The 488,523-nt window shown below is 43.8% G+C and overlaps 3 protein-coding genes, 1 long non-coding RNA gene and 5 pseudogenes across 22 annotated transcripts; 5 read left to right on the top strand and 4 right to left on the bottom strand.

Annotated features, from left to right (window-relative positions):
• Positions 1-12,254: 12,254 nt before the first annotated feature.
• Positions 12,255-31,121, bottom strand: CDV3 (CDV3 homolog). Of its 6 annotated transcripts, none has more exons than XM_070433418.1 (5): positions 30,567-31,121; positions 29,757-29,833; positions 18,858-19,003; positions 15,772-15,931; positions 12,255-14,596 (listed from the first exon to the last, which is right to left on the bottom strand). In XM_070433418.1, exons 1-5 carry the CDS (start codon positions 30,798-30,800, stop codon positions 14,446-14,448), a joined length of 768 nt encoding a protein of 255 aa, XP_070289519.1. In that variant the 5' UTR covers positions 30,801-31,121; the 3' UTR covers positions 12,255-14,445. The 6 variants fall into 6 exon arrangements, with proteins under 6 accessions (XP_070289519.1, XP_070289523.1, XP_070289522.1 ...); XM_070433422.1 differs by having other exon boundaries at positions 12,255-14,418; positions 30,567-31,120; XM_070433421.1 differs by having other exon boundaries at positions 12,255-14,125; positions 30,567-31,120.
• On the top strand, positions 30,572-43,488 carry LOC139022362 (uncharacterized). Of its 2 annotated transcripts, XR_011473692.1 has the most exons (6): positions 30,572-31,119; positions 32,184-32,271; positions 33,953-34,109; positions 34,455-34,561; positions 40,396-40,765; positions 43,416-43,488. It is a non-coding gene; the product is annotated as an uncharacterized lncRNA (long non-coding RNA). The 2 variants fall into 2 exon arrangements; XR_011473691.1 differs by lacking the exons at positions 40,396-40,765; positions 43,416-43,488 and having other exon boundaries at positions 34,455-35,066.
• A 17,704-nt stretch (positions 43,489-61,192) lies between these two features.
• LOC138992612 (GTP-binding protein 10-like) lies at positions 61,193-62,454 on the top strand (annotated as a pseudogene).
• Positions 62,455-81,322: 18,868 nt separating this feature from the next.
• BFSP2 (beaded filament structural protein 2) lies at positions 81,323-127,364 on the bottom strand. Its single transcript, XM_070391161.1, has 7 exons — positions 126,879-127,364; positions 108,603-108,685; positions 104,293-104,449; positions 102,666-102,827; positions 90,085-90,231; positions 85,012-85,232; positions 81,323-81,617 (listed from the first exon to the last, which is right to left on the bottom strand). The coding sequence occupies exons 1-7, from the start codon at positions 127,362-127,364 to the stop codon at positions 81,614-81,616; spliced, it is 1,260 nt and encodes a 419-aa protein (XP_070247262.1). The 3' UTR covers positions 81,323-81,613.
• Positions 127,365-129,049: 1,685 nt separating this feature from the next.
• Positions 129,050-420,315, bottom strand: TMEM108 (transmembrane protein 108). 13 transcript variants are annotated; one of them, XM_070391152.1, is made up of 7 exons: positions 375,814-375,889; positions 369,355-369,470; positions 280,512-280,603; positions 250,969-251,054; positions 147,542-148,969; positions 138,243-138,397; positions 129,050-130,824 (listed from the first exon to the last, which is right to left on the bottom strand). In XM_070391152.1, exons 4-7 carry the CDS (start codon positions 251,006-251,008, stop codon positions 130,702-130,704), a joined length of 1,746 nt encoding a protein of 581 aa, XP_070247253.1. In that variant the 5' UTR covers positions 251,009-251,054; positions 280,512-280,603; positions 369,355-369,470; positions 375,814-375,889; the 3' UTR covers positions 129,050-130,701. The 13 variants fall into 13 exon arrangements, with proteins under 13 accessions (XP_070247253.1, XP_070247254.1, XP_070247249.1 ...); XM_070391153.1 differs by having other exon boundaries at positions 250,969-251,050; XM_070391148.1 differs by lacking the exons at positions 280,512-280,603; positions 375,814-375,889 and adding an exon at positions 420,149-420,315.
• Positions 132,700-136,491, top strand: LOC138992549 (cyclin-dependent kinase 11B pseudogene; annotated as a pseudogene).
• LOC138992407 (ribose-phosphate pyrophosphokinase 1 pseudogene) lies at positions 173,894-174,850 on the top strand (annotated as a pseudogene).
• Positions 178,456-188,965, bottom strand: LOC138992548 (serine/arginine-rich splicing factor 11 pseudogene; annotated as a pseudogene).
• On the top strand, positions 331,123-332,996 carry LOC138992406 (COP9 signalosome complex subunit 2-like; annotated as a pseudogene).
• Positions 420,316-488,523: the final 68,208 nt, after the last annotated feature.

Here is a 488,523-nt window from a genome sequence, read left to right as displayed (position 1 = left end):
GCTTTATTAAGCGATTTGTGAAGTGGGCAGTGTGTCATGTAGGGAGCAGAGAGATACTCCTGCACTGTCTGTCTTGACCTTGTGGATGTCAGTCTCCTGACTGTGGTGTGCTATGTATTTGATAAGATGTTAGATTTGGGGAAATGGGTAAAAGGTACTCAGGATCACTTATTTCCAAAACTGTATGCTAATCTACAATTATCTCAATAAATTTAACTTCTAAAAAATATTTTTTTTATTGATTTCAGAGAGGAAGGGAGAGGGAGAGAGAAGTAGAAACATCTATAATGAAAGAGCAGCATTGATCGGCTGCCTCCTGCACACCCTCTATGCGGGATCAAGCCCACAACCCAGGCATGTGTCCTGACCTGGAATCACATTGTGAACTCCTGGTTCATAGGTTGATGCTCAACCACCGAGCCACACTGGCTAGATAAGTTTAATTTTTTTTTTAAATTCTGACATGCTGATTGGAAACTCAAATATATATGTATGTATACATGTATGCATGCAATGGATGGTGGTGTGTGGATCCCTGCCCTATAGCCCTAAAGAAACTTTAATCTACATCTGTCAACAAGCCAGACGCACAGTTCTTTGTTTTCCTTCCACCCTGAGTAGTAATTGGCCCTTTGGCAGAGCCATCTGATGCTTGTTTAGCATGTGGAACACTGCTATTAGAATTTACCAAGTGTTTTAAATTTGTGAGGTATTTATGGAAAGAAAAGTCACAGTATCGATATGTTTAAGCTCTTTAAGCCATAAAAGAATGTTAAATTTTTTTAAGCAATAGGAACTGATAAATGAAAGAGAATCAAGCAATTGTCCTATCAGTATAACTGCATTTCAGGATAACCTGACAGGTGAGGAAAAACTCTTCTTCATAGAGTAATTCCAGGTACTAAGTACAGGAGAAATGATAGAAGCAAACCATTTTACAACTCCTAGTGAAATCATAGATCTACGCAAATGGGGGACTTTATACTGATGGATCAAGGTAATAACACCTAAATTCTCTTATCACTCAAGATGGCCAGGCATGCCTCCTGATGTGATACAATAGAGAACAGAGAACATCTATTACTCCGTTAATTAAACGTGAGTTTGATCACGCCTCCGGATCTTACTACCTGCAGTCAATCAAAATCGAGTCAGGACCAGCTCCAGATGACGATGTTATAGGATCCTGATCTCAAGTCCTCCCACAGACACAATCTACAGTTACATACAAAACAATTTCCTCTGAAAGGAACCCCAAACTAGCTGAGCAAATCCCACAATTTGGGCAAATGAGGAAAATCCCCATATCAAAATGGGTAAAAGAGGCTGAAATGCAATTTTGCCATAAACCCCACCCCTGGTGCAATGACCCACAAGTAGGAGGGAACTCACAACCCTGAACTTCTCCCTGAGAGAAGGACCCCCAAAACATCTAGCTGTGAAAGCCAATGGAGCTCGCACAAGGCCATAGCGATGAGAAACATCAAAAGAAATTAAAACTTTGAAACAAGTGGAAATGGAAATACAATATACCAACACCTATGGGATACAGCAAAAGCAGTTATAAAAAGGAAGTTCAAGGCAATAAATGCCTACATGAAAAAAACAAGAAAGGTCCTCAAGAAACAACCTAACTTTACAGCTCAGGGAACTAGAAAAAGAACTAAGCCCAAAGTTAGCAGAGGAAAGGAAATGGCAAAGATCAGAGCAGAATTAAATGAAATAGAGACTAAAAACACAATACAAAAGATGAATAAAATTAAGAGCTGGTTTTTGAAAAGATAAACAATGACGATCCTTTAATTGTCATTGACTCTCCAAGAAAAAAAAGAGTGGACTCAAATAAAATCAGAAATGAATGAAGACATGTTACAACTGATACCACAGAAATATGAAGGATCCTAAGGGACTACTATGAACAATCATATGCCAGCAAATTGGACAACATAGAAGAAATAAATCAATCCGAGAAACATACAACCTACCAAAACTGAATCATGAAAATAAAAAATCTAGTCCTGGATGCTGTTGCTCAGTGGTTAGAGCACCAGACCACCCACCAAAGGGTCATGGGTTTGATTTTCATTCAAAGGTGTGTGCCTGGGTTGCAGGTTTGATGCCCGGCCTGCCAGGGTGCGTGCAGGAGGAACCAACCAACTTGTGTCTCTCACATCAGTGGTTCTCTGTCTCTCTCTCTCCCATCCTGCTCCCTTCCTTCTTACCTCCCTACCACTCTTTCTAAAATCAATGGAAAAATATTATCGGGTGAGGATTAACAACAACAACACAGAAATAAAAAATCTAAATACAGTGGGGCCTTGACTTACGAGTTTAATTCGTTCCGAGACCGAGCTCGTTAAGGAGCTCCTTAACTCAAATTACTCTATCAACTCAATGCAAAAAATAGCCGAGAGACAGCTGGTATCTCAAAAAACTCGTTAGTCGGGACACTCGTAAGTCAAGGCCCCACTGTAGACCAACTGCTAGTAGGGAGCTTAAATCAGTAATCAAAAACCTCCCAACAGCTCTAGCTGGTTTGGTTCAGTGGGTAGAGCGTTGGCCTGCAGACTGAAGGGTCCCCAGTTCGATGCCAGTCAAGGGCACATGTCTGGGTTGCCGGCTGGATCCCCAGTAGGGGGCATACAGGAGGCAGCCTATCAAGGATTCTCTCTCATCATTGATGTTTCTATCTCTCTCTCCCTCTCCCTCTCCCTCTATAAAATCAATAAAAAATATATTTAAAACAAAACAAAAAACCTTCCAACAAATAAAAGTCCAGGACCAGATAGTTCACTGGTGAATTAAACCAAACATTTCAAGAATTAATACCAATCCTTCTAAAACTCTTCAAAAAATAGAAGAGGAGGGAACACATCCAACTCATTTTATGAAGCCAACATTACCTGATAGCAAAACTGGACAAGGACACCACCAGAAAAGAAAATTACAGGCCAATATTTCTGATGAACACAGATGCAAAAATCTTCAACAACAAAATATTAGCTGGATTCAATAATACATTAAAAGGATCATATGGCCCATCTGGTGTAGCTCAGTTGGTTGTGTGTCATCTCATGTTACCAGAAGTCACTGGTTTGATTCCTGGTCAGGGCACATGCTTGGGTTGTGTGCTCTATCCCTAGTAGAGGGCGTACATGAGGCAACCTATCAATGTTTCTCTCTCTCTCCCTCTCCTCCCCCCCCCCCCGCCCTCACCCGCCCCTTCCTCTCTCTGAAATAAATTAAAACAGTTTTTTTAAAAAGGATCATACACCATGATTAAGGGATTTATTCCAGGGATGCAAAGATGGTACAACATCTTACAAATCAATGTGATATACCACATTAATAAATGAAGGATAAAAGTCATATGATCATCTCAACAGTTGCAGAAAAAGCATTTGACAAAATTCGACATTCATTATGATAAAAACTCTCAACAATGTGGGTATAGAGGGAATGTACCTTAACACAATAAAGGCCATCCATATATGTTAAACCCACAGCTAACACCATGCGCAATGATGAAAAAGCTGAAAGCTTTTCCTCTAAGATCAGGAACAAAATAAAGACGTCACTTTCACCACTTTTATTCAACACAGTATTGGAAGTTCTAGCCAGAGCAAGTAGGCAAGGAACAAAAAAGCATCCAAATCAGAAAAGAAGTAAAACTCACTATTTGCAGATGACATGACATTATAAATAGAAAACCTAAACATCAAAAAGCTGTCAGAACTAATAAACAAATTCAGTAAAATTATAGGTTACAAAATCAATATGCAAAAATTAACTGCATTTCATGCGTAAATAACGACTTATAAGGGAAATTAGGAAAAGAACCCCATTTACAATTTCATCAAAAAGAATAAAGTGCCTAAAATAAATTTTACACTAAAAACTATTAAGGCATTAATGCAAGAAATTGAAGAGGATACAATGAAATGGAAAGATATTCAGTGCTTATGGATTGGAGAATTTTCTTAAAATGTCCATACTACCCAAGGCAATCTACAGATACAATGCAATCCCTATCAAAATTCCAATGGCATTTTCACAGAAATAGTACAAACAATTCTAAAATGTGTATGGAACCAGAGAAGACCCTGAATACCAAAATAATCTTGAGAAAAAAGACCCCTCCAAATAAAGCCAGAGGTATAACATACCCCATTACAAAGCTGTAGTAATCAAAACAGTATTGTATTGGCATAAAACAAACAGATTAATGGAATAGAATAGAGAGCCCAGAAATAAACCAACATGTAGGTGGTCAATTAATTGATGACAAAGAAGCCAAGAATAAACACTGGGGAAAGAACAGTCTCTTCCATAAATTGTGTTGGGAAAACTGGACAGTCACATGCAAAAGGATGGGACTGGGTCATTATCTTACACCTTACACAAACCCCAACTCAGAGTAGATTACGGACTTCAATGCAAGGCCTGACCCCTAAAACTCTCAGAAGAAAACATAGTGGGTAAACTCCTTCACATCCGTCTTGACAATTATGTTTTGGATTTAACACCAAAAGCAAAGGTAACAAAAGCAACACGAGTGAGGCTACATCAAACTAAAAAAACTTCTGCCCAGCAAAGGAAACTGTCAACAAAATGAAAAGCAACCTAGCAAATGGAAGAAGATATCTGCAAATCATTTATCTAATAAGGGGTTAACGTCCAAAATATACAGGGTGAGGCAAAGGTATGGAAAATAACACAATAACTAATCTACACTGATAAAAGAGAAACATGGTAATTAGTGTACGACCACTACCCTTTTCATTGGCTAATCAGTGAGTATATGCAAATTAACTGTCAGCCAAGATGGCGGTCGGCAGCCAGGCACTGAAGCAAGCATGAGGCTTGCTTGCTGCGGACTCCAACATTCCCCGCCTCACTTGCTGGCCTCTCAACTGCAAGTCTAAGCAACTATGTACTATGTTGCAAATAAGAAGGTAAACAAAACCCCAGAAACCAGCGACTGAAACCCAGCCGGACCGAAACATTGTATCGATGTTTTCAGCAGCGAGGCCTCAGAGCTAAAGCTGGCCCAGAATAAAAAAAAAAAAAAAAAAGAAGAAGAAGAAAGCAAGGAGCAGTTGGGAGCTTTAGACACTCGCCACCCGGAAAACAGCCCTCAGCCCCTCACCCAGACTGGCTAGGCACCCCAGTGGGGACCCCCACCCTGATCCAGGACACCCTTCAGGGCAAACCAGCCAGCCCCCACCCGTGCACCAGGCCGCTATCCTATATAGTAAAAGGGTAATATGCCTCCCAGCACCGGGATCAGCGTGACAGGGGGCAGCGCCCCAAACCCCTGATCGCCCTGCGGCTCTGTGTGTGACAGGGGGCGGGGCCACAACCTCCCTATCCGCCCTGCTCTGTTCGTGACAGGGAAAGGCGCCCCAACCCCCTGATCAGCCCTGCTCTGTGCCTGATAGGGGGGAGCTCCCCAATCCCGATTGCCCTGGGGCTCTGTGCTTGACAGGGTGTGGCGCCCCAACCCACCCCTCCCCCGACAGGGTGCGGTGCCCCAACCACCCCCACCCCACCCCCACGGGCCCTGCTCTGTGTGTGACAGGGTAGAGCCATAACCTCTCCATCGGCCCTGCCCCAAGTGTGACAGCGGTGGCGCCCCATCCCCCTGATTGGCCCTGCTCTGTGGGTGATAGAGGGTGGCGCCCCAACCCCCCTCCACGGGCCTTGCTCTGTGTGTGACAGGGTAGAGCCATAACCTCCCCATTGGCCCTGCCCTGAGTGTGACAGGGTGTAGCGCCCCAACCCCCGATCCATCCTGCTCTGTGTGTGACAGGGGGGAGCTCCTCAACCCCCTGATGGGCCCTGCTCTGTGTGTGACAGGGTACAGATCCCCAACCCCCCTGATGGGCCCTGCTCTGTGAGTGACAGGGGGCAGAGCCCCAACCCCCTGATTGGCCCTGCTCTGTGAGTGACAGGGGGCAGCGCCCCAACCCCCTGATTGGCCCTGCTCTGTGCATCACAGGGGATGACGCCGCAACCTCCCCATTGACCCTGCCTTGAGTGTGATAGGGGGCGGTGCCCCAACCTCCCAATCAGCCCTACCCTGAGCGTGACTGAGGGTGGCATCGCAACCTCCCAATCCGCCCTGCTCTGTGCATGACAGGGGGCGGCACCCCAACTCCCCAATCAGCCCTGCTCTGAGCCCAACCAGGGGCTGCACCTAGGGATTGGGCCTGCCCTCTGCCACCCGGGAGCAGGCCTAAGCCAGCAGGTCGTTATCTCCCGAGGGGTCCCAGACTGTGAGAGGGCATAGGCTGGGCTGAGGGACCCCCCCTCCCCCGCCCCCAGTGCACAAATTTTTGTGCACCGGGCCTCTAGTAAATAATAATACAAGATCAAAGCCTGTTTAGGGTACTCACAATTGTAAGCCTACTTTTGCCCCACCCTGTATAAACAACTCATACAATCAATAGCGAGATAACAATCTTATTAAAAAATGGGCAGAGGATCTGCATCAACATTTTTCCAAAGAAGACATACACAGAATTAAAGGGAAGGGGGCTGGAAAAAAAAAAGAAGACATACAGATGGTCAGCAGGTACATGAGAAGGTGCTCAACATCACTAGTCATCAGGGAAATGCAAATCAAAACCACAGTGAGGTAGCCCCTCCCATCTCTTAGAATGGCTATTATAAAAAAAGACAATAAATAACAAATGTTGGTGAGAATGTCCAGAAAAGGGAACCTTTGTGCACTGTTGGTGGAAATATAAATTGGTGCAGCCACTATGGAAAACAGTACGGAGGTTCCTCAAAAAATTAAAAATAGAACTACCATATGATCCAGCAATTTTACTTCTGGGTATTTGTCCAAAAGAAACAAAAACACTAACTTTAATAGATAGCTACACCCCACGTTCATTGCAGCATTATTTACAACATCAATACATGAAAACAACCCGAGTTTCCATCGAGAATGAATAAAGAAAATATGACTGATAGGCATAGACAGACACACACACACACATACACACACACACACACACACACACAGGAATATTATTCTGCCAAGAAAAGGAGGAAACCTTGCCATTTGTGACAACATGGATGGACCTTGAGGGCATTATTCTAAGTGAAATCGTTCAGACAGAACTCGACAAATACTATGTAATCTCAGTTATATGTGGAAGTAAACAAAGAAAGAAGCCCAAGCTCAACGGTACAGAGAACGGATTGGTGGTTGCCCGAGGCAGAGGGTGGTGGGGGTGGGTGAAATGGGTGGAAGTGGTCAAAACTTTTCAAACTTCCCGCTATAAAATAAGCCCAGGGGTGTACTGTACAGCATGGTGACTACAGTTAATGCTGTTTGTATATCTGGAAGTTACCAAGAGGTGAGACCTTACACGTTCTCATCACAAGGAAACTGCAACTGTATGTGGTGGCGGTTGATTTCTTTCTCCACATCTGCTATGGAAGCTCTAGCTTCTCAGCTTCATCACCCGTTGGCCACCAGGGAGCCCAAGTTCCAGTCAAATACAAGCAAGGAAGCTCTTAGACTTAGAGCCCTAAGAGCCAATACTTCAAATCCAGAACCTCTATAAGTGCACCCGTTGTCAGGGAATTCGGTTCCATCTTGTATATCCTGTTCTTGCCCTAACACCCACACCTCCCCCAGATTCCTGCCGGGCATGTGGGAATAGCTTACATTGTTCCCTGTGCTGTCACTCTGCCCATAAGTGGCAACAAAGGAGTTCTTGAGAATGAGCATCTCTCTGCAAGGCAACCTGTCTCCAGTTAGTTGGCCTCCTCAGCTGGCACAGGAGGGCAAATTATGTGCTTGGGCCCGGGAGGCCCAGAGAAACTTCTAGTTGGAAGGCTCTCAGTTTAGCCTGAGTCCAACCAGATGCCGCCCTTCCAAGCTCCCGGGCCCCACCCTTCCCAATCGATATCTTAAATTTCACATGAGAAACTTAAGGTTGTGGATCCAACTGAAGTCACCCTGCAATCGCATCGTCCAGTGTTGTTTGGTTTTCAGCAGCGTCTGCCCCCCTGGCCACCTGAAGCGGTGCCGGCAGAGCGGCCTGTGACCTGGGCCCAGAGTGTAAGGACCCGAGTTTGTCATTTCTCTCCGTAACCAGCCCGGTGCCCGGTGCCCGGTGCACCAGCCCCACGCTAGTCCGCGCCGACATCAGCACTGCCGCACAAGCCACGTGAAACCCAGGTCCCAGGCCCGAGGCATTTGCTGCGGGAGACCCTGCATCCGAGCAGAGGCGGCCGCTGCGTGGTAATGCCACCCTGTCATCATGCCATTTCCCACCAGCAAGGAGCTCAGAGGCACCACCAAACCAATCCCCCAGGTCCAACCTTCCAGGGTTTGTCTCCTGAGACCATTCCTGGTACCATTTCATCAGCCAGCAGCATTCAGTCAAGAAACCAATCAAACCAGTCATTTAAACAGAAAAAAAATAGTGATATAAACAATGATTAGTAAGAAAGCGGTTAACTACTAAGAAGGGTGAGAGCGCACACGAGAGGAAGAGCAGCAGCAACCTCAGAAAGCAGCCGCTCCCCTCCCGCACCTAGACACTGAAAAGCCTCTCCAGGCGGAGGCCCTAGCCCGGGAGGGGAGAGCATGGCCACCTAGCCTGCCAGGGGCAGGGAAGCTCGCTGGAGGGTAGGGGCTGCGGTACCTGGAGGGCGTGAGCCACAGTCCAACCCTGAGGGCTGCCCAGGTGACATCTCAGGCCCCTCGGTCCACGTGCTCGCCAGCGCGGTGAACCGCAAGGCCTGGGCTCCTGCCAATTCTACGGTGTCCCTCTGGCGCCCTCTGTTGGCAAAGGGGAGACGTGCACTGGGCCCGGCGCTGCGCAATCACCCCGCCCAGGGCCGCTTTGGACACGAAAATCAGTTAATAACCGGCACTTTACTCGTTCGCAGGAAATGTAGGAAAGCATCCTGCTAAATTCAGAAGGTGGAAAAGTCTACAAACCAAATGACCAGGTTTCTTCAACAACAAAACGGTAAGAATGAAGTGGGGGAACCAACAGGACGCAAAAGACTAAATGCAATGGGTCATCCTTGTCTGGATTATGTTGAAAACAAACAAACAAACAAACACAAAACCAAAGCCCAACTGTAAAGCACCACGAGAAATGAGAGAAATGCTAACACCAAGAGGACACTCGATATTAAGAAATGTTCGCTTGGTAATGGCGTTCTGGCTGAGTGCCCCCAGGTGAAATGTTTGTGATGCAGGAAGTCTGGGGTTCGCTTCTCAGTAACCTGGGTGTTTACTGGTAAAACAGGGGCGGCCACAAACAGGTCATTGTTCAAGCTGGGTTCTGGGTTCTGGGTTCTGGGTTCTGTACTAATGTGTTTGAAATTTTCATCCTAAGACATCCACAAAAACCCCTCCCCAGCCACAAACATAAAGATAGTACCACTCACCTCAACATTAGGGGCTCAGCGTGCCGGGCCCAGAGGGCGGTGGGAAGCCGGTCTCGAGGGCGAGGGCGGCCACACCGGCTCGGGGACGGAATACGCCAAAGGGCAGCTTTCCAGTCGGATTCCGAGAAGCGCGTTTCTTACGCTCCTTCTCTCGCCTTAAATCTGCGAGACCAGGAGCAAAGCCTCCTGGTTAAGCACGTGCTGGAGTGCACACACCTGGGTGGGATCCCGGCTCCCTTGCTAGCAGCGTGGTGACTCGGCCAAGCTACTCAGCCTCTAGTTTCCACCTTGAAGGGATTACATGAGTAACACGTGTTACCTGTTTAGGAGCGTGCCCGGCCCATGGTTCAATACTGAGTGATTTTTTAAAAATTTCAACAAATTCTATTTAACACTCTTGACAGAATGGAGCTAAGGTTTTAAAAAGGAGAGACGGGAGAAAAGATGTCAGGGAAGAACAAAGGAATATAGTGGAAGCTTGCAGCCTGCTTTCACCCCCATCACCAAGGAGTTCCCGACTTCCATGTTTTATTCCGTCTCTAATTAAAAGCATGAATTTGAACTGTAAAACCAGAGAAACCCAGGAAGAAAACCACAATAGTCCCAGCAAGTTAAAGCCAAAGACAAGCCCCCGAGGATTCCTCCGCGGGCCCATTAGAAAGGATGCTTCGGTGCAACCCACCCCGACCCTTAACAGGGAGCAGCTGGTGAGTGAACCACACCGGCTCTGAGATCCAGTTCCCAAGGAGAGCAGTTGCTGAGCTCATCTCTGGAAAGTTAATTATGGTTCATTCCCACAGTCACCAGGGAGAACTACAGCTTTCTAAAGAAACTCTTAACACCCAGAGGTGGTAACTGGGCAATATGAAGGGCAAACTAGGAGTAGCCAGGGGTAGTGTAAGACAATGTACATTTACAGTGAGTTCTGGAATGGTCAGACTCAATGTCAAGACACAAGTCAAATAGAATAAAATTACTGTATAGAGAAGGAAAACAGAAGTAGTTATGGGAATTATATTGATGGTGAGGTAGTTGTCTAAGAAATGACAGGAAATATTAAAAACAGTCCTTACACTGATAATATTGAACTATAAAAAAAGGTGTACATAAAAATCAAAATAACAAGTATTTCAGCTTATAGGTTCCCTTCCTCCATTGAACGTATTCGGTATTCATTTCCCTCCATTTAACATATTCAAGCGTGCGTTTAGAAATATGATCATCCTTTCTGGGCTAAGAATACAATTGAAAGGATTTCCTACATACTGGAACTAGCCCTGTGCCTGTTATAACTCCTTACTAGATCATTTGTCATAACCCAGTAGTTCCCAAACTTTGCTGGGAATTTAAAAAAAAAAAAAAATCCTTGTGTTCTGGTCACATCCCATATTAATGAAATCAGAATGTCTAGGGATGGGAGTCAGGCCTCAGTATTTTCTTTAATCTTTTAATTAAATGTAGAGAAACATTAATTTGTTGTTCCACTTATTTGCATGTGCCCTGACCGGGGATCAAACCTGCAACCTGGGCGTATTGGGACAACACTAACCAACTGAGCTACTTGGCCAGGGAGGCCTCATTAATTTTTAAAAGACCTCCAGATTATTCCAAAATACAGCCATTTGAAAACCAGGGAAGTAACCAGTTGAATTGCCCCACTTCTCATGAAGAAAATTGCTCATACATGATAAATACTTTAGCTGCAGTCTTTTAAAGGGATGGTATACTATCTAAACTTTGGATTTAAAAAGGAAGACAGTCTCTGTCCTTAACACCCAGAGGTGGTAATAACTGAGTTTCCATACACTAACATTTGAAACAAGTTTTATACTATTTTTGTAAATCTTGACTCCCGGTACCACAATAATTTAAAAATCAAAGTTTTCCCAGGGGAGGGAGTAAAATCATCCAGGGTTAAGTGATGACAGAAAATTACTGCCAGATACTTTGTCAGAACAAGGCAAGAAAAGGTCAAATACACTGGTTCAGAATAGGATACTTCAGAGTTGGGGTCAAATTGCTCAGGTCTAAAGAAAAACAAATTGTCTTTCTGAAGACCATGTTTCTGACATCACTGCAAATTTAGAATGTCACACTAAATATTTGTTCACTCTGCTACCATTTTTAATAATTAAGTGACTGCCTCCTACATAGTTACTAACCCAACTCCATTACCAAAAACGACTTGAAATATATTTTCTCTAGGTTATAAATTTAGGGACTACAATTTAGACTAAATCCCAAAATTTAAAATGGCTGCTCACTGACAAACACATAAGCTTCTCAAAGGACAAGGTCTCAAATTGTTAGTCTAGCTCTGACCGGTTTGGCTCAGTGGATAGAGCGTCGGCCTGAGGACTCAAGGGTCCCAGGATCGATTCCGGTCAAGGGCATGTACCTTGGTTTCGGGCACACCCCCAGTAGGGCGTGTGCAGGAGGCAGCTGATCTTTGTTTCTCTCTCATCAATGTTTCTAACTCTCTATCCCTCTCCCTTCTTCTCTGTAAAAAATCAATAAAATATTTTTTTTAAAAAAACCGTTAGTCTATATAGTCAAGGTCGCAGATTCCCTTGCCAGGGTTTGAGATAACACAATACAGTAACGAAGACAAAAGTACATTTCAATGCTTTCTCTCTGGAAAGAATGTTCATCACAGCTTGGCAGCCACTTTCATCCCAGGTCTCCCTTTTTAACTTTATCCAAACATAGTTCCCTCCTGAGAGGACAATATTACCATCCTCCTACAGCAGAGGCATGCCATTCATTCACCATTTTCAAAGACAGACAGCAGGTCATGGGTTACGAATAAAAACTATCAGACTCCAAAATCCAGTCACTTTTTATTGACTTTGTTAATGTTACAAGAGTTCTTGCACTGCCAAACCATGCCTGAGAATTCAAAGAAAGAAATGGTACAATGGACATCCTCTCCACCCATCATACAGCATATTAAAACCTGATTCATGTGCATTTTGACAATTTCACAATCTTTTAAAAAGTTGTAACAAGAGTTGCTTTTAAATCTCCTGCAGGTCTTCAGTTTTCTGGTACAGGAAGCCATTAAATAAGTTCCACATACCCATCCAGTTCATTCCTCAGTAACATAACCCTCAACAAAATTCTGCTGGAAAAAAACACATACTTTTCAGGGAAAATATGTGGCTCAAGGTCCAAGAGATTTGTTAAGATTTTTGGTTCCCAAATGAAGTCTTCAGTTTAACCAAGAATCCCTTATTTCTCGCTTAATCATCCAACCTCTCCTTGGTTTGCTCAGCAACTCGCCCAAACACATCCGAAGGCAGGCATCCCAGCCCACCACCTCCGAGAACACCAACATTATTGCCCAGGAATGGTTGGCAGTCCTGTCAGGAGATCTGGAACCCCCCAGGAGTCCGATTCCTGTGTTGACACTTTTATCAAGACTAAACTCCCACAGAAATATGCTCCCGTATCAGGATAGTTTTACTCACCCGCTTGCTTCACTCTTGCCAGTAGCAAGTCTGCAACTCCCCCCATTTGGCAAAGGGATTTATTACAGAGAAACCAGACTCTGCATCAAGTGGTCACACACCACTCTGACATATTTCTATTGAACCAAAGATACAAAACTAGGAAATTATCAAACTCTCATTAGATGGAAAGAAACTTTTCAGTAAACCTGGCTATCTTCCTGAAGTCCCTTTTCAGGACTAAAAATGACTGAATAGTTTAGGCTGTAATTATTAAAACAGAAGTGCTACATCGCCTGTGGTTTGCCCCTGATTTTAAATGAACAGCATAAAGACACACCAGAGGGTTGGTAACAGAGCTACCCCAGGACAATCTACAGAATGTCCAGTAACTTAAAAATTTGGGCACAAATATATCTGAAATTGTCAAAGACTATGCAAGGTCCATGAAACCTAAGTGGGTTTTAGGTTGAGGTTCTGCTCACGTTGCTTTGAATTTATAAGAATGGGTCAGTGGATCCCTTGGCCTGAGCAGAAACCATCCTCTTTCCACTGCAGTTAACTTTATAATTAGACCTGATTCGAGGAGGCTTAGCAGCACCTGAAGTAGAGCCCCCTGCACCCACTGCCCTTTCCATCAAAGGCTATTTGGTTCCCCTCTAGGGATTGGCAATTTCACAATTCTAATGCATATTTCAGGTCACTTACTTAACCAAGCAATATGCTCTGTCAAATAACTTCTTCCAAGTTAAAGCAAAAAAGGCCTTAATGTGGAACATAGAGAAAGCACTACCCCAATGAAAAATTACTGAAAGAAACAAGATTATCCCCTCCCATGCCCCTCCCCACTTGGCAGACCCAAGTTTCGTTGAATTTGTGGTTACCTCAGAATACAACTCAAAGTTTAAATTAGAAATCCCAGCCCTACACAGAGCATCTGAACACATCAGTTCTTTTGAGAGCGGCACGTTCCAGGCGGTCTAACAGCCACAGCCCACTACAGAGCACATTCCCGGAGGGTGGGGCACAGGACAGGTCAGTTAAGGTCACTTAAATCTTCATCTTTTACAGCAGATCAGAAGCCAGACGCTGACTCTCTGCAGGATTTCTGATAGGAATCCAGTAGAGCTGGTTGTAAGTTCCATATCGCCACTTAAGAGCTGTAACGTTCCAATCCAGAAGTTGTGATCCACATGAGTCCACATGAGTGCAGCAAATCTGAGGTAGTCAACCTTACAAAGGCTCAGAATCTGAACATAAAAAGATTTTGAAATGACCACTGGCTGCCGTTTTTTGTGGGTTTGGTTTTTTTTGTATTTGCAGAGTAATTATTATGAGAGAACACTGCTGAATCTAGTTCACACATTTATAACAATGAAAATCCTCCTAAATTCAATATACATAGAGCAATTGTGACACTTGAAACTTCCATAGTGCGATAGGGCCGGTCACTTATATCGAGGGGTCTGCATCGGTTGCTGTCGCTCCAGCAGAGATCAGATGACGAATGGCTGTTCATGGTGGTTAGCGGTGGTCTAGTTACCTTGGAAGGGGTAGCAAAGACCATTCCTTAATTGTACTGTGTGTGGCTGTTTGTTTGATTTTCAAGCACAGTGTACTGGTTGTCTAGCTGAAGTTTAAGGGCCTGGTTTTTTGAAACCTCATCCCTACCTCTAGTTTTGTGTCTTACTACTTCAAAGCTCTTCTCCATTTCTTTATCCCTAAGGGAAAATAAACGTAATCAGTAAATATTTCTTGAGGTTTTTAAAAAAATATTCTTCCTTGAGTTAAAAAAAAAAAAAAAAGCCACCCCTTACAGGAATCTTGAGGGAGAGACAGGAGAGGAAAACGAGTCTATAAAATCCTTATCAAACCATTTTTAAGGCTTCAATTGAACATAAAACATAAAACACTGCAACTGAAGCTCCATGGCCCCATTTCCTGTGGTAGCAAATCTACTGTAGTGTTCAGTACTGTTAACTGCAAATCTATTTTGGGACCAACTTGAAGACAACTGGAAAGTTAAAAACTCTGTGATAGCATGGTGATTCCTTCTAAGACTCACTTTTACTGTTAGCAAATAATAGGCAATACAGCTCTCTTTCCTTATGCATAAGTAAGAGTACCAATTTTCTCACTCAGTCAAGTTCTCATTATTCAATGACTTCTCCTCACTTCTACTTCATGGGAGCGGATCAGATAAGGACGAGTGTGCCGAATCAGTGCCCCTCATTTTGTAGGACAGGGCAGAGGAGCAAGTCCAAGTGGAGCTTTAGACTCAAGCCAGCTGTGGTCTCAAAGAGGCAAAACGGCTGGGATTTACTTTAAAAGTCACCCCCCCAAAACAATTATATCCAGCTGATATCATTTAACTTCTTCCCATTTTATTTAATTTTTAAAATTCATGGCCCTAAACAAGATGTGGATGTGCCATATGTGGTCATTTAACTCCAGGTAGCATTCATTTTAAGTACCTGCTGAAATAAGATTTTAATATTAGATTTATAAATGCCAACGTCTTCCATCTACTCACATTTACTGGGAATATAACAAAATAGTCCTCTTTCATGTCCAGTTTGCATATTATAGGAACATAAACCAGTAATAATGTACTTGTAAAGAATTGTAATTTGTGAGAATGACACAGCAGCTTAGCTACAGAACATAAACCAAGGGTAAGAGGAACTTCTGCAGACAAAGTTTGTCTTTGGTGCTCCTTCCCATCTCCCGCTCCAGGGCACAGAGGTCCCACCCTAAATTCTCAGCTGCCTGTCTGATGCAGCTTAGAATTTACCAGTTAAGAGCACCCTTTCCTCATGGGCTTTTATATCTCCTACATCCATCCCACTCCACACCAAGGGAAGGGTCCCAAAAACACCATGTGGGAATGACTTACTTGCGGCTTTCTACATGCTTGGCAGTGGACTGCAGGGATGGGAACTGTGTGTCACTGTATATTTCTGGTGGTCCTTGTGGAGTTTTCCTTGTTGTGGTTAGCCTGGCTCCAGGAGGCCTATACACACCACTAGTCATTGCCGGTTCTGGGGTTTCTGTAACTAACATTTCATAACAGTTTAGAGAAAATATTCAAATGCTTGGCACTTTAATAAACTAGTCCTGTAAAGGAGAACTTTAGTTTCTCCTCTGATTAGAGGGGACGCTATGGCAGATTTACAAACAGCCTAGGACAGTGATGGCGAACCTTTTGAGCTCGGCGTGTCAGCATTTTGAAAAACCCTAACTTAACTCTAGTGCCGTGCCACATATAGAAATTTTTTGATATTTGCAACCATAGTAAAACAAAGACTTATATTTTTGATATTTATTTTATATACTTAAATGCCATTTAACAAAGAAAAATCAACCAAAAAAATGAGTTTGCGTGTCACACCTCTGACACGCGTGTCATAGGTTCGCCATCACTGGCCTAGGACATGCTCTGCCATATCTGAAAAGATCACTCTTGCTACTGTTAGACCAGATAAGAAACTATTTCAGTAATTCATATAACAAAACGACAGTTCAAAGCCAGGGAGTAGCTGTGGAGCTGCTGAGAACTAGTCCTATAAAGAGTGAATTTATTTTGAAAGTAAGCCCAAAAGAATTTATGGATACATCAGATTTAGGTTTGGAGCAAGAGAAAGGCTTTGTCAAAGGTGACTGCAAAGTTTGTGCTAAGTGACTGAAAGAACAGCACTAAGGTAAGAGCTTTAGGGTGCAGCATATAGGTGAGCTCAGTTTTGGACATGTTGAGAGTGAGATGCTGGTAGGCAGTTAAGATAAACATGTCTGGAATTCAGCAGAGCTCTGAGTTAAGATGTGAATTTGCAGGTCACTAGCATATAGAGCAGTGGTTCTCAACCTTAGCTGCACATTAGAATCACCTGGGAATCTTTTTAAAATCCTGATTTCTGAGCCTCATCCTCCGGAAATTCTGTTTCTTTGTTACTAATGTTGTGGCCCCACCCCATAACAAAGAAACAGAATTTCTGGAGGATGAGGCCCAGAAATCAGGATTTTAAAAAGATTCCCAGGTGATTCTAATGTTCAGCCCAGGTTGAGAACCACTGATATAGAGAGACTGCCAAGAGAGACTGAACCAACCAAGGAGGGGGCAGAATTCAGTGTCCTGGAAACCAACAGAAGAGTGTGTTTCAATAGGGTGATCAACTGTGGCAAATGTTGCTGCTGGGACAAATCAGATGAGGACTGAAACTTGGGCAATGGGTTTAGCAATGCAGCAAGCAGTAGGGATCACTACAGATACAGTTCAAACAATAAAAAGTTAAATGGAGAAACACACATAGCAAAATGCCAAAACGAATGCAAAAATACTGACATAGTAGTTATCTGTGATCTCTGGAAGATTTGGGGTGATCTGTTTTTGTTTATATTGGTCTATATAGAATAATGGGTATATTAAAGCAGTGATTTCAATCAGTGTGCCACAAGAATTTTAAAAACATGAATACCTGACTATTTAGTCAGGGACAATGACCTCTTTGACAACAGTCAACCACAACAATAGCCACATGGTGTGAATGAATAAAAATTATATCTTTTGCCCTAGCTGATTTGGCTCAGTGGATAGAGAGTCAGCCTGCGGACTGAAGGGTCCCAGGTTCGATTCCGGTCAAGGGCATGTACCTTGGTTGCGGGCACATCCCCAGTAAGGAGTGTGCAGGAGGCAGCTGATCGATGTTTCTAACTCTCTACCCCTCTCCCTTCCTCTCTGTAAAAAATCAATGAAATATATTTTAAAAAATTATATCTTTTTTGTCAGATAGGCAAAAAATATACTTTTCAGTGTCAGACTTTTAGTGATTATTTTCTGTACATCTGTTTACATGCTTTGGCCCTCTGATGGGTCATAAAACTACTGTAAGATCTAAGGTTTCGCCCTAGCCAAGTAGCTCAGATTGTTAGAGCATCGTTTCAATATGCCATGGTTGTAGGTTCAATCCCCAATCAGGGCACATACAAGAATCAACCAGCCCTGGCTGGTTTGGCTCAGTGGATAGAGCGTCGGCCTGCGGACTCAAGGGTCTCAGGTTCGATTCCGGTCAGGGGCACGTACCTTGGTTGCGGGCACATACCCAGTGGGGAGTGTGTAGGAGGCAGCTGATTGATGTTTCTCATCGATGTTTCTGACTCTCTATCCCTCTCCCTTCCTCTCTGTGGAAGATCAATAAAATATATTTAAAAAAAAAAAGAATCAACCAATAAATGCAAAAATAAGTGGAACAACAAATCGATGCCTCTCTCTGTCCCTCTCAAAAAAAAAAAAAATAAATAAATAAAAAATCAACAATAAAAATAATATAAAAACAGCTGGGCACAGCTGTGGCTCATTGGTTGAGCATCAACCTATGAACCAGGAAGTCATGGTTCAATTCCTGGTTGGGGCACATGCCCAGATTGTGGGCTCGATCCACAGTGTGGGGCGTGCAGGAGGCAGCCGAGCCCATCAATGATGTTTCTCTCTCTCTCTCCTCCTTTCTTCTCTGAAAATAGTATTAAAAAAAAAATAATAAAGTAATAAAAACAAAAATGAACAAAATTATCTTTAAAAATCATACAAAAATTCTAAGATTTCATTACTCCCCCTTGGGAGTGATAAAATCTGCCCCTGTGAGAATTCATGCTTCAAGTTAGTAAAATGGGGAATGGAAAAAAATAAAAAAATAAAAAAGACAAACATAGGTGAAATACAGGTAGCCAATATTCCTTAGTCAGCTGTCTAAAATTGAAATGCTTAAATATCTAAATTTGGCAAGTTAGTTTACAGGAAAATTTAACTAGTCTACAGAAAAGCGTGTATCTGAACTTCCAAATTCCTGTGAATGTGAAAGTCTTTAAGCCTCCTTCCCAGGAATGGAAAGGAACCCTACTAACCCCTCCACAAACATGCATTTAGTTGAAAGCTGACCGCATATAAAATTACACATAGACATTTTCATGAAAATGAAATATTAAAATTACCAACTACTGGAGCAGGAGGTGCTTGTACCGGAGCTGTTTTATTCCAGGGACCTGAAGATTTTTCTACACCACCACCACCACCTCCACCTTCTTCCCAATTATCACCTGGGTCTTCTCTTTTTTCACTATCATCTTCTTCCTTTTCACTATTGAAAAAACAAGTGAATTCAATTACACCAGGAAAACTGTCAGTCCAAATTTTTAGTTCTATCAATGCAGGTTTTGTGTGGCCCTGGATAAGTCACTTAGGCTCTACAAAGTACATTATTTGTTTAAAAGATAGAAAATAGGGGATTTTACTTATTTACATAGTAGGTCTTCCACTTGACTTCATGCTGAAAAAAGGTTTAGAAAACCACATGGCCTGATAGTGTGCTGTGCACTTCCCTTTTGCGAACTTCCTATACTCAAAAACATTTAGAAATACTTAACACACCGATATGCTAGGCCATGACAACCTGCATGATTATATATAGCAGCCCAAGAAAGAGAATGCCAACTATTGGCTCAAGTAACGGAGAAGGAAGGGTGACTGGCTTGTCTAACCTGAAATGCAGAGAAAAGGGCAACTTGAAGGATTCAAGGTACAATTACTAGATTTTTCTAGAACCGAAGTATACAACCAGGCATTTGTGGAAAGCATATTTCTAGGGGTGGAATGAATGGTTTTTGAAAGTTGTATAGTTTCATTTGCTAATCTGTTCATACATGTTACAAAATACTCTCGAAATAGAGATCCTCAGTGGAACTCAGCATCCTAGAGTGCCTGCAGTTTTTTTTATGCCATTTAAAAATTCTTAAATTGCCAAAACCGGTTTGGCTCAGTGGATAGAGCGTCGGCCTGCGGACTGAAGGGTCCCAGGTTCGATTCCGGTCAAGGGCATGTACCTTGGTTTCGGGCACATCCCCAGTGGGGGGTGTGCAGGAGGCAGCTGGTCAATGTTTCTCTCTCACTGATGTTTCTAACTCTCTATCCCTCTCCCTTCCTCTCTGTAAAAAATCAATAAAAAAAAAAAAAATTCTTGAATTGACTTGAGTCAGAAATCTGTGATTCCTCCAAGGTTTCTTTGATTATTTCTCCTTTGGCTAGATTACTTATTTTACATAAACCTGAATGTTCCACAAGATCAAGCACATATCTTGCTTCTCTATACTGCCAACTTCAAAGCAGGGAGGTAACTGCCAAATCAACCTTCCTTTCTGCAACTCTTGCCCTTGCTGATGATGCACCTGGTACAGACCACCAACCTTTTCCCTGAATTCTCCCCCATGCCAATGGTGGTTTTCCCTAGGTCTTCAGTTTATCAATTTCCACTATTGGGACCACTCTTTTCTCGATTAAAAAAAACATAGCTGGCCCTAGCCGGTTTGGCTCAGTGGATAGAGCGTCAGCTTGTGGACTGAAAGGTCCCAGGTTCGATTCTAGTTAAGGGCACATGCCTGGGTTGCAGGCTCGATCCCCAGTAGCGGGCGTCCAGGAGGTAGCCAATCAATGATTCTCTCTCATCATTGATGTTTTTGTCTCTCTCTCTCCCTCTCCCTTCCTCTCTGAAAACAATAAAGAATTAAAAAAAAAATAAAATGTTACGCCTGTACTAACAGAGAATATTCATGTCATAACTTACTAAAACTGGAGAGATCGAAGATGGCGGCATAGGTAAACACCGGAGATTGCCGCCGTAAACAACCACTTCAAAAATACAACTAAAAGTCGGAACGGACTTCAACCAGAACCACAGGAAGGCTGGCTGAGGAGAGACTCTTCAACTAGAAGCAAAAACAACAGCATTCCGAAGCTCAGAGGAGGCGTAGTGTGGAAAATTTAAAGGTACGGTGGTGCGGTGGTGAGGCGGTGCGCGCGCAAAGCGGGCTGGCGGCTGAGGGCGCGGTTGTCGTTTTCAATCAGGAGTGAGTCTCAGACTCTGGGCTACAGATCCGGGCGAGTCTCTAGGGACCCAGACTCAAACGGGAGAAGCGGGACTGTCTGGCTACGGCCCCTCCGAGGTTTGCAGCGGTTGCTGGGACAGAGAGGCAGAACCCCTGGGGACGGACTGAGAACGGCCATAGCGGCTCCCTCCCCCCGCCCTGTTGATCCAGCCCGCCCAAGCCCTGCGCATAGCCATTTGCCGATCGCCTCAGGCAAAGGCTGGATTAGCGCCTCCCCAGAAGACAGACGTTTTCCGCACAGCTGATTCCTAAAGCCAGTCGGCCTGGTGATCAAATCCCTCTGGTGTTAACTACAACAATTAAGGCTTGGCTAGAACAAGACTGCGCACAGAGACCACAAGGGGGTGCACCAAGAAAGCATAAAAGATGCGGAGACAAAAAAACATGACAGAAATGGAGGATATGGAGCTAAGAATCGCAATTTTGAAGGCTTGCCATAAATTTGTGCAGAGCCTCACGAAAACTAATGAGACCCTCGATGCTACGATAAAGAAATTAGAAAGTAAGAATACACGGACTGAAATAAAGAATATTATACCCAATAGCAGACCAGAGGAGCTCAAGAATCAAACCAAAGATTCGTCAAAAAACACCCAATTGGAAAAACAAAATGAAAAAAGAATCCGAAAGTGTGAAGATAGTGTAAGGAGCCTCTGGGACAGCTTTAAGCGGTCTAATATCAGAATTATTGGAGTGCCAGAAGATGAGAGACAGCAAGATATTGAAAACCTATTTCAAGAAATAATGGCAGAAAACTTCCCCCACCTGGAGAAAGAAATGGACTTACAGGTTCAAGAAGCGCAGAGAACCCCAAACAAAAGGAATCCAAAGAGGACCACACCAAGACACATCATCATTAAAATGCCAAGAGCAAAAGACAAAGAGAAAATCTTAAAAGCAGCAAGAGAAAGAGGCTCAATTACCTACAAGGGAATACCCATACGACTGTCAGCTGATTTCTCAACAGAAACTTTGCAGGCCAGAAGGGAATGGCAAGAAATATTCAAAGTGCTGAATACCAAGAACCTATAACCAAGATTACTTTATCCAGCAAAGCTATCATTCAGAATTGAAGGTCAGATAAAGAGCTTCACAGATAAGGAAAAGCTAAAGGAGTTCACCACCACCAAACCAGTATTATATGAAATGCTGAAAGGTATCCTTTAAGAAGAGGAAGAAGAAGAAAAAGGTAAAGATACAAATTATGAACAACAAATATGCATCTATCAACAAATGAATCTAAGAATCAAGTGAATAAATAACCTGATGTACAGAATGAACTGGTGATTATAATAGAATCAGGGACATAGAAAGGGAATGGACTAACTATTCTTGGGGGGAAAAGGGGTGTGGGAGATGCGGGAAGTGACTGGACAAAAATCATGCACCTATGGATGAACACAGTGGGTGGGGAGTGAGGGTGGAGGGTGGGGTGGGAGCTGGAAGGAGGGGAGTTATGGGGGGAAAAAAGAGGAACAAATGTAATAATCTGAACAATAAAGATTTAAAAAAAAAAATAACTTACTAAAACTTATACATACACTTAAAATAGAAAGACATCTAGAATGACCTTTAAAATGTTAAAAGTAGCCCAGCCAGTGTGGCTCAATGGGTAAGTATCGACCTATGAACCAGGAGATCAGTTTGATTCCCGGTCAGGGCACATTGATGTTTCTATATCTCTCTCCCTCTCCCTTCCTCTCTGAAATCAATAACAATAAATAAAAATAGTAAAAAGCATATTGTTTTTCTCGTTTGGTCTGACATAATACTGAGAGTCCCAAGTAAAAACAAATTCTTTTATGTCTAGTATTTATCACCTCTTTACCCTCCGAGAAAAGTGAAGAAATGATCATAGAATCTAAAATTACTTCTAGATGATAATCTTATTAAAAAATAAGAGTGATCTGTTTAATTAGATAGACTGCAAATCTATAATGGGCACAAAAGGAAAACCTAGTATTTTGGCTTAAGATTCTGAAGTATTAGCTAAGCTAAACATTGGAAATTGTCAAGACCCTTCATCCAACAGAGGGAGATGCTAAGAGTCTTGCCAAAATGCCACAGTACTTAACCAGTCCTACCAAATGGGTTTAAACACTCAACATTTAGTAACCTCAAGTACTAAATGAAATATTTCATTCTCCTAAAGATCCATTTTAAAGATGGGAAAGGCCTACAGATCCTACTATCAACCAATAATCTAAGTTCAAGTGGTAGATCCCTTCAATCATCATCTCAATGGCTTCCCTCTCAAGAACTTATCTATAATGGCATGACTCTGAATAAAATCTATTTAGACACAAAATTTGATACATGTCCTTATAATACTCTTGGTACTTAAATTTCAGACTAGTTAGTAAATGTGAGCTAGGACATTAATACAGTATGTCTGTTGCTACTGAAATTTTCCTCCTTTCAAATGAACACATCTATAGCTATAATAATCAAAGTGTAATATGCTAATTAGACCAGGCTTCGAGGGAAGCCAGTGCTGGCAGCCGGGGGAAGGCCTACTCTTGCATGAATTTCGTGCACCGTGCCTCTGATATGTGTGTGTGTGTGTGTGTGTGTGTGTGTGTATGTGCAAAGTGTCCCCTCAAGAGTTCAACCAGAGTTTGACTGCTCGCTATGACGTGTGCTGACCACCAGGTGGTGGCGCGGAATGAAGGAAGGCCCTGGCCAGGCCTAGGGACCTACCTGTGCAGGAATTTCTTGCACTGGACCTCTAGTCTTCAATAAAGGTCCAACTTGCTAACCTACTATGTAGTGTCAAGTACTTCAAGACTAGATCAATATCTGCAACTAACTAAAGATAAAGCAAATATGGCAAAAACGATTGGTAGCCCTAGCTGGTTTCGCTCAGTGGATAGAACATTGGCTTGCAGACTGAAAAGTCACTGGTTCGACCCTGGTCAAGGGCACATGCCCAGGTTGTGGGCTTGATCCCCAGTAGGGGGTGTGCAGGAGGCACACAATCAATGATTCCCTCTCATCATTGATGTTTCTATCTCTCCCTCTCCCTTCCTCTCTGAAATCAATAAAAATATGTATTTTTTAAAAAAGATTGATAGATGTAAGCAAAGAATGTAAGGGCACTTTTTTTTTACTATTCCTGCAACTTTTCTGAAGTTTGTAATTTCCCAAAGCAAAGAGTTGGAAGAAAAAAAAGACTATAAGCTATAAATTTCAAGATATATATTTAATTGATCTCAGAGGAAAGGAGAAACAGTGATCTGTTGCCTTGCACATGTGTTCAACTGGGGATCGAACCCATCATCGTTTGGTGTATGGGATGATCTCTGACCAACTCAGCCACACAGACCAGGGCAACTTTCAAGATATTTTCAGTCAAATTCCAATGTTTCATTTTCCTTATCCCATATTGAGATAGCAAGGCTGCCTCTCTCGTACATTGAAAAGATAACAGTGAACACTCAGAGGGATTTTTGTCTGCATGGTTATACTAACGCCAACCCGAACATGTCACTTTCTCCTATTATGTCCACAGTGAACTGACTAACTGGAGTCTGACATGATTAGTCATGATAACCTTATGTGACTTCACTACTCCTTCTCCTCCAATTTGAGTTTTATAAATCAGGTGCCTTGTGGTTAAACAGCAGAGAAATTCCCAAGAGTAAGTCATTCTATTTACCCACTTATCTTGATTAATATTAATTAAGTGGGTATTTTACAAATATCCTGTTCAGAGTCCTCAGAGCACACTTGAGTAGTCGTCCCAGTCTTGCAGGTAAGAACCAACATTCAAAAATAGCCCTGGCCAGTTTGGCTCAGTAGATAAAGCGTCAGCCTGCAGACCAGAGTCCCGAGTTTGATTCTGGTCAAGGGCATGTACCTTGGTTGCAGGCTCCTCCCCAGCCTGGGCCCTGGTTGGGGCTCGTGCAGGAGCAACTGGAGGCAACCAATCGATGTGTTTCTCTCACATCGATGTTTCTCTCAGTTTTTCCCTCTCTCTTCCACTCTTCCTGAAAATCAATGAAAAAATATTCTCGGGTGAGGATTAACAAAAAAAATAAAGTAACTTGCCCAAGGTCACACACAAGCAGGAGTAAAATGCAAACCCAGGTTTGTCTTTCTCCTGAAGTCCATCTTTTTGCCATATTATCAACTCCATCCCATTGAGGAAACATGTCTTTCCTTGGGGACCCTATTGAGTTCCATGGTCAAGAACATTTAATTTGCAGTTTATAAGGGTATTGAATATAAAGTGACAATCTTAGTCCCTGTTATTAAACTTCAGATGGCTTCTCACTCTCAAGCCTTCCCCAGGAGCTGTCAGATTTCCCTTTACTGAATGATTTATAAAAATGCAAATACAGACCCCAGACTCCATAGTGACTGAGGATCCACAAAAGCAGCTTCTTGAAGCAGATAGTTTTTTCAATGTTAGTAGGTTAGAGGAAGACCTCTGGATGGCCACTTAGGGGAAGTGACTAGATGATAAGAATAATGAAAAACACACAATATAAAAGCTGGTCTACTTCAGGTCAAGCAGAACTTAAACGCTCATCCTAGCTGAGATTTACTTATGCCCCCAGCAAAGGTGAAGGATGTAAGTACAGTGGAACCTCAGTTCTAGAACCTAATTTGTTCTGGCTGTTCAAGAAGCGATTTGTTAGAAAACCCAAATAATTTTTTCTCCCATTAAAAATAATGTAAACTCAGGAGACCAAGATGGCGGCGTAGGTAAACACCGGAGACCGCTGCCGCAAACAACCATTTCAAAAATACAACTAAAAGACTGAACGGACATCACCCAGAACCACAGGAAGGCTGGCTGAAGAGAGACTCTACAACTAGAAGGAAAGAGAACAGCAAATCGAGGCTCAGAGGCGGCGCAGTGTGGAAAATACAAAGGTACCGAGGTGCGCGCGCAAAGCAGGCTGGTGGCTGAGGGCGCGGTTGTCGTTTTCTGTCGGGAGTGAGTCTCAGACTCTGGGCTCCAGATCCGGGCGAGTCTCTAGGGACCCAGACTCAAACGGGAGAAGCGGGATTATCTGGCATCAGTTGGAACCTGAGGGCAGCTTTCTCTCCGAGGTTTGCAGCGGCTGCCGGGGTTCTGAGAAGCAGAGCCTCTGGGAACGGGACTGAGCGCGGCCATAACTGCTCCCTCCGCCCGCCCTGTTGATCCCACCCCGCCCAAACCCTGCGCACAGCCATTTGCCGATCGCCTCAGGCAAAGGCTGGATTAGCGCCTCCCCAGAAGGCAGACGTTTTCCATACAGCTGATTCCTATAGCCAGTCGGCCTGGTGGTCAAATCCCTCTAGTGTTAACTACAACAATTAAGGCTTGGCTAGAACAAGACTGCGCACAGAGACCACCAGGGGGTGCACCAAGAAAGCATAAAAGATGCAGAGACAAAAAAACATGACAGAAATGGAGGATATGGAGCTAAGAATCGCAATTTTGAGGGCTTGCCATAAATTTGTGCAGAGCCTCACGAAAACTAATGAGATCCTCGATGCTACGATAAAGAAATTAGAAAGTAAGCATACACGGACTGAAATAAAGAATATTATACCCAATAGCAGACCAGAGGAGTACAATAATCAAACCAAAGATTCGACAAAAAACACCCAATTGGAAAAGCAAAATGAAAAAAGAATCCGAAAGTGTGAAGATAGTGTAAGGAGCCTCTGGGACAGCTTTAAGCGGTCTAATATCAGAATTATTGGAGTGCCAGAAGATGAGAGACAGCAAGATATTGAAAACCTATTTCAAGAAATAATGGCAGAAAACTTCCCCCATCTGGAGAAAGAAATGGACTTACAGGTCCAAGAAGCGCAGAGAACCCCAAACAAAAGGAATCCAAAGAGGACCACACCAAGACACATCATCATTAAAATGCCAAGAGCAAAAGACAAAGAGAAAATCTTAAAAGCAGCAAGAGCAAGAGGCTCAATTACCTACAAGGGAATACCCATACGACTGTCAGCTGATTTCTCAACAGAAACTTTGCAGGCCAGAAGGGAATGGCAAGAAATATTCAAAGTGCTGAATACCAAGAACCTACAACCAAGATTACTTTATCCAGCAAAGCTATCATTCAGAATTGAAGGTCAGATAAAGAGCTTCACAGATAAGGAAAAGCTAAAGGAGTTCATCACTGCCAAACCAGTATTATATGAAATGCTGAATGGTATCCTTTAAGAAGAGGAAGAAGAAGAAAAAGGTAAAGATACAAATTATGAACAACAAACATGCATCTATCAACAAATGAATCTAAGAATCAAGTGAATAAATAACCTGATGTACAGAATGAACTGGTGATTATAATAGAATCAGGGACATAGAAAGGGAATAGACTGACTATTCTTGGGGGGAAAAGGGGTGTGGGAGATGCGGGAAGTGACTGGACAAAAATCATGCACCTATGGATGAACACAGTGGGTGGGGAGTGAGGGTGGAGGGTGGGGTGGGAGCTGGAAGGAGGGGAGTTATGGGGGGAAAAAAGAGGAACAAATGTAATAATCTGAACAATAAAGATTTAAGAAAAAAAAAAAAAAAATGTAAACTGAATTACCATTCCAGACCCTCAAATGATTCCTTTTTAACCTTTCTTATGTACAGTACCTATCTAAGATCAAGTATTGTTCTCACAACTTTCCTTTTCACTTTGCTGCTATCACTAACCTTCTTAGAACTTATGGAGACTTACTGTATGTATTGAATAATCGGCACAAAAGGGTTGTCCCCTTGAGAACTGAAGCCTTAAGTTTTGTTCAACAACTGAGGTTTGATTGTAATTTAAGGAATGTTTCACCATCTCGGGAGTAGCCGAAATGAAGACTGAAATAGCCTTGAATATGGATATGGGATATATACTCAACGACAAAAATAGGTGTAGTTTAAAATGCTCCATAATATAACAAAGTCAATGTCTAACATTAACTTGAAACATTTTTCCCTCTAAAAAATTGCTACTCTTGCTAAAGTTCAACATGAGCAAACACTATGCCTCCAGTCATTCAAGTCTCCTCCAAGAATATGCAGTCAGAAGAGGCAGACCAAGAGCCTTATTCCACATCAAAACAGGAACCCCACACACAGGCAGTTCCACACACCCAAACGGCTAAGGGAGAAAACTCCAGTCTAATCACTGCTACTTCACACCAAGACAGAAGAACCAAGAGTGGAGAAGCTGCAGTTCCTCAAAGTCCCCGTCATCAATCAGGTTTCACTTTGGTTAAGCTCAGGAAATGATGTGGAAGAAGCTCGGACATTAATACCTAACTGTGGTAGATATTCAACACGTGTCAAAATTAGCCCTGGTTTTTGAATGAGTTAAGGCCATAAATATTACCATCTAGAGAGGTGAAAAGACATTATTTCTTTAAGGAAAATTATTTTCTCCACTGTGCCACGTGGTCACTGGCATCAGTAATTGCAAACTTCAAACTGGGATTAAAGGGTTTTAAATCTTAAACCAATGGAAGCCTATATTCATTTGTTTTTCCTACATTTATTTACATGACTCTAAAAATGACCGCACAGGTTGGAATTAAAAAACAAACACATCTGCCGAAACCGGTTTGGCTCAGTGGATGGAGCGTCGGCCTGCGGACTGAAGGGTCCCGGGTTCGATTCTGGTCAAGGGCATGTACCTGGGTTGCGGGCACATCCCCAGTGGGAGATGTGCAGGAGGCAGCTGATTGATGTTTCTCTCTCATCGATGTTTCTAGCTCTCTATATCTCTCCCTTCCTCTCTGTAAAAAATCAATAAAATATATTAAAAAAAAAAAAAAAAAAAAAAAACAAACACATCTATTTTTTATTGATTTCAGAGAGGAAGGAAGAGGGAAAGATAGAAACATCAGTGATGAGAGAGAACCACTGACCCGTTGCCTCCTGCATGCCCCCCCACTGGAGAATGCATCTGCAACCTGGGCATGTGCCCTGACCTGGCATCAATCTGTGACCTCCTGGTTCATAGGTCAACACTCAATCACTGAGCCACTCTGGCCAAGCCATAAAATATTTCTTAGTTTCAAATCTTCTAAAATTCAACCAATCCAGTTTTTAAAAATTACTGTTTTCTTGCCCTGGCCAGTGTTTCTCAATGGTTAAAGCATCGGCCCAAGGGGTTCTATTCCCAGTAAACCTGGTTTGCAGGTTCTATCCGTGGCCAGGTAGGGGTACGTGAGGGAGGCAACTAATTGTTGACTAACATCGACGTTTTGAACGTTTCTCTCTCGCTCCCTTCCACTCTCTCTAAAAATCAATGGAAAAAATTTCCTCTGGTGAGGATTAAAAAAAATAAATTACTGTTTTCTTAAACTGTAAAAATAACATGTTTGACTCTGTTCCTAGGAAATTCTAGGGAAAGTTCATCTATAGCATTAGAAGTGGCTATCCTTGCGGGGTGAAGGCACTGGCTACAAAGGGTTAGGAGGGGAGCTTTCTAATGTTCAGTTTCTTGACTCTGGTGCTCATTACACAGGTTGGTTCCACTGTGTGAATATAAAAAACCTGTACTTCTCTATAAGAATGCTTCAATTACAAAAATACATATTCACCTGCTTATTGGAAAGGACCTGAAAACCATCCATGTTATTTTCGAAACACAAAGAAAAACTGAGTTCAACCCACCAATATTAAAAGAAATACTTTGGAAAAAAAAAAAAAATAAATAATTTGAAACCACAAAATCAACTTTAGCTGTCTCAAATAAAAAATAAAAATTACAAAACCTAACCAGGGCTGGAAGTAGGCAAGCTCTCTCAGGATTTTGAAGCTGGCAGCTATTCCGATCAACATACAGAATGACTGCCATCACAGAGAGAAGGAATAGGCACCATCTATTAGAGCCCTAATGAGCATATCTAAAGCGCAAGGCTACTATGATGCTGTTTGGGGGCTAAAAGAAAAGCCAGACATACACCCCCTATCCTAAGGGTGATCTGAACATATCTGTAACAAGACCATACCTTATTTGCATTGCCTGAACTCTGAGGCCGCTGTAATCCACCTCTTTCTGCTCAAATTCTTTCCACTCATCTTCATCCTGTAAAGCACATACCATTCGATCAATTAAAGCTATTCGTCAAAGGACCCCTAAGGCAAAGATCGGACTATGAAAAGTGGATCACGTGGCTGGACCCTAAAAGCATGGGCTCATTTTTCTGGCCACAGCCCTTGTTTGATCCCCGAGGCCGACTAGGGCTGGAGGACGAATGTGCCCTTTCAACACTGTTACTTCCACCCGGTTCCTTCTACGCGAGCGGTTCATTGAAAACCCACCAGGAAAAGCCGAATGCAAAGTCAACAGCGAACCCACAACTTAGTGTCTACCTCCAGGTCGCCGTGTAACTCTTTTCTCTTTCACCGGCTTAGAGACCAAGTCATGCCAACGGGAGTTGCTACCATGCGATCGTCAGAACATTCAGCTCCGACGACGGCGCTGAGGCCAGAGCCCTAAAAGGCTCTAGGGGACGTCACTCGACACATGCTGCTCTGTGCCGGCGCCTCGGACCCAGACCCACTGCCCCGGGAGGGAGGGTGCTGCTGCCTCGGTCCCGGCTCAAGCCAGGCGCCTCCGGGTGCAGAAGGGCGGACCGGGAGCGAGGTGGGGGGGAGGGGGGGGTCCCCGCCGGCCCGACCGGAGAAGCCCACGTCACGTGGCCGGCCTCCGCGCCCGTCGGCCCCCGGGCCCCTCCCGGACGCTCCGCCAACCCGGCGGGCGGGGGCAGGCACATGGGCGCCCGCGCGCGGCCCCGGCCCGAATCCCGGCCCCTCACCTTCGTCACGGCCTTGGTGGCGGCCCCAGGGCCCGCGGCCCCCGCGGTCCCGCCGTCGCCCGGCCGGGTCCCCACGCCCGCCCCGCTGCCCGCCGCGCCCGCGGCTCCGCTGCTCCCGCCAGCGGCGCCCGTGGCGCCCGCGGCACTCGCTGCCCGGTTGCTTCGCTCCTTCTTCTTCTTCTTGTCCCTCTTGGCGAAGAAGTTGTCCAGGCTCCGCTCCTCCGTCTCGGCCATGGCCTTGGCCTCCTCGACCCGGATGGGTGGGGCCGGCGGCGGGCGCGGCCCGCGGGGCTCCGACCTCGGGGTCGACGCCGGCTCGGCGCTCAGGCTCCTGGGCGCGGCGACGCCTCAGCCCCGCGGGGTTGCCGAGGCGTGTGCGGCCGGGCAGGCGGCTCCCCCCCGCGAGCGGGCGGGCGGTGGTACGGTCCGCCGGATGGATCGCGCGCCGCTACTGGCGCCCGAGCCCGCCGAGGCTGCCGCCGCGACCCCGGCGCAGGATCCCGCCCGCTCCGCAGTCGGAGGGGAAAAGGAACGCGCGGCCAGAAGCTCCGGCGTGAGTGCTAGACTAGCGGCGGCGCGTGCGGGAGGGCGCGCGCGCGCAGGCCCGGAGAGGAGGGGAGAGGGGGTGGGGAGGGGAGGGAGGGGGAGGAGGGAGGGCGGGCCTCCAGGAGAGCGGCAGCGTCCGCCCTGCGTACTACGATCCGCCCACCGCTGTGGGGGCGCGGCAGGGAGGGCGGCGGGGGAGACGGAGGCGGGGCTGGAAAAGGAGCCAATCAGGTGCCAAGACGAAGCGCTTAGGCGACAATCCCAGCCACTGACGGGGCGGGGAGACGGTCTATGCTAAGTAAGTGACGTGTCTGATGACTCCGGTCTCCCGATTGGCGGAGGGTGTAGTCTTGAGGGTGGGCATTCGGAGGGCGTGCTGGGACTGGGCGAGAGCGGTCCGGCGGAAGGGGTGGGCGGGCCTACTCTGAGCGCATGCGTGGCGTACACACGTGCCCGCTCGCCCCGAGCGAACTGTGGCCTTGCGGTTTGAACTTCAGCGAAACGGAAAGACACTGTGTTCAAGATGGGACCGCCCCCCCTCTGCTCGCCTCTGTACTTCCACCCTCTCTGGTCCGGCAATTGTTAATTTTCATCTCACGGGATGATGATTATGAAAGTGGGCTTGTAGTTAGGTCTCGTTTAAAGATCTTTAATAAACCAATGGGTAGGTAGAAGGGGATTGATTTTGTCTGAACTCCACCCTCGGAGATGTCTATCAAGTTCAAGCTAAATAAATCTGATTCTCAAGCTCCCGATCTGGGAATTATTAGTACTTGTAAGATAAGTGGGGCAAGTGTAGGTGCATAGCAGAGTGCTTAATTAGATGCGAGATCAATTAATTTTTTAAATACATTTAAACAGTGCCCCCTGCCCTGACTTGAGTCGGGATGACGACTGCAATGTATCCTTAGCTTTTATCCCTAATAAATGGTCACAGGAATGGGGACAAAATGCCCATGCAGAACCTGGCGTTACCATTTAAGTATTCTCTGAGCTTTGAGAATGAAATGAATCCTTGTATATGCAATAGGTGGTCTAATGTAAGGTATTGAACGTTCACTTCCTCCTCAGGATAAAGGAGAGAACTGTCACAACCAGAGGAAATGACTCAGACACATCTCAGTAGCCTCATGGGATAGAGCACACACAGTAAATGGAGGTACTTCTTTGTCTTTTCCTTTACGGGTTCCCCATTAAAGGATGTCACCACCCCCCCCACACCCCTGTACCCTACCACTATATTAAAGAACTAAATCCAGAATATATTAAAGAAGTAAATCAAAGACCTAGCCTTGACCAATGACAAGTTTACATATTATTCCCCAAACGTAAACTGCCCTCAACGACAATTGTACTCAGGATGGGCCCCCTAGGGGACTTCCTTCTGTGACACTCATCTTCTGTGATGCAGGCCAACTTCAGTACTGCCCCTTCTCCACCTCCCTGAACATCTCCGACCAAATTTATTTTCTTTCTGTCCCTTCCTTTTTCCTTTTCTTCCATCTCCCTCCCCTCCCTCCCCTCCCCTCCCCTCCCCTCCCTCCCTCCCTCCCTCCCTCCCTTTGTCTGTTTTTTATCTATGAAGCACCTACTTAGCTATAGTTAAGGCAGTGTACAGCTTATTCTAGATTGAGAAATTTATTATTCCTGCCTTCAACTCACTTATAATCATAGAAGTGAAGATCTAGCCCTAGCTGGTTTGGCTCAGTGGATAGAGTGTCAGCCTGTGGACTGAAGGGTCCCAGGTTCGATTCCAGTCAAGGGCATGTACCTTGGTTGTGGGCACATCCCCAGTGGGAGGTGTGCAGGAGACAGCTGATCAATATTTCTCTCTCATCGATGTTTCTAACTCTATCCTTCTCCCTTTCTCTCTGTAAAAAATCAATAAAATATAAAAAAAAGAAGTGAAGATCTAGATATGAATCACTGAAATTCACTCCTCCCCTTTCTTAGGTCCCGATCAATAGATCAGTGTTTTGAAGGAATTGTTGACTTGGGAAAATGCAGAGACCTTAGGAACAGTAGTCGAGGGTAGATACAGCAAAGTTCCCCCTTACATTTCTCAGTGTGATTGATGGCAGGCTCCCAGAGCTTCATCAGGTGTAAGAACTTCAGGTCAGGCCAGTAGAGAGACCCGTGTCTTTGTGATTGTGTCATTGTCTATAATTAGTTTCTCTCCATGAAGCTGGACCTTCCTCTTTGAATCCCCTGCCCTGAAATGTCACCCAGGCAATGTTTTTATATAGTTGTTCTTAAATATCCCCGGCCACCCTCCTCCAGAACAGTTACTCAAAGTGCTAAATCTTGCTATCACCAGCCCCCTCCTCATTATCCTGCCATCGAAACACCTTCCAGCTCTCTTTTGATGAAGGTATCTTTCCCTCTGCTTCTAATGTTTGGACTTTCCCCATCTTTCAAGCAAAACAGACCTTCACTTGTCCTTGCTAGATGGAAAGTTGAATGATGGCGAGGATTCAGACCATTCCCAGGTATTTCAGCACATCTAAGGATCCTAATGCTGTCTGAACATGGAAATTTCTGTGTCTTCTGAAGTGGTACAGTCCAAAGGACATCATTTATCACCCTGGACGAGGCCCACTGAGCTCCAATATTCTGTGAGCTCAAAAGCTGGCAAAGGGCAGCTGGGCCCGGCCCCATTGTCCCTGGGTTCTATTCTGCTGATCTGTTTGTTCCAAGTTCCATTCTGCTACCTAGGCTGGAAATTCCACACATGCTCAGCTCAAAGGAATGCAGCTCTTGCTGGCCAAAGCGCTAGCCAGGAAATGAGGAGCAACTTTGCATTTGTGGCTTCTTTTCACTTGTGGCTTCCTCTCTCACAGCTGTGAGGCTGACTGTGCTACTGCCTGAGCTGTTCACCAACCTTATCCAACTGGAGAGCAACTACTTTCAGGTCACCTCGTCAGGGAGCCTCTGCTGACTTCTACAAGCAGCCTGGTTCCTGACCTTTAAAGGCCCAGAGACCTTTCATTTGACATGGTATTTAATTCCTTCCTAGTATTTCCATTATTTGTTTAACCCCTTCATTTATTTATTTATGTATTCATTCACTCATCATTAATGTAAAGCACCTACTGTATGCCAGGCCCTATGATAGGAGTTAAGGGTTAGTAAATCAAACATAAGCCCTGCCATTACAGAATTTACTGTATGGTAAGATGGTAGCTAGGAGCAGTCACATAAGTATACATACAATTATAGCCCATTGAAAATCCTTGCAAGTAGGAATGGTGTTGGGCATACAGCCTATATCACACAAATGTTTGAATGACGTTTGTAAAATGTGAAATGTCTCCATTAGTTCTTAATTTTCCACATTAACAGGTGAATGTACAAACCATGGACTATCTAAAAGTGTTCCTCAGCCCGGATGGTGTTGTTCAGTGGTTGAGCATGGACCTATGAACTGGGAGGTCATGGTTCTATTACTGGTAAGGACATATGCCCAGGTTGAGGGCTCGATCCCCAGAAGAGGGCGTGCAGGAGGCAGCCAATCAATGATTGATGTTTCTATCTCTCTCCTCTTCCTTCATCTCTGAAATCAATAAAAAATATATATATATATATATATTAAATAAATAAATAAAAGTGGCCCTAGCCAGTTTGGTTCAGTGGATAGAGCGTTGTGTTGGCCTGGGGACCAAAGGGTCCCAGGTTCGATTCCCACCAAGGGCTCATACCTTGGTTGTAGGCTCCTCCCTGGCCCAGGCCCTGGTCAGGGCTCATGCAGGAGGCAACCAGTCAATGTGTTTCTCTCACATCAATATTTTTCTCTGTCTTTCCCTCTCTCTTCCACTATCTCTAAAAATCAATGGAAAAATACCCTCGGGTGAAGATTAAAAAATAATAAACAAATAAATAAAAGTGTTCCTCAAAATTGTTCCTTGTTGGCTTCAGAACACATACTCTGTCACACAACAAAGAATTCAACCTGAAGACCCTCCTTTGCCCATCCCTGACATTAGGCCCTAGTTGGAGGATAAAGGGACAGCAAGAGGAATAAGGTCCCTGACACAAGTAGTTACCCCGAAGAGCTTGTTTCCAGAAAAATCTGCCATGCATGAGCGCTGCCCTGGCAACGCCTACCACCAAGGCTTGCAAAAGGGCACTGGACTTATTAAGCCAACCCCCCCTAATGGATCTGGTCTGCTGTTAGTTGGACCACATGAAGTTGCTGCTATTTGATTGTTTGTAACCTACCAAAATTTCACATGGTTCAACCTAATATATTTGAGAGTTAACAAACAAAAAATCCATAATTAAGTGAAGAGCTTGGGAATAACCAGCCTAACCCATCCAGGTGACTTCCCTGACTTCCTCTTAGGGGGCCAGGGCTGGAATGTGATGACAATAAAATGATCAACCTAATCAATTGTATTTTATGGAGAACACATGAAATAAGAATGAGGGATAAGAATGGAGTAGAGAAAGAGGAAGGAAAGGAAAGTTGAGTAAAAGCCAAAAGGCCAGAAGTTGGCACTTTATTACCCACCACTGCCCAGGAGAGAGAAACATGAAATTGGAGCTCACACAGATGTGCCCTATGAGGCAGAGATGACTCACTAAGCTCCACCCTGACTTGGGTGAAATCTTCTTCCCCTAACACATGGGAAACACCCACCAACCGGCCTGCTAATGACTCATTTGGCTTCCTGGGATTGCTGGTATTGGGAAAAGGGTGGCCAGTTGCCACAGGAGCATTCCAGTTACTGAAGGGCTAACACCAAGTGTTAATAAATTAATGGGTATATACTTCAGACTCCTGTGAGTTGGAATGCTGGGAGTCAGGCTCGTCCAGACTCATGAACCTCAAATACTGACTTGGCTGTGAAACAGGTTCAGATCTGTGGACATTCATTGAGGTACCACTACCCTGAGTGGCTTCTTTGGGAGTCAGATGACTCTTGCACAAAGCTGAACCTTCTGACTCAGTTATTTTTATCACAGCGTGCAGGGGATGTGATTATGTTGGCAAGACACGATTATCTTGTCCCTGACCCTTTCATTCTTAATCCTTCTTCATAACCCAACAGCTACATGTGAAATTGTCTGGCATTTTCTGCTCTGACTCAGAGCCACCCCAGTCCTAGATATTCAGGTCAGGTGAGTAGGTCAATGGTATTGCCATCCTAATTGGGTTAAAAAAGGCAGGGAAAGGCTGAGGGTATAGGGAGTGCAGAGAGATCTTCCCAAGTCCTTATTTCACCCTGCTCTTTGCTTCATTCATGGTCAAGAGCATGCTTCCTGGAGCCAGCCCTAGGTTCAAACCTCAGCTCTGCCTTTTCCCAGCAAGTCACTTAATTTCTTTGTGCCTCATATATATATTTTTTAATTTTTAAAGTGGGGATAATAAACACATCTATCACATGGAATTGTAAGGACTAAATGAGGGGATGAATTGAAGACCACTCAGTTCAGCACCTGGCAAATAGTCAACCCAATTGACGTTAGGTATTATTGATATTAATATTATTACAAGGCATGTATCACAAATTATACTCTCATGGGGCGCGGGGGAGAGACTACTCCTTCTATCTGTCCTTTCCTACTCTGTGTGTCATTGATTTCTGGGTCTTTAGTGCCTGCTGGCTGAGTTCCTGCCCCATGGTAGACAATCACTAAACAATTGTTGACCATTAAGAAAAAAGAAGTTGCCCTGGCTGGTTTGGCTCAGTGGATAGAGCATCAGCCTGCGGACTGAAGGGTCCTAGGTTGATTCTGGACAAGGGCACATGCCCGGGTTGTGGGCTCAATCCCCAGTGTGGGGTGGACTTAATCCCCAGTAGGGGGTGGACTTAATCCCCAGTAGGGAGTGTGCAGAAAACAGCCGATCAATGAGTCTCTCATCATTGATGTTTCTCTCTCTCTCTCTCTCTTTCCCTCTCCTTTCCTCTCTGAAACCAATAAAAATATATTTAAAAAAAAGAAAAGAAAAAAGTTAAAGTTTCATGCTTTGTACTGGCAACTACTAAATATGAAATTGCTTGGTATTTTGATATCTTCTCTTAAATCTCTAGGTGATACAGTTTTTACTCAGGCTAAGCTGTGAATGAGCAGCAAATGGCTGGATCAAAAAGCTGCTACAGGTACCCCATTTACCTAGTGACTGTGAGGCTCCTCCTGAGGAGCTCACTGCTACCTGCTCTCCATTCAGCCTTTAGAGCTGGCGAATCACTTGTCCAAGTTCTCAGCCCAAATAGAACTGGATTTACTGGCCTACTCCGCAGTCTGCTGTTAGAGCAGCGGTTCTCAACCTGTGGGTCGCGACCCCCTTGGGTGTCGAACAACCCTTTCACAGGGGTCGCCTAAGACCATCGGAAAACACATATATAATTACATATTGTTTTTGTGATGAATCACTATGCTTTAATTATGTTCAATTTGTAACAATGAAAATACATCCTGCATATCAGATATTTACATGACGATTCATAACAGTAGCAGAATTACAGTTATGAAGTAGCAACGAAAATAATTTATGGTTGGGGGTCACCACAACATGAGGAACTGTATTAAAGGGTCACGGCATTAGGAAGGTTGAGAACCACTGTGTTAGAGGGAGGGATCAGGAGTATCCTCAAACAATCATTGATTAGCCCTTCAAGTGATTACACAGGAAGAAAGCATTTTGATGACTCTGGTGCAACCTCCTGCTTGGGAGTTAATCCCAGATGGTGTGATTCTGGGGTCTACCCACCTCCAACACCTCCCTGGCCCCAGGCAGATCTCTCCCTCAAAGGGAAGCCCAGCCTGAGGAATGCCCAAGGATAGAAACGGGGAAAGCTTTGTTAGGCTGCCTGGGGCTTTCTCCCTTGTTGCAGAGGAACCTCCTATGGGCATCTGTGGGTCTTGGCCCTGGAGGAATAAAAAGTAAGTCATGGACTTGTAAACAACTGCAAATTTAGGTAAATCAATAAGGTACAATTATAAACTGTGTATTGAATCTGCTACTAAATGAAGCTCAATGAAAAATAACTCAATGTGCAAGTTCTCAGTAAAATGGCAAAGTTAAAGGTTTTTAGGGACTCTGTGCCTCTCCCTACCCTCTACCCTCACATCCATGGCAAAGAAACTCAGATCTCACTCCCCGCCCCCGCCCCCTATGCCCACCCCTCCAAACTGCAGCAGATCCACAATTGCTCAAAGACTTCTTATCACCATTTCCCAACCCAGTTCCCAGGCCCCCAGAGCTCCTCACATTTCCCAGGAAGTCTCATTTTCTTTGTGTGGGGAATGTGAAACCTTGCCCTGGCCGGTTTGGCTCAGTGGCTAGAGTGTCAGCCTGCGGACTGAAGGGTCCCAGGTTCGATTCCGGTCAGCGGCACATGCCCAGGAGGGGGCGTGCAGGAGGCAACCAATCAATGATTCTCATCATGGATGTTTCTGTCTCTCCCTCTCCCTTCTTCCCTGAAATTATATATATATATATATATATATCTCCTACTGCCTTCCAAACCAGGGTGTTCTTTCTAGATCAAGACATCAGCCCAGGTCATCACTCCTGTTTAAAACCATTCAATGACTACCGTGACTCTCAGGATAAAAGCTAAAATTCTTAACAGAATTTATAAACCTTTCACTTGGCACTTTTGAAATAAGAGGGTTTATAATCTCTTCAAAACCAACCAGAGTCCTGACATAATCTTAATTTTCCCAGCTGTCAAAGCTATTTAAGATGGATAAAGGCTGCATTAAGTTGTTAAAAGGTGAACTCATCTGGCCTGAATGGGTGTGAGTTCCAAGGGATTGTTTTTCTCCCCTTTCTTTGCTCCACCTGCTGCATGACCTTCTCCTTAGGTGACTGTGTGACCAGGTTCATTAAGACAGTCAGGGTGGAGAGGGCAGGTGTGTGGGCAGGGAGCTCAAGGAGGAGTTCTGTAGAGGAGGTCGCTTGTAATGCCAAAGAAACCCCCCAAGTGGACACCCCTCCCTCATTTCTACTCTTATCAGCACAATGCAACCGTCAGAATTCTTTTAAAAATATATATTTTTTTATGGATTTCAGAGAAGAAGGGAGAGAGGGAAGAGAGATAGAAATATCAACGATGAGAGAGAATCATTGGTCGGCTGCCTCCTGCACGCCCCCTACTGGGGATCCAGCCTGCAACCCTGGCATGTGCCCTTGACTGGAATTGAACCTGGGACCTTTCACTCTGCAGGCTGGTGCTCCATCCACCGAGCCAAACCAACCAGGGCCGGAATTCCTTTTAATGGCAAAAAGATTTGGAAAGAATGTGAATACTGAAGAATAGGAAATGGCGTATACACTACAGTTGGAATAATATGGTGCCATTTAAAAGGAAGGCTTTGAAGGCTTTGCAGCAACATGGAAAACCACATATGATGCCACATTTAGTGGAATGTAGATCATTGTCTGAGCCAAGAGAGGTGGTGTGGGTATGTGAGATGGTAACAAAAACATGGGTATCCCAACTGGATAGAACTGGGTGCTCAGTTCCCATATCCCCCACTCATGAGCTATGCAATCATTTGCAAGTTACTTAACTTCTTTTTAAAAGTGTAAATAATAATATAAACTGGATTATCTTTTTTAAAATATATTTTTTTGATTTTTACAGAGAGGAAGGGAGAGGGATAAAGAGTTAGAAACATCAATGAGAGAGAAACATCGATCAGCTGCCTCCTGCACACCCGCTACTGGAGATGTGCCCACAACCAAGGTACATGCCCTTGACCAGAATCGAACCTGGGACCCTTCAGTTCTCAGGCCTACGCTCTATCCACTGAGCCAAACCAGTTAGGGCTAAACTGGATTATCTTGAGTATTAGATAAGATAATGCATGGGAAAGTACCAGGCAGAAATTAAATTAGGAGCTCAATAACATTAGCTCACTTCTACTTCTCTAAATTGTGTGCTTAGAGGGAAGGCGGGGAGGGTGGGTGGGTGGGAAGAGATCAACCAAAGAACTTGTATGTACATATGCGTAACCCATGGACACAGACAACAGGGTGGTGAAGGCTTAGAGCGGGGAGCAGGGGCAGGCTAGAAGGAGTCAATGGGGGACAATATAGGACATATGTAATACTTTCAACAATAAAGATTGAATTTAAAAAATAAATAGTGTGTGTATATGTATTATATATATATATATATTTAATTTTGTAACAAAGACTTGAAGAAAATAATTAACAAGATTAAAGACTTTTTTACTTTCCAAACTGTTTTAATTATCTATTGCTATGTAACAAACTGACCTAAAACTTAGTGGCTTAAAACAACAACCCTGTTATTATTTCTCACAGTTGTCAAAAAGTCGGGAATTTGTACAAGTCTCAGCCAGGCGATTATTCTGCTCCACGTGGCATTAACTGAGGCCACTCAGTGGTATTTATCTGGTGACTGGGTTGGCTGGAGGGTCACGATGGCCTTCCCATTCATTGGAAGGCTGGGCTCATTGGGAATAATTTACCAGGAAGAAAGTGAATCATAAGAAGAGAAATTATATTATGCAAATGTGTGACGCTGTGAAAATCCAGAACAAGTAGTTCAAAAGAACAAGGTCCTTTGGCCCATCAAACGAAAGGAAACTCCTGTCTGTTTGGGAGATTCTGAGGCCTTCAGATGGACAGTAAAGGGTGTGGGAGCTCTGAACGATCCTGTCCCCGCCTACTGGTAAGTAAAAGACATATGTGTCTATCATTTTTTTATCCAATCCCAGAGGTTTCCCCCCTTTGCTTTCTCCCACCTCCCTAATTTATCATGTAACCCACTTACACCTTCTTCTTTGATTGCAATGTGTAAAACAAGATGAAAAACTGCATTCTCTGGATCATTATCCCAATCTGTTGAGATTCTGTTTCCTGGCAATTGTCAACAGTTTGGCTCAAATAAACCCACAAAAATTCTTAAATAAATAAATAAGGGGTGTGGAAGCATTCCCAGACCAAGTTGGGATGAAAGGCATCTTAGAGGAAATAAAAAAGCACTAGCAAAGGCATGAATGTGAGAGAATAAGGTACCTGTTTGGGAACGAAGGTGTAAATAAATTTGAAATGGGTGGTAAGTCTTGAATAAGCCATACTGTGAAGATTTTTGAATGCCGAGGTGAGGCCAGATGTATTTTATTTGTTAGGCCAAAGGCCTTAGTTAAAAACTCAAATGACCTATGGGGCCAGACAGAGAAGGTGAAAGAGTCCAGTAGTTTGGGTATAAAAACAATCAACCCGGAGGCAGCCACTACTCAACTTCAACACAGTCACCACTCAGGGATCAGAGGCACTTGGTCAGAACCTTTGGTTTTGCAAAAGAAGAAGAAGAAAAAAATCCAGATTCTATGTGACACTTCTTCCTTTTAAAATGTTAACAACTACTTAAAAGCTGTGTGCAGGCTGCCCTGGCTCCGTAGCTCAGTTGCTTGGAGTGTTGCTCTGATATGCCAAGGTTTGTGGGTGTGATCCCCAGTTCAGGTACATACAAAAATTAACCAATGAATGCATAAATAAGTGGATGTTTTTCTCTCTCCCCCGTCCTCCCTCTCTCTCAAATTAAGAAAAGTAAAAATAATTTTAAAAAAGCTGTGTGCAGGTTAAATAAAACTTGTCTATGGGCCAGATGAGGCCTGTGTGCAGCCATTTCATTACGTCCACTCTCCTTAGATATCTGCAGGCTGAATTGTGTGTGGAAAAGCGGCCGTGGCAGAGGTGATGGGGGGAGGACCAGGGAAAGGCCCGAGGACTCTGCTGCTTGGGCTCTCTTTCTGTCCTGACAAACCTGAGAGAAGCCATCACTGAGGTGTTGACGTTTTGTGGTGGTTGTTGTCTTTCAGACCCTTCGCTGCCCAGCACTGGCTTGCAAAGGAGCTTTGGATTGGGCTTAGCAGCGGGCTCTCACTCCTCAGGCTTTCTAACTAAAAAATTTTATACAACCCGTCATCCCCTTTCCATGGTTACTTGCTTTGTCCCAGGGGTGAGGCCTCATAGGCAGTGTGTTGTGTGTTATGTGTGTGTGTGTGTGTGTGTGTGTGTGTGTATGTGTGAGAGAGAGAGAGAGAGAGAGAGAGAGAGAGAGAGAGAGAGAATGAGAGAGAGAAAGAGGAGAGATATCTTCCTTCTCAAGAACCTTCTCAAGAATTAACAGCAGATCTGCTGGACTGAGCTATCTGAACCTGCCAGGAGCTGACTCTTATGGAAACAGACTCCTGCCATAGTCTCAGAGTGGTCACTGCCAAAAACTCATAATCTCAGCTGACTACCAGAGGTTATTTGCAACTATTATGTCTGTGCCCTAGATGACAGGCAACATAGTGGGGAAAAAATATTAGAATCAGCAGAGCTGGACTAGAATGATTTATCGGCTGGGTAACCTTGGTCAAGTCACCTTACTTCTCTGTGTCTCAGTTCCTTCATCCAGAAAATACAGGCAGAAGTATTCACCTCCCAGGGGGTACTGTGAGGATGCAGGGAGATCATGGCTGCAGGAGTGGCTGACACCCAGTCATGCTGGACTTAAGAGGAAAGAGTGAAGGAATCAAAACTAAGGAGATAGGGATTTAAGTGGTATGGGGTTTTGTTGTTATGTTTTTGTTTTTTAAGTGACTAAAAAGACATTTAAAAATATGTTTTTATTGATTTTGAGAGAGAGAGAGAGAGAGAGAAGGGAGAAGGTGAGAGAAAGAGAGAGAGAGAGAGAGAGAGAGAGAGAGACATTGATGAGAGAGAAACATCCATTGGCTGCCTCCTACATGCCCCCTAATGGGGATCAAGCCTGCAACCTGGGCATGTGCCCTGATTAGGAATCAAACCAGTGACCTCTTGGTGCATAGGACGATGCTGAACCAACTGAACCACAGCTGGCTGGACTGGTCTTGATTTAAGTTTTGACTCCACTACTTATAACAGCCACCACGAGTTCAGTAATTACGATGCACCAGGCTTTGTGCATTATCTTTTGAAATCCTTTCAATAACTCAGCATGGATGGAGGTACTATTATCCTCACTTTACAAATGAGGACACAGAGGCACAGAGAGGTTAATTAACTTGCCCCAAGGCCTCCCAGCTAAGTGGCGAAGCCAGGCTACCTGACTCCAGAGCCTATATTGTCTAGCTATGTGAGTAAGGATAAGACCTGTAATATGGGAAATCTTATTGTGAGGGTTAGGAAAAATGTATATAAAATCACTATCATGTCAAATGCCTGGAATTTCATGGCGATTAACTGTTTTTTACTAAATGCTCAGTGTTATGGGTTGAATTGTGTCTTCCTTTAAAAGATGTTGAAATCCTAACTCCTAGTGCCTGTGACTGTGACTTATTTGGAAATAGGATCTTTGCAGATGATCAACTTAAGATGAGGTCATTAACATGGAAAATGTGGACACAGCAACGCGCACACAGGGAAAATGCCATGTGACTGTGAAAGCAGAGATCGGGGTGATGCATGGACAAGCGGAGGAACGCCGACGACTGCCGGCAAAGCACCAGAAACCAGGAGAGAGGCTTGGAACAGCCCTCAGAAGGAACCAACCCTGCTGACACCTCAATTTTGTACTTTTAGCCTCCAGAACTAGAAGAGAATAATTTCCTGATATTTTAAGCCACCCGGTTTGTGGTAGCTTGTTACAACAGTGCCAAGAAACTAACAGCTCATTCCACGTTACTTGTATAATCATCTACTTTGCTACGATTCTCTGCGTCCCTGGTGCACAACGTAGCCTGCCCTGGAGCAGGCTGGGTGCTTGCATGTGCGCAGCCCTGCAGCCCTAAGGGCAGTCTAAGCCAGCAGTAGGAGGTGGAGCCAAGGTTAGCTTTGCCTTTTGTGCCTCCCTGGATTGCGTCCCCACTGCTCTTCTGTGACCCTGGGCAGGAAAGAATGTCTTCCATACACTCATTCAGAAGGAGGTGCTGCTGAGTAAATAAATTTCCCCTCCCATGTGAATTAATCACATTTGACAGGTGAAATCTCAAATACCTGGGTGCCTCGTTGGAACGATTTTAGATCAAGACCCCCCAGGTCCACACAGCCCGTGTCCACGCCCTGTGCCTTGTGCATCGCTCTCTGCACCCAGATGGCCATGTTGCTGGAGCCCAGGGATTGCTTTCCAGTGTAGAAGGCTGTCTAAGCGGCCCAGGTGAGCACGTCTGGCCTTCGGGGAGATCAGGGTAGCCTCTGAGAGTGTCTGGAAATGGAGAGGTGGGTGGACCTTGTGAGCCCCAGAGATTGATTGTTAAAGCCTGGAAAACAATTAGTGTTGGAATGAGCTCACCCATTGGCAGCCCAGCTCTGCTCTGCTCTTCAGGAAAAGCAAAATTCCCTCAGGTTGATTTTCAGGAAAGGAAAAGAATTCCCCAAACAGAAAGATCATCGCAGCTGTTTAAAACAGGGTGCAGGACCCCATCCGACATGCTCCTCCGTTCTGTTACCTATTAGGCTGTAACAAACCATCTGTGTAAGTTACCTATTGCTGTTTAACACGTGACCGGAATTTTGCAGCTTAAAATGACTAAGCTTTAATAGCTCACACAGTTCCTAGGGGTCAACTTACCTGAGGTTCTGGATCCGGGTCTTTCATGAGGCTGCAGTCAAGCTGTCCCCGGGGGCTTTACCGAGGCTGGGGGACTTCTTCCAAAGTGGTTCCCTCCTGTGGCTGTTGGCGGGAGACCTTGGTTTCTTGCTCGCTGCTGTCCAGAGGCCTCAGTTCCTCATCATGTGGATTTGGGTGACCATCCCAGTTGGCCCAGGACTGAGGGGGTTTTCAGGATGTGAGAAGGCGACCAGTGGGTCATCCTATGTGGACTTCTCTCCATGGACACGAAGAGTGATCTGGGAGGGACCCAGACGGAAGAAACCGTGTCTTTTATCACCTAATCTTGGAAGTAACATACCATGTATCACTTCTGCTGTATTCGGTTAGTCATACAGGCCAGCCCTGGTACAACATGCAGAGGGACTATAAGAGGGTGTGAGTACCAGGAGGAGCCATCTTGGAGGCTGGCTACCATTGTACCCCAAAATCTAGAGGTGAAAGACACTACCATTTTTAGTACCTCCCATGAGTCTGGGATCTCACAGGGCTCAGCCCCACCAGGCGTTGGTTAGAGCCACCGTCCCCTGGGTCTGCACGGGCTGGAATCCCACAGGATTCATGCACACGGCTGGCAGCTGGTGCCGGCTGCTGGCCATGAGCTCAGCTGAGGCTGCCAAGGGAGAGCCCTGGGTCTCCTCCACGTGACCTTTCCACACGGCTGGGGCTAGGTTCTGAGAGGGAACACCCCGAGGACAAGGATGTAAGAGGAAGGAAACAAAAGCCTCCGGTCTTCCTATGGTTGGAGATGGGAAGTCCTCAAACATCTTATACTGCATTGCATTGGCCAAAGCAGTCGCAGGAGTGGCCCAGATTTAAGAAAGGGGAAATAAACTCTACTTCCAGATGTGAGGAACAGCATATGCTTACAGGAAGGGGAGGAATTATCAGGGGCTACCACTCCCTAAAGATTGTGCTTCCGGGTCTCTGCTTGGGGAATGTACAAATTTCCCAGAGGTGAAGAGGTATTACCGGCACTCTCAAATTCCTCGATTTACTAGTATAACCCTGGCTTTATTTATTTTTTTTTAATTTTTAAAAACTATACAAGTCTCTGTGTAATGATGTTCATTATTTGAAAAAATTAGAAAACACAGGTAAACATAAGAAAAAACCCCTATGCTGCAAAGCCTTTTGCATATGAATGCCTGGGTCCTTTGCAACCTGAAAATTACCTAACAAATTGCAGCTGGTCCAGACAGACCTAGAACTTCCAAGAGAAGGCCCAAGGCCCCACAGCAGCTTGCATTGCTTCACAGCTGGGCCTCATCTGGGCACCCCCAAACCCCCCAAAAAAGGAAGGGGAATCTGCATATCTCTTCGTAGCTCCTGCTGGGTAACCTCAGGGAGAGGCTTAATTAGCACCTCCTTAAATCCAAGAGCCAGTGTACCCAGTGGTCAGAGTGGGACCATCCAGATTACAACTCCTAAGATTCATAAGGAACACACTCAGGGGGCAGACTCAGTGAGCACCAAAGCCCCACGGAAGCAAGTCTTGCCCCAGAAGGGTGTCTTCAGCACAGAAGTTCTCCCACTGCAGACACAGCTGATTCTCACTGCCAATTGGCCTGGAGGTCAATTCCTCCCAGTGATACCTACAACAATCAAGGCTTAACTACAACAAGACTATGCACAAAGCCCACAAGGGGGTGCACCAAGAGTGTCCACCTCAGGTAACTGGGGAGGCTGAGCCACTGGGCCCTGTAGGGCACCTAGCACACAAAACCACTCTACCAACACAGGGAAGCAGACAAAATGCGAAGACAAAGAAACAGGTCACAAATGACAGAAATGGAGGACAGCAAACGACTGGATATAGAGTTCAAAACCACGTTTCTAAGATTTTTCAAGAATTTTATGGAAACCGCCGATAAATGTAGTGAGATCCTCAAGAAATCTAGTGAGACCCTTGATGTTGTGATAAAGGACCAACTAGAAATTAAGCATACACTGACTGAAATAAAGAATATTATACAGACTCCCAACAGCAGACCAGAGGATCGCAAGAATCAAGTCAAAGATTTGAAATACAAAGAAGCAAAAAACACCCAACCGGAAAAGCAAAATGAAAAAAGAATCCAAAAATACGAAGATAGTGTAAGGAGCCTCTGGGACAACTTTAAGTGTACCAACATCAGAATTATAGGGGTACCAGAAGAAGAGAGAGGGCAAGATATTGAAAACCTATTTGAAGAAATAATGACAGAAAACTTCCCCTACCTGGTGAAAGAAATAGACTTCCAAGTCCAGGAAGCACAGAGAACCCCAAACAAAAGGAATCCAAAGAGGACCACACCAAGACACATCATAATTAAAATGCCAAGAGCAAAAGACAAAGAGAGAATCTTAAAAGCAGCAAGAGAAAGAAACTCAGTTACCTACAAGGGAGTACCCATACGACTGTCAGCTGATTTCTCAACAGAAACCATGCAGGCCAGAAGAGAGTGGCAAGAAATATTCAAAGTGATGAATAGCAAGAACCTACAACCAAGATTACTTTATCCAGCAAAGCTATCATTCAGAATTGAAGGTCAGATAAAGAGCTTCACAGATAAGAAAAAGCTAAAGGAGTTCATCACCACCAAACCAGCATTATATGAAATGCTGAAAGGTATTCTTTAAGAAGAGGAAGAAGACAAAGGAACTCTTACCATTTGCTACAGCATGGATGGAACTAGACAGCATTATGCTAGGTGAAATAAGCCAGTCAGAGAAGGATAAATACCACATGATCTCACTCATTTGTGGAATATAATGAACATCATAAACTGATGAACAAGGACTGATCCAGAGACGGAGAGGCATTGATTGGACTGTCGGGCCTTGGAGGGAAGGTAGGGGAGGGTGGGGGTAAGGGGGAAAGATCAACCAAAGGACTTACATGCAAGCATATAGGTCTAACCAATGGACACGGACAACGGGGGGGAGGGGGGGGTGAGGGCATGAGCGGGGGGGGGAGGGTAGGAGGTAACGTGGGTATAAGGATACATATGTAATATCTTAATCAATAAAAAAAAAATATATATATATATAAAAGAAAAAACCCCTATAATTCCAATATCTGAAGACAATACAGTACCGTGTAATTTTGGTACATAGCATCCTAGAATTTATTCTGTGGAAAAGTAATAATTTTATTTTACAAAAATGGGACAATTCTGTACTTACTATGTTAGAATATGCCATTTTCACTTAAAACTAAACCATGAACATCTTTTCGTGACAGTTTATATAGCACTATACCAATTTTTTTAAAAATATATTTTTATTGATTTCAGAGAGGGAGAAGGAAAGGGATAGAAATAGCAATGATGAGAGAAAATCATTGATCAGACGCCTCCTGCATGCCACCTATTCGGGATCAAGCCCACAACCCAGGCATGTGTCCTGACTGGGAACCAAACCGTGACCTCCTGGTTCACAGGTCCATGCCCAACCACTGAGCCACACTAGTTGGGTGAGTTATATCAGTTTAAGGGTTGGGTAGTGTTTCATTGTCAAGATTCTTGATTGCAGCAGCAGAAACCAACTCTGGTTATCATAATCAGCAAAGAGGAGTTTTTTGGGAGAGTACTGGATAACTCAGAGGTCTATGATATGTTAGTGAGTGCTTCAGGAGCTGTGACAGTGGCACAAGCCACAACACTTAGTGGAATAAAGCCACCACCATTGTAATATGCTCATGAATTCTGTGGGGCAGGAACTCCCACGGCACAGCAGGGAGGATGCCCCAACAGCTGCAACTTGTGTTGGAAAAACTCAAAGTGGGAGTGAGGTGAAGGCTGGGGTGGGGTTGGGGTAATGGAAATAACTGGAGGTTTCTTCACTCACCTGTTTGGAGATTGGGCTGGGATGACTTGAACTCTGGGCTGAGCTGGGACAGTTGGCAGGACTGCCCATAGCTGGCCTCTCTGTGTGGCTTGGGCTTCCTCACAGTGTGGCAGCCTCTGGGTAGTCTGACTTCTTATGAGGAAGTTCAGCGCCCCGGGAGCTAGTTAGTGTTCCCGTGAGCAGGGAGGGAGCGGTGTGCCTCTCATGACCTCGCCTGAGAAGTCACTTCCACCACAGTCACTGACCATGTAGTCATCAGCCTGCCCCCAATTCGAGGGGAGTGGACAAGGGCTGTGCCTCTCCATGGGCGGAGTGCCGAGGAATCTGTGGCCATGTTTTAAAATCGCCACAAGTAGGGTAAGCTGAGCTGCTGTAATAAAGAAAACTTTGTGATTCAATGAACATAGAAGTGTATTTCTCTTGCACAAAACAGTTCCAAGGTGAGCAGTCTAGGTCACTGAGGTGGCTCTGCTCCACCAGATACGGATGGCATCTAGGCTCCACTGCCAACTTGGCAATCACTAACTATTTTTGTGCCTTTGTGGGCAAAGCCTTAGGCAGGAGCATCTCACTGACCACACTCGGCTCACATGCCCATACTTTACCTTCCAGGGAGTAGGGAGTGGGCATAGCTGCCTTTGTCCCACTTCTATAGTGGGAAGCAGGGGTGCTTCTTTACTGTCTTAGAATTTCCCCCCAAGAGGAAGGCTGACCAGATGCTCCATACTCTGAAAGCAGTTAATATCCAGTAGAATATGGATGTATCAGATCCTGTCCCCTATGGATAGATGTTTAGGTTGATAACATGCTATTAATAACATGTTATTCACACTGTTGCAAAAAAAAAAAAAAAAATCTTTCTACAAGTATCTTTCAACACTTGTAAGATTTTTTCCCCCCTTAAGATAAATTCCAAAGAGTCATGTCATAGTTTCTGATTTCTGCATTTAGTTCTGAAGGATCCCATTAGAAAGGGCAACCCTCCCCCCCCCCCCCCCACACTTTTTTTTTTCAGGGCAGGGGTGGCAACTCAGGAATCCATAGGAGCCTGGGAAAAGGAATGGAGAGATTGAGCACCTACATTCACGATGAGGTGTCAGTGTGTCCATGATCATAATCCAGACCTGTTTACAAGGCACTGTGTATAAGGCTTTGCATACATTGTCTCGCTTCATCCTCACAGCAATCTGATGAGGAAGGCACTGTCTTCATTCAGTAGATGAAGAAGTTTAGGTTCCAAGAGATTAAGAAATGTATCCAAGGCCTCAGAACTAGGGTCTAACCCCAAATCAGTTCTTTGAACCACTTCCTCACTCTTGGAACACTTGCTCTGAGGTTATTCCCTCTCCTAGCCCGGCTGCCATAGTGTGGGAAGCCCACACCACGTGAAGAGGCCATGAGTAGATATTTCTGTCAACGGCCCCAGCTAAGCTCCCAGCATCAGCTACCAGCCACGGAGTGAGTCCGTTTGGACTCTTCAGACCAGTTGAGCCCCCGGATGGCTGTAGCCCCATACGGCGTCTCATGGAACAGGACTGCTCAACTGGGCTCCGTCAAGCCAAAGAGCGGTGAAAACTAAAAAAATGGTGTTGTGTTACGTCACTAAGGTTTGGTGAGACTTGTTACATGAGAACCAAAACAGGTGGGGAGCTACTCATTCTTAGATGAGTCCCCGCAGAGCCTAAAGAGGGAACTGCTGATCTGGGGGTGTACCCGGAGCAAGGTGGTCTTCCACGGTCCTTATGAGTGTAGTGTACTAGTCTGGGTCTGCACATGACAGTTTCCTTGTTGCTGGCCCCAGCTGGGGAAAAATTCACAGAGTCACAGGCTGGGAGGAGAAACGATGTGTGAATGAGTTAACAGAAATCTGGGAAAGATTCCCAAAGTAAATAATGTTGATTCTCAGCACAAAGAAGCATTGCTTAATGCTGTGAAAAATGCACATAAACAGTCATTGCTTTATGGCTGATTGGCTATACTTTCAAATTTCAAAACAACAACCGTCTGTCAAAAACAAACAGCGCGTGGAAATTCTTAACCACTGTGCACAGTCCCCGAGGGTCATAAAAGTATCCTTTTAGAAGTTCTCAGTCCTGTAAGAGGAGGTGGTGCCAATCAACCTGAGGGTGACCCCATTTGGCACTTGAATCCCAAAGCAAAACCTAACTCCTGCTTCCCCCTTAAAGAGCAGAGGAGAAAGCTGACAGCAGCTCAGCATGAGGGTGGCTCTTTGGCCTCAACAACCTCAGGCATTTGCTCTCCTATCGCTCACCTTTCTTTTAGTCCCTTCCAGTTCAGTGATTCTCAAATTTGGGGCCATCAAAATTGTCTGGAAAGAGTTTTAAAAATAAAAATTCCAGGGTTTCTGCACAAAAGATTCCCATTCTATAAGTCTGGGGTTGAAACCACAACTTTCATTTTAACAAGAACCACATGATTCTTCCACAGACGGACCCCACAGCACATCCTGAAGAGCACTGTGAGCCCAGGCCTCCCCTAAACCATGGACGAGAAAGAAGCCGGTCACAAAAGGCCACATATTTGTATGATTTCATTTATATGAAATCTCCAGAATAGGAAAATTCATAGAGTCAGAGAGCAGATTAGTGGTTGCCAGGGGCTACGGGGAGGGGTAATGGGAAGTGACTGCTTAATGGGTATGGGGCTTCTTTTTGGGAATGATGAAATGCCCTAGAACTCCATAGTGGTAATGGTTGCACAATTTGGGGAATGTACTGAAGGTCAGTAATGACAAATTTTTGTTATGTGAATTTTACTGCAATAAAAAAGCCTTCCCGCCCAGCCGGCGTGGCTCAGTGGTTGAGTGTCGACCCATGAACCAGGAGGTCACAATTTGATTCCCGGTGAGGGCACATGCCTGAGTTTCGGGTTCAATCCCCAGGAGGGGGCGTGCAGGAGGAGGCCCATCAACTGTAGGTGAGCTCTCGGCCAGACTTCCTTCTGCCACCTGCAGTGCCTGCCCCCTTCAAATGTGTTGATGAAAAACAAATACATACACAATACAATACTGGTATACAGATGACGTATTGTAGAACTGTATATCTGAAACCTATATAATTTTTTAAAAAGTTTTTTAAATTGATTTTTTTTTTAGAGAGAGAGGAAGGGGAGGGAGAGAAACATCGATGTGAGAAGGAAACATCGGTAGACTGCCTCTTGCTCACCTCCAACCGAGGATCAAGCCTACAATCCAGGCATGTGCCCTGACTGGGAATCAAACCAGCAACCCTTTCGTGTATGGGATGGTGCCCAACCAACTGAGCCACACTGGCCAGGGCAAACCTGTATAATTTTATTAACCAATGTCACACCCCAATAAATTTAATAAAAAAGAATTAAATAAAAATTTCAAACAAGAAATAAGAACATCTAATTTCAGAGACAAAAAAAAAAATCTTGGATATCATTTGGTATGTGGGGAGGGGGGAGAGGATACAGGAACAGTTTTCTTGAAGGTAGAGATATGAAATGTAATTACTTACCAGTTCACCTTTGGGTCATTATTTTGTAAGAATCTGGGAACATATGAAATTAAAAAAAAAAAAAAAAAGACAGAAAGAAAAGCAAATCCACATCTAACTTTATACTTGAGCGAATCTTCCCAGGGCCTCAACGCAGCTGCAGCCTCTGACAGGGTGGGCAAGGCCGGGTGGATCACATTCCTGACATTGCGGACATTGCTCAGTTTCCCCGAGTCCAGCTGAACAAGCAGCCTGAGGGGACTGGCGGTGGTCCCTGGGGTTGGCTAGGATTAACCCCAGCCCTACCCACATGTGTGCAGTTGGCCCTTCTCTCTGCCTATTGGACTACATGTATCTGTCACACAGTAGGTGCTTATAATAAAGACTCGTTGGCTCCAGTGGTTACTGTCTTAGGGTCATCCTGGGATTCTCTTCTTCATTCTAGTTCAAAGCGTTCCGTTTCCACAGTGCCCCGAGGATAAACCGTTCCGGGTACGTGTGTGTGTGTGTGTGTGTGTGAAGTGAGAATCACTTTACCGTCTGGTCACCATCTGAGATGAAATTATTCACCATTGCCTGACATGGCAGCAGAAGGGTAGAACTCGCTAGTCTCTGCATTACCTGTGGACCTGGAGGTCAGTTCTGGAACAAGGCCCCAGCCCCTTGCCCTGCGTCTCAGGAAACTGCTAAGGCTTTTGGTCTGTCCCAGATCCTAGCCTTTCCTTACGCCTTTAGTGACAGTCTCCAAATTTATCATGGATTTTTTTTTTAAATTACACTAACATACAAAAGGGTAATCGCAGAACCCAAGAAGGTCAGCTCTCTGGGAATTTACTGCACTCCGCAGCGGGGAGACCTGGCTGAGAAGGGAAACCTAGCTCGGCCCACTGTGTTCAGGACCTGCTTCAGGGTGGGAGTGGGAGGGCCAGTTTCCTCTGTGCTGATGAGGTGACCTCTTCCCTCAGCCTCAGATTATGTAACAACTTGAACTTGAACTTGGAGATTGACTCCACACAGCAGGGTTGAGTGGGGACACTGAGAGAGACTACCGAGAGCAGTGGCTGCAGCCTGTAAGTTGCTGTTCGGGATGAAGCAGGAAAGGAAAGCATGTCTACAGTGCAGCAGTCCGGAGTATTTAGAACTCCAGGCTGAGGCCACCTTAGGTGGTTGTCTGTGGTCTCCTTGCTGTGTGGACAGAGCCCCCATTTCTGGACACAGCCTTCCCAGCTGGGGACGGTCTCCCAGGATGGAGAGGTTTAGGAAACGCTACAGACTCCATTTTTCATTGGAGATTTTAAAAAATATATATATATTTTACTGATTTTTTACAGAGAGGAGGGGAGAGGGATAGAAGCATCAATGAGAGAGGAACATCGATCAGCTGCCTCCTGCACACTCCCTATTGGGGATGTGCCCGCAACCCAGGTACATGCCCTTGACCGGAATCAAACCTGGGGCCCTTCAGTCTGCAGGCTGACACTCTATCCACTGAGCCAAACCAGTTAGAGCTCTCATTGGAGATTTTAAAGTGCATAACTCTGTTCAATGCTCTGAGAAGTCCTGCTTTGGTGTTATTAAGCTAGTGTCTTGAAAAGTTATCTGCCTTCAGAATTCTTCTTCCCCTTGACGCCCGCCAGGTGTGCCCTGTGGAAGCCGATTTTCTGAGAACACGCTTGGGAAATGCCATCCTGATGCCCAGCACAGGGGGTTCTGGCTCCCATCGCCCTACGGAGAGCAGTGATGGTGACGTTTGGGCGTGACACACGAGGTGGAATCCTGCCACGGTAATCCAGGGACTCATTTGCTGTACCTGTCAAGCTCCTTCCCACACTGGGATTTTGTGACTCTCTCCACACCAACCAGGAAGCCACTGGCATTTCCTGGGCACCCTGTGCTAGGAGCGTTTCATGTCATCTATGTAATCCCCTCTCAGCTGTTATCCCCATTTGACTAACGAGAAACTGAAACCCAGGTTACGGAAGATGTCACTCGGTTAAGTCTGTGGCAGAACTAAGATTCAGGCTGAGGGTGCTGGGACTCCACACTGCTATTCTCTCTCTTCAAACACTGATGGTGGGATGGGAAACGGTGCGGCCACTGTGGAAAGGGTTCGGCGGATAGAATTAGCATACGTCTCAGTCTGCTCAAGCTGCTGTAACAAATACCGTAAACTGGGTGGCGTAAACAACAGGCATTTTTTTTTCTCCCAGTTGGGGAGGCTGGGAAGTCCAAGACCAGGGTTAGGTTCTTCTTTTGCTGTTGTTAATCCTCACCCGAGGATATTTTTCTCCATTGATTTTTTTTAGAGAGTGGAAGAGAGGGGGACAGAGAGAAACAAACACCGATGTGATAGAGTCACATTGATTGATTGCCTACTGCACGCCTGCCACCGAGGTACATGCCCTTGACTGGAGTTGAACCCAGGAACCTTCAGTCTGAGGAGTGAAGCTCTAACCACTGAGCAACCAGCTAGGGCAGGGTTAGATTCTTGGGGAGGGCCCTCTTCCTGGCTTGCAGATGGCTGTCTCTGGCTGTGTCTCTCCTCTGTGCCATTCCACCTCACTAACAAGCTGCATTTTGTTTCCAGAATGTCTGATTCCTACGAAGAACTGTCTGGACATCGGGAAATTCCAGTTTCTTTGGGGGGGGGGGGGGTGAGGGGAACTGTTTTCTCCTTCAGGAATTTTATTTTTCTTGGATTTGAAATTCAGCTCTGGTATATACTGGTTATGTGACCTTGGACCCCGGGGCCTCAGTTTTCCCATCTATAAAATAGGATAATAATCTCATTTTCTTCTTTCTGATTTTTACATTTTCTTCTTCTTCTTCTTCCCTCCGTTCTCTTTCCTTCTCCTTCATTTTATTTTGTTTTTAATATCCCCAACCTCCTGTGTTAATTTCCTCCTTAAAAGATCCTTGAAGCCCCACATGGATCCTCCCTGAAGTGGCCTGAGAGGCACGGGCGGGTGTTCAGTAACAGAGACCGGCAGAGAAGGCGGCGGCTGCTGATGAATTCCCTGTCAGCTGGGGCGTTCTGCGCTCTGCATCTAGAATAGGGCAGTTTCCAAGGTGACCAGCGCCCGCGTGTGAGGATAAGGTGAGGGCCTGGAGTTATGAGCTGCCAAGCTCCACACCACGCGGGCTTCCTCGGAGCCGCTCATCCCACGCTGCTTGCCAAGCAATTTAACAACCGACTTGTGACAGGCAGAGCGTTCCAACAATATGTAATGATCAGTGCATCTATAAATAGGCTCGTAAAGACAATTTGGATAGATGCTAATTTATGGGTTCAGTCCTGAAGCGACTCAACCTTGAGTTGTTTTGACCTCAGAGAGCCATCAGAAATCTGCTGCGAGGAACAGTTCCGCGGTTGTCTGCGGCGCTGTTTTGTTCCTGGTCGACGTGTCCATGGGCGTGTAATTTACTAACATGATAATAATGTGCTGCTTGGCAGTTTGCAATTTGCAAAGTGCGTTCACCCACATGTTCTCATCTGATCCTTGCGAGGCATTACTGAGGCGCGGGGGAGACAAGGCGCCGGCCCAGGACGTCCGGATTGTGGAGCCGCGAGTGGGGCTGGGGGGCTGGAGGGCGGTGGTGGTGGAGTCCAGATTGGAGGTAAGGGCTGTGTGGCTCCCAAACGGATCTTTCTTTCCTAGTCCATCTGTCCTATTTCCTGGTTTATAAGACTTGGATCAATCAATTCCTCCCCGATCCTCAAAGGAGCCAGCACATCGGGGCCCAGAACCTGATCTCTCCTTTGATGACTTTGCATTAAAAGGAGGCTTGCCAGATTTAGCAAATAAAAATAAGGAAGGGACACCCACTAATATTTACATGTCAGAAAAACAATGAATAAGGCTGTGGTATAAATATTTCCCATGGTGTATTTTATCTGGCCACCTGGATTAAAAGTACTTGTTATTAAAACCTCTTTCTTTAAAAAATATGAATTACTTAGAGAAAATTTTGAAAAATCAGATCAGCAAAAGGAAGAAAATATAAAGTAATTTTACCATCAGGTAATATTAATATTTTAATGTTAATTGTTACCATTTTTCTATACCTACTGTGACCTTTTTTCCATGTCTGTATTTATATGCATAAATTTCTTTTGGGGGAAAAAATAGACAATGAGACTGACTGAATATACTACTTTCAGACTTTTTCATGAACATCTCTCTAAGCCCTTATGTATTCTGTAATAATCAAATGACTGCAGGTCATTGATTGAATAGCACACGCATTTAGCTAATCCCTTATAGGCAAGCCCCTAAGTTGTCTCCAATATTCTATTATTACAGACTTGCCATGAACAACCTTTGCTAAGTCTCCATGCACATCCCTGGGATAAATTTCCGGTAGTAAAATTTCTAGGTCAAAGGGTGTGAAAAGTATTAAGGCCTTTTGTTACATATTTTCAAACTGTCTTTCAGGAAAGTTGTGGCAACTCACATTCTCAAAAACAGTGTCTGAGAGTGTCATTTTTTTGCATAATGTCAACACTGGGAATGACCATTAAAGACAAGAAGAGAAAAATAACCACTTTGATTCTGAACCTGCCCTGACTCCATAATCATATTCAACACTCTGTCCCTAACCCACACTAAATGATCTTATTTCTTCCTATTGAGCCTTCGTTTCTAAAAGAGGGGATAAAGAGATTAGGATAGAGAGTACTACCACTGGCCCATCACGCCCATGTCAGACATCAGTAATCAATCCTAGAAGGAAGTAAAACTGTCACTTTTGCAGAGAACATGAAAACCCTGGAGACTCCATAAAAAAATCGTTAGAACCAAAAAACTAATTAATTCAGCAAAGGTGCAGGGTAAAAATCAATATGCAAAAATCTGTTGAATTTTTATACATTAATAATGAATTATCAGAAAGTAAGAAAACAATGCCATTTACAATTGCATAAAAAATACCCAGGAAAATTTTTTTTTTTAATTAAATCTTTATTGTTCAGATTATTACATTTGTTCCTCTTTTTTCCCCCAATAACTCCCCTCCTTCCAGCTCCCACCCCACCCTCCACCCTCACTCCCCACCCACTGTGTTCATCCATAGGTGCATGATTTTTGTCCAGTCACTTCCCGCATCTCCTACACCCCTTTTCCCCCCAAGAATAGTCATTCTATTCCCTTTCTATGTCCCTGATTCTATTATAATCACCAGTTCATTCTGTACATCAGGTTATTTATTCACTTGATTCTTAGATTCATTTGTTGATAGATGCATGTTTGTTGTTCATAATTTGTATCTTTACCTTTTTCTTCTTCTTCCTCTTCTTAAAGGATACCTTTCAGCATTTCATATAATACTGGTTTGGCGGTGATGAACTCCTTTAGCTTTTCCTTATCTGTGAAGCTCTTTATCTGACCTTCAATTCTGAATGATAGCTTTGCTGGATAAAGTAATCTTGGTTGTAGGTTCTTGGTATTCAGCACTTTGAATATTTCTTGCCATTCCCTTCTGGCCTGCAAAGTTTCTGTTGAGAAATCAGCTGACAGTCGTATGGGTATTCCCTTGTAGGTAATTGAGCCTCTTTCTCTTGCTGCTTTTAAGATTTTCTCTTTGTCTTTTGCTCTTGGCATCTTAATGATGATGTGTCTTGGTGTGGTCCTCTTTGGATTCCTTTTGTTTGGGGTTCTCTGTGCTTCTTGGACCTGTAAGTCCATTTCTTTCTCCAGATGGGGGAAGTTTTCTGCCATTATTTCTTGAAATAGGTTTTCAATATCTTGCTGTCTCTCATCTTCTGGCACTCCAATGACTCTGATATTAGTCCGCTTAAAGCTGTCCCAGAGGCTCCTTACACTATCTTCACACTTTCGGATTCTTTTTTCATTTTGCTTTTCCAATTGGGTGTTTTTTGTGGAATCTTTGGTTTGATTATTGTGCTCCTCTGGTCTGCTATTGGGTATAATATTCTTTATTTCAGTCCGTGTATGCTTACTTTCTAATTTCTTTATCGTAGCATCGAGGATCTCATTAGTTTTCGTGAGGCTCTGCACAAATTTATGGCAAGCCCTCAAAATTGCGATTCTTAGCTCCATATCCTCCATTTCTGTCATGTTTTTTTGTCTCCGCATCTTTTATGCTTTCTTGGTGCACCCCTTTGTGGTCTCGGTGCACAGTCTTGTTCTAGCCAAGCCTTAATTGTTGTAGTTAACACTAGAGGGATTTGACCTCCAGGCCGACTGGCTATAGGATTCTGGGGAGGCGCTAATCCAGCCTTTGCCTGAGGCGATCGGCAAATGGCTGTGCGCAGGGCCTGGGCGGGGCGGGATCAACAGGGCGGGCGGAGGGAGCAGTTATGGCCACGCTCAGTCCTGTTCCCAGAGGCTCTGCTTCTCAGAACCCCGGCAGCAGCTGCAAACCTCAGAGAGAAAGCTGCCCTCAGGTTCCAACTGATGCCGGATAATCCCGCTTCTCCCGTTTGAGTCTGGGTCCCTAGAGACTCGCCCGGATCCGGAGCCCAGAGTCTGAGACTCACTCCCGACAGAAAACGACAACCGCGCCCTCAGCCACCAGCCCGCTTTGTGCGCGCACCTCGGTACCTTTGTATTTTCCACACTGCACCGCCTCTGAGCCTCGATTTGCTGTTCTCTTTCCTTCTAGTTGTAGAGTCTCTCTTCAGCCAGCCTTCCTGTGGTTCTGGGTGATGTCCGTTCCGTCTTTTAGTTGTATTTTTGAAATGGTTGTTTGCGGCAGCGGTCTCCGGTGTTTACCTACGCCGCCATCTTGGTCTCCTCTCCCCAGGAAAAAATTTAACCAAGAAAGTGGAAGACCTGTACACTGAAAACTACAAAACATTAATGAAAACAAATAAAAAATACACAAATTAATACACAAAAAAGTAGGAAGATATTCCACAAATAAGAATTGATATTGTTAAAATGTCCATATTACCCAAAGTAAATATAGATGCAAGGCAATCCCTATAAAAATTCCACTGGCATTTTTCCCCACAGAAATAGAACAAAAATCATGAAATTTGTATGGAACAATAAAATACCTTGAAAAGCCAAAGCAATTTTGAGAAAGAACAACGTTGGAGGCATCATGCTCCCTGATTTCGAAGTCTAGCACAAAACTATAGTAATTAAAACAGTCTGGTATTAGCATGAAAACACACATAGATCAATGGAATGGATTAGAGAGCCCAGAAATAAACCCACCCAGGTATGGTTAATTAATTTATAACAAAAGAGTCAAGAATATACAGTGGGGAAAGGACAGTCTCTTCAATAAACGGTGCTGGGGATATTGGACAACATGCAAAGGAATGGAACTGGACACTATCTTACACCATACACAACAACAGCAACAAAAATGGATTAAAGACATCTTTCACCCTTTCATAGTGCATGCAGTCTTTGATCTCAACTTGAACTAAAGTATTTTAATTTCAATGTAATTTTAGCTTCAAGAGTTACTTGGGAATAACTTCAATTTCCAAAAGAATTTGTATAGAACTGGCATTATTTCTTCCTTACATGTTTGGTAGAATTCACTTGCAAAGATATCCGGACCGGGAGTTTTCTTTGCGGGAAGGTCTTAAACTATAAATTAAATTTCTTTGATAGATATACAGGTTATCTCTTTGTTCTTCAGTGAGCTTTGATAGTATGTGTCTTTTAAGGAATTCGTCCATATTATCAAAGTTGTCAAATGTATTGGTACAAAGCTGTTCATAAATTTCCCTTATCATCCTTTTAACCTTTGTAGACTCCATAGTAATACCTTCCCTCCAATTCCTTAAATTGGTAATTTGTGTATGAATTAAAGTCTTTTAGATAACAAAAATTCAACAGGAAGATAGGGTTCCTTTGTTCATGTGAGAAAACCTACTTAAGCTTGAAGTGTTTGCTTTTATATATTAAAAACAAATATATATATATATTTTATTGATTTCAGAGAGGAAGGGAGAGGGGGAGAGAGAGAGAAACATCAATGATGAGAGAAAATCATTGATTGGCTGCCTCCTGCCCTCAGTGGGGACCAAGCCTGCATGTGCCCTTGGCTGGAATTGAACCCGGGACCCTTCAGTCTGTAGGCCCACGCTCTATCCACTGAGCCAAACCAGCTAGGGTTATACATTTTTATTTTAGGGCTATACATTTTAATAGAATTACTTCTCATGCAGCAGGAGGTTTATGGGAAGGGGAATTTATGAAAATCTGATTTGTAACAAGGTCCCATCATCATGAAAGGAGGAAGTAGAGGAAGTAGAGGTGGCAGGCCACCTAGGAGTTTTTTTGCCTTCTGAGTTAGAGTCAAAGGATGGGGAAGCTTTGGTCAGGATCACTGACTCCTCCGTTCTGGACCCTTTGGAAAACATTGTTAACCATCTATTACTTTTTTTTTTTTTTTTTTTTTTTTTTTTAAATATATTTTATTGATTTTTTACAGAGAGGAAGGGAGAGAGATAGAGAGTTAGAAACATCGATGACAGAGAAACATCGACCAGCTGCCTCCTGCACACCTCCCACTGGGGATGCGCCCGCAACCCAGGTACATGCCCTTGACCGGAATCGAACCTGAGACCCTTCAGTCCGCAGGCCGACGCTCTATCCACTGAGCCAAACCGGTCCCAGCAACCATCTATTACTTTAGTAGCATGTGATCTGAAACGATGTCCCCATGCCTGTTTACTCTGACACCCTGGAGACCTGTTTTCCAGTTATTTACTAAGGTGACCGGTGAACAGTGCAGACCCTGGTTCAGGCTGTCACTGGAATTTACAGAGCTTATGAAGAGATGTTCCATCTCCGCTAGGTCACAAAGAACTCTAAGAACACCGCACACAATATCAACAAATATATAAATATTTTAACTAACATCTGTCAAACCCTGGAGATTCTGACAACATTGACCAGTTCAGATAATATTCTAGGTCTCCTTTTCCAGAAAGTGTGTGTGTGGCGGGGGGGTGGGGGGGGTAGGGGGTGGGGGTGGTGGTGGTGGTGGTGGTGGTGGTGTGTGTGTGTGTGCATGCAGTGAAATAGCAAGAAAACTGTGAACTTTGGAGTTAGATTTAAATGCATGGTTTGGCTTTGGCATTCACTAGCTGTGGACTCAGGCAAGCTCTGAAAGTTCTCTGGATTCTACTTTCCTCATGTACAAAATGGGGATAACGATATCTACTTCACACTGCTCTTGAGATGTTTAAATGAGATAATATATGCCCCTAGCACAGATGATCAACTTCGCATGGACCTCAAAGTGTGGTTCCTGCACCTGCAGCATCAGCGCCACCTGGACGCTTGCTGAAAATGTAAATTCGTGGAGTCCTGGCCCATCGCAGTCCCGTGCACGGCAGTTGTGCTTGTTCAGACAGTATGGAAACTTCACTGATAACGTGACCTCATCAGGGGAGGCAGGAGCGGGGTGGTTACCCTTGTTTGGTGGGAGGTGGAAAAGGTGGTGATGTCTGTGTTGCAGCTCATAAGGGAATGACTTTAAAAACGATTTGAAGACAAATATGCTCAGAAATGATTTGTGGCTGGAGAAGGAGCAAGCAGTTAGAATAGTGCCCTAACGGGTTCCAAAGGAAGAGATTGTGAAATTCCTATACCTGTGGGTATGTCCATAACTGATGGAAAGGCTAACATTATAGGAGGACTCAATAATGAGAGAGACAGAATTTTAGTAGCTGAAGGAAGTCTTGGTGGTAAATTATAAGTGTCTTGCCCTTGAAAGGCCAGAAACAAATAATTCACCTCGATTTAAAACTTACAGCTGATGTAGGCCTAGTGGGGTTCCCAGATGTTGGAAAATCCTTTTTGCTAAGTCAGATTTCTCATGCAAAACCTGCCATTATAGATTATGCATTGACAACAGTGAAGCCTGAACTTGGAAAGATGTATAAAGACTTCAAACAGATAACAGTAGCCGATCTTCCCGGCTTAATGGAAGGAGCACCTATAAACAAAGGAATGGGCCACACGTTCCTCAGGCACATAGAAAGAACTAAGCTACTGCTTTTGTTTCTGTCGATGTTTCTGGATTTCAGCTTTCATCCCTAAATCAATACAGAACTGCCTTTGAAACTATATTACTGCTTATGGAAGAGTTGGTGTTGTACAAAGAGAAAATTCAGACAAAACCTGCCTTTCTGCTGTTGATACAATGGCCTTGTTAGACGTCCAAGATAAATTCCATGTACTGGTGAACCAACTCCAGAATCCTACAGATTTGCTGCCTTTATTTGGAAAAAAAAAAAAAGATTCCAGAGAGGACTGTGGCGTTACAACATATCATCCCCACCTCTGCAATTAGTGGAGAAGGAATTGACGAATTAAAGAACTGCATAAGGAAACCTCTGGATGAACATGCCAACCGGGAAAATAATACATATCATAAGAAATATTTGCTTACTTTACAGATTTCAGTATGATATCTTATAGTCAGCCACCAGCAAAGGATTGTACTACTAGTTCCAGAATGAATATGATTTAAATCTATTCAGAATGATATTGAAATTGTGTTCATTTGAAAGCTTTTCCACAGATATGCGTTCTTTTGAATGTTAGTTATTACTAACCTTCTGATATATACACCATCATTGGAGACCCATATCTTTTTAATTTTTTTGTAGTTAAGTGTATCAATAGTAAAAAAGTAACAGAGCTAACAATGACAGTTTATACTTTTATGGCCAATCCACCTATAATAAAATCCTCTGATAGCCCTGTAAAAAAATAAATAAATTATTGAGCTCTATTCCAGACTTACTGACTCAGAAACTCAAGGGGTGGGGCCCAGCAATCTATGTCTCTTTCTTTAAAAAACAAACAAAACGTTTTTATTGATTTCAGAGAGGAAGGGAGAGGGAGAGGGAGATGGAAACATCAATGATGACAGAGAATCAGTGATCAGCTGCCTCCTATACGCCCCACATTGGGGATCGAGCCCACAACCCGGGCATGTGCCGTGACCGCTAATCAAACCGTGATCTCCTGGTTCATAGGTCGACACTCAACCACTGAGCCACGCCGGACGGGTCCAGCAGTCTGTGTTGCAGCAAGCCCCCTATCGAGGTGATTCTGATGGCTGGCCAAGTTTGAGAACCACTGGAGTAGCACATTCCTTAGCACCTGGTAGAAGCTCAAGAAATGCTAGCTTTTCCCTTTTATTTATACTTTCTTGATAACTAAAGGGTGACCCAAAAAATGCATACACACTTAACAGCTGATAGCTCAACTGATGTTTCTTTCTTTTCAGATTTAACCCATTGAAATTAATAATTAAGCAAAGAGTATATACATTTTGGGGGGACACCCTATATTTTTCTGTTTCTTCTTGGCTCTCATACTAATTAAACACTTCAAGAGTCAAGATAGCCTTTCTCTGTCTCTTTTTTCTTCCTTTCTCTTCCCAGTTCTTGGTGTTAGCATTCAGTAGGGACTCAGAGAAAGTTAACTATATTTCCATGTGCCAAATAAGGACAGGACTGCCCTGGGCTTTTCCGTGGTTTTCTTATTTATCTGACTTATAGAGCACCTTGGCTCAATGGTGTGCCTGGAAGATGAAGTGTTCAGTGTGTGCCTGGCGTGAATACCAATCTAGCTCTGACACCAGGGATGCTGGGAGTGTAATGTCTTCCTCCCAGTGTCACCCAAGTGCCACTTCAACCTCAATAAACATAAAAGCCTGAGCAATGTCCTAGACTATTGGGGCCCGAATAAAGAAGAGATGTACTAAAAGCTCACAAGGAAAGGGAAGGCCAATACCTAATGAAAAATTTAAAGTGTATATAAAATTCTTTTGTTTGAAAAAAGAAAAGCAATTTTATTTGCATAGCACTTTATGGTTTAGGAAATACCTAAAGCCGAGACCCATTAAGACTTACCCTACAGGACTGCTGTGAGAAGTGAATGAGACAATCCCAGTAACATTCTAAGCATGGCGACCTTAACTTTTATTTATCCAGCATCAATAAGCAATATCACCAAATCATTACTAGTTGTAGTAGTAGGTGATGGCTGAATGTTCATTGAATAAATGACTGTTTGAATGAGGGATTGGTTGACTGAATGAACTGTCAACTTGTTTGATGGAGAATTATTTTCTTAGTGCAAAATCAAACTTTAGGTAAAATTATTCATTTAGTGGAATTTTCACAAAGCTCATTTTCTTTGTTAATCCTCACACGAAGATATTTTTTTCATCAATGGAAAGGGGAGGGAGGGGAGAGGAGGAAAGGAAGAAACATGGATGTGAGAAAGACATATCAATTGGTTGCCTCCTGCGCTCAGGACTGAAGCTGCAACCCAGGCACATGCCCTTGACTGGAATCAACCCATGATCCTTCAGTGCATAGGCTGTCTGCTCTAACCACTGAGAACACTGGCCAGGACTCAAAGCTCATTTTCAATGCCTGACTTCTAGAGGTTCACAGATCTCTCTCTCTTTACCACTCACATAGTTCTATGTGCCAGCTACTGTTCTCAGTGCTTTACAACTATTTAATTCTCAAAACAGGCCTAGGAGGTACGTGCCATTATTAACCTCATTTTACAGATGAGGAAACTGAGGTGCAGGGAGGTTAAAACAGTTGGCAACAGTCATCCAGTTAGCAATTTCATAAAAAAGGAAGTCTGCTTACAGAGCCTATACATGGATGTACCATGCTAGCCTGACTCTCTTACGATTTGTCTGCTAAGTCCCTGCCCTCACTCTACTGTGGACAGGAATCAGCACCCAGTGTGTCAGCACCTGGCCCTGTGAGCACTCAGTATCTATTTCTTGGATGAGTTAAATCATTATCCAATTATCAGATACTAGAGGCCCAATGCACAAAAATTCGTGCACTGTGTGTGTGGGGAGTCCCTCAGCCAGGCCTGTGCCCTCTCGCAGTCCCGGAGCCCTCAGGGGATGTCCAACTGACTGCCACAGTTGGACATCCTTAGTGCTACTAAGGAGGTGAGAGAGGCTTCCGCCACTGCCACCACGCTAGCAGCCATCAGCCTGGGTTGTGGCTGAGCGGAGCTCCCCGTGGGAGCACACTGACCACCTGCGATGAGCGTCTGCCCCCTGGTGGTCAGTGTGCATCATAGTGACCAGTCATTCTGCTGTTAGGATCAATTTGCATATTACCCTTTTATTATATAGGATTCTTGTTGGTTCTAATGTGCTTGTTATTATATACTGTAATGGTTGCATTGTGTACCCCTAAAATGTATATATTGAAGCCATAACTCCCAGCATTTCAGAATGTGACTGTATTTGAACATGAGTTATTTATTTATTTATTTATTTATTTATTTATTTATTTATTTAATATATTTTTTATTGAGTTCAGAGAGGAAGGGAAAAGGAGAGAGAGACACAGAAACATTATTGATGAGAGAGAATCATTTATTGGCTGCCTCCTGTACGCCCCTCATTGGGATCGAGCCCACAACCCAGGCATGTGCCCTTGACTGGAACCCTTCAGTCCACAGGCTGACACTCTATCCACTGCACCAAACTGGCCAGGGCTGGACATGGGGCCTTTTAAAGAAGTGATCAAGTTAAATGGTTCTGTTAGGGTGTGCCCTAATCCAGTCTGACTGGTCTCCTTATAAGAAGGGGAAATCTGGACACAAAGTCACAGGGGATGTTTGCGAATGGAGGAAAGACCATGTGAGGACACAGGGAGAAGGTGGCAGGCCAAGGAGGGAGGTCGCAGAAGAAACCGAATCTGCCAACCGTCAGATCGTGGACTCCCAGCCTCCAGAACGGGGACGAAATGCATTTCTGTGGTTTAAGCCACGCAGTCTGCCAGGCTGTGGTATTTTGCATGGCAGCCCTAGCAATCTAATATCCATATACGTGTTATTCCAAGCATTCTAGGTTTGTCTAAATTTATCCAGCTCTGTGAATATACTCATAGCTCCTTGAGAGATCTCTTTAAAATCCCATTTAGCCCCCTCTTTGGGGGAAGGGTGTTGCTCTTAATTCCATGGGATTTAAATATTTATTTTCACCATAAAACTAAGTCATTTGACGACAGGAACTGTGGCATCTCAGTGTATATTCTCAGTAACTCCTGAATATGCAGTACGCATAGTGGACACTCAGTAAACACTCAGTAAACATCTGTTTATGAGAATTAATAGAATCACACTTCTTTCTCCTACCTCAGCCAGCGCTGGGACAAAGAACCTACCAGGGGCTCCCAGTCAGAATGGATGGTGAGAGGTGGGGAAGGGATTTCAGGGCCCAGAATCATCAGAAGGAAAAAGTACAGCGAGAGAGGGAGAAAGAGAGAGAGAGAGAGAGAGAGAGAGAAAGAGGGAGAGAGAGAGGGGGAGAGAGGGAAGGAGAAAGAGAGGGAGAGAGGGAGAGATGGAGAGGGAGAGAGGGAGAGAGAAAGAGAGGGAGAGATGGAGAGAGAGAGAGAGAGAGAGAGAGAGAGAGAGAGCGCGCTTCTCAGCAGGAAAGGTGAGTTGCTGTTGGAGAAATGCATTTTTCCTGCAATGAGGAAGAGGAAGAACTAACAGCAGGACGTGTGTGTGTGTGTGTGTGTGTGCGTGCGTGTGTGTGTGTGTGTGTGTGTGTGTGTGAACATCTGCCTTGCTCAGGAATGCAGTAATAGGGGTGGGAGTGGGGCAACCCGGGGTCTATAACTCTTCATTTCCTCTGCAGGGTTTCTTTAAAAAGGAATGCAAATAATAGGGCAAGAATTATGGAGTGTATTTAGAAAATTACCATCCACGGGCGAGGACTTCCAGGAGGTTAAGAGTTAGATTTTTTGCTGCCTGAGCACCCTCTCCTTCTCTTTCCTCGAATACCTACTAATGGATTCATTCATTCAATAAACATTTGCCTGCTCTGCTGGGAGCTGTGTTGGGTGCTGGGGCCACTCTAATGACCGGACGACTGCCTGACCTCATGGTGCTTGTGTTCTAATTCTCATAAGCAGCTAAAAAAATGTCAAACTTGCAGTTTTGAGTGAGAGAATAATAGTCAGGTGATTTCCCCATTCACTGATTCACTATCTCACCGATTCATTCATTCAAAAAGATCTACTTAGCACCTACTAGGTGCTGTTCTAAGCATAAGAGAAGGGGTTTGAATGGGACATTGCCTCTATCATGGGAGGGCTCAAGTCAGATGAGAAAATAGATAATGCTCATGGGCCCAAGGGCAGTGATGGGAGTGTGACTGTGGCAGGATAAGGGGAATGTGGTAGTTTATAGGGTGACTGTGGTAGCATATAGGGGAATGTGGTAGTTTATAGGGTGACTGTGGTACTGTAGGGTGATTGCGCTGGTTCAGGGGAATGTGGTAGTATAGGAATACTAGACAGGAAATGGTCACTGTGTCTGAAAGGGTCAGGGAAGTCTTCCCAGAGCAGGGGTCATTTGTACCTGGTCTTGAAGGACAGCAGGGGTAATGTGGGTTTTGGTCAAATTGAAGCCAGTTTAAGCAAAAGGGGGAGTTTTCTGGAGCACACATGGGCTTTTCTGAAACCCACAGGAAACAGGGCTCCCCAGGCCTGGGGCAAGGGGCTGGAGAGACTTTGGGAACCGAGCTAGAGATTTCCTCTGACTCTCCAGAGCTTCAGGGTCTCTGTCTCTCCTCTCTGCACGCCTACTTCCTACCTCTCCACAGCAGGTCAGCCGTCTAGATTTTTCTGCCCACCCACAGCTCCTGAGCTGGCCCATCTTGGAGTCAAGAGCCAAAAGAACCCGACTCACTCATATTAGGCCCGATTCCACGTTCTTGGGATTGACTATCTTGAGTCAGGTGTCCACCCTTGGCCCGAACAGCTACGGTGGGGGGAGGGCAAAGTCGCTGATGAAAACTGGCTGCCAGGCCCCATTCCTGAAGGTGGGAGAGGCCGTCTCAGGAAGGGGTGGGGTGAGCCAGGCTGACACTACGGAAAGTGTCTCCCACATGTGCAAGGGGGAGGAGCTGATGAAGGCTTTTAATTTTTAGATCACTTAAGAAAACTGGCGGCATAGGAGGTGAAGAGTAGCCAATACCACAGGTCTAAGTCAAATTCACAAACCAACAGGAATAACTGAACAGGGAGGGTTGGGGGGACTGGGTGAAAAAGGTGAAGGGATTAGGCCAAAAACAACAAACTCATGGACATTGACAACAGTGTCAGTGTTGTGAGTACCAGAGGGAAGGGGGCAGGGGAGGGAGAAGGTAAAGGGGATACATGATGATGGGAGGAGACTTGACTCGGGGTGGTGAACTCCCAATACAATATGCAGATGATGTATTACAGACGGTACACCTGAAACCTGTGTAATTTTATTAACCAGTGTCACCTCAATAAATTCAATAAAAACGAAGATTAGATGACACATACCAGAGGATTAAGTAACAGAATCTTGCGAAATTTCCATAGTCAGTTTAACCAAGGAGGAGGAGAGATAATCAAATTCCAGGGTCAGAAAGCAGTTTGAAAGCTGGGAGTAGGAAAAGAGCAGAAAAAAGAGAAAATGACCCCTCTTCAGGTGTGTGTGTGTGGGGGACAGAGGAATAGAAGGCCTGGAATCCCCATCTGTGGGGCTTTGTTTCCTTGTGACCGAGCTGTATGTGGCCATTTTAATCAGATGGAAATAGTCAGGCGGCTTTCCCGGAGAAGGGAATTTCCTTTCCCTTTCAGGTCAAGAATTTCCCAGAAGGCTTTGGGACTGCTGGAATTTCTGTTATGAAGTTCAGGAATCCTGATAATTTTGGGGCAACACTATTCTTACTAATACAAGGACATTTAAAAATGGCAGAAAAAAGAGAAAGGAAAAAGAGGTTTCATAAAATATGACTGAAATATACCAAAATGTATCATTTTTATAGACTAGGTCATCAGAGAAAGAGAAATAGAGTTGTTATAATTCTGGGTTATATTTTCAGCATTTCTTCTAAAGATATCAAAGAAAGCCAAATGTGTTACCTTGAATCTATTTCTTTCAGGGTCTGCCAATGACTAAACTAAAACAACCAATGAGAAATGGAGAGAGAGAGAGAGAGAGAGAGAGAGAGAGAGAGAGAGAGAGAGAGAAAGTGTGTGAGATGAAGGCTGCCCAGCCTCTCCTGAGTGGTTCTCAAAATATGGGCCCAGGAACTCTGGGGAGTAGAGAGTATCCCCACTTATTTAAGGGAATGTGTGAGGTTAGACTTTTCTCATTTTAATACTAAGACTTTATTTTCCTTTTTCACTGTGTTTGTATTTATGCTGATGGTGCCAAAGCAATGGTGGCACCTCAGGATGAATTTAGATAATGGCACCAACTGCTCTGATGTGTGGTGGTCTTTAGGTTCTTTTTCATCATGCCTTTGCATAAGGAAATGCCAGCTTCACACACATATGTAATTTTAAAAGGAGGAGTGTTTTAATAGGTCCCCCCCCCCCCCCCGCAGATAGTTGCAGATATTCTTTTTTATACTACAGTAGTCCCTCCCCCCTTATTCATGGTATGCTTTTTAAAAACTGTTTTTACTGATTTCAGAGAAGGAGGATAGAAACATAGTAATATCAATGATGAGAGAGAATCATTGATCAGACACCAATATTGACAGAACCTATACCGTCCACCTGCCAGTTCAGAGCCCTTCCCACTACACCATGGTCCTATATCCTCAACTGTTCTTTGCCCTTCCTCTTCTTGCTTCCCCTCCTTTTCTGAGCGCCACTCTGAGAGCTTGGGTTTCCTAGCTTCTTCCTTAATTCGAGATCACACCAACACTCCCTCCCTTCCTTCCTCCCTCCCTCCCTTCCTCCCTCTCTCCCTTTCTGCGGGCCTTTATTCATCCATCATTGACCAAGGGCTGTGTGGTGCCAGCTGAATGTACAGTGAGTGCATAGTTGGTTATCAGAGGTTCCTAGTGAATGAAGGTTTTTCATTATCAAGACTGGTCCCCAAATGTAGATGGACAGGACAGCCAGCCCCTCAGTGTCATTTGAGAAGATCCAATTATGAATTAGCATCTTTGTTTAGGTGTTCAGAAGCCTACAGGCTTCAGAATGATGTTAAATCCACCCAATAGCCTGATCCACTACATCGCCTGATCTGCATTTGGGGACTAATTTGGTAGCCACTATTTATCTATCTAGGCAGCCTGAAATTCACATTTTCCCCTGGCACACAGTTAAGGAAGCCCCGAGAAAGGCTCATGGTTGATTAATTGAGGAGGAAAGAGTCAACACAGACCTAAGAGGTTGAGCTGTCTCATTTTAGCCGCTGGGCTCATAGTTTTCTGGAGCATGCTATCTCTCATGCCCTGTCTGTAAGAACCGCCGAAGAAGGATGGAATGTTAAGACTTATTCAAGACAAAACAATGTAAAATCAAAGCTTGTACCACATTCTTTCTAGGAAACTGATATGTTAAAATATTCAATAAACCACGGGCGGCATCTTGCTAAAACAACACATTTCCTTTTCATGTTATTTCAGCTGTTAAAGAGACAGATGAAACTGATAGATATCTGACTGAATCTATTTGTGTTGGGTGATGTCCCTCTCCTGTCTCTATACCCAAAGCCATCATTCAACAAATATTTATTAAACAGTATGAGAGTGGAGTGCAGGGTTTTCAAGCTATGAGTCACAAGATATTGATGGTTCATGAGCTCTGTTGGGCTACAACCGGCATTAAAAAAAAGGAAATAGAACCAAATGAAATAGGATAGAAAACATCAATGTGAATTATATGTAGTGAGGGTAAGTATTGTTACATGAAATTTTTGGTTCAGCTTCCTGGTGCATAGTCTATACATCCTCATGACCTGAATTGAGTCATGCGTCCAATCTTGTATCACTCACTGGCAGAGGACAGTAGAGTCACCATGGCTGGTTTTTCCTGTGATTCTTCCAAATCCAACTGCAAGTACGAAGGGGAAAATGGCCTTTGGGTAGGCTTCTGACAGTGTCTGCCACTGAGAGCTCACAGGCTACCTGGGAAACCAGGCAAAACACTACTAGTAGGTATTACAGAGTGGAAAGGGCTGCACTAATCGTACAAATAAAAGTGAGGGGGGTGCTCCCGGGCTGTTACAGGCATGTGAGTTGGGTCGTGAGGATTGAGGAAGATTTCTTCAGGCAAAGGAGTGGGGGAGAGGAAAGGAATAGCATAAGGAAGGGTATGGAAGCAAGAGCACAGGTGGTCAGGGGCTCACCGGAGTGTGCTGGAAGGGAGACTTGCGGAGGTGAGAGTGCGTGATGAGCGACAGGAAACCAGACAGAGCTAGGTGAGCCCAGAACATGGAGCCTTGGATGCTGGGGTAGGGAGGTTGGACTTGACCCTGATGTTATGGCACTGAAGGGGTTCAAAGCTTGGGATGCTCTATTCAGAAACAGCTACAAGGTAGTTTCATTTACTTTGCCAAAGCCTGTCTCCCAGGGAGGCCTAGTCATTGCTGATATACATTGTTAGGTCAATTGCATGTTGATTTCTTCTTTGCAGTTGGCTCCTTCATTGGTTGAGTTCCCGTCAGCTCATTCTGTTTCCAGCTGCATTTACAGAATACCATGCAACATTTAGCAACAAATAACTTTTAGGACTGCCCAGACCTTGAAACCCTTGTCCCATCTAACCATTAGAGTAGTCGGAGCCTTTGAATGTTTGGAGGGGCGTGGCTGATGGGTTCAGCATCAAGGGAACGTCCATGTTTCTTAGCCTTGGGTTTGCCCTTTCCAGGGGACCCAGGCTGATGAGGATGGGGCTTTCAAAGCCATAGGATAAATGGATGCAGCTTTTTTCATGCAACTGAATGGTGAGGGGAGCAAACGTTAAGAAATATATTTCCCAAGCAGCTTAAAATTTATCTGGATACCAAAACAAGTACATTTCTGTTCCAAAGGAAGGCACAAGATTTGCAGGAATGATGAAGATAGCATAGAAGACTTCAAATAAATTGTGAGCTTGTGGTGGGCCCCTTTGGGCTATGAGCTCAGTCCTCTGGAGTCTGCATGGACTGCCCTCTGTGATTAGGGGTTTGCTGGTGGAAAAGTTGCAAAGCCTGGAGTTAAGTAACAAGGGCAGCAGGGACCTTATGTCCCTCCCAATATATTCCTGACTGGCCAGCCAGGGCCTGGGACCCCTTTGAATCAGTAAGTTTCTTCTTCACTGTAAAGTATCCTTCTGAGGGGAGTTCGCAGAGAACATCAGGCATTTGTCACTCTATGAATTTCTCAAAACAGACTCCACTGAGTTGTTCTAGTGCCAACTTGGTTAAACTGGAAACTGCGTTTCCAGAATTCCCTTCCGGTATGGCTGCAGGGGAGAGCTGGCCAAAAGAGGAACTCGTGTGAAATTCGGGCGATGGAAGAGAAGCAGCAGCCATTGCTCTCAGAATGTCTTCCCGGTTAGATGCAGTGACACACAGAGGTGCCAGCGGTGCCAGCCTGTCCTGGCCCTCCTGCACTCTGAGACCAGGTCTTCTAGCAAGAGCTGACCACGATGACCAACAGCAGCCCAGGCCCATCCCAGGATGCCTGGCTGTGGACCCACAGCCAACGCCGGCAACAGCTCCCATGGCTTCCTCTACCCGCTTTCCCTTCCCATCCCACCTCGACAGCAGATGTACAGACTGGCAGGCTGACTCTCTGATCTCACTCCATCCTCCCTACTGCCTCTTCCCAGCTCCTCCCATCACGGTGTAAGGCCTAATTCCAAACCCCTTATCCCAGAGCTCACTGTGGTTCCTTGTCTCTGATTGAACCTGGATTGATAACCATAATTTCCTTTTTTAAAATATAAGTATATTTTTTAATTGATTTCAGAGAGGAAGGGAGAGGGAGAGAGAGAGAGATAGAAAAATCAATGATGAGAGAGAAAATCATTGATTGGCTGCCTCCTGCACGCCCCCTCCTGGGGATCGAGGCCTCAACCTGGGCATATGCCCTTGACTGGAATTAAACCTGGGACCCTTCAGTTCACAGGCTGATGCTCTATCCACTGAGCCAAACTGGCCAGGGCCATAATTTCCTTTTGCTGCTGCACTCACCCCTGAAGAAAGAGAGGAGTTGTTAGAAAATAAAAAGAGGAGGTAACCTCCAAGCCGTGGCAATATTTGAAAAGGGAAGCCTGGATAGGACGTGGCCTGGGAAGCTGTGAGCTCAGAGAGCAGTGAGGACACAGAGGAGGGGGGATGTGAAGGTCATGAGAGGCGAGAGAGCATCAAAGGAAAAGGGGTTTCTGCTTCCTGCTCTCACCAGGCCTGCCTTTGACAACAGCTTACTCATTCTGCTCTGGCTGTCAAAATGGTGCAGGGAACAATGGCCTGTAACAGATGATGCTTATATCCCCAAGAGAGAAACAGAATCAGAGAAAACGTACAAAGGCAGGCAGTGGGAAATAGAACACTGAGTGAGAACAAAGTCGCACAATGGATTCATTAATGTAGACAGGACTCCTACAAATTCCTTTTGTAGTATTGACTTTATAAAACTACCTCTTGCTTTACTGTCTTCATATCTGGGGTCATAGAGGAAAGAGTTATACATAGATCTCTCCTTGTTTACTTGTTAAAAACGATTACTGAGAATGTTGTGTATTCCATAGTCCGTGATCCAATACATAAAGATCCATGTAAAAATTCTCCTTGCAGGGTTCAAAGATGCGAAGAAATTTTGAGTCTTCCAAGAGTTTGGAAACATTCATTTATGAGACAAAAAGAAGTATGAAACCTATTTTATTTTCCTTCTTGCCCTGGTTGCCAGGAAACTAGAGATATTTTTTATTTTTTGTTTTGCTTGTGTTCAGGAGTGTTCTTTAGTCCGAATGGGTGTCATCATTTTGTACTTGGCTCCGTTGAGAGTCTGTAAGCCCTCTTTGAAAAGTTTCCTTGCAGATGCTTGCGGCCATTTTGCCTATTGAATTTGCTAAAGGTCCTGTCTCTTGCCTTCTCCTTTGGTTTTGGAGACAACCTACAGAGGAAATATTTTATTTCTCATATTTGACAACGGTCCTTTCCATTCCACCCAAGAAAGCAACATAATCTATGACCGAGAGGAAGACAAAGGAGCAGGTGGAGGCCATATTTTCAGTTTGGACACAAATGAAATCACACTTGTACATGAACATTAAAAATGGTTATTTTTTGTCATGATATACAACTAAGATATGGAACACCTTCAGGATTGCTCATTTGTATGGAACTGTTAGGAAAAGCTTAGTAGTTTGCTTCTCAACAGTCAATAGAGAGTTTTCAGAGTCATATGATGGATGTGTTTACAGGTTACCATAGAAACCTTGGGCTTGTTCTAATGTTCCTCAGCTTTTTCATTTTTAGGTAATGGTCCAGTTACTAAAAAAAAAGTCACAAAAATTATTTTCCAATAGAATCATATATAGGTGACTTTATCTTTTTTAAAACTTCTTGAAAATGTAGTTATATAATTTGCAATTAGAAATTAAATTTATAAAGAAGAGTTTGTTATGACAACAAACTGAATTCCCATTTGTAAGGTTGAAGTCCATAAATTTAATCACAACAACTCTATTCTCGGGCTACAGAAAAGTGGATTAAACTCAACATGGATAATTTAATCTGAAGCCCTGAAGGGGATTAAAACTGGTTACAGATGATGTGAAAAAATAAATGTCAAGGAAAATTCAATCTCACTTTATTAGAGAAATGAAAGATCTGGGCAGCACAAGCCAGTTTTAACTAACAGAAAAATGTCAAGAAATGACACAGTAATTGTATAAACGTGTCATTGCAAACTCCAAAACACATATGCTATGTATACATAACACACAAGCGCGCGCGCACACACACACACACACACACAATGTAAGCACAATGAAAGTAAAAACTTATTTTGTTTTGTGGTATTGCCAGACCAAACCAAACATTGTCTTGCAGTTGAAGCTATTCAAAAATATGTTGAGCAAATGATTAGCATACAAATGGCATACAGAGGTACTAGTATAGATGAAAATACCACAGGGAAACAGGCATATTCTCCATAAGTGCTTTGTACTATAAGAACATGAACATGTAGAATATTATTCTAATATAATAAGATCTATAAGATAATAAGCTAAGACAACAGGATGGGTTGAATAGGATATTGCAGAGTGAAAGAAAAGTTTAATACTATTAGGTATCTAATAAACTCAATATACAGGGTAGGGCAAAAGTAGGTTTACAGTTGTTTGTATGGAAAAATCTTCTATATACATAAAAGCCTAAGCGACAGTTACGTCCGGTTGACCGTCGCTATGACTCACACTGACCACCAGGGGGCAGATGCTCAGTGCAGGAGCTGCCCTCTAGTGGTCAGTGTGTTCCCACAGCCATCCTCCCGTGGCCTCTTCCCACCCCCCACCCTCCTGGCTGGCCAACCTCCTACGGTTCCTCCCCCGACCAGCCGGCACCCCCGATAGGCCTCGATCACCAGCCAGGCTGAGAGACCCCACCCGTGCACGAATTTGTGCACCAGGCCTCTAGTAATACAATAATATCCCTAGTCCAGTGGTCGGCAAACTCATTAGTCAACAGAGCCAAATATCAACAGTACAACGATTGAAATTTCTTTTGAGAGCCAAATTTTTTAAACTTAAACTATATAGGTAGGTACATTGTTATTAGTTTAATTAGGGTACTCCTAAGCTGGCCTTTGCTAAAAACGTCCTCAATCTGATTGAGGTACGTTCGCTGAGGTTGACCCCTTCCAACTCTCCCATCCACACTCGTCTTGTATACTTGTTTCGTCTATCTCCTTTTGTTCATCCTCTCTATATGTCCACCCCGCCCCTCCACTTCTTCTAACGCCACTTCTTCAAAATAGACTTGCCCAGGCCGAAAACCGACTTCTTTGCATGGGCCACGAAGTTTCAATCGCACCGTACGTGCGCGCCTGCACGTGGTATTTTGTGGAAGAGCCACACTCAAGGGGCCAAAGAGCCGCATGTGGCTCATGAGCCGCAGTTTGCCGACCACTGCCCTAGCCGGTTTGGCTCAGTGGATAAAGCATCAACCTGTGGACTGAAGGGTCCCGGGTTCAATTCTGGTCCAAGGCATGTACCTGGATTGCAGACTCCTCCCTGGCCCGGGCTCTGATTGGAGGCAACCAATTGATGTCTCTCTCTCACATCAATATTTCTCTGTCTTTCCCTCTCTCTTCCACTCTCTCTCTAAAAAAAAAAAAGAAAGAAAGAAAGAGATAATATACAAGAATAAACTGGTTTTATGTACTCACAACTGTAAACTTACTTTCGCCCCACTCTGTAGTTATGAGTAGACATGGCTGGAAGTCAAATTTTGGTGGAGAGGCCTGAGATAGTCACAATAAATGCAGAGGAAAGAGAGAAAAAGATTTTAAAAACTAGAGAGAAGACGAAAGACATAGAAGAGAGCAAAGATGATCCTTTGATGGCTTTGAAATGAAGACGTGAACAAATGGAACAGAAAAACTACTCAGAGACATGATACAAAAAAGTTGTCCTGAAATCAAAGAATAATAGACTTTTCAGGCAGAGACAACCTATCACATAATTGGAAAAGCTGATTAGGAATGAGAGCAATCAATAGTCTGATTTCTTTAAGAACCTGAAGCAGGAAGAAAAACATCCAGGTCTCCAGGAAGAAGAGAGGGGGTGAAGAGTTAGATCGGCCTTGACTTTTTCTCAATAGTCGATCCGAGAAACTATGGAGCAATACCTGCCAAGTTCGGAGGGAAACGATGTATGACCCAGGAACTTTGTGCCCAGTCAAGTTCTTCATAAAATAAAACAGAAACGGACACCTCAAACATGAAAGAAGTCAGGAGGTAAAGTACCTACCAGCCATCAACTCTTGGAAAACTCCTTAAAGGCAAATGTATTTAAACAAGAGATGAATCAAAATAAGAATCCAGGAATGAAATTGCTGGGGTAAAAGTATCCATTTAAATCAAAGTTTGTTTAATTACATATAGACTAAGGCTGAACAACAACATGAATTATGGGTTGCAGAAAAGAAGGTGAAAATAAACCTTGATACTGTAAAAATGATGGGATAAAAATATTTAGAGGGAGAGAAAAAGGGAAAAAGTACAACTGTGCTAATAACTGTTTTTTAGTATAGACACAATTGATGCCGGAAGCCGGTCCATCCTTGCTGCTTGACACAGTCGCTGCAGGAAAGAAACATCTGCACAGCATATGTTTCAAGGGACCTGGCATATATAGCATATTGTTCTTAATATGTTTGCTCTCCTTAGCGCCATGTGTTTTAACCAAGGTCACCTCTCTGAGAAAGGTTGTTTCCCCAGGTGGGGATTTTTCCCTGAGGTTAGGGAGGGGATACAACCCCTTAATTGCCAGGCGGGTAGTTAAGCTGCATAATCTTTACTCCCTGGAATGGAGATAAGAAACGCCCTAACCTTTGTAATAGAAATTGACAGGATTAAAATCGGCTGGTATAAATACGGATGTAATAAGACAATAAACGTCAGATCCTAACCAGAACCTAGCCAGAGAACATGGCAAAAGATCCTGGACAGAACCTTGCTATAGAACTTGGCTGGGGAACCTAGACAGAACATGGCAGGAGAACCTGGATAGAACCTGGCTGGAGAACCTTGCTACAGAACCCGGTGACAGAACCTGGCTAAAGAACCTACACAGAACCTGGCTACAGAACCTGGTGGGAGAACCTCGCTATGCTCATCAACTGAATGCAGCCTCCGTGTCCTTCATTCTTCTCCGACTCCGTCCACACCTTTTGGGACCCCTGGACCTGTTGGGGCTGGACCCCAGCAAATTGATACTATATAAAACTGAAACATGCATTTAAAAGGAATGCATGATATTCCAACCTCCTAACAGTTTCATGATCTTTTCTTTTTAAAAAAAATATTTTTATTGATTTTAGAGAGTAAGGGAGAGAGAGAGAGAAAGAGAGATCAATGATGAGAGAGAATCATTGATCTGCTGCCTCCTGCACGCCCCACACTGGGAATTGAGCACACAACCCAGGCATATGCCCTGGGCAGAATCGAACCGGGGGCCCTTTAGTCCACAGGCTGATGCTCTATCCCCGAGCCAAACCAGCTAGGGCGCTACACCATTTTATATAAGACACTTGAGCATTCACAAATTTTAGTATCCGACGGGAGTCCCAGAACCAATCCCCTGTAGATACTGAGGGCCAACTAGTTGAGTTTTGGGGGCGTCAAAACTTATATGTGGACTTTTGATTGCACAGCAAGGGGTGGTCAGCACCCCTAACCTGAATTGTTTGAGGGTCAACTGCAATCCCATTAAAAAAATGGGTGCATTTTTCCAAAGAAGATATCCAAATGACCAAAAGGTACATGAAAAGGTGCTCAATATCACTCATTTATCAAAGGAATCTAAATCAAACCACAATGAGCCATCACCTTACATCAGTTAGAATTGCTATCATCAAAAAGATAAGAGGTAAGTGATGGCGACGATATGCAGAAAAGGGAACTCTTATGCACTGTGGGGCGGGGGAGGGGGATTGTACACTGGTACAGCCACTATGGCAAACAGCATGAATTTCCTCAAAAAATCAAAACTGTAACTACCACATTCTCCAGCAATTCCACTTCTGGGAACATATCCCAAGGAAATAAAAACATCATGTGAAAGAGCTATCTGTACCCCCATGTCCATAGCAGCCTTAAGCAGTATTATTTACAATGACCAAGACATGTTAACAATCTAAGTGTTGCATCAACGGATGAATGGATAAAGAAGTTGTGTTATTTTATGTATATTTGTATATGTATACACACACACACTGGATGTTTATTCAACCATAAAAGGAGGAAATCCTGTCATTTGAAACAAGTTGGGTGCATAGGTGGACTCTGAGGGTATTATGTTAAATAAAATAAGTCAGACAGTGGTATCTTAAAAACAAAACTCAAACTCATGGAAAAAAAAAAAAAAGGCCAGATTTGTGGTTACCAGAAGCAGGGCTGGGTGTGGAGGAGGAGAGGAGGAGTTGGGGGAAGGTGGTCAAAAGCTACAAAGTTCCAGTGAGAAGATGCATATGTACCGGGCATGTAATGTACACATGATGACTACAGTTAACACTGCTGTATGGTACGTAGGAAAGCTATTAACAGAGTAAATCCGAACAGCTCTCATCACACCAAAAAGAAAAAAAAAGTTCTCATCACAAGGAAAAAAAATTTTTTTTTATCTATATGAGATGATGAATGCTAACTTACTGTGGTAATCGTTTCACAATGTACCTTAAACTTATACAGCGCCGAATGTCAATTCTATCTCAATAAACCTGGAAAAATGTAGACTCTCTGCAGGGTATAGAGACAATCAGAGGCCAGTACGGTGCTTGATGATTCTTGCTGAATCACCTTACTCAACATCAACAAAAATCTGACGGGATGTCTGTTTCGTGCCGTCTGTGATGCACGGATGGGGTCGTGCACACTGCAGCGTGCTGCTCAGCCTGCTTTGCTCTGTGCCTGCTTGTATGTGCACACCTGGACTCCCCAGCGAGTCCGACAGGCATGCGGCCCGCCGGCAGCGAGTTTGAGCTGCTTGCGTGTCTCCCTTTTATACTGCAATCCCCACGCCCAACAGAATGTCTGGGCACCCGTAGGTGCTCAGGAGTGTTACAGGTGATAATGCAGGTGAGACTGAGCGCCTTGGTCTGAAAGCCCAGGAATGTTCTGGCAATCTCACTGGGAGCGAGGCGGGAGGCCAGTGGCGTTACCTGCTTTCGGAGGAGTCCACCGCAGCCTTCTCCGGTCGGTCGGCTCCAGAGCAAACGCGCCGTCCTTGCGGCCCCACAGCCGCAGCGTCCAGCCACCTGTCGCTGGGCCCCGCCGGAGTGTAATTGCACCTCGTGTTTTGCAGGGAAGCCCGAGTTAGACAAGGCCCTGGCGGAGGCGGAGTCAGGAGGGCCAGCAGAGCCTTTTCTTACCTGGTAATGAAGCCTCATTAGAAACAGCGAGAACCTGTGCTGAGAACTGGAAGCACCTGCCAGCCTCGGCTCTCGCTGCCAAAGGCTCATGAATGTAATGATTTACGGCGGCTGCTTCTAGAGATTACAGAGCAGAGGAGGCCGGTGTGCAGCCCGGCCCAGGAGGGTGCAAGTCCACTCTCCCCTTCTTGCAGTGGCTCAAACAGCTTCCAGGCTCTGGGAAACGCGTGGCCATTCAGACACAGACGTGCCTCTGACTGGCTGACCTTTCGGGGCCCTCCAACTGTGTTTAGGTTAGGGATTTCAGCCTTGGCTGGGGGGCAAAAAATTAATCCTAACAAGAAAGAAAAGAAACAGCTTAGTGTTGGGAGCATACCAGTGGTTAATTACAGGCCCCTCCCTCCCCCGCCCTTCCCCGCAGTGTGCAGCCCGGGAGGGATTGGTGCTTTGCTGAAATGTAGCATTAGGTGGGGTCTTGCCTATTTCTGTGCCTCAAACCACCAACAGAATTATGTGGAGGTCTCATGCAAACTCAGTAGCTGTCCTGCCCAAGTGACTCATTAATATGATCCCTTTGGCTGCCCTGGAAGGCAAACAGAAAACCCGGCTGGAGCCATTTCAACCAGGAGACCCCCTTTCTTACTTTGCTTCTCTTTCAAGCTTCCTGCAGAGGAAACAAGGTTTCTCTTGTTTGTGTTGGCCTTGAGGGTTTGAAAGTGCAGGTACTGGGGGGAGGGCATCTTCAAATGGGCCCACAGTGGACACGGCCCCCTGTCAGGGTCAGCACTTGATGAGGACAAAGACTCAGCTTGGCTACTGTGTCTGGGATTCTGTGTGACACGTGGGCTGACACAAGCATGAGGGAAGAATTAAGAAATTGAGGGTGGGCTGTGTGTGTGTGTATGTGTGTGTGTGTGGTTTGGGAGGCACTGAGAGCTGGTGCGAGGACACAGGTGCTGGTTTCAATTTTAATCAGAAGGCAGGGAGCCTTGCCTGGGTAGGTGGCAGATTCAGGAACTATATTTGGCTGGCTCGGCTCCCACTGTGGAAGCAAATTCTGAGACTAGAAGTGAAGCAAGCAACCACAGTCTAATTAACCCCCCACAGACTTACAGTGAAGTTCCCTTTAAACTGATTGAGAGGCCCTCTGTCAACAGCAGTGAAATGTGTGTGTGCACATAAACACCCGTGCAGAGCACATTAAAGAGGTCTGATGCTTCATGATGCCTGTAATTATGGAGCATGCAATACAGCGCCACGCCACTCCCCTCTCTAACAAGAGTGCTGTTTTTGCCCCAAACCGTGGTGAACTTGCATGCCTTGAGCACGGTGCTTGCCTAAGCAGCTGATCCTTGGGTGGAGAGGCAGACGGCATCATGCTCAGGGAACTTTCCAGAGCCTTCAAGAATGGCTCCACAAGCAAAGGCCAGGCAGGTAAAGTGACGTCCATCTCTACCCGGTAGTGAGTTGAACAGGTGGTCAGACTGCACACGAAGCATTTATTTGCAGAGGGACAGGGAGGTTGCCCAAGCCACAGACTACTTCAGTTTAAGGCTGAAGGACCCTCTCTACTTCTAGGAAGCTTTTCAGCTCAAGGGAATCTAGCAGGGAATCCAGCTCCGGGCGGGGGGTGGGGGGGTGGGGGGGGGGGATGGGAGGCTGTTTGGGGTAGATGTGGGAGCAGGGGGGGAAGACTCCTCAAGGAACTTCATTGACCACTTGGTGAGAAGGCAGCATTTTCTTCATGAAAAGAAGTTTCTCCACTAGCTGAAACAAATCAACAAAAACACATTTGAGTGAGAGAAGCTATGGATGACTGAAAATTGGTAAAGAGATCACAATAAGATTATAGGAAAGGTAGGAATCTCGTGGAAAGAAGTTGGCCTCTGGAATAAGACAACTTGGGTTTCTTTTTCTTTTTTATAGATTTGAAAGAGAGGAAGGGGGAGAGAGAGAAACATCGATCTGTTGTTCCACTTATTTATACATTCACTAGAGGCCCGGTGCTTGGAATTTATGCACTGGTAGGGTCCCTAGGCCTGGCTGGCGATCAGGGCCGATATGGGCCTTCCAGCTGCTGGCCGGGCTTTCCTTCTGACTGCAAGCTGGGGCCTCCCTTCGTTCCATGCCGCCCCCTGGTGGCCAGCGCACATCATAGCTAGCAATTGAACTCCCAGTCTCCCAGTCAAACTCCTGAGGGGACACTTTGCACATTAGCCTTTTATATATACAGACTAGAGGCCCGGTGCATGAAATTCATGCACTCGGGGGTGGGGGGTGGGGCGCTCAGCCCGACCTGAGCTCTCTTGTAGTCTGTGAGCCTTCGGGGGATGTCTGACTGATGGCTTAGGCCTGCCCCCCGCAGGGAGCGGGCCTAAGCCATCAGTTGGACATCCCCAGCGCGGCTGCGGAGGCGGGAGAGGCTCCTGCCACTGCCGCTGCGCTCACTAGCTGTGAGCCTGGCTTCTGGCTGAGCAGTGCTCCCCCTTTGGGAATGCACTGACCATCAGGGGGCAGCTTCTGCATTGAGCATCTGCACCCTGGTGGTCAGTGCACGTCATAGCAACTGGTCGTTCTTTCATCGGGCCAAAACTGGCTCTCTGACATCCCCCAAGGGGTCCCAGATTGCAAGAGGGAGCAGGCCAGGCCGAAGGATCCCACGGGTGCATAATTGGGGCCAGGGAGGGACTTGGGAGGTTGGCCAGCCAGGGAGGGGCCACAGGAGGGCTCCAGGGCGTGTCCAGCCTGTCTTGCTCAGTCCTGATTGGCTGGACCCCAGCAACAAGCTAACCTACTGGTTGGAGCGTCTGCCCCCTGGTGGTCAGTACATGTCATAGTGAGCAGTTGAGCAGCCTTAGCATATCATTAGCATATTATGCTTTGATTGGTTGCTTCTTGCATGTGCCTTGACCAGAAATTGAATCAGGAAGATGCTGTAACCAACTGAGCTACCTGGCCAGGGCCAACTTGGGTTTCAAATCCCTGCTCCATAGGTATTAGCTGAGTTACCTTGAGCAAATGACTGAAGCTCTCTGAGGCTTTCTTATCTGTAAAATGGAGATAATGATGTAGTCCTAGCAGGGTTTCAGGGGAAATGAAGAGAACAGAGAACCTAAAATTGTGCTGGCACACAGCAGGCACTCACTAAATGGTATTCTTACATTTTTGAAGAATATTCAGCTTAATTCACCACTTTTTTATATTTAAAACAAATTTGTGCATTTATTCAGATGTTCATAGGCATATGAAAAAATGAGCTTGGTTAGAAACATCCAGCTTTTATAGTCCACAGAAATGAATCCAATAACAAGACAGTTGGGAAGGAGCTGGATGGCACGTTTTCCACTTGAAAGGAGGAAGTGGCTTCCCTGTGGCGCTCTTGTTTCTGAAGAAAGGGATGTTACAGAGTCCCAGCTCTGGCTCTACCTCCTCGTGTGATCACAGAAAACCGCTTTTCTGTTCTGGGCCTTTGTAGTTTTGCTGGGATCACGGGGGTTGGACTATATAATTGCTAAGTTATCTCTTAGAACTGGTATTCTATTTCTTATTCAATGTATGCCATGGATGGGGCCTTGGAGGGAGATAGGAAGATATAGAATTATGATCAAAATAAAGGCTTGGATTTCCTTAAAGAGCTGGCAAGGAACTAGTCCCCAAACTCATGCATATGCTCCTGTAATCCTCACCCGTTAAAAAAGACTACATATATTCATCGATGTATATATGTGCATATATACACACGCATACATTCATATACATACTTAGACATATACTATATGTCATTTCTACCCTTGCCTCTCTCCAGTGTAGAGGCTGGAAAAAGTTGCTTTCCCAGAACCACTTGCAGGTAGGTATGGTCATGTGAGCACATCTGGTCAATGAGATAACAGGCAAAGTCCATTAGAGGACTTCTCAAAACATTTTTCCTTCACTGACTGATAAAAAGGTTACCCAGGAAAAGGCCTTTCTTGCTGCCCTCTCTTCCTTCCTTCTTCATCTTGTCATGAGTGAGGACCTGATGTCGGGAGCTGTGGGAGGCATTTGGACACCATATGGGACAAAGATGAAGACAAAAAGCCAATATACCGGGGATGGTATGTCAGATGGTATTTCATTGGGACCTAATGAAGTCATTGAGAAGCCTAGACCACCTCATTTCTGGGACTCTCAGATAAACGTGGTTTATGTCCTTGCTGTTCCCAGGGTGGTCTGTGGGCCGGCAGTATAGGCCTGACCTGCCCAGGTTTTGGGTGCACATTAAACTTCAGGTGCACTGGTGTATAGCCCCGTTAATTAGGCTCTATTACATGCAGCTGAAAGCATTCCTAACAGATACGATGTATGCACAGTAAGTCCTCACGTGACATTGTCAGTAGGTTCTGGGAACTATGATGAAATGATATAAAGGGTGTCCCAAAATTCATGAAAGATTTGAATTTTGCGTGAGCATTAACAACAACAACAAAATAAAAGTCTAATTTTACTTGGTTTATTGAATCAGATTCTAATATCTGTTGCCCTTTGATTTCAATCCCTTCAATTTGATAAGCATTACCAAGTACCAATTATGGCCCAGGAGCAGGGACAGTGAAGACCAATGAAGACCACGGCTTTGCGTATGTGCCAGCAAAGCTGTGGAGGCCATTTACCCGATGTGCTATTCCATACATAACCCTATACTGTATACTTTATGAATCAATAAAAAATTTACAAATTTTAATTATAAACCTGTGTTTTCTATCAAAATTACTTCTTGTGTGAATTTTGGGACACCCTATATAAGGAAGCCAGTTTGACTACAGAATATAAACAAGCGTTAAATTCCTATGGCATCTCATCAATGTTATAATGAAATGATGTTGAACTAAATGACCTTATTGGAGAACCTGCTGCACTAGGTATGTTTTAACATTTATGTGTGTATGTGTGTATCTGTTTATATGGTTATAAACAGGTGTAACACATTTATGTATACATGCACATTTATAATATATATTTGTGGAAGGACAGAGTGAGGCTATGGGAGTGTGGGTGTGTGTGTGTATGTTTTGGGGAGTTTAGGGATGATTTCTTCTATCTTAATTACTTCTATAGTGTTTGAAAATAAATATTTTAAACGATGAGTTGTGCTCCTTTTATAATGAAGTAAGAAGAGACCTACCGGCTCTCCTCCCGGTCCAGGAGGACAAGGTAGGACGCCACGTCCCTCTGCAGCTGGCACCTGTGCGCCAGCAGCTGCTCGCGGGTCTGCTGCTGCTGCTCCGCCTCCGCACGCATCTCCCGGAGCTCCGCCTCCAGCCTGTGGACCACGGCGCCCAGGTTCTGCAGCTCCAGGTCATGCCAGTGCTTGGCGTCCTGCAGAGTGTTCTCCAGGCCTCGTTTCTGCAAAAGAGGGAGCACGTCCAAACTCAAGGCCGACGGGCAGGGCCCTTGGAGAGGGAGGTGTGCAGGGCACTGGGAGGGGCTGGCATTGGGCTGGTCGGTTGCTAGGTTTACGTGGCTTGGTGCGTAAATCATGAATCCTCAGGAGGCCAGACTCTTGTTTAGTCTAATTCACTGATCCTTCTGATGGGGGTGGGGGTGGATATGTGTGTATGAGAGACATGGGTGGGTGTGTGGGATGGAGGGGAGGAAGAGAAGACGGAAAAAGAGGGAGAGGGAGAGAGATGAGATATAAGAACAAGAGATGAGTGAGAAAATGAGGAAACAAATGAGAGAGAAACTGACACACACAGAGAAGCAGTCTGCAGGTGTTTCTTCAAAGAAACCTTGCTCTCTGAGCTGCCTCTGGGCCTTTTTTGATCGTTTTCTCAGCCCTATCCCCTCCACTGCCGAAACCCCACCCATCATTCAGCTAAAATGCTGTCTCCTCTGCACCCTTCCCCAGATGATCAGAATGACAATGGACGTCTCTGGCCGTTCTGTGCTCAGCAGTTGTGTCTTTAGTGTTTTAGGTGCCCATTTGGGCTAATTCCTCTTCCTCTGGTTCCCCCTTCCCTGTGGGTTCCCCACCGCCCCATCCTGAACCTGTTACTCTCTGAGCTGTTTCCCGGGCCTGTTAGCTGGTCTCTCCCACACTCACGATTTTCCCAGTCTCTCTGCCAATGGCTCCTGCAGTGATTCTTTTAGCACAGACTTCTCTCCTCTTTCCAAGCCCTGACCCACTACTGAACTTCCTACTGGAAATATGTGCAGTCCAGCGCACCTCAAATCAAGGCGTGCAAAACGGACCTGTTGGTCTTTCCTATCCTGCACTTCAGCAGGTGAACTGAGAACTAGAAACTGGGGAAGGACACACCCCTGGTCTTCTTGCTTCTCTCCCAAACTCAGTCATTACTGAATCCCGTCCCTCATATATTCTGAAAAGTTTTCACATGTGTGCCCTCTCTTCTCCAGCCACCAGTGCCCAGGATGGATGCGCATCACCTCTCCTCAAGGGGGACCTCCGTGGCCTCTTAGCTCATCCTTCTGCCTCTAGTTCCTCCTTGGGCTGCATTCCCCACACGGAAGCTCCGGTGCTCTGTCTAAAGTCCAACTCTGGGCGGGTATCCCCTCTGCTTTAACCTCACCCCCAAGCTCTCCAGGGTCCCTAACATGGCACCCATGACTGGCCCAGCTTGGTTTGTGAGTAGTGATTGTTGACATTGGACCTGTAACACCTGTGATTTGGAAAAAATATTTTACAGAGCCATGGCTGGGTCATCTGTTTACAGGTTTGGCTCCATGTTCACAGGTGACTCTACCATGAGGCCTAGGGTCCTTTGATGACTCAGGACCCACTGCCCAAGCCCCAGCTCTCCCCCCTAAGTCCTGACATCCTGGCCTGGTTCCCACAGAGACGCCTGAGCTGAGTGACTATGATAAGGCCACTGCTGCGGGTGTCCCAGCCCTGGCCTGCGAGGGGACATGGATTGCACCAGCGAGCATGCTGTGGTCACAGCAGCACGCTTACTCCCCAGCTTATGGAAATTGGAAGGGATGCCCTTGAATTATAGACCCTCCAGAAAGTAAAATAGTGATCTGTGATTTCTGGTCTTGAATTCCTGATCTGACTGAACACAGAGCTCTGTAGGCCTCAAGCACCATTATTGGTGCCTGGCTGCTCATATACGGTATCTTGTTGGAAAAGGCGCTGAACATCTCATCAGCTTGGCTGTGGGGGCCTTGTGTGTGCACAGGCTGCTCTGACTGAGGGCCAGTAACACAGCAGATAAATAGGACGGCCAAGGTAGGTCCTCAAGTGAAAGAGAGGAAGTGGAATTTTAGAGCGTCACCCGGCTCGTGAGTAGAGGAAGCAGGATTTGATTGCAGAGCCTGAGCGCCAAACCCCAACCCCATAGGCTGGCTGTGGTCTAGGACAGAGATAGAGCCAGAAGGGCTTGGCTCCTGCACTGATTACTATGTTAATGGGAAAATCCCTGAGCCACAGATTTCTCATTTGCAAAATGGGATGGCAGTCACGGTCCTGCCCACTTCTCAATGTTTCTCTGAGGATGCGATGAGAGAGTGCATATGAGCATGTTCTTACTATCAGTGTCAGTGTCACTTTGAGGAAATTTGGGCACTGTACCAAGCAATCTGGGGACATAAAAGTAATGAAGCCTGGGTCCTGCCCTCAAGGAGTTAATGTGACTTTGGTGGAAGAGCTGATTTCAGCTCACGGACCACTCTGAACGTGAGTGCGTGGCGGGCGGGGGGTCACCCAGCTGTGGGAGTGAGGAGCTCGGCTCCTCGGGGGGTGTCACGTTTCTGTGTTTTCACCTCACCTGTGCCAAGGGTTTGGCAAGAGGAGCAGGTGGAGGCGGGCAGACTTGAGGGGAGGAGTCTCCTTCCAGCCACGGGAAGAACACATTAAGGGCTCAAGGCGGGAAAGGAAAGGACGAAATCTGGACATTAACAGGAAGATCTGGCAAAGGAGGGCTTTCTGTTGTAAGCCAAGCTCAGGCCATTCCAGGGGTTCGGACCCTGAAAATGCAGAATAGAGGAGGCATGTCCAGATGGTGCAGCACGAGACAGGGGCAGTCTGTGGAGGAAAGAGGCGGGGGATAAAGCTTCTGAGATCTTTTGAAGTGGGAAATGGAAACCAGAGACCTCAGGTTGGGGGGCCTTAACTTTATCCGCAGAATAATACAGGTGACAGCACCTGCTGAGGGGCGGAGGGGCGGGGTGCCGGGGGCTTGCTGAGAACAGAGGCTGGAGGGAGCAGCTGCTGGGGAACACAGGTCCCCTCTGCTTTGTTCAGTCATTTGTGCACAGGTTTTCAATCAAGTTGTGAGCTTTTAGAGGACAGGCACTATCCGATTCAGATTTGCCTCCCCAGGGGCTAAGGGAAGGCCTTGCACATCGCAGGCACCCAGTATACGTGTGTGGAATGTGTGCTGAGTGATGGGCCACATGCCACTGAGGAGTAATTCATCTGGGCTTTTTTTTTTTTTTATGATGTTGGCTTGAGGATATGTCCTCAACCTTTTGCCTGGAACTTTCTGTCGCCAGAAGAGTGACACTTTTGGCAGCCACAAGGACATCTGGGGAAGGAATGGCAGTCCCTTCACTGTGCCAAAAGCAACAGAGGTGAGAGGCAGCACCCCTAATATTAGGGTGTTTATCAAGGGTTATGGCAGGCGAATAAAACTGATTAGCATAACATTCACCTACCTCTGAGCAAATAATGCCATTGCTTTTAGATGCTTTTTTTTGTTTGTTTGAATGTGAAAGTAGCATTGCTTTAAACTGTAGTTTCCTGATTTCTCTCACCTCAGACCCTTTACTCACACCCCCTTGCTCTGACCCAGATCCCATCAGAGAATGAGAGGGACAGAAGAGGAGTAATGATGGCACCGGCCGGGTAGCTCAGTGGGTTAGAGCCAAGGTTGCAGGTTGGATCCCTGGTCAGGGCACATACAAGAAGCACCAATGACTACATTAATAAGTGGAACAACAAATCTCTCTCTCTCTCTGCCTTCCTCTCTCTCTCTCTCTCTCTCTCTCTCTAAGTCAGTCAATCAATAAAAAAAGAAGTGGAGCAATGAGATGCGTATCATGTTTGGCAGGAAGACTGAGCACCTTCCTGAGCTGGCTGGGCACTGTGTGACCTTGTTGGCCAGAGGACAATGGACCCAAGTGAACTGAAGGAACTGGAGTGATGGGATGCTCTTGGCAACAGGCAGAGATAAAACTGTTCCTGAGGGAAACTACTAGGATAAATGCCTGAGCTAACTTCATGGCAGGTGTGAAGATGGAGCCGATCTGGGTGGCAAAATTGAGATGCAGGTTTATGGGGCGTGGTGGGAGAAAGGGGCATCAACAGTGGTATCTGATCAGCCCGAGGACTTGAGGCTGATGGGGCGAGGGCTTCTTGGGCCTCAGTGGACTAGACCACCTCACCTACGCCAGCATCGCATGAACCAATGCCTTCGTGCTCGCTGGTTGACCTGGTACACATGGCCCCTGGAGGGCATCCAGGAGGAGCTGTGCTTGACAACCTAATAGAACTTTAGGGTGCCCCAGAGAGCAGAGGTGGACTGCTGGATTATTAATCGTTTAAATTAATAATAATAATTAATGATGTGAGAGATCTGCCCACAAGCCACAGTGAGTCTGAGGAGCTTACCAGGTGTCTTAGGATCGGTGCCCCAGAAGCAGAGCCTGAGACAGGGATCCTGGTGCGTGGGGATAATTAAGGAGCTGTTCCCGGGGAAAGGGGGCGCAAGGGAAGCAGGGCAGGGCTGGGCAGGGGAGGTGCTAAGCCAGGAGGTGGTCTCAGCCGGAGTCTGGCTGCAGCCTGACCCCACGGAGCCCCGGACAGTGAATTACCCCAGAGGCCTGGTTCCACTTTGAAGCAAGTGAGCTGGGCTTTTAAACCCCCTGTGAGTCGGTCATTGGCTGGGAAGGTGGGCTGGCCTGACACCCCCGCCCCCTTCCCACCTTCCACCCCCCCGCCCCCCCGCAGGTGTCTTCTGATTGGCTGAGGGCCATTCTCTGCAGAAGAGGGGCAGCTGGGAATGGGCATCTGTGGGCATGAGTGGCCACAGCAGAGGCCGGTGAGGCGTATCCCGGCCGGGCACTCGCCGGATCCACTATCCTTGTGATCCGGTATCGGATCGTCCTTCCAGGCCTCAGACTCCTACGCAGGGAGATGAAAGGCCCGGGCACACCGTGACCCGTGTGGCGACAGTTCAACCGCTGAGAGTTAAAATTGTCCCAAGAAATGCCAGGTGGCTCCTGGCCCACTCACCAGGGCCCGCAAGGACTCCATCTCCGCCTGCAGGCTCTGCACTTGGCGCGAGGTGCTGTGCAGCTCCGCCCTGCGGGCAGCAGCCAGCCGCTCCTCCTCCTCCTCCTCCTCCAGGCTCTGCGCCCCGCGGGCCTCCGCCTCCTGCTGCTGCGGACAGGGAGTCTTGGTGAGCCGGAGCAGTGAGCCCCTGGCCGTCCTCCCCTCTCCCCCTTTCTAACGCCCTCCCCGCTGCTTCAGGCTCCGAGGAACCGGCTACTGGATTTAAAAATTCCTCTTTTTCTATAGGCGCCCACACCAGCTCGTATACAGACATTTATTCAGTTTGAACACGTGACGCAAGCAAATAGAATGCAATTTAAAAGATTTTCCAAAGAATATACGGTAGGAAGTATATAGAGTCCTTTTCTCGCTGTGCGCTAATTACCCAGCTCTCCTGTTTGCAGTTTTTGTTTTGTTTTGTTTTTTTAAAATAAATTTTATTGATTTTTTACAGAGAGGAAGGGAGAGAGATAGAGAGCTAGAAACATCGATGAGAGAGAAACATCGATCAGCTGCCTCCTGCACATCTCCCACCGGGGATGTGCCGGCAGCCCAGGTACATGCCCCCCGGCCGGAATCGAACCTGGGACCCCTCAGTCCACAGGCCGACACTCTATCCACTGAGCCAAACCGGTTTTGGCTGTTTCCAGTGTTTTATTCCTCCTTCCAGAAATACTTCAAATATGTATGACATTCCCCCTTGTTTGGTCCTTATTATATCTTAGAAATTATTCTAGCATATCAGCATATATCCATCAGTTACATTCTTTTAAAAAAATCTTTATTGTCGAAAACATTACATATGCCCCCGTTTTCCCCTCACTGACCCCTTCTAGCTCCCCTCCGCCCCCCAGTTAGATTGGATTCTTTTTAACGGCCACATAGAACAGTGGGGCCTGGACTTACGAGTGTCCCGACTAACGAGTTTTTGAGATACCAGCTGTCTCTCGGCTGATTTTTTGCATTGAGTTGATAGAGTAATTTGAGTTAACAAGCTCCTTAACGAGCTAGGTCTCAGAACGAATTAAACTCGTAAGTCAAGGCCCCACTGTATTGCCTTACTCAGAAGTCGCCCATCGATGGACACTTAGGTGGCTTCCAGTCTTTGCCTGTTACAATCAATGGTGCAAAGAATAACCTATATCCCTCATCTTGATTACACGGGAATATCTCTGGGGGTAAATTCCTCTTGTGGAATTGCTGAGTCAAACTGGCAGGCTTTGCAATTTTGATAAATGTTGCCAAATTGCCCTCCAGGGAGTTTGTAACCCCTCCCAGCACCATAAGGCAGATTAATCGTTAGCCAACTTGATCTGATACGTTTCCTTGAAAAAAACATGTCTGGTCACACTTGTGACTATCAAGGGGACGGCCTGGGTTTTGAACCTTCTCCCTGAGCGAGATGGACATATTGTGATTCCTCCCATACGTTCAGGGAGCAGGTCATTGTTACTCTGCTCTTTGCCGGGGAAAAGGGGAAAAAATGAGAGATCACCCACATCTCTAACTTCAAGCCAAGTCTGATGGCATATCACCAAGCCCGTGATGTAGGAGAAAAATCTGTTTTGTCTCCTAGGTTACTGGCTCTTTTGATTGACCATGTTTACTACATATGAATACTTATTTATAGAATTGTGCAAAAATAGTCCAATCTAGTTGACTGGCTAAGAAACCCAAGTCAAAAGGCTCATATCTCAGTAGTAGTTCTTCCAGTTCTTGCTGTTTAAGGGCTGTAAGGAACTCAACAAAAATGCCCATTAAAGGCCTGGGATCTGCTAAAGGAGAACTGAAGCCGTGGGCCCAGCTCCGACTGGTTGGCCCTTGGCTGTGTGTCCCTGGGCCATGACTCAGCCTCTCTGAGTCCCAGTCCCTGCCCATAGAATCCAGTGACGAGTGGAGAAGGATAATCACATGATGACTGTCTCCTGAATCACTTGAGGCTTCTAACAGGTTATGCATGTAGAAGCCTTTAGAACCTTAAAAGCATGCAAATATTGGCTGTATATGTTTCCTTTACATATGTTTTTATTGATTTTTTTAAATAGAGAGGAAGGGAGAGAGAGAAACATTTATTAGAGAGAAACATAGATCGGCTGCTTCCTGTACGCCCCCTACTGGAGATCAAGCCCAAAACCAGGCATGTGTCCTGACCTGGGAATTGAACTGGTTCTTGGGACGATGCTCAATTCACTGAGTTACACTGGCTGGGCTGCATATGTTTTCTATATGTGAAAAGTAGTATTAGCTAATACATGAGTTTGTACAAGCCACTATGACTTGACTACTACTAATGATAACTAACGTGTGTGAAGCTCTTACTCAGTGCCAAAACTCTGTGAACAACTTTTAGTCCGTGATCTCCTTTAATCTTTACAACCCTATGAAGCAAGTGTCATTACTGTTACCATTTTATATGAGGAAACTGAGGCACAGAGAGATTGAGTTTTTTTTCCCAGATCATATGGCCTAAGAGGGCCAGAGCCGGGACTCAAGCGCAGCCGCAGACCCCAGCCGCTGCCACCAATTCATCAACTTAAGACCCTGAAATTGGGGTTGTCTTCCCCAAAGTGAAGGTGGGTCACTCTAAAATATCCTCATTGTCTTCCTGGGATCAGTAGCTCTGTTCTTCCTTCTCTCTTTGGGGTTGGGCCTGGTCAGATGGGCTGTGTGGGAGGGTGGGAGGCAGGAGAGGGGGTGTCCTGACAGACAAATGGAATCAGATAACACGGCTACACAGAGAGGCCGGGGCAGTGTGAGCTGGAGCCGGTTCCTAACAGTGTACAAGAGCTGCCAGTTAAATTTTCAGGAATTTTGTAAGCCAGTTATTAAACACAGCCATTATTAAAAATTAAATCATATCAACTCACAATAAGTTATATGAAAAAAATGGTGCCTGGCTGGTGTGGCTCAGTGGTTGAGTGGCAACCCAGGAACCAAGAGGTCACCAGTTCTATTCCTAGTCAAGGCACATGCCCGGTTGTTGGCTCGATCCCTGGTGGAGGTTGTGCAGGAGGCAGCCAATGGATGACCCTCTCTCATAGATGTTTCTATCTCTCGATCCCTCTCTCTTCCTCTCTCTCTCTCTCAAAATCAATAAAAATATATTTTTAAAATGCTAATAAATACTCAAAACACATCACTTGCTAATTATTTACATTTTATCATTATCTGTGCTACTGAGGTTTATTTACATTGATGGTACCTGTGTGGTGGGAGTCGATGGTGTGTTTCTGCCCAACTCTTCCCAACTCATTCACATCATGTTATTAGTTTGAAATAAGGGTGAGAGTATTGACACCGTGGAAATTGGCAAACTCCACAAATCAGAGATTGAATTACTATTTTATGGACTGTCTAGATTTTAAAAAGGGATGCATAAAATATTAACAGTGCAGATTAAACTTAAAAGTGGGTCCTGTCGGTAGTTGTTGCATTGGGAATGGCACAAAAATTAGCAAGAATATTTTTCCAATATTTGAAAACTATTATCTGATTCATAAAGAAGTTACATTATTGCCCAGCTGGTGTGGATCAGTGGTTGAGCATCTACCTATGAACCAGGAGGTTGTGGTTTGATTCCCAGTTGGGCACATGCCTGGGTTTCGGGCTTGATCCCCAGTGGGGGGTGTACAGGAGGCAGCTGATCAATGGTTCTCTCTCATCATTGATGTTTCTATCTCTCTCTCCTTCTTCCTTCCTATATTAAAAAAAAAAAGAAGCTTCATCATTGACAAATGAACTCATTAAGGTTATTGAAAATATCAACCAAAATTCGCATCAGAGCTATCCTCATTCATCATTGTTGTGAGTGACTTTTTGTATAATCAGATATTAATAATCAAACATTTTTCTGTAGTCTGATTTTATGATACTATTGCTGATGATATAAGTATAAAAACAGTTGTCGGGTTTTGCAAGAAATAGCAAGCCACATTGAAGTTATAGCAGGTGTAAATGGGAAAGCAAAGCATTTTATCTTAAAATGTATGTAATTACTAAAATTAGACAAATAAAACATCAACCAAAAGTCTTTGCCACCTTGAAGTGGTATTGTGAATTTGATTGGCATGTAAATACCTATGCTTACATTGCCCCCATCCCACCCCCTGAGAGCAGTTGTGAAAGGTTGCCAGGACACCATGGGTGAGAGCCGGGCATGAGTGGAGGCCAAGCTCCATGGAGGGCATGTTTCAAAGCCCTGATGGGCGGGTCTGGGCTAGAGCTGCTGGCCAAGGCTATAGCCACAGAACCCATATGATCTGTCCCTCCTCTCAGCCCAGACAACGAGTGGCTTGTCTTCAGTGGTACGTACTGGTGTCTGGAGGGTTGAATCCCTGTGTCTTAGTGCCACTAGCAAGATGCTGTACCCAACTGTTTCCCAAGCATTCCTGGACAACCAGCATAGTGTTTCACACATCTGAATGCTAATTAAACTGTTTTTATTTTAACCAATTCACTTTTTTTTTCCAGTTTGCTTTTTCTTTTAATTTTTATTTATGGATTTAAGAGCGAGAAAGAGGAAGGGGTGGGGGAAGAGAGAAAAAGAAAGAGAGAGAGAGAAACATCATTTGTTGTTCCACTTACATATGCATTCATTGGTTGATCCTTGTATGTGCCCTGACCGGGGGTCAAACCCACAACAACCTTGGAGTATTGGGATGACACTCTAACCAACGGAGCTACCTGGCTGGGGCTTCACTTTTTTTTGTAAATAAACGTGTATAACATGGAAATTGTAAATCTGTTCTCAAATTTTAATGTGCATCGGCACCATCTGGGCGTTCTTGTAAAATCCAAGTCCCGATGCGGGAGACCCTGAGGGGCCCAGGAATCTGCATGTAAAACTGCCATGTGATGCCTGGTCCATGGAAGCAAATGTGTAGATCAGCACAGAAACCGACAGAACTGCTTTCCTTGCCATACATAGACGGTAACTGAAACAGTTCATCATCTTAAAACAAATCACCTGGAGGGGTGGGTAGGGGCTGGGAGGAGGGAGAGGGGAGAGGGGGATGGGAGATATCTGTAATACTATCAGCAATAAAAAATATATTTAAAAGTGAAAAAAAAACAACACCCAAACAACAACAACAACAAAACCCCACCCAAATCAATATGATTTTATTCTAGCAAATACTGCCTGCCAAGCAGCTGAATCCCAGAGCCCGCTTTCTCTTGTTGAGAGGCGAGATTAACAAGTATAAGAGAAGTGTTAATGACCCACCGGCACCAAAGGACACTTCCTTATACAGTTCACTTAAGATTGAAAGAGAAAAGGAATTAATTTGATCGCTATGGATGTCAGTGACATTTTATATCATGCCTCCTACTTTCTGAAACCCGCTTTCCACATCCTCGCCCTTCATCTGGGAACAGTTAAGCGCTTGAACTCACCTAGAAGTATCACATGTCCTTCTCCAGTGGCTTTTTAGATTTATGCTTTCTAGTTATTGCAATAACTCTATTTCTATTTCCATTTCAACCCAGTGCCTCCGGATTTCTCCTTGCAGACCACACAGTAGTCTACCACATAGTAGACCCCGAGGCTAGGAAGGCAGGGCTGTTTTGTTGCTCTGTGCAGTTGCCAGGATGTGTAATGAGATTCAAATATGTTGGTCCCCAGGCCTTCAAACCAGCTTGAAACCTTGGCCCCACCGCGCAGGAGCTGGGCTGCCCATGGTTGCACTCGGTCTATATTTCTGGGGGTAGGAGAGCATGTGGACATTTTGAAATATGGGGAAAAACTTCAAATTACAAAAATGTTAATTACATGTTCATGTCGCTGCCTGTGAAGGATGGATGCGAGAGAAGAAAGGCAGCATGCTTTTGAGTGAGTCAGAATGAAGCAGGTGAGAGTCTCCAAATGGAGGGGGAAAAGCCATCTCCAAACCCAGCCCACTTTGTGGAGTAGCACTGCCATTTCCCAAAACGTCCTTGGCAATGACCTGGAGGCGGAAGAAATGCCACTGTGCAGTGTGAGGGGAGGGGGGAGCTTGGAGGAGGCAGAGTGGAGAGGCACCAGGCAGGTGTGTGCTCAGCAGCACGTACACAGGCTGCACGGGCAGGGGCTGAAACGTGTGTGTCCTGCCTTGCCCTGAGCAGGCGCTGTGCGGGGTTCAGAAGCTCTCTGGGTTTTGTAACGGTGAAAAACAGCCACGCTCCGCTGCACAGCACAACTGACTGCTTTGTTCTAAGTGTCTTGGCCTCCCAGGATCATAGTAACCTCGTTATATTCATTGTCCTGGAGAAAGACAAGGCAATGGAGCCCTGGGGGTACCGGGTTCCCAGTCTAGTATCACAGAGCACCAGAATCCCGCGGGGAAGGCACAGGGCCTTGGTCTGGAAAGATCCTCACAGAGCCCGGCATAGGCATGTAGCCCCTCGGACATTCTACAAGATGTCACTGCTTGTTCTTTTATTCTTTTAAACCTCAACTGAGGACATGGAGAGAGAGAGAGAGAGAGAGAGAGAGAGAGAGAGAGAGAGAAGAGAGAGAGAGAGAAAGAGAGAGAGGGAGAGAGAGATTGGTTGCCTCCCCCATGCATCCCAGCAAGCAGGACCCGTAATCAAACCCATGACCCTTTGGTGCACTGACCATTGAGCAAGACAGGGTACGTTTGTTCATTAAGAAAACGAATCATTGTTCCCCACTCCACGCAATCTGTGTAGGCCAGCCTGGCAGTGAGGGTGTCAGTTCAGGGAGGGGCTATATAGTGAATCTGACAGGCTCAGTGACGGAAAGTAGCCTTGCGGGATGATTTGATCATAAATTCCTAAGTGAGCAGGTCACGGTGGTAGTCACACCCCAGGTATGTAACTCCCTTTATGAAAGGTTTGTCTTTGTTCTGAGCCCTGTCCATTGTTCTTGCTCATCTAGGTTAACAGCCCTTTGCGATGCCAAAGGAATCCTCTTTTCCAGACCCCCTCGGGGGCACATGATCTTGTTGCATCCTTATACACCTTCACTATTTGCAGTACATGTTAACGATCATTACTTTTAATGCTACATCCATTTCATGTTATTCCATTTGATGACGGCTGTAAAAATCCTTTCTTAAAGGTTACAGAGGCAGCCCAAGGTAATGTAAAAGAAGTACTGTGTATCTCTCCATTTTTATTTTTATCGAATCATAGAGATTTCCCCACCTTGTCTTCTCCAGCCTCCTTAATCTACCATCAGTGGATTTCATGTGATCCTCCTTATTTTCCTTCTTTGGTTCAAATGCATAAAAAGAACTGCATCACTGCCATTTCCATAGCATTTCCTCAGTCCATTGAGATCTCACTTTTGGGGATGTCCTCAGTTTGGCTCAAATAAACTCATACATTTTCTATAGGCTTGGACATTCTTTTTTTTTTTTTTTTTTTAAATATATTTTATTGATTTTTCACAGAGAAGAAGGGAGAGGGATAGAGAACTAGAAACATCTATGAAAGAGAAACATCGATCAGCTGCCTCCTGCACACTCCCCACTGGGGATGTGCCCGCAACCAAGGTACATGCCCTTGACCAGAATCGAACCTGGAACCCCTGAGTCCGCAGGCCGACGCTCTATCCACTGAGCCAAACCAGTTAGGGCTAGGCTTGGACATTCTTATGTCAACAGTAAGAGAGCATGGTTTGAATCATAGCTCGGCGACTTGCGTCAGTTACTTAATCTCCTGTGCCTCAGTTCCTTCCTCTATAAAATGGGTAAAATCACAATCCTATGTCACATTGAGAAGATTATATGAGGAAACAGCTATCAAGGACTTAGCTCAGGGCCTGGCACCTGGAAAGTGCTCACTCCATGCTTTGCCGAAGCTGCTTTCACCTCACATCCCTTCCTGCCTTGTGGAAGGTGGTCTTTCTCTCCATTGCCTCCCGCCTGCACCCCAGCCAACCTCCACATCAGATTGTGAGTACCCTCTGTGCAGGGACAACTTCTCAGTCACCCCTCTATCCTCTCTGACGTGGCTTTTTATACCCAGCACATGCTCGACTACACTTACTGAAGGTCTACGACATGTGCCAGGCACATGCTGGAGACCAAAGAAGAGGAAGATGCCCAGCTGGTGTGGCTCAGTGGTTGAGCATCAACCTAGGAACCAGGAGGTCATGGTTTGATTACCAGTCAGGTCACATGCCCGGGTTGTGGGCTCGATCCCCAGTGTGGGGTGTGCAGGAGGCAGCCCATTGATGATTCTCTTTCATCATTGATGTTTCTATCTCTCCCTCTCCCTTCCTCTCTGAAATAAATAAAAATATATTTTAAAAAAAGAAGAATAGAACTACCATATCTTCTAGCTATTTTACTTCGGGGTATTTATCTAAAGAATATGAAAACACTAATTCGAAAGGATATGTGCACCCTCATGTTCACTGCAGCATTATTTACAATAGCCAAGATAAGGAAGCAGCCTAAGTGTCTATATATGGGTGAATCGATATAGAATAGAATATGAATCAGCCATAGAAAAGAAAGAATTCTTGCCATTTGCAACAACATGGATAGACCGTGAGGGCATGATGCTAATTGAAATAAGCCAGATGGAGAAAGACAAATACCATATGATTTCACTTATACGTAAAAATCTAACCCCCCCAAACAAACAAACAAACAAATAAAACCGATCTCATAGACACAGAAAACAGGTTGTTGGTTAACAGAAGGGGAGAGGGTTTAGGGGGTGGGCGATATGAGCGAAAGGGTCAACTGTGTGGTGATGGATAGTAACTGGACTTTTGGTGGTGATCACTGTGTACAGATGTCGAATTATAATATTGATTCTACAGCTGAAACTTATGTAATGTTATAAACCAATTTTATCTCAAGTAAAAAAATAAAAGGACTTGGCAGATAAGTGGTAGGAAGTGCCGATGGCATCCACCTTTACCCCTCAGGCCTTATCACGTTAGTTCTTCTGGCTTCCTTTTGCTGCCGGTTCTGCACCTCTGCCTGAGCGCTTTCTCCAAAGACGGAAGGGTCCCTCTGCTAGCACACGGCAGAGGCCTGATGGAGCTGGTGCTAGTACCCCACTTCCTTGCCTTCCCCTCTCCTGTATTCTGTTCTGCTCCCCAGAACCCCCGTGGGGTACGTTCCAGGCTCCCACCGTGGTAGCTGGTTGGATAACATACTCTTTGTCGAGTCCCTTCTCTGCTCCTTCTTCTCCTGGTATATTGGTACTCTCTCCCCCTCCCCCAACGTCCCAAGTAAACTACCCCCACTTCTCCACTTCAATATTTGTCTCAGGATCCGTTTCTGGGGGAACCTAAACAAAGACATACATTCATCATGTCCATGAATGTTCAGCCTCCCGGCTGTAAGGGAATTAAATACACGTCTGTCTTCTCTCTGCAAAAGGTTTCAAAAGCCGGGCGTGCTAAGCCATTTCACATTCACGCTTTGCGGCCAAGACACGGACAAGAGGTGCTCAGGATGGGCAGATGTGAGCCCTCAGGGCCTGCCTGCAGCTGACAAAACTATTGACTGGAGGACTTGTGGCTGTCAGTTCTGATCTCTGTTGACGGCCGGAGGAATTCGCTCCTTCTGCAAATATTTTCAGAGCTCGGCCGCTCTGCGGGAGGCCCAGGCAGCACCGGCCGAACGTACACAAGTGCTGTGTGTGTTCTCTGAGATGCGGCCTTCAGACGACTCCATAAAAAAGACGCGAATGAGTCGGTTCAGAATGAATGTTTGCATTACTGTTGGGCTGGTGATGATTCTCAAGAGGGTGAGGGGTGGACAGTAATGACCAAGTTTTTTCTTTTTCTTTTTCACACTAGGCAGGATACACTCCTGTTCATGACAACGCCCCTCCCCCCTTTCGCAAAGAAAGAAACACTCCAGTGCGTGTGCACCCAGGAGTGTGGGGACAGAAGCAAGGCTGCAAACTGCTGGGCCACCGAGATTTAGCTTTGGGGGCAGAGCCAGGGAGAAACAACAGCCCCCGGCAGAGACAAGGTCCCTGGACCTGGACGGAGCCCGGCAGAACTAAATGAAGCCACACCCACCCACCCAGCGAGTGCCCGCTGCCCGCCCTGGGCCTCCGTTTCCCCACCTCTAAGGTGAAGGGGTGGAAATGGATGGTGGCTTCTAGGGTCATTAGTGATAAATATTCAGGACTCTCCTAAAGAAGAAGGAATGGACCCAAATCGAATCTACGGTTGGGTTTTGCTTTCCCTCTGAGTTGTTCACCTCTCACCAGGTTGGGTGGGGCTGCATTTTGTGGGGTTATCGGGCACTATTTGCCATAAAAGTGTTTGTTGTGACCTGCTCAAGGAACTAAAGGTTAGAAAGAGGAGAAGCTGTTGGAAGAGGGGTGGGGGGGGGGGGGGGGGGCAGCGGGGAAATGGAAGGTGTTTTCTGGGCTGGAGAACATTAAAGGCTCCAGAATTGGTGAAGACCCAGCTGGGAATGTTCTTATTGGTCCTTGGGGCAGGGGAGTGAAGGGGGCAGGAGAGGACAGAAAGTGAAAGGTCCTCCTGGTTTTCTTGTGGAGGGTTTTATATATCTCATGGTTCTCAACCCTGGCCGTGCATTAAATCAGCTTACAGAGCTACAACGCCCTGGCTGGGTAGCTCAGCTGGTTGGAGCATCGTCACAAAGCACCAAGGTTGCGGGTTCGATCTCTGGTCTAGGTACACACAGGAATCAACTAGTGAATGCATGCCTGGGTGGAACAACAGATTGCTCTCAAATTGCTCTCTCTCTTTTCCTCCCTCTCTGAGAGAGAGAGAGAGAGAGAGAGAGAGAGAACCCGGCTGGTGTGTGTGGCTCAGTGGTTGAGTGTTGACCCATGAACTAGGAGGTCAGGGTTCTATTCCAGGTCAGGACACGTGTCCAGGTTTCAGGCTCGATTCCTAGTAGGGGGCGTGCAGGAGGCAGCCAATCAATGATTCTCTCCCATCATTGATGTTTCTTTCTCTCTATCCCTCTCCCTTCCTCTTTCTGAAATCAATAAAAAAAAGGGGGGGGGTGGGAAGAGAGAAAGAGAGAGAGAGAGAGAGAGAGAGAGAACCACAAAGTCCCTCTCCTCCTTCTGATTTACTTGGTCTTGGATGGGGCCTGGGGGTGGGCCCTTTTGAAAATGCTCTGACATAGTTCTGTGCAGCCAGGGTGGAGAAGTGCTCCATGGCAACCCAGGACGCAGGAGCAGCCCCCTTGCCTTGCCTCACGTGGCTGCCTTAGTTTTCACACTTCCTTCACACTGTCCTCCCTCTTCTGCCCTTTCCATCCTCTGCCTCAAAATCCCAGTCATCCATGGGTAGGGGATGGAGAAGGAAGAAACCCTGTTCATTCTATTTCTGGTTAATGCCTTTATTATTTACGAAGTTTAATAAAAATCATTTTCTTCCCTGAATAGAATTCATACGACTTAAGAAAAACTCAAGAAATACTCAAAAGCAAGAAAAACGTTTCAAAGTGTTTGACAGGCCCCTCACTTAAAGACAACCACCACTAGCACCATGAATGCTGTAGTGTGTTCTTTCTAATCTTTCTGTGATGCCTAGTTTCTCTGTTTGAATGCTTTACCCTACTGTATACACCAGGGTTGGCACACTGTAGCCCGCAGGCCAAGTCCAGCCCACCTCCTGTTTCTGTAAATAAAGTTTTATTGGCACACAGCCACACTCACTTGTTACTTATTGTCTCCAGCAGCTTTCACATCACAGTGGCAGAACTGAATATTGCGACAGAGGCCATTTGGCCCAGAAACCTAAATATCTACCGTCTTGGTCTTTGCAGAAAATGTTTTTGGCCCTGGTATGCACCACTCTGCACTCTCACGCTTATTGCATGCATATTTCCCAGGTTGTTATAAATGCTTCACAAATGTCACTTCCCATAACTGTCTGATATGTCATTGCACGGTTGGTCTTTATCCTATTATTAAACATTTATGTGTTATTTCCCCAAACGTTTTCACTCTTGTAATGAATGCATCAGTGAGTACACTTGGATGTACACTTTGCTTGTATTTTCAATATCTTTAGGACAGTGTCCAGATTATTCAACTGGTAGGTAGGGGCATTATAAGACTCTTGATTCATATCACCAAATTCCTTATGCAAACGGGTCATAGAAGTGCTTTCTGAAATATAGGTGAAAACCTCCTTCTCTACACACTCGCCAGCATTATTATTATTATTATAATTATTGTTATTATTATTATTATTACTAGAGGCCAGGTGCATGAATTTGTGCACGGGTGGGGTCTGCCCTGCCCCGCCCCAATCAAGACCATTGGGGCTGGGCCCGCCAGGGGGAGGGGCTGTGGACAGTTGGCTGGCCGGCCCCACCCCCTGGTTGAACTCCTGGTCGAACTCCTGGTTGAGGGGACAATTTGCATATCAGCCTTTTATCATATAGGATAGAATTATTACCATTTTAAACATTTTCTGTTTTTAGACAGGCAAACAACAAACTGTTATCTTAATATGCATTTCCTGTATGTCCACTGGGACAGCTGCACTTTTCCTTTGCACGTTGACCGCTTTTCCTCTTTGCTTGGCCTCCTTCCGCGCAGGGCAGAGTGGAGGTGCGGGCCCTACCTCTCACCTTGGCTTGGAGCAAGGCTCCTGCTTCCACCCGGTTCTTTTCAACATCTCTCTCCCAGTGAATTCTGATCGCCTCAAGGATGTCATCCAGACCAGCGCCCAGGGGGACGTCCACCTGTTCCAGCTCAGACACTGCCAGCTGCTTACACAGCACTTTCACATCCTGAAAATGACAGCGCACACAGGTGAGTTCCGCGGGCAGAGAAGGCCTGGCATTGTACTCAGCAGAAGCCCTGTGGGCAACACTTTTTTTTTCCTTTTAATATATTTTTTTATTGATTTTAGAGAGAGAGGAAGGGAGAGGGAGAGAGATAAAGAAACATCAATGTGAGAGAGAATCATTGATTGGCTGCCTCCGGATGCATTCTAACCAGGAATCAAGCCTGCAACTCGGGCATGTGCCCTGACTGGGAATGGAACCAGCGATCTTTCGGTGCACAGGGTGATGCTCAACCGACTGAGCCACACCGGCCAGGCTGTGGGCAACACTCTGCTTCTCATTCTGCTAAAGCCAAACGTGGCGCTTCACAGCCACTGGGGGAGCCCCTGCTCCTCTTCCCAGCACAGGGGCTGTGTTCTCTTTTCCCAGGATGCATTTCTCCGCTGGTTTCACAAGCCCAGGCCCAAGCAAAATGCCAAATAACTAGCTAAGTAACGACACAGAGTAGGCAGCATTTCATAAAGTCAGAGTAGGCTGAAAGAGCTCTGAGGATAACTCCACAGTTACTGTTTTACTGTCCGGGAGTGTGGAAAACTCCAGCGCCAAGAGCAGGAGGAAGTGGGCCTGGTTCCTGGTTTGCTTAAGGTCGGAGAGAAGAGGGAGCTTCCTGACATGAGACTGTTACATGGGTTTTCACCTTTTCAACTGCAAGCACTTTAGGCCTCAGGTCAGACAGGGGCACGAGGCAGGTGGTCTAGGATCAGTGTGGGGCTGGACCATGCCGCCAGGGGAGGTCCCCTCCGTCCTGTCACTCAGGGATCTGACCTCATTCCACTAACGAGTGTGTGCAGACCACAGCCTGGCTCAGAGTTATTCTGTGCGTCCTGTGTAGTGAAGACAACGTTCTGGAGTTGAACGCCTTGAGGTACGGGACGCGCCCTCAATTCAACACTGGTGCCATCCCTCGAGAGTGCTTGGACCTGCTGCCTCCCCCAGTTCTCAGAGCAACCTGGTCCTGAAGCCTTTTGAGTATGAGACATCTTGCTAGCCTGACCCCTACATTGGGACTGTAAGCATTTTACCAGCCCTGGGCAAGTGACATGGAGAGGCCCAGGTGAGCTACCATCACCTATGTTTTCTTTTAGTATTATTTTTATTGATTTTCAGAGAGAGAGAGAGAGAGAGGAAGGGAGAGGGAGAGAGAAAAACATTGATGTGAGAGCAGAACATTGATTAGCTGCCTCCTATACCTCCTTCTCCTCGGGTACCTCCCCCGCCACACACACACACTGGGGGTCGAGCCCACAACCCCTGCGTGTGCCCTGACTGGAATTGAACCAGCAGCCTTCTGGTGCATGGGACGATGCCCAACCCACTGAGCACACCAGCCAGGGCCCATCACCTGTGTTTTGAAGCTCGGCCAGACAGGTGAGTAAAGCCAACCCAGCGTCAGCCCAGCCCCACCTACCTCTTCATAGCTCCTTGTCAGAAAGCCAAGCTCTTCTTTCAGGCTTTCTATTTGACTTTCCAGATCCATTGTTGTCAAATTAGCTTCATCGATGACTTTATAGAGAGAGTTAATTTCCTCTTCCACGGCCTTTCGAAATGGCTGCTCATTTTCATATCTGCAGATAAAGGAACTTAATCAGCATAGCTAGGTGACCGAAAAGAGAAAATAATCTCTATATATAAAAGGCTAAGTGTTCGTCTGACTGGTAGCTATGACGTGCACTGACCACCAGGGGGCAGACGCTCAATGAAGGAGCTGCTGTGACCCACACTGGCCATTTAAAAATAAACGGTACCACGAATCTGGTGCCGACAAATCAACACTCAGCTTCCCCCAAGTGGGACACAGGCCCCATCACCACCCGGTAATGAGAGCCCACCAAATCGCTGCCGAAGTTGCCGAGACCTCATGGTGCAAAATGCAGCCCATAGCCCAGCCTCGCCCAAAAAGGTCACTGTGGGTGCCAGGTAATGACATCACGTAGCAACACCTGGCATCCTCTCCCTAGCAAATAGCCTTCTTGGAATTTCTTCAGCCCAGAAACCTGACTTGCTTTAAGCCAGGTGGAAACATTTTACAGTTTAACCAAATGTTTGTGAAGCATTTTTCCGTGCCTCATCTCATTTGATCCTCACAGAAGTCCTGGAGTAGGTAGGTAGGAGACTTGGTGGAATACTATTTTCTCTTTATTAGCCAGAAAACAGAGATTTAAAAAGTTTAGAAACTTGACCCAATTGAAAAGAAGTAAGAAATGGTGGACCTTGAAAATGACTTCAGGTTTTCTCACTGTGCAGAATATAGTCAAACACTGCTGCAGTTAAATATTTTACCCTTTGTTCTCCCTGCGTGATCTACAATAATAATCTGCTTTGTGTTGATATTTATTGCTGTGTTGCTGACAATTACCTGAAAGAGAAGTTGGGGTGCTTCACTGGGCTGGAAAAAGTTTAGCGAAATCGGAAAGCAGGTCTAATTAAGCAAGTTTATTCTATATATAAAAGGCTAAGTTGACTCGTGCATGTGTGATACATATAAAGCTCTCACTGGTGCCAGTTGCATGTGTGTGTTTCGGTCTGTCATTATCGATTGTGAATTTGGTTGATACTTTTATTATAGAGAAAGGGCGAATAGCGATATTAAAATATTTCTTCTAATTAATTTCCTTTCCATGTGCACAATCCGTGCACCGGGCCACTAGTCAGATTATGAATGTCACCAACAGGCCAATTGTGTGCTAGTTTACAGTGAATGTTAGAGATCACTTTTCCAGCAGCATCAAGGACAAGGTGAATGCAGCTGTTGCATGTTGATTTGTTACAATGAGAATAACTCTTGTCAACTTCTGATAACCTGGCTTAACGCGGGGCCTGCCTTAAGGGGCACTGGAAGCATGGGCCTCTAGGGTGAGTTCAGGAGTTCAGGGGTCAGGCACCGTCATCACCCTTCCCACCTGAAGATCCTTTAGCAACTGGTACCGAGAGTCTGCCAGGTACCGAGCTATGTACCAATGACCCCAAAATGAAGACTGTGGTTTCTCTCTCCAAAGAGCCCACATGGAATTTCAGGACCATGACTGCCAACTCAAATGCCTTCAGGGGCCAAGTGGCCTGTGTAGGTGAGGGACCATGGCCAGGTCTGCGCAGCAGAGATGGCGGTTTGTATTTCACCTAAAGGGGCGCTGCTGCTCAGCTCCTTCGGTCACTGCTGAGTGGGAAGGGTATGCCGTTTCTCCTCAAGGAAATGGGAAAGCTGGATTTAGATGTGAAATACCCAGAGCTGTCAAACTCACAACTTATTCAATGACACACATGCTCACACACGTGCACACACTCACGGGAGTCTGAAAGCGCCCACTCTGAGCTCTTCCCATCTCTGGTTGACACAGGGCCTTCTTTCTAAAAAGTACCCAGCATCTTTGCCCATGTCTCCCCATGTCACTCCTTTCCGTCCATGGCCTTCTCCCCAGCTGTGCCACTCAGCCAACGTTCACAGCTTACCTTAACCCACTCACAGAAAGGAGAAATCTCACACTCCTCATTCCAGAAAGCATCTTACTGTCTTGGAATTTTAAAGGGACTTTAGCATTCAACTATTCTAACTCCTACCCAGTGACAGTCCCTTGATGGCATTCTTGATAAGTGATCACGTAGCCTCTGCTCGAATACTTCCAGCGACAGGCAACTCATCACCACTCAAGGCCACCATTCCATTTTTGGACAGTTCTACATATTGTAAATTTTTTTCTCTCAAGAGCTTAAATCTCCATTCTTTTTTATATTTTATTGATTTTTACAGAGAGGAAGGGAGAGGGATAGAGAGTTAGAAACATTGATGAGAGAGACATCAATCAGCTGCCTCCTGTACACCCACCACTGGGGATGTGCCCGAAACCAAGGTACATGCCCTTGACTGGAATTGAACCTTCAGTCCGCAGGACAATGCTCTGTCCACTGAGCCAAACCCGTCAGGGCTAAATCTCCATTCTTATACGAATCTGCCAAGTACTGGGTCTCACCCTTTGGAACAACCAAAATCAGTCTACTTCTTCCTTCTGGCAGTCCCACAACTATTTACTAGTAGAGGCTGTCTCTTATGTTACCCTCTCATTTCCCCTCCCCACCTCCCACCTCTCCAAGTCTTTGTTCCTCTGGTTATACCTTCCCAGTTCCTTCCTCTATTCTTGACATAAACTGGTTTCCACATCCCTCATCATGGAGGGCAGGGGCTATATGACCTTTCCCTCTTTGTATCCTCAGCACCCAGCTCCAGACTCCAGACATACCTGTGGGATGAATATAAATGCTCTAATTGGTCTTACCCCCTTCTTAAAATGTGATACAGAACGCAAAACTCCAGAGTCCCGTGGGACTGTCTGCCCCTTTGTTCAATCCCTTTAATGCTCTTCAGCATGGACCCTAAGATTTGCTTTGTGGGTTTTTGTTGGCTTGTATGTTTGTTTGTTTGATCTTGACCAGCTGTATTTGCTGCTGACTAATACTGGGTTTCCCCCTGAGCATTTTTCTCAAGAGCTGCTTTAAGCCCAGCTTCCCGGTCCTCCCCGGGGCACGTGGTATTTGAGCCGCAAAGTAGGAGCTCATATTTATTCTCTTTCAGTGGCCGTGGGCCATTGTTCCAATGTGTTGGGATCATCTTGAACCCTGGTTCTGTCACTCTACTCTTCACCCCTCTCCTGGTTTGTATCTTCTGCCGTTTGGCCACACCTGCTTCCAGGCACCTTGCAGTTAAAAGTAGTAAATGAAAGAATGCAGGACGGAGCCCTGTGGCATCCATCAGAGACCTCCCTCAGGGCGGACCTGCATCTTGGATCGGCACTTGGGAGACGGTTTCTAAAGCATTTTTCTAGTGTTTTATGTGTAGGATTAACTTTTCTATCCAAGTGTATTCTTTATGAAGATTGTATTCTTCTTTTGTTTTTGTTAATCCTCGCCCGAGGATATTTTCCCATTGAGTTTTAGAGGATGGAAGAGAGCGGGGGAGATACACAGAGAAACACGGATGTGAGAGAGACACACATCAGTTGGTTGCCTCCCAACCAGGGCGGAGGATTGAGCCTGCAACCAAGTCACATGCCCTTGACCGGAATCGAACCTGGGAGCCTTCAGTCTGCAGGCCGATGCTCGAGTCATTGAGCCAAACCGGCCAGGGAGAAGGATTGTGTTCCTATCAACACTTCCTCCTTTTGGGAACAAGTCCTGTCCTTCCAGCGAAATGAAAACCCACCCCTGTGACTGGGCTTGGTCCCTGCTGCTCCAGGTTGGAAGAGTCCCCCTGGGGCCTCTGGAGCCCTGCTTGGCTCACCTCTCCAGGGAGCCTGGTCCCTCGGGATGTGGTCCATTCAGCAAACTCTCTGAGCCCTCGGGGCCACGCTTGTGTCTGTAAGGAGGGTTTGGGCCTGACCATCTTGGCCACCATTCAATGACACACATGCTCACACACGTGCACACACACACTCACGGGAGTCTGAACGCGCCCACTCTGAGCTCTTCCCATCTCTGGTTGACACAGGGCCTTCTTTCTAAAAACTACCCAGCATCTTTGCCAATGTCTCCCCGTGTCACTCCTTTCCGTCCATGGCCTTCTCCCCAGCTCTGGATTCTTCCCAGACCGTTTCCCCACCCAGCCTTCCATGTGGCCGGAGGAGAAAGCTGCAGACTCCAGAGAGCATTGCCCGAGTCCCCAAGAGTCTGGAGGTAACAGGGGGCGGGGGGTGGTGGTTGGGGGGGCTCCCCCCTGTGGCAAAACATTACCTGTCTTTAAAGGCATCCGCACCCGCCTGGATGTTCTCCGTCCGCAGCACGAGCCGGGCGTTTTCCAAGACGGCCTCGCCCACCTGGAACAGTCACACAGCAGAGCAAGGTCACAGCAAGGCCAGCCCTGCTCCCCGCGGAGACTCCTGCCGGGCACAGGGGCTCAGGGCACCTCTGTGTCCCTCTTGGAAAAGGGGGGGCGGAGGATAAAGCTCAGAACCAGGGTGTATTTTTTCTTTTCTTATCGTCACCTCAAGACATGTTTTTATTGATTTTAGAGAAAAAGGAAGGGGGAGAGAAACATCGATGTGGTGGAGAAACATCCATCGGTTGCCTCCTGCATGTGCCCCAATTGGGAATCAAACCCGCAACCAGTTGGTGTTCAGGACAACATTCCGACCAACGGAGCCACGTGGCCAGGGCAGGATGGATGTTTTGTGTTTTTTAAAAAAATATATATTTTATTGATTTTTTACAGAGAGGAATAGATAGTTGGAAACATCGATCAGCTGCCTCCTGCACATTCCCTACTGGGTATGTGCCCGCAGCCAAGGTACATGCCCTTGACCAGAATCAAACCTGGGACCCTTGAGTCCGCAGGCCGACCCTCTATCCACTGAGCCAAACCGGTTGGGGCAGGATCTGGATGTTTTTAAAGCGCTTTAGAGTTGGATTTTTGGAGCAAAATGATCACTCCACGGTAGACTTGTTCACAGCCTTCCTGCTTTACTGTTGATTAGTACCAACCAGGGGCTATTCAAGCCTCAAGTGGAGGCTAATTATAGGCTCTGACTTGCCAGAGTGCAGCTGGCTGGCTGGGTTCCCCATCCCCTTCGCGGACGGGATCCTGAAATGACCCGCAGTCCACCATGCAGCCACAGAGGGCCCTTCATGGTTCCCCTGCAGGCGCCCAGCCCAGCAGGGGCTACGTCCTCTCTGGTGTTAGCAGTGGCTCTGCCATCCCAGCGGTAGGAAGGGCCAGGCAGGCAGCGTGGTGAGGGCTGGGCCTTGGCTGAGGTTGAGCCTGGGCTGAGGACTGGGAGAGGCCAAGTCCAAAAGCAAAGCTTGGAGCCTGCAGTGGGACAGGGAACATCTTTGTTTCTACCTGGGAAAGCTTCATGAAATCCTCGCTGGGGCTGAGGATAGGAAAGGGGGAGGAAAGGGAAGTGCCTGGCCCATGGCCTGGTGGAACTGGCTGGTAGTGAGAGCAGATAGTGAATATTCCAGGAGTTTTATGAGCTGGTTGTGAAACACAGCCGTCATGAAAATTTTAATTGTGTGAACTTACAACTAAATACATTATTTCAAAAACACAGGTGATAAATACTCAAAATGCAAAGGTCATAAAAACCCACCGCTTCCTAATTATTTTACTAGGTGTTACTGTCATCTCTGCATATATAAGGGTGTGCTCAACGCTTCATCTAGTGACAGCATGTTGTTAGCTTGATATCAGCCATGGTGGGAATATTTACACCAGGGCAATTGGCAAGCTGTTTTATGCCTGGATTGCATAAATGTGAGCCCCACATTCTATTAAATACTTAACATTCATGACTTTGCTAAACGCCCTGGCACCCCTCTGATGTGGATTTTCAGCACACCCATCTTATAGATAAGGAAGCTGAGGCTCAGAGAGCTTAAGTAAGTTGCCCCAAATCACGTGGCTGGAGAATGGCAGGGGCAGAATGCCGAACCAGGTCAATGTGATCCCATATGTTGTCATCAGCTTTGGAAACTGAAAGGCACATCAGAATCCAGAGAGACTGCTGTGGAGGATTGCTTTCTGTCTTCCTCCTGTGATGTAGAGCAGCCAGGGCTACAGGTTCCTAGCTGGGCTACATCATGAGGATAAAGACGTGTCTTCCCTGGTGGATATGAAAATGTTGAGCAAATCAAACCAAACCAAACCACAGCCTGCGCATGGGGCCTGGGAAGGCTAGCAGAGGCCCTCTCCTCCTCCTCCCCCTCCTTATGCCCAATATAGAGCCAGAAATCCTACCCTCAAGGCGACATGATGTAATGCCAGGCCTCCTGTTAAAACCAGACACTTTGCCACGGCAGCAATAGTGCGAATTGCAGTGTGAGATTAGGTGGTTTGGGGCCTATCTCCTCAGCAGCATGCTTTATTTTTATTTATTTATTTATTTGAGAGAGAGAGAGAGAGAGAGAGAGAGAATGAATTTGTTGTTCCACTTACTCATGCATTATTTGGTTGATTCTTCTATGTGCCCTGACCCCCCCAGCAACCTTGGTGTATTTGGATGATGCTCCAACCAATTGAGCTACTCAGCAGTATTTTAAAAGAGTCACCAAAGTCTCATTAGAGTGAGAAACAGGAGGCCCCTTCAAAGCATAAATGCAGCCGAGGAGAACGGTTGAGGACCAGGAGCATGGGGGTCAGAGGTCATGGCAGGCTCCCATTAGTTCCAAGAGGGATGGTGCGGAAGGGGAAAGGGCAGGCTGACCACTGGCCTCTGTCGTCTTAAACTGCTCACCGCCCTGGTGCTGTCTTCCCTGCCCCTCCACGCGGAGGCTTCCTCAGCAGGCCTTGCACCTGTGGTTCCCAAAGTGTGGCCCCTGGACCAGCGGCAGCACCACCTCAAAACTTGTCAGAAATGCAACTTCTCAGACGCTAACCCTCTGCAAGTGGGGCCCAACAACCTGTTGTAACAAGGTTTCTAGGGGCTTACAAGGTGCACTAGACTCGGAGAACCCCTACTTTGCACCGACCTGCCTCCAGGCCTGCTCATGTCACCTCCCAGGGGAAGTCCTCCAGGTCCTCGTCTGTGTGGTGGCCTGGATCCAGAAGACCTGGTTTTACCATCTCACACCTCTTGCCCTTCCACCTGAGAAACCCACCCCACTTTAAAGCTCATCTCAAACACGGCTGCCTCTGGAAAGCTTTTATCTAAGATATATTTTTATTGGTTTCAGAGAGGAGTGGATGGAGAGAGAGATAGAATCATCAATGATGAGAGAGAATCATTGATCAGCTGCCTTCTGCACACCCACACTGAGTTTGAGCCCACAACCTGGGCATGTGCCCTGCCTGGGAAGCGAACGTGACTTCCTGGTTCCTGGGTCGATGCTCAAGCACTGAGCTACGCTGGCTGGGCTCGGGGAAGCTTTCTGGTCCATCCACCCCCTCATTCTCGCCCTCATCAGCACATGACTGTTTCCTGTGAGCCTGGCTCTGAGCTGCCTGAGGGGCATCAGCAGCTCTCCTGAGAGAGGTGGTTAGAAAGGGAGGAAGGCCAGGCCACGGCAGGAAGGCCTCGGGAACCGTGGAAAGGAGGTGGGATTTACTCGGAAGCCATGAAAAGGTTCTGAGCAGGCGAGACCCCTGACTCCAGCGGGAAGCGGGGTTGTGAGAGGCAGGAGGCGATGCTCAGGGCCCAGCTGGGGGGCTGCCCGGGAGATGCTGGCGGCTTTGGCCAGGGTGGTTGTAGGGATGGTGGAGAGAAGCCGACAGGCTTAAGACACATATTGGGGGTGGGACAGTTTTTGGTGATGAAGCAGTTGTGGGGAGAGTGAGCAAAAGGAATCGGGAACGGCCCGAGGTTTCCAGCCTGAGCTGCGCGAGGTGCACGGTGCTGACTCCTCCTTGGGCCACTCCTGCGTCTGAGCCCCGACCCCAGGCCCAGGCCCCTCTCGCACGCTCAGGACACAGTGGCGGTTCTCTTATTCTAGAGCCAGCTCTCCCTCTCACCACTTGGGCGGTCCCGTGGGGAGCTCTAAGACTTGCTTTCTTCGTCCATAAGACGAGGATGATGATGCGTCCCACCTCCTGGTACTTGGGAGAATTAAACGAGCCACGGCCTGAACAGCGCTTGGCTGCCTGCCTGGCGCAGTGAGTACCCCGTGAATGGCAGCCGCTGTTGTTATTGTTATTTGTCTTAATACAGAGCGGTTGTTCCAGGATTGTCAACCGGCCCGATGGGTGTGTGCAGCCTGGCCCGGTCCCCGCGCCGCCGCACGGGCGGTTGGGTGGAGATTTCTATCTGGCGGCTGGATTTTGTTCTTCGTTCGGTGTTTCCCGCCCACAGTCATTTTGAAAAGTCACTGGCACTCGGAGGATGAGGGTTGTTGCCCTTCGCACTGCCGTCCCCACCGGATGCAGTTGCTAAAATAAAAGGAGCTGGAGGTGGCGGGTGAGAGATTTGCCCATCCTGGTGTCAGAAGAGGGCAAGGACAGGCAGCATTTTAAAAAGTGTCTCCGTTGGGCCCCAGGGTCCAATGAATGCTGAGTTGGAGTTAAAGATAGTGGCATCCCAGCAGCCAGAGCTGCAGGCGTGGGGAGGAGGCAGGCTAGACGGGGCTCCTGGGAAATTAGGCTGGGCTGGCGCGGTGGCCTGAGGCGGGAGTCCCTGGAAATCCTTCTCACATCCGAGCGACTTTCACGTTTAGGACAAATGCTCAGCATGACTTGCTTCCAGCAATAACTAAACAAGAAGCTGTTACCTGTCCTCGTACCCCGGAGGCAGTGCGTCTCCACCCCGATGGCGAGGACCGTGTGGGACCAAGCCGAGCAGGGGCTTCTCCGAGCTCATGGTGACCGCCCAGCAGCCTTTCTCACAGACGTCACTCCCCCGCCCTGACTCCCAAGACACCTTTCTCCTGCTCTTCCTCCCGCCTCGTTGGCCATTTTCATTGACCTTCTCCTTCGTTGTCTTTTTAAAAAAAATATGTTTTTATTGATTTCAGAGAGGAAGGGAGAGGGAGAGAGACAGAAACATCAATGATGACAGAGAATCATCGATCGGCTGCCTCCTGCACGCCCCACACTGGGGATCGAGCCCACAGCCCTGATGGGGAATCGAACTATGACCTCCTGGTCGACACTCAACCACTGAGCCACCCCGGCTGGGTGTCCTTCATTAAGTCTTTCTTCATTACCCACCCTGGAATTTTTTATCTCTTTCTGTCTTTCCCACCACGGACCTATGTGTCCCCAGGGCAGACACCACCTCTCATTTCTGCCTCCTCAGCACCCAGCTCCATGCCTGGCACCAGCCTCTACTCCCATCTCTGAGGTGATTCTGCCCATATTGCTTCATCTAACTTCACTAGCCCAGGCTCTATTACTCTTGCATTTTAACTAAAAATGATCGAAGCCACACATACCTTTTGGTTAAAAACATTAAACAATATTGACGAGAACAGCTGGTACAGGAAAGCATTTCCCTGCCCACACCCGCCTCCCCCTGAGTCCTAATCCCCAGCACATACGACTTTTCATCTGTGCAGAGCTTGCCCCATGTTTCTACAAGTGTCTTGACTGCTTGAGGTGTCAGCCACAGGCGTCGGGTACTGACCTTCTGGCCAACAAACAAGACAGAGCTCACTCCCACGCCTCCTCCCTTTTCCTTACTTCGTTGGCTGTCTGGGTGACTTTCTTTTTTAAAAAATATATTTTTATTGATTTCAGAGAGGAAGGAAGAGGGAGAGAGAGAGAGAAACAACAATGATGAGAGAGAATCACTGATGGGCTGCCTCCTGCACGCCCCCTACTGGGGATGGAGCCCATAATCCAGGCATGTGCCCTTGACTGGGAATTGAACCCTGCCCTCCTGGTTCATAGGTCGATGCTCAACCACTGAGCCATGCTGGCCAGGCCAACTGGGCGACTTTCAATAGGAAGCTCTATTTCTCACTGTATCAGTTATGGACAGCTTCTTTCTCACACTCTCTCTTATAATCACAGATGTTTTATTTTCTAAGGTCAAAGGGAAGACAAAAAACCCAGTTTAATTACTAAATGACTCTACTGATGCCCGTGTGAAAGACAGATTCTTTCTGCTGAGAATTACGACGGCGGTGCCCCCGCCTGCCAGAAGCTATGGGCAGGTAGCCAAATCGTGTTGTATTTCCCCGCAGAGCGTCCGCACGCCTGCAGAACGGCATCAGCGAGTTACTGCCCTTTCCTGGTGCCACCCTCCCCAGGGCATGGCTGCAAACCCCATGTGCAACTACCTCGCCTCCCCACAGGCTTGAGCTCACATGTACAGCTCCTAACATGACGGGGCTGTTTCTTCTCTTGTGAAACGGGGCAGCTGTCTGCTGATAGTGCCAGGCACGTAGTAACCACGGAATAGATGTTTGTTCAATGAATAAGTGATATACGTTCCAAGAGCCAAACATGTGAAATAGCATCGAGAAGCCAATTCACAAGCATCAGGTTGGCAAAGCTTAGGGAGTTGAGGGTGTGAAGGACGTGGAGCCCTCACACGCCTTTGCTGGGAGGGTGAAATTGTGCAGCCACTTGGGGGGTAACTTGGCAATGCCATATGAAAGCGGGGTGCTGACCCGGGGCAGGGGCCGGAACTTTTTCTACAAAGGGCCAGCTAGGAGATATTTTAGGCTTCGTGGGCCCACAGTTGTGGTTGCACCTGCACAGCCGAGCCCCTGTAGGAAGGATGCAGCTGTAGGTGATTAGTATGTGGGTGGGTGTGGCTGTGTGCCAATCAAACTTGACTTACAAAAGCAGGTGGCTGGCTGGCAGTGGCCTGCCTCTGACCTAGAGAATCCCTCCTGGGTGTGTACAAGCAGGTGCATGCCCCCTCCTGTTGTGATAGAGGAATTTGGAAGCAACCTCCATCCACCAATAGAAAAGCACAGAACCTGTGGTATACCCACAGTGGCATGCCACCGCTGTCAACCCGGGCACATCTCAAAGCCACAGTGCGGAGTGGAGACGGCAAGTCAGAGAAGGAAATAGTATGTGATGGTTAATTTTATATGTCAACTTAGTGGGGCCATGGTGCCCAGATATTGGGTCAAATGTTATTTTAGATGTTTCTGTGAGGGTGTTTGTGGATGAGATTAACAAACAGTACACTGTCTAGACTGCGGGTGAGGAAGGAGGTGGGGCCAATGCGTGTCCACAGCCTCCTTACAGGTGACGCTAATTACACCACAGACCGAGGGGCTGCCTCGGATGAAGCCTTTTCCCACTCTTGTTATTCTCTTTTAAGTCTCAAAAGAACCAGGGTCAGGATGACAGACAGGAGATTAGGGAGCTGGTCCAGGTGTCTGGTGAGTTGAGATCTGAGGGCAGGCAGGAGAGGGTGGGGGGGAGACCGAGGACCCCTGACTCCATCCTCAAACTCTGACCTAAAACCCAAAGCCACAGAAGATGCAACTGAAAGAGAAAAGGAGGGGGTTGGTTTCTCCCAGCACAAAAGAAAGCAGGAGAGAATAAGAACAGACATGCTGGCTAAGATATGCAAAGCCTCAGGGCAAAGTGAAGTTTCATGGTTGATTTATAACCCTCAGGACATGGGGCGCTGTCTGCGGGGGCGGCATGAATTGTGTGGCTGGCCCCTCGGGGCGGTGACTTCCCAGTGAAGGGATAATTATAGGTACACAGTACTTGACACAAATAACATTTGCAGCTGGGTGACTGGCAGTGCCAGACAGTTCCCAGAGCAGCCAGAAGGTGGCGCCACGTGCTAAGAGACCCGGATCCGAGGCCCATTTCCAAGGGCATCCCCTGCCATTCTGGTTTGGCTTGGAGGCCCCTCTTGGGTTTCTACCACCAAGTGGGATGCTGCTGAGATACCAAGGGTCCATCCCTTATTGCCCCTGTGCAGGTGCTAATTCCTTCTCCCGGGGAAACTGCAGAGCTGGCTGGTAGCAGGAGGGCCATGCCATCCGCGTCGTTATCATCCACTACTGCAAACAATGACAGGAATTACTGCCACAGTTGGAGTGCTTACCAAGGGCAGACACTATGCTATGTGCTCCAGGAGAATTATCTGATTTAATCCCCAATTAAATCGGCAATCCTGTGCAGTAAACAATATTATTTCACAGATGAGAACGTTGACATTCAGGGAGGTTAAGGAATTTGTTTTAGGTCACAAGGTCGGTCAATGGCAAAGCCAGAATCTGAATTCAGTTATTTTGGCCTCTATAGCTTGTACCATTAATCACTGTGGTATATTCTACCTCCTTCCCTCCCTCAGTCCCTCCCTCCCTCCCCCTGTGCCTGGCCCTGTGCTGGGTGTTAGATTCAGGAAGGACCAGACTACACCCCTGCTCCTGGGATTCTCACTGTAACATGTCGGCCCAGAGCGACTGCCGTGTGTGGAGACCGGAGGGCAGGCTCACCCCAGCTGCCAGCTTTAGGTGGGGCAGGAGGCTGGGGGCTATTCCAGTTGGCAACTCCAGCTGTTTGTTGGTTTAATTTCACCTGGGTTTTTGTGAACTTAGATCAGGTATGGGCTGTGCTCCTCTCAGTAAACCCTCTGTCTTGCCAATTTCTCCCTTCACTGCCGTTTGGCAAGACCTGGCATCTATTCTGGCAGGTGTGTGTGGGGTGGGAGGGGTGGTTAATACACTGCTGCTTCATCAAGGGTGGGGCGCAGGCCAGCACCTGACCCTCGGAAATGGAGGAGGTGGCTGCTGGCCAACCAGCTGAGCCACCGAGGACCAGGGACCGGGCTCCCTGGAGGGCTCTTCCGTAGGCTCCACCCACTGCTCCCATATAGTGAGGAGCAGGGACTGGAAGGAGATCAGAGTCCCTCCCTCTCATTTTACAGTCAGGAGCCTAGGGAGGGAGAATTGCAGAGGTACCTGGTCTGGGCTGGTCTGTGAAGAGAGCGGTGAAGTGACCACCTGCTCTCGGAGTGAGGACAGGGAATCTGGCTAGTGCCCTCCACGCTGCAGGGAGAGGTCAGGATGGTCCAGTCCCTTCCTCTAACACGGAGGGAACTGAAGCTGAAGGACGGGGGTGACTTGTCCACGGTCACCCAGCCCCTCGGGGGCGCCGACTGTGTCTCTGTGAACAGGGCTCTCCTGGGCTTTCCGCCCCAAGACTTTGCTTTGAGAACCACAAGCTCCATGTGGTTTGATGGGATTTGGGGTCTCACGTCAAGCGCAAAAGGAAGCGAGGGCGGTGTGATCAGGTGCAGAAATCCTGGTAGGTCTGCAACCATTAGAATGAGATTTGAGGAAACAGGACAGAATGCTGGAAACCAGGATGATAATGTGAGAAAAACCATCGCTACCACTATGGGTTGAGTTGTGTGCCACCCAAAACATAGGCCGACGTCCTGACCCCCCAGCGCACACCTGTGGGAAAGAAGGTCTTTGTAGATACAATCGCGTGAGGATGAGGTCATGAGGGTGGGTCCTTGTCCAACGTGACCGGGTCCTTTGAAGAGGGAAGTTCAGACGCAGACACACGGGGAGAAAAAAGACAGTGACTGGAGTAATGTAGCTACAAGCCAGGGAATGACAGGGTGGCTGGCCACCCCCAGAGGAAGAACAGGGGGAAGGGGTGAAACAGATTCTTCCTGGAAACCCTCAGAGCAGCCAGCTCTGTTCACATCCAGATCTCCAACTTCCGGCCTCCTGACAGGAGAGAATGGATTCCCGCTGTTCTGAGACACTGTGGTATTTTGTCACAGCAGCCCTAGGAGCTTAAGAGAGGTATTGCGCCCTAGCTGGTTTGGCTCAGTGCATAGTGCATTGGCCTGTGGGGACTGAAGGGTCCCAGGTTCGATTCCGGTCAAGGGCACGTGCCTGGGTTGCAGATTTCTATCCCCAGGAGCGGGTGTGCAGGAGGCGGCCAATCAATGATTCTCTTTCATCATTGATGTTTCTATCTCCCTCTCCCTTCCTCTCTGAAATCAATAAAAATATATTTAAAAAAAATAAAGGTGGTGCCAGAGCAAATATTGGGGGAAAGAAAAGAGCTCTCGCTTGTTGATTGACAAGTTCACTGGGCACTTCCATCCACTGATGTAATCAATGTTTGCTGTGCACCTGCTGTGTGCCAGGCACTGCAGGGGCCAGAGAAAGAGCAGGGAGGAGAGTGCCTGGGTCCCGCCTTCCTGCCGCTCACCCAGCTCACCTGCACTCTCGCAGAGCCTCACAGCAGGCCTTCGAGGGAGGGATCATTCTTGATCAACTTAGAGACAAGGAAACTCACGCTTAGGGGCCAGTGACGGCCATGCCTCACTTCTGGTTCAGATGAAGCTGGGCCTGGACTTCATCCGGATACAGTGGATGAGGGATGCAGGGGGCGCTGTCTGAGCCACCACCTGCTCTCTCACAGCCCAGGCACATGATGGCCAGGAGAGACCTCCAGGGGCAGATGAGCAGGAGTTCGGCCCAGGGACACACCCTGCTCAGCATTTCTGGGGCACAGAGTGGACCCAGTCTCCTAAAGAAACTCCACTTCCGCCCTGGCCTCCAGGCCTGCCTGGCTGCGTGGGGAGGGAGAGCCTGGCACGCCAGCTGTGTCCACAGTCCCCCTCCCACCGCTGGGCAGGAGGAGGCCCAGGAAGTAAAACCAGGGCCCTGACAGCGCAGCGGCAGAAGCGGGCAGGCCCCAGAACTTCACCTGCACGGAGCGTTTGCAGAACGTCAGCCAGGGCCAGACACGGTCACTCTGGGATCCTCGTGGGACGAGACAGAGAAGACCACACTGTGGTCACATCTGAACAGAGAGGCAGGGACACTCTGCAGCCACAAAATACCAGCATTCCTCGTCCAGTCAGCACAAGTGACGAGGGACAGCTGTTCACAGTGACAGCCCCAGGCCGCTCCATTCCTCCTGCCTCCTGGTAAAATCTGTGAGATGCCCGATCATTAAACTGCCCCAAATTCTTCACAGCATCAAATGCAGAACAGCACCTCGCTCTTAAACTTTCCCCCAAACCACCCAGCACAAGCCAGACCTCTGATAAGCCCTCCTCACTCCCCCTTCCTGAGATGTCCCCGGCCACCGAGCCTGCTTCTCCCTCGCTGCAGCAAGCGGATAAGCCTGGCTTTGCTTTGTCTGCCTTTGGATGATCTGCCTGGCTTTTTTTTTTTTTTTTTTTGAGGAAGGGAGAGGGAGAGAGAAACATCAATGATGAGAGAGCCCCAAATCCTACTGGGAATTGAGCTATGACCTCCTGGTTCATGGCTCAACCCCCAACCACTGAGCCACAGTGGCTGGGCTCTGCCTGGCTTTCACAGGTGCAGGCCTCATCCGCTGACCCAGGACCCTTGGGGGTTGGCATCGGGGACCCCTCGCACTGGGCATGCCTCTCACCTCCCACCGCGAACTCTCAGATCTCCCGGTAGCGGTGGAACTAGGTGGTGATGGGAGGTGGTCAGGTCACCCTGCAGGGGTCTGAGACAAGGCCTGGCGCAGAGGTGGGCTTTAGGGGGAGGCCTGCTCCCGCCACGTGGGTGCCCACCTCCCGTGGTGGAGGGGACATGCCAGGCGTGCTCCTCAGCGCTGCTCAGATAAAGACATTCTGCCTCAAGGGCCCACCGCTCAGCACATTTTTCTGAGCATTAAATTCACTGAGAAAGAAAAATCGAAATCCCTGGGGGGGCTGCCAAGCTGTGAAACTTTCAGGCCCCACTCTGAGTGGCCTGACAAGCTGGAGGCTGCCCAGCCCCCTGTGCACAGTCGGTGACGGTGACAGCCGCGAGGTGAGGATCAATCACTGCTCGCGACGAACCGAGGCGGAGAAGAGCAGACAAAGGAGGCACATCACAGTTTCCACTCCTCACAGAGACGGCCTCTGCTGAGATAATAACTGCCAATGGTGGGCACTCGAAGTCCACGCAAACCCACGACCCTGTGGGGCTGGGGTGGAGAGAGCACCGATGTGGGTCTTAGAATGAGGACAGCAGGAGGCTCTCATTGCTGTTTCGGGACAGACATAATGCTGAATTGGTCCTGGCTGGGGCGCCAGCTCAGCGAGGAACTTGGTCCCTGCGGGCCTCAGTTTCTTCGTCTATAAAATGGGTGTGATGGGCTGAACTGTGTCCCCCCAAATCCCTATGTTGAAGTCCTAACCCCAGCACCACCGGATGTGACTGTGTTTGGAGACAGGGCCCTTACGGAGGTAACTCAGTAACAATGATACCACAAGGTGTTCTTATAAGAGGAGGAGGAAATTTGGACCCAGATGTCGAAAGGGAAGAAATGTGAAGACACAGGGAGAAGGCAGCCATCGAAGCCCAAACAGAGGCCTCAGCAGACACAGGCCTCCGGCACCTGGGTCTCCACCCCTGGCCTCCAGGCTGTGAGAAAACAAGTTTCTGTTGTTGGGGCCACTCGGCCTGACACGGTTACAGTAGCAGCCCCGCAGCCCAGTGCTGGGCACAGCCCACCTTCCCGGGGACACAAACGTGGTCGTGGCCGAGAGGCTCAGATGAGACGGGAGTGAAACTTCCTGTTAACACTCAGCACCTGAGACCTGCAGGCCATAGTGAAAGCATGGGGGTTGTATCTAGAGTCTTATTATCAAAGGACAGGGTCTTGCTCGGGGACATTGGAGGGGAACCAGGGCCTTTGTGCCTCTCCAGGGGGTGGCTGAGACCTGGGCCAACAACCTAGTTACTCAGGAGCTGTCCTGGGCTGCCCACTGGGGTCAGTGCCAGGCAGGGCTGGCCTGGGGGTGCAGACACCGCCCTGGGGACCCCAGGAGCATCACTTTCTGTCTCATTTACTCCTCCCAACAACCCCTGAGAAAGCTGCTCTCACCTTCATTATGCGGCTAAACACACCAGGCTCTGATAAGTTAGAATAAACTCATTTATCAGATAACCTTCCTGCTCAGAGTTGGCTGGGACCAGCTGGAGGAGTGGGCTCTTACCTGGGGGTGGGAATGGGGGTGCGCCACAGTTCAAGGCCTGGATGATGCCAGGAAGCTCCGGGCAGCCACCGAAGAGGGGCTGGGGCGGGAGTAGGGGAGGGGCCAGGTGCTGGGCTGGGCTGGCAGGTGTGGGCACTTGCCGCCTGTATAACTTTGCCCTGAGTCTAACTTCCTTTCTCCGTGTTGTCGCATTTCCCCTAAGACTTATTTCGATGCTTACTCTCTGGCCCTTGAAATAAATGCACACAAATTAGCAGTTGTTCTCCAACAGGAGGCCAGCTTTGGGGTGGAGCCCCCCCTTCCCCCCCCCCCCCCCCCGCCCCCGCACCGCCTCCTTCCACCCGCACCCTTTTTCATTGCCGACACCAGCTGAAATCACTTCTCCTTTCTGCTGAATAATGAATGCATTTGCCACAGTCAGGCCACGGGCTGGTTTACAACCAGATAAATGAGTCTGTCTGCGCTTCCCCAGCCGACGCAGGATAAACGGTTTCATTTTCCTAAATTGAGTCCTCCACTCAGTGGCTGCACAGACTCTGGGGAAGGCGGCGGCCGACGTTCTGCCTGGGTCAGCGTTTCTTTCAATAATTGCCCGCTTTCCCCGCCAGCGGCCACCACGTTGGTCCCGACCCTCCCTGCGTGCAGCTGCCTGGGCTCAGTTCTAATTTAGTTCTGGGGGGTGTCGCGCAGTAGGTCTCCCTGTTCTCTTCTGTGTGGATCCTCAGCCTTGGTGCTTCTGTGAGGCTGCGGGGCTGCGCCTGCCCTGGGCCTGGCTGGAACCTCAGCCCCTGACCTCCCGTGTTGCTGGCAGGAATTTTACTTATTACTTCTTTTTAAAATTATTATTTAAAGATAAAACATGTTAACAGTGCAACAAAAGTATATAGCCCCAAGCGAGCCTGCTCCTGCCCGTCCCCAGCCACCAGCCTCTCTCTAGAAGCAAGCTGACGGCCCCTTGCCCTGCTTCCAGAGAATCGCCTGCCCTCCTCCTTTTTAACATGAATAGAGGCAGTGCTGCCATTTTACTCAAAAATATATATTCGTGCTGCCCAGCCAGCGTGGCTCAGTGGCTTGCTGGGAGAGGGGTGGGGCACTCACTGACCTCGATAGCTTAGCATTCTGTGGTGAGAACCACAAAATTCTTATCATCAACAATGCCATTCATATTCGCATAACCCACTGACAATAGTGCAGTGAAGGCCTGGGGGTGGGGGCGTGGTGGAGGGGGTCAATGGGGGTTTGAAAAAGGAGGCATCGTAATACTTTCAACAATAAAGAGAAAATAAAATAAACAATGCCATCCAGCCCCACACACGAGGGGACCCGAGTAAACTGGCCTGGCTTCTGCCCGTCCCACACCATGTCCGGGGATGACCCCAGCCCCTTATAATGCCTGCCCGACCGAGAAAACTCAAGCTGCCAACGAAGTTACAGTTTTTTCCAGTCCAAACCTGACAAGGGGGCCCTGAGGTCCCTTTTCTTAGGCAGTTACTGTAGGAAACGTGGAACTACAACCCCCCCCCCCCCCCCCCCCCCCCCGCCTCTGAGACAGAAGTCCCTGTAAACCAGAAGGCTTCCTCAACCCGGAGCCACGTCTGCAGTGCAAACGCCTGTGGAGATAGCGCCCCAGACGCCCAGCTCCTGTGGGAGGGTGGATGCTAACTCGTTTTTTACTTTGAGGTACGTTTATTAAGGCTGGGGACAGGGAAACAAGGAAGGGCTCAGCATAGAAGCAACAGGAGAGCCCAATTTTTCACCATCTGGACCCACTCCCCTGCCCCCCATTCTTCAACAAGGATCTCACAATTAAGAGACGTAAGGGTGGCTGAGCCGTGTTTGGGAAGAGCACAGAAAGAGGCTCCTAGCGACAGGGCTCAGTCTCCCATTTTCTTTAGCAATTCCGCTCCCTCCCAGATCTCTACGTATCACAAAACGAGAGGCCCCAGAAATCACTTAGAAAGCACTTAGTGGCCACCTTTATTACTCGACCAAGGCCCTTGGGAGCAGCCTCGTGTCCCCTTCCCCTCCCTGCTCCACCAAAATATTTCTTCCAGTCTACGTGTCACTCCCTCCAAGAGGAATTCTCCTGGACACATTTTCCTCTGCCTAGTTACATCTCTAATGACACTTTAGTGTCCCTTATAGCTTAGCTAACAGAGTAACTCTCTTACTTGCCTGCTCTGACCACATGAATTGCATTAATTAAAAAACAGGAGTGTGCTGGGCTGGCGTGGCTCAGTGGTTGAGCATCGACCTATGAACCAGGAGGTCATGGTTCAATTCCCAGTCAGGGCATGTGCCTGAGTTGCAGGCTTGATCCCTAGTAGGGGGCATGCAGGAGGCAGCCCACTAATGCATCATTATGTTTCTATCTCTCTCTCCCTCTCCCTTCCTCTCAAAATCAATAAAAATATATTTATAAAAACAAAACAAAACAAGAACACACACACACAAAAACCAGGAGTGGTTTTGTCTTGGGTCCATGTGTTCAGGCTTTCGCAGATTCTAAAAGAGCGCATGGTGCCTCCCCCTCCCCCTTTCGGGGACACCAGGTGGTGAAATGTGAACAATGACCCTGCTGCCTGTGTTTTTATTCATGGGGGGAAGGATTAGTTCTTATTTCTTTAAAAACAAGAATGAAAACCCCTGCTGGGACCCCAGGTTCTGACCGGAGAGAGCCCTGGCCCTGGTCTAGTTGCCTCATTTGTCCAGAAGTTTCCCCAACAGGCAGACCCCAGGGTGTGGGCGCTCTCTCTGCCAGGGACGGAAACGGGCTGTGAGCAGCAGCCCCATTTTACATCAGGCCCATTTAGAATTCCAGTCCTCGGCCTCTCGGTCATTCTGACTTCTCCTTCCTCCAGCTGACAGCCTTTGCTGCCCTGGTCTCCCACGGAGCCCACTAATTTCCGTGGAAACCCAAGCCTCCAGGTCTCCTTCCTTCCCGGGCAGCGCCTCCTGGCCTGGCTCACAGTCTGCGCCGGGCAGCCTCTGGGCTGCCCCTCCTCTGCTCCCATCCATCTGCCCACCTGCAGCTCTGAGGCCGGGAAGCTGCCTGCTTTCAGGCTTGTGTTCGGTCTATTTGATGAAAGGGCCTGCTGTGGCCAGAGTTTACCATCAGCACCACTCACTGGGCAGGGAAAGCCAGGAGCCCTCGGCAAAGCTGGGGAGGGGAAGGGCCGCCCTCTGCCCCGGCGATGGCCGGGTGCCGGGTCCTCCGTGGCCTCCGTGGCCACCACCTGGGCATTTCCTCTCTGTCATCACTGCTTAGCCAGAGAAGTGGCCGAGAGGCGCTAACACAGCTGAGGAGCAGGGAGAGGGAGGTTTGGCATCGAAAAGGGACTTCATGTACGTTAACCCTCACCAAGACTGGACTCAGTTTATTGTGTAAAATAAAAAGGTGGAGCTCCTTGTTAAAAAAAAAACAGAGAAAAGAAAGATGCCTTTAAGACTATGAAAAGGTAAAGCTTTATCCTATTTTCCATGGTTTTTCTCTCGACCAGTCACGGTAATTCTGCTATTTAATCTGTTTCTCCCTCGGGCACAGGGAAACTCAAGGGGCAAGTGCAACCCTCGTGGGCACCTGGGGGGGTGGGTCCTGCCTCAGCATTCGGGGCACTGCCTGGTCCATCAACTGCTGGACTGACATGCCACGTCCTGGCCGAGGGTGGGAAGCGGCCAGGCATCGCCGTTCCTGCAGACTGGCCGCTCGCACCCATGGAGGGCAGGGCACCCCAAGGGTACTGAGCCTCAGTGCCACTCTGTGGGCAGCTGGGTCAATGGGCAAGAGGCTGGTGAAGAGTCTGTGTGGCATTGGAGTGCAAGGAATTGCCCTGAAGAAATACAGACACAGCCGGGTACGCTCTGGGGGTTTACCCGGCACAAACATTGGAAGCTGGACGGCTGCCGTGACTCTGGGAGGAAGGGCTGCCTTAGACTCGGCGGCTGTAAGGCCCGGGCTGCTCTAGGCGGCTCTCCCTCAGCCGAGTCCGGCAGCGAGGACAGGGTGCCTCATGGGTCCTGGGCTGTCAGCTGGGCACTGACTGACGTGGGCAGCATCCCGGGATGAAACGCGAGGCAGGCGGGGCAACGGGGAGCCCCTGCGTGTGTCTGCTCAGCATCACCCAGCCGCACACAAATCAAGGTCGTGACCTTGTCTTGGGGGCTGCGTGCTGGGCCCCAGGGCACACAGGGTCTGAGCTGGCAGTTCCTGGTTGGGTGAGAGGCTGAGTTAGCGCAGAGGGATCCAAGGCCGGCACCGGGAGGGCGGGGGCTTGGGCGGGGGCGGGGGTGGGGGGAAGGAGGGGGGAAGGCAGCCACCCAAGAAGAGCCAGATGAGATGTGCAGTGCTGGCTGCAGTCCAGTGTTAGAGTCCGGGTGGCAGGCCGGACATGATGGATGAGCTGAGAGCTCTGCAGAGGGCACCGAGCGCAGGTCCTGACTAAGCAGCAAGGACGGCGGAAGCCTGGCGCCCTGTCCATCAGACAGCCACCAGCCACAGGCCATGCAAAGTCACAAAATGCAACAAAATAAAAACATCAGTTCCCCAGTTGCATTAGCCACACGGCCAGTGGCACCAGGGTGGACAGTGTGCACACAGGCCACTGTCATCGCTGCTGAAAGTCCTATTGGAAGGCAGATGACCCCATTACTATTCTTATATTGAATACATGTTGGAATCGCATTTAAAATACATTCAGTTAAATAAGACATAATACCAATGTTAACTTCACTGGTTTCTTTTTATCTTTTTTTTCTTACTGTGGGCAATAGGAACTTGTAAATTATCCATGTGGCTCCTATTTCCACTGGACAGTGTGGTTACAGAAGGGCACAGGAACACACCTTCGCTCACTCATTGTCCTTAATGCTACATCCATTCGATGCTATTCCGTTTGACCATGGCCGTAAAAACCCTTCCTTAACACAAAGCTTATGGGGCAGCCCGAGGTAATGGCACAAATGCAAGCTTTGGAGACAGAAAATTCCAGGTCCAAATCTCAGCTCCACCCCTTACTCGCTGCATGGTCTTGGCCAGAGAACTTCCCTTTGTGCCTCAGTTTCCTTATCTGAACAATGGGATCAGTGAATGAGCCACAGCACAGCACTGCTGTGCACACCCGGGGAGATGGTGATGCAGAGGGACGCTGGTGGGCCCGGCCCTAGTGCGCTTCCGTGAGTGGTCATCGTCACTGCTGTTACTGCTGTCTAGTGCAGTGGTTCTCAACCTTCCTAATGCCGCGACCCTTTAATACAGTTCCTCATGTTATGGTGACCCCCAACCATAAAATTATTTTCGTTGCCACTTCATAACTGTAATTTTGCTACTGTTATGAATCGTCATGTAAACATCTGATATGCAGGATGTATTTTCATTGTTACAAATTGAACATAATTAAAGCATAGTTATTAATCACAAAAACAATATGTAATTATATATGTGTTTTCCGATGGTCTTAGGCGACCCCTGTGAAAGGGTTGTTCGATCCCCAAAGGGGTCGCGACCCACAGGTTGAGAACCGCTGGTCTAGTGTTTTTAGCATGAAAGTAGAAGGGGTTATGGTCAGTGTCTCTGGCCTCCGACCACTCACTCCCCTGCCCCCGGCCTCAGCCTTCAGCCTCCCGTCCCGCCCTCCGCAAAGCCCTTAGGCACAGGCCCGGTACTCACCTGTTGGCAGCTGCTGGCCCAGGAGGCCCGGAGGGCGCCCCAGTGCTCTGCACGCCCGGCCTTGCTCTCCAGGTGCCTCCGCAGCTGTGCCTCCAGCTCCTGGCTGACCTGCTCGAGGGCATGCACCTGGGCCATGTACCCCACCAGGCAGCCCCCCAGATCTTCAGCGGCATCGAGGTCCCTTCCCAGGCCTGGAGCGGGCGCTGTGGCCAGGCCTGAGCTCCGCAGCCCCTGCAGAAAGACACTGCTGATGCCCAGGGCTCGGCGGGTCACGCGGGCACCCAGGCCACTGGTGTACCCATTGGAGGCCATCCCTACACAGACCCTGGGTGCTCGGATGAGGCCACCCATGGCACTGGTCCTGGAGGCCGGGGGGCTATCCAGGGAGGAGGACGATGACCGTGTCCCCCTGAAGGACGCCCTGTGCCTCTGGATGGGCACGCTGGCACCGGTGGGCGCATCCACCACTACTCGCTTTGAGCTCATCGCCCTTCTGCCTCTCTGTGCCTACTGGGCTTAGAGTCCAGCGGCTCTTGGTGTGCAGCCCCGGCGTCCCTGTGGCCGGGTCATCGGCCTCTCTGGAAGCTCCGTCCCCAGGGCTGCTGTGTCTGCTGTTTTCCATGCGTTTCTATCGTTCACGGAGCTGAAAGAGAGCCGGCCGTCCAGGGCCGTGTGCAGAGGCCCTCGCACATTCTCTGCAGGGTCATGTGCCCGACCTCCCAGATTTTTCTGCTGGTGGTGGTGGAGGCTGGATCCCTGCAGGCTGTGGGGGTGGCTCATTTGGGGTTGTGTGTATTTCACTAAGTGAGGGCAAGGCAGGCCTCCAGCAGCCCCATTTCACAGATGAGTAAACTGGGGCTCAGATCACAAGTGGCCGAACCAGGATTTAAACAATCCAGGTATTGCCAGGGCCAATTTCAGGGCTTTCTACATCCTTACAGGTGCCGGTGTGCGGCTGTGACTGTGCCCAAGGTCCCGCCAGGTAACACAGGAGGGAAGCAGACGTGAACCTGCCATGGCAGAGGCAGCCCGGCGGTCTCAAGAGAAACACACCAAGCCTGCTGCTTCCTTCTTCCCCCTCATCCTGGCAGCAGCTTCAAGTTCCTCCCTAGTTCCTTCCTGAGAAAACTGCAGCTCATCCTCTCTTGGCCACACAGCTTCACCTCTCTGGACCTTACTTCCCAGGCCCTGGCCTGGGCTCTACCTCTCTAATGCACCCGGAAGGCTGCCCAGGGTGCCCGCGGGACTGCGATGACAACATCCTAACACAGGCGACGCTGGCTGGGCTGCGAGGAGCCGCATGCTTGTGAATCCCAGGATGTGTCGCTGAAGGCTAAAGGAAGGGCTCACACCAGAGGTTGCATATTATCCGCTACACCAGCGGTTCTCAACCTGTGGGTCGCGACCCCTTTGGCGGTCGAACGACCCTTTCACAGGGGTCGCCTAAGACCAGGGGTCCTCAAACTTTTTAAACAGGGGGCCAGTTCACTGTCCCTCAGACCGTTGGAGGGCCGGACTATAGTTTAAAAAAAAACTATGAACAAATTCCTATGCACACTGCACATATCTTATTTTGAAGTAAAAAACCAAAACGGGAACAAATACAATATTTGTATTTGCATGTGGCCCACGGGCCGTAGTTTGAGGACCCCTGCTAAGACCATCCTGCATATCAGATATTTACATTACGATTCATAACAGTAGCAACATCACAGTTATGAAGTAGCAACGAAAATAAATTTATGGTTGGGTCACAACATGAGGAACTGTATAAAGGGCCAGAAGGTTGAGAACCACTGCTCTACACAGAATCATAACCCTCATGGCCAGGTTAACTTCGGCTTCCTCTGATATTTACAATGAAGCTCTGAGTCCTGGGGAGGGGGAGGAGAGGAGGGGATGTACGATGTACCCTCATTCACACTGGTGTCTCCAAGACCTGAGGAGAGATGATTCTCTTTTGGAGAAATCATAAACATGTTTTAAAGGATTTGTCTTATCAAAGAATAAACTGCTAGTCCTAACAGCTCATCATTCTCACAAAACCCAATTTATGGCTAAAGTAGATGAAAAACAGAGCTGGATATTAGGTGGTGTGGGTATTAAAGGAAGACTTAAAAGTCATTTTAAAATGAAAAGGATACAAAATGTATTAGCAACTTGATCCTCTGGCTAATAAAATAAGTTTATTTATATATACATGGTAGCTGAATTCTGTTGATAAGGAAAAATAAGTCATACATCCACATATGTATATATAACATATGCATCTTCGATTACATATGTTATATATAAAGTTTACAAACAGGTATCTTTCTATATACACACACACACATTGATAGAGTAAATGCAGTGGCTAACAGAAATCCCATGACAGGATAACATGGCAGACAGCAGCACATGGGGAAGGAATCTCAGGGCAATGTTTAACCTGCTTCTGTGTGGGATGAAGAGTCTTTACAGAGAGACAACCACTGAACTCATGTCAGGTACGTCCATACGACATGGAGAACACACGTTTCTGAAGGCCATCTTTTTCAAAGGAGAATGAAGAAAGAAAAGAGTCATGATAAGACCACAGCAACAACACAAACATATGAGTCAACATTTAGGTTTGATTTCCAATCTGACTATAAGAACATCTATATTCAAAATATATACTATCAAACTATTTTTCTTTTAGAGAAAGGAAGCGTCCCAGCATTAATCTCTCGTCCCAGCCACTACCTATGAGGGAGAGAATGCAGAAGCCCGAGTGAGGGTCTGCCACCCTCAGTGGGGGTGGGGAGGCCGCCCACGGAGGGAGGGAGCAGGGGGGAGGGGGAGGGGAAGGGGAAAGGGGAGATGGGAAATGAGAGCCGGGTGGAGAGTCCATGTGCTGACAGCCAATCGGGTGTCAGTGCCGAGGAGGATGGGATGGTTCTCCCAAGCGATGGCTTTGACCATTTCATTGCCGTCAGATCGCAGGGCGGTTTAGAAGTTACAGCGTCGAGGCTTCTCACATAAGCGCCTCCTCGGGGGCACTCTCCGAGGGCCTTCTGAGAAACGAAGCTGAACCCCTGGAAGCTGAGCCCCCTGGCACGAGTGATGCTTGAAGAAGGGCCAGCACCCTCCAGCCCGGGCGGATCCGCATCGGCACCCTCTCCGGAGGAAGGCACAGCGTGGGACGCAGACGTGGGTGCCTCCCAGCGGGCAGCCTCTCTTCGCCAGGGAAAAGCAGGCCTGCGGTTGGCACGGCGGCAGGTCCCGTCATGCGGTGTCAGGGGGCTGTGGCCTCAGGATGCCCAATGGACTTCGTGGGTCCCCTGCCTGCTCAGAGGGGTTACTCGCAGTCAGTGGTGCCCTGTGAGGCACTGGGCGCTCCTCTGTGGCTGCTGCTCGTCCGCTTCCTGCTTCAGTGATGAGACTGCCGTCCTCTCCCCCGGGTGCCTTTGCTGGTGTGCACAGGAGGGGCGGCCGGGGTCACATGGATTCAAGAGGGACCTGAGCTCTAAGACTCTCTCGGGGCCACGCATATGACATTCCCTCGCTGCCCAGGGCTGCGGGGACCCGCGAGGGCTCAAGGACAGTTATTAAGAGAAGCAATTGGTGCACCTGCTTTGCTTAGAAAGACCTTTATTTTATAAAGCCACGGTCATTCTGTAAAGTTTTTTTTTTTTAAATCACACTTATAAAAAAGATGTTGACAATTTTTAGGAAAGAAAAAGCTGAAAATGTTTCTCCTTAAGTCAGGGTTACACAAAGATTATATTTATAATATATATTTGTAGATTTATGATTTAGAGCCCAAAGGCAGGGCATGGCAAAGCGAGGGCGGCTGCGGTCAGATCTCGGATACCTGATCGTTCCCCACAAACAGTGTTTCTTGACAGAAGGGGTTGACGAGGACCATTCCCGTGTCTCTGTAGTCACCGTTGGCTGGGGAGCGCGGCTCGGAGAGCTGGTCCTGGGGAGACAGGGAGGAGATGGTGTGAGCTGGGATGGCTCACCAGGTGGCCTTTCTTAAAGAAACGGACCCACGGGAATTGTGGGTAAACATTTTTCATCCTTTGCCCTGCCAGTGCTGAGGTGCAGAGCCCTCTCTGCTCTTTCGGATTTTTATAGCAGCTTCAAAAAAGATTTCCTGCTTCCTGAGTCACCCCACCTCAGCTTTCTGAGATGGTATTGCTCTCCTTGTCGAAGTCTGAGCAAGCTCACCATGCTCCACACACACACACACACACACACACACCATATGGCAAACTGTGGTCCACTGGGGCCACAGACTCTTCTTCCTGCCTCTCCCTCACAGACCTCTGGGAGACCTTGCTGCTTTTCCTCCCTGACACACCTCACACTAGTCCACCTCTTTCCTGTCCTGCCGCCCCCATGTCAGAGCCTCCAAGAGCTAGCTGCCCGCCTCCTGAGTCCTCTCAGAGCCACGTCAGAATCCTGGCCCCACTTCTTTCAGAACTAGATGTGCGGAGGTCAATGGGTCTGAATCTCTGTGGGAGTGAACAACTCAGTCTGTCTCCACAGCCCAGGAGTGGGAACAGGCCCTCCAATGCTTGGGCATCGGAAGGGCTGTGGCCCCATGGCCTAGGGCTGCAAGCACTCATGGGCCACGGGATGGCACTGGCCAGGGCTGCAGGCACTCATGGGCCACGGGACGGCACTGGCCAGGGCTGCAGGCACTCATGGGCCACGGGATGGCACTGGCCAGGGCTGCAGGCAACTGTGGGCCACGGGACAGCACTGGCCAGGGCTGCCGGCACCTGTGGGCCATGGGACGGCACTGGCCAGGGCTCCAGGCAACTGTGGGCCACGGGATGGCACTGGCCAGGGCTGCAGGCAACTGTGGGCCACGGGATGGCACTGGCCAGGGCTGCAGGCACTCATGGGCCACGGGATGGCACTGGCCAGGGCTGCAGGCACTCATGGGCCACGGGACGGCACTGGCCAGGGCTCCAGGCAACTGTGGGCCACGGGATGGCACTGGCCAGGGCTGCAGGCACTCATGGGCCACGGGGCGGCACTGGCCAGGGCTGCAGGCAACTGTGGGCCACGGGACAGCACTGGCCAGGGCTGCAGGCACTCATGGGCCACGGGACGGCACTGGCCAGGGCTGCAGGCACTCATGGGCCACGGGACGGCACTGGCCAGGGCTGCAGGCACCTGTGGGCCACGGGACGGCACTGCCCAGGGCTGCAGGCACCTGTGGGCCACGGGATGGCTGTACCGACTCAGCCTGGGGAACTGGTTCAAGGGAAAAGGCATTGCTTGTTCTAAACAGGTTGGAGCCTCAGGCCCAGGGCTGACTGGTCTAAGACAGACCTGCTCTGCATGTCTCCTCTCTCGGAAGCCACAATGAAATCTCTGAAGTTTCTTTTTAAGTGAAACATATCATTTTGAGCAATATGTGCTGCTTTATGGAGAATAAAGAGATGAAGGAAGAGAAAGGCCATTTGTTGGTGAAATGTCTTCTCTGATGACGAGAATTTCCCTCAGTGTCAGGAATTAGCTGAGTGCCCACCTGAGGGTGGCACAAGCCTGCCTCTAAGTTAGGACAACGGGGGCAAGTCAGGGGGCAGAGCCCTTCTCCGGGGCTTTCGGGCTGAGCTGCGGAGGGACTGTGGGCTGGACCCGGCTGGTCCTTTTAGTCTCACAAAGCAGGTGCCCACCCAGGGGACCAGAGACTCTTCTCTGGGTGAAAGGAGAAAGGTATTTAGGAAGCAACTAAGGTAAGAAAGAAGAAAGGAGGAGGAGGTGGGAAGGAAGAGGGAAACGAACGCAAGCTTGGAAAAGTTTCCAAGCACCTTTTGGGCATCGCAATTTCGCCCGCATGGCCCAGACCCGTGTTCTGCGGCTTTCGTCCACCCTAAGGGGGGCAGGTACCTGCGAATGTGCTTGGGCAAAGCTCCTGGCGGCCTCCAAAGCCGACAGCTAAGAGGCAGTGAGTACGAAGGTCAAGGGAGGACCCAAAACGTAACATGATGTGACTATACAAGCATGCTTATAGAATCGAGTAGTATCAATACAGTTGTAACAGGACAATAAAAAAAGAAGAGAACTTGGCTATGCTGATCAACTGAATGCTGTCTCCATGTCCTTCATTCTTCGCTGACTCCGTCCACACCTTTGGGAACCCCTGGACCGATGGGGCAGGACCCCGGCAGACGTGTTTCCTTGGGTTTCTCCAGTTTCATTCCCAGGCTCGTGACACAGCTTCCACCAGAGACAGGAAACACCCTGCAAGACGCAGGAGCCACAGAGGGAAGGAAGGGGCCTCATCCCGAGAAACTTCAGGGACCAGGGCTGCCCAGCAGCCTTTGTTGCTGGGGAGACTAGAAACCTTGGTTCTTGTCTCTCTCTCTCTTTGTTAATCCTCACCCGAGGATATTTTCCCATTAATATTTTTTAGAGAGAGTGGAAGGGAGGGGAAGAGACAGAGAAACTTGGTATGAGAGAGACACATCCATTGGTTGCCTTCTGCCCGACCCAACCAGGGCGGGGGGTCAAGCCTGCAACCAACGTACATGCCTTTGATGGGAATCGAACCCGGGACTCTTCAGCCCATGGGTCGACCCGCTATCCTCTGAGCCAAACTGGCTGGGGTGGTTCTTATCTTTTTTTAAAAATATATTTTTACAGATTTCAGAGAGGAAGGAAGAGGGGGAGAGAGATAGAAATATGAACGATGAGAGAGAAGAATCATTGATCAGCTGCTTCCTGCAGGCCCCACACTGGGGATCAAGACCACAACCCGGGCATGTGCCCTTGACTGGAATCGAACCCGGGACCTTTCAGTCACAGGCTGATGCTCTATCCACTGAGTCAAACCAGCTGGGGCTGCTCCCCCACCCTATTTTTAAATTGATTTTAGAGGAAGGGAGAGAAACATTGATGTGGGAGTGAACCACTGGCTGCCTCCTGCACGACCGCAACCGACCCGGAATCCAACCCGCGATCACCACACGGCCCCCCGCCCAACCCCCGTGCAGAGCGCTTCGCTCTAACCACTGACCACCTGGCGGGCGGCCTTGCTCTGTGTAAGGAGCAGCGGCTCCGGTCGGCACTGCAGGGGAAGAGCCACCAGGGCGGCGCCAGCGACCAGCGCCCTGGCCCAGAAGGCGACCAGGCCATGAGGGACAACGGGGCGGGGCGCCCCGACTGGCTCCACCGCCTGTGTCATCCGCCAAAGCCGGAAGTGACACACAGGGCCCTATTCTCCAGCCGGAACCTGTGGCTTCGGCCCTCCCTGACGTCATCATCCTGCGCCGATGCAGGATAAAACGAGGCTCCGGCACACGCCCGCCCGGCGCAGTTTCTCTTTAGGCTCTGGGCCAGCTGCGTCGGCGAGCGTGGCTTCACTCCAATGGTGATGCAAAGGACTCTTGGAAAGCGGAGACCGTAGATGAGATTCTCCAGGAAGAGAAGCGACGGAAGGAGCAAGAGGAGAAGGCCGAGATAAAGCGCTTAAAAGACTCTGAAGACTGGGATTCCCTGGAGGAGGGGGAGCTGAGGGACCACCGCTTGGAGATCGCCATCAGGAACTCGCCCTACAGGAGGGAGGACTCCATGGAGGACAGAGGAGAGGACGATGATTCTTTGGCTATCAAACCACCCCAGCAAATGTCACAGAAAGAAAAAGCTCATCACAGGGAAGAGGAGAGGAGAAAAGAGAAACGCAGGCATCGTAGTCATTCAGCAGAAGCGGGCAAGCACGCCAGAGTGAAGAAGGAGCGGGAGCATGAGCGCCGGAAGCAGCACCGAGAGGAGCAGCACCGAGAGGAGCCGGACGAAGCTCGAAGGGAGTGGGAGAGGCGGAAGCGGTGGGAGATGGCGAGAGAGCATTCCTGGAGAGAGAGGGCCCGCCTGGAGCAGCTGGAAAGGGGGCGGGAGCAGCAGAAGGAGCTGCGGGAGCAGCAGCAGGAGCGGTGCAAGGCGCGGGAGGCCCGGAGGGAAGCCTCTGCACGTCACCGAGCAGTGCGAGAGGACCAGGGCGATAAAGTGAAGGCAGCCACCGGAGCCGCAGCCCGCCCCGGCCTCCGTGGGAGAGGTTTGAGCTGGGAGACGGCCGGAAGCCAGTGAAAGAAGAGAAGGTGGAAGAGAGAGGCCTGCTGTCTGTCCTACAAGACATCAGCGACAACGAGCGGAAGACCAGCTCGGCCGAGTCCTCCTCAGCGGAATCAGGGTCGGGTTCTAAGGAGGAGGAAGCGGAGGTGGAGGAGGGGAGCAGCAGTGAAGAATCAGAGGAGGAAGAGGAGACTGGGAGCAACCCCGAGGACGTGTCTGAACAGTCGGCAGAGGAGGTGAGTGAGGAAGAAATGAGTGAAGACGGAGAGCCGGAGGCTGAGAACCACATCCTCGTTGTTCGATTTGACCGAGGTTCCGGGGACAGTGAAGAAGGGGAGGAAGAGGTGGGCGAGGGCACCCGCCACAGCACGGCCCTGACGGAAGGCGAGTTCGCGCCGGACTCCCCAGCCCTGTCGCCCATCGAGCCCAAGCAGGAGCTGCCCAAGCACCTGCTCGCCCTGCAGGGCTGTCGCAGTGTGGAGGAGTTCCAGTGCCTGAACAGGATTGAGGAGGGCACCTACGGAGTGGTGTACAGGGCAAAGGACAAGAAGACAGATGAGATTGTGGCTCTGAAGCGGCTGAAAATGGAGAAGGAGAAGGAAGGCATTCCGATCACATCGCTGAGGGAGATCAGCACCATTCTCAAGGCGCAGCACCCCAATATCGTGACGGTCAGGGAGATTGTCGTGGGCAGCAACATGGACAAGATTTACATTGTGATGAACTACGTGGAGCATGACCTCAAGAGCCTGATGGAGACCATGAAGCAGCCTTTCCTGCCAGGGGAGGTGAAGACACTGATGATCCAGTTGCTGTGTGGAGTGAAGCACCTGCACAACAACTGGATTCTGCACCGAGACCTCAAGACCTCCAACCTGCTGCTGAGCCACACCGGAATACTCAAGGTGGGTGACTTTGGGCTGGCGCGGGAGTATGGGTCCCCTCTGAAGGCCTACACCCCTGTTGTCGTGACCTTGTGGTACCGTGCCCCAGAGCTGCTGCTGGGGGCCAAGGAGTATTCCACGGCCATGGACATGTGGTCTGTGGGGTGCATCTTCGGGGAGCTGCTGACACAGAAACCATTGTTCCCAGGGAAGTCGGAGATTGATCAGATCAACAAAGTGTTTAAGGACCTGGGGACGCCCAGTGAGAAGATCTGGCCTGGCTACAACCAGCTGCCCACTGTGAGGAAGATGACCTTCACCGAGTACCCCTACAACTACCTGCGCAAGCGCTTCAGGGCGCTGCTCTCTGACCAGGGCTTTGACCTCATGAACAAGTTCCTGACCTATTTTCCTGAGCGGAGGGTCAGCGCAGAGGACGGTCTCAAGCACGAGTATTTCCACGAGACCCCCCTCCCCATCGACCCCTCGATGTTCCCCACGTGGCCCGCCAAGAGTGAACAGCAAAGGGTGAAGCGTGGCACCAGCCCGAGACCCCCCAAGGGAGGCCTTGGCTACTGCCAGCTGGGTGACGACCTGAAGGAGACCGGCTTCCACCTCACCACCACCAACGAGGGGGCCTCGCCACAGGCCCTGGCTTCAGCATCAAGTTCTGAGATTCAGAGTGGACCCCAGAAACAGCGGGACCAGGGGCAGGAGCAGAGGCAGCCTGTGGTCAGACCCAGTCCTGCCCGGATGACAGGCTTCTGCGGCCCAGGCTGCGGTGACGTGGCCTCGAGTCGAACTGCTGGCCTCGTTTTCCACATTTTGTTTCTATTTTGTCTTGGCTTGTAAATTTGTAGAATTAAACCTTATTTCCTTATGGGAAAAAAAAAATAAATCCAGAACAAGAGATTAAATGAAAAAAAAAAAAATAGGCGGTGAGTACACCCTGTGACCCATGATCATTGTGGGTGGTCTGCGGGGCACACGCGTGCCCAGGGAGGTGGGACAAATGGTAACATCGCTCTAGCTCAGGGTGGGGAAACTTTTTTCTGCGATGGGCCATTTGGATACGTATAACATCATTTGCGGGCCCTACAAAATTATCAACTTAAAAATCAGCCTGGCCCAGGTTTGATTACGGTCAAGGGCATGTACCTTGGTTGTGGGCACATCCCCAGTGGGGGGTGTTCAGGAGGCAGCTGATTGATGTTTCTCTCTCATCAATGTTTCTAACTATCCCTCTCCCTTCCTCTCTGTAAAAACTCAATATAATATATTGAAAAAAAATCAGCCTGCAATATTAGTCAAACAATTAACTCACTCCTAACGCCTTGGCAAATGATTTCGAGGGTCTTGTAGGGCCCGTGGGTTGGATGTTCCCCATCCCGCACTAAAGCCCAAAGAAGGGAGTAGACCCCCTGGGAGGGATGCCGACACAGTCCACTCTGCAGCCAAACAGCTTCGTGCGCAACCCCAAGCTTGTGTTGATCGGCAGCCTCCGCATCAGAACCTCTAGCTGTGCCCATGGCCTGTGCTCTGGGCCGGAAAGACTACCCGGCCTTCCCGTCGTATGCTCACAAGCGCTGCCCTTCACCTTTGGCTTTCATGGGCTGATTTTGCAAAGAGAATATGAGGAAGTTAGAGCTCGGGTTTGCAGCCCACACTCAAAGTGGGCCAGCCTCTGCCTTGTCCTAAAACCCGGTCACACAAAACTCAGAACTTCCAATGACCCTCTGCTGCCCACGACTAAAGTCCATTCAGGTCCATTCAAGACCAGGCCCATCCACCTGCCAATCCTGCTGCACCCTGGCCTCTACCCACCTTCCCTTCAGAGTGGAAAGGGCACAGCGCCCAAGTCAGAGACCTGGGTCCCAAGCCCAGCTCTCTAACCAGCCATCCAGGTCGTGCTGGGCAAATGCTCCTCAGCTACACCCCACACCCTCCCCACCTGACTCAGCCACGCTCTTTGCTGGGACACCTGCTAAGTCCTCTGAGCAGACTTCCTCGGGTGCCCACAGCTCTGTGACACCTCTTGTATCTCCCCTAGTTTGCGTTGTTTCCGAATGATGCATGAGGCTCAGGCCCCAAGCACGTTGGAATATGGGCCCCTGGGGAGCATCTCCACAGGCTCCGGGGAGTAACACAGGTGCTCTGCGAATATTTGTTGGCTTGTTCCCAGGATCAGTGACCCCAAAACTTTAACATGTGCATAAGGTGCCTGGGATTCTCGCTGAAAGGCAGACCCTGATCACAGGGCTGGGCGGGCTGCAGCCTCCTGTGCTGCTGGCCCGGGGACCACGCTTCGAGGAGCAAGGCGCCTGGAAACTCGCAGATGCTCCCTCCACAGCTCTCTCGGGAGCCTGTGACTCTCCGGGCAGTGGGGCCAGCACCTCCAGGGGCACCCTTGGTTGGGGCTCCATACCTCAGAGGTGGTGAGGGACTGGATCTCCCTGGGCAGCTCCACGGCGTGCTTGTTGAAGTAGTCCATGGTGATGGCGTTATTCCAGTAGCTCAGGTTGTTCTCCGGGTTGGCCGCCTTCTTCTTCCTCCTCAGGCAGCACACTGTCAGCAAGACCGCTGTGGAGAGAGTCCATGTTAGAGAGGGAGGGGGACAAGCACAGAGCAGCATTCCTGAGTGACAGGCCAGTCCCCAGGAGCATGGTGATGGCCACCCAGTCAGCCACTGACCCCACTCATTAATTCATGTGTGCGCTCATTCAACAAATACCCATGTATGCTGAGTGCCTGTGCCAGGTGCTGGGGTGGAAGAAAGACAAGGATGCCCTGCTTTCGTAAGCTTCCCCTCTAGGTGTGTATGGAGGGTGCAGAGGGATCAGACAATCTATGCATAATAAACAAGGAATGAATAAGGTGAATTCAGATAGTGACAACTGTTCAGAAAAATAAAACAGGGTGAAGGGAGAGAGACAATGAAGGTGAGCTGGGGGAGAGAGTGCGTTAGAGTCATCACGGAAGGTTTCCCTAGGAGGTGAACTAGAGCTAAAAATAGAATGGGGGGTGCTAGTCACGTGCAGAACAGGGGGCAGTGTGTTTCAGGTAACGAAAACAGCATGTGCAAAGGGCCTGAGGTAGGGACAAGCTTGATGTGTGAGAAAAGACTGGCACAGCTGGAGTGGGGTGAGTGTGGAGGAGCGAGGCAGGAGATGAGGCCAGGCAGGAGATGAGGCCAGAGGGTTGTGTCCATAGACTGGGAGGCAGGAGGCTGGGCTGTAACTTCAGTTATCTGTGGGCACTGCAGTGCCACGCCTGAGTCTGCTCCAAGAAAAGGCCACGCTCATTCGGTGGGAGGAGAGTGTGGCTGCAGAAAAGGCACATGTGTTCTGAGTGGCTCTGCTGGACTGATGAGGGGAGGGGAGGGGAACAGAGAGAAGGGCAGAGCCAAACGAGCCCTTGATTCCCACAGGCGGCTGAGAGCAAACCCTGACACCTGGACTCCCATGTCTGCTGTTCACTGTCCACGATTCTGCCTCACAAAGACACTCTGAAGGCTGAGGCAGCACATTCGGGCCTGGTGGGGCTCAACACAGCCTGACGTGCGACCTGTCTGTTCAACCTCTGAGACTTGGGGTCCCCAGGGAGGGATACATTTGGATGTTGCTGATGAACCAGGTGACAGAGTGACTTGGGCCAACAGGGAGGCCTCTGCAGTGGGAGAGCTGGGATGGCTGTCTAGGCTCCCATGTAGAACAGGTGATGCAATGCCAAGGGTGACAGGATCCCTCTTGGGGAGAAGCCTGTAAGTGAAGACCGGGGGTCTCCTGCCCAGGCTCGCCATCGCCAGGGCCTGTAAGGTGGCTGAAGCTCCAGGCCAGGGGTGGGCAGGGTGCACCCAACAGCCTGGAGGTGCCAACCATCTGTGCTGAGGAGAGGGGGCCCCAAGCTGAGCTGGCCCAGAGGCTGGACCCATGGTGACAGTGGCCACCAGGGGGCAGCAGAGGACCATCTCTGTCCACAGCAGCCAACTGGCCAGCACCAGGGAGCCTGTGTGTGCCAGGGTGTGAGGCAGCTGCAGAAGCTGGCACCCACACAGGTGCGACCTCAGGGCCCACACCCAGCCCTCTCAGATGCAGGAATTCTCCCGGATGCAGGAATTCGGTAGCTCTCATCCCAGCTGCCATCTCAACCTGAGACCTCCAGACAAGGTCAAAAGATCAGGCAAGTTTCCATGCCTTCCAATCTGCTTTGATCAGGAAGACTTTAATTTGCTCACCATTCTTCTGGGCCCCCTTAAAAGGTTTTAAAATAGGAAGGAAATGTCTGAATGTTTGAGCTATAAGAAATTTTAGTCTGGCTGGTATAGACTTAAAATTTGTGCGTTTCCTCCTCCTTCCCGTCCTTCTGAAGAGTCCTTTCAACTGGTTGAAGGGAATGGGGGGTGGGGGGGGGGGGGGGTGAAGCTGCAGAATGCAGCCTGAAAATCTGCTAACTTAGGGCACTGCCTTACTCCACAGACGAGGCCATGGCCAGAGCACCTGGCTGGCTGGCCACAGGTCACAGGTGTGAGTGGCAGGGCCGGGGCAAGTCTCTATTCTTCACTGTCCCTGCTTTCCACCTGCTCCTGGGACTGGGTGTGCGAGAGCCTGGGGGAGTCAAGCTGGCGGCAGCCGCAGAGAGGGTAGAGAGGGGCGAGGCTGCCAAGGAGCCAGGCTGCACACCTGGGCCGGCACAGGTTGCAGAATTAGGTCCCTACCCCTCCCGCCCTGAGTCCTGTGCGAAGGCTGGCCCTGGTGGGGTGGCCTGAGGGTTGGGACAGGGACTTCTGTTCTCACCTCTCTCTCCTTCATGTGTTGTGAGTGCTCCCGTCCTGACTGCATCTCTCTCAGCAGCTCCCAGGGCCGCTCAGGTGCACTTCCCTGCCACATGGGAGCCGGCCTGGCGACAGAGCCGGGGCTTGGAGTCCAAAGACCTGCGTTCAAGCCTGGCTCTGCCACATGTTAGACTAGGCAAGTCACTTCACCAAGCTGATCAGCAGGGGCCTCACAGGTTTGTAAGGAAAGTTAGAGACCATGAATGCAAATGCCTACGTGCTGCCTGACACACAACAGGAGCGTGATTAAGTCTCCTCGTCCTCTCAGCATCCTCCACACAGAGACCAGGAAGAAAACTGGGCTGCACGACTCAAGGCCACGGGCGACTTAGAACTCTCGTTGTTTCAGCGACTGACTGTTCATCCAGGAAAGGAAAGTACAGCTCAGATGTGTGGCATCTCTGATGTGTCCCCAGCGCTGACCTAGGTGCCTTATCGCCCAGTTTAACCCACGAAGCGGCTGTGGAGGAAGCTGCTGTTAAACCCACCTCCCCAACTGGCCCTGCTCACCCAGCTCGTCCCTGGGACTCGAACCCCGGTCTCTGTGACCCTCGGGTTGATGCCTGCCGTCACATCTTGCCCTGGACTCTGGAGTGGACGCGCCTTAGCACACGAGGCGCTTTGTACATACACAACTCTGTGCAAACACCGGTGCTGGCCACCCCCTTCCGGTTCAGTTAGAAGCTCCAACTGCTCTGCTCCCCCAAAGGCAACAGCTGTGAGGACTCCCCAGGACATCAAGATCTCGACTTCCTCACGTTCTAAAGTGGAGTGCGGGCTCAGCAAGTCCTCTGGGCCTCCTAGGAGTGCCCGTGGGGATCATCCCGGACCTGTCAGACGTGTGGCAGGAAGGAGGAGCCCTGGGCCCTGTGTTGAGGGGGAGGCACGGTTCCAGGGATAGGCTCCCTGTGCGACAGGAAATGGAAACGAACTCCTGCAGGTTCCCTGAGGACTCAACCTTTCCAAGCACCTGCTAAAGTGCCTCCCCAGGCCTGATGGAGAAGGCACAGCAAGTCCTAACAGCAGGGTGAATCGTAACTGCCCCACGACCCCTGCCATGCACGCAGCACCTTCTCCATGGCAGGCACCGCGATGGGCCTTGGAGGCATCGTCTCTTTGGAGTGGGTGCTGCAGCCACGAAAACGCTTTGCTCAGACGCCCTGCTGCAGGGAGCACAGCTCAGGGATGGCCCAGCTGCTGCCCTGGACCCGCCACCACGTCTGTGCCGAGGCCGTGCTCCCTGGGCTGCTCCCAGCCATGAGAACTGTGGCGGGTACCAGTGCTCTGCTCCTGCAGGACAGGGACGCTCCATGGCCTGAGGTCTCCACTGGCCCGTTAGAAACTCCCTTAAAATGGCACTGCAGCTCGAGACTCCTCAATCCTCCCGACTCCCTCTCCTTTCTACTCTTTAAATATTTTAAAAATTGATTTTAGAGAGAGAAAAGGAGAGAGATAGAGATAGAAACATCAATCGGCTGCCTCTTACAAACCCCCTACTGGGGATCGAGCCGCAACCTGGGCATGTGCCCTGACCTGGAATTGAACCGTGGCCTCCTGGTTCCTGGGCCGACACTCAACCACTGCACCACGCCAGCTGGGCTCTCTAGCTCCTTTCGCAAGCGGCAGAGCTCCAGCCCCTCCCTTTATAGTTCACAGCCGCTGCCCCACTCATCCGCTTGAGGCCTAACCCATTTTGGTGTCTGCCTCCCGAAGGCCCGGACTAACAGAGAACACTGGCCCCATGTTGCAGGGGAGAAGGCACTGGACCAGTGGATAGGTAACTTGTCCAAGTCTCCCAGGCTGGGAGTGGGAAGCCGGGATGACGTCCAGGTGTGTTTGGTCCCCAAGCCACGTCTTCCCATCACACAGGCTCCCTCACCAGCGGTCCATGCAGGTCTAACGTCAGGAAATGAGAGAGCAGGGAGCGCCGACACACTTCAGGGGGGCCCTTCGCTGTGTGCGTGACGAACGGGCCCTGGAGGGAAGGAGGGCCCAGGAGTGTGATGAGCCAGGCTGGGGCAGTCGTTTCCCTCCTGGAGGCTGAGGGGGGAGGTCCAGGGGAGGCCTCAGCGTGTGGAAGGCGGCAAGACTGGGGGAGCCAGGCTGGGGACTTGCTGCCTGACTCCCCACCCTGGCCCGAGGGAATATGCCTGAGGGAGCCCAGGAGGTCCCCACCAGGGGGCGCTGGTTGGGCGGCACAGAGCAGAGCTGAGAGCCTGGGCATGACGCCGGTCAGCTGAGGACACGCCTCGACAGCCCAGCCCTGCCAAAGGCTGCTCCCTCCCTGTTCACCTGGCTCAGGAGCCCCCCAGGTCACACTTCCTTCTCGTCCTGATCTCCTCTAGTCTCTTCACTGGAAAGAGTAACTCTAACAGGTTTTCTTATAAGGCCACAGTCACGTGGGGCCTGTGAGTAAAAGGTACACACACATTCAGACTTGACTGCCATTCTCAGAACAACTGAGACAGCCGAGAGCCACGCTGTGCACACCAGTGTGGTCAATGACCCCTGCACGGATGCTCCGGTGGGGTACCCTATGGAGGAAGGGAGCGGGTGCTCTGGGGCAAGGCACATGGCCGCACACGGGGTCTGGTGAGGAAAGTCTGCGCAGTTGGCCTTGCTTCCTGCCCTCACCTTCCACATTCTCAGGACTGGGTGTGGCATGTGCAGGCCAGGCCAGGGAGCCTGGTAGAGACACAAAACTGAGTTGGTGAGAACCCAGAGGGCTGACAGGCGAGGGAGCCTCCGGCGGGAGGTGTGGGCCCTGTGTCCTGATGGGGGCAGCAGAGACCAGCTCAGGAGCCGCATGGCTCTCCTGCCCCAGCCCAGCGAGGCCTGGATCCGACCAATCCCACTCCTCAGCCATCTGAGACCCTGTGTGAGGACTCTGGCTGGGTCCTTTGGCTGTTGGTGGGGCTCAGACCTGGGCGGGCAGGGGAACTGGTGACATCCTGTTGAGCAGGCCTGAGATGTGCTAAGACTGCCCCCTGATCCTGCCAGAGCAGGGGAGTCACCCACCCATCTGCTCAGTGGTCCCCGCCATCTGGAGTCTGGCCTCTGGAGGAGGGAGAAAAGCAGGGTCAGGGCCGGACTGAAAAGCCAGATGTGAGAGCATCTATGCTTGGTCCTGTCTGCCACCCAGGCTGCCTGCAATACCTAGCAAATGGCAACGGAGGAGGCCCTTCTTGGAAGGCTGCAGAGTGAGCTTTAGGACAGATGCCGGCGTTGGGAAGGTCTGAGACAGAGCCCTAGGCCTGGGGTGCAGCTATGAAAACCGTCTGCATCCGAACGCACCTGTGCCTTAAAAGAGCACAGCGTCCTGCAGGGACAAGTGTTCTCTCTTAATGCTCCTCCTCGCTGGGCCTTCCCAGGTGAACGATGACCCTAAGAAGTCGGGGCCATGACTGAGGACAGCAGCTGTGTGTGGAGGCAGCCAGGGCTGAGGCAGGAGCCTTGGTGAGTGAGCTCAGGGGAGTGGAAATGCAGGACAGACGCCCAAGAAGTGGGGTCAGAGGTCCACGGGGCTACAGAGTCTGCTTTGAACACAGTTGCATATCATCCTGTGTCCTATCCCCAGCACCTGAAGGCTGTGCCAGAAGCATTCTCCAGGTGCTGTGCCAGGCTGTGTCCTTGCTTCTGCTGCGGCTGATGTGATTATGCACGGCTGAGGCAGCTCACGGGGTTTCTGGCTTTGCAGTAAGATCTGCTCTGCTCCACACGCACACATAGCAAAAGGACTAGAATTGCAAAGCCCAGGTGTGGCCTGTAGGGGCCAAGGGCAGATCTACTCCTGCTGTCCAGCCCAGGCAAAGAGGAAGCCGGCGGGGAGAGGGCTCCGGACAGGGGAGCACAGCACACATCTCTGACTGCCCAGTGCCTGGCACACAATGGGCACTGGGGAAATAGCGTGTTCCCTTAGGCAGATTCTACCACCAGATCTGGGTGGACTCCTATGTGATTGAGTCCTGGGGAAGTCACTTCACCTGGTGACGTACTCCCCACCTGTAGGATGTGCTGCTTGCCCAGTGTGTTTGATTCTCTTTATTTTATTCCTCTGGCGAGCATGTTTTAAGGCTGGAATGGTTAAAAATAATGGGAACTCACTTTGTAAACTAGAGCCTCTGGGCACATGTGAAGGATGGAAAATTAGAAAGCTGTCTCCAATGTGGTTACTTACTACTATGACCATGATTAATTATTTATTGGCTAAAAGTACAACATTTTCTTATTGTCATTCTTTGTGTGTGTGTGTGTGTTTTAAATCCTCACCCGAGGATGTTTTCCCATTGATTTTAGAGTGGAAGTGGAAGAGAGAGGGAAAGACAGAGAGAAATATCGATGTGAGAAAAACACATCAATTGGTTGCCTCCTGAACACACCCCAACCAAGGCCAGGGAGGAGCCTGCAACTGAGGTACGTGCCCTTGACCGAAGTCGAACCCGGGACCCTTCTATCTGCAGGCTGACACTCTATCCACTGAGCAAACTGGCTAGGGCTCATTCTTCTGTTTTAGAAGTGGACAATCAGATTTAAGAATACATGTGTGGCCCTGGCTGGTGTGGCTTGGTTGGTTGGAACGTCGTCCCGTGCACCAAAAGGGTTGCGGGTTCAGTTCCCAGTCAGAGCACATGCCTTGGTTGTGGGTTCAATCCCTGGTGGGGCATGTATGGGAGGCAATCGATTGATGTTTCTCTCTCACATCTAAGCCTCTCACACTGATGTTTCTCTCTCTCTTTCAAATCAACAAACATATCCTCGGGTGAGGATTAAGGAAAAAAGAAAAGAATACACGTGTGTTTCCATGAGCGATAATAAAGCTGCCTAATGAAACAATACAACCTGCAACCTGCAAACATGCTCGCCTCTGTGACCTGGGTCTCTGAGCAGACAGGCTACCACCCTGACATGGGAAGTCTGCTCTGCTTTCCCACTGGAAGGAGACAGAAAGCGGGAGCGGCGGCTCCTGGAGAGGATCCAGAATCCAGATTAAGCAAATCTGGTGGAGCGCAGTGCCAAGCAGAAACGATGCCACGTTAAAGGCACACACTCCTGCCCTGACGGCCAGACGACCTGCCTCACGGCCTCCTCTGTGTGCAGGTTCTGGGGCTGGGCTCCTCCAGAGAGTGGGTGAGCCCAGGGTCAGCGCAACCGACAACGCCGACGCCAGGCTGCGCTGCCTGAACAAAGGACCATCGCGCCCCTGCGAGTGGCTGGGCATGTGGACGCTGTCCTCTCCCTTCTGGGGGGCGGGATGGGCTGGGGGCCACTGGAGGGGCCATGATGGGAGCAGGGCCAGGGCCAGGGCCAGGGCCATGCAGCCCGTGGAGCAGTGGTTCTCAACCTTCCTAATGCCGCGACCCTTTAATACAGTTCCTCATGTTGTGGTGACCCCCAACCATAAAATTATTTTTGTTGCTACTTCATAACTGTAATTTTGCTACTGTTATGAATCGTCATGTAAACATCTGATATGCAGGATGGATTTTCATTGTTACAAATTGAACATAATTAAAGCATAGTGATTCATCACAAAAACAATATGTAATTATATATGTGTTTTCCGATGGTCTTAGGCGACCCCTGTGAAAGGATCCTTTGACCCCCAAAGGGGTCGCGACCCACAGGTTGAGAACCGCTGCCGTGGAGGGACCTGCAGGAACAGGGTGAGCAGCTTGGGAAAAGAGAAGACTGACCTTGAGAGCCATTTCAAATGTTTTGGGGCCGGCAGACTGACTGGTTCTGGGTAGTTTCAGAGGGCATGGCTTAGGGCACAGAGTGAAAATTACAAGGAGGCAAATTCTGGCCCTCAGGAGAGCAGGGTAACAACCTGAGGGAGAACAGGCTATCTTGAGTGAGCACACAGGGGTTCCTCGCCTGGAGGGTTCGGAGGCCGGATGGTAGCTGAGTGGGGCTGAGGTCAGTGAGCATCCTTGTGAGGTTATCAGAGAAACTGAGAATCTAGGATCAAGCACCTGGCGAAGACATAAGGGAAGCCCTTGGTCCTGAGTGACGACAGCAGGTTCTCTATGGAGACACCGGGGGTGGGGGTGGGGGGGGTGGGGGCGGGGGGAGCAGCAGCAAGAAGTGCCGGTCACCTGGGGAGAGCCCTTCTGCACCAACACCAGTGGGAGCAGAGGACAGTGATGAGTCCACGCGGCATCCAGCTCACACCCGTGAACACACAAAACCGGGGAGCGAACAGCTCAGTTCGCAGGTAACTCTGAAGCCTCAGTTTGGCTACAGGCACTGTTTTCGCCAGGGCCAACAACTTCCTGCAAGACCACAGCTGCTCTGCCCTCCTTTCTTGTGGGGAGAGAGACAGAAGGAGGGGAAGGGATGCGGGAGGGGAGGAAAGACAGGAAGGGATGTGGACGGGATGTAGGAGAGGAGGTGAGGGCTCTGCTGTAATTTGCAAGTGCCCAGTCTCACCCAGGCTCCTCGCTGCCGCTGCTGCGTCACTACAGGCGGTTGCAGGCGACCCTGGAGGGCAGGGTGGTGTCGTGGCAGGGGCACTGGGCTGGAAGATAGGCGCTGTGGGCTCTCTCCCAGCTTGCCTCTCGCTAACCCTGGGGTCTCGAGTGACCACATTGCCCTCCAGTTTGGTGTTTCTTCCTGCAACGTGCAGGGTAAACTGGACTCCCTGCGGGGTCCTCCCCGCCACTGGGAGCTGTGCCTGTATAACCAGTGGGCATCGAGCTGTGACTGGCAGAGCCAAGGACCAGGGGCAGGGAGAACCACGATCCCTGTCATGCCACCTGTTTCCTGGGATTCTGAACAGCTTTGCCGCCCACCTGGTGGGACTGTCCAACCCTGGGCCAGGGGGTTCTGGGGACGGGCAAGTTGGTGTGGAGGAGGGAGAGGAAGGGGAGGAGTGGGGAGGGCCAGGCACTCACAGCAGGAGGAGATGGGCACGCTGATGGCCAGGACCACCCAGGCAATGTCCATCTTGCTCAGGCAGATGGTGGCTCTGTGCTGGGGGGAGTCCCCTTCGGCCACGTGGGAGATGTTCCCGGCGGGGCCAGGCTTCCAGGTCCCCGCAGGGACCAGGCGGTTGAGGAAGTTCCCTGTGGCCGTGGACACCACTGTGGACAGAGGACGGGGCAGCCGGGCCGTCATGCTGGGTGCGGCCACAGCCTCCTCCTCGGCTCGGGGGACAGTGCTTTCTGAGGCCCCGGGGGGGTGAGCGGAGGCCCTCGGGGCTGAGGGTGTCGCTGAGGATGTTCCCTGAGGAAGCCCCTCGGGAGGGGCGGAGACGCTGGCATTGAAGGCAGCCTGGGGGGGCCCCGGGGCCACCGTGGAGCCCCCCGAGCTGGCGGACAGAGGCCTGCCGGTCCCAGGGGTGACAGTGAGCCAGGAGTCACTGTGGCTGGAGCTGTCGTGGGGGTCACCGCGAGGGCGCAGAGAAGGCACTGGGGCAGGTTGTGGGCTGGCGGGGGCGCCTGAGGCTGTGGCCGTGTCCGGCTGCCCTCCTGGGCTGGTGAGGGTCGGACCACCCCCCTGGTCTGCTCTAAGGCCCGGCTTGGCTTCCGTGCGCACCAAGGGGGTGGTGCCTGGTGCCCATGTGGTCCTGCTGGGCGCCGTGGCTGTGGCCACCGTCTGGGGCTGTGGCGAGGAGGAGGAATTCCAGGGGGTGAGGGTGGAGGGCTCGGGCTCCGCGGACCCTGTGGCGTTGCCTCTGAGGACCTGAGAGGCTCTCACCCCCTGGTGCTTCTGCCCCAGGTGCATGGAGCTCTGATTCCTGCCCCGCGGGCCTTCCTTTCTTCCCGAGGGGCCCCCGAGTGCGGGCAGGACGGGGCGGGATGAACCGCCAGCCCCCCTTCGGGCAGAGCCGGGCGGTCTGGGGGGCCTGCGTGTGGCCCCCCGGGTGGGTGCTGGGCTGGGGCGGCTGGTGGCTGTAGGCGGCTTTGTCAGTAGGATGGTGGGCCCAGCCTCCCCCAGGGGGCGGCCCTCTGGGTGGGAGGTGGCCGTGGTCGTGGCCGTGGCCGTGGCCGCGGCCACAGGAAGGGGCCCTGTGCTCAGGGGGCCGTCAGCATGGTGGGTGGTTGCTGTGGCCATCGTGGTGGAGGCGGTGTTTGCAGGAGGGTGTCCCTCTGGATAGGGTGTTGCTGCTGCCACGGTGGCTTCGGCCTGTGAGAAGGGCCCATCAGGACGGGGGCTCAAGGTCATGCTGGAGGGGGCGGCCACCAGGGCGGAGCGACTGGTGGAGCTGAGCGGTGGGGTCACCATGGTGCCGGGAGGCAGGACCTGAAGAGAGTTCCTGGGAGATGGTTCCTGGGCAGCAAACGCCAGAGCTTCGGTCAGCGCCAAGGTCAGGAGGAAGCCTTGAGGGAGACAGAGGGCAGAGGTGAGGTGCCGGGAGAGGCTGGGGGCCCGGGCCTTCCTAACCCGAGAACCTGTGACCCCGGAACTCCGGGGAAGCACCCGAGCATCCCCAAGGTCCAGCTGGAGACAGCTGGCCTACCCCGCCCAGGAGCGGCCTTGAGCCTGATCCTGACCTGTGAACTCCTGCTTGTTCCCGCGAGCCCCTGGGTCCCTCCCGCCCTTCCTTCAGCCCTGCTGGCCGCCCAGCAATGGCGGAGCAGAAACCATTTCCATCTGGCCACTCTCTCGGGGCCCCTCCCCCACATTCCAGCAGGGCTGATGGCCAGCTCTTGGGACCGTCAGCAGAGCTGCTGACAGGGAAGGCAGGGGCCTGGTGAGTTTCCGGGGAGCGGGGAGGGGAGATCACTTCCTGGCAGGCCTTTGACATGAGGCCCAGGACCACCCCGGGGCCACCTCCAACTTAGGTGGAGTGCGGGGTCTCGGAGGGGGCCAGAGTCCTCCTCACCCTGCACTTCACTTCTCAGTGAGGGGCCAGGGGAGGCTGAGGACTGTAGCTCCAATAGAGGCTGTAGCTCTCATGATCTCTAGGAACAATCTGCCCTAAACAACCTATTTTTCCCAAACGTTCATTCGTGACGTAGCCCAGACATCCAGCTCTGCTTGTTCAAGTCAGTCCTGAGAACTGGTTACCGAGCAGCTACCCCACCCCCACCTTTCATGCATGATTCAGTCCTCAACCACCCGCTGGGTTAGAACACTGAGGCTCAGGGAGATTAAGGAACACGTTCGAGGTCCCACAGTATCAGAAGTATTTGAAACAGGGCTGGATCCCACATGCATGTTTTTCCTGGTTAAACAGCACCAATGGCTGTTTGAAGAGGAAGAAGGGGACGGGAGCTGCATCCACAGAGGAACGTACTGCTGGTGCTCCGACCAGTTCAGGCTCAGTCCGCCTCCCCCCCTGCAGCTTAAACCACAGGGGCGATCTAAGAACCGGTATCGAGGCCTCTGATGTTCTGAGGCACATTCCATTATGAGCCCCTGCTTGGCTCCTGAGCGCCTTGGTTCAATATAAGTGTTGTTATGAACTGAATTGTGCCCCCCTAAGTCTCCATGCTAAAGCCCTAACCCCCAGTACCCCAGAGTGTGAGTGTTTGGAGATGGAGCCTTTAGAGAGGTGACTGGGATACAATGAAGCCATAGAGTGGGCCCTCATCCAGTCTGACTTGTGTCCTGACAAGAGGAGATGAGGACACAGAGAGCAGCATCAGGGATGCTGAATACCTGTGCAGAGGAAAGGCCCGAGGGGACGCAGGGAGAGGGCAGCCTCAGCAAGCCAAGGACGGAGGTCTTATTAGAATCCAATACTGTCAGCATCGTGACCTTGGCCCTCAGCCTCCAGAACTGTGAGAAAGCGCATTTCTGTTGTTCAAGCCCATAGTCCAGCCGTGGGCAAACTACGGCCCTCAGGCCGGATCCGGCCCGTTTCGGCTGTTCTATATTGAAATAAAAAAAAGACCGTACCCTTTTATGTAATGATGTTTACTTTGAATTTATATTAGTTCACACAAACACTCCATCCATGCTTTTGTTCCGGCCCTCCGGTCCAGTTTAAGAACCCATTGTGGCCCTCGAGTCAAAAAGTTTGCCCACCCCTGCCCTAGTCAGTGGTGTTTGGTTATGGCAGCCCAAGTAAGTGTCTTACATTAGAGACCCCCCCAAAAAAGAGAGGTGGAGGCAGGGGCTTGTGTACAGGTAGTTCATTTTGGGAAGTGATCAGCCATGGGGTCTGATCTGAGGTGAGTGAAATGGGGAAAATCAATCTGAGGGCAAGGTATGAGCTGATTAGAGAGGGCAACTCACATTCGCTGGGACCTGGGAGGAGCTGAGTAGATGCCCCTCGAATTGTCCAGGTAAGATCACACCCTGCAGCTCCCATCCCCACTGGCCCACGCGGCTCCACGGGGGCTTGGTCCACTGCACTTCCTTGCTCCTGCCCCACCCATGGGCGAGTCAGAGAGGGGCTGTCTAGTCCCACCTGGGCCCAGCTGCTGGCTGCCACAACAGCTGGAGTTAAACTGAAGGCCTCAGAAGATTCCTGGGGTGGAGGCCAAGGACACAATAGTCTGTGCAGCAGAAAGGGCAGCGCCAAGCTTTCAGAGAGCCCCCAACTGACCCCAGTGACAGGCCTGGGTGGGACTGGAACCACTCTGGCTGCCAGAACTGCTGCAGCGCTATGGAGGCAGAGGGGTTAATGCATCCTGGTCTTTCTAACACTCAGGAAAGAAATTCCCCAGGCTTTCCCACCAGGAATGTTCCAGGGGCTAAAATCCTCCCAGCTGGAAAGATATGACTGGAACCCTGCTTGTGTCAGTCTCACAGTGTAAGAAAATCTTTTGCCTCTGCACGTTCTAAAGTCAGTTTTCTCTAGAAGGACTGTTCAGTGACCTCTTAGCCATTTCTTCTTTGGATGCAGAGTGAACCTCTGGTACAATGAGTGGATACTGCCATCCTGGCTGCAAAGGGTTTTCACCCGGAGGGAGACATGTAGCTGTCACAGTGCAAGGGGCCCGGGAAGTAACTTAATGCAATGCCCTCATTTCCCAGAGCGGGGAGGGAAGTGACTTGTCCAAGAACACACAGCTGGTGGGGGACAGAGTCTGGATCTTAGCTATTATTTCAAAGCAACTTTCCATTTGCATCATAAAAACTGCTACAATGTCACAGTGCCCAAACACCTTCAGCCTCCACTGTCACCTTCAGCATGGAAATCAGACCCCAGTTTACCTCTCCTCTTGGGCACGAAAGGTTAACCCCTGAAGGCGAAGGGCAGCATACTGTCACAATAGCTGTGCAAGGCCTTCCTCTCAGCAGATGCAAATTTTCACCCAAGGCCCTTTGTTCTGGCCTGTTCACTCTGCTCCCCACCTTTGGGGCTCTGGGCCTCTTTGCATATCATTTGCATTGTTTTGCATAATGGCCCCTGAGGTTCTAATTCCAAATATATAAGAGAGACTAAACCTAAAATCTAGCTGGATGTGCTTTAAATGTGGACCCGATTTTTATAGCATGTCGGGATAAGGACGAGTGTGTGCGGGGTGGAAACCCACAGATTGATGGGAGCCCAGATGTGCACGCAGGCCTCCTCCTACCTAGAATTCCAATGCATCCATGATCCCAGGACCCAGGGGGAAGAAAAGGCCCTGTTCCTTCTGTTTGTTTGGTCGGGTGCCCACTGTCCATATTGGGCATGACATTTGCATCTGGCAAAGGTGAGGAGGGAATTGGTGAAGAGAGCAAAGGCTAAAATGAATGGAGTGCTTCCTTCCCATCACGTGCTGCTCGCAGGGCTAGGCCTGTCCTGACACAGTCCTCACAACCACCCGGTGAGGCAGGTGCTATTAGCTCCCTGCTGTGCCCCAGGAAAGCACAGAGAGGTGCAGGACCAGCCCTCTTACTCGGCTGGGGAACGGTGGGCTGAGATTTGAACCTGGCTGCCTGGCTCTAGGGTCTATAGTCTCAACTTTCTCTCAATGCCCACCCCACGGGCTGCTCTGTACAATCAAATGCAATGACCCACAATCTTTTGGGAACTGATTTTCTATCATCGGTCTTTTGACTCTCCTTCCCTCTTAACCTGTGTTCTTCTTTCTCCACTTCAGGACTCTATAGGACACACTGGGTGTTCTTTGAACAATCCAGCCAATTAACTTTATTTTGCAACTAACGGGGGTGGGAGGAGGGGACTTGGAGTAGTACAGTAAGAGGGCTGGAAATCCCTGCTCTAATTCTCTCCTCTTCCCCGAGCCTGGTATCCCACTGCTTAATTAATTAACTTAGGTAAAATTTTTCTCTTAAAATTGCTTACTCACACATACAAGACACATGGATACATTTCCCCTTACGCATAAAAACAGAGTTCTAGCTCACTTTCCTTGTAATGTAAAACATGTTCTTCTAAGCAGAGCATCCCTCCCCATTAAACTAGGTTTCTACTGCCAGCGATTTCTCCTCTGCCTCTAAACCCCACAGCACCATGGAAGGCGTCTGAGAAGCCTTCTAAGCCACCCACCCCCATCGGTAAGCAGCAGGCAGCTTGGCCCTCCCCAATGTGTGGTATTTGCAAGTTCTTGGCACTCCTCTCACCAGGAGGTGGAGTCTGCCTCCTTCCCATTGAACCTCATGGACCAGTGTGACCCCCTCAATGAGCAGAACGGAACAGAATTGACACCACATGAGTCTGAGGCCAGAGTAGAATGGGTCACACAGCTTCTGCAGGTTTCTCTAGGGGGCCTCAGCCCCATGTAGGGGCTGCCGTGTGGAGGGAGTGGAAAGACCATGTGGAGAGTGAAGGGGGCTCAGCTGCCCCAGCCCCAGCCAGGCCACAGACATCAGCGTGAAGAGCCGAGTATGACCCTGGCCCAGAACTGCTGGATGGCAACCACACAACAGGCCCTAAGTGGGAGCCCCCAGCTGAGCCCAGTCAACCCTAACATTTGTGAATAAAATAGCTTACTCCTGCCCTAACCGGTTTGGCTCAGTGGATAGAGCGTCAGCCTGTGGACTGAAGGGTCCCAGGTTTGATTCCAGTCAAGGGCATGTACCTTGGTTGTGGGCACATCCCCAGTAGGGGAAGTGCAGGAGGCAGCTGATCGATGTTTCTAACTCTCTATCTCTCTCCCTTCCCGCTGTAAAAAAATCAATGAAATATATTTTTTAAAAAATAGCTTACTCCTTTCGGCCACTGTTTTGGGTGGTTTGTTGGCAGCCACAGAAAACCAGACACGTGGAAATTTAGCTTCTACATCTGAAGTTTCAACAACAGTAGAAAAGAGTATCCACAGCACACCGAGTCTGACCCTCAGGGAGCCTACCTCCTACAGGGCAGTAATGTACAATCTTGCCGGGAAACGAGCTTTTCTAATTTCAAGAGGATCGTCTTATGATTGGAAGGGACTTTTAATTAGGACTCTCTGATATCTAACTCTCTCACCTTATGGACGAGAAGGCTGAAGCCCAACACAATGGAACAACTTGCCCTGGCCCAGGCCAGCTCTACGGGGTTAGGGCTGCGAGGGACCTGGGCCAGCTCACTGCCTCCCAATCCCACTAACACCCTGCACTTACAGTGCTCTCCTTCCATCACTGTGACCCCAGTATTCCAGGGGCTCTGAACTTCAATGTCCCCTTTCATTTTAAAGACCAAACATAAATTCATTCCTCGGAGCAGTTTCTCTTACTCAGAAATACAGATAATTCATTACTGCAGGGTAAGTTGGGTGACTGCTCTTAAGTAGTACTCATGCCTGTGACCCTGGCTTCTTTATGAAAGCGAGGAGTTTGGGTACAAATCTTGGCTTCTGCCCTCTCTCCAGGCAGCCATATTCCAAATTCTATCAAGTCTTGCTGGACATGTGGCTCTGGGCACAGGGCTAAAGGTCAGGTTCTGCTTGGTGCTTACAGCTACCTGAGGCCATCACCTGGTTCCAGAAATGTCTGGAGATCACTGACTCAACAGTTGAACGGATGAGGTCAATGACTGTGTTTCCCAGAGTACAATCTCAAAGCACTGCAAGTAAGAAATCCATGTGAGATGGGCCCATGTGCCCCAGACACACCCATGACCTCTGGCAATTGTGAATTTACCTTGTGCTGCAGCTCTGGGGCTGACAGATCACAGCTCCCTAACAAAGACACATAGATGCACGCGTGAACACACACACACACACACACACACACCCCCCACAGGCCCTCTCCTGGGAGCAGGAAATAGGCAAAATGATAAATTTGCCGCCCAAGACTTCCCATCACATCCATGCTAACACAGGGTTAAGTCATCTGTCTACGGCCAAAGCAGCCACCAGGTAGCAGTGCTAGAATTTAAAACCCGGTTTCTCTGACCCTGGCTGCTTGAGATCCCAGGGACAGAGATTTTTGATCCAAAGCAATGTCCCACGTGAGCAGGGGAGCGCTTTATGCAGACAGGCAATGACAGAACAGCTGTGATGATCCCAATTAAAAACACAGATCCCAGTGAGCGGTGGGTCTGTGTTCCCTCCCCTGGGACCTGGGTGGGTGGTGGCGATGGCTGTGGAGATGCTATGTGACTGCTGAGGCCAGGCATAAAAGCGACAGCTCCTTCCTGGCTCCCATTCTTAGTGCTTGCTCTCAGAGGCCAGCGCCACCCTGTGAGGAGCCCATGAAGGAGCCTAGGTGGAAGGAATGGAGGTCTCTGGCCTTCAGTCCCAGCTGGACTTCCAGGGGACAGCCAGCACCAGCTGCTAGCCACGGGCCGAGCCATCTGAGAGTGGGTCTCCCAGCCCCGGTCCAGCTCCCCCAGGGGTCTCGGTGGAGCAGAGGCAAGGGCTCCCTGCCCCAAGTACAGATTTATGAGCAAAATGAATGATTAGTGTTGTTAGGCCACGAAGGTTTGGGGTTCGCGAGGCAGCAACAGTGACTGCAATGCCCTCTGTGTAGAAGGGAAGTTGCTGCTCGTCCAGTGGCCACTCTGGGGTTCGACACCAGTCTCTTGTGCCGGAGCTCAACAGGCTCATTGGGATTTGGATCCTCTACTGGCCTGTGCTCCTGCCCAGACTCAAGGAAAGGGAAACACCCAATTCTGGGCTCTTTCTACAGCATCACGATTTCTCTGTCTACAGCTTCCCAGGAAGAAAGGAGCAAATGTGTCCCAGGAATGCCACGAAGCTTCTGGCGTACCTGCACTTTGTGGGCTGGGAGGAGGCTAGAGGCTGGTGCATGGGGCTTGCATGTTGAAGACATGACTTTAATATGTGTATGTATGCAGCATATGTATAGAGCATGTGGAGCCCACACACACATTGAAGGCATGACCATTTCCTTCACGGAACTGCCAATTTACAAGGGAAGAAAATCAACTATGACAGGGACACAAACTCACACAACAAAGATGTTCTCTCAAAGACTTTCCCCAAACAGTGACAGTGAGAGTCAGAATGAGATGCCTGAAAAGGTCAACTCGGCTTCTAATAAAAGAACAGGATCCTTAGCATTCAGTGAACATCTCGCTGACATCACGGGAAAGAACACAAATGCACCAGTCCAGACGGCCCTGTGTTCTCCCAAATAAAAGGAAAAGGCTCGTAAAAATGTTCCATGTTTTACAGCACAAAACCCAACAAACACTACCTCAGCCAGGTGGTCAAGGTCAATGCCAACAGCGATGAAGTCACGGCGAGTACCCTCGATAGGAAAGTGGCACTTAACCTTGGCAGTTTCCCGCCATCAAACCTACAGCCCTGGTCTAATCATAAGGAAAACACTTAACCCAATTAAGGAACATTCTAGAAAATATCTGACCAGTACTCCTCACAGTTGTCAAGGTCATCAAAACAAGGAAAGGCCGAGAAACTGTCACAGCTACAAGGTACCTAAGGAGACAGAACGACTCAATGTAATGGGGTCTCCTGGTTGGGGTCCTGGCACAGGAAAAGGACCTAGGGAAAATGAGGACAATGAGAGTAAAGTATGGGCTTCAGTTAAATAATAATCTATCAGTTTAGCTCCTTAGTCGTGACAAATGCGCCACAGCAATGTGAGATGCCAGCAGCAGAGGACACGGGGTGCAGGTATATAGAAACTTTCTGACTTACCTTTGCAACTTTTCTGCAAGCTTAACATTATGCCAAAGTTAAAAAAAAATGGAAAAAATTGTTCTGCAGAGGTGAGACAGCAGGGACAGGGTGAGGACATCGCATGGGGGAGGTTCTGGAGGGGGACTTAGCTGAAGGGAGGTTTGCAGGCAACTTCGCCAGCTCCCTGGGTGAGATCTGCACCCACAGACTCACTTTGGATCCCACTTAGAGAAAGAGGAGAAAAATCCCATGAGCATGGCTGCCTCGATCTATATTCCACCCGAGTCTCACCTTTCTTAATATTCGCAGAGTCAACGCGTGGAGCTTGGAGGTGAAATGGTCAGGGAGTCTAACAACCTGAACACACAGTTTTTTAACCTGTTCAAATTCCAACTGAGGGGTCAGGGTAAAGGCTACTCACGTGATAGAAACAGTTAGGACCTTCCTGACCAGGGAAGCGGCTGCGTGGAAATCAGAGCGTCTCTCTCTTCACCAAGGGCCGCACTGCCCTGTCCCTCACACACGGAAGCCAGAGGAGGTGTTGGCACTGACACACCCATCCTCCCTGAGCACTTCCGTCCACACCCCTTTCCTGCTGGGCACCTAACTTGAACTGTCACTGTGTCGTGACAAGGTCAGAGTCCCTTGTCTCTTCTGGACAGAAACTGGGCTCCCTGTCCAGTGCTCCCGGGCACGCTGTTCCCATCCATGTTGTGGCCCATTTTTTTATTGAGCCCTCAGTGGCGAGGCTGGAAGGCATGGGGCTAGGGTCAGTGGGATGTAGGATCAATCAGGTGAGTTGTGGTGGGACCTCAGGCAAATTATCAGCTTTGCTTTCCTCGGCTGTATAATAAGGATGACAACGCCTGGCTTTAAGCCACTGTCAGGGGTGGGGGTGTGAGACCGAGGGGCGGAGAGGCCCCAGGCAGTGCCAGGTATGCATCAGGAGGTAACTGTGGTTTTCGTTTCTGCTGCATTTAGGGGCTCCCTGGGGCTGGGAGGTTCCTGAGCATTGAGAGCCCCAGAACTGGGCTCACCGTCTAACTCGCATTGGGAGCTCAGTTTTCTGGAAACTGTGAGAATAAAAGAATACTTAAACACTAGGAAGTAATTCCACGCACTTGAGTTATTTGCAGCCGAATGCTTACCATAAAATTATAGAGATTTATTTCTTTGCAGACAATGTCGACAACAGGAAGCAGTAAGTAATGTGCATCCAGTGATGTGACAGTATGGGTGCGTGTGGGCATGTGCACATGTGTGTATTTGTCCCATTTATACTTCGCTTGTTTCAGTGATTAACAAGCGGTTCAAACATCCAGCCTGTATGGCGGAGAGAGACAGGAGAAGGCTGAGATGGACCCACTGCCTGCACATCCCTCCCAAGATCCTAGCGCAGTGGTTCTCAACCTTCTGGCCCTTTAAATACAGTTCCTCATATTGTGACCCAACCATAAAATTATTTTCGTTGCTACTTCATAACTGTAATGTTGCTACTGTTATGAATCGTAATGTAAATATCTGATATGCAGGATGGTCTTAGGTGACCCCTGTGAAAGGGTTGTTCGACCACCAAAGGGGTCGCAACCCACAGGTTGAGAACCGCTGCCCTAGAGCATGCTGCGCCCACGCTGCAGGTTCCATTCCTGCAACATAAGCAAACTGGCCTTCATTTCCTCCCAAAGTTATAAAGGGCTGGGTAAGGTGTTTGCCAGGACTTGGGTTGTAGGGTGAGTCCCACCCAGCATTGGCTTCCTGGCGCAGGGGGCATGCTCTGGAAGGTTCTGACGAGAGCCATGGGGAAGGAGGACAGACAGGTGGACACAGTTGGGAGGCAGCCCCATCAAGGGCCCGGAAGGCCCTGGAGAAGCCCATGGTGTCTCCTACAAACCCAATAACAACGCCTCTGCGCAGAGCCCGCAGACCGCCCCTGGGGTCTGGTCCAGTGCACTTCTCACCTGAGGAAGCCCTTGGACAGTCCTGGGACCCATGCACACCAGCGTCTGTCTACCCTTCCTTCTGATTCCCCAGAGCCAGGAGCAGGAGGAAAAGACACAGGCCCCGGCCTGATCGTGCCGAGGGTCACCGACTGCACAGAGCGCTGGGGCTGTTCACCTGACACCCTCTGCGGCTTGCTGACAGTCTGAAGTGACATTTCTTAGCACCCCTCCTCCTCACTAAAGAGCTTGCTGAGGAGGGGAGGAGGCTGGCAGGGCTGGTGGCCGTGTCTGAGAGGCGGGTGGGCAGGCAGAGGCCCACGTGGAGGCAGCGAAGGCTGCCTGCTCTCTCTGGCACACAGCTCGCCTGCTCCTGAGCCCTGTAATATTCTCCTGGAGCGTCCTGCGGGGCTGCTTGGTATGCTCGCAGGCCCGGCGGGCGGCTGGCTGCAGGCCGTCTGGCACTGCCCTGTCGGCTGCCAAAGGTTCAGTGTCTGCCTGGAACAAAGCGGCTCAGGCAACACAGCTGTGCATCCTGTGAAATGCCTGACTCCCCATTTCAAGGCAGGATGCCCGCACTCCAAGGTATAATTTAGGTTTTGAGCACGAATTAGATTTCACAATTGAATTTGGAAAGCAGCCTCCAGGCTGTGTGCTCGGGGACTCAGGCTTTCCTCCCCCTCATCCCGACTTCTCCCAGTGCTGATGCTGACACTACTGCTAATTCTAACTTTGCACGTATGGGGCACCTGCCATGTGCCAGGCACTCAACTAAGGATTCTCACATTTCATCTTCATCTTCACAAAACCCCATGAGGTAGAAAAGAAGAAATCTTAGTCCACGTCCTATATAATTATAAGGGTACCCACCCTCCACCTCTTTATTATTCTCTTTTGGGGTATAAATACATAGATTTAGGTGCCTGAATAATTCAATGTAAACATGGAGGTAGCTTTCTGGAGGAAACACTAATAAAATCTCGTCCAAGTTAGGCCAGGGAGACAAGAACAAACACAAAGAACATGGAGGACATGAGGGAAGGTGGGCCATAAGCCAGGACTATGCTGAATGAAGCAGATTTTATATGCAGCCATTTGACGGGGGGGGGGGGGGGGGGGGGGGGGGCATGAAAGCTGGAGGAACCCAGGAATGCTTCCTGGAAGAGGAGAAACCTGAGTTCTTTTCTACCATCCCTCCATTTGTTCACTTCTCCATTCACACATTCAACAAATATTTATAGAGGGCGAAGTGGAATGTGGTATTGTGTTTTCCAGATAAACTACCATCATGATCTCAGCTACAGCGATGGCTACGATTACCTCTTTCCCCACCACGGGTAGTAAAATGCAGATTGGCAGATACAATTCTGGCAAATTCTGAAAAGTAAGCTTATCCATGGGTGGGAAACACTAATGTGCATAATAACACACGTTTATTAAGCATCCACTTTGTTAGCAGGTATTTTATTCCTATAAATTGATTAATCATAAAAACTTGTGAGGTGGGTCTTGTTCCCCAAAATGGAGGTTCAGAGAGGTTACTAGATTTATTCAAGGTGGAGCCAAGATGCAGATGTAAATATATTTCTGTTTTTCTTTACTCTCCTTCTCTTCTTCCAGCTATGGATGTTGCCCACTGCAAAAAACCGTTAGTGGTAATTCTTGATTACCTCTGCTCCCAGTAAGCTCACCACCTGATTAAAGGACTCCCTGCTTCAGCAGGGCTTAGAGAAGACAAGCAGAGTCAGGCTCCTGAGGGCTGTTCCACGCTGGCCTGGCTCCAGTCCACACTCAGTTCAAACTCTGCCTCTGAACTGAACCCAAGACAATAATCAGGATCAGGACTGAAGCACATCCCTAAAGGGTTCTAATCCCCAGGCCGAGTTCTAATCCCCACAGCCCAACTGGGAATGTTGTCTTTGTAGATACCCTCCTTCGAAGGAGAAAGGCAGCTGCCCCTACCTGCCAGGCAGGGGGCGGGGCAGGGGCGGGGTAGTTCCTTGCCACTGAGATTTGCTTAGCTGTTCTTCCCTTACTCCAGCCACAGCTGCCAACAACTCAGGTACCCAAGGCACATACTGGTTTCCAGCCCAGAACCCCCGCTGGCTGGGATAAACACAGAACAGATGCAGACAGGGTCTCCTCATTTCTCTCCATGTCTCTGGGGCTCCCAGACTGTAGGCAGAGATGTATCCTGTTTACAACCACACTACACAGAGCGCTGGGGCTGTTCACCTGACACCCTCTGACAGTCTGAAGTGACATCAGGAGGTAACTGTGACCCATCTTCTAGTTACTGAACACCCTTCCTCCTTCACTGCTTCCTTTTGAGGGAGACATTTCTTTCTTTTTAAAATGAACTCTATTGACATATGATTTATATGTTTAAAACCCACACATTTAAAGTGTACAGGTTGTTGAGTTTTGGCAAATGTACACAACTGTGCAGCCACCACCATAATCAAGATATGGAACATCTCCATCTCCCTAGTAAGTTCCCTCCTGGCCTTCTCAGTCAAATCTCCCCAAAACCCACTTTAGGCAAAAAATGATCTGATTACTATCCCTATCAGTTGGTTTCATCTGTTCTAGATTCTCACATAAGTGGATTTAGATACAATCTCTTGTATCTGGCTTTCACTCAGTGTAACATCTGTGAAATTTATCCCAACAGCTATGGAATTTGTCCATTTGTTGCATGCATCAGTGGCTTGTCCTTTTTTATTGCTGAGTAGTATTCCGTTAAACGGATATGCTCCAATTGGTATACTAATTCATCTGATGCTAAACATTCGGGTTATTTCTAGAGAAGGACTGTTGTGAATAAAGCTGCTATAAACATTTGTTTACAAGTCTCTATATGGACATATGTTTTCATTTCTCTTGAGTAAATACCTAGGAGTGGAACTGCTGGGACATATGGTCACTGTATACTTTAGTTTGTTAAGAATTGTCAAAACTGTTTCCCAAAGTGGCTTACCATTTTAAATTTGTTATCAAATTTAATTATGTTGCTTGACAGGTTGATTAATTGATCATTCAGGTAATAAAGTATATTGGCACAATCCAAAAGTCAAAATGCAGAAAATAAATATAGTGAGAGCCTCCTTCCCAGCTTCACCTCACCTGAAGGTGAGTGGTGTTAGCAGTTCTTTATGGACCTTCCAAGAGATAACTGGAACATTCACAAGCAAACACTTCACTACATTTCCCCTCCCACTTTTTATGCAGATGAGCGTGTACTGGGCACACCTGGGTTTACTTAAAACTATATCTTGGATCCTGTTGAAGAGCCATTTCCCAAAGTGTGTTCTTGAAGAACTTGATACCCATCAAGTGCTCTGTGAGAAAAGGGTTCCCAAATAAACTTGGGAAAATGCTGCACACGTCGGCTACCTCTCAGAAATTCACAATGCACGTTAGCTTATTCAAGGCTATAAGAGGTTCCATAATTAAAAAAGCAGGGTTTCCAAAATTATTTGAACTGAGAATCCTTTTCTTTGCAGTAACACCTCTCTAACATTTTGCACAAGTAGAATTCTGCGGAATACTCTTGGGGAAGCACCCAGGTAGACCAGGAGTCCACAAACTTTTTCTGTAAAGGGCCAGAGAGCAAGCATTTTAGGCTTTGTGGACACGGTCTTGGTCACAATTACTCAATTCTGCCATTGTAGTGTGAAAGCAGATGTAGACAAGATGTCAATGAACAGGTGAGGCTGTTTTTTAAAAAAAATATATTTTATTGATTTTTTACAGAGAGGAAGGGAGAGGGATAGAGAGTTAGAAACATCGATGAGAGAGAAACATCATCAGCTACCTCCTGCACACACCCTACTGCAGGGGTGGGGAAACTTTTTGACTCGAGGGACACAATGGGTTCTTAAACTGGACCGGAGGGCCGGAACAAAAGCATGGATGGAGTGTTTGTGTGAACTAATATAAATTCAAAGTAAACATCATTACATAAAAGGGTACGATCTTTTTTTTTTAGTTTTATTCATTTCAAACGGGCCGGATCCGGCCCGCAGGCCGTAGTTTGCCCACGGCTGCCCTACTGGGTATTTGCCCGCAACCAAGGTACATGCCCTTGACCGGAATCGAACCTGGGACCCTTGAGTCCACAGGCCGACCCTCTATCCACTGAGCCAAACCGGTTAGGGCAGGTGTGGCTGTTTTAATAAAACTTTATTTACAAAAAGAGGCGGCAGATTGTAGCTCGCTAATTCCTGATCAATTACAGTGTTTTTTTTCAAGGCCTCCCATTTGTGCTACTTTCTCCCTATATGCCCATTCCCTTCCCATCCAAACTAACCATCCACCTGGAAGACGATGGGAATGGAGGAGAGGAGTGGACCAAAGCAAGGGAAGGAGGTGGGAGTGGGGAGAAGGGAAAGGTGGAAGGGAATTGTGGGGAAGGTGTCCTGGAGGAAAATCAGCACGGCCAAAGGCTGACTGAACAGCTGTCCAATCTGAAGTGTCCTCCGTATCCGCTTCTCTTCTCCTTCCCCTTCTGCGCCCAGTGCCCAAAGCATCCACCTGCTGCTCATGGTCCATCTGATTAAATAAATGGCAGTTGCACACGGTGTGATGTAACTGAAGATACACATTTTTAAAAAGTGTCTAGATAAGTCTAAAAGAGCTCTTTCAATAATTATAGAATAAAAATTGAAAATGTAAGAAAGCATCCTAGAATGAGGACGCTGTAAAGGCATCTTGGGGATTCTATAGTCTTACAGATGGAGATGCTGAATGAAGCTCAGAATGTTGTCTTTGTAGATACCCTCTTTCGAAGGAGAAAGGCAGCTGCCTTGACCTGCTAGGCAGGGGGCGCGGCAGGAGCGGGGTAGTTCCTTGTCTCTGGAATCTGAGCTTCATTCAGCATCTCCATCTGTAAGACTATAGAATCCCCAAGATGCCTTTACAGCGTCTTCATTCTAGGATGCCAGGAAATCTTTGTTGTTCATGGCAAACCCAGGATGCCATGGCCAGATAGCACTGGATGCATCAGCTGGTGGGCAGACTTATGATTCTGAAAGTGAATGAGCATGTTTTCTCATGCTAACAAGGCAATACACACAATGGTTATCTAAGGAAATTCTAGCTCTTTTGTTTTAAGTACCATATTTCATTAACTATAAGAAGCAACATACTACTGTTTTATGCACTAATAGGACAGAGTAAATACTGCCAAGCTATGACAATGCTTTCTTACATTTTCAATTTTTATTCTATAATTATTGAAAGAGCTCTTTTAGACTTATCTAGACACTTTTTAAAAACATGTATCTTCATTTACATCACACTGTGTGCAACTACCATCCCTTTTGCAAAGCATCTCAGCAACAAAACACATCCCACTTTCAGCAGCTCTGAGAGTGTCTTCTTCCCTTCAGTGCCATTGAGAACTTGGTTGTTGTTTGGCCAATGGAATGGAGACAATTTTACAAGGATGAACATTTGTTCCACAAATACCAAGATTCTATCCCAGCCGTGGGCAAACTACGGCCTGCGGGCCGGATCCGGCCCGTTTGAAATGAATAAAACTAAACAAAAAAAAAGACTGTACCCTTTTATGTAATGATACATATTATGTTTTGAATTTATATTAGTTCACACAAACACTCCATCCATGCTTTTGTTCCGGCCCTCCTGTCCAGTTTAAGAACCCATTGTGGCCCTCGAGTCAAAAAGTTTGCCCACCCCTGTTCTATCCTGTTGCTCCACTTTGATGCCCTCTACATCCACAACAACTTTTTGCTTCAATGATGAGTCACAGTGAATCTTTGTGAAGACATTTTAAACAGCAGTCTAATAGGGATAATATCAATGATGCATTTGCCACAAAAGAGAGATTATGAGATGAACCACCATGGCCGACATGTGCCCACGCCTGGACAATGGTAACTACATCATGAGTGCTATCTGGGTGACAGAGATCACAAAATGCACCCTGAGTTCGGAGATGTGAACATGAACAGAAGTTTTACCAACAGCATCACATAGAGCAGCGGTTCTCAACCTGTGGGTCGCGACCCCTTTGGGGGTCGAATGACCCTTTCACAGGGGTCGCCTAAGGCCATCAGAAAACACATATATAATTACATATTGTTTTTGTGATTAATCACTATGCTTTAATTATGTTCAATTTGTACCAATGAAATTGGGGGGCACCACAACATGAAGAACTGTATTAAAGGGTCGCGGCATTAGGAAGGTTGAGAACCACTGACCTAGAGCAGTGGTCGGCAAACTCATTAGTCAACAGAGCCAAATATCAACAGTACAACGATTGAAATTTCTTTTGAGAGCCAAATTTTTTAAACTTAAACTATATAGGTAGGTACACTGTTATTAACTTAATTAGGGTACTCCTAAGGCTTAGGTAAAGCCACACTCAAGGGGCCAAAGAGCTGCATGTGGCTCGAGAGCCACAGTTTGCCAACCACGGACCTAGAGGAAGAGGTGTGCTTAAATGAAGTCCTACTTCAAGACTCTAGGAAGCAAAGGAAAAACCAACAGCCTCGAAGCGCAGGATATGGGAGCATTTTTCTTCTGTGCAGCCATTTCCGAATGCTGTGTAGTGACACAGAGACACTTCCAGCCGAATGTCTGTGCCCTGGATAGGAATGGGTCTAACAGGGAGTTCCTGCGGCTCCTAACTTGGAAAGAATGACCCGCACACTGTACCTTCACACTTGCCCTCCCTGCCGGGAGCTCAAAAAGGAACTTCTGGTTTACACCATGAATTATGCATGAGGATGTAAGGTGCTGATCATTTTAAAGTAGAAAAATCAGAAATGAACTATAGTTAGTTTTTTTTAACATGTGCTTAGCACATATGCCAAAGGAATGTGTAAAGGAAAAAGTAAAATTAGAAATTTATATGTGTGTAAAAATGTCTATATGACATTTAAAGATCCGACCAATGACTGCTGCAGTTACGAGGCTGCTTGGCGCCTTACGCAGCTCTGAGCTGGGCTCGCCAGCTTCTGTTTGGCAGGATGGGGGCTGCAGGGAGCGAGTGAGGCGTGGGTGCCTGTGGAGGGGCAGGGGAAGCACCAAGCCACACTGTGGGCCACCTCTCTCGGTGAGGGAACTTTTGACTCTCCTGTCTGAGGTTTAGACCCAGGTCTGTCTGACCCCAAGTCCCTGTTCCTTCAACCTTCTACTGTTTCACAGATGCGCTGCTAGAATCCAATATCTAAACCATAATCCTTGTGTTCTGTACAACTCCTCGTATTGTAGTAAACAAGCTTCCCGCCAAAACTCCCCTGGAGAGAGGGCTGAGTGAAGTGATGCTCTGGATGCCAGCTCCTCCTTCTGTGCCCCTCCAGCGCGGCAGGTGTCTGTCTGTGAGATGCCGGCCGGGATTTCTGGGTGGCTTCGATGAGTCTGAATCTCCAGATGCATCCCCAGCTCAGAGCCTCACTGGCACACACCTGACGTGGTATATGCCAGGCTCCCACCACAGACGTGGGCGTCCAAGTGGATGTAATGCGTTTCAGACATACACCTTTCGTGCTCTTAAAAAGGCTTCCAGGTGGTTTATAACAGGACGACACAGACATGAGTCTTGTAGCATAAAAACTCAGATCAATACTCCATAGAGGAATAAGACAATGAAAATGAGCTGAAGCAGAGGGCGGAAGCAAACGCAACAGGGAGCAGCAAGAGCCACCTGTGAAATCCCATGCTGCTCCCTGCCTCCTGGGGTCTCACTGCTAAGCAACCTTAAAGGGCACGGGCAAATCAATGCTTCTCCAGAATGTCAAAAACAATATCTGAGAGTGGGCATATGTCTGCCTGGTGCTTGTGAAGGAAAGTAGGGAAATGGGCTGCCTGATTACCATGGACAGTAGGCAGGAAGCGGGGAGCCTGAACACAGCAGCTGGAATCGACCGCGAGCTCGTCGGCCGGCTCCTAGGTTGCCTCCCCGTGGGGAAGAAGTGATTCCTTCTTCCCAATGTACGGCCTTCTCCCAATTCAAATCACACACCGAGTACTTCTCTGTCAATCTAGAAGCACGAGGGTGACAGAGTTGGGGCGGACCCCACACGCCCACGTCATGTTAGATTAAGGCCCTAACTGATGGAGTCGGAGATGAGCAGACGGCGCAAAGCAGACACAGATGCGGCAATCCGTGTGGGTCTCCCCGGCTTCCAGTTCCTTGGTGGACAGGACGGTTCTGATATCCGAGGTCGCACCAGATTGTGCTGTGTCACTGCTCTGGTAGGCGTGGATCTTTCATCTTCGTTTTGGAAGAACTAAGACTAGCAATGTATATGTTTCCATTCCAGAAATCCTTACAAAGAACAGGCTCTCCTAACTCTGAAGCCCAGATAAGCAGCAGATTGCTCTCCATATCTCCAGCTTCATGGGGGGTTGGGGTGGGTGGGTATGCCCTTTATAGCAGACTTGTCAAAGGCGCACTTACCTATTTTTCAACAATATAACTCCTGAATATAGTCATGTGTGATTTTTTTGACTTTCCAGTTATACTCCCCTTTTATTTTTTATTTTCCTTTTCATGTCTTAAGTATATTTTGCCCTTTTGATTTTTTTTGAGCTGAATTCATAGGTCACTTATCTTCATTCTCATTAAATGATGAAAGCTCTCAAGGGTCTGAATTTGTTGTCTGAATTGAGCTTTAAGGTTTGTTTTTCTCTTTGCTTTTGCATTCAGAATTTATTACCAATCTACCTTCCTTCAACCTTTACATGTGCTTTGGCCATTTCTATAAAATATTAATCACCTTTCATCCACAAGCATTGACATGTAGTTTTTGCACTGCTGTTATTTTCTATGCAAACCGTATTTAAACTTTTCATTGTCTCTAATACCTAATACTTATTTAAGATTTTTTTTATCTATCTAATCCTCAACCTAGGATACTTCCCCTCCCCCTCACGATTTTTAGAGAAATGGAGGGAAGATTGGAGGAGGAGAGAGGAGAGAGAAACATTTATGTGAGAGACACACATAATTGGCTACCTTCCTCACATGCCCCGACTGGGGCCCAGAATTGAACCTGCAACCCAAGTACATGCCCTTGACTAGGAATCAAACCTGCCACCCACTTAGCAACACTGTCCAGGTCTTATTTTTTATTTCTAACCCTAGCTTTTATTGTACCAAAAGCTCACTTTTTTTTTCTTTATTGAGGTTTTAAAATTTTTGGTCCAGTATAGATTAATTTCTTAAAAATAAATAATCCATGGATTTTTAAAAATAAGAGTATATCAACTGTAGGGCACAAAGTTTGACATACAAACTATCAAATTAACCTTATTAAGCATATTTAAATCCTGTTTATTTCTAACTCTGTGATTTACTGATGACTAAATATGGTATACTACTTTTTCTACAGTTGTGTTTCTTTCCAGCTTTTGTCTTCTAATAGCTTTTGCTCTCTATTTCTATGCTATGTGAAGTACATTATACATTCATTGTAGATCGCACCTTTTATAAAACAATCCTCTTTAGGCCAAACTTTCCTCCCTTGAGTTTTATTCTAACCAGTATTAATATTGTCATTCCTATGTTATTTTGCCTCTTTCATAATTTAAAAATATATTCTGTTTTATTTTTGTCCATTTTTTCTGTGCTTTTATTTGTAAATTTTTTGTGCCATGGTGCTTTTAGTGAATAGAGCATAGAGCTATAATTTGTTTTGGACGAAAGTCTTTGTCATCTAGTAACGGACTTAAATCTATTGCCATTTATTGACATAAATGTTAGGTCTTATGTCTCTCATCCTATTTTATGATTTCTATTTTGTTTGTTGTTTTAGTATTTCCTTACTTGCTCCTTTGTTTTTAATTTACATGTACTGCTATGTTCTGCCATGGCTATATTTCTCTAGTTATCCATGCCGAAAACAAAACTTTGAATCTCTCCCTCACCTTTCCACCAATCCCACTGAAAACAGGAAATTTATCAAGATGGGTGAGCCACATATATTTCAGCTTCTAAACAACTGTACTTAAACAATCTGTTTCAAATAATTACCAGCAAAAAATGTCAATTGTTCTTAATTATTCAACCGATTCAGCGATTTCAGTGTGCTGTGACACACAGGTATACCACAAGAATTTTTAAAATATGCAGTATCTGACTATTTATTCTGGGACACTGACCTCTTTTCCCTTAGATTGTCAAATAAAAAAATGATAATAATAGCTGTGCTGGTGTGAATGTCCTGTCTTGAACCATAAATATATAGGTCATATAATAGAGTTCCATCTTATTGGTCACATCTCATAATAAAGTTGCATCTGATTGGTTAATTCTTGGTACCAGAAATTCTTATATACAAATATAGGAATCTGATTTTTAAAAGTCACTTTGGTAGAAAAAGGACAGGTAATTATTATTGTTAACTAGAGGCCTGTTGCACGAAGAGATTCGTGTAATAGGCTTTCCCTTCCCTTGGCTGCTGGCACTGGTTTGCCTCTGGCACCCGGGACTCAGGCCTTCGTTCTGGCCAGGCTCCGGCCGGAGCTGTCAGGCTTCACCACTGCGGGCCCAGGGCCGTCTGGCTTTGCTCCGCTACTTGGAGCCTACGTATGCAAATTAACCGCCATCTTTGTTGGGTTAATTTGCATACTCCCCTGATTGGCTGGTTAGCGTAGCGAAGGTACGGTCAATTTACATGTTTGTCTATTATTAGGTAAGATATTTTCTTTTCTTTTTAAAAAAATATATTTTATTGATTTTTTACAGAGAGGAAGGTAGAGAGGGTTAGAAACATCGATGAGAGAGAAACATTGGTCAGCTGCCTCCCACACATCTCCTACTGGGGATGTGCCTGCAACCAAGGTACATGCCCTTGACCGGAATCGAACCCAGGACCTCTCAGTCCGCAGGCCGACGCTCTATCTACTGAGCCAAACTGGTTTCAGCAAGATATTTTCAAGTCAATCAAAATCATAACTAATTTTTTGTCAGGTTGGCAAAAATATATTTTTTAGTGTGCTGCAGAATTTCAGTAATTAATTTATGTGTGCCATGAGATGGAAAAGGTTGAAAATCGCTGTACTAATTGAATTTTATAACTAGCCCTAGTGCCAGGGACACTGTGTATTGGTTGTACTTGAAATGTCATTTAAAAATAAAAAACTGCTTGAGGACAAATCATAAATTAGCAGATTTAACTCTATTTAATTACCATAAAAGAACTGGTCATAGTTTCCACTTTTTATTTTTCGCTGTTACAGCCTGAAATAATAACTTCAGAGCCCCTCACTATATTTAGCTTCCAATTATCCCCAGGAAAGAAAGACACCAAGAATCCCTTCTGCTTGGCTGGTGTGGCTCAGTGGTTGAGCATTGACCAGGAGGTCACGGTTCACTTCCCCGTCAGGGCACATGCCTGAACTGCGGGCTCGATCCCCAGTGTGGGGTATGCAGGAGGGAGCTAATCAATGATTCTCTCTTATCATTGGTGTTTCTATCTCTCCCTCTCCCTTCCTCTCTGAAATCAATAAAAATATATTAAAAACAAAACAAAAAGAATTCCTTCTCCCCCAGGACCATGACTCATCAGCCCTATTCACCCACCCAGTCCTGCTGGACAGATCCAGTCAGTGTCCTCCTGGCTGATCCCATGTCCATGGCTTTGCTCTGGTTACATCCATAGTGAGCTTTTCCACCTAACCATTTTTTTTCCAAAGCTGTGCTCAAATCTCACTGATTTTCCTGACAACTTGCTTCTCAGACTGGCCAAAAAAGTGAAAATGGTTCTGCTTATTCGGTCTCACTTGCTGTCTTATAATAACTATTTATATGTGCCAATGTCTCCTCAGTTTGATTATGGGATCCTTCAGGGCAAAAATACTATCTTACAGTTCCATCCTGGGATTACTTGTTTTCATGGGAAGATTTCAAAACTCATCCACAGATGAGAGCCAGGAAGATCGGGGTGACACTGCCAGACCCGATTCTCTCTCAGTGACTTTCAGAAACTTACTTCTCTTCTTTGGACCAACACAAGGAGGGTGAGCTCCAAAGCCACTTCAGAAGTTAACATTTGAAGACTAATAGTCATTGTGTAAAGGAGGAACTGAGGCACAGCCCAGAGAGAGAAAATGACTTGCTCAAGGTCACAGAGTTAATTAATGGCCCACGTATCATTAGAAGTTCAGCCTCCTGGTCCCCAGCCTGCCATTCCTGTTTCAGAATGCCCTTGACTCACCCAGAGCAGCAGCACGGAATCTCGTCAGGACATTGCTCACTGAAAAGACAGGGATTGCCTTGCTAAGAAACTAAACTCCCTAGAGAGATACAATTGACCCAGAACTTTGAATATCCTTAAACATATTATTTATTTACAAAAAATATTGTACAGGTACTTCTCCATTTCAGCTCCCAGGCACCAATTCCTTTTATGCCATGGCAAAGGCTAGTTCTTGTTTCTCTCTGTTAAAAAAAGTTTTATTCTTGACCTTGGACCTGTCTGCCACACTCTGTTGTCCCTGACGTGTTTTTGTTTTTTCCACTGGCTCTTATCTTTTCCACAAGAAAGACAAATTATAGCAGAGGCACATTAACTTCTTTGGACCTCTGTTTCCTTATCTGTAACCAAAAGGTGTTGAAAAAAATATTCTCTAAAGGTCTCTCTGACTCTAAGAGTATTTGAATGAAGAGGCAGGAGCAGAGGCAGGAAGGTGAGGGGAAAAGCACTGTTTTACCCTAGTTTTCCCCCCAAAAGAAGTCTGAGACATGGCTTAAATGAAGTTCACGGTGCAGAGTGATTTCAGGGAACAGGTGCAGGGGATTGAAAAGAGTGAAAAGCGAAGGAGAGAAAGAACATCAAAGTTTGTGTTGTTGAGTTGATCGCCACTAAGGACAGTTGGGGTTCAATCTTGCTGGGGAGCCTTGGAGAAGCTGTGTGGAATGTCCCTCACTGTCCTTTGAAGGGACAAAGGAAGAATCTGTCCAATGGCTCTGTCCCTCATTAGTGAAAGGATGTTAACCTGCTCACACGTCAGGAGTGTGCACACAACAGAGGGCCGAGTGGTCCCCGCAGTCATCCCACACGGCCGTGGCAGGGAAGTAGGGGCAGAACCCAGAAGATGTGGAGTCGGCTGACACGGGTGCTGTCTGGTTACTTCTCCACGTGTCTGATTCCTGCAGCCACAGCTGGAGTGAAAGGTGGACTGAGAGGAGGGGAGAAGGGTGGGATGAGGGGAAGTGAATTAGAGCTTGAGGTCCTTAAACCTAACTCAGTGCCTGGGTGACCCAGATAGAAGGAAAATTAAATCAGTCTGGGTGGACTGAGAGAGAATGATATTTCCCAGAAGGCTTAAAAGTAGGGGGCAAAATATCATTCAAAGCAAGATGGTATTAAACATGATGACATTATTTATCTGCTCAAAACCCTTTAGATCAAGAGTCCAAGTCTTAATGGCCATCGACTTTTCCTCTGACATCTTTCTTTCCTGTCCCTCCCTTTCCCTGCTCAAGCCACACTGACCTCCATGCTGCTCCTCCAGCACACCAAGCAGGCTCCCCCGCTCAGGGTCTTGGCCTTGTCGTCTCCTCCTGCACTCAGTGCTGGTTTCTGCCACAGTGTCATCTGAACCCTTCGAGACCACCCACCGATGAAAGTGCACCCCCACCACCCTTTATTCCCTGACCTACTTATTTTTCCCCCCTAATACTTAACACTATCTCAGTTCATATTACATGTAATTTTTACTAATTTTATTTTCAGTATTCTCCAGTGGAATGTACACATTACCAAGGCAACACATTTCTTCCCACCCCCACTGGTATATCTCCAACATCTAGAACTGTTCCTGGAAATAGCAGGTACTTGATAAATTAAAAACAAAAAAGAATGACAGGTTGAATAAATGAAGATGTTCAGATCTTGCTGATGCTGAATTTGTTAAAAAAAAAAACTACAGGAGGGACTAAAATTTCTATAGAAGCACAAAGACTGTTAGGTTACGTTCTTTCTGGATGGTGATATAAATTGTCAGTGTAAAAAGGTGACAGAGTAAGGCTTGAGCTTTTTGGATCTGGAAAGATCAGTGTGTTATGCTAGGGACTCCGGGGGCTGAAGAGAGCCCATTCTGAGACACGCTGTATCCATTATCACCTCCTGCCCCTAGTGTGTCCCCATCCCAGGACTTCAGATGACATTCTGTCCTCTTGGCTAAATAGATCAGGGACCTATGCTATCTAGAATGTGTTAGTGTGTGCACGCGTGTGTGCATGGACACGTGTGTGGACAAATTCTCTTCTAACCAATATGCAACCCAACAAAAACTGCAAAGATGTGCTGTAGGATCTTTAGGCGGCAGCTCAGTAAGTGTGTCTCTGGCAGCAGGATGTATAGGTATCTGAGCATGAGCAGAACAGCTAGTGGAAGAAGAAAGCTAAATGCAGGTGTTTTACTGATGAAGACCTCAAGAATTGGAAATGATGGGAACTATTTAACATGTTGACAACTCTCTATAGATAACAGATGGTTTGGGTAGTGAGTCTAATAAAGAGTCATTGAATCCAGACTCTTAGAGGAAGGGTTAAAAGTAGGATAGGGTTTATATTAAGTAGAGGCAAGGGTCTGATTCTTAAATGAGGTGGGCTTGTCAGTAAACTGAAAGGATATCAGGGATGTTGTATGAAAGTGCACACAGAGCATTACTGTGAACTCTAGTGGTATTACTTTATAAATATGTTTTTAATCTTTTGAAATCACAAAATTCTAGCATTTGTTGTTTCAGCAGTCTGAAACTGGGGCCAGACGATTCTGGAAAAATGTAACTAGCCTAGAAGCTTGTCACCTGAGCTTGGTTAATATGGATGGAAGTAAGGGGTTCATAGATTTCCTAAAATTGTGTGTAATGTTTTATATGTAGCCATATACATTTTTCTGGGGAAAGGGTAGAGAGCAGGGTTGGCAAATATTTTCTGTAAAGGTCCGGATAGCAAATACTTTGAATTTTATGGGCTAGATGGTCTCTGTTGCAACTATTCAACCCTGCCCATGTAGCGCGGATGTAGCCATAGGTAGTATATAAAAGGAAGGGTGTGGCTGTGTTCCAATATAAATTTATCTAGTCATAGAAGATGAGCTGAATTCCGCCTTCGGAACATAGTGCCATCCACAGAACTCTCTGCAATAATGAAAATGTTCTATGTCTGTGCCGCCACTATGGAAGCCACTAGCCACACACAGTTATTATGCACTTGAAATGTAGCTAGTATTACTGGTGTGCTGAGTTTCTAATGAATTAACATTAAGACTTTTAAGATGGTGGAGGGGCAACACGAAGCTTTTAGTACTGTCTCTGGGCTGACTTCGGTTTGGGTCCCGTCGCAGCAGTGATTGCCAGCAAACAGTGCCTAGGGTAGTGGGCCAAGATGCCAAATATCAAACTCTTCAGCGGCAGCTCCAACCTGGACTTGTCCCAGAAAATCGCTGACCGCCTGGGCCTGGAGCTATCCAAGGTGCTGACCACGAAATTCAGCAACCAGGAGACCTGTGTTGAAATTGGCGAAAGTGTCCGGGGAGAAGATGTCTACATCCTTCAGAGCGGCTGTGGTGAAATTAACGACAACCTGATGGAGCTTTTGATCATGATTAATGCCTGTAAGATTGCTTCCGCCAGCCGGGTCACTGCAGTCATCCCATGCTTCCCTTATGCCCGGCAGGATAAGAAGGATAAGAGCCGGGCTCCCATCTCAGCCAAGCTTGTTGCAAACATGCTCTCCGTCGCAGGTGCAGATCATATTATCACCATGGACCTTCATGCTTCTCAAATCCAGGGCTTTTTCGATATCCCTGTGGACAATCTGTACGCAGAACCAGCTGTCCTGAAGTGGATACGGGAGAATATCTCTGAGTGGAGGGACTGCACAATTGTCTCACCGGATGCGGGGGGTGCTAAGAGAGTTACCTCCATCGCAGACCAGTTGAATGTTGACTTTGCCTTGATTCACAAAGAACGGAAGAAGGCCAACGAAGTGGACCGCATGGTGCTGGTAGGGGACGTGAAGGACCGGGTGGCTATTCTAGTGGATGACATGGCTGACACTTGTGGCACAGTCTGCCATGCAGCCGACAAACTTCTTGCAGCTGGAGCCACCAGAATTTATGCTATCTTGACTCACGGGATCTTTTCTGGCCCGGCCATTTTTCGCATTAACAATGCATGCTTCGAAGCAGTAGTGGTCACCAATACCATCCCTCAGGAGGATAAGATGAGGCATTGTCCCAAAATACAGGTTATCGACATCTCCATAATCCTAGCAGAAGCCATCAGGAGAATTCACAATGGGGAATCTGTTTCCTACCTGTTCAGCCATGTCCCTTTATAACAGAACACCTCCTGAGGCTTTCAAAAAATAAAGTGAACCCCTCCCCTTGTTTCCCCTTGGTGTTGGATGAAAAAGTCAGCAGAAGCCCCAGCTTGCTCCAGTAGCTTTCTACAGCCCATGCCAGGTATATTAATGTTTCTCCAAAATTAGGGAAAGACAGATTGAGATGAACTGCTTGGGTTTCTTATCTGCATTGTCTCATTCCAGCTTCTTTAATTTTGTGGGCCTTGCAGCTTTCAATAGAGCTCAGCTTCTGCAAGATTTCAGACTCTGAAGGCTGTTGTGTGTGTGGGTGTTTGAATGGGGTTAGGGAAGCTCAGACTACTTGTCACGTGAATGCTTCTAGGATTGCTAGGTTCAGAACTACTAGCAACAGAGCCAACCAAAAAATAAAACAAATAAAGCTAACCCAGTCCCTCCACCCCCGGAACATGTGACAAGTTCGCTAAGGTCTATACTACATTACAACAAGAGCCGTAGGAAGCCCAGAATCCAGCTCTGCTTGCTGATCCTCTGTGAGGCAGGCAGCTCCCAGGTGGGGCCTGCGGAAGGCAGCACACAGTGCAGTGGATACTTCTTGGGAGGAAAAAAAGCCTGACCCTCACCCTCTGCCTTAGTCCCTTTTGTACCTGTTCCTTTTCCATTTGGTTTGATCTTCAATCATCTTGACCTTTTCCTGGCTAAATATCTCCTCAGGCAAAAATGCTCATTGTACCATAGTCTTCTGAAAAACAAACCTCACCTTTTGCTGTGTATTCTTTAACAGTTGCATGAGGTTATTTTGCTGTAGCTTAATCTTAGCCCACTACCACCGTGGTGGAAGGTTCTAGGTAGTGGTGTAGTGCCCTTTGATTAAGTGTTTAATTTTCATCTTATTTCCCTGGATCTGTTAGGCCTCTCAAACGACCTGAAGTTTCTGTTAAGATTGATGTAACTAGCTCTTGTAGAGGAAACTAAGAAAGTATCTGTGTGTGATAAAAAATAATTAAGACTTAATAGCCACCGGGCTCTTGGCACCATACTGGACAGTACAGGCCCAGGACTTCCATCGCAGAATAAGAGGCAAAAAAGCCACAGGTTCCCCAAGGAGGGAAGCTCCCCTGCAAGGAGAGGTGTTGCCCCCACACAGAGCTCCCTGGGGCCTTGCCATCATGGCATATGCAGTCATTCAAATCTTGCCTGGATGGGGTCTTGATGGATTAGTGTCAGGGACTGAGGAGGGGGCATGACTCTAGGACACTCGGGAGCGGTCCTATACTTGGAACACTGCAGGAGGCACACTGTCTTCGCTCTCTCTCAATTTATCTGCCAGAAATAGTTTAAACAGTGACACTAATGGTCACCACTTCCCTAATGGTTCCTTGGTTACAGGAGCACGCTGTGCAGTGTGACTAATCAGCTTACAGGATAGGAAGAAGACTCAATCTAAGTGACTGCGCAATCAATGGCTAACATAAAAGGGCTTTACGGTGTACAGGTTATTTTTTTCTTTTAGAAAGCCTCGAGATATGCCAAAACCTGGCTCTAAGTTTAACTTGGGGCTATAAGCATTTCCCAATAAGGCTGATTATTGTAGCACCAGACGGATTGTGTTCTAACGCCACTTCCTCCCCTCTCCTCTGGAGACAGCCCAGGTTGAGATGGGGATCTCTTGTCTCTGTGCTTCACTGCTGGTAACTCCCGCCACATATTTCCACGCATCCAGCTCTCCTTGTTTGGTGAGCATGTCAACCGTCCCCTAGAGCTGGTGGGAATGAATGTGTCAATTCACATTTGGTGCCTCGACTCCAAGAAGTTCTCTCTTATCAATTTTTGTCATGACTAGAGCAAGAGTTATACAGTGACTTTTCCAGATAGGCAGCATCCCTCTTCAACAGAAGTACTCCCAGTGGGGTCTCTAGCCTCGGTTAAGCCTGCAGCTTCTGCCAAGCTCCAAGAGATGAGAGGATGCAATGGAGAAGCCACCTGGCTCTCATGCAGTGCCCTGCTCACTACAAGGAGTGGCTTCCCCAGTGGCAAATTGGATGCCTTGCCCCCCTCTAAGGATCCTGACTCCTCCAGGCAGAGCATGATTCAAAGCCCCAGCCAACAGCTTGAATTCAAAGCTTTAGCACATATTTTTTGACACAAATTGACTTCTGGTTGGATCTCTTGGTGCCCGAGACTACCCATCCTCCTTCACTAGAATTCCCCTGAGGAATATTAATAAGATTGTTTCCTCTGATTCTTGAGAGTTAATTAGGCTTGTGGCCAGGGAAGTCTGTGCATCATGGAACACAGGGGGAAGCCAGGAGAGAAAGGAGTGATAATCAATACAATTCCTTGGGGGAGCACATGGATATGCAGCCTACAGTCTATAAATGGAACTGATATAGCAGCTAAGGGCAGTTCTACATGCCTTCTGATCCCCAGAGGGCTCTGACAGACAAAGAAAGGCAATACTTTGGCTCTTTAATCCACACTGCAGTCTGCACTGGATGCCGTGTTGATGGTTTTAGGAAATAGAGTCATCTGTCTAGTTTCTCTGCCTAAGAATGTTTCCTCAGAGGATAGTTCATTAGGATGGTAAATACCCCCACAAAATAATTGGCAGTGGAAGAGACCTATGAAGTCCGGATCAGATCCATAACCAGGAGTTTCTTTAGTCCAGCATGGTTTTCATTACCAGTAATGACATCTGATGACAGCGAGCATCCTCATATAAAGCAACCACCACACTAAATGTCAGTATCTTCCTTTTAGCAAAATATCTTAGTGCCTGGGGCCTGATTTCCTTGAGATCTACTGTGTTTTCTTCCATATCTAAAGGCTAAGGGACATGTGTACACTGTTCCTTTTGCCTTTTTATTACAGACCCGTATAAGCCCATATAAAAGTAGGCAGAATAATACTATGAACGTCCATGTACCAACAATGATCAACTCCTGGCAATCCTGTCTCATCTGAACTCCCACCCCTTCCCTCCTCTCCTCCATTGCTCTGAGGTAAATGCCAGCTATTTTGTAATAATAGCTATATTTTTAGGGATCCCTCATAATCCCCCTTGTCTGATGTCTATTTCCCACCTCTAATGTTTTATTTTGAAGTGAATCCCAAATATCATACTTTTCAGTGATCTTTTTTCTTTCTTCAACCTGATAGATTTTGTTATAAAACTATTATTTGTTAGTTTTAATAGACGTGAACACATTAAAAAAACAGGTGCCACAATTAACATGCAATCAGTGCATTCCCCACAAGGCTCTATTACAGCAATGAATCGAATTCTAGAAACACTATAAGCGAACTTACTTAACTAATGGAGGCGATCATACAACACAAAGAATCCATGCCTGGGGCAGGTGCCCACAGCTTCTCACTCTGTTATGAAGCAGCACCAGAATCATAAAACTGCTTGGTTACTCCATCAGGCTTCACCACGTCAAGAGTTGGTTACCCACGGGTCATTTTCTAAAAGCTTTTGGATGTGAATACTATCAATATCAGGAGCTTTATAACCATTTGTCTACTGCAATGGACAAATACAGCATTAAGATCACACACAGGCATGATACTCTGTGTGTGTGTGTGTGTGTGTGTGTGTGTGTGTACACAGCTGGGTTCCCATGGAGGCGATATTCAGTCACTCAACCATGTCTTCTTCATGATAATTGTTCCCTTTCACTTTGGATTCTCTTAGTGAAGCTCCAGTTCTTTTTTCTGCAGAACATTCTTTTGTTTTAGGGACCTGCTTCTGTTGATTTCTCTTCTTTCTTCTCTTTCTCACTGTTATAACCCTGCTCCTCTTCATTGTATTCCCGTGTAACTTTTATATCATAACCGCTCTCCTGTTTTCTTTTCTGATCCTTTGCCTTATCTTTCCTTTTATTCTTCCTTGTTGATCATTCTCATTCATCTCTGCTTCTTCTTTGTCTTTATGTTTCTTCCCCTTTTTATGCCTCCTAGGGGATAGTGAGCTAGAATACGTTCTTTTCGGAGACCTGGGCTTCTAGGAGATCGTGTGCCACTCCTGCTTCTCCGGTGGTGTCTCTCGGCTTGCGCTTCTGGACTGTTTGGCTGCGCTATAAGTTTTTGGTGATGGTTTGGAATGTTTCTTTAGTTGTCTTCTTTCTTTTTGTCTCTGGGTTTTGATATGCTCCTTGACCTTCTAGCTTTCTCTCTGGAATGAGGTCTCTGTCTTGGACTTTTGGATTGCCACCTAATCTTAGAGTGTGATCTCCATGTGTTTCGTGATGGCCTGTGCCAGGAAGATGAGGGAGTCCTCCCTCCCAGAAGGTGATTTTGATCTTGAGTGCCGGCATTTTTCTTCTTTCCCACCTGGTTGATGGCAGCAGGAATTAGGGACTCTGCTTCCCGTACTCTCTTCATGGTGCCCCTGTTTCTTTACTAGAGGGATTCGATTTCAGACGTGGTGAAACAAGACACTAAAATCCTCCAACATGATGTGTCTACTTAAGGCCTTGTTTGCTGACATGACAAATTAACATTCTTCTAGTTATACCTGGAAATAAGCATTTGAAATAGATACTCCTCTAGGCCTGTGGCTGATTTTTTGTGGGTTTTGTTTAACTTTGAAAGGTTATATATATGCACTAACCTTTTCTGATGGCTAACTAGGGTTTAATTACAGAAACAAAATTTCAAATGAAACTGTCTTTGGCTGTGAGTAAATAGCATATTTTGAAGTAGAGTTGTATACTTTTTCATAATGTGCTTGGGAATTCCCCCCCCTGAAATAATCTATTCCACACCCACACCAGTGAAAGCTACCTGCCCATCCCTGGGTCCATCTGTAAAAGAAAGTTATCTCTTGTCCTGATTTTCAATTTTCTCCTTTTATCACTTTGTTTAAGTGTTGGAAAAAGGAGGAAGTGCATTTTAAATTGACCTTCATATGGTTTTAAAATAAGACAAATGTACTTGACGATGTATTCTCAAGTTTTTATTTGCTCTCAAGTTGTATAAAACCAGTAAATTTGTGGTACTGTTTCTGTGGTAGTAATCTTACGTCTACAGTGACTCCATGTTAAAGGCGAAGTAGTTAGGCAACTGTTTTCTTAGTTACAGGCGTTTTGGCAGTAAAAACAAAAGTAGGCCGCAGTCTGGCCATGTTGGTACAGTTTCTGAAACTGCTCTTCCAAGACTTTGATAATAAAACCCTTAAACTTAAAACAAAACAAAGCAAGATAAAAACACAGGTGCGACCTGGTCAGCATAGGAAGCAGGAGTTAGAATTGAGTAAGGCAACAAAGCAGGTTCCATTCTCTAGCAAGGGGTGGGTATAGTTGGAAGACAGTATTTTATTTTAGCAAAAGCAACAAAACAAAGCAAATATTCTACTTCTAGTAGCAGCAATAACAAAATAAAATAAAAATAAAAACACAAGTTATACTCTATCTGATCACTTTCCTATAAAACCAGATGGTTTTATTGTCCAAGATTTTCTCCTACGTCATCCTAGAAAAGGATTTTTCCAAGAAAACTAACTATAACCCACATATCAAATAAACCACATCCTCTCTTCATCTCTATCTCTGTGTCTCTGTCACGCACACACAAACACACTACACACACATAAATATTGTTTCCCCTGCTTAACATTTCCTGATACTTTAATTTCTTCCCCCCCCCCCCCCCCGCCTGCCCAGGGGCTCCCCTGGCCGAAGCTGCTTTCATAGCAACACAGTCACACACACAGCGGCCACTACCCCGCAGGGTCCCACATGGGAATGGGCTCTGGCCAACAGAACACTTCTTATTTAAAGGCAACTTATCTTGAAAAAAGTTGTCTTCATGAAGAAAATTGTGTGTACCCAGCACACTTTAGAGGAGATAAACAGCTGGATGTATTTCTAATGCTTCTTTTCCTCCTCACATTATTGTGATAGTTTCTTTTCCAGAGCAACACTGCCAGATGCAAAGGATGAGGGATGAAAACTGGTTCCACAGAGAACCTGTGTGGCATCGGCCCTGCATCAAGTTCATCTTCTCTACGTGGAGAGGAAGTGAGCACACACTGTCCCATAGGCCTTTTCCCCGGGAATCCTCTCGCTGCCTGGAAACGTTTAATTAGCAATTAAACATCTCCTCCCAGGACGGCTCTTGGACGGATGCCGCCTGTGGAGGCAGTTTTGGGTGAAGGCTGGGGGCCTCCAGTCAGTGTGCCTGCGAGTTGTGATAAGAGCTATTTGAAACTTTTTGTTTGCCTTAAAAGAAAACAGTAAATAAAGATGAGGCTAAGCAAACAAAGGAAAGGGTAAGTAAAATCTCTCCCCAAAGACGTTCCTATGTGATTAGCAAAGCTGTTCTGAGTTGAACCCGGGAGGGAAGGAGCAAGTGGAAATGGGGCTTTTGCCACTTCCAGGATCTTCGTCCTGATTTCTCTGGGGCTTTTCTGCGAGGCCTTGAGACCCTGTCTGTAGAGCAGAGACCCAGCGAAGCTCTTCTGCCGGCCACAGCCTGGATGTCAGCCTGGCTCTAGGCAGCAATGACCTCATGCTGCAATGTGTCACCTGCTGAGAGCACAGGATTGATCTTTCTCAGCAAAGAGCCCCAACCTCATTTCCAAGATTCCTTCTCTGATTTTAGTGACACAGACCTGGAAAATGTGCCAGGGCATCAAGCAATAGTGGGGGTGCTACTGTTCATTTCTTTTTAAAAAAACAGACATTTGCCTTCCCCCTCGCACCCACCGACCCCCAACATGGCTAAACTGAATGTAGCAATGGGGGGGTGGGGTGTGACAACACAAATACTAGTGTTGTCACAAACAGTCTGAAATTCACTCACTTAATCATTTCTCAAACACTTATTCACCACTCACTACTAGATCACACTAGATTATGAAGATGATTAAACAGTCCTGACACTCTTAGGCAGCTCATGGGGGTGGGGTTGGGCATGCAGATAAATCAACAAACACCACCGCAATGTGATAAGGTTAAAACAGAGGTATGGGTTTAACACAGTGAGATAAAAGGGAGGCGTGAACAACTACCTCTCACCGTCTTCCTCCTACACCCTATTATTTGGGGAACCTGTGGCATAGAAGGTTGGGAAGGTGTTGTCCAGGGCTTAGTCCTACATTACATATACCCTGCCAGGAGCCCAGGCACTCACAGTCAGAAACGCACTGCTTCCTTCCGTCTCCTGCTCTCTGAGGGTGGACTGGCTCTGTCTGCAGCTTAAGATGGCCTGACAGCAGGAGATGTGAGATGGGAGGATGAGGTGGTGGTGGTGGGGAACACCTACCTCTGCTATCTGCCAGGAAGTGTCTGATAACATTGTTCTCGCCCAGCTTGGGTAGAAACAAGAGAGTGGCTCTGCTTCTCACAGGGTGATAGACACCTGCTGAGCCAGGCTGGGCACTCCCAGACAGGGAGCAGGTCAGGGAAGAGCGAACATGGCGGTGTTAATTGCGGAGAAAGGAAAACCCGATAAAACTATAGGGCCTTCCATTGATCTCTACCAGACTTAATTACAGATGACAGGCTTAGCATTTTACCAACATCCCAGGATTTCTTTGTGGCCAGGAGGTCGTGGCCTGACCTTACACCCAGGCACAAATGATTAATCTCCTCCCAGGTGCACAGCACTGCCCGAAACAGTTCCCTCTGACTTCCTGATATCAGGGTCTAAGATGCAAGATGATAATGAGCTCCGCTTGGGAAAGCGCACAGCTAGCTGCAGTCCTCAATGTAGTTCCGAGTCCCCCTTGGACTGCTAGCACTCGAGATACCCACTCCGGACACTGACATGAGATCAGGGACTGATTAATGGAACTAAACAGAAAACCCCCAAAAGAAGAAAAAACAGTCTATGATAAAGGCAGTATTGGGAAGAAAATAAAAAGGGATTTTTGTTTTTGATGAAAAAATCCCCCTCCCCCCAATTAGCTTACAGTCAATATTATTTTGTATTAATTTTAGGTGTACAGCTTAGTGGTTAGACACTCATATACTTTAGAAAGTGTTCCCCCCGATATTCCCAGTACCCACCTGGTACCATACGTAGTTATGGCAATATTACTGACTCTATTCCCGAGGTCGTCCTTTACATGACTATTCTGTCGCCACCCATCTGTACTTCTGCATCTCTGCACCTTTCCACTCACTCCCCCAAACCTCCACCTGGGGTTTTTCAACAAATGGTATTGGGACAACCAGTAAGCACTTGGAAAGAATTAGTTTATGCACGTATTCCACTCTACACACTTGTGATGCCCACCCCTACTCAGGCCTTCCCTGCTCTTCTCCCTTCACTGATCCGGGCTGCTCTTCTTTTAGAAACGTTCTTGGCCCTTCTCTTGCCTTTGTGCATCCTGACAGGCTTTGGAATCATTGCGACCTCCACCCCAAACACCCACAGCACTGGGCCTGGCTCGGCTCCTTCCTCTCAGAAGGGATCCCTTCCCTGAGACTCTCTCAGTGAAAGCGCCAGTGTGGCCCCTCCTGGGAGCAGCCATCCCCAAGAAGGAGCCTTCCCATGGGCAACCGGTGGTTTGTTTTACTGCCACAAAAGAGCGCTACTTGGTGAATTACTTCCTCCGTTTGAAATCCAATCTGTTTCTTAATTTCCCTTGTGTCATGTACCAAAGCACCATTGCCGACCAGGGCTGTGGGAGCTTGCTTGTGACTAAGATCCCTCAGTTGACCGCGTCACTTGATGGATAGATAAGGAATGTCTACCAGACAGTGAAACGACTTGCCGGAGGTTCCTGTCTCCGGCTCCGGAAACCGTTTCTCTTCTGAAATTAGGGCCACTGGCTGCATTTCTCCCCTTCCCAAGTCGAAGCACCGTCCTTCAACACGTCTATCTCCTTTTCAGCATTAGATTTCTTCACTGCATGTCCCCCGCTGCCAGACCATATACATTGCTTCGTATCCCTGTTTATTAGTCTTCCTCCACTAAAATGTGCGCCCCACGAGGGCAGGCACCTTGTCTTTCTGTTTACTTCTGCATTCCCAACTCCTAGAAAGATGCGGCACACAGAAGGCAGCTTTCCATTCATATTTACTGAAGTAAACTATGCCAAGAAAAGCCTTTTCCGTTGTTTTTTTTGGGGGGCATCCATACCAAATAACCTCTAGCCAAAATGACGTTAAAGGTTACAAGCAATTACTAATTGTCAATGATCTTAGAATTTCTATTCTGCTTATTTTCAAATTTTGGTTTGGTGTTTATGTTCCTGCCTGTAATTTATGCTCTGTTTCCAATCTGTGATTCGTTAAGCCATCTGGGCAATCTGTCAACCCATTACCCACAATTTGGAGAATCTCATTTCTTATAAAAATCCTATTATTGATATCTGCCAAGATCTTCAACATTTGGCAAAAACCTTCCATTTCCTCCCTTACAGGTGACATTTATTGCTTCCTTAGCAAAGGTGGTAAAAGCTCAGTATTTTTACTGAGAGCTTATCAAGCATCATGTATCAAGGGAATGGTATATATTTAAATAAAGTCGTCACAGTAATACGGTACCAGCAATTCTTGTATTCCTGGGGGATACAAATCCCTTTCAATTTCTCTATTGTTGGATTTAGATGGGCAGTAGCAACAGGGCTGTGGAAACACAGAGAATGCCAATCCAGAATTTGGAATGCTGATTTCAATCACTCCCTATAACAGCTTCAGTTCACATTAGAATCAATCCTCACTCCGACAAACCACCCCAGCCTTGCCACACTGCAGGGGCAGATCCCCACAGGGGACTTGCTCCCCTCTATAACTTGATCTCTGGGGGTCCTGTCTCCTGGCTCCGTATCCAGCTTTCCTGCTCTGTCTACGCCAACTCACTTGGATGGTCTTCTGGCTTGTGATTTGGCATCTCTGCAAGACCCTGTTTTTTTTGGCTGGCCCTCAGTTTTACACACTGTAAATTGAGGGCCAAGTACGCCCACCAAGTACGCCACCAAGTACTCCCACTTCAGCTTGCCAGGGACCCGGCCAGCTGGGCCCTGTGTGAGTAAGAGGAGGAATCTGATACTTGGCTCATTCTCAGCACTTTTCGGAGGCACCGGGAAGGTATATGGGTTGATTACATCTTTGCATGCACCAAGATGTTCACACATGGTTTTACGTCCCCTCTCCCAGCTTCCATGGCCAGGTCCTCAGGTTCTGAAGTCCGGACCTCTTTAGTTAATTACCAGGCACACTGACCTGCAATCGATAGCTCTGCACTCTCTCACCAGGACGGAAACACACCTAATGCCACACCGCTCCCTAAGCTATGATGTCAAAGATGTGGTCTCTGCAGTGCATACCATTACAGCTGGTACCTGGTGGCTACCAATTTAAAAAATGTGCTGCCCTCAATTTCCATGGTAAAATACAGCTTTATAAATATGGAGGATACCTGTAGAAAGAGGAACCAAACTGACCACAACCCCCACAATCTCATCACCCAAGGGAATCACTCAGCCCATTTCTTCTAATCTTTTTGTTTTTAAAAAGATAGTGAGGAGCATATATATGTTTCTTAACTCATTTTCTCTTCCTCCCTCATATGTGTATTTCCTTTTACTAGTATTTCCCTGTTTTGCATGATTAATGAAATACCTAATGAAACAGGCACTCCTGAACAGCTGACCATTGGAAGCAATGTCTGTCTTTTTATTAGTCCCATTTCTTTCTTTTTTTAAAAAATATATTTTTATTGATTTCAGAGAGTAAGAGAGAGGGAGAGATAGAAACATCAATGATGAGAGAGAATCATTGATTGGCTGCCTCCCGCACGCCCCCCACTGGGAATCGAGCCTGTAACCCAGGCATGTGCCCTTGACCAGAATCGAACCCAGGACCCTTCAGTTCACAGGCCGACGCTCTATCCACTGAGCCAAACCGGCCAGGGCTAGTCTGTTTCTTTTTGTCATTTGTGTGTGTTTCAGGCCAGGCTGCAGGGCCTTAAGTTGTCCCTGGGATCTTAGTCGTTGGGAGGTCCGCTCTGAGAACGTGTGCTAGCTGAGCGGCACTGTGCGTGTGTGCGCTGTTCTCTCTATAACTGGGTGATACTTGGGGGTGCATTCAGTTATGTATTCTGTCTTTTCTCTTTTCATGCTAATGTGTAATATAAAAATGAAAGTCATTTTGAAAACAAATTCTTCTGTGGTGTCTACTGTCAAAGTTGGGTCAAATTTAAATTTCATTCCCCAAGGATCTGAAGTTATAAAACCATCTCTCAGATGCCTCCTTGGTCTTTACTTCAGAATGAGAGCTAAGTCTTACATCTGCTGCTGCCACCGTGGCTGCTGGGCTTGGTGGAACCAGTCATCAGCGAGCTTTCCTGCTGGACATGGCGGGCAGTGGGTTAGGCTGTGCCTGCCCTCATTTGACTGGCTCCCCACTGACTCTGTGTCTGGCAGCTATCATAGGTCCAAGCTCTAGTGGGTTTGGGGGCTGGGGTAAGGAGATGGGCATTCCCGTGGGGACACAGTCTGGTCCAGGCCTTGCTCCATATGTCCAGGTGGGGTGCTCAAGGATTTCTGTGCTTCAAAACCATCTGACGTGATGAAATGCTCAAAAGACTGGAGGGAGGAGGGACCCTCAATAGGGACCTAAAGCAGGACGCAAAAGCTCAGAATGGCTTCCTTCTATCCTAGGTCCCATCAGTTACTGTGTGATCATAGGCAAATCACTGAACTGCTGGCTTCGTCTACTTCTTCATCCATCAAAACAGGGTATTAGTAAACACCTTTCCCTCCTTTGGTAGGACAGTGGGATGATGACAGTACTGGCTCCAGGCAGTGTTCTAGGCACTCAACCAATATTATCTCATTTAATTCCTACAACAACTTAAGTGCAGGGAACCACTATTATCTCCATCTTGCAGATGGTGAAGCTGAGACATGGCAAGGTTACACAGCGTTAAGATTACAGCCAGGAGATGGCGATGTCGAGATTTAAACCAATGCATTGTGGCTATATTGCCTCAAAAGAGATATTTCCAAGAGTGCTTTGAAAGGGCAAGGGCTCTGCACATCCAGACTGCTATTGTCATCGCTACTTCTCTCAGAGAGCTGTATCAGGAGTAATGAACATTTGGGCCATTTCTAAGGACTGGGACATTCCAAATCCTAAGCTGATGCACCTGCTCTTGCCCCACAGTCCTTTAAGGCAAATTCTAATCCATCCACTATTCCCCAGGAGAGATCCCATGTATCAAAGCACCAGCACACCCCCACATCCCTAGACCTCTGTGGGGCCAGATGGGAAATGGCCTCAGTGTGCAGCTCATAGCTCTCTGGAGACCTTGGGTGTAACATATAATGGGAAATATTTACATCTCAGACACAAAAGTGACTTTGAGAATGAGGGCTATCATGATATCCAGACACCCAAGCATTCCTTCCCGAAGCGTGCCTGCTCCTAGGAGAACTATCAGTCTGAGCATGGCAATGGGTCAGTGGTTCTCAACCTTCTGGCCCTTTAAATACAGTTCCCCATGTTGTGACCCAACCATAACATTATTTTCGTTGCTACTTCATAACTGTAATGTTGCTACTGTTATGAATCGTAATGTAAATATCTGATATGCAGGATGGTCTTAGGCGACCCCTGTGAAAGGGTCGTTCAACCGCCAAAGGCGTCGCGACCCACAGGTTGAGAACCGCTGGTCTAGAAGCTGAACCCCATCACTGACATCACAGCTAATAATCTGAAAGTGCTTCTGAAGGCAACAGATCCTCCTGCTTGGCTGTGCCTTCAATTAGCATCTACATAATTTAATAACTCAGCTGTCACCCTCTCCAATAACTGGGTCCCGAGATACTGATGAGAGGTGGCACATGCTTTGGATTTGTCATCATCCTTTTAATTTTCCTGAGCTATTAAAAATATATCCCCTCCCCCCCAAGTATTACTCTTTCCAATGAAGTCTGAGCCGTTTCTTTTAAGCTGTTCTTTTATCTTGATTTGATGGAATAGGAAAAAAAAATAAACCCTGTAGGAACATAGCTCCATCCATTTATTCATGAACAAGCATGGCAGGGATCAAATCAGGGAAGTCTTTGACTAGGGATATTAATAGAACAGCGGAAAGGAGTTAATCTTGTATTAGATTACAGGGGATAAGGGAACTGTCATCCAGTTGGTAGCAGCTTTCTCTAATTCTAATCATCCATGCATTAGGGAAAAGCCTAAATACACATTAAAAAGGTCTTCAGTTTTTAATGCCATTATGAACGCTCCCTTCACGGGAAGTAGCAATTACTTGTAGTGTTGCAAGTCCTTGAGTGGTTCCTCACCTTGCCGGGGACATGGCAAAAAATCTAAAATGCTGGTTCCAAAAGCAAGTCCGAGGACCCAGTAAATGTAGGGGCAAGTGGTAGTTACAGAGTGAAGAAACCAAACACCACCTGGACTAGGTGAGGAAAAACAGATACCAACAAGGACGATGGACATCGGACATCGTGTGCCTCCCGAGGTGTGGCCTGGAGAAGGACATGCCATCTCCTAAGGGGCATTCCGATTCGGAAAGTGTGATGTGAACGGAATCAGGAGGAAACATCAGACAAAGAAAAAGCGAAGAATGTTTATCTTAAAGTGAATTTTAAAATAATTATTAAACTATGTCTCAAACTGAAAATATATGTATTTCCTGAAATCTTCTTATGGTTTTTGAAAATGTGTTTTCCAAACTGTGTCTGTTCTAAAAGGCACAGGAAGGCTGAGGAAGTGCCCTGGACTAGAGAGACATGACAGCTGGAATCTTGGATCCTGTTCAGGGGAAAGGATGCTGTGAAGCTTATACCATCTGGTGAACTAGAACAGGACGGCTGGTGGTCAGATGAAAGGGTTGTAACAATGTTAAATCTGGTGAAGCACTGTAGTTATGAAGAGAATGTCATTCCCAGGAAATGCACAGTGAAGAATTGAGGGTAATGGGTATGATATATGCAATTTCTTTTCAAGTAACCTATAATAATAAAAGCATAATATGCTAATTATACTGGACGTCCTTCTGGATGTCCTTCTGGACGAAGCCGGGGCTGCGAGGGAAGCCTGGGTTCTGGGTGCCTGCCAGCAGCTGGAGGGTAGCCCGGGTCTCTGGTGCCAGAGGGAAGCTGGTGCCGGCAGCCGGGGAAGGAAGACCTACTCTTGCATGAATTTTGTGCATCGTGCCTCTAGTTTAGAGATAATTCCATACATACACACAGAGAGAATAATAAAGCTAATGGGAAAAATGGTAACATTCAGTGAATATGAATAATGGGTATATGTGTGCTCTTTGCACAATTCTTACAACTTTTCTAAGTTTGAAATTATTTACAATAAAAAGCTGTTTTAAAAAGTCACTCAATTATGTTGAGAGGTCAATTCCCCCAAAATTAACTTATAAATTTGACACAATTCCCATCTAAATCCTAGTAAGCTCCCCGGCCTCCCCCCCACACCCAGACTTGGGCCAGGACTACCCCACTGGCCTTCCTGGGCCTCCAGCATGCAGATGGCACATGGCAGTACTTCTCTGGAAACACATGAGCCAATCCCACATGATCAATCTCTTTCTGTATCATATCTACCATATCGATTCGTTCTGTTTCTCTGGAGAACCCTAATGCAACACTACAACATGAATAAGCCTCAAAAACAGTATGCAAAGTGAAAAAGCCAGATACAAAGACTGTATACATTGTATAATCCCATTCATATGAATGTCTAGGAAGGGCAAATTTATAGAGACGGAAAGCAGATCAGTGGTTGCCTCGGGGTGAAGGGAAGGCGAGCAGCTGTAAATGGGCACGAGGCAGCTTTTTGAGATGATAGAAATGCTCTGTAACTGAACTGGGTGATGGTCGCACAAATCCATGCACTTAGGAAAACCACAGAACTATATACCTGCAATGGTGAGCTTTATAGTATGTAATTTATACTTTAATAAAGCTGTTTAACAAATTAGTCTAGCCAAGTTCAGAAGGAAAATGTAATATATATGATTCCTACTCTGTTAGACCATTCTTGTATGATTATGGCCAAATCAGGATATCAATCCCTCTATTGGAATGAGATGACCACAGCTGCCTTATGGCACATGCAGGAAAGTTAAGACCTGAGCCAGGCAGTAGGTACTGGGCATTATGGTGGTTCCTTTTCTTATATTTCCTACTTAATCATCATGACAGCAATGGAGTTGATCATTACTCCCACTTTGCAGGTTTGGGCTCAGAGGTTGGTGGGATGCCAGAGTCCTGTTAGCAGGGCTTGATGAAGCTGGCTCTCATATCATGAGACGTCTTGGGAGTAACAGCTGCCACATGGCTATGCTGGCTTACGTAGCAAGACACGGGAAAAGTGAAGCCCCAAGCCGGGAATAGTTGTAAAGTCAGAAACAGCATTCACGCAAAGATGCTCGCTTCCTGCTTAGGCAGAAGGACACAGAAACCACATTACCATATAACCACTTGCTTTTCTAATTGATTAAAAAAACCCACAACCACAATAGGTAATCAATTAAAATTGTATTTCCTTGAAATTTCATTATGACAGCAGTCAAGCTTTTCCAAGTGACCTGTCACATAGTCATGTGTGATTTGATCTTCATAAGTCAACCTTGGGTTAGTAAATTAACAGTATTCATTTTAAGGGTGTATGTGGTATTGTAATGACTCAGGCAGGCTTTCTTGTTTCATTAAGGTTGCATAATGAATGAATGAACAATGACCAGATCCCTTCAGTGCTCTAGTTTCCTGACTTTTGGAGAGGGACATTAGGAAGTTATGTTCAGAAGTATACCGACTCAGCAACTTATTACACAATTTTCTATATATAGTAAAATGTTTAGGAAGGCATTGAAGAGTTGTTTTTGGCAAGTTTTGATAAAGTTCATTGTCCATGAGATTAATCACTAATATAAAACATTTGCTTTGAAAGGTCCAAGACTTGCCCACTTGCTCCCTGTGAGTGACATTGCTCTCTGTGCAAACTGTGACCGACATGGCTGATGTAAGACAGGCAGAGTATGTAGTATGTACGTGCCCCCAAAATGATGGTTAGCATGAAAACATAACAATGTATTCAGAATGACAACCTTAAATAATGTATAAATATATATAGTGACTATTCTTGAGATATTTTCCACTACGGTTGGCTCTAAACATGTTTCTAATAATAACCGTGGATTAGAATAAAAGATTCAGAAGATGTATGAAATCTTATATTTTAATCAGTGGCTTTGGAATATGTCTCATTTCCACCAAGGGTTTAAAGTCCCTGAAATGTAAAGTCTGGTGTGTGTGTGTGTGTGTGTGTGTGTGTGTGTGTGTGTGTATACGCGCGCGCATGGTTTTGTGGTCCCACAGTGATGTGTCAGTCTCCGTTTTTAGCGAGATAACACAATCTAGCTCCAGACAGGGTGGCCAGTCCATGGGTTCACTGCATGTAAGATGTAGGACCTTACGGGTCCCATGCTTCCTCTGCACCTTCCTCCTTCAGTCTTCCACAGACCAGCACAGGTCCTGGGCCATCCATTGCAGCAGCGGCAGGACAGGGAGCCAGGCTTGAACACGACTGTGCTAAATGCTTTCCTATTACTTGTCTTTTCCTCGAATCCCATCCAAATAATCACTTTTATCTCCTAAATATGCATTGTTAAGAATCCCCCAAAGCAATTATTAACAAGTGAGCCAGCCAGTGCTTGTAAACCATTTGACAAGCACAAAAGACTCTGTAAATGTTTATTCGCATTCCTGAAGCTAATTCACCAAAGCATAATGCGGTCTTCCCAGATAATGCCTTTTAGCAATGCTCTCTGTGCGTGCTAGGAAGCAACACAGCCCGGGCCTGAACCAGAACTCTGGTTCAACCTGCCGGGTGAGCTGGGGAAATGCGTTTTCCTCTTTTCTGTGTGACAATCAAAACAACCAGACAAGAGTCCTGCACTGCTGGAGTTATCCTGTCCAGCCTGTGACTCGTGGACCACATGCTGCTACTGCAGAAAGTGCTTCCATGTTTTTGGGTCCCACGTGCAGATCTTGAAAGAAGGACGGCTGTTCTTGAGGCACCTTGCTTGGCATGAGAACTGACTGCAGGCTGGCTCACTGTGTCCTTAGGCATCAAAGGGACAGGCAATGGTATCTTTCTAGTGTTGCTCTTTAAGGTTCCTTACATGCTCTGTAAAACCAGCCCCCAAAACACTGATGCCTCTCACATTACAACAGACAGCAGACTCTCTGCTTGTGTGTGTGTGTGTGTGTGTGTGTGTGTGTGTGTGTGTATCAGGGTCTGTATAAACCACCTTTTCTTATTTTCTGGGGCCTTTAGAACCAAGGAAGAGCTTCCCTTACCAGGGTCAGCGAATTCTTAGAGATAGTATACTTGCCTGGCGTCTGCCTTGGAGAGGCTGAGCCACACTCCCACTCACTTCTATTTATCAGGCCCTCGAAGTAGAGGACGCTGTCCCTCTGCTCTAATCTCCCTAGAGCCAGGTCCAAGCAACTAGGAACCACTCTTACAGGCCAAAGCCCAGTAAAATGATCTAAACTAGCCCATGCTAAACCTGTCTACCCTGCTTACCTTGCCTTGCCTATCCTCTCCCATGAAAACCCTATAAAGATTTTCACTTACGCTTCTCCCTGCTCCTGACTGCCCAAGTGTGGGATGCCGTGCCCCGTTTCTACAGGTCTGTGAGTATAACTGTCTTCTTTCATGACAGTCATTTACAAGATATATATCCAGAATTTGTTTTGACATTTATATATATTAAATATATAAACATTTATATACTAGAGGCCCAATGCATGAAATTCGTGCAAGGGGCTCGGCCCTCGCAGCCCCAGCTGCCTCAGCTGGCCCTCGCAGCCGCTCGCAGTCCCGGCTTCCTTTAGAAGGTTGTCTGGACAAGTCGTTCTGCTGTTTGGTCTAATTAGCATATTAGCTCTTTATTATATAGGATATTAAATGTTTTTATTGATTTCAGAGAGAGGAAGGGAGAGGGAGAGATAGAAACATCAATGATGAGAGAGAATCATTGATCGGCTGCCTCCTGTACACCCCTACTGGAGATTGAGCCCGAAACCCAGGCATGTGCCCTGACCACTAATCAAACAGTGACCTCCTGGTTCATAGGTCGACACTCAACCACTGAGCCACACCGGTTGGGAAAATTCCGGGTATAATTTAATATAGAGTCCCTTATCCAGTTGTATTCATAGTCATCAAACAGTAGAAGTGGTAAATTTGCTCTTCTAAACACATCCCCAATTTCCCTTTACTGGAACTCTGTTGCTCCAGGGCTGGTTGTAGGTTGCCAGGCAACACCATCAGGTGTGCTGCATACAGCCCTGGACCTTAATCTCTCTCTTTCAGGTCTTATTTACTTAGGTGTTTATTTTATGTTCCTAAAATGTGGTGAGGACCAACTTCCTCCTCCTCTCCCACCACAAAAAAAATTCCCTATCTTTTGAACAAACACTTCTGAAGCTTTCAGTGACTTGATAAACGATAGAGTGAGCTATGGAGCAAGGGAAGGCACAGGCCTGTGGGGTGGCCTATAGATGCTAACTATGCCATTAACACACTTCACTAAGGCCTCATTGGCCCATTACAATTTTCTGGAAACTTGGGGAAAATCAGCTGTTCCTATTTTCTTCTCACTCTGACATTCCACCTTTTTCATTTCTGGTTTTCAGATTTATCACTTCTATGTGACAGGAAGACAGTTTTAAAAAAAGTGCTAATAATACGTGATAATTACATTTATAATTGGGGAGAATGGGGAGCAGATGTATGATTGCTAATATTGGGATGGTCCAGGAGATGTATGTTGGCCTGGGGGAATGGGAGCCATATTCAGTTTTTGCTATTTGTGATACCACTGTAGGCAAAGAAGAATATGTACCGTAAATGAGAAAAAGCAAAAAAATGCCATATGATCCGCTAAGCTTTCTGATGGTTTTGGTTCAATGTCATCCAAAAATCTTACGCATGACTTCACTGACCCAGTGGTGGGGCAAGCAGTGGAGGGGCCATAATTTCCATGAGTTCCAAGTCATCCTCTAAACCAGCGGTTCTCAACCTGTGGGTCGCGACCCCTTTGGGGGTCGAACGACCCTTTCACAGGGGTCACCTAAGACCATCGGAAAACACATATATAATTACATATTGTTTTTGTGATTAATCACTATGCTTTCATTATGTTCAATTTGTAACAATGAAATTGGGGGTCACCACAACATGAGGAACTATATTAAAGGGTCGAGGCATTAGGAAGGTTGAGAACCACTGCTTTAAACAAATGTACCGCAGAAGGAAAAATCCGTGGTTGCTATGCAAATGCAGCTTTAAGACAAGTCCCCTTAACACCCATTCCAAAAAGACTGCTGACCCCATCTCCACCAGTACAGAAATTCTGGAGAATTGGGTTTTACCACTAAGGTATTCTGTTCTTATCCCGCTCCCTCTGCCCCCCCCCACGCCCTCACCTGCCCCAACATAAATAAAGACAATTTGTTTCTCTTGTTTAAAGAGTGGCTGTATGGCTCTCAGGTCACTTAGGAGGCGCTGAGCAACAGCAGGCTGCAGGGCATCATCCAATACCGAAGCCTTCACCTTCACTAGCTGCGAGCTTTATAATTTCCTTCATTGTTCCTAGATCACACTGGCCATGACCAAGCACTAACAACCTCACAGGAGAGTGTCCTTCCTCCCCTCAGTTCAGATTTCCCCAATAGCATGGGGCAGCAGCTCTCCTGGAAACCTACCCTAAACAAATAAACTGAAAGAAGGAAAAAGCCAGGAGTAACAGGATGTTCTCTGCAGTTATTTATAATTCTAAAACACGATGTGCAGCCTAGATGTTGAGCAGTAGAACGGTAGTTAAATGTAATGTCAGCATTGCACGGTGGTTATGAGCAGAGGAGAGCATATGCCTGTTTCTGCCGCTCACTCACTGTGTGATCTTGGGCAGGTTACTTAACCTCTCTGGGCCTCCAACAAACTGAGCCTAGCAGGGTTGTGAAATGAGTTACTATTTATAAATATTATGAGGATGAAGTGAGTTAATATATATTGTAATATTTATGTACCTAGAGTGTGAGAAGCACTATGTAAGGGATTTGATAAACAAAGTTGTATCTTTTCTAGATGGAGAATTTCACAGTTTTTACAATGATCACTAATAAGGCTATTCAGCAGTGAGCAAAGTGTTTATCATAAAAAAGGTCCCATGAAAATAATTTAGTACTCAATGTAAAATATGAGTACGAAAATTTATCCAGGGCCTACATAAAATGAAAACAGTTGTATTGGGAATGCGGGGATCTTTTGCATTCCAGTAATTTTGTATAGCTTTTGTAAGTTTCTTCTATTTTAAAAAAATTTAAATTTATCAGGGTGTCATTGGTTAATATGATCATACAAGGTTTCAGATGTGGGTTTCTACGCTACAAGATCTGTACATTCCCACCAGCAGTGAACAAGGGTTCCCTTTTCTTCACAACCTCTCCAATACTTATTACTTGTCTTGTAGAGAATAGTCATTCTAACATGTGTGAGGTGGTATCTCACTGAAGTTTTGATTTGCAGTTCTCTAATTGCTAGTGAGGATGAACATCTTTTCATATATCTACTGGCTGTTTGTATGTTTTCTTGGGAGAGGTGTCTGTTCATGTCCTCTGCCCATTCTTTGATTGGGCTGTTTTTTTGGTGTTGAGTTTTATGAATTCTTTATATATTTTGAAAATTAAACCTTTGTCGGAGCTGCTGTTTGCAAATATCATCTCCCATTTGGTTGGTTGCCTCTTTGTTTTGCTGTCAGTTTCTTTTACTGGGCATAAGCTTTTTATTTTGGCAAGGAAAAGTAAAGGCAAAGATAAATTTTTTTTTTTTTTAAGACCTTACCTGAGGACATGCTTAGAGAGAGGAAGGAGGGGGAGAGGGAAGGGAAGGAGGGAGGGAGGGAGGGAGGGAGGAAGGAAGGAAGGAAGGAAGGAAGGAAGGAAGGAAGGAAGAAAGGGAGGGAGGGAGGGAGGAAAGAAGGGAGAGAGAGAGAAATCCATCGGCCTTCTTCCATACATGCAGAGAGAGAGAGAGAGAGAGAGAGAGAGAGAGAGAGAGAGAGACAGATATCCATTGGCTGTCTTCCATACATACCCCGACTGGGGATCAAACCTGAAACCCAGGTATGAGCCCTGACTGGGAATCTAACTGGCAACCATTCGGTGCATAGGACGACATTCAACCACCTGAGCCACTGCAGCCAGGCTAGCTTTTGTAAGTTTTAAGGAAGTTTTGATAAGTGCTGGTGAGGGGCGGTGAGAGGGGTGGGAGGGAGAATTCCTCCTGGGCCTCTGGTCGGAATTTATCACCTGGTTCTTCTGGCAGACCTGGGAGAACTGTCTGCTCTGCACAGAGATAATAGAAACCTCTTGGTAAGAATACCCCCAAAGTGGGAGAGAAATGGGAAAAGAGAGGTTTCAGCAGTCAGGGGCCAGGAAGAGGGACTGAACTCAGTGGCGTGGCACTTCCTTCCTACCCACTCTCTGATCTGCCAGTGCTGTGGTCCATCAGGAGAGGGCAGGAGCTCAGAGCATCTTGGCAGGTTAGATGGACAAAAACATGAAAAAGGTCAAAGCATTTGAGACTCATGAGGTAGGGATAAAATACCCTCATTTGTCAGGCACTTGTCCACATCAGGGAAAAAACTCTGACAAAAGAAATAAACACCGATACCAAGCATCCTTCCTTCTCCTCCCCTGATATTTATCTCATCATCTCTACCAGGAGGGCAGCTTCTTCCAGGATAAAGGGACGTGGATACCGAAGTCCTGCCCTCTGTCCTCACCCCAAGCCCTCTTTCCCCCCTCCCATCTCACTAGCAAAGACTCTTGAGTCTAGAAAGAAACCTTAGAGATGGCCTCAACCAGTGGTTCTGACAGCCTACTCCTGGGCGTTTTAAAATATACAGGTCCCTAAAGAAGTAGTAGCTCTGTGGTGGGGCCCAGGATTCTGCTTTCCCCCCTTCTTTTTAATTTATCTTTATTGTTGAAAGTATTACAGATGCTCCCGTCCCCCTGTCCCAGGATTCTGCTTTTTCAGTCTTTCCCCATCCCCAGGTGATTCCCAGTCCTGTGGGGAATCCTAAGTAACCCAGCTCATTTTAGCAATAGAAACCAGTGACCCGAAGCTTTCCCTCCTTACTGCGTGGCCACTTTCTACTTTTCCTCCACCTTTACCCTGCTTCTGTCTTGCTCTACCTCTTTCAAAACCTTTCTCTCTTTTTCTGAGCTGGGAATGGTATTTTAACTACAGAAATGAAAATTCCAACCGGGGGGAGGGAGGCTGGCAATCTATTGTCACTAATAAACCCTGGCGTTTTTCCAGCATGGCCCAGTCCCCTGACATCTGTCTCAGGCAGACAGAAGTCTGCCTGAGCCATGCACACATCTGTCCTGGCAGCTACGCGGGCACACAAATGAAACGCTCTCAATTAAATTCGAGTGAGCTGCAGGCCTAATGAGCATTATTAGTGTATTTGCATGCACTTAAGAAAAAGCAACTGTTAGCCCGATAGTGTTCTGACCTCCTTCAGAGACCAAGAGGATCTGAGGGTTTTAGCTCAGACCTGGGCCTTGTTGTATTGTCTCAACTGGATAGCTAAAGACTAGGCTCCTCGAGAGAGTGGGGACGACTGAAATCACCAGGGGTCCATCATTGTTCCTCTCACTTAATGAGAAAGCTGCTGAGATTCGATGCCTTTGGATCAGTTAGATGTACTTGCATCCTAACCTTGTTCCTAGCAGTCATTCTGACACAGCCCCTCCCATGTTTCCCTGATCCTTCTGTGCCAGCCCTCAGCCCCTCTGCCCACCAAGAAGCCCCAATAACCCCTGTCCTCCTCCACCGGCTCTTGCCGCTTGGGTGGCCTTGGCTCAGGTAGGTTCCTCCTCCAACCTGTCTACCTCACCACAAGGAAGGGGACAAAGATCTGAACAAATGCAAGGCTGAATGAAAATGTCAGATTATTGCTTTTTATAAGTGTGTGTGTGTGTGTGTGTGTGTGTGTGTGTGTGTGTGTTTGTGTGTGTGTGTGTGTTGGCAGCCTAGCAACCTGGTATTAATAGCTTAATACTTAACGGGATACTTCCTGGTTAGCTTGGCTACTGGATATTTTGAGTTCTGGAAACACAGGCAGAAACTTCACACATGCTGTTAAGTGCAAATCCCCATGAGAGCTCTAAGCACCTTCCTTGCCTCCTGTGTGCATGTGCAATTCCTGTTTTAATGATGTAATGGCTACTACATACTCTGAGATTTAAATCCCAACTTCACTGATTTGATGCTTTAATTTTTTTTTACTTGGTTCAGTTTTTTTTTTTTTTTTTGCCTGCCTTCAATATTTAGTAAAATTCTTTTGAAAGCAAACATGATTAAGAAAAAAAAAGGAACATATGTTAATGTCTGAACTAGAGTGTTAAGGGCAGACACACACTTGAACATTAGACATGCTAGGAGCAGCAGGAATGAAAATAAGATAAGGGGGATTTTGAAGACAAGGGAGAGTTTGGACCAGAGCCCTTCTCTATCTTAAAACGCTCTGTCTCATCTTTCATTTTAGAAAGAGAGATTGTTCTCCTACAGTCAGCTCTATTCTACTTGGTTGGCTAGAAGATGTTTGCTTTCATTCAGGGGGCCTGGGGAACTGTGTACCTACACCACGTGGCTCTGTTTCTTTAGTGGGCCCCACAGCAGTGCTGGCGTTGCTTATTCAACAGCATCACCCTTGGCCTGTAACTGTTTATCCCTCTGCAGCCACTGAGGCAAAGGAGTACAACCAAGTTGCTCAGCAGCCAGTGGTGGCCCTAGTGTTGGGCTCATTGTCTCCCTCCTGGTTCTCTGTGTCCCTCAGAGATAGGAAGAGCTTGGACTGGATGTTGGGATAGCCTAAATTCCAGGCTTGGTTTTGCCAAAAAAAAAAAAAAAAAAAGCTCTTGAGCAAGTCACTAGACACTTCTGCTCTTCATCGAAAAAGTGAGGGAGTTTTCTAGGTAACAATATAATAACCAACAGTATTATAGCTCACATAATGCTTTCAGATTTTTTTTCATGCTTACAACTTGCCAGGTGGCATATGTTTTATCACCATTTCTGTATACAGATAAGGAAACTGGGCCAAAGGGCCCAAGGTCACGTGACTAGACAATGGCCAGCAGGCTCTGCCCTGCCCACTTCTCCATCCCTTCCTCTAGAGCAGTCGCTCCCAAAGGCTCTTTCTAGATCTAGAAAGCTGTGATTCTCAGGGTTCAGGGCAAACTGTGCCTATTTTCGGTGTCAAAACTTTTGGATAACTTACACCCATCTCCAACCTTATCCTTTTTAATGAAACAAACATGAGAAAAGTGCTTATGACCTTACGTTAATAATATGTAACCTTAAAACTCCAAGTTTTATCTAAATTAATAATTTCCCGCATGGTTTATTATTACAAAAGTTCATAGTTGGAAGGAGCTGAAAACACAGCCTTTAATTAACTTGACAAACTACAAATCCATTTTGCCCACAGTAACACTTTTAGCATCAATGAAATCTGATTTCAGGAAAGGAGTGTACATTATTCATTGGATTGAAATGGCACATACGTGTACATCTTTAAAAACAATTCTTCAGGAAACAGTAAGGACATATGGATGCTTGAAATCTCATAAATCTGAAGTTACCCCATTTGGGAACCAGGCAGCATCATTAAAGGGAATGGGCTGGCCTACCATTTCCTGGACTTTGCCATCTCAGGAGTAGCCATATAATAAAAGTTGATGTACATTTAGTTTTTATTAGTTTCCATCAATAGTGATAGAAGTTTAAAAAATAATCAAGCAAACCAATAAAAATATATCTCAATATTGGTACTTGGGAAGTAAATTGGTTCTATCTTTTTGCAAAGAATTATCACAGGAGGCAAATCTTCAAAAATAACCCTTATACCAGTATTTAAATTAAATTGTCCAGAAATAATCACATTTGAAGGAAATAGAGAAAACATCCTGTGATGAGTCATCATGGGCGATGGCTCTGTGACACAGTGCTGTGCATTTCTGTGGTTTTATAGTTGTATTTGGCTTCTCAACTCTAAAGTAAAAAAATTTTTTTTTTGATAAAAGCAAAACAAATAACAGAAAAATGGTGGTTCCCATTTTATTACCACATTTTTCTAAGAGGTTCAAAGAATTCAGGAGCCATGTTTCTATCAGCTCAAAACAGTTCTAGCGTTGGAAGATTTTTACTGGACAATAACATTTTCTTCCTTACGCTTAATACTGTCAGTATCCTGCTGCCTGACGATGTCCTGTAGTTTTATAAAGAGGAGAACTACAAATGCTTATTATCCAAAAAAGCACTACCAGTTAATTAAATTCACTCGAATCACATCAGAAACGGCACAGAGGAGAAAATTAATATTCAGACATAACAAATCCAAGATCTTTTGTGTGCTAGTCTGGTCTATCTTTGGCAAAAGGATGGCAGTGCTCCAATCTGAAGCAACTGCCTTCAGTGTGCGGGAGCTGATTTCTTTTACCAGCTGCCATTGGAAGTCGCTCTACAATTCAAGTTGACAGTTTCTTAGCTCTTCTGTTGTACTCTAATTGAGATGACTGTCCCTGCTTCCAACCTAAACTAGATCAGACTCTATAAGAAGACACTTCAATTATGTAAAAAAATCCTTTTATACACAAGATGTGCGCCTGTTCTACTCGCATTTCATTTAAGTGGAGAAAGAGGAAATGGACTTCAGCTGCACAAAGGATGCTCATGCTTGATGAGTTAGCCAGCAAAGCCACTCAACGTCCTTCTCAGGAAGGAGCTAAAATTAAAGAGTCCTAATTTGTTAGGTGCTTAGAAGTTGGCTCTGGAGAAGGGCAGGAAGTTGGCAAGATGAATCCTTATAATCCATTCCAATTCAGGAATGTGTATTGTGTGAATCTTTGGCTCAAAGTGCATCAAATCTAATGTTGGACAGTGTCCAAATTCATTAATAGCCAACGTTGGTTAAAGGCTTACTATGTGCCAGGTCCTGTGTTAAGCTTGGGGACAGATACGAAGAAGGTTTCTGCCTTTGAGGAATGTGATAAAGGTTGTCATAGATAGAAGTGCTAATGTCTATGGAAATTCAAAGGCAGGCATGACTGACTTCCTCTCTGGATTTGGTGTTGAAGAAGCTGGGGGCCAGATCTTTTGATGAATGGCGGACGGTCTAGATATAAACGCTTTCAATGAGAGTTAACATTTCCTGAAAGGCCTGCTGGTAAATAGATTCTTGTGTCTCAGAAAAAGCAACTTGTTTTACAAGGTTAAATTACGCAAGGTTCTGCTTCTTATGGTCCTTAAGGTATAGTACCACATTTGTAGTATATATCCCCTTTCTCAAAGTCCCACTCACATAGATCTCACCCATTATTCCTGGATGTACAGAGTCATGCATGCTGTTATAACAGTATATAGAAAGGGAAACTGAGATGTAGAGAATGTCCCATTTGGCCAGCTGATTTGGCTTAAGTTAAACCAGTAAGTAGCATATGAAATAAAACTGGGAGCTAAGACCTCTCAAGCCCAGAGCTCTCCACAAACCTTTGTTTGATCAAGTTGCTAATAAATTCAGAATTCTCCAATAGGGGAGTTATGTCCATCTGAGCAGAAGAGGAGAGGACCTTGGTGCTTGAGAGTAATGGGATAGATGCTTGAAAAAACTTGATGAAAACTGTCCCCAGGTTTCATCGTGGGCAGGCTAAAAACCACGTAAACTCCCTGCCAACTACAGAGCACTTGGGGTGGGTTGCTTCTGCCTGACACATTGTACAGCAGTCCAGCACCAAGTTCCAGCTATGTTGACAATCAGTGCCAAAGCTAAGAACAAACAACAGGTAGCCTTGGTGAGATCAAAGGAAAGCTTGCAATCAACCCAGACGCTGGCGCTGGGCCTAATAAGGACTGGGCAAGGAACCCACCACACGGTGAGGTGGAAACAGCAGAACCTGAAAGGAGCTTAACCAAGAAACCTTCATTAGAAGAATTCTTTTTTTTAAAATATATTTTTTATTGATTTTTTACAGAGAGGAAGGGAGAGGGATAGAGAGTTAGAAACATCGATGAGAGAGAAACATTGATCAGCCGCCTCCTGCACACCCCACCCACTGGGGATGTGCCCTCAACCAAGGTACATGCCCTTGACCAGAATCGAACCTGGGACCTTTCAGTCCGCAGGGCGACACTCTATCCACTGAGCCAAACTGGTCATGGTAGAAGAATTCTTATTAAGAACCCTGATATTTATAAAATAGCTTCTTTCCCACTTGAGCCCGTTTTCGGAGCACGGTTGGAAACCTGCACTTGGTTGAACTTGCTGCACACCCTCCGTCATCCACATATACACATGGAGTGTTATATCCATGTGTACAGAAATTCTCTTCTTCCCTTGGCCAGTCTGTAAACTTCTACTCGCCCTTCAAGATGCCCACGAATTGCTTTCTAACAGAATCATCCGAGGCACCTGTTAAACTCACACATTCCTGGGTCTCATCCCAAATGCACCCAATGCAGATTTCTGTTGCTGTCAAGCTCCTGGGGGGACTCGCTGTGCAGTCAGGATTGGGAAGGAGCTGCTGCTACAGATCATGCTTTGTGAACCGCTTTTAACATAAGATGATCTGCAGTGGGATTAACTCCAAACTTTCTGGGAAGGGGAGAAGGTGGTAGAGCGGTAATCTGGGTCTGGAACTTGCTGAGAGTTGGAGCTGAGGAAGGCCAAGATGGAAAGCAAAGGTGCCGACACGACTCCATACCCCTCAGGAGCCTGCCCTCGAGTTTGACGGCTTCATCAGGGACACAGAGCAAGACAACAGTCCGTTGAAGAAGGCGGGACATCTGGCGGCCTTCTGATGGAGGAGTCTTTCATTTTTTCTTGAGTGAGGCTCAGGGAAATTCCACAGCTCCATGAAGGTCCCATAAAAAACTCAGTAGTAGTGATTTAAACTTTAAAAAATTCTGCTATTTCCATTTACAAGGCTCTTAAAGGGCACCATAAGGAAAACAACCCACTGCTTGTTTGATTGATGGTTCTAACTGCTATTAACATTTTCGGTACTGACTTCGTATGTTACTCATCGTTCAAGTAAAAAATAAATCCCCACATGGCCCTCCACTTCCATCTTCATAAAACATCTCCATACAAAAGCAAAATATTGTTGTTATTATATGAGCAGCTGGTGTTAGTATAGTGTAGATTCCATTAAAACCTCTAAGCATTTTAGCTAGTGCCATTTAGCATCTCAAATCATGATAACATGACTTATTTGCATAAAATCTCCAGGCCCTTCTGCATTTCCCATTGTAAGAGAGGTAGGGTACTGAGCTGGTGTGATTTTTTTTTTTTTTTTAAATTTCAGAGAGGACAGGAGAGGAAGAGAGAGAGAGAAACATCAATGATGAGAGAGGATCATCGATCGGCTGCCTCCTGCACACCACCTACTGGGGATCAAGCCTGCAACCTGGGCACATGCCCTGACTGGGACTTGAACCATCACCTCCTGGTTCATAGGTTGATGCTCAGCTACTGAGTCACATTGGTCGAGCAGGCGTGATTACTTATATCCTTTGTCCTCTCACCCTCCAAGTTCGGGTTCCACTGAAAACAGCAAAGTCAGGTAATCCACAGAAAAGAAGTTATACACGGTTTTCTCTTGCTTTTTCATTAATTTATCTGGTGTAGGCCAGTTGTCATTAATTTTCTATTGGTTGTGCAACTTAACTCCAGGGCTCTGTTTCGGAATTATTATTATTTTTCACCGAGGGATAACGAAGTGGCTGATGGTTCTCTCAGGTCTTTACCAAACTGCCACCTTGGTGATGAGGCCGCCCTGGCCACCTTGTCTAACACCCCACCTCCTCCCTGCCCCACCACTGCACTGCTTCTGTGCCCTTCTAGCACTTACCACAATCTAAGGTAATGCATGTTTATTGTTAATTCTGATTCTTTTCTGTTTTCCCCAGTGGCACTTCAGCCCCATCAGGGCAGGGATTTTGTGTCTTGTTCACTGCTATATCTATGGGTCTAGCACAGCACCTGGCAAACAGTAGGTGTTTCTTAAGTACTGGCTGAATGGATACGTGAATGAACTGTCTTGCTTTTAGTGATGAGGCTGAGCTGGCACGGGGACCAACATTTAGATGCTCCATTAGCAGCATCATATAGTGCAGTGATTCCCAAAACTTTGGTTTGCAGGGCACTTATTTAGGTCCAGACAACTTAAGACGTATGTATGTCCTAACCACTTGGTGGCCATTTGAAAAGAAATACATATACACTGAAAGAAAAATATTTTAATTTTATTCTTTAATGCCATGATTATTTTCTAATGGGATATGTGCACATATTAGGAACTGTAAGACTTTTCAAACCTCAGAATCACACTGGACACAAATACCCTTAGTTTTTGTTCCACCCACATCGATTTTCACATGTTAACTGTACTTGCTTTTTTTTTTGTAGTTGGATTATATTTTTATTGCATTCATTTCTCTTAGGGGGAAAATTGTAAAAAAACAAAGAGGTTCCAGATGACTGTATCCTGGAAATAAAAGTTGAAAGATTCTTACTTCCTTGGAGTATGAATTCTTATTTAAAGTCCTTATTCTTCAGGTCTATAGTTTCTGTAATTTCTTTAACAAATGGTGGGTTGAGAAATAAAAAAATAATAGCCACTTTGACTAAATGCAAATCATAACGAAAAACATGGTCCATCCATGATAAATCATAGGGTGGACAGCTATTAGGAAAACATTTAAACACTGTCTTCATTTTATAAATGTACTTGCTTTTTATCACAAGTGCTGAAAAGCCAGCTTCACCAACGATATGATATAATCATAGGAATGTAGTTCAATCTAAGGTGCAAACGGTCACTGTGAGCTAGTAGTTCAGATAGTCTCAGACAGAGCACTGTTATGCTTCCCTCCATCCACCACTTAAAATATCCTGCAGCATCCAGTCTGCTCACTGCTGCACCCAGAACCACAGGCACAGCAGCTAGATGCATATCCCTGGGGCAGTGTGAACCAGGGCAAGGTTTCCCATCTACCAGAAAGACAAAATAACAGTGTCTACCTCCTAGGCTAAAAAATGTTTATTGATTTTAGAGAGGGGGGACAGAGGGAGAGGGAGACACACACACACACACACACACACACACACACACGTGTCAATTTGCTGCTCCACTTATTTATTCATTCATTGGTTGCTTCTTGTAGGTGCCCTGGCCGGGGATGGAACCTGCAACCTTGGTGTATCAGGACGATACTCTAACCTCTAACCCACTGAGCTACCTGGCCAGGGCTAACTCATAGTTTTGTTTTTATTATGGAGAAATTTCAAACCTATGTAAAAGTAACCGAATAAAACAATGAACATATTACCCCATCATCAAGCCCCAAAAACCATTCAATTATGGCCAACCGTACTCCTGCCACACCCCGTATTCTCTGCTCCCCATAACTGGGACATAAATCCCAGAGTTTGTCTGTAAATATTTCAGCACCTCGTAGTTTTCTTTTCGTGAGACTTGAATGGGTTCATATATGTAGAGCATTTAGCAGAGTGCTGAGCACCCTGAAGGGCTAGGCGCCAGCAGCTCCACTATAGTGAGCACTCAGGGTGCCCCTCCAGGGATGAGCCCCCACATAAAGGAACACCCATGGCCACAGGGAAGAGGGCTGCTGCAGGTTCTCTCCCCACCAGCAGAGTTTACACATCCAAGGGAGCTTCTGTGAGCCACCTTGGAGGACACACAGGGTGCGCACCGGTGGAGTTTTGCCGAGGGACGTGGATGAGAAGGCTGATGATCTATTACAGCACACTTTTGGAAGAACTAGTTCAATCCGGTTAGGGAGAGGTCCAGTCTCCATGTAGCTGCCCTGCACACATGTTTGATGGGGAGGGCACAGCTGTTGATTTATCCAGCTGTCCAGGAATGAGGTGTAGAGATGATTATGAGGGCAAGAAACAATGGCTATTTCCCACTTAGGACTTCACAGAATTCTCCCTTCCCTTCTGGGGCTTGATTAGACGTAACTTAAATTGCTCCCCCTCAGGGTCTCTGGGTCCACCATCCTGAGCCCGGCCTGAGGCTCCCCGGTGAGTGAGGGAGGATGACAGGAACATCAAGCACTCTGCTAACGTTTATGCCACAGCAGCAAAAGTTTCCACTCAGCTCTCCTGAATGTTTGCTATGGAATCTAAGTGATTATCCATGTTCAACAAAGTTGAACGCATTATTGATCTTTTGATTTACAGTCTGTCTGGTTTACTGATCTGAGAGAAGCCCTAAAATTCTTTGGGTTTCATTTAGCCCAAAGGCAAAATTTACAATTAAACCACCTATAGCTAGCATCTATTTCTTTTAGGCAAAGAGCATATTGTAGACTGGGAAGTTCTGAAATCTTACCAGCATGCTCTTACACCATTCATTGTATTGTAATCTGCTATCAATGACACATCATAACGTCAATCTAGCTCTGCCCAAAGACGACGAGCAATCTCATACAAGGGAGCAAATAAAACATTCTGCCAGACAGAGGGACGTGGCGAGAAGTAACTCTATTAACCTCCATGCAACTTAGGAGGGAGGGACTCAGTAAAATCACATTTGTCAGTAGCTTGTTCAGGAAGTAAATGCATGTGAGAAATTGTATTATAGACCTGAATACTCGTGGTGCTTTGTTTAAACAGTTCTTACTAGGTTAATAGAATCATTGACTGAGTCACTCATGTCCATAGGTATACTCATGCTTGATCTATTTCTAAACAAGGCTTTATAAATAAGATTCGGGGGGAATTTTAACCCATATTCTTTATCAGTGACATGCTCATTAGCTCCTGAACCTCCCCACATAAAGCTGTGTAGAGCAGGTGTTATTGAGAAACCAAGTACCATCTTGGCAGCTATACTCTCAACTCCGGTGGCAGTGAGGCAGCACTTTGTGTGCTCAGCCTATTTGTCCAGCTTCCATGCCTATATCTACAGTGAAGAGGAGCACAGGAATCAATGCTGGAACTAGAAAGAGAGAGACTACTCAATGGGGTACCAACTAGGCGAAAATCTAAGAAAAACACATGGTCAGGGAAGCAGAGAACAGAGTCTATGTGAAGAACATCCAATCCATCTCCTATTTGGTCTGTTTCCTGCTGAGAGAAGCTTTCTCAGTTACTAAGGCGAAGGGGATCTAGAGACAAGATCTACCTATGTGCTCAATGGATATATAGCAGGTCCTTGGATAGCATTTGGTTCAATGTCATTTTGTTATAATATTGATGAGGTGCTGTAGCAACTTAACTTTTGCTTGTATCAGTTAGCCTATGATGACATTGGCTTTGTTGTACATTGTTTTGTTTAAAGGCATAGAGACTATCCATGGCATTAAGTGAGGACTTACTATGCAGTCATGCTCAGGACTGTTCAGCAGCCAGGGGCCAGTGGTTTCACTACTCCTTTATCCCTCTTGCCACTATCCTACTGTAGCCCTAGGTAATACAGGTGCAGCCCTAGGCCGACAGAGGTGTAGCCTTAGGCCCATAGATGTGTAGTCCTAGGCCTGTGGTCAGCAAACTGCAGCTCGTGAGCCACATGCGGCTCTTTGGCCCCTTGAATATGGCTCTTTCACAAAATACCATGTGGGGGCCATGCACGTACAGTACGATTGAAACTTCGTGGCCCATGCGCAAAAGTCAGTATTTTGTGGAAGAGCCGGTATTTTATGGAAGAGCCACATTGAAGGGGCAAAAGAGCCGCATGTGAGTCGCGAGCCGCTGTTTGCCGAGCCGCAGTTTGCTGACCACTGTCCTAGGCCAATATAGGTGCAGCCCTAGGCCAATACAGGTGTAGCCCTGGGCTGATAGAGGTATAGGCTGGGCTGATACAGGTGTAGCTCTAGGTGTTACAGGTGCAGCCCTAGGTGATACAGGTACAGCCCTAGGTGATACAGGTGTAGCTCTAGGTGATACAGGTGCAGCCCTAGGTGATACAGGTGCAGCCTTAGGTGATACAGGTGCAGCCCTAGGTGATACAGGTGTAGCTCTAGGTGATACAGGTGTAGCGCTGGGCTGATACAGGTGGAAATATGTGGATCCATCTATGTGGAGCCCTGTTTACTAGTAGAATCTTTAACAAGCCAGGTGTGATAAACTAAAGACGACCACCAATACTCTGCTATTCCTCCCAGAGAGAGGTGGAGTCTAATTCCTTTATTTTAAATAATTCACCTTAAACCTGGGTCTGCCTTAGTGACTTGTTTGACCAATAGAAGGCCATTTCAGTGACTCCTGGGACTTCCAAGACTAGGTCACAAGAAGCTGCAGCTTCGGCCTGGCGGTCTTGGGACAGTCCCTCTGGGAGCCCTGAGATGCCATGTAAGGAAACCCAGTGCTCTGGGACTCCAGTGCCTGCCTGCGGTCCATGCTAAGATATGCAAGCAAGGTCATCTTACATCCTCTAGACCCACCCACCTGCCAGCCAAATATTACCAAGCGTTCTCACTCAATGCCACGTGGAGCAAAAGAATCACCCAGTTGAACCCTGCCCTCCACTTTCTGACCTATTAAACTATGAGCCAGAATGAAAAGACTGTTGTTTGAAGCTGCCACATGTTTGAAGCTGTGGTTTGAGTCACAGCAGCAGATGTACTGCTTTGCAGCACCACCGTGTAACGGCCGCTTCTAGAATTAGAGCCTTGGGGGACAATGGCCTGCGTGCTGTTAAATGATTGGTAAACTGGGCCAGCCAGGGGTGCTCGGGGTCATGGCTGGTCTGGAGGAGACCCCTGAGAGTGGCAATGGCTTTGCTGAAGGGAAACCAGGACCTGTGAGGGGTGTTAGGGAGAGTGTTCAAGAGGAACCTGAGTATGTGGGTTGTGTATGTTGGATAGAATGCATCACTTTAGTAATTGGTAGGAGCTACAAGAGAAAAATCCAGAAATATGGTATTAGTTTCCTATTTTGGACACGGAATTTTCAAAAAGATTGACCATTCTTTTGGAGCCTGGAAGAGTGGGGCTCCAGAAAGCAAGTATAAAACCATTGCTGTGGTCCCTCACCTGAAATGTCAACATAGAAGTGAGCAGAAAAAAAGATGACAGTTGGCTGTATGTGGGAATGTTTGCCTTCAGGTTTGATATTTCATCTATTCATTCAACAAATATTGAATGACAGTCCACTGTACTGTGTTCTTGCACACCTGTGACCAAGTGCTTGGGGAATGATGGCTGTGAGAGCGACAGTCTGTGTGCTACGATTAGAACTGCTTTTGGAGAGGACACCACGTGGCATTCATCTGGGACGGTCTGAGGAGACAAAAGCCACCTTTTTTTTTTTTTCTGAAAAAAGTCAACTCAATACATCCAGCTAGTCGCTGGTCTCAGTAGCTACCGAAGCCATGACCTTCCAGGTGGTTGGAGCTGAAGGCAGCAACGCCTGCCCTGTAAGAAGGTGAAGGGGGAACGTGAGCCATGCCCAGTGAAGGCAGCCCGTTCAGGGTGGGCTGAAGGACCAAGGTGATCTGCTGCTAGTGCTTAGAAACTGGTTTCCTGAGAGAGGGAGGAAAATGACCCCAAGGCAGAGGCCTAAGCCATGTGGGCCCCCAGGACGGTCCTTCTGTGCTGACACTAACAGGACTCTGGGAAGTGCTGGGAACCAGGAGAGCCACCAGAGGTGGGAGGGTGGAGGAAAGGGCTAACTCTGTGAGTGGAGCATGAATGAATCCAATCTGGGGATAGAGACTGATGATGCTGCCGGAAGAACTGGGTGACAGAGCTGGGATGCTCTGTAGGGACTAGGTGCTGCCTCTTCACTGCCTGGGAGCTGAGGACTAACACAGGAGACCCGATGGGAGGATGAGAAAGACATGGCTGGCTGAGGGCAAGCAAGTTCCTCCTCTGACCCTGGAGGACAATGCAACACTCAACAGCCCCCTGGCCAGGAAGACTGCCTGTCAGGTGCTCTAGAATCATGCTGTCCAGGACGGCAGCCCCGAGGCACTATTCTGGGCACCTGAGAGGCACCAAAAAAAATGGCATATCCTATATAATAAAGAGGTAATATGCAAATTGACCATCACACCCTTGTACAAGATGGCCACCCCCATGTGGTCAAAAGATGGTCGCCCCCATGTGGTCACAAGATGGCCACCACAAGATGGCCAGCAGGGGAGGGCAGTTAGGAGCAACCAGGCCAGCAGGGGAGGGCAGTTAGGGGTGACCAGGCCTGCAGGGGAGGGCAGTTGGGGGCAACCAGGCCTGCAGGGGAGGGCAGTTGGGGGTGACTGGGCTGGCAGGGGAGGATAATTGGTGGCGACCGGGCCGGCAGGGGAGGGCAGTTAGGGGTGACCAGGCCTGTAGGGGAGGGCAGTTAGGGGCAACCAGATCAGCAGGGGAGGGCAGTTAGGGGCAACCAGATCGGCAGGGGAGGGCAGTTAGGGGTGGCCAGGCTGGCAGGGGAGGGCAGTTGGGGCGATTGGGCCAGCAGGGGAGCAGTTAGGCATCGATAAGGCTGGCCAGGGGAGTGGTTAGGGGGTGATCAGGCTGGCAGGCAGAAGCTGTTAGTGGTAATCAGGCAGGCAGGCAGGCGAGTGGTAGGGAGCCAGCAATCCCGGATCGTGAGGGGGATGTCCGACTGCCGGTTTAGGCTCAATCTCTGTGGGCCTAAACCGGCAGTTGGACATCTCCCAAGGGGTCCCAGATTGGAGAGGGTGCAGGCTGGGCTGAGGGACGAATTTTGTGCACTGGGCCGCTAGTGGATTATAATTTTCAAAACCACAGAAAGCAACACGAGATACCACCACAATTTTAATATTCTTTGAAATTTCCAATGTTGCACTAGGAACTTACAGTATCTCACTGCCAGTTATAAATATCAGTTATCAGCAATGCAGTAATTGCTGGAGGTGTAAAGAATTAAGTCACCTGGACTGACCCTATCACAGAACCTGAAAGGTATTTTTGGAAGAGTTTCCTGAACTCAGACTTTTATTTGTCTCATTTTCAAAAAGCAGGGTAGAGAGGAAAGCTGTTTATTATATAAGCTTTCTGGCTGCCCAGATTCTGAAGAAATAGTACTCACCTGTAATTAAATTGTAAGGAGTTAATTATAATTAAATTGCACAGTATTTAAGAAAAGCTGTCACTTCTTGGAATTAGCTCTGAGGACAAAAGTGACACGACAGAGTAATTACAACCTGAAATGCAGACATTTTCCGATGGCTCTTGTCCAGGTTAGAATATACTGGTTTCTCATTTCCCTCACGCTAGTGGGTCAGAAAGATTACAACACCTCCATGCCCAGGGAGCTGGGTTATTAATCTGAGAAAGAGCAAGCAATTTTTCTCTACATTTTGTTTATTTTCTGACATCTAGAGGTGAATATAAACCATTACCACTGAACTCTTTACAAAAGTCTTGCTTAAAATTTCTAAAATTGCACACATATGATTACCTTATTAAAAATATAAGTAATGCAGATAAGGCAAATATTCTCATTACTCTCCCTACCCTCATCTACTCTGCTGCCGTGAGAAAGCCACTGTTCCCTGTTTGTGTGTCCTTCCTGAGCGATCTCGCCTTGTTACACACATGTACGCCTACCCTGAACTACATCACGTAAGTTAACCTTTCTTTAAATAATACCTTATTAGACACATTGTTCTGGGTTTTTCATTTGTCAATACCTTTTGGAAAATAATCCAGGTTAATGAACCTTTCTCCTTTTAACGGCTGCATGAGTATTCCCTTGAATGGCCCTATTTTATTAAACCGTTCCTCCCCCTGGGCACTTGAGTTCATTCTACTTTTCACTATCATAAATAATGCTGCAATAAACCTCACACTGTATAAAAAGGCTGAATGGAGATGGGGACAGGAAACATACTCTTAACTTCACATCCAGCAGAGAGAGAGAGAGAGAAATGAAACTACAATGGGCCAATGGAAACGCTCAACCGTGGAGCAAGGGTATGTGTGCCAGGCACAGGTGAGCCTTCGTTGGGACCCTCTGAAGACTTCTTGGAGATCCAATTCCTTAGGGAATTAAAATGCCAAGCCAAATGAAGCTTTCTAAGCATGTCAGATACGAAGGGGTTATGCACGGATGTAAGCAACAAGATGGCTGTTAAGAAGCGCAGATGTGCAGTGGGGGTGGGGAGAACAGAATTTGGAATCTCTGGACTCCAACAGGGAAGCCCGAGTCACCTAAAATGCCACTGGGAAAACCGGAAAAGAAAGAGCCTTCTCATTCTGTGTGGAGCCCCTTCTGATTCTTATTTGCATAATTACTTTTTTTTTTAATTCAAAGAAATTGGATTTGACAGAGCTGCCCATGTGCAGGAAAACTCCACTAGAGCTCAGAATTAAAATGGTCTAAAATACACTTTTCCCTTGTATTGTTTTTTTTTTTTCAGGATAAACAATTATATGTTAAGGTATTCAGCCCAATAAACCTGATGCTGCTATTGGAAGGAACCATGGAGATGATTACACCCACTTTCATGTCTGGTACAGAAGGTAACCGAAGCCTAGAGAGTGAAGGTGACTCAGACAACGTTACAGAACTGGTTAGCGGCAGAGCCAGGACCTGGAGCAGAGTCACCCTGCACCATCGTATCCTCTCCATCACCACCCCGTGAGCAGAAGCACAGCCAGGGCCACCTCTGCTTGCCATTTTCTTAGCCACGTGACTTTCCCCCCTTTTGTTTAGACCTCTCTGTCCTTGGTGACAGTGCACGGAGCAAAGACACCAGGCGGCCGTGGTTGTTCCCAGCAGTCTGTGGTGTCTACCGCAAGGTTAATTTTTATTGGATGCTTTGCCTCTGTGAAGTCTGAAGCACAACTGTCTGGAGAAATGACACCCCACACCCCGTTTCCAACCTGGTCATTCATTGTCCCATCACAGCCAGTTTTGCAAACTCCAGTGGAATGATCAGGCTCTGGCTCTTATTCCTCCCCCCACACCCTCGGACTGACGGCATTTAAACATGTGACTCCTCTGCCCTGCATCTTCTCCCGTTTTGCCCTGGCAGTTTAAACCTTAGTTACCGAGTTCACTCAGGGTTCTATTTCTGGTAGATGGCGAAAATGGGGGCAGTTCTTTCCTTCACAGTATTTATGCCCCTTGCATGTGACTTGGAAGCTTTTCCCATCAAGAGGTGACGTTTGTTGCCCCACCCCTGGGCTGCTGTGGGACTTGCTCTGGACAAGATGTGATGGAAGTAACAGTGCATGAGCTGAGGTTGGACTTCAAGAGGTCTTGTGTTTTCTGCTGGTTTTCTTGGACATCTGCTCAGCCTCCATGAGCAAACCTGAGTCAGACGGCTAGAGCATGGGAAACCACAGGAAACCGGGAGGAGCAGTGCCAAGTGAGGCCATCCCAGATCAGCCAGCCCTCCAATTAAGCATAAAGGCATGAGAGAGTCCAGCTAACACTAGAAGAACCACTAGTTGAGTCCAGCCCACATAGCTGACCTGCAGAATTGTAAACTAAGTAAAAAATGGTTGTTTTAAGCCACTAAGATTTTTTTTGCGGGGGGAGGGGGAGGAAAGCAAAAGTGAACTGACATAGGTCCCTTTATTCCTGTCTGCAGGAATGTTTATTAAATTGGGCCTCTCTGAGCAAAGGGACGTTTCCATTCGGTTCTGTACATTACCCAGATGAGTAACTGAATGGAAATTTAGAACAGAATTATTTTCTTGAAAGGAATAGGGCAATAGGAAAGACTGATGAAAATGTGATTCCCACTTCCTTCCTATACTCAGCCCACCATGACTTCAACAGCCTGTGATTAAGGAAATAAACAGAAATCCACAAAATGTAGGGCATGCCATTAGTCAATAGTAGGATAACAAGACAAGCAGCAGAAAATTTTCTCCTTACAAAACTGTACAAAAATATACCATGAAAATTACCCAGGGACAGGGTGAAAACCATGTAATCTTCAAACATCTTGGCTTCCCTGATTTTTGCTGAGCCATTTCTTTGCCACTCTTAGGATCTTACCTGTGAGTCTGCCTCAGTCCCTTCAGAAAGCAGCAGGATGGGGTGCGGGACTACCCCCCTGGCTGCTATGACTAGTCCTTCCTAGGCCCTAGACACTAATTTTTAGAGGCTCTATCCATGCCACATTTAACATGTTAAGATATTCTCACATCCCACAATATAAAATAATTTATACAGAATTCGAAGACATTACAATCAGCTAGTTACATATTTTAAGTTCACTTTGCAGTCTCCTTTCTGTATTTTGTAGTTATTAATTTTGTTGTTGATAGTCATATCTGGAACATTTTCATAAGCCCTTGAAGAGCTCACAGGTTCTGGGCTCTGAGCCTATAGGTGCATACCAGGATAGTCACCCTGACCTTATCAGTCAACCAATGGCTATTTATTGAGCACCTAATATCTATAGAACATTGTGCTGAAGTCCTCATCAAAACCCTTTATTGGGCAGCCATTTACCACACCCACTAACTCAGCTAAGTAAAGGCCCGAGTTCCTGTCCTTGAGGGCTCTGAGTTGGCCAAGCCTTGTAAAGCAAGTGAAAAGAATTGTGGATTTGCCTCTGGGCCTTTCCTTTAATCTACCATAATGGTGAGCAGAGGTTATTGGGGGTCATCACCACCTTCTACCTCTAGCAATGAAGGGAGACTGGACAAAACAGTCCTAATTCCCACTTGTAGCTGACCTTGGGTTAAGTCCTACATTTGTTCCCTAGCTAAGGATGGTCTCATGATGGACATGGTGGTCTCCAGGCCAAAGGCAGGACTTGGGAGGAACAGGTGTCCCAAAACTCAGAGATGACTCATACGGTGATGGTGGGGGTGGCACAGAGGACTCACTCCATGAACTTGGACGTATGCTGAGGCAAAAGCTGTGTTAGAATGCCTGGTGTGTCTTACTGTTCATTAGAGACTATGCAAGTTTGCCCAACCCTTGAAAGACAACTTTGTAGTCTAAACTAGAGGCCTGGTGCACAGATTCATGCACCAGTCGGGTTCCTTGACCTGGCCTGCGGGGATCCAGCCCAAACCGGCTCTCTGACATCCCCTGAGGGGTCCTGGATTGCAAGAGGGCACAGGCCAGACCGAGGGACCCCACCGGTGCACGATCCGGGCCGGGGAGGGATTGTGGGAGGGCTCCAGGGAGTGTCCGGCCTGTCTCACCCAGTCCTGATCAGCTGGATCCCAGCAGCAAGCTAACCTACCGGTCGGAGCATCTGCCCCTGCTGGTCAGTGCATGTCATAGCAACTGGTTGAATGGTGGGACACGTAGCATATTAGGCTTTTATTATATAGGATAGGCAAAACACTGAACATTCAGGTGGCTCCATGGTTCCAGCAATCATCAGGCCATTAGGAAGGTCTAGATTTAAGCAAGCCCCAATAGGCTTCTTTAAATGTACCACCTTAAGAATCAGCTCAAGCCCTAACTGGTTTGGCTAAGTGGATAGAGTGTTGGCCTATGGACTGAAGGGTCCCAGGTTCGATTCTGGTTGCAGGCACATCTCCAGTAGGGGGTGTGCAAGAGGCAGCTGATCGATGTTTCTCTCTCATTGATGTTTCTAACTCTCTATCCCTCTCCCTTCCTCTCTGTAAAAAATCAATAAAATACATTTTTTTAAAAAGAATCAGCTCAAGGGTGGTGTTTTACTTCAGCTTCTCAAACTTTCCTGTGCAGACGCATGCCCTGGGGGAAGGTTGCTAAAATGTCGATTCTGATTCATCGGGCCTGGGGTGGACCTGAGAGACTGCATTTCCCTCTCCCATGACCTGGATGCTGACCACACGTTGAGCAAGGCTTTCTGTTCTATAGCCCTTTACAGTTTACCAAGAGCCTTCACATACTCTGTCTCACTTGATTAATTCACCAACCAAATGGAGCATTAGCATCCTCACCGCACCAGTAAAGCCATACATAGGCTGAGTGCCTTGCCTTCGAACTGCCAGCCCGTGAATGACAGAGCCGGCATTCTAATCCCAGGCCTTTGATTCCTAGTTTGGTATCAATGCCATTCACTCACAGCCCCAGACGTCTTTTCTTTTTACTTTACCTCCCATGTCTTGTGAGGTCATTTGTCTCAAGGTTAAAGTCCAGAGTTAATTTCATCCTTTTCAAACCTTTGCGCTGATAACCTGATCTCGCTCCTCACGCTGCGCGGCAGCTGGGGAAGAAAAGATTTTCAAAGGCTTTCTAAAAAGGGCGTGCAGTGGTTGTGTCCGAAGTGATTATGCCTGCTAGGAAACCAATCATGCTTGGAAACACGGTACAGAGCCGCTACATGAATAGGCTCTCCATTGGGCTTTTCAATTAGAGGGTTTCAAGTGGGGCAGAGCCTGAGTCCCGGGTCCACAGACCCGGGGTCAGGCTGCTGCTTTCTGTTCCTGACTAATATGAAAGGCTGTGCAGCCAGCAAGCCATGGTCTTTCTGTGGAAACAAAAATATATATTTAATTTTGGGGGTGTATCTATTACATGCCAGATACTCAGCCAAGGGCTTTGCAAACATCACCTCCAATCCAAGAGCAAAGTGGTGAGGTAAGTTACAGTACCCCCATTGTACAGGGTAGGAAACTGAGGCTCAGCAAGGTTAAACAGCTAGGGAACGGCAGGGCCCTACTGAACACCTGGGCTGAGTGTGTTAGATTTGTGGGCTCTTACCACTATACCACACTACCCCTGACATTGAAAGTGAAGTTAAAGGCCAGACAGACCTGTAGCTTCTAATTTAGGGAGGCAGGGACCTTCTCCCATGGTTACCCCTTTGGAACATCTGGTTTTATTTTTTTAAAAAAATGTATTTTATTGATTTTTTACAGAGAGGAAGGGAGAGGGATAGAGAGTTAGAAATATCGATGAGAAAGAAACATCGGTCAGCTGCCTCCTGCACACCTCCCACTGGGGATGTGCCCACAACCAAGGTACATGCCCTTGACCAGAATCGAACCTGGGACCTTTCAGTCCTCAGGCCGACGCTCTATCCACTGAGCCAAACCGGCCAGGGCATGGAACATCTGGTTTTAGATTGTGTTAGGCTGCCAAATTTTCTCCCTTTTTATTAAAAAAAAATTCTCACTGAAAAGTTATAAGAATAGTACAATGAACTTCTGTACCCTTCGCACAGATTTACCAATAGTTACCTTTTGCCACATTTCTGTGTACGTGTGAGAGGAGAGAGAGTGCTATTTTTTTCTGAACCACTTGAAACCATAAAACTAATCTTTACCCTTAAAGACTTAGGAAATAAAGGCACTCTCTTACACATCCGCAGTACAATAATGATCAGGTTACAACAATGACAGAACGACTGTCTAAAAATGACTTCTATTCAAATTTTACCAGCTGTCTCAACGATGTCCTTTCTAGCAACTCTTTTTTTTTTCTTTCTCATCCACGGTTCAAGCTAAGATCATGCAGTGCACTTACTCGTCATGTCCCCTGAGTCTCCTTCAATCTGGAACTGCTCCTTAGTCAGGCCACAGCCGTTGCCCCAGCACATTCACAAGTCACTGGAAAGGATGTCACTAAAGTTCCAGGAATCCTGCGTGCACCCCACTGAATGAGGGGATACCATGCTGTCCTCTCCTTAGTCTGTCACATCTGCCACCTGCTTCTGCTGACTCTCTGAGAGAGGAAGCCCCCAGCTGGGCGGGGAGTGCAGGGGATGATGCTGTTTACAGCAGCCACGAATGGAAGCACACCTTCGATGCAGGTTTCCAGCCTCCATGTCCCTGCATCTGGGCGAGGGTGGTTCTTAAAGCAGCACTTCCTCTTGGCACCTTAGTTTCTTAGGCATTTAGAGAGGGAGTTATGCTTTCAACAAACACCTGCCACTGCCCATGCCTCATTTAAAAAAAAAACCACACACACACACACCAAACCAAACAAAACAAAACAAAAACACCCCCAAAACCCAGAGATTATTCCTAATTCACCCTCCTTGGTCTTCTTTCTGGAATCCTTGGTGGAAATTAAGAAGCCCACAAATCAGGGGCTGCGTGAGTGGTGTGTGGCAGATGAGCTGACAAGGTTCCTATGGGCTTTACGATAGACAATAAAGAGTGTCTGTCAGATTAGCCCTTGTCGCCCCTGCAATGACCTAGGCCATGAGGATGGCAAACGCCACACTTGGAACTAAGTTCCTAGTCATTCTTGATTTGGATTCTGGAATTAAACACCTTATTTCTAGTCTCCTTAACCATCCAGGCTGCTCTGAGTGTTTTGTCTGAGCAAATGTGACAAGATGAGGAAGAAAGCCTTCTCTCGCACAGTCTTAGCCGGCCCGTAAGCAGCAGTGGCCGCTGACTTGCCGAAGCAGCTGTAACCTGCCAGAGTTAGTGCATAAGAACACTGCATGCCCAGGTACACCCGAATTTCAGGTAAACTTTCCTCGAAATTCAAATATGTGTGAGACACACTTACACTAACAAAAATTGTTTAATGTTTATCTGAAATTCAGATTTAACTGAAGCATCCCTATTTTGTCCTGCAATCCTAGGCCCCATGGATCACCTTTTGAACTTGTTGGAGTCAGCTGTCACTACTGAGATTCAAAGTAAGAGAGAAGACTCAACTATTAAGCCAAGTCCATGGCTGCATGGCCACATTAAAGCTGGGCTGCTATTTGATAAACAAAACAGCTAAGTAAATACTGAACCTAAGCATACACCATTTTCATGGTACAGATCCACAATCCTTTATTGGTAGTGTCAAAAGGTAAAAACCCAGGAAAACTGAAAGCGAGGTGGTAGCAACATTCAACCTACGTGATGCTATTTATTGTCTTTATCTCAGTGTGAAGTGTCACAATTTTTGCTGTACGAATATCTATTTATTTGTTCATAGAGTGCTGCTCCAGACCCCCTGGGGGCATTATATAATACTAGAGGCCTGGTGCACGAAATTCATGCACTGGAGGGGGGGGCGTCCCTCAGCCTGGCCTGTGCCCTCTTGCAGTCTGGGACTTCTTGCTCCTTACCACCTCCCTGCTGGCTGCTCCCTACTGCTCAGCTTGCTGCTCCTTAGCGCTGCCCTGGAGGCAGGAGAGGCTCCTGCCACTGCCACTGCGCTTGCCAGCCATGAGCCCAGCTTTTGGCTGAGCGGCGCTCCCCCTGTGGGAGCACACTGGCCACCAGGGGGCAGCTCCTGCGTTGAGTGTCTGCTCCCTGGTGGTCAGTGTGTATTATAGCAAGCAGTTGTTCTGGTCATTCTGCCATAACGGTTGCTTAGGCTTTTATTATATAGATATGATAAACATTCTATTTATTAAAAAGTAAAAAATTCTGAATTCTGCACCGGACCTCAAGAGTTTCAAATACAGAACTGTGGAAGGTTTAAAAAGTTACAGGCAGAAAAGACTTTAGAAAATTGCATTTTCCAATATAACAGCCATTAGCCACATGACTACACTGAACAGGCTTGGTCTCCCCATTAATCTCCACGGAAAGGTTCAAAGTCAAGAGGAGGGAAAGAAGACTATGAGATGTGGTCTTGACATGGTTCTGTATGGCCCTGATGAAGCAAGACCATCAAAAGCACTAAATGAAAGTCAGCAGCCCTCAGCATCCCGGAAGGACCCGGAGCCATGAGAAGGTCCTCTGCTGGAGAGGCTGCTGTAATTTGAAGCTATGAAGGCGCCTGCTGCGTTGATAATTTTGGCTGTTTGGGAGCATCGTCAACTGCGTTCACTCATTTACCTAAACTAGCTGGGTGCTGGGGAGGCCCTGGGGTGGGACAAACAACCATGACTGAGGGGTCACACAGGGTTGGGTTTGAATTTTGACTTGACTGTGAACAAGTTACTTAATCTTTCTGAGATGCGGTTTCTTCATCAGTAAAATAGACAAGAAAATACGCCCAGAGGGTTCTGTCAGGGGTAAATGAAACTTGGGTAAAGCTCTTGAAGACTAACTATTCAAAAAGTCTGCTTGGCTGTACTTTACACCTGACCCTAAGTCCTTTGTCACCGAGTGGTAGTGAATTACCCATATTTCTTCTCCTCTCCTCATCCCTCCCTTTTCTTCTGCCCTCACCCTTCCCCTCCTCTCCTCTCAGTCCCTCTTCTCCTCTCATGCCCTTACCCTTTCCCTCCTCTCCACCCCTGCCCTCATCATTTCCCTCCCTCCTCCCCTGCCCTCACCCTTCCCCTTTTCTCCTCCCCAAAATAGCACCAGACACTTGATAATTCACTAGGTGTTGCAAATGGAAGGAAGCAAGCATCCAGAAATGGAGCATTTTGCCATGTAACTGATATAATGAGTCAGAAATTGCCCACTTAAAAAATGTAAAAAAATACATTTGATGTATAGTTTAACTACTTATAGCTTAACTAGTAATTAAACCCCGCAGTCCTCTTAACACTCAGCCTGGACACACCCTATTTCAGAAGGACTCTCCACCACTCAGGGCGAAGGATCCTTTGAAGCAAGTGCCCACTCCCACCTCCGTCCTGCTCCCAGCACTTCTTAATTCGGGAGCAATAAAGGGAAGGAAGGTGCTGGAAGCAGATTCAGTGTTCACTTGGCTTTCGTTAGGAATTATTAGCGCTACTTCTTAAGTGATGGGTAAAGTTCATAGCTTCTAATGAATGAACAAAAGACAGTCTAATAGTCTGGATAAAAGACTCATTTACTATTCATTTCATTAGGCAGACACTCTTTTAGCCACAAGAAAATAGACACATTTAATTTCTTCTACCTTTATGTCTTTCTAGACCAGAGATATTAACTTGGGGGTCATGGATAGAATTAAAGGGCTCAAAGCCCATTAAAATTAAGTGCAAAATTTGAGTGCACATGAAGGATTCCAGGAAGAGAAAGTTTTAAAAAAATTCTCAGAGGGCTTTGTGACCCACCTCCAAATACACACAATGATGAACGACTGCTCTGTAAATTACCTTAGAACCTAGTCCCCTCATTGCTCCTGGCGGGTTCTTTTGCTTTTAGCAAAGTCACATTAACCCTATGATTCTCAATGTGCTGCTGCCACCTGAGGCTGGCCAAGTCCTCATTGAGTAAGACTGTTTCCCTCATCCAATATGTTTAGCATCCCTGGCACCGGCCCATTAAATCAAGCACTAACCTGGAACCAATGAAACCAATATTAGCACTATTACTCCCTTGTCATGTGACAATAAAAAATAATCAAACACATTTCAAACCCCCCTTGAAGAGCAGTGACTCCGGGGGTTGAAAAGATGAAGTTCACCTTTTCTGGCTTCTCCATCTTTATCAGGAAGATGAGGGAGGTGGATGAGATGACCTCTAGGGTTCCTCCCAGCTCTGTGCTTCTCACACACAGCACCCCCTCTTTGAGTGTAAAGCTTGTTCCTATTCACCTGTGGTCGGATCCTAGAGTCGGTTCAGCTTGTAGTTAGCTATGTGGCTTGGGTAAGTCCTTTAGCCTCCCTAGCTTTGATGCCTATCTGCCGGAAATAGGATGAGTTGATCTGGAAGATGGGTTCAGCTCTAAAGTTGGATTATTCTATGCGGTAATGAGAGTAACATCTATGGGATTTCCTGCACCTCGGGAAGTTCCTACAAGTCTCCTTTCAGATATTAAAAATGTCTGGTGTTCTTACAAGTCTGAGGCCCAGCACACTTCTTCAATGCCCTAATTCAGTGGTTCTCAACCTGTGGGTTGCAACCCCTTTGGGGGTTGAACGACCCCTTCACAGGGGTCGCCTAAGATCATCCTCCATATCAGATATTTACATTACGATTCATAACAGTAGCAAAATTATAGTTATGAAGTAGCAACGAAAATAATTTTATGGTTGGGGGTCACAACATGAGGAACTGTATTTAAAGGGTCAGAAGGTTGAGAACCACTGCCCTAAGTGTTTGAGCACACAAATCAGAATTCCAATAAAGAAAAAAAAAGTTCTAGGGGAGGGAATATCCTGGTTGGCCTTATTGATGAAAGTCTGGGAATCTGATGGCCTTAAGAGAAGCTGTGAGGCACTAAACTCACATGGAAACTCCTCTCAAAGCCTTGCTCTAACCTAATATCAATGTATTTTTATGATGCATTAGTTCTGCCAGTGACTGTTGATTATTCACTTAACTACTTAAATCTTTAGCAAGCATCTGAGGTCTTCAAAGACAGAGGCAGTGTAGGACTCATCTCAGACCTAGCGCATGCCTAGCATACAGCCTGGCATGCAGGAGGGATTCAGATGAACAAATGCAAGAAGGCAGGAACGAGACTGGCCCGTGGGTTAGAGAGGAATGAAGAGTTAAAAACAAGCTCTGCTTGCTTCTAGGTGAGGCTGCTTGTGATTTCTGTAAATGCAGTTTCAAGCTTTGTCTCTGCTCACTCCCAGGAGAGTCGGAGGAGCCCCTGGTGTGTTAATCACTCTCTCCCTGCAAATGAGACACTTCCTGAACTCACACACTCGCTAGACGGTCTTGTGAGGCTAACTGAACCATACCGTTAATTCCTGCTTCCCTCTCTCTTGTGATTAGTACCTAAAGGGCAGAGAGAACATCTGAGTTTTTCTCTAGAGACTTAAGACTACGTAAGAAATTACTTCCAATTAATCTCTTTTAAACTGCTGAATTTAAGTATTTCTATTATAAAATGGCAACCCTGTAACAGGGAAGTTCGTGGGCCTTAGGAGAGAGGTTTTTAACATGGTATTCAGTGGGTAAAAAAATTAATATTTTCTAATGACATGATGTAGGTGATTCAACTCCCCAGGCAATTTGCCTCTGTGGGGCTGTCAAGCCCTATTTCCCGACCCTCTCCCTTAATCAGTGAGCTCTGTTACCTGGTTTCTAAAATTCTCCTTTTGGCTCCTTGAGGATGGTGAGGGTGCTATGGGGTAGGGGAAAGGGCAAGACTGGCCAGATGTTGGGGTATGGTTTTGAGGTCCATAGCTGGGTTGTATGATCATCTAAAGTAACTAGGAGTGGTAAAAACCAGAGTTACAAAAAGTAGTATCCTGGAATAGGCCGAAGTTCAAAATAGAGATGGTTTGGAGAAAACTTCAGTATCTCAATAACATCAGCAACTCCCCTGCCCAAGCTGCATCAAACAGGGTTGGAGATGAGGTTAGGATCCTATTTCTGACAGCGGTATGCTGATTCAGGCAGCTGAAGAGTTGTGTGTATGTATGTGTGGGCATTTTCACGCCGGGAAAATGTGTATGTATGTGTGGGCATTTTCAAGCCCTGGCAGCAGAAATTGGAAAATATGACCAAGAAACAAGCCACAGTTGACTACCAATATCTCTTTGGTAGAAGATGTCGGTGATACCTGCCTACTTCTGAATAGGACTCAGAAAGTCCCTCCTTATGGATGGATTAGGACCAGTAGCCTCTAGTCTCCAAACCAAAAGCAGCAGGGAGGGGTAGAAAGGACACAGGCTTGAGAGGAAGACCTGGGTTCGGGTCCCCCTGCCTCTGAGAACCAGCTGTGTGACCTTGGGCGAGTCACCAGCTCTCAGGGCTTTAATCGCATTATTTCTAAAGAAAAGCACTAAACAAGTTTCAAGGCCCTTTAGTATCTTAAATTTATTCAAATAACATCTACTGAGCAGTTAACACAAAAGACGAAAATCCTCAAGCAGTTTAACATTCCAGTGCAGGGAGTTTGACAATAAAGATAAGTAAATTATAGTTCAGAAGGTGATCAGCATTATGGGATGAAATAGAGCAGAACACGTAAGGAAGACCAAGAAAGCTGGTCAGGGTAAGGGAGAGGGCACTTTGCAAATGCTCTGGTAGAGTGTATCTGATTTTCTAGAAGCTCAAGAATGCCTTTAAAAGTAAGTCTTTTGAAGAGTAGGGCTATGATGCCTATGAAGCTGACATATTCAAGAAGCGGAGAATAAGGTTTATGTTTCACAATATTTGGGCATGATCTTAATTAGCATCTCTTACCCTGACTCTAGCTCATCTCCATGAAGAGAAGGTGGATCTTATTTCCAACACTCACTGAGCATGGTGACGTGAAAATCCCTAAAGCTCAGGAGGGGTGTGGCACTGTTGAGAACTTCTCTTCCTACTCACACTGAGGGACCCTTGGCAATCCCAGAGCAGTAGTTTACAACTGCAAGCAGCTTAGAGATCTACGATCAAGGCTCTGTAATTACCGGTAGGTTTACTGCTCACTGACCTGCCTAATCACTCTAAAGGCAACAAACAACTTCAAATCACTGTGTGAAGTGAACTGAAAATAACTCCGAAAGTGATCAATGACCATTTGGAAACCAGACTCAGGGGCCTGAACACAGGAGGGAGTAAGGCTGAGGGGCCAGCTGAAAGCACCAGGTTCCTTGGCTCCTCTTCTATGTGGACACATCCTGCATCTGTCCTGCATCGCATTGGATGCAGCTATTTGATCTCTACCATCCCCTGGAGCCAGGAACCTCAGTGCTCTTTGAAGAATTTACCTCAACTATCTCCTCATTAGCAAGGACAACAGTTCACGCCTGAACAATGAGACTAAGGCTCTGCTAGGTATTAAATCATTAGCCACCAAAGCAGTTGACTATGTTGCAAGAAGAAACTCACCCTCTTCCATGAATCAAGTATTCTCAATGAACCGATGCTTGTTTATTAGCTTTTGGAGGTTTCCTACCATCCCTTCTTCCCCCACTCCTCCGAGTACTGGCTAACATGTTTATATGAGTTCTAAGATCCAGAATGAACTGATTTATGTAATTTTCCTAATTACAAACAGTTGGGTAGAAAAAGGGAGGAAAAGCAAAGGTTGACACATGGCACATGATGGCAGTTGGCACTTGCCATCCTGCAGACCAGGAGAGCGTCACACAATGCACTTGTATTTAAGTGCAGAGACCATGGTGGTGGCTCCCCTTGACCATAATGCGATAATGGATTTCCTGGCAGACGTTCACTGTGCGGGGCCCAGTAGTCAGCTGGCTCCCACATCTGATCCCAGAAAGACAATGCCTGGAAAGGTCATCTGGAAATCGGGACATTTTCCAGAATGTACATTATCTCGTAGCTTTCCAAATCCCTGTTTATCACATTATTCCGTTCTTTGTGGCCTCTTTTCTCAAAACGTAGGTTATCTGCTCTTCAGACTCTGAGATGAAACACATAAACTGGTTGGAAAATAATGCAAATCTTTACAACAGGAAGAATTCAGTAAGTTTCCTCTGCTGGCACCATTTACACGATTACAGTTTATAATAAAAGAGAAAGCCTTTTTGTTATTAGATTATATCACATTAGTGACACTGTGAATACCCATAGCACTCTGGACTCCTTCTGTGGATTCAGGCAAAAATGTTTGCAATCTGCTTTCCAGCTTTGACTTGGGAGTCAGTCTTCTCTCCTGTTCCCCCGCCCCCAACATGCAATTCCTAATTATTGCTACTGCATCTTCTACAACAGCATTTCTCGGACATTTAGGTCCATGTGGATTATATTCTATTCAGTATGTCTAAGGTGAAGCCTTCACTGCTGCAAGCTTTTAGGTGGTGCCAGTGCTACTTGCCCATAGACATTTGGAGTAGCAGAGGTCAGCATTTCCACACCACAACTGCCCTGACCTGAGCCCACATCTTCTTGTTGGAATTTTGTGCCAGCTCACTGGCCCTTTCCTCATTCTGTCCAAGAGTCCTTCCTAACATGTAATTCAGATATCATCAACTTTCTTCTTATCATTTCTTCAGGGGCTCCGTGTTGCCTATAGAGGAAGTCTCATCTTTACTGTTGGTCTTTGGGTCACTTCATGATTTGACCCTGTACCTTACCAGCTTCCTCCATTACTCCCTATCATAAGCTGATGTCCTGTGTGGTAGCCAGCTTTCAAGATCTAAATGATCCCGGATTCACAGCCTTGTGTAATCCCTTCCCACACTGCACAGGGCTGACCTGTGCAACCACTAGAATTTTGTGGGAGTTCTAACGTTATGTCATAAAAGATATTTTGGAGTTAGCCTTGCCCTCTCTTGGATCAATCTGGGAGAAGCCAGCTGTCATTTCATGTGGACTCATGGCAGGCCTATCAAGAAACCCACGTGGTAGGAACTGAAGTCTCCTGCCAACAGCCATGTGAGTGAAACATTTCAGAAGCAGATCCTCCAGCCTCAGTCAACCTTCAGATGACTGCAACCTAATGAGAGACCTTGAGCTAAAACCCTTCAGCTAAGCCACTCTAAAATCTCTCACCCATAGAAACCAAGAGATAATAAGTATTTATTATTTTAAGCCACTAATTTGGGATTATTTGTTGTACAGAAATAGATGACTTCTGTACACAGTATGCAGTTTCCCACATAGTACTGGCCCCTCTTCTGAGACTACCTTTCATCTGGATAACTCCTATTCATCCTTTGAAACCCAGATCTCCAGATGTTCCCTCCAGGAAGTCTTTACTGACTTCCCTCAAGATTTGGCCAGATGCCTGTTCTGTGGGCTGCCATAATGACCTGGGCATGTGCTATCCCTGTATTCATCACAGTGTCTAGTCACTATATGTCTGACAGTCCCAGTTGACTGTGAGCTCCTTAGAGGCAGGGACAGTGCCATTTTGGTATCCTCAGTGCCAACCACAGTACCTGGCACATGGTAGGCACTCACATGTGTTGGAATGAACAAATGAATAAAGGAAACTTCCATGGAATCATGACTTCACAGCAACTATATCCCTTTACATGGGAAGTTCTTTAAGTACTTGCCACTATTTGCTTAACCTGCTGTCTCACATGGCACAGCTATGACTCAATCCACTGCTTAATTTCCAGTTTTGTTTTAAATCATACCACTCATTCACTGAGTTATTTCAGTGGTTTTATTCAGGAGAACACATCAGAACCACGGTGGAGATTTAAGAAAATGTACACATAGTCCAGTTCTGATTCACTAGATGTGAGATGAATTCCAGACATGCATATTTTAAAAGTCTCCATAGGTGACTATTCTTATCCAAGTTGATAGTCACTGATTTATTGGCATTTAATCTATGTCCAAGAAGAATAGGATTGTTTTTTTCAAGAACACATAATTACTAAAACAAAACAACTACAATAAAAAACTAAAACTCTTAATTACAGTAAAGTAAAATAATAAGAACAAGTGGGGATAATAGTGTGTGGTGGATATTATAACAAAAAACCCAGGTTAGGGAAACTACTGCAAGTTACAAAAACATTTTTTTAAGAGCTTCCTTGGAGGCAAGGATAAAGGAGATTTGAATGAATTATACAACTTTCAACATTTGAAAGAGGTAGCATGTTAGTCAGTGACAACTTTTGCCCTAGTATTAAATTATAAGAGAAATTTTTCTTATAAGGCTTTATGTAAGAGGCATTAAACAACACAATAACAAAAATTACAGGAAACTTTTATATATAGCCACTTTCAGGAATGCCAAAAGTATAATGTTAAATTCTAGGTTGGTGAAGGCATTTCTATGGAGAGGCAAATAATAAAGTATGTAGCTTCCTTGTCATCTGTCTTGATATAAAAGAATTATAGAATCTGGAAGGGAAAATAGTATGAATAGTCCATTCATTTTCAATGGTCTCATTCAGGCTTTTTGCAGAAGCTCAACCAACAGTAGACATCTCTCCCCTCCACCTCCTTACTTGGCAGCCCAAACCTGGGATATTCTCCCATTGCAGTTGTGCTTGCCAAGGACAGAAGGTGGAGACAGAAGCTTGTGGGCGTGGGATGAGTGTAGAAACAATGGTTCACAAAGGCTCCCCCCACGCAGGGCTCGGAATCACAGCACTGTAGCCTCAGCAAGGGATGCAAAGATAGGCATATTTCATCTGCAAGGGAGTGCTGCCTTGTAGCTTTGTCTCCAACATGTTGGAAGCTCAAGGGCAACTTTTAAAATTATTTCAAAGCTTCAAGGTAGAACATCAAACCTCAGACACACAGACTGTTAAAGGCAAGCAGCAGCAGCTGTCTGAAGGGAATAAGTTAAAAAAAGGAACACAAAATCAAAGGATCCTGGCTGGCCTATCTGGATGTGATGATTCCTAGGGGGTGTCCGCCAAACGAGTCCATCCAAGGATATCCAACCTCTGATTAATGGTCAACAGGTCACAGAGGCATCCAACAGTCACCATCACACTCCTGGCTTTTCTTGCCAACCACAAAGGGCAGCTTTGGCGGTCACGGCAAAGCCCTAGGACTGTAGGTGTAGATGGGAGGAGGATTGGGGGCCCTCGATGAAAGCTCGATGCCATTAATCCTCCAGCAAACTTGCAAAGATTATTCAGAGTTTAGAGACGGGCCTACAAGTTCTGATTCACATGTGAAGGGATGATTTAACAGCGCTCTAACAGAACTTGTTGCAATGATGGAAATGTTTTATATCTGTACTGTCCACTACATGTGGCCACTGGTACTGGTTACATGTGGCTATCATACTGCACAACACAATTCCACAGGTTATGGGCAAACCGCCTCTCCTCTGGAACTGCTAACTGCAGATCCAGACCTCCCCAGCTGGTAAGGAGAACCCCCAAGTAAAGCTGTGTGTTCCAAGGGCAACCCAGTCACGACCTGTGCCGCGAGAGCTTCGGCAGCGCTCTCGGCCAAATCAACAGCGTCTCCCCAGGCAAGTGCCAACTTGAAGCCTCGGGAAGAACAGCCCCTCTGTCATTTTGGGTCTCTGGGTGCCATTCAAAATCAACTTGTAAAAAGAGCCCTTGGCAATGAGGGCTGGGACACCAGGGTTAAAAGTACTACCTCACATACAAATATCAAAAGCAAGAAAATAACTAGACTTTAGCAGGCACTGTGTTAAATACTTTCCTGCTGTGGGAAATAATGTGACTTGATTTTCCCAACCTCTGTCCCACCCTCCCAGCAGAGGAGGTTGGAAATTAAAATCCTGGTTCCTCGCCTCCCGTGTGCAGCAGTGCCCTGGGTGTGTGCTGCGTGCTGGGGGGATCTGCAGGGCAGACACGAGGCAGAGGCCCCTGTCCTGCTTCCACAGCCGCTGCCGTCAGCTCTTGTTCAGACTGAGCAGCCAGGCGGCTGTATTTGGTGTTTCAGAATCCTGGCCACTGCTTTGCTGGTGCTTAGAGAGCTCGGCGGTGGTTGCCCTGGTGGCCCCTGGGGTCGGGCAGGAACAGTTCCTGACCTCTGGATGCTGCAACCGTGCAGTGTCCTTGGACCTTACAGTCCCTGACTTCTACTGTCCTAGCCTTTCCAACGGTTTTGTAAGTACTTCCTTCCTTCCATGCAGTTGCTTGCTGCTTGACATACCTGCCCTGTTTTCCTGACTGGCACACCTGTGTTATCTTTTAGTCCCCTCAGCAACCCGTTCTCTAGGGTAGGTAATTTCTCCATTACCTGTCTTACAGATAACCATCAAGTCCGCTTCTGTTTGTGGCATTTTGCAATTCTATGGTCTTATCTTTTTCTCCAAACAAATCTGGATCTATATCATGTTTCAAAAGCCAGGGCATGTGCTTAGAACATTGATGCTTCTTTTTGTGATAAATATGTACCCGAAGCAGAAAGAAACAGAATGTAATGGCAAGTTGCAGAGGAAATGGTGTTATCTTTGGTAGAAAATGATGTTGTCATCTGTGGACATAAATTCAATCCCAAACTAGCTGGCTCCTGCTGAGAAAGTCACAATTTCAAGTTTACAAAATGAATCTCTAACCACAGACAAGCAGTGACAAATGAGGGTCTTGCTCATGAGCAATTTGGACAAGAGAATGTGAATGGCTGCAATGGCCTATTACCAACTGGGAGGCCAACCTAAAAAATAACTTTCTTTGGGTGCATCAATACTGTTATCTACTTAACTAAACTCTAAGGATTTTCACCTTGAGATTCCCATAGCTCACACGATTTTTCTCTTTGTAGAATAAGACACTGACCACTCCATGGACATATCAAGTAACTGCTCTGGAGTAGTTTGTGTCAGGCTTGAGAGGAAGAAAAAAATCATTTCTTAACTGGCCATGACGTCTGCAGAGAGCCCATCCCTCACCCTCTAGCAGTGGTCATGTGCCTGGAGAAGGACAGCAGGAAAGACTGACTTTTCTGCTTCGCCCAATGCTGCCTGCAAGCGTTCATTTCAGCTTTGGGATTATCTTCGTTCTTCTCACTCTTTGGGCCAGTTGATAGTTTAAAAGTTCATCCTTCCAGAGGCTGGAATTCATGGTGAGAATTTAAACTCAAGCCAGTGAATCTGACTTCTTAGTATAATTAGAATCTCTAAGTGGTAACACTCAGAGCTTTGTTTCACCCTTCCAATAAGCCAAACAACAAAGATGCAATCATCATGGATTGGGGTGAGGCCAAATTTTAAGAATTTATAACATCTTATTTTTGTTTGGCTTTTTCTTATTCACCACAAAAATAACATGTAGAATTGAGTCATTTTTTAATATAAGTGTAAGAAACTATTACACAGAAATCCTTTGAGAGAGGAAAATATAAGATTATAAGCTACTCATTTAAACCAGTAAATCAGCTATCAGTTATTATCAGCAAATATTCTTTATTGTTAATCTTTTAATAACTCAGAATAATTGTGAGCTCATTTATGAACCAGGACACTTTAGATCCATGAAGAAATTTCACTAGTACACTTCAGATTCTCCAAGCACTGAAATGATTTAGTTTACCCATAATTAGGATAGACAACAATTTAGCAAACAGCACCATATGTAGCACACCAGAAAAACAGATAGGGCTTTCAGAGGGAGCACACATTCAAGCAATAACTTAGCTTCAGATGACATAAATGTTCCTTGCTACTTACTTGCTTATGCAGAAAATGTAATTCAGCTAATTTCTCACTTGTCACCCCAATTCATTCCCTGTAATTTACCACCATTGTATTTTGATTATTTTTCTTCAATAAACTATATTTCCAGTTTCACCACTGTCTGGGATTTTTATAACACCTGTGCTCCCCATCTCACCTGGGGTATTGTCAACAGGTCAGGATCTTTGCAAAATAATAGGTTGGCAAAGTTTTATCAGCTATCGCCTATGATCTGTAACAGTAGAGAACTTCCCAAAACATGGAAGTCTACTTAGGTATTTCAAATGGAGGCTCTCATTTCATCCCATTGGCAGGGCATTCAGGACAAACATTTGTTTTATAGTCATAAACCAATAGCCCATTCTCAAGAGATTTGGGAAAAAAGGATGCCTGGTAGTAAAGGGATTCTATTTGGAATTTATGTCAAGAATTTTGCAAAATAGCCCTTTTGTATGAAATGAGTTTGATGACTAGATTGCAATTCTTTGAAGGCAGCAACCATATCTTCCCCTCCTGGTATCCCCAGCAGCCAGTGGGGCATGACACACAGTGGGTTCTTTCTAAATATCTGATGAACTGAGTTCTCAGTATCCCCAAGTATTACAACACTCTCATCTCTAATGATAGCCAATAACTTTGGGGATGGAGCTCCCTGTTTTCTCTAGACCCTCTCTCCTGGTTGATGAGATCACAGAAACCTAATGCAGTGAAGATGAAAGCTCAGTGCGGTCTCTCTTCCATTTTGTTTGAACAATATTTCCACGTTACTATAGTAACACCTGGTACCAGAATGCTCTGTAAATGAAAGTGGGGAGGAGGAGGAGATCATGAGTGATGCAGTTCACAGAAAAATCTGCCCAGAGGGCAACCTCTTTGGCAATCTGCAAAGCTTGTCCTTGTCCCATTTTATAATAAGTGCATTTAAATAATACATGACAATATATAGAATAGATACAAATCCACTGAAACTGAGATCCATTGAGTCCAGGAAAACTGCATTAAGTCTGAGATTATAGGCACGTAAATATTTTAAGACATTTGAAAATATGCCAGAGGGAATTTAGTCCACAGAAAAGACACTTTCTCATTTCAACACATCAAGGTAACAGCTGTGGAATTCCAAAGATGTGTACGCGAGGCTATGGTAAGCGGAGATTGGGCCTTAACCCGGGACCTGATCTGAATGGTGAACTGGTTACTGCAGGTACAAAGGGTACAGACTAATGAAACAAAGGCATCTGTTAGTGATATGGGCCCTCTGATGTGTGCAAATTTAAGGCCAGGTATGGCCAAAGCTGGAGCTAGAGTCTGAGCCGGGAGGAGAAGAGGGCATGCCGTGTCTGACACCTGAACCACAAAGTCAAGTTTCTCCACTCTGCTTGTGCACTGTGGAGCTTACTAAAACCCAAGCTGGGAGTGCTCCTGCCTGCCGGAAGCAGGCGCTACAGCATCAGAGGAAACCTATCCTGCAAGACAATTTTGTGTGAGGACATTTGAAGAAAACTGTGAGGGCTTCTTGATTTATGACTTCATTAAAATATTTGGGCTTCAAACCTCCATCAACATTTATTAGAATTAACAGCTTCTTAAAATGGAATATTCAATGATAAATTAATGCAGCTTGGACCTTGTGAGATGGGAAAACAGAGTGCTCCGGGCACCCTTTAGATTCCTCCAGGGAAAGTAACTTCTCTGCCATTGTATACTAGGGAGTCTCAGGAGTGAGTAGGCAGAAGAGGTAAGTTAGAGCATGAAGCTCTCACCGATTCACAGATAGGAAGAGTGGAGATGCCAGCATTAAGGAAAAGGTCTAAATTGTCCCTGCTACAGAAAGACCACAGACAATGCAGAAATCAAAGGGCTGCTGTGTCTATTACTGACATTAGCTGACTTGGTATCCACAGCGATCTCCATCTCAAAACGTAACTTTTAGGTGGGCTGTTTGTGAAGATCCCCCCAGGGACACAGGGTGTGAGCCTCCGAGGTAGCTAACTCATCCTTTTATGGTCACAGCACTTAGCGACTTCATTTGCTCTTTACTCAGTAACAGCTCATAGGGAGAGGGGAAGGAGGAGAGGCAGATTTAAGCTTCTGAACTTAAATTTGCCAGCTCAAGCTTTAAGACACCACTGAATAGAGGACAGGTGGAGCTGATGCAGTCAAAGGGAGTAACAGAATACAGCTTTAGGTTTTGTTCTGGAGGGAGGGGTGTTAAGTTTTAAGGGGCAGTGATATTATGAAGTCAGGTCAACTATTGCAAATTTCTTGATAAGATCAATACTTAAGCCATGCAAAAATGTACTGGTTTTCTAAGGAGTCTGAATAATACATTTGGAACTACTTCAGTGACTAGTTATAAACTTTCACAGACAGAACGAGAAAGTAATCTGTCCACAGCGGCAGAGACGGATCACTTTGATAAATTCTTTATGATGTCACCTCATCTCCTGCAACTCTTGGATTGGTTAAGAGTCTACAGTTAATCCTTCAATAACTCCCACAAGCACCTCATTACTCATCAGGCTGTGACACCTTGGGTCATAACAGAGGTGCTGTTATATAACACAGGCGCTGTGTAGCAGCCTCAGGTCATGAATATTGAGAGACAGCTGCAAATGGGTTGATATCAATAAAGATCTCTTGTCAACCTTTACCCGAGAAATAAACCAGAAGTTTATTTCTGGTTTCCTTGCAGGTGTGACAGGTTCGAGCATTGTGTCCTTTGCAGCTTTCATGACAGCCATCACCCCCCATCAAGCCATGACTTTACAGTTATGTTTGTGGGTAAGATTGACCCGGTAATTTTCCTTTCTCATATTATCCTTTTCTGGCGTTTGCATTAAGACTATAGTAATCTCTTTTTATTTTATTTTATTTTATTTATTTTTTTTTTCGCTTAAAGTATTACAAAGGGTATTACATAAGTGTCCTTTTTCCCCCCCCCACCCTTGACAAACCCCTACCTCTTAAACTGAGTTGTGAAGCATTTAACTGGTTAGTTTAGTCCAGTTAATGATTTATTGTGTTTAATGATATTTATATTTATGTCTACCTTGTCCTATTTATCTAACTTTCTCCATGCCCATTTCCCCTCTGTAGTGGACTCCTTTGGATTGTTTTTTCCCCCCTTTTCTTTTTCCAATAGCTTTTGTGCTCTACTTACTTGGAAGTTATTTCTATTCTTTTAACGATTCACTTGAAAATTTGCCATGCCTACTTAACTTGACATCTAAGTTAATTGATATATTTTCCTTCCTCTCACACTATAAGGAATAATTTGATTCTGTTCAACCCTCCCAACTTAAATGCTATTCTTTCCCAGTATGTTTACTGTTTTTTAATTAATTTAACCCTACAAATCAGACATCATATTGCTTAATACAGAAAATCATTTGCCAATGTCTTTGATGTTTGTTTTTTTTTCTTACATTTAAGACCTTCCTTCTGAGAAAAATTTTATTCTTTCCTGAAGCATGTCTTTTAGAAGTTCTGTAAAATGAGGGTCTACCTGTAAAAATGCTTGATTAAAAAATACAAAAATGTCATTATTTTGCTCTCATGCTTTAAAGATAGTTTCATTGGATCTATAATTCTAAATTTACAGTTATCAACTATGAGCATTTTAAAGGTATTATTGCACTGTCTCCTGGATGCCATAGTGGCTGTTGAGAAATCAACTGTCGCTTTACATATTATTCCTTCATAACTAACCTTTTCTTCTGGCTGCTTTTAAGACCATCTCTTTATTGGCCTCATTGTTTGTATATGCATGTGTGGAGTTCTTTTTATTTTTTTCTTCAGACTCACAGTACTCCTAGAATCTGAGTATTAATGTATTTTTTGGTAAATCCTAGGAAATATTCTGAGCTATTATGTTTTCAAATATTTCTTCTCTCTTATTATCTCTATTCTCTCCTTGGATCCCCAACTACACTTATGTTAGGCCTTCTCATACTATCTTCTATGTCTCAATCATGCTTTTAATTTTTTTACCTTCTTCCTTCTCCATAATATATTACTATTTTTCTCCACTAACAGCCATACAATGACTGATCAGTTTGTTCATTGGCCGGCTTTTTGCAGGTGGATTTTTCCTAGGCACATTCATTTAACCTACAAATATTTAATGAATGTCTTCTGTATGTTCCTTTATAGGAATATGATTTGTGTTTCTTTACATGACATGTTTAGGATCCCAAATAGTGCTACATCCAAGTTTACAAATCAGTTTTTAAAATTACTCTTCCAATTACCTACTTCCCACACCTACTGGAATTAACCAGAAATTATGTGAGATCAGGCCTATTATCTTTTCCTTTGTTTTCTTTAATTCGGGAAAACATCAGAGATATTGCAGGTTTGGTTTCAGAACACTGTAATAAAGTGACTATTCCAATAAATCAAGTCATAATCTTTCTGTTGATGGAGGGTCTTGCCTTTTGTTTGGAAAAACGCAACACCTGTGAAGTGCAGTAAAGCTAAGAGCAACAATATGAGATATGCTGGTATAATACATGACTACAACAGTCCAGTAAGCACAGAAAATGCTCAGAATACATTTTTTCTTTTTGTTCTCCCCCCAGGTTTACTGAGGTATGATTGACAAAAAAGTTATATATATTTAAGGTTTATACCAAAGTATATATATATATAATGCTAATTGACCTATCCATTATCTTACACAGTCACCTTTTTCTGGTGGTGAGAACATTTAAGACCTATTCTTTTAGAAAATTTCAAGTAAACAAAACACATTGTGAAGATGACTATTAGCCAACCAAGAGAAGCTTGGTAGACAGTGAAACCTGGTGAAATGAAATCTTCCTACAGACAGATTTAGAATTCAAAAAGCCTATCAGAAGGGTGGCATATGCTTCAGTTTTCTGTGCAAATCTGATTATAGCTAAAAAGTTAAAGAGTTTAATATATGTTTAACAAGCAGTAATAACTGGATGGACTAACTGAAAAGACCACATACTGCCCTTGCTTGTGCTTCTTCTTTGGCAAGCTTTTCCCAGGCTACCTGTCTCGGGTATGGGGATCTAGTGACAATCAGGGGCTTTTTCTTTGTTTTAGAGCAAAAACATTCACCTGTTTTAAAAGTGTAGAATCAAAGGATAGTAAGAGTAGGAGCAACCTTATAAACCACTTGATGTTCTTTTTTAATGTCCTTTTTATAGGTAGATAAACAGAGACTCCTTAGAAATCGGTAAACTGAGGCTCAGAAAGATGAAATCATTGACAGCAAAAGCAGTATTAGAACCCAGCTTTTCTGACTCTCAAATGTTTCTGCCACAGAACTACTCTTCTGTCTGACATGATTGTCTTGGGTAAAACAGCAACTATTGCAACGTAGGCTGCTCGACATTGTTTCTTTGAACACTGAATAATGATGTCAGAGACCTCCTAGTCTGAGCCTCCCATCGTACAGATACATGATCGGAGGTCTAGAGAGCTCTCTCCGTCTGCTCATTTAGTTCTCAAAATGACATAGCCCCCAACCCTTTCATCTTTTGTTTCTCTTATACTCTCAACTTTCTCCCTCTTGATTTTACTCTGCATTGCTTCATAGAAACATGAAACATCTGCTTAGAAAATACTTCCTTACATACTGTGTAAAGAAAAACTTAGTGGGAACTTATATCAGAAAAATCTAAAAGGAAAGTTATATTATCCTTGGGACCCAGCAAGTAACTTTCCTTTTAGAGTTTTCTGATAATATCATAAATACTGTTTAAAACACTACTGTCTTCCTAACCATTCACTTGCTAAAATTTTCATTCAGTCCTCTATAGAATAGCCACACAACTCAAGGAGGAACCCATTAACACAGTCTACAACATGAATGATGCCCCCTACAGTCGTGTAGCTCACAACTTGAATAACCTCAGATGATGGCTCTGTTTCCATTCATCTTGCATACCCAGACAGTTCCAGCTCTTTTAACACTACCATAGCGGGGAGTTGAAATGAATCATGTTTTACTTTCCTTTCATCCTTCTCAATCTGTGAACAGCAATATTTACTCCTATCAGCCTGTCAAAACTTGAAATGAATGTGGTTCTGGTCACTCATTTATTTCAAGGGTACTCACATCAACAGATGTGGTGATGATGGCAGTGATGATAACGGAACTCCACAATAGAAAACTATTAGTGAGCGCAATGCTGTAGGAGTCCCATAGCAGCAGTGGTTAGAACTCGTCATTTCTAAGAAGCATTCCTATTGCCTTTATTTTACTCTGAAGAATTGATTGCTTGGCAGGCTGTCTTGTTTCATGAGTTACCCTTCTGTCTAGAGTTTTATGCTTAGAGCCAAGAACACAGAGACAATTAGACGACTATCCAAGATTCAGGTTTTCCTCCCCTAGTACGTATTTGTTCTGGGAAGTGGCTGCCCAGCCATGGAGAATACTTCCCAGTCCCCTGCATCTATTCTAGATGGAGCCATATGACTAGTTCTAGCTACTGGGATGGAAGCAGAAATTTAAGTGTATTACTTCCAGGAAGAGAAGGGTAAATCCAATATTTATCTCCCTTCTGTAATAGTCTTGGAGGCCAGCATTGAAGATAGTGGGATCACAAGATGGGAGAACCCTGGGCTTCTGATCATACCTTAGAAGAAAGCCACCCAACCAGAAACATTTGCTTGGAAACTTTGGGTGAATGAAAAACAAACCTTTCTTTTAAAAATATTTATTTTGATTGTTGACACTATTACAGATGTCCCCATGTCCCCCTACTTTGTCCAATTCCACCCAGCACCCTGGCATCACCACACTGCTGTCGGTGTCTATGGATTATGCATATATGTTCTTTAGCTAATCTCTTCACCTTCTTTCATCCAATTCCTCCCACACCCCTCCCCTCTGACAGCTGTCAGTCTATTCCATGTATCCATGCCTCTGGTTCTATTTTATTCATTGTCTATATTGTTCATTAGATTCCACATATAAGTGAGATCATATGGTATCTGTATTTCTCTGACTGGCTTATTTCACATAGCATAATAATGTCTAGGCTCATCCACGATGCCCCAAAAGGTAAGAGTTCCTTATTTTTTTATGGTTGAGTAGTATTCCATTGTATAAATATACCAGAGCTTTTAAAATGGGCTGTTTCCAGATTTTGGCTATTGTAAATAATGCTGCTATGAACCTAGGGGTGCATGTATTCTTTATGATTGGTATTTCAGGATTCTTAGGATATATTCTCAGAAGTGGGATTGCTGGGTCAAAAGGCAGTTCCATTTTTAAAACTATTTTCCACCAACAGTGAACTAGGGTCCCATTTTCTCCACATCCTCGCCAGTACTTGTTTTTGTTTTTGTTGATGGTAGCCATTCTGGCAGGTGTAAGTTGATATCTCATTGCGGTTTTAATGTGTATCTCTCTGATGATCAGTGATGTTGAGCATTTTTTAGTATGTCTACTGGCCACCTGTATGTACTCTTTGGAGAAGTGTCTTTTCAGGTCCTTTGCCTATTTTAAAAATTGGATTGTTTGTCTTCCTGGTGTTGAGTTGTATGAGTTTTTAAATATATTTTGGAAATTAACCCTTTATCAGATGTATCATTGGCGAATATGTTCTCCTATATAGTGGGCTCCCCTTTCATTTTGTTGATGGTTTCTTTTGCTGGGCAGAAGTTTTTTAGTTTGATGTAGTCCCATTTGTTTATTTTTTCCCTTTGTTTCCCTTGCCCTAGTTCAGTGGTCGGCAAACTCATTAGTCAACAGAGCCAAATATCAACAGTACAACGATTGAAATTTCTTTTGAGAGCCAAATTGTTTAAACTTAAACTATATAGGTAGGTACATTGTTATTAACTTAATTAGGGTTCTCCTAAGGCTTAGGAAGAGCCACACTCAAGGGCTCAAAAAGCCGCATGTGGCTCGTGAGCCGCAGTTTGCCGACCACAGCCCTAGGAGATATATCGGCAAAAATATTGCTACCTGAGATGTCTGCAATTTTACTGCTTATGTTTTCTTCCAGGATTTCCATGGTTTCATGATTTACATTTAAGTCTTTTATCCATTTTGAACTTATTGTTGTGTATGGTGTAAGTTGGTGGTCTTACATTTTTATGTTAACCCATTGTGATCTTGGGGTTGTTTGTTATAACAGATGACATATATTGATGAAAATAATAACTATCTGTTGGTTGGTTGTATGAAATTCTTTTAGAGAAGAAATGTGATCTTTATACATTATATACTTTGTAGTGTATTCAAATTAAGTGCTTAATGAATGTCCATGAAACTCTGCCTTAGAAAAAGATAATTTTTAGATATCTTTCTCAGGGAGTTTCAGATTTTTGAGATTTTATTTGTTTGCTTTTTAAGGGTCACATCAAGATCCAGCACAGTGTGTGGCATAGAATAGTAGGCACTCAAATATTTGTTGAATAAATAAAACTAGTGCATATCTTTGCCTATTAATCTCATTCAATGCCTGTTCGGGTTACAGAATGGCTGGCTATGGACTGACTGAGATCCCAGGGAGCTCAGTAACCCATCAGATATGCCAGCAGGACCATACAAATCAAAGACTAGACATCAAATGAAGTGAGACGAACAGATAAAAACCCAAGGGATTCTTGTTTCAGTGATATAAAATAGGATGGGGCAAAAGTAGGTTTACTGTGGTTCGTATGGAAAATAATACAATGATTAAAAAATAATACAAGAATAAAGTCTGCATTTCACATACTCAAAACTGTAAACCCACTTCTGCCCCACCCTGCATATAATTTTAGATAAGTGGATCAATGTCAAAGAATTTTGCTTTGTGAGATGAGAGAGGAAAGAGGAAGAAAAACAGGAACAAATTAGAGAATTGAGAATTTTAAAAGGTGCTCCTACATCTACAGTTAGAGATCATAATGTTTTAAATCATTATGCTTGCTATTCAGTATAATTTCTATTATAGAGTAAAAGTTCGCCAAAGGATTGGGTCTGAAAATCCCATTGTTTGGCATTTGATGATTTTCAAATATCCTGCAAAATTCTATTGATTATCTATTGATGCTGTCTTTGCTAACTGCACAAGCAGCCTTGTTAATATGAAGAATATACAGGGTGGACAAAAAGTAGGTTTACATTAGGAAACACAGAGTTTAATTCTTGTATTATTATTTATTGATTAAATAATAAGCCTACTTTTGCTCACCCTTGTAATGTATTAGAAATCTATAATCTAGCATAGTTTTATCTAGAACTAAGACAGAGTAGTACATTTCTTGATTATTGAATGTCACTCTACTAACACTCCAAGAAAGCATACTTTCTGAAGCTTAAAAATATATATTTAAAAATACATATAACCCTTATTTTATCATACACAAAAATAAACTCAAAATGAATTAAAGACTTGAACATAACACCTGAAACAAAACCAAAAAAATCCTAGATGAAAACATAGGGAAAAGGCTCAATCTTGGTGATTTTTTTTTTGGATTTGACACCAAAAGGAAAGGCAACAAAAGCAAAGATAAACAAGTGAGACTACATCAAATTATAAGCTTCTACACAGCAAAGGAAACCATAAAAAAAGATGAAAGGGCAACCAATAAAATGGGAGAAAGCATTTGCAAATCATACATCTGATAAAGAGTTATTATCCAATGTATATAGAAAATCAGATAATTCAATAGCAAAATAAAAATTGGGCAAAGGAAGTGAATACATATTTTCCCATAGAAGACATACAGGTCAACAGGTATATGAAAAGGTGCTCAACATCACTAATCATTAGGAAAAAGCAAAGCAAAAGCATAATGAGATGCTACTTCATGCCTGATAGAATGACTATCTTAAAAAAGATAAGAGATAAATGCTGGAGAGGATGTGGAGAAAAGAGAACCCTTGGGAATTATTGGTGGGAATGTAAATTGATACAGCCATTATGGAAAACAGTATGGAGTTTTCTAAAAAATTTAAAAATAGAACTACCATATGACCCAGCAATTCCACTTCTGGGTAAACATGCAAAGAAAAAGAACACCACAAACTTGAAAAGATATTTGCACCTTCATGTTCACTGTAGCATTATTTACAATATCAAAGACATAGAAACAACCAAAGTGTCCTACAGAAGATAAATAGATAAAGAATATGTGGTGCATATATACACAATGGAATACTATTCAGCCATAAAAAGAAGGAAATTATGCCATTTGCAACAGACAGTGTGAATATACCTCGGGGGCATTATACTAAGTGCAATAAGTCAGACAGATCTCACTTACATGAGGAATCTAAAAACAAAAAACAACAACAAACCCACAAAAAACACAAAACCACTACACTCATAGAAAAACAGATCAGATTTGTGGCTACCAGAGGTAGGAGGTGGCAGTGGTGGGTGGATTGTAGGGGAACCGGATGAAGGTGGTGAAAGGGTAAAAATGTCCTGTTATAATAAGTATTAGAGGATGTAATGCACAACATGATGACTATAGTTATCACTGCTGTATGGTATATTTGAAAATTGTTAAGAGTTGTAAAGCTGAAAAGTTCTCATCACAAAAAAACCCCACCCTTCTTTCTTTCTTTCTTTTGTTATCTATACGAGAGAACGAATATTACTAATCTTTCATGGTAATACTCATTTTGCAATATTTGTAAGTCAAGAAATTATGCTCTACACCTTAAACTTATGCAGACCTATATGTCAACTGTATCTCAATAAAACTGAGAGAAAAAACCCAGACAGAGTAACTGAATAGTTTTCCAAAGATGACATACAAATGACCAACAGGTGCATGAATAGGTGCTCAACATCACTAATCATCAAGGAAACCCAAATCAAAACCACAATGAAATATCATCTCAGACCTTTTAGAACGGCTATCATAACAAAGATAAGAAGTAAGTGTTGGCGAGGGTCTGGAGAAAAGAGAACCCTTGGGCACTGTTGGTGATAATGTAAACTGGTACAGCCACTAGGATCCCTTTTCTAATTCCTTATACTCCTTTGTCTGCATTTCTTAATTCTGTGCTACTTTGAGACCTTAAGCTTCTTCAAAGTATTTTTATCACCTCTCTTCTGGGCTCCCTCACTGGGTCATATCATCCAGATTGGACATTAGAAATTAGAAAGCGACAGGTATTTTCATTGGTCCCATGACCACAACTTGCATTTTTTTTCCTCTTGAAATACTGTAACTACAGAAGGAAATGATCTATGTTGAATGAGCTTGGCAGTAAGGCATAGTAGCCCCTGAGCAAAGAACCAGTGAGGATGTGAAAGAAAACCAAGATGAGGCAGGAGCAGGAGCTGAAGAAAAGGAGCCAGCTGCAAACAGTGCTGCTGCTGACAACCTAGGCAGTCCAGTGGGTGTATAAAGCCATCTGGCCTTCACCGGGACAGGTGACGAGAGCTCATTTGTGGAGCTGGGGAAATACCCAAAGGCTCCAGACCAGGTCAGCTTCCCTGTCACAGCTCTGGGTGACCAGCCTGCCAAGGGCGGGCCCTCAGTGCTGAGGACTAACAGGAAACAGAATCCAGTTCCCTAGAGGAAGACGCCGACGGGTGTGCAGTAGGCAATCCTGAGATGGATTTCTGGCCGGGCTCTCACGTCCACAGGAAACGAGTGCCGGGGGAGACACCAAGGTAGAGGTCCGAGGCAGGTTCAGGGAGGACACAGCAAGGCATGAGGGGACAACTGGCTGCTGTAGGACCCAGGAGGTGGCAGTAAAGCATCAGTTTCCATCCATCATACTCAGAGTATTCCCTACTCTCATTTCCTACTACAACTCCTTCAAAGCTTTTCTATAATTAACCGAGTGTGAGAGAAGCTGTTCAAGGGCCAACACTCCCTACCCTTTGCTGCTCTGATGCTGCCCCATTGTTTGACATATTTATTTACCTCCCGAATTCCTCTGATGCAGGATGTCTCATGACTGTCTCTGCTCCTGTCACATTAAGTGCCGTGACTAGAATATCAGACTCGACACAAATTATTCATGTTTCACTTGGCAGTGTGAAGAAAATGTCACTGTTATCCATGTTTCCTATCTGGCCTTTTCCACCTCTACCCCCACATCCAGCTGGTATCCAGAATAAACAACTGGAGGAGGAGGAGGGCTGCCAGAGCCCTGAAACCTCTCTTATCATCTGGTGGCCTGGTTAGCAGCCACCCAAGGGTAGCAGCCTTCAATCAGCAGAGGGGTGGGTGCAGCATTTTTTGAGGGCTAGATAAAGACAAATTTAATTCAAGAAACAAGCGGGATGTATACTGGGAGCCAGATTTCGTTTCCCATCCTTTTTCATAGTTGCTATAATAATCTAAGACTTCTAAAAATATAGCCATAAGGATGGCACAACCAGAGCTTGCTAACTCAAAAATAATGAGGCTAAATGAACTACAGATTCATCGGCTTATGAAAGGAATGGCCCATTGCCTTAATGGGTTGTAACATTTCTTTTCTCAAATATTCCACAGCCAATATCTGACTTGGGAGAAAAACCCTCTTTTAAAAAAATTTTTTTTTAAAATTGATTTCAGAGGAAAGGAGAAGGAGAGAGAGAGAAAGAAACCAATGATGAGAGAGAATCATTGATTGGCTGCCTCCTGCATGCCCCACACTGGGGATAGAGCCTGCAACCTGGGCATGTGCCCTGACTGGGAAGAACTGTGATCTCCTGGTTCATAGGTTGGTGCTCAACCATTGAGCCACACCGGCTGGGCAAACCCTCTCTTTATCCTGCTACTGGTTGTTTTATTTCTTTAAACAGACATAGGGGTGGGGGCAGGGAGGACAAAAATACCAACCACCAGAGTTTCTAAAACCAGATGAAACATATTGCAAGGACAAGGCTGGACAAGTTCACTGATTGAAGGTGAAAAACTACAAGAAGAAACACACAATCAGATGGCATTAAACAGCCTAGTTAGTAGGTCACAAGGACTGTGACTCAGGTAAAATATGGGGGCTGTGGGACTCTGGAAAGGACATTAGACTTGGAGTAAGAAGACCTGGATCCAAGTTCCTTGTAGGATTTGTCTTCTTTGGGTTTCCATTTCCTTAATGGTAACATGGTTATAAAAATTACGCTTGTCGACAGGGTTGTCAGGATGACTAAATTGCATTTGAGATGTGAAAACACTGTATGAAGTACGAAGGCTTATTTTCATCAGTCTCCTTTGGCTATAGTGCTGGTTATGGGGACTAATCACGACTTCTCTCCAACTTTGGGACCAATTAAAATGTACATAAAAGAATCAGAAGTCATCATTATTACTAGTGACGTTGGATTCAAGAACCTGGCTTGACCTGTTGCTTCTTACTATAGCCTATATCATACTATCTTCTTTTCATCTTCTGTACCTGTCGTCTTGATTATACTAGAAGCTTCTAGAAAGCAGAGATTATGCTTTCCATCTCTTTGTATCCCCAGAATTTTCCACAGAGCTGTACAGGCAGCAGGTCACTGTCTGACAACCATACGATTAATCATGTTTGTACTCTAGTCTCTGGGAACTCTTAGGTTCTTCTTGGATTCTGGCCTGAAGAATCTCGAGTGTCCATCACATTTGTTAAGGCAATGATTAAATGTTTCAGAAAACTCTCAGAGAAGTCTTATTATAAAGCCAACATGAAGTTGCTGGAAAAAATCCCCTTTCTTCATTTAAAAAACTCTGCTCAAACTTCTCTTATCCAGAACAATCTTCAGAGTTTTACCATATCCTAATAAGCTAGAAATCTCCCTGTTAGATTAGTCCCCATTGGATGAGGTTTAAGTGCATTAATGGGGGTTCCACTGAACTGAAACCTGGGTGAGGACATGCTAGACTGTCTTTCACATTTCTTTTTTTAAACTTTTAAGTAGGATTTGCTAACAGAACAACAAAAGAAATGTTAACTGAGGACAGTAGTGAAACAACATCCATGTTTGGAAGGCATTTTACAACTTATAAAATGTTTTCATACCCTTCTGACTTAACTCTAAACAATCCTCAAGGTAAATGTTTATACTCATCATCTGTGCACTGGAGTTAAGGAAGATGAAGCAGTTCTGGTAGGTCAGGGATTCTGTACAGTCACGTAACTATTAAAAGAAGAAGTGAGAGCTCAAAGCACATCCTTTTCATCCAAACACCACGTGTCTTAGCAAAGGTATGTTCCTATAGACATTGGAAGTTACTCATTAAGAGTTAACATTTAAATTTGCATTAGTCAACAGCTCTCTTAAGTGTGAGCATGACTACCCTCCGAATGTACCCGGAAGTCATAAAACTGAGTTTCTTTAAAATATTTTATTCTTCAGTCTTCACTGGCATTGCTACAATAAGAATGTCTTATAAGGTTTGTTAATCTGAATAAGAGTTGTTGACTCATGCAAATTAAAAAATTACAACTTAAAATGTAAAAGACATTAAATCCACACGCCTAAACTTCCTGGGTTAATGTCACATTTCAAAGTGTTACTTCCTCAATTTTTCTGTGTGAATGACTTATCCTTTAGAACCAGAGACCTGTTCTCCCTAGAGAACATTTGCAAATCTTTTCATAATGAACAAAAAATCCAGCCTCAAATTCTTGATAATTCAAAAGAATTATCCAGCACAAAGTGAGAAAGAAATAGTCATATAAAATCAAATTCTAAAGGGGGCCCACTGCAGTGACTAGCCAGGGGCCCCGCTTATGTTTTCCTTTGCTTTATAACCCTAGCTAGTCCATGCCTTACACTCCTCTCATCCTTAAAACAGAGCAAAAACTAAGTTCCAGTAACATAAAACTTCAAGTTCTAACAGTTTCTAACCCTACAACAATGTGATCCTATAGGTTTCCTCCCTAACATCTATCCTCTAATTTCCTAAGTCAACCTGGTTTTGCTCCAAGATCCACTTCATCATCAGGCACTCAAGTGATTCAGCGATGCTGAGAGCATCTCCTGACCTAGAGTAGCCCTTCGTAAGTCCAAGACAGTGATTCTCAAAGTGTGGTCCTGGACTAAAGCCTCAGCATCACTGGAAACTCAGAAAGGCAAATGATTGTCCCCATCCCATATCTACTGAATTGGAAACTCTGGGGCAGGGCCCAGCAATCTGTATTTAAACAAGCCTTCCAGCTGATCCTGTGGGATGATGAAGCTTTAAACCACCGCTCGAAGCCAGTGATTCTCAACACTGGTTGCACATTAGAATCATCTGATGCCCAGGCCCCACACGCCCCACCTCCCCCCAAGATTCTGATTTAACTGATCTGGGTTGGGGTCTGGCCAGGCAAGGGGATTTGCTAAAAGCTCCCAGGGGATTCTAGCGTACAGGCAGGTTTGAGAAACACAGATGAAAGCCAATCAGTGCAATCCAGTCTAAAAAACTAAATTGCACTGTCGATGAAATGGATGCCTCCATTTCCATTATCTGACAGAAGACCAACGTGTCATTACCATTATTATAGCCATTGGTGGTTCCAAGAGAGAACTGCAGGCAGATGAACTGCTCTCTGCTACTAAATGGAGCAGAAAGCGCCTTTATTTTCTCAAGAGCAGCGTTGTTAGTAGCACCAGGAGCGATGGATTTGCAGGGGGTGGTGGATAGGCAGTCCAACAGCTGCTTGGCAGGGAGGCCCCCTCAATTGGTATGCTTTGTATGGAAAAGGGTGAAAATTATTTGGAAAGAATTAGTAGTCAGCCAGGATATGAGCCCAAGCAATCTCAATCCAGAATCCAAGCCCTTAACTGTGGCTGCTACACGGTCTCCTCCATGGAGGTTAGGACCCGGCAGTGTACAAGGGAAGGGAAGACACCTTCATGGCAGAGGAGAAGGTGAAGATCCCTCATTTCATATACATACACGAGGCGATATCTTTATGATTGCCTGTAACATCTAAAAGAACCTACATTTCTTTTTGTTTTGTTAATCCTCACCAGAGGATATTTTCTCCATTGATATTCAGAGAGAGTGGAAGAGAGGGGGAGAGACACACACATCAACTGGTTGCCTCCTGCAAAGCACCCTGACTGGCACTGAGGTACGTGCCCTTGACTGTCTGTGGACCGACACTCTACCCACTGAGCAGATCCAGCGAGGGCAAGAACCTACACTTCTGAAGTCAACAATTTGTTTAGACCTAACTACTATGTCAGTTACGATTTATAACAATTCTTCCTCTTTAACCTCAGAGAGAATTTCCTTTCATTTATTGGGAGAAACCAACCGTGACGACAGACTACATGAGCCCACTTCTGTTAGTGACAGACCAGCGACTTGAATCTCTCTCCAGCTTCCAACGGGAAGCTCCCTTGTAACACGGCGCCTTCCTCGGGTGGGAGCTGGGAATACAGATGGGTTTGCTGAAACTTGGCCCTAAAGCAGAATTTTGTGGCAGGGACTATGTAACCCAGTCAGCCATAATCCACCGTAGTAATTCTCTATTTTATCCATATATGTGTTTCCACATTGTAAGATGTAATTGATGGTATGTGACAGTCTTATAGTTCAAGCAGCATTTTTTTTCTTTTTCAGTGGTTCATAAATAATAGTGTATCTTACAATGAATGAAATTGTAGATCTGATGAAATATGGTAATTACATTAAACATATATTGAATCCCACTATAGTTCAAGGTCTAGATTCGGCTAGAGATGGGGGAATGAATGAAATGGAGTCCCTAAATCCAAGCAGCTGGAAGACAGGGAAACAAGTACATGCAGACCCAGAGCTAAATATTTTGCTGGGGATGAAATGCCTGTTGTGGTGGTTGGACACACTGTGGGCACCCCCTGGGTAAAGTGGGGTGTGTTTAGGGGGTAGGGGCATAAAGGAGAGAAGTGGTAAGAGATGAGGCATGAAAGTAGTTTGGAACCAGACGACTGACTAGTCATGAATGCTTAACCTAAGGATTTAGGCTTTATCTTTAGGTCAGTGGTTCTCAAACATTTTAGTCTCATGACCCCTTTATACTCTAAAAAATTATCGAGGACCATAAAGAGCCTTTGTTTATGTGGCTTATATGCACTAATACTTTCATAAACATGAAGGTCCTCATCACCACCCTCATCCTCAAGCTTGTCGTTGTTCTAAGGCAGTGGTTCTCAACCTGTGGGTCGCGACCCCTTTGGCGGTTGAATGACCCTTTCACAGGGGTCGCCTAAGACCATCCTGCATATCAGATATTTACATTACGATTCATAACAGTAGCAACATTACAGTTATGAAGTAGCAACGAAAATAACTTTACGGTTGGATCACAACATGAGGAACTATATTTAAAGGGCCAGAAGGTTGAGAACCACTGTGAGGTAAAATGTGCTAACCCTTCCCAAAGGGCTAAAGCTGGCAGGATGAAACAGTTAGTACTGCACTACCGAATGGAGCCCAGGAAATAAAACAAAGGCAGAGATAGTCAGTTGTAATAAAAGTAAACTCTTAAAACCTCAGTGGCCCTGCCTGCCAACGATTGCATCCCTCAGCCCCTATCAGGCCCACATAAGCCCCAACGACTGCTGATTGTGATGCATTGACCTAGAGAGCCTGGGTGTTTTTTTTTCTTAGCATCATCTGACATAACGAATATGATGCACACTTTACCAATCACGGCTTAGAAGCCCCCCTGCCTAGCCACAGGGACAGCAAAGGGGCCACACTGCTGGTTTTTGGGGTGTGATAGACGTGCCAGGCAGGAAGAAAAGACAGGCATGAACAAGGAGGTCAGAAAAACCTACGTGTGAATTTCAGCTCCATCACTCACTACTGGGTCACCATGGACCAGTCCTTAACCTACTCATTGGTAACACTTCTTTATCTTAAAACAGGTACCTTTAAAATAAATGAGAGGATGCAGGGAAACTGATCAGCAGATGTCTGTGAACACAGCAGGTACTCAAGAGGGCGCAGATTCCCTGGCGATTATGACTCATGAACTGGCTCATGTCCACTAGTAAGTAATTGCTTATTTGTTTTTAACAGACACTCTCTACAGTAAACTAACGATGACTACAAATTCTTACTAATGTTCCCGTTGACAGGTGGAGTCCAATCCCTCACCCTTGAACCAGGGTTGGTCTTAGTGACTTCCTTGGCCAACACGATGTGGCTGAAGCACTGTCTTGGGATTTCTAAGCCTAATTCATAAGGAGCCTTGCAGGCTTTGCCCTGGCCTCACAGCCGTGAGCCGCCATGTAGGAAGTCTGTACACCCCGAGGCCAACTGTGCTGTGAGGAAGCCCCACTGTGTCATGTGAAAAGGCCTCAGGGAACAATAAATGCCGGGCCAGCCCCAGCTGTTCCAGCCTCCAGCTGCTGGGGTTATGCCAGCCCAGATCCCAGACACTGGAGTCTCTGCCAACCCCTGCCCAAATTGCACATTCGTGAGCAAAATAAATGACTGTTAATGCTTTAAGCTACAAAGTTGTGAGGTCGTTTGTTATGCAACAAAATATAATCAGAACACTCTCTTTATCAGGGCTCCCTCCTCCCCCACTCAAAATTAAAATTATCAGTTTGCTGAGTTATATTAAATCACATATTAAATTTATTTTGGTTCTGTAGTTCTCAAGTCTATTTTAGACACTGCAAAACATTTTGTTTGTGGACACTGTTAATCTAGGCATAACTTATTAATTGGTTGACCAATGATATATATGAGCTATTATGTGTGTATGTGTATGCATGCATGGCAGATATTTTTCTAAATATCCAATTTCTCTCATGAGAAAAAAAATGCTACAATAACAGTACTTCATCTCAATGAACTTGTGAAAATCATGCTCTGAAGTCAGACTAATTGAATCTAGTGCCTGAGTGCTCCACCCTCCCAGCTCGGTACAAAGCTGGGCTCTAGCCCACAACCAGCTACCTAGTAATCAGAGCAGTTTATCAAAGGCCACTATCTACCTTCCTCCTAACCAGTAGGAAGCTGCCTACTCTGGGCTGCTTGCATTGCCAGGCGAGTTTGCAAGGAAAGTGTTAAGGCAGAGTAGGATTATGCAGTGATCCAGATAATCTTTGAGGAAACCCCTTCAGGTTTTGCATATGCTCCACTTTGAAAGGGCCTTGTGATAGCATAAGACTTGACTCTGAACCACTGAATACTCACCTGATGCCTTTCAAACAATATTGGACCTTATAATATTATGAAAACTTTGGGGCATATAATCAGCATAGGTGAAAAATATTTTGCTGCCTCCCAAATTGTCTATACTCTTTTTCATTTCCTGGTTCTTCTGCCTGCAAAGCCTCTCTCTCCTTCTTGAGGGTGTGTGTGTGTGTGTGTGTGTGTGATCTTATTTACCCTTCAGATGTCCCCTCTCCTGGCAAGGCAGAATTAATCATTCCTTGATGACATTGCTTCTTCAATCTGTAAAGCCTTTTCTTTAACAAGAAAGCTTATCATTAAAAATAAAAAGAAGCAACAATAAACCCACAGTCCTATGGAATACATGGAGAAAGGACTTAAGAGTCCCTATAACTCTTGGCGACATTCCACCAGGCTGAAAACGGGTTGACGTGATCTGTGTTTCAGGGATTATAATTCAGCAGCAGAAATGAGTTGACTAAAATACCATCCAGAATGCTGTCTGTAGATAAAGTGCTTTGAACTGGGGTGCAACTTAACCTGAATTGCTAAATTCTAAGGGCCGACTAATGATTTGCATCTCAATCTCTTTTCATGCTATTTTGTTGGCAAAAGTTAAGGAGCCACTCAGCCTAAGAGAGATAGGCCCTCTATTTACCTCGGCAAGAACCAGACAAACACAATGAATTCCAGATTTTCCCAACTCAATGGCTTTTGTTTGACCCGGAGTGGGTCAGTCTGAACATCAAACCCACCAACTGGTATTGGTTTTTACATTCATTCGTTAACAATTCCTATCTCAAAGGCTATACAGGCCTTAAGTAGCACCTGGCACTTTGCAGCACAACCCACAAAACACATGAGCAACATGCAGAAAGTCATAATTGAATACTTTTCACTCTGTCACCAAACTTAAATTACATTTTCAACACTCATTATTTAAGAACATGTATAAATATGCAAAACATTCCAAGCCAAAGGCTGTGCAGATACTGAATGGTAACGGGTGCCAAGTAACAAAGTCCATAAAACACAGCCTACCATTCCCTCTCCATGGGAAACTTACAGAGGGTCACACTGGAACACCCTTTATTCTGCCACAAAAACAAGAGCAATAGTGTTTTTGACACTCACTCTTGAATTAACTATGCTGAACATGTTAATTTAGAATTATTGTAACAGAGTCCACATTACAATGGATACCCAAGGCAACAGAGTAACTTAGATGAAGCAGAGGGAAAATTTACTGTCCTCTCTCATTGACCAAACCCTGGTCTTCCTCCAGAATGTGTGTAAGTTTCTGGCACCGGACAAACAATAACATTTTTATATTGTAGGAAAGAAGAAAGGCGACATCAACTTACTTAACAGTTGGCAATAGAGGGCCTGTAAACTTCTCTTCATGGTATCATCTGGTCCTTCTTGTCCTCCAGTTTATTCATGATTCTGTCTGGGAAATTGGGAGAAGAAAACTGTGATATCAAGTCAATAATCAGAAAGAACTCCACTTAACATGATCCTAGTTATAAAGGCCACCAGTAAAACACCTGCCTCTGTAGAGGAAACATTCTTGGACTGGATACACCATAGTTTAATTGACAACAGTGTATGTTATAAAACTCCCAGTTAGCCAATTGGTCAAATCCTAAAACTATGCACACCACTAAAGGAAAATTATATGGGTAACTAGAGAGTAAGAATCAGACTTTGGAACTTTTGAGGCTTCCAATTAATCTCCCCTGAATCTCTTGAAACAAGAGAAACAAGACATTTCTTTTTAAAAAAAATATTTTTATTGATTTTAGAGAGGAAGTGAGAGGTAGAGAGCGATAGAAACATTAATGTTGAGAGAATTAGTGATTGGCTGCTTCCTGCACACCCCCTACTGGGGATTGAGCACGCAACTGCAACCCGGGCATGTGCCCTGCCCTGGAATTAACCAGTGACCTCCTTGTTCATAGGTTGGTGCTCAACCATTGAGCCACACAGGCTGGGAGAAACAAGAAATTTCTAATCTCATTTCCACTATGGTGCTCACCAAACAAACAACCCAAAAATCTTTGGGTTGAAATTATATATTAAATAACTTTTCTGTTATAAAAGATACCTCTAATACAGAACATTTGGAAAATATAGCTAAACAGAAAATATAGGTAAGAAGATACAAAAACATACGAATGACCTATCTCTCCAGCCTTTCCTGTGCCCTACTATTGGTCAGTTTCATTTACATATTATACATTCTAAATTTCTCTCTCTGTGTTGTAACTATTACTTTACTGCTTTATTTTAAATGGCACACAGCATTACTTTAAGTAAATTCCTAGAAATGAAATCACAAGGACACAACTTACAGCTTTTGAAATACGTTGCCAAATTGACCTTCATCAATACCAGTATCAGGATATCCATTAGACTACAACCTACCCAATGAGAAAAATTTATAACTTCTTTCCATCTTTGCCAAGGAAACAGGCAAATGTTCCATCGCATTACTTTAGTTTGCATTTTATGTATTTACTAGAGACCCAGTGATGAAATTCATGCATGGGGGGACAGGAGGCGGGGTTCCTCAGCCCAGCCTGCAGTCCAGGAAGCTGTCAGTGGAACATCCTTAGTGCTACCGTGGAGGTGGGAGAGGCTCCCACCACCGCTGCTGCACTCACCAGCCATGAGTCTGGCTTCTGGCTGAGCGGTGCTCCCCCTGTGGGAGTGCACTGACCATCAGGGAGCAGTTCCTGTGTTGAGTGTCTGCCCCCTGGTGGTCAGTGTGCATCATAGCTCCTGATCATTCTGCTGTTTGGTTGATTTGCATATTAGCCTTTTATTATATAGAATTAGTCATTTGTCTTTAAAAATTATTTTAATTCACATTTGACAAAGATGCTTTAGTCAGGCTCCTCCTGAACCTTCTTCATAGGCCCTTCCATGCACTTTCTTGTCAAACCTAGTTTTAGCAAGAACCCTGCTAAGTCAGTTTAACTGCCCCCCGCCCCCTGCCCCATCAATATCTAATCACCCTCAATATATGATCTGGTCTCTCATCCTCCACTATCCACAGGGGATGATCATCCTGGCTTGTCTTCAGCAAGAATTCTGACAGGTCAGGTTAGCCAGAACGCCTTCATGTTTTATCTTAGTATTTTCTATCCAACGATCCAGATCCCTGTTCCTTCCTAAATTCTCACTTGCCCACATGTATTAGGGTTTGAGCCGAATCTCTCAACCCCACTGTAAAATCCCATTGCAGCGGTCCCTAAGCCCATTTCAATGATCCAGAATAAAGTCTGCCTTACAACTTTAACAGTGTCATTAAATACTTTTTTCTTTAACATAGTCTTTAACCATTCTCTACTGGCATGCTGGGATTTTTTGTTCATGGTATCCCAAGTAGAATTGATTTATCTTCAAGATTTTGAATTGAGATATTGTTTCTCCTTTAAAGTATACAATTCAGTAGTTGTCAGTGTATTCAAAAGTTGAGCAACTATCACCAGTCCCTAATTCCAGAAAATTATCACTCTAAAAAGAAACTCCCATGTTCATTAATAGGCATTGCCTATCATCACCTGCCCCAATCCCTGGCAACTACTAATCTACTATGGATTTGCCTATTCTGTACATTTCATATAAATTGAATCATATAATACATAGTCTTTTGTGTCTGGCTCTTTCACTTAGCATAATGTTTTCAAAGTTCATTCATGTTATAAAGCATGCTATTTTTTCCTTATTTATTTATTTTAAGAATCACACACACACACGCACACGCACACGCACACGCACACTCACTCACACTACTATGGTTAGAAAGTTTTAGTCCAGGATTACATAAATAGTTGCCTGTACTTTCTTTTGGAGTTGTTTTTACTTCTTTTAGATCTGTTTCTGGACTTTGTATCAGGTTTTACTTCTTTGTTTGCTCATTCTTCCACCCTAACAATAACTGTTTAAATTACTCTTGATAGAATTAGTCCTTCATTTTTACTCTTGTTTTTAAGATTTTCCTAGTTCTTTGAGCTTATTTATCCCCCAAATTAATTTCCAAATCATTTTACTACATTCCAGAAAAATAATCATTGGGATTGTAGTTGGAATTATCTTCTACTTGCTTTATTACTTTGAGAGCTGATCCCTTCAAAATTGGAGTGTGGTAAAGAGAAAAAGAAATGATATTTTAGACCGTTGCTCCAGAGATGAGAATTCTTCTCAGAGGTGAGAAGTGCTATTATTTTGGAGGGGGGTGGTGGTATAGTTCAGTGACTTCGTTGCTTAGGAAAATTGAAGTTCCCTGAGCCCCTGGTGTCATCTGGATGAGTAAGAGAGAAAGCGATAGCTAAGCTCCTCTCCATTATAAAGTAACAGGAGGTTTGATCCCAAAGGCTAAGAAGGAGGGGTTCAGTGATTCAGAAATCAGAGAGGCTGAGAAGATAAAAGATGTTAAGAGACAGAAAAAAAGGCAATTCTAGAAAACAGCAGCAGGTGGGAGCTAAGAATAAAGGATAAAGTGAGAAATTCTCCACAGGAAAGGACCCACAAACTTTAAGATATATAATAGTTAATTTTTCATTGCATCTTTTTTATGCTTTTTGTATTTATGTACTCTATCTGTCTTCCTTCTCCCCCACAATGCTTATTCACCACTAGCACCCTTAAAACATCAGCAAAAGTCTTATACAAAATAGCCCTGTATTGATGGTGCTCAGCTGAAAGGTCCTAAAATATTTTTGGATCTTGTTTCTCTTGTTTCAGGAGATTCAGGGGAGATTAATTGGAAGCCTCGAAAGTTCCAAAGTCTGATTCTTACTCTCTAGTTACCCATATAATTTTCCTTTAGTGGTGTGCATAGTTTTTAGGATTTTTTTTCTGGCTGAAAGAAAAGACACCATGGCCCAAGACAAGGGTGACTAGGAACAGAGGTAGAAGTCACTGGAGCCCAAGCAGTGGTTAGTAGACATCTACGGAGGGCTTAGGATATGTTAAGTACTCATAAACGTACAGTGATTAAATAAATGAATAAATTAATGATCAAGTAACAGGAGAGCAGAGAAATAGTTTAGTTTGTATTGATCAAGGAGAACATATGCCCCTTGATCATCTCTGGAAGTTCTTAGAGATTTTCAAGAAATTGTTTGACTTTCTACAAGGTGTGGCCTAGGGACATTTTATTCACATAATAAGAGAAGACTGAGCCCATATATCTGGGACACTTGAGATCATCTGGGTTACATAGGGCTAGCCCAACTATAAGCACCACATGGCCTTGGATACATTCAAAACTATGTTGATTTAGGCTTTTCTGTGGACTTTTGCAGTGTTTTTTCTTCATGTAAGCTCTATGGTCTTGTTGAGTTAATTCCTAGGCATTTTATATTTATTCATTTTGCCTCTGTAATGGTATTTGTGTTCCATTATATTTCCTAATTGCTTCTTCATGAAAATGACTGAGTTTTTATATATTAATTTTATGACCTAACTGAACTCACTTACTGTTATAATGATGGTTTCTCGGCTGATTCTCTTGGGTCAATTGTGCTGCCTTGGACGGATGAGAGCCACAATGAGATCCCATCAAAAGCCTCTTTTTAACTATGTAGTAGAAAACATTAATTGTATCGAGTGCCTCAGGGAATAATTTAGGAGCTTCGAGGATGACAACTAATTTCTGGAATAAAATCTTAAGAAAATACCGAGTTTTACAGCGAAAAGGCTGAATAAAAGCAAAAAGAGGAAGATGATGAAAACATCTAACTAAACATGCAAAGACAGTAGCACAGGTGGGGAACTCACTGATTATTAGCTCAGGAGAAACAAGGGGGTGCAAGTAACCTGAACCCTTCCCTCCCTAAAGAGAGCGAGCCTAATAGAAGGCTGCCTCTCCCACTGGCTTAAGTGGGACATTATATACATTCCATTGGCTCAGGAGAAAATTCATCTTTTGTAGGCCACTGAAAATGTTTCAATGAAAAATGTCCACTTAGCAAGGAAAAAGCAGTAGAAAGCCCAAAGAAAAGCTCTGATATTTTATATAAAAATTGACTTGAAATGACAAGTTTATCGAGAAAAAGTATGAAAGAATAGCTAGGAAAATCCTGGCAAACAAAGCCAAAAAGAACTCACAACAAGGTGGGGCTAGGGGAGGAAAGAGCTGCCAGCCCTACCAGACATAACATACTCTAAAACCTCTATAATTAAAACAATTTGATGCTGACACATGAATAGACCCAATTTTATATGGAAATTTAGGATATGATAAAGGCAGCATATCAAATCAGTGGGCAAAAGATAAACCTTTACACGTTGTTGAGAGAATGGCAGAGTAATGTGAAAAAAAGATAATTGTGCTCATTACCAATACCAGGCACCAACATAAGTTCCAAATGGGTCAGACATTTAAATGAAAAAACAGTAAAGAAAAACATATGGGTAAATTCTTCTGTTACTTGGGAATAGAGAAGCTTTGCTAACTAACTTGGAATCAAAGTTTGAAGCAATAAGAAAAATGATAAAATCTATTACATAAAATGTTACAGAAGTAAAAAATACAATTAAGTAAAAATACAAATAAAAAAACTAGAAAAATGTTCACCATATAACAAGCAAAGAGTTACTATCCCTAATTTTCTGTAACCCTCAAATCAATACTCCTGGTGCTTTAGCAATCATTTGCAGACATATGCAGAGTGGAGAAAAATTTGAGTTGTCCAACGTGCCATGTTCCCAGTTGAGGTCAAACAAGGCAATGTTATCTTCTTGTTTCAGATTTTATACTGTGAACAAGTATCCTTTCTCCAGGCTCTTTAGTGTCATGTTTTCAGTATTTTTGTGCTTTTTGAAATGGTTCCCAAGCACAGTGTTGAAATGCTGTTTAGTGTTCATAAGTGTCAGAAGACGGTGATGGGCCTCAGCCAAAATGTATGTCTTAGATAACCTTTGTTCAGGCATGTTATAATGCTGTTGGCCTGGAGTTCAAAGTTACTGAATCAACAATATATATTAAATAATGTATCTTTAAACAGAAACATATAAAACAAGGTTATGTATTGATCAGTTGACAAAAATATGACCAACAATCCAGGCCAACAGTAGAGCTTGAACAAAACAGAACAATGGCTATCATCTCCCTAGGACAAAGGAAGATCTGATTAACCTGATGGCCAATATACCTTAGAATTGCCCACCAAGAAAATGAGGGGGGAGAGGAGCAGGAGAATTGACATATCCGCCAATATCACAGGCCTGCAAAAGTGTGGAAAAGAGCATATGCCTCCATTTTACAGGTGCGGATAGAGATACCAAGAAGTCAAGGTCTTTGCTCAAGATCAAACTGCAAGACCTTGTTGTTTGACTTCTCTGATCTGTGGATTTCATATTTGTAAAAAGAGTAGAAGAGCACTAGATATACTTGTTGCAACAGAGAAAGTGCTCAGTACGAGTCAGCAACTCTTTCCCAACAGCAGAAGGCAAGATGATGACATATTTAAATCAGATTTAGAAATTACACTTAGGGGTATAAATTGAACTTTAAGGTTCTTATTTATAACTTACTAGAGGCCTGGTGCACAAATTCGTGCACTGGAGGGGTCCAGCTGGCCTGCCCGATGGGGGCCATCAGGGGTGGGCTGGCTGGGGCAAGAGGCCACAGGCATTCTGGTTGTTCTGCCATTTGGTCAATTTGCATATTACCTTTTATTATATAGGATACCTTCATCTTCCTTAAAAAGGATCTGAGTAAGCTTACTCCTAGATGCACCCTGTACAATGGAATTATCAACATGTCAAAGTACCTTAATGACATCAGAAAGAGAGACTCAAAGTTATGTGGAGGAAAGGGAGGATTAATTTTACTGTCAGATGCAATGGGACAATACATTTCCCTTAGAGCTTCCTGAAAATAAAGGCAAAAAGAATAGCTAGCATTATTTTTTTTTTTCTGGCTGCATACACAGAAGTACATTTTTAAAAAATTTTGTTAGAAAAATAAAACTTTTCTGCCCCTAAATATGAAAAAAGATCATTAGACAGATCATCTTTTGATAAGCATTAGCATCCTTAATAACAGTTTTATAGAGTATAAACAGAATATTCTTATCACATAGCTGTTCCTTATCAACCCACAATGCAAGGTAAGGTCATTGTGTTAAGTGGTAATTCAGGGAAAGCATTTTAGTAAGTAGCAGGAGCATCATGCTGTAGGGGAAAAAATCAGGTAGGTTTGCCACTAAGTAGCTTTGCTATGTGACCTTAGGTGAGTTAGTTAACTTCTCTGAGTCTCAAGTTTCTCATTTGTAAATGGAGCTGATACCTACCTAAATCACAGAATTGCTGAGAGAATTAAATAAAGTACCTACTGTGTGCCTGGCACATTGTATGCGTCTCTCCCTTTCTCCTGAGCTAATAGTGTACAAATATGCTATTTTTGGTCATTTGTGGATAAAGAGAACTGGGAGAACAGAAGGAACACACTGACATTCAGCAGGTCCGCCCAGGGCTGGAGCGTTGGGAGTGTTGGTTCACTTCACGAAGGCAAATGTGAAGGTTTCTCAGGCTCACTTATACCCTAAGTTACAAACAGATGCACATGCACCCAGGGCTGGGTTTGGGTTGTAATGGAATGTTTAGTCAAATTCTTTTGATACAGATGTGTTGCCTTTTAAACAAAGGAATATCCTTCAGTTCCATACAGAAATAGATGTTCTCTCTCATTTTTTCTTGAAACTTATGGCTCTTCTAGCCTATCTTCCAAATTTTCTCACTTTTATGCAAGATACATTTCACTTTCCTTTGAACTGGTGATCAACAGTGTGAACACAATTACAGTGACTGCCACTGTGTCAGGTCTGGGAGTCCTGGGACGATCGATGGTGAACAAGAAAGAATAAGGAAATAGTGTGTGTTTTTTTAACTCCAGCCAACTGTCAGCAGCAAAATCGGTATTGGTTAGTTTTGTTTTTCTTAAAGAAACTGAAACTCCTCTCAAAAATATTTTCTCTAAATTTTCCAGAGAAGCCAAAAATGGAATCTTTCTATTTTAAAATACCAGTAATGAGTTCATGTAGGCCAAGACTACAAGCCAAAAGAAATAGGGCTGAAAAAAAAAAAAAGAGAAAGAAATAGGGCTGCACAATTTCTGGTGTATAAGGCTTTCCTGGTGCAGAACCTGCATGAGCACTTTTCTTGCAAACTGAGTAGAGTGTCCGTCTATGGAGAGAAACACTGATGGAGGAAGCAGGTCAGATCCACCCTCTGCCCGGACTTCCTTCGGCCAGTCCTCCAGCAGCCTGGGCTCCAGGCTCTCACTCAGTAAACTTTTAAAACAGGGGTGGGGAACCTTTATAACATGATTTGCGGGCCATACAAAATTATCAACTTAAAAATCAGCCTGCTATATTTGGTCAAACATTTAATTAACTCACCCCTAATGCCTGGGCAGGGCCAGACCAAATGATTTCTTGAGCCTTGTATGGCCCGCGGGCCAGACGTTATCCATCCCTGTTTTTTTAAATTAATTAATTGTTTTTTTAAATTGATTTATGAAAGGGAGAGGGAGAGATAGGAACATCAATGATGAGAAAGAATCATTGATCAGCTGCCTCCTGCATGCCCCCTCCTGGAGATCAAGCCCGCAACCCAGGCATGCGTCCTGTCTAGAATCAAACAGTGACCTCCTGGTTCATAGGTCCACACTCAGTAGAATGCCTTTCCTCTCTTCCCCTTAATATTTACTTCTCTGAAAAATGAAATATTGGTGGTTAGGTTGTCAAATCCACTGATATACTGAATTCCAAACAAAAGGGCAAAAATTGTCCATCTCATGCAAAGGAGAAGCCTACAAAGGGGAATCAATTATAAGCAGATCTCATCTTATTGCACTTTGCTTTACTGTGCTTCACAAATGTATTTTACAATGGAAGGCAAGACCCCGCCGCTCCCCCCCACCCCCAGGAAGAAGATTATGATTCACTTTACTGGGATACTCACTTCATTGCGGTGGTCTGGAATGGAACCCGCAATATCTCGGAGGTATGACTGTCATGTGGATTGTGCTTGGAGGACTGAGAAGTAATTGCCTCATTATTCCTCCGGACCGGCTGGAGTTTATTTGCATTTGCTGGGGGAGGGTGTTATGCTGTCCACAGTCACTGAAGTTAGCAAAGGGGTAAAACTAGATGGGGAGCTTGAGGCTTATCAGAATGATACAGACCTCCTTGTTCTGGCATAACGGTGTATTAAGACCATTTATCTCATTTCAGGAGACAGAAAGGTTCTAGTGCAAGATGAAGAATACATACCACACTTCCCCTTTTATGGTTTTGCTATTAAAGATGGAGCATTGAGGTCAGGGAATGAAATGATACTGTAGCAATGCCAAATACTAAAGGAGCAAGTTCTATCATTTTGACTGCACTGCTTATGAAAAAGATTATTTCTTGTCCACAGCAAACTCATTTTTCTTTTCTTTTGCAGTGCCTGAAAAATGTCCCCAGAAATTGAATTTGGGGACCTAAAAATATGTGTATTTCCTTTGGGCAGCACACATCTCTTCTGAAAAAATGTGCCCAGTTTTTACAATGGAAGGGGAGGCAAGGCCATTGGATGTAGGCAAAACTCTTATCGGAATGTTTTACATGTAGAAATAACATATGAACCCACACGCATGCTTTTAACATGCAACATATTTCAGTATGTGAAGTTATTCACAATATCAAAGTCACTGCTAAATTTTATATTTTGACCTCAGACTCTTTTTTCTCCTTTCCCTTCCAACCCACATAAGGGTTTAGATCATTCTCGAGCTGTATGAAGACAGATTTAATCTGTGGTTCCGATTTAATCTTTCAAATCATGAATGTAATTTATGTCAAGCGATTCCATGGGACAGGTAAAAATCTGTTGAATGTACAGCTTGAATAAAAATTACAATGAAATAAAAAAAATATGTGGGCAAGCGTAGGGTGGGTCAATATGAAATAGGTGTAGAATATAGATGAAAGCCATTTGACCTCAACTGTGAGGACCTTAAATGACTCATTTAACTCATTCTACCTTGCTCTGATGACTGGAAGGGTTAGAAGAAATATCCAGAAGTACCAAGACTGATGTTCCCCAAACCAGCTGATGGTCAGAATCTACTTTTAAAATAGACTTCTAGGTCTTGTTCTTAGGAATCCTAATACATTCTTAGATGGGGCGTTTTCAAAAAGCGCTCAAGATGGCTCTCATGATAAGCCAGGATGGAAACCAAGAACATAATCTAGCAGTTCTTAACTCTGAGTGCACATTAGAACCCTGGAAGAACATACTAGAACAGACTTCCTGAGGGACCGGGGGACACTCCCAGGAGATCCTTGCCCCGGCCTAAGAGAGAACAAGAGTCACAGTGAAGCCAGTCCCTCTGGTTCTCATTCCTGAAACTGGCAGTTTTAAGAGAGACAGAGGAAGTGGGATGATAAATGAAACCACATTTGCAAGTTATATTCTAAACAGAAAATGAGTGATTTGAAATTTCTTAAATATTTAGATCTATCGTCTCTCATATAACATGGGCTCTTTGTGATCTTTTACCCAATTTCTCTTTGGTAAATCTCTCACTTGCCCTGGTACTTGCTTCAGAGGGACGTCCAAGATCAAGCAGACACTGACTGAGAGGGAGGAGACTGAGGTTCAGTGAAGTGAAGAGGGCGTGGAAGCCACATGCAGACTGGGAACCTGGCATAAAGCTGAGACCACTTCGACCCCTAAATCGCTTGTTCCCAAGGTAGAGTGATGTTCCTTGTCCTGAAGACTGCATTAGAGGGGAGCACAGTAGCAGGGGGCGAGGCCAAAGAGAAGGGGTCCCTTTTCCCATTGGGGACCACAGCCAACAGCACAGAGAGAAGTAGGGCAGGGAGATGGAGCCCAAGGAGCAGGGAGCCTGGACATTTATTTCTTTGGAAAAAATTGAGTGTCAGTCGCAGGGGCCGAGAATAAAAGCAAATGGGACATGATCCTTACCCTCAAGGAGTTTGCAATTCAACAGAGGGAGAGAAAATCATGTCAAAAACCACTCATTAGCCAGTTTTGTCCTTACCAGCTGTATTAGACACATTATTATATTACATTATAGCAAATTATAACAAATCAGAGAATATATTAACCTTCTTGAGTCAGTACCCTACCTGTATAACAGGCATCACACCTATACAGCAAGGTTGTTTTTTTGTTAAAAATATTTTTTTATGGATTTCAGAGAGGAAGGGAGAAGGAGAGAGAGAAACATCAATGAGAGAGAATCACTGATTGGCTGCCTCATGCAAACCCCCTACTGGGCAACACAGGCATGTGCCCTGACTGGAATCAAACTGTGACCTCCTGGTTCATAGGTTAATACTCAACCACTGAGCCACACAGGCCGGGCTGTTTTGAGCATGAAATGACATTGAGCAGAGGAAGAAAACATTTTGTTTCCTGGATAGTAGTAGTGCAAGGTTTTTGAAGGAGATAGAATCTCAGCTAAACGCTCAAGACGGATTTTGAGAAGAACAGGGTAAAGGTAGAAAGGTGCCATGGTGCCGAATGAAGACAGTGAGGCAGGAGTTTGAGGATGAGTACATTAAACAACAGATCTACCATCAGCCTCTTTAAAACCCCTAACCAATGCAATTTTGGATATAATGTGACTGGCTCTCCAGCATCTCAAACGAGGTTGGGACAATGTTTTCATCTTCTGGGGAAGGGAGGATATATGGAGGATCCTGAGGACAAGGCTGATAGGGAAGCAGCAGGCAGTAGTTGGGAAGCAGAGAGATGGAGGCTGGGTTCCCACGGTTCAATCTTTCCCGATCAGAACAACAAAACAAATGCCCACTAATCATGAGATAGCTGGGATGTCACTGTCCTTGAAGTCACCGATAGCTACCAGACCCAAAGTCATGTCCACTGATATTTACACAGCATTAGACAACCACCAGTAGGTGGTGCCTAACCCAAGTTTGCACTTGATAGATCTGGATCACACAGTTGGATCCTCTGATCTCTAGGCTAGCTAGCTACGTAGGCTCACTCTCATCATGTCAATGACATCACAATAATGTAACTATATGATTTACACCAGTGGTTCTCAACATGTGGTCCTCAGACCACCAAGCACCCAGGAACTTGTTAGAGATGCAAATTACCAGACTCCACCCTAGACTCAGTGAATCAGAAACTCTGGGGTGGGACTAGCAATCTGTACGTAAGTCCTCCAGGGTGCCAAAATACTAGAATTTTGAGAACCCCTGCTTTGTGCAAGTGAATTTCTGAACCCATTTAATATGTTATGGCAGGATTTTACAAATGTTATCTTGGATAAATCATTTTCATCTTCAAAGGACCTATAAATGAGGAAAGAGGGAGTTGGGGCAGAAAGACCCATCACCAAGGTCTCTTCCAACTGTAACTTACTATAATTCATTGGTTCCCAATAGGGAAAACGTTTACAGTTCATTAGTGCAAACGGATTGTTGGAGTTAGCATTCCTAGCTATTACTGAGAGCTTAGTAAGGTATATCTGAATTTTAATGGTTAATTTAGAAATACAACACAGCTCCATTATTCAACTTTTTAGACTAGTAATATTAATGCTGTATGAGTAACCCCATATGGGGAGGGTGTATTGAAAAATGGGCTATGTGATAGGAAAACCAACAAAATAATTGCAATGCATATCTTGTTTCTGCTGTGGTTATACACAACCAGTAAGAACTAGACCTTTCACTGAATTAAAATTTTAAACACAGGCAGCCAGAGTTGACTTGAATGATTAAATCCTAAAACAACTACTTTCAAATAAACCTCTCACGCAGAACCTAAAAGACTTAACAATGACAGCCAAAGGTAAACCAAACATGTAAGCCATTTGTGCCTTGCAAATCAACCCAAATCAGAAGTCTAAAGGTCAGAGGTCTAAGAATTGAAGAAAACTGAGCAGTACTTCCAAAAAGTCAAACTGGGGATGAGCCAGGATCTCAGAAAACAATTAGCCACCTGTGTTCCAGTGCTCTCCATCGTCAAGCTCTTGATACACACTGACATTTGGATGAGGCCTTCTAAATGAAAATGTGAGTCTGAAAAGGGAGAAATGTTGTTTTATACAAAGACAGAGTAAGTACAAAGCTTACTATTTTTATTTAATGAAGGGTTAAAGATGACTAAATAAACATTTCAAGTTGAAAGTTAAATTAAAATTTATTAACATTTAACTTAATTATATGAATGTATTTGCTGATTCTAACATAATTTATTTATATAAGCAAAAATGTATGAAACAAAATATGCAAATTAGTTATATAATAGCAATGTAATCAATTTTCAAAAATCATTCAAAACTTTTTCTCTAAAAAACAAAACATTTGAGAAAACTAATTTATTACATATTATTTTTAGTAAACTTAACTTTTAACTTTGCCTGATGTAAGTAAATAATTTTTTTTAAAAAATATATTTTATTGATTTTTTACAGAGAGGAAGGGAGAGAGATAGAGAGTCAGAAACATCGATGAGAGAGAAACATCGATCAGCTGCCTCCTGCACATCTCCTACTGGGGATGTGCCTGCAACCCAGGTACATGCCCTTGACCGGAATCGAACCTGGGACCTTTCAGTCCGCAAGCCGACGCTCTATCCACTGAGCCAAACCGGTTTCGGCGTAAGTAAATAATTTTTAACTTAGCTATCTGTTAGATATTGTTGATATTTTTATTTTATTTATAAAATTAATGATGAATAACTTGTATAGAACAGTAAACTGTAAACTACTTTTATTTAATTCTGAAGGCCCAAATCACAAAAGCACTGACAACCACCCACAAGCAACATCCACAAAGTATCCAATAGGCACACACCAGCTACCTCTCAACAGATTACTCTGAGATTGAGGAGCTGATTGACAGAAAGTCCTCCAATTACAATTACAATCACCAATTTCTCATAGTTTTGTAGCACTGCATATATTTTGTGTATCTTCCATGAACCCAGTGTCAATGCTGCTTGTATGCTACCCAAGAAAACACAGTAAGAGAAGTTAAATACTGAGGAATAAGACTTTGTCAGAAAGGATTGAGTTTTGAGGGCCACAAGCTATTGCAATATTTAAGACTCAAGCTGCTTTACCTCCCTTCCTTCCCAAGAACCAATTTCCATTTCTTTGGGGCAAAATTGCCCTGGTTAGGAATACACAATTCAAAAGATATGTAGCAAAAAGTATTTCAGTATCTCGCCACATGACACAGAGTAGAAGTACATCTATGGAGATGTTTTCAAGTCTATGTGAACTTTGTCACAATGGACTGCATCCTTGTGCATGGAGGCCTCAGTTCTACCTGTAGATACAAAACAGACTCTAAGCTTCCCCCTTGCCTGGTTCATTTCCCCTCACTACATATTCTTCTGAGATCATTACTATGTCTCCTCTTTATGTATTTTGGATATTAACCCCTTATCAGATGTATCATTGGCAAATATGTTCTCCCAAACAGTGGGATTCATTTTCTTGATGGTCTCTGAGTATTTCAAGCAGCCAACACAGTGTCCGCACGGCACAGGTGATCAGTAAAAGTCAAATCTCCTCTCATCCCCAGACTTGTCCTTGCTTCTTTATTGCAGATATCTGGCTGATCAGACTTGCTGCCACCTTAAAGTTTTAAAACAGATGGCAGGACATTTCTGCACAGCACAGCTTCTAGAGAAGCTCAGTTTTCTAGACCATGAGGTCAGGTGTCCCTTACAGGACTGGCTACACTGACTTAAGAAGCTTAATGATAGCAGAAGGATAACTTAGGAAAAGAAGGTAATAATGTCCAACAGATTAACTGGATTAGCTCCATTTGGGGGAGGTGGCGTCTTGCAATATTCTGGGATGTTAAACAAATCAAATTTCCTATTCTTCTACTCATGAGATACCCCTGGAATTAAAAAAAAAAAAGATCATTGTTTCTGGGTAAGAAAATGACGTCTTACATGGTTTAAGTGTCACTTCTTGCCCTGATGTAAATAAAATCAGGGTTGACATATTAAAAGTCCTGAAGGCCTTCAGCCTGGACATTAGCCCTCTGGCCCAGATGAGCTAAAGGGCACACTCACACTCACAAATCTGCAATCTTTCAAGCTAAAGAAAAAATAATTTGTCATGCGATATCAAGTTAAAAGTTGAGATCACTGTTGCCATGGAGATGGGATTTTTCTTGCAATGCTGGCCTCTTGCTGGTAGCTGAAGCCAGTATTATAATCAATAAGAAAGCAGTACTTCATTTTCCACAGCCATCTTGCAGACGGAATTCTAAGAAAAAGCATATAGAACCATATTTGATGGGACCTAAATGTCTGTGGGTAGAAATTTCCCCTGTGAAATATTAGCATGCCCAATAAAATGCCAATCTATGCCTTCACCATGCTTTGCTAAAGGACTCACTAAAAGTTGAAGTATATATGCCAATCCCTGATTCTTATCAGTTCCTTGTCAGTGTTTCTCTCTTTTGGCCCCATCTAAGAAGTCCTTCATATGTTAGAATTCCTTTTTAATCAAGAATCAACTTGAGTTGAGAATTCCTTAGATCCTGAATTTTGGAATAAGGTTAAAGAGAATAAACAAAACTCTCTAGAACACTGTATCTCAAATTGTGCCAAGTAATCTTCTGTTACTAGATATCTTGGTGACACTTTAGTCCTTCATTATTTTAGCTGAAATCTCTTTGGCTTTGGTTTTCTTTTGATCATTTGGTCTCTTGAAGCCCTGTAATTTTCTCTTATTCCCTATAGAGAAGCAGTGTGGTAGAGAGGAAAAGACCATTTAAAGCTTTTCCCAATATAATAGATAAATAAATGAGCTCTCCTCTTACTTCCCACTGTATTTTTTGAATAGTCAGCATTCACTCCCTATGGAATTCCACTTTGAAATTATGGTGATTTAAGCAGGGTCTGTATTTATACACATTTACCCCTGACAGTAGAAACGTCCTCCTCTATGGGTAAAGGACACCTCCTTCCAGAGAAAAGCAAATGGAATAAAGAGGGAGCCAATGAATATATGCCTAACCACTAGAGAAGTCAGATTAAATGCCTTGGTATCATCACAGGAAGACTACCCTAGGACTAGGACTGTGTGCACAGACAGGTATGGGTGAGTAGCAAGAGAAAAGGAAACCAAGGCAGAATCAAAACAATGGATTCACCAAACTCGTTTCTTCCATCTGCAGGTCACAGAGCTGAATTACATTTCCAAGGTTCCCCTGAAGTTAGGTGCAGCCATGTGACTGAGTTTTGGTCAGTGACCTGGATACAGACCCACCCATCTCTATCCTGTAAGATCCTCCACTCTCTTTCTCACATCCCTTTCTGTAAGATCCAGAGAAGCCAGTGGAGGGATGAATCTGAGAAGATAGCAGACTCACATTATAGAGAAATTCTAGGTCCCTAAGTGACCATATGGAACAGCACCTTCTCCCATCTCACCTTCCACCAATCTACATTGAATCAGGATGTGAGTCATCAATAAATTTATGTCAAACCACTGAGATTTTGACTTTTTGTTGAAACAACTAGCATTACCTATCCTGACTAAAGCAAGAAAGCTAAATGGATCCTGAAATATGCTCAGCTCACCTTAAGGATTAAAGAGCCAGTGTCTTGAATTAATCCTATATAAAGCCTAATATGCAAATTGTCCCCTTGGGAGGTCAACCACTTGCTATGACATGCGCTGACCACCAGGGGAACATGGCGGGCAATGCAGCACTGGCAGCAAGCGGCAGTGGAGGTGCTGCTACCCCAGCCGTGGGCAAACTACGGCCCGCGGGCCGGATCCGGCCCGTTTGAAATGAATAAAACTAAAAAAAAAAAAAAGACTGTACCCTTTTATGTAATGATGTTTACTTTGAATTTATATTAGTTCACACAAACACTCCATCCATGCTTTTGTTCCGGCCCCCCGGTCCAGTTTAAGAACCCATTGTGGCCCTCGAGTCAAAAAGTTTGCCCACCCTGTACCCCAATGGGCCCTGAGCTGGGGCCCGATCCACACAGGCCACTCCGAGGGACCCCACCCATGCACAAATTCGTGCACCAGGCCTCTAGACTTAAATAATTCATATTAGGATTTTGAGGCAACTCTTGGTAGATGGACAGATACTATTTATTGAGGCTCTGAGCTTAAAGGCCAAGAAACAACAATATTCTTAATAGTTAGTGCAAACTTGGAATTGACAGCCAAAAACAAATAGAAATTCTCCCCATCCATTCTCCAAACCTTCTGTACCTCTGAAAAGGGGAATGAAATAAATAGAAGTGGCTCTAAAAGCTGGAACACACAAATGCCATTTCAGGGTTGGGGGCGGGGGGAGGTAAGGACACTCGAAGGAGAAAGGACCATCTGTAACAGCCAACCTCTTTCAAATTATTCACCCATCGTTTATACAGAGATTATCCTCCGACCACACCACTTTTCATTTTGCAAATGTGTGGTGCGCAGACTTTCCTGGTTCAATGGGAAAGGTTTCCAAGAAAATTAAATGTCAAGGCTGCCTGGCTTATTGGTTTTGTTCTGTATAAATTCCCTTTTTAATTCAGCTTTGAATGATTACATTCCTCATTGTCAATGTGACAAATTAGCTTCAATCTTAATGGGGTATGAGAATCGAGAAAGGAGGCAAAGACTAGCTCTGGTTCTCACCTTAGCAGGTTAGAAACAGCGACTTACGTTTCAACGACGGCCTGTATTGGCTCCGAGGAAGAAGTGGCACATGAGGTATATTTTTCAAAAGTGCGTGATTATTTGTTGCTGTGTTTTTCTTTCTCCAGAGCTGGTGCCCTGATGTGCATAAAGCTTAAAGGGAGCTGGCAGGACCCTGCCCTGAATGTGGAAAGGAAACTGCTGGGAAACTTGCTGTCCTGTTAGTTCCCACTCAATCCTACTACTTACCTTGGGAGACTCGGCCCAGAATTCCTCCTCCACCTCTCAACCTGCAGTAGCTCCGTGCACCGCCATGCTATTATATAACTCCCAACTCGGAGTTGGTACTGGTGGGGTGATGGTGAGGACTGGGTTTAGCTGGGACAGTAAGGAATACATTACAAGCTGGGTTTAGGTGTGTGGATCCCATATTTAGTCAAAAAATATTTTAATCTTCTTTTAACCCACCCTCTCAGTCTCCATATTTTAAATTATAAAACAAACATTAAGAGAACAGTCCTTATACATATGTGACTCACATTATCCCAAGCTCTCAGAGGTACACGTTAGTCTATGTTGTCTGCATGTGCAGGGCACACATAAGCACGTGATCTCAAAAAGTGAAGAAGATTAAGAGGTACAAACATCAATTATAAAATAAGTGAGCCATGGGATGTAATGTACAGCATAGAGAATATAGTCAATAATACTGTCATAAATATGTATGGTGTCAATATGGTTACGAGACGTATCGTGGTGACCACTTTGTAAGGTATATAAATGTTGAATCACTATGTTGTACACCTGAAACTCATATAATGTGTGTCAACTATAATTTAAAAAGAAACAAAACTCCCATTAGGTAAAAGAATGTTATAACTATGAAATGCTTCAAAAACTTAGTGCTTTTAGAAGATAGCCCAGAGAGCTTAACTGACTTGCCCAAGGTCTGGTACTCTGATATGAACAACTGATTTGATATGATCTCTCTCTCTACACACACACACACACCCCACATGGAGAGAGAGGGGAAATGATACAGTAATTTGCATATTAAATCCTCAGATGTCTTGAAGCAATATGATGCTATTTAAAATATTATATCAAAGCATGCATCACCCAGCAAAATTATTCTTAAAGACTTGAAACCTAGGATTAGAGAAGCTTCTGCCAAGGTTTTATTAAAAGGAAATTTGGATTGGGAAGACTTATTTCCTTATGTGCTCTTTCCAGGGATAACAGCACAAATCAATGAGGACACAATTCCCACAGGTTTGACACAATATGCTCTCAACTAATATTTCTGTATCTAGTTACAAACAGGGCAGACTAAGTTTTAAACTGAGCTTTGATGCCTACACCTTTTTTAAATGGTAAAAATGGACCCTAGCACACTGGTTACTGCTACGCCTTTGCATGCCATGGCTTTGCATGTGTGGTTCAGAGCTGGAACAGTAAGGATAAATTATGAGCTGTGTTTACAGTAGAAACAGAACAGCAGTATCAGTTCAAGTGATGTGAGGGAAGTTAACCAACTCCTACCTCCAATGATTTGGAAGTATGATTTAGAAATGTGCCCCAAATAGATCACAAATAGTAACTAACAGCTGAAACTCTTAAGAGTTCCTAATGAAGTGATCAGTGTTGGCTCTAGAAAAAATGACACCCAAATAAAACCAAAAAAGTGGGTTATTCCTCTTGATCCTCCAGCCTGAGAAGGCTGTCAACACTGTTTTAGGGACTACATCCTCTGACAGGTTGGAACGGTTCGCAATTCATTTGCCAAAAGCAGTGGAGATGCGCTCTTTATTGGGTGAGAGTTTTCCCATAGCTGGAGAAGTCAATGAGCACTCATGGAAGTTCTGCCCCCTGACCCACGGTAAGGAGTTAACCTGTAGGATCTCTGGCTCTCAGACAAGAAGAGGAACACACACACATAGGAGTGGAACGTCAAGTTAGAGTTTACCAATTCTCCCTTCAACCAACTCTACTGCAGGCTCAGGGGGCCATAGGTCGCTGGGATTCGGCTACTGCATAAGTAAACAGTGTCTGAGCATGAAACAGGAGAAGCTGGTATGGCACTGGGCATGGTACCGTTAATCAGGAACACCTGTGAAGAGTGGCAGAAGTGCAGGTGGGGTAAAGGGCAGAGGGAAATATGATAGTTAAATATGTCCATTCAATGGAGAAACAACTGTTTGGAGCTTAGGCCTCCCATTAGAAAGTTACTTTTCCAAACAAAAGTAGCATAAAACATAGCCTCCTATTTAGTCTATAGTCAGAGCAAAGAGGCCATTGCATTGAGAAAGGATGCAGATTAGAGAAATATAGACAGAGCCAGAGCAACAAAGCCAGGCCAGGCCTGGATTCAGGGGTGGAGCAGGCAGCTGTGATTCTGGAGAATTGGGGGCAGGAAGCAAACTTCCTTACACATACAGCATGAAGATCAAATTTTAAAAGACCTCTGAGGAGGTGTGTAAGCAGAAACTAGGATAAACTATAGATAAGAGGAAAGCCCTTACTGGTTTACCCCATACAATCAGAAATATCATGGAAAAGAGTCAGCAGAAAAATCAGTGTTCCACTGAATATCCTTTTAGAAATTAGCAATGAACATTTATGGTTTAATTAATTTATTGCAGGGTGTATGTAGTAGGGTTTCAAAGTTTAACCCACAGTGCGTGGAACTTAGAAGTGCAGGAGAAAATGCAATTTAAAAAATGTAACTGAGCTGGCCTTCCTTGTGAGCCCTCATCTGCTGTTGGAGACAAAACATTACACTAGTCACACTCTTAACCAGTCTCCATGTAACCAACCGACAGCAGCCTCCGTTCCTTCTCCACTTCATGCTGACCAAGTCCCTCGGAACACTTAGAACTGTAGGGAACAGGTTTCCTTCTGAGGTGTCTCTATGTTGTCCGCTTTCAAGAGTCAGTTGTGTCCCCAAATCTATGCGTTATTTCAGCTATGTAATGTAATTAAATATAATGCAAAATGAGAAAAAAATAATATGAAGAGAGTTGTCTATGTGAAAACTAAATCAAATGCTTTGAATAGACTTAATTAAGGCAAGCTTTCTTTAACAATGCTTTCAATTACATGTCATGGCAACTGTAGGACATTTTTTTTTTAAACTGTAAAAAAATCTAAGATTCTACGTTCAAATTTCTCTGCAAGTGTCTTAAAGAGTTATTGATCTGGTAATGAAAATACCACTGAAAACTGTAGATGAAGCATTATGGAGGAGATTTATGCCAGAAATAAGAAGAACTCTAATTGGAAGACCCATATGCAAAGTGAAGGTCTTGGCCCTGCATTAAAAGACTGCTGCATGAATATACATTTACATTAAATTAAAACCAAATGTTTAAGCTATGTTCATAAATAACTATTTATGATTCTATTTTTAACTACTTTGAAAAAAATCAGTTCAGATCATATCTGATGTAATACCTTCTAGTGTAACTAAATGTCCAATCCAACTTAAAGGTTAGTTCAATACAGTCATTTAAACAGTCCCTTAGACAATATTCCGATTTCCTGACAGCTTCCCCTCTTCCTATAATGGCATCCTGGCCCTCCTAGTGTCTGGTGGGGCGCGGCAGTCATTAGGCATTGTGCCAGTCCTTTCCTATGCACTGCTTGGCACCCACTGGTCTGCATTAATGCCCCTTGTTTCCTGTCACCATGGGCTTTTCTGGCCTCTGATGGTAAAGTACCAGCCTGGCCCCTTCTTTCATCTCTAGCAATGCTCCCAGGTAGGTCTGTCCAACTCCCTTTGCTGTTCAGCGCTCCCTCAGCTCTGTCTGAAGGTCCCAGAGTGTGCCCCAACAGCATTCAGGCCCCAACCCAATGGTCATCCCCAACATCTGTTTTGGTGCTTCTGCTTTTCACCTTAGCATCCTTGCCGTGTGGTCACTGAGCTGCTCCATACTGACCTGAAGGGACTCTCCCTATTCCCAGTCCCAACAGGAGCACAGGGAGAGAATCCTGTTCCCACGGTGCTTCCCACAATTCCTCAGTCTCCCAACACCAAAGCTCAGAGAGAGCTCTGGAGATGCCCCTCTTGTGCCCACTCTGTCTCCCTGCCTCTTTCCATTCTCTTCCTTCCCATTTTTACCCAGGACAGAGGCAGACCTTCTTTTATTTCCTTTACACCTTCTTCATACTGCAGAAGAGCCTGTGAGCTAGCCCTTCAGGCAGCCTTCTCTATACCTCAGGAGAAGATAAAGGAATTTAACAGGGCTTCTCAATCCTCGATGCCCCCTTTCAAGCCCACCATCATGCCAGTCTCCTACACGGCAGCCACAAGTTCACTATGCCTTAACAATGAGGTGCTGCAATGAGACAAGACTTTAAGGGGAGGAGGGAAAGATGTATTGGCTTCACATCTTTGAAAACATACATTTATTTGTGTTTTTTTGTTTGTTTTTATGTATTTTTTATTGATTTTAGAGAGGGAGAGGGAGATAGAAGCATCAATGATAAGAGAGAATCATTGATTGGCTGCTTCATGCATGCCCCTACTGGGATCGAGCCTGCAATCTGGGTATGTGCCCTTGACCAGAATCGAACCTGGGACCCTTCAGTCCTCAGGCCAATGCTCTAACCACTGAGCAAAACTGGCTAGGGCTGTTTTTATTTAATATATTTACTTATTTATCATTCCAGAGTGAGTGGTCAAACATTACCAACTAGCACTATAAAGTCTCCCCTACCTCCAGCCAAAGATTAACACCTGCTGTTGCTATATATAGATGTCTGGACTAGACAGTACAATGAGGATGCCAGTGCCAGAGAGGACAAAACTGAGTCCAGGGCATCTCTATAGAAAAGCCACCTAATGAAGACAGACGTTGTCCGGGTGCGAGGACACACATCTTCCCTGGACTCCAGGAGGCATCACTGAAAGGACAGGTGTATTCGGCACACTTCCAGTTGGGCTCTATGCTCCTGGCACAGGGAAGAATGCGGTTTGCTGGCTGAGGCAGTTCCTCCAGCACAGACAGGCAAATAAAAGCATAGGGCCTTGTGTTTAAGGCTACAAGACTATTTAAACATGGAAAGAAAATGCCTTACCATGAATTCTCAAACAAGCAGACATAAAAACCACAATATGACCACAGTATGCCACCACTGGATGACCCTGGGATTCCTAGGATTCCCCTCTCAAGGTCTGCTAATGCATAAATGTGTCCAGTGATAAAGCCATGTTGGAATCTCAGGCAGTTCCCTTCAAAGGGTGATCCCAAGCAGGTCTTTTTAAAGAGCCCATTCACTTTTAATTAAGCTCACAGGGAAGAAGTCAAACTTATGCTTTCCCCCTAGATCAGCGGTTCTCAACCTGTGGGTCGCGACCCCTTTGGCGGTCGAACGACCCTTTCACAGGGGTCGCCTAAGACCATCCTGCATATCAGACATTTACATTACGATCCATAACAGTAGCAACATTACAGTTATGAAGTAGCAACGAAAATAATTTTATGGTTGGGTCACAACATGAGGAACTGTATTTAAAGGGCCAGAAGGTTGAGAACCACTGCCCTAGATAAAAGCAAAATTTAATCTTTTATATTTCCAGGACTATTAGTCCTGAAGAAAAAGTTAATCTCCTCCACCCTCTATGCAGCCTTATTACTTATCTACCCATAGGAAGAAAAGGCTCTGCTTCCATTGAGACTGAAAGGAAAAGGCAGCAGTCAAGTACATGCAGAAAGGACTGGGCCTGGACACATCTGACAATTAAATGGCAGGCCGGTGGCAGAATAAGCCAGGTGAGGTTGTCTAGACCAGGTGAGATCTACTAGGTGAAATACTAGGTTGGGAAGATCTGGGGATCTGAGGTAAAGACTATTGCCACAGGTTCATTGTGGCTAAAGCTATCTTTGAATCAATGCTCTGGACAAAAATACTGTGAATATTTAGATTCTGTGCCAATATCAATCAGGTCCAAATTTTCAGGGCCTAAAGTATAAAAACAAGTTTAATTTTGATCACTACTTGATAGCAGACATTCCCAAGAGTGGACTCAGAACTGCTTTGAGTTGGCTAGCCAGTTAATCTCTATTTCAGTTATCAAAGTCCAAGATTAGTATGGTGATAATGAATACTCTCCCCCTCCTCTGTTTGACTGAAATCTGTGCTTCTGAATTTAGTCTGCTGAAAGCTTAATATTCTTGGAGCAAAATCACTCCTTGAAAATCTTTATATGTTCCACTTAAGTGTGCACGAATTAAATGCTACACTTAAATCTGCAAAGCGGTCTCTTCATAAGAGGATAATCTCTGAGACCAGGCTGTGGGAGGGGCAATTTTAGTGAAGGAGAAGTGACCCTAAGCATTAGTTATTTGGCAACAATGCAGATTTTGCCAGGGGATAGAACTAAGGAAGGAAGCTGTCAACTAGAGTGAAATTAAACACACATCTTTTCCAAACTCAGAGCAGCCATAAGGAACAATGCAGCTCCAATGTTACTAAGAGAAGAAGGGTTCTACCTTTGCTTATGATAAAGAAATATGGAGTGGAGAGGCCCAGCAGAGGCCACTCGGGCTCTTTTCTGGGATAGAATAACTAATTGCAGCTGAGACTCCTCTTAAGCCTTTACTGACCCTTGGCACCATTAACATCCTACGGTTGTCTAGTATCCTGTGTCAATACTAGACTGAAGATAACTTTCAAGCATGCACTTTATCTAATACAGATTGTCTTTATCAGAAAACAATTGGAAAATTGTTTTCAGAATCTATGGAATCTTGTCAACTATGCCAAGTAAATGCCTCTGAATAAAGAATAAATTTAATGTTTTTTTTGGAGTGCATTGTTTTTGGGGGGATGGAACTGCCCAATAGTACCATACAACATTTATTTCACATAGGACATTCATAGCACAATTAAAATGAAAGTAATTATAAAATATTCTATTTCAGGGCTTCATTTTATTTTCTTTGTTCGCCAAATGATGCTCTTTGGAAGTGCCTACAGTAGCTGGTTGTCTAATTCTATCAGATCCTCATTTGTTAATGCCACTCATGTGATCCAAGCAGTTCTGCAATATTATTGCCAACAACTTCATGAATTCTAACCCTGTAAACAGCAAATGTTTAATAATTTTTATGACGAGAAGCTGGAAAAAGTAAGGTGTAAAAGCAAGACTCTGGGACCAGATGGCCCAGAGTCCAATCTTACTTCTGCCATTTCTAAGCCACATGCTTTTGGAAAATTACTGAACTCTCTGTACCTCAGTTTCCTCATCTGTAAAATGGGAAAATGGGGCTAATTACATCATACAGCATTGTTGTGAGGGTTAAATGCAAGCACTTAGAGCACTGCCTGGCATACAGTAAACACTATGTAGGTGTTGATTATTGTCATCGTTGTCATCATCATCATCATCATCATCATCATTATCATCAGAGTCAGTAGAGCATCTTTAGCAGAAGATTCCAAGTTTGCCTAAGTCATGGAAACTTTTGACACCCAAGTGGTAAATGAGACACTAAACTAGGTAAGAGAGAAAACTAATGGTTCTCTATCAGGAAATTGTATCTAGCCATTTGATTTTCTTTACACTATTCTCATGTTGAGTCCTCAAAAACAGGATAATTAGTGATTTATGCTTGGCTCACTTTAAGAGTTAGACTTTTTCAGAAAAAGTATAACTGAATGGAGTCCCTTTGTAACTATCACTAAATGGGCATCTATTTAATCAAATTCCATGCTATTTTTCTTGTGTCCCTATGCAGTGCTTATCAATCTCATCACAGAAGAACATCTAATAGAAAATTAGAGTGAATACCTACCCCTACCTCACCCCAATCCCACTTTCTGGGTATAGTGGAAAGTGGCCTCTTTATGCAGGAAATTTCCTCGAAATCTATAGTTTTGTCTTTAAACACCATGCACACTTAGCTTTATATTTCATGGTACATATCACTTCAATATAAAAGTAATTTTTAAATTATTGATCATTAATAAAAGTTTATATTATTTCCCCCCCAACATCCTCAAGTAAAATTGTTACTCTCTAAAAGCACATCACATTTATCTGTTCAAAGCTTTGCTAACTTCCTTCATGTACCTAGTAAGTGTGTACAAATTATAAGTGAAGGCACAGATTAATGGAAAACCAGCTATCACCATTGCCTACTATCTGGTGGTGAATTACCCAGATGTCAGAGAAGGGAGAAAGCTAGAACCTTGGGCTCACAAATGAGGGAGTAAAATAATGAAAAAAATATTAATTGGTGACCAACTCACCTCACAGAGCGGCAACTTGCTAATAACACCACTGCCTAATCTTTATCACTTACCTAAATGTTCCTATCACTTAGGAACATGAGCCAGGTTTACCTGCTGATTATCTGGAGTGGATAAATTAGCCTGAAGATTAACCTAACCATGCCTAAAACGTATGCATAGATAATGCATTTGTCAAAAAATAAAATCACCACAATTCAGCACGAATATCTATATCTCTGAATGTTTATTATTGGAAATATATTTTAGTAGATAGGTATTATCCTTTATCATACCTCGGGGATTTCATCTCTCCACAAAAACAAACAAAAAAACAAATAAACAAAAAAACCCAAACCAGTAGTATATTTTAAAAGACAATCTTTTAAAACTATGATTTTAATATTTTTTTTACCATTTTCTTATTCAGGAAGTAAAATGATTAGTTGCTTGCACACCATCAATAGCTAAATCATTTATGCTTTTGGATGATGTTTTAAAATCTTAATGTGTTTCTGAATATTGGATACATTTTGAACTAAATATGTTTACAGTTAAAATTTTGGTACCACATTTTGACTAGTTTTGGTTTTATCATGCTTTAAGTTATCTGCGATCTTTCCTCTCCACTTTATACCTTAGTTAAGTGACAGCCAGGATATCCTGGAGTCTATAGCAGGGTTTCAACAGGCAGCATTTTAGAAACTTTTGATTTATCTGCTTTAACTAAGCAATAATGGAATGGTGGCCTAAAACATTTGGGTGGCCTTCACTGTCTTTTTCTTTTTTATACCACATAGCCCTAATATTCATAGGTGGGCAGTGTGAACATTAGTTTTTTATAGCAGTCATAAATGGAGTTTAAAATTAGTTTGAAATTCTTAAAAAAACAGGAAACACATATTATCAGTCTTTACAAGTGGATGGAAAACAACACTGACACCTCTTCCCATGAAATTTTAAGGAGAATTATTTTAATAAAAATGAGAATGCTGTGATGTATGTTAGCCCTCTGTCCATGTCTCCCCAGAAATAATGAATGCATTGTTGATGAACCCAAGAAAATAAAACCACCAGTATCCCACCCCACTCCTGTTTCCAGTACATCTGTGCTGAGATGGCCTGTTGTTATTCAGCCAGCTAATCACATCTTTTGTTCTCATCCCTGTGTTTTTACTCATCAGGGCTAATCTACACAGCCATCTGGTATTTGATAGATAATTGCCTTTTCCAAGTCCCAGAAGCTCCTGAGGCATCGAGGGGAAACTGAACTAAATACACCCTTCCCAGATAGAGCAACTACTTGAGCCGAGCCCGGAGGAAGGTCTGGAGGGATAATTTTCAACTGCAATACAGATTTTGCCCCATGATACAAGGAAACTGGAGTTTATATAGGAAATGATAGTTTTGATAATACTCTTTAGTATGCCTTAGTCAGAATCTGCTTCCACCGTCCTTGGTAGCCTGGTCTCCTACCAGTTCAGCTGAGTCAGCATCTCCAGGGGCAAGGCTCAGAAAACCGTATAACTCATAAATTCTCTTGGGAGATTCTGATGTACAGTCCAGACACTGGGGGTAAAATAGTGAGCAGCACACAGAACCTTTCCTGCATAGATATTTTAGGGTTTTGTTTATAATCATTATTTTCCTGGGTAAAAAGATAAGCCCAGGATGCTATCATCCAATGATAACCACAATTAATATTCTATATATACACTCACAAATACTTCTTTTTCCCAAAGATTATATGTACTAGACGATCTATAGTCTTTTTATTTTTTCACTTATCAATATGACATAAAGAGTTTTTAATGGACATTGTCTTTTTATTGATTTGTAAACTCTCTCTGTAGTTAATGATTTTTAAATGTTCTTCTCAGTTGCTCTGAATCATCCAAGGTGTACTGCGTCTAAGTCTGCCCAGGTCTAATTCCCCTTTGACATTTCTCCTTTCAGGAGGATTCCCAAGGGCTGTCTTTCAAGCTCCAAATGAGCAAGTAAACCTGCATCAAGCCTCTTCGTCTCTATGAAAGGGTGGCCTAAGGACAGATCTCAACCCATCCCTTCGAATCACTCTGTTCCGCTGCTTCTGACCCTTTTTGGACTGATATGGAAATATGCTATGTGAACTGAGACTGTTCTTTATAACCCTGTAGTCCTCTCAGGGGTATAATGAGAACACAGACAAAATGCTTTTAAGAGAATCAAGTGAGTGTCACAAAATTTATTTTTAATAAACACCTTGTATCTCTAGTCAGTGGCAATAGTGCCTGTGCACTTTGCTATTACATGGATATAAATACATACTAAAAAAGTCTTTTCCCCAGGTTAATGTGCGCTCACATCACACCGCTATGTGTTCTTTTCTTCAACATGGCACCCTGGTTGGGTACATTAATGTTCTCCCATGTGGACTTTAAAACATATTTGTTACTAACTTTATTTTCAGTGCAACTAATACTTGTGCAAATAACTCTTAAAGATAACAAAAGAAGGGACTCTCACAAGAACCCCCTAACATAGCCAGGCTGTCACACATACCTGCAAAATGGCCATTTGTGACTATATCAGCAATGCCAAGCATAGTGCCTGGTACAGAGCAGTCACTCACACTGAACAATATCAGGAAAAGGTCTTAATCACATCATATGGCCAAGAAGTTGGCAGAGTGAGGATGCTCCCAAACCCAGGGCTCTCACTGCAAGTTCAGTGTTCCTTCTGCTGCCTCCTGCTGGCCTCTTAAGCTCCAAGACAAAGCCTTTCATTTATTCTCACCAATGGGTCTGCACTGTTTCACTTAGGGACTCATCCAGTTGTTCACAGTGTTAGGCTTTCCATACGTGGCTCATGAGTCTGGCAGGGTTAAGGGCTGTGTTAAATCATTGGTGTGGTCCATGACCTGCAAAACTAGCCTTTAGAGGAGCCAAAAGAACATGGTGCTAGGTCAAGTCAGGGAGAAACCCTGGCCCCCACTGTCCTTGCTGTGACTTGACACTTGGTATTGTCTGCAGAGATTAATAAAACTGTTCTTGCCACACAGAAAATAGAGTTCATGCAAAGGCAGACACAGAAAGATGGCTGCAACGGCTGCTCTATAAATCAATCTGATTTAGGAGACGAAGTCTAATGCAAGGAGAGGAAAAAGAGCACTATGAACAGATAAACTGTGCATCTCTGATTGGAAGTTATAAGATGAAACCTAGGTAAGGGTAACTAGAAACAGGCAAGATCCTAACCTGGAATAGTGAGGATACTGAAAATCAGGAACTTTGACAAACACACAGCTGTCAGAGACAAGTCCTGGGTGTGGAACAGACTAGGGCCTTCAGCAGCCCGAGCTTTGCAGACCAGGAGGCCAGGCTAATCTGACTCACAGGGAGGAGAGAGGTGAGAGCAGATGGCAAAATTCTCCAAAGACTTACACATCCAGGCACTGAACATCACCCCTCCCACCTCTCAGGGAGGCAAAGGGCTGGAACATCCTCCCTCTACAGCCTCAAGTCTGCAGCTGCCATTCCTTTTAATCGGATTTTTCTGGTTTTGGGGGAGAAAAATTTGGGGAGAGCATAGGAGGTGGCAGTGCCTGTCCCCAGGGCAGAGACCCTGATGGTCTGGCTAGGGCAAACAGAATAGCCCTTCCTTCCCTCACCCCTCCATGGTCACCCACAACACCCATCACTACATGTAATTCTCTGCTTTCCTTATCCCACCCCCTTGATTCCTGGAGTATATGAGGAATTTGGGGGCAATTTACCCATTATCGGTGAAAGCTGAGCTAGGAAACACTGTGCCAACCTAGGCAATCACATGTGGTTCCCACACTCTCTTGCCTGCTGCCTTCCATGCTGTCCTGCCTCTCCCGCACTGGATGGAGAAGGTAATGGCCACGTTACATGTCAATTTACCCTAAGAGGATGGGTGGAGGGGGTATGGGAAGGAAAGCAAGGCAAGCAGCCAGCAGCCAATCTCGGAAAAAGGGTTCCCAACCTCTGCCTTCGGAGTCTCTTTCTCTCTTGATTGTTGATGCATAACCCGTTTCCTTGGCACTCTCTGGGGGATGGCAGCTGAGAGGCTCAATTCTGTGGAAGTCAGAAACGGGAGAATAGACAGGCACGTAATCAGTAAATGGGCAATAGCCATTATACCTAGGTTCCCTGAATGCAGAGCTCCGCCTAACATCTAGATGGGGTGGGAGAAAACCCCAGCCCCAGATGCTACTGTAATGCTCACATCACCTTTTGGTAACTGCATTCCCAGCAAACTGTTTCATACGGTTCCAGAAATAGATGGAATGCAGCTGGGAGCTCTGAGCTGTGCAAATCATTTAACTGCATACAAATGATAGCTATTATACAGCCGGGATTCCCCCAGGGAAACAATCTCTATTCCCAACTCCTCTTATAACCTGATGAGTCAGCTGAGGTCAGGTGGTTGGAGCAGCATGTTCAGGAAGCCAAGGGCTCAGGAGAGCTGGTCTGGCAGACCTGCCACACTGCAGAGTGCTGCCCTGCACCCCCAGACACATACAGGGTCCTCAGGCTCTGTCTTGCCAACACGTGATAGATGTACAGCGCCTAATGGAGGAGAGCATGGATGGTTCTATAAGCCAGACCAACTAGTGGAGAAAAAAAGTCAGGGACAAAATGAGACCTGACTCCCACTTAGGGATCAGGGTCATTGTTATGGCTGTGCAGTGAGGTCATTCTTCACATTGGTCTCCTTGCAGCATCAGGTTGTCTGGTTTATCATTCTTTTCTCTGCCTTGAACAGCTCCCTTCTCTTCTAGGTTTGGTCTCTAACCCACACTAGTTAAAAACAAAATAACAAAGCCAATTAAAACTACATCTTATCAGAGTCGATACGGTTCTAAACGAGGAGGAGCTCCATGATGGTGGAAATCTCCTCCTGTCCCTGGGTCACAGCTCTGGCAGGAAACCAACTATGAAGAGATTTACTTATGTGTGTTTGGTTCCTAATAAAAAGTTCCCTAGTAGAGCTGTTAAGTTTAGCCTTTCTGAAGTATCATTCTGCTTAGAATTCGCTAAAATGGTCATTCAGTTTCCCTCCCCCCTTTTTTTTTTGCTGTATATGTAGTAGGTACAAAGCTGTTAACCTAAGAGTATCCCCAATCTCACGCTCACCCCAGGTTCTAAGTGTGTGTGCTTGGCTCCTGACCTTTGTTACGCTGGTTAAGAAAATGGGTCCAACACCCGGAGGAGCCCAGCAGGCCTCAGGTATTGGAGGAGAGTTCTTAGGATGGGAGCTGGCAGGGAGACAGGAAGATGAAATTGGTGGAGTGGCTGTCATGCATGCTGGCTATTGTGAGAGAGAGAAAGACGGCAAGACAGGATTTTAACAAATTTTGTTATAGGTGAAAAATACACCCTCCACCTTAGGCATTATCTTGAAGGAATAAAGATTTTAGTTATTTTCAGCCATATTTTTCTGCTGGACAGCTATTTCTCTGAATATGTCACTGCACAGTATTGAGACCAAATGGAATCCCTGTTATATTAAGGTTTCACCTTCTTGTTTTTCTCTAATATTAAAATTAATTAACAGCTAACATTTATTGAGCACTTACCATGTGTCATTCATTTATTCAAGAAATATTAATTGAACACCTATTATGTTCTAGATACTATTTAGGCACTGAGGAAACAACAAAGACCAGGACATAAATGGTCCCTGTTTTCACGAAGCTAATGAGAGCAGAGCGATAATGAACAAATAAATGAATGGGAGACAGAGAGTGGCCACTTTAGCCCAGGCAATGAAAGAATGCCTCCCTGCGAATGTGACTTTGGGATCTGATGCTGTGAAGGAGCCAGTCCTGTGAAGATCAGTGGACCAGCATTTCGGGAAGCAGAAACAGCTTGTACACAAGTGTCAATGTCGGCAGGGACTCTGAGTGCTCAAAAAGGGAAAAGGTCAGTGTGGTTGAATCAGAATAGCAAAACTGCATAAAATGACCCTAAGACAGAGGCCAGGACCAGACCATGCAGGACTACACAAGCCTGGGGGAGAAGCATGCATTTTATTTAGTGTGTGAAAATTGATAAGTCACTGGAGGATTTTATTTTAATACTAGAGGCCATATGCACAAAAATCGTGCAAGAGTAGGCCTTCCTTCCCCAGCTTTTTGATTTTGGGTAAATTATTTAAACTCTCCATGACTCAGTTCCTTCATCTGTAAAATGGGAATAGAGATAGCACCCACTCATAGGATCGTTGAGAATGTTAAGTTAACAAGAACATGTGGAATCGTGTCTGGCCCAGAGTTAGAGCTATGTAGGTGTTCATCATCATCATTGTGGGTTTCTTAAAACTGAACGTAAACCTGTGGTTCTACTCTTGGAAAGAATTATACCAAGGAAGGTACAAGGACCCTCAAAGATTAAGTAGTCAAAGAATGGGTCCTCTTGAGCAGATGGAGGAAAATAAGACAGTTAGAGCATGGATAAATGCAGCCGAGGAGAACTGAGAGAATTGCACAGGTGTATAAGTGCTCTAGAATACATAAATTCCAGGAAATGGGCTGTGGGGATTTATCTAACTTAATTAAGAAAACTCATCATTGTCAACTGGTACAGTAAGTGACACGCAGAACACCTTACCACCTGGTTTAGATAGAGAAAATCACAGAAGACAATCTATCAGAAACAACGGGGTGTCACAGTGATGATCTGGGGAGGAGATGAATGCAATCTGGGGAGAAATGAATGTTCTCCCTTTGTGTATGGCAAGTCTGCGTCCTTTTTGTATCTTGATGACTTATTTATTTTTATTGTTGATAGTATTACAGATATCTCCCATTCCCCCCCCCCCCCCTTTATCTCCTCCTCCCAGCCCCCACCCACTTGCAAGGTCAGTATATAAGTTCTTTGGTTTATCTCTTCTCATCCTCCTAACCACACATCAAGGTATGTCAGTCGGTTCCATGCCTCCATGCTTTGGGTCTTATTTTGTTGGTAAATTCATCTTATTCAGTAGATTCTACAAATAAGTGAGATCATGTGATATTTGTCTTTCTCAGATTGACAAAAAATAAATATTTTTCAGGTCCATCCATGCTGTCCCAAAGGGTAAGAGATCCCTCTTTTTTACAACTGCATAGCATTCCATAGTGTAAATGTTCCATAGCCTTTTAATCCACTCATGGGCATCTGGGCTGTTTCCAAATCTTAGCTATTGTAAATTGTGCTGCTATGAACATAGGGGTACATATATTCTTTCTGATTGCTGTTTTGGGGTTTTTAGGATATATTCCCAGAAGTAGGATTGCTGGGTCAAATGGAAGTTCCATTTTTAATTTTTTGAGGGAACTCCATACTGTTTTCCATAGTGGCTGCACCAGTCTGCATTCCCACCAGCAGTGAACTAGAAGCCTGCATTGTTGCTTTGCTTTTCCAGGTGACTCATCACTTACTCCACCAGATACAGTATGACCGTAACACTCTCCCTATGCAGGTGAGGCTGGCCATGTTTACAGCCTGATAAACATACTTACAGGCTGAGCTCTACTCAGTGTGTTAGCCAACTTTTCACCACCTTGATTAGTAGCTGGCTGATATTATAAGCTGGCAGAAAGGTCAACAGCGGACAGTAACCAGGGACACCAGACTCTACTAGCCTCTCTCATGACTGCCTATTTACTGAGTTAATTTTCCTGTCCCTCATCCTAGAGAACTCAGTTCTCCAAGTACTGCTGGAAGAGGGACAGTGCTCTCACATTTCCTTCCAGGACACGCTGGGGCCTAGGAAGAGGATGGCTTGCTTAAGCATCAGCAACAGTTCACCCATGCATGGTTGAATTATCGGCAATTTCTCTCCTATCGACTCTTCAGCATTTTTCAAGTTATCTATGAAAAATGTGGCACCTTTTTGATGTCAAACAAAGAGCTAAAAAGATTGCTTCCTTAGGCCAACCTACTTCACATCTAACCAATCTCTAAGATATAGGAGGTACAACAGAGATAAATGTGGAGGGTGGAACTCACCTCTGGTTTTTTTCTGTTGTAATCTATAAAGGAAGTGTTAAGAGGATTAAAGGAAAAAGCTCATTTGAAAGTGCCAGTATCTGGCATATGGCATGTAGGATTTGCTCCCCAAAGATGGATTCATCTGCTCAGTCTAAAGAGACTACACATTCTTAAGATCCATGCTACTGCCTCCAGCGCTGGCACTGTCCACCCTTCCAGCAGACTCCTACTGCCCAGGGATGGGCTAATCGTTCATCCTAGAACAAAGAGGGGGCCTCATTCACCTGACTCACATACACCTGTATTCCTTAATGAAAAGAAAGTAAGTTCAATATAAACCAGTTCTTTCTTAGGCACCATCCAAGAGGATTTGCCATCCTGAAGTCTTACTTTTATTCAAATGCCATTATTTGCATGGGTCTCTAGCACAGGCTCACAGTCACATGGTCTAATATGGGTCCCATTTTCTTTCACCAAGTGGAAAAGTATGTCAAGTAGAGTAAGAACTTAAAATCCGAGTAAAATAAGACCCAGGTATTATTTTGTTGTAATAACATTTTAGAATCACTATTTTCTGAACACCAAGGCTGTGCTTTGAACATCTCCGGAGAAAGATGCCAAGTATATAAATTAAATCAACTACTTTATTGTTAAGGAGAACTTCAGGCTGCTCCATTTGGAGATGCAATGTTTCACAGGTGTGAGGCTTGACATGCCCATGCTTCCCTTTGTCATCATGTCAAATCACACCACACACCAATGGCAATGCATCATTCTTGCAATAGCCTCCACACATTTGTTCAGACTTCCATTTGCCTTTGTTTCAACGCTGAAAGTTCCTCTCTTTGTGAAGTCCCTAAAGGTCATTTTGCCATGATATTGTCATTTCCATAGACCGCCAGAGGCAGGGTTCCTTCTGAAAACACTGGAATGAATGCAGCGCTCCTGCAAAAGGGCAAGCTATAAGAGTCAAAAAGCAAGTGCTTGCTTAGCATCCGAGTCTGAATAAAAAGCAGAGGTGAGAGTGGCAGAGCAGTTCTCTAAAAGCTTGTCTAATTTGCCTGCCTGAATATAACCACAGACTGAACTCACCGAGGACATGCTACTTAACTTTATTCAATTTCTTCATTTGTAAAAGTTAAATAATATACATAATAATGGTATTTACTATATCAGGTTGTTGTGGGGATTAAATGAGATAATGAAAAACACACTTAGAACATGCTTAAAACACGGTAGGCAATCATTTAATGTTATTGCTTTTCTGTGAATTTTGCCAAATGCTTCTACTTGAGCCAGCTGAGCTCAGATATTAACATATAATGAAATTTAGGACTGGAAGGGACTTTGGGATCCACCTGCTCCAGAGAAACTGAAGAGCATGACCTAGGATCACACAGTTTATGATGGAGTCAAGACAGAATCTGGATCGCCTGACTGTAATTTCATGTCTAGTTGGAACATCTTGTTTGGAATGGTGTTTGACACAATGAAGAAGTTGTTTACCTGATTCCACATGAATCAAACTTTGGTTAGTTTTAATTTCTTCTGAAATTCCACCTATTACTTAAGGATAAACAACACAATAAACCCTCATCACTGTTAGTTCTGCCCTTTGTACAAAAGGTAACAAGACCAAATATTAAATCAAAGTTCTTTGCAGCCTAGAGGTAGGACTCATCTGAAATTAGTTCTAGTTTGCTCACCAGCTTAATGATACTGTCAGTTGTTCTTTAATTAAGTTACCCTTCACTGCTACACTGCTCGGATTTTAAGAGCTAATGGAAATGCTTGCTGTGTTCCCCATGTACTTTATAGGAAATAGTTCGAAGTGGTACTCTATTAAAGGTTGAGATAAATACCATTATTATGTATATTATTTAAGTTTTACAAATGAAGAAATTGAAGAAAGTTAAGTAGCATGTCCTCGGTGAATTCAGAAAGCAGCTTAAAAGTGCTCTTCTAGGTAATGAGAGTCTGGAAATTCCTGCAAGTTTCCAGGCCCTAAAAAGAAAATTCTCATTCCTCCCAAGTAAGCCATTACAATTCTTTGTAGAATAGAAATCATGACCCTTGTAACTGAGGGGAGATATAGAGGAACCCTGTGACAAAGGCTTTGCCCAAATAGGTGGTGGCAATTTCCAAAATAACTGCAAAGGTGGAGGTCCTCATTTCCTTCTTTCTTTCCAAGATCAAAGCAGGTGTGTCATCCTAGCTTCTCTTCTGCCCCTAAAAAGGTTCGCTTGAGATAACTCTGAACCAAAGTAGATGAAGTAAACTAAAGTCAGCAGTTTGGGAAACACAAAAGTGAGACTGACTCCTTCTACGGAGAGAATCTGATTGAAAAATAATGTGAATTCCCAGTAAACCAATTGTTTGCAACAGAATATCATACTGCTGTTCCTTAGCAATCAATGCTGTCCTTCAACCAAGGCTCTGTGAATGGTCAAGTAAGCTAAGTACCTTCTTCAGTCTCTTGTATCTGAACTGTAACTTGAGACTCTAATTAAAATGAATGCTCTAATGGCATCTTGGAATTACTCATTCAACTGACAAAGTTGAGAAATCAGAGACTGCTTTGGTCAATGAAAGTCTCCAATGACCAAATAAATACATTATCACTTTATTTGTGCAGGTCAACTGTAGATGCATACAATAGCATATGGTCCACTCTGGTTGGCATCTACCATGATATTCAACCTCCATTCTCTTACCTAGGCCACTGTTCTACTCTACAACTAGCACTTGAAGAGACAATTGATGTGTGAAGCACTTGAGATACTGAGATGCCATGGAATGGTTAAACAAATAAACCTCCACTTAAAGTAAGAAGATGCCATAACATTTAATGACAGTCTGCAATTAAAAAATATTTAGGAACTGCTATGTAATTACTCTATTGCTATTCAAACATAAACACAAAAGAAAGATCTGTCACTCAAATAATTTCAATAAATTAGTCAAATTATGTCTAGTTTTACTGCAGTACAGCAGGTTCTTTGTTGCTAATATTTATTTCCACTGATTAAAATCCTGGGTTTAATGCCAATGATCCTTCCCCCCACCAAGTTTATATTAGCCTCTTCTTGGAATATAAGTGATAAAATGATCCTACAAAGAACATTTATGCTTCAAAGGTGGATTATAATTTGATTCCCATGGTGTTTTTCCCACTGAACATCTCTGTAGTGGGCTTTGGAAAGTCTCCTCAGTAACCTAGTTCAGCTTTAATATTATTCAATTGTTCATTCATTCATTCACTCAACAAGTGTTTATTGAGCATCTAGGTGCCAGGAACTATCTTAGGTGCTAGGGATGTGAGCAAGATAAAAGTATTCATTGCCCTCAGGCTTATAGTCCCAAGAGGGCAACAGAAAATTAGCAGCCATGTGCAACGCAGCATGTCAAGTGCTAATGCTAGAGGATCAATGCTAAAGGAGCACCTAGCAAGGTACTCTTAACCCAGATCCACAGGGGATTCAAGAAAGACTATCTTGGGAAAAATGTCAATGAAATAGAAGAGCTGAAGAAGCAGTAGAAAAGCGTTTTGGGAAGAAGTATCAGGTACACAGACCAGGAAGAGAGAGGACATGGCAAGTGAAAGAAATGGAGAGAAATTCACTGTTGATACAGTTGGTTTGGAATAATGAGGTCAAAAGAGGTAAACCGGAGCCAGATTATGAAAGGTTGTATAAGCCAAGTGAAGGTGTTTGGCTTTATTGTAAGAATACAGGGGAGGCATTAAAGCTTTAGAGAGGAAGGAGGGAATATCCTGGACTGTGGCCTCCTGCCATCTTAGTGCTGGCTGGAGTGATGACAGTCTGTGCCATCAAACCACCTCTTCTCATAGATAATGCCACTAGACCCCATCCCACTTTAAAAACTATTATAGACATTTCATAGCCACTGAGTGACTCTTTTTTGTATAAAATAACACCTTTGTTAAAATAAAAAAGCTAAGCTAACAGTCGATCATGTTCTTGATCTAAAAGGTACTTTAAAGATCATATATTCTAACTCCTTTCACTTTTCGGGCAAAGAAACCAAGATTAAGAAAGGTGAACTATTTTATATGTATATATATATATATATATATATATATATATATAAAATATATATATATAAAATATATATAAAAATATATATAAAATATATATAATATATATAAAATATATAATATATATAAAAAATTTTATATAATATATATAAAAATATATATATAAAAAAATATATATAAAATATATAAAATATATATAAAATATTGATTTTTTACAGAGAGGAAGGGAAAGGGATAGAGAATTAGAAACATCGATGAGAGAGAAACATCGAGATCAGCTGCCTCCCGCACACCCCCCACTGGGGATGTGCCCGCAAACAAGGTACATGTCCTTGACTGGAATCGAACCCAGGACCCTTCAGTCCACAGGCTGATGCTCTATCCACTGAGCCAAACCAGCCAGGGCTAGAAAGGTGAACTATTTTTTCTGCGGGCCTTTGGGTGCTGAAGACTAAGCAAGGCCTAAAACCCATGTTCCTGTTGGTCATTCCTCTCTGTAGCAATATCGGATAATGCTACAATCAATCTAATTTGATTGATTTAGACATTTTTCTTCTCTTATCATATATGCTGGGTTAAATGATTTTTTTTTAACTTACCAGTATATTTGAAAGCTAAGGAGCTCTCCTGATCTCCCTCAGGAATGTAATATAAGAAATACTATAATGGAACCCTGTTCATAATGTAGATTTCTATTTTGAGTGCATAGAATGAGACCTTTAAATGAAACCTCAGGGCTTTTTCTAGTGTTAGCATCATCTAATTAAAGGCATAATCATATGATATAACCAGTATCCTCATTGAGGATAATTCAAAAAAAATCCCAAGAAATAAAAAGAGAGTAATATCACAACCTCAACAAAAACAGGCTCTCTGGCTCCAAAGTTATCCTACACATTTCCCAACTGCTAACAGCTATTATGCAGATAATTCTGCTTTTAAGGATTCCCTGAAAACTGAAGTAGTAACCATAAACTTTTCAGGTAATGTACATCCTGCCATCACAATTTAATTACAGCATAGGAGGTTGAGCTTTATAACCTGGGAAGCAGTTGGCTGGAAATTCAAGCAGCCATGTAATGGCTTCTGCTAACTTAAAAACCCTAAATATTTTTAAAATTAGAAAACATAGGCAAATGTTCGATCTTACTTTTATCTGTAGTAATACATATAAACCATGGCCCATATCTTTCTAAGATCCAGTCCTTGAGGGCATTGTTCTACAGTTTACCATATGAGCATAGTTGAGAAAATGGTGCTGTATTGCCTTAAAAATCATTTACTAAAGAGTCTAGCTCACTCTCAAAGGAAGATACAGTTGAAAAATATCTTAAGAAAAACCTAACAAACCTCCAAGTACTGAACATTTACCAGGTATATTTCAATAATTTTCATTTTCTCAATCAATTTCTATTAGCTTATCCTTTCATTAAAAAGGAATACATTTTAAGAGAACTATACTGGGGCAGCATATATATTTGAAAAACCATAATTCCTAATTAAGATTATAAGTAGATGCATTGTGGCCTTGTGAAATCTGTAAATGCAAGTACTGAAAAATGCAAAGCAAGAAAAATGCAGGAGAAAAGCTGTTAAAATTATATCTATAAAACCCTAATACGCAAATAGATCAAACATGGAATAACTGAACAACTGGTCACTATGATGTGCACTGACCACCAGGGGGCATGTGCGGAACATGGCGGGTGTTGGCTGTGGTGGGACGGTGGAGCAGGTGAGTGGGGGCGCCAGACTAAGGCGGGGTGTTGGTCACTGTCACTAGGGCAAGCCTCTGGTGGTTACTGAAAATTCTTTGCTCCCGTGTGCCGTGGTCCTGCCCGGCACTCGCACCTGCTGCTGGCACCAGCCCTATTTGCACCCACTGCTGGCGCCGGAGCCACCGCTTGCACCCGCTGCTGGCGCTGGCCCCAATCACTCCACACCATCAGCGGGTGTGAGTGGGTCCAGCACCATCAGCGTGTGGGAGCGGCGGCAGTGGGAGTGGGGCTGCCGGCAGACAGGGGACCTGGGGCCACTGTGGGAGGGCTGGGCAGGGGTGCAGAAGATGGGCCAAGACCCACCCCTGTGCCCACCACAGCCTCATGGCCCACAGTTCCTTTCAAGGTGCATGAATTAATGCCCTGGGCCCCTAGTTTTGAGATAGTTTTAGATTTACAAAAGAGTTGCAAAGACAGTATGGAGATCTTGTATACCCTTCACCCAGCTTCCCCAATGCTAACATTTTATATAACCATGGGATAATTATAAACTAAGAAATTGACATTGGGATGATATTATTATCTAAACTACAACTTCATTTGAATTTCCTCATTTTCCCCACAAATGTTCCTGAAGGAGTTCAGAACATGCCACCCCAAAATATGCTACTTTGGCATATGGATTATTTTGAGTTGAGGGCACTTGGGAAACAGCAGATGCAGGAAAGGCTGACTTCCCCTTTTCCACCTAAAAAAAGGCCATAAAATTTCCCAGGAGAAGGTGTCCTCCCTGTACCAGGAAGAGAACATCTTTATCACTTGAGACTGGGAATCGATGTTTAAATGGGTCTGTACAAACAACTTCCTAAAATAACCCTTATCTTCTACTAGCTTCTCCCCCACCCCATATGTCTCCTAGTTACTTCCCCACAATTTATTGCCCCCAGCCCAAACCCTTCTGTCTTGTCATTTCTTCACAAATCTATCAGTTCTTTGTCTAAGGTCTAAATGCTTTTTGTTCTGGTCACTTCTTCAGGTCTTCTCTCTCTTGTGAAGGCTCCCAAAGACCCCTAGAAATTCAATAAAACTCACATGCTTTTCTTCTGTTAATAGTCTTATGTCAGTGTCATTCTTAGGCCCAGGCAGAGATCTTAGACAGTAAAGGATAAGTTTTCCTCTCCTACATCCTTTCTCTGTTCCTGGCTCAAGTCCAGGATCCCACGTGGCATTTAGTTGTCTCCATCTATCAATTAACAGTTTCTTGGTGTTTCCTTGTCTCACTCTTTTATGACCTTGATACTTTTGAAGAATACTGGTCAGACATTTTGTAGAACGCCCCTTGATTTGGAGTTGTGAATTTCAGGGAAGAAGACCACAGAGGTGAAGTATTCTTCTCATCACACTGTATCAGGGTGTACATGAGGTCAACATGGCTTATTACTGGTGATAGTCACCTGAATCACTTGGTTAAGGTGGTGTCTGTCAGGCTTCACCTCTGTAAATTCACTAACGTTGCCTTTCCATTCTCTGTTCATTTGAAGTGAGTCACTAAGTCCAACCTACATTCAAGGGGAGAGGAATTAAGCTTCACTTACTAGAGGAAGAAGTCTCAAAGAATTTGTCAACAGCTATCATAGTAATAACTATTTTGGGAGAGATATTTTGAATCTATGCCAACATACCACTTCTCAAAGTTTTGCCCTGATTTTAGAATTCATTGATGAATCTTAACTACAACAATTTACTGTGGTCTTCTAATGATGATTTTCTATTTCCCTGTCTCTTCTATATTTAATAATTGAAAATTTTTGGTAAATGTTTATTCCTTGTGACCATTTATTTATATTAGTATGGTACCATTTTTTTATACTTTTATTGAATTTATTGGGGTAACATTAGTTAATAAAATTACATAGGTTTCAGGTGTACAATTCTAAAATACATTATCTGTGCATTGCACTGTGTGTTTACTACCCCAAGTCTCCTTCCATCACCATTTAGTCCCCCTTTACCCTCTCCTACCTCCCATTACCCCCCTTTCTCCCTCTGGTAATCTCCAATATGGTATCACTGATATTTTTTTTGGATGATACTATACTGATTTATTTTGTTGCTAAAATTGCTCCAGCTTTGGCCACTGAAGGTTTTTTTTAATTAGCTTCTGTGTCCTTTTAACATGTTCTCATTTTTTTTTCTTGAGCCGTTCATTACTTTCTGGCACTAAAAGATTCTCTAGGCTCATTGGGTATTTTCCTTTCCCAGCCCTAGACTCAGCCATTTCTCCAAGGGGTACTGGGTCATTTTATTGGAAAATGATTCAGGCATATCTCAGAGATACTATGGTTTCAGTTCTGGACCACTGCAATAAAGCAAGTATCGCAACAAACCAGATGGATTTTCTGGTGAATTCTACCAAACATTTAAAAAAAGATTAATTAATTGATATTAACTATTAATACCAATCCTCAAACTATTCCAAAAAATGAAAGAGGAGGAAACAAATCCAAATTCATTTTATGAGGCCAGCATTACCCTGATGCCAAGCCAGACAAGGACCATATAAGAAAAGAAAATTACAGGCCTATATTTCTGATGAACATAGATTAAAAACTCCTCACCAAATATTAGCAAACCAAATTCAACTATACATTTAATGGATCATAAACCATGATCAAGTGGGATTTATTCCAGGGATAGAAGGATGATTCAATATCCACAATCAATCAATGTGATACACTACATTAACAAACGAATAAAAATTGTATGATCACCTCAGTAGTTTCAGAAAAAGCATTTGACGAATTCAATATCCATTCATGATAAAAACTCTTAACAAAGTGGGTATAGAGGAAGACTAACTTAACATAAAAAAAGCACTATACAACAAGCCCACAGCTAACAAAATACTCAAAGGTGAAAAGTTGAAAGCTTTTCCTTGTAAGATCAGGAACAAGACAAGGATGTCCACTCTTGCAACTTTTATTCAACATAATATTAGAAGTCCTAGTCAGAGCAAACAGGCAAGAAAAAGAAATAAAGGCATTCAAATTAGGAAGAAAAAAGTAAAACCATCTCTATTTGTAGATGATATATTACATATAGAAATCCCTAAAGTCTCCACCAAAAAACTGTGAGAGCTAATAAGCAAATTCAGTAAAGTTGTAGGATACAAAAATTAATACTAAAATATCAGTTGTGCTTCTATCCTATATTATAAAAGGCTAATATGCAAGTCGACTGAATGGTGGCATGACCAGTCGCTATGATGCGCACTGACCACCAGGGGGCAGATGCTCAACACAGGAGCTGCCTCCTGGTGGTCAGTGTGCTCCCACAGGGAAGTGCCATTCAGGCAGAAGCCTGTGTGGTGGTGGGAGCCTCTCCCGCCTCTGTGGCAGTGCTAAGGATGTTTGACTGACAGCTTAGGCCCGCTCCTTATGACAGTTTAAGGGAGCGGGCCTAAGTTGTCAGTCGGACATCCAATGAGGGCTCCCGGACTACCAGAGGATGCAGGCTGGGCTGAGGGACCCCTGCCACCCCCCCCCTCCCCCCCCAGTGCATGAATTTCATGTACTGGGCCTCTAGTACACTAATAACTATCAGAAAGAGAAATTAATCCCATTTACTTTGCATCAAAAAATAACTAAGAATAAATTTAACCAAGAAGGTAAATGACCTTTACCTCAAAAACTATGACATTGAAGACACAAATAAATGCAAAGACAGTCCATATTCATGTACTGAAAGAATATTGTTAAAATGTCCATACTACCCAAAACAGTCTACAGGAACAACACAACCCCTATCAAAATTCCAATGGAATTTTTCACAGAAGTAGAATAATCTTAAAATTGGAATGAAACACCAACAGACTCTTATTAGTCAAAGCAATTTTGGGGAAGAATAACAAAACTGGAGGCATAACACTTCCTAATTTTAAACTGTATTACAAAGCTATAGTAATCAAAACAGTATGGCATTGGCCTAGAAACAAACACAAAGATTAATGGAACAGAATAGAGAGCCCAGAAATAAATCCATGCCTATTTGGTCAATTAACTCTGACAAAGAAGCCAAAAACAAACAATGACAAACAGACTCTTGGATAAATGGTATTGGGAAAACTAGACAGCCACATGCAAAAGAATGAAACTGGATCACCATCTTACATCATCATAAAAATCAACTCAAAATGGACTAAAGACTTAAATGTAAAACCTGAAACCATAAAACTCCTGGAAGAAAACATAGGTGGGTAAGTTCCCACCCATCAGTCTTGGCAATGATTTTTTAAATTTAATAGCAAAAGCAAAGACAACAAAAGCAAAAGTGGACTACGTCAAACTAAAAGGCATCTGCACAGCAAAGGATTAGCAAAATGAAAAGGTAACCTAGAGAATGGAAGAAAATATTAAATATAATTTATCTAATTAGTGGTTAATGTACAGAATATATAAAGAACTCACACAACTCAATAGCAAAATAACAAACAATCTTATTTTTAAAGGGGCAAAAGATCTGAATATAAATTTTTCAAAAAAGACATACAAATGGCCACAGGTACATGAAAGATGCTCAACATTACTAATGATCAGGAAAATGGAAATCAAAACCACAATGAGGTATCAGCTCACACTTGTTAGAATGGCTATTACATAAAAAAAGACAAGAAATAACAAATGTTGGCAAGAATGTGGAGAAAAGGGAACACTCATGCACTGTTGGTGGGAATGTAAATTGGTGCAGCCATTATGGAAAAGAGTATGGAGCTTCCTCAAAAAAATTAAAAATAGAACAACCATACAATAGAACAATTCCACTTCTGGGTATTTATCCAAAGAAAATGAAATTACTACCTTGAAAACATATCTGCACCCCCATGTTTACTGCAGCACTACTTATAATAGCCAAGACATGGAAACAATCTAAGCATACATCAATGAATGAATGGATGGATAAAGAAAATGTGGTGTGTATATATACAACTCAGCCATAAAAAAGAAGGAAATCTTGCTAATTATCACAACAGGGATGGACCTTGAGGGCAGTATGCTAAGTGAAATAAGTCAAATAGAGAAAGACAAATCTAAACACACACACACACACACACACACACACACACACACCAAACTCATAGATACAGAGAACAGATTTGTGGTTACCAGGGGCAGGCAGTGATGAGGCTGCTGGTGGTGGTGGGTGATGGATGAAATTTAAAGAGGTAAAAAGGTACAAACTTCCAGTTATAACATAAGTAGTCCTGGGGATGTAATGCACAGCATAGCAACTATAGTTAACAGACACAAAATCAATGGAACTATATTGTATATTTGAAAGTAATAAAGAAAAGTAATCATTAAAAGTTCTTATTACAAGAAAAAGATTGTAACTATGTGTGGTGATGGATGCTATCTAAATTTGTGGTGATCATTTCATGATATATATTAATAACAAATCTTTATGTTGTACACCTGAAATTACTACAATGTTATATCTCAATAAAAACTAAAAACAAAAAAGTCATCTAAAGATTCTGGATATTGACCAAAGGCATATAACAAATTGAGAATTTATTCACGAAAACCTACTGGATCTCAATAAGAACAGTGGGAGTCTGTGACATTTTAGCCAGGGCGGCTCCCATCCCTGAGTCACCTCAGCTCCATCACCTGGAAATTCTACCACAGCCTCAGCAGATGGAGAGGGCTGTGAGAACTGGCAGTTCTGCTGCCCGGCTGCAGGGGGCTGACTGTATTTGGAGCAGAGCATGGAAAAATTCCTGCTTGAGCGCTGCAGGAAACAATAGTGATCTGTGGCAAACCATCAGGAAAGGCTAACATCGTGGGTAGCCTGACATGTTGATACTTGTTGAGACAAGCACAAAAAGGCAGACCAGCCAGAAATTTAATAGGGAGATCAGGGAAGGAAACAACAAGAGAATCTGGCTAAGATCCCCCTTATTTCAGGGGGTCTGGAAGGCTGTGCTCTGTAGAGATCAGACAGAGCTCTAATGAGCTACTTGCTACGGTCCTTGGCTGATTCTCCCTGAGTCATTGTGTGTCTAGCACATAAACTGATAATAAAATTCACTTATACCTACCTGCTGTGGTCACAAATCATACAATATTACAGACCGTCTATACTGCCTCTTTTATTACACAGGTGGGAAACCAAAGCCCCTGAGTAATTTAAGAACATACATTTCTAAAAAGTTAGTAGAAAATCATTAGAAGTTAGCATAAATGGGTCCTGGGGCTTTGCCAAAATTCATTGACCTGCAACAAGGTGGCATAAGAATTAACAAATAAAAACTGGTCAGGAAAGTTTGGACTATCTATACCAAATGTACAAAAAGATCTTCCTCAATCTTGGTCCCACATTTATTCTCCCCTTCCCTCTATTTTCCTCTTCTCTCCTGAGAATTCTTTGGAAGGAAGGGAGAATAATGAGGGCTCTTCAGGAAGTCACTCCTTATGGGTTCTCAAACACGTGATATACCGCACTGGAGAGGGGATCACACCTGTCCCAAGAATGACAGCTATGTTACAGTCATTGCTTTTAAGTGATCCTCTTACCTTCTGTTTAGTTTTTTCATAACTTCTAACTTCTGGTTCTAGCTCTTCACTTTATGTGCTTTGTGGGTGACAACTTATGCTAAAAATACTCCAGTCTTTTGATTGGGTACCTATATTCCCAGAGAAAATGACCATGACATAGATATACGCTCCAGTTCCAATTGCTATTAAAAACTATTAAGTATTAACATTTTCACCTTTACAACACAGCTTCTTTCCATAATAAAAGGCTATCCATGCATGTCTTCAAGCCCCATTATTATAAATCCTGCTTGTTCAAGCAAGTAATTATAACTACTCTTGAAGGCAACAGAATATTACATGTGAATTGAAGGCTGTTTTCTCTAAGATTGGTAGAATGCAAAAGCTACTTCAGGTTGGTACCAAGGAAACCTGCTCCCAAGACAACCTTTATATGTTCCTGTCTTCCTTGATGGCTTGACATTTGGCTCATCCTTGGCATTTAGTCAATTTTAAATCGCTAGGAAAAATAAGGGACAAATCCCTCTATTTATGCAGCTGACATATTTGCTGCTCAGAATCTTTTATAATCTGTCTTTGTGAGAATAACAACAGAAATTTTAATAGCTTAAAAACATCACTGACTTACAGCCTAACCAGCATTCAGGAAAGAGGACAAAGCAAGGAATGTAGTAGGACTGGCTGCTGCACAATGGAGTGAGCCCCTTCCTCAGGTTTCTTTCGTTTTAAAATTTGTTTGTTTGTTACCTGAAGACTACATCTGGGGATAGAAGGCTGGAACCTGGGGCAGGCATGGAAGGGTGGTGTCTCCATCAAGGGAAAACGCCTGGTTGAGACTAATTCATCACAGAAACCACATCTGTTTTGTTAATTGAGAAAAAAAATACAAAAACATGCCTGGAGACAGTGTGGTATGAATTTTGCCACCAACTATACCTGGATTTAAATTGTGGCCACCATGTACCTGCTCAATAACCACAAACAGCTCTCCGAGCTTCTCGGAGTTTCCATATTGGCACAATTGATTAAATGAGATAATGTAGGTATAAAACTCCCAATCCTGTTCAGATACTCTCATGTATGTCACTAGCCACCCCTCATTTTCTGCCTTATCAAAGCCATCCAGAGGCAGGTCCTCAGAGTGACAAAACTATCTTTGCAGATACAGCAATACATTTTCTTGTCATAATTATATTTCAGGTAACAACAAAAATCATAGGACTCATTCTGAAATTTAACAACTCAAAGTTTCTTCTTACAATTTTTTGGGCCGGGATGAAATTATTGACTTTTACTGGGTACTTGTCCTACTGAATCACTTCTGCAAGATCAGATATTTTAACAGCAGCTGATCCACACAGCAGGATCCCCTGGGTCAGCCACTAACAACACAGAAAGGCAAGGATTATTTTAGATCACGAGACTGCCAGATAGAGTACAACTCCCCAAAGAAAACATAGTACATAAATGTTTCCCCCAAAACTCCCTGGCCAATTCCTTCCTCTGTCAAGAATTGCCTAGATGTGATGGGGCCCTCTGCATGCCTGAGTCCAGCGTACGCCATGATGACACCTGGCAGAAGATGAGAGCTGCTCGGGTTTCAGGCTGACATACCACACCTGCTGTCAGAGCTACTTCACACCCTGGCAGGGAGAAGCTCCTCTCAGCAGTGCCCACTGCAATTACTACATGAGTGACAAGTCTTTGAATCACCAGGATGACTCACATGAAAAAGAAAGCCCTCATTGGGTTTAGAGGCCAGGCGGCAACCTCCAGGGGAGACCCTGATCTTCCTAGCTGAAACAGCAGGTAGGAAGCATAAGCCCTGCAAATACTTTTTTAATTAAATGGAGGATTTCCCCCCTCGGCTCCTCCCTTGCTCTGCTTCTGTCTCCTTTCTCTCCTTTCTCTCCTGTCTTACCAGATGCTCTTAGACACTGTGTCACATCTGTGAGCCTGTGAACAGACCCGAAACAAGATCAAAATAGACCCAAAACAAGAGGTCCCACCAGCCAAGAGCAATCATTGTTCAGTAGTAAAAATTTTGCCAAGAGCAGTGAAGACAGTTCTACATTTCAAATTACTGACCTAAAATGTAATTGAAATCCAACTGTTAATTAATACTTTATTTATTCGTAAAAATAGACCCTTTGATTCCTAAAGCAGAGATCTATATTTTGACTCAGAAAGCAAAAGAAGGAAAAACAAGACAGCCAGATATGATCAGAAAATGTTGCTGAGCTCTTCTCAGCACACACATATTCCTAATACCTTAAATACTGATTCTCCTAAAACCAACCCACTATTTGTCCTAAAAAATTCGCCCAAGAGTTTATGTTACAAACTGAACTCATTCTCTTTCCCCAATAGCACCTTCCCCCAACCCCAAACATGCACACCACCCCTCTTCTGTTATCCATTTGCCAGTCCTATAAATTAGAGTCCTTGGAGTACATTCTCCAATCCACTCTGCTTTAACTCTGCTATTAAGATTTTACCTTGTCTGTATCTTTTAAAATTTCATCTCTTGTCTTCCTTACCTTTGCTTTGCCTTGATTTAGTCACACAGTCCTCCCAGGTGACTATTACAACTCACAGCCTTCCTTGCAGTCACGCACTTCACTCCTAAATATGCACCTAATCATGTCATCCCACTGTTTTAAACCTCCCCCAACTCTCCATTGCCTTCAGTTTGGCATCTAAGATGCTTCACAACCCACTAGCTAGCAGCTTAGCTAACCTCTCCAGCTCCATCTGGCACCAACCAGCCTCTAAGCTCCAGCCCGCCAAGCTGATGAATGTTCCACAAACACACCCATGCCCTCCATAACTTCCCATCTCATACACTTACAGCCCCTCCCGAGATGCCCCTCCACGCTCCCTACACTGAGCCTTTCCTCTCTGTGCTCTCAGCACTTTGTCCTGATCTCTGATTCCGTACTTAGTTTACACTGCAATTATATGGAGCGAATCCATATGAGGAGGGTATCTATCTTAGTCATGTCTATCACTGATACGGAGTATAAAGTTTGCCATTAAAAAGACTCGCTCAAAGAAATTCTGGAGGATATACTTCAGAAAGAAGGGAAATAATTGGAAACCCTGAAATGGAAGAAAGTAACAATGAAGGAAAATATTGGTAAATAGATGGATGAAACTAAGCAAACATTATTTAAACCTATAAGGAAAATGTGTAATTTGTGGAGGAAAAATAGAGAAGCTGATAAGAGAAAAGTCTTTACATTTTGGAGCATGAGTGGCAATATGCTCATTAAATAGAAACTCTTTGAAGTATGCCTGTTAAAACAGCAACTAAGGGAGTAGACATAAAGCATATATAACTTCCAAAGAAGTAGGGGGAAATTGGGGATTAAAAAAAGAATTATCAATTCAAAAGAAGGCAAGATCAGAGGGGGATAAAATAGAAAGCATTAGTAAATAAAAATACATAAAACAGTGATAGAAATAAAAGTAAATATATCATTAGTTGTAATAAATGCAAATGGACTCAATTTTCCAATTAAAGGTAAATGTTTTTCGAATGAATAGGCAAAAATCTAGCCATATGTTTTGCTTGTAAAAGACACATCTAAAACTCAGAACAAGACACACATGCACGAATTATAATCTGTATGTATCTATTAATATTACTTCAAAATATGCAAAGCAAATATTGATATGGTAATAGAAGAAATGGACAAACCCATTAACAGGGGGAGAAATTGCAATACAACTCTGCTAGTAATTGACAGCTTTAGCAGATAAAAAATCAGTAAGGACAGAGAAGATTTAAACAGCATAAATAAGAAGCTTTTTAACTATATAGAACTTATAGAGAATGTTGAGTGCAACAATTAGTGATACATTCAACAATTCTAAAAATTGACTAAGTTTAATGATAGCTTCAATAAATTTCAAGATTTTTTTACTCTAATGCAATTAAATATTAGAAATACATTTAAAAAATAACTAGAAAATTCCCCAAAAACATTATTTCAAAACAACTCACAACCAAAGAAATAAAAGTGGAAACTAAAAAATTCTTAGAACTGAACAATATAAGCTGTCATATCAAAACTTAAGGAATAGAGACAAATCAATACTTACAGGGGAATTTATAACCTTATATTAGAAAAGAAGTAAAGCTCAAAATTAATGTGGGAGGCATCCAGCTTAAGAAGGTAAAAATGAAAATAAGAATAATAAGAAATTAATGAAAAATACAACAAGTACAGTAACTATCAACAAAGCCAAATATTGGGTTTTGGTAAAAACTAAGGAAACAGAGAAGCCTCTGGCATGATTAATCATGGAGGGGAAAAACACACAGAAGGAATACATAAATAATCCTAGTGCTGAAAAGAAAAAGATAACCACAAATGCTACAACTAATAAACAGAAAGATATTCTAAACAACTTTAACCCAATACATTTGAAAACTTAGGTTAAATAGACAAATCTATAGAAAAATACAACTTACCAAATAGGACTTAAAAAGTAGAAAACTTGAATAGTTCTATATAACCTTTGAATAAATTGAACTGGTAATTAAAAATCTTCCAGCAAAGAAACCATTAGGCTTAGACAGCTTCTTTACCAGATTAAGTTCTATGAGACATTCATAAAACAGTAACTCCAATCTTACTCTTCCAATCTTCCAGAGGATAGGAAAAGAGGGAACATTCCCCAACTCATAATCTTGATTCCAAACTAAGATAGAAATAGAATGAGAAAGAAGCAGTATAGCTCAATTTCACCATGGTGAAAAGTTGTAAAAAAAATTACTAGTAAACAAAACTGATGATGACCAAATTGGGTTTATCACAGGAATGTAAGGTTGATTAATTATTAGAAACCTGGTTAATGTCATCCATCCCAGTGACAACGTAAAGGAGAAAAAGCATATGATCATTAGCTACAGAAAAATTGATAAAATTCAATATTCATTCACAATTTTTAAAACTCGTCAAACTAAGAACAGAAAACAATGCCTTAATCTGATAAAGGATACATACCAAAAAACAACAACACCCAAAATCAACACCCACAATAAATATTAAATACTTTATAATGAAAACAATAAAAACACACACATTTCTTTTAAAATCAGAAACAAAGGCCAGGTGCCAGTTATTACCATCCCTATTCAAGACAGTTGTGGAGAGCCTAGGCAGGGCACAAAGATAAGAAAAATAAACAAAAGATTTGAAAATTAGACAGGAAGCTAAAAAATGTTATAGATAATGTTTATGTTGAAATCCCAAAAGAATGAAAAAATAAATTATCATTCGTAAGATTTAGCAAATCTGATTCTCACAAAACCAATATGCAGAAATTGACTGAATGTTTTATTCAGCAACAACCAGAATGACACCATTAACAACAGCAACACAAATATAAAGTACCTAGGAAAAATCTAACAAAAATGTACAAATCCTTTATGTATTTTTAATTGAAATGAAAAACACTGTATGGAAGATCCAAACAAATGAAGGATTTTACTGTATAGAGGGTAATATTTGACCTCTAGGAATAGTGAAGGTGATGGTAACTTCTTAACTTGGATGGTATGTACATGAATATTCACGTTTTTAATGCTTTCAATTGTACTTTGGATTTTATACTCTTTTATATGAATGAAATGTTTTACAGTTTTTTTTAAGTACATAGGTCTGTTGTGTGCCATGTCACAGGATTCCCACATTTTACACGCAGAGCTTGAGAAAAGATACTAATTTTGTAAACTTTGAGAGATCTGTCTTGAATAATAATTTCATTTCCAAAAGAGGAGGCGGCAGCTGCTGTAAAATGCTAGAACAAACCCCTTTAGGAAACATTCAATTTTTTTTAAAAATATATTTTATTGATTTTTTACAGAGAGGAAGGGAGAGAGCTAGAGAGTTAGAAACATCGATGAGAGAGAAACATCGACCAGCTGCCTCCTGCACATCTCCTACTGGGGATGTGCCCGCAACCCAGGTACATGCCCTTGACCGGAATCGAACCTGGGACCCTTCAGTCTGCAGGCCGACGCTCTATCCACTGAGCCAAACTGGTTCCGGCGAAACATTCAATTTTAAGTGCAATTACTTTTTAGTAATTGAAACTTTTAGTTTCAAATGGAAAGGTTTCTATGCATATCTGTTTACATAAATATGCAGCTGTTTACCTCTGCACATAAGGTAGAAAAGCAGCGGTTAAGAGGACAATTCAGGAACATTAAACAGGCTTCAGCTCAACAATGGTGGGAAATTTAGGGAGAGTCTCAACTATCTCCCTCATTAGACTAATCCACTAGTGTTTCACAAGTGATTTGTTTCTAATGGTAGATGGCCAAAAATTTGCAGATAATTTACTTTTTTGAAAAGTGCAAATTATGGTGGTTTAAATTATAAGGAAATAAATTACATTTCATTTGCATGCCATTGTGTTCCCTTGTGTGAAAGAGAAGTGCCCAGAGATACATCTGGCGTGGGTACCAGAATCCGTAGTCTGGCTTATCTGTGAAGCAGACTGTATGTCCCAAAAGTGGTCAGTGCAGTATTTCCAGCCCACATGCTCTTCCAGAAACTTTCCATTTCCCTATCAAGAGATGGAATCTATTTCCACTGCTATTGAACCAAAGTGGCCTTTGTAACCGCTTCAATCAACAGAATGCGCGGTAGGGATGCTGTGTAATTTCCTAGGGTGGGTCAGAAAAGATAAGGTTCCCGCCTGACTTTCGCTCTCTTGGGTCATGTACTTTGAGAGCACAGAGCAGCATAGAAGTCTGGCTACCCTGAAGATGTCATGCTGGAGAGCCCACAAAGAAACAGAGATGCCTGAGGAGCCCAGCTGTTAGTCAGGCTCCAGATGTGTGGGTGAGGGAGCTGCAGGTTACAGCCCCCCAGCCTTTAAGCCAACCAAGCTGATGCTGAGTAGAGCGGAGATGAACTGTCACCATTGAGTCCTGCCCAAATTACAGAACTGTGAGCAATTACTGTGAGGTTATTACTGTAAGACACTAAGTTGCTTGTGCAGCATTAGATGGCTGGAACAGGTGTCTAATGGGGAGGACATTAAATGCAAATGTCATCATCTCATGTACCCCCAAAATAAGACTGAGAACCATCAAACCAAACAACATGGTTTCTTAAAAAAAACAAGACGATGATACTGTATGTCACCCAAAAGGCAGTAAGTACTACTTCTGAAAGTTAAATTTGATTTAAGACTTTTACACCTTTTGCCACTATCAATGATGCAGATTAGTGGGTATGTTTATAAACATATTATTTGCCAAAAATACTTCATAGTTTTGCTTTTAATATCTTCAAAGGACTCCTGAGATACAGATTAACAACCTCTGCTTATAAATAAAATTTACCCCATTACTGTATCTACCTTTATTTTATGTGTGATATCAGGTGTCCTTCTTGAATTCAGTGGTACCAAAATGAAATCTCTGAGGTCTACGTATGCCCATCTGCTATTGGATATTAGTGGAAAGTAATCATATTTTAAAGCCAAATAAAATCCCTGCTCACTTGCTATGTGACCCAAGGCAAGCTACATAACTTTGCTGAGCACTTTTATTGATCTGAAAAATGGAAAGAATACCTATCTACCTTGCACAGTGGTTATAGAAATAATAAGCATATATATGTTTCCTTTCCTTGGCACCTCTGTGTTGTGCTTTCTTTTTTTTTGCTTTTTTTAAAAATATGTTTTATTGATTTTTTTACAGAGAGGAAGGGAGAGGAAGAGAGAGTTAGAAACTGCCTCCTGCACATCTTCTATTGGGGATGTGCCTGCAACCAAGGTACATGCCCTTGACCAGAATCGAACCTGGGACCCTTCAGTCCGCAGGTCGACGCTCTATCCACTGAGCCAAACCAGCTAGGGCTGTGTTGTGCTTTTTTAAAAATTATTATTGAATGACAGGCTAAAGGATTATGAAGGCCCCTGGGTTTGCCCGGCTGAACGAGGCCCTGCGGAGACAGTCAGTCTCAGCCTCTTGTAGTGCTGCTCCAACACTTGGAAGTGGGCCTCCAACACTGGAAACTTCAACAAGAGCCCACTGGGACCCTCGGTTCTCTTTGCTTTGTTTGTTGTTTAAATGGTAAAAATTTGAACAAATTTAATTCTACATTCTACTTTTTCCTTTGTTATCATGCACTTTCAGCAGCAAAGAATTGCCATATATACCCATACGTAATTCATATATATATATATCAACACTTAGATGTCATGGGGGGACTTTATGCCATAGAGCTGTCTGAGCTGAATTACTGACCAGTTATATGAAGGAGGCAAAACACAGGTCACTCAGAGGTTTTAGAGGTTCTGGCCAGCAACCTCAAAATAGGAACAGACAAAATGAAGAACGTTACAGGGGGGAAAATTACCAGCTCTTGTTCTGGATATCTTCATTTGGTTCAAGCTCAGCCTCAAAGTCAGCGGTTCTCAACCTGTGGGTCGTGACCCCTTTGGGGGTCGAACCTTTCACAGGGGTCACCTAAATACATCCTGCATATCAGATATCTACATTACGATTCATAACAGTAGCAAAATTACAGTTATGAAGTAGCAACGAAAATAATTTTATGGTTGGGGGTCACCACAACATGAGGAACTGTATTAAAGGATCGCAGCATTAGGAAGGTTGAGAACCACTGCATCTAAGTGCATGATGACACTCCTTGGGGAGGACAAAGCACATGACTGTGAGAACCAGAGACCCGCCTCCCACTTGCTACATGATCTCAGGAAGTGACTTTGCAGGCTCTGGATTTTTCATCTGAGAAGCTGTGGGATCAGATTAGATGACCAAAACATATGATGACTGAAGGGGCTTCGAGACCACCTGGTACAGCTCTCTCACTTGATAGGTAGGAAGTGAGGCCCAGAGCAATTCGATGGCTTTCCTGATGATACAGTCCTCACAGCTGATGGAACAGGAATTGGCATTCAGGGTTTTCCACCTGTCACTGATACTCATTCCACAAAGCCCTATTCAAAATGACCTGATGCTCATGGTAATGAGGGAAGGAACACAATATGTATTCTTAACCAGATTCCCTTAAAGTGATTCAAAAGGTGGAATATTTCCTAATTTCCAAACTAGCTTCTTCTTCTTTTTTTTTTTGCCAAAGGAGGAGTTGTTACTGTTTTGGATAACATACCATTCTCTAGGCCTGGAAAACTTCTTTTTTCACTTCATCTGTTCCAGAACATGAAGAGTAAATTTCAACACTCTCATTGGTGATGTACCTCAAAAGTGGCAGGTACCCAACTGGAACTGATGAACTTCTGTGCTTTATAACCTCCTGGTGATAGAGTCTCTATTATACTATGTACCAAACAAATTTCAGACCAAAGCAAGGTGCAGGGCAAAAACATTCTGGCAAGGCTAAGGGGATTCTTTACCCATGTGCCTACCTACCCAAGCATTTCTTAATTCCTTCTATCTAAGAAAAAGAGAGGTTCTTTAAGGTTAACAGTTCTAACCACACATGATTATATTTAAGAACCCTGATTTGCCTGCAAAAAGAAACTTCCGTGGGCAAAGGGGAGAGTGAGGTTTCCTAAACCTGCCAGCTCTACAAATCTGGAGTTAAGGGGCAAAGGAGGAAAATTTTCATATTTAAATTAACATAAATCAACCACATTGAACTTGATAAGATGACCTTAATTAAGAACTAAACTGGAATGTGGACATTTGAATCCTTTACTGTGGTAAAACAGAAGTTAGAGCCAATGTGGAAAATGAAACAATGAGAAAGATAAAAGGGGGCCTACAGCCAGGAAATGCAATGATGTAATGGAAATGAACCAGCACGGAGCAGAGGACTGGAGGAGCCCAGGGAGGCGAATGTCAGGGTAGGCCTGTTTCTATCTGCTGGAAAGACAATGAGGGGGTGCGGTTGGGAACAAGGGTGGAGACAGTACCGTCAACCAGATAGATAACTCCTTTCCAGGCAGGCTCTAACACAGCTCAAATGGAAGTTTCCTTTTAAGAGTGTAAACTTATAATTCCATGCTTATAAAGCGAGATCGTCTCTCCATCAGATTTAGCAGACAGCTCTCCCAATCTAAGGTTTGTGGAAGTGAAGGAAAGAAGCCAGAGAAAAGCAGGCCTCTCTATGCCGCCCAATATGGAAGCCACTACTAGCCGATGTGGTTCCTGAGTGTTTGAAACATGGCTAGTATGTCAGAGGAACTGAGTTTTATCTTATTTTAAATTTTATTTAACTTTAGTTACAGTTAAATTTAAATTTAGAAATAGACACTGATTCAGTTATTGAAAAACGAATTTGCATGTTTGGAACAACTCAGGTATATAAATCCATTTTTTCAACTGTAAATTTTAATCTAAATACAGATCATGTGTTTTTTGTGAAAACTTAGTGTCCAAACTGAAATGTACCATAAATGTAAAAGATACACTGGATTTCAAGTCTTAATAGGAAAAAGAATGCAAAATCTCAATAAGTAGTTATATTACTGTTAAAATGATAATTTTTTTATATATTGGGTTAGATAAAATATATTACAATTAATCTCACCTATTTCCTTTTACTTTTTTAAGTGGCTACTACAAAATTTAAAATTACATTCAAGGCTCATCTTTTACGCTCTGACCAGTTTGGCTCAGTGGATAGAGCGTCGGCCTGCAGACTGAAAGGTCCCAAGTTTGATTCCAGTCAAGGGCATGTACCTTGGTTGCGGGAACATCCCCAGTAGGGGGTGTGCAGGAGACAGCTGATCGATGTTTCTAACTCTTTATCCCTCTCCCTTCCTCTCTGTAAAATAAAATAAAATAAAATAAAATAAAATAAAATAAAATAAAATAAAATAAAATAAAATAAAATAAATATATATATATTCATATGTATAAATAATATATATATATATTTTTAAAAGGCTCATCTTTTAGGTTCACACAACATTTTCATTGAACAGCACTACTATAGATTCTAGAAGTCTAGATAAGAATATCACTTTTTTTTTTTAAAGAACATTATAGGTAATATATATTTTGGCGTCTCTATCAAAATCAAATTAGAGGAAGTATACCATCTGAAGAGTCCAAACAGTCTTTCTAATTACAATCTTCCAATAAATTAAAATTTGGTATTTGGTTGACAAATTTGCCTCAGATCAGTTCATTTTGTCAACCGCCTAACATCAATTCTAAAGTAAAAATGATACTAAAGTTCTAGACCAAAGAAATTGACCATGAGAGTGAGCCCTGAAATAGAACACAGTGACCCCTAATCTGGGTCCCGTGGCATCCTTTGTATTAATGCATCACTAGAATTCAAATATTTGAGAATAAATATCACATTCTGGTAGTCTTCTTTTACATGAACCATAAAAGGAAACCACATATAAAGTAAAGAAGCCGTTACATGTATTCCAAATATATGTAAATATAAATATATGTAAATATTCTAAAGAAGAAACAATTTGAAATAAACTCTGAACCTGTATCAAATTTATGGCAAATGATAATAAAGTTATATATACTTCATATGTACAAGTAAAACTCTATCAGCTAAAGAAAGTTCCTCTTAAGCTTGTAACTTGAAAATCAGAAAACCTTTGACCTAAAGCACTACTGAAAGACAAACTAAGCCTGTCTTTGTCATCACAGGTACCTTGAGATTTGATACCACCCCAGCAATTATATTTAGTGAGGGCAGCATCCATGCTCACACCATCTAAGAGAGGCAAGCGTTAGCTATCACCTCCATTTTAAGAGCTTGGTAATCGATTAATCATAGAGAAGTTAAATAGCACACCCCAGGTTTAACATTTGCTAACAGCTGCTTATTTCTGCTTGGCCCTGAGCTGTCATTCTGCAAGCTGCCGCCAGACGTGCAAGGTGCTTACTAATGGGGCAGTAAACCCAGCTGAGAGGGTCTCCAAGGTTTGATACTGGCAGCACGCAGCTTGGTCAACTGTGTTTTCTTTTCCTTATAAAAACAGAACTCGATAGTGCAGCAGTATAATTCATTAACAAATCTTTAATCACTATCTTTGTTTTATGAATTAAAATAGACATAATTTAGCACATATTTATATTAAAAATACCCACCTTCAAATTAAGAATCTTTTCCCACTAAATGTCACTATTTTAAATCTCCATCTAATTTCAATTTGGGTTTATTCCAGAGTCTAAATGGAATTCTCCCTGATTTAACTCTGGATTGTAATTTCTCCAACAAATTTCAGGTCTTCTGAATAGCATGAGAGTTCATCAGGTAACTTTCCTGAGTTAACCTATTCTTTCTTCTCCTGTTTTAGCTTCAGAAACAGTTTCCAGGGCATCCAGGATCTCATCTGCTGAGTCCCTTCCTCCCTTCAGAGAATCCACTGTCCTTAAGCCTTTCCCACATGCTAGAGAGAATCTTGGGATTCGCTTCTTCCTCCCCATGGCTTACCTCTGCTCCACCGCCCATTCTGGGCTCCCTTTGCCAAGCAGAAAGAACCACGGATGCAGCCGTCTTGTTCTCTCCACTCTGTGGTCTTGTTCCAATCAGGGAGACATTTCTATGGCAACCAACATGCACCACCATCTCACGCCCCTTCCCTGAAAGTTCCCTATTTGCACGGCAGACAGTTTGGCAAGGACACTGAATTACTTTAACTTGCCTAGCAACGACTACCTGTTCCAGCCCCTCTAAAGGGGCTAAGCTTTTTTCGCTTTATCTTTTAAAACACACCCAGGGGTGGGCGGGCTGTGAAAAGGGCAGCTGCCCAGTCAGCCTCCCAGGGCACTGGCATGTACCAGTAGCATGCACAGCTATTGGGCAAACTGAAGCCTCTTCTTGCCCAAGGTAAAAATATATATATATATCCCTGGTTCAAGGCAAGGGCCCAAGGGTAGACAGTTCTAAGGGACTCACTCTGGGCTAACTCAAGAAAAATTTCAATTCCTAGAGAACCTCATATGTCACTCATCCTCACATATAAGAAGAGTCGAATTATCAGTATATCTACCTCCATTCGGAAAATCAGGTTTACCCATCCATTATGCTGTGTATTAAGGACCCTCCTATTGATTTACTGATTTATTGAACAGGCTAGCAGCCAGATGTGTTAACTTAGAGTCCTACTCATTTCGGTAATTTTTCTATCAGGAACCAACATGGTCCCTCCCAAATGGATGATGCTGCTATCCACATTTTTACCTCCATGAAAAATTCTAAATAAATACTCATAATGTCTATAATATAATTTGGGTGCCCTAAAATGAGACACTTTGTCTGAAAATCCACAGAGGTGGAGGGGCTTGACCACGAATAAACTGAGTTTTTTCAGCCCTTGGGCTGTTCCGCTGATAGGATTCCATGCTTGCCTCGTGCCCTTTCAGAACAGAGACCAACAGCGAATGCTAGCTCCTAAAATCAACTGGCAACATAATCAAGCCGCATCAATTCTTTATAAAGCTTGTACTTTTAATAGGCTGGACACGGTAAAGATATCAACATTTTTTTAGAAATTAAGAAATAATATTAGAGCCTATAATTAAGATTAAAAATGTGAAAACACACTTTTCAATACATAGAAAATAAACACCTCTCCCTAATGCTTGAGTTTTCTTATTTTGGGGGTTTTGGGAGGTGGAGGAAGCAGAGAAATAACTACTGCTGCTAAGCTAGAAATCACAAGCCTCAGAAGCCCTACACACATAAAATAATTAAAACAATAAACTGGATCCAAGAACTGGAAATGATATTTAATCAAGTAAAAATACAGAAAACGGCAAATGTGTCTCTTGGGGGGCAGCTGAAGAGACATTTCCCTTAGTCCTTTTTAATTTAGTAACAAGAAAATGGGAACCATAGCATAAAATTAAATTTTTTCAACTTCCAAAGATTAAAAAGAACCCTCCATTTTTAAAAGCATTAAGGTTCATTGCCTCATTCTTTCCGACCTCTCAAATATTCCTAGTTTTTTTGTTACAAACTCAAGAAAAAAATTTTCCCTTGCTATTCATTATAGAAGCCCAGAATTCTCTTGACATTGCCATTTTAACTGTCTATTGTTCCCCTAACTCCAGGAAACCTCCAAAAGCCAGACATAATGACTGTTGTGACGGTTTTCAGTAACAAGAAGTGAAATTTCCTGTCAAAAGAAGTGCTCTCTCCATTTTCATTGTATGTAAAACATGATTCTATGAGCACCTTCACAGACAGGAGCGTCTCTGAGACCCTGAAAATGTACTGTAAAGGAGAAAGAATGAATCAAAATGACACATAAATTTATGGGAGCTTTTCCCGTTTAGTTATAGAAAACCATGTGATTTATTTTGCAATTAGTACCGATTCTTTGTTCAAAGAACTGGCTTTTCACTCTAGAGCCATTAAGGGCAGATTCCAGATATTAACCCAACAAAGGAGCAGAAAGAGAAGTTAAGAGTTGGTGCTTATTGGGAATACTCTATATCTCAGACTAAATGGAATATGAAACCTGTACATTTCTAATGTTCTTCCAATAACTGCGGAAAGTCACCAGACTCCAAGTCTCCCAGACTGACTGAGCAGCTCAGTCTTCAATAGAGATCTAGTCAGATGAGCAGGAAGAAGGCAGTATGTTTCTTGAGGAAGAGTCATGGGCTAGGATTTAGAAGCCTGGGTTCTAGGACTGTACAGCCCTTAACCTGCGGAGCCCTCGAAAACAAAGACTCCCTCTCATTTGCCTCACTTCTCCAGTGTAAACAAATGGACATGGCTGTCAGATTTAGTAAAATAACATATGGAAACAACTTGAAAAAAAAAGGGATGCCAAATGGCCTTACTATTAAGAAGAATAAGGGTTTGGTTTTGTGAAATTATCTTATGCAAATATATTCCTGTGTGACTCAGTTTCCTTATCTGTAAAATGGAAATAATAATAACACTCACTCCATGGATACTGTAAGGATTAAATAAGAGAATATATGAAATGTTCTTAGAAGAGTGTCTGGCATGAACAGAGCAAATGCTCAAAATATTAGCTATTACATTTGGTACAAAGCTAATTTATTTACTGAGAACTGCAGATCCCTAGTAATGGAGAGTCCTTCGTTGTTGCACAATTATAGCATAAAGTGAAAAACGAAAGACAGGAACATAAAGCAGGGATCAGCTATGCCCACAGCACCTGCCTTATTGTAACTAGTGGCCCAATCAGGCCCAAAGTAATAACCACAGGAGGATGCCTTGGATAGAGCTTGGACCAAGCACATAGCTACTCTGAGTATAGTGAGAGGCGAATGGCTGTATCAACCACGCTACTAAAAGTTGAGTGGCTGTACACTAAATAGGACATGCACAGTGGCAAGGACTCTGTCAGTCTCTTCTCTATGTCTGGCTGGTTCCATAGGTTTCCCCAAAATATTTGAAAGATGGGCAGGTGGATGGATGGGATGAACACAGGTAGTGCTTTCAATACAATCCTCTTGCAGAGTTCTCATCATAGTACAGACTTCTCGATATTAAAAGACAGTATATATGGAAGACAAGGGAAAATCCCAATGGTGTATGTACTCTCATACCTGCATTCATTAAGTATTTAATCAATGTTCACTATGGGTCAAGCACAGTGCAGAAGTTTTATGAATAAAGGTTTATTGATGCAATTACAGATATATAAGCAATGTTTTAGGGGAAGAAGTTGGCCTCTGCCTTGACCTGGAATCTAGTCATAGTGGAGATAATGAATTGCCTCCATCCCTAGTTGGCTTCTTACAGGCACATCTTCTCTGCATCTGAATCTTAGAGATGCCATTTAAGTATCAAGATATTTTTAAAAATATATATATATATTTTATGATTTTTTACAGAGAGGAAGGGAGAGGGATAGAGAGTTAGAAACATCGATGAGAGAGAAACATCGATCAGCTGCCTCCTGCACACCCCCTACTGGGGATGTGCCCACAACCAAGGTACATCCCCTTGACCGGAATTAAACCTGGAACCCTTCAGTCCACAGGCTGACGCTCTATCCACTGAGCCAAACCGGTTATGGCAAGTATCAAAATATTTTTAATGTTAAGAAACCAAGGAAAAATTAAAAGTCATGCCCAGCTGGTGTGGCTCAGTGGTTGAGCATCAACCCATGAACCATGAAGCCACGGTTCGATTCCCTTCAGGGCACAAACCCAGGTTGTGGGCTCGATCCCCAGTGTGGCATATGCAGGAGGCAGTTGATCAATTGAGTCTCTCTCATCATTGATGTTTCTATATCTCTCTCCTCCCTTACTCTCTGAAATCAGTAAAAATATATATCTTTTAAAAAGTCTTGTTCAAAGGATGTAATTGTACCAGATGGTATCCAAGGGATGTAGGGTATGTAATTAATTACAATAATACCTTACAACAAATTCATACTGATGGAAGTAATATATGTGTGACATATTGAATTATGGACAAGCTTTGAAGAAGTGGAATTTTATTAAAGTAATTCAAATTAAACGATAATAAAATATTACCAAGTGGAAATCCCTGTAGGACTACTTAATGACTAGAATCACTCAAAATCAGTATATAGTTAGGATGCAAACAGATGCATGTCAAGCAGGTTGATACGTTTCCTAGCAAACATATTTACACTATTCATCTGCTCCATGGGTCCTTTCTTCATAGATAAAACTAAGTCAACTTCCGGTTTACCCTGAAGAAATTATTACGGACCATGAATTAACGGGTTACTAATGGATGGCACTGCTGAAGAGAAACCCAGGGCTCTGTCAGATGGCAGCAGCCAACTACATCTGAATTTATTTTAAGTTATACTTACTCCACTGCTCATGCGCATTATCATGAGCGGCTCTGTCACTGCATACAAAGCAGGAAAGAACTGCTGAATGAAGTCAGTGTGCTGAATGGAGCAGGAGAGTAGGTGGAGTGGAGTACCTGCCTTTCCCCCGCCTTCCTTTTCTATGTTATTTTTTCTTTTTCCTCTTATCTGGTATTCTGGGATACACACTGACAGCTTGTTCAGGCTGAGAAGCCTGAGAGAGACACACCTGGCCACCTAGACTCAGGAAAAACACACATGCACACACTTTTCCCAGCCTATGTAGGATCTTCAGACTTTAGTGAATAGAGCTAGCACATTTCCAAAGCCTTCAGAAGCTGCAAAGAATGATCAATGCTACCCTTTAATACAACCACCTGTGAGACAGGACGGCAAGTGTCTTCATTTTATGTGAAAGGTTACTGACATGATCAAGGCTACTGTTAGAAAATGATAGAGTCCAATCCTCCCACCCATAAGGTAAGTTGACAAGCCCTGGCATCCGATCCTTTATATCCGTGGGAAGCAGATCCCTGGATGGGGAAGTCTCACTATAATTTCACAAGGAACATAGCAGGTTCTGGAAGAGCTGCTTTTCAGATATAAAATACCTCTTATCTGTATCAGCTCTTCTACTAGTGAAAAACATGGTTTGGGGCAATGTCCAAGGCAGATTACTTATTGGTCTGAATTCTTATTTCTCAGCAAATTTGAGGTGCACATTGGGGGTAGGAGTGGCTAGTCTTACAAGGATAAATGGGAGGCAACTAAAAAGTATTTTGCAAACACAAAACTTAGTACAAATGCTTAAATTAACTCCAAAACTTTATCAGTGGTTCTCAACCTTCTGGCCCATTAAATACAGTTCCTCATGTTGTGACCCAACCATAAAATTATTTTTGTTGCTACTTCATAACTGTAATGTTGCTACTGTTATGAATCATAATGTAAATATCTGATATGCAGGATGGTCTGAGGTGACCCCTGTGAAAGAGTCGTTCGACTGCCAAAGGGGTCGAGACCCACAGGTTGAGAACCACTGCTTTAGATATTCTCTTTACCTCCTTTTTAAAAAGAATAATCCCATGTAAAGGCTCATATTCTATGACCATAAGTAATATATTAATGTAGGGGAGATTGTTTTCATTGGAGACATAGCAAAAATCTGATAAATTTTAATATCAGTTTAGGTTTGGGGAAATCTCAGGATTGGAAAGTCTTAAGACAGTTTTGAAATTATACCACTGAGTGATTCCCACACCTGGACAACAGGTATCAGAATCCCAAACAGGGGCTTATATTCTGCTGAGTGTGAGAACCACTCATCAACCAACCCCCAGAGACCAGACTACCTGGTGAGTCAAGTCCATGCTGCTCCTTCCCCCAGAAAAGCTTAATAATAAACCCTAAAGAAGGGTAGTTTAAAATAGCTACCCGCTCCTGACCAGCTGGTGGGGTTTGGTGGGTTGGAGAGTTGCAAACATCACTCACTCGCTAATTACTCTAAAGAGCAGCTGGAGCTGTTGAAAAGCCAAAGTAGCCAGCAAGAGGGGTTTCAAGGACTACATTTTGAGAACTGCAGAGATTTATAGAATTCCTCATACCTTTGATGTTTTTCCAAACCCAGTGGACCCAATCCACTCCCACCAGTCTTTAAGGCATTGGTGCCTTCTGACTCTGGATTCAGAGTAAAACATGACAACTTAGCCAGCCCCAAGCAAACAAATAGACTTACACACACACACACACACACACACACAGCCCATGCAGTACAAGTGAACAGGTTGAGAAAATCATTAGGGAGGACCTGTGAGGTCAGCAATGATTACCATGGTAACAACAGCCAATAGCATGCTGTCATTTTCAGCTCCAAGTGCAATGATTTGAGACCTGCATCTCCCTTGGGAAGTTTGGCTTTTGTAAGAGGCCTAAATAGACTTGCTATCTCCCGTTGCGAAGCTCTTTCTGTCTCTGGCAGAAAGGAGTGCACTCTTTATTAAAGATTGTTCACAATCCAGATACAAAACAAGGGATAAAGGTTCAGAACTCTATCGTTTGTTCATTGATTTACTTGTTTTTGAATAGTCATCAGAAACTGCTCAGCTCTGGCCTATTAAAAGCCATTCACTCCCTCACATTGGATGGTTCCCTGGGTCCCTCACATGGGATGGTTTCCTGGTACAAGAGACCAAGTTCCAACTTCACTTGTTCTATTTGGGACCAACAGCCAATGCTCTGATCCATTCTTAGAGTAATCTACCAGCCTGTGAAACTCCCTCTTATCACTGCAATAATCCTGTGTGAACTTATGTACTATTATGGTGTGTTTTATGTGAATAATATTAATGTACTGAGGAATAAATAAATGATTCCCTGTAAGCAATACAGAATAGTGCCTGACACCTGGTAAGTGCCCAGTGAGTGTTAGCTGTTGCTGTTTTTATTATTACCATTATTATTAGTAGTACATACATACATACGTATATATGTAAACATGTATGTGTTTATATATACACATATATACACATATATACATACATATATACATATATATATATATATATACACACACACACATACTAGAGGCCCGGTGCACAAAAATTTGTGCACTCGGGGGGGGGGGGGGTCCCCCAGCCCCGCCTGTGCCCTCTCGCAGTCTGGGACCCCTCGGGAGATAATGACCTGCTGGCTTAGGCCTGCTTCTGGGTGGCAGAGGGCAGGCCCAATCCCTAGGTGCAGCCCCTGGTCAGGCTCAGAGCAGGGCCGATTGGGGAGTTGGGGCGCCGCCCCGTCATGCACAGAGCAGGGCGGATCGGGAGGTTGCGATGCCACCCTCAGTCACGCTCAGGGTAGGGCCGATTGGGGGGTTGGGGCACCGCCCCCTGTCACACTCAAGGCAGGGTCGATGGGGAGGTTGCAGTGCCACCCCCTGTCTCGCACAGAGCAGGGCTGATCAGGGGGTTGGGGCGCTGCCCCCTGTCACACACAGAGAGGGCCGATCAGGGGGTTGAGGAGCTCCCCGCTGTCACTCATAGAGTAGGGCCGATAGGGGAGTTGGGGCACCGCCCCCTGTCACACACAGAGCAGGGCGGATAAGGGGGTTGGGGCGCTGCACCGTTACACTCAGGGCAGGGCCAATGGGGAGGTTATGGCTCTACCCTGTCACACACACAGCAAGGCCCGTGGAGGGGGGTTGGGGCGCCACCCTCTATCACCCACAGAGCAGGGCCGATCAGGGGGTTGGGGCACCACCACTGTCACACTCGGGGCAAGGCCGATGGAGAGGTTATGTCTCTACCCTGTCACACACAGAGCAGGGCCCGTGGGGGGGGCGGGTTGAGGCGCCACACCCTGTCAAACACAGAGCCGCAGGGCAATCAGGGGATTGGGGAGCTCCCCCCTATCAGGCACAGAGCAGGGCAGATAGGGAGGTTGTGGCCCCACCCCCTGTCACACACAGAGCTGCAGGGCGATCAGGGGGTTTGGGCGCTGCCCCCTGTCACGCTGATCCCGGTGCCGGGAGCCTCACTGCTCCACTGATCCCAGTGCCGGGAGGCATATTACCCTTTTACTATATAGAATAGAGGCCTGGTGCACGGGTGGGAGCCGGCTGGATTGCCCTGAATGGTGTCCTGGATCAGGGTGGGGGTCCCCACTGGGGTGCCTGGCCAGTCTGGGTGAGGGGCTGAGGGCTGTTTTCCGGAAGCGAGTGACTGAAGCTTCCAACCGCTCCGTTTTCTTTTTTTTTTTTTTTATTCTGGGCCAGCTTTAGCTCTGAGGCCTTGCTGCTGAAAACATCGATACAATGTTGCTAAAGCCCGGCTGAATGAAAGCCGGTTTCTGGGTTTTGATTATCTTCTTATTTGCAACATAGCACATAGTTGCTTAGAGTTGTAGCTCAGAGGCTGGCAAGTGAGGCGGGGAACGTTGGAGTCCACAGCAAGCAAGCCTCATGTTCGCTTCCAGCTGCCTGGCTGCCGGCCGCCATCTTGGCTGACAGTTAATTTGCATATACTCACTGATTAGCCAATGAAAAGGGTAGTGGTCGTACGCTAATTACCATGTTTCTCTTTTATTAGTGTAGAAGATATATATATATATATATACACACACACACACATATATATATATATGAATACTAGAGGATACACATGGGGGGTCCCTCAGCCCGACCTGCACCCTCTCATAGTCTGGTAGTCTTCGGGGAGATGTCCGTCAGTCCGCTGCTGAGCTTGCCAGCTGTGAGCCTGGCTTCTGGCTGAGTGGCACTCCCCCTGTGGGAGTGCACTGACCACCAGGGGGAAGCTCCTGCATTGAGCGTCTGCCCCCTGGTGGTCAGTGCATGTCATAGCAACCGGTTATTCCACCGTAGGGTTGAAACCAGCTCTGTGACATCCCCCCAGGGGTCCCGGATTGTGAGAGGGTGCAGGCCAGGCCAAGGGACTCCACCAGTTCATGGTTGGGGCTGGGGAGGGATGTAGGAGGTTGGCCAGCAGGGAGGGACCGCAGGAGGGCTCCAGAGCATGTCTGGCCTGTCTCGCTCAGTCCCAATTGGCCAGACCCCAGCAGCAAGCTAACCTACGGTTGGAGATTCTGCCCCCTGGTGGTCAGTGCATGTCATAGTGAGCAGTTGAGCGATCTTAGCATATCATTAGCATATTACACTTTGATTGGTTGAACAGCCCACCGGATGACTGGACACTTAGCGTATTAGGCTTTTATTATATAGAATATATAAAACAAAGATATTTCATACATCACCAAGAGTGTAACAGCTGGGTCCTGGGTGTATGAGTGTCCTAATTTGAAATGATGTGCCAAATGCCACTCAAAAATGGTACGTCAGCTTATACTTCTATTTGCAATGCATGACAGTTCCCACAGTCCCTGAAACACTTGACATAACTGAGTTCTCTAAAATGCTATACATAATATATCATTATTGCATTTCTCTTATTACTAGTGACGTGGCCTTTTGAGTTTCCTCCTCGTAAACTACCTTTTCAAACCCTTTCCCCAAATTTTCTACAAATAACATGTATTACTTAAAAATAATCTCCCACCCCCGTGTACTGAAATCAGTTGAACAAGTCAAGCAATAGAGACAACGAGAATAACCCACACATGAGAACAGATGGCAGTTAACCCATCTTCTGAAAATGGCAGTGACTCTGTGGCAACAGTGAATTTGAGAATTACACAATAACAAGAGCTGGGACAGCAAAAACTAATGATGCTATGTGAAATATATCTGCTACAATCCCTGGCTCATTGTAGATAGTTCATTGAACACTACTTCCCTCCCCTATTTTCTTAGATTATAACAACAAATCTGTGAGAAAGAAAATTATGTATTATTTTTATTCCCCTTTAATGGATAACAAAACTGCTTGGAGGGATGCTGTGAGCTGCCTCAGGAGAGAGGCGTGCCTGAGGCAGGTGTGTCTAGCTTCTCTCTTTATTTCTACCAGGAGAATAGGCTTGAAAGCAGTCAGCTCTTGATTTGCATCCCAGCTCCTCAACTTATTAACTGGGTGGTATTCAGGCAAGTAAAGCCACCTCTTTGAACCTCAGTTTCCCCCCATCAAATGAAGTAATAATAATGGCATTTTCCTCATAGGGTTGTACTTAGGATTAAATGAATGATTCCTTACAAGCCATGCAGAATAGTTCCTGGCACCTCATAAGTGCACAGTGTTAGCTGCTGTTGCTGTTGCTGCTGTTATTGTTGTTGTTGCTATTATTATTATTATTATTATTATTATTATTATTATTATTCCTCCTGTCTTTGGGATACAGAGATTGTACTAAACTGACACTGTAAACAGTATTTCACATTAACAGCCTCCAATTACATGGTTTTTAGAAATCATTTTGAAGGGTTAAAGGCCACATGGCAGCATGTGAACACTTTATATCTTAAATGCTGTATTTCACTCTAAACATTTTTCATAAGACATTTTTTTCCCATTTGGTTTTAAAAATACCTTGAGGAGTTTTTCATTTTTTTCCTAACATTTTTTGGGGTGTTTTCCCACAGGTCCTTGCATCTCCAGTAACATGTCTGAGGACTTCACTGACTAAATGAAACAAAACTGCTGGGAAATGGGCCTCCCTCCATATGAAGCAAGCCAGCACTTTTGTCTTGTTTATACCAGAATTATTTGTATTCATATTTTCATCCATGGAAGTAAAAGAGGATGTCACTACAGAAATAAGTTAACTAGAGGTAACCATGGCCTGTATACAAGTCACCCTCATTTTTCTCAGCTTTAAAAATAAAACAGGCAGGGGGATCAAATCAAGCAGGTGCGGCAAACACCCGAGTTCAGGAGCAACAGCAACAAAATGAGGGCTGCCTGGATTCCTAAGTGGTCAGAACTCCCTGAATTACAAAAAGCAGTACTATGGTGGGAAAAGAATAGCCTGGAGCCCTAGTGTTTACATCGGTTCTGTTATAAGTAAGCCAGGATGTCCACGTAGTGCTACTTCTGTAGGCTTGATTCCATATCTATAATAATAAAAACGTAATATGCTAACTAGACTGGATGACCTTCCAGACGAAGCTGCGGCGGCGGGGGTCGAGGCAGAGGCAGCCACCACTGCGGCAGGGACCGAGCCCCTTGCACGAATTTCGTGCATTGGGCCTCTAGTTCATTATAAGATGAGGCATGGGACAAAACATCCTCTTTCTCCATATTTCCTTCTAGCCCGAAATCCCAGGGCTATATGGTTTATTCCTCTATCTATATTTAAAAATTCCTACATGTTTATATGCATACTACCTACCCAAGCAATTATATTAGTGATGCAATGTTCATCTCTCTGTAATTCAATGCACACGTGAGAATCCAGCTGCCATGTCTAATTGGAAGACAGGGATTCAACCTGTAGAAAATAACCAGTTGCTCCTTCCAGGAACATAATTTTAACTATGCTTTTCCCAGCCATGGCTCGCCTGCAAATACAGGCTCAAAGATATGGAACTACTTTCTCCATGTAGATTTTCTCTTCTTTCCCAAGGTGGGCTGAAAAGGGTAAAATACCCCAAAATTAACCATCACAAATATTCTGCATGCAGGATTTGCTGAGCAGTGTCAAGTACACACAGCCATATCCTGAAATCAACAAATGAGACCCTGGGAACTTCCCTGATATGCACAACAAATGAGTATATGCATATACCTCACCAAACTACACAGCTACTCCAACAAGTCCCTCCTAGGACTAGTGTCAAGGAAAATAATCAGGGAGAAGATGAGCAGCATCTAGTCATCTGTGACTTAACCCACTTGGCTTGGCTCAAAGGTAGGGATGGGGTGCGATGGGGTGAGAACATGCCATCCTGACAAGGCCATCTTGATACATGGGAGATTTTTACTCATTACTTTATGTTTATAATCATTATCTGAAATATTATAAAATATGGGAAATAAATATATGTAAAAGAGCCATCCTGACCATGGCCAGGTGGCTTATTTGTTTGGTTTGGTGTCCTGTATACCAAAAGGCTGTGGGTTAGATTCCCAGTCAGGGCACATACCTAGGTTGCAGGTTCAAGCCCTAGTCAGGGTGCGTACAGGAGGCAACCAATCAATGTTTCTCACATAGATGTGTCTTTCTCTCTCCTCTCTCTCTAAAATCAATAAACATATCTTTGGGTGAAGATTTTTAAAAAAAGAGCCATCCTCAGATGCCCCCTCATCTCACATATGGCAATCAAGTGTTATAAACCCAAAGGGAAGGGGGAATCCTCTGAGAACTGACTTGTAAAGTCGGTGATGCTACAATGCTTATTTTGAAAAGACAAATCTGTTTCATGCAATCACTATATTAGGAAACAATCTGAGCATAGTGCAAGTTTTATATTGGCTTATGAGCAATTTCATCCACAAAAAAACACTAGGTGACTGCAGAAAACTGCACACAACTGAGCCATATGTGCACATGACTCTAGAGCAGGGGTGGGCAAACTTTTTGACTTGAGGGCCACAATGGGTTCTTAAACTGGACCGGAGGGCCGGAACAAAAGCATGGATGGAGTGTTTGTGTGAACTAATATAAATTCTAAGTAAACATCATTACATAAAAGGGTACGGTCTTTTTTTTTTTTTTTTAGTTTTATTCATTCAAATGGGCTGGATCTGGCCCGCGGGCCGTAGTTTGCCCATGGCTGCTCTAGAGTCATTTTGTTCTTGGGGGTACCTATGACCACTTTCCCCCGCTTCTCACCACCATTTCTTCTGCAGTCCAGCTCCATGTGTCACTATAGCCTTCAACAGCAGATGCTAGCATTTTTGTTGTTTTGCCCGCCCTCCCCACGGAGGACAAAGAATTGTTTTTTTAGTAAAGGGGAAAAAATAACCCCTCTACATTGCTATTGATGTGGGCAAAGTAGATAAACTCAGTGCAGACACATTCTCAAAGCCCTCAGGGCTGTTCTTATTTTCTAACAGAGTGAATATGTCAATGCAGACCTGCCAGCTGTCTCCCACCAGAACTAAAGGATGCCCCAGTCTTCTTTACGGAGAGGTACTGGGGACAAGGGAAGGAGGGCAGCGCAGCAAGGACAGTTTCCACTTTATTTACTAAAGGCAGTCAAGGGTATGGCAGGAACCTAGTGTAAGTCTACGGCCACCAAAGACACACATTTTCTTAGACTTAATGTGAGGTATGGAGAAAAGTCCAGGCCGCACGTGGATGACTAATGTGGGTGCACGTTTACTATACCTGGGGGTATTATGTATTCTTTGCCTTGTTCTTAAACTGCTTTAGGGCAACTTACAAAGATGTATATTATACAGAATGATAAAAATATATGAAAAATAAAAAAATAAAACAAAGGAGCATTTGTGTGTATATTCATATGTAAATGAATCCACACATATGTATATGTAAGTCATAATTCAAACCCTAATTAAAGAGAGTCTTATAATCTTGGCTACATAAAAGCAAGGAAAGAGGGTGGTGAAAACTCTCAAAATGGAACCTGGAGAAAGATTTCCTGAAAGAAAGTCAGGAATTAAAGCCAGAGCCTTGGGCTGAGATATCAGTTCTGTCATTTACTTTTTAAGGACGTAATTTAAACTTTGAGTTTAAATTCCTCAAAGATAAAGGAGAGAATTCTCCCCACCTAAAAGTGTTATTTTCTAGATTAAATGTCAGTGTTCCTAAGGTCATAGGATATCCTAATTCTGCTCTAAATCTCTGGTTTTATACTGAGTTCAGGAATTCAGATTGTTTGGGCATCCCAGAGTTCAGACACAGTTTCCGGTGTCTGGGACACTATGGATCTGAAAGACAGGATGTAAGCACACATAGACCCAAGGAGCAGTGAGTCAGAGCCAAGCTGGCTCAAAGGGGTGACAGGATTAAGAACAGAGGGACTGGAGTCTGATTTTAGGTCGCTCCAGGTTGGGAAAACCTTAGGACAGTGGTTCTCAAAATGTTGTGCCTGGACCTGCGGCATCCACATTGCCTGGGAACTTGTTAGAAATGCAAATGATTGGGCTTTATCTCGTACTTACTGAATCAAAAACTCTGAGGGTGGAGCACAACAACTGGATTTTAAGCAGCTCCCCTCTCCCCGAAGATTTTGACGCACACTCAAGTTTAAGAACCACAGCCTTAGGAGACAAAGTTTTGCTTCAGTAGGTTCAAGAGTTTGCATCTGTTTCAAGTTAGAGTTTTGAAAAGGTCTGCTAGAATCCCAGCATCCCTCCGCCCCTGCTCTATAACTTAGCAAGGGATACACACTGGTTCTGTGAGAGCAGGATGCTGGTCACCCAGCAATGCTCACCACTTCCTCAGACCATTAGCGTTTGGTCAAATCCTGATCCGGCCCGAAATGTCACAAACATGCTGATCAAATGGCACTGGAGTGTTTGTGGACAGAAAGCAATGGAGGATGTAATCCCCTTAGAATGAAAGGAGCCTAGAAAAAAAAGAAAAAGAACACACTGGAGTGTGTAAATAGGGTCCATAGTGGAAGGACTGATATAGAAATACTTCCTTTCACATACACAGCACTAACTACTTATTTCTACTTGTCATCCCATCTGCTCAGTGTCTTTAGCTGTGACTGCACGCTCAACTGGGCGAGTTGCTCACCACCTTCACTCCCTTCCCTCCCCACACTCAAATCAACTGCAGAATCACCAGAGTTTGATTGTATGTAGTTCTTGCAACATCTAGCCCCCTTAATTTCCTATTATTTTTCATTTCTCTCCTTGCTCATCTGATTGCATTTTCACAAATTCTCGAAGGAATGCATGAGCAGAAAAGGGAGGAAAAAAAGTAGGCAAAATAGTCAGGCTTGGTGAAGAAGAGTTACAATCACAGTGTAAGCTAAAATACAGGATTTGTGGTTAATTAGTGGATTTCAGTTACCCTGTGGGGTTCTGTCAGGGTCTCTGCCTCCACTTACCAATCCTGAAAAGAAAATATATAAAAGAAAATATAATAGCTACACATCACAATTCCCAAGTGTCCTATTAAATACTAATGTTGCACCAAAACTAAGATCAGTCTGATTAGTAGGCAGGAGGCTGTACATCCTGCAAGGTATTAAAAAGATGCTGTAAATCATACTACTTGGTTAAAACTGCAATTATTAAACAGAATATAAAACACACTGAATGGTATCTATGGCACAGACTCACTTGCTTACTCATGCATTACTAATGCATGCAATGGTAGGCAGCCTTCCTAATTCTTCCCACCATAAACTTTATGAGTTTTAGAAATTAAATAATTCTTATAATTACAAAGGAATACTCATGTTACACAGAAAACTAAGCAAATGGATATGCACTGGTCTAATAACTGTATAAAGTTTCCAAGCAACATTTTTGGGTTTAATATTTGTCTTATTCCCTTTAGAAATAGAGTCACCTTATCACTCTAAACCAGTGGTTTTCAACCTGTGGGTCATGACCTCTTTGGCGGTCGAACGACCCTTTCACAGGGGTCGCCTAAGACCATCCTGCATATCAGGTATTTACATTACGATTCATAACAGTAGCAACATTACAGTTATGAAGTAGCAATGAAAATAATTTTATGGTTGGGTCACAACATGAGGAACTGTATTTAAAGAGCCAGAAGGTTGAGAACCACTGCTCTAAACTCTCCCCAGAGATACATGGTAACTCAATTTTGATGGAGAGATTCCATAAGAGTAACCACAAGTCATGGGATGTGTAGTTAGAAGGAACCTTGGGAATCATCTAATCCAAACCTCCCTCATTTTATGGGCAAGGAAAATGAGACCCAGGGAGATTCAACATTTGCCCAAGATCACACTAGTGAGTGGCGCAGTGAGAACTAGCACTTCATCTCCTAACTCTCCAGCCTGCTGGTCTTTCCACTGTATCATTTGGCCTCTGAGCTTCAAGCAGAACCAACCATGGATAAAGTCTCTGAAATCACCTGCATGACTACCTGCACCCATGTTACAGATAGGTCATCTTTAGAGACAAGTTCTCCATAGGAGACCTATTAGCCCTTATAGTGTTCAAGCAAAATCCTAAGATGGGGGGTCATGTCAGGCCACATCTTCTATATCTGGATTTCACTTCACTTAAAAGGAAAGCATTCACTCCACCAACATCACTCTCCCGAGAAGGCTGTAGCTTAGAGGTCATGGCTACTCACTGACAGAGTTTAGGTAGAGGGCTTCCAAGCCCATAAACTCTCAAAGATGCAGGATATGTCACCTGATCCTTCCTACGCATCCTGGTGAATCACAAGCAATCACCCTTTCATAGTTGCTATGAGTTGATGTCAAGGTTTTGCTGGCAATTAAATCCCTTTCATAATTTGACTCCACCAAAAGGCCAGAGAATAGAAGCTTCAGAGAAGACTTTTCCCCCTACACACTTTTCCCTATGCTTGTGTTTGGCACCGCATACGCTTGCTTCTGGCGGTAACCTACTGATCTGCCTGTAGCACACACTTCGGGAAAGCCATTTTGTCTTTCAGGAATTCATGCTAGCCTTGTAGGAATGCTGGAAGTATGAAGTGCTCTACTAATTAGAAATATAAAAATAAAGTATAATTCCTAGGATTGCAAAAAGAGTCAGGCACAGATCTTAAGATTTTCAGACTCAAAATAAGATGAGACAGATGTATTTGGAGGGCATTTAATCTCTTAGTGACTGCTCTGCAGGTCCAAATGGCATGGAATTCAGTTAATTTGTAAATACTCCATATGCAAGAAACTCTCCAACAACAGTCTATTTTCCCAAGCACTCAAAGCCCTTCAGTGTTTCCCTCATGCTTACAGAATAAAAAATTAGGTGCTTAGATTCCAGGGCAATTTTTTTTTTTTACAATCTGTTCAACACCATTCAAATAAGATTAATTACTCACTCTTCTAAAACCCAGGCTGCATTAGTTACCTATTACTGAGAAACAAGTTAGCCTAAAATTTAGTGGCTAAAAACAACAATAAACATCTCACACAGTTTCTGTGGGTCGGGAATCTGAGAGCAGCTTACCTGGATGATTCTAGCTCAGAGACTCCTTTGGGGTTGCAGTCATGATGAAATCCAAGGCTGCAGTCATCTGAAGGCTTGACTGGGGCAGCAGTATCTGCTGCCAAGACAGGTTTCACGTGGGCCTGCCACGTGGACCACCCCAAAGAGATTCTTGTCTCTTAGGACATGTCAGCTGCTTCCCCTCAGAGCAAGAGACAGGAATGCCAACTGCAAGCCACAATGTCTGCTTTGAGCTAGTCTCGGAATCACATGTCATTATTTCTGTAATATCATGTTGCTACACAGGCCAGCCTATCCAATTGGGGAACTCTACAAGGTGTGAATCCCAGAAGGTGGGGATCACAGGAGGGTAGTGGAGGCTAGCTACTATACACACTATACTAGCCCACCTTGCTGCCTTTCCTTATGCAGTTCTCTTCACATGGTTTGCTCTCTTCCTTCTGCTTGTCTTAATGTGGTAAAGTAAAAACACACCATCTAGAGTTGGTGAAACTGGTTCAATCTCAGTCAAACACTGCAATCTGATTAGAGCAAGTCTCTTGGCCTTAGCTCCCATATCCATAACACAAATGTTATAATCCCTGTTGCAAAAAGGAATGTGGGCACTAAAGAAATCCAGTACATATAGAAGAGTACTTTGGAGATTGTAAATATGTAAAATTCTTTCTTTTTTTTTATTGATTTCAGAAAGGAATGGAGAGGGATAGAGAGATAGAAACATCAATGATGAGAGAGAATCATTGATTGGCTGCCTCCTGCTCACCCACTACTGCGGGGGGATAGAGCCCACAACCCGGGCATGTGCCCTTGGCTGGAATTGAATCTGGGACCCTTTAGTCCGCAGGCTGATGCTCTATCCACTGAGCCAAACCAGCTAGGGTGTAAAATTATTTCTTAACCACCACATTTCTTCAAGGACTGTCTATATGCCATTTTTTTTTAAACCTTCACCTCTCTCAGTTGGAGGTCCCAGCCTCCTCCTCTGGGTTCTGACAGCACTGTGTGTATTCCTACAGTCTTTTTACATTCTGCATTTATTGTAAGTATTTACTTAAGTGAAATTCACCCCTACTGAGTTATAAGTTCCTTCAGGTCAGAATTTCCCATGACACTGTCTACAGAATAGTTGATAAATGTTTAATTAACTGAACTAGCATGCCTTCAGAAAGTCCTTTCCCCTTTAACAACCATCCACAGAGACCAGGAGGGCTTTATGTACACATTGTCCATGGGTACACATGATATAACAGAGAAAAAGGCTGACTTTAGTTCTGGATGTCCAGAGCATCTTGAGGCCCAGGGTAGAAAAATTAGTTTGGCACTTTTGAATATTTCTTGGGTATCAAAACCTGAGGTCCTAGGATAATCCATGGTTTTTGAGGAACACATTCCTACCCAGTTTATCCCTCCACTTGCACAGGAGAGAAAGTCAAGGGAGACTGGGGTAAGAATGCTACAGCCAGAATTCTAAAGATGTTACTACTCCCCTGCCCCCCAAGTTTCCTGTTCCCTGGCTGTTCAAACATCACTAATCTAGGACCTGCGGTGAAGGGACATTGCAGATAGAATTAGTTACTTATTCGCCAACCTTAAGACAGAGGTGATCTGGGTGAGCCTAATGTAATCACATGAACCTGAAAAGCAGAGAAGTCTCCAACCTACCTGCATGGAGAAGGGGAGGCAGGTAGGTTGAAACAGAAGGGGAGTCAAAATGTAAAGAGGGTTCAACCCACCATTGCTGGCTCTGAAGGTGGAAGAAGGGATCCAAGAGCCAAGAAATACCAAGCTCTGCATACATGCTAGGATATGTGGGTTCCTATAAAACTACAGAGGAGCCACGGTAATATAGATCTTGTCTGAGAAACGTGGAGAAGCTGTTTATGTAAACCAGTAAAGAAATGATGAGGCTTTAACTAAAGCTGGAAGAGTGAGGGAAGCATAATTTTGAGTCAGTGCCTACAGTAAACAGTACTAGGTTGGCTGATAAGACAACAGATTGACAATGGGAGCTCTTAATGCACTCTTCTGGAGGACAATCTGGCAGTATATTTCAAAATCCTTAGAATGATAAGTACCTTTGACCCAGCTACTCCATTTTTAGGCACTGTCCATAATAATAAAATAATTAGCAATTTTCACCCAATTTGTTACATACAAGGCTCTTTTCATTGCTCACTACATCTGAGAGCAAACACTGGAGACAACTTATTGTCCAAAAATAGGGAACAGATAAATGATGTTTTATCTAAATAATGGATATTTCACATATGTGCATATGACAATGAAGAAATGTTTTTAACTGAGGTAATAAAAACTATTTCCATTTTGAAAATCAAAAATAATACACACAACTAGGTATAGATGTCTAGATATAAGCACACATAAAACAAAGCTTGAAAGGCTATTCTTAGTGATTAATTATGATTATGATTAACAACGATATCTATGATTTAGGGTTATAGGGTGTGGTTTTAAAATGTATTTTTATTGATTTCAGAGAGGAAGGGGGAGGGAGAGAGATATAGAAACATCAATGATGAAAGGGAATCATTCATTGGCTGCCTCCTGGATCAAGCCATAAACCCGGGCACGTGCCCTTACCTGGAATCGAACTGTGACCTCCTGGTTTATAGGTTGATGCTCAACTACTGCATTACCATGTGTGTTTTTGTTGTTGTTGTTGTTGTTAAATTTTCTTTACAGTGCTTGGCTATATTTTCTAAAATTAAAATATCACTTTTCTAATCAGAAGAGTATTAAGAAAAAATTTACGTCCAGGTTTCAGATTTGATAGTGGAATCTAAGTCCTAATGTTTATTTACATTTTAAAGAGTACTCTTTCAGGGGTACTGAACAAATACTAACTCTTCACTATTTTATTGAGTTAGAGCAAGCATGTCAAACACAAAGGCTAACATGGGCCAAATAAACGAGGCAGCACGTTTGACATGCATGATTTAGAGCATGTATCCTATTAGTAAATATTTATTGAGGCTGAAGAATTCTTATGTGTATGTGTTTTTTCAATCCATCCTCACAAAACAGCCCTTCTCTGTCCCCCCACTTACTTGGTCTCTCATAGATTGAATGAAACTGAAACCAGAAGACTGAAGTAGGAAATCTAAAGCAAGTGTCCCTACATTTGGCGTCCCACTGCTAGTTCTTTATAAAGTCATGGAGAAGCTAATTGTAGCATCGGTACACAGTAATGGATATGATGAGGCATAGCTCCCTTTACTAATGGAGAGGGTCCTACAAAGTAACAGTAAACCACATGTCTGCCTTTCTAGATAATAACCTCAATGATGCCAAACTACAGATGAATTCCACATAGAGGTCTAACATTCAGATAGCAATAGGATAATAAAATAGGTAATAATAAGTATAATAGATATTAATAAAACAATAGGTAATTTGAAAGCAACCTCAGTGCCACCTGTATGCATATATGATTACTAAATAGACAGAAAGGCAAAGTGTTGAGAACTGGACATGAAAATATATTTTCATTTTATAATTAGAATTTTATAATATATTTATAAGGCTGTTCATAATTTACAAAGTGGCTTCATAGACTGTGGCACATTTAGTTCTTATGATGAAGATATCATGCCACTTCATAGGTTAAAAAACTCTATTAAGTATACAGTGCTTTCTAATTTTATCTTTTAAAAGACCACCAATGTTATTTTTCTAATTCTTTCAAAATTGACAGATTGAGAGGTGGGAGGGTTACAAATATGCAGAGTCTGCAACTGAAAATCAACTCATAGGCCTGGTAAAAGCACCCAGGTTGGGTTATTATCAACAACTCCTTTGTACCTATACTTATAGCTCAGAACCACATTAAAAGCATTCTGGAATCACCACAGGAAGAACATTACAAAATTTAAAAAGTGGTTATGTTTTCACCATCAGCAGTCTAATCTATGAGAAATCAGCTTCTTTTATTTTTTTGTCTACTCCTTAAATCTCAAGTATATTTGGAATGCATTAACCACAGAACACTGTTAAGGCTTTTCTTTGAGTAAAAGACGTTTAAATTGATTCTTTAAATACCAAACACTACAGATGCAGTGCTATTAACCTAGAGTGATTGCTTTCCTAAACATACTGCCTTCTAGAGACAGATCAAAGGCTATATCTTGCTCCCACAATGACCCATGGTCATGGCCCCTCCATAACTTCAACAACATTGTTTGGAATGGCCAATTAAACCAAGCTTTAATTTTTACTCCCAGTTATATACCATGTTTCTAACATGCAGCTGACCTGATGGAGAAAGGAAGGGGAAGGTACCTGCAGCAAATGGCATCTCCTCCATTGAGACAAACAGATGTTTCCTCCTGGGGCCAATTGCACAAGGTAAGTGGAATTTTCCCCTGGTTTCATAGTTGTCATATTTGCACACCTCCTTTCTCTCATCACTAGTCATTTACTAGGTGTCAGTTCACTCGTGGTCTCTCCTACATACCAAGTTATTTACACACACTTGGTCTTCTAGAATCTGAGAAATATAATCCACAGAAAACTGCAGTGACTGAATTAAGTAAGAACAAATGGTTACAAAACAAGCAGGCCTTGAGAATTTGCACTGCTCTTTACCAACTATCATCTATTTTGACATGTTATAAGACATGGAGCATGGTGGTGGGTGAGGCAGAGCCATCAAAATTGTATGTTTGGATGAGGTGAGGCCATTTAGATATCATCCAAAGAGATAATAAAGACTGTGCTGTTCACTAGTGGAGACATTCTAAGAGCCTCCCTCATCTCCTAGTCGCACTGAAAGATGCCACCCGCTGCATCCTTAAGAGTAAAGGTAAGTGAACGTGGCTTCGTGTACTCCAGGAAGATACTGTGGGAAAGGTTAAGAAAACTACATCTCCTTTGCGATAACCTCAGACAGTCTTCCTTCTTCAGTGTAGCTTACAGATTGACAACCAAAATGGCAAAAGCAAAAACACTGCAGATGAATCAAAAAAATATTCCCCCTCCCCACTTCCTGGCCAAGATGTCTGACATGGAAGACGATTTCATGTGTGATGAGGAGGAGGACTATGACCTGGAATACTCTGAACACAGTAACTCCGAGCCAAGTGTGGATTTGAAAAATCGGTACTGTAAATCCAAAGTATTAAGAGAAAATGACCCACAGCAGCATTAAGCAGTTTCCAGAAGGTTTAAGAATGTGAAGGTGAAAAGGGGGAATGGGATTTAAAGAACTAAAACATATGGTTAAGATTAATTTCAAGTTGACAAACTTTCCAGAAATGATGAACAGATATAAACGACTATTGACCTACTAGAGGCCTGGTGCACAAAATTCGTCCATGGGGGGAGGGGAATGGTCCCTCAGCCCGGTCTGCACCCTCTTGAAATCCAGGACCCTTTGGGAGATGTCCGACTGCCAGTTTAGGCCCGATACTGATCCTGGCAGTTGGACATCCCTTTCTCAATCTGGGACTGCTGGCTCCTAACCGCTCGCCTACCTGCCTGCCTGATCGCCCATAATCCCTCTGTCTGCCTGCCTGATCGCCCCTAACCACTCTGCCTGCCTGCCTGATCACCCCTAACCAGTCTGCCTGCCTGCATGATTGCCCCTAACTGCTCATCTGCTTGCCTGATTGCCCCTAACCACTCTGCCTGCCTGCCTAATTGCCCCTAACTTCTCGCCTGCCTGCCTGATCACCCCTAACTGTTCATCTGCCTGCCTGATCGCCCCTAACCGCCTCTGCCTTGGCCCCCACTGCTGTGGCTTCGTCCAGAAGGTCGTTTGGCTGTCCGGTCTAATTAGCATATTATACTTTTATTTTTATAGATATTCAAAGATATTTTTATAGATATTCCTTGTGCAGTCACCAGGAATTATTCTGAAAAATCCATTAATTCTATTCTTGATTATATTTCCACTTCTAAACAGATGGATTTAGTACAGGGATTCTATAGAACAACACTGGAAGCTTTAAAAGATGCTAAGAATGATAGACTGTGGTTTAAGAGAAACACAAAGCTTGGAAAATTGTATTTAGAACAGAAGGAATATGGAAAGCTTCAAAAATTTTATGCCAGTTGCATCAATCCTGCCAGACTTGTGATGGAGAAGATGACCTGAAGAAGGGTGCACAGTTATTAGAAATATATGCTTTGGAAATTCAAATGTACACACACACAGAAAAATAATAAAAAACTTAAAGCCCTCTATGAACAGTCACTTCACATCCAGTCTGTCGTCCCTCACCCACTGATCACAAGAGTCATCGGAGAATATGGTGGCAATATGCACTTGAGGGAAGGTGAATTTGATAGGCACACACTGTATGGTGTTTTGTTGGTTTTTTTTGAAGCTTTCAAGGATTATGATGAACCAGGAAGTCCAAGATGAACCACTTGCTTAAAATATTTGGTTTTAGGAAATATGCTAATGAAATGGGGAACAAATCAATTTGACTCACAGTAAGCCAAACCATACAAAACTGATCCAGAAATTCTCGCAATGACGAATTTACTAAGTGCCTGTCAGAATAATGATATCACTGAATTTGAAAAGATTCTGAAAACAAATCACAGCAACATCATGGATGACCCTTTCATAAGGGAACACATTGAAGAGCTTTTGTGAAACACCAGAACACAGGTGCTCATAAAATTAATTAAGCCTTACACAAGAATACATATTCCTTTTATTTCCAAGGAGTTAAGCATAGACGTAGCTGATGTGGAGAGCTTGCTAGTGCAGTGCATACTGGATAACACTGTTCCTGGCTGAATCAATCAAGCCAACCAACTCCTCATTGGATGAAGGGTGGTGCCCAATAAACTGCACTTGATAAATGGACCAATCAACTACATTCTTTCAACCAGGCTGTAGTCAGTCAACTGGCTTAACAGAGTACAAGTTTTTACAGGCATATGCAAGGCAACAGTGCAGAGATGCACTTCTTAAATGAATTGGGAATGACAAAACTACTGTTGGTTGATGTGTGCTGAAAATTATTGGAGTATGACAGAAGTGCTTTTTTTTTTTTTTTAAATCAACTGGTTTGTGTTTTGCTGCCTCATTTATCCCAAGAAAAACAGCTTTAATCTCTAGAAGAAAACCAAATGCCATGGGATTTATGCTGTATTGACATCTTGCCCTAAACATAGTAGTTTGTCACAGGCAACATGACCAGAGAGAAAATTTTTTGTCATGATTCTCAGTACACTGACAGGCTATTGTTGGTTAAATTTAAAACATGTTTTATCTATAGAAATTCTCTCACAAATAACCTGCAATAACTTGAAATGCATACCCATTTGAACACTTCCTTTTCTCATGTACAAATTAAGATGTGTACCGCATTTTGAAAAATGTCAATTCTCAAAAAAAAAGAAATATTTATAAGGGAACAAAATAGCAGCTGCCAGTCAGCTTTGCCACAATTAAGTGTTCTATGGAGAATTTTTGTTTGCATAACAAATTAAAAGTGCAATACATACAAATACAGAGGTTGAAAGACAGTCACCTGCAGAGTAGATGGAACCGCCTCCTGTCCCTGACTACATGAGCCCATACATCCCATAAACCACTTCCAGTCCATTATCTGAAATGTACACCATTAAAGAGTCTACTATTAGCCCTGACCGGTTTGGCTCAGTGGATAGAGCATCAGCCTGCGGACTGAAGGGTCCCAGGTTCAAATCCAGTCAAGGGCATGTACCTTGGTTGCGGGCACATCCCCAGTGGGGAGTGTGCAGGAGGCAGCTGATCGATGTTTCTCTCTCATCGATGTTTCTAACTCTCTATCCCTCTCCCTTCTTCTCTGTAAAAAATCAATAAAATATGTTAAAAAAAATAAAGAGTCTACTATTAAAAGATAAATTCCTTTCTGAGCAGCAACACATCAGACTATCAGCTATTAAAAACCTCTTCATTAATTAATCAGAAATTATCTATAAAGGGCCTAAGGCAGTGGTCGGCAAACTGCGTCTCATGAGCCACATGCGGCTCTTTGGCCCCTTGAGTGTGGCTCTTCCACAAAATACCAACTTCTGCGCATGGGCCACGAAGTTTCAATCGCACTGTACATGCACGCCCGCACATGGTATTTTGTGGAAGAGCCACACTCAAGGGGCCAAAGAGCTGCATGTGGCTCGCCAGCTGCAGTTTGCAGACCACTGGCCTAAGGGAATAATGGGAAAATCAGAATTATTCATTTATTAACATTTGGTGAGGGTCTACTATTGAACAGTATAGTACCAAATGGGGATGCAGTGATGAATTAATTCACTCATTAACATTCTCCCTGCCCTAGCTGGCTTGGCTAAGTGGATAGAGCATCAGCCTGCGGACTGAGGGGTCCCAGGTTCAATTCCGGCCAAGGGCATATGCCTGGGTTGCAGGCTCCATCCCCAGTAGGGGGTGTGCAGGAGGCAGCTGATCAATGATTCTCTCTCATCATTGATGTTTCTATCTCTCTCTCGTTCTCCCTTCCTCTCTGAAATCAATAAAGAAATATATTTTTTTAAAAAACATTCTCCCTCCTTAGTTCGTTCACTCATTCATTCATTCATTCATTTATTCAACAGCTATACCAGGAATTGGAATAGAAATTCTGCCCTCAAGGGACTACAATCCAGTAGAAGAAAAATAATATTCATATCTACGAAGCAGAAATAAATACCACTAATTTAAAAAATGAGATATGTACTATGGAAGTCAGTAGACAGGAGAGAGTAATGCTACATGGGGGGATCAATACAGCTTCAAAGAGAAGGCATTTCACCTGAGTGTTGAAGGATGGCTGGCACATGAACATGCCATGTGGGAGAGATGGCGGAGGAAAGTATAATTGTGTGGGTCTGGTGGAGGTTCTCTAGCCAAAGCCCTCCTTTTACAGAGGGGTTTGATAAATTATCCAAGGTCACAGAGCTAATGAGCGATTGCTCCAAAACGATAACTGAGATGCTCTGAAATGAATGAATCTATAGTATTATTTCTATTTGTACCAAGGGTTATCAACTTGGCAAGCATTGTGTGTGTGTGTGTGTGTGTGTGTGTGTGTAAAAGGTTGGCGGAGGAAGAGCGAATGATTGATTCTGAGGGTTAATCAGGAGGGGCATGGGTTATGAGAGGGTTAAGAAACACAGACCTGCATATTTTCACATCATCAGAGAAGTTTCTGCTGGAAACAAGGACTGAACTGAAAACCTGGGCTACAATATTTGCCATCTACACAATAGTAGGTCTATGATACAACTCAAGCTTCTAAAACCGTCTTAGCTACTCAGGCACCTGTTTCACGCATCAACTCCCCTCACTGTTATCACTTATTATAAATGCAAATGACAGGTTCATGGATGGCCAAGAATTGACTTCTCAGCAGCATAAAAAGGAACCAGCATAAACGGAGTCACAACCATCCACACTTGAGTTTTCAATGAATTGACAGCATCTCTATCACGGTCACATTTCAGTAAACAGGAAATGCCAGAAAATGGAGTAAGTTGCATTGGGCCTTCTATCCATCTGTTCTGGGAAATGTCTGGCTTTATCAGAATTAAGTTTCCTCCACCCAGTAAGTCATATTAATTTCATATAATTCCAGGCCACTCGGAGCAGAGTTGAGCAGAAACAATATTTACCAATCATGGAATTAGAGAATGTTGGCAAGTGTCTTGGACATCTGATCTGACTCTATATGCATAGAAGTAAAGTGACTTGGCCAAGCTAATACACATAATAAAGATGGAGAACCAGTCTCAGGTCTCCTGCCTCCAAACTTTGCCCACCCAGGGTTGAGGAGCAAGCTTTCTTGCCAAGCAGGGAAAGATTTTATGCCCTCACCAAGAATACAGTGACAGTCCCAGCTCCCTACCTCAAGTGAAACTCCATTCTAACCTTTCAAATCCTTGACTACAAATATAAAATATTAAAAGTGAGATTATCTTTTTTCCTCCCAGGCCTACTGATATGACAGAGTAAATTTTTCAGATATCTGTAAGTGAACTCTGTTAGATACTTACACAGCTTTGTGCTGTTTCTTTCTGGGTAATTCCCCTTTTCACTTTTAAACATTTGATGCTTCTATGAATGGATGTATTATAATAAAAATATAGCTTCAGTGAGGACTACAGAATTAGAAATGATGGACTGTTTCCTCCTGACTGCCCTCCCTACCATTTCACAGTTGTCAGAGAGGAGTGCCTCAGTCTGGTACCAAAGGAAAAGCCTGCAGTTTCCTCCCAAAACATGCCTTGCAATTTTGAAACTCAAAGTACTGTTGAAGTCACCATACTTTATATAGACTCAGTGTTCTATTAGACAGGAACAGACCAGTTGGAACTGAGCAATAGAAGGTGGTACCAAGTAATGCATATTTTCAGAGAGACTCAAAACAAGCACAGCACTTTCATGTTCTTATGATACCATGATGGTTTTTAAGATCTATTTAAACTTTTTAAGATTGATTTTAGAGAGACAGAAAGAGAGAGGGAGAGAGAGGGGGAAAGGTGGGAGAGAGGAGGGAGGGAGGAAGGGAAGGAATCCAACCCACCACCTGTTGTTATACAAGTCAACACTCCAACCAACTGAGCCACACTGGCCAGGGCACCTTGTCTCATCCTTACAATGAAACTTTGGAATTTCTTACAGAATCAATATGAAAATGGTAGTACTTTAACTTCTCAAGCTTATCTGGTAAAGTATAAAATAGTTTTATAATGGTGGGAAATGACTTATTGATGCATAATGATGTCTTTGTCCCAAAGTCATTCTGCCCACAGCTGAGATGGGAAGGATTCAATGATACATGGACCTCAAATCCCTATGTACTGGATTCCAACAAAACAGTATCTATGTGATATTTCCTTTTAAAATTAAGTTGGGGGAGAACATTATCCTGAAGAACTGTTATATTTATCAAGCAATGAGGATTACATCACTGCCTTGAGATGCTAGAGAGTTCAGAAATGCTCATTGACAACCTTTTGCTTGGCTCCAGGTGTTTTACATGAAGGACTTTAGGGAAGTTTTTTATTTTGTTTTATTTTTTCCTTGGGAACGACTACAGATTCCAGGGTGAAAAGCTACATGCTCTAAAAGCAATTATCTCTCTGGGTTAAAAAATGTTTCCTTTTGTAATTAGGCCCTTGCCCCAAGTTCTATAGAGTTTTACTACTATGCCTGTAAGATCTTCTTTGAACCCTACCCATGTTTTTTCATCTTTGCTGGTCTCATTTTAATCTGTGCTTATGCTCACCTGTAAAGTTGGCAGAGTATGAACTTGCCTTTCAATTCCATTAGTTGAGCTTTTCATTTTTGTGTAGTTGGGTTCAAGAATTCTACATATTGAACACATGCTAATCTGAAATATGACTGAACTTGGGATGTTTATCAAATGCTGGAATACAGCCAGCCAACAAACCTGTTTTCAGTCTAGTCAACATCGTCAGACCTATTTTCAGCAGGTCAACTTATGAATGAATAAGATTTCCAACCAGGACATTAGCATTTTTTCCTCAGAGCTAGGAAATGAGAGCTCGTTTGCACCTCTGAACCACACCGTCTGATACAAATCCGGGATTAGGGAAGTCAGATATTCATTAAGCCAGCCTCCCTGCAGCTCCTGAACCTCTTCTCTCCTCTCCTTACTTGTCAAGTTCACTGCCTACTCAGTCATTATACATATGAAGTGACAACTTCCATTACTGTCACCAAACTTACCTGACCATAGAGCGCCATAGCTGTACATGAAGCACATTCAGATTAAGGTGAACAAAATAAAGCTATCCACAATGAATTACAGCAAAAATGCAAAAATGCATTTCTCTTTAAAAGAACAAAAAACAAATATTTTAAAATAAAAATTCAAAATATAATAATTTAAAATTATAGAAAAGTAACTGGCAAATTGACTAGACAACTGACATCATTACGATGGTGACCAGGGCTGTACACATTAGATGGCTGCACATGGCATTTGTGGCCACGGCACAGCCAATCTTCATGTCAGAGCAAGCTTCCCTCACTGATCCTATAGCAATGTCAAGGGCTGTCATTAAATACCGTAGCTTCATGATTCTTGATGTCAATCTGGTAAGCTCCTATTAAAATGTCTATAATCAATCAGAAATGTCCTTTAAAAAACAGTCAATGTCAATATTTATTTCAATGCAAATATTCAAACAAAGTGTAAATGTACCACTTGGCACCATGAATCATGCAAAATTTCTTATGTGATTAACTGCTAACATGGATTCATAAAAATGAGTTGGAATTAATTAAGAGGGAAACATACAGTAGCTCAAGCTTTGCTATTCAAAAAAAAAAAAGTTTGCTGTAAAACAGTATGCCATGTTATGCCCGGCAACAGCCTTATACATCTGGTGTTTAACACAGCTCGTGATTGCATCATTATATCCTGCGCTTGACTTAACCTCATGTTGTTTTATACAGTAACATGCTGTACAGGTTTGTAGCCTGAGAGCAATAGGCTATACCCGTGGTCAGCAAACTGTGGCTCACGAGCCACATGTGGCTCTTTGGCCCCTTGAGTGTGGCTCTTCCTAAGCCTTAGGAGTAACCTGATTAAATTAATAACAATGTACCTACCTATATAGTTTAAGTTTAAAAAATTTGGCTCTCAAAAGAAATTTCAATCGTTGTACTGTTGATATTTGGCTCTGTTGACTAATGAGTTTGCCGACCACTGGGCTAGACCATATGGCCTAGGTGTGTAGGAGGCTATACCATGTAGGTTTGTGTAAGCACAAGGATGAAATCACCTAACAGCGTTCTCAGGACATATTCCCATTGTTAAGTGGCACGTGACTGTAGTTCTCAAAGGCACCAGAGTGTTGGACCTTGACTCTAATGACACAATTAGCAATGACCTCAGCTGCTAAATGAAGGCTAGGCAAACCCAAGGCTCTTCTCTGACCACCACCACACGTGGTAGATGGATAACAACACTAAGTGCTCAGATGTCAAGAAAGCTGGCCATGGTCCTTACTCTCAAGATATCTGCAGTCTTGTTAGAGAGACAAAGCTAACACAAGCTAACCACAATGCCAGGGAGTCCAAGGAGAGTGCAAGGGGGTACACTGTGTGGGCCTGGCACAACCAGTCTTAATGACAGAAGCTTTCCTCATCTGGGAGCAGGCCAAGGAGATACACAGCAGAGTCACAGCCTAAGACTATAAAGAGGGAGGAGCCCAGAGAAGAGGGAGGACAGTGTGAATCAGGTAGGAGTGTAGGCTACTGTTGGTGACTGGCACTGAGTGAAAGTTGAGCAGAGCCAAGATCCTCAAGTTCAATGTTTCTCCTCAGGGATTCCCGACATCCTGAATTTACTTTTACAAGTGGGAGTTTAAGATTTCTGGGGTGAGTACAAGGATTTCTCAATATCTGCTTTTTCCCAAGCCATTTTGTGATTTTAAAAATGCAAAGTAGGCCAGTATTTCCATAGCTGTGGAAGTGGGATGTGGGATTGTGTGGCTAATCCACAGCAATGCCGAAACCCTATAGTCCTGGTCAAAGAGCTCTCCCTTTTGCTAACAATGTCTTCCCTGGATTTGGGCGAACTTAATTTACCTACAAGAAATGCCATCTCTCATTCCCATGTCTGACCTCTGGCCGTCAGTACAAGACAGTACCTCGTCCATAGGAGGAAGATGAGACCTGCTTCACATGTTTAAAAGAATGCTCATCTTACAATAGTTCATTAAACTGTAATTATTTATGCAGTTTTTATAGTTGTATTATTTGTAACAATAAGACTGTTTAGAGAAATGAGGCAGATACATATCCTGCAGGTATAAGTAAATATGATGCAAAGTAGAAAGAATTCAACAACTACTGGACCTTTGCTGGACTTATATGGTGTGAAATTTGTCATTTAATCCTTACCGCCAACTTTAAAGGATGGTTTTGCTTCACTTTACAGATGGAAAAATAAAACTCAAATGCTCCAGAGATTAAATAAGAAGAGAGAGAAAATGTGACTTCAGCATATCTGGCTCTGAAGAAAGATGCTTTTAAACTCTAGCCAATGCTGGAGAGGGCAGAAGGGGCTCAAGGGAACAGGGAGAACCTTAAATACAGGGAACAGAGAAGGACACGAAGGACAGCAAATATTTGGGCAAGCCATGCTTTTCACCACTCTCTGGACAGGATCACTATCCAAGAATTCTTTCTATTTCTTTTCATGTGACATTGCCTTAGAAAGCCATTATCAGTGTGGTCTTTCTATTCTTTCTTCTCTCTTTCTCTGTTTTAAAAATGTGGCTCAGCAAAGATAGAAATGAATGGGCCCTAGCTGGTCTGGCTCAGTGGATAGAGTGTCAGACTGCGGACTGAAGGGTCCCAGGTTAGATCCTAGGCATGCCTGGGTTGTGGGCTCAATCCCCAGGGGGTGTGTGTGCAGGAGACAGCCAATCAATGATTCTCTCTCATCACTGATGTTTCTATCTCTCTCTCCCTCTCCCTTCCACTCTGAAATCAATAAAAATATATTTAAAAAAATAAATTAATGAAAGAATTTAAAAAAAGAAAAGATAAAATTAGTAAAAAATAGAAACCCTTGATTTAGAAAACTTATAAATTCTATTTCCAAAATAAGGGTCCACTGTAAAGATATTGCTCATGAAGGCTGACATACATTTATTTTTTATCACAAATGGTACATTGATCTAACTAATGACCATCAAAATCTTTCAAGGAGTTCTAAATTCCACATAATCTAAACCACTCCTGTTCTTTCACAACAAAGTTAAAATTTTACCCCCACAAAATATAACATGTAACTTCTTATTGGGACATTGTATGATCACAAGAAAAGACTCAAAGATTAATAGAATTATGGCAAAAAAGACACAGGAACCAGATTAAACAGGTTCCCAGTGGCCAAACTTGGTCAAAAAGTAATTACTGTAATTGATTGTAAAATAGAAAATATATAAAAACTCATGAGTATACAGTTAACATACATTAAAAATAAAAAGGGAAGAGGGAAAGCCTTAAAACTCAACCATATTCCCACCTTCTACTGCAGCCTCTGATTTGAAAACCAGTGATGGGCTTCAGTTTCCTTTCATTTTGAACCTTTGCTTTGTATGGCCTTTTCCATTAAAACCATAAAATAAAGTGAATAAGCGCCACAGTGAGCAATGCCTTTGGTGGTAGAGAAAGGAATTATCCTTCAGGCATCAATCACTTTTTGAAGCCATAATGTAGAGGAAATTCAACAAAGGAATGAAAACATTTTATATTTAGAGTTTCACATAAGGAGGCAGGAGACTCTTCCCTCAAGTCTACATTGACTTTGCATGTCTTGAACAGTTGTATTCTCTAAATCTTTGCAAAGTTTAGTAATTTCAGTAAAAAAAACACCACACAAGCAAGCTATATTTCTGGAAGGAAGTGATAGTAAGAGAAATGTCAATCATAACAAAAGCTGAAAGGTAGAGAACTGATATCACGAGGCCTCCTGAAGTGCCCTGGCAGTGGAGACAGCTGCTGATAGAACTGAAACACACCAGGCCCACGTCAAGGCTGTGGAACAGGTCTCAGCCCCGCCACCCACTAGCTGTGCATCCCAGGAAAGCCCCTTGACCCCTTGCTCGATGGCTTCTTTAACAAAGGAGTTGGGCTCCAAGACCTTCACTCCCACTCTATGATCCCATGAGTGTCTGAATGTCTACCTCCCTGTGCAGTGTGTCCTTGGGTGAATTAACTCCCCTGGGCCTCAGGCTTCTCATCGGTAAAATGGATTTGTTAATAGTTCCTGCACCTAACTTGGTTGCTGTGAGAAGTAATGAAATAATATATGTAAAAGTGCTTGGAACAGTGCCCGGCATGTAGTAAGCATGCCTAAAATGTTGACTATTATTGTCATAGTAATAAAAATTGCAATTATTGTTTCTTCCATCATCCATCCAAAAGCTTCTCCAAAAGCTAATAATGCTTCAAAGACCAGCTCTGATGCCTTCATCATTCTGGCAGGAATTGCCACCATCTGCTGCCCTTGTTTTCCTATGACACTGTGTCTTTTGATAGCTCCTAGTGTCTATACCATTTTAGGATGAGATAACCTCACAGCTTCCTGATCCAAATTATGATGTAAGGCATTCCTCTCTGGAGTGGGGAGAAATGGGAAGAGTGGCTGGAATACGTCTAACAGACTGATTTTTTCAGTGAGAGTAAAAGGAGTCTAACCAAAGGGAAACCAAGCATTGGAAGAAAACCAGTTGACCAGAAAGCCTAGCATTCATGACTCACGTAGGCAAGTCTGGTTAGAAGATTGGAAGAATGTAGACAAAAGAGGAGGCGTTCATGTGGTTCATGACACTGTTCTCTTTAGTTTTTTGTTTTTTTTTTTTTTTTTTTTAATATATTTTATTGATTTTTTACAGAGAGGAAGGGAGAGAGATAGAGAGTTAGAAACATCGATGAGAGAGAAACATCGATCAGCTGCCCCCTGCACATCTCCCACTGGGGATGTGCCTGCAACCAAGGTACATGCCCTTGACCGGAATCGAACCTGGGACCTTTCAGTCCGCAGGCCGACGCTCTATCCACTGAGCCAAACCGGTTTTGGCTGTTCTCTTTAGTTTTTATCAGATGAAAATCCCTAAGAAATTTTTTAATCTATAAATTTTTTTTTTAAATCTAATGGTTGAAAATAAACTCTTATCCTCCATGATACTGGGGTATGCTCTGCGCAGTTGACCGAAAGCTTCCTGGCTGAAGAACAACCCCCTGGATGCCCTTTCTCTGCTTCACAAAAGGAATATGAAGTTTTCAGAATTAATTACTATACGCCCCCTTTAACATTACCTCAGGAATAGCCCCAATGGTAGGAGAGAAGGAAAAGCACTAGAGTCAAGGTGAAAAAAAAATCCTTCTGTCCTATCCCTTTGAAAGTCCCTTGGCAAAGTGCAGATGTGTAATTTTTAAAAATTACATATTCCTTTATAACAAACCCAGAAATACTGACTTTGAAGTGCCCTGTGGGTTAGAGCTATCTAAAAATAAAACATTACTTCAGGGACATTGAAAAGAAATACAAATTGGCCAATGAATGTGACAAGGAGAATTAAACAAAACAAAGAAAACAAAGAACTATGGAACACACTTCTTTCAAAGACGTTCCTTATTAGTCCTGTCTCATAATTGCATAAGTCTGGGGACAGCAGGGTTCTTTTCAAGCCAGGAGAAGGTAAATAACCTCTGAAAGTTGGATAAGGGGGAAAACATCAAAAAAGGAACAAAATTACTCACCTACGGGCCTGTTCCAGCTTAACAGTCCATGTGGCACACATCAACGACTCTCTCCTCTGTCTAGATCCAGTCATTCAACAGACTCACTGAGCTCTCCACAAGTGTAAGAGGCTCCAGTGCCCTCACATGTGCCATCACAGAGGCACGTCCAGGGTATGAAGGCCTCACAGAGGAAACAGCCGCCGGGCTGAGGGGTGGGGCAGGGCATCAGAAGAGGCCTTCCCAGGAAAAGCCCGTGAGAGGCAAAACAGCCTGGTGGTTGAGAGCACGGGCTCAGGGCTAGACTGCCCGGGTTCAAATCCCAGCACCACTGGCTCTCCGACCTTGATCCAGTTATGTAACCTCTCTCTGCCTCACTTTTCACACTGTAACACTGGTAAGAGGTACAGCTGACCCTGGAATGGCACAGGTCCACTTACATGTGGATTGTTTTCCATCAACACTGTACTGTATTCCATGTTGGCATTGGCTTCTGGAGGAATTGACCAACAGGAGACCAGAAAGATACAGTGCTGTAGCACGAAACAGGAGTCAGAGCCTCCAGTACGATGCTAAGAAATTTGACTTTTATTCTGGAGGTGGTAAAGAAGTACTGAGCTACAGGAAAGTGATGGTATATCTATGCCCCACAAACACCAGTGTGGAGAACGGCCTGATAGACCAGCATAATCATCTTCCAGTGAAACATCCAGGTGAGAAATGATGAGATGGATGAAGGCATGAGCAGTGACAAAGCCTAACCACTTGTGCCAACCATATGCCAGAGAACTGCCACCATCGCCACTTTACAGGTGAGGAAACGGGTGCAGGGCGAAGCAGAGAAGCCACCCAAGTCACCCATGCCCTTTTCACCAGACCACTCTGTTGGGAGCCATTATAAATCACATATACATCTCCAGCTTACAACAATAGGTTTCTGGCTCCTCCAAGCCAACTCCCGATTTGGCCTGGAGTTAAAAGTTAACCTTGCGATTTAGCCTGGAGTTAAAAGATAACATACCCTCACCCTAAGCACAAAGCAAGATACATCTCCGCTGATAAGAGCATAGCTGCGACATTCCAAAGCCTGTTACATCCTTAACGACTTCCTTTGCCCACCCCCCTCCTCTAGAAACAACATAAATACCACCCGCTGTAAAAATAAAACTGAGGCTTGATCAGAACTTTGTCTTGCCTCCATTTTTTCGCGTCTCCTATCCTCTCATTCCTTTGCAGGATTTGGTGTGGAATACTCACGATGCGTGCCCTGCAGGTCGGGGCACCACTCTGCCTCCCAGATTAAGGATCCCAGAGAAACTTTACGGAGCTAAGAGGAACATGGTGATTTATTTCATGTATGATGAAACCTCACTTAAAGTCGGCCTGGATAAAAAACATACATTCTCATAAGCATTAGGTCCTAGTACTTTTACAAAATTTGAGAAAATATTTACATATTATGTATAGAGAAGACAGTACTTTGCTGTCAATGACAATACTGAACTGTACTGGGTTTTCTCTGTATAGACCTTTCTGAACCACCATGTAGCACTGAGTGTCTACTCCTTCTAGCTTCCAAGTGTAAAAAAAGAATCACTATATGGAATCTGTCCCTAAGGATCTTAAAATCCAATGGAGGAGACAGATGTACATATGAATAACCAAATATGTGGTCATAAGAGATATGAATAAAGAGGTATAGGAAGATACATAAGACCTTATTTTGACTAGAGCTTGGGGAAGGATTATAGGCCAAAGTGTTTTAGTTGGGCTTTGAGAAAGTATTAAACAAAGCCTTGCTTCCCTGAAATTACTGTCAAGTACCAAAGGTGACCCACAAATGCCCTTGGGAACCTGAAGAAGGGAAGGCAAAGATGCAAAAGAGTTTCTTAGTTTTAGTACCACAATCCGCATAAATCAGTTTTTTAAAAGCCCGTGGAAATTAATTACAAACCAAAGAATCTGAAATCACCATCCCTCTGCCTTCAGATGCTTATTCCTACTTACTTAATCTACAACAATGGATGATTGTGACTGGGAGTGGGCAGCAGACCAAGCTCAAAGGCTCCTTCTTTACACATGGGACACAAATCCGGGAGGAAAGGAATGACTGGGTAAAATGTAGCTACCAAGGATCTCCTTCCCTTTTTAAGTCGCAGTTCTGTGTCACTTCTAGGCTCTAATGACGTATCACTGGTTCTGCTTATTGTCTTTGACTATTACATAACTCAAATATTTTCATAACATCTTTCAAGTTTGTCTTCTCTTCCCAATTTAACTGAAAAGTTCTGAAAGGCAAGAACCATTTCTTAAGCATCTCCCCCCACCTGGCCCTTCACAGTTTTGAAGAGAACCACACACAAAATAAAATTCAAATATCTATTTATTGGATAAATTAATACCTTTTGGAGTCTTTGAAAACTATCAGTTCCTTCATGTTTTTTTCTGCAAGACCCAAGTGTGATAAAATAAAATGTGTGCCCGTGTGTGTGTGTGTGTGTGTGTGTGTGTGTAGAAAGGGGAGACATTTCACACTTGGTAAATGAATAGTATAGTCTTATTTAGCGCAATTATTCTGACTGAATAAATGCTAATTTTAAAACTCCTCCAGTTGAATATGTTTCAAATTTCTAATTACTTCCTGCTAAGTTGCATTTATGTTTCAGTTGATTATTCACTTCAATTATTGAGTCACTATCAACATTTAAAAATGGAAAATATCACTAGTAATTCCATGGCTCCTCAGAGGGTGACGACAGTCTTATAACTACGGCTCCAACTCCTGATCAATCTAATCTTAGATCCTCAACTCAGCAATTCAGAGAAGTTTCACAGAGCATCACTCCATTTCCACAAGAGGTTCAGATATTGGCCTATTAGGGGGGTAACCCATTTTTTTTTATACTTAAGAGCTGGGAGGAAGGTTGGAGCTATCCCTGGGTGATATTAAGTGAGTGAAGTCCCAAAGGGTTGAGAAGGGGGTATGTTCCCTGCCATCCACAAGAAGTGACTGCAGGCACATTTGTGGGTGAGATATGTATACACATGAGCACCATCCTTTTTAGCCAAGGTAAGCGGGTGAGACTCCTGTGCCCCATTTCCACTTCATGTTTCAGATTAGGAGCTCTTTTTCCTCAAGCCTAATTTTAGCTTGTGTAAAAGTCTTAGATTAGAAGACACACAAAAGAAAGCTGGCAGCCTCCAGGGTAATTCCTCTGGATGTCCCCAAGCTGCCCTGGGAGGACACATACCACCTGCATCTTCAGGACACAAGCAGTCTGGGATCAAGAGCACAGGAATCCTGGCCAGGCTCTGTCCTTACAGAGAACACAAGGATCCAAGGTCTTCTCTGAATGGACCATGTCTCCTGTACGCTAAGGTGCGGGCAAGGGAAGACGGCTTGAAGCAGGAATCTACCTGGTCACATGAAGACTGGAAGTGCAGGGATATAGTCGGGGGGGGGGGGGGCGCGGGGGGAGGAGGTTTGAGGTTTTTTTCTTTCAGCCCTATCATTTAGAAAACTTCTGTCCTTAGAGAGGAAATGTGACTTAAACATCATTTTTCTTCAACATTTCACAAGACCCATCCTTCACTCCAAGGAGGAACTGGGAGAACAGAGTGCTGAGCTTCCTGGGCCAGCCATCTCATTGGAGCACTCCTGCACTGTGCCCTCGGTGCACCCTGTGGCCTGTGCACCCTGCCGCACTCCCTGCTGCCCAGCACCTCTTCTGGGCAGCAGCCCTCCCTCATGTGGCTGGCTGGTCTCTAAACACAACTGCAAGAATATGAGTGACACAAAGCACACTTAAAGAGGCAGTTTTTCTCTCTGCAAAAATAAAATCTAAGAACTTATTCTTTTTTTTTAAATTTTTATTTATAAAACACTAGTTGCCAATCCTGCTTGCCCCGGTCTGTGCTGTGGGTCAGTACCTCTATGGGCATGACCATCTGATATGCAGGACTAAGGCATGCCCCCAGCCCTCCCATCTCAGAATGCTGTCATTCCCTTCTTTGGTGTGGTAACCTGATTCTGATTTCTTGGCCTTGGCCATGATTTCTCTTTCTTCCATCAGCTTCTCCCTAGATCTGGATCTCTATTTCTGACTTGAGCTAGATGCCAGGTAGCCCTGGAAAGGTGATGTAGCAGAAAAAGGCCAAGCCCTTCTCCTTTGCAAGGATTAGGCAATTTAGGTTCCACCGCCGGCCAAGGACCCCGACATTTCCACCTGGAAACTGTCTTTTGGCCTTCAAATGAAGATGGAGTAGAATATCAAAAAGGTAATCAATCAGCTCTGACATTCTGATTCTAGAAGAAATCCCAGGGAACAAATTAAAGTAGAAGGTTATAGGACATAAACTTCATGGGTAGTATAGTCTAATTTTTATTATACACTCCTGCTTCTGCAACTTTTCTGTTCCTTTTACCTCCTTCCCTTTTGTGTTCTGTTTACAGTCAACTGCTTATTCCAGGCCACCGCCCCGCCCCCTGCCCCGTCAATCTCCAGTATTTGTTGTAGAAATAAACTACTCAAAACCCTAGATCCAGTGTCAGCTTCTGGGAGAGCTTGAGGAAATCCCTCTCCCTACCAATAACTCAGCCTGGTCCTCTGCATAATGACAGCAGTCACACCCTTCACTCCTCAAAGTGTGAAAAAATGCCAAAGTATAAAATAATGAACACAGCAAAGGGATCACTGTTACTATTAGCACCACTTCCTGCCTTTATAAGAAAAGTCCTTTTTCCTTTTAGCTTTTACAATTCTATCAGTGACTTACCTGATCCTTCCTTCTGCTTCCGATCCACAAGAATTACTTTCGTCCCTTCACTGATTTTAATCTGTTGCCCATTTTAACCTTCACTGTAGCTTCTCAATTTAGCTCTTAAATGACTGAGATTTCTAGACTCAAAAGATTGGGAATTCCAGGTATAGAAGGTGCAAGATGGAGGATGCTACCCAAGACCAGAGCTGTCTCATAGAGAAATATGCTAAATGCCTAATGAACTGCTTCTCAGCCCCTTGTCGAGTCACTGCATTTCACCTAACATATCCCCTGGTGCTTTCCTTCTCCCCTGGCCCAAGCAAATGCCATTGCTGATCTCAGGAACCAAGGGGGAGTGATTCAGAAAGCAGCTGTTTCCAGAAAACCCAGACTGAAAGATAAAGTGGATCAGGTATCATTAAAATCCGCATATCGTGGGGAGGGCAAAAAACAGAAATGTGACAGTGAAGTATTGATATTGCCAACGGAACCTCTGAAATAAGGAAGCAGACAGCTGCTGCTCAGGGCTGCTTCTCTCTTTGACTGGGTTTCTTTTATTTCACCACCTCTGACCTCTTTTCTCATTCTTTTGGAAATGTGATCAACTCATCCCCCTCTTCTCCTCCTCCATCCCTTCCTCCACCACTTTGAGAACTCATCTATCCCCCATTAGTCACTGTTACTGATCAGAGCCCTCTGCTCAGTGGGTGGGACAGAAGTTGCAAACCACTGAATTAGAGTATTACCACAACTTTGGTACACGCTGTAAAAGTGTCCATCAGTATCTTCCCTGATGAAATAAAGGCTTGGTTGCTAGACCCTAGGTGGTCTGGGAACTGATACTATGACTTTTGGCTTCATTTTATAGAGTATATTTTACATACCACAAGGTCAAGGACACGTATAAAAAATACACCTATTGTATTACATACGTTGTATTAAAAAGTACATGTATGAAAAAAAATTAGAGCCTTAAATCCTCTTTCTGCTTCCTTTCCTCCCCAAATCTCAATGAGTATCCCTCTTTCTTTAGCCCCACATCACCCAGAGCTACATTGCTTTCTGGATCATCTCTTCCTTCCTGTAGACCTTGGGTCTCCAGATGCCACCGGACCCCTTTTCTAGCAACCTGTCTCTGCTTTCTTACTCTTTCAGCCTCCTTTACTTGCTTCCCCATGAATACTGGTTTTTAAAGGAGCATGACTCCCGTGTGGCTTTGTGCCTTTGTTCTCCCCTTCAAACCATCTGTTACTTCCTCTGTGACTCACAGCTGGTACAAAGCAGGAGAAATCTCCTTGTTTCCCACAGCAACAAATACAGGGTACACTAAATAATGTTCTGTCTTTTCCACCACCTCACAAAGAATAAGGTATAGGGAAGGGAGCATTGTAGGCAGAGGAGAGGTTAAAACTATGGGGGATGAGATAGATATGAGGGGTGATAAAGGGAAAGATGACAACAGAATTGTGATGAGGTAGACTCTTTGAGGGTTAAGACTTCTATTCGATAAAGAAATACAAAACAAAATGAGATTTCACTTTACACATACGAGCCTGACAAAAATTAGAAAGTGGGATGATGCCAAGCACTGGTGGAACTTAGGGAAACATGAACCCTAAGAAGTGATGGTAGAGGGATAGTCTGATATAGCCATTCTGGAGAACAATCAAATGATACTTAGTAAAACTAAACATGACGCAGCAATTCTACTCCTGTGGGTATATACACCCAAAGAAATGTTCATACACACAAAAGAGGCTTTTGTGTTGTTGGTGGGGAGGTAAATGTGGCAGTTGTTCCATGGAGAAGCACAGCAAAAAGCAGCAGCAGGTTAGCTGCACATAGAGCAGCGGTTCTCAACCTGTGGGTCGTGACCCCTTTGGGGGTTGAATGACCCTTTCACAGGGGTCGCCCTAAGACCATCGGAAAACACATATATAATTACATATTGCTTTTGTGATTAATCACTATGTGTTAATTATGTTCAATTTGTAACAATGAAAATACATCCTGCATATCAGATATTTACATGATGATTCATAACAGTAGCAAAATTACAGTTATGAAGTAGCAACGAAAATAATTTGATGGTTGGGGGTCACCACAACATGAGGAACTGTATTAAAGGGTCGCGGCATTAGGAAGGTTGAGAACCACTGCTCTAAGGCATGTCTTCTTTGTACAGCAGACTAGGCAGTTAGGACTATCAATTGTCTTATGTGTTTTACCACCCAAATAATTATAATAAAAGACTTCTGGAGGGTAAGGACCACAGTTTTATCTTGACAGATAACAGGTGCCCCAAATGTTTATAATGTTGTGCTTCTCTAACAGGCTTCCTTAGTCTGTTCTTCACTGATCAAACTCCAGAAGGAGTAAACAGTTTGTTCTTAAACCAAGGACACTGTCATGGAGCAGAGATCCCCTCTAAAGGGCTGCTATAAAGCTCAAAGCCATGTAAGTGTCTGTTCAAAAGCAAGACTACCCGTCCCTATAACCTCCAATTTGCTTAGCTTCATTCAAGGTTCTATTTTTATTACCCTACCTTTTTTTCTTTCATTTTCACTCTTCCAATTTTAGTATATGTGCTGCCGAAGCGAGCACCATTTTCACTCTTAACATTGAATTTGTTCTCTCTTTGTATACTATTCTAAGTCATTTCAAGAACAACATGTGGTATACAATGTGAGAATAAACAAGTAATCTTTTCTGTCAAAGATTAGGCAGCCGCCATGTTGGCCGCATGACTTGCAGCTACTGTGGGGGCTGCCATCTTGAAACGGCAAAGGTCAACCCCTTCCTTTAAATTAGCCAATCGCAAAAGACTGTGAGCCTGAGCTCCAATCAAGAGTAAGGAATAGGTCACGTGCGTCAGGATTAAAAAGGAAGTGGACTGGCTCCCAGTGTGCCTGTGCTCCCAGACCATGTGCGTGCGCACCTTCTGCAGAAGTAAAGATATTTGCCTGCTGCCTGGCTCCCGAGTATGCTCTGTGTTCTACCAGGACCCCTGAATTTGGGGGCTCGCCTTATTTCTAACATACAATCAATGAGATACCCACTGGAAGTAATATGGAGACACAGAATGGATTGAAAGAATTGTCCTGTGATCAGGCACACAAAACACCAAAGGGGCTTGTACTAGATGGAAACACACAATACCAATTAAATTTCAAGCTCCAGGAAAGTCCTTATTTCACAGAAAAGATAAGTAAATCAATGAGACTATAGTGAGGAATGTCATGCTTGGCCTGCCAAACATAGCATGGTAATTGGAGTATAAGTACATGTGAAGAATTGGGATCGCAGTAAAAACAGAAACGACGCCAATGAAGCAAAAATGAGTAGCTTTTCAAAGCTATGATGGTTGTTTTGAATCAGTACACTGAACATAGAGAATATATTTACCCATTACAGAAAACCTCAAGAACAGTCTATTTCCTTGTTTATAGAACCAAAATTGCCTAGCATTAATAACCCTATAGTTACACTGAAAAATTCAGAGTGTGATCCCACCCACTGTAAGCCTTGAAAGCAACTGAAATATGCAGAAAAAAGACACTTGCTGGTACTGCAATTTTCATTTTAAAATTACATTTTTATTCCTAGAGTGCTATACTCTTTATACTATTTGTACTCCTCGTATAAATACTCATAACCACATGAATGCCATATGGACAAAAAAAACTCTCATTTTAAAACTGGTCCAGTTATGAATAAAACAACTTGCTAGCAATAAAATTGAGGAGCTATTGATTAACTGTATCATGAAGATCTTAATTAAGGAATAGGCACCCTATGTTGAGGTCCTTTCATTTTTTTTTTTCCAGAAAAGAAGTGACCTGTTTATGGAACAACAATTGGTTGTCTTCTGTACTAACTAGGGTTTACAAGTGTCAAAACCATGTCAGAGGTGGAGAGCTTAGGCTTAAGCCAGCAGGAGAAGATGCCACCTTCGCTTTCCTGAGCTATCTGATTTTGATTTCCTTAGACATGGCTTTTCTAAACATGGCTGTTTCCTCTATGAGGCAAAAAAATTTAAAACCAGCAAAATACAACTACATCTACAGTAAACATACCACAGCTGGGAAATGGAACATTCTAATTGAAAATTATGTTAGCTAAAAGGGTGTCTCTCTGTATACCCAAGTATTTACCCATTACAGAAAATAGTTGTACGTGTGTGTGTGTGTTACTATATACATGTGTACTTGGTCATAGCCTTAAACACACCCAAGCATTTGTGCTGCTACCACCCACAGAATTAGAGAAGACTCCACAGTACTGAAAGAAAATACATTGACCACAATTTAATTCATCAATACACTGAATACATTTACTTCAAAGATCATGCCACTGTGGCTTTGGCATCTAGGACGTCCCCAGGGTGAGATCATTTCCCCAAAGCCATGGTGTAGGACATCAAAGGCCTGGTCCTGCCTTCGTAAAGTTTGCAGCCCGGCAGGGGTCTGGCTTACCTCTGCGGTCTCAGGACTTGTGGATCCTGCAGGAACTGTGCTGTGATCATGACTACACTGCAGATGTGGGGAGGTGTCTAAGCAAAGTTAGGGGGAAAGCCCAGTGAATCAACTTTGCCTGCTTGTTATTTACACAATGTGTAAGTGATCTGTAAGGATGGGTTTCTCTGTAAGCAACGAAGGGGTTCCTTTAAAACCCCTGTTTCAGTCCGTCTCTGAAACCTCTACCACATGCTATAATTTTCCACAAGAAAAACAGGTTTCCTTCTCTGACCTTTATGTTCACATCTGTTCCCTTCCTTTGTTTTGAAAATTATGATTCATATCAGAGAAGTTCCCTTACACACAAAGTAGGTCTTTAAGAGTGAAATGTTAAAACAATTCAAATGTTCCATGAAATGTCAGTTCTGTAAAGGTAGCAGGATTCCAGAAAAAGGAATCAGAATTAAAATTAGGTCCTTTTGACAAATCTTTCCTGGGTCTCTTTATATGAGTGTGTTTAGGGCTCAACAGACTGTGACATAGAGAATAAAGACACTAGCATCTGTCCACAGGAAACGGTACAGACTTATCAAGGAATTCATTTTGAATTTTAAATCCAGTGCTCACAGAACTAAACACAAATTAATTTCCCCAAAATAGATCACTTAAAGGTCAGTTCACATATTTAGTTTCCTTTGCATTGCTGAGAAGATAGAAATGAATGAATGCCTGTAGGTTGGTAGAAGTGACCCCTGGCTTTCGACCAAATGAAGTGACCCCTGGCTTTCGACCAAATGCCTTCCTGCAGAGCCCTACAGGACACATCACAGTTACTCTGCCCTCAGACTGGCACAGGCTGCAGCTTCTGTCTGTCCAGACACAAGTATTTCAGGGGGATAAAGCGGCAGGAAAGAAGAAATGAAGGAGGGCTCTTTATCAGGCACAAAGAAATCAGCAGAAATACGGCACAGTCCAGGGTATGCTGTGTATGTGGTGAAACGTGAAGTGATTCACAAAGATGAATAAAGTGGGAAGCCCCCCATGACCCTCTACTGCTCTTTACACTTCCCTAGGCAGGGTAAGGATGAGCTCCAAGTGCTTGGAATTAAGACAGCCCCTCCTCTAGCTGCGGTTAAATGGGAGCCCTGTGCACTCAGTAAGACTACCTGCCAAACACAAGCCTACTTGGAGACGCAGAACCTTGGGTGCTGCAATGTCGACAATGCCTGCCTCTCATCCCACTTCCTATACTCATAGCCTTGGGAAAATCAGGACGAATTTTGTCACAACTTTCATCCCTGTTAACAACCCACACAATGAGAAGCCCATGGCTTTCTCATTCTTCTAACTTTTATGGCCATATGGCTTCTTTCCTTCCTTTTCTTGACCCTATCTTCCAGCCCTTCCTGGAGCCTGAAGCCCTTTTCCTATGCTCCCTGGAACTCACAGGCAGCCAGAAGCAGAACCCCCTATACCTTTGACCTTATCTCTGATTGCTCTCTCCATATTCCTTCTCTAACTTACCCTGGTGGTTCTCTAAGATACCACCTCTCATCCACCCAGGCCTCTCAAGAGGTGGCTGTTTTTTCCCCACATTCCTTGAACCATAGAGTTCACAGGTGGGGCTGGTGCCCTTATTGCTTCGTTTTATCACATCCAGTCCATTGTCCCTCCTTTCCTCTTGTGTAAAATTCTGAGCTTAGAATCACACAAAATCAGACTGTACCACCCATTCCCCCTCATTCTGGGAAGATCTGAGTTCCTGGCTCCCTGTCATTCTCCATCACTATTGTGGCCATCATTCTAGGTGAATCCAGTATCCACAGTGCATATACAGATGATCCTTCCAATATTCTGGCTTCTCAGTCCTTGTCTTCCACCCTAATTCCAAGGTCACATACGAGTCCCTCCATGTTACTCACCATCTTCAATGAGAGAAACTTCAGTGACCCCAGTGAGACCTGCCAGTCATTGATCCCACCCACTTTTCACTTTTTCTCAACCTCCTCATTGGCCTCACCTCCTTCTTAACCAACTTAAATTCCACGTTCAACTGTCATAACCATTCCCTTCCCACTCTCATGTGGACCTGCTCACTTGACAAAACCCCAACCTGGCTAACTTTTATCACTGAACTCATTCATATATGGGTCCAGAGAGGAAAAACACACTGAATGCTCTCATTCTAAATACGTGACCTCCAGTGAGTCCTTAGCATTCTCTGTGCAATGGCATAAGTCCTCAATAATGTTGTCTCCAATCTTTCTCCTTCCATTGTCTCTTGAACCCAAAGGGACTTGGTAAAATTGACATTGAATAATGTCACCAAATATTAGACCGAAACAAACAATTCTGTGAAAATAAATTTTATATGAGATTTACTTCAAATTTCTAAGGTGGTATATATGTCCTGAGTTCAAATATGTTTCTAAATACTCCTCTTAGCCTTAGCAGGCTTGGCTCAGTGGATAGAGCATTGGCCTGTGGACTGAAGGGTCCCGGGTTCAACTGCAGTCAAGGGCATATGCCCAGGTTGCGGGCTCAATCCCAAGTAGGGGGCGTGCAGGATCAAATATTTTCTCGTCATTGATGTTTCTATCTCTCTCTCCCTCTCCCTTCCTCTCTGAAATCAATAAAAATATATATATTTTAAAAAACAAAACAAAAAATACTCCTCTTAGCACAAATTCTTACAAAACTAAAGAGAATGGATGACAAGGTTACATTAAAGATTTAAGCTCACTGACCAACCTCCTTTAAACCTACCCTGAGATCCTTTATGCCCACAGGCTCCTAACCTTCTGGCCTAAAGGAATGTCCATTAGCTGCAGATTGATGTTTTGATTCTCTAAACCTATGGAAAATTAAGTCTATTTTGAATAGTAATGGAGAATAAAATTCTCAAAAACTCTGAAAAGGTTTGGTGTGCATCGGGTTATGATTTTCCAATGTCAAAAATAATATAATGATGCTAGAGGAAAACAGTCACATCAGAAAAAGAAAAACTAGATTAAGGAGTGAGTAAGCACTCATTTTATTTTTAAAGCTAATCATGACCTTTTCTTCTGGAATTTGCATTCTCTGACTTTCCAACACTGTCCACACTACCAGATTTAAATTGCAGGTGTTTAGGATACCTAGGATACCTAATGAATTTGCCAATGAAATAGACTGCTAGCTCCTTTTTAAAATAGTCCCCAAAATTGTAGCAACACTCAGTTAAATGGTTCTGGAAGTCCATAAATTGTGCCAAGATAACTCCCTTCAATGCGAAGCACTCATTGTTTTTCCTTTCATATTTGGGTAAACACTCAAGATAAAACAATACATTTGAATACACAAGTTAGCACAAAAGCTCCCCTAGGCAAGTACTTACATAGACCACGCCACAGAACTGTACGCCTACTTGATACCACATTGCCTTGAAATTATTCTAGACTTTTAAGCTCCTAGGAACCAAAAACACTCCTCTGCAGTCCTATCACTTAGTGTCATAGTGTACATACAGTTGAATTTTAATAGAAGTTCTACAAAAACAATGTCTAGTCCTTTCCACCCATTTAATGTGCTGCCTTATTTAGCTGATTCTACACATACTTGATCAGTAGAGCCAACCATGTCTTAAATAGTTATGATTTTAAAGAATGAGACATGCTCATGGTACAAATGTGAAACTATTTTCTATATTTGTTCCTCTGCAAACTAACGTAGAATGAAAAAGTGTTTCCATCTCATAGGACTATCAGTACAAGCATGATGCAGAATACCCTCTGTATCTACAGGGTAAGATGGCTCCTTCTAGTATGTCCCTTCTTGAGGACTCCATCCCCACTGCCTTGCTCCTCTTCCCATGCAGATTACATGAGTCATTTGTGAGTAAACATATGAAGGGGAGTTCTCTTCACTTTCTGCCAGTTGGCATCTCTGGCTGAACCCACATATGTAAAGAGGTTTGAAGAATTAGAAGAAAATAGCAAAAAGATTCCTTTTTATTCTCTACCCTTGAGGCTCATCTCAGAGACTCTCTTAAGTTTATTCTGAAATTAAAGTTTTTTTAATAAAGTTCTTACTTCCTTATCATTTGTCTTTTGGCCATTCTCAATTTCTATAAATCCTGAATCTTTAATTTTTACCTTCCTATAGGACAGAGTTTAAAATAAAACCCCAATGAACTAGGGGGAATTAAATAAAACTTATGAAGGACATAAACTATCACAGAATTGAGAGAAGCAAATAGAAAGGGAATCAGTAACTACTCTAGAAAGAGGTAAGGTACTAAAACATTGTATACTGCTTCATAAGTAACAAGGAAGGACAACATACATAAGATTTTCTCATTATAAAAATGTAAGTAGAAAGTATATTATAAAAATGTAACCTATTCAATAGCTAAACCATATGACCCAATGAAATGCAGAAGATCAAAGTATTCTTAACAATGAGTATTTTTACAGTTTTCTCACGAAATTTGGAGGAATGAACCCAGGGCAAGGTAGAAATTTGGATTACAGGCCAAGCTATACATGAGCTACTGACTGGCCTTGGGCAAGTCTCTTCCCTTCTCTGGTTGATAATCCTCAGCTTAAAGCACCATAAGAGCCTCCTTGGACACTATGGCAGCTACCCATGATGGGTGTCTGTAGCTCTAGGTACGTACAGCTCTCATAAGATTTTAATTACTTGTTCAATGTCTATCCTCTCCATTTGATAATAAGCACCATGTGTAGATTCACCTCAGCTCCCCTGCTCCTTACACAGTGCCTGGCACAAAATAGTGTGAGAGAGGGATGATGAAGGATGAAATAACTGAATCAATAAATTGAGTTTTTAAAATATGATAAACCAGATGAACTTTAGGGTGTGCTTAGATGCTAATGTATTAAGATCATTTCTTCCTATTGAATTCTATAAATGCTGGGGTTTAATTAGGTTAAAACATTTATGGATCACCTAAATTGAATGGAGTCATATGCATGGTCTACAGGGAGAAAAAGGGTGGCCAAGGATACATGAGAATTAGGTCTTGTCCCTGCCCTTCAAAGAAATGGGTCTGACTAGGAAAAAAAATTGCATTAAACAACTAGGACAACTTTAATGAAAGCAACGACTTCACAAGTGTGATGGAGAACCTAAGTTACAGAGTGAGCAATCCCAGTAAGAGGACTTGGAAGATTCTCACTTCTGAGAGAATACTACACAGAGAGGCGTACTGACTCCTCTGCAGACACACAGCCAATGTAAGTGAGACCTTATGTTAAAGAACCTAAGTCCCTTCCATCTCCTGGTAGTGAAGGGAAAACTCAAAAGTGGAACTCATGCTCCTGAGACTGCAGGCTCTTCCCAGTGTTAACTGCAGAGAAAAAAGTAAGACTTAGCTCAACAGATAGTCAGATATGCCCAAATCAATCCCACTGCAGACTGCTTTGGAGGCATGAAGAATTTGAACCCATCCAGAAAAATAAACACTACTCTGGGAGAAGCAAGCAAGTGGTTACTGAATAAAAATGTAAGAATAGTAAGCAAGTGAAGGTAAGGGGAATGAGTAAGACAGGCCACAAAGAGAAACCATTGATGCCATGAAACCTTCATATTCTGAGCTCCTACCATGGGCCTCCCACAGTACGGGCAATGCAAAGATTGCAAGAGAAGCTCACGGTATGGTCCACGCTCCTAGAGGCCTCATTGTCTAATTGTGGAGAGAAATAAGTAATTGAGGGGGAAAATTCCAATAGTAACAAAGTCTCCCAGTCCCCAAATGTGGCCTCAAACTATACACCCAGAGAAGCAAAGCTAGGTAAACAGGGAGGCCTGGAGCAGAGGCCTCTGGGCCCCTTCTTGTTGCCTCTCTCACCCCTCGAGAGCATTCCTCTCCTACCTTTTCCACTCTGATGAAGAGAGCTAACAGACATGAGAGAGTAGGCACACTTAGCATCCTGCCCTTTAGCCAAAAAAAGACAGGAAGGGAACTCCAGACAGACAAGATGTGGCAGAGAGAACATATCTGGCTGCAGCAGAATTCTGAGGGCTGAGCAGGTGAGGTTTGAAGAAGGCAGATGTAAGTCCTTTTTCCTTCCCCAGGAGCAAACCCGCAAAGGGGTTGCCAATCCTTCCCAGACAGGGCCCAATCCCCATAGCTCCTCTTTCTAAATTCTGAAGAAACAAGGGAGTGCTTCCAGAGCAGGAAATAGAGGATTATTTAAAAACTAGAGGCCCAGTGCATGAAAATCATGCTGGGGGTCGGGGGTTCCCTCAGCCTGGCCTGCACCCTCTCACAGACTGGGAGCCTTCAGGGGATGTCCGAAGCCAGCAGTTGGACATCCCCCTCGCAGTCCGGGACCCCTTGCTCCTTACCACCTGCCTGCTCACTGCTCCTTATTGCTCAGCTCACTGCCCCTCAGCGCTGCCACAGAGGCTGAGTGGCACTCCCCCTATGGGAGCATACTGACCACTAGGGGGCAGCTCCTGTGTTGAGCGTCTGCCCTCTGGTAGTCAGTGCGCATCATAGCGACCGGTTGTTCTGGCCGTTCTGCCATAATGGTTGCTTAGGCTTTTACTATATAGATGAAGATGCTGTAGGATATCTGACCTAATTGAAGTCAACAAAGCAGTCACTTCCTTTTTTTTTCTTTTCCTGGTGACTATAGTAAAACCAACAAACAAACAAAAAAACAAAACAAAACAATAAAAACCTCAAAATTAATAGTTGTGTTGTTTTGTAAATCCAACTTGACCAGGGGCTGTATTTCTTGCTTCTTCCAACTCTGAGTAATTCTGTGAGAAAGGAGATATGGCTGAGGCCCTGGTGTTTCCTCTTCAGAAGGACTAACAAGCAACTCAGTGCACTGTAGTGTCACAGTTCACCGTCACGGCCCTCCCTTTTTCCAACTGAAAATATACTCAGACACGGCACTCCCTCCATCAGAGCTCACAAAGGGAAAAGCGGAGAGGCTCCTGCTGCCTACCATAACATCTCTCCATCCAAAGAAGTTACACTAGATAATCTTTCTAATTATGAGCAAAGAAAAATCTAAATCTATCTTAATTCTTCTCCAAAAGAGGAATCTGGGAAGAACAAAATGCTTTTATGGATCCTTTTGTACCACAAATACTCTCATGTCTTTGTATATATTTCCCTCAAAAGCCACAGGTAAAAAGAGAGGAACCACAAAATTTGGACAACTGGTAAGGTTATGATTAGCAATATACATGAATAACCTAAAAATGCAGAAAGAATCCAAACAGTTGTACTTATGTCTCTCACCAATAAATTCATGAGCAAATAGAGAGACAAAATTAATTCATTGAGAACCATACATAATAGGAAATTACACCCATGTTAAAAACTAAAAAACAAACATCAAACTAGAAAAGCAATACAAGCATTTAAGTTATTCTTTCCTTGAGTAGAAAAAAATTTAAAAGCCATATTTTGTGCATGAGACAATAAAGAAAATGGAGAAAAGGCAGAAAGAGTGAGAAGGGGCAGGAGGGGTTAAGTTTTAAGAAACCAAAATTTATAGACTAACATATGTCTTAAATCATCCGAGCAAGGGGCAGAAAATCATGATTTAAACAGAATGAACACAAGAAGCACTGATACACTCTCAGCTACGTAGCCGGAGAGGGGCAGGGCTGCCAGGAGAGCGTCCCATTGTTTGAGAACACTGGCAGGTTCATTCATGCTAAACACATTATAATTAAGAATCAATATGAGGCAGAGTCCGACTCAAAAGAGTTTGCCCAAGAAATCCTGTTAATGCCATGTTGCATTTTATTGAATAATGTTTGGAATAAAAAGCCTGCTCATTGGGCCTTGGGAAACTTTGTTATAGAGAAGTATACCTTATAATGACAGCTATAATCATAGCATTCAATTTCCATGATAAACCTCACTTTATATGAGAGAGAAAAAAAGCCAAGAGAAAGAATTGATGCTCAGGGTTGTATAGAGTGGCCTTGAAATTGCTGTCAGTGTCTGCTGTGGGCAGATATACCAGGACACCATGAGTGTCCGTGAATATAAGTTTCACAATCACAGGTGTTTACTGATAAGATTAGTGGTATTAGGTTCTTATCAAAGAAAGATATGGTTAGAGAAGATACGAAGCAGCAGGCAGGGGATGGTGAATCAAGAACTGTGATGCAGACTAGCTCTGCAATTCTGATGTTCGATCACTGCATCAGCAAGAATGTGTGATGAGCCTGCACGCAGAGCTCTGTGCTAGACAGGCAGAAAAGTGGACATGGGCAGGAAAGCACCCCAGTGTCATGTTCATAAGTGGGTATTATGAATCCCATTGAGGCTTAGAGAAATTAAATATTTACCCAAAGTCACATTTCTAAAAATTGATAGAGATAGGATGAAGTACAGACCTTGCTGGTAGGTCAACGGTCTATCAATGCTGCCAAAGCAGATGGTCACTGAAAAGAGAAAAGGGGGCATTCTATACAGAGAGGAGAGAACGGCACCAAGGACCAGTTTTGAGTAGGGATGAGCTCGTGCATAGAACGTCAGAAAGGAAGTTGGAGTCAGACTGTAGACACCCTTTATGCCTAGTTAAAAAGCACCTTGTCCTGCAGTCAGCTGGGAACGACAGAAGTTTGGAAACACGGCAAAGATGTAAGGAAGGGGGCAAAGGATCTAAGCAAGGTAACAGGGTTAATAGACAGAGGGGAAATATGGAAAGGCATTTGGAAAAACGCCAGAAAAACAAAAAGTTAAAGTCAAGTACTGTTCTACATAGGATTTTGGTCTCTCAAAGTAAAAGTATTATTTTCTATGTTGGGGGTCTCTAAATAATGCTCTATTGTTTAATGCTTGGGAAATATTTTACTAATGTCAATGACAACTTATAAATTCAGACGTGATCCAATACACATTCTTTCCAAGAGACAACTTTTGACAGCTAAGAGAAGCAGATGCCTGGCTGCCCTCCTCCTTGTCCATGAAGCCTCCTTTAAGGAGCTGTGCTAAGAAATGGTCACATTTGAGAATATTACATCAGCCACAGCTTCATTTCTTGGAAAGGTGAAGGTCAAGATTCAATGATGGGCTTGGGAAGGAAAGGGCTGGGAAGGACTGATCACCCCTTCCCTGTGGCTCAGGGGAGAGACAGAGCAGTTCACCATGGCTGGAGGTTTCAGCCCTGCCCTCAAGCATCTGTGTCCACAATCCTTGTCCCCTGTCTCCCCCCCCCCCACACCCCCCCTCCCACCGCCACCCTGCACATTTATTCCCCAGGAACCTAACAGGGAGTGGCCTGTGGCAGGTCATAATTCCAGGATTCAGGACCCTGGGCTCTCAGCCATCTCCTAGAATCTCTTTATACCCTGGAGAGAGAGCAGAGGTCTTTACTGTTGCTACAGAATCTTCATGAAGGCACTGAAAATTAATTCCTAGTTCTGTAGAAACAAATCACTTTATTTTTGTAAAAAAGTCCATATGTACAAATTTGAGTTATTTTATCTTCAGTTTATAAGAAGTACTATAAGATAAGTACTTCTTTAAAATTAAAATTGAAGATTTTAATCTGGCAATATGTGGTTCTCTATATACATACAAATCTTCCTGTTCAGGAGAAACACAAATCCTTGCCTCTCCCGCCTCTTTCAACAAAAGCTGCATCTCGCTAAGGAAATACTGATTCTCTGTATGTGGCACCATTGTACTTGATAAGTATGAGAGCCTTAAATGAACTTGGTGAACAGATGGGCTGTCTGTGCTGCCACAGATCACACCATTCACAGCTGTGCGGGTCCCCGGAGCGGGACCATCATTCTCACCCTGACACAGACTCGTAAATAAGGACAGAGCCTTCTGCAGTACGAGAATGCATTTGCTTGTATAGCCACAATCATTGGTTCAAATGAAATGGACTCTCCAAAATCAGGGGTAGATGCACAGAACACACTATACCACAAAACATCTTTAAGTCTATTTTATAAGACAGTAATCCCTCACATGACAACATCTATGTGGAATTTATTTTGGAGTAATAAGCCAAGTTATTTTCCTTTGTCAAAACTGGACTCTTATAAACCCTGCTGTTGAATAACACTTGTTGGAGATGTCAAAACGTCTTTGAACATTTAGACAGCCACCTAAGCCATTACTCCTGTGTGATACATGGGTGGCAGAGAGAATCGCATTTGACAGACACAAAATATAAGATAGCTATAGAAAAAATACAACTCCGCATTTCCCAATCATCTAGCCCAGCAAAAGGGAAATTGCTAGGATGCAGCTAGGATTCTCAAAGAATGGATGCCGGCTTTTTCACGATTGCTACCAAACATGTAGGCTTTGCAAATGATCCTCCAATTCTTTATGATACACATGACCAACAAATACTGTTTATGTTGATTCCGGGGGTTAAGAAGCAGGGTCCTTACACTACAGAGGTCTCATGTCCCATCAGTCTACCCCACCCACCACTGCTCCCTTCTAGAGAACAGGATCACAGTCCTTACTAAAGCAAGCAACCCTGGGGTATAGCTGTTTGGACCATGAAGGGGCATCAGTACCCCTAAGATTGCCTAGTATGAGACCAGTAGGGATGATACTTAGTATAAAGCTACTGTATTCCTCTTCTTCTTGGCCCATACACAGATCATCGGTCAGGCTGTAGGGACAAGAAGTGGAAGCAGGAAGGGGACATGAGGAGAGGAGCCAAAGTGGAAATGCTGAGTCATGTAGATGGTTGAGAAGTAGAACACGGATTGACCAACCACTGTTAGTGCAGACACATCCTAGAGTTACAACAGATCAGGAACAGTCTTCCTGGTCCTGAGTTAGTCCCATCTCCATGAGGTCTGGCCAGAAAATGCTCTGAAAATGTCCCTGGGATTCTTCCCAACTTGCCACATGTCTGACATTTGGTTTTATTTTCTTATGCATCCTTGCTTAAGGTAACTTGAATGAATTTCTGTTCTTGTGATAAAAGGCATTTCGATGGCCCCTAGAACATAATGTCAGAAAGCGTTCCTGCCTGGCTGGTTTGGCTCACTGGATAGAGCGTCGGCCTGGGAACTGAAGGGTCCCAGGTTCGATTCCAGTCAAGGGCATGTACCTTGGTTGCGGGCACACCCACAGTGGGGGATGTGCAGGAGGCAGCTGATCGATGCTTCTCTCTCATCGATGTTTCTAACTCTCTATCCCTCTCCCTTCCTCTCTGTAAAAAAATCAATAAAATATATTTTTTTAAAAAGAAAGCGTTCCTCTTCTCTTTACTAACTATAAGATGATCTTAGATCTCCCATCAGATAGCCTATACATAACTTCATACATTTAGGGGCTAGTTAGCCAACATTTGCAATCACAGAGAAAGAAAAGAAATGGCTGGCAAACCCTCTCTCTCTTTGGATTGTCTTTAAATTGCCCTGTTGCATTTTTTCTCTCAGTAGATCACTGCCACAGGCGGTGCAAAAGATTTACCCATGGAGACCCAAGAAAACGCAGCATTCTATGGGAGCGTTAGTAGTTTTTCTACCCTCTGTGTCGCTGACAGATTCCCCTGTGGCTTCTGGGTTGATTTCAAGGCTCAGGAGCCAAGATTTGCATTGGAGAAACCTGATTATTCTGGTCCCTATGGGATAAAATTGGCTCCCAGCTTTGGAAAAGGTCAGGTCATATCAGAAATTAATGAGGCAGCCCCTTGAAACACCCGAACCTTCACCAATTCTAATTACTTCTTCCTCCCCCCAAAAGACACCACTCATTTTTCTAGCAGTCAGTGATTCTCAATAGCAGGTATTTGGAAATATGGGGGAAGGGGAACAAGTTGGTTGACTCATGACTCGGTTAGAGTAATATGGGCATTTAGTGACTAGGGCTGCTAAGCATACTATAATGGAGAGGAAAGTTCCACACAATGATGAGTCAGTCTATCAAATGATGAACCATGCTATCAAAATGCTAATAGCACCTCCCCTGAGAAACCCTGAGCCCCCTCATTTGGGGAAGACAAAAGTAGGAAAGAAAGGCAAACTGAAAAGAGGAGGGCAGTAAGAGGACAGGCAATGCACCCCAACAGAAGTGAGGTCATCAAGTAAAGGTTATCCAAGGATTAGTCTCAGCCCCCATCAGCCCCGGCCCCTCACCTCCAGCGATAACACTCATGGCACACAAACTCCTTATTCTCATTCCCTCTACCACACAAAACAATAAACTCTGATTTAAATTACATCTTTTAAAAATTATCTTTATTTCCACATCTTTTCAACTGTTCTAATTATGACAGTTTCTGAGCAACTAATATTGGTAGTAATAATAATAGATAATATCAACTAAAAATTCTTCCATGTTGCTCAAGGGCTTAATTACTAAATCTGTGCTGTAATATGGAAAATTTGCTTTAGAGACTAATTCCTTAGGGGATAATTCTTCAGGGATTACTCTGCTGAATTAATACCCTCTTATGAAACACTGTTTGAGCCATGCTGGGGCTTGGAACAAGGGGGAGTGAGAATTCTCTTGCCACCTCCCAGACTCTTTATTAAGCTCTAGGCAGTATCGGGAGAGACATACTGCACAAACAAGCTTCACCACCAAGGGTCAGGGCATGGAGAGACCAAATGGAAAGAGACAGCTCAGCAGGCTTGAATTAAAGGGCAAATATTTTAGAGGCACTACACTCGATTATGTCGGAGAGACAGGCTCATGGCACTTTCCGTAACAAACAGATGCCGCAGAGCAAGGTAAAAGATTCAGCAAGACATACAGACTGAAAGGCTCCCCAGGATGGAGCTGTCCAAAACGCAATTCTGTTTAAAATGAGTTGAGGTCTTGTTATAACAAGAGCACACTATCACCACGGATGCAGGTTTCCATGAAATAAGGTCCTTACAGACTAAAGCAATGCTGTCCAACAGATCTTCCTCTGATTATGGACATGCTCTGTGTCTCTGCTGTCCCATATGGTAGCCACTAACCACATGTGGCTACAGAGCACTTGAAAAGTGGGTAGTGCAAATGAAGAACTGAATTTCTAATTTTATTTGATATTAATTAATTTAAATAAAAACAGACCCATGTGGCTAGTGGCTCCTGTCTTGGACAACGCAGGAAAAGGCTTAGACTATGGTTTGGGAAAATGATCCAAGAGGCTATCACACATAAAAAAACTGTTACATATCATCTGACTGCCCAGAAAAGTACTTCCTCAGTACCCTCCCCATCACAAACATCAGAAACCACAAGAGCAGTGCTTCTCAACTTTATGTACCCATCAGAATAACCTGGAGGTCTTGTTAACCAGTTAACTGCCACGCGTCCAAAACGAAAACCATCCTTGCATCTACAGACACTTATGGCATACAAAGCGTTAAAACACTGATTATTAGAGGAAAATAAAAAAAAAAAAAAAAAAAAAACACTGATTATTAGGCTCACTCCCAGATTCCGATTCAGTAGGTCTAAACATTTCAAACAAGTACCCAGGTGGTTCTGATGGTCCAGGGCCACTCTGAGTAGCACTAGGATAAAAACGTTAACATTCAAACATCAGCCTACCTCTATCAAAATGGAGCTTCCTTCCCTTGTCACCTTTCTGCTATACTGAAGTGCCTCTTTGTTCAAGGTACACAGAATCCTTCTCAAACATTCTTACAAGGTTTGCTTAAAACCTATGACTCTAAATGTATGACAGAATGTAAATAAACAAGACTCCACATATTAGATCCACCACAGAGCACATTTGTTGTAAATTTTGTGAGTGTGTCTAGTAATTACAGGGACCAGAAACTCAGAAAGGCTCAGAAACCCACCAGGACAGTTTACATCGAATCCCTGCCCTGGCCCTGTTTTAGAGTCCAACTGAGGCTTTCTATTACAATAACATGATACTTCAGGTCTAGGTCAGGGTTATGCCCTCTTTCACCATCCCAACACTGAGTAATGGAAGAGTATCAAAAGAACACACGTCACATTAAAGCATGTTATTTATCATTGAAAGGGCTCATGTTGAAGATACTCCTTTCCATATTCCCAAAGAAGAGAAGAAACAAATGTAAAAGTTCTAGAATAAAAACAGATTTCTCCAAACATTCTCTGGCCTTTATTGTATTTCCTGCAAAACCTATTCTAGGATCAGTAATCATTCAGGAGGATCTTTTTCTTTTGGGGGTTACTTCTTTATGGCCTTTGGTCTAATTATATATGAATCTCTTAAACACTAAAAGACCATCCTGTCAAAAGTAATTTCCTTCACTGCTCTTCCGAATAGCCTTCCTTCTGCCTCCTCCACTCTCCCATTTTTAACTTTCCAAAAGAAAACCTTCAATCAGAAAATATTGTTGCAATAAACTAGGACATGAAGCCTTCAAATAAAATCAGAATCCAGGACTGTGCATCCTCTCCAAAGGCACTAACCCTATGCCCTTCTTCAGACTCCACTGTTCCTCAAATGCTGCCTCCACAAGGATTAAGAGGGATCCTTGGGTCCTGGAAATTTGGGGAGCCAGGTATTGTTTCTTCATATTTATAGAGCTCCCAAGTGGTCACACAGTGATCTTTGCACATCACTTTCTTTGGCTATTGAGTTATTAATACGGTGTCTATTGTACAGGTAGGGAAACTATAGACAAATGAGGCTAAATGATTAAAATACAGTCCCAGGGAAACTCAGAGCAAGATTAAATTACTGGGCTACTGCAGCAGTGGTTCTCAACCAGGGGCCATCTTTTCCCCCTCAAGGGACATTTGGCAACGTCTGAGGACATTTGTGATTGTCATGATTGTGGAGGAGGCACTAGTGGCATCTAGTGGGTAGAGGCCGTGGATGCTGCTAAACATGTTACAATGCACAGGACAGTCCCCCACAACACACTGCCTAGCTCAGAATGTCAACAGTGCTGAGAATGGGAACACTTGACTCTCTGGCATCTCTAACAGTATTTCTTTGGCCCACAAATCAATAGTTAGTGAATGGCTCCATCTACAAGTTGATCCTTGTACAGTATTTACACAGAAACAGGCCAGTTGAGTGCTATTTCGGCATGCTATATTTTTTAGTTACTTTTAAAATAGAAGATACAGTCAGCTCTCCATATTCATGGGTTCCATATCCAATCAACTATGGATTGAAAATATTCAGATTAAAAAATTTCCACAAAGTTAAAAAACAGACAAACTTGAATTTGCCATGCACTGAGCACTACTTGAGTCCACAGGAATAAAGGGCTAGCCATACCTTGCTGTAGCCTATATGCAAATATAGGCCACATGCAAAAACTATGCTACTTATATAAGGGACTTGAGCATCCATAGATGTGGATATCTGAGGGGGTCCTGGAACAATTCCCTCCAGATACTGAGGAATGACTGCACATGGGAGCCACAGAGGAAATGAGGAAAGACAGCAAAGTCCGACTCCTTTCCTTTCAGGAGAAAAACCTAGAAAAGACCAGGTCCTTTCCTTAGCAACCTCCAGGCCCTGAGCTATGGTCTGTGTCTGGCTGCTCACCTAGATTCTTCAGTTGCTGACAGACTCTGCAGCTGCCTTTTCTCTGCTTATCTCTGAGCACGTGCATCACTCCAGAGCAGTAATGGTATGCTTATGGGAATCTCCAGAGAGCTACCGCCCCTAATTGTCTATTTTGTTCAGTAAATTGTACTCATTACTGAGCCACGCGAGGCACCAATGGACAACAGCCTTTCTGGGAGCCCTCTGTCTGAGCCTGGGTAATGGGACATTGTCTGACAAGGGCTCCACAGTCTTGAACTAAGCTGCTTCAATAACCCTCCATCCAGTTTTTCAGCTGAGTACTTCTTTTTAACCCCTGTCCCTCCTTCCCAACCATCCTTATATCTGCTTAGATTTGTATTAATTATAGTTTTCTCTTTAAGGAGTCTAGTTTTAATTTAAGCACCAGAAGGTAGAGAGCTCAGAAAGGATGTGATATCTTTCCACCTCTCCATCCTGGTCCTCCATCTAGACTCTGAAAATCTTCAGCAAGAATGAAACCCACGATCGAGCTTTAGTTATAGTGCTCCCAATGCCCACATCCAATGCCCTAGGGCAGTGGTCGGCAAACTGCGGCTCGGCAAACTGCGGCTCGCGAGCCACATGCGGCTCTTTGGCCCCTTGAGTGTGGTTCTTCCACAAAATACCAACTTCTGCGCATGGGCCACGAAGTTTCAATCGCACTGTACATGCGCACCCGCACGTGGTATTTTGTGGAAGAGCCACATTCAAGGGGCCAAAGAGCCGCATGTGGCTTATGAGCGGCAGTTTGCCAATGACAGCCCTAGGGACTGCAAACAGAAGAGGAATGAATGGACATGTGACTTCCAGTAACACTAGGTAAGATAAAATAGAACGGGCGGAACCACATGCTTAGCTATTGCCATTATCTACCAAACTTGGAATCATCAACTCTCTGGTAAGCTGTCTTTCCTCCTTGAAAAAGTGATTGATGAAGAAAAAATCAAGCACAGTGATCCATGAAGGAGGAGGATGCTGAGAGGAGAACACAAACAAGCAGAGTTAACACTATGAGAGAACGGTAGACAATCAGGCCTAGTTTCCTTCTCAGGAAGGGCCCAGCACACCTCCCCACACATGTACATCCCATCCCATACAAACTCACTAAAAATTCTTGTGTTGAGATATTTCTATGCACAGATCCCATCCAATCACCCTGATCATGGTTTTATCTTCATAATTGTTGATTTTTCACTGTGTCCATGAATTGAATCAATAAAGAGAACCTGCCACTGCACTGACTCCAACTAACTGTTGAGACAGTAAAACCAGAGAAACAGTGGCAGCGAGTGCCTTTGACTTACCCTGGAGTAGAGGGTGTGAGAGCCTTCACACACACTTACATCCTCATGACCCATCAGTTCTGCTGCTTTTCACCCATTCACTTCTGCATGTTGGACTACGACTGATTAATCACCAACTGCCAAAGACAAAAATGAATGAATGCATTAGACCAAAAGACCAATAACTTCAAGTCCCAAGCCACTGCTCAAGTGAATTTGTTAAAGTAGGCTGAGTGCTTAACATATAGACCCCAAAACACGTAATGGCTCAATTTAAAAATAAAACAACTTTATTCCTGGTTCTTGCATACATACTGGACAGGTGAACAGGTCAGTCAATGGAGTGAGCCTCCCTGTTCAGTGATCTAGGCACACAGGCTGACAAAAGTCCTGCCATCTTTAAAACATGTTTTCCAAGTTTGCCCTAGGGTCCTCTCCACCCCAGCCTGTGACCTCAGGTTTAAAGTACAGAGTTCTGGGTGAGACACTAGCTCGGTAGCCCTGATTGGTTACTTAACAAAACAGTCTTTGTTTCCTGATTTCCTTATCTGTAAAATACCCTGCTTCCCTCATTGACCCAAGGGGTCAGCATGAGACTCAAAAATGAGACCTAGCACCCTTCAGACTACAATGAGCAGGCAGAGCACCTGGCCTCTTGATAAAATGCAGATTCCAATTCAGTAGGTCCTGGGTGAAGCCTGAGATTCTGCATTTCTAACAAGCTCCCAGATACCAGTGCTGCTCTCGGACCACACTTTAAGTAGAAAAGAGATGAAGAACTAGAGAACGTTTTTCTAAACCACAAAGCGATTTTCAGATATAAAGAATTATTATCCTGGCACCGGCTATGATTATAAATGAATTCCCAACCAGCCAGCATGTTTAAGACATGTTTGGTCTAGGTTCCAAGGAAAATTTCACAGTCACAGGACTTAGAACTGCAAAGAATTTCAGTGGTCACTGCTCTTTCTTTATATTTTCCAGACAAGGAAGCAAACTCAGAGAGGTCCGTGATGTCTCCCAAATCTCACAATAACTCAGTAAACTGGGACCAGAATTCATAAACTTGACATCATTCTGTTATTACATAAACTCAATTGACAACAATCTTCTGAAGAAGAGAGGGTAATTTTTATTCTTCTTCTAAATCAAGAACAAATACTACTCTGGCCCATATCTAAAAAGGTACCAGAAGGTGGCATTCATCAGCTTGGGTCACCATGGTACCAAATGTCAGCTACGTGTCACAGGACAGACATCAAGAGATGTTCAGGAAAATGATCTTCAAAATGTAGTGATATCCACAGTTATGCCTCACTTGTCCAAAAGGTGACTTGAACACAAATTGACTTCTGTATACCTTCTGGGGAAAAACAAGAATTTTTATTTTCAACATATACAAATTCTGAGTCACTCCTATTTGGGAACAATTTGAAAAAGAGAGAACCTAGGAATAAAACAGAAAGGGAAATAAAATAATTAGTCAAGCACAGGAGCAGTGGTTTCTGGGTAAACCCTAGGGATAAATAAAGGAACCCCAAGATGTTTTATCCCTGGCATGTAAATCATTTTGCATGTCTGAGATCATGGTGAGTAAAATGTTAGGGTCTCAGAAGTGAACGAGAGGAGTCAAAAGCTCTTAAGTCGTAAGTCAGAAAGGCATTGATTTATCTGGAAATCAAACCAGATTGGGGAAGAAGGGAGATTCTTAGTAGGCATGTCATCTCTAATAAAGCAATGTGAATTTGAAAGTATTTTGGGAAATGAGAAGGAATACTATTGAGCAAGGGATGATAAATGGAAATCAATACTTACATTTCCATTATCAATTTAAGATGGGTGAAATGCTATTGCTAGCATCCTCATTTAGTGAGCAATTTTGAACACTTTAATAAAGGTAAAATGTTCTAAGAAGTTTGACAGCTTACTTCTGTACTCCAACCCCAAACCCTCTTCCACCTTAATTTCTTTAACACCTCAAAAATTCCCCCAGCCTGGCAATTTTCCAGAACCTACTGTAGAATTTTTACCTCATTTTGGTGCCACAGTCCCCTTTGGCAACCTGTGGAAGCCTAAGGACCTCCTCAAAATAATGTGTTAAGTGTATGAAGAAAATATGTATGATTACAAAGGAAGTCAATTATACAGAAATACTCTATCCACACAGTCCTCGAGGTCCAAGAACCCCACTTAAGAATATCTGATCAGGGAATAACTCTTCCAGGATGATGAAAGTTTTTTCTTATAGGAAATTTTATGCAGAGAAGTTTTAAAAACCCAAAGATACACAGGAAAGAATCCTGCTCAAGATCAGTCAGTGAAGAAAAGAATGAGCTGCACAGAGAAGACTGACCTTGAATTTCTACCCAAACTCAACACTATTTGTACTGTGCTTTAAAATCCTACACTAAGTAATTACTCAGGATTTTTTTTTTTTGCTCCAATCCTGTACACACAGTATATTCTGTGTACTGATGGCAGGCGAAGAAAGGCAGCATTGGAGAAGGGAAAACAGGCGAATCCTTGCTTGGTCCTAATTTTCTAACCAGTTCTCTGCCATTAACTAGCTCTATTAGCTTGGTCAAGTCACTCAGCTCTGAGTTGAAAGTCCCTGTCTATAAAATGAGAAGGTTGAGTTTACCATCTCTAGGACTTCCTAAAACTCTGAATTATTAAGACTCTAAGACAATGCACAATAATTTCTCTGAGAAGAAATATTAGTGAGATTTATTTTTGTCCTAGGTTCACAGTACGAAAATACATTCTAGATGAGAATGTTTCAGAGGCTTCAGAAATACCTTATGAGAATCACCTAGCCATAGAATTTTAGACTTGGAAGAAATTTTAAGAGCCATGTGGCACTTCACCAATCCCAGTGAGCAGGTGAGAAAACTGAGGTTCAGAAAGGCAAGAAGACTGACTGGAGGTCACATAATGAGGCAATGCTAACAGACTGTTGTGACTACTGCCATTTAGCACGGGCAGCATTTTAAGATTAGGCATTGGAAGTACAAACCAGCTCATCAGTTCACTTGAAGAGAGACAGAAATAAACATCAAATAAGCTGAGCTATGGGAGAACTGCACGAGGAAGCAGGTGACTGGGGTGATGATACTCAGCAGCAGTGCCCTATCGCTCGGTCGGACGGTGTCAAAGCTGAGGCTCTCGTATGCACTGTAACATCACCGGCAACATCACCCACCTCCCTCAAATATCATAACCACAAAGTCCATTTCAAAGAACAATCAATTACAAAGAATATAGAATAACTTTTTCAAAAGAGGGGAATAGGTGAATGAACTCTGGCTAATAAGGTCAATAAAACCAAAGTTCAAGATTTGGATTGTTAATACAATCTTGAAAGGACAACATTAAAGAATATCTAAAACTTAAAAATTCCTGACAAGTATTTTAAAAAGAAACGGATTCCGAGTAATTTTGACCTACCTTCTGTGGACAGCCACGAAGAATAGTAACGACTTAACCAGCATTATTTTTACTAATACCCTCACCACTATCTTTAGAGCATGTCATGATCAGCTATTGGTCAGTTTTTAAAAGTCATTTCCACAATCCAAGTGTGTTGACTAGTTTTACATGTGAAAAATTATTAGCTGTGAAATTGTTGGGAATTCTGATCTAATTATGATTTCAACCTCATTCAATTAACCAAAAAGATATCTGCCACATGCGTTTAAAACCTGTACTACATTGAATGCTTGCCAGTTTACCCTCTGCCTTCTCTCACACCCATCCCTCAATTCCCCACAACAGACATTATTCCTACCTTATATAAATAGTTCTAAATTTCAAAACTTTTTTTTTTTTTTTAAGATTCTCTGACTAAGAGCTGACACAGACTTTCAAAATCTTCTAGACTAAAGGCTACACTAATTGCTGGTTTGCCAGCTCCGTATTTCATCTCCCCCAGGAATTCCCAGAGGCAGCAGTGCCACCTCCTGGTAGGGACGGCACAACTTGGTTTCTGGAAGCCCTTGGGTGACAGGAGCCAAGGACCTGAAAGAATGGCAGCCTAGATTGGTGTCTTTGTGAGCCTTTCTTTTCTAGAGTTCATTACAAGCATAACTGATGCTTATAACCTGAGCCACAGAACCTCCGCAGGAGACTCATTCGTGAAAGGCAGGTCTTCTGGAAGCCATCGAAAGTCCAGCCGGGCTAGCCAATAAATGAGGCAGCTCTGCCTGGAAATGCCTCTTCAAGGCAGAGCCTCACTGAATTAAACATTTCCTGGCTCTCCTTGAACCCCAGTGCTCTCTATCAGATGATCTCACCCATGGCCCCACCTGTGGCAGTGTTATTCAGCTCTGTCTCACAGCATGTGTCCCAGGGAAGGCGCTCAGACGCTTCTCAACGTGAAGGCTCTTAGATTCACACAATGTGACACAGATCCTGCTCAAAGGACACTACTGCTTAGGCATGCAGGTCGGGCCCTAATCCCTCTCATTCACTCTCCACCCTCCCCATCCCTGACCCAGGGGACAGAAACGACGGAGAGGAAATGATTTTGTTGTTGCTTTGAAAGCAACACTAGTGGGCTTTTATTGAATCAGAGAATAAAACCTTGTCCTGTAGGTCACCGGGGTACGTTGCTTCCTTCAGAATGAACTAAGCCTGCCAATCTCCCTGTTTTCTCCTGGGTAACCTAATAAGTGTTCCTCAACCTTTTCAAAACCCCTGCCTCCCTTCCACAGGCTAAACATAAACACTGCATGCCCTCTGTGTAGTTTATATGAACAAAGATGACATTTGAGAAAAACGTGGAAGCATGCCTTTCAAACTATATCACCTATCCCACATTCAGAATTCTTTCCTCCCCACCCCCATCACATACCAGCTAAAAAACAAATCACTGACAAATTTTTAAAGCATTCCCACTACTTTGCTTTATGCTCCAATCTATCAATATATACTTCACTAGGGTTATTTGTTATATTCCCGACAAGCTTTGCAGCAACTTCTCCTACTTTCATTCACCTCAGAAAATCACCAAAAGTTGATTTGCTGTAGCTGATAAACGCTAGATCTAATCTCCCCCCCCCCCCACCCCCTGGCTCCCCTAACAAATTTAAGTATTCCCTCTTCAATTCATGTTAACTTGCCAAGTAAATTAATTTCTCAGCATGTGTAGACATTTCACCGGCGTGAGTGTCTTAGATGTATGAAAAATCGCACTGTTTCCTAAAAACACAAAACTTTGTACAGGGAAGGTAAAAGTAAGTAATAAAAGGGTTTTGAAACAGTATTGGGATGTCTTGGAGAAATCAGGTAAAAAGATTCTTAAAGGGAATGAACTTTTTTATATTCCACTGTCAGAGGCACAGCATGCCCTTGCTACTGCAGATCTGGGGGGAAAGAGGAGAGTGAGGCAAGGGGATGCCTTGCACACACCCTCCCTTTTTAAAGTATGACTTTTAAAAAGACATCCCCACACCCAAATGGCCTTCTTTAAACACACGCTTTTCAAAGAATTAAGGAGGTCTGAATACGTGTAATTTGGACTCTGCCTTCCCTTCTCCCTACAGGCCATTAACACGGAAAATAATTACTCGCTTGGACAGCCCCAGAAAAACCTCAGTTTACAGAGGTTACCACCCCTTCCCCGCACTCACCCCGCCCCCCTCCCCGCAAGCCCCTGTCTTCTTGAAGAATCTCCATGTGACGGGCTGGTCTGCAGTTCACTGCAGGCATTTCCCTCCATACAATTTCCCAATCATCAGTGTCACTGTAATTCCTTTTTGTAGCCTCTCGTATACACTTGCTCTATCAGTAGTACCCAACTGCTTAAATTTTTTTTCTTTTTTCCTGCTCTTAGCGAATATCGGGGTTCCTCCGGCAGGTTTAAAGCCTTCGGTTTCCGTGCAACTCCGGGGTGGGAGCTCGCGTGCAGGTCCAGAGAAGCCTTAGGAGGGGCAGCCCGGGCTCGGTGCAGCGGTCCTGCCCCCAGTTCGCCCGCACAGCTGCGTTAAGAATTCGGCTTCGCTCGCCGCGGGATTAGTTCGAGTCCCGCGGCTTGGCCAAAGTGACACTACGTGTGTGTTTTTTTCTCCGCTCTCACATGTGGCAGGTCCTACAGCAGGAAAGCCATCTGCTCCCGGCCCCATCCCTGGTCCCGCGGCCGGGACGCTCCCGCCCCAGCACCCTCACCTTTTACCTGGGGAGGGAGCCCATACAGCATCCCTCCGGGCGGGGAACAAAGGCGGAGGAGAGACTGCTAGGTGGGCAGCTACCCACGGCGGACCAGTCCCCGCGGAGAGCAGAATGGGGAGGTGCAGTAGAGGGCAGGGAAAGGGAAACCGAGGCACCGAGGGGGGTGGCTGAGCCGGGGTCTGCATCTTCCCCTAGCGGGGCTCCTCGGACGGGCGGACGCCAGATCTCCCCCCCACCAGCCCAGCCCTACCCGTCCCGCTCGCCAGCATCCGGCCTCGGACAGGCTGGGGACCGCCCCGCGGCGGCGCTCACCTCGGGACCAGCGCTCCAGCTCCTCCGACGGCTCTGGAGAAAGCCCGCCGCACGCGCACGCGCACTCGCGTTCTCGCGCCCTCACGCCCCCACGCGCGCCCTCGGAGACCAGCCCTGTCCGTCAGCGTCTGCAAGAGCCAATCGGGTAGCGCGGGAGGCCCGGCGCCGGTCACGTGGTCGGTGCAGCCAATCAGCAAATGTCCTCGGCAGCAGCCTCTCCGATGTCCCTGGAGGTTGGGTTGCTACCCAGTGGAGCCGGTGCGAGGCAGGCACAAAGGGTTGAGTCTCTGTTTGGGGGGGCTGGGTGGCGCTGGATAGATCAATTACTAGATCAACTGATATGTCCAATTCTAAATGTGAATGGGACTTACCTGGATATCTTGTTCAAAGGAGGATTCTGATCCAGTAAGTCTGGGATGGGACTTTCTAATAGTTAGATGATGCTCCTGGTCTGAGGACCACCTTTTGAACGGCAAGATTTTAAGGGCATCTGCCAGAAAATGATGGTTATAGCCCCTGCTCCCTGTTAACTCTAAGTTTCCAGATTTTTTTCCCTTCCTTGTGTGATGGATTGCATTCCAGTGACTGACTAAACATGGGGGGCTTTGGTGACGGTCACAGTTTGGGCATCAGCTGTGGGAAGGTGTGTTTAATTTCCACATCTACCCACCTTTAGTCTATGGGGCTTGGAGTGTGGAAACTAGAAGTGGGGACTGCATGCTCCTCCTAGAGAACACTAGGTCACCCGAAAGCAGCGGTTCTCAACCTGTGGGTCGCGACCCCTTTGGGGGTCGAACGACCCTTTCACAGGGGTCACCTAAGACCATCGGAAAACACATATATAATTACATATTGTTTTTGTGATTAATCACTATGCTTTCATTATGTTCAATTTGTAACAATGAAATTGGGGGTCACCACAACATGAGGAACTGTATTAAAGGGTCGCGGCATTAGCAAGGTTGAGAACCACTGCCTAAAGCAGTGATGGCGAACCTTTTGAGCTCACGTGTCAGCATTTTGAAAAACCCTAACTTAACTCTGGTGCCGTGTCACATATAGAAATTTTTTGATATTTGCAACCATAGTAAAACACAGACTTATATTTTTGATATTTATTTTATATATTTAAATGCCATTTAACAAAGAAAAATCAACCAAAAAAATGAGTTTGTGTGTCACCTCTGACACACGTGTCATAGGTTCGCCATCACTGGCCTAAAGCTTGGAGAACGTGCATCTGAGTGCCACTGTGCTATCTATACTCTTGGCCAGAGAGAAGCAACAGAAGGGGTTTCTGGAAACTTACAATCTGTTGTAGACCTACACAGGCAAACTCAGAAAGAAGCATATAGGAAGCACATGCAAAAAGCTAAGGCTCTCAGCATCTAGGAAGATTCGGGCATAAGCCAGAGAAGTTGTAAATTAATCTATTTTAGGGATCTTAAGACTTGCCCAGATATCCTCTTGTTAGCAATTCCAGAGTCTGGAAGTCAGGAAGCCCAGTGTCTGCCATCTCTCACACTTGACCTAAACTAACTATTTCAGACTGGCCAGCTAGAAACTTTGTTGTCCAGCATAGTCAAGCTCTTTATTGCCCCCAGTAGTGTGACACAGTGGCTCAAAGGTCTAAGTGCTAAATTCTCCAAAACCTCTTCAGACCAGGTGGTATGACACTGCTTCTAGCAGTTTTCTCATACTATTTATAAAGGTGATCAAACTGCCACTTAGAGAAAACTTCCCCCTTTCAGTGTGTCTTGGGCCTCTCTGCCTTACCAGCCCCGGAAGTAAAGCCCACTTAGCAATGGAGGCATTGTTCATCACATCTCTTTCAGAGGTGGCAAAGCACAAAAATCAGAGCTTCGGGGAACGCCTTGAATGTGGCATCACAATGGTTCTGGCTATAATAGGAGTAAAGAAATTTCTAGCCCTGGCCTGCGTGCCTCAGTGGTTGAAGCATCGGCCCGCATGCACCAAAGGGTTGTGGGTTCAATTCCCGGTCAAAAACCTGTACCTGGGTTGCAAGTTGGATCCTCAGCCCCAGTCCTTGCACGTGGGGAGTGGGAGGGACAGCTGATCAATGTGTCTCTCTCACATGGCTTTCTCTCTCTCTGTCTGCCCCTCCCTCCCTTTCCCTCTAAAAACCAATAGGGAAAAAATTCTTGGGTGAGGATTAACAAAGCAACAACAACAAAAAAAAACATCTTGTCAAGAAAAATACGTTTGAAAGTCTCAAAGAAAGCTTCTTTTGCTGTCATTAAACCAATGGTTCTCCAGCTTGACTGCATAGTCAAGCTTTTAAGGAAAGAGATTTTGGGGCCCTGTGTCTGGAGATTCCGACTGGGGTGAACAACTATCAGTTTAAAACGTTCCACAGGTGATTTGTAGACAGCCATGCTTGAGAACACCTGCATAAGCTGCTAAATACATGGACTCACTCTTTAACAAGGGAAAATCACTTCCACAACACAAATCACTAATGCCGTGAAGACTCTGGAAACGGAGGAAAGTGTCCACATAATTTGTGAGAATAGATTATTTTAAAGACTAAAAAATAATGGATGGGTAATAAATACTCCAAAGACTATTCACTGGAACAAATTGAAAAGCCAGGTTTAATTCTAGTTGATTAAATAATATTACAAAAAGAACCTATTAACTTTTGTTAACTTTACCAAACTGATCGACTCTCTGGTTATATCATCCCTTGTTTTAAAACCTTCCTTAACTAAAAGCCAATTTCTATTTGAGATTGTGGAGTTATTCTCTACTTCCCAAACTGTGTAACAGAATCACCTGGAGTACTTGTTAAAATGCAAATTCCCAGCTGCCCTCTTCTCCTCACCCCTCCCAAATCTCCTCTAACCTCTCCTGCAAAAAGTTCAAAGCCAGTACTGGTTAAAGTTGAGTCCACATTGTACCTCATGATACAGAACATCTGGATACTATAGGCAAAATTTCAAGTAAAATAGCTATGCTATTAGTTCAATTTGCTATGCTAGCTAAATAAAAGGAGTCTATTTGAAAGAATTTGAAGAAAGTCTTTATTGGGGTTCTACCATATTTTGTTACTTTGTTAAATAAAGTGATCAGTGCCTGGATCTTGGAAAGCTGTTTTTGCTCAGAATTTTTCTATTTAGTGATATTTGCTGTAGAGGAGTATGGCCTAGTTTTTAACTGAATTAGTGAGGTCCCCTCAGAACTCTCTGCCAACAATAGCCATCTTTCTAGGAAGTAACTTTATGTGCCACATCCAAAATATGGAAGCCCCATGTGTGAGCCTGAAAACTAGCTTTCCTCGGGCTCAAAAACTAGCATTTAAATGGGGGATACATTTTTCTCACCCTGTAAACTTATAGCTTTATCTACTGGGTAAAATAAGTACCAGGAACAATTAACATTTAAAAAATATGTTTCATTGATTTTAGAGAGAAACATTAATGTGAGAGAGAAACATCAATCAGTTGTCTCTGGTACACAGCTGGACATGTACCCTGACGGGGAATCGAACCGGTGACCTTCTGGTGCATGGATGACACTCAACCAACTTAGCCACACCAGCCAAGGCAAGCAATTTAAATTTTCAATGAGGAAAAAAAAAAGCATTTATGTTTCTCTTTGTAAGTGTCATCATTACAAAAAGAGGCAACAGGAAACAAAGAGATTTTTGCTTGAGGAATTTGAAAAAGAACATCCAGGCCATCATTTTGTTTCTTAGCCTGCTTGCCTCATATATAACCTGGCTATCCTATCTCAGGAAATGGATATGTTAATGTCTGATAAAAATCATGACTGAGCTTAAGCAGTACTCCCCTCCCCCATTACTCCCTAGAAATTGCTTGACAAAATTAGGTATATTTGAAAAGAAAAGAGAGAGAAGATATAAACTGCTGAGTCTCCAGAAATTCACCCATTGCTCCATTACAATCAGAACCCCCAGAGACTGCTTTATAATTGCTAATTATGTTTTTATCACTCTAGCAATAAATAGCTTCCCTAAATTTAATTTATTTCATTCATAAAGACTCACAGATTATCCAAGATTCTAGTCTTCATCTGACGTATAAATCCAGCCAGGATAACATTTTAAATCTATGTATCTGTTTTTTTGTTGTTGTTGTTGTTTTGTTTTTAAATATATTTTATTGATTTTCTACAGAGAGGAAGGAAGAGGAATAGAGAGTTAGAAACATCAATGAGTGAGAACCATCGATCAGCTGCCTCCTGCACACCCCCTGGGTATGGGCCCACAACCAAGGTACATGCCCATGACCGGAATCAAACCTGGGACCCTTCAGTCCACAGGCCGACACTCTACCCACTGAGCCAAACCGGTTAGGGCTATGTATCTGTGTTTTAATAACTAGTACCTTCTTTTCCATTTAGTATATCTGTGTACAGATTTATCCCAACACATTGGACATTTTAAAGATATGTTTTTAATCCTTAGCTAATATGCTAAGTGTCCCTCCACCTGTCCGACCGGTCACTATGACATGCACTGACCACCAGGGGGCAGACACTCAATGCAGGAGCTACTGTGATGTGCACTGGCCATTTACAGAGAAACGGCAGTATGGACCTGGTACTGAAAAAGTAACACTCAGCTTCCCCCAAGTGGGACACAGGCCCCACCACCACCCTGAAGCAACAGCCCACCAAATTGCAGCCGAGACCCCGATGGTGCAAAATGCAGCCCACAGCCGAGCCCAGACCTGAAATGGTGGCTGTGGGCACCGGGTGATGACGTCACCTAGCAACGCTTGGCTTTCTCTCCCTAGTGACTAGCCTCCTTGGAGTTTCTTCAGCCCAGAAACATGACTTGCTTTATAGCCAGGTGGAAACATTCACACTTTAACCAAATATCTGTAAAGCATTTTCCCGTGCCTTATCTCATTTGATCCTCACAGAAATCCTGGAGTAGATAGATAGAAGAATAGGTAGATAGGAGACTCAGTGCAATCCAATTTTCTTTTCATTAGCCGGAAAATGGAGATTTAGAAAGCTTAGAAACTTGACCCGACTGAAAAGAAGTAAAAAATGGTGGACCTTGAAAATTCTCACTGTGCAGAATATAGTCAAACACTGCTTCAGTTAAATATTTTACCCTTTGTTTTCCCTGCATGATCTACAATACTAATCTGCTACATGTTGATATTTACTGCTGTGTTGCTGACAATTACCTGAAAGAGAAGTTCAGGTGCTTCACTGGGCTGGAAAAAGTTTAGCTAAATCAGAAAGCAGGTCTAATTAAGCAAGTTTATTCTATATATAAAAGGCTAAGTTGACTCAGGCATGCGCGATACATATAAAGCTCTCACTGGCGCCAATCTCACACATGTGCTTCGATCTGTCATTGTCGATCATGAATTTGGTTGACACTTCTATTATAGAGAAAGGGTGAATAGCGATATTAAAATATTTCTTCTAATTAATTCCCTTTCAATGTGCACAAATCCATGCACTGGGCCACTAGTATTGTCTATAAAGAACATATTCTTTTATATTTTATAATATATTTCAGACTTTAAATATGTGAATATAACAATATTATATGCCCCTCTAAACCTCCCCTGACTTGAGAAATAAAACATTATTAATACAGTCAAAGCCTCTATGTACCCCTTCAACAATTTGATATTTTTAGATGCAGATATCACACTTAACGAGCTTAGCCACAAAGGAGAGAGAATAGTTTAGGGAAGGGAACACCATAGTCACTAGTGGTCGGCAAACTGCAGCTTGCGAACCACATGCAGCTTTTTGTCCCTTTGAGTGTGGCTCTTCTTAAGCCTTAGGAGTACCCTAATTAAGTTAATAACAATGTACCTACCTACATATTTTAAGTTTAAAAAATTTGGCTCTCAAAAGAAATTTCAATCGTTGTCCTGTTGCTATTTGGCTCTGTTGACTAATGAGTTTGCCGACCACTGCCATAGTGTATGCATATAATAGAAAACATAAATGTAAGTGAGCATAAATTACTAAATAAAATGTTTGGAAGTTCTAAACTGATATAGAAAAAGATAATAGAACTGGGAATTCCATGTGGCCCAACTCTGGTGCAGGTAACTTTTAGAAGACAACACAAGTAGTTTGGAACAGAGAAAAGGTGAGGAATGAGGCCTCATTCATTCAGTAAAAACACTACAGGAGTCCTGTCTTTTAGCTCATTTTAAGTTGAGCAAGCCATCAATTCTAAGTAAAAAGTGTTACATTACAAGAGGGGCCCACACCACCATAAGAAAGCACAAAGAAACATCTCTGGCATGTCTCACCATGTCATTGTCATCTCTACCCCTTATGAACCACTTCTCTGATCTTATCCCCAGCTCTCTGTCCCTGGATAACTCAGCTCCAGACACGCTGGCCTTCTTAACTGTTCCTCAGATATACCAAGCCCACTCTTGTCTCTGGCTGACATACTCTGCCCCACCTCCAAACCCCACCACTACCTTGCATCTGCAGGGCCCTCCCTTACCTGTCAAAGAGAACTTCCCAGGTCAAATGGTCCAAAGTTGCACTCCCTCCTATAAGGTTCCTCTCTAACCCAGACTTTTCAACCTGGGTCCATGAGAGTATTAAGCCCTACTACAGAAAATGATATCCATGACTGTTTTCTTCCATCTCTCAAGGATGGCACACAGCTGATATCATTCTAGCTGCACCGGAGAGAAGTTAATTCATTGTATAAAAAGAGTGCAGTAGGGCATTGGAGTGTAATTCTCTGGTAGAACTGGTAAAGAAGGGCTGCTCTATCACCCTACATGATTTTTCCTTAGCTCTTATCAAATTAAGACAAATTATTTCTTTGTTGTCTCCCCACCCCTCACTAGAATATAACTCCATGAACGTTGATTCTAGTTCATGCTTACCCCCAGTGTGTGGAACTGGTACATAAAAAAGTATTTGTTGGATAAACTTCACAGAATAGGTCTGTGTGATGGCTTCTTACTTAAAAACTTTTCAATTGTAAAAATAATTCATGTTAAAACTTCTCCATATAGAAACATGTATATTATAAATATTCCCAAGTGAAATGATGAGGCAGAAAATGCTAAATGTTAAATGGAAAGCTGACAATACTTGTCCACACAATAATAATGATCAAAACACAAGGTAAGCAACTGCTCAGTCAGGATGAGAGCTATGGGGGGCGGGGGGGATTGGGCTAGATGTTAATAAATTGAGGATGGCTTTCTAAATCCCACACAGAAGGGCAATAGAGAGAACTTTCATCCTAAACAGGTTCAGAAATGGACCCAAGAGATTGCTGAGGGTGAGCCACTAAGTAAAAATTAATAACATAATTAAATTCTACATCCTGGTGGGAGAGGGGAAAACCAAGAAACCCATCCCATACACATTAGATTTTTAAAAAGGGAAATATGATAACTACAGGCCCCATTTAGGAGACAATTGAAAGGAAGGACTTAAAAATTCAATAACCCATTAAAAAAAAAGCCTATGTACACCATTTTGCTGTTGTTGGCTTTCCATTAAAAAACATATACCAAGGAATGAAAATAACAAGCATTGGAAATAGGAGCTAGAAAGAGAATGCTAGAACCATGTAAACTATCAGAGAAAAAAAGAGGGCATTTCCCCCAAAATTGGTAAGGGAGTTCACATGAAGAAAATTAAGAAACCTGATTAATTATAAATGAGGAGAATAATAACTACAACAAAGACACTTTGAAGAGCATATTGCCAGTGTCTCTGAAACCAATGGAAGGAGATTATTTTAACATGTCAAAGGGAGAAAGTCACTCAAAGAATAAGTGGAATCCTTTGATCTTGGTAGGATAAAGGATTTGCTCAGGAATGGAAAGGGGATTATTTCACAGGCTGAATTATTTGCCAAAAATTAAGGTACTGTAAGAATAATAGAGACTTCCTTTCCTATGATATCCACAAAGATGGACTAGTTAGAATTACTTGATTGTCACAGTACAGGATACTTCGGAAAGATGAACAAAATCAATGTGGAGCCCTGGCTGGTGTCGCTAAATGGTTAGAGCATCAGCTTGTGCATCAAAGGGTCTCCAAGTTCAATTCCCAGTCAAGGGCACGACTTACCTGGGTTTCGGGTTCGCTCCCACCCCCTTCTGGCGTGTGTGGGAGGCAATCAATCATATGTCTCACACCTCTCTCTCTCTCTCTCTCTCTCTCTCCTCTCTTCCTTCCTCTCTCTCTCTGAAAAGGAATGGAAAAAAAATATCCTCGGGGGAGGATTAGAAAAAAATAATCAATGTGGCCCTAGCCCGTTTGGCTCAGTGGACTGAAAGGTCCCAGGTTCGATTCCTGTCAAGGGCATGCACCTTGGTTGCAGGCACATCCCCAGTAGGGTGTGCAGGAGGCAGCTGATCAATGTTTCTCTCTCATCGATGTTTTTAACTCTCTATTCCTCTCCCTTCCTCTCTGTAAAGAATAAATAAAATATATTAAAAAAATAATCAATGTGGAAAAACCATCAGGACTGAGAGATGGAGAATCTGCTGACTGAGATGGGTGACTTGTACTAGTATATACAATGTGCACCTGTCACTCTTTCATGTAAAGGGATTCAAAAGAGATCTGAAAAAAGATAATCCCAAAGATTATTTTTGTTTAAAGTCAACATTTTTTAACCTCTATTATAGGCTCCATGTCTTTGCCTGACTTAACTTACTGAAACGGCTATTGTACTAGAACTGATAAGAATTATATGTGTCCATATTCTTTCTATTGTTTCTTATCTCTCTTGACATTAATGACCACTTGTGGATGTATTGGCCAATTGAATTTAAAGTTACAGGCTTAAGACAAACTGAAAGCCTGGAAAATAATAAGCATCCAATAAATGCTACTTCCTTTAAAATTGATTTTTTTTCAGTAAATAAATAAAATTAAAAATTGAAATAAAATAAATCCCAGACTATCTGTTCCCTCTTTACTTTCTTTCTTTTATTTGTACTGGGTTCCCACTGGAATTCCACCAGCCATCTCCTGCTATATCAGCAATAGTCCTCTGACAAAAGTTCCTACTAACAAGGGACCCAAAAACATGGCCCTCATATAGTCCTACAGCTATTTATGCTGAAGAGCTCTTATAGCTATAATTGCTCCTGAGAGGATCTCGGAATAGTTAAAGCCACTAGGGAGAGTAGTCAATTCTTCTGTTTTCAAACGTTAAAAAAAAAAATTCATTTTCTCTTGTCTTGAGCCCTCTCCCCAATGCCACCATTGCCTGAGGTTTCAAATGGTGTCACAGAGCGCTCTGGACCCGGTCCTGTGCTTCTGCCAAGGATGTTGATTTCCATAATCCAAGATCTCTCCCTTCTGCCACAAGTCCTCATACACACATTTCCTATTAAAACCCCACATTGAGACTAATGCTTCCCACCTCAGAGAGACCATTAGACATGAGTTTCAGAGAAGTACTTCACTAGTTTCCTCCAGTTTACTCCTGCATGATGTCTCTGCTCTAAACATCACAGTGGCCATTACCAATGCTTCCATGTCCCACACCTGGGTTTAGCACCTCTCCTCTGAGCTCCCACCACCACCTTGCACAGCCTCTAACATGGCTTTTATCACACTGTATTACAATGGGTTGTTCAATGATTCATTACCCTCACTGGACTAAGTGCCATGAGGGGAAGAGCCATTTCTATGGTGTCCTTCATCAGACAAGAACAATGGTACCTAGAACAATACCTGGCGTAGAGTAGGTACTCAATGGCCATTTGTTAAATGAATGGAAGCTCTTATTCTCAGAATCCTCCCTCTGTGGGCATCTCTGCTGAGTCCACTCTGAACTGGAAAATTGTCACTACCCATTAGTAGGGTCTATCATTAATATTCCTTTATGTTTCTTTTCCTTTCTGGGCTCAGTGTTCTCTCTCTAATGTGTGCATGTATAAATATTTAAATTCCTCTCAGATTAAACTATTTTCTCCATTCTCACATTTCTCCCTTTCCCCTTGCTAATTTTAGTAAGATCATCAAACCTAGATAGTACTTCACATATGAACATTGACACCGTGTTCACGTTGCCCAAATCCTAACAAGCAAAAAAGTAGTGTTGATATTCGACTACTTTACAGTCCAGTTTTTCTAATTCTAAGAAGAAATAACCTTTCCTATGAATTTTCCTATCATTGTATCTCATTTGCTTACAAAACACTATGTTAATGGGTCTCAGGCTTGAATGTATCAGAAACACGTGGAGGACCTGTCAAAACAGAATTGTTGGGCCTTACCCCCGAAGTCTGATTCAGTAGGTCTGGGAGAGGGCTGAGCATGTACATTTTTAACAAGTTCTTAAGTGACACTGATGCTTTTGCCAAAGACCACACTTTAGAATCACTATACTGAGTCATTAAATGACAAACTCAAAAAATATATAAGAAAAAGTAATCAACAAACACTCAAAATCTATTGCTTTCTATGATGATTATGACCAAAGGAGTAACATTCCAGGATGTCAATCCAGTGTGGCACTATTGTGAAAATGATAAGCCATATATATAATTTCTTTTTAATAAAACTTTGTGTACCTCTAGTGACTGAAATTCAGGAAAGCTACCATGGCCCTGGAAACAGTACCAGGAAGAACAGCTAGGCTGATTCCACTGACAGAAGGCTGGGTTATAATGCCAAAGAAAAGAAAGTGGGAGATTTTTTCCCCTTACATTTTAGATTGGTAAAGCTAAGAAATGGGACAACAAAAACCTCTAACATCACAGCATTGATTACCGTATTCTGAAATCCTGCAATGCAGAGGGTTCTTTGAAACTTAAGTTTAGAAAGGTTTAGGAAGAAAGTACTACTTCATTCAGTGGGTGTAATTTGTGGTACTCGTAACCCCTGAGAATGATGTAAGGAAAAGAAATATAGTCAAAATATATTTTGTCAAGTAAATGAATTATAAAACCATATATTATTAGCTTTTTGTGGTTCACAGAAAAGGTAGGACCATTTAGTGGTAGCTCCTTATCACATGTCCCCTAAGGCTGCCTTTGGTAAGAGAATATGATAATACTCATTGAGTTTTGCCTTGTAATGCAGTTCTAACCCTTCAGATCAGCTGAGCAATATAAAACCTTTAGATTTCATGTGGTTCACTTCAAGTTGAAATATGGCCTGCCGATAAAGGTGAAGGATTAAGAAGTAAAAATTTCCACTTATAAAAATAGTCACAGGGATGTAAAGTACAGCATAGGGAATATAGACAATAATATATAATAACTATATGTGGTGCCAGATGGAAACTATACTTATTCTGGGTGGTCACTTCATAAGGTACATAAATGTCTAATCACTATGTTGTATACATAATATAATGTATGCAACTGTAAGTAAAAATAAATTTTTTAAAAAATAAAACAAATACGGTTTTTGGTCCAAGTTCAGGACCAATAACTAAAAATATTGCAGTGAGTGAATAATAATCCCATTCTTTACTCACACATGCTCCAGCTTTGATAAATCCCTCCCTGGGCATAGCAGTTTAGGCATTCCTGATAACTGTGAGTTTTGGGACACATCTGTCACCCAAGGCTAAGGCACAGGCAGATTAAAGATGGCATAAGATACAGAAGGGGAAAAGGGGTGAGAAAAAAACACAGCTATGGTTTAAGGGAAACTATATAAAACAAATGCTTGCAGGGTGAGGCAGGAGAAGAAAAGACTACAGCAAAGAATAAGACAATAAGAATAAGTGGGGACTGTGTTATTACTGAGTTGTAACCTATTAGTGCAATGTAAGAATGCAAGATGGATCACACCTCATTATTTTTTAAGATCCAGTTTCATTTCAAAGAAATTTCTATGAGCCAAGCAAAGCCTATCTGCAAATCAGAGAAGATATGGGCTACAGATATACATATCCCTTGTTTAAAAGGATCAATTCCCCATCCTAAAATCTCCCAGACTCCTCTGAACTGTGTCATGTGATCACTGCTAGGTGCAAGGAAAGCTGGGAAGTATAGTTTTCTAGCAGGGTACATTGTTGCCATGAATAAAATCTAATATACTAGGAATTAGTAACATACTAATAATTCCTAGTATATTAGCAATGGACTGCTACAGAGGAAAAATGTCCCATGTTTTGCAACACTAGATCTAAGAGAATTCCACAAACATTCACCTTCTCAGCAGCATCCTTTCACCCTGCTCTTGAATGATCCTTGGAAGTCTCTAGATCAATCCATTAGCCTGAGTATAATGTGACTTATACTGTTTTATTATAGAACTACATTGCAATAATTGTGCCAAATGTGGTCATTTCAAATATAGTAAAGGTCTGTGTAAAGCAGACAAATGGGGGGAAAAGGTGCTGGGAATTCCAGGTGCACAAATTACAACTTGAATCCCTGCTTTTGCTAAGGCTTTTATAATATGACAGATCTACTTCTCCTGTCATTGCTTCAGTCTCAAGACAAGTAAATGTGTTAAAAATCATTAGATTTAAATTACGTTAGGAAATATCCTTGCAGTCAAAAGCTGAATGAACCAAGTACACATTTCTCATTTTCATGTCAATGGCTGTCCTATTTGAAGAGTCAATTGTACTAATTTTAAAACTCAGAAAGAGAAGGCAATAATCTTCCAGTAATGATGCAATGGCCATGGGTGAGGATTAATTAAGCCTTTAGGATTGATCATATTTCATCCACTGGGAAGAAAATTAAATCATTTGCCACCATTTTACTTTTTATTCATTTCTAGGTTTTGTTTTGTTTGCTTTTTAACTTTGTGGGGGGATGTTTTTGGTACCTATGATGAAGCGTTCTTTTTTTTTTATTATTGATTTCAGAGAGGAAGGGAGAAGGAGAGAGAGATAGAAACATGAGAGAGAATCATTGATCAGCTGCTTCCTGCACTCGCCACATTGGGGATGGAGCCCACAACCTGGGCATATGCCCTGACTTGGAATTGAACTGTGACCTCTTGGTTCATAGGTCAAAGTTCAACCACTGAGCAACACCGGCTGGGCTGATGAAGTGTTCTTGATCTAACATCTCTAGTTATCAAGATTTTCTAGAGCTAATGATGTCTACGGAATTTGGAGTTTGTCAATAGCAACACAAATCCACCTTTGAACATTACATCCTCAGTGCTGGAATTGTTTACTTTGGGCCATGCTGACTGACTCTTCCTACACTGTCATCTATTTTCATAGAAAGCTGCCAGCTTTCATGGAGCCAATATTTGTATTTCAATCTAGCCAAGTCTCTGAAGTTCATCCTTCATTACTCTTCCAGTGCGAAATGTAAAGGCCTGGCCTTTTCCTGCAGCTTTAGGGGATGGCTTTTCCTCATCCTTATATTCCAAAGCAGGAATCAGATGAGAACTATTTTTTTCCTTGTCAATCCAGAAGTTTCGCTTATATGACATTTGCCTGCAGCAACCCACACTAAGCCTTGTGAGTCAATCCTTCATTCAGACTTTTAAACCCACAGTTCAAGATGCTGTGGCTTTAAAATATCCTTTCATGTAACAAGAAGTCCAGGGGTAGGCTTGTGTAGTAGCTCTGTAAGATCATTGTTTCTGGAAAAAGAACTGTGATGGAGACCACATGCAGGAACTTTACTGAGGAGTGCTCTTGGGATTAACCCCTGTGGGATAAGGAAAGGCAGCAGGATTTGGTAACAGGAAGAAGTTGGGCTGTGATGTGGTTACCGTAAGGCCTTATCCAATCACATGGGATGCTCTGAAGCTGGGCCCTCAAAGTTCTTCTGTGTTGGAGCAAGGAAGGAGGCCTTTCTTTATACCCTCTCGTCAGCCAGACATTGAATGCAGGCTGCCCACCCTGAAGGTGTGACCTGGGGTGGGGGTGTCTGTCTTCAGCTGAGGACAATTCCCAGTGAGGGCTGATCACTGGGGAGTATCGGCTACCTACAGTCTCAGCAGTGGGGATGAAAGATGTTAGTCCTGAAGCTGATTTAGGCAGTTATAGCACAGGCACACCACGATTGTCAATGTCCCAGACTCCTTTTTCCTTTCTGACCTGCTGATCTAAGCACGTGGCTTTCATGCTTGCCTTATGATGTCAAGATGACTGTTTCACCCCCAGCCTTATATCTGCACTCTGGACATGAACAAGAAGGAAGCAACATGGAGGAAAAGGTAGCACTTATATCAGAATAGCAACTATTCCCCAGAAATGTCTCACAATCTTCCATTAGGTCTCATAGGCCAGGGCTTATCGTGTGGCTACGATAGCTGCAAAAGATACTTGAAAATGTGTGCTTTAACCAGACTCATTGCTGCCTTGACCAAACTCAGAAGTTAGGATTTTTTTCAAAAAAGAAGAGAATGGATATTGGCATTAGCAACTAGCAGTTCTCCCCAATCATCTGATTTTCAAGAAGAGTTAACTCTCATTGGCAAAGAGTTAGTGACTATAAACCTCAAGGATTTTGCCCTATCTGGTTATAAGAAGTTACTTGTCTGTCTTAATTGTGTACTAGTTATACTACTACCTTCTCTTCAGTCACTGGTGGTTAGATTTCATTTTCCAATAGTCATGTGTAGCTCAAAATAGTAATTGTTAAACTTCTTTCTGAATGAATCATCACTTCTCTCTCTTGTTCTTTCTCTCCCCTACACATGCACATACACAGACACATACAATTTCACTACTACTGTGCTGTGGAGAGAGAGAGTGATGATAATCATCATTAGGTTCTGGTCTGTGCTGGATCAACTAAGGACATCCAGAGATAAGGGAGAAGACTGACCACTGTCAAGAGGAGCACAGAGCATAGAGGTATAACAAATCTGAGATGGGGAATCCTGCCAAAGAAGAATTGACCTAGAGTAAAGTTGCCAGATTTAGCAAATCAAAATAGAGGACATCTAGTTAAATTTGAATTTCAGGTAAACAATGAATAATTCTTAGAAGATTAGCAATGTACTGAATGTTAGTGTCCACCTAAAAGTATATGTTAAATCCTAATGATGCATGTGATGGTATTAGGAGGTGGGGACTTTGGAGGTCATTAGGTCATGAGGGTGAAGCCCTCATAAATGGAATTAGTGCCCTTTTAACAGGGACCCCAGAGAGCTCCTTTGCCTCTTTTGCCATGTGGGGTTGCAGTGAGAGGATGTCCATCTATGAACCAGGAAGTGGGCCCTCACTAGACACTGCACCCAACAGTGTCTTGCAGCCTCCAGAACTGTGAAAATTTTCTGTTGTTTAAGCCACCTAGTCTATGATATCCTGTTAGAGCAGCCCAAACAGACTAAGACTATATCTCAAATATTAATGGGACCTATTGATCTTAAAAATATATTTGTCGTTGATCTGAAATTTAAATTGAACTTGGTATCCTGTATTTCATCCAGCCACGCTAACTAGAAGAACTGGCATCACAGGCACAGAGTTAGATCCTGCCCATTTCTATAGGTACTGACTTCACCCTTCCCTTGGAACTTTCCCACAAACCTCTCGCCTGAGCACCGCTGTCCAATATTTCCAGAGACTCATCAATCAGTGCAGCTAAAACTATTTTTCAGCAACAATTACATTTTTAATATATCCTAGAGCACAGACCCCTCCCCTAGGGTACGTGGATAAGTTTCAAGTGGGTCTCTGAATCCACTGAAATTATATGGAAAATTTTGTGTATATGGACATTATGTGCATTTTTCTGGGAGGAGGCCCATAGTTTTCATCCCATTCTAAAAGAAGTTATGAACTCAAAATAGTTCCTTCCCAGGCAGAGGGCACTGAGAACACACCAGGCAGCCTAGGAATCTTTCTTGGGTTATTTTATAAGAAGTCAGAGTTAGAAAAATCAGTCATGGAACAAATGCTTTAGAACCCTTAGGGAAATGTGGCATAAATATGAGGAGAATCTTCCTCTTCTTTATCAGTCCAAAATCAACTACAGAGTTGGACATTAGTCAGTTGTTTCAGCAAAGCCTCTCAGAAATCACCCACACTGTGTTCTCAGCACCTCTGTGGGTGAGGTTTCTCTCCTTTAACTGTTGAGCTGTTGCAAAGGATAGAATAGCTATTAGAGGCCACCACACTCCCTTCTCAACTCCCTGTCTTTGGGGGGACAGATTAAGAGGTGTGTCTGTGGTCAGGTCCTGTCAACATGATCTTGTCATTACTTCTTCCCGTAAGTGTTGTGTCCATGCATGCTGCTGGCCAGTGAAGACCTCCTATTATAATCCTTTGCTTCTCATTTGGCCTTCTGTTCTCTTATAGGAAATGACACAAAGTAGCAAGCATAGAAGCAATCTTAGAATCTAATGTAAGAAAGCAGCATACCCCATGCTTCATTCTCCCTTTCAGTTCCCAGGACAATGGTAATGGTCTAACTATTGAAGCATTGTGCTCTCCTGACAACAGTTTTCTGAATTCATGTGTTCATAAATGAAACGCTCACTCTACCTTGGCAAACTGTCAGGAAAGCCCTCAGACACACTAGCAGGATCTCAAGGGTCCCTGGCACAGCACCATTAACTACATTCCTAAGTGGGTTATGTCCAATCTATACTAATAAAAGGGTAATATGCTAATCAGACCGGTAGGCCTTCTGGATGTCCTTCTGGACAAAGCCATGGTGGTGGGGCTGAGGCAGAGGAGGTTAGGGGCGATCAGGCCAGGAGGGGAGGACAGTTGAAGGTGATCAGGCTGGCAGGAAGGGGGCAGCTGGGGATGAGCAGGCCAGTAGGGGGGCAGTTGGGGGCAAGCAGGCTGGCAGGGGGGGCAATTGGAGGCGAGCAGGCCAGCAGGGAGGGGGCAGTTGGGGGCAATCAGGCTGGAAGGGGGGGGGGCATTTGGGAGTGATCAGGTCAGCAGGCAGAGTGGTTAAGGGCGATCAGGCAGGCAGGCAGGTAAGCTGTTAGGAGCCAGTGGTCCCAGATTTCGAGAGGGATGTCTGACTGCCGGTTTAGGTCCGATCCCACAGGGGTGGGTCCCAGATTGGAGAGGGTGCAGGCTGGGCTGAGGGACAAACCCCCCTCCATGCACAAATTTCATGCACCAGGCCACTAGTATATACTATAAGCATCTTAAAGGAACCACATCTTATTTGACTCCCCCCACCTCTGATCTAGTTTAGTGCCATGAATACAGTAGGAAGCCATAAATGTTTGTTGAATTATTGAATGAAGGATGGATGAATGAATTAATGAATGACCCAGAGCTGTATAATACCACAAGCTAAGGAACAAGCTAAGATACCATGGGTGGGGAATAACATCAACCTTCCCTCTTCAGGATGCAGGCTTCTCCCCTGAGAAGTCAATGCAGAATGACTCCTTTTCTCCCAAGCCTCTAGAAAGAATGTATTTAGAATTTGTATTCTTCTCCTAGGAAAGAAGACAGATTCTAAGATTCATCTTTTTTTTTGACTTCAGAGAGGAAAGGAGAGGGAGAGAGAGATAAAAACATCAATGATGACAGAGAATCACTGATCGGCTGCCTTCTGCATGCCCCCAACAGGGGATTGAGCCCACAAACCAGGCATATGCCCTGGACCGGAATCGAACCTGGGACTTTTCAGTCCGCAGGCCAACACTCTATCCACTGAGCCAAACCAGCTAGGGCTAAGATTCATCTTTAAAACAGTTTGTCAGAGTCACTGACCCAAAAGAGACTTCTAGAAGACAATGTTTTTGAAGACATCCCAGATGAATAAAGATTAGTTAAGTCAATGGAATAATGAGTATTGGGGCCAGAGGAGAAAGCCATGTTCTGAGTAGAAAAACTACATGTAGGTGCCATAGTCCAAGGGTGAGAGACATGTTGGCACATTTAGTACAGATTAGACAGAGCAAACCAAATTAAGAAGTACCACCCTTCGGGATGGACAAGTTTCTTAAACAACCCCAGCCCTATCCCCACACCCCTGCTCTCAGACTGGCCCAGGCCTCAAGGGGCCCATACTTTGAAGGGCTTTTCTGGAAATTTTCTAAGTCCCCCTCTGGTGTTGGGAACAGTTGGGTATGACAGTGCCATTTGGATGGGGCACCCAGAGCCCAGATGGGAGCCTTCCCAGACTCTCTGTTTCTCTCTTCAGGGTGCTCTTAATCTTCTACCCCATGGGTGGACTCAACCAGATGCTCCAGGATTCATACTGTTGGATTGTGTTGGGGCCTCAGGGCCAGGCCCTGGTTCCAAACTGACAGTCTGACAAACAGATCGCTCCTGCTGGCAGCTGCAGTATTTTTTTTTGGGGGGGGGGGGGGCGGGGAATCACATGAGATTAGGCTGCCAGCATGGTGCTCACAAGCTGATTTTGGTGTTTCTGTAGACCGGGGACCCACAAAAAAATATTTGCCCAGGGTCTGTACACCCTATGGGTGGCTTTGTTAAGGAATTTGGACTTTATCCCAAGAGTAAGAGGAAAGATGAAACTATATCACCCAAAAGATAATTGTGTCTAAACCTGTTTTTTAATTAAAAATATTTTTTATTGTAGTAAAATGTATATAACATAAAAGTTACCATTATAACTGTTTTTAAGTGTTATAGTCAGTGGTAATAACACTGCTGTGCAACCATTAAACCTCTCATTTGATATAGTAGCAACCAAAGCCCAGGGAGGCCAGCTGACTTCTCCAAGGTCACACAGGTGATCAGTAGGAGAGCTCTGCATTGTATAGTCAGTGCTTTCCCCACTCTTCCAATTCATTCATTTTATGGGCAAGGAAACTGAGTCCAAAAAGGCAAAGCAACCTTGACCAAGTTAGGCATAGGGCTAGTGAGATCCCCAGTCCTCCTGGGCCAGTGGTCTGCATTCTCCACCTCAGTACTTCAGGCTGCCCTAACCTTCCTCACCATTTTCCTTCTCCACTTCTTTCCACCAAAAATTCTAGGCCTCCTCACACCAAAATGTAACTTTCACACAGCCAATTACCACCTAAAAATGGTTTTCTAAATTGGTGCTCAGAAGGTGTAAGATCCATTGGCTGCAATATGTCTTCACACCAGACTTTTATCAGTTGTGGATTAAAGAAACCACTTGCCATCATTTCCCATCACTGCCAACGTCCTTCAAGCATTGTCTTGGCTGTAAATCAAGTTTAAGGAATTGGTAGAGTAATTTAGATGATTTCTAATGCATTACATACACTGGGCTTAGTTTGCGTAAATATATGGTCAGTTAAATAGCAGGTATATAGTAGGAATGTAGTAGGTAATTAGTAAATATCTGTTGAAAAGGTGAATACAGGTATTGTTTATTGATTTTTCCTCCATTTAAAAAATTAAGGTATAATTCACATGCAGTAAAATTTATCCTTTTGGGTGTACAGTTCTGAGAGTATTGAGAAGTGTTTACAGTGATGCTACTTCCACAACAATCAAGATGTAGAACAATTCTGTCACCCCACAGATTCTCCAATCCCCTTCTGTCATCAAGTCCTTCCCCCATGGTCAGGCCCTGCAACTACCAATCTGTTTTCTGTCCTTCTAGGTTTGCCTCTGCAAGAATGTCATATCAATGGAGTCATACAATAGGCAGCCTTTTGAGTCTGGCTTATTTTACTTAGCATCATGTTTCTGAGGTTCTTCTATGTTGATGCATGTATCAGTAGCTCATTTCTGAATACCACTCTACATTGTACCATATAGCTCATTTATCCATTCCCCAGTTGAAAGGTAATTGGGCTGTTTCCAGGTTTTACCATGCATTGAATTTCAGTTTTTGTTTCAAGGCCTATCGGCTTCTGGGGCTATAGGAAGAAGGTTATATTTAGCTCATATTAGTTTACCTGTTTGTATGGTCTGTGTTAGAACTGGTAAAGATATTAGAGTTGAGAAAGAACCTAATTATAACTTTCTGGTACCAAAACAAGAGGTATAATGCACAATAGAAACATAGATACTGAGTGGTGTTAGATCTTCTTTGGAATCTTGGTGGGCGTTTGTCCTTTTTCTATCCAACTGGAATCTTGTGAATATCCTGGCAACATACCAAATTACAAGACTTGTCCTGTTTTCCCAAGTTTCTTTGCAGCTGCAGTAGTCACATGACCTCAGATCCACCAATAAGATGCCACACAGGAGACTGGTTTGTAACAGAACAAAGGAGATCGATTTTCTGGGGACGACCGCAGTGGAGGTGTCTGGCTTTGGGGGACAGTGCTATGATGGCACCACAGCTCAGCATAAGCGATGCATCTGCATGTCTGTGAGCAGTAGCATCACTAGCTGAAGAGGGATCATTTGTTGCAGCTAAGAACACTATTTCAGCAGAAAGGGCCACTAACTGAGCCTCTGTGATAGTTTTCTCTTCTGTGAAATGGATCAAAGTTTCCAACCTGTTGTGGTGTTTCTCCCTGTATCACACAGAACAATATATTTTTGAAGATCCATCTAAAAATTGCACTCAAGTCTTATTATTTGATGGACTTCCCGTATAGATGCATTTTTATTCTTACAGACATTATGAGTCATAATTTATTTGATGGTGTTTCCCTTATATTTTGGCTGTTAGCAAGAGTAGGCCAAATGTGTGGCCCAATATCGGCAGTTTTGTAGACAGTAAGACATGTAATTTGTATTCCAAATTACTCATGCCATCATCTAATTTTTCTACTTTTTCAAAATCCTTATTCCTCACTTTAAAAAGTGTACAGTAAAGAAAAATAAAGAAACATTATCCCACCACCCAGATAACTCACGGTATATAATATATGCACATGTATGAAGTTATTACCTCAATATATGTAATAAATCGACCTGTAATGAAAGGTACAAGAAACTCAAAAGTTTCCCACTTCTCCTAAAGTTCTTTTTTCCAAAGATAACAACATTTCCTTCTAGGAAAAAAGCATGCATCTGTGAGCATTTATTTTAAACTAGAGGCCCAATGCACGAAATAGTGCAAGGGGCTCGGCCCTCGCAGCCCCTCGCACCCTTGGCCGGCCCTCGAAGCCCCAGCTGCATCCGGACGGTCATTCTGCTGTTCAGTCTAATTAGCATATTAGCTCTTTATTATATAGGATTACACTTATTTTCATGTCTTTGGTATTGTAAATAATGGTGCAATAAAAATAGGGGTGCATATGTCTTTTTAAATTAGTGTTTTCGATTTCTTCAGATAGATACCCAGAAGTGGGATTGCTGGGTCACATGGTATTTAAATGTACACAAAAGAGATCATACCCTATATAATTTTCTGCACCTTTTTTGGGTACCAAATAATATATCTTGGCGATCTTTTGCTATCAGCATATACAGAGGGAGCACTTCTTTTAAATATGCCATATTATTTCAACTATTGTAGCAACATTTACTTAATGGTCCCCTGAAGGATGCACTCTTTGTTTTTTCTCCATTTTTTTTCAGAATTACAAAAAAAAATTGAGATGAATATTCCTAAATGTATATCTTGGTAAAACTTTGCAAGTAAATTGCCAGACTGGTTGCTATAAGACTTGAAGATACTGATGTTGCTAAATTGCCCTCCAGGAAACTGGCACCAATTTTCACTTCTGCCTCTGTTGTAGCAGTATTATCCTTTCCACATACTCTCATCACCACTAGATATCACCAATCTTCTAAATGTTTGTCTATGGGGGAAAATGGTGCCTCACTCTTGTTTTCATTTCCATTTATTTAATTAAAGTTCCAGAGTTAAAAAAAAAATATCTTTGGCTGTATATATTGTAGAACCCATTTCAAAGTCTTTTTGAATTAATGTGTACTATTAAGAAATTCTATGCATTGCATTTATTTAGAGCACTTAAACAGCACCGTCCTGCTTCTAAATCAGTAGTGCTCCATCTTGCTGCACATTTGAGACGTGTTTTCTAAAAATATTTTTGCCTGGGCCTAACCCCAGGCCAATTAAGTCAGAAACTCTGTGGGTAGGACCCAGCCTTGACATCTTTCAAAGGCTCCTCAAGTGATTTTATAAGCGTAGGCTAGGTGGAGAACCACTGCTCTAAATGAACTATAATGGATGCCACAAATAGTATATTGGAAGGGTTAAGGCTCAAGTCCCGGATGGTACCAGCTGAATGAATAAAAGTGAAACATTTTCTAAGCTGCAATTTTTTTCCAAACAAGGGTCTGATGCATTCATAATGGTGAAGTGATAGCCCCCTTGCTCAGCCACTATTCTCCTCTATTCCCATCTGTGCAGCCAGTATTCCAGTAAGAAATGACAAATTCATGCTCTACAAATTAATAATTGATAGGACCAAACCACAGAGAATCACCGGCAGAATGGTGATTAATATCTTTATGATCAAAGGTGTAAAAGCCCCTTCCTGTTGAGCTATGGCTGTAATTAGCTCTTCCTCCAGTGGAGAAAAGAAAAGATTAGCATAGAGAAGGAAAGCCATCACAACCCCAGGCGAAGGAAGCTCTTTAAAGTTTTCCTGTCCTTCTTCAGCTTCCCTGGTTCCTGTAAAAGTGTGTCACATGCTGTCATTTCATTTGCTGGAGCTAAACCATGATAGATTTTCTGCCAACTCAGCAAACACCACATAGGAGAAAAACTCGCTGGGGAAATGATCCAGTGTATTGATTTATTTTGAATTTTCTATGATGTCAAGAAAAGATCAGATAAAGTTGCGTTAACTGGTTTGGCTCAGTGGATAGAGTGTCGGCCTGTGGACTAAAGGGTCCCAGGTTCAATTCCAGTCAAGGGCATGTACCTTGGTTGCGGGCATATCCCCAGTAGTGGGTGTGCAGGATGCAGCTGATCCATGTTTCTCTCTCATCGATGTTTCTAACTCTCTATCCCTCTCCCTTCCTCTCTGTAAAAAATCAATAAAAATATATTTTTTAAAAATCAGATAAAGTAATAATAACTTCTTACAAGATGTCTTAATGTATTTGCATTTTTAAATACAAAAGAAGGTAATGTGAGTGGGAAAATAATTTTTGAATTCTTGTAATTCAATGGCTTTTGATTTCCTGATTCATGCTAATATCTATTTTTTTCTTGTTCTCTAAAGAAATTTGATCGGAGAACCAAGATGGCGGCGTAGGGAGCGGACCTGTGTGTGCTGCTCTCTCACAGCATCATTGAAACTATCAACTATGAAGTAAACAACCGCCACTCAGAACCGTGGGGAAGTTGGCCCAGTGGGAGATCTACAACTGGAGGAAAAGAAAGAAGCGCAGTGAGACTGAGTGGGAGCTACGGAGGCACCAAAACCAGAGGTACGCAGTCACACGCCACGCGGGCTGCAAATGGATTCTCGGTTTTTTACGAACCCTCGAATCCTCTGGGCTTGCTCGGGGCGGGTCTCTGAGGCCCCAGATCCCACAGGGAGAGGCGGCCACAGCCTTGCAGTGGTCGGAGAGCGAGGGAAGCTCTGACACGCGGCTGCTCGCCGGCACCGAGGGACAAGAAGTCCTGGTGTCCCGGGGAGGCGAGGGGCGCGGAGACGCCGCCATCGCTATTTCCTCCACGCTGGCGACTCCCTGTGACCCCGCCCTACCCTCAGGGCTGTGCCAGAGGCACAAGAGGGAATGACTGTGCTTTTACAAACTCTCAAATCCACTGAGCTGGTTCGGGCGGGTCTCTGAGGCCCCAGACCCCAAGGCGAGAGATGGCACGGCCTTCCAGCGGTCAGAAAGCGAGGGAGGCTCTGGCGCTCGGCTGCTCGCTGGCACTGGGGGACGCAAAGTCCTGGTGTCCTGGATAGGCAAGGGGCCGCTGAGTCTCCGCCCCGGCGACTCCCTGTGACCCCGCCCTACGCAATTTACATTCCCATCTGGGCTGTGCCAGACTCACAAGTAGAAACGCCTTTGCTTCTGCAAACTTTCAAATCCACTGAGCTGGTTCAGGCGGGATCATGAAGCACCAGACCCTATGGGGAGAGGCAGCACGGCCTTGCAGCCATCAGAAAGCGAGGGAGACTCTGTTGCACAGCTGCTCGCCGGCACTGGGGGACACAAAGCCCTGGCAGAGAGTCAAGGGGCCGCAGAGACTCAGCCAGTGCTATTTGCTCCGCCATGGCGACTCCCTGAGTCTCAGCCCTAATCAATTTACATCCCCATCCAAGCTGTGCCAGGTGCACAAAAAGACCCACCTGCGCTTTTGCAGCCTATCCCAACAAATTGCAGACTTCAACTGCTCGCAGCCATGAGAGACACACTCAAGAAGCAGACCCAGGAGAACCAGGATGGCGGCATAAGGAAGAGACCTGTGCGTGCTACCTCACACAACAACATTGAAACTACCAAATATCAGACAAACACCTATCATACAGAACCATGGGAAAGTTGGCCCAGTGGAAGCTCTACAACTGGAAGGAGAGAAAGAACATTGAGACTGAGTAGGATGTGACACCAAGTACAGAGCCCAACCCAACAAACTGCAGATTTCAACTCCTCGCATAGAAAGAAGCGCATTGAGACCGAGTAGGATGTGCAGAGGCACCAAGTACAGAGCCCATCCCAGCAGGCTGCAGATTTCAGCTCCTTGCATCTGGGAGGGACGCAATCGGGGGGCAGAGTCGGGTCCGGGGCCGGCTAGGGCTGGGCCTGACTCGGCCGGCACTGTGGAACTGCTGTACCAGCAAGCGCACAAACATGCCCACTGGTCCCAGTCTCTTGTGGGGCGCTGGGGGACAGCAGACAGGCAGTCTGTGCACTTGGTGGAGGGCAGGAGTGCTGGATGTTCAACCACCAGGAACGCCTGGAGATTTTGTCTAGTGGGGAGCCGCCGGCAGGGGACAGAGGGCCAAACTTCCTGTTTCCCCGGTAAGGCTGGGATGGCCCCGGTGAGGTCGGGATGGCCCCGGTGAGGTTGAAACGGTCCCGGTGTGGTAGGGACGACCCTGGTCAGGTCGAAACGGCCCCGGTGTGGTAGGGACAACCCCGGTCAGGTTGAAACAGCCCCGGTGTGGTAGGGACAACCCCGGTGAGGTTGAAACGGCCCCCGTGAGGTAGGGACGACCCTGGTCAGGTCAAAACGGCCCCGGTGAGGTAGGGACGACCCCGGTGATGTTGAAACGGCCCCCGTGAGGTTGAAACGGCCCTGGTGAGGCTCAGACGGCCCTGGTGAGGTTGAGACTACTCCAGTGAGGTTGGGACAAATAAAGGGGACCAGTATGGACTGATGAACAGGGGTAGATACAGAAGCAGAGCAACATTGAACAGAATGTTAAACTACAGTGGGAAGCCTGGGGAGGGTTGGGGGGGGGGGGATTAAGAGACCAACTGAAGGACTTATATGCATGCATATAAGATTAACCAATGGACACAAGACACGGGGCGGGGGGGGCGGGGGGTAGGGGCCGGGGGAATGTCAAGGGGGGGAAAAAGGAGACATATGTAATACTCTTTGTAACACTTTAAGAAATAAAAATTATTATAAAAAAAAAAAAAGAAATTTGATCACATTTTCAAGCAAAAGTTGTTAATGGGCAGGAATTAGAACACTGATATCTTTTAAAATATACTGAAGAATTTAAAACTAAGAAGTCACCACTAATTAATAACCCAACTCTAATAATATAATTTTTAAAAGAAAATATTTGGAGTTTTAGCTTCTCTCTTTAATGGAATTGTGCTATGATTTCTGTACAGCAAACTACACATTCAAAGTATATAATTAAATAAGTTTTTAACAGACAGACTCCTGAAACCACCACAATTACTATAAAGAACTTTCCCATAATTTTTGCAGTCCCTCCTTCTATCGTTGGCCTCCAGGTAATTTCTGACCTGCTTTCCATCTTTATTGGCAAGCATGCATTTTACTTTTATATGAACGAGATCATATAGTGTGGACTTGTTTAGTGTGGCTCTTCTTTTGCTCAGCATAATGTCTGGGAAATATGCCCAGGTTGTTGCACGTATCAGTCATTCACTCCTTTCTATTGCAGCGTACTATTCCATTATATGGATGAACACCATCTAGTTTGTGATCCATTCATCTGATGATGGGCTTTTGGATTGTGTCCAATATTGGGCTGTTATGAGTAATGTTTTATTAACAGTCTTGTACAAGTGTTAGTGTGGAAATAAAACAGACAGGATGTTAGCATTACTGTATATGTAGTTGAAGTTCTAATGCACATATACTGTTTAGTTGATTTGGGAAGCATTTTATAAAACTCAAATACTATGATTTCCATGGCAGATGAGATGCCCTCAATCCTCTTCATCCCTAAACAAAACATCTTTCAGGTTGTACACGCACAACTCTACTGGGTGCCATTTATATCATGATGCACCATCTGCTCAACTGCATGTGGCAAGGTAAGTCTGTAAGTAGTTTTCTTCCAACGAGGACAGAATATTCCCTTGCCTGTCCATCCCCTGATATAAATCCCGAGGGGCTCATCTTTCTAGAAGTCATTCCCATCATTATTCTGTCATGTTTAAGGATACTCAGAGGCCTGTCCTTGCCACTTCCACACACTATGTAGCCAATGATGGGGCTGTATCAGCCCAGCTTCTCTGCCATCCCATGTGCTGTCATCACATCTTGTGGGTGCTTTTCCCAACCCTGCTCTTTCTTTGCCTGTGCAAGTTCTTTCAAACCCTCACTTCAGTCCCTGAATTTGTGGACTTAGTCCTTCTCTGAATACCTAACGTCCTGTTATCCTGTTTCGTGTATACTAGCACTTGCTCTTTAGTTATTTCCACATCTACACTAATAAAAGAGAGAGATGCAAATTAACCATCACTCCGCCACTCTGCTACACCTACCAGCCAATCAGGAGCGAGTATGCAAATTAGCCCAAATAAGATGGTGGCAGTCATGGAGCTGGAGTGAGCAGGAGGCTTGGGTTGCCCCCAGCAATGGTGGAAGCCAAGCTTCCCACCCTGCCCTGGCCGGCTCTGGGCTCCACTCAAGGCTACAAAGTTTCAATTAAAGAAGATAAATAAATCCCAGATACCTGCTTCCAGCCCGCCCTGGCCTCCGCTCAAGGAGACGCAAAAATAAGGAGAGGCTGGGAGCCTGGGTCGCCAGGGGGTGTGGCCAGCCTGAAAACGGCCATCAGCCCCTCACCCAGGCTTGCTACACTGCCATGGGGTGAGGGTTCCCACTAGGGGCATGGCCAGCCTGAAAACGGCCATCAGCTCTTCACCCAGGCTGGCCACACTGCCATGGGGTGAGGGTCCCTGCTAGGGGACTTGGCCAGTCTGCAAACAGCCATCAGCCCCTCACCCAGGCTGGCCAGGCTCCCCAGTGGGGACCCTCACCCTGAAGGGAGTGTGGCCAGCCTGAAAATGGCCCTCAGCCCCTCACCCAGGCTGGCCAGGCACCCCAGCAGGACCCCCACCCTGATCCGGGACACCCTTCAGGGCAAACCAGCTGGCCCCCACCCATGCCCCAGGCCTCTATCCTATATAATAAAAGGATAATATGCAAATTCACCCTAACAGCAGAATGACTGGGAATGACTGGTCACTATGACACACACTGACCACCAGGGGGCAGACACTCAATGCAGGAGCTGCCCCCTGGTGGTCAGTGCGCTCCCACAGGGGGAGCTCTGCTCAGCCACAAGCCAGACTGATGGCTGCCAGTACAGCGGTGGTGGTGGGAGCCTCTCCTGCCTCCTCAGCAGCACTAAGGATGTCCAACTGCAGCTTAGGCCTGCTCCCCACTGGCAAGTGGACATCCCCTGAGGGCTCCCGGGCTGCCAGAGGGATGTCTGACTGCCAGCTTAGGCCCGATCTCCTGGGGAGCGGGCCTAAGCCAGCAGGTGGACATCCCTCGAGGGGTCTTAGACTGCGAGAGGGCACAGGCTGGGCTGAGGGACCCCCTGAGTGCACAAATTTTTGTGCACCGGGCCTCTAGTGTATATATAATCTCCTGAATTATATTTCAATCTCCCCAAGGCCAGACAGAGACTATATCATTTACTTTATTATCCTATATAATAAAAGGGTAATATGCAAATTGACTCTAATGGCAGACTGGAATGACCAGTTGATATGATGTGCATTGACCACCAGGGGACAGATGCTCAACACAGGAGCTGCCCCTTGGTGGTCAGTGCGGTCCCACAGGGGAGCTCTGCTCAGCCACAAGCCAGGCTGACAGATGTGAGTGCAGTGGTGGTGGCAGGAGCCTCTCCTACCTCTGTGGCAGTGCTAACGATGTCTGACTGATAGCTTAGGCCCGCTCCCCAGGGAGCGGGCCTAAGCCAGCGGTGGACATCCCCTGAAGGCTCCTGGGCTGCCAGACAGATGTCTGACTGCCAGCTTAGGCCTGATCCCCTGGGGAGTGGGCCTAAGCTGGCAGGTGGACATCCCCCAGGGCTCCAGGCTGCCAGAGGGATGCCTAAACTCAGATGGGGGCGGGGGCGGGGGGGTGAGGAATGCCCCCCACCCTGAGTGCATAAATTTTCATGCATTGGGCCTCTAATATAAGTATAAAATGACTAACTTGCAAAATGGATGGATGTCTATGTAATCCCCCAAACCCTCAATACTATACAACTGCCTCAATGGTCACTGACCAGATCATCTTTGACTTCACCTTGAGCTTGCAAATGTTTAATTTCCCTTAATGTGAGATCTCTTTATTGCCCAGTGCTTAGGTAAGCTGGACCTAAACTTAGCCACAAGCCACACTCGCTCCTCACTTTGAAATATTGTAGCCTCTCCTTGGATGAAGGAATGAGATGATGACTATCATACGAGTCTTGCAGAAGCAAAGGCCAGTAATGGTAAATCTTTGGAGTCCTTGATGGGCCTGGAACAAACCCAGGTATATCCTATATCCAGGGAAAGGCCAGAAAAGGGGAAGGAAAAAGAGGGACCTGCTGATTTCAACAATTCCTTTTAGCAGAGTGGATCAAGTCTGAATAGATGTTGTAGGCTATTTTTAAAAAGCCCTTCACTTTGTGCCTGATTTATGGGCAGACACTAAAAATATTAATAAGTAGAAATAGTGCCGATCCATGAACATGATGAGCTTTCAATTTCTGGAGCCACAAGGTGACAGACTGCCTCAAAGATGCTTGCATCCTCGTAATATCCTAGAGGGATTCAACTTTAAAGAAGAAAACATCAGTATTTTAAATCCCAGCTTGGCATTTAACTGTGTTAAGTCATTCTGTTACATTGGCATCACTTAGATAGCCTTAAAAAAAGAATAAAAAAAACACAGATTGTACTACACGCCACAGAAGTTTTAATATAGATACTTTAAGCCCAAGGGAAAGTATGTCCTATGCAAATTACTTCCCTGATACTGGCTTTCTTCTGGGCCCCCTAAACCCCACTTGCATATAGTTATGTCGATACAGGTCAAAGGTTTACTAAAAATGACTGTACTATCAGGGCCAAGGCAAGAAAAATAATGTCTGAAGAAGTGTATCACTGGAGGACATTTAATCAAGGAAAACAGGAATTGGCAAACAGAATGGCTCCCATACCAATTTACCCACCTATTCTTGCCAGGAAGACCAGGTGCAGGCCTAACCTCATGACTTGGGCACACCATTATAATAATTAAAAATAGAAAAGCCCAAGCATGGTATAAACTCCTTGGGAAAAGTCTGGCAGTGTTTAATAAGGCTGAAGATACATATACCTTAGTGACTCAGCCATCCCATTTCCAGGTATATACCCTACAGAAATGTTTGCTTAGGTGGCACCAAAAGACATCTAAGAATATTCATAGCAGCATTCTTTGTACTGTAATAGCCTTTGTGGAAACAACACAACGTCCATTCTCAGGAAAATGGATAAATAAATTGTGGTATAATCTCACAATGGAATACCACACAATGATATTTTAGGTATGCTTGTTACATCTAAAAATTTTTGTTCAGGAATAAAAAATGGGACTAATATATTTTGGGATCATTGACAAGATTATTTTTGCTCTGCACATGTCAAGAGAATTTATCAGCAAATCCTACTATTGTATATCTATGGTGTGCGTTTTATTTATTAATTAATTTATTTTTTAAAATATATTTTATTGATTTTTTACAGCGAGGAAGAGAGAAGGATAGAGAGTTTGAAACATCAATGAGAGAGAAACATTGATCAGCTGCCTCCTGCACACCTCCCACTGGGAATGTGCCCACAACCAAGGTACATGCTCTTGACTGGAATTGAACCTGGGACCCCTTAGTCCGCAGGCTGATGCTCTATCCACTGAGCCAAACCGGTCAGGGCTATGGTGTGTGTTTTAAAGTTGAACCATTACCCACTTTTAAAAGAAAAGTTTTTATTAACTTTAGAGAGAGAGGAAGGAAAAGGGAGAGAGAGATAGAAACACCCATTAGAAAGAAACATAGATTGGCTGCCGCTTGCACACCTCCTACTGGGGACCGAGCCTGAAACCCAGGCAAGTACCCTGACCTGGAACCAGTAACCTCTTGGTGCTTGGGGCAACACTCAACCAACTGAACCACACCGGCCAGGCGAGCCATTACCCACTTTAAAAATTTTCCTTGAACCCTAGCCAGTTTGCTCAGTGGTTAGAGCATTGGCCTGTGGACTGAAGGATCCTGGGTTCAATTCCAATCAAGGGTATGTACCTTGGCTGTAGGCTCAATCCCTGGCCCAGGTCAGGGCACGTGCAGGAGGCAACCAATCAATGTGTCTCTCTCACATCATGATGTTTCTCTCTCTCTCTCTCTCTCTCCCTCCCCCTTCCTTCTACTATCTCTAAAAATCAACAGAGGCCCTAACCGGTTTGGCTAGAGCGTCAGCCTGCGGACTCAAGGGTCCCAGGTTCAATTCCGGTCAAGAGCATGTACCTTGGTTGCAGGCACGTCCCCAGTAGGAGGTGTGCAGGAGGCAGCTGATCGATGTTTCTCTCTCATCGATGTTTCTAACTCTCTATCTCTCTCCCTTCTCTCTGTAAAAAATCAATAAAATATATTTGGAAAAAAATCAACAGGGAAAAAAATATCCTCCGGTGAGGATTAAAAAAAAATTCTCCCTGAAAATATCTAGTTAGTCCTGTTCACTAAACCAAGTGATTACATCTGTCAAACAACAGATAATGGCGTTATAACATGGAAATCATTTTAAAAATGAAAACTATCACAGTCTTTTATCTAAACTAAGGGGAGGAAGAAAAGTAATGTTTGGAAGCTATCACTTGAAAGCTGCCCAAGGATTTACATTTTCTAGACCTCACAACAGGATCTAGCCTGTGAGACCATGAACTCTCCTGTGTGCCCTTTTCCTTTTAGTTGACCATCCATGTCAAATCACTTCCTCCAATACTGACCTTCTTCTCAGGGACACCACGCATGAAGAGCGCATGGGTCATCGATCTAACCAGAGGCCTGAGAGAGCGACACTCCGAGTCCCAGACCCTGCCGGGCTGCCCTCTACTGAGTATCCATGGGCAACACTGATTCCACGATTCACTTTTCTCTTCATTAAATTGAGGTCATAACCTACTTAGTGTGCTTTGCTATCTCAGAATATGGAATTATTGTTTCAAGACCAAACAAATTAATTTCAATTAAAAATGTCTATATTTATGGGTAGATTTAACACATTCATGAGAAACGTTTTGTTTTTCAGCTTTTGTGTTTGGAGCATTTTGAAGGATTTCCATTTTAAAAACTGACTTCACTGGCTCTCTCCTTTTCTTCCTAGGTCCTCTGCAATTTGGAATTATATTTGATGGGTGAGAGAGAAAACAAGAGTTTCCACCTGAACAAGAGGGGAGGAGGCAGAACAAGCACAGAGATGCCGACGGTTTTATAGTTGGATGTACTTTCCACGTGAAAGGTTGAGCATGAGACACTACTGAGGCCAAGAAAAGATGTCACTTTACAACTTAAAATGACATTTGACTCTCTAGACATTTTTTCAGTGCTATTTATGTATGCATCGGACGAAGACACTTTACTGGTTTTTTTCCTTTTCAAGATGAAAGTAGCAATGTCAAGCTGGCAGAGATCCAAGGAAAAGAAAAGTTAATTGTGCAGAATGGATTCAGAGAAATTACAAGAAATCTCAATACCTTCATACACAGAGTCAAGCTGTTTGATCCATAGAAAAAGCTCAGGGATCAGAAATAAGCAGGCCTAGACTTTTCTTTCTATCTACTATCTACATCTATTTTTGAGTAATAGACACCTTGGAGGGTCCACAGAAAGTTGTGAATGGCAAAAAATATGACATATACTGTCAGATAATTCACAGATATGCTGAAGCCCATCTACCCACTGCAACTCGTGGGCTAAAGATCTGAAGCTCTAGAATAATGCCCCAGGTGCTCCAGCTGATAAGATGGGGAGATCAGAAGCTCTGAGCAACTGGGACAGGTGTTTTACTAAGGCAGCAGGAAACAGAAGAGCAGTCACCATTTTTCCAGCTGTGTTTTCCAGCTCTGTGAACTGGGCTCTTTTTATAGTAAGGAACAGCCTTACTCATTATCGCTCAAGGTGAATTCATTGGGAAAATACCTGGGGAAATGAGCAGAACAAGAACCTCACCCCTGGGGCCAGCCTCACTCAGGAAAAACTACACAGCCAAGCCTCATGGTGACATGGCCATGGGGACTCATTCGTGGATTGGAGCCCTGGAGGTCACTGAGGCCTCAGAGAGGCTCCAAACATGAGTTCCTGTATTTTTACCTTGGTGTGTGCACCTGTTTGGGTGACTCTGCTACCTGTTCTACCTCATTTTGCTCTTTGAGTCCATTCTTATAATCAACTCACGGACTTTCTGAATAATAGTCCAGGTCTCTAAATCTGATTGCTTCAGAGGATTACTGTCTTCTGAAGGCGGGCTCTCTTAGGGTCCAATTCTCTCCCCTCTGCTAATCGGCTTTGACTACCTTTGACTTGGAAGAAGTGTCTCAGAAAAGGACTGGCCAAGGCCAGCCTTCTGAAGTTGGGCCTGTCTACTCTTTTCCCCAAAGATCTCATCACACTATCTATAATAACAAAAGCATAATATGCTAATTAGACCAGACAGCCAAATGACCGTCCAGATGTCATTCTGGACGTCCTTCCGGCTGAAGCTGCTTCGGCAGGGGCTGAGGCAGAGGCAGTTAGGGAAGATCAGGCAGGCAGGCGAGTCGTTAGGGGCAATCAGGCAGGCAAGCAGGCAAACGGTTAGGAGCCAGTGGTCCCAGATTGTGAGGGGGATGTCCCAGATTGCAAGAGGGTGCAGGCCAGGCTGAGGGACCCCTCATCCCCATGCACGAATTTTGTGCACCGGGCCTCCAGTATGAATATAACCCCAAGTTTATACCTGTTGAGCTAGGACTTAGAAGCAGTTTTAGACAATATGAAAATAAAACTCTGTTGCACCATGCGTCACTCCATGCCAGCAATGAGTTAATGGTAAGTTTGAGATTGGAATTCATCACGTGGAGAGAACAGCGATTTTCAACAGGTGTGCCTTAAGAATTTTTAAAATATGCATTATCTGCCTATTTAGTCAGGGGTACTGACCTCCTTTCCCTTAGATTGTCAAATAAAAAATGACAACAGCTAACACTGTAATAGCCGTCTGGTGTGAATGAATAAATATTATATCTATTTTTTTGTCAGATCGGCAAATTGTGTGTGTGTGTGTGTGTGTGTGTGTGTGTGTGTGTGTGTGTTGCAGAATTTTAGTAATTAGTTTGTGTTTGCCATGAGATGAAAAAGGTTGAAAACCACTGGGATAGAATATTCTGACTGTGGACTTCTGTGCTTATCAGTGCTACACAGAATAGACCTTTTGCTGAAAAGAACTAAAATGTTAAGCAAGCTTTGTTGAAATATATTAAAACCTTACTTTGGTGATTAAAATGTATCAATGTAGGTCCATCAGTTGTACCAAATGTACCATTCTGGTGGGAATGTTGATAAGGGGGAGGCTGGGCAGGTGTGGGGGCAGGGAGTATATGGGAAATCTCTTCCTCTCAATTTTGCTATCAACCTAACATTGCTCTTAAAAAGTCTATTAAAAAGAAAGCAAAACAAAAATAACTTTAATAAAATATTCACATTGTTATTTTCCCCAGTAGACCATCTATTCTCAACCAATAATATATTACCACTGGTTTACCTTGAAGTTAAATGTTATCTGTTGGATTATACTGAGAAAGGCAAAACAATATGAAGAGTTACTACAAGAAGTTCAGTTAGATTTTTTTCCAAGTAAGTTATTTGCAATAAACTTTGTAAAGTTCTTTAGAAATGGAAAAATTATGCTTTAAATATCCATGAGAAATGAGAGGGTTTGATTTTAGCTCCTAATGATTTTGGCCAGCATTTCCCAGAATGCAGCAGAAGAGAGTTTTATGAGATTCTCAGAGGGGAAAAGAGTTTTGTGGTTCAATGAGTTGGGAAACACTACACACTCTAGTCCTCATCCTGAGAATTTATTTATAACACTCACCAACATATTAAAGATACTCGGAAGCCCTGAGGTAAAGAAGCCCGTTTCACTGTATTTAACTTAGCATTTCCCATTTCCCAAATGCACTTGACCATAACCTCCCTTCCATTTTCTAATTATATATCGATTGCCCAAGGAAATAGTATTCTGTGGAAGAAACTTTGAGAAGTACCAATTTAGGCCAAAATGCTTATAACCCATCATTGGAAAATTGCTTCATTTAGTGAAAAAAAATTCTATTTTGAAGCAGTATGTACAGAATAGGCTCATTTTTATTAAATGTTCTTCAAAAAACTTTGAAGATAAAGAATAACACACCAACTGCTGTTATAGCTGGGTGGTGGGTTAAAGTGGATTTTCTTCTCTTTCTCTCTCCTTCTCTGTTCCTTTGAAAGTCTTTGACATGAACATTTATTTATGCTATATAATAAAAGGTTAATATGCAAATTGTCCCTATAGGTGGGAGTTCGACTGACCAGGAGTTAGATGTGCACTGACCACAAGGGAGTGGCATAGAACATGGCAGGCGTCAGCAACGCAGCGCTGGCAGCGGGCGGCAGTGGAGGCGTTGCTGGCCCTGATGGGCCCAGATGAGAGCAGGACCATGGGAGGGATGGTGGAGCAGGTGAGTGGGTGGTGCCAGGCCAAGGCAGGTGCGAAGGGAGGCCCTGGCCAGCAGCCAGGGGAAGGGAGGCCCCGGCCAGCAGAGGGTAGCCACTAGGGATCCTACCTGTGCATGAATTTCGTGCACTGGGCCTCTAGTTTTGTAATAAGAAAAAAATATTTTTAAAAGGATAAATGCCTACTGACCCTTTTGGGGAGAATACTGTTTAAACTGTTAGCCTTTGGGGTAGAAGCGAGTTTGGGAGAGGTAGGGTGGCAAAATGTTTCTCTCTGCCTTTTTTGTCCTCAATCCTTTTCAGCCTGCTTTTTGGCAAATGAGGCCGAGGTGAGAAAAATGAGAGAGTAAAAGTTGTTGCTTCAATTGAAAATTCATTGTGTATGTCCAGGTTTTTGCAACAATTAGGTTGGAAGGACTAGAAAGTATGACTAACAAATAACTCATTTCATTTCACACAATGCCTTGAGATAAATGGGTGTCATATAATAGTGTGATAACACCAAGATCCTTAGGTGAGGGCCAAAATACAATTTTTGGCCTGCTGTTAAGAAGGGTTCACCAAAGGTTCACCAAGGAGCTAGATGGCAAACAATGGCTAACAAATTTCTTTTCAGACAAGAGAGTTAATGAGCCGCCTTGCTACTGTTGTTTTGGTCATTAATTTTGACTGAGAGTTAGTGTTGAATTTACCCTAAATGTTGCTGCCACAGGTAAATGGTCCAGGCTAAACAGGAAGCTGAAATGAACTGGAATTCTCACAGCATTATCCTTTACAATAGTGCTAAGCCCTAGGCAGCATTCTGAGGGCAAGAAGGCCAGCCTTCACCACCATCCCCTCTTCTGCTCAAACCACAGATACCTTCAACCTCATGCCTATCTCTGCATACATCCTCCCGCCCTGCATCCAGTCCTTCTTGGGTTGTGCCCAAAGCCCTAGAATCCAGCCTGCTGGCTCTTTCATATAGCCCAAGAGCTAAGAATAGAGTTTACTCTTTTAAATAGTTGGAAACATTCAAAGAAAAATAATATTTTATGACACATGAAAGTTATGTGAAATGCAAATTTCAGTATCCCTAATGGAACACAGCTACTTGTTTGCCCACTGTTGATGGCTACTTACCTGCTACAATAGCAGAGTTGAGTAGTTGAGACAGAGACGATATGGCCTGCAAAGCCTAAAATATTTAGTATCACGATGTTTAAAAAAGGTTTGTCAACCCTGGTCTAGACCACTGTTTCCCAAAATTCATTTCTTAGAACCTTACTAAACTCTGTGAGATATCCTTAAAGACAGCCCCATGTAAAAAAAAAAAGTGTGGGCAACTCTTTATGTTCTATGCCCTGCTTAGAGCTAATGCACATTTGCTTATTAAATCTCTGAGCAGCACTATGGTTAAAAACATAAATTGAATCCAGTGTTTTGCAACCTCATTTGAAGAAGATTCAGTTTCTCCAAATAACACCCATGATTATATCTATAAACCTCCCAAGAACACATCTTGGGAAATAATACTTTGGATCAACTATTCTTTTTCTATTGAAATAGATCTGTCCTGTGTTCCATTCTTTCAGGTCTACACCCGAGAGCTACTACCTTGGAAGTATGAGAAGGAACTTATCTTACAAACTGAGAACTATTAGGGTTCTCAAACTATAGTTCTCAGTTATATATTTTCATATGGTCCTCATGAATGAATCTTCTTCAAATATAAAGTGAAGATAGTGACATTCCTCTTGCATATCACATGGCAGTGTTGTAGGGGAGAACAGGTAATATACATGATAGGTTTCTAATTATCAGATCATACAAGGTATTAATATTATCACCTCGAATGAGGAGATTAACAACAGTCTGTTAGAGTCTTCAACTTCATTTTGCCCCATTCAATTATCTTTGTATATTACTGCCAAACTAATTTCCTAAAATACACTTTTAAAAAATGTCAATCCTCTACTCAATTACTCATAATTGCTCTTTATTGCCAAGTGCAGTGTTTGAAAATTGAGTTCTACACAGCCACCGAGTTCCTCGTAGCTGACTTGGACAATCTAAGGATGAGAAAGGTAGAGCTGGACCATGGGTCTCCACTCACACTCTACCTGTCTTATGTATTGGAATTTCCAAATAATATTTTACTTAAAAATAATTCATCTTCTAAAAATGTTAGAAAACTAGTATGCCCAAGTTGATCTCTCCTGTGAGATTTCCAAATTTTGATACCCAAATGTTCCAACTTCGTGTTCCATATCCTTGCAATAGTTATCTTCATTTCCAGCTACATATTGATGAGATGTCTCCTTGAAAGGGTGGATCAGTGCTGCATCTGTGCACTTCTCTGGGAACATCGCGCAAGAAGAAAGCAACAGGGAGTGGCGGAATTGTGCAGGACACATACCAGGGTAGAAGCAGTGCCCCAGGAAGAGGTCAGCCATCACAACTACAGACCAAATGGATATGCTGCTTCATTCTTCATTCAGACTCCTCTTGGGCTGCAGGGAGAAGCTGCTGGAGATGAGGGCGGGGGTCTGTGTGTGTTTGTGATGGGAAGAGAGGAACAAGACCATAACGTACAGGTGATAGCAGACCTTAAATTCTGGTGCTATCTAGGCCATTAACCAATGCCAAGTTAGATGAGTTAGCATATGAAAATTATTTACAAAAGTGCCTGGGCCATAGTCAGTGCTATATAAGTGTTAAGGATTGTTATTATTAGTGGTTCTACTGTTGTTGTTATTATTCAATATAGGGCACGAACAAAATAGGAATGTAGCTCCACCAAAAAACTTAGCAGGAATAAGACAAGATGCTGGGCTTATTTAGGTTGATGCCTCACCTTGACCCTGTCTCTCTGTACCCTGTTTAACTCTTCCAGAGAACTTACCACAATTTGAGTTATATATTATTCAGTTTTGGGGGGGGGGTCTATATATTATTTGTGGTTTTTTGTCTTCTTCCTCTATTATAGTTTTAAATTTTATGAAGCCAAGGACTAGATCTGTTTTATCACAATCCTATACCCAGTGTCATGAACAATGCCTGGCACAGTCAGCATATAATACATAGTGATGACTGACTGACAGACTGACTGACTAGATGGGTGAATGCCAAGTGGGTATAAAAGAAGCATCCTCCAAGATCCACAGCCTCAGTGGGAGAAGTTGGAAAAAACTTTGATGCCCAAATGTCCCAAATAAAAGAGAGCATAAAGGCAGGCTGAATGGCTGAATTTCTGGGCGCTTCAATCTTCGATTGTGGAGTAGGAGAGTCATGTAGCCAACAACAGGGCTAGCACTGTGGACATCTAGCTCAGGCAACCTGTGGGGCTCCTGGGAAAGGGTGACAGCAGCCTGAAGGTGTCTGAGACCTCCTTGCCAATAGATGGGATGGGGCTAGGAGAAAGGCTCAAACTGATCAATTTCCTAAAAATCTCTAGATAAAATCTGTAATCTTTTTTCTAACATGACCTCCTGCTCTTCAACACACGCTCAACAGTACAATCTTTGCTTTGTAGTCTATTCCACATTCCATTGCCTTTAAGTGAGTAATTTTGAGCCATAGCTTGAACTTTAGTTATATACATTTTGGAAGTTTAAGGATGCTAATCATGCCCTCTATGTGGCCTGGGTTCTTAATCGATTGGTAAATAACAACAAGGAGCCAAGAAGCACTGAATATCTGCCTTAATATTCATAAGGTTGTATGAAAAGCATGGTAAATCCTTCCCTCTTCCTTCCCCATTCCGATCTAGGGGTCCGTAGAATCCTAACTTACCCATCCAGATAGAAGGGAATTTGAAAGATAGCCTGCTAATACAGGATTCGCTCGGTTTTCTTTCCACGTGAAGACAAGAAGCACAAGCTCCAATGACCTATTGTACGTATTTGCCTCAGCCTTTCTTTCATGGGAGGAAAACTCAGCCAGGTCTGAGTTTCAACGCAATGGCTGGAAATTAGCCATACTTTGTTCCTTGGGGAGGAAAGGATGAGGAAGTGTAGCGTGAGAGATCACAGTAGTCCTCTGATACTTCCTCCTTCTGGTGGTTGGCATGGAAATTCTCTCATGAATGTATGTGGAAAGACACACTCTTGTTTGATGAGCATCTTGTTAATCCTCTGGGATAGTCACTATTTCAACATATGTGGCACATTGTATTTTCCACAGATGGCCACAACGGTATCTCCCGTTTCCCAAGGCTCTTTTAGAACCTTGTCATTCCTTTCATCAAGAGATAGAGTCTAAGTCTCCTCTTCTTGAATCTGAGTAGATCTATTCTTTTGGCTACCTCAACCAATAGGGCACGTCAGAAGTGACACTATGACTTCCAGTGCTAGATCATAAAAATGTCAGCATCATCTTGCCTGTCATCTGAGTGGGTCATCTTGAAAGTATATGATCCAGCCTCCAGTCAAGTTGAAAGTATATGATCCAGCCCCAGCTGATGAACTATACCTGCCAACCTCTACCCAAATTTCAGATTTGTGAGCAAAATAAATAATTGGGGGTGGGTGGGAGCTGTTGCATAGCAATAAGTAATTAATATAGTATCTAGCCAATAAAACTCTTAAAGATAAAAGTACCAAAGATGAGCTGTGAGAATTAATTAGGGTGAGGCATCTTACTGAATAACATGAATGACTTTGACTATGAAAGAATAGATTTGTAAAGTAGACCAACTACTGTTTGATTATCAGTATAACAAACACACTGTGTTTCTTTAAGTTTCAATCATAAAAAAAAAGGTATGGGGGAACTACTGCAATTAGCTCCTGTACTTGGGAACATTGTAAAAGGGATTTCACTCGACCAGAGATAATAGATGAAGTGTAGAATGTCAGAGCTGAGCTCAAAATGTCTTTTTTTTTTTTCCAGAGAGCCTCACAGTGGGAAATCAAGCCATCTTCTTCAAATACCCCCACTCTTAGTCACCAAACCCTGCCTGGATAAGCGTTTCAAAAGACTAGCTGTAATTTTCTTCTTGTGGGACTTCTGAAAGGCATGTGGCCTCTCTCCTGGGTCATTTGTACATCTTCCTCTCTTTTCAAATGGTCTTTCAGAGTCTTGCAGGTTTTTGATATATCAAAGAGTCACAGAAGTAGACTATGTGAAAGCACCTCCCGGAGTAGATGGGAGATTAGAACAAGAATGGGAATTCCAGAAGCATCCCACCTTCACTCCTCTGCAGAGACCAGAGGGCTCAGAGAGGCCTAGGAAAATTGAGAGGAAAAGAATCCATACTTAAAAGTTCCCCTGCATCACATTTCAACCACTTTGAGGTTTGTCATCATAATTTTTTCCCTGGCATAAAACTAACAATCCCCCCTGCCAATTCCTACCACTGAAATCCTTATTTTTTCTCTCATTTTTATCTACATTATTAGTCAGGTAAAATGTCTAAATTCTCATTAATAATTATTTACAGAAAGGCCACACACACACACACACACACTGAGTTGGAATTTGGGGGTGAACTTTTAGATTAAAGTATAACATTAGAGAAGTGTACAAATCACAAGTGAGAAAAAAATAAAAAATAAATAAAAAGACAAATCATAACTGAGAGACAGATGGAATTTCACAGAACACACAACTGAGATGAGTGAGTAGCATTTGTAGTGGCCTACAAGCCTCTCTTCCAGCCATTACTCAACACCCCCAACTACAAGGATGACCAATATTCTAATTCCACCAAATGTTAGAAATTGATGCCCAATATTGTTCCCTTCATTAAACAATTCAGTGTAGTGTTTATTTTATTTTGCTCAGGGTTACACTGATCCCATGGCTTCCTTCCTCTCTTTTCCCGATGCCTCCTCCTAATTCCCAGGGAATGGCATGCCCCCGTTAGATGTCCCCTAGAATTCAATGGAGAATGATCTGATGAACAAAAACAAAGAATTATATGGCAGGAGAAGACAAAAACAAAGACTTAAACATCATGGAGAAGAGACAAGCATTTCCACTGTGTCCTTCTGAATTCCTGACCCAAAAATCCCATGAAGATAGCAAACTGTTGTTTCAGTCACTAAGTTCAGCAAGTTTGTCACATGACAGTAGAGAACCAAAACACAGGCTCCCAGTAGGGGTACTTGCAGTACAGAACATCAAGAACAATTTGCTCACGCAGATTACACTTGATCCCATTTTTACACAAAACCTACTGGGCAGCTGCCCAAGTCTGGAAACAGAAACTGTGCCATCATTATTCGTGTGTAAGGGTATTAGAAATGGGTAATAGCCCTGATGCACTATCTCCCACTTACCAAAAATGAAATCCCTGCCAACTACTCAAAAAGCCAGATTGAGCAGATGCACTCAGCAATCTGGTTCTTCCCTTTATTAGCATTAATTACAATCATGTTGCTTTTGCTGGCTTTATTTTTATTAATATCTCCTCAAACAAGCAACAACCCCTACCCCCCAAATGCCTTCAAACATGGGTAAGCTTCCACAGGCTCAATGATACAAGCTAGGCATGTCTCAAGAAAGGCATGATTTATTCTCCACATACCCAGCACTTGGGTGAGAAATTGGTGGGACCAATGATTCACACTGATTGAGGAGAAAGGGACTTCATGTGTGGACTCATGATTGTCTGTCAGACTATGTTCCACTCACAGCCATATTCAGCTTCCACCTTAACACCTGATCAAAGGCAGAGAGGAACTACCACTTGGGAGCAACCAGTCTTGGCTAACCCAAATGGCTTGGGGACCAATTTCCTCCCAGCACCATTAAACTTTGGTCTTCTACTTTCTGGTTGACCTAAAAATTATTTTTAGCTGCTGTGAAGCCCCAACACTTTGGGCATAATAAGATAGCATGTTCTTATTTATAGGAAAAGCACTGTTTGAGCCTCAGGTTCTATTTTACTGTTGCCACTTTGTCACCTCAGGCAAGTCACCGCCTCTCTGAGTTTCACTGCATTACTTTTGCCTCTAAAATGAGACGGCTGTCTCGTGAAGCATTTTATGGCCTCCCTAGGAGAAGGGTTTGTTCCCATGGTGGAGTTCCTGTGGCACTTTGCACATGTTCATATTATAAATCATATCACACACATTTTACTTATATTATACAGAGCTGGTGCCATGCAGAAAGCACCATGGAGCTTGTGAGCTTCAGAGTCAGACAGACCTGGCTTTGCCATTTACCAGCTGTATAACCCTGGGCAAATTATTTGCCTCTCAAATCCAAGTTTTACCTCTATGCAAAACAAAGACTGTCACATCAACCTCGTGCATGCGCACTGAGGATCAAGGTAAATGATGAAGAGAAGGGATGAAGAGATAAGGCAGCATTCAGAAACTACTGCTCTCCTTACTCGGAAAGCTTTTACTTTATAAACCAACTCATGATATTATTTTCTTCTACTTACATTTTAATTGGTCTGAAACAAAAATTATGATTCTAAAACCAGACAGCCTACAGAATGTATAAATTGCAGCATCCAGAGTAAGAGGGCATTCTTGCTTTTTCTGAGTTCACTCAAAAGTACACATTTGCTCTGTCACCGGTGAAGGCACACACTGCACACACACCTCCCTCCACGGAGTCCCAGCCTGCCAAAGAAGACACACATATTTCATGTAGACCCAGCAGGTCTTCTCGCTTTAGTCTGAGGTCATCTCATCTGCCCTCAAAAACTTTTGAAAAGAGAAGGAAGTCTCAGCCTTTTCCACAGTCCATTCAATAAGCCAGGGCAGCAGTAAGTCACTCTCATCTTAGGAACCCTATGTCTGTCCGTCAGCAAAACAGTGGTACTATGTCGTCACCAGGAGACTGCGGGGCCTGGGCAGGGCTGGCTCTGAGGACGCTGACCAGCACAAATGGCCTCGGGACATCAGTGCTATTTTGGCTTTGAATCTGCTCAGCACTTACACCTCTGAGCTTGACTGCTGAACAGCATCTGCCCTTCGCTTTCTCCAGGGCAGGGGCTGGGAATGGGGGATCAGGATCCAAGTCCTGCTCATGTCTAATTCCCAGCTCTCAGGACAATACTAAGAAAACACTCAATCGATGTGTACTAACTGAATGAACGATTCAATGAATTAATGTGCAAGTTATCAACTGGGTTTTGTTTGTTCCACCACTTACATTGACATTGTCACTCAGCACTTCTCAAATATGGGCTAACGAGTAGGGAGAAAACATACTTGACCAAGACCCTATCATCTACACACTGTATAGTCTCTCACTTCATTCTCCCAGCAACCCTATTTTATGATTCAACAGAGAAGTTCAGAAAAATAGAGTGGTTCTCCTAAGTGGCCACAGACAACGGGTGGCAATTTCAAGATTCAAATTGCAATTTGCTGACTAAAAAGTTCATGATCTCTTCATACACCATGACATTTCTCAGAATTAGAGGGAGGTACTGGTTAGTTGCTTGGTAGAGAGAGAAAAAAGGGCTTGAATCAAATTGTCTTTCTGCTGAATGGCATCCAATCACTTTTGACAGATGGGGATCTATTCCCATTACAGATACTCTGGAATGGGGACAACCATTCATTCCACAAAATGTGACAGAGCAGTGTCTATGTTGCTGGCATCACCTGAGACAGAAAAATTACCCCCAGAATCAGATATCAAGGAATTGCTCAGAAAAGCTCCTTTGACCTCTCTCTTGAGGAAATTATTAAAAATAAATCTGTGTAACATATTTTTGTTTTTGCAGCACAGCAGTGGTGGCATCAGAAGAACAGTAAATCCAAAAGAAAAGGGATTTAATTTTAGACTGTCATTGACATCAGAGGAATATGCGCAGACATAGAGATGGCTATCATATGTGGAACAATGGTGTGAAGGCTGACATTCCTAAAAATAGTGTCAGATGCGTGTGACGTGCGCCTCTGTAAAGCCCCAGATTGCTGACCCACATGTGCCTCTGCGTCATTCCTCCTCAGCCAGGTCAAAGCTCTCATGGACCATAACCCAGCAAACTGCTGGCTGGAAGGAGTTTTAAGGCCCTTAGTTGACAGATGCTAAATGCAAGTCTCGCAAAGAACAGCACTTGAATATCAGCAACTGTGACTGGCCCCAATTCATTTCCTGTCTCACCTGAGAAAATTTAAAAATGTCTTAAATGTCTGTGGGAGTTTGGAGCAGTGGGGACTCTCCACCCCTCAGAATGCATTCCCCTCCCAAGCAGATTTTACTTTTCTGGAAAGGAGGCATACGACGTGAAGCTTCTGGCCTTAAATGAAAATAATACCAGAGCAAAAAAGCGCTCAGGATTTCCATTTTTATCTGTCTTTGAACATGTGACAGTGTTAGACAGCAGACCTGTGGAACATACCCATCTACCTGCAGGATAGCAATGCCTCATTTCATCCTGCCCCCAGTCCCTGGCAACTATCTTCCTACTCGCTGTTTCAATGAGCTTGACTATTTTAGATACCTCACAGGAATGGAATAATGTGGTATTTGTCCTTCTGTGACTGGCTTATTTCATGAAACATACCGTTTTCCAGATTCATCCATGTTGTTGCAAATGGCAGATTTTCTTCTATGGGGGAAGCTGAATAATATTCCATTGTTTGTATATAACACATGTTGTTATCCATTCTGTATAAGTCACATTTTCCTTATCCATTCATCCATTGTTGACGTTTAGGTTGTAACCATATCTTGGCTATTGTGAATCATGCTGCAAAGAACAAGAGAGTGCAGATGATAGACAAAAATCAACTTTTACATTTGCTTTATAACTACAGTAAGAGCATCCTTATGCAAACAAAAACTTTTTTCCTGCAGTTTAAAATAACTATAACTAGGGAGCAGAGTGGCGCAGCGGAAGCGTGCTGGGCCCATAAAATAACTATAACTGAATCACACATATATTATTCCTATTATTGGTGAGATTATAATAATGGAAATTAAAATATAGTATTTATACTAACTATAGAATAAAATTAATGAAAATATTACTCATAAGTTGGTATGTGAATGTTATTTCCAAAACACTGAGAACCACATCCCCTCAAGCTCAATTTGAGCACAAGTATATCGTCTCTTAAGTAGCATTAATTTTTTCAACCAATAATGAAAGAGAAATCATTCCAAAGCTATTTTTTTCAAAAAGAGATAAAAGGAGGTCCCAAGTTTTTCAATAGGATCTAGAAGTTCTCAGAATGGTTCTGGAATATTTTGTTTGTTTGTTAGTCCAGAATGAATTCACTTCTATTTTCTGGATGCAAGGGTGGCAATAATGGGGAATCTAGAAGAGAAGAGGGAGACAGAGAAAGAAAAAGAATTATTTGCAGAAATTGTCCCCTTGGATCCACTGGCAAAAATAAATTCAGCCCTGGCTGGTGTTGCTAAGTGGTTAGAGCACCAAGGGGTTGCGGGTTCAATTCTTGATTAAGAGGACACGTACCTAAGTTGCAGGTTCGATCCTGAGCCCAGTCAGGGTGCATGCAAGAGGCAACCAATTGATGTGTCTCTTTCACATCCATGTCTCTCTCTCTCTCTCTCTCTCTCTCTCTCTCTCTCTCTTTTTCTCTCTCTCTCTCTCTCACCCCTCCCTCCCTCCTTTCCACTCTCTCTAAAAATCAATGGAAAAAATATCCTCGGGTGAGGATTAACAACAACGACAAAAAGAATTCAGATAGGAGGAAGATATGGGTGAATGTAGCCCAGGTGAGACCCAAGTGAGGGGAGGAGAGCTCTGTTTTCAACAGGAAGGTCCACCTGTTAGGGGGGACCACATGGAGACTGGCTGTTGGCCTGACATTCTGTTGGAAAAGCTGCTTGTGGTGGGATGACTCAATTCTTTTTCCAGTGAGTGGATCATTCTTATCATTTTAGCCGCCAACTACTCTTGTTCTGTGCATAGATAGAGCTTTCTCCATTCAAGTCTTATTCTTGGGAAGTGATTTCATCCTTAAACTTTTGAGTTTCCTCCTGTTTCTGATTATTTTTTCTCTAGGCTAATATTCTTAAAAGGTGCCTCCAGTTTTTCATATTCCTTTTCATCAGGGCTAAGCCTGTCGAGGAGTTCACGTCTTTTTCTGAATCAATGTTAGCAAGCTCTGGGGCAAGTGTTTTTCCTCCCTTTTCATAAAAACCTGGCTCTTATTCAACCTAAATTTTCTGAACAAAATATGAGACTTGTGAAAAGTGTGACTTGAGCTCCCAAAAGAAACTGTAGAAGAGGAAGTTCAGGCAGGTCTTCAAGCAGCGTGGCCCCTGCCTTGCACAGCTTGCTGGGGATTAGCCTGAAGCAAGGCTCCATGGAGACCATCAAGACCCCCAAAATCCACCTTCAGCAGCAACAGCTCTGCTCGGGGCAGTACCTGCAGTGTGCACTCCATAGGGTTGCACTGGAACCCAAACCCCCACCAGGCCATGGGGACATTGAGAGAGGTGAGGACAGGTACAGTAAGGAACTCACAGGCTCCACAACTGTCCAGTGATTATCTTTTCACTTCCTTTTTAACTTTTTAATTAGGAAAAACTCCAAATAAGGAAGAGTAGAAATATTAGTAAAATGATCAATCCATTTACCCACCACCCAGACTCAACATTGTTAATGTTTTACGTTATTAAACCCTATTTGCCTCTCATTCTTTAATTTTTTTGGAGGAACCAGTAACAAACCATGGACTTAAATAAGCCATAGGTTTCCTGATAGTTTAGTATGCACTTCCAAAAAATAAGGACATCCTGTTACATAACTGTATACCCTTGTAATACCTACTTTACAAATGGGGAAATTAATTGATGCCTGAAATCACTGAGGAAGGTAGGGAACTAAAGCTTTAGCATATTTAGCTGTTCAGGTCTGTGGGGTGAGGTGTTGGATGGCCCTGAGACCTGGGGAGGCACTCCTTAAGTAGTAGCTCTAAGGAAGCTCACCAAACTCTAGGGGCTTACATAAAATTTTAAATTACTTCAAGAGGGAATACTATACCATTAAAAAGTGAAAAGACAAACTGAGATAACATACAGTTTGTATAGTACAAATGGAAGGTTAACATTCTTAATATATAAAGAGCTCTTCTAAATCACTAAAAAGCTGAAGATGTTTTAAAAATAGAAGGGGTATTTTAGTAGTCATCCTTTGCTTTGCCAGCCTAGTATCCTTCCCTTCTCTTCTGTATACTTTTCTTTTGGGAAAATACCCTTTGCTACCAGCTGGAACTGTCAATAACATGGTTCCACATTCCTTACCGCAAGAATTAGCATGTGACCAATCAGGCTACCTCACCCTTTAAACACATGGATTAGTCCAAGGGGTTGGCAGGTTCCCAATGAGTCAAATTTATTTTTTGGGGGGGCAGGTGCTGTTGTATATGCTATAAAATAAAAGGAATTCCCGTGGGTTTTTTTTTTTTTTTTTTTTACAGGAGTCACTAGCCGTGAGTTCAATGTCAGCCTGGAGCCATCTTTAATGCTACATGGGGGAAAGCCTGGCTAAGAGAACAGACCATTGTGGGGGGTGGGGAGGGGAGAAGAGAATGGGGAGGGGAAGGGAGGGGAGGGGAGGGGAGGGGAGGGTTAGGGTTAGAGTATAGAATGTTTAACTACTACCAACATCCACCCCACTGTCTTGCCCTGGCCAGGCATATATGGGACAAATCCTGACTGTGTGGGTTGGAGGCAGGAAATAACCACACATTATTAGGCCCCAAAGGTTGTGTGTGTATGTGGCATCTTATAAGGATAAAATCATTGACACTTTTAGTAAAGCCCACATCTGGGTCAAAACTAACAGTGGGGTGAAAAAAAGCACTTACTTGTGATCAACAAAGTAAATCTTCTTGCACATTTGGGAGACTTTAGTTTTGAAACATAAGAGGTGGAAAAGACCTCAAAAGTCACCTTGTCCAACTCCCTCATTTTGCTGTAGAAGGTCCAGAAAGGGAACTCTGGTACCGGAGGTCACACAGCCCAGGCCTGAGATTTCACCAGAACCAGAGGCTTTGGCCCTCCTGTTGGTAGGAACCTGTTTGCCTCAAAGCAGCCTGTCTAATACCAGTTGGATCATTACACCCACTTCTTTATCTTCTGCCTTGTGAGTTTTCTCCGGTGGATGTTAATGTCCTGCCCTGTTACCATCTCCCTGACATCCTCCTGGCTGCAGGCCCACCCTCCGTGCTGATGTGTGTTCAGATAAGCGAGCTCATTTTAATACAAACATAAGCATGTAGTGATTTCAGAGCTGATTTGGCTAATTTATGCCATTGTTCCACTTCATTAAAATGAATCATCAGCATGGACCGCCTGTGTACACACATTGCAATGAAATCCTCTTGGCAGTCTCTGACCCATGAAACTGGAGAGGACTTCCACGGCAGCCCTGCTCCTCCCAGAGTTTTGTGCATCTTCCCTACTCAACCCTCAGTCAGATTTCTTTGCTGGTTTGTGTCTTTTCTGATTGTTTTATCCTATAGTTTATCTTTAGGATCTTCTTCTTATGGGGTGGCCATGTTTGGTCACCAAAGCAGCTGGTGTGTACAGTAAATGGAGTGAACTGATCCTGAAGGAGAGAGCAGAGGGGATCTTTGGAGAGAAACAGCACTATTTACAGGATTGAATCTAAGACACACAGCTCAATGCAGGAACAGTCTTTTTCGATGATCTTCCTAAAGGCATATATCATGAATGTAGGACGCATTGTATGTAGTCAATATTTCCTGAAGTAATGCATGAAAAAATAAATGAATCAATAAAACTGGAGCCCTTCTTATCCCTTAGTTACACCTCTGCTCTGCAGATCTGCGTCTGCCTCTTGAAGCTAAATTCAATCAGTTCTCGCCTTAACTCACAAGTAGCATTTGACAAGTTGATCACTCCCTCCTCCTTGTCAAGTATTCTCTTGACTTCAAGGATGACACTATCTTACTAGTTGTTGCTTTTCATTCACTGGCTGATTCTTTTTCACATTCCCAACCTCCACTCTTTTTAGTGACCCAGGGCTCAGTCCTTAATCCTTTTTTCTTTTTTAATAAACACTATTCTCTTGCTGATTTCATCAAGGTCCATGACAGCTGATGCCTCCAATCACTTCTACAGCCTGGCCCTCTCCTCTGGGCCTCCGATCTGTTTATCCAACTACCTTCTTATATTCCCAATTTAATGTATGAACTTAACATGACTATCAGTGAGCTCCTCATCTCTGCCCCCTACATCTCTCCTCCTGCCATCTTCCTATTTCAGCTAATGGCCACTCGATTCCCCTGTTGTTTAGATCCGTCGAGTTATCCTTGTCCTCATCACTCAGTTGAAGAAAACATTCTAGATAGAGCCTGGTGGAGCCACATGATAAAAGGAACCTGCATTCCTGAGTGGACCACAGCTGCCCAGCAGAGCTGGACTACCTACCTCTGGAATGTTACATGATGAGAAAGAAGTTCTAACTCATATGAACCAGGATTGAATCTAAGACGCATAGCTCGGAGTTCTTCGCCACAGCAGCTTACTTAGCCTGTGCCCCAACACAGGAGGTGAGGAACCAGAAGTTGTGAATGTAGAGGTCTGAGTATGTGAGAAAGAGAGAAATAAGTAAGACTATTGCTGGAATGTTTTATTGAAAAGGTTGTGAGAAGATTTTACTCCAGGGGAAACTGCCGAAATACAATCAGTTCACTGAGATACAAGCCTACCTCTGAAACAGTAAATTTGCTGAATGTCCCCCAGAGAATCAGAGTCCCGCAGGACTTTGGGGGTGGAAGAGGAGCTGGGAGTGGTTAACTATCTGAGCCCTGTTTTAAAACTATTCCTTCTTGTTGAGATAATAGACACTGTACACTTTTAAGTAATGGCATTGATGACCCAAGAAGAGGAAGCCCAGATTGAGGTCTTTAGTACTTAAATGGGAAGACAGAGAAGGATGACATTTTTGTACCGAACCATCCATGCATGTAATTCCCTCTTATAACAAAAACCATTACTCTGAAGTATGCCTGGTCAGGGGTGATGAGAACAACAAAAGGAAATAAAGTACCAACTCTCAGTTATCCAGCACCTAAATTATATCCTGGCCTATGTGGGTGCTGCCTAGAAAACAGATCTTACCACTTACAGCAATTAACCTAACACTCATACTGCTAGCGGTGTCCTGAAATTTTCCCTGCTAATCTGGATCAATGTATGGTTTGGTCTCATATGGATCTGATTTTGCCAGCTTGCATTTCCCTGGTCAATTTTTCTATTGAGACACATTAACAAAAACTAAAGTAGGCAGGAATTTTTGACTCACATGTCAAAAGCTAAAGAAGGCTATAGCTTAAAAGTGGGTCTTTATTAATGGCAAACATAAATCTATTCTCAATACATATCTCAAAATTCAATGGTTTGGCTCCAAAAGGTTTAATACCAGAACAGCTTGAACAGTAAAGTTCTGAAAATCAATAAGCTTAATAATCAAAGTAAAATTTATAGTGGATTTTGGAGCAAATAAAATATTCTAAATGATCACTGCATGGAGCCCAGTGAAGAATCCTCCACACTTCCTGGAATGGCAGGGGTACGTCATCTTTAGAGGCTCAATGCCATCAGGGTCTTGGCAATGGACTTTGTTGGTCGTGGGATGGGAAATCAGCAGCCTAGGAGGTATGATATATATCAAAGTTTAGAAGTTATATCTAGGTTCTCAGTAAGTATATATTTTCAGCCTGGCTATGAAGACAGAGAAGGATGAAGGGGCAAAATTAAGTGTAGGGCTGGTGGTTGAAGAGATGGTAAAAACTAGCCAAGAGGTGGGAGAACTTCTCTCACAGTAAATATATTTCTGAATGTTTGGGGATTTTTCCCCACCAAATTTAACTACACCGTCCACGCGCATACATGAGAGAAGGCTTCTTGAGACCATTATCTTTGAATGGAACTGGAACACAGTCTAGATTAGAGACAGATGGAGAGCAGATGACCCTCCTAAGGCCAGGTGAAGCCACACCCACAGCCTCATTTACAGAAGTGGAAAGATGGTGCAGGAGGATACAACTAAAGGGAGGTTGGCTATTTCTGCAATTACTCCATTTACCCATGTGAGAGAGGCCTCTGTCCAGTCCCAAATTGACTTGTAGAAATATCCAAAATCATAGGTGAGTATTTCACTGAAGGAGGTAGAGGATTCCATTCGTGATCCCACAGACTAACCTTGGCCTCCGTGCAGAAATACATTCTATCAAGAGGGAACATTTCTGTGGACACTTCAGAGACCTTCCCAGGACCCAGGGGAGGCCCTTACATAGTCCCAAGTTGACTTCCAGGTGTAATGGTTAGAATTCAGTAGTTCTCAAATGTTTTGCCCACCACCTACAGTAAAAAATACATTCAGACGTGCATTTTTCTTCCTATACTCATACCTTTGTATATATTTAACTGAATTATATTTTTCCTTCAACAATACTTTTTATTACTATGTGTGACACACCTGACACTTTCTATTCTATTCTATTGTAAAATTTCTGGTTGCTTAATAATTGATTTTACAAAGTACTAATGGTGTGGTGACATGCAGTTTTAAAAACTATTTTTAATTACTGAATGGAGAGATTCCTATGTCAATCCACAGTAGAAACAAAATTTCCTTATTTCTTTATAGACTTAGCTTCCTCTTCTTTAAAATTTATAAAGCAGCCACTCTCTTTTGTGAAATATTGAAGTATTTAGCCTACATATAACCAAGCGGCTTTCAGCAGCCTTATGTCTGGCAGGCTCAGACCTAGATCTTCCCACCATTCTCTGCAGATGGAGGACTCAGATAAGAGATGAGGAAGAGGGAGTGAGTGTCAAGAATGTGGGGGCAGGCTGGAGATGGGGGGCAGAAACAGAGCCTCGAGACTGGGAAGAGGTTCAAAGTTCATTTGTTAGAAGGTTCTAGGAAGGAGGATGGAAGAAAGGGGACACAAGGAGAAGAAACATCAGAAAGAACCTGGCACCTTCTACCACTCGTCTTTTGATTCTCCGACCTGAGCAACCTGATCTCAGAGGGTCACACAGCCCTGTCCTCCTCAGCCCTCCCAGGGCTTTCCTTGGGTGCCTCCATCTATGGAAGTTTTCCTCCTGGTTCTCAGAATCCCCACCACAGGGAGATTCTAATGACCCCACTTCCCTTTCATCCAGCTCCTGCCTTCTGACAAGCCCAGCAAAAGAATCTAATATATTTTTTTTTAATATATTTTATTGATTTTTTACAGAGAGGAAGGGAGAGAGGTAGAGAGCCAGAAACACCGATGAAAGAGAAACATCGATCAGCTGCCTCCTGCACATCTCCTAGTGGGGATGTGCCCGCAACCCAGGCACACGCCCCCGACCGGAATCGAACCCGGGACCCTTCAGTCCGCAGGCCGACGCTCCATCCACTGAGCCAAACCGGCCTCGGCTAAAAGGATCTAATATTTATAGACAAGATGTACCCTGAGTTCTGGCCCAATGCTTTTCCACCATGAGCTCAGAGTATGAAAGCAGGAGAGGCTGCAGACAGCCGCACATGGAAATCAGAGCTGGGTTCTAAAGGTGACTCTATGTCATAGGGAACAGTTTGAAATACATTTAGCCCTTGAGAGAATGCAAAATAATAAGAATTATTTTCTTTTAGTATTTCCACAAAAGTATATTAAAATTAAAGTCTTGAACAGAAGGTTCAGCTTCAGTTACATGGAATCTCCACATCTGTATGTCATACCTCATTTCCCTGATAAGACTGAATAAACAGATTATGTCTAGGCTGGTAGGGAGTAGACAGGGGAGTTGATGTTATTGTGTTGGTGTTATGGCCAAGGTCCTGAAACACCTTTGCTCAGAGAGCTACCCATCTGAGGAAGAGCTATTAAGAATCAAAGTTTGGATTAAGAAAAAAAACAACAACAAAGCTCATAGACACAGACAATAGGATGGTGATTACCAGAGGGAATAGAGGGTGTGGGGAAGTAGGAGAGAGTAGAGTGGAGAGAAATGGTGATGGAAGGAGACTTAACTTGGGGTGGTAAACACACAATACAATAATATAATGTACAGATGATATAATATGGAATTGTACATCTGAAACCTATATAATTTTATTAACCAATGTCATCTCAATAAATTCAATAAGGAAATTTAAAAAAAGAATCAAAGTTCTACTTGGTTTGTTAGTGAGCCCATGACCCAGAGTGGAGTCCTGCTGAGAGCTATTTGGATCACATGAAAGAAGAGGGACATCTTACTTTCTCCAAACTTAAAATTAAATCCTGGGACCTTAGTACTTTCTGGCTGGCTGCATATAGTTGTCTATTTACAGATGATCCCTCTTCAACATGCAAGAAAGATAAACAGATAGTCATAGCTGTCCCACAGAGACAGATCCATTCCCACTTACTCCTCCAACTGTGTGGAAAAGTAAAGGGCAAGGGTCCAGTACTTATCACTGTTCCCCTGACATGTCCCAATTGTCACATCCAAACACCATAACATCTAACCCAAGAAACATGCTCCTTCCATGCAAATCTTTCCATCAAATCTTTTCTGTGGCCCTCAGTAGAACTTCCTCCATGTGCCATTGGTCAGCTGCCCACCCTAAATCTATCACTGGCATAGTGCAGTGGGAGGGGAATACAATGAGGGAACTGCCCAACAAGATTGAAGGAAGCAATGGATTTGGGGTAGGCAACCAATAACATCTGCAACAACAGCAATATAAGTCGTAATGGCTACTATTTATTGGCCATGTGTGGTGTGCTATGTTCTGTGCTTAATGTATTATATGTACTATTTCACTTCACTCAGGGCAGTCCTCCTGAGTCCCAACTAGAACTGCAAGGGAAGTGGACAGTTTATATAAAGACTCTGGGGGACTCAGGAGGACTGCCCCTCACTGGTCCATGCTGTCTGGGATTTCAATTGCATTAAGACTTGCATCCCAGCACTTTATTACAGGGAGCTGAGAATACTCTAGGAATGCATGTTTTGCCTTTCCTAAGATTTGACTGTCAGTCAAGCAGGGAGCAGCAATGAACAAAAAAGAAAACTGTAGGGAAGTGACAACAAAGTGGCAAATACCTGACAGATGGAGCAGGAGCGCTCAGATCATAGAACACCACATACCCCCCCCCCCCCCACACACACACACACTATGAAAACACAGCTTCTTGAGTGGTTAGGCCACAGGGGTAACTCTGCTAAGCCTCTGTGACTTGGCACTCTCCATACACATACCCAAAGGGATGTTCTGTTCACATCCTAAACACTGATGAGCACCACCATGTAATGTTTGCCATCCAGCCCCTCTGAACCCTCTCAAACTGAGAGCTGGAGGGAGGAGAGGGAGATGAAAATGACAATAGTTAAGCAGAAGACCCAGCCTTCATTTTTCTTCGAAGTAAATGGAAGTGTGTCGACACCCAGAGTTACTTGTGTCATTTTGACTCATTTGCTAACACACTTACGTAGTGGAATTAAGATTAGCATCCTTTCCACTTATTGCATTGAAATCTCTGTAGCTCCCATGCAATTTGGCACGGATATGAAAAACTGCAGTCAAAGAAAGTGTCGCTGGGTAAGATATGTAATCAAATGCTAAAGATAATCATTATTATCAGCATAATGCCAACTATCCATCATAAAATGAGAGAAGTAAAAAGCATGAAAATTACATCCTGAATCAAGTGTCTGTCTCTTTGATTAGACATTGTGAGAACAAGTTCACTCCAGAGCATATGGTCCATCTTTGGAGTATGCCACTGGTGGCAACAAAGGTATTAAGGTGATAGAATACCCGGGTGGCTCTGCACAGAGCATTGAATATGCAGAACATAAGCCAGTGTGAAAGATATTAGCATATGTTGAGATAAAAAAAATTTACAAAGAAAAATATCTTTTGAAATTCAGTAATCCTTTCCAGCTGCTAGGGTATTGTGATTGGCAAAACTTCAGCCAGCAATCACAGGTTCTTATAGAAAGGAGGGGTTAAGAGAAAAACTATAAACATGGTATTAATATGCATTTTTTAAAAACAATATGTTTTCATTGATTTCAGAGAGGAAGCGGGAGAGAAATAGAAACATTAATAATGAGAGAGAATCATTGATCAGCTGCCTCCTGCACGCCCTCTACTGGAGATCAAGCCTGCAATCCAGGCATGTGCCCTTGACCAGAATCGAACCTGGGACCCTTTGGTCCACAGGCCAATGCTCTATCCACTGAGCCAAACTGGCTAAGGCTTCATATGCATCTTTAAGCTCAAAATGAACAGAAGTTCTAGAAAGCAGCCATGTTCCACATCAACCATAATTTGTGGCATAATTGGTTCTTAACTGTTCGAAGAACATGACCATGGCTCTGTGCCCTGAAGAGATAGGAGTGCCACACGTTTGAAATTACGTGTACTCAACATCTCTGTAAAGTTTTAATAGCAGCCCTTCTGGCTTGAAATTGCATGCTTTTAGTACTCACATTCTTCTTAGTTTTAATTTTGCAAGTCTCAGCGAAATACTTTTGTAACCCCCAGGCAAATTCACAAATTCTGGTACTGCCCAAGGACATATTTTCTGGGCTAACTCTCCTTTCCATAAATTGAGGGTTCGAACACAAAGAGGCCTCATCCCATAGACTCTCTCATGTAACGTATAGGATGGGGTAGCAGGATTTGTTGTCTTCTTTTGGGACTGTATTAATCAAGGTTCTTCAAAGAAATATAACCAATAAAATATATAGGAGATATAGGAATTGGCTCACATAATCATGGAAAACAAGAAGTCCTACAATCTGCTGTCTGCAAGCTAGAGAACCAAGAAAGCTGGTGATAGAATTCAATTTAGGTTCAAACATGTAAGAATTATGGGGCTGCTGGTACAAGTCCCAGTCAGAGTCCAAGAACCAGGAGTGCTGATATTCAAGGGCAAGGAGAGACGGATGTCTCTGCTCAAGCTGAGCAAGTGAATTCACCCTTCCTTTACCTTTTTATTCTATTGGGGCTTTAGGTAAGTTGGATGATGCCCACCCATATTGGTGAAGGTTATCTTCCTCATTTAGTCTACAGGTTCAAATACTAATCTATTCAGGAGTCGCCCTTATATTCACACCCAGAAATAATATTTTATCAGCCAGCTAAGCATTGCTTAGCCCAGTCAAGTTGACACATAATATTAATCACCACAAGGACTGAAGTGAATTGCCCAAATGTTGGCCAGTTCCCTTATATCATTACTTAAAGCCATGCAGCTACAACTCAGAACTTCTAAATTTGAAGCCAGAGAACTTTTTTTTACTATACCCAAGACAGCAAATACATTCATTTTGAGTGCCAAATCTGATTGGAAAGGGCTGCCTGGAACCTCTGTTGAGAAGGTGTATCAGGATTTACCAGAAAAGAGTGCTATAATTGACTGGTGATGTCTGGATGACTGAGTGATAAGGAGCATGACAATAAGAAGGAAGTATATCAAGAGCCTAAACAATAATGTCTTCTCTACAAAAGTTATCTTTTCAGTAAAGCCCCCCTCCAAAACAACCAAATTATATATTTTTAAATAAATATATTTCCACAAACACATCCAGTTAGCTCTTACTTATCCTATGCATCAGCTCAAGCATAATTTTTTTTTTTAGGGAAGCTTGCTCTGACCATTTTTAGGTCATTTTCAGGTCATTTTCTTTTATATAACCTCATTGTACTAAGTTACAACCCTTTATCCCCTCTAATCAGCTGAAATATCTATTCATTAGTTTGATTATAAGATTAATAACTATGTATTTCACCCTAGCTGGTTTGGCTCAGTGGATAGAGTGTCGGCCTGTGTACTGAAGAGTCCCAGGTTCAATTCCGATCCAGGGCACTTGCCTGGGTTGCGGGCTCAATTCCCCAGTAGGGGGCGTGCAGGAGGCAGCCGATCAATGATTGTCTCTCATCAATGTTTCTATCTCCTTCTCCCTCTCCCTTCCTCTCTGAAATCAATAGAAATATATTAAAAAATAATAACTATGTATTTCAACCTCCCAGGCAGTGAGCTCCTGATAGCAAAGGCCATGTCTTACTTTGTTTACCATTGTATCCTCGGTGTCTGTCAAAATTCCTGGCACTTAATAGATACTCATTAAACATTTGCTAAAAGAATTGAGAAGCATGCATATATTTTTCTCTTAAATATTTCTGAGACCCAGGGCAGTTATCTTTCATTGTACATCCTTTCAGAAGACTAAGGCATATGCATAGACACCTATCTGATCAAGGTTACAAACTTGGAGATATTGGAATTCAAAATCCTAGGTTTATGAGTCTCTAGATTTGTTCCCATCTACAGTTTCCTCCCTGTCTGTGATGCACAAATGACTGGTGCTGCTATCTGAAGATGCTCATTTTAAGTTACAGGAAATAGTGGCAGAGCCAGGAACAGAAACAAAAATCTTTCTATTTCAATGAAGGCAATAGTTATCGTGCAGGGAGGACCAGACCAGGAGTCTACAGCCCTGAATTTGTTATCTTACCCTGCCAATTATTAGCTTAGCAATCTTGGAAAATTAAATTCATCTCTTTCCATCAGTAAAATAAAGGAGTAGAGTCAGTCGTTTTCAAACCTATTTTTTTTAATGGTGAAACTGTTTCTTACCTGAAATTTCAGAAATCGCCTAAGGAAGCACAGGTGAAGGGATAAAGGCGGGCTCCTCTGAGTGAAGGTGGGTAGAAGAGGCCATACCTGAAAGTTTGCTCACGCTGCCTCTCCTGTACCTGCAGGGAACTTCCTAAAGCACACATAGGTACCCAGTTTTTAAAAAGCCTTTACATTTTTTGAAATTATAAATTTAAAGGAAGTTGAAAAGATAATACAGAGAGGTCCTATATACCTTCATCAGTTTCCCCCAACGGGCCCCTTAAAAAAACGTTTGGCACAACAATGTGAATATACTTCATTCCACTAAATTGTATACTTTAAAATAGTTTCAATGATAATTTTTATGTTATCTACATTTTTATCACAATAAAAAAATGTAAATTAAAAAATCCATTGGACCCACTCGTAAACAATCCTCCAAGACTCATCCAGCTCCAAAATTCTATGGTTGTAGGAATCCTGAATGTTAGATCATCCCCATTGCATTCTACAGTAGTGGACCTCGGTGCCTGAATGTAACTTTGAAATCTTATGCTTTCAGGTCCTATGCTTCTCTTTACAGCTTCTGTCTGCCATGGAGTTTAATTAGTCTTGAATCAGGCCTCTAACAAATGTGCTTCACAGAGGTGGTTTTTTATTATTTCTTTATTTTCTACTAGTAATTGCCTTATGGGCTGCAGGAGCAGGTTCTTTGGGCTTAACTCATTTTGATTTGTCTGATGGGGCATCCTTCTCCCTCCCTCCTCATATTGGACATGACAGTCCTGCCTGATTTTCCATTTATAATGTCATATTACAGTGTCGCTCATGGCCACACCACAGCATAGAGGCTGCACGGAAATGGCCATGGCCTCAGTAAAACTCATTTCCCTTGTTCTTTTGTTATTTTTTTTCTCTTACAATATTTATAAATGTAAACAGTCACATGTAATTTTACATAAATTCAATATGTGTGAGCATATCATACATACTATTTTAAATGCAGTTTTTGTATTGGTTTAGCTTTTCCTCCTCCATATATCTGTACTCCTCTCTCAATTTACAGTATCTCCCCATAGACACAGCCTACTGTAAATGCTTTTGTATTATTCTTTGTGCTCATGTATTCATAAATAAATGACTGCACATAGTGTACATACCTATTCATAATGTATATAAACACACACATACATATAGAGAGGTTTTGTCATTATTTTGCAAAATGGAACACATTTATTTGAATCTTGCATTTTCTCAACAATAATTATTTTCTAATGGCTGCATAACATTTTACACTGTAATGTGTCATAATTTATTCAATCATTGTCCTTTTGATGGGCAAAAGTTCCTACTTTTTGCCTCTAAAATAATGTTGCAATGAACGTTCTTGTATACATGCTATATGTTTATGCTTTCATTTCCATTGAACAGATGCCCAGGAGAAGCATTTGTGGGTCAAATCATATATGCATTTTAAATTTTAACTGATAGTATCAGGATGCATTCCAATAATAGCTAAGACAATTCATCTTCTCACCAGCTATATATGGTAGCACTCTTGCCCCCACTTTCCTATCGGCAATAGAGGTCGCCAATCTTTTAATTTTCTGCCAGTCTGAAGTGGTAACACTATATGTTAGCTTGAGAATATTTTCATATATTCCTTGGATAATGGAGCCTCTTATTTTACTATGAGTTTCATGTGCCTTCTTATTAGATTTTCACTCTTCTGCATTAGAAATATCAACCCTTTGTCTATTCTCTTGTTGCAAATATTTGTTCCACATCTATTATTTATTAGTTGACTTTGCTTATAGTGTTTTATTGTAATGACACTTACTATGTACCAGACATTATTCTATGCACTGAGGATTCAACAGTGAGCAAAACAAACAAAATCCCTTCCCTCTAGCATCTCATATTCTAGATAGGAAACACAGGCAATAGGTAAATAAATAAATAAATAAATAAAATTTGCAATATTTAAGATGGTTTTTAAGAGTTTTATAAGGTCAAATAAGTCTTTTACTTATTTGTTTGTTTGTTTGTTTAATTTATTTTTGGTTAATCCTCTTCTGAGGATATTTTTCCATTGATTTTTAAGGAAAATGGAAGAAAGAGGGAAAGTGAGAGAAACATTCATGTGAGAAACATTGATTGGTTGCCTCCTGCACGAGCCCCACCTGGGCCTGCAACCAAGGTACGTGCCCTTGACCAGAATTGAACCCAGGACCCTTTTGTCTACAGCCCAAACTGGCTAGGGCCTGACTTTTTTTATAGCCCTCTGGCTGTCCAGTCTTAGCTAAGAATGCCTCTCAAACCCCTCAGCTGTGTATCTGGTCTCCTAGATTTTATTGCTCTTTTTGTTTTTTGTTTTGTTTTGTTTTGTTTTTTAATATATTTTATTGATTTTTTACAGAGAGGAAGGGAGAGAGATAGAGAGTTAGAAACATCGATGAGAGGGAAACATCGATCAGCTGCCTCCTGCACATCTCCCACTGGGGATATGCCCGCAACCCAGGTACATGCCCTTGACTGGAATCGAACCTGGGACCTTTCAGTCCGCAGGCCGACGCTCCATCCACTGAGCCAAACCAGTTTCGGCTATTGCTCTTTTTGTTTATAAAACATGGCTAGAATGAATGCTATCCCCAGATTGAACTTAGGCCACATCTTTAATTCTGAGAATTTGTTGATTATTTCAGCACTAGAGGCCCAGTGCATGAATTTGTGCACCAGTGGGGTCCCCTGACCTCACCTGCGGGATCAGGCTGAAACCGGCTCTCTGATATCCCCTGAGGGGTCCCAAATTGTGAGAGGGCACAGGCCAGGCCGATAGACCCCACTGGTACATGATCGGGGCCAGGGAAGGACATGCAAGTTTGGCCAGCCAGGGAGGGGACACGGGAGGGCTCCAGGGTGTGTCTGTCCCACCTCACTCAGTCCCGATTGGCTGGACCCCAGAAGCAAGCTAACCTACCAGTCGGAGCGCATGCCCCCTGGTGGTCAGTGCATGTAATAGTGACTGGTCGACCGGTCGACTGTCTGACCCCTGGTGGTCAGTGCCCACCATAGCGAGTGGTTGAGCAGCATTAGCATATCATTAACATATTATGCTTTGATTGGTTGAACAGACTACTGGACAATTAGCATATTAGGTTTTTATTATATAGGACTAGAGGCCCGGTGCACAAAAATTTGTGCACTCGGGGGGAGGGGAGTCCCCCAGCCCGGCCTGTGCCCTCTCGCAGTCTGGGACCCCTCGGGAGATAACGACCTGCTGGTTTAGGCCTGCTCCCAGGTGGCAGAGGGCAAGCCCAATCCCTAGGTGCAGCCCCTGGTCAGGCTCAGAGCAGGGCCGATTGGGGAGTTGGGGCACGACCCCGTCATGCACAGAGCAGGGCGGATCGGGAGGTTGTGATGCCACCCTCAGTCACGCTCAGGCTACAGCCAATTGGGGGTTGGGGCACTGCCCCCTGTCACACTCAAGGCAGGGTCGATGGGGAGGTTGCAGCGCCACCCCCTGTCACGCACAGAGCAGGGCCCATCAGGGGGGTTGGGGCTCCATACCCTGTCACTCACAGAGCAGGGCCGATCAGGGGGTTGAGGAGCTCCCCCCTGTCACTCACAGAGTAGGGCTGATAGGGGAGTTGGGGCACCGCCCCCTGTCACACTCAGGGCAGGGCCAATGGGGAGGTTATGGCTCTACCCTGTCACACACAGAGCAAGGCCCATGGAGGGGGGTTGGGGCACCACCCTCTATCACCCACAGAGCAGGGCCGATCAGGGGGTTGGGGCGCTGCCCCCTGTCACGCTGATCCCGGTGCCGGGAGCCTCGCTGCTCCGCTGATCCTGGTGCCGGGAGGCATATTACCCTTTTACTATATAGGATAGAGGCCTGGTGCATGGGTGGGGGCTGGCTGGTTTGCCCTCAAGGGTGTCCTGGATCAGGGTGGGGGTCCCCACTGGGGTGCCTGGCCAGTCTGGGTGAGCGGCTGAGGGCTGTTTTCTGGAAGTGGGTGACTGAAGCTCCCAACCGCTCCTTTTTTCCTTTTTTTTTTTTTATTCTGGGCCAGCTTTAGCACTGAGGCCTCGGCTGCTGAAAACATTGATACAATGTTGCGGTCCGGCTGGCTGAAGCTCGGCTGAATGAAAGCCGGTTTCTGGGGTTTTGTTTAGCTTCTTATTTGCAACATAGTACATAGTTGCTTAGAGTTGCAGCTGAGAGGCCGGCAGCGGCAGGCAGGGAATGTTGGGAGTTCGCCGTCACTGGAGCAAGCAAGCCTCCCTGCTCGCTTCAGTGCATGGCTGCCAGCCGCCATCTTGGCTGACAGTTAATTTGCATAAGGATATGCTGATTAGCCAATGGGGAGGGTAGAGGTCGTACGCTAATTACCATGTTTCTCTTTTATTAGTGTAGATAATTCTATCAAGCCCTCCCTTCCTGTTCCAGTCTTCAGACATACGCTCTCTACGTAATTCAAGAGTGCTTCCATATGTCAGTTATCATGAATTATTATATTCAGCCATATGAAACTGCCACTTTTGTAGATAAAAATGGTTGAATATTACTGTAGACATATGCTTCAATCTGTAGATAAGAAATAGAAAAGAAAAATGTTGTGTCTAAAATTTTATTGAATTTTCCCACCAGTACTTTGAGGTAGGTAGTATTAGCTCCATTGTTAAAAAGAAGAAACACTTTTACAGCATTAAGACATTGCTATCTCAAAATTATTAAGAGGAAGAACTAGGATTCATCTCATTTGGTTGGTACAAAAACCTACATGTATTTCTCTTTGGCATTAGAATTTAAATCAACAGGAATTTATAAAGCACTCTCTCTATAGGACTTTGAATAGCACTGAGGACTTTAAAAAGTGCTGGACAAGTTTAGCACCTAAAACAGCAACCCGTACAAAGAAATCTACATATATAAAAGCCAAGCAACCAAAACACTGGATGGCCGTAATGACTGGTTGCTTTGACGCGCACTGCGGCCCTGATCAGGGGTAGGGCTGGCTGGCCAACCTCTCCCCATGGCCCCTCCCCCTGCTGGCCCTGCCCCCCACAGCCACCCCCCTCCCCTGGCTGGCCAGCTCTGATCATGCCCCGATCAGGGGCGGGGCCAGCCGGCCAACCACCCACAGCTCCTCACCCCGGCTGGCCCCATCCCGATCAGCCCCCCAACCCTGATTGGGGAAGGGCCAGCCGACCAACCTCCTGTGTCCCCTCCCCTCAGCCGGCCCAGCCCTGATTGCCCCAATTGCTGAGGACTGGCCAGACCCCACCCATGCACAAATTTGTGCACTGGGCCTCTAGTACCCAATAAATGGAATCCTCTATCTTATAAGAGATCACTGTAATAGAAAAATAAGACATATAAGGCCTTAGGGCGGGGATGGTGTGAGGGTGAGCTAGACGGGGGTGGGGGGAATAGATATGCAATACTTTCAACAATAAAGATTTAATAATAAATAAATAAAACATACACAGAAATCATTGAAGAGAAATTTCAGGTGTCTGATGGCTGTTATAGATGAAATATGCAAGTTTCATTTGTTTTATTTTTTAGAATGGTAAATATTACTTAGATATATGCATACGTAGTACCTAGGGCATAATAGACATACAATAAATATTGGTTTATTCAAGTAATTAAATAAACTAATTCATTGTAAAAATTTTGGAAAATACAGAACTATAGAAAAAAATTTTAAATAAACTATAATTCCACCATTTAAATACATACTTTTAAAACACTCCTATCAATTTTTGGTTCCATAATTTAGACTATATATATATATATATATATATATATATAGTTTCTATGCATTTTAACTAAACATTAGACTTTAAATAGTTGTAAATGTTGTTAAATTTTCTTATTAAAACAATTTTTGATAGCTCCCAGTAATTTATTGCACAGGTGAAATAAATTTACTTACTCATCACTTCTTGTCCCCTTAAACATCTACGTTGTTTCAAAATTCTTGTTATCATCTATATATAAAAGGCTAATATGTAAAGTGTCTCCTTGGGAGTTTGATTGGGAGACGGGGAGTTTAATCGCTCGCTATGACGTGTGCTGATCACCAGGAGGCAGTGTGGAATGAAGGAAGGCTCCAGTCAGTAGCAGAGGAAGGAAGGCCCACCGGCAGCCGGAAGGCCCTGATCAGCCCTGATGGCTGGCCAGGCCGAGGGACCCTACCCATCCATGAATTTCGTGCACTGGGCCTCTAGTAAATAATACTGTGATAAACTTCCTTGGACACAGAGATCTTTGTCTACATCTATGAATATTTTCTTAGGATAGATTACTGAAATTGGAATGACTGTGTCAAAATCTATGAACCTTGTTAGGGCTATTGATACATATCACCAAAATGCCTTTCAGAGATATTCTACCAAGAAATGATCCATTTAAAAGTATATTGGGATATGGGTATATTCTGAAAATTCATTTTAAAATCAACCTGTGAATACTTAAATCTAGAAAAATCAATAAGTCATTTGATTTCTCCCTCATCTTGACTCTCTACTCAACTCCCTGTATCCATTCCAATGTATAAATAATCATCCACTTTTTTGAATCAGTTGCTCCCATGCTGGAATCTAAAGTCGTGCTCTGAGAAGTCCATGAACCCCTGGGTATTATATGCAAATTCAGTGTGAGTCTGCATATACGTGGAGGTTTTTTCTCTAGAGAAGAGATCTACATCTTTTAACAAATTCTCAAAGGGGTTCATGACTCAGAAACATAAAGAACTTTACCTCTACAGTGGATATTACCAACTGAGTCATCATCTCCAATTCCCCATAATTTTTTTGCAGGGAGTGGGAGGAAATGTTAGGCTCCAAAAAATTTCTGCCTTTGAACTGCAGGCTATGTAAAATTTAAATAAACATGAGATGGTAATAAAACATGTGATTAAACAGTGTGGGCACAAACTGGCGATATTTGCTTGCAGATAAATTGAAACTTGGGCAGCAGATTAGCGAAGTAGCCATGTTTTATGACCTTCTGGTCTTTATTAAACACAATGCCATTTACTCCCCTACTTTCATGGAAAGCATCCTTCTCAAACCAGTACTTCAAAGCTACAGGCCTTTTTCTCATTTTACCTCTAACTCAGACTAATTACAAGGAAATGAATATTTTATCATTTTTCTTATGATAACCTAAGGCTATTGAATTTTAGAGTCAGAACAATTTAATTCTATCATTAAAATATACCATTGAAAATGACTTTCTTCATATATAAAAATGCATGAGTATTTGACAAAAAGTCCTGATATTTAAACTATTAAATATGATTTTCTTCTAGAGAAACAGTCACATTGAGACATAATTAAAGAAGTTGAGTCCTGCTTAGTCACTGATTAGGATTCCATCATCTCTTCCTTTATGGTTACTTTTTAATTTATTTGTACCTAAGCCTAAAGTTGGCCTAAAATTCCCTCTTCACCCTGTTTCTGAAAAAAAAACACCACTCAGCTTCATCTCTCTGCAGCACAATAGCACCCTTGGGTGTTCTACAGAACCACAAATGTCCTTCAACCAAATGTCAGGGCAACGCATTGTCATGAAGAAGCTTTCTCCTAACACTAATGAGAACTCTGAGGGTTAGGTTGGTGTGTCCCACATGGAGAGGTCTCCTACCCCGTATACCTTTAATAAGCAATCAGCAGCTAGGATTAGGACAGACAGCATCCTACAGGACAAGAGCCAAAACAAACAAACAAACAACAAGCACAAGTAAACAACCAACCAAACAAATGAAACATGAAAGCATGAAGAAAATTTTCCCCCACTGAGCTCAACAAATCAAATAGCTCAGAGGCATTCATCTTTCATGAAGTCTGACTGCTCAGCCTCATCTGGCATGTGACCGGATAAGAACTTGTGTGGGTGATGGCAACTATACATGACTATGAATTTGGGTGCCATTTCATCAACCATATTTGTTGCCCATTGAAAACAATCTCTTTAGCTCCTCGCCTCCCTGCTCTGCACAGTCTCCTCATCTCGCTCTCCACAGGGTTTCTTAAATGTAGAGATGTTCTTAAGTGATAAGCCTGTGAAAAAAACTTACTTGGTTCTTATGATATTTTAAGGAATTTTTTAAAGAGACATATTATGGAAGACTTGGCTAATGTTTTTAATTTACTACCCAACAAAATATATCACTTTATTCCCAGACGGAAAAATTACTACATTGATGTGTTTCTGCTTTAATAGTTATAATTTTCTTACTTTGTGCCCCTTATAAGTGGTAAATGTACCTTGGGTTCACTTAATATCATATAAACAACCTTGTGAGATAGGTGCTATTGTGTCTATTTTACAAATGAGAGAACTAAGCCTCAGGGAGGTTAAGGAAGTAGCTGATCTTGGATTGTAACCTGGATTTTCTTGACATTTGAGACTGTACTCTCAACTACAACTGTTCTGTACTGCTTTCTATGTGACCTCACCTCTGGAACTAACCTCTGAGGGCAGTGAATTAGAAGTTTGCTTTGGGTAGGATTGTCCATTAAAGTGAGTCCTTTTAAAGAATCCTTATACAATGTTATGTAGAAAATGCATCAGTGTGGGTCCAATCAGGGAAGCAGAACTACTCTTCTTGATGTGGAATATGGGATTCATTACAGGAATTTGGACTTACACAATTGTGAGATTCAGTAAGAAATCGTTTGAAGGCTTCTGCCTTTGCAGGTTTTGGTGGGCCTGAAACATCTGCAGATCAGTGGGGCCAATAGCAGGGAAGAAAAAGCGGAGAGAAGCAGGGGAGAAGGACAGAATCCGCATCTGTCTCTTACGCCCTCCATCCCTGATGACCGTGAACTGCAGGAAATGCTGGCACCCTCTGCTATGTTGCTGTGCATGCACCTGGCTCAGGGCTTGGAGAAGCTGAGGGAGGGGACCTGGTGGAGCCAGCGGAGCTGCAGAGCTGGCTGTGAACCCTGCCAACAAGGTGAGGCAGCAGATTAGTGACCCCGTGAGCAAGCTGCAGTGGTACATGCTGATTTACACTGACCTTGCTGCTTCACTTCCAAATTTTATGCACATTTCTCTAGTGGCCAACCCTAACCCAGAGCCATATAGGAAAGGGAATTAGGGAAATGAAATTCCGACTTAGTCAGGCTGACAAAGTGCAAAACCACCACAAGAAACTTCTGAAGGGTTTGTGATTGGAGAGTTCAATGCAGCATGCATCTACACTGCCAAATTACCTACTTCTCCTCAGAATGCCTTTTCTCTCCTATTGAACCCCTACCAACTGCAGGAATGAAACAGACTGTCCCTGACTTCATGGAACTTAGAAATGAGTCTAGACTGCTCTGAGAATAAAAATATTAAATCCATACTACGGGGAAAATTTGAAAGAGGTTTATCATGAGTGAAGTCATTGTAATTCCATGAGGGTGTTAAATGCATTGGTGACCACTGATCTTTCTGTGTTCTAGGAGTGTCTCCCATTTTATCCTCCACGAAAGCCACTGAAAAAGCATCCTTAAACTGCAATCAACTCTTTGTTCAAAGGCTTGTCAAATCCTGGATGATGTGTTTTTATTTTCCTCCTGTACTCCTCTGCTTTGAAAATATATAATAGAATATATACTAAAATCTCTAAATAGAAAAAGTTTCTATTATTCCAGTCAGGAGTTCTTAGATGACACTAAATGATGTAAGCAATGAGAATGACATGGTCATCTTTGTCTTTTAAGAAGATTTATGTGGAGAACATTGAAGAGAAAGATTAGAACAGGTGTCAGTGAATGGGTTAAGGCTGATAGAGTCTTAGTAGGTGGGATGAGAAAGGTGATGGTGAAAACAGAGAAAGGCAGGTAGATTCCAGAGATACTCAAGAAATAAAAATCCATAAGATTTAATAAATTAGATATGTTGTGGAAGAAGAAGGAGTTTCAAGAATGATTTTAAGATTCCTGGCTCTTGTAAATAGGTGGATGGAAGTGCTAGTCACTGGGATATGGACATGGGAATTTTGTGGGGGGTATCATGAGGTCATCCATGGGCATAATGAGGTACTCAATTGGAGGAGCTTCTGAGACATCCAAATGGAGATGCCAGTTGAGCAGTTGTAAATTCCAGGCTTGGTGCCCAGAGGAAAACTTTGAGCTACGATATGAATTCAGGAGTCAAGCATATGTAAGTGGTAATTAAAGCAATGGAGATCAAGGAATTTTCTTAAAAAGAATATGGAGTGATTATAGTGTAGTGAACATTTTTTGGCAACCTTTTCATTTTGAGGAAAATTATCCCTGCATGGAAGCACATGGGATTAGGTATTCCACCTATCCACCCCTAGAAGTTTAGGGAGCAGGTAAAGACGCAAACTCAGCCATCTTAGTCTAGGGGACTTTAACTCTTTATAGCTTGACACAAAGATGTAGGGACTGTTGAGAATGCATTTGTAATGGTGAAAGTCCAACAACTAGGTTGGAAATTTTGCCAGTGACAGTGTCCCAACCAGCATTTTCCTGTGGTGGTCTTAGGGATACCCTCAGCTACTTGGCATCTAATGGATCCTTCACATCTTTGAAGCTGGTCCTTTAAACTTCCTGTTGAATCTTAGTTAAATGGTACCCTATTACATTATTTTATTGCTTAAGTTACCCAGAGTTGGGTTCTATTACTTTCAAATAAAAATCCTATTTATTTAAAATCTCTTAATTTATATTCTTAAAATTGAGAACATCAAATCTCACCTTTAAAGAAACTATAGGAAGAAATTGTTGGGTAGTAGCATATTTATTCTAAATATGAATGTTTATACTAAATATGAATCCATTAAGAAAGAAAATGGAGAGAGGGGTAGGATAAATTATTATGTGACCACCATGTCAGGCCATGTTTTAAGCTCTGGGGATAGAGCAAATGAACAGAGATCATTTTTACCCATTGGGATTACAGTGCTATAGAATAGCCAGTTGAAGACACCTGAAAATTCATAAACGGCCTTCAGGCAGACAGAATCACATGAGCAAAAACACTGAAAATTATTCTTGTAAATTTACTTCTTGCACAAACCTTACAGTTTAACAGTTCTTGCCTTATTAACGCATCCCTCTTGATCTACTGTTAAAAAGTCATGTGCTGCCCTAGCTGGTTTGGCTTAGTGGATAGAGCATTGGCCTGCAGACTTAAGGGTCCCAGGTTCAATTCCAGTCAAGGGCACGTGCCTAGGTTGCGGGCTTGGTCCCTAGTGGGGGGCGTGCAGGAGGCAGCCAATCAATGATTCCCTCTCATCATTGATGTTTCTATCTCTCTCTTCCTCTCCCTTCCTCTCTGAAACCAATAAAAATACACTTAAAAAAAGTTATGTGCTTTCTGCCCTTAGGAGCCCTGCAAAGCAGCACAAATTTAAAGATCATGCAATGGACAGAGGGAGAGGGATGAGTTGTGATTCCTACTAAAGTCTTTTCAGCCCCAACAGCACAAGAGAAAAATCACCAGCAGCATAAGTAATGCTTGAATGTGATGTGTACATTATTGATGTGTACCAAGCACCTATCATGTGCAAGACTGCCAGGCACTTTCCTATATGCCACCTCCTTGTCCCAAAGATGCAGTGTTGTCAACGCCATAACTTATTGAAAACATGCCCTAGAAGTAGCTCGATTCTACCAGGGAAAAAAAAAGTGTATTTTTCCAATGAGCCATAATAGGCACATTCCAGTTCCATGTAATTTCAAAATCAACTTTCAAAGATGAATACAAATAGAATCTCAATAAGAGGCTTACTAATTTTTTTGTATGCTTAATTATCCTTAAGATATATAAAGGAAAAAAAAATCACAAACTAGAAACTAGATGCAAATGATCAAGAGGTCCTAGATTTCCTAACATAAGTATATTAACAAAGTATATTCAATCTTTTATACGACATAGTCCGTTCTTGGCTTGATTTTTTGGATCTCTATACTGTGTGATACTTAAACTGGAGGGAGAAAGCCAAGGCACAGGGCATTCTCTAATGAATGGCGATGAAGGGTCTTTTCTCCTGTGACATCAAGAAAGGAGGTCAACAAAGGAGTATTTTTCACTTTCTCCTTTTGCTCTTTTATGTTGTACAATTTTTCTAGAATGAAAGTGCATTACTTTTGTAATGATGGAGGTAAAACAAGAAAAAGACAGGACTATGGAATTATTTTGGTAACATCTATTAAAATCTCAAATATAGAAACTTGCAAAAACAGTTACTAAAAATCAATTATTGATTTTTTTAATGAAAGAAAACAACCACACTATGTCATGCCTGGACTCCTTATGTTCATTTACGATGCAAGAGTACTTCAGGGAGGGTTTGAGGGATTAATTTTCCCTGCTGCCAGCCTTCACCGTCTCTTCTCAAGTGGTGTTAATGAAGGTTGATTTATATGTTCAAGTCCATTTGGCCAATACCGGGTCTTGATGTAAGGCCTTTTGTAATTACAGAGTGTGGAAGTTGTTTTTTTTTTAAATAGCCACGTGCTTTGACAAAACTGTTTCTCTCAGAAGCAAATTATCTGTCCAATGCTCCCCCAAAGACCCAGAACTCTGAATATCTGATTCACCATCTTCATGACTAATGGATGGTAAGAAAGAGCCAAGATGTATAAAAACATAAAAAAAGAGAAACCTGCAAAAGAACAGCTGTATAAGCAGGAATTAAATTCAGATGACTCAAAGGGGAAATCTAAAAAGAGTTGAGAGGAATAACAGAGTCAGATAGACCTGGACTTGAATCCCAGCCTGGTCACTTATAGTTAAGTAACCAGCAAAGATCTCTAACCTCTCTCAACCTCAGTCTCTTTATTAGTGAAGTGAGGCATAGAACAAACTGGCTTTAGGGGTTAAGTGAGATGGCACCTGCAGCACAAGCAGACACATAACTATTGTAAATAGAAACTGTATCCTCATTTTATTTTTCAAACTTTTAAAAGAAATTTTATTGATTTTTTTAGAGAAAGTGGGAGAGGAAGAGAGAGAGAGAAACATCAATGTGAGAGAGAAACATCGATCAGTTGCCTCCTGTATGCACCCCAACAAGAATTGAACCTGAAACCTGGATACGTGCCCTGACCAGGAATTGAATTAGCAACCTTGTAGTGCATGAGACAACACCCACCCAACCAAGTAACACAGACCAGGGCTCTCACCATTATTTTAGAGATTGATCTGGGCAATTTCAAATGATACATGGAAGACACATATCACAGAACTTGGCACACAGTGTGGTCAATATATGGGATGATGATGATTATTCTCATTAAGTTCTCATGTCTTCACTCATCTGGAAGTGGGTAGGCTGAGTTACTGCCCTAGGGAATACAGAAGGCCAATTTCAAAACCCAGAGTTACTGACAAATGACGTTGGTCCAGATCTAACTAAAAATAGCAAAACCCTAGGCAGACAGAGAGAAATACAGTAAGTTCATATTTTTTATATTTCTATTTCTATGAGCCACACTATAGAGGGAACATTGTAATTGGTGCTCAATTGCATATCAACGATACGTTGCCAAATTTTGTTTTATTCTCATTTTGAAACTGTAATGTTTAACTAATGCATTTTTATTAGTATAAGAGAATTAGAGATTTCCATTTTAAATTACCCGACATAAGCAGTGATTCTATTAGTAGTTCCTGGAAGTGCTAATACATAATTTCTATTCATAGACTTATTTAAAAATTCTGCCAGCATCACAGAACCAAGAATGCACTAAGATTCACATTCTATCAGTGGGACAGGACACTGAAGGGACACAACAAAGACTCAGTGATTACTTGCCTGCCAGCACCCAAATGGGCCTCAGAACCATCTCCCCTAACTATTGTATTCCTGGTAGCTTTGCATCCAACCTACGGGGCCAGGACCACATCCCCTGGTCCTGGTTTTCAGAATTTGGGCCAAGATTGAAGGGGAATATGTGGATGAGAGACTGCAAAAGTCATTTGGGGGCTATTCCCTAAAAAGTTGTATTTTTTTTCTTCCAAGAGCATGTAAATGTGATAGTTGGCTCCATGTCCATTTTAACATGGACATTATTACTTAACTTCTAGATTCATCAAAGTGCATAAACTCATTGCATTTTATGTAAGAAAAGGTTTTTTTTCCCTAAGAACTACCAAAAAACAACTCACTGTATATGCTTAATTGATTTATGGCATGCAAAGAAGATGATCTTTACAGGCTTTAGTCGTTATCAGAGGCTCCATCCATCACAAGTACAACTGTGTCTTTTCTCAGACTCAGAGTTTTTCTGTGGAAATCCACCACCACCATCCATGGAGCCACCAAGCTCTAACTCCATCCTTTGGCTTCTGTTCAGAACTAATGGTCTCTCATTTCAGACCCATTTGATTCCATTCAAAAAGTCACTGAATAATATTGGAAAGGGGAGAGTATTTTGTCAGTGTTTCAAAGACAAAGGATGAACAAAATCATTCGTGGCTTTCAGGAACTGAACCTACCCCTTTTATGCACTTCAATTGTTCTTAGAAACCTTGTTCTTGTGAGATTGCTCATTTTAGTATTTAGGAGCATGGACCTGGAGCCAGATTCTCTGGGTTCAAATCATGGTTCTACTACTTTATAATTGGGTGACATTGAACAAGTTACTGAACATCTTTGTACTTAGATTTCTCCATCTGTAAAATTGTGCTGGTAATAGTACCTGCCACACAGGATGCTAAGATTAAATGAATCAATGCCTATAAAGTACTGAGAACAGAATTTAACAAATACTTATGTGGCACATAGTGAGTGTTATATAAAATAAATCCTCATTCCACCCTCACACAAATCCATCATACTCTTTATTATCAGATCTCTGATTTTACTTTCTAAAGACCTTCCAAATCTGTCTTCTTCTGACTCCTGGGGTTATGGTTTGGTTCAGAACCTCATCACTTCTTGCCTGGATAACTACATTCCTCTCCACTCCTACTGACCACCAAGGACATCTTTCTATAATCTAATGACATCATTCTTATGCCTCTAAGTGGCTCGCCATCAATGTGTGGAGTAAGGTTCAAACTCATGGCATGTCATCGCAGACCCTTCACACTCTGGTCCCAGGATGCTTTTCTAGACTCATGTCAGGGCACCCCTTCTACTATCCTTTGTGCTCCAATCATATAAACTACTCCCACATGCCATGTTCTATCACAGAGCAATGCTTTCACATACATCTCCTCTATCTTGAATGCCAGCCCATATCACCTCTGTCCTCCTTCTGTATCCCACAGCTCTTTCAATATTCAGCTAATAAACTACTTATTACATTGTGATGCAATTACATATCTACCAGACTATAAGCTCTTTGAAGACAAGGACATATCTTTTTTATAATATATTCATTTATTCAATCATAGTAGGGCTGGGAACAAAATTATAACTAAATTTATTTTAAAACTAGAGGCCCGATGCATGAAGGTTCATGCAAGAATAGGCCTTCCTTCCCCTGGCTGCCAGCACCACCTTCACTCTGGCCCAGAGCCACCTTCCCACCTTCATGTGTTGCCCAGAGGCCCGGAGCGGCCAGGGTGGGGCGGAATGCCTGCGTCGTCGCCATGGTGATGATGCAAGCATCCTGGCCTGGCCACCTCTATCTTTGTTGCATCAATTTGCATATTCCCTCCTTATTGGCTGTGGGCGCCACCATCTTTCATGAAGTGATGGTCAATTTGCATATTATGTCTTTATTAGATAGGATATTAAAAACTTATAAATAAGGCACAGTTGATCCAAGCCTTTGTGGAGCTTATAATCAAGTAGTAGAGCCAGGAAATAAATAAGCAAACAAAAAAATTAAATGATTACAAAATTCAGTGAGGACCACGAAGGAACAAAAATGCTGACGGGATGGAGAAAACCAGGAAGTGACATTTCTCTATCTTTGGTGCTGATCGCTGTGTCTGGCTCCTAAGCCCTCATCAATGCAGCCAGATCAGAAGAAACCATTATAATTATTCATTTTGGGTCAATTCCACTTCAATTCTAATCGCAAGTCCTGTACAAATATATCTCTAGAGTAAGACAGAATCACTATGGCAACTCTCTCTGGTTGTTGTGAAAAGGTCACACAGCCTGACCATGCAGCAACTAGATCAGGCAAAGTACTTATATATTGTCCTTGACATCCGCATGATGGAGAAGAAGAGGGAAATTCCAGTCCTTGAGAAACAGGAGTCTACATCATAATCAGACAGAAATGTGTGGGCTCTTAATCCTGGCCCCTGATTAGCATGAGAACTAAAGGGCATCTGCAGTGAGCAGTGGTTCTCAAAGTGTGGTCCCTGGACCAGTAGCAGCATACCTAGTAAACTGTCAGAAATGTAAATTCTCAGGGCCTGCCTCAGACCTACTAAATCAGAAACTCAGGTGGGGTTTGGCTAGAATATCTCACTTGAATTTGAACTAAGAGGCATCAGATTGACTGTCGTCGGTTTGCAGTAGGACATGAAGCTGGAAAGTTACGATGCCCCCACCCTATGTAATTGTTAGAACAAATGAACAAAGCTGTTTGAAAAACACTGTATTTAAGTAAAATATTTAAATATTTGTACAGAGATTTTGTATGTCAGTGCTTAATAGAGGACACTCAATAAATGTTAGTTGAAAAACATATTTTAAAAACCTACATAGCTCTTGTTACATTAAGTCTTAATATGTAAATTAAAGCTTAATTCAACTTTGTCTTTAGATCTTACTACATATACTTTTTCTTTCTTATTTATAACTGACTAGAATATACTCAATTATATCTAGGGCTGGAATGGATACAGCCAGATTATGGGTGGTATGCCATTGGCACTAACTTCCTTCTTAGCTATTGGCTATGAATTCACTATTTCTTTTTGTACAGTTTTGAAAATGAGGGTCTAGTTTTTTCTTCTCAACCGGTGGTTACTGATCTGACAGCTATCTTCCCAATATCAACCAGCAAAAGGAAGAAAAGCCGGGCACAAAACACAGAATCTGCTCTCCTTTCACAGCGCTTATCTTCCCCGACCTTTTCTCCACGCAGCAGGCAGAGGAGTGAGCCCTGCAAACTACAGCTCTGCCTCACTGGGAAAGCTGCTTTCAGCCATCCGATGGGAGTCATTTTCTACTCTATTTAAAGAATAAAGATGTCTTTTTTCCTCCTGAAAGATACCTCCTGCTGCTGACTGCTCTTCCAGATATTGCTTGAAATGAAATTCAATGGTGGTGTCTTTACTGCCAAGGCTGCCCATGCAATTTGTAGCTTTTAGAGGTTAGGCCTAGAAAAAGGCTTTGAACGGAACTTTCAGGTTATTCTAATTCAATCCTCTGGAGTTAGGAATTTGCTTCTGACACAACTGTTTGAGTAAGAGTTCCTTCAAACGAATGTTTTAAATATTTTTGAGTCCATACATGTGTGCCTAATATGTGTGTAGAAAACCATTTTGGGACAGAAGCAGTTTTAAAGATGTTTATAAATTTATAACCACAGTGGTTCTCAAACTCCTGTGGACTATAGAACCACTCGCAGGGCTTGTGGAAAAGATTGCTGCTTCACCATTCCCTCCCCCCTCTGCCCCCCACTCCCCTACCCCCATTTCTGATTCAGCAGATCTGGATGAGGAAGGCAATTCACATTTCTAACAAGTTCCCAGGTGAAGGTGCTGCTGGTGCTGCTGGTTCAGGGACTACACTTGGAGAACCATCATTCTAGAAGCACAATTACTCTATCTGCTGACCCAAATTCCTAGAATCTATTACTAACTGCAGTATTCAAACAAATGATTTTCCATTGTGAATCTCCTGAATGAAGAAAACTCTGAAACCTTAACTCTGAAACCTAAGTACTACGTCCCCTTTTTCTTTTTCTTTTTTAATACAGACTTTTGTTGCCTAGGGAACAGGCTGAGCTAGAAGAGGGTTCTTAAACAGAATGTTGCCCAGTGCAAGCTTTTGTTTCCTACAAGCCAACAAATATCTTCAAGCACATCACTTTTCTTTTCCATGCCTCTGCAACCCAATCTCTACATAGCTATATATATATGAATATATGGGTAATCTTATCACATAGTTCTTTTAAAAATAATAAAGTATAATGTAATTAAATTATTTTATGGCAATCTAAAGCAAGGTAAGAGTGGACACACATATGTTACTGATTCTCAGATTTGTCCTTTGTGTGGATATTATAAAATTGCACTGTATTTTATCTTCTCCTCTCTGTGCTTGTGGAGAGTACATAGTGAGAAAAGTATCATCATGCAATTAATAGGCTATTATAACACAGAAAATTCTTAGTATAGGTTTGATTTTATAAATTAGAATTGCTTCTAAAAAATTGAGTACAAATGAATCTGGACATCAAATCCAATTCTCTACTGGTTTCTGTGAGGTTTTTTTTTTTGAGAGAAAATGAAGTTTACTGCTGATACTACTGGTTCAGTGACAAATGGCAGATTTAAATGTTTTCCACAAAGTACCTATTGATTGATAATACAGTACAATGATGTTATAAGCATGGGATTTAAACAGCTTACATTTTCACAAGTGTCTTACTGGTTTTTATTGCAAAATTAAAGATGGGCTCCTTTGGGGAATCGAATTGGCTCTAAGACATAACAAACTCAATACCCAGAAATATAATAAACTCTTTAAATAGAAAAATGGTAATTTTCTGATAAAAATAAGAATAGCCAATGTGTACTACAAAATATGAATACTAACTAGTTAGAGTCACTCTCATGTTTGATATATTTAAGGTTGGTGGGGAGGGGGTAGGGGAGACTGTCAGGCTAGCTGAAAAGAATTTCCTGGACTAAAGCATCACTATGAAAGCCAGCAATGATAAACTGCTGCAATAATCCAGTGCTTGGGATAGCACGTCCACTAAAGACACTCCTGTGTCTCTGGTAAGCCAGGAGACCTGAGAATGCTTTAAAGCTAGTCAGTCTGGCCCAATTTATCAAGTTAGTTCTTTAGAATTAAAATCTTAGCAGAGAATTTCATTTATTTTTATTGTATGACTGGAGGCCCGATGCACAAAATTCGTGCAAGAGTAGGCCTTCATTCCCTCGGCTGCCGGCACAGGCTTCCCTCTGGCACCTGGGACCCAGGCTGGCTTCCCTCTGGCCACCTGCAGGCACCCGGGACCCGGGCTTCCCTCCCAACTGGGCTTTGTCTGAAGGATGTCTGGTCTAATTAGCATATTACCCTTTTATTATTATAGATTTTAGAAAGATAGAGAGGAAGGGAGAGAGAAAGAGAGAGAGAAACTTCAATTTTTGCTGTTCTACTTATTTATGAATTCATTGCTTGATTGTTGTATGTGCCCTGACTGGAGATCAAACCCACAACCTTGGTATACAAGGTTGATGCTCTAACCAACTGAGCTACCCAGCCATGGCCAAGAATTTCTTTAAGTAGCTGCACAACAGAGGGTAAGACCACAGACTCATAACCAGACAGCCCAGGTTCCATTGATAACTTTGCAGCATTGCAGTGGCGTGACCAGGACCTTGCTGTCACAAACCAGCAGCATTGGCATCACTTGGGAGTTTGTTAGAAATGCCAACGCTCAGCCCCAGCCCAGATCTACTGAGTCAGAATCTGCTTTGTAGGATCCTTGAATGATTCATAGGCACATATGTAGTGGATATGGGTGCCCTACTACTCAGTTCCCCCTTCAGGACTGAGACACTTCATTTCCCAGTGGCTGAGGATGCTGTCCTTCCCTGGGAAATGTTTTTGGCTAGACAGAGCTGCTGCACCAACGTCATGCCCCATTTCCAAGGGCAGCCTTTATCCGATAACCGGTCAATGTGGAAGTCTTGGCCCCTTCGTCCTACTTGGCACCACGCTGCAGCTTCAGATGGTGTTGACGAACTCTGTTCCTAAGACTGCATCCTGTTCAAGTTCTTTTTCTTCCACTTTCTTCTCTTCCCTTGTACAGGCATTTGTCCCAAGAATGTTTCTTATTATAATTCCTGCACACTAAACTCCATCTTTCAATTTGCTTTCTGGATAGCCCAGCCTGCAATAACATTAACATTTGAAATGCTTAAACTTTGGTTATGTAAATTAATCTCTGGCTCTTCAGTCTTCTCATTTGTAAAATGGGGGTAATAACAGTATCCTTCTCAAGGTGTGCCCTGGGGATTAAACGGCCTAATATTTGTAAAATACTTAGAGCAGTGACTAGCTCCTGCAGGGCTAGATTGGGGTCAGTTATTGCTGTAGAGTGGGTCTGTGGATAAAGAGCTGACATCTCAGATGCCTTGTTCAAAAACACTACCACGAATATGCAAAACTTAGGTTCAGTTTGGGAATAATCAATTCATTTATGTATTCAGTCACTTTGCAAGGGCTGATGGGAAGGAAGCATAGGAACACATATACTAACATGGTATCTGAATTAGGATCAAGAATATCAAGCTGATAAAAGCAAGTAGGTTACACTGTTTTTAGAACATAGACGGCAAAATTCTTACTTACCCTAAGGCAGAGCACAGTATAAAAGAGAGAAGAGCTCTATGACATGAATCAAAAAGACAGTGATCCATGGAAGCATTAGAATCAAATAATTTCAGGGGAGAAGATGATCTTAGCTATCTCGTCCAACCATTCATGTGGGAGTAGATAAATCTAGTTGCCAAATCTAACAGATATGTATAAACCTTATCTTATTTATCCTGCCTGCTGTTTTGAGAGTGCTGACTGTTCCGTCTTCTAGAAACCAGACAGACAGACAAACAGACACACACACGCACACACGTGCACACTCACGCACAAATATGCATACTCATTCATACACACACACACACACACACACACACACACACACACTCTTGAAATTAATGCCGTTGGCCCTGCTGTTTTTCTCCAGATTTTGGCCCCATTCATGTCTGGCTTTATGAGTCAGCATTAGTCAGAAAGGTGGTTCTCCTTTCCTGATTCTTCACTGGACTGCAAGTGCACAAATCACCACAGCTCAAGTCTCCAAGTCATGTGATGGTATAATCTAGTATTTACCAGATACCCCTTCATAGGTACTTTTGGAAATCTCCTAATTAAAAAAAATTATTAAAGAACTTTAAAAAATATAACTGAGAAAGATTCAAGTTCTCAGAATAAGGAAGCATACTATGCCTGAACAAAGTTAAGTTTAAATATCTATAAATGCCGCCTAGATGCATCATAGTAAAATTGTAGAATATCAAAGACAAAGCAATTCTTAAAAATAATCACCAAGAGAAATTACCTACAAAGGAATAGGTAGACGCACAACAGATTTCTCATAGAAGAGAGAAATTTACTGTTAACCCAGAATTCTGAACTCAAGTAAACTAGCACTTAATACTAAGGGTGAAAAGTCCTTGCCAAAAGTTGTTTTAAAGGATATAAAAAAGGGAGAAGTAGAATGCTAGAAGAGATGGAGAGCAAAGACACTGGTAGACATGTGAGTCAAAATAAGTAAGTATTGACTAGTAAAGTAATAAACAATAATAGAGGTTAAAATAAAAATTCAACTAAAATACAGGACCTCAATGACATTACTGATTAGAATTAAGAGATTCTAAAGTGTTCAGTAGGAGAGTAGATACATTGATCAATTTGACTGTTAAGTCATAGGCAGAGAGAAGACATCTGCAATGCACATAATTAAAAAAACAATTTGCACACAAAATATATCAAGGATTGTAAGCTAATAAATAAAAACAATGTAACTGAAAAGTGGGAAAGGGTAAAAAAAAAAAGGCAATTCACAGGGAGAGAAACTTGAATTGCCCATAAATAAAGATTCTTGAATTCATTATGAAATCAGGGAATGCAAAATAAACAATAAGAAGCAATTTAATGCCCATCAGATTTATAAAAGTTTACAAATCTGGTAAAATCAAGTAATGGCCAGAAACAAACTCTCACACACTGATTCTGGAAGTGTGAATTATCATAGCCCTTTGGAAAGCAATTTAGTAAGATCTAGTGTCAGAGTCTGCTTGGGCTGCTATAACAAAAAATCCCACAGACTAGATGGCTTAAACAACAAACACTTATTTCTCATAGTTCTGGAGGCTGGGAAGTCCAAGATCAAGGTGCTGACAGATTCAGTGTCTGGCAAGTGCCCCTGAATCATAGATAGCTGTCTTCTTGTTGTGTCTAACATGACAAAATGGGTGAGGCAGCTCTTTGAAGTCTTTTCCCTAAGGGCACTAATCTCATTCTTGAGGGCTCTATCCTCATGATCTAATCATATCCCAAGGGCCGCACCTCCAAATACCATCACATTGGGGATTAGGTCTCAACATCTGAATTTGGGGAGGGGGGGGACACAAACATTAGTCCATAGTATTTAGTAAATTGGAAGATGTACCTACCCAATGACCTGGGAATTTCAACTTCTAGATATATATCATTAGACTGTAGTGGTTCTCAATAAGAGCAGTTTTGTCCCCCTGGTAAAACTTGGGCCATGTCTGGAGGCATTTTGGGTTGTCACTACTGGAGGCTTGTTACTGGCATCTACTGAGTAGAGGCCAGGATGCTACTAAATATGCATTGGTCAGCCTCTCAAACACACAAAAAGAATTTTCTGGTTCAATGAATCAATATGGTAAAAACATGAAAAGAGTTTTGAGTGACAAAAGAACACAGCAAGAAGAAATGGATTTATGCTGCCAAATACTAGTATGTAACAGGTTAAAAACACATAATAATAATAATAATAATAATAATAATATATTTAAGGGAGGTTTTTTTTTGTCAAAATGAATGCAACTAATTCCTCTCCATGCAAAGCCTTCATGCACAATGACTAAGCTGTGTGACTTGCTTTGGTCAATGGGATAATAGCAAACTTGACACAAGCAGAGACTTGACAAGTGCTTGGCTATTAGATCATTTTTATCATTGCATCCAAGTTATATCTTATCACTTCTTATAAATTATCAGTAACAAGATGTGTTTATGTAGTTCTCAGTATAGTCTGGGTGTTAGGCCATAGGACCCTTACATTATTTGCACTTTCAGAGACAGCTTTGAATCAAAGAAAGTCGACATTTGAACCCAGTTTCCCTTAGAGCACATTTTAAATTCCTGTTGCTGCTAAATGATTTACTCTAATTGTTTTAGCCACAAATCAAAAGTGGTAGGTGGGCTTGTTTTTCTTTTTAAAGTATCTGTTTCCCTTTGTAATTTTCCATAAGTAAGAATGGAATTGAAAATCTATAGCCTTAGCCATCTTTAAAATTGCATAGTTATTTTGCCACCGTGCCAGGGAGACAACATCACAAGCAACTTCCTTTGGAACACCTGCTAATTTTGTTTTACATAAAATGTATAATTTTTCTGCTGGATATTTATAAAAATAAGTAAACACATACAACACAGTGAGACAGCCTCTTTACTGAAAACACAAAGGAAATATGCATTAGAAGTAAAACAACAACAATGAAAATAGGACTCTAATTCATTTCATTTTCTGGGTGGATTTGTGCAGAGTAATTCACAATTTTTAAAAGCATACTATTAGCAAATTGTTGTTTATTCAGTAACCTTCCAGCTTTAAACGTTTTTCCCTAAAAATACTGTAAACAAATGGACTCCTTGAGGTTTTGACAATTGGGTCTTTGTTCTCATTCCCTAGAACTCAATTAACGAGGTTTTCTACCTTATTCATATGGCACAGGTATGTTCAGTTTGGCATTATTATGAGAAGAGGGTTAAATTCACCTTTTTATTGGGTGGTAAATGAAGAGTCCTGAATGGATGTGATTTCCAACCAGTGCCTCTTAATGTCAATCCCCTGGGGTTAAGTGGGTGTATATTGGGTATTTATATCTGCCCTATAAGAATAAATGTAAACAGTGCCTGGCACAGTGCTTGGTTCATATAATTACCATTCCAATAATATGCACAATTCATGGTAGAAACAATCATCTAAGGAATACAGGCTGCCTGCCCCTGAAGATGCCCCAAATGGCTGTATCATTTTGAGGTTTTTCATAGGTTGTGACTGAAATGTGGCCTGGCAGTGCTGGTCCTGGGCTCTGTATGGCAGCGGCGCTGACCTGGCACATTTCACTTCCCAGGCTGCCAAGCAATAGGCTCTTACTAATAAGAGGCCCTGGTGGGGGCTTGGAGGACAGCAAGAAGGGAGAAGCCAGGATATATCTCCCCTTCTGCTCTGTCTCTAGCAGCTGCACTAATGAAGCTGGGTCTCCTTCATTGCTCTCCTTCAAGCTGGACAGGTCTACTGAGGTTCCATCTTCTTCCAGGTAGCTCTGGCCTCTGGGCTCTCATAAACCACCTCCCCTGGTCCCTCGAGCCTGAGGGTGAGAGTGGCCTCCTGCTATAGCTAAACTCTGGGCTGTTTCCCAGGTTCGGGTTGCCTGGAGGTCTTCTTTCACCTGTTAGCAATCCCCTGCATCTGGTCCAAAACACTTCAGTAGCTTCAGTTTTTCCAGTTAGACCTGGCTAATACATTGATTAACTTGAGACGGTAAAAGGCATTTTCATTGCAAGAGAGCTGGAGTCATTTACACATTGAGGAAAGAGATAACAAACAAGGCTTGGGAGTGCAGGAAGTAGGACCATTTTAGGGAATGCAGTGTCAAGGACAATCTCTTGAGCGCTGCCCTCACATGACTCAGCTCCAACTACCTTCTGCCCGTGTGTATCCCCACTAGACACAGAAATCTAGTTGCCAAATCTGACATGCTAAACTGAACATACATATGACATATGAGTAAGGTAGAAAACATCATTGAGTTCTAGGGAATGAGAACGAAGAGCCAATTGTCAAAACCTCAAGGAGTTCATTTGTTTACAGTATTTTTTAGGGAAAAACGTTTAAAACTGGACCAGAAGAGAGAACTTCTTCAGTCCAGCTTGGGGCATGGGCCTGGCTGTGGTGATGATGGTGGTGGTGGTGGTGGTGGTGGTGGTGGTGGTGGTAGTGGTGCTGGTGGTGATGGTTGTCATGATTGAGAGACCCCCAAATTCCTGAAGAACAGAAAGCAGAATTGTTCCTCAGAGGATGGGGTGCTGGACAGACAAAATAACAGATGTCCAGTACTGCAACACTGATCTTGCCATGGTCAGATTTTGGTCCCAAACCTTACAGGCTCAGGACACTGAGTTTATGGGCACTCTAAGAATGAGTCCAAGTCCCAGGAACAGACTCATACTATTACTGTTTGCATAGATTGAGTCTCTCAAAAGGCTAATTTAACTCATTTATAATGAAAAATACAACTGTCAGGGGAACGAGATGCTTACAATGGTCTGACCAGCACATCCTTTCTTATTAGGCAAACCACATGGACATCAAGTAGTAGAAGAGTCACTTGCGAGCATGAACTCAGACCTAAGTTATTACTTGAGAGATACTATTTTGTTCCAAATAACATGTGCCTTGTGTGTTGATACATCCTGAGCGGTGTCTCCAGTAAAGCAATTTGAGACACTGTTGCTGTTGCAGGTTGGGTTCTCAGAAAGCAAATGCTGAGACAGGTTGAGGCGACAGTATTTGTTTGAGATCAGATCTCTGAAAGGAAGAGGGAGGAAGCAGGTTGGGGTAAAAGCAGAAAGTGAACTATAAGGCAGACCTAGCAAAGCTGCCATCCACCCAGCGGAGATCTTGGAGTAAGTCCTACCCATCAGAGCTATCTAGTGATGGGCCGAGAATCGCAGGCCTTTGCATTCCTGCCTCACTTGGTCACCGAGTATGGGCTGCCCCCAGAGAGTCAAGACCTTGGGCTGGCAGCTCTCTGTAGGGCAGGCAGACCTGAAGGAGCAGGGTGGCACATCTGTGTGTTCAGCAGACTCACTGTGAGCAGACTCTTGCTCTGGAAGCAGCACAGCTCAGGGACCCTTAGCCAAGAGCTCTGCTCCTCTCTTCAACAAAGCCTTTGCGATCTGGTAGGTCTACTTCTTCTTGGATGGTGCTTCCATGTGCCCTGACAAGGTCGGCTTCTCACTCTCCTTTTCTAAAAGCTCTTTCTGTTTACCCCACCTCATTGTATGCCCAGGGTATAAAATGTAAGTAATTTCTGCTTGGAAATAGCCAATCTCTTTGAACTCTTATTACCTTGAGCTGACTGCTGGGTAACTGTGATTGGTATTTTGGGTGTTTCAAACCCTCCTAGACACACAGAGACAATCTTTTGTCTTTTACTCGTGGCAATCCACCCAGTGTGGTGGCTGTCACTACACTGCCTTCGAGGACAGCTTTGGTTGCACTGACTAAACATTGAATATCAGTTTCTTCCTTCCCCCTTTTTTCTATATCCTTTCTGCTCTTCTTATATATGGAATTAAGAGAACATTCAAGAACAGACTAGATCCTGTGGTAAATCCTACTTTGGCCTTATGTCCAGTGGCCCTAGACTGAGATTGTACTCAGGCAGGATGCTGCATCACGCCCTTTGGATTCACCAGAACCTGAATACGTTATAAAGACAAATAATCCTTATCGTCTCAAGACAAAAGAATCATGGACAAATTACACATGTTAAAGTGATGGCAGTGTTTGTGTTTCAAGATACACAGTCAATGATAATTCTAGTCACTGTCAGTTCAATAAATACAGTTATTATTTTCTTATCCATAAAATCTACCATAAAAACCCAAGTTGAAGTTGACACATCATTACTTGGTGAAGCCATTCTAAGAGCCCCAGACATGATTCACAGCCCATGCTATTCATGAATTGCAAAGGGAAAGGGGGGGATTGTATCTCAGTTACTCTCAGAAATCAAATTACAAGCTACAGCACATACATATATGTATGCCCTAGGAGAAAAATAGAGCACTTGAAGTTAAGTATCGAATTAATATGTATTCTATCCCAATTCAGTCTTTCACAAGGTAATGTCCAAGATGTATTTCTGATGTTATTTATCTATGCCTGCTATCAGCAGTGAACATTTATCCACCGTTCAATCTGCCTCTAGATGCCTTTTCCTCTCAGCCAATCACATCCCGAGCCTCAAGTCCCATTGTCTTCTCTTTTATTTTTTCTGCAATTATCTCCCTCTCGACAACTCCACTGTATCTAGAAGTGAACATTTTCTATATTGAAAATTGCCTCGCACTGGTTGGCAATCCAAAATCTAAGCATCGCAGAGCAGAACAACAGAAGGACAACATCATGGCTCAATCAGTGAAGGCTTGATTATTTAGTCAAGTTTAGGGCCCATATAACAAAAACACATGCATATTTAATTTTTATTCACACACCACCACATAAACACCCCATAAAAGCCTATAGAACACCTATTTGAATAATAGATTGTGGGTATGGGTTTATGTGCACATAAGGACATAAAGCTTATATTTTCTTGGGTATATTCAGTTCTGGGAATTAGCAGAGTTCTGATGGAAAATGTTTTGACCCAGTCCCATTATGATGCCTGGACAGCCAGAGTTCTCAGGTTGGACCCCATTCAGTTGATCTACACAGAATAATAGAAACAATTTGGTCTGGGCATTTGTGGCTCACTTTTGCCACCTGTCATTTTGTGCAATCAAGTGTCGAAGCTGCTGCTCCAAATGTATTCTCTACATTGATTTACTTTTCTTGTATTGTACAGTTACGATCTTTCTCTTTTCTTTTTCAGATAGACTGTATAATGTCTTCTTTTCAAATATCCAATGTATGCACTTGTGAGCATTTCAGTTAATCAAGACCACAAATCAATCTGTAATGCCTTGGGAAATTTCCCCAGGTTGAAGCAAACGGGGCACTCATGACAAACTTCCTCAGTGATCAGGTGCCTGCGTGTGCCTCAGGCTACAGCACATAGACTGTGTGTGTGTGTGTGTGTGTGTGTGTGTGTACGCGCATGTGCATGTTTTCAGTTCATACAGCCCTCCCTTTATGCCATTTCATTCTATTTAAACAGAAGAAAGTAATTTCAAAGTAAATTTAATAGTGCCAACTTGAATCTGAACAAAAGACAATGCTAGTATTTCAGGAAACTCTAGACCCTTAGATAGAAATAGCCAGAATATTCAAAATACACAATGGCCCTAAATTTTTTAAAGTGGCTTGATTAACTCCTCATAAATTTCATCTTACTATAACAGACACCCCCTTCTTCAGGCCAGATCTCACTAGTTTGGCCATCTTCTTTTATCTTATAAAAACTAAAGCCTGTTTCCCAACTTGCACCTCTTTCTACTTACTAACCGCCCCCCCACCCCAGACCATCAAATTATTTTAAGAAGAGCTGTGTACACTCACTCTTTAGTTTCGCATCCAATCCAATAATCTTGCCAGTTACTACAAAATCTATATCCAACACTCCTAAGAGTTCTTGGGATTTGGAAAGTGCTGGAAAAAAATTACTAAATGATTAAATGAATTTGGTTGTCCAAGCTGGAAACATGTAAGCATACATCCTTAATTCTCTCTTTGACTTACCACCTCATTCAATCCACCACCAAGTCTTTTTTAGATGATACTACCTGAAGAGCTCTCACATCTGCCACCTTCTCACCATTCTCACTGTCATTACCTTAATTCTAATTTGAAGGACCAGCATCCCTCACCTTCATTATTGTGACAGCACTTTAGCAGGTCTGCCCAACTCCAGGTGTCTTGGAACACAGCACCCAGAATGTCTTTCACATTGCTACTCCTCTGCTTTAAAAATGCTGCTTAATGGATTCCTACAGACTCCAAGATTACACTCAAATTCATTACTACTATATATTTCATTACTTGGCACTGCTCCCTGATCAGAACCTAAGCTCAAAACATACTGGACTGTAATTTTCCAGACTGGCCATTGTTTCTCCGGCCTCTAGAAATTTGCACCTGCCCTACTTTTTTGCCCAGCGGCCTTTCCCCTCTAATTTTCACTCCTTTTACCTGGACAATTTCTACTGTTATTTGAACTCACTGGTTCTGGGAAGCATTCCCTAATCACCTGAGACTTAATCAAGTGCCCCATGTTTTTCTCATGACAGCCCATACTCATCTGTATCTCAATACTTATGCCTTTCTTTTATAATTATCTGTTTGCTTGTTTCACTGGTCTATTTAATCATTTGAATTTGGCTTTGTTTTCTCCCACCTATGCTGTCAAACACCGGCAGGTCTCCCTTCTTCCTGGTAACATCTGGGGCATTTGTCATTGCTCTAAAATATTTTCAGGTATTAAAGAATGGTCTTGCTTTCAGATATTAAGAAATGCAGTCCAGTCCTAACTGGTTTGGCTCAGTGGATACAACGTCGGCCTGCAGACTGAAGGGTCCCAAGTTCGATTCCAGTCAAGGGCAACTATGACTGTGCCTTTACTTGGATGATGGGGAAGGACATTTACAAGACGTAGAAACAGGTGGCTGGACTTCTAATAGATAAATAATGAGGACAGGTATTTCAAAGGCTTAATCCTCTATCTCAAGAAAGCTTTCATCTCAGGATTTTGGCAACTGATTTAGCTATTGAGAAGAGATTTTATTGGCTCTATTACTCTGAAATAACTTATATTCAAAGATTTGGGGATTTCCTTGGTCCTTAAGAGGGACACTTTATTTTTATAACCTCATTGATACTTCTACCATTAGTTTTGGTTTACAGTTGCTATTGTGTTTGAAATCAGAATAGAGAGCTCAGCTGGCATGGCTCAGTGGTTGAGTGTTGACCTATGAACCAGGAGGTCACGGTTTGATTCCTAATAAGGGCACATGCCTGGGTTGCAGGCTTGATCCGCAGTGTGGGGCAAGCAGGAGCCAGCCAATCAATGATTCTCTCTTATCATTGATGTTCTGTCTCCCTCTCCCTTCTTCTGTGAACTCAATAAAAAAACACATATTTTTTAAAAAAGAAAAGAGAATAACAACACAACATCTCTAAGTATAAATGAATCTTAAAATCAGATTTTGAACTCAGCCAAATGCCAAATTTACTGTGCTTCTTTTCTGATCAGACCTTGTTGGAGAGCTCCGCAGGAGTTTCATCAGAAATTACACTTGACCCAGAAAAAAAGCTAACCACTTATCCTTTTTCATTTGAGGATATCTATAATACAGACATGTGGCTATCTGGGCAGTGATCCTAATACCTTTTAAATTAAATTAGGCTCTATGACTTTTAAACACTATTGAATAGGCTTCTCCTTTGTATTACCATGTTAATTTCTGTGGAACATGCTTATTTTACCTCCATCAGATGTGCATTAACATTCCTAGTGTTTTCCTCCAGCTCTCCTTCCTTCCCTGCTGAGCACATAATTCTAGTCTTCACCCAGGGTTTTATAAATATTGGGAGTGAGGAGAGTTCAGAGAGGAGGGAGCACTGGGGGAAGAAATAAAAATACCATGGGTTGCTGAGGGCACACAGAGTTCTCTCCATTCCCAATAGGGTTTATTCCCATAATTAAAGTTTCTTTTCTTTATTCCCAGGTAAACATGGCAAGTGCAGAATAATCTCTGAAGGCATCAGATGCTGGGTGACTTTTACAGAAAGGCACAACCGCAGGGGTATGCAATTCTAACAACCTCATTTATACTAACAATGCCAAAGATGATGTTTGAGTTTAATGAATTTTGTTTATTTCCACTGGTGCCATTGACGAAACGCAGTTTTAAATCATGACACATTTAACTACTATACTCACAACATATAAAACACCCATAATTTGCTAAGTGTGGGACTGAATGCACAACACACCGTCCAGGGTCTTCAAGTTGCATCATTCAGAACAATAATAAATAGCCATGCAAATCCTCTCAATCATTTCTCAAACATACCTGTTTGATAATTAACAGTACTTATAGCTAGCCATTTGAACCAAATCTTTGCTTTCGAGTTCCTCATTCTGATGAATTTAAAAGGAGTGGAGATTTGTACACAGCGCAGTTATCCAATTTTACACCGTTTGCCTCCCTCTATTTTTCAGCATTCCCAAATGAGCAGCCTGAAGCTGACTATAGCGCCAGCTGTGGCTCTTGTTCCAACACGTTTGTGTTTTTTTAAATTTTAGGTCAGATCACGTTGACCCTTTTATATTTATGGGGCATCTGTCACTCTAAAAATCCTGGATAAGAAAGAATGGATCAGACTATGGGAGACAGGCCAAGATACTAGTAAATGAATTTTCTCTCATTTTCTGGGGGCCAAGAGAACAAAATTTCTCCTGAGTGAGAGGTTTTAAGGGCTTTTCCCTAAAGAGAATAGTTGTTTCTCCTGTTACTAGTCCTGGGATAAAGGAAAGCTTACGGGAGGAGATTTGACCGTCTGGAATGGGAAAGATAGGGAATTCCAAATCTCTTTGGCCTTGACCCAGAGCCTTGGGAAAACAGTTATAGTGGAGGGGTGAGGCCGGGTGCTAGCAGACTTCTGCTGGTGCCTGTGGCTATCCAGGAACTATGCCAGGTCCTCCAACACAGAGGAGGGGACATCACGGGAATGCCACAATGACACTTGGTGGTGGACAAATTTCTGATAAGTAGGCCAGTGGGTGTATATATATAAAACTGAAGATATCTGTGGTATTTTCAAATATATGTTATTATTTGCTATCATTAGCCAAAAACTATTTGCCTATATGAGGATTTTTTTTATCTTTATAAGTAAATATTAAGATACCATTTTCCACATTTTGTTTAATCCATAAATAATAGATACTCACAATCCAAAACTTTCACCGGGCCATTCCCCACTTTAGGCAACACTTTGGTGAGTTGTCATTTTGATTCAAGGCTAGACTCTGTACTTTATTCACATGCATCCTGCCCTTAAGAAGCTTACAAGCTTTGAAATTGTGTTTAAAACTATATTTATATATGTATATACACTAGACTGTTAAGAATTAAAAAGTTGTGTAGGAAAATTTTCTTTTGAATATATTTATCCAATAGCTGTGGTGTAGCCATTGAAATTATGGTTTCAAAGAATATAGGTAGCCTGAAAGAACTTAAGTGAAGGAAAAAGCAAGATACAATTTTGATATAGTGTGATTCCAATTTCTAAATAAATACTATGTATTCATAGGTGAAAAGCACTAGAAATAAACATAGTAAGTTATTAGTACTGGTTCTTGCTCAGTTGCACAATTAAGATAATTTCCCCTTTTTTTCTTTCAGATTTTTTCAGTTTGCAGTTTTTAAATAATAATGTTTTACTCTCTTAACAAAAAATAGTTATTTATAAAAACCAAGCTTTAAAGACGCTAGGATATGTATTGTTAAGTGAAAAAGGTGGGAAAAATAAACACAGGAGGGTAGATCTAGAAGATATACTATATTTTAAATAGTAATTAGATTAAGATGGTGAGATAATAGATGACTTCTTAATTTCTCAATTTCCTTTAATATCTTTATGCCTCTTTTATAATGTAAATGCCTAAGTAAAAAGACCTCTTTAATGTATTAAAATTCTAATAAAGCACTGAATTTAAAAATTAAAACAATAAAAACTTAAATTGGTAAACAGAGTAAGCACCAAGAAAAATTATAAATTTGTTCTCTACAATAGGAATATATAGATTATATAACCAGAACCACACTACCTAGGCACAATATCATGTGAATGAGAGGAAGTAGCCAGATACTAAAAGATATGTGGAGGCAGAGTGGAGGAGGAGCTAACACAAGCTTTGGGGCCAGCCTACCAGGGTTTCACTTCTGAATCCATCGCTAACTAGCTGAGATACCTTCAGAAATCCCTGGATTTTCGGAGTGCTGGTTTTCTCACCTGGAAGGGGCTATGGTGGCAAATTAATATGGTTAGATAATAGATGACTTCTTTACTTTAGGAACTCTCAGGGTTGTTGGGAAGAGCACATGTCAGTATATGTACATGAAAGGGTTTCTAACCTGAAGCATATTTTTAAAGTGCTAATGGTCTGCCACTAACTCCTATGTGTCACACAACTGATACCTGCTGAATGCAGGCAAGGTCTCCATCTTCCCACAGCTGAGCCCAAAACTATCCACCATATCAATTCTGAGTATTAATTATGTAAAGGCTAATATCAAACTCTATGGTGACTCTAGAACCCTAATTACTCCTATTTGTTGTTTTAATACATTTAAAAATTGAGGTGTACATGCAGAAAAGTGTCTAAATGATACATGCGAAGTTGAATGAAATGTCACAAAGTGAACACACCCAGGCAACTATTATCCAGATCAAAAAAATAGGTCACTATCAGCTCCCCAGCAGCCACCCCCTGCTCCCTTAGTCAGTCCTCCCTCTCCAGAATAAAGGAACCATTATTCTGACTTTTAACCATGGAGATTAGTTTCTCCTTTATAACGTAAAATTTTATAATGGAATCACTCGGCTTCATGCTTGTGAGATTCATTCACACTGTGTGTAGTAGTAGTTTGTTCATTTCCTTTGCTGTATAGTATTTCGTTATATGATTGCACCACAACGTATATACCCATCCTCCTACAGGTGGACATTTGAATGTTTGTGGCCACATGCACTCAATGCTGCTATAAATAAACATTCATGCACCTGCCTTTTAGTGGACACATGCACTTGGTTACCTTTGGAATATAACAATAAATGGAAGTGCCGGGTTCCACAATATACTTAAATTTCTCTTTAATTGATACTGCCAGATACCTTTCCAAAGTAGTTCCTTTTAAAACACAATTCTCCCCTAATGGCCCTTGGCTACTAGAATTCTGCTTTCTGTCTCTGTGAATCTGACTACACTAGGTAGTACTTTGTATACATGGAATCATACGGTATATGTTCTTTAGTGACTGGCTTATTTCATTTGGCAGAATGCTCTTATGGTTCATGAAGTGTGGTAGCATCTGCCAGAATTTCCTTCCTTTTTAAGGCTGAATAATATCCCACTGGGTGTATATACTGCATTTTCTTTATCCATTCATTAGTCAATGAACATTGGACTGCTTCCACCTTTTGGCTATTGTGAATAATGCTGCTACGATCTTGGGTGCACAGATATGTTTGAGTCTCTACTTTCAATCCTTTTGGGTTTGTATCTAGAAGTGGAATTGATGGATCATGAAGCAATTCTATGTTTAATTTTTTTTAGGACCTGCCACAGTTCCTTCCATTGCTACTCTAACATCCCATTTCATTTGAATCGTTTTCTATTCTGAACCAAACGTGGGCCTTTCATCTCAACACCTAACCCATCTTTTGGTGACAATCCAGCCTTTGTGTGTCCCAGCCCTGGTTATCTGTGTGATGTGACTGAAGCCAGGAACAAGTGTTGAACACAGAGGAAACCTAGTTTCTGTTTATAGTGCTGCCACTAACTCATACAACTATTACATAAGAAACAAGAACCTTCACAGGCATCCTTAAGTTTAATCAGAAAACACAGGAAGTTAGAGTAGTAAGAAACCAATTTTTTTTTAACACACCAGACTTTACATATCAAATGCATGTTTTTACCCTCAAAGGAATCACTCCAGCTGCACTGAGTCAGATCACACTGTTATGCATAAAATCTGTTTTATACCTCTTTCTTTGTAATCATCTCCAGAATCTAAATTTAATTATTACACATCCACTACTGTGTAAGAATGTACAGATTCAAAGAACTGAGGACTGAAAATTGAAGAAAAGGCAGGGTTCTTTCCCTCTTGGAGAAATACAGTGTAACAGCAACTACTTTTATCCCTTTTCTGCCCAGCACCTCTCCCTCCATTCTCCCCATTCACTTTCTGACCAACAGGAGGTGGCAACCACGAGGTTCACAGTGCAGACCACCTTCTAAAGAACCTGCTCGGGTGGTGGGGGCATAAGTGACTGACCAGGCTCCAGCTACTGCACCTTGGGACCCACCTTGGTGTTCATATCAAGACCATGCTTCCCCTAGGTTGCTCTCAGCCAATGAATGAGCATGATGGGCTTCTAGGGCTAGGACATCCCTGCACGCTGGTAATTTTTTCCTTGGGAATGTCCTCTTAGCTTGGTGGATACTTTCTTGGAACTGTGCTGTGTCCAAAGGCTCTTCCTACTTATCCGTCCTTCCTTCTCTTTCATAGGCATCGAGTCTGCATCACAGATTACTCCTACTCTCTTCCAGTTAAGCATTTACTTGAATTTTCCCTCAATAAATCTCTTGGAAATCTAATCCTGTCTTGGTATCTGCTTCTAAGAGGAGAAGTTGACTCATAGGGGCAAGTGCAGGACCAGGGGGAGCCAATCATCATCATTCACATCAATGTCTTCAGTGATTGGTCAAAGAGGTGATCCTTTTGGTTCCCATATAACCCATCAGGATACTTTCCTGGGGATTAGTCAACCTCACACAGGTGGGGGGTGGGGATTTTATGGCCGTGCCCCTTGACAGAGGAATCCTTTCTGCAGTTGGAAGGAATGAGGCCAAGCTTTATAGAGAAACAAGAGGGAGACAAAGGTTTGGAAGTGGAGTGGTAGGGCCTGAGGAGATCTGGATTCTGAAATTTGGAGACCAGCAACATCCATCATATTTGATCACATGAGCCAATACATTTCCTGCTCAAATTGGGTTTTGATCCATTGTAATCCAAGAGACCTAATTAATTTACTCCCTTGTTTAACATCTTTCCATGGATCCCATTGATTCTAGGATAAAGCCTTAACTCTGTATATTCCAACATTTTAATTTGAAAATTCTTCAAAACTACTAAAAACTTGCAAGAATAGTAAATGAATGCCCATATACCCTGCACCTGGACTCAACTGTCAGCCTTCTGCTGCATTGCTCATATCTCTCTCTTTCTCTATGTACATACAAATAGTTTTTGATGAATCATCTGATAATACAGACATCATACTTCCCCCCTAAATACCCTTAGAACAAAGACAATTTCCTACATAACCACAATACAAAGATCACATTAAAATTTTTTAATCTTGATACAATATTATCTAATACACAGTCTGCATTCATATTTTTATAAATGTCTCAATAATGTCCTTTATAGTTATTGTTGATTTTTTATCCAAGATTTAAACAAGGATTATGTAGGTCTTGGCCAGCAGCTCAGTTGGTTAGAGTGTTGTTGTGATACACCAAGATTGTGGGTTCTTTCTCCAATCAGAGAACATACAAGAAGCAATGAATGAATACATAAATAAGTAGAACAACAAATCAATGTTCCTCTCTCTCTTTCTCTCTCAAAATAAATAAAATAAAAGCTAAAGGATTATGTAATGCTTTTAATTGTCATGTCTCTTTAGTCTCCTTTCACTTAGAACAATTCCCTACCCTTATTCTTTCAATATCTTGAATTTTGTAAAAGTCCAAGCAGGCTGTTTGGTTGAATGTACTTAAATTGGATTTGTCTGGCTGTCTCCTCAAGATTAGATTCAGGTTAAGTATTTTCAGGAATAAGCAGAGGTATTTTCAGGAATAAGCAAATGCCCTCAAGGCATTTGCCAGGCCAGTCACAGGCTGGCCCTACCCATCTCTCTAGCCTCCTCATTTCACTCCTCTCCCTGTGATCTTTTGGGTTCCAGCCAAATGAACTTCCTATAGTTCCTCCAGCCTGCCTCTTTGCCACTACAAGTATACCAAAAATCAACAAGTGATCATTTCTTAATTGCCTCTGCCTGACACTCTCTTCCCTTACCCTGCCCTTCATTCACCTGGGCCACTAGTCTAATCTTACAGATCTATGAGGCCCTCCTTGACCCTTTGGAATTGGCCAGCTTACAAAGGTACTTGTGTAAATATCTTTCGTTCTACAACATTGGTCTTCAAAGTGTAGTCCTCAGAGCCCTAAAATCCTGAGGCCATTTCACCAGGTGCACAAGGTCAAAATGATTTTCATGATAATATGAAGGTGTTGTTTACCTTTTTCACTGTATTGACATTTGCAGGGATGGCACAAACGCAATGGTGGGCAAAGCTGCTGGTGCCTTAGGGTAAATCGAGTCAGTGGCAACGAACTGTACCCATTAGTCATTGTATTCTTCACCCATCCATTCACACACACACACACACACACACACACACACACACACACACACACAAGCTAGTTATACTTAAGAATGTCCTTGTTTAAGCAGTAAAATATGATTAATTTTATTATATTGCAACCCTTGAATATGTCTGTTTAATATTCTGCATGACAAATGGGAAGTATGTGTCAAGCACTTATGTTGTACCCTAAAGTCCAAGGGCCATCTCAAGGAAAAGCACTTGTGTGACTGGATTGTAAGCTGAGTCAGATGTTTTTTTCATGAAGCATCATTCTTATTTGAAATAACAACAGGCAGTTAAACTATGGTTATTTAGACCTAAATGTTTGGCAGACATTTTCTCAAAATTGAACCAAGTTAAAACAACTCACGGTACATGTTGCCAATGGTAAAATTCAAACATTCAAATAAAAATTAGAATTTTGGAAACATTATATTTGTCACCTCAAGCCTGACAGCTTTCCAACACTTAAAAACATTTCTGATGTGATCAGTGCTAACATTAATGAGTGTTATCTTTATGTATTATATAATGAAATGTAGCAATATTGGAAAAAGTGGTATAACTCAGTGAATCAATGTTTCCAAATGAACAATGCATATTGTTACAAAATGTATGACCCAGTGGGTCACATGTATGATCCATTTAAAATGCAAGATAGATTAATACATTTAAATGTGATTTTAATGAAAAGTTTATTTTAAATATTCACCATTAGTATGGTTTCAGATTCTACATTGTAGCTAACATTAAGAAATGACCACTTGTTGATTTTTGGTATAGTAGCAAAGAGAAATTTACACAATTATCTGAAAAGACATTTAAAATACTCTTGTTTTCCATTTACATATCTGAGTGAGGCCAGATTTTCCTTATATAGGTCAACCAGAACAACATACTCCAACAGATTAAAGACAGAAGCAGAGATGAGAATACTGCTATCTTTTATCAAAGATATCATATTAAAGATATCAGCAAAATAACAAAACAGTGGCACTCGTTAAATTTTTTTGTTTTGAAAAATATAGGTCTCTTTTCATAGTTTTACATTATTTATACTCACATATAATAGGTTCATTGTTATTTTAAATAAATATTTTTAAATTGTCTTAGTTTTAATTTATAACACAACTAGAGGCCTGGTGCATGAATTATTGCACAGGTGGGGTCCCTTGGCCTGGCGGGCTATCAGGGCTAATTGGGGCTGTCTCACCCAGTCCCCGCAGGAGGAGGGGGAGGGGGACAGAATGCAGGAGGTGGGCTGGGAGCAGGAGGTTGGCTGTGGGTGTGCACTGACCAGCATGGGGCAGCTCCTGCATTGAGCGTCTGCCCCCTAGTGATCAGTGCACGTATTAGCGACTGGTCAACCAGTCATTCAGTGACTGGTCATAACGGTCGCTTAGGCATATATTTATATATATATATACATACACACAGTCATAACCCACACCATCAAAAGCCTTCTGGGGTGTTCAATAAGTTTTAGAGTGTTACAGGATCCTGTGAACGATATTTGAGAAATGCTGTTCTAGATTATACACTCTGTGAGGGCACAGGTTATGTCTGTCTTCATCACTACTCTATCCTACATGGCAGATATTTGAAATGTGACTGGCAATAGTTGTAGAAAAAGTGACTGACTGAATGACTATATGACAAAATGAATGACTCTCAAAATGGACCTTGCCATACATTTCAGACAGAGGGAACAGTCTGATTAAAAAAAAAAGTTCACAAACAAGAAAGTGAGGATTTTAGGAGAAGCATGAGCACTTACGTGTATAAAGCATATTAGCATAGTGGATAAAAACTTAGGCTTTGGCTATAAATAATCCTGAATTCAAATCCTGACTCCAACCTTTATTAGCTAAGTCACATTGGGCAAAATTGACCATTCTGAGCTTCAGCTTATTAGCTATATGCACTAGTGCAACTTACTACCTCTCTGTGCCTCTATTTCTTTGTCTGTAAAATGAAGATAATTACAACACTACCTCCTGTGTTTGTGCTGATAGTAGTGAAGTGCTTAGAGTTCCACCATGGAGCCACTAACCACATGTGGCCATTGAGCACGTGGTATGTGGCTGGTGCAACTGAGAAACTGATTTTTAAATTTTTTTTAATTTTAATTGATTGAAATTAAAATTTTTAATTGTAGCAGCTTTGTAAATATGGATGAGCATAGGAAAAGAATGACTTTTCTTGGTACTTGATTTAGGTATTGGAAATGTTTCTAGTGTGTTTGAAACAACTCGGGTATGTACATCTTCTTTTCCCACTGTGCTTTTTATGCAATCTAAATTCAGATAAACTATTTCCAATGAAAATTTAGTATCCAAATTGAGATGTATGTGGTGTAGGTGTAAAATACACAGTGTATTTTAAAGACTTCATACATACAAAAATAGAATTTGAAATATATGACTAATAAGTTTTTATATTGATTACACACTCACTGATAAGACATTTTATTAAACCAATTTCACCTGTTTCTTTTTCTAATGTGACAATTAGAAATTTTAAAATTACATAGATGACTCATATTATATTTCTATTGGACAGTGGCTTAGCACATTGTAAGGATTATAGAAAGTGTTAGTGGTCAACTGTTGTATTGTTTCCTATACTATACTGATAACATTTGCCTTGCAAAATCATAGGTTATGTAAAGCTCTTAGCACATAATAGGGCCTCAGTAAATGTTTCTCATCATTGGTAAGTAGAAAGGGTATCATGTGCTCTGGGATGACAGAACTGGAAAGCTAGATGGGGGTTGCATTTTACAGAAAGTTTTGCAAATCTGACTGAGAAGTTGGGGCTTAATTCTCTATGCAGCCGAGAGCCACTGAAGCACATGATCTGAGATGTGTTTTAGAGAGATAACTCTGACAGCATGTATCCTCAGAGGGGTGACATGAGTTTTAGAAACAGTTCTGAGACCTTCAGAGAGCAGGTTGGGTGATCAAGCTGGGAAATGCTGTCTGGGTCTCAAACCAAGTCTCAGTTTGACTGATGAGTCTGGTTTCACGGGAAGCTTATAATCCAGCTTCGTGGGCAATTCTGACAGAGAAGCATCTCAGGCATTTTTGAAAAGTGACAGACAGCATCATCTGCTTAAGCAGATCTCCTTCCACTGTGACTATTCCAAAATGTGTACATTTTTGTGTGCTCACACAATCAAGCAAATACTAGTAAATGGTCTCATTACATTTTAGTTTGCTTGTGTACGCCAGTTAAAGGGCTCTTTAGCAACAGTTTTTATTTTAAAAATTTCCTAATCTCAAACATCTGGTCAGTTCTTCAAGTTCCTCTTTTGTATATATTGCCCATCATTCCCTGGGAAATACCAAGGTAGTGAAACAAACACTATCAATACAACTAATTTTATTTTACAGTTTGTTAGCTTGATTGATACTATATACACTGAGTGGCCAGATTATTATGACCACCCCATCAGTACTTCGTTGGGCCACCCTTTGCCTTCAATACTGCGGCGATTCTTCTTGGCATTGACTCCACGAGATGTTGAAAGGTGATGCGAGGAATCTGACACCATGCCTGATGAATAGCACTGTCCAGTTCTGTGAGATTTGATGGTTGTGGAACCAGCTGCCTGATGGCACTTTTAACTTCGTCCCACAAATGCTCAATTGGATTGAGATGTGATGATTGTGGGGGCCACCTAAGCAAGGTAAAGTCTCCCTCATGTTCTTGAAACCACTCCTGCACAATACGAGCACCGTGGCATGGCGCATTGTCTTGTTGGGAGAAGCTATCTCCATTGGGATACGCCATCAACATGATAGGATGAATTTGATCAGCAACAATACTTAGGTATGTTGTGCTATTCAGGAGTTTATAAGATCTGGCCCTCTAGCAACTTTAGCGCGAAATTATAGCTAATTTGCCTAGAAACGTCAGGTGGTCATAATAATCTGGCCACTCAGTGTATGTGTATGTATAACTCCCTTTGTGCTCTTGCATTGACCCCCACAAATGTTAGGGGTGCACAAGGCCTTCATTTAAATAGTTTTTTACTCTTGGACAGAGAAAAACATATGTGTATGCTATGTTGCATTATTATTGAAATGAAAACATGAATTGCAAACAGAAGGGTGCTATATTTCAGGCTCAATCTAGTAGCACAAATTGGATAGAGAAACTTGCTTTGCCTCAATGCATATTTCATAGACAGAACATTTTTCAAGACTAAGACTCTAACAGCACATCACATTTTAAGGAGGCAACTGCTAGAGTTCCTGGAAAGAAAAGACTACTTGGAATAGGTGCTGGAACGAGGTGTTATGGCCACTGTTGTGCTCACCTAGTTCCCTTTTAATGGACTGGAATACCCACCTCTCAGCTAGTCCAAGTGTTGCCTGTTTAGTTCAAAGCTTGCCCCCTTATCTGAAGAACTGCCCTTGGCTGACAGGAGCCAATTCATCCATGTTACCTCTCCAACCTCCCACAATTGACTAATGCCAGTCCCTTTCATTCAAGATAGGACATCTTTGTGGTGTTAGTGATGATCCACTGATCCTGTGGACCACACCAAGGTTAGACTTTACTTGAGACCACATCTTTGCTTAACTTCTTCTCCTGTCTTCTCCTTATTCACTCCATCTCCTATAGGTTTCTCCTGAGAGCACTCTCTCAATAAATTCTGGGATCTGAATACCTGTCTCAGGTTCTGCTTCTAGGAAAAGGGGTCTAAAACCATTGAATTCGTTAAGGTGCTAGGCCTGAAAACTATTATCTTTCATATCTGCTTCTGCAAACCCACTATGCTAACTTTAAACTCTCATCTAATTTGAAATGAGGTCTAACAAGCTTGAAATCTGCAGTGTGGAAGGAAGATGGGGTAGGGTTGGCTTCGTCATTATTTTCACACATTGTTTACCTATTCTTCCTACCCTTGCCCATAATTCTGCTATAGCAGCGATTCTCAACCTGTGGGTCGCGACCCCTTTGGGGGTCAAACGACCCTTTCACAGGGGTCGCCTAAGACCATCAGAAAACACATATATAATTACATATTGTTTTTGTGATTAATCACTATGCTTTAATTATGTTCAATTTGTAACAATGAAAATACATCCTGCATATCAGATATTTACATTACGATTCATAACAGTAGCAAAATTACAGTTATGAAGTAGCAACGAAAATAATTTTATGGTTGGGGGGTCACCACAACATGAGAAACTGTATTAAAGGGTAGCGGCATTAGGAATGTTGAGAACCACTGTGCTATAGGCTTCCCCAGCGGGTGAGATGAAGCTGGAAAAGAAGAAAAAAATATGTTTCTTTTCTTGAAAAGGTACAATTACAATCTGGCACTGATGCCCCCTGGTGAGATGTGTGTCTAAATGCTAACTCATTTTCCTCTAGGACATTTTTGAGTTCCCTAAGACACTCCCTCCCCCCACCCCTTCCAACACACACACACACACACACACACACACACACACACACACTTACAATCTCTTTTTCTCTTTCTCTTGCCTTCCACTGAAATTTTCTGGTGTGATGATGCTCCTTCCTGCTGGTCATTTATGACTCCCCAACCACCCTCAGTCTCTACATGTAGCAGCCTTTCTGCCCAGGTCACTTCACCCCAGGAAGGATACTCCCTTGGGAAGCATCCTTCTCAAGACAACTTGCAGCAGATCCCTTCCAAAGGGTCCATCCATATCTCTGCAGGCCCCCTCCCTCCCTATGCCACTCTCTATTTTTGTGCTCTGGCCTCTTTAGCTACAACTTCTCCCCTGTAGATTTTCCCAGATGTGTGTCAGGACCTTTCCTCACATCCCTAAATTCTAGGAGATGCAGGCCAAGCTCTCTGGGTGGTTTGCTTGAAACATTCTCCACACTCAGCTTAAAGTGATAGAGAAGTACTTCTATTCCCTGGAAACTGGCAACTCCACAGTTCTCCAACAACTCTCTCTAAAGGAATAATTATTACCTTCCACGTAATCTTCAACCTCCTTGACTCTGGTAGAACCCACACAAGGTCTAGCTGGTTTAGTGACTCACACTGGACAGAGGGAGTATCTGACACATACTGTTTTCAGCTCAGTGGCTTCAGCTAAACAGACTTCTGAGACTGTAACACTCTATTATATATTATAATAATAGCTAAGTTTATGTCATATCTGCTATGTGTCAGTTACTGTTTCAAATCCTTTCCCTGCATTAAATCACCTTAATCCCATACTGCTCTATAGGTAGGTACAATTTTCACCTCCATTTTACAGATGTGGAAATTGAGGCACAAAGTGGTCAAGATTACCCAGAGTGTACAGATCCAATCAACATCTGAGCCCCAAAACACATGCTGTAAGTCACCTTAAGGAGAAGCCTCCAGTCAGAATTCAGCTTGAAGAGCTCACATTCTATGCTGACTTTGTTAGTTTCTCTGAGGGTGACTTTTCTTTCCAGTGACCCCTGGAACAGCAACCCTCATGCACTGCAATGCTGCTTGAGATACTCTACTGCTTTTCCACCTGGTTTATCTTTAAATAAAAATGCTTGTCAGCAGCTGGCACATGAAGACAGCCACCACAGTTTTTTATAAATTTACAAAAATATTTTGGGCTGTCCTTTGAAAAGTATCTCTTTCTAGATCAGCGAGTTCTCTAACTGACGAACGTTCCCTAACCCACACGGCTGCTGCTGGTGAGGACCCAGATTCCTGACCACACAGAAAGTGGCCCGTGTGCCTCCGCGACTTTGGGTTGCAGAGCAAGCCATGCCCTTGGCCGCAGCAGCAGAGAGCCTTCTACAGCAGGAATTGTCATTCCCTCCTTGTTTGGTTACTTTTGTCCATAGTTCCTTGACCTTGAGGGCCTTTGTGGACTTAATACAACGTGAGCCAACATTGTAAATGCTCCAGAAGTTACCTGAACTTCTGGACTTGGTGGCAGACTTAGCAGGTGTGTAAACTAACCCCACCCCAATTCTGCTGCAAATATACAGACAGGCTGCATATTTTAAATAAAAAATAGGTACTTGTTGGATAGTAAGAAACAAAGAATGTGGTCCAAAACAAAGCTGGACTTACTGTTTACTTGGAAGGGAGAGCCATATCACCTCATTCAGGTGTAGGTTCAGCAGGTCCCTCCAGGCAGAAATTCAAAGAGCTTGGTAATGGCAAAAGGAAGGCTGTGTACCAATAAGGCAAGATTCTGGGCCTAGGCCTTTGGTTGGCCCATGAGGCAGAGTGTAAATTACTTCTTTTCCTGTCTCTGATATTGGGAAGTCTGGTTTCAAGTCCAGGATTGGTTGCCAGAGCTTCCAGTGGGCCTGGGGCCATTCAGTAAATCAAGCATGTCAGACTCAAAGGCTAACACGGGCCAAATAAACAAGGTTTAAGTTTATGTGGGCCGCAAAAAAAAACCCAAAAACACAAAAGCTTCAATTTTCATAGAAACGTAGGTTTATTTTGATAGAACATGCTGAATACAAAGGGATGAAATAAATGAGTAATTGTTAGCATAAAATAGAACATTTGAATAAAAATTAATATTTTTTCTTGAACATTAACTTTACCAGATACTGAATAACTACACAAATTAATAAGAATAACGCAAATAAACCTATTTTTCTGGTTCTCCAAAAGTGAAATATTTCCTGTTGCGCACACCAAACAAGTCAGTACAAGACTAATGACATGGCAATTGGCTGCTAAAATATTCGCTGCTAGTATTAGTGGAGAGAAATGGTGCGCCTGCACATAAGGCGTGTAAGGGAAATGAATGCAACACGATTATAGTAATCAGTCATTAGCGGACATTATGTATAACAGTATATTGTAAAAATTAAGTTATAAAATTTTTATTAAAACGTTTCTTACATAGCATTATATTGGCAGGGCCACAAAAATATTCGTGTGGGCTGCATGCAGCCTGTGGGCCGTGAGTTTGACATGCTTGATCTAGATGTTCTGTAGGCACCTCTAACTCAGCATCTCTAAGAATTCATCATCCTTCCACTTAAATCCACTTTTCCTGCAAAGCCTGTGTCAGCTGATGGCACCATTGTGCCTGTATCACCGTGGCTACAAAACCAAACCTTTGTCTTTCTTCTTAACTTCCACACTCACAGATGATCAGGCCTGATAATGTCACCCTTCCTTTTTTCAGACACCTTCTCTGAGAAGGGGTAAGGGACACTCATAGCTTAGACTCTCATCTTTGTTTACCTAGACCATGTCCTGCTGTCATTTTGCCCTGCATCATCCACTATCCATTGTCCATGCTGCTGCCATAGTAATCTTTCTGAGTCACCACTCACTTCCCTGCTCACAACCACTCACTGGCTTTGCTCACACTCTCCCCTATAGTTCTATGCCCTATTTGCCATGTCATCCCTCTTCTGGGCTAACTTCCACTCATCCTTTAAGACAGTGGTCACCAACCGGTGGTCTGTGAGGTCCGAAAGGTTGGCGACCGCTGGTTTAAGGAAAGCTTTGGAGCAGCCGTCGCCAACCAGTGTTCCGTGGACCACTGGTGGTCTCTGAGGTCCGAAAGGTTGGCGACTGCCGCTTTAAGACTCAGGAAGCATGTAATTGCTCTCCATTCTCCTGCGAGGCTGTACCAAGTAACTCAACTATCCTACTACCCTTTATACTACTGCACTATTGCACTCACTACCTGGAATTGTACCTGCCTGCTTCCCTAACTTTGCTGTGGACTTCCTGGGAACAGACGAGTGCTTCATCCCTGTCACCCAGCAGAATGCTTTGGACCATCTGAGCTACTTAAAACTTTTAATTCACCATATTTTCTCTGGGTCCAGAAATGTCATTGATCTAAAGCAGAACACAGCCATGACCCAGCCACCTAAATCTGTTCAGTGAAACCAAATGGAGATAGGTTGAAGTGCTAGCCCACTGTCATAGACAGATGCCATGGTCTTTGTTGGGCACTAGTATATGTATATGGCAGACACTGAGTTGGGTCAAGTTGATGCTAACCATCTATTTGAGGCAGAGCCATTCTGACAGCCATTTCTGTTTCCAAATGAAAATTGCATATGGCAGATGCTACATTAAGATAATTATTTCATACAAAGTGTAATCCATTTGCCTGTATACTTTCTCTCCAGAAAATGATTCTGTATAAAGCAATGTTTATTATTTTGGCCTGGCTAAGAGGCTTTTTCTGGCATGGAAAAAGAAGTGCTCCAGAATCCTTGCCAGAAATTTCCAAATATCACTGAGTCTTCAAATATTGCACTATGCTGATCAGTTTTCATTGACTTCCATTTACATAGTTGACTCAAATTTCTTTGCAAATCACTCCATTCTATTTTTTAAAGAATAGTTTATATGTTGATTTTTAGAGAGAGAGGAAAGGAGAGGGTGAGAGAGAAACATTGATGTGAGAGCATAACATGGATCAGCTGCCACCTGCACGATACTTTCCAGGGATTGAGCCCAACAATGGGGCATGTGCCCTGACCTGATTGATAATCAAACCCATAACCTTTCAGTGCACTGGCTGATGCCCAATCAAGTGAACCAATCCACCAGGGCGCAAATCACTTTAGACCTAATTTTTCTCCATTTGCAAAAATACAACTGGCGAATCAAGATTATATTTAAGATTTCTTTCCAGCTTTTAAATAAGACTATGCCAAGATTCATATTTATTATTTCACTTTCCATTTGGTTTCTTTTTTTAAGTCAACTGGCGGTACAGAAATTTAGCAGTAAAATATAAATTAGAAAATTATTCTTTGTAGAGAAATGATTTGTTGTTGTATAGGATTTACCTTTAAATATCAAATTCCCTAGTTTATTTAAAATAAATTTTGATTACAAGTGCTTGACCTTCACACTGCCTATATTGCACAAAACAATATTTATACCCAGGACTGGCTACATAATCTGTGGGAACCAGTACAAAATGTAAATACTGGGCCTGTTGTTTTTAAACTTAAAATAAAAAGAATCATCCATATGTATGCAACAACTTCTTTAACCCAGAATTCTGTTTTGAAATTCATCCATGTGGTTGTAGGTCTTTCATTTTCATTGATACAGTATTCTGTTATATAAATATATAAATATGTATCTCACAGTTGAATTACCATTCTATTGAAGATAGGCATTTGGGTAGGTTTCATTTTTGGCTGGTCATGTAAATCTGTAATTTACTAAAAATTTTCACCATTCCTAGTTCTCAATAAGTTTAGTAAGACTGAAAAGAATTTTACTTTCTATGATTTTATAAACAGTGAGGTTGAAATGTCTTTGCACAGGGATTTCAAAAAGCCTTGGACTCTTCATTTAAACCTAGAGGGCAACAACGAGCAGAAGAGAATTTTCAGGTTCCTCTTTTAGCTCAACTTCTGCTTGACATTTCAGTCACAGGTGAAGCTTACTAGCCTGCAGAAGAAACTATTGTCACTGTTCATTAGCATCTGACCAACTCTGTCAGTGATGACAGAAATGGCTCCTGAGTATATCAGGAAGAGAGCCCTCCAGGGCTCGGGAAGTTTGCGATAGAACATACCTGATCAGACCAGGAGATGGCTGAGTGATGGGAACAGGTGACACCTGCCAGGAGCTACGGGCACTTGTATACTGGACAAGATACAAGAGATGGTGGTGGTAGGTAGGAGAGAGTGCTCCAGGCAGGCAAGTGAAATACAGTTTCAAGAGATATGGGAATGGACAAAAAGTAAGCAAAATTTATCAATGTAGGCAGCTGGACTATGGCTGGACGGCTGATCAGAAAGCAACACATAGTTCCTCTCCAGAAGGAACTCAATAACAATAACAGGATATATGAAATCAGGCCATCCTTCCACAGAGGTTGGTCTCAGAGAGAACTAGGAGGCATTGCTGGCCATGGGTACAACTCCCATGCTATATGAACACGCAAGAGCAAGAAAAGACCAACTCAATGGACAAGTGACTCAAGGCAGGGGTCAATGGGGAAAGAAAAGGTACATCTGTATAACTTTCAACAGTAAAGATAAATTTTTTTGAAAAAGAAACGTTCCTTGCAATGTTTGCAAGACAGTCCAACCTTCAGAAGAATGGGACACCCTGGATAAAGGACCAAGTTGGGTATTTAAAGAAAAATACTATGAAGTTACAATCACCCTGATTATTATTTTCATTGCTCAAAAAGAGTTCTTCACTTGATTAACATATCTGCAAGGATCATTATATATCTCAAGACATCATAGTTATAAAAGCACAGGAAGAGGCTCAAAGTTTTATTTATTTTGAAAAGTAGGGTTTTCAACAGTATGTTTCTGTGGTTTTTTAAAAATTTCTGTGGTCATCTCATGATGCAAAGTTGCTTTTATTTTCCCCTCTGACTGTGTATGCACTATGCATCCTTAATTATAAGGTGGCAGGGCAAGGTGCCAGTGGTCTTTTCACATAATATTTCATACCCTTGTATACACTGTATTTCTCCTTTATGGTGCCTTTGTACACGCTGTTCTGACTGTCTGGAATGGTCTCTATCTTTTCCCCTAGTTATCTCCTATCTTCCCTTCAGATTATAGCTCCATTATCACTACAGCAGGGAAGGCTTCTCTGACCTCAACCTAGATCAGATCTCCCTAATATCGGCTTGCATAACACCATGGACCTCTGCCTTGGGACATTTAGCACAGTTAAAGTTAACATTTGCTTGTGTGACTTAAACTTTAGCATCGCCCTAGCCGGTTCGGCTCAGCAGATAGAGCGGTGGCCTGAGGACCAAAGGGTCCTGGGTTCGATTCTGGTCAAGGGCACGTACCTTGATTGCAGGCTCCTCCCTGGCCTGGGCTCTGGTCAGGGCTCATGCTCAGGAGGCAACCAATCAATGTATTTCTTTCACATTGATGTTTATCTCTGTCTTCCCCTCATTCTTCCACTCTCCCTAAAAATTAATGGAAATATATTTTTGGGTGAGGATTAACAACAACAAAAACAAAAAACAAAAAACAAAAACATGTCCTAACCGGTTTGGCTCAGCGGATAGAGCATCAGCCTGTGGACTTAAGGGTCCCAGGTTCGATTCTGGTCAAGGGCATGTACCTTGGTTGCGGCCACATCCCCAGTGGGGAGTGTGCAGGAGGCAGCTGATCGATGTTTCTCTCTCATTGATGTTTCTAACTCTCTATCCCTCTCCCTTTCTCTCTGTAAAAAATCAATAAAATATATTTAAAAAAACAACAACAAAACTTAGTATCTAATTTCCCCAGTAGACTCAAGTAAACTCATATGGGAAGAAAGTATGTCTATCTCTGCTCTGTCATTGCATCCCCAGGCCCTGGTAGAGTACAGGACATACAGTAGGTGTTCAAGAACTGATTTTAGCACTTCCACAACAGAATCTCTTTTGATTATTATTTGATTCCCTATGAGGTAGACAGAGCATACACTGAATGCTTTCCACATTATTCCCATTCGACTGATGATGAAATCAAGGCTCAAAAACATATGTTGCTACAGCCTACATGTGTAAGCAGAGGAATGGAAGCTCAATCCCTCCCAGCTGGGTCACAATGCCCTCGGGCTCTAAGAGCCTAATGAATCCTTACCAGAGTCAGATGCACTGCAAACTCATACAAAATATTTCAGGAGCGGGGAGAAAATGAAAGGGAGATATTATCTTCCACAAGCTTTTCTCAAATATCTGGTCTGGAAATGTCAAATCAGATAGTCCGAGACCTTGAAAAGGGCAGAGACTATGAACTCCGCAATTACATAACCAATGCAGAACTCCTGGATATCTTTGTTCTTGTTTTCTCTGCTTAGCGATAAGCAGAAGTAAAAGCAGACTGACAACACTGTTCTCTTGTTTAAAGCCTGAAGTTTAAGGAGTAGGCTCCTGTTTGACTTCACATAATAAACCGTTAATTGAACTTTACAGTTGAAAAAAGAAAGAATATGTCATTTGCATAATGGCAAATGTGTCAGGTCTTCAATAAATCTTTGATATCAAGACCCTGTGCAGAGCTCCACGGTTATAGTGGCTGGAACATCTGAAGCAGCATTTCCTCCCAGCTTCCTTTGAAAGTATCCATTCTGGACTTAGTCCTATGGGCTCCTCTGAACTGGTATGTGATTTGATGGGAGAACCATGGTTTGCCCTAGTTTTGACTTGAACAGTGTATCAAAAACTCTGGTCTCTGCAATTTACATTCACCTACAAAGCAAATGACATACACTTATGCTTAATTGCCTCCTTGTGTTGCCCAGAATTTAGTGCCTAAGTTGATTAGAAGGAGATGGCGCTGAGCTCATTCCACTTCAAGAAATTCTTACTCCATTCCTTGTACCTTCCTGCTGACACTGCATCCCTGTGGCTTCATGGAGGGAGGGGCAAGTGAGGGAGAGCAGCATCTTTGTGGATGAGTGTAGGTAGGAACAGTGGAAAGTTGTGGTGCTCCAACCAATTGTCTCAAATCCAGGTCTCCTGGGCAAGAAAATCTAAGAACATAAACCCCCCCCCCCCCCCCCCCCCCCGCGCAAAAGGACAGTGTGGGTCACAGCAGTTGTTTGGGCATGAATACCCCTCATCAAGTAATTAGTAAAATATGCTTCCAAAGGACACTGGGAAATGGTGCGGACATGGGCATAGCTGGCACACTCTGTGGACACATAAGTTTTAAAGAAGAGAGGCACCCATAAGGGTCCCTGAGACACCATGGTCTCAAGGACAATTTTCCTTAAAATGTTCAAATGACCCCAAGATGCCTGAGAATGGAACTGCAGGTGCAAATTATGCAAAGTCAGCCTTACCAAAGAAGACCAAAACCACCAGGGAGCTGAAAAACAGCTGAACACAGGTTTCAGTGAAGTCTAGAATTTAAATGAAACGGCTTTTTAAAAAATTATTAAGGTTTTATTGCTAAACTGTGTTCCTCGGCCACACTCCCCATTTCCTGTGGGAAGGACCACCTCCCAGAAATCCGTGTGGGGCAGCAGTAAAAGAACTTCCCCAACTTGGGCCAGTGAGATCCTCCCCTGGAGATGTGGGAGTGGAATGAGAGACTCCAGCTGGTCTAGCTCTTCTGTCTTTAATTGAGGAGATGCAAACCTGGGAGATGTTGGCAGTGGTTATTCTGCCATGTGGACTGGAAAATAGAGACAGGTGGTTTAGACCAAGAAGAAAGAATTAAGCAGATGCACAGGAGCAAAATGGAGGCAAGAGACGCAGTGGGAAAATTTCCTGGTTCCCAACAGCCTTCCATTCCTGAGTTCCTGCCACCCAACTGGCCCCTGCCGTTGGGCTGTCTGAGTTTTATATTCATTCCAGTTTTCACCTGGGCTAATCCCAGTGGGATTCTGCTATGCTCCTAGTGATAACAGAAGGCAAAGTATGTTGTTTATATATTAGTTACAAGTCAAGAACAATAGCCCTGTGGAAATAAATGAAGACCACCCACATGGGAATAAGGAGAGGCTATTTGTTCAGAGTCTGGCATAGCAAGGGAATCAGCCACCATCACTTGCATTTGGCAGAAACGCAAAGGCAAGCAGTGGACTAGGAAAGCTTTACAGTAAAAAAAGAGAAGACCTCAGATATGCCCTGTTTGGAGGTTGTTAGCATGAGACACTGGAGATGTGCTAACTAGAAGCAGTGCATCCTATCTGATTTGTTTTCGAATATGTTTAACTTTCTATAGTTGGTCCTGGGATGGAAGGTGGGGTGAATAAAAAAATAGGGAAGCTGCCCTGGCTGGTTTGGCTCAGTGGATAGAGCGTCGGCCTGCGGACTGAAGGGTGCCAGGTTCAATTCTGGTCAAGGGCATGTACCTTGGTTGCAGGCACATCCCCAGTTAGGGGGTGTGCAGGAGGTAGCTGATCGATGTTTCTAACTCTCTATCCCTCTCCCTTCCTCTCTGTAAAAAATCAATAATATATATTTTTTAAAAAATAGGGAAGCTGACAATTACTGACTGAATCCTGATCTCTGGTCAGTTACTGCAGAGGTTGTGGGTCAGAGTTCTTTTGTTATATATGGTCTGGCAATTATCTATTTGTATATTCAGTCTCACAGAACAAATATTCATTGAATACCTTGTAACTGATGAAACTGACAGTCTCACTCCTGGCTGCACATTAGAATCTCCTGGGAAGCTTTAAAGGCACCACCTTGGACCGATGAAACCAGAACCTCTGGGAAGGGATCCCTGACATCAGTATCTTCAAATAGTTCTCCAGGCAATTCCAATGTACAGTCCCGGTCAGCAGTCAGACAGACGAAGAACTGACACGACCCTTGGTAAGGCTGCTCACTGGTCCTCTTTTTAGAAGACAGATTACTGGCAAGGGCTTAAAAAAATTGGCAGAGTGGTAAAACTCAGAAGCCGTGAAATAAGAAAAGTGGCTTTGCCAAGCATGGAGCAGCCACTTATTAATACTTTTGAAAATAAAAGTGTGTCCTAGAATGAATGCATTTCCTAATATTTTGGGGCATTTATAAGGCTCTTCTCAGGTAACAAAGGCTCCACAGGGTTTTTAGGGTAAAGATTTGGAGGATCTTACTTAATAAGACCTATCATTTATTCATTACATTTCATGATCTAGCACTTTATATGTTATATCCCATGTAGGCTACACCATTATATCTCACAAGTTTAAACAGAAATGCAGATTTACTTCAGATAACAGTATTTGCTCCAAAATTATCATCTACTTATTTAATTAATGAGTATTTATTAAGCAACTGTTATGTGTCAACACTAGTTTAGGTTCTAGGAATGTAACAGTGAGGATAATCAACATGATTTTTGCCTTCATGGAGCTTTGAGAGCAATGTGAGAGGTAACATCAATAAAATATTCACATGATATAACATTACAATTTATATTAGGGTTTTGAAGAAAAGGTGGATGGAGCTAATGATTGGCAAACTTCTCCAGTACAAAATCAAAGAGTAAATATTTTAGGCTTGTGAACTGTACAGCCTCTGTTGCAACTACTCAACCCTGACCTGACATTGTATTTGCAGAAGCTGCAATATGTAAATGAGCAATGTGGTTACATTCCAATAAAACTTTATTTACAAAAACAGGAAGCTGGCTGGATTTGGCCCAAGGGCCACAGTTTGCAGACCTCTGGACTATAACATTGAGATTTAATCTATTTTGAGGAGTGAGGAAAGAGAATTTTTTAAGGAAACAACATATGAGAATTGATTGCAAACCTGTTTTTAGTATTCTGGTGTCCAGTGTATCTTATAATCTTTAAGTACCAAAATGTTCATATTGTTGTTATGAATATTCAAGATGTTGTTATTTTGGCATCTTGAAAAAGCCTGAAGCCAGAATCATATGTCTTCAGAAATACCCAGAGTTGTGTTCTGCATTAACATGTTGAATCCAAGTTGCAATTATTTTGAAAGTGTTCTTTTATCCCTCCAGGATACAAAAGAAAAAAAGGAAATGACAGTGGACAAAGACCCCAAAAAGAGAAATAGGAAGGTAGTGGTTTCTATATTTATAGATAACTGTGTTAGAATCTTTACCTATATATGAGAAGTCTAAGGATGACAAAAATAAACTGGAAATGTTTTCTTTGAGACAAAAACTCTGCCTTCGTATAAATATTTAGAAAAACAACAACACATTATATGCTATTTGTTTGTAAAAATTATTTAGCATCAAAAATCTTGGTAAATAATTGTTGGGTCTTTCTCCCTCCCCGCAAAAAATACTAGGAAATCTTATCATGGCACCTGAAGATAGAATAGCCACTTTAATACCTGGCTAATTTATCATGTCATGGAACAGGTGTGGGGAGAAGAATGACTGTCTGAAATAATCAAGAAAACAATCACGTTAAAAAAGAATTAATAATGGGAGCCCACTGAGAGGACTAACTGAGGCATTTCATTTTTGTCATTAATAATCATAAATAAATGAGCTGGAGATTGCCAAAATAATCAAAATGATTAACCTTCTGCCAAGCCATAAGACAGCCCAACACAATTCTTAGGATGTGTAGCAAATGTAATTCAAGAGGCCACCTCCGGAGAGCTTAGTTCAAAGGCATGAGATACGGTACTAGGAAGAGTTACAATAAATTAAACAGCTCCCTGTAGACTAGTGGTTCTGAAACCTGGAAGGCTTGCTCAAACTCCGATTACTGAATGCCAACCCACCCTCCCTCCCCCAAGTTTCTAAATCAGCAGATCTGGGTAAGGCCCAAAAGTTTGAATTTCTATTAAGTTTCCTGATGCTATGGATACTGCTGGTCAGGGACCATACTGTGGTTATGGACCCTGGGAATACATTAACATCACCCGGGGAGCGTTTTACAAATTTCCAGGCCTTCACAAAACAATTAAATCATAATTTTCAGAGGTATGCCACAGGTGAAGTATTTTTTTGAAGTTCCACAAGTGATCCACTATGTAGCCAAAGATGAGAACCACTAGGTAGGGTAAATAAATGCCAGCAATAAACATTAGTAACTCAGAATTTATGTGAGAATGATTATGTGGTGGAGAAGGAAATAAAGAATAGAATTTAAACTGTCAGAGTCTCAATCAAAATCCTGAATGGGACCTTCAAAAATGGGTGTCATGTTTTGGGGTAATTTAGAATTTTAGATGTTTCCAGATGGAAAAAAAATTAGCATAGAAATTTTACTTAAATCCAATTAGCAAGACAGAGTGGTGAGTAAATGAACACTTTGGATTGGGTAGCTGTGGAATTAGGTAACCTGGAGAAAATTGATACATCACCTCCTGAAATATATACACCCACTAGACAGGAGTGAGTTTTAATCTATTTGTACACAAGTGCAGTATTTTCTCTGTAAAACAGAGTAATGTCCATGCCTCCGAACCCCAGCTGTTTCTGAGAGAAACAACTCTGCAGAAGGTTTTGTCCAAATGACCAAGAGTTCCCATTTATTTTGCCCCACCCACCCTTATCCTATCCCATCCACCCTTCCAGTCCAGCTGCTTGGGCCTGGATGGGCACCTGACCACAAAGATAGCCAATCATCTGCCTATAGCAAGTCCTTTTGGTCTTGGGTTCTGCCCAAATAGAGATGATGGCAGATGATTTGCTAAGCCAATCAGATTCCCTCTCTCATCACTGGAATTGGAAATAGGGGAAGAATAAGGCAATGGGTGTTGTGAAGCAGATGTGGGTGGGCATCCTTGAAGGAGGGGATACATTAGAGCAGTGGTTCTCAACCTTCCTAATGCCGCGACCCTTTAATACAGTTCCTCATGTTGTGGTGACCCCCAACCATAAAATTATTTTCATTGCTACTTCATAACTGTAATTTTGCTACTGTTATGAATCATAATGTAAATATCTATATGCAGGATGTATTTAGGTGACCCCTGTGAAAGGGTCGTTCGACCCCCAAAGGGGTTGCGACCCACAGGTTGAGAACCGCTGCACTAGAGGAATTGGTCCTGATAGTGGAGTCCAAAGGTT

Source organism: Myotis yumanensis, unplaced genomic scaffold, assembly GCF_028538775.1.
Source record: "Myotis yumanensis isolate MYYU_CA2020_CCGP unplaced genomic scaffold, mMyoYum1.0.hap1 SCAF_14, whole genome shotgun sequence".
NCBI classification, from domain to species: Eukaryota; Metazoa; Chordata; class Mammalia; order Chiroptera; family Vespertilionidae; genus Myotis; species Myotis yumanensis.
Note: the sequence above shows the minus strand (reverse complement) of the source record. Positions and strands in the feature narration are given on the sequence as shown.

What these genes read in the sequence shown, in the direction of transcription:
- TMEM108 (XM_070391148.1), bottom strand. Translation starts at nt 251,008, where the DNA reads ATGAAGAGAAGTTTACAGGCCCTCTATTGCCAACTGTTAA. An exon ending in CCTCTATTGCCAACTGTTAA is followed by an intron (nt 148,970 to 250,968) that starts GTAAGTTGATGT and finishes GTCTCCCTCAAG; the next exon opens with GCTTCCTCCTGACCTTGGCG. An exon ending in AGTCCCTCACCACCTCTGAG is followed by an intron (nt 130,825 to 138,242) that starts GTATGGAGCCCC and finishes CTGTCTCCCCAG; the next exon opens with GACCAGCTCTCCGAGCCGCG.
- BFSP2 (XM_070391161.1), bottom strand. Translation starts at nt 127,364, where the DNA reads ATGAGCTCAAAGCGAGTAGTGGTGGATGCGCCCACCGGTGCCAGCGTG. An exon ending in TGACAAGGAGCTATGAAGAG is followed by an intron (nt 102,828 to 104,292) that starts GTAGGTGGGGCT and finishes TGTCATTTTCAG; the next exon opens with GATGTGAAAGTGCTGTGTAA. An exon ending in TGGAGTCCTTGCGGGCCCTG is followed by an intron (nt 85,233 to 90,084) that starts GTGAGTGGGCCA and finishes CCTCTTTTGCAG; the next exon opens with AAACGAGGCCTGGAGAACAC.
- CDV3 (XM_070433418.1), bottom strand. Translation starts at nt 30,800, where the DNA reads ATGGCCGAGACGGAGGAGCGGAGCCTGGACAACTTCTTCGCCAAGAGG. An exon ending in GTTCAGGCAATGCAAATAAG is followed by an intron (nt 19,004 to 29,756) that starts GTATGGTCTTGT and finishes TTTTTTCAATAG; the next exon opens with TGAAAAGGAAGAAGATGATA. An exon ending in ACCTCCTGCTCCAGTAGTTG is followed by an intron (nt 15,932 to 18,857) that starts GTAATTTTAATA and finishes ATGAAATGTTAG; the next exon opens with TTACAGAAACCCCAGAACCG.